Here is a 513,347-nt window from a genome sequence, read left to right as displayed (position 1 = left end):
AAGCGGTCGGGACCACAGATGGATGTGTGAGTCTCTGGGGTAGCAGATAAGGGAAGATCTCAGAGAGGATGAGATTGCTCAGGTCCAGAGTAGAAAAGCACACAGAGAGGGAGAAGGCAAGCTGGCCTTGACCCGAGCCTCTGGGATGTCTATTTAGCAACAGTTGGGAAGAGGAGGGTGTGTGAGCGGGGCAGGCAGGAAGGGTGGTGGGAGGAAAAGGAGAGTGGATAGGACAGGGAGGTCCAGGGAAGGCTGTTCAAGGGAGGGGCCAACAGCACTGAATGCAGCAGGGATGTGGTGCAAGATGAGGTATGGAGATTAAGGATGAGCATCGGGGCAGACGCTGGTTGAGGCAACACCCATTGCTGGAATGGGGTGCAGGGGAAGCCATGCTGGCGAGGACGGAGATGGGAGGGAACGGAGCAGCATCGAGGGCAAGTGTTTCTTGAATCTCATGTGAAGGGGTAGACGAAGAAGGCTGAAGCTGGAGGGGGTGTGTGAGGCTCAGGGCATCTTTTTCGTGTGTGTTTTTTGGTTTTTGTTTTTTGTCTTTTTGCTATTTCTTTGGGCTGCTCCCACAGCATATGGAGGTTCCCAGGCTAGGGGTTGAATCGGAGCTGTAGCCCCCGGCCTAAGCCAGAGCCACAGCAACGCAGGATCCAAGCCGCGTCTGCAACCTACACTACAGCTCACGGCAACGCCGGATCCTTAACCCCTTGAGCAAGGGCAGGGACTGAACCCGCAACCTTATGGTTCCTAGTCGGATTCGTTAACCACTGCGCCACGACGGGAACTCCTTTTTCGTGTGTTTTTAAGGGCCGCATCAGCAGCATATGGAAGTTCTCCGGCTAAGGGTCGAATCAGACTACAGCTGCCTGCCTACACCACAGCCACAGCAACACCAGATCCTTCACCCACTGATCGAGGCCAGGGATGGAACCTACATCCTCCTGGGTAGTGGTCAGGTTCATTTCCACAACAGGAACTCTGCAGGGTACGTTCTGATTTTGGTTTTCCAACATGAGACACCTGAGTGTGTTTTTGAACCCTAGAGAGATGTCCGCCAGAGAGAGAGAGATAGCTGAATATCCCTGAGACAATGACTAATTCAGCAGGAGTCCCCCTGAACTGGTAGCAGAGGGTGAGGCCAGAGCAAAAACCAAAACCAGGAGAAGTTAGGAGCCCTTCATAGGCCACCCTAAATTGCAAACACCCTGTGAAGCCCCAGGTTGCTGTCACAAGAATCAGGGGTCCCTTCCAGTGAGTCACCAGAATCAGCATTTGGCAGAACTGATTTCTGGTTCTACCACTTCCTCCCCGCTCAAATGTTCTTTTAATTTGGGGGAAGTCCAGTCATAAATATAGTAGTTCCCACTTACTGAGGGCTGCTTCTGTGCCCGGGGGCTGCGCTAATTGAGCACGAAATTAGCCCTCAAGGTAGACTGCTCCTTTTTCTAGATGGAGCTTTCTCAATCTCTCCTCTTGACATTCTGAGCCCAATAATTCTTTGTACGGGGTGGAGCTGGGAGGGCTGCTGCCCTCTCTGCAATGGAGGATATTTCACTGCATCCTTGGCCTTTACCCTTAGATGCCGGTAGCACAGAACACCCACCTCCCAGTTGTGACAACCAAAAATGTCACCAGACATTGCCACGTGTCCCCGGGGAGAGCGAAATCCCCCAGTTAGCAACTGCTGCACGGAAGCCACTGAAGCCACCCCTTGCCTGTGGTCACAGAACTAGCTGATGGAGCCAGCCAGGATCTGAGCACCAGGTCATTTTCACCCCAAGGTAAATGCTCTGAACCCCTAGGTTACTTACGCAACTCTTCCTCCTCCTCGTTCTTTTTCTTCTTCCGCAAATGTGCTTTCAACAGATTTGGTTCACAAACATAGCTCACAAATATTTTTGTTATAAAATTAATGCGTGATCACAAGCTCACTAAAAAAAAATGTTTTAAATCTTTCTCCCTTTAGCGTTAGCCATTCAGCTGGTGTCTGTATCTGTACCTATATATCTACATGGATGTACAAGGGAGATAAAGACACGTACACTTTTTTTCTTTTTTTCAGGGCTGTACCGTCGACATATGGAGGTTTCCAGGCTAGGGGTCAAATCTGAGCTGTAGCCGCCAGCCTCCACTACATTCACAGCAACGCCAGATCTGAGCCACGTCTGCAACCTACACCACGGCTCACGGCAACGCCGTATCCTTAACCCACTGAGCGAGGCCAGGGATCAAACCCGAGTCCTCAAGGATCCTAGTCAGGTTCGTTAACCACTGAGCCACAACGGAAACTCTGACATGTATACTTTTGAAGAACTGTAAATAACTGAGTCACTTTTCTGTACAGCAGAAACTGACATAGCATTGTAAGTCAACTATACTTTTATTAAATTTTTTAATTAAAAAAGAAACAAATTATAATTACTTTTGTTTTTTAATCTCAACTGTATCTCAGATATCTCATCTCCATGAACGAAGAGCTTTCTCGAATAAAGTTCAAATATCCCCCTCCCAGAAGCACTGCCTGGGCTCCCAGTCTACGTGCTCCACCCCTTAATGCCTTTCTTTTGCGTCACAAGATTTTTTACTCTGAGTCCTACTCTCTGTTTATTCGTTCTTTGTTCATTGGCTGTCAGCCCCACTCGAATGCAGTCCCCATGAAGGTAGAGGCTGTCTTGTTCTTTGCTCTATCCCCGGTGCCAAGAACCAGTCTGGACACATAGTAGGTCCTCAATGAATATTTGTTGAATGAATGAATGAATGAATGAACCTGTATTATTCCTTTGAATGGCTGCTTGTAGTAAGCCATTGTATGGATGGATATAATTTATTTAGCTATTCCACTTATTTTCTTTTTTTTTTTTTTTTTGGTCTTTTTGCCTGTTCTAGGGCTGCTCTCGCGGCATATGGAGATTCCCAGGCTAGGGGTCCAGTCAGAGCTGTAGCCTCCGGCCTACGCCAGAGCCACAGCAATGTGGGATCTGAGCCGCATCTGCAAACTACACCACAGCTCGTGGCAACGCCAGATCGTTAACCCACTGAGCAAGGGCAGGGATGGAACCTGCAACTCATGGTTCCCAGTCGGATTCGTTAACCACTGTGCCACGATGGGAACTCCACAGCTATTCCACTTCTGTTGGACATGGACACTGTTTCTAGGTTTCCACTGTCACATTCTATGCACCACAGTGAACACCACTGCACATGAATTTGTGTGCACATGTGTAAGTAGGTCAGCTTGAGAGAATCCACAAGAGTGAAATTGCTGGGACAAAGGATTTACACATTTTAAAAGTTGATGGAACACACTCAATTGTCCTACAAAAAGGCAGCATGAATGAACACTCCTACCATTAACAAAAGACCATGCCCTTTATTTCTTTCATCCCCTGGAATTGATTTTGTCATTTTTCTGAATGGACTGCCAATTGTCCCAACAGTATTTATTGTAATATATAATTTCCTCACTTTTTTGAAATACCATGTCTCCTACACTAAATTCTGTAGCAAGATTCTTGCATTCTACTGAGCTATTTGTCTCCTTCTGCTTTATATGATTTATATTTGTCCCTAGAGTATGTTTTTGTAAGACAAGTGTCTCTCACCTTTCATACCCTCCTCCAACTTTTAAATGTAAGCATTCCTAGAAGTGAAGAATACATACAGAAAAGTCCATGAATCGTAAGTGAATAGCTCTTTGAAAGGTCAAAGTGAACATCAACTTATAACCTCATCATTGTTATTAAATTTTCTCTTTAAAATTTATTTTTATTTTTTCTTGTCTTTTGGGGGCTGCACCTGCGGCATATGGAAGTTCCCAGGCTAGAGATCGCACTGGAGCTGTAGCTGCCAGCCTATGCCACAGCCATAGCAGCTCGGGATCTGAGCTGCGTCTACAATTTACACCACAGCTTGTGGCAATGCGGGATCCCCGACCCACTGAGTGAGCCCAGGGATCAAACTCACATCCTCATGGATACTAGTTGGATTTGTTTCTGCTGCACCACAGTGGGAACGCCCAAATTTTCTTTTTAAAAAATAATTTAGTTTTTCATGTTCATTGCAGCAATGTTCACAATAGCCAAGACATGGAAACAACCCAAATGTGCATTGACAGATGATTGGATTAGGAAGATGTGGTATATATACACAATGGAATACTATTCAGCCATAAAAAAGAACAAAATAATGCCATTTGCAGCAACATGGATGGAAATAGAGACTCTCAATACTGAGTAAAGTAAGTCAGAAAGACAAATACCATATGATATCACTTGTATCTGGAATCTAATATACGGCACAAATGAACTTTTCCACAGAAAAGAAAATCATGAACTTGGAGAATAGACTTGTGTCTGCCAAGTGGAGGGGGGAGCGGGATGGATTGGGAGCTTAGGGTTAATAGATGCAGACTATTGCCTTTGGAATGGATTAGCTTGAGATCCTGCTGTGTAGCACAGGAACTACGTCTAGTCACTTAAACTGGAGCATGATAATGTGAGAAAAAAGAATGTATGCATATATGTGTAACTGGGTCACCATGCTGTACAGTAGAAAATTGACAGCTCTCTGTAAAGCAGCTATAATGGAAAAAAAAATCATTATATTAAAAAAAAAGGCTTTTGTTTTTAAAAAAAAAATACTAATAATTTAGTTTTTTGGCTATGCTCATGGAACTTCTCAGGCCAGGGACTGAATCCACACCACAGCAGTGACAATGCCGGATCCTCGACCCACTGAGCCACCAAGGAATTCTCTATTATTAAATTTTCTTGGCTATTTTCATGTATTTTCTTAAACCAGTGAAATTTAGATTCATTTTGTCAAGTTCTATTAAAATTGATATAGGCTTATGATCGACATGATGCTGAATTATTAATTTGGGAAGATTTAATATCTTTACAATATTAAGTCTAATCTCCGGAATGGCCAAATACGTTTTTCTCAGAGAAAACTTGAACCATTCTCTCCACCCAGGACCAACTCATGATCCTGCAACTTCATTTTTATTAGTCAGTGGGGTTACAACCAAAAATATCCTAACAAAAAGAAAAATGTTTAGAGGATAGGCAAACAAATCTCACGGCATTTTTCTATTTTCCAGTATTTGTATTTCATTCCATTGTAATTATTCTTTTGACAGAAACGTCCGCGATCTTGTCACCAGCTAGGAATCTTGGCTCCAAGTTACTTCTGTGGGTGAGTTGGACTAAGAATTAGGCTTTAATAGCAAGAGTACCTTGGATTTATACACGGCGCTTTATAGTGACGTCACCGTGGTGGTGAAGGAGGCGCCTCCATTGGCTGACCACCTAGTACGTGCCAGGCATTGCGCCAAGCAACTCCCTTCCTCTTTGCACTTACTCTTCACAATGATCTCGGGTGGAAAGTACTGTCACCTGCCTTCTCCAAAAGGGAAAGCAGGAGTTCCCGTCGTGGCGCAGTGGTTAACGAATCCGACTAGGAACCATGAGGTTGCGGGTTCGGTCCCTGCCCTTGCTCAGTGGGTTAAGGATCCGGCGTTGCCGTGAGCTGTGGTGTAGGTTGCAGACGCGGCTCGGATCCCACGTTGCTGTGGCTCTGGCGTAGGCCGGTGGCTACAGCTCCGATTCAACCCCTAGCCTGGGAACCTCCATATGCCGCGGGAGCGGCCCAAGAAATAGCAACAACAATAACAACAACAACAAAAGACAAAAAAAAAAAAAAAGGGAAAGCAGGATCCGAGAAATGAATGTGACTTCACTAAGGGCTGGTGTGTTTCTGGCTCTTTCGACCTTCATCTTATCTCATCTGGTTCTTTCCTTGTCAAATCGAGATGGTTTATTTGTTCTTCCATTCGGCAAGTATTTGAGCCCATACGCAGTACCTTAGGTCCTACTGTGATCCAATCCTGGACTGGGAATTGAACAGGGAGCAAAATAAGACTTCTTATTCTCCAATCCAGTTGAGAAGACAAAAACAAACCAACCCCATTTCGTAGTGCGTATCAGTCTGTCACGTTAGGGCGTGACAGGGTGCCCCTAAGATTTCAGTTCTAAACTGTTTTGCCTCCAATAAGTGTTGATGAGGATGTGGAGAAATTGCAACTTTTGTGCATGGTTGGTGGAAATGTAAAATGGTGCATATGCTGCGGAAAACAGTCTTTCTTTAAAAAATTAAAAATAGGAGTTCCCCTTGTGGTTCAAAGTGTTAAGAACCTGACCAGTCTCTGGGAGGTTATGGCTTTGATCCCTGGCCTTGCCGAGTGGGTTAAGGATCCAGTGTCACTGCAAGTTGTGGTTAAGGTCGCAGATATGGCTTGGATCTTGCTGTGGCTGTGGTGTAGGCTGGAAGCTGCAGCTCCGATTTGACCCCTAGCCTGAACTTCCATATGCTGTGGGTGTGGCCCTAAAAAAAAAATTAAAGCGTGACCACATGATCCAGCAATTCCACTCCTGGGTATATATCCAAAAGAACGGAAAGTCTCAGAGAGATATTTTACACTTATGTTCATGGCAGCATTATTCACAGAAGCCAAAATAGGGCTGCAGCCCAAGTGTCCATCAGCAGAGGAATGGATTAGTAAAATGTGGTAGGGATAACGGAATATTATTCAGCCTTAAAAAGAAAAGAATGTAGTTCACATTTTGGCTCAGCAGGTTAAGAACACAACTGGTATCCATGAAGATGCAGGTTCAATCCCTGGCCTCACTCAGTGGGTTAAGGATCTGATGTTGCCATGAGCTGTGGTGTAAGTCACAGAGGCGGCTCGGATCTGGTGTTGCTGTGGCTATGGTGTAGGCTGGCAGCAGCAGCTCTAATTCAGTCCCTAGCCTAGGAAATTTCATATGCCTCAGGTGTGCCCCCCACTCAAAAAAAGGAGTTCCCATCGTGACACAGCGGAAACGTATCCAACTGGGAACCATGAGGTTGCGGATTCGATCCCTGGCCTCGCTCAGTGGGTTAAGGATCCGGCATTGCTCTGAGCTGTGGTGTAGGTTGCAGACATGGCTTGGATCCCATGTTGCTGTGGTTGTGGAGTAGGCCGGCAGCTGTAGCTCCGATTAGACCCCTAGCCTGGGAACCTCTGTACGCTGTAGGTGCGGCCCTGAAAACAAAGGAAATTTGAGTTCTCTTTTTGTGCAGCAGGTTAAGGATCTGGCATTGTCACTGCAGTGGCTCAGGTTGATGCCGTGGTGCAGATTCAGTCCCTGACCTGGTAACTTCTACCTGCTGTAGGTCAGGGGAAAAAAAAAAAGAACCTTGAGGATATTATGGTAAGTGAAGTAAGCTATTCACAAAAAGACAAATACTGCCTGATTCCATTACATGAGGTTCCTAGAATAGTCAAATCCATAAAGACAGGAGGTAGAGTGGTGGTTGCCAGGGACTGGGGGGGCAGGGGAAGTGAAGGGTTATTGTTCCATCACAATCGAATTTCATTTCTGCAAGATGAAAAGTTCTGGAGACGGGTCCCACAACAGTGAATGTATTTCACAATACTGAACTGTCCATGCGAAATGGTCAAGAGGGTAACTTTAATGTATGTATATTTTACAATTTAAACATTTTTAAAATTACTATAAAATCCTTCTTCTCCATAACCCCATCCATACCATCCGTTTTCTTTTCTTTTTTGTCTTCATGAGGTTTTTAAAATTAACAAGCTTTCCAGATGGTTTTGGCTTTTAAGTCAGAAAAAAAAGATACATTTTTTTCCTATGAAATGTTTTCACTAAAAAAAAAATAATAATAATAACCCCATCCAAGAGGAGTGGCCATTATCCCCACTTTAAGTCTTGGTAGCCCCTAACATAGTAGGTCTTTATTACATATTTGTGGAATCAATTTGTAAATTAAAAAAAAAAGTTTTGCCTCCGTTCTGTTTGTGATCATTTGTGGAGGCAGAATGAGAGCTACGAAAACATCATGTCCCCGCCGTCACCACTGCACGCAGTCTGCAGGTAGCTCTCTGCAGCCGTGGGCCAGGATCAAAACGTGTACAATTCTATATTGTAATCGGCACCTCCTTCCTGTGGTGTGTCCTTTCTTCATTGTCAGCCTTGCTTTTCCGTGTTTCTGTGTAACCTGTCACTCTTTGTTGTCACTTCCTTTTCCTTTGTGTCCGCAGAGCCTGGCAGCTCTGTCTGTTCTTGTTGGGCGGTTGGACTTCCTTCTACGGCTTTGCTATTATGTGATACAAGCTGATAAACCGGCCAGTACATGTCGTTGCCTCTATTTTTTCCTGGACTCTTTTCTTGCTCTGTGATCCTCCTTCACCATTCATGGTTCTGTTAATTTTTAGCCTAACTCAAGGGTTGGCAAACTCTGGCCAGCCTGCTGCCGGTTTTTGTAAATAAAGTTTTATTGGCAAAGAGCCATGCCCATTGGTTCACATCTTGTCTCCGGCAGCTTCCAGTTAAAGTGGCAGAAGTGAGGGGTTGACTTGTGACTGGGACTATGTATGAACCCCAAAGTCTAAACTGCTTGCGGTCTAGCTTTGCAGGAAAATTTGTGCCAGCATCTTGGCCAACGAATTCAGCTTAAAAGGTTAAATTTTGTATGTGAGTCTGGCACTGCTTAGGTAAGGTAGCAAGTCAAGAATTGGAGTGCATTTAAAGCTGACGTTGTTTGGGGACATTAGTTTCGGGGTGTGTTCCCTGGCTCTGCCCTCTGCTGGGAGCACTCCTTCGACCTCGGGTGTCTTCCCTGAACACCCAGGTTGCAGCAGCCGACCGTCCCAGTTCTGTGTGACTTTTCTTTACACCTCATCACCAGATGACTCAGTCCCCTTGTTCATTTGTGTGTTCACTGGTTTATTAGCTATCTTACCCTCTACCTGGTAAATTCTTGAGGGCTCTCCTGGCCATTCAGGGCAGGGCGTGATAGCAGGTGTTAAAATATTTGTTTTGTATTTTATATTTTTATGAGAGAGAGAGGAAAGGTTGCCTACCCAGCTACCGTCTTCTTAGCTTCTCAATGCGTCCTTACAAAACATGAACCACTGCTAAGGAAATGGAGTCCCGGAGAAGCAAAGAGCCTGCCCCTGGGAGTTCTGGTTGTAGAAGTGGGAGCCCTCACCCTAACATCTTTCCTGGTCCCTCTTCTTTCTAAAACTAAGAGCAGGAGATTTAGGGGTTCCCGCTGTGGTGCAGCGGGACCAGCAGCGTCTTGGGAGTGCTGGGACGCAGGTTCCATCCCTGGTCCTGCACAGCCGGTTAGGGATGCAGTGTTGCCGCAGCTGCCGCTTAGGTCTTAAATCTGACCCCCGGCCCAGGAGCTCCACATGCTTTGGGGCGGCCAAAAAAGAAAAATAAAGCAGCAGATTTGCTTCTCACTCTCCCCATTCCTCCCCATCCGCCTCCCCACAGAACAGGGACCGCTTTTCCCTTTGGCTCCTACAACCCGGCCACCCGGCACTGTCCTGGAGATCCCTTGGCCAGTGCCGGCCGGTGCTGCGTGCAGCAGCAGCAGGGAGCTGAGTGGGGCAGGGCTAGGTGGCCAAGAGGGCGAGAAGGGTGCTGAGCTGTGCTGTCCTGAGCTGGCTCCTATCCTCCCAGGGACGTTTTCAGCCAGAACAGGGAGCAGAATTCACTTCACAAGCGGCAAAAATGAACAGTTTGCCCTGGAAGCTAATTCGCAGGTGATGGGAAGTCTGAATCCTTCCTCAGCCACATGATTGTTAAAGGAACAGCTCCTGCCACCCTACCGTGGGGTCATGGGGCCTGGTTTGAAGGGAGCGTTGGCATCTGTCAAACACTGGAAGCTTCACGTCAGGCCTGGGGTGTTGTCACAGTGGTCAGTAGTAGCATCAAGGGGGGACACCAAGGACTGTGGGAGGTGCCTTTGTCTCTTCTCTCTGTAATTTCAATGCCCCCAGTGCCACTCCAGGTAAACACACAACATAAGACAGCGAGCCACATGGCTTCATATAGCCGTGTCTCTGCCGTCACAGCTTTGCTCCTGTCCCACCTGCAAACCAAGAGCTTTAAAAGGGCCTGAGAGGTGTGCAAAGACCAGAAGAAGGACAACACGGCTGGAAATCCCGGCAGCCTTTGCTGCCAGGGCTGCAGGTCTTGCTGGCTGTGGTCAAAATCACGTGGGATCGTGTTTTCACTCACCGGACCCTGCTCTGCTCTTACAGTTGGAGGCTCCGAGGGTCATCATTCAACTCATCCCTTCCCGAGAGACACCACCTACAGACTGCTGCCAAGTGTCGGATTTTCCTATCACCACAAAAGCCCCACCTCTGAGCACTTTTGAAACCCTGACCAGGAGCAGTGGCCTGAAACAGTGAAACTACTTTCAGTCTAAATTTGGAGAGTGGAGCTTTCTGAGTCTGAGCCTTTTCACTTGCTGGCTTCTCAAACTCACTCTTTAATTCTTTTATTTACTCATCAAACCTCTGTTACTGTCACTGCTTTGGTTGTGGGTTCGATCCCTGGCTGGGGAACTTCTGCCTACCTTGGGTGCAGCCAGAAAAAAAAAAAAAAAAAAAAGAAGAAAAAGAGGAAGTTATGAAAAGAACAAGGGAAAGAGAGTTCCAGGAAGAAGAAAGAGGAAGTGCAAAGGCCCTGAGGCAGGAGAGAATTGGCTTGGAGAAAGTAGAGGGAGGCCTTTGCAGCTGGAGGGGAGAGAGGGGGAAAAGACAGGGCCTTGCAGGCCATGGTGAGAACTTTGGTGCTCAGGGACAGGCAGCCAGGAGCTCCTAGACATTCCCATCAGGCAAGCGACATGTTTGGTTTCATGTTTCTCAACGTTCCCTCTGGCTGCTCTGGGGAGCCATGTGGTGGCAGAGAAACCAGCAAGGAAACTATAGGCTTGGTGTGATGGTGATGGCTCGAGGGACCTCTTTTTTAACACAAGAGGTCCTGGGAGAGGGAGTCACTGAGGCTGCCCAGAAGAGGCAGTTGTTAGAACAGCCCTGAGGAAGCAGGAAGGGACGCCACCCTGTCCCCTGGCCACCGTCATTGCTGCATCTGTTCTCTCTGCATCTTGTTCAGCCAAGTGGATGATTCAGGACCCATTGTGGTGATGAGGGATCCAGAGGGATCCTGGGTGATGCTGACATTGGCGTCTAAGGCCGTGGGAGGGTCACAAGGAGCGAAGACTGGAATTTGTGAACTGACTTTTGACGCTGTGACTTGAACCCACGGGCCGGGACTCAAACCCAGCCTAAAGCCAGGCTGGGACTCGAACCCACGGGCCGGGACTCAAACCCAGCCTAAAGCCAGACTGGGACTCGAACCCACGGGCCGGGACTCAAACCCAGCCTAAAGCCAGACTGGGACTCGAAGCCACAGTTTTTTTAATTAAAATCACTCACCCGGTGTCTGGACGTACTGAAGTTCAGGTTCTTCGTGTCTCAGCACAGAAGGAATTCAGTGAGAGACAAAGTGCTCGGCAAGAAATAGATCTATTGGAGTTCCTGTCAAAAATAGATTTATTGGAGTTCCTGTTGTGGCTCAGTGGGAACAATCTGACTAGTATCTCTGGGGACACAGGTTGGATCCCTGGCCTGGCTCAGGGTTTAAGCATCGGCGCTGCCCTGAGCTAGGGTGTAGGTCGCAGACACGGCTCGGATCCCGAGTTGCTGTGCCTGTGGTGTGGGCCAGCGACTGCAGTTCCGATTTGACCCTTAGCCTGGGAACCTCCATATGCCATGATGCAGCCCTAAGAAAAGAGAGAGAAAACGATTTATTAAGATAGGATGCTTGTGAGAGCTACAATCAGGCAGGCAAAGAAGCTCTGCCTTGAGGATTAGCTGGGCTACGGTTTTATAATCCAGGAAAAGTGGGGAGGGCCAAAGGACCGTCTCCTTCCCGATTCTTTGAGCAGACTTCGGGCTCATGTCATTAGCTCCTCCTTGGCATCGTGTCCAGTAAGAGAGGGTTTGACCCATGAGGTCAAGCGAGGACTGTCACGGCGCTTATTCAAGTCAGCAGCACATGTGCTAAAACACGTTGAATCCGCTCAGGTTTCTGGGTAACGAGGGCCTCCTACTCTGGAGGGTCATCTTTCCCTGAAATTCCTGTCCTTGGTCCTAAGGATCATTGTCTTGCTGAACTTGAATGCAGGCCTCCTTTTAGCTTTAATGACCCCAGGCCTGTCTCATGCTTTTATTGATGGTTTTATAATTAAGCGAGCCTGCTTCATTCCGATGGCTTTCTTGAGTGATGACTGGCTTGTAGGGTCTCCCCAAGTGCCCTAGGGGGCTTCTCCAACTACCTGTGTGACCCTCCTACTCCTTCTCTGTCAGTTGGGGGTGGGGAGGGGGGAGGACTAAGTGTTCGGGGAAATTCAGGATGTCTTTTTAGGATGTTTCAAGCAGACAATTAGATATTCGAGTCCAGAGCCTGGGTGAGAGCAGGATGCTGATGGGAGCATGAGATTCATGCACATGTCTTTTGAAGGCAGGAGAATGGGTGCAGTCACCCCGGGGAGTGCCAGTGGCCAGGGTCCAAAGACAGAGCTTGGAGGACATTGCTGAGAAATGACCACGAGCCTGGAGGCCACAGCAGGACTTGGCAACAGGAGTGTGACCTTGGGAGCCATCTGGTGGCACAAAGGGGACACAGATGGGGACGGGGTGTGGAAATAGACCCAGGAGTATGGACTCTCACCAGAAACTTGATGTGTGTGGGGACAGAGGGATAGGACGCTTGTGGGAAGATGATGGACTCAAGGGAAGGCGTTTTGTGTTTTTTAACACAAGGGGTCCTGGGAGAGGGAGACACCAAGGCTGCACAGAAGAGGCAATTGTTAGAACAGCCCTGAAGAAGCAGGAGGAGGCGCCACCCTGTCCCCTGGCCACCATCACCGCTGCACCTGCTCTCTCCCCGTGTGACTTTGGGCAGGTCGCAGGCATGTTCTGGGCACCGATCTCTGTCACCTGGGCCCCAGATGACTTGTATGTTGCGCTGGGCCTGGCCTGGGGCCGGGGATGGGCCCTAGGGACAGAGCAGCCTCCAGCAGGGAGGAAGTCTGATGGTCAACAACCACAGATTGTGGCTGTCCCCAGAGAGGCCACCAGGCTCCACTAGGCCCACCTCACTGCACTGACCAACCCTGCCTGCACCAGGGTCCACAGCCAGGCCTAGGCGGCCTCTAGAGGCTTGGCCCAGAGTGCTGTGCTTTGCAGGGACAAAAATGAAAGCTTTAGAGTCTGAGGGGCTACCAGGTGCAGGCAGAGGGGCTCCAGAATGAGAGGGGCCTGGATCTGATCCTAGCTCTGCCCCTTCCTGGCTCAGGGATGTGGGGCAAGACTTTTGCCTCTTTGGGTCTTTGTTTACTTATCTGCAAAATGGGTATCATCATCATTGCTTGTTATGAGGATTAAGCGACATGAGAAGTGTACAGTCGTTTATATCTCCTCCCTTCCTCCTCCCCTCCCTCCTTCCCTTCCTTTCTCCCTCCCTCTCTCCCCTCCCTTCTTTGTCTCAGAGGAGGCAAGTTCTGCCACCGGAGTCTCCCTCTTCTTGGGTTATGACATCTGCATGGGGCCTGGGTCCCTGGGTCATGTGAGGCAGCCTTGGCCTCTGCTGAACCCTGTGGGGCTACAGGGGCTTCCCCTGCCTGCATTTACCTGCCCTGCCCTTCTGCTCTCTGGCTAGTGTCAGCCATGGGCTGGGACTCCACATAGGACAAGGGAGGGACAACAGGCACACGTGAGGCCCAGGTGGCAGTGGCCAGAATTGCCTGGGGAGTTGAAAAGGTGTGGACGTGCTTGCAGCCACTGGGGCAGGACACCAAGGACAGACCCTGTGAGGGACACCTCCTCAGGGCAGCTCCTGGCTGCTAGAAGTTAGCTCTGGGCCCAGCCTGGTGACTCAGGGGACCTGTGTTGGGTCCAGCAGACATCTTCCAATCTGCCTCCTGCCCTGCAGGCCCCAGAGAGGGGCAGGCGCGGGCTGAATCCTGTCTCTACCTTGTAGTCACTCTGCGACCTAAGGTAAATCATGCAAACTCTGGAGCCTTAGTTTCCTCATCTGTGAAATGGGGATGATGCTGGTGAAGCTGTTTGCTTGGAGGATATAAAATGCGAATGAGACCAAGCCAGTCCCCTGCTCACCGTCCCCCAGCGGTGCCCCGAGGCACATGGAGGAAAGTCCTGCCTCCTCTTCCCACGGGTCTCACAGGGCCTCCTGCCCCCTTGTTTCCCTTCTCAGCCCTTCTGGGCTCGATGCTCCTCCCTCTCACTGAGCTCATTCCCACCTCAGGACATTTGCACCTGCTGGTCCCCTGCCCGGCATGTCCTTCCCTCAGCTCCTCCCATGGCTCTTCCTTCAACTCCACCGAGAGCCGGCTCCTCAGAGAGGCCGCCCGAGCTGCCCCCCATCACTCGCTCTCACTCCTGTTTCACCTGCTCCAGACCTCATCACCTCAGGCTCCTGTTCACCTGTTTGCCTGCTCCTGCTCTGTTGCTGTAATGTCAGCCCCGCAAACGCAGGAACGAGACCTGTTTACGTCTCGGCCCTTCCCGATCCCTGACAGTAGGTGCAATGCACGTTCGCTACTATGATTTTCCTGGAATTATTTCTTAGTCCCTCAAGGCATGTAGTGCTCTATGGGTGGAGCCAGATAAGGGCCAGCTTTTAAGTGGTGGGTTTCCCAGGTGCTCATTATTTCATTTATTCTGTCAAAACCATTTCCCCGAATGCCTGTGGTGGGGCAGGCTCCAAGCTGGGTGCTGGGGATGAAGCTCTACCGTGGAGGGTCCCACCTACGCCACGAGTCCCTCATGGAAAGGACAGTCAGGACCTCAACTCCCAAACCTTCCATGGCTCCCTATTGCCCCAGGCCAAAGTCCACCTCCCTTATCTCCACATGTCCTCTCTCCTTATTGGGGTCCAGCTGGCTTTTCTAGGAGGATCTGAGGCACCCACGGCCCCTCTGTAGTTTTCCATTCTCAGGGTGGTCTCTGCTCTCGCTGCTCCCCCAGCCTGAGAGACGCTTTCTCGCCCCACTGCTGAGCTGGTCAGTGTTCGCCCAAGCATGCAGGGGTTGCCTGCTCTGCCTCCTGGCCCTTCCAGGCCCCTATCCCGTCCCTGTTCCCCACCCCTCAGCACCGCGGCCTCGAAGCCTACTCAGTTCTGTGTCATCACATCAGGCCCGCAGCCTGTCGGCCATTCTTTGTATGAACCTTCTCCCCTCAGGACCTCACACCCACCCATGGCCTAGTGGTGATGATCTTATCCCTGTGTCATTTAAGGCACCAAAGCGCAGAGAGGTTTCATAACTTGCCTGAGGACACACAGCTAGTACAGGGGATGAACCCAGCAGGCTGACCCAGATGCATTCTTTATGTGTGGGCACTGCTCTCTCGGCCATTTAGCCAGGCCTTTCTAGAAAGGCCTGTTAGCCTGTGGGGAACACGCCCTTACACTTCCCACCTGCCCTCCTGTGGCTGCCCTCCGAAGCCCTGGAGCCCACATCTATAACCACGGTGCAGCGCCCGTGCTGCGGGCTTTACGGTCATTGTCCTGTGACCGCCTCTCATTCTCCCGGCCTTAAAGGTGGGGAAACTGAGGCAGGAAGGGACGGCATACCTGCCAAACTGGAAAGCAGGAGCCCTGGGCCAGTCCCGGGCTCTCGGGACCAGAAGCCCACACCATGCTCCCCTGCATGCCTCGGGCCACCACGGCTGGACCCCGCTTTCAGGCTCCCCCCACATCACACCTAGTTCCCATGTGGCCTCACACTATCAGGTCGGGCTTGTTTTGTACCCTGTGTTAGAGCTGAGGGAACAGAAGCTCAGAGTGGGGAGATGTGGCCAAGGTCACTCAGATAGTGAGGGGTGTAGGGCTGGACTTTGGACGGGGCCGTGGGACCTCAAAGTCTTTACACAGCTGCCCCGCATGTCCAGGTGACCAGGCTGCCACGTTTCTCTCCCCACCCAGGGCCCTCGAGTCTCCTGGGAAGCCCCAGACTTTCCCTTGTTTCCAGCCAGAGCTTCCCGGGCGCTGACAAGAGGGAGCCGCCCACTCGGGCTGCCCCGGACCCTTCTCATCTGGCTGTGAGTAAACAGGCGGCCAGGTCCAGCCCAGCCCCTGTCCACACCACAGGGTTCCTGACAGCTCGGAGGCTCTCAGCCAGCAGCTGTGCACGGCCTGGGAGCCCCCCACCCAAATGCACAGCAGGCCTGCTCTAAGGGAGCTCTGGGGGTTGAGCGCTTCCAGGCCTTTGCACTTGCTAATCCCTTTGTGAAGACAGACCCTTCCTCAGTTTCTCCCACAGCCGGTCCCATCTCGTCCTTCAGGTCACAACTCAAATGTCACTTCAGAGAGGCTCTTCCTGACCCTCTGGCTCACTAGAACATGAGCTTCAAGAGGGCAGGGTGGGAGTTCCCGTTGCGGCTCAGTGGGTTAAGAACCCGACATAGTATCCATAAGGATATGGGTTCAATCCCTGGCCTTGCTTAGTGAGTTAAGGATCCAGGGTTGCCAGGAGCTGTGTTATAGGTCGCAGATGTGGATCTGGCATTGCTATGACCCTAGCCTGGGAACTTCCATATGCTGCAGGGGCAGCGGTAAAAAGAAAAAGAAAAAGGAAAAAAAAAGAGGGCAGGGTTGTGTCTACCATGTGGGGGGAGACCAAGAGTAAGAAAATGAACACACTTCAACAAGATCCTTTCTGCTACTGATGTGTTTTGTAAACACACCTACGTAGTTGGGTGGACCGTGGGGCAGGGGCCTCTGAGGTGGAGACCTAGATGAAATGGAGGAGCCATGCCAGCCTCTGGAGAGAAGAGTATTCCAGACAGAGGGAACAGCAAGTGCAAAGGTCCTGTGGCAGGAATATGCTGATGAGTGGGAGGAGCTTAGCGAAGGCCAGTGTGCCTGGCACACAGGGATTGAGAAGAGCAAGGGTAGATTTTTCCCCCTGGGGGATGACTTGACAATGTCCGAAGACTTTTTGGTTGTCACACTGCGGCATGAGGGTATGTTGCTAACACTGAGTGAGTGGAGGCCAAAGATGCCACAGTGCATGGGACAGTCTCCTCCGCAGAGAATGATCCTGTCCAAACGTGGCTGGTTGAGAGATGCTGGGGGGCTGTGTCCCCTGTGAGCAGCCTCCGGCCTGCCTGCTGTGCGCTGGCGCCACCTGGTGGCCTCATGAGACACTGCAGCAGTCCACGGAGGCGTCAAGACTTCAGAAATGATGCTTCCCTCCAGCGTCCATGTAATAATACCCACGGCATTGGCAGCCAGGATCACCGGCTTGCCCAAGGCTCACGATATGGCGGGTCAATGCAAGATGTTTTATTCAGATAAGCCCAAACTCCACATCCACACTAACAGGCAACTCTCAATGGACACGTCTGACACTGGATTCATCCCCAGAGCCTCAGGGAGTCAGTCATCCCGGACTCCTGTCTGTCTGTCACCCCATGTCCTCTCCTGCTCAGAACCCCCCATGACTCCCACTTCTCATCCACAGAGAAAATCAAAGTCCCTAAATGGCCCCAAAGGCCCCTGCCCTTCTATTTAAAATCAAAACCCTCTCAAGCCTGCCTTCTCCCTCCTTCTCACTCTATTTTTTTTTATGTACAGCAAGAATCACCAAGTGACATATATTTCACTTATTTATCTTGCTTATTGCCCATTTCCTCTATGTGAAGAACTCCCTGGGAGCAGGGGTCTTCCGTTTGGTCATTGATTTCTCTCCAGCATCCAACACTGTGCCTGGTACACAGTAGGTGCTCAACAAATACCTATTAAATGAATGGCCGGATGGATCTGCACAAGCCTGGCTGCCTCCCACTGGAACTTTGTGCTGTGCAGGTGTTTAGAACAGTATGAGGCCCCCAGTGGGTGCTGAATGGGGCAGCACTGTGCTTCGGTCTCCATTCCCGGCCTCCTTCCCCCTCCCCTCTCCACCCTCTCAGTCCATGAAGGGAAGGGATTGAGTCTCAATTATCTTCCTTTGTCCTTCGCACACAGTAGGTGCTCCTTAAATGCTGGTATTGAGGGAAAGACATTGAAATTTGAGGAGTGCCTCCTGTTTGCCATGCACTGAGACAGGTCCTCATACCTCATTTTAGGGGTGAAGGAACTGAGACTCCCACGTGGACAGAAGCAGGCCCTGTCCCTCAACGCTGGCGAAGTGCCCTCCTTGCAGCCAGCTCTGAGGGTGGGGGTCAGGGATCCTTGGGAGCAGAGGGAAGACATGTCATTCTGCAGCATGACCAGCAGAGGGAAGCAGAGATCTGTGGCTCCCAGAATCTGGGTCTGCAGGGCCAGAGAGTGAGCATCTTCTTACACGTGGCACCCTAGGCATTTCATTTGCCTCACTCCGGTCCTAGCCTGGTCTGAGAAGGCTGTCCTACCAAGAGATGCCTTTCTTCTGCCCTGCATTGAGCCCTTATGCTTTCCCAGGCACTGTGCTCAGTGTTTCCCACATATGTTAGCTTGACCCTTAGAACAGCCAGAATGAGCAGGTCCTATTACTGGCCCATTATTCAGAGGTGGCAACTGAGGCCAGACAGGTACGATCACTAGCCAGAGTGATGCTGTTCCACAATGTGTGTTCTGTGTATGGAGGCAGAGTGCGTGCCTTTGGATCGTGAGCCATGATTGTATGTATTAGACATTTGCGTGGTCTCCTTTGGGGAGGGGGTGACTGTATCTGCAGGCGGAAGAGGGAGGAAGTAAATGCCTGAGGCCGTGGCCTGTAGTAGAGCATAATTATTTATTTAAAATATTCATGGGAGTTCCCGTCACGGCTCAGTGGAAACGAATCTGACTAGTATCCATGAGGAAGTGGGTTTGATCCCTGGCCCTACTCGGTGGGTTAAGGATCTGGCATTGATGTGAGCTGTGGTGCAGGTCGCAGACTCAGCTCAGATCTTGCATTGCTGTGACTGTGATGTAGGCAGGCAGCTACAGCTGCGATTCTACCCCTAGCCTGGGAACCTCCATATGCCGAGGGTATGGCCCTTAAAAGACAAAATAAATAAGATAAAATAGGCATGGACCCGTTATATCAGAGACTCAGAACATGTCAGAGGTCTGCAGAGCTGGGATGGCTTGACCCAGCCTCAGAGGATGCTTCAGGGGAGGGGAGGAAGCCTGCCTGACTTTTCTGGGAGGAACAGTAGTTACCCATCTGGAAGCAGGAGGATTTTTCAGACTGAAGGGACAATGCGTGCAAAGGCTCTGGGATGGCTCAAGGAACCTCAATAGCCAAGCCCGGCTCAAAGAGCGTTAAAGAGATGCTGGGGCTCAATTCACTGAGACTCAGAGGCAGGGACAGACTACGGGGGGTCAGATACAGGACAGAGGGTGCCGTGGGGTCCCAGAAAGCAACCTCCACCTCCTGTGGGAATCTCAAAGGACTACCACCTATCACTGTCTCCCTTTTACAGATGGGGAAGCGGAGCCTCAGCGGGGTGGGGCTGCTTGCTCACACAGCCAGGAAGTGGAGGGCTGGGCTTGGAATATACGTTTTGAGGAACCACCATGAACTCCGTGAACTCGGGAGAGATATTTAATGAGTTCTGGCTGAATGAATGAGTTTGCTGATTCATGTGCCTGGCACTGGGCTGAGTGTTTTCCCAGCATTCTCTTATTGAATCCTCAGAGATAACTGTGAGGGAAGTGCTATTATTTTCATTTCTTTTATGGATTTAAATTTAAAAAAAGGAGTTCCCATGGTGGCTCAGCAGTAACGAACCCAACTATCATCCATGAAGATGGGGGTTCGATCCCTGGTCTCACTCAGTGGGTTAAGAATCTGGTGTTGCCATGAGCTGTGATGTAGGTCACAGACACAGCCTGGATCCCGTGTTGCTGTGGCTGTGGTGTAGGCTGGCAACTACAGCTCCAATTTGACTCCTAGCCTGGGAACTTCCATATGCCATGGGTGCAGCCCTTAAAAGACCAAAAAACAAAAGAAAAGAAAACAATGCTCAGAGAGGGCAAGTGATTTGCCCAAGATCACACAGCCCACAAGGGTCGGAAGCAGGATTCGAGCCCAGGCCCTCAGACCTGTCCTCTTATCTCTGGTACCAGAGTGTCCCAAACTCTAGTTGGCTCTGCATTCTGTCTTATCTGTGCTCTCTGCCTTCCTTAACCTTTTCTAAACTAAACCTGTTTCTGTACAAAGGAAACAATATATCATTAGCAGAAATGGAAAAGTCCTGTAATGAATTGCAGACAGCAGTGAAAATAAATACAATAAGAGCTAAATAACGCCAGCACATCCCTGCCAGGTTCTTGCTTGCCAGCCCAGCGGGGAAGCAGGGGCCTAGCTGGAGCTTTTTGTTCGCAGGGCGAGTGAACAAGGTGGTAAGGAGATGTTAGCAGCCAGGGCAGTTTTCTCCCTGAAGCGCTCAGGGTTGCCGGCCTCCCTGGGACCTGATGCCCCCTGTGACCTAGAGCAGCGCCCTCAGCCCACACCCTTCTCAGCTCATCGGGGCCCTCCCAGGCTCTGCCCCCAGACCAGGGTGGGATGGGGGATCCTGGGAATGGAGCCCCCCATCCCTCCCGCCTTCCGTTCCTCCCTGGCAGAGCCCCTCAAGGAGCGTATACAGCTGGCGCTCAGCCAAGCCTCCAGAGCCTGGCCTGCAGAAACTCAACATTCGGTGACTGGTCTTATTTTGTTTTTAATAGAAAAATGTTCCCTGCACCAACTCTTTCCTGGGCAGGGTTTGGAAACCTTTTCCAGATGGGAAATAATTTTAGGGAAGAGGAACAGCTAAAATTACCGGCCATTCTGCTGCCAGCTCCCACTGGGACGAGCCAGCCTCGGCGCTGGAAATTTCCTGAGGTGGGGGTGGGTCCGCGTTGGGGAGAGGAGCCAGGATGGATTGTTGAGACTGGATGTCTCGCCTGGCCGAGCTGCGGTCAGGTCACGTGGGCACTCCGAACTTTCTCGGCTACTGCCAGGCTCCTCTCCGGTCCTCGTTCCACGCAAATTTCTGAGATTCAGCTGCCATTTTGCAGGCAATGCCCAGGGTAGTGTGTATTGGACACACCATTGTGATAAAATCAGCACAAGCTGGCCGGGGAAGTGAACACATCAGACGGCCCAGGGTTCTGCACCAGATAAAGTGTAAGGAAAAGAAACAGTTAGTGGGGAAAACAGAAATGCAAAGACTGAAAAGATATCAAAAAAAAAATTTTTTTTTTTCTTTTTTGGCCACGCGGTGGCATATGGAGTTTCCAGGCCAGGGATCAGATCCACCCCACAGCTGCAACCTAAGCCGCTGCTGCGGCAATGCTGGATCCCTAGCCCACTGTGCCGGGCCGGGTGGACCCTGTGTCCCAGCGCTCCCAAGATGCCACTGATCCCGTTGCTCCACAGCAGGAACTGCTGTTTCTTTTTGTTTGTTTTGTTTTGTTTTTTAAATGGGCAAGACAAAATACAGTGTCTAGGGACACACGTGTTGCTGAAATTTGGCCTCTGTCTGAGTTAGAAACGCGGAGCCCGAGTTTGGGGCGAAGCAGAAACGCGCAGCTTTTATTGCTTTGCCCGGCGGGCAGCTGAGGCCCTAAAGACGGCGGCCTCTCTGGGGAGGGACAGGAGGGGGTCTGAGGGGTTGGGGGTGGAACACAGACACGCCTCAGGGAAGTCGCCAGCTTGTGTTCCTCTTCAAAGCTGGTGTCAGGCATCCTGGGGCGGGGTCTGGTGGTCCTTGAGGTCCTCGCCCATGACCTTCTTTTCTGGAACTTCATCAAGAGTTGACCTCTTCTGTTTGTTGGGGGTTTTAGTTCTGCAGAAGCGCTCAAAAACGTTGTTGTCTGTATCCCTCCAGGAGGAACCAGGCCCCTCCCACAAGGCTGCACTATTGTTTCTCCTTTTCTTTCTTCCTTTCTCCCTTTCTTTTTTTTCCTTTTCTTTCTTTCTTTCTTTTCTTTTTTTTTTTTTTTTATGGCATATGGAAGTTCCTGGGCCTGGAGTTGAATCCAAGCCACAGCTATGGCGATGCCGGCTCCTTTAACCCACTGTGCAGGGCTGACAATTGAACGCACAGCTCTGCGGTGACCTGAGCCACTGCAGTTGAATTCTTAGCCCGCTGCGGAGGCTTTGGGAACTCCTGCTCTTTTCTCTTGACTGCTCCTCCCTGGTCTCTGCATCCCCTCCCTTCCCTGCTTAACAACCGTCTGAACCTGCCCTTTGGAATTCAAGGAAGGCCAAGGAGGCTGAGTGAAGCCTGTCTCCTGCAGACAAGAAATGGGGGACACAGAAAGGCTTTTATGCCCAGGAACCCCACAGGGCCCTGCTGGTTTCACACAGAAGTGACAAAGCTATAAAGAAACACAAGGGCTGACGCTGAAAGTCAGGGTCATGGCTCCTTTGGGAAGGGGAAGGGGGCTGTGAGTGCGACAGGGCTCCTGCAGGGGCTTCTGGGGTAACTGGCCAAGTTCTGTTTCTTCACCTGAAGATGGTGTCAGGGAAGTCGAGTTGTCTTATGACAAATCAGTAAAGTATATGTTTGCACTGTGTGGTTTTCTGTATCTGCGTTTTATTTAAAAAAAATTTTTTTTTCTTTTTTTTTTTAATATTTTTTTTTCCCACTGTACAGCAAGGGGGTCAGGTTATCCTTACATGTATACATTGCAATTACAGTTTTTCCCCCTCTCTTTCTTCTGTTGCAACATGAGTATCTAGACATAGTTCTCAATGCTATTCAGCAGGATAAGAAAAATTTTTTAAAGCAAATATCCCTGTGCAGATGAAAGAAGCAGCTTTCCCAAGGGTGAGTAGAGAGCTGTGATTTGAGCCCAGCTTACAACCCGAAGCTTGTTTTTTCATTCAATAAATATTTGCCAAGCCCAGGGTCTGTGCCAGGGGGCTGTGGGTGAGAGTGGCGCTCCTGTCCTCACAGCGCTGGGAGGCTGAGCAGTGCGAGGGGCAGGGACACCCAGGATTCTGGATGAAATGGGGCAAAGAGCCTGTAAATGGACTCTTTTACAAAAGAGCCTGGGCTCGCAGAATTGAAGGGAAATACATCTTCAGGGGCTACAGGCAAAGAGGAATTAAACACTGTAGCCTGAGCAAACGTCCTGGAGCTCTTACCCATCTCGGGCAGGGTTGGGCCGGGGTTGGGAGGATCCTAGGAACTTTGGAAAAGACTTAATTTTAAAAGAAATAAAAGGAACAAGAATGGGATAAAGCACTCTCAAAAACACTTTCACCCAGGAATTCCTGTCATGGCTCAGTGGAAACAAACCCGACTAGCACCCATGAAGATGTGTGTTCGATCCCTGGCCTTGCTCAGTGGGTTAAGGATCTGGTGTTGCCGTGAACTGTGGTGTAGGTTGCAGATACGGCTTGGATTCCTCATTGCTGTGGCTGTGGTGTAGGCCAGCAGCTGTAGCTCTGATTTGACCCCTAACCCTGGAAACTTCCATGCACTGAAAGGGCAGCCCTAAAAAGCAAACAAAACAAAAACAAACCAAAAAAACCACCCTTTCCACAGATTTACTAAGTGTGAACAACCTTTTGCTACATTTGTTTAATCATTCACTCTTTCTCTCTCTCTTTTCTGGATAAATCCTTTTTTTTTTTTTTTTCTGAATGATTGGCTGACGTGATGCTCCTTTACCCCTAAATATTTTAGTGTGCATTTCTCAAGAACAACGGCCTTCTCTTATCCAGCCCTATGGCCATCGAATTCGGCGGCTCTAGCACAGGAGCTATCCTAAGGCTGTAAACATTTTGCCACTTATCCCAGGGGTGCCCTCACAGGGACCCCCTGCCCTCCACAAGCCAGGGTCCAATTTGGGTCGTGCCTCACATTGACTTGTGTCTCTTTTGACTCTTGTAATCTGAGCAATTCTGTTCTTAATCTTGGTATGTTTGGGGGAGAACAGGCCAGTTCTTGAAATATTTATTGATGGTCCTTATCATGCATTGCTGACGTTAACTTCGCTCATCAGTGGAAGGCGCTGGGCAGGGGCTGAGGGCAGAAGCGGGGAGGCCGAGGCGGGGGTTGGACGGTTGTCCAGGCAGTGGTGGCAGGAGAGGTGGGGGGACTGGGGAAGATTGAGTTGGGTTGGATTGGGGGTGAAGGGACCTCTTTTTTTGCTCCAGGATGCACCCTGGCCCGCTCCACCTTCCATAAGCTACGGGACTTGGCAAGTTACTTCTCCTCTCTTCACCTTTCTGTGCCTTAGTTTTCCCGTCTGTGAAATGGGGACTGGCAAACACCTGTGGATTGGGTGAGCTGACACACGTAAAGCACCTGGCTTCTAGTTAGTGCCACAAAGTGTTGGCTGCTGTGCCTCTGTTAGTGTCCCTGTCATCTTCCTCCAGACCTCACAGCAGTGACTCCCGTCTCCAGAACGCCATGTAAATCTGGAGTTTGACTCCTGAAAATGAGTCCATTACCCATGAATCTCGCTCTGACCTCACGGGCCCCTAAAATGTGGGACCATTGGACCCCCTCCTGGTGCCCCATGACCCCCATTGCTGACTTTCTGACTCTGCCTCCCGTCTCCCTTAGCCTAAGGCAAGAGATAGGCAGACCCCAGGCTAGACACTTACAACTAGCCTCCTGTTTGTACTTCGAGATAGAAATGGCAATAGGAACGGGCAAATGGCTGGACTTTGTCTCCTGTGGACACTTTAAAATCGTGGTGGAGTTCTCTGGTGGCCTCGCGGGTTAAGGATCCAGTGTTGTCACTGCTGCTGTGGGTGTGGCCAAAACTAAATAATAAAAATTACATTCAAAACATAGGTAAGATGGAGTTCACTGGTGGCACAATGGGTTAAGGATCTGATGTTGTCATTGCTGTGGCTTGGGTATGATCCCTGGTCCCAGAACTTCTGCATGCCAAAGGTACAGCCAAAAAAAAAAAAAAAACAAAACAAAACAAAACAAAAAACAGTGAGAGCGAGACATGTAAGTGATAGAAAAATTCAAATGTACTAAAAGGTAGGCAGTGAAAATGAAGTCTTTTCCCTACCCTGATTCCCAGTGCACATTCCAAAGGCAACCCTATTTCCAGTCTCCTCTGGGCTCCTCCAGAGAAAGTCTGTACATCTATGAACACACATGACCATAGACACTCTTTACTTACACAAATAGAAGCACAACAACTCCTTGCATATGATTTTCTTTACTTGACACATCTTGTTGTGCTTCCTAATTTGTCACACACACACACATATCTGCACCATCCTTTTTCACAGCTGCATAGTATTCCACGGTGTGGCCAGGCCATATTTTATTTAGTCATTCCTGTATTGCTGGGCCCTTAGGTTATTTCCAGCTTCTTGCTATTACTAAACAGCAGTGTAGTATGTTTCTTTCTCCTTAATATCTTTCTGTGTGTATGTGAGATTTTATGACAGGTTTGTGCATTTTACATTTTGGTTTGTATGATCAAATGGCACTTTTTTTTCTTTTTTGGCCACACTTGTGGCAAGTAGAATTTCCTGGGCCAGGGATCAAACCTGTGCCACAGCAATGACCCAAGCTGCTGCGGTGAAAATGATGGATCCCTAACCTGCTGTGCCACAAAGGAAATCTGCACTTTGCAGAAATTGTGTCAGCTTATTCTCTCACGAATAATGTGTGAGGGTGTCCATTTCCCCACAACCTTGCCAACACCGTGTGTTATGAACATTTGGATTTTTGTGGTCACTCTAAAAGATGAAAGCAGATGTCTCAGTAGTTTAAACCTCTCTTTTTATTTTATTTATTTATTTTTGCTTTTTTTTTATGGCCACACCCACAGCATATGGAAGTTCCCAGGCTGGGGGTCGAATCAGAGCTACAGCTCCGACATAGACCACAGCCACAGCAACGCAGGATCCAAGCTGGATCTGCAACCTACATCCCAGCTCACAGCCACGCCAGATCCTTAACCCACTGAGCGAGGCCAGGGATTGAACCCACAACCTCATGGTTCCTAGTCGGATTCATTTCCGCTGTGCCACGACGCGAACTCCTAAACCTCTCTCATTAAATTGAAAGTGAAGCAGACACCTTTGTTTGTTCAGTTAAACATGCTCTTGCTGATTTGTATCAGAGACCTCCATGGTTTTCCTTTATTTTGTGGTATATTTCTGCTACATCCTGATGGCCAGGTCCAGGCCCTCTGTCCCCAGGTGTGTATGTGTCTTTGTAAAACAAATAGTATCATTTTATGCGTGGATGTGTTAAATTTACAGACAAGTGCTCCTGTTTCTCACTTCTTTCAGGCAACCCTCTGTTTCCAAGGTCTCTGCCTGGTGCCGCGTGTGGCTGAATAGCTCTTGCCATGCAGAAAAGCCATTTCTATTCTGCTTCCTTCCCAGCAGGCCATTTGCTTGTGTCCTTTGGGCGGAACATTTTTCAATCATGAGAAAACCTGGGCCCCGAGCCTGTCTCCTTTAGAACCAGGAAGGCGCACAGCTGGGAGGAGAGAGCTCCAGCTGCTCTGTGACTAATGGGGTCCTGCTGGGACCCTGGATGGACAGGCCAGGGCTGGGCTGTTGTCTGCACATGTGACCTGGCCTGGCCTTGGGAAGAGTCCTTTTTTTTTTTTTTTTTTGTCTTTTGAGGTCCGCACCCGCAGCTTATGGATGTTCGCAGGCTAGGGATTGAATTGGAGCTGCAGCCACTGGCCTACACCCCAGCTCACGGCCACACCAGATCCTTAACCCAGTGAGCAAGGCCAGGGGATCGAACCCATGTTCTCATGGATCCTAGTCAGGTTCGTTCACCACTGGAGCCACCACAGGAACTCCTGGGAAAAGAATTCTTGATGGTTGTTGGGGGGCGTGCAGAGAGGGGGTCGGGGCCAGGGCTAGCCCTTCTGGGAGCCGCCTGGACCTCAGGCCTTCTCTCTGGGCCTCCCACGCGCAGCCCAGGGCCTGTGAGAGAAATGACAGCCCTTCCAGGAAAGGGCTGAGCTGAGTGGCGAGGGAGTGAAACCACCCATATCCACCCGCATTGTGGGCTCAGGATGACGGCTCGGGAAGGGCCCTGGTGGTACCACGAAGCCAGGGGCTAAGTCGCAGCATCCCAGCCCGAGGCCTGTTGGGTTTGTGTGAACCAAGCGCCCGTGAGTGAGATGGGGAGGGCCCTGAGGGTGCCCGAGTCACCCTCTGTGCTCCTTCCCTTCAGGTGCCACTTTCGCTCCATCCACCCAACAAGTCAACAAATATTCTTGAGCCCTGGGCATAAAGTAGTAAACCAGACAGACAATAATCCGGCCCTCCCGGAGTTCTCTTGGGATGTGTGCATGGGTGTGAGTGTGAGTTTCGTGTGTGTGTGTGTGTGTGTGTGTGGCAGGGGGAATAATGCCCACCCTCACTGCCCCCCATCCATGTCCTAACCCAGGACCCTGTGAATAAGCTGGGGAGTTAAGGCGGCCGATGGAATTAGGGTTGCTAGGCAGCTGACCTTGAGCTGGGAGATGGTCCTGGATTAGCCGATGGGCCCAAGTGAATCACAAGGGCCCTTGTAAGAGGGAAGCAGGAGGGACAGAGCAAGGGGGATCCCGCACAAGACAGGCTGGCCGGCCTCTGCTGGCTTTGAAGCTGGAGGGTAGGGCCAGGAGCCAAGGACTACAGGAGCCCTGTGGAAGCTGGAGAAGGCAGCCTCTCTTCCAGAATCCCTGGGACACTCGGCCCTGCCCTTTGTTTTTGGACCCAGTTTGAGATTTTGACCTTCGGGACTATAAGACAATAAATTTGAGTTGTTTTAAGATTCTAAGTTATGCTTTGCTAAAGCGGCAACAGGAAACAGACGCAATAAACACGCAAAACATATAACACGTTAGATGGTGATAAGTGCCCTGGGGCAAGAAGAAGCCAGATGGAGGATGGGCCCTGTTGGGAGGGTTTGCAACCTTAAACGCAGTGAGCAGATCTTAAACGTTGTGGGCTTTTCTCTCGTTTCTGTGCCTTTGCAGATAATGTCGCCTGGGGCGGGAATGCCTTCCTTCCTTCCTCTTCTCTCCCACTAGTGAATCTTAGGCATCCTTCAGGTTTCAGCTCAGTTATCACATCTTTGGTCTTCTGTCTCTGGCCAAGATGAATTGGTTCATTGACTGATTTATTTATTCATTCATCAAACACTGGGAACCTACTATATGCTTGACACTGGGGACACAATACAAGTAAGACTTGGCTGATTTTCTCAACAACAACAACAACAAAAAGAGGTGAACAGGCAGAGAGGGCCTGCAAAGGTCACATTTAACAGAGGCCTGAGGAGGCGAGGACATGAGCCACATGGATAACGGGGGAGCGTCTACCAGGTGGAAGGACAGGCCCGTGCAAAGGCCCTGAGGTGGGAGCCTCCCTGGTATGTTCAAGGCACAGTAAGGCCGCCATTGTGATGGGGTCAAGTGAGCTCCAGGGAGACAGGCCTGGAACACAGGAGCTGCTCAGCTAGACCTAGGGCGGCGCTGGGCCCTCCCAGCCTCCGTGGTGGAACATGCTTCTCCAGACAGGAGCTGAACCAAGATCTGCCACTCTCCCGGCTCTGCGCAGGTCCAGCCCCATCCCACCCCAGCTCCTGCTTCCTGGGCCAGCCTGTTGCTCCGGATTATTCCCTGGATCTCAAAGCCTGGTACGGCCTGGTCTGGGTGGGGTGGGCAGCCATATCGTGACCCGCTCTCACCCCAGAGCTGCCAGGCCTGGGAGGAGGAGGCTGTGCCGCCTCCCTTGGGATCGTGGCCATTTCCCCTACACTTTCTGTGCTCTGTGACCCAGGGCTGGTGGCTCACCCTCTCTGGGCCTTGGTCACCACATCTAAGGCCCAAGAGGTTGGATTATTCAGGGGTCTCAGCTTTTCAGCCAGCAGCCACATCCTGCCCACAGACATGTTTGAATGTTTTAAAATAGCTGCCAGCACTTAGGAAACTTCTCGTAAGACTCTCGATTTCTGGTTTTTCTTGAGAAATGAGAAGATCTGGCAGCTGGTGACTAGAGATGAGTAGGAGCTATCACAGTCCACACCCAGCCCACTCCATCATTTCTTTTCTTTTTTTTAAGTATAGTTGATTTACAATGTGCCAATTTCTGCTGTTCTGCAAAGCGGCTCAGTGATACGTACACACTTAGGGGTGTGTGTATTCTTTTTTATATTCTTTTCTGTCATGGTCTATCCCGGGAGCTGGGATATAGTTCCCTGTGCTGTACACTAAGATCTCATCGCTTATCTATTCTAAATGTAATTACTTGCATCTGCTAACCCCAAACTCCCTGTCCATCCCTCTCCCTCCCCCTCCCCTTTGCCATGTGAGTCTCTTTCTGTTCTGTAGCCAGGTTCCTTTGTGCCACATTTTTAGATTCCACATCTAAGTGATATCACATTGTTTTGTCTTTCTCTTTCCGACTTCCTTCACCTAGTGTGAGAATCTCTAGTGGCACCCATGTTGCTGCAGATGGCATCATTTCACTCTTTTTATGGCTGAGTAATATATACATATATATGCTTATACCACATCTTCTTTATTCATTCATCCGTCAATGGACATTTGGGTTGTTTCCATGTCTTGGCTGTTGTGAATAGTGCTGCAATGAACATAGGGGTGCATGTATCTTTTTGAATTATGGTTTTGTCCCCATACATTTCTAGGAGTGGGGTTGCTAAATCATAGGGTAGTTCTCTACTTAGCTTTCTGAGGAACCTCCATACTGTTTTCCATAGTAGTCCGACACTCCATCATTTCTGACTCATGTCTTGAGATGCCTGGGTCTTTGGAGTTCACAGGCCTGAATTCTATGATTCTTCTAGCTCTGATTTCATTCATTCACTCAACATCTATTCCTTAAGCATTGAGCACATATAGGCCCAGTTTACAGTTGAGGGGACGGCGGGGGGGGGCCTCTGGGAGGGGACGTGGTTTACTAGGTTCACAGGCTCAGCAGAGGGGCTGCCTCTGAGCCACGGTTGACTGATCAATGGACAACTGACCGCAAAGGTCTTGGCCAAAATGTATTGAATATTGATCTGGGCCTGCTCCAGGTCCTGTCCCCAAACCAGACCGACGAGCTGCGGCCTCTGTGGGCTAATGTAGTCCCTGGAGCCACAGTGATCAATAAAGAAAGCCTGGGCTTTCGGGAGAGCTGTAGATGAAGGGGGTGATGATGGGCCAGGGGCCCAGGAGGGAGGGGGTGACGTTGGAGTCGCTTCCAACGGAGCAAGGTCCGGAGGCCAGAGCCCCGAGGTCTCCCTTCTTCCTCTCGTGGCCATTGTGGACCCTTCGCTGAGACCTGTTCCACTCTGTGAGATGACGTTCCACTAAGATGATGGTGATTTGTGGCTCTGGAGTCCCAGCCCTGCTGCTCCTTGCTGGGTGACCTTGGATAAGGGACTTAGCCTCTCTGTGCCTCAGTTTCCAATTCTATAAAATGGAGACAACACAGGTGTCTACCATACAAGGGCGTTGGTAGTGATATGAAATGAATGGCAAATTATAGTCACCTAGGACATGGCTGGGCTCAGCCACAGGGGGCTGTGATCGGAATGTCCTGCCCTGGAGTTTCCATCATGGCTCAGTGGAAATGAATCAGTCTGGCTAAGTTCGATCCCTGCCTCAATCAGTGGGTTGAGGATCCGGGTGTTGCAATGAGCTATGGTGTTGGTCGCAGACGCGGCTCAGATCCCTTGTTGCTGGGGCTGTGGTGTAGGTCGGCAGCTGCAGCTTTGATTCGCCTCCTAGCCTGGGAACCTAAAAAAGACAAAAAAAAAAAGTCCTGCCCCTGGGGAGAGACAAAAGGCTAGACAGACTGCGTGTATCCATCCGTTCCCTGGAGGCTGGGGCAGGGAGAGGAAGAGGGATGCAGGCACATCACTGGGTGACCCCGTGCACAGTGGGGGGATCAGAACCCACCACTGACTGTCCCTGTAGGAGTGTCCCGAGGCCCCTAGTTATGGGTCTGCCACTGCAAAGATTTGACCTTCTTCCTAGCAGGGGTTCATGCCTGGGGCTCGGAGCCAGACATGAACTTGAATCCTGCTGCTTCTTAGCTGGGGGACTGTGGGCAAGATGCTTTGGCTCTGAGCTTCCATCTCCTCCCTGTACAATGAGGATAACGCAGCGGGACTGAACTGGGGCTGATTTTGCCCCTAGGAAACATTTGGCAAAGTCTGGAGACATTTTTGAGGGGGTCTTATTTGATTTTATTGGTCAAACATTGTGGGGGTGGGAGGTAACTCGTCTTATTCCAGTGCTTCTAAACCAGGGGCGATTTTGCCCCCAGGGCAATGTCTGGTGACATTTTGGTGACACACCTGGGGGAGTGTTGCTATCAGCATCTAGTGGGCAGAGGCCAGGGATGCTGCTAAACATTCTAAAAGCACAGGACAGCCCCACAACAGAGAATTAACCTGCCCCAAATGTTAACGGCATCCAGGGTGAGAAACCTGGTTCAATTCTTACTCTCTGCAGCCACACAAGTTTATACAGACTTGTAGAACATTCAAAGACTTTTTGATATGTTTTTTTAATAAATGGTATCAAAACATATAAATCCTTCTGTGCTTGCATTTATCCCTTAATAATAAATCTCAGAGATTTTTCAGGTCAGCCTAAGCAAACCTCCCCAACTTTTTGATCACAGCAGCACACATGTAGAATGTTTGCAATTTGGATTATTCACAAGTGTTGCTTCAATAAATATTTTTCATGTCTATGAGCCAATAATACTTCATTATTTAATTTTTTCTTTTTTTTCTGCTTCGGACGGGTTGAGCTGGGATTTTAGCTCTTACCACAAAAGCACCTGGAACTCAGAAGAGAGTAGAACAAGATTCTGCCCAAGATCCTCTGAGCTTAGACATTTCCCAAATCCTTAAGTGGAGCACATACCAGCTTCAGGTGGCGCCCTGTCTGAGAAGGCGGCGAGCTCATGGAGAGGCTGAGCACAGAGAGGGAGGGCGTGCCTGGTAACAGGGAGAGCAGGAGCAAGCCTCAAGAATTGCCCCTTGTGCCAAGGCCCGGCCACTCCAAGTGTGGCCCCAGATCAGCAGCATCAGCGTTGCGAGAGAGCCTATTGAAAAAGCAGAATCTTATGCCCCACCCTGGACCTACTGAGTCAGATCTGCTTTTAACAAGATCTCCAGGTGATTCCAATGGCTTCTCCTCTAAAGATGGAGAAGGACCAGCTTCAGTTTAGAAACATCCAGAAATATGTTATTATCCTACAAGAATGAAGAGTGGACTGAATTGCTGCTTCTCTCTGTTTTTATAACCCTTAAGCACCTTCCAATACTTTCCATTTTGGTGGAAGAACAAAGAAGGAAGAGAAGATGCAGACACACACAACTATGTGCCTGTGGTCACCCACGGACAGACACAGCATGAGCAACGTCACTCACCATTCAAGTGATGGCTAACAAGCACGGATTTCCTTTTTATTTTATTATTTTTCTGCTTTTTAGGGCCGCATTTGTGGCACATGGAAGTTCCCAGGCTAGGGGTGAGACCAGAGCTGCAGCTGCCGGCCACGGCCTCATCAGCTCAGGATCCAAGCCAGGATCTGAGACATACCTGCGATCTACACCTCAGCTCATGGCCACACTGGGTCCTTAACCCACTGGGTGAAGCCAAGCATCGAACCGGCATCCTCATGAATACTAGTCAGATTCGTAACCCACTGAGCCACAACAGGAACTCCCAGATTTCTTTTTTTAATACTTTTTTTCCTTCCTTTTGGCCATGTCTGCAGCATGTGGAAGTTCCTGGGCCAGGGATCGAACCTGTGCCACAGCAGCCAGCCCAAGCTGCTGCAGTGACAATGCCGGATCCTTAATCTGCTATGTCACAGGAGAAGTTCCAGGGACATATTTCTTTGATGAACACCCTTTCCTACCCAAATAAGCGCAACATCCATGTAATTCTCTCCCCCAAATCTGCAAGCCCTGGGGGTCATCCCCGCCTAGAGGTCATGGGTGACATTTCAGACACTTCCAGGATAGTTGGCATTAAAACCGCAGTAAGCATGAGGGCCCTGATGGATCCCGTTGCCTGGACCAAGAACCCGCGGGTGGGGCCTGTCGTCCCTGGCAGAGAGCAGGGCCCAGGGCGGCTTCAACTGCCAGGACCTTGACTGATTACTCAGCCGGCCCAGAGCCCCTCCGCCCCAATCCACCTTCTCCAGGGGCTCCAAGTCAAGCCTCTGACAGCAACCATCTGTAATAAAGTATTTTGGGGTCTGGAAAAGTGGTTCTTCTTTGGGCACGATTTTTTTTTTCACTTAATTGTCCCCTTACCTCCAACTCCCACGCTTAAAAGCAAAACTCCACTGGGCAAAAGAAACACATCATTTTATTCCACATCTCTTAAGCAAACAAAAACACATTGGAATTCCACGGCTCCCTGAGGGACATGGCTGCTGGCGCTGAGTCCTGCTCTGGAAGGCTCTGGATGTCAAGCCAGAGCAGTGACGTTTACCTCCAGGCTGCAGTCTCCTGGCCTCTGGCCTTGACCCTTCCCTTTCTCTGTTCTGTTTTCCCAAATCTCCTGGACCCATCTCTCTAAGCCGCCATCTGCCCACACAGGAAGGAAAAGAGAGGTCACAGTGTAAATATTTAGCCTGAAGGTCTTGGAGAGAGTTTGGGGGAGGCTCCTGGCAGCAAGGTTCAAGGCTCAGATGACCATGCAGCCTCTCCCAACGGCACGTCTTGGTACTTCCTCTGCCCTCTGTGCCCACCTCCCTAAGCCCCATCATCTAGGGCAATCAGCGGTGGCACCCAGAGGAGGCTTGGTGGTGGTGGGTGAAGCTGGCTCCCCCTTAAGCTCCATCACTGCTCCCAAAGCCACCTCCAGTCAATATACAATCTAAGTTAATGCCACTCACCTCCTTAGCAGGCTGCTCCTTTGGACCAGACTGCTGCCCCAAACCCCTTCCACATAGTCACAGATCTGCCACTGCAAACTTCTGACCTCCTTCCCAGCAGGGGTTCACGCCTGGGGCTCAGAGCCAGACATGAACTCGAATCCTGCTGCTTCTTAGCTGGAGGACTGTGGGCAAGATGCTTTGGCTCTGAGCTTCCACCTCCTCCCTGTACAATGAGGACAATGCAGCAGGACTGAACTGGGGCTAATTTTGCCCCTGGGAAACATTTGGCAAAGTCTGGAGACATTCTTCAGGGGGGGAGGTGTCTTATTAGTCAAACATTGTGTTTCCAATCATTTGGATGTGTTCATTTGTTCTGTTGTGAATGTAATATGTTTAAGGGTGGCTACAAAAGTGGCATGAAAAATCGTCTTGGTCTGCCTGCCATTGGAACCAGCAGAGCCAAAGAAGGTGCGGCCGCCGAGCAGCCGGCACTCCCCCCTCCTCTCCTGATCTGGCCTGGCCGCTACCCAGAGGCTTTGCGACCGCGAGCCCACAGCCTGCCCCATGGCTGACAGGAGCTTTTTGTTTGGTAGTCGCTCCTCTAAAACGTTTAAACCAAAGAGGAACATTCCAGAGGGTTCTCACCAGTATGAGCTCTTAAAGCATGCAGAGGCCACCCTTGGCAGCGGGAACCTGCGGATGGCTGCCGTGCTTCCTGAGGGGGAAGAGCTAAATGAATGGGTCGCCGTGAACACGGTGGATTTCTTTAATCAGATCAACATGCGTTATGGAACAATCACAGACTTTTGCGCAGAAGAAAGTTGTCCAGTGATGTCGGCTGGCCCCAAATGTGAACATCGTTGGGCAGATGGAACAAACATAAAGAAGCCTATTAAGTGCTCTGCCCCAAAGTGTATTGATTATCTGATGACGTGGGCTCAGGACCCCTTGGATGATGAGACATTATTTCCGTCAAGAAATTGGTGTCCCATTCCCAAAGAATTTCATGTCTGTGGCAAAAACGATACTCAAACGCCTCTTTAGGGTTTATGCCGACTCTTATCATCAGCATTTTGACCCTGTGATCCAATTCGAGGAGGAAGCGCATCTCAATACATCTTTCAAGCACTTTATTTTTTTTGTCCAGGAATTCAACCTTATTGAGAGGAGAGAGCTTGTACCCCTCCAAGAACTGATTGAAAAACTCACTTCAAAGGACAAATAAAAGGATGCAGACCTGTGCAAATTATTCCTCAAATGAAGCTGTATGGAGTACATTTGGATTTTGTTTATATTTAGCTTGGTTGCTTTTGTCTTAGGTTTGGGGGGGCTTGTTTGGGTTCCTTTTCCTTTCTTCTGAATAAATGAAACCATATCCTAAAAATAAAAAAAAATCAACTTTACTATGAAATAGTTGGGCTGGTAGCGTCCTGACACCATTTGTTCTTCTGTTCAGTGTAACAGCTAAAGGACTTCCGTTACTGAGGTTCTTCTCTTGGAATTCGATCCTGTCATCTCTGTGGGTCACATCCTCTTCCCTTTTTAAAGTATTGGATGTAATCTACCCTTAGGAGAGAACGACTCCTTGTGTAATGCTGTTGTAGCTGGGGGCACCTTGGAAAGGTTTGTAAAGTTAGCTTTGACTTGGAGCATGGATGCCTTAGGACTTTTCCATTTGTGCTTTACACAATCTCATTAAATACCTGCAATATATTTTTTACATAGTGTTTTATTTTGTTTTGTTGATTTTTAGGGCTGTACCCACGGCATATGGAAGTTCCCAGGCTAGGGGTCGAATCAGAGCTGTAGTCGCTGGCCTATGCCAGAGCCACAGCAACTCGGGATCCGAGCCACGTCTGCGACCTACTCACAGCTCACAGCAACGCCGGATCCTTAACCCACTGAGCGAGGCCAGGGATCAAACCTGCAACCTCATGGTTCCTAGTCGGATTTGTTAACCACTGAGCCACAACGGGGACTTATCTTATTTAGTTCTTAGCAGAACCTGGAGAGGCAAAGACTAAGATTATCTCCATTTCAGAGAAAGGAAAACCAAGGCTCAGAGAGGCTCAGTAACTGGCCTAAAGTCACACAGCTAGTGAGTGGCAGAGTTAGGATTTGAAACTAAGTCTGGCTGAGTTCAGATCTTTCTTTCTTTATTTTTCAGTCTCTTTCTCGCTTTATTAAAGTATGGTTGATTTACAATGTTGTGCCTGTTTCTGCTGTACAGCAGAGTGACTCAGTCATACATATATATACATATTTGAAAATATTATTTTCCATCATGGCCTATCCCAGGAGACTGGCTATAGTTCCTTGTGCTCTGCAGCTGATCTTTAAACTGAAATGTTACTCAGCATCTCTGGACTCCCTAAAACTGAGTGTGCTTCGGAATTGCCTCAGAGGAGGGTCTGTTAAAATGAAAAGCCTCGGAATTCCCTGGTGGCACAAGGGGTTAAGGATCTGGCATTGTCACTGCTGTGGCTTGGATTGCAGCTGTGGCAGGGGTTCCATCCCTGGCCTGGGAACTTCCGAAGGCTTTGGGTGCAGCCAAATAAATAAATAAACGAGGAGCCCATCTATGGTAGACCCCAGGAATCTGTGTTTGGACAGCCTGTTCCTCGTCTCTGCTTGTAGGTGATCTGACGCTGATGGTCTGTGGACCACATTTGGAAAAAGACCCTCAGATCTTGCTGCTGCTCTTCCTAAAACCATCGATGGTGCCCTTTTGCCCTCAGACTTGAATCCAAAGCCCTGAGCAGGTAATGTACCCTCTTTCTCTCCTCCACTCTGGTTTCTGAGTTTGTGTCATCTCTCACCCCTGTTGTAGGTGCCACACCCTCTGCCTGCAGCTCTCCCCCTCTCCTAGTCCGGTTGGTTCCTGCAGGTCCTGGATCCTAGCCTCATTGGGCAGCCTAACTTTGGACAAGGTCTTCACTCTTTTGGGGTCTCTGCTTCTCCACTGGAGCCACAAGGGTTTGAGTAGATGCTGGTCTGTGAACAGAACAGCCAGAGCAGGCTCTAACCACTAAAGGTGGCATTGGGGATGCCCCTCTTGGTTGTGGGCCAGCAGCCTGTTTTCCTGGCAGATGCTAAGCTCCAAGTCACGTAGCTGAAATGCTCCAGGGAAGTCCAGACCCAGCATCTTGGCTGCTGCTTTGGCCAAATCAGTGTTTCCCCACCTTATCTCCAACCAGCTTGCTCATAAAGTTTAGACACTTGGCCTCAAGTTGGGAAATCTGATGATTCAGAGAGAAAGCATCTTCAGCCGTCCCCTGACCCCAGAAACCTCTACTCCCCGACAGGAACACACCCTTTGCGACAGAGAAATGTACTTTCCCCAACAGCAGTTCTTCATGGAGACAGGAGGAAACCAAGGCCCAGAGAGGAAAAACAGCTTCCCTAAAACCACACATCCAGCCAGCAGTATGCCTGCATAAGGTATTTACTGAGCACCTACTGTGTGTAAGTCCTCGTGGCAGATGCTGGGAAGACAGTGGTGAACAGGACAAAGATGGAAACAGTTCTCTGGGGGATTTCAGTCTTGGCAGGAGAGGCCTGATCATATTAAAAGCTGACACAAAGCTCTTATCATGTGCTGGTCACCCTTTAAAGTGCTTTATGTGATTAACTTATTTAATCCTCATAACAGCCTAAGCAGGTGGCTACTGTCATTTTACAGTAAGGAAACAGGCACAGTAAGGTTAAGACACTTGCCTGAGCTCACACAGCTGGGGCAGGGGGCTAAATGCTGGACTTCTGAGATATCTTGCGATGAGGAGATTATTCTAGATTGTCCAGGAGGACTCTAAGTGCCACCACACATGTCATTATAAGAGGAAGGCGGGAGTTCCCCTCGTGATTCAGTGGGTCAAGAACCTGACTAATATCCATGAGGACTCGGGTTCAATCCCTGGCCTCACTCAGTGGGTTAAGGATCCAGCGTTGCACAGAAGTAGAACAAACAATCCCAAAATTTATATGGAACCATAAAAGACCCAGAACTGCCAAAGCAATCCTGAGGAACAAAAACCAAGCAGGAGGCATCACTCTCCCAGACTTCAGGCAATATTACATAGCCACAGTAATCAAGACAGAGTGGTACTGGTACCAAAACAGACATACAGACCAATGGAGCAGAATAGAGAACCCAGAAATAAACCCAGACGCCTATGGTCAATTAATTTTTGACAAAGGAGCAAGAATATAAAATGGGAAAAAGAGTCTTTTCAGCAAGTGGTGCTGGGAAAACTGGACAGTCACATGTAAATCAATGAACCTGGAAAACACCCTCACACCATAAACAAAAATAAACTCAAAATGGCTTAGACTTAAATTTAAGACAAGACACCATCAAACTCCTAGAAGAGAACATAGGCAAACATTCTCTGACATCAACTTTACAAATGTTTTCTCAGGTCAGTCTCCCAAGGCAACAGAAATAAAAGCAAAAATAAACCAACGGGACTTAATCAAACTGACAAGCTTTTGCACAGCAGAGGAAACCATTAAAAAAAAAAAAGACAACCTACAGAATGGGAAAAAATAGTTTCAAACAATGCAACTGACAAGGGCTTAATCTCCAAAATATACAAACAACTTATACACCTCAACAGTAAAAAAATCCAGCAACCCATTTGAAAAATGGTCAAAAGACCTGAATAGACATTTCTCCAAAGCAGATATACAGATGGCCAATAAGCACATGAAAAGATGCTCAACATCACTGATTATTAGAGAAATGCAAATCAAAACTCCCATGAGGTACCACCTCACACCAGTCAGAATGGCCATCATTAATAAGTCCACAAATAACAAATGCTGGAGAGGGTGTGGAGGAAAGGGAACCTTCCTACATTGTTGGTGGGAATGTAAATTGGTACAACCACTATGGAGAACAGTATGGAGGTACCTCAGAAAACTAAATATAGAACTACCATATGACCCAGCAATCCCACTCTTGGGCATATACCCAGAAAAAAATAACCTTGAAAAAGATACATGTACCTGTATGTTCATTACAGCATTATTCACAATAGCAAAGACATGGAAACAACTTAAATGTCCATCGACAGATGACTGGATTAAGACTATGTGGTATAGATACACAATGGAATACTACCCAGCCATTAAGAAAGAGAAAAAAAAAAAAAAAAAAAAAAGGAGTTCCCGTTATGGCTCAGTGGTCATCGAATCCGACTAGGAACCATGAGGTTGTGGGTTCGATCCCTGACCTTGCTCAGTGGGTTAGGGAGCTGGCGTTGCCATGAGCTGTGGTGTAGGTTGCAAACACGGCTCAGATCCCTGTGTTGCTGTAGCTGTGGCTCAGGCCGGTGGCTACAGCTCCATAGCCTGGGAACCTCCATATGCCACGGGAGCGGCCCAAGAAATGGCAAAAAGACAAAAATAGAGAGAGAGAGAAAAAGAAAGAGCAAAATAATGCCATTTGCAGCAACTTGAATGGAACTAGAGACTCTCATACTAAGTGAAGTCAGAAAGAGAAAGACAAATACCACATTGTATCACTTACATGTGGAATCTAAACTATAACACAGATAATGCTGCAAGTGCGGCCTTTAAAAAAAGACCAAAAAAAAAAAAACAAAAAACAAAAACAAAAACAACACAGAAGAACTTATCTATGAAATAGAAACAGGCTCACAGACATAGAGAATAGACTTTCGGTTGCCAAAGGGGGATGAGGGAGGGATGGATTGGGAGTTTAGAGTTAGCAGATGCAAACTACTACACATAGAGTGGATAAATAACAAGCTCCTACTGGATATTCAATATCCTAGGGTAAACCATAATGGAAAAGAATGTAAAAAAGAATGTATATGTGTATAACTGAGTCACTTTGCTGTACAGTAGAAGTTAACACAACGCCATAAATCAGCTATACTCAATACAAAATAAATTAAGAAAAGAAAAAAAGATCCAGCCTTGCCTTGAGCTGTGGTGTAGGTCACAGACAAAGCTTGGATCTGGTGTTGCAGTGCCTGTGGTGTAGGCCCACAGCTTCAGCTCCAATTCAACCTCTATCCTGGGAACCTCTGTATGCCATGAGTGGGGCCTTAAAAAGACAAAAAAAAAAAAAAAAAAAAAAAAAAAAAAAAAGAGGAAGGCAGAGGAAGAATAGATGGACACAGGGAAGACAAGGTGCCTGAAGACAGTGGCGGAGGTGGCAGTGTTGTGGCAGCGAGCAAAAGGAGTGCAGGCAGCCCCTTTGCAGCAAGGAGGAAGGAAGGCCTCCCCAGAGTCTCCAGAGGGAGCATCGCCCTGCCAGCATCATGGTTTTCACCCCATGAAACTGATGCTGACTTTCTGTGAGAGAACAAGTTTCTGTTGTAAGTCACCAAGTTTGTGGTAATTTGTGGCAGCCACTGGAAACTAATACAGCTAGTAAGTGGCTCAGCCAGGATTTGAACCTTGAATGAGGCAGCCTTTCAGTGTTCAGCTTTCACGAATGCACCTTACCTCTGCTCCCTTGGCTTCTGACAATCCCAGTCCTGCCAGAAGGCAGATAGATCACTCAAAAGCAAATTCCTGCTTTTTCTCGTTTTCTGCTGGTTGGAAGGCAAGTGTGAAGGCAGGAGCTAGAGCAGCCACCTTGTACTGAGATAATTGAAGCTGCATGGTAGGAACGGCTGAGCTAGCTCACCAGCCCTGGGTCAGTGATCTCTAAATTGTTACACTAGAGATGGAAATAAATTTCTATGCTGTTAGAAAGAGAGAAAGAAATAAAGAAAAGAGGAAGAGAGAGAGTAAAGAAAGAAAAAGAGAGAAAAGGAAAGGACCTCATGATCTGAGTTCCTACCAGAAATGCCTGTGAGTTCACAGGCTGCCTCTAACTCTTTTGGGGAAAGAAATGAGCAGCATCTATTTTAAGAACCATTTTCCTGTTAGATTCCTTATGTAAGGAAGCCTCATTGCCATCTTGGAGTCAAGGCTAGAAAAATATTTGCCTTTAGACAAACTTGTACATGGTTTCTTTTTCTTTTTTTTCCTGCCCCTCCCCCACTTCATCCTTCATTAAATATCAGGTGAACAGGCTGATATGACTCAATAATTTCTCTTTTCACCTTGGCTGCTGGGAACTCAACTAAAATCAGTATTCAGATGTCATGATTAAATCATCTCAGGTACATGGTAATATATGTGTCCATGCTCCACTAAATCTGGTTCATCACTTCGTGTTTGTAGTTGTTCTAGGAGACTTAGTAGACTAGAACAAGCTCAAATTTATCTGTCTCTCTCTCACCAGGTGGGAAAATTCTTTGAGTTTCAGTTTCCTTACTTGCAAAATGGGGAGGATAATCATAGTGCAATAGATTCCCCAAGATTCATCCCACCCTTCTGGTAATAGAACCCATGTCTCATTTTATCTATCTATCTATCTATCTATCTATCTATCTATCTATCTATCTATCTATCTATCCATCTATCCATCCATCCATCCATCCATCCATCCATCCATCCATCCATCCATCCATCCATCCATCCATCCATCCATCTATCTATCTATCTATCTATCTATCTATCTATCTATCTATCTATCTATCTATCTATCTATCTATCTATCTATCTATCTTTTTAGGGCTGCACCCATGGCATATGGAAGTTCCCAGGCTAGGGTTTGAGTCAGAGCTGCAGCTGCTGAACTATGCCACAGCCACAGCAACCCCAGATCCAAGCCACATTTGCCACCTATACTGAAGCTTGGGGCAATGCCAGATCCTTAACCCACTGAGCGAGGACGAAGATCAAACCCACCTCCTCACGGATACTAGTTGGGTTCTTAACCCGCTGAGCCACAATGGGAACTCCTCACATGTCTCATTTTAGAAAGCACCCCACCTCCATTCAGACCACATGATTCTGGCAGACTGACCCCTGTATCTGTCACTTTTTGGTATGTAACAAATTGTTCTAAAACTCAGTGGCTTAAAATAATGTGTTATTGTCCACAAATCAGTGGATCCACAGGGCAGTTTTGGTCTTAGCTGGCCTCTGGCCTCTGGGGTCAGCTGCAGCTTGGGTAGGCATTTTCCCATTTGGGGAGGTCAGCTGGATCTTGGCTGGTCTAGGACAGCCTCTGCTGGGGGACTGGAATCTCTTTCATGTGGTTTCCCATCCTCCAGCAGACTAGCCCAGGCTTGTTCTCACGGCGGTTTTACAGGGTTCCAAGAGAGAGTAGAAGGAGCAAGGATTCTTGAGCCTCCACTGGGAACAGGTACAGCCTCGCTTCCCCACATTCCATTGGCCAGAACAAGTCTCAAGGCCAGAACATGTAGAATAAGCTCACGTTACAAAGAACATGAGTCCAAGGAGGCCAGTAATGACTCATCAGTGTAGTCAAACTACTCCATCTCCAATGCCACCTCCAGAAATTGGCAGGCGATCTGGGCCTGGCCAATGTGAGCATCCCATATGGCTTTGGGGATTAGTAAAGGGATTTGCATCAGACTTAAATAAAGCCAACCCTAGTCAGCCTCAGACTTTCTCTAAGACAAAGAGACTCCCTTCCCACCAGGGTTGCTGAGCTGGCAGGATACAAGGGCTGCTAAAAGCCATAGTGACACAACACAGGGAGAGGCTGCCTGAGGGTGAAGCCAACACAGAGGAAAGAGAACTGAAAGATGGAGTGAAATGAGCCCGGACATCCTGGAGTTCCTGGATCCTGCTGTACCTGAAGTTGTTTTCCCCCAAGCTTCCTGAAGCCAGGATTCCAACCCTGAACTTTCTTTGCTTGAGCCAATAAATTACCTTTTCTTTTATTTCTTTTTTTCCTCAAGCCGATTTCAGTTTAGTTCCTATCATTTGCAATGAAAAGCATAGACAAATGGTTCTCATACTGAGCATACTTGTGGATAAGTTAGAGAAAGTTTTTCCTTTGGGGATCAAGGGACATACATGAATCACTTGGAGCATAGAAGCTTCTGAATCTTGTCCCATCACTGGGAATGGGAGCAGAGAAAAGCCAGGCTTTGGAGTCAGACACCCTGGAGGCTTATGCGCCTCCATTGCTGGCAAGCTCCCCAACACTGGTTAAGGGAGTCATGATTCTTCCTGCCAGGAGTGGTTATGAAGATTCCAGGAGCGCATGCACCTGTGCCTGCCAGTGCAGGGGGATGTTCATTAACGGAACTTCTGAACTTGATCTTTCTTCCTGGATAAGGTGCAGGCAGAGGTCATCTTGGAGAGCAGCAGGGGAGGGAGGGTGGGAAAATGAACAACCATGCTTGTCCCCGAAACACTCGAGTGAGGCTGGCCTTCCCTGAAATTTTAAATGATTAGCCTGGCTTCAAGTTCTGTATTTTTTACCACGTGAAGCCCATGACAAGATTGGACTGAGGACAGAGGACAGAGGCAGAGCGTTTTGTGGTGTTTACAATACTCCAAACCCTGTTGACATATGTCCCCCCAAGAGAAACCGAGGCCCAGAGAGGTTAAATGACTTGCCCAAGGCCACACAGTAATTGGCAGGGCTGGGATTTGAACCCAGGTCCTCTGGCTCCAGAATATCCCTCTCTTCTGTTCATTGCACTAGATTTTTCTTTGCCTATCCAAATTCAAAGTGAGGAAATTTTCAACCATAGTAGTATCCATGTAAAGAAGGCTTTAATTTTTGTGTGCAGAAAGGAACATTCCAGAACTTATAAACTAGCCATCCTTGGGCTGCCTCTAACCTGACCGTGTTTATTTGGTCCATGCAGTGCTTTATGTGTTGGAAAAATAAGACTCCCCCTCCCCCCCGCCCCGGCTTCTCCTAAAAACCCTAGGGCTGGAGTGGAGGGGGGTGCCAATTTGAAGGAGGGGTCTGTTCACTGTGGGAAGAGCCGGAAGGGGAGACTCGAGCCCTGAATGCGGCTCAGTCTAAGGTGGTTTTCTGAGCCCTGGGAGGAGGCCTCATCTGGGTCAGGGCACCTCCCCGGGAGCCAGCCATTCATCCTTCCAGGAGCACAATGTCCTCTTTTTCCCCCGCTGGCTTTGAGAGGAAAGGCAGCTGGGGCCGCTGGTTGGATCCCAGACTCCACTGGCCCTGGGCTCGGTGGCCTTACCTATCCCTGCCCCTGTCTGGGCTTCCCTTTCCTCCTCTGTAAAAGGGGCACGCGGCCATCTCTGCCCAACTTCCTACCTTCCCACTCCATTCCTGTTCCTCATTTGGGGACTCACCCTTCCCCCCTTGTTTGTGCCTGCAGGTCAGTGGGTGGGCACGTGACCCAGACTCAGCCAGTCAGACTCTCTCGGGAGAACCAGGAACTTAAGGGGAAGAGGAGAGCTCGGGGGTCCCGAGGGCCTTGCCCTTTGGTTCCTACCCCCACACCCTGGCTCCTGCTTCTCAAGGTCCTGGAGCTGATCTGTTACTATCCTTCCAAGGGTTTTTAGAAAATACAGCCAGGAGTTTCAGCTGTGGCATAGTGGATTAAGAATCCGACTGCATTGGCTTGGGTCACTGCAGAGGTGAGGGTTTGATCCTTGGTCAGCTGTGGCTCAAATTCAGTCCCTGGCCTGGGAACTTCCATATGCCACAGATGCGGCCATTAAAAAAAAGAAAAGAAAAGAAAAGAGAATTCCTGCTGTGGCTCAATGGGTTAAGAACCTGATATAGTGTCCTTGAAGATGAGCGTTTGATCCCTGGCCCCACTCAGTGGGTTAGGATCTGACGCTGCTGTGGCTGTGGTGTAGGCTGGCAGCTGCAGCTCTGATTCAACCCCTAGCCTAAGAACTTCCATATACTGAAGATTCGGCCCTAAAAAAAAAAAAAAAAAAAGGAGAAATAAAATACAACCAGCCACATTAACTTCATCACATCCTAAATTCCTGAATGTGTTTGGATCTTTTTCTGGGCTTTCATTTTTTTTCCCCCATTAATCTATTGATATAGCCCACTACAATACTGTTTGAATTATTGAGATTTAATTTTATTTTCCATTAGACCTATTGACTTTATTTGTTGTTTTATGGCCTTGCCCTTGGCATGTGGATGTTCCCAGGCCAGGGATTGACCTATGCCACAGCAGCAACCCAAGCTGCTGCAGTGACAATGTCAGATCCCTTAACCCACTGTGCCACAGGGGAACTTCTGAATTACTGAGATGTTATGGCATGGTTTAACATCTGACAATGCTGTTCCCCTTTCTTCCAGAGATTTCTTGGATCTTTTTGCTTGTTTAATTTTCCATATGATTAATTTTAAAATGAGCATCTCTGGTTAAGAAGCTGGTAGTACTTTTATTGTGACAACAATTAACTTATAAATCAATTTAGAAATAACAGACATTATTTTCATAATGAAACTTCCCATGCAAAATCATGTGTACCTTTCTACTTGTTCAAGCATATTTTTGTGTTGAACCTGTGCTGCTGCAGAGGTAATGCTGGATCCTTAACCTGCTGCACCACAGCGGGAACTCCTTAAAAGTCTTTTTAAAGCCTGCTTTTTAGGAGTTCCCTTGAGAAGCATCAGGTTAAGGTGTTGTCACTGCAGCAGCTTGGGTGGCTTCTGTGGCTTATGTTTGATCCACGTGCTGTAGGTGTGGCCAAAAAAAAGGTCTGCTTTTTAAAAATTTGTTTTATTTTTTGTAGTAGTTCTTCCAATATTTGGGAAAGTTTGGAGTTTTTGTCTAACGTTTACCTTTATGCATATAACATGATATGATATCCTTAGTCCTTTATTTATTTTTTTTTTGTCTTTTTGCTATTTCTTTGAGCTGCTCCCGTGGCATATGGAGGTTCCCAGGCTAGGGGTCCAGTCGGAGCTGTAGCCACCGGCCTACGCCAGAGCCACAGCAACGTGGGATCCGAGCCGAGTCAGAGACCTACACCACAGCTCACGGCAACGTCGGATCCTTAACCCACTGAGCAAGGGCAGGGACCGAACCCGCAACCTCATGGTTCCTAGTCGGATTCGTTAACCACTGCGCCACAATGGGAACTCCTAGTCCTTTATTTTTTAAGACAATGTCTTTATGGGTTCCTTTTTTTTTTTTTTTTTTTTTTGTCTTTTTAGGGCTGCACCTACAGCATATGGAAGTTCCCAGGCTAGGGGTCGAATCAGAGCTACAGCTGCTGGCCTATGCCACAGCCACAGCAACGCCAGATCTGAGCCATGTCTGCGACCTACACCACAGCTCAGGGCAATGCTGGATCCTTAACCCACTGAGTGAGGCCAGGGATCGAACCTGCGTCCTCATGGATCCTAGTTGGATTCATTACTGCTGAGCCATGATGGGTACTCCTACTAGTTCCCTTTTACAAAACTGCATTTTCTCTTTCTCCCTTCCCTTTCCTTCCATTTCCTCATTTTAGTCGATCTTCTTTATTGCTTACTTTTGTAATGTTAATTACGCTTATAGTTGGATCACTTGATATATTGGCTTTGAACTCTCAGTCACTCAGAATCATTTTCTCTGGCACATAGTGTCACCTTTCAATGTGTGGATTTAAGCCTTCTTTTATTTTAAGTTTTCTTGAATTATATCTCTAAGTATTTGTTCTGCTCAATTATTTTGCATTTCTCCTTTGATGTCTCCAATTACGCATACATTGGCTCTCTTTCAGTATCATTTTTCCTTCTAGTCTTTCTACTGCTTTCTTTCTTTTTGGGGGGAAGGTGGGCGTTGCTGAGCCTGTGGCATGTGGAACTTTCCAGGCAAGTGACTGAGCCCGTACCACAGCAGTGATGGATCCTTAACTGCTAGGCCACCAGAGAACTTCTCTACTGCTTTCTTCACGTCTCATTCATTTTTTCTCTTTTGTCATCTACATTCCTCACTGTATTTTCTGCAAGATCTGTCCTCCTTCATGTTTTTTCCAAGTTTATCTGAACCTCTGCGATTTTCTTTGTTCTAGTTCCTTCCTGAACTCTGACAGCTCATGTTCATTCCCTCCTTTTGTCTGCATCTTTTTGCTGAATTCTTTAATTATGTGTGCTTTATTGTTTTCCTTCATAGAGGTAATTGCTCATTCAATTTTTTTTGTTTTTTTTTTTGCTTTTTTTGCTTTTATGCACCCTCAGCATATGGCAGTTCCCAGGCTAGGGGTCCAATCGGAGCTACAGCTGCTGGCCTACACAACAGCCATAGCAACACGGGATCCCAACTGTGTCTGCAATCTATACCACAGCTCACAGCAACCCTGGATCCTTAACCCACTGAGTGAGGCCAGGAATCGGACCCGAATCCTCATGGATCCTAGACAGGTTCGTTAACTGCTGAGCCACAAAGGAAACTCCCTCACTCAATTTTTTTAATTCATGCCAAAATTACTTAGATACAATTTTCATCCTCTCCATAACATTTTCCATCTGTTGGCAGATTTTTATGCTCTTTTCTGAGTGGTTTATGGTAGTATCTTTGTATCCAGGCTTTTACACTTATTTTTTTAAACTTGTCATTGGAAGGGCTTGATTTTTCTGGGTCAGCTGTTTTCTGATTGTCTCTCTGGGTGCTGGGAAGGAGGGTGGTGCCTTAGACATAATAACTAAAAAGTTTTCTCCTCTCTGCTAAAAAGACGGGCTGTTCCCTGTCTTCACTCTCGTGCTTTGTTGCATCGCCTCTGTTTCTCAGAATCAAGCCAGTTCCAAGAGGGCTTCTGCTATTCGCCGCAGCTCTTACACTCATTTTTTGTTTTTTCCTTTTCACAGCCACACTTGAGGGATATTGAAGTTCCCAGGCTAGGGGTTGAATGGGAGCTGTAGCTGCAGGCCTACGCCACAGTTACAGCCACAGCAACGCAGGATCCCAGATGTGTCTGCAGCCTACACCACTGCTCACGGCAATGCTGGATCCTTAACCCACTGAGCGAGGCCAGGGATCGAACCCACGTCCTCACAGAGACTGCCCTGGGTTCTTAATCCATTGAGCCACAACAAGAGCTCCCTTACACTCATTTTTATGAATAAGGGCTACGGCTTTCACCTCAGGGCAAGCACTCATCCCCAGAAAGTGCACTTTTGCTGTTGCTTTCTGAGATTTGCCACCACAGGACCCTCTTGCCACCTCCTGATGGCTTCGACCCTGTTTCAAAGCCACTCTTGGAAAATTTCATGCATACTATGAAGTTCTTGGATTTTTAACTCTCTCCCAGTTTAGCCCCAAATTGGAGCTTGTGGGTTTTTTCCCCCATTCTCTCGGATGCCTTGGTATAATTTGCAGAAGGAGAAGGGGAAATACTGCCTTCTGCAGCCACTTTCCTCCCCCATTCTCCTACTGGGGTCTTTCAGCTCTTCTGAGACACACGCAGAGCAGCTGTGACAGTTGCCCCCGTTTTCTCAGTGAGAAAACAGAGGCTCCGAGCTTCTCATGGGGCTGCAAGTGGCAGAAGGGCCAGCACGTGAGGTCTGTCTGTGAATCGGATCAACACGGTCTCTTTTCTCCTTACCTTCTGGGTCAGGCTGGGACTCAGGCCCGACAGCGGGGAGTAGAGGAGACCAAGGTCTGGCTGCCTCACTGTTTCCACTTGAAAGTGCCAAGGCCGCCGGTGGGGAGCCCCAGGGCCGCCTGTACCCCTGTCCTGGGGAAATCGAGAGAGGGGAGGCTGGCTGCAGCCTCTCTCCGCCAGCACCCGTCCCCCATTGCCCGGGCAGACAACCTGGAACACAGGCAGGACGTCGCGCCAGCCTCGTCTCCCAGCCCCAGATGAGGCCCACGCGGAACTAGCCTGGGAAAGCGGGACAGAAGCCTGCCTGCTCAGCCTGGCCTGCATCTGGGAGCTGCCCCCACCTCTGGGCTTCTTGCCAACCACATTCCCTACGCAATCCTGGCTCTCGTTGGGGGAGGACGCTGGAGGGCGGCTTTCCTGCAGCTGAAATCCTTGTTTAACAAATCTCCTAACACACAGTCATGCCCACATCGTATACACAATTCAGCCCCATGGCCTGGAGGTCAGAACAGAGGTTGTTCCTCCATCCCTCTGCCTCTGACCCAGATGTGGTTTTTCAACTCCCATACGAAAAAGACCAAATGAGAGGGGTTTGCCGTCTTCGTTTCCTCCTCTAAAATTTTTTTTTTTTCCTTTTTTTTAGGGTCGCACCTGTGGCATATGGAAGTTCCCAGGCTAGGGGTTGGTTGAATTGGAGCTGCAGCTGCTGGCCTACGCCACAGCCACAGCAACACCAGATCTGGGCGAGTCTGTGCCTGACACCACAGCTCGTGGCAACGCCAGATCTTTAACCCACTGAGTGAGGCCAGGGATCGAACCTGCATCCTCATGGATACTAGTTGGGTTCATTTTCACTGCGCCACAATGGGAACGCCACCTCCTCTGAAATTCCTAACAAAGGGGCTATTAGCACAGTGCTGGTAAATAAATACTTGTCAGTGTATGGTGAAAGAATTATACTTCTTTAATAAAATCCCTTTTCTTAAGTGCCTACTGTATGCATTAGACCCATGATCTTCCCAAACCCTCCCAGCCACCATGGTTCGTTGTACAGATGAGAAAGCCACGTCTCGAAGCATGGAAAGTAGCCTATTCTGTGTTGAACTGGTACGAAGAACATCTAACCAAATTGACTCCAAAACGTTGAAAGATAAAGCCTCAGTTAGTCAGGTTTTGCCGCTAACAAAACTCTCAAAACCTCCATGACTTTTAATAACAAAGTCTCAACTGTTCTCACTCGTGGGTCCCCAGTCAGCTGGGCAGTCTTGCTTCAAGACTTGAGTTCAGCCTTGCTCCTTGCGTCATGGCCAGTGCCAGAAACCAGGAAGGTTATGAGAAGACACATGATTCCTCTCGAACCCTCTACTGGAACTGGCAGCCCCTCGCTTCTTCACGTTCCACTGGCCGAAGCAAGTCACACGCCCGAGACCCCAGGGCTGGGTCAGGAGGTATTTTCTGCCACAGTGGGAGACACTGCAGACATGTGGCAGCGGGTGTGACCGTCTTAATTCCAGTAGAGGGAGGCTGTCCGAACTGCAGACCACATCTGCTCTACCGCAGGGCGGCTCTGGGGAGTTAATTCATAGTGTGACTTGGTAGTGACTCTCCCCAGGGTCCCAGATGGCAGATGGCCGCCACTGCCCTGAACCACTCCCCGGCCAGCCTCATCCCCTCAACACACTACAGACTGAAGGTTGAGAGTGTGACCAACCTTCGTGGTTGTCCAGGCCTGAGGGATTTCCTGGGACTTGGGACTTTCAGGACTAACGTCAGGAAAGTCTGGGCGACTGGGATGCCTTGGTTACCTGGGTGTGTAACAGACTGTTCCTGAACATTCAGGGGCACCTGGGGGTGATTGTGTGTGTGTGTGTGTGTGTGTGTGAGAGAGAGAGAGAGAGAGAGAGTGTGTGTGTGTGTGTGTGTGTGTGTGTGTGTGTGTGTTGCTGTTCCACAGCCCAACAGAGCAAACAAACAAACACTCAGTATTACATGGCGCTAAATCTAATAGTCATTTGGTCGCTCCTAGTTCCACAGGGAATTTCACTTGGCTGATTTTCTATACAAGCTCCCAACTTTCCTTCGTGTCAGCCTGGTCTTCACCTCTTCAAGCTTCCCCCTAAAACTCCATTATTCTTCCTTAATTCTACAGAGTGATTTAGTTCAACCTCTAAACTCCAGGTCTGTTTTGCATACTCCAAATGGCAAAGCCACTGGCCTTTGGCACAACTAAAGGGACGAAGTCTGGCGGCAGATGTGTGTTATTGGCCTATACTGTGTTTTAAAATCATGTGAGCCATTATTTCTGGTTTCTCTTGAGTCAGAAGACCTGGCAACACTGGCCAGGTATTTCTTCACGGCCACAGTTGGCTGAACTGTGTAGAGCGGCTTTTCCACTGTCCCCACCCCTCCCTAATGCCTCCCTGCTACGACAGTTCACTTCATACACTTTCCTTACTTGCTTGGAGACTTGATTTTGCCATCCTCTCTTTAGCAGCATAAAAATAATTGAAACTCTGCAGGCTTGGTCTCTCCTTCCCCTCTACCTCCCAAGCTGGCCCAGCTTTTGCAGGTGGAAGAATTCCTTCTTGCACTGATGTGATTCATGCATATAGAAGCACAAACAGTTAGCTTTTTGTTGTTGCTGGGTTTTTTTGTTTTTTTGTTTTTATTTTATTTTTTTTTGGTGGTTGTTTTAGGTGGCAGATGTACTTCTTAACTTCAGCAGCTGTGAAAAATGCACCTCTCAGGTCTTCTGTGTGGAGCCTAATTGACAGATGGACCATGGATTCATCCTCACAGTTGAATGGAGGCTGTGCTTCCCAGGAGCTACTCCCAGTTAATCGCGGAGGGAGGCCGGGATCCCAAGGCAGGCCCATTCCCTGGAGACACAGGGCTCCTCTGGAGCCTTAAGGACTTCCTGTCAGCCTTACTTTCAATCCAATATTTTATTTTATTTTATTTTTATTTATCTACTTATTTATTTATATATCTTTTTGCCCTTTTAGGGCCACACCCTCTGCATATGCAGGCTCCCAGACTAGGGGTCTAATCGGAGCTACAGCTGCCAGCCTACACCACAGCCACATCAGATCCTTAACCCACTGAGCGAGGTCAGGGATCGAACCCGTGTCCTCATGGATACTAGTCAGGTTCGTTACCGCTGAGCTACAACGGGAACTCCCTGAGTGCTTTTAGAACTGCACCATGGTCCACATCCAACCGAGCTTCCTCCTCCTTTTCCTTCCTCCCTCCTCTCCCCTTTCTCCCAGCCTCCTTTGGCTCCCAGCTCTCTGTCCTCTGTCGCACTTTCCCCAGTAAATCTCTTGTCTCATCGTGGCTGTCCCAGAGGACCTGAACTAACGCACCTTCTCACAGCAGATTTAGACAAACCAAAAGGAAGGGGAAGAGAGGGCTTCCAGGGAGGTAAACAGCAGAGCAAGGGGGTGGGGGTGGGAAAGCCCGGGGTGTGTTCTCCCCACAGGGAAGAATAGCCTGTCCTCAGAGGGCATCTGATTCCCAGGCTCCAGCCTATGAAAGGAAGTACTGTGTGTCTTTGGGTAAGTTTCTGAGCCTCTCTGGGCCTTCATTTCACCTTTTGCAAATTGGGAATAATAACAGTACCCATTATGAGTGTGTGTGTATCATTATAAATCAACTATACTTCAATACAAAAATAACAGCACTCATTTTATAAGGCGTTTACAGAGATTAAATGAGTAAATATGAGAAAGTGTTTCAAGTGGCCTAAGTTCCCAACCAAAGTTAGAGCTGTAATTATAGAAGTATTTAAAACTGCCCATCTCTGACGGGCTGGTTTTCAGCTTTGAAGACGGCAACACACATATTTTCCTTTCCTGACACAGCTGGTTTGTGGCCTTTAGGATGCAGACGTGAACCAGACCTGGGCCCTAGAGGAGAGGAAGCGGGTGCATGGGGTGGGAAGGGCCACCCGTTCCCAGGCGACGTCCCCCACTTGCGGAAGAAGTTGAGGTGTGACCTTATCCTTATGACCCTACAGCAGCCAGAGAAGAGAGTGGAAGCTGCGTGGGCTAGGAGAGTTTCCCAGATGTCTTGTCTCTAGTAGACAGTGGACATCTGGACACACAGGACATCAAAGACTCCTACAGGGGAGGGTCCGGATGCTCATTACTGGGTGGCAGCCCCTGGTAGAGCTGGAGGAAAGGAGGGATTTCCTGAGGTCCACCTGACATGTGGGTTTCACATCCCAGATGCAGTTTAGATCCTGGGGTTCAAATCCTGCAGGTAGCTCCCTGCCATCACTGCCAGCAACACACCCATTGCACAGATAATGTAATAGGCTCAGAGAGGTGACTTGTTTAGGTTTCAGACAGCAAGCAAGGAGGTAATGTGGGATTTGAACCTTGCTCTCGAACCCTTCACCGTGGGCTGAGGGGTCACTCTTGGGGTGGTCTCCTCACCTCTTCATTCCTTTTTGGCTTGTTTGTTTGTTGGCTTCACCTGCAGCAAGTGGAACTTCCCAGGCCAGGGTTCAAACCCATGCCGCAGCAGCAACCCGAGTCTTTGCAGTGACAACACTAGGTCCTTAACATGCTGCACCACAAGGGGACTTTTGTTTTTTAATGAAATGACACTTTTGAACACTCTCCACAGGCCAGTGCTGTGAGAGGTGCTCTGGATACATCATTACCTTATGTGGTCGTCAGCACAGCTATAACTGGAAGTCGTCTTAGTTAGGAATGTTTTTGGCTTCAGTTAAGAGAAAATCTGACTTCAGCAACATAGGTGTTTGATTATCTCATTAAACACGAAGTCTGGAGAGAAGTGGTCCCTGGGCTCTGTTTTGGGGCTCTGCAGTTTTCCTGGCCTTCCCTCATACAACGCCACCATCACATCCTTACACAATGATCCCCAAAGGAAAGGAGGCAAATAGGAAAAAATTTCCCAGAAGCCCCCAACACAAGTCCAGATGGCACCCACGTGGCCACCCCTGGACAAATCCCTAGCAAAGAGGGATGTCCCTGGCTGGCTCAGACCAATGGTGGGTCATTTCCTGGGAAACAGGCGGGGCCATCTTCCCGAACACCTGCTTGATTCCTGAATAAAATTGGATTTATTAGCGAGGGAGAAGCCAGGGCCCCCAAAACATTCTTCTCTCTGATGTGTGGGAATTTTGTCTCTGGATTGAGGGGGGAGGAGGACATGTTATTAGGGAGGGGTCTGGGCAGAGGTGATGCTGGTTTGCATTCAAGCAAGGGGTATGGGATTGGACAGCTAACACTTATTGAGCACCTACTGTGTGCCAGGCCCACGCTGGGTGATTTCTTTCTCTCATCATTTAATTCTGTCCTCACAATGGTCCTGTGAGGAAGGAAAGATTCTTCCCATTTTTTCATATAAGAAAACTGAGACCAAGCCTTGGTCACATGTGTGGTAGGAGACTGAATTGGAATACGTCTCCAATTCAGTCTGTTGTGGTGGCCTTCCACTAATGCTGTATGTCAGCCACTCTGACAGGTGTGTCGCCTGGATTAGGTCCTTTATTCCTTTCTCAATTTCACCAATGAGGCACCTCAGCTCAGGGAGGTGGAGGAGGCTGCCTGAGCTCATATGGTTTAGTGTCAGCCAGGCCAGACTGTGAACCCCATTGCCAGAGGCTACCCCATGGGGCTCCCCAAATTTGGAGAAAACTCTCCGGGCCTGTTCTCTGGCCTTTTTGGGATTGTTGGCTTTGTTGGCAGATAAGCTGGATAAATAAACAAGAGGTTCAAGAAACTCCCTTTGCCTTTTGATAGTCTGAATCTGCTGAGGCCACATGAGGGTCATCCAACTGCCTTGACAGCTGACATTAAACAGGAAAATAAATGAATCTCTAATTCATTTATGAATTAGAAATGTTAAGTACGGTCAAGGGGGAAAAAAAAAAAGAAAGAAGAAGAACAGTTCAAGGCACCAGACAGGGCTGATAAGACCACTTTAGACCAGGCAGTCAGGGGGCACTTCTTTGAGGAGATGACTGTTGAGCAGAGACAGAGGGATGAGGGATGTGATGAAAAAAGCCAGCTCCCCAAGTATCGGAGAGAAGAGTGTTCCAGTCAGAGGAAACAGCCAGTTCAAAGGCCCTGAGGTGGAACTGGTTTGGCACATTTGGGGCAGGATGAAAGATGAGTGTGGCTGGAGCAGAGAGGGCGAGGCAGGGAGTGGGAGGACATGAAGTCGAGGAAGCAAGGGCAGGAGGGGGCAGGCCAGGGTTCTAACAGGAACCTGTAGGGACTTGGGTTGTGTTTTGAGTGAGGTGGAGCCCTGGAGGGTTCTGAGCAGGATTCAGGTGGAAGATCTGACTTCGTTTCTAGCAGGCTCCTTCTGACTACAGCAGGGAGAACGGACTGCAGAGAGATGAGGGCTGAAGCCAGGAGACCAGCAAGGAGTAACAGCTCGTCCAGGGGGCAATGGGTAAGATGAAATGAAACCTGTGCCTGAATTCACCAGGCAGAGAGTGGCAGTCACAGGATTAGAATCAGACCTCCTGGGTCCCAGCTCCACGCTCTGCCCACTGTCTCACAAAATGCACATGTGCCCAGCATCCAGGGGCACCACCTTAGGCTGAAGGATGTTTGATGGGATTTCTTTTCCAGTATGTTCTCTATGAAACGACGGTGAGATAGGTTAACTAGCCTAAAATTGTACTCAGACTGCCTCCATGGAAAAAGTCCATCTTGTATCTTGGAAAAAAACCCAAAGACAAAACCCAAAAAACCCTCACATGTGCCCAGCACTCATAGTTTGCAATTCCCTTTGCTGACACGCTCTCATCAATCCTTCAGAGAAACCCCTTAAGGCAAAGTACAACTGTGATTTAAGAAACCGGCGGTAAGCTCCCAGAGGTAAGCTCCCTGGTGGAGGATTCCCAGGTGTAAATGAGGGTGGGGTGTGTGGAAGGGGTGCTAAGTGGTGGGTTCCAGGCCTTCCAGCTGGGAGCCCAGGTTCTCACCAGCAGCCAGGGGTGGCCTCTTGCAGAGCCACTAGCACCAGAGCCCAGCATCCTAAGTGCCAGATAACTGTGACAATGGCCACTATATTCCGAGCCCCTGCCGCGCTCCAGGTACAGATCTGGGCGCTTCACATCATCGGTGTGTCCCTCACAGCAGTTGAGGCTGGGGTACTCAGAGCCAGGTCCGGTCCAACTCCATCCCTCCCAGACCAACAGCATAGAAAACGAATGGTCTCTAGTCCTTCTGGGGCAGGGATGCGTCGGTGTCGGGGGGCGGGGGGCAGAGTGTGGGGACGGCTCAGGTGGCACGTCGGGGAGTCCAAGGCCCGCCACAATCCCTCCTCCCCCACCACGTAGCCTCCATCCTCACACTTCCTTCTCCATCCCCATTCCCCTCCGCCTCCCCGTATTCCTTTCCTTTTTCTTCCCCAAATCCCCACCCAGCCCTCTCTGTACATCCCCCAACCCCTTCTCCTACATCACTCCTCCCGTCCTCTACATCCTCCTCCTTCCCCTCAAACCCACATCTCCTCTCCAGCGTGTCCACATTTTCCACACATACGCCCCCCACCCCTTTCTCAGTCCAGCGCCTTAGAGCCCGTCCGGCGGGAGCCCCTGTCCACCCTCCGACCTGGGAGGGATCGCAGGCCCCGCCCCGCTCCGCCCCGCCCCCAGGCAGATGGGCGGGGCCAGGGGGAGGGGGGTCGGCCTCGGGACTAGGCCCGCGTGGCCGTTGAGGCAGACCCGCAGCTTCCCGCGCTCGGCCGCGGCAGCCCGGTCGCCGGTCCTGCCATGTCCTGGGCCGTGGTCTTCGGCCTCCTGGCCGCGCTGCTACTGCTGCTGCTGCTGCTGCTGTTGACCCGCCGGCGCACGCGGTGAGTGCCCCCCGCCCGGCTCGCTCTGCCCGGGGCTAGACAAAGGGGGCGTCGCGGCTCTCGGCTCCCGGCCGCAACCCGGCTGCAGCGAGGGGGTCGCCGAGACAGCGGCAGGCCGGCGCCGGAGCCCCATGCCCCACTCCCGCAATAGGACAGGGTCCCCTGCAGCCCCGGGCGAGCCCTTCAGAGGTGGGAGTGCAGCCCCCCGGCCCGAGGGGTTCCCGCGCTGCTCCCGGCCCCGGGGCGCGGGCCCGGCCGAGCGGCAGTTGCCGAGAGGGCATAAAGTTGGGAGACGCTCGTGGGAAGGTGCGGGAACAGGGGCCCCCGAGGGCGAGAAGTGAAGTCAGGTCCTGGCCCAGAGCGCGAGGCCAGGGACCAGCGAAGGGGTTTCAGGTGGGAACCGAGAGTCACAGGTGCGGAGTGGGTGCGGACAGGTTGGGCGTGACTCCCGGCCTCCACCTGGATGCCGCACCAACTCGAGATCAACTCTGTATCAGCCTTGCTCCTCATTCCCATTGCACGGATGGCAGAGTTGAGGCAGGGGTGGTAGGCAGAGGCCCTGCCTGACCTGGATGAAGGGGCTGGGAAGGCTCAGTATTTCCCTGTGCCTGAGAACTCAGGCCCACAAAGGGGTCTCCCTTCTGCGGAGGTTCCATAGCCTGGACACAGTAGAACCCGACCAGATGTCTCAGCTTCCTAGGCGCAGAGGTTCTCCTGCCCCATTGAGAATCTGTGATTTAGGAGAAACACTAAGACCCATCCGTCTCAAATGGCAATAGGTCTTTTGCTTTTTATAAAATGGTTTTAAAAAATAATTTGAGGAGTTCCCGTTGTGGCGCAGCGGAAACGAATCCGACTAGGAACTATGAGGTTGCGGGTTTGATCCCTGGCTTGGCTCAGTGGGTTAAGGATCCCGCATTGCTGTGAGCTGTGGTGTAGGTCGCCGACGCCGCTCAGATCTGGCGTTGCTGTGGGTGTGGTGTAGATTGGCAGCTACAGCTCTGATTAGATCCCTAGCCTGGGAACCTCCATATGCCAAGGGTGCGGCCCTAAAAAGCAAAATAAAATAAAATGAAATAATTTGAATTGTACAAGGAATACATTTGACTTAAAACGAACATTTATCGCATTATAGATAAGACTGAAGCCCTTCTAACCAGGCTTCCGATAATTCTGGACCTCTCCTGTTGATTAATTTGGGAGGAACCTTCCAGAGCTTTTTTAAAGTACACTTTTTAATTTTAGACTGGTTTTATATTTACAGAAAAGTTGTACAAAGAGTTCCCAGATACCCCCTCACACAGTTTCCACCACTGTTAACGTTTTACGTTATCATGGAACAGTCATTAAAACTAAAAAACCAGCGCTGGTCTGTTAGAATTAATCAAGCTCCAGACTTTATTTGAATTTCATCAGTTTTTCCCCTAACATCTTCTTTCTGTGCCAGGATCCCATCCAGGGTACCTCACTGCCTTTGGTTGTCATAACTCCTCAGCCTCCCAGCTCTTGAGAGAATTACTTTTATGCACATAGACGTTAAGCCCGTTAGTCCGTAGATAAGACAGGGCAGTGGAAGTGTGTGTTAATGCGTGTGTGTGCATTTAATCAGTGTCAGAAAATTCCAGAAATTTTCTGGAAACTATTTTTAAACAGTGTATTAGTGTGAATTTCTAAACAATGAGCTCACGATATTTTTCTTTAAGAGCCAGACACTTTTCCAGGTGAGATTTAAAGCCATGCATTCAATCACTTGCCTGGAAAAATTGAAAACGAAAAAGAATAAATGCATCAGATAAGTGACCCTACGGAGAAATGAATTGTTTTTCCTAAGTTGTCAGGCTTTTTAGAAGCTCTCTATAGAGTTGTTTTCAGACTGTACCCTTGCTGTTTTCACTCCAGATTTTAATTTTGACATCTATCCGTGTTGCTACGTGGTGGTCTGATTCATTATTTTGATCTTCTGTGTAATATTCCATAATCTGAATAGGTGGCAGCTTTCTTTTCCCTCTTTTATTTCTGTCTCTATCGGTGGACTTTAAAGTTGTTTTCAGCATTTTTGCTGTTGCAGACTGTGTGCTGTTGTCATCCTGTGAGCCTCCTGGTGTGTACTTTTCTCTGGCATAAGGTGAGAGCAGCCGTAACTGGATACTGGGGGAGGGGGGTAGGGTACCTGCGTGCTCAGCATATGGAAACTCTCAGGCTCCAGGAGCAAGAACAAATTGAGGCATTCCCTGGTGGTTCAGCAGGTTAAACATCTAGCGTTATCACTGCTGTGGTTCGGGTTGCTACTGTGGCTTGGTTTGATCCCTGACCCTGGAACTTCCATGCACTGTGGGTGCATGCACCCACCCCCGAGCCCCCAGAAAAAAGAACGAGTTAGCCACCCTGTGCCACAATTTCCCAGTCTTTAAAGTGGGGATGATGGTGGTAATAGTAGGTAAGAGCGGAGTTGCTGGGTTAGAAGGAATGCCAATTAAACGTTATTTTAGCTTAATTCTTTTTTTTTTTAATTTTTTTTTTTTTTAGGGCCACACTTGCAGCATATGGAAGTTCCCAGGCTAGGGGTCCAATTGTTAACCGCTAAGCCATGACGGCAACTCCTATTTTAGCTTAATTCTTGCTATCAACTCAGAGAGCTAATTTGTCTTTAGGGTGAGTTGTTGACTTTTAAACATGTGGTGGCTCAGAAATTTCACCAAATGGGTACTGGGGAGAAGTGTGGGTTGAGGGGGTGAGGAGTTCATGACAATTGAGGGGGTGATTGTGTGGATCCTGAGGAGACCCCACAGGGACCCTGATTTAGGCCCCCAGTCTCATTTTTGCCTCCCAACTTGGGAAGGGGGCACTCTTGTTACCCCCAATTTTCAGGAAACTGAGGCTCAGAGAGGCCAAGCCATTTGCCTAGGATTGGCTGGATTAAAACTCTGGGCTGCAAGAATTTTTAATTTTCAAGAAAAATGAATTTTCACTCTTCTCATATATTTTATTTATGATCTGAATGTTCGAAAGTCTTAAACCACATGATGTGAAGAGAGTCAGGTAGGCAGCTACGACTCGAAGACTCTTAACAAAGGACAAATAATCAGGTGTTAGGAAAAGAGGTAGATGAGGCTGTTGCTGTGTGGAGGGTGATCCAGAGTTTGGGTCAAAACACGCAAGGCCCTGTGCCTCCCTTGGCTGCTGACTGTATCCTCATCAACCCTCGAAGTAATATCCGTCCCTCCACCTTGGGCGAGGCTTCGAAAGGCCAAGTGACCTCCTTAAGGCCAAACAGAAGTTGCATTCTACATTCAGCTGGTTCCAAAATTCATGCTTTTCTCAGTCAAAAAAAAAAAAAAAAAAGAAGCACCACCCTGGAGTTCCCGGGTGGCTTAGCAGGTTAAGGATCCAGTGTCGTCACTGCTGTGGCTTAAGAATTTCCAAATGCCAAGAGCATGGCCAAAAAATAAAGCATTGCTTCAATCAGCTACTCTTGTCTTAACATATAACTTTTTTTTTTTTAGGTAAAAAATTTTTAACTATGAAAAATTTCAACTATGAAGTAAAAAAGAATAGTATGGATTTGACAGTTGTTAATATTTTTGAAACTACAGATATTATGATATCTCACCATTAAGTATTTCAACATGTGTGTTTAAAAAAAAACCAGTAACAATCACAATTCTATTATTCTACCTGAGAATATAAAAAATAATTCTTAAGATCATCTAGTTTTCAGTCCAAATTCAAATTTCTGCCATCATGGCAAGGAATTTTTTTTTTTTTTTTGGTCTTCTTTTTAGGGCCGCACCCATGACATATGGAGGTTCCCCGGCTAAGGGGTCGAATCAGAGTTATAGCTGCTGGCCTCCACCACAGCCACGCCAGATCCAAGCCATGTCTGTGACCTACACCACAGCTCATGGCAATGCCAGATCCTTAACCCACTGATCGAGGCCAGGGATCAAACCTGTGTCCTCATGGATGCTAGTCAGATTTGTTTCCGCTGAGCCACAATGGGAACTCCTCATGGCAAGGAATTTTAAAGCTGGCTCAGTAACTGTGAGCTTTTTCTCCTGGGAAAGATGGTGAGCTGGGAGTGGGGAGGACCTGGTTGGGAATTTGGAGTCTGACTCCTGTGCCCAATGGGGCTAATGATCTGCCATGTGAGTATCAGACCATTCTTTGTGCTTTCCGGGCCTTAGTTTCTCCATCCGTGCTCTGAGGTGGCTCCTGCAGCTGGTCTCATGCCCCAGCCACTTCACCAGGCTGAATGCATCTCTCTTCCTCTTTGGGCTTGTGTGGTTGCTGCAGGGGGTGTTGGAAGAGGTCTCCTGGGTGGGAGACCCCTTTTTTGGCGGGAACAGAGGCTACAGTGGCATCAGATGTGGGTTTCTAGTGGCACAAGGGCTGTCCTGGGCCCCTCAAGGATACAGAATTACTAGGCACAAATCGATCTCATTCCAGCATGCACTAGCCAGAGGTCACCAAGTGGTAGTCTGTGGCTGGATTCAGGCCCAGGTGGGTGTGGTGTGGACCACGCAGTACAAGGGGAGAAATCTGGGGGAGTCCACACACAAAACTCCAGATTTCCAGCTTTTCCTGAAAAATTGGAAGATCTTGCCTGGGACTCAGTAGTAGAACCTGCTCTAAACCTTGCCACAGTCCCCACCACTCCCTATTGCCTCTTCAACATGCAGCTGTTCTCTTTAGCACTGTCCTTGCTCTCCTGTTTTTTAATTATGCTGAAGAACAATTTTATGAATCTGTCAGTTACAAAAAATGGGAAAATAGCAGTGAGAGCAGGATGGCGATGTGGTTTTTCTGTACAGTGCAAGGCCGTGAGAGGGAAGAGCAGGAGACGTTTAGGGAGTCCCTTGGTTGATAATGGCAGATAGCCTGCAGATGAGCACTGAGGAAAGGATGGGTTAAGCTGTTTAAACAGAAGCTCAGGCTGTTGCAGCCCAGCTGGGCAGCACCAAGCCCCTTTGTTCCTCCATTAAATCCTCCCTGAGGCCCTGAATTGAGTTGAAACCATGAAACAGAGTTCAGGTGATCCACCCACCAACACTGCAGAACTTAATGATGCAGCGTCCGCTCTGGGCGCTCCAGAATGCGGACTGCGTGCTGGGCGCTTAACTTGCTTTAGCCCCCTTAACCCTCTTAAAGGGCTGGGAGGCAGGTGCTGCTGATTGCACACCAATTATATACATGATCCTTTCATCAGAGACCTATTAAGTGCCTCCTGGGTGCCAGGCACTGTTCTAGGTGCTCTAAGAGTTGTCTGCCTCCGTGGAACTTCCCTTCAGAGAAGGTGTGACGGTTCACGGGACACAAAGGTGGGTGATGCTCTCCATGATTTTCACAAAGTTCCGAGTGGGAGAGAGAGGCAGGATGGGTGATGGGATTGGTGGTGGGGTCTGTGAGCAAATGAGCAGCTTTTGGAGGAACTCACGTGATGGGAATGAAAGCTCTAGGGAGAATCAGAACAGGTGCCTTGGTATCAGAAGGGCAGGCGATGATCGGCCATGTGGGCAGGAGCTGGGGATGAGCGGCTCAAACTCTGCATCCTGCCACCCAGCGCCTGGCCATGCCTCCCAGAGAGTGAGAGTGTTAGTGGGCGAGGCTAGAGACCACAGACTCCAAAATAGAGCCTCCTTCGCCCTGCCGGCCTCCGGCTGAGTCACCCTGGAATGCGACCTGGGCCTGAGTTGTATTCAGAGCCCGGGGGCTGGCAGAGCTGCCAGCATATCAGGGGTCAGATGCTGGGCTCCCTGCTTCCTGCTTTTGTCTGCACCTCCTTAGGACTTCCCTGGGGAAAGATGCAAGCTGCCAGAAATAACAGCAGGCTCGCTGGGGAGCTCTGGCAGCAGTGGGATAAAAGGCAGGGAAAGGAAGCCCCCGCCCCACCCACACCCTAAAAGATGGTTTAGGGGGATATCTCAGGCCCCGCACTTGGGCAGGTCCCAGAAACCTCCCTGTGTCTGTTTCCTCACCTGCACAGTGGATGTGCACCAGTCCACTTGGGGTGACTTGGGGCAGGGGAGCTTCAAGAACGTGGGCTCTGCAGCCAGGCCCGCCTGGATTAGAAACCGGGGCCCTCCACGGTGGGCCCTCAGGCAAGTGGTGCAGCCTCTGTGCCTCAGTTTTGTCTGCTGTAAAATGGGCATGATTAGTAACTGCTCCTTCCTCATAGGATAACACAGGGCTCATGGTGCATCAGCCACTATTACTGAGGAAGGAAAATTTTGGAAAGTGTGTAGGACCTGACACACAAGTGTTATGCAGGAAGTGGCAACGGGGAGTCTTTTGTTGGTCCTGCTTCTCAGACCCGGCCCAACTGCTCCCTGGTTGCTGGGTGCCAGGCACAGTTCTACAACTCCCCTCATCTTCTGCATAGACCCATGTGGCAGTAGTGGCGTCACTCCTGTTTTACGGATGTGGGATCAGGCATGGGGAAGCCAAGTCACAAGGCCAGCCAGAAGCATGGCTGTGATTTGAAGCCAGAAAGTGTGGTGCCAAAATCGGGCTCATAACCACCAGGCCCTCCTGCCTCTTGTGCCGTAATCGCTGCTCCCGTGTCCTGTCTCTGGGCCCCGAGCTGGAGCGGGATGGTGTGCCCTGGGGCCCATGCTCTGCCAGCAGGATGCGTTACCTTTAAATGGAGCCTTCAGGAGAAGCAGGCTCACAGGGAGATGAGGTGAAAGAAGGGTCCTGGCGTGTCCCCAGCAGCCCCTCAGGATCCTGAGCTGTACCTTTGCAGGTCTCCTCAATGACAGGCTCAGAGGTAGGGTTGGGGTGGGGGAGAGAGGAGGAGGGGGTGGGCGAGGCACTTCCTAATGCCCTCAACCTCCCCTCTGGTTCTGCTTCCATATTCCCCCAACTCTGGCCCCCAAATCTAGCCAGTTTCTCCATCTACCACCTGACCCCTCCTTTGGGTTATATTAGGGGACCGTCAGACCAAGGAGGCAAGAGGCCGTGGTGGAGGAAGGGTGAAGGGAAGGGGGTCGCCCTCGGACTGCTGGGGGTGGCACAGAAGCCCCCTGTCCTGGAAGTGGGAGAGTCGGACACTAGGTCTGGCTCACGGGGACTGTGGCCTCCACTCCCACTGTAACTGCTCTCCTGGGTGGTTACAGTCGTCTCCTGACAGTCTCCTTCCTGCCTCTCACTCTTGCAACCTTTTAAAAGCATAATTGCATCACTTCCTAACTCCTGTCTCGAACCCTCCAGAAGATCCCCATCCCCTTGGTGTGAAAGCCAGATTCTCTCCTTGGCCTTCAGGCCCTCATGGTCCACAAGTCATCTCCAATTTTTCACTCCCACGTTCTCCCTCCAGCTACACCAGCTCCAGCTACACCAGCTCCTGCTGTCTTCAAAACCTCACCAAGTGGTCCTACCCCGGGGCCTTTGCACTTGCTGTTCCTGCTGCCTTTAAGGTTCTTCTCCCTGCTCTTCCTTCGGGTATTTGCTTACACAGTACCTCTGTGGATAAATCCTTTCTGGCCACCTTCTCTAAACCAGGCCCCCTCACTATCTCACATCACCCTTCTCTCATGAAATATAATTCGCATACTATATAAAACACCCTTTTAAAATACGCAATTCAGTGTTTTTTAGTAGAGTCACATGATTATGCAACCATCACCACTGTCTAACTCGAGAATATTTTTGTCACTCTGGGAAGAAACCTTGTACCATTAGCAGTCACTCTCCATCCCTTCAAACCCTGGAAGCCACGAATCTCCTTTCTATCTCCTCTCCATTGATTTGTCTTTTCCAGACATTCCATAGAAATAGAATCAAACACTACGTGGCCTTCTGTGTCTGGCTCCTTTGTTTCTGCTGCGCCACGATGGGAACGCCGACGTGTCTGGCTTCTTTGACTCAGCATGATGGATTTGAGGTTCTTCCACCCTGTGGCTTGAGCACAGTACTTTGTTCCTTTTCATGACTGAATAATGTTCCATGGCTTGAGCAGACCACATTGTGTCTATCCATTCTCCCGTCAGTGGACATCTGGGTTGGTTCCACTTGGGGGCCATGATGATGAATGCTGCTGTGAACAACAGTGTATAAATTTATGTAGGAACATATGTTTTCAATTCTTTGGGGCATGTTGCTGGGTCGTATTGTCGCTCTGTTTAACCTTTCAAGGAACGGCCAGACTAGTTTCCAAAACAGCTGCACCATTTTGCATCCCTGCCAGAAATACGTGAGGGGTCCAGTTTCTCCACATTCTTGCCAGCACTTCTTCTTCTTCTTCTTTTTTTTTTTTTCTGTCTCTTTTAAAATTATGGCCCTCTTCATGGGTTTGGGTGGCGGTGCTGTGTGTGGTTTGATTGCATTTCCTGGTGACTAATGATGCTGAGCACCTTTTCATGTGCTTACTGGCCATTTGTATATCTTCCTTGGAGAACCATCCATTCATATTCTTTTGTGCATGTTTTAATTGGGTTTTTTGTCTTTTCAGTGTCATGTTGTATCTCCTTTAGTTTCTTCATCACCCTTCTCGCTCTCTGGAATGATTTTGCTTTTTTTGTTTTTGTCTGTCTCCCCTTATTAGTATGTCAGCCCCATGAGGTCAGAGAGCTCCCCCTCATCTTCCCTGTTCATGGCTGTATCTCCAGCACCCCAGTATGGTTAGTTAATATTTGGTGAAAAAGTGAGTGAATCCACAGGGACCAGAGAAGGGGTGATTCACTCACTCACTGAGCAGACAGGGAGCTCGCTGCATCCCTGTGGTTCTGATAACTCTGAGACTAAAACAGGGCCGTAGCCTGGGTTTAGGGACCTCCAAGGGGTCTTCCATGAGTCCCAGCCCTGCAATAGTGTGAGGCCCATTTTGTGATGGGCCTTAGCCAGCCGTCCCTCCTTCAGAGGGTGGGAGGGGGAGGATGAGATGAGACATTCCTATGTCAAGGACTTGGCCAAGGCCAGGACCTGGTGCAGGTGCAATGTTGAGTTTGAGTGTATTGGTTATCTCTTGCTGCGCGACAAATCACCACACACTTGGGAGCTTAAAACAACACCCATTTATGAGCTCACACTTTGGTGGGTCAGAAGCCCAGCACAGTGTGGCTAGGTTCTCTGTCCAGAGTCTTATAAGGCTGAAATTAAGGTGTCATCCAGGCTGCCTTCCTATCAGGAGCCTCCGGGAAAGGATCTGACTGAATTCCACTCCTTGCGGTTGTGGGACTGAGCTTCCCATTGCTTTGCTTGTGGCCAGCCCAGGTCCTCTCGTGGCTTCTAGAGGCGGTCTTCATCCCTTGCTATGGAGCCCCTTCCGTCTTCAAAGCCAGAAACAAAACAATCTCCCTTAGGTCAAATCTCTCTCGTCTTTTGAGTCTCTTTTCCCAGGAAGAGCCCTGTCCCCACCTGATTAGGTAAGGCCCACTAAGAAGAGTCAGTCTTTTTAAAAGTCAGCTGTACCACCTACCCCATTCTGTGGGAGGGGACTATACAAGCTGTAGGTCGTTGTGGTCATCTTAGAATTCTGTTGATCACAGTGAGCTATAAATATGTTATTATGTCCTCAGAGGAGTCCCTCTGCTCTCACAGATGAGTTTTTGACCTTGAATATCACACACACAACCTTCCCACCTCCTGGCTGAGCTAGCTGTACTCCTGGGGCATCACCACAGGCCATGGGCGTAGCTTCTGGCCTCCTGGGATACTTGCCCTGAGAGCTGGAGAGAGGCAGCCAGGGGTCAGTGATGAGGCCAGTTCTTGCTGCCGTCCGGCCATGCTCTCCAGCCTCAGCCTTTCTCCGTGGGCATGACAGGGAGTGTGAGAGGACCAGGGCCCTGGTCCACACTGGCTCAAACAGAGAACTCTGTATCCTTATACTACTGGGTTCTGGAAAGTTCTCCTACCTGCAGAGATGACCACCTCGATTGGACCCTCTAATATGTACCAACATCAACTGGTCCCCTAGTCTATTCCCTACTCAGCAGCCAAAAGATCCTGTAAAACCCTAAGCTAAGTCATGTCCCTGCTCTGCTCCAGAATCCCGTGGCTCCCACTGCGCTCAGAGCTGCCCGCAAGGTCCCGTGTGATCTGGCCTCTGTGACCCCTCTGGCCTGGACTTCCACTGTTTCTCCTTCTTCCCTCCAGTCCAGCCACACTGGCCTCCTCACTGTTCCTTGAACACCCCAGGCATGATCCAGCCCCAGGGCCTTTGCTCTTGTTGCCTCTGCCCAGAAGCCCCTCCTCCAGCATCCACCCCCTTCAGGTCTTTGGTCAAATGTCTTCTCTGAGAAGACTGCACTCCACTTGAAACCACCCCCACGCCCTACACTCTGTCCTCTTCCCAGCTTTATCCAATGGTAATAAGTGCTGTGGCTTCCGCAGGCGCCCTGGCGAGCCCCCCCTGGACGTGGGCAGCATCCCCTGGTTGGGCTATGCCTTGGAGTTTGGAAAAGATGCCGCTAGCTTCCTCACTAGGATGAAGGAGAAGCATGGTGATATCTTTACCGTAAGTGCCTCTTGGGAGGGAAGGGGAGGAGCAGCTGGGCGGCTGATTAAACCTGGTGTTCACTGAGTGCTTCAGTATCCATTCCTACACTAACCATCCCGGGGTCCAACCAACTTTTTTTTTTTTTCCAACCCAAACTATCCAGCTTTATTAAAGATATTTTTCATAAACAATCATGGCATTTCAGGCAGGACATGGGCAGACAATCGCTAACAGTATACAACAACGTTCAAACTCCCTTTTTCCATGGACTGCCACAAGCAGCCACTGTAAGACCCACGAAGTCCTCACGTGATGCTCTGAACAGGGAAAGTTTGGGGTGCGGGTTGACACTTCACATTGAGCATGTCGTTGAACGTTTCACAAGCCGACCCCGACTTTCAGGAAACGGAAATGAAAAGGGCAGAATTATCAATCTGAAGCGCCACAGTCTAAAAAAGGAACCACGCTCTTTTGAGGGATGCCCTCTCAATGGTGACACTGGAAGGTCCACATTGCCTGACATTCTGATAACCAGCTTTGTGGGATCAGGTCCCAGTGCGTCTCTCTGTGATTAAGGGAGTCAGGTCTACGCTGAAGGTGGAGAGGGAGAAGAGGGCTTAAAAACCAGTTTTAGTTTTCCACGTCCCAAGATGGCTAATGTGTGTCAACATCCAGGAATCCCTCCTTCCTGGGAACCAAGAGAAGGTCTCAGAACTAGACGGCAAAGGTGTTTTTTCCCCATGTCAATCCAGCTTCAGAGACATTCTGTTAGTGACACGTGCGCTCCCCCCAAAGCAACAATGAAGTGTTCCATGTGCTAACAGCATAGCTTAAAAAAAAAAGTAAAGCAAAATTTTGCATTTTTATAAAACTTGATAAAAAATAGTGTTTCAAACTGTGCAGTCGCCACAAGTGCACAGTCACCAGAAATGCACACACGTTCCTTGGCATCTCCAGCACCTTCAGCTTTCTATGCCTGGTCTGTGTTGGCATCTCCATTTTCTGCAGGGTTCTTCCCATCCCTGCCAGCATCAGCTTTCCCCTCTTTCCCTTTGGGTACCTCCTCTCTCTTCCTTGCAGGGGTCTTTTTAGGCTTGGGCTCTGGCTTTGGAGGAGCAGGTGTAGCAGATAACCTTGCAGATTCTGTGGTTCGTCCTTCACCTTGGCTTTATCTCCTTTAGCGTCCGCTTCAGCCTTTCTCTTGGGCGTGGTGATGGCAGCGGTGGCCATGGGGATGCAGTGGCACGAGAGCTTTGGTCGATCCAGGGGTTGCTCTCGCCTCTTCTCCACACTGCCTTTTTTTTTTTTTTTTCCGACTGCACCCACAGCATGTGGAAATTCCTGGGCCAGGGACTGAACTCGCATCACAGCAGCGACCTGAACTGCTACAGTGACAGCACTCAGCTCACCTTCTGTATGCCCATCCAATGCTTCCCCAACACCCATCCCTCCGTTACCCCTCTAGCATTTTCCCAGCATCGAGCTGTGCAGTCATTCATTAGTATCCGATGTGTGTACCTTTGTCTAACCAAGCTCTATCCGTTCATTCAGCTTCCATCCATCTAGCATCAGCTCATTCATCTAACACCTGTCTGCCTGCCCAGTATCTAAGAAACTTTCTTCCACTTAGTACTGACCCGATATTCATGTATATATTCCATTTCCATCAAACCCCCGTCTAGCCACACATGTGTCCATCTTTCTAAACAACTATCCAACAGCTGTCTCTCCATCCATTTATCCATCATCTCTTCCTCCATCTGTCGACCCAAATTTACCCAGTGTCTTCCAGTTGTATACCTAGTAGCATCCATCCAGCTTTCATCTGTATATTGAATTTCCACCAGCTTCCATCTTCCACTCATCTGCCCATTTCCCATCCATCTGCCACTAACCCAGCATTCAGTTATCAGTCCATTCAGCATCCAGAATCTCTCCACTCAGTATACATCTATTTATATCTCTCCGTCCACCCCTTCAACATCCAAAGAGCTGCGACTCATCCATCCATCTTCCATGTATCCTTCTAACTTGCATCCAACATTCGTCCTTCAGTCTGTGTACCCAGGATCCACTTAGGGTCCTGCCGTCCATGTACCCAACATTCAGTGATAGGTTTAGTTTGCAGCCAACCTCCAGCTGCCCATCTAACATACATTCAGTGATCTGTCCTTTCATTTATCCACCCGTCTTAACAATTTATCCTATACCACGTTGGGGGATATTGGCCTTTATTTTATAAGAGAGTGTGGTTGAGACACAGCGGCATCTGGAAACAGGACGAAGGCAGTGGGTGGTTAAGAGCTGTGTGACCTCCTCCACAGACACTTGAGGGAAAACGCCGGTGCCTTTGTTGACGGCAGGATCACAGCCTTGCAGTGCTGCTTCCTTCCCGTCTTGAGCAGCATCCCACACGCAGAGCTCAGCCTCCCAGAGAAGTGGGTATGGCTTTCACATCCACTAGCATTTACCTAACAATATCCTCCCTGCCCCCATCCTTCTATCCACCTACTTCATCCATCCATCCTTCCTTCCATCCATTCATCTATTCATCTACCCCCCACACACACTTACAATGTATCCCCAGCATTTATCCACCGATATCCATTCATCCATGTATCCATCCACCCAATTAATTCGTCCATCCATCCAATCCATCCACGTATGACGCACACGCATCCACCTGCTGCCTTCAGACTCTCTCCTGACTGCTGGAGATGCGACAGTAATCCAGATAACCATGGCAAAGGCTTAAAAGGGAGGCGACTAAGAGCGTAACCTCTCATTCAGAAAGGGGTTGGATTCCAACCCCAGCTCTGCTGCTTCACCGCTGTGTGATCTTGGGCACATTATGTGCCTTCTGTAAGCCCCACATTTCAACTGTGAGTGGGTGAATGATGGTCCCACCTCACAGGGTGCTCATGAGGGGAGCTGAGGGACACGGTCTGTTGACTACCAGGCGGCACAGGGTAAGCCCTTGACCTCAGAGACCTCAGAGCCCCTGTTCATGGCTCTACTCTTCACTCCATCCCCGCCGACTTCCCAGGTGCTGGTGGGCGGCAGGTATGTCACCGTCCTCCTGGACCCACACTCCTACGACTCGGTGGTGTGGGAGCCCCGCACCAAGCTGGACTTCCACGCCTACGCCGTCTTCCTCATGGAGAGGATTTTCGACGTGCAGCTTCCACATTACAACCCCGGGGATGAAAAGTCCAAGATGAAACCGTGAGTGGCCTCAGACAGTACCCGTGGGGGGCCAGCGTGGGCAGCCGGCTTCTGCCCATGCCGTTCAAGTCCTGGGTGGGTTGCACTTGTCTCTACAACAGGTGTGCAGTCAAGACATTTTGTTTTGAGAAAACAAAAACAAAAGACAGCCACAGCGAACTGGGCTGAAGAAGAGCTCTCCTTAAGAGGCAGCTCTAATTTTCGTAGGAGGCAAGGGTTGAGGTCAGGCTGACTTAGATTCAAATCCCAGCTTTCCTACCGCCTCGCTTTGCGACTTTGGACAAGTCACCACCCTCCTCTTGGAGCCTCTCTTTCCCCATCTGTCAAATAATGGGAAGTGGTGGGGTGATTAATTTTTTACTGTTTTATTTTATGGCCACACCCATGGCATATGGAAGTTCTTGGGCCAGGGCCTGAATCTGAGCCACAGCTACGGCAACGCCGGATCCTTTAACCCACTACGCTGGGCTGGGGATTGAACCTGCACCTCCGCAGTGACCTGAGCAGCTGTAGTCGGATTCTCAACCCATTGTGCCATGGCAGGGACTTAATAATAATTATTAATATTTTTAAGTCCATGCTCTGTGGGCACCATGCATGATTTCATGAATTTTCACAGCAATGCTGGATGGAAACTTTTTATAGACTTTGTAAACTTTTATAGCCCCATTTTATAGATGAGAACACAGAGGCACAGAGAAGAGAAGTGGCTTGCCCAAGGTCATATAGCAGGTCCTGAAACGTAAGTGATAATTAAATCAACAAGGGGACCTGTGAGCACATTTACTCTGTATTCATTCAGCAGACACCTGAGGACCTGCTGGTCACCATCCTCCCTTTGAAGACACCTGCCAAATGCCAGGTGTTTGATAGGCTTGCATTTATATCTGTGTAATAGCCTTAGCGGAAGGTATTTTTATCCTTATTTTAAGAATGAAGAAACTGAGGCCCAGAGAAGTAAAGCGACTTACCCAAGGTCTACTGCTAGTGCGTGGCAGAGCTGGGATTTGAACCAGGTCTGCAGACTTGACAGCTCATTCTCCCCCACCCAAGATACTGAGGAAATAAGACTGTGCATCCACCCCTAAGGGGTGCACGCAGTCTGATGGTCATCCACAGAGATCTGTCTCCAGGAAGCATCGCCTCTGGGTCAGGAAAAGCATCTAGAAGGCAGGGCTTTGCAGGGCCAATAAAGCCGAGGAAAGACCAGCATCATGAAGTGAGCATTGATGAGAGGCAATGCTCAATCTGACCTTGGCTTTGTGGGACAGCTTCTGGGAGTATTTCTGAGCCTGAGTGTCCTGCGTCCCTGCTGTTCCGGGGGTTCCCTTAGCAACAAGAGTCTACAGCTCATTGCATCCCACCCCTCTACCCAGGGGGACCCCAGTTTCCTCCAGCGTCTGACCCCAAGAATTTCTAGGCATTTCTCACAAGCTGGCACGAGGTCATCTTGGCATGATTGCCACATCTGCTGAGGGCTACTGTCTCCATCAACAGCTAGTGCTTGGAGTAGAGTCAAATGAACCAGCTCCCATCTACTGAGCACTTACAGTGTGTCATGTGCTGAGTTAAGCCCTTTACCCACATTATCTTCATGGGTCATGTCTACTGTTTTCCTGTCCATGGAACATCCAAAAACTTTTTTTTTTTTTTTTGTCTTTTTAAGGCTGCACGGGCAGCATATGGAGGTTCCCAGGCTAGAGGTCAAATTGGAGCTGTAGCCACCGGACTACACCACAGCCACAGCAGTGCGGGATCCCAGCTGCATCTGCAACCTACACCACGGCTCACAGCAATGCCAGATCCTTAACCCACTGAGCGAGGCCAGGGATCAAGCCCGTGTCCTCATGGATACTAGTCAGATTTGTTTCTGCTGAGCCACGACGGAACTCCTCCGAAAGCTTTTATTACCTAGAAGTTCATGGAACCCCTCTGGAAGCTTTCCCATCTTGTGTACGCATGAGCTTACTCAATATAAAGGGGTCCATCCTGTTTCCAAACAGCAGATGGCGAGAGAGAGCCAGAGCATCTGATCGTTGTACTCCCGCTGTTCTTGTTGTTGCCAAAAGGTGTCGCTGTTGAACATCGGCTGCACCGCCCCATGAACGCTTCAGGTGCTGTAGTGGTGCTCTTTTGGTTTAGGTTGTTGTAGATTGTAGAGTGGCTTTTATTTTTTGGCCACACCCGCAGCATGCAGAAGTTCCCAGGCCAGGGATCAAACCTGCACCACAGCAGTGACAACACTGTATCCTTAACCACTAGCATCTTTCCTGGCATACACTCGGTCATGGCTCAACATTGACTGTATGGTGGAGGGTGGGTGCAGAGGGGCTTCTGGCTTCAGCCACATGCTGTACCAGAAATGGTCCTCTTCTCAGACTCCCGGGCACACACCACGAGGCCATATCACCAGCCAGACTCCCTTATTCCTCTTGTAGCATTCGCTCATGTCTTATAGCAGTCCTTGGTCAGGGGGCACTTAATCCAAATGTGTCTCCCTAACTTTGGATCAGGAGAAAGAGTTGGTTTCTTAGTTCCTTCTCTTCCAGAGGTCGGTGGGTTCCTTATCCAAGCTCGTGTGCCCCAAGCAGGGATGACTGCTGTGGTTGTAAATTCAGACTCTGGGAGTTCCCATTGTGGCTCAGTGGGTTAAGGACCTGACATTGTCTCTATGAGGATGTGGGTTCAATCCCTGGCCTTGCTCAGTAGGTTAAGGGTCCAGCATTGCTGCAGCCTGGGAACTTCCATATGCCGCACCAGTGGCTCTAAAAAAAAAAAAAAAAAAAAAAAGAGTTCAGACTTTGAAGTTGGGCATATTAGGGTTTCAATTCCTGTTGTGACACCTACTGGCTGGGTGACCTTGGGCAAGTTACTTTCCTCTCTGTCCCCGAGTCTCTCCATCTATAGAATAGATGTCAGAATAGTAACTGTTGTCAAAAAGATGAAATGAGGTCGTTAATGGTGCATGGCACAATAAAGAGTAACTATGGCCGCTGCTGCTGCTGATAGAAATGATAGTATCTTGCTGAAGCCCATCTCCCCAGAGTCCCCATTGCCAGTGAGGAACCGGAACCCTGGGATTCTGAGGTTTTGGGGAAAGAGATGCCTGTGTGAATATGTTTCCTCTGGAAGCCGCACTCTCACTCCTTTGTTCTTGGCCCAGGACACTCCTCCACAGAGAACTGCAGCTGCTCACGGAAGCCATGTATACCAACCTCCGCACTGTCCTGCTGGGCGACACCATGGAAACGGGCAGTGGCTGGCACGAGATGGGTCTCTTCGATTTTTCCTACAGCTTCCTGCTCAGGTGAGCCCAGTGTTGTGGGCCGGGCATTAATAGTGGCCAAGGGATCCCGGAGACTTTGTGAGTGGGAAAGCAGTTTGGAATGCTCCAAAGCAAAGGCTGCAAGATGACATTTGCATCTGGGACCGCAGTGGTCTCTTGACTTCACCTGTGAGTTGTAAAGGGATCACAGGCCAGAAAAAGGGCCACCCAGGGAGGGAGTTGCAGAATGAGGCTTCTGAGACCATCTCGCCCTGTGGCTTCCAGAGCTGGAACCTCAGTGACCAGAAAAACAAAGTGTTTGAGAGACCAACCCAGGCCTTGAACTTTTTCCCAGACCTATATTGAGAAGCCCGTTACCTCCCCAGTGTTCCTTCCTCAGCAGTGCCAGACGGTATTCTAGGCTCTGGGGATGCAGCAGGGAAAAGAGGGATGAAGTTCCAATAAAGTCCCTTGCAGAGCTGATGCTGGCGGGGGAAACAGGCAACAAACTGACAGACAGTTATGTCAGAGAGGGGCAAATAGGACAGCAAGAGCTCCATAGCCGGGCGATAGAGCGCGGCGGGCTGTTTTAACTAGACTGACAAGGAGGGCCTCCCTGAGTTCTGGCCTCGGAGCTGAGACCCGACCATATGATGCCCTGCAAGCCAAGAGTCCAGACAGAGGACACAGAGCAAGTGTAAAAGCCCGGAGGCAGGAAGATGCTTGGCAGGAGGGCTAGTGTGGCTGCGGCCTAATGAGCCAAGAAGGTGGCGGGGGTGGGGGGCTGGGATGAGGTCAGAGAAATGAGCAGAAACCAGGTTTCACAGAGCCTCAAGGCCATGGAAGGCTTTGGAATTTATTCTGAGTAAGATGCGTGACCTTGGGGGTTTAGACAGGAGTGTGATACATTGGACTTAGAGTTTTCAAAGCTCTCTTTGTTTTGTTTTGTTTTTTGTCTTTTTGCCATTTCTTGGGCCGCTCCCGTGGCATATGGGAGGTTCCCAGGCTAGGGGTCTAATCGGAGCTGTAGCCACCAACCTATGCCAGAGCCACAGCAACTTGGGATCTGAGCCGCATCTGCAACCTACACCACAGCTCACGGCAATGCCGGATCCTTAACCCACTGAGCAAGGGCAGGGATCGAACCCATAACCTCATGGTTCCTAGTCGGATTTGTTAACCACTGCGCCATGACGGGAACTCCTCAAAGCTCTCTTTGGCTGTCAGATAGACACCAGACCATAGTTGGGGCATGTGACAATGAGAGCGAAGCGGGGGACCTGTTAAGAAGCTGTAGCAGGTGCCCAGCTGAGAGAGGAGGGAGGCCTCGGCCAGGAGATGGTGAGAATAATTTGGGCTTTAGGGATGGAGTTGAGGGGACCAGGGGAGGGGTTTGATTGAACACTGGCAGAGATGGAGGAGCACAGCCACAGGCAGTGAGAGAAAGAGAGCCAGTAAGGACAGCTTGTTGATTTTTGGTGGTGCCATTAATGACTAGCATCTCATAAAAGCAGGACGTTTCAAATGCAACCCCCCCCCAATTAGAGCAACACAGTTTCAGAATAAAGGACAGGCATTCGCTGACGCATATGGGCCCCCAGGAACATTTGTGACACATGTGTTTACATACAGGTTTGGTGTGTGCTCATGCATTTAATCCTCACAACAGCTCTGTGAAGCAGGTACTTTAAAAACCCCACTTGACAGATGGGAAAATTGAGGCCTGGAGTCATTTGCCCAGAATCCCATGGTTGGGGTCCCTGCAGGGCTGGCTGTAGAGCCTGTCCTCTCAGGCACAACCCTCGATGTGTCCACTTTTCCTCGTTTCTCCCTGTCAAGGGCTGCTTGGTCTGGGTGACGCTGTTCTGGTCCACTCTGACGTCACGTGGTGGGGAGACTGAGGTCCAGAGGGGCCCAGCTAAAACCACCCAGCAAGTTCACAGCGGGGACCTCCCAGGTCTCCCAGCTCCTGCTCCCGTCCTGTGCGGGCAAAGAAGTCAACGAGAAAGCTGTGACACTGGGGGAGGTGGGGGCCGCATGGTGGCAGCTAGGTCTGTTCAGGCCCATGGTAACAGCAGGCACAGTGCAGGGGGCAGGGGTAAAATGATTCCTATGTCTTCAGGGCCTGAGGCCCGGGCTGCAGCTCCTGGTTTAGCAGGAGCCTCGGGCCTTTTCCTTGCCACCTGCAGCCCCTGACATAGAGAGGGAGCGGGCAGGTTGGATGATGCAGAGGTGCAGTTCACACAGCCCCGAACCATGAGATCCCGCTGCTTAAACCTGCAGTCTTTCCCATGTGGGCCCCTGCCTCGCTCAGAGTCACATGCCAAGTTCTAACTTTAATTCATCAGGTTTCAGCTCACCAGCCTCCTTGCTGCCCTTGCAACAGGCCAGGAACACTCCTACCTCGAGGCCTTTGCAGTTTCTGTTCCCTTGCCTAAGAATGCTGTTCCCTACTTGTCTGCATGGCTTCCGCCTCATTGCATTCAAGTCTCATCTCAAGGGTCATCTCCTCAGGGAGGCCTTTCCTAACACCGCATTTCATATGACCTTTCTTTCTCATTACCCAGCCTAGTTCCAGCTTTTCCTTTATGGCCCCTAGCGCCACCTATAGGTCATGTGGGTATTTACTCATGTAATTTTTTGATCATGTGTGTCCCGCTGTGTTAGATGTGATTTTGATGTGGAGGTGCCACAGGAAGGGCACTCACTTCCACAGCATGAAACCTTGTGGTTTTCTTGGTTTTCTTTTCTTTTCTTGCGGGGTTATTTAAAAAAATTTAATGAAATTTATTTACCTTTTTAAAAAATTATACTTGATTTACAAAGCTATGCCAATTTCTGCTGTACAACAAAGTGACCCGGTCATACATACATATACATTCCCTTTCTTATATTATTTTCCATCAGGGTCTATCCCAAGAGACTGGATAGAGTTCCCTCTGCTGTACAGTAGGACCTTGTTGTTTTTATCTATTCTACATGTAATAGTTTGCATCTTCTAACCCCAGACTCTTGCGGGGGTATTTTTCATTGCCTATTTTTGGTAGAAATTTTGTCTAAGGAAATAATTTTCTGCTCTAAGAAAAAAACCAGTGCAAGTAGGATGGCGAATGGTGACAGGTGTTTAACTGCAGTGTCGGGGAGACCACAGGGCCTGGGGAGGCCCGTCTGACCCTGCCAGCTCGTTCCTGCCGTGACTCTTGCCCAGAGCTGGTAGGTGGGGACTACAGGCTCCATGTGGCCACATGCCCTCCTTTTTCAAGATGAGACGAAGGGGGAGTCTATATTTTGTATGAATTTCCCAGAATGTTTAAATATACTTTCAGGTTGTTTTTAGGAAAGCTGTTAACCAACAGCACATGTTTGTGGACCGACTCCCGTTGGTGGGCTTCACCTTTCCAACGTGCGCCGTAGGAGACTGAGGGCGTTCGTCTGGGGAAGAGGGACCCGGGGGCTTCCACGTGTGGAGGAGGAGGAGGGAATTCCTTCTGGGCTGATGCTGAGGCGTCAGTCTGTGCCGCCAGTGGGCTGGACTCTGGAGGGAGCTGGCGGCTGTCCTGAAGGAGGGGTTGCCTCCCCTGCCCAGTGGGGTGGGCACATGTTGCACTCGCTGTCTCTGGGCGCATGGAGGCCAAGACTGGGTGAGGGAAGCTGAGTGGGATGCAGGGCAAAGCTGGGACCGTAGCTGGGATGGCTGAGCTCAGAGTCATGGCGACCCCATATTTCCTCTTAAGATCAGTGTTCTGGGGATTAAGTTCTGATTATCTGTGCATCCATCCACCCTCCTTCCCGTCCGTCCGTCCATCCATCGATAGGACACTCACTGAAGACCTGCTCTGGGCCTGCGCTGAGCAGGCGAGGAGCAAAGTGGGTAGATACGGCCTCCCTCGGCCCCATCCTCCCTCATTCCGGCTTCCACCCTCTCCTCAGGAGCATTCCTCTTCTGGGAGATCCAGAACTAGGAGGACCTGGGGGGGGGGTCTCTCTGCAGAGCTCCTGGCCCCTCCCACCACAGGGAAAAAGTGACAATCTGTGGTTTCCCTCCCAGGACCGAGGCTGGGCTCCTGCAGCACTGAAGAGCCGCTGATGGCGAAAACGTTTCCCCTGAGAGTGTTCCTGTGGGTGGGGTGTGTGTGCGTGTGGGCACGCACGTGTGTGTATGTACACACACGAGGGCCCACACTTGCTCCTCTATCTCTTCCTTCCTCTGTACCCCCTGCTGGGCCCTGTCCTTCTCCTGCTCAGACCCCTCGGGGCCCTTGAGGTCAAGGCCACCCTTCTCACCCTGGAAACCCAGCCCCACCTGCCCTGCGTGACAGGCTCTGCCAGCTCCCAGGCCGCTCCACCCCATCCCCTCACCCTTCAGTGCCAGTACCTGGGCCCGTGGCACCTGCAGCTCTCTGACCCTGTCACAGTTGCTTCCATGGCTCCGGGCCTTGGCCCAGCCTGTGCTCTCTGCCTGAACCCCTGTCCCCTGCTCATCCTGCAGGTCACAGCTCAGACTCTGCTTCCTCCGGGGAGCCTGCCCTGACTGCCCCTCTGGGGGCGGGAGCCTCCCTTCCTGATTGGTGCCCCGTCTCGCCCCACTGCCTGTCCCTCTCTGCTCTGCTCACCAGCCTCCTCGCAGCTCCTCACACTCCTTCCTGCCTCGGGGAGCTTGACTCTTCCCTGTGTCTCGGATCCTCCCTCTGCTTCCCAAGCTGGCTCCTTCCCATCCTTCGGCGAGCACCAGCTGCTATGCGACTGGTCTGCGCACGTCTCCCTCTGTGTCCCACACTAGACTGCTGGCTCCATCAGGGCTTGAGGGTTTTGTCTGCTTTCCTCACTGCTGACTCTCTGGCTCAGAACGGGCCCTGTCACATGAGAGGAAAAGTAGGTACTCCTTTGGCGTAAGAATGAAGAAGAGCTTGGCAGCTCTGGTAGGCTCTGGCTGGCAGTATCCAAAGACGCCCCCTGACCAGCTCTTTGCCGCCCCCAGAGCTGGCTACCTGACCCTGTATGGCGTTGAGACACCGCCATGGACCCAGGAGAGCCAGGCCCAGGACCGTGTCCACTCAGCCGACGTCTTCCACACCTTCCGCCAGCTTGACCTGCTGCTCCCCAAATTGGCACGTGGCTCCCTGTCAGTGGGTAAGCACCGTGGGGGCCTTGGTGGGTGGTGGGGCTGATGAGGGACCTAGAGAGGAAGTCCAGGGTTCGATCCCTGGCCTTGCTTAGGATCTGGTGTTGCCATGAGCTGTGGTGTAGGTCACAGATGCGGCTTGGGTCTTGATTGCTGTGCCTGTGGTGTAGGCCTATGGCTACGGCTCCAGTTCGCTCCCAAGCCTGGGAACCTCCATATGCTGCAGGTGCGGCCCTAAAAAGAAAGACAAAAAAATAAAATAAATAAATAAATAAAAAGATTTAATTTGCTTTAAAAATTTTTACAAGTAGTTTATGCGGGTTATAAGAAACTCCAGCCACATAAAATAATTTACAGGGAGCAATAAAAGAATTCTCTGCTTTCTTGCTGTCTCAGCCCAGTACCACCTCTGCCTTCCACACATGTGGCCATTATTACCAGCTTGGAGTGTATCCTGACACAGATTTCTCTAAAAACACACACACATATACATACAAGCTGTGTTTTATTGTTATTTTTAAGGTTTTTATTTTTGTTTTTCTGCACCCATGGCATGTGGAAGTTCCTGGGCCAGGGGTTGCACTTGCGTCCCAGTAGTGATCCCAGCCACTGTAGTGACAACAGCAGATCCTTAACCCACTGTGCCACGGGAGAACTCCTTAAGGTTTTTTATTTCTTTTTTTTTAACTGAGGTATAATTTACATATAAGAAAGCACACATGTCTGCACAGCGGAAAGGTAAATCTAAATTTTTCATGCCCTTTCCCAGTTAAAATCCACCCCCAGAGGTAGGCACTATATAGATTTCTTTCGCCTCAGCTTAGTGTTACCTGTTCTTGAAAAGGAAAAGAATCATACAACACGTGCCCTTTCATGTCTGTAAGATTCACGTGAGGTGTCGTATGTATCAGTAGTTTGTTCTTTTTGTTGCTGTGCCGTAGTTCATTAGAGTAATAACCACAATTCGTAATCCCTTCTAGCTGATGGAGCCCTGGGTGGTTTCCAGTTAGGGGGTATGAGTTACATTCTTGTACATGTCTTTCTGGGCACACGTGCCTTCCTTTCACTTAGTTATTGGCCCTGTGCTTTGATAACATCGGCATAGCACGCTGGAGGAATTGTTCTGCCACTTAGAGTTTTCAGTGAACTTTCCACATTGGTTTGTAAAAACCCATGTCATTCATTTTCATGGCTACAGACAGGACTCTGTACTGGTAAGAGCTTCGTGCCGGGTTCAGAGCCAGGGCCATAGGAACCAGTGGGCTGCTTTCTCCCCAGGCCACTGTGCCTCAAACTTCCCCAGTGAGAAGACTCCTCTGGGGTCCTTGTTTTTTGTTTTTGTTTTTGTTTTGGCTGTCCTCTTAGCATACAGAAGTTCCCAGGCCAGGAATCAAGCCCATGCCCCAGCAGTGACAGCCCTGGATCTTTAATCTGCTGAGCCACCAGGGGCCCTTGTTAATAAGACAAGTCCGCAAGCTCCATCCCAGTCCATCTGAATCTGAATCTCCAGGGAGGCTGGGAAACGACGTGTTTGGCAAGTACCCGGGGAAGCTTAAGAAATACTCTATGTCCTGGTCTTCGACACTTTCAGCAAGACCCCTACTCTGCTGCTTCCTGGTGATTTGGGACAAGTTACTTTACTTCTTTTTGCTTGAGGTCTTTTTTCTGGAGGGCAGGCAGTGGTTGATAGAGAATCTGAGTTCTGGTGGCTTGAGGTAGTTGACTGGCTCTTATGTGTTCTCTCCGTGTGTCAGTCATCCCACCTGTAAAATGGGGCGAATGGTAGGATCCTCTCAGAGGGGGGCTGTTAGGATTGGCTGGAGAAAAAACAAACCAAACCAAAAAACAAACAAACAGAAACCCCCACGCTATTCTGTGAGCACTTTCTGTGTGCCAGACACCAGCACTGTCTCAGTCAGTGCTCACAACAGCTCATTATCCCATTTCTTTTATTTATATATTTTAAAAAATCAAACTTGTAACACATTAGATTGTTTAAATTACAAGACGTCTTAGATGTTTTAGCTGTGATAGATGATATAGATAGTAAAAAGTAATAATACTCTCCCAAGCCCAGGTTCCTATGGAAACTAAGGTTAACATGCTTATATATCCCTTCCCAGTGTCTTGTAGGGATGCTCTATTTTGAAAATGGAGACAGATACACGTATTAGAGTATCACTGTATATATTTCAAAAAGGGATCTTATCTGTTATCTGCAACTTATTGTCCTTAACCTAACAACATAGCTGTGCATTCTCTCATGTCAATTCAGACATCTTCTAGAGACATTGACCAATGCAGTTAGATATGAGAAATCAATTGCCAGTATAAGAATGAGTAAAGAAGAAATAAAACTATCCCTATTTGCAGATAATCTGATACTATACCCAGAAAACCCCAGAAAGTCTATAATAAAACCAACTCAAGCAAAAAAAGAATCTAGCTAAGTAGAAAGATATAAAAACCAACATTAAAAAAACCAGACTCGGAGTTCCCATCGTGGCTCAGTGGTGATGAAACTGACTAGTATCCATGAGGACGCGGGTTTGATTCCTGGCCTCGCTCAGTGGGCTAAGGATCTGGTGTTGCCATGAGCTGTGGTGTAGGCCACAGATGCGGCTCAGATCTGGCATTGCTGTGGCTGTGGTGTAGGTCGGCAGCTACAGCTCCAATTCGACCCCTAGCCTGGGAACTTTGATATGCCACGGGTGCGGCCCTAAAAAGACACACACACACACACACACACACAAAATCCAGGCTCTTTCTAGCTCTTGCAGGTCAATATTTAGGCAGCCACCCCCCTCTGATGGATAGTTATAATTATTTCCTCTCTTTCGGTGGCTATTACAGAGTTTCATTGCACTTGTAGCTCTTCTATCATCTGGTGATTTCCTTTCTTTCTAGCACATTCCTGGAAGTGGATTTGCCAGGTCAAAGGGTGTACACATTAAAATTTTTATTAGCTATTACCACATCATTTCCAAAACTATAGAACAATTAGTATGTCTTCCAAAGGGAAGGCGTCTGCTCATTCCCCACCAGATGTTATCAGATGTTTCATTTGTTTGCCAATCTGTTGGGCAGAGATGGGTAACTTGTTTTAATTTGCATTTTCCCACAACCTTGTCAACATGCAGTTGTCAGTCCTTAAATCCTTGCCAATCTGATGGGCAGAAAAGAGGCATCTGGTTTTATGGGCATTTCCCTGACTACTATGATGAAACATCTTTTCATGTTTATAAAAAAAAAAAAAAAAACCCATTTGCTTTTCCTCTTTTGAATTGCCCATTCATGACTTTTAATGACTTTTTAGAGGCAGCTCCTTATCTTTTTGACTCCTGGCATCAGTGCTGGAAGGTTGGTATTACTGAATTCGTCTTGCAAGTGCAGAACCTGAAGCTCAAAGAAGTGAAGCCACTTGCCATAGACAAATAGCTGGAAGGAGGCAGAGCCAGCAAAATGGAAACTTGGCCTGTCTGATGGCAAAATTCTGTACATAAAGCACTGAATGACACATCCCAGCACTGATTGCTTCTCCAGGGAAGAGGAGTTTCTCCTTTGCCCTTTCCTCCGTCCAGGGGAGTCTGTTGGATGCAGAGGGCAACTCTCCCTGTTATTCTGGGAGTAGCTCTGGGCTAGGAATAGGAAGGCTGCATTTCCCAGTATGGGCAGCAGGTGGCGATGTGGGAAAGGTTTTCAGCTAGGGACTGGAGGCTGGGGGGTAGAAAGCCCCCGCCCCGACCTGGACCTTGCTGGGGGGCATATGGAGCTCTGCAGCTTCTTTGGAAAAGCAGCTTGGCAGAACCTGTCAACATGTAAAACACACATGCCTTTGATCTTGTACTTCTGCCTCTTGGAATTATCCTACAGAAATGCTTGCATGTGTCTACCAATCCTGTATCCATTGTCATGTCCCTTAGCTTAGCAAACCCTAGAAAAACCTGAATGCCCACCAGTAGCAGCTGATGACGTAAATTATGCTTTCACACAAAGGAAAACTATGTAACTGTAAAAAGGAACAGAATGTACTGCTGCAGGGTGAAATCTACTGTTATGAAAAAGGGGCACAACAGTGTGTGTGTGTGTGTGTGTTTAATGTGGAAACATGTATAGATTTTTAACTCTGAGAAGACTGAGATGGGATGGAGAGAAGTTTACTTTTTAAGGTTTGCCTGAACTCTTAGAGTTTCTTTTTCTTTTATTGTTATTGTTACTTCCCATTTGAATGCATTATTATAACTTTGCTTTTAATAATTTAAACATTTTAAAAACAAATTGACCCTTTTGGGGTCCCTGAGACCATTGGGTCTGGTGCTTCTCATTTAGTAGAGAGTTGAGTAACCCCAAGCTAAGCGTACTGCTTCTTTCTGGAATATTCATTTCACTGGATTCGTGGCTATTTAATTTGAATGTTGTTTGGGGGGAAAAGGCATTCTTTTTTTTTTTTTGGCCATACCCATGACATGTGGAAATTCTCTGGGCCAGGGATCAAACCTGCACCCCACCTGGGGCAATAGCAAATCCTCAACCCTCTGTAACCACAAGGGAACTTCCAGAAAATATATTCTTATATTAAAGAATCACAGGGTCTAATGCAAAAATTGAATGCACTTTAAAGGTAAAACACAGGAACAAAAACAGGTCTTCACTGGGGGCATCTCTGACCTGTACCCTCAGGTCCTCAGGGACAGAGGTGTTTCCAAGCCAAGGGCACTTGTTTTACAAATGGAGAGACTGAGGCCCCGAGATGGACAGGGCTCAGCCAAGCCCACACAGCATGAGAGGCCTGGGATTGAACCTGACTCTCCTGCTTCCGAGTCCCCAGCACGACCCTGGCAGTTCTGATCACAGCCTTGAGTTGTACACTGGGGCTGATAAACAATACCTTATAAAAATGGCAGGAATGTGGCAAGTATAATGTACCAAACCCTTGTCAGTACGGAGTGTGTTCTGTGCGTGATCTTTTTGAGTCCTCCTACTGGTCCTGTGAGCCAGGTTGCCCCATTTTACAGATGGGGAGCTGAGGCTCAGAGATACAAAGTGATTTGCCCAAGATCCTCCTTCGAGGAAGGGGCAGAGCTGGGATTTCAGCGTGGGTCTCTCTGGCTACAAACTGGGTCCTCTTTATCTCACAATCTTTTCTTTCTTTCTTTTTTTTTTTTTTTTTTTTTTTTTGTCTTTTTGCTATTTCTTTGGGGCCGCTCCCACGGCACATGGAGGTTCCCAGGCTAGGGGTCGAATCGGAACTGTAGCCACCGGCCTACGCCAGAGCCACAGCAATGCGGGATCCGAGCCGCGTCTGCGACCTACACCACAGCTCATGGCAACGCCGGATCGTTAACCCACTGAGCAAGGGCAGGGACCGAACCCGAAACCTCATGGTTCCAAGTCGGATTCGTTAACCACTGCGCCACGACGGGAACTCCACAATGTTTTATTTCTTAATAATAGAAGTTATTAATAGAAATAACACATGAACACATTCTCCTTAAACTAATAATTGACTAACATTCATTAAGCTCGTTTAATAATACAGCTAATGTTGGCGTTCCCGTCTTGGCGCAGTGGTTAACAAATCCAACTAGGAACCATGAGGTTGCAGGTTCAATCCCTGGCCTTGCTCAGTGGGTTAAGGATCCGGCATTGCCGTGAGCTGTGGTCTAGGTTACAGACACGGCTCAGATCCTGCGTTGCTGCGGCTCTGGTGTGGGCCAGTGGCTACACCTCTGATTCGACCCCTAGCCTGGGAACCTCCATATGCCTTGGGAGCAGCCCTAGAAGAGATTAAAAAAAAAAAAAATGAAGTCCCTTGTTCAAATTCTCCAGAGCTTGGGCTGTTAACTGGGCTCCCCTGCCTCTCGTAAGAAAAAAAAAAATCAAATATTACAGAGAAGGCAAATTTTATTGACCACATTTCCTCTACATCTAGCCCCTTGGTAACCATTGTTACTGGTTTGGTGTTATCCTGCTAGAACCCAGTGCTATCCTGTAGAAATAGAATGCCAGCCACATGTGTAATTTAACTTTTTTTTTTTTTTGGCCATACCCATGGCATGCAGAAGTTCCCCAGGCTAGGAATCAAACCCATGCGACTACAGTGACCTGAGCCACAGCAGTGACACTGCTGGATCCTTAACCGTTAGACTACGGGGGAGTTTCTTGGCCTCACTGCTTTATTTTATTTTTTATTTTTTGTCTTTTGTCCTTTTAGGGCTGCATCCGCGGCATATGGAGGTTCCCAGGCTAGGGGTCCAGTTGGAGCTGTAGCCACCAACCTACGCCACAGCCACAGCAACGCCAGTTCCGAGCCACATCTGCGACCTACATCAAAACTCACGGCAATGCCGGATTCTTAATCCACTCAGCAAGGCCAGGAATCGAACCCGCAACCTCTTGGTTCCTAGTTGGATTCATTTCTGCTGTGCCATGACGGGAACTCTGGCCTTGTTGCTTTAAATTGAGAAGTGTGTCACCTAAAAAAAGTGTCTAGAGGTTGAAGAAAAGCATGTGGAGCATATTACCTGAAAAATGTAACGAGTATATATAGATAAGCTTAGCCTACATTTTATGTCCTGTAATATACAGCCTGGTTTAGAGCCACTGAGTGGATGAGTCTTCCTGAAACACTGCTTTGTGGCCCCCAAAAGGTCGACAAGAGCATTTCTAGTCCTTTGGAACATCACAGCAATCCAAAGCAACTCCTGCTTTGCCGAGGGGTGATGTGGGATTTGCCCATATGTATGTCACTATAGCATCGCCTTGTGGCAGTAACACAGTGTTCAACTAATAAGCACCTGGGTTTACTCCCTCAGCGGTCTGCCTGTGTGGGCCTGGCTTGGCCTTACATAAAAAACTTCTCACTGGTTTTCACTGCGGCGTGGTTTTCCAGAATGTAAACACAACATTGTTTATTTCATGGTGTTTGCAAACTAGTGATCCATGAGCCAAAGTTGACTTCCAGAGACGTTTTTGTGCCTGGACAGTGGTTGCAATTTATTACTTAGATGCTAACCTTAAAACACATGAGAAGATTCCTCATGAACGTCTGGATTTCAGTTTCGTCTGGAAACACAGACTCCCTGGCTGTGTCTGCATCAGTCCCCAGGGGCTGGTGGGTGGAGCTGAGTGGGACCACCGGCCCTCCTCCCTCCCTCACTTTACCTGCCTTTCCCGAAGGCGGCTGAGTCTGAGACCCTGGACCGTTCTACCCCTCCTGATGGTCGTTTGGTCACTCCTGATGCCTCCTGACTGCAGCTGTGTTGCGCCTGCTCTTGGGATCCCCGCGTGCATGTGGGCCGGGATCCTCTGGGATCAGACCCTGGAGAGGCAGAATGCAGCTTCCTGCTCCCTGCTCCTTCCCCTGCTGTGCAAAGAAACCCATTCATTTAGCAAATGTTTATTGAGCACCTACTCCAGGCCAGGCCAGCATTTAAGGGATTCCCACTGGGGTTCTCACAGGGCTGTTCTTCTGTGGCCTCTTTGCCACAGGAACACCCAACCCCTGGAGTGGCACCCAGAGGACCATTGGCTTTGTGGGAGGTCTGGGCTGGGCAGCCTTGGGCTGGAAGCGGATCTGTAACTCACATCCTCTGTGCTCCATTCCTGCAGGGGATAAGGACCGGGTGTGCAGGGTCAAAGGTCGCCTGTGGAAGCTGTTGTCCCCAGCCAGGCTGGCCACCCGGGCCCACCGGAGCAAGTGGCTGGAGAGTTACCTGCAGCACCTGGAGGAGATGGGCGTGTCGGAGCAGATGCAGGCGCGGGCTCTGGTGCTGCAGCTCTGGGCCACCCAGGTGGGTGCCAGCAGGTGCGGGTGTGAGGTGTGCACACACAGGTGGCTGTGTGCTGACAGACACACTTAGGCTCGTGCCTGAGGGTCCATATGCACGTGCCTGGGTGGGAGTGTGCACGTGTGTGTGTGGGTGTACATGTGGGAGCGTGTGGCACTGTGAGTGTGGGTGTGTGCACACACCCAGCTGTCTGCCCAGTTCCCTGACAGACAGTCTCGTGAACAGGATCATTCATTCACTATGTATTTATATTTTTTTATTTAGAAAAAAAACTTACAGAAAAGCTGTATGAGTAGTTTTGTGAACTCGTATATACTTTGACTCCCCATTTTTAAGTGGGGACCTCATTTGCTTTCTCTCTCTCCTCCTGTGATTGTCTGATTGAACCATTTGCAAATAAGTTGCAGGCATTGTGATTCTTTGCCCCTAGTTACTTCAGCATGCACGTCCCAGGAGCAAGAATATTCTCTTGCGTGACCACAGCATGGTGATCAAATTCAGTAACTAACCCAGATACAGCAGCATTGTCTAGTACACAGTCCATATGCCAGTTTTGCCAGTTGTTGCAATAAAATCCTTTATGGCTCATCTTGGTCCAGAATCCAGCCCAGGATGGCACCCTGTATTTGTATTTTTCTTTAACATGGAACAGTTTTCATTGCCTTTGCTTCCAAAAAGAACAATGCCTTTCATTGTTTCTCATAACCGTGACATTATTGAGGTGTGCAGACCAGTTATTCTGAAGACTCAATTAAAAGTTCCAGGAGTTCCTGTCATGGCTCAGTGGAAACGAATCTAACTAGCAGCCATGAGGATGCAGGTTCGATCCCTGGCCTCACTCAGTGGGTTAAGGATCCGGCGTTGCTGTGAGTTGTGGTGTAGGTCGCAGACACGGCTCAGATCTGACATGGCTGTGGCTGTGGCGTAAGCCAGTAGCTACAGCTCTGACTCAACCCCCAGCCTGGGTACCTCCATATGCCGTGGATGAGGCCCTAAAAAGACAAAAATAAATAAATAAATAAAAATAAAAAGTTCCACTGAATACTCACCCTGGACCTCACAGCCCCTGCTCTGTGTTGCTTATGTTTTGGGCAGGGTGGGGTAGACATCAATTAACCACAGAGGGTGAGTTTATATGATGCTGATACACAGGGTATAAAACAAGGTCATGATTAGGTAGGTCCTGGGGGTCTTTTCTGGCTGGGGCAGCCGGGAAGCTTCTCTGTGCTGAGCTCTGGAGAAGAAAGAGCTAGATTTGGGGACGATGTGAGGACAGAGAATTCCAGGCAGGGGAAATGGCATGAGCAAAGGCCCTGGGGTTGGATCACGCGAGGTGTTTGGGCAACAGCAAGGAGTTGGTCGAAGCAGAGTGAGGGGAGGGGTCGTGGGACGAGGGAAAGGGCCGTGGAGGGTAAGGACTCGGGGTAGTTCTGGGTGCAGTGGGAGCCCTGCAGGGTTCTGAGCAGACGAGGGTCAGGATCTGAGGAGCAAGGGCAGAAGCAGGGGCAGTGGTGGCAGGACCAACTGGTGGCCATGGAGATGAGGCAGACGTGGACAGATTCTGGAAACAAAAGGAAGGCAGCCGGTGGAGCTGGTGATGGCCCAGATCCTGGAGTGAGAGAAAGTGGGCCTGAGGATGCTGCCTCTCCAGTCCCGGCGCTCCCTCTTCTCTTGGCCTTACCTCCGCAGTGACAGTGGCACAGGCTGACATTTCTGGGTAATTCCGCTCCCATCGACTTAGGACTTATTTTTAGTTTTCTCTCAGAGCCATTAACTGTCCCTGCAGGCGGAGGCTGGCAAGGGGTTTCATCAGCAGTTGGGGCCCCATTTGTGCCTAATACCATATTTATGGGCAGTGACTTGGAACTCCAAACTGTCCCCAGAATCACTTATGGATATGACCTCAGTCAGCAGAACTGGATGCTGGCCTGGGGGCTTCAGTGGCAGAAAGTCTGGGGAACAGCCTTTGGTGGGACCAGGAGAACCTGGAGGGAGTTGGGGATGGGCTGTCCTCCGAGGTGGCATGGTTGGTGGCGTCCGGAGTCTGGGCAGGTGGAAGACCCTTCGAGATCTCAAGTCTTGAGAGCCAAGAGGCTGTGTAGCGCAGTGGTTTGAGGCACAGGCTCTGTGACCAACCTGCCTGTGCTTGAGTCCTGACTTTGCCGCTTCCTGGCAAGTCAGCCCCTAACTCGGTTTACTCCTCTGTAAGGCAGGGACGGCCGGACCCTTCTCACGGCTTTGTGGGGAGGATGGAAGGGGGCGATACACACACATCCCTTAGCTGCTTGGCGGGTAGCGAGAGCTCGGCAAACACACCCAACAAATATTTAGTGAGGGCCCACTGTGTGTCAGGTGCCATTCTAGAAGCTGGGGTGGAGCATTGAGCAGAACCAGCTCCCTGCTCTTATGGAGCTGACATTCTGCTGGGAGAATAATAAGCAAGTGCGAATGGAAAATACTTACAGGTAATAAATTCCATGGAGAACCAACAAAGCAGGGGAAGGGGTTAGTGGCAGGGAGAGACGAAAGCCTGCTTTTTTGTTTGTTTGTTTGTGTGTTTGGCCATGCCGACCGCATGTAGAATTTCCTAGACCAGAGCTCGAACCTGCATCACAGGTCCTTAACCCACTGAGCTACCAGGAAGCTCCCTAGGGGCTGCTTTTTTGAGTGATCGAGGAAGGCCTCACCAAGAAGATGACATCTGAGCAGAAACTCAAAGGAATGAGGGAGTGAGCCGTGTAGATGCATAGGATGAGGGGGCACAGCAAGTGCAAAGGCCCTGTGGTGGGGATGAGGGTGATGCGGCAGGGAGGTAGCAGGTGCCAGACAGGCAGGCCATGGGGAGCATTTTTGATTTTTCCTCTGAAATGGGAACCCTTTAAAGACTCTGGGCAGAGGAGCGACATGGCCTGCCTTCTGCTCTAGAGGGGACATTCTGGCAACATTCTGAGAATAGACCGTAGTCAGGGAGTGGAGGCAGGGAGATGAGGGAGGCAGCCACGGCATTGTGCAGGCAGAGAGGATGGTGCTGGACCAGAGGGTGGGAGGGAGAGTGACTGGATTCAGGGTGTATTTCCAGGTAGAGCTCAGAGGCTTTGCTGTTGGCAGGCACATTGGGAGAGGGTGTCAACAAGGATGACTTCAGGTTTGGGTCTGAGCAGCAGGAAGGATGAAGTTGAGGAAGACGGTGGCAGGAGCAAGTTTGGGGGGAGAAAATTAGGGTTTTGTTTGGGGGCCTGTTGAGCTCGAGATGGAGAATGGGTGGGGAGGAGCACCTGGAGAAAGAAGGGTCTGGAATGCAGGGTTGAGGTCTGGGCTGGACACACTTGGGAGTTGATGGTGCAGAGATGGTGGCTCAAGGGTGGATGGAGAACGGGCCAGGCCTGGGCCTCTCCAGTGTGGGGGGTTGGAAGGGTGAGAAGGAGCAGCCGGGATGGGAATTGGGAGAGAGCGCCACCCAGAGGCCAGGTGCAGAAAGTGTTCTGAGAGGCTACTGAGAAATGGTAGCTGGGATTGCTGTGGTCACATCCAAGTCAGGAATAATCATTTCAAAAGATATTGAGCATTTACCACGTGCCATCCTATGGAGCATTTAAAAACATCATCTCATAGGATCTTCGCAGAAGACTTGGGGTTTAGACTGAGGTGGGATGGGGGTGAGGGCACAGCATCCAGGCACCAGAGGAGGGCATGGTGGGCTGAGATCCAAGGTCCAGGCAGGGAGAAGAGGCTGGCTCTTAGGGGGTGTGGGTGGGCTGAGTGGGCGGGGAGAGGAGAGGACCCAAAGGCCTGCTTCAGCAGGCCCATCACAGTCCAGGCCGCCCCCCTAGCTCTGAGCAGTCAGGCAGCTCCACCGATCCTAGTAACGCTCAGCTGACACCACTATCGTGACCCCATCCGTCCAGTTTCACTCCTCTCTTCCTTCCCCACATCTGGCTGGGCCTCAGCAGCCGTGGCCCCAGGAACCCCCGTGTGGTTCTGAGCGAGGGGAGGGGGCTCTGGGGGCCACAGGGGCACCAGGGTCCATCTCAGCCCAGATAGAGATCGTGGGTCCATGCGACATAGGGGTGAAAAGCAAAGGCAGCCTTTCGAGTCAGATGGACTTGGGTGGAAGCCCAGCTCTGCCACTGACTAGTTGTGTGACCTTGAACAAGTGACTTCACTTTTCTGGGCTTCAGTTTCACCCTCTGAAAAGAGGAGGTAATAAGAATAAGAGCTGTGCACAGAATCAGGCTTTCCCCCTTCAGTTTTATTTTGAGATAACTTTAGGTGACAGAAGGGTTGCAGAGATAGTAGAGTTTTCCCATATCCCGTGCACCCAGCTTCCCCCGGTGTTACCCTCTAAAGAACCATCATTCTTGTCAAAACTAAGAAAAAAGCCTTCATTACATTTCTATTAATTGAAAGTCCATACTTTATTCAGATTTCCCCAGTTTTTCCACTAATGTCGCTTTTCCAGAATCCAAGATTCCACTTTGTACTTAGGGTGTTTTGTTTTTGTTTTTATTCCTTGAGAAAAAAATTTAATCACCAACAGTGAAAAGAAGTGTAACCTGTGATCCTCTAGCCCTCAGCTGTGCATTCTCTCAAACCTCAGATGGGCTTCCCCAGGCGGCGGCAGTGAAGGCCACCAGCAGCTCTGGGCAGCGTGGCAGTCCCCACAGAGGAGGGGTTTTCTCTCTCCTGTGAATCCTAGCACAAATTCCACGTCCCAGGCCCACTGGCCTGGCCCAAATTACCTGTCCCCGCTGAGTCCATCATCCAATCCTGACTTGAGTGGCCCAGGAGGTCGTTCAGCTCTGAGGTCTGGAGGGGGTCGTTCAGCTCTAAACAATCCGCACAGACTTAGCATAAGTGCAGGTAGTTCTCTGAAGGAAAATGGGGTGTTCCTATCCAAAGGCCGGGAAGTAACTGGCAGGACAGGCAGGGCTGCGGATGTCCCCTGCTCCCATTGACTGAGTGCGGTGAGGAGGCCACAAGGGCGCACGGAGTCTCTGAGCAGCAGGTCTGGAGCACAGTGAGCGCCCCCTGGAGGTCAGCTACCACCGTTTGCAGAAAAGGTGGCCCAGAACACAAATGCTGCTGGGTGGTGGCCCTTGGCTGCAGTGGGAGGGAATGAGATTAGACCAGAGGTGTCCTCCTGGGTAAACTGAGGCAAGACCCCACGAGAGAACACTCAACTTCCATGGTATTTGGCTGAATATCTTTTTTTTTTTTTTTTTTAGGGCCACAGGTGTGGCATGTGGAAGTTCCCAGGCTAGGGGTCCAATCAAGGCTGCAGCCGCTGGCCTGGACCACAGCCATAGCAACGCCGGATCCTTAACCCCCTGAGCAGGGCCTCGTGGATACTAGTCTGGTTCATTTCCACTGAGCCACAATGGGAACTGCTAAAGATCTCTTATGAATGTGTAATCGTACACACACACACACACCTGTGCAGTTGGTGGAAGGCAGTCTGTCACCTCCCTAACGTCAAAGCTTTTCCCTGAAAGCAAAGTTAACCAGGCAGCCTTGTGTTCCACTCCTTCTTTGTAATTAATGAGCAGTGACCCCCATCTGACCATCTGGGTAAGAGAAAATAGCCATGGCACTGAGTTAACCCAGAGTTGAATTATTTATCACCTATGTTCCCCTGGCTGTGTAAGTGATGGACAACAAGTGACCTTGCTTTTCTCAGTCGGATCTCAGGTGCTGGAGGAAATCTCAGCGACAGTCCAAGGCTGCCCTTGGTTCTCAAACCCAGGGGAGAGGCCGGTGGGAGGGGGAGACCGCTTCAGAGCGCCTGCTCTCTGCTCAGCCTGTGGGAGTCGCCTCAGGAGTGGGCATGTTTTCATCCCCATTTTACCAAGAGGGAGATTCTGAGACCCAGAGCGGGGAGTGGCTTGTCCAGAGTCGCAGGAAGTGGGCAGCTGGGATTTGACCAGTTCTGTCTGGTCCTGGTCCTGGTCCAGGGCTCTGCCAGCCCACCTCCCAGGCTGCCTTGGAGGTCCCCAGCCCAGAGGGACACAGATGTTTATCTGACCAATACCATGGAGCCCCCACTGTGTGCCGGGCAGTGGGGAGGGACTAGGGCCTGCTTAGTTTTCCTTTTCACTGAAAGATGTGATAACAGTGCCTGCCTGGTGGGGAGATTGGACAAGGGAACCTGGCACCTCCTTGGTGCCGAATTCGTGGCGGCTAAAAAGAAAGAAAATCTGTTTGACCATCATTGATGCTTTGGTGCATTTATTTACTGCCTCTCTTCCCAGCTTCTGTCCCAGAGGCAACCTCAGTTGCCAGGTTCTTGAGTCTCCTACTAGAGAGGGTCTGTGTTTCTCACATATTTTCCTCTTTAAACATACACACAAGTGGTAGCTTGATGAACCCCCACCCGGCCTCTTGCTTCCGTGCATCTTGGCTGCAGTCCCATGTCTGTACACATGGAGTCAGCTCCTTTTGAACAACTTCCGTGTCATCACCCTATGGATGGGTTACTTATTGCACTGATCTCCTATTGATAGATATTGAGGTCGTTTCTAATCCGTTGCTGTTACCAGCACTGCGCCAAATATCCTTGTGAGAATGTCCTTTGGTCCATGTGCAATTATGTCTGTAATAGAATTTCTGGGTAAACGGGATATTTAATGACTACTTAGTATTCCATTATTAAGATTGGATAGGATAGACGTTTATGCTAGACAAAAATCTTCTTCCAAATCGAGGCTAATTAGTATTCCAGTCCTATCTAGAGTTCATTTAAGGGTACCCCATATGCATTTAGCCACATGCTGAATACCTGAGTGTTAAAATATTCTGTTAAAGCTCAATTCTTGGAGCAAGAAATGTTACCCATTTTCCTAATTACCTAACTATTGGGAAGTTTTACATATTTTTTTGTTCAAGAACCTAATAGCTTTCACAGTCATTATTGATTATTGTCGCTTTGCTCTATGTGGACACAGTACGTAAATATTTGAAAACACATATTCAGATATTGTCTCGGTTTGCTACTGTTGCATAACAAACAACCACAAAAACTCAGTGGCACACCCTGATGAGCATTTGTTTAACTCACTTGTGTGAGGGTCCGCTGGGTGTCAGGTGGTCTAGACCTGGCTCAGCTGGATAGCTTAGCTCTGCTCTGTGTGTTTCTCATCTTTCTCTGGGGACCAGCCTGCTGGCCAGGCGACTGGACACACACAAGGTCTCCTAAGGCCTGGAGTTGGAAATGCTGGCCTGTCCATTCTGCCTCATTCTGTTGGCCAGAGCATGTCACATGGCTGCGCCCAAAACCAAGGGGCTGAAGAAATACACCCTGCCTCTTTAAGGGAGGCAGGGCACAGCCCCGTGGCAAGGAGCATGGGTGCAGGAAAGGCTGGGGCTAAGGACACAGTCATCCTCAGAGGCGAGCAAGTCTTTGTTGATAGACTTGGTCCTTATTCCTGACATTGTCACCGATGAGCTGTGGAGGTTGCCTGTGTGCCCTCAGATCAGCGATTTTGCTCAAGCTCAGGGAGGCCAAGAGTGGCCTTGAATAGGCCTTGGGCTATGCCAAAGCCACGAAGCATGCTTGGGCCAGGTCCTGAGGCTGAAGACAGACATGGGTCATGCAGGGGTGGGAGCCCAGGCCTCCTGACCCCTGTTCCCTGGCCAGGGCCATGTCCATGGCACAGACTGGTCAGCTCTCACCCCAGCTTTGCCCTCTTCACAGTGTAATGGGGCCTCCTTCTCCTCGCAGGGAAACATGGGGCCCGCTGCCTTCTGGCTCTTGCTCTTCCTCCTCAAGAATCCCGAGGCCCTGGCTGCTGTCCGAGGAGAGCTTGAGCCTATCCTCTCACGAGCAGAGCAGCCCATTTCACAGATGACCACACTCCCACAGAAGGTTCTGGACAGCACGCCTGTACTCGGTAAGACAACCAGACCCTCCAAGACAGCCCCAAAGACTGGGGCATCATGGGCCCCTGTTGACCAGGGACTATCAGTGTCCTCTGACCTTAGGGTCCCCCCTGGGCCTCCTGTCTTCGTAGACCTGGAATTTCCATGCCCTGGTCTCTGGTATTCAAGGCTCATGGTCTCAGTGAGAGATTGAATTGATTGCAACTGTTGGTTGCAAATGGCAGAAAACCTAACTTAAATGGGCTGAAGCAGAAAAGGCACTTCATTTGGGACAGGTAACTAAAAAGTCCAGAGGGTCTGGCTTTAGGCACAGGTTGATCCAGGAGCTTTACAGTGCTTTCAGGTCTCAGTCTCTCTCCATCCTTGGCCCCTTTTCTGCTGGGTTGGCTCCGGCTTCAGGCTGGCAAGATGGCTGCCCGTGGCTCTAGGCTGACGTGCTCCTGGCTCTGGAGGATGTGCCTTTCTGCAGTGTTCCTGCCCAAAGTCCCAGGAGTGTGTTTCATTGGCTCTCTTTGGGCCATGTCCCCATCTGGAGCCGGTCATGGGGTTCAGAGGGTTGGGATGCTCTGATTAGCCAGTCATAGCCTAATCCCAGGTGTTGGGAGTGGAATCAAGAGCCTAACTCCTGAGAGTGGGAGGGGGGTGGTCCTTAGAAGAAAACAGGGAATTGTTTCTAGAAGGGGAAGGAATGCTGGGTAGGCAGACACAACCCTTGCTGGCCACCCTGCTCTCTCCTTAGCCTTCTCTGACATCTCCCCGGCTCCCACCTTGCCTCACAGTTTCTTTTGGGATCAGATCCAAATGCTCATGTCCAAGATATCTGAAGAGGGTAGCAAGCACATCTCATCTCTTGGCCATTTTTGGCCTCTGTGTGACAGTAGGCAAGTCATGCACCCTCTCTGAGCCTCCCCATGTGCCTCTGTAAAACGGGGGCTGGGGTGGCATCCCAGCGGGTGAGAAGATGGTGCTGACCCGCCCTTGTACCCGCCCTGTGCAGACAGCGTGCTGAGTGAGAGCCTCAGGCTCACCGCCGCGCCCTTCATCACCCGCGAGGTCGTGGCGGACCTGGCCTTGCCCATGGCAGATGGGCGGGAATTCACCCTGCGACGTGGCGACCGCCTCCTCCTCTTTCCCTTCCTGAGTCCCCAGAAGGACCCGGCCATCTACACAGATCCAGAGGTAAAAGGAATACCAGGACCATGGGGGACAGTCAGTGACTCGGGACCCATTGGTTCTAAATGACAGCCCAGCTCGGCCTTTTTTTCACTGGGGGACCTTGCCCAGACCACCTTTTCATCTGTACAGCACCTGTCTGACAGGGTTGGCGGAAAAATTAAGTGTGGTCCTGTAAGAAAAATCTTCACAGCACCCAGCACAGACTAAGTGCTTTGCAAGGGACAGCTGAGCATTTTTTCCTGTTTTCAGAGTGTTATACTGTCAGCTTCTCAACACCTTTCCCTCTCCCTGGACTTCGAGACAGGGCAGACTTCCACGCTTTCTCACAGACTTGGATGCTCTCTGTGTGCCAGGTTCAGAGCTGTACATTCATTCATCCGTCCACCCACCCACCTACCCATCCATCTGTCCACCCAACCATCCATCCACTCAACCATCCGTCTGTCCATTCAACCATCTATCCACCCAACCACCCACCCATCCACCTAACCACCCATCCATCCATCCATCCATCCACCCGCCCACTCACTCTTCCGTCTGTCTCTCCACTGGTCCCTTCACCTGTCCTTCCACCCATCCTTCATTCAGCACCTACTCTGTACACCCTGTGCTCCGATGCAGTCTTCATGTCACCACTCGACAATATAATCCAAGGAAATTAGCGTTCTCTTTTTAAAAAATAATTTTAATTTCTTTTAATTTCAATTGTGAAAGTAATATATACTTATAAGATAGAAATATAGAGACATATATATTCAAAGGTGGACATTTGTCTTCATTCTCCTTCCTCTCCAGTTCCACAGAATCCCTAACATTAGTTGGGAGTGTGTCCTTTAGATAATATTTCTGCCTTTACAGGCATATAGCAACACCCTCATACAACTAGGCAGGTGTGTATATAGGGTCACGCAATACATGCTGTCCCGACACTTGCTTTTTTCACTCAACAACCCATCTTCAAAGTTCTTTCTTTTAAAATAGAGTTGACTTAGAATGTTGCGTCATTTTCCAAAGCTGTGTCCACGTCTGCGCACCCAGAGCAAGCTCAGCCTTATCAGTAGCCGTGGTGTTTGTCCGGCCCCCTGTCAGTTGAGCTTTACCTCGTTTCCGGTTCTCTCTTATAAGACTTCGATGACGTCCTCATCCGGTTTTCTTCACGTGTGCACGTCGTGGGGGCAAAGTCAGAAAGGGACCTTCCTTCTATTTCAGGTGTTTAAATACAACCGATTCCTGAACCCGGATGGGTTAGAGAAGAGGGACTTTTACAAGGATGGGAAGCGACTGAAGAATTACAGCCTGCCCTGGGGAGCGGGGCACAACCAGTGCCTGGGCAGGGCTTACGCCGTCAGCAGCATCAAACAGTGAGTACCCGGGAGTGGAGCCGAGGGCCTCCTAGGTCCCTCCCCTGGCCCCCGGAGCCTTGTCCCCCCTCCTCGCCCCAGTCGCGGGGTCATGACATCCACCCTGTCCTCCTCGCCAGCCGGGTGACCTTCTGGGCCTCTGTTTCCTCAACTGTAAAATAGGATTACTGATCATACTAATCCCAGGGGAACTGGGACGAAGGAATTGGACTTTTCTAGGGACTTACCCCCCTGCCTGGCTCATTGGAGGCACTGAATAAACAGGCATGCGTTAACTGTCCTGTTTGCTACCATCGCCATTATTCATTTGCAGGCTTCGTGCTGGCAAATGGGCACCTTGCACTCACCTTTTGGCCTCAGTGTTCTCAGCAGGGAAATGGAGAGCGTAGGGCAGCCGGTTCTGCTCTCATGCTTCATGTGGTTCCTAAAAATCACTGAGCCAGGGGCAATAATGCAGTAAAAAGCACAGGCTTGTGGAGAAGTGGGGGTGGGCCAGATACTCAGAACCCTCATCAGGGACACATTAAAAAAAAAAAAAAAAAAAAAAAAAAAGATAAGTACCTCGGAAAATACAGTAGTACAGGTTGGCAGATGTTAAATGGAATAGAAGGACCTCAGTGCTACAGTAAACAGGGAGTAAATACGGTGTTTTACTTGGAAAACGACCTGACATTTGTCCTGGAAGTGGCCTTTGGATGGAGCTGTGAGTTATGGTGAAGCCTGGGTGGGAGGAGGGTTTTCTGAGATGCGACGCTTGACGGGAATGGTGTGGCTCTCCACTCACTCTGAGCCGAGGTCACTGGTGGATAGAGTTTGGGGAGGTGTGTTTTGTGAATTCCTGCTCGGCTTTGATCAGCTGGATGCAGCTTTTCATTCTCCTGGTGTTTCTTTCTCTTCCTTCCTTCCTTTCCTTCTTTCTCTTTCTTTCTTTTTCCTTTTTAGGGCTGCACCTGCGGCATATGGAAGTTCCCAGGCTAGGGGTTGGATCAGAGCTGTAGCTGCCGGCCTACACCACAGCCACAGCAACGCAGGATCCTTAATCCACTGTGCAAGGCCAGGGATGAAACTCACATCCTCATGGATGCTAGTTGGGTTCCTAACCCCCTGAGCCACAACAGGAGCTCCACTCTCCTAGTGTTTCTTGCAGATGAAATGTGACACATAAGCAAACGTGACATTTGTGTCACGCTTCATTTGTGCCCTAAGATATCAGTCTCATTGGCATGAATTCATATGCTCAGAACAAGTGTTACTGCAGAACAGACTGTAGTTCCTACTGCACAAAGTTTTTGAACAGATAAAAGGAGATAATGCATATGGAATGCTTAGCACAGTGTCTAGCACATAGTGTTCAATAAATTAGCCACCTTGTTATTTTTAATCTCATTCAATGGTCACGATAACATATGAGGTGGTGTCAGTCTACCACTGACTCTAGAGGCCAAGTTATTCCTCAGTGCCCTGTACCTGGTAAGTGGAGGTGCCAGAATCCAAATCCAGGTGTGGGTACAGAAACCACCCCTAACTCTGTGTAAACTCACTGTCTGCCACCCTTCAGAGCTGGAAGGGACACATCCCACCTCTTTGACCCTCTTTGAACAGGTGGGGAAACTGCGGCCCAGCGTGGTGAAGACACCTGTGAAGGGTTACCTTAAGAGGCAGAGCCCAGGTCTGTGCCCAGCTCTCCTGCCCAGAGTGCTGACATTACTCTATGCTCATCTTCCTTCTTTTTTACTCATTCAGAAAAGCCAAAGAATCTCTGGGAGTTCCCGTTGTGGCTCAGCAGATTAAGAACCCAACTAGTATCCACGAGGATGCAGATTTTTTTGATCCCTGGCTTTGCTCAATGGGTTAAAAGATTTGGCGTTGCCACAAGCTGCATTATGTCTCAGCTTGGATCTGGCTCTGCTGTAGTGTAGGCCAGCAGCTGCAGCCCCGGTTTGACCCCCTAGCCTGGGAACTTCCATACGCCATGGGTGCAGCCCTAAAAAAAGGCAAAAAAGGAACAGAATCCCTGTCATGCACTCTGTCCCCACTGGGAACCTGGGTTGTGTGTGTTGGCGGCAGTGGGGGTAGGGGGGAGCTCAGAGTAGTATAAGACCCCTCCTGACCTTAACTAACACAGGTGATGGTAAGATAAGGCGGGTGGCAGTTCACAGCAGGTGCAGCTGCCACCCCACTTCGGGGCCCAGCGTTCACATATCACGTGGTTTGTGTACATGTTGTTAGGCTTGCTTTCCAGAAGAGGGCAGTAGAGAGTACCTGCCTATTCCTGCGAAGTTGGTGTATTCTAGCGGGCTTCCCACAGACCCCCGCTGGCTGTCTTGAGGGAGGGGGTGCCTTTTTCTCGTCTCACGAAGGCAGCTATGGTTTAGCAACAGCCCTTGACCAGAGGAGATATAAGGGTCCCAGGAGTTTGTTGGGGGCACGGGATGAGTAAAGTGGGAAGAATCAGAAAGGGGCACTGTCGTATTACTCAGAAGCTAGGCTGTGCGGCTGTGTCACAGGACCCCAAGTCTCCGTGGCTTGTACAACAAAGGTTTAGTTCCCGCTCACATGTTGGCTTTGGGTCTGGGGGGCTCCTCCCCTCCGTGCAGGGACTCAAGAGGCCAGGTTCTTCCCATCTTTCCGCTCCATCATCTCAATGTGAAGCCCACACAGCTGCCAGGCAGCAGAGAAGGCTGGAGAGTCAGGCTCCGTGACTTCTGCCCACAGCCGAGCGGCCAGGACCCGGGAGCGCAGGGGCTCGGGTGAGCGGGAAACGCCGGTGCTCCGCTCTCTCACCGTCCTTTGCTCACTTTTCCCAAAGCGAGAGCCGGGGTCAGACCCAGGAGGAAGCCATCGCTCCGCCGCCTGACTCCAGATGAGCCCCGCTCTCCCCCCTCACGCCGTCAACGCCCTCTCTCCGCAGGTTCGTGTTCCTTGTGCTGGCGCACTTTGACCTGGAGCTGAGCAGCCCGGATGTGGAGATGCCCGAGTTTGACCTCAGCAGGTACGGCTTCGGGCTGATGCAGCCGGAACGCGACGTGTCCATCCGTTACCGCCTCCGGGCGTGAGCTCCGGGGCAGATGGGGCTCCACGCACCCAGCCTGCTCCCAGTCGCCCAACTTTCTGTGCCTGCGTTTGGCCTGGGGGCAGAGCTTTGAACACCAGCAGTGCCATCACTACCCCCTCCCTGCTTTTTTTCTGGAAGGCTCTGTCTGGGGAAGAGAAAAGAAGGGAAGCTGAGAGAAGGGGAGTGAAGAAAAGACACCAGAAGTGCTGTGGCTTATCTGCTGCAGAGGTTTAGTTCCAAAATGAGGCTCTTTCTGCTCCAGCTCCTGTTGCTCCTCTCATCTGTTTGCTGTCCACCAAAGTGAGGGCAGACAGGGCAAACGGGGAGACCCCACTGCTCTGCCCCAAGCTCCGAGGGGCCACCGTCCAAGCCCCAGACAATGGTGCAGTCTAGGCCTTCACCAGTCAAGTCAGATGCTGGCCATCAAACAGCCACCCAGGGCCTAGCAGTGTGTCTGTTGAAATAGCATTGACTTTGAAATATCATTGAACGACCTAAAGATGTCCCTTAGAACATCTGCTCTCCTAGGTGCTCCGTTTGCCAGGCACGTTCCCCATCTCTCTGTTCACACTGATCTTTGAGAAAATGCAGGAGGGTGTCCTGAGGTTGGTGCATCCATGGTGCAAGGTGGGAGCACCCTGCAAACACTGGGCTCTGAGGAGCAGACTTCTCTGCTAGAGTTTGGGCTCAGGATGAGCCGGGTTTTAACAAGACAGAGCCCTGACGGGATGGTCCCAGTGAAAGGAGACAGCCAGGACTCCAAGCCAAAAAAATAAATAAATAAAAAGGCAGGGTGGGGGTGGAGGTGCTGGTTTCCTGCATTCTAGTTCAGAAGCTCCAGCTGTAGGCACCGTCCAGACTGCAGACCTATTTTGTGTGGCCTACACTTATTACCAAACTACATTAGTGTTACCATGTCGTCTTTGGGAGAGTTGATTCAGAAAGTTCAGCCTCTCTTGAAAACTTGAAAGATCTGTCCACACTGGGCCCATATTTCCAAGGGCAGCCACGGGCCAGAGCTGAGTGGCAGCTGCCTCCCTTTTCTGAGGCATGCGTGCTCTGATTCACTAGGATTTCTGCTTGGTCTGCTTTTCCATTCACGGTACCTCTGGCCCCCCAAAGGCATCCAAGTTTGAGAGCCTCTTCCTACTCTTAGAGGTGATGTCGTAGAAGGGGGCGAGAACCTGCTAAGTGGCCCTCAAATCAATGGTTCATCCTGCCCTGGGTGCACTACCCTTTGATCAAACAGATCGATGATGAAAACTTGCCTTTGCATCAGCTTTAGGAAAAAAAAAAATCAAAGAGAAAAACTACCTGAAAGCCTTTATTATGATGAGAAGTATGAAGTCCTATTTATTAAGGGCCCTCTAAATGCCTATGACAGGGACAGTAGACACAGTATTTCTATTTTTCACAGAATCTCTGTGAAGAGAGGATGGTCATGCCCTCTTTATAGATGGAGAAATGGGCTCAGAGAGGTGAAGTGACTTGCCTAGGGTCACACAGCTTGTAAGCTGGTAGAATTCAGCAAACAGAATTACTGTCCCAGTGGCAAATGCTGGGTGGGCAGCTCTCTGTTCCTTGGGCTCAAGGGGGTGGTGGAGGGCAGTTCTGTTTGGCATCAGGGAGCTGACGGAGCCAGAAGCACCCAGGGGTGGATGCATCTCATGAGTTGTAGGCGCGCGCGCGCACACACACACACACACACACACACACACACACACACACACACACCCCTAGGTCCCTGTAGTTTTGGCTGGAGGGAAAAGAGAAGACCTGAGATCTGACTGTTCCAGCGGCTGACCGCTTCTTGGAGTGTGGCACCGGGGCTTGGGGGCTTCCCTGGTCCTCAGCCTGCAGGCGGCCCCAGGATTCCCAGACAGACATGGTGATTGGCGGGAGGCGGAATATCCCCAGGGAAACCCATCTTCATGCCTGGGTGACCCCCGCTGCCGCCTGCTTCTTAACTCTGCAGGAAATCAGGGCTGGCAGCCTCCTGTGGGAGGATGGAGCCGGTTTCCATGGCAACCCTCGGCTGCCTCCTCCTGGCTTGGAAAGGAAGGAAGGAGGCCAGCAGAAATAGCTCCAAGGAAGATCTCTCTTGTGCCTGGCTGCTACCCTGCTGTGCTGGGGAAAAGCCCTTCTGACTTCCCCCTTCCAAATCAGGGCTCCTTGTCACTGAGACTAGAGTCTCACCTGTGTTCAAAAAAGGGCCTGTTTGCTTTAAAGGTGGCACCTCCTTGGAGCCACAATCATTAGGAAGAAACGATTCTCCTACCAGGCAACTCCAGCTGGTACCAGAGATATCGAAGTACAGCTTGGGAGACAATGCTTTAAACCCACTCTTGTTTTAATCTTTATTCTTTTTTCTTTCTTCTTTTAAAAAATATAAGCTATGGAGAAAAGAGGGAGAGAAGAGCGAGTTAGCTCCTTGCTAGTGGTTACTTAGGAAGGTACTGGACATCATTGTATTTCTTCATAACTTGCTTTACAATAAAAAATTGCAGGGCATACATCAGAAATGCTCTCAGGTTGACATAATGGAGTGTTTCTTTACCATCAGCATGATTATTATTTTTTGCTATATTTTGTGTTGTTGTTTACCAGATATTTTTCTTTAAACAGACTCATTTTTTAAACTTAAATTTGTTTCAAAAGGGAACTTTTTTTTGCTGCTGGTAACTGACAACATGTATCACTTGCTGCCAAAAATAGAAAGTGACTGTGAAAAATAAATCTGCTGGGGAGGGGTCCTCCGTGCTAGTGTCACTAAGGCTCAGGACCTGAGATCTGTCTCTGTTACAAAATGAAACAAACAAGTGTTTGAAAGGTGTTAAGACCACACCAGCACCACCCTGAGACTTTGTCCTTGACAGTCAGGGGTGAAAGGAACAGGAAGAGGAGTAGGCTGCCCACCAAAGGGTGTGCCTCACACGTGATTCGAAGGCCACGCAGAGTCATCTCCTGCCACCCGTGGGTCCTGCCCACAGTGAGCTGATGGTGTCCCACTGACCCATTCTTCAGATGGAGAAACAGCCTCTGAGAGTTGAATTGTCTTGCTCAGTGTCATTGATCTGGATGTTTGTTGTTGTTTTAAAGACACTGTTTCTTGAGTAGCAGCGACTGTTCCACCTTGCTGTTTTAATAAAGAGCTCTATTTTCATATACTATCGTCGAGTGGAAATGTGCTGAAATACATTAAACCATCCTCGTTTGTGGAACCGCCTCTGAGTGTGATTCAGATTGAGAGAGTCGGCCGTGTCCAGAATGGCAAGGTTAGCACCCGGGAAGGGAGCTCCGAGCACCTACGCGTTGCGAGGCTCTGGGGACAGGATCAAGTCACACCGCCAGCCACCCTCCAAGTCATGTATTATTATCTCCGTTTTCACAAAGGAAGAAACTGACGGCCAGAGAGTAAGGTGGCTGGCCCAGGACTCAGGCTCGCCTCTCTGCCTCCCAAGGCCGTGTTCAGGATCTTTCTATCAATGGTCTTCCTGACGGCCGAGGAGGGGCCAGGTGCCCATAGAGAACCTTTGGAGGAAGAGGCTCACAACCCAAAGTAAGGCAAGCAGAGAAAGTCTCTTAAAAATCCACTGGATGTTGTCTGTCCTTCATGCAAATATATGCATTTGTTTTAATACAAAAAAGGAGGGGAGAAATAAATTAGCTTTGGGAAAATTGAAACGAGAAAATTGTTTTTTTTTCTTACAAATCTTTTGTTTGTTTTTTTCTTTTTGGCTGCACCTGTGGCATGTGGAAGTTCCTGGGCCAGGGATTGAACCCTGTGCCGCAGCAGCAGCCCAAGCTGCAGCAGTGACAATGCTGGGTCCTTAACCCGCTAAGCCACAAGGGAACTCCAGATCTTTGAGTGAAAATAATGTCGTGAGGCGAATATCCTGCATATCAGTTTTCTCATCTGTGGGGGCCATGGAAGCACATTTGATGAGATTGGGTTTGCCTATGAGCGACATGTCTCAGAGTAACACAGCAAAAATTTTACACATTAAAATGTTTACATTCAGGGAGTTCTCATTGTGGCTCAGCAAGTTAAGAACCCAACATAGTGCCCGTGAGGATGCTGGTTTGAGCCCTGGCCTCACTCAGTGGGTTAAGGATCCGGAGTTGCTGAGAGCTGCGGCACAGGTCACAGATTCAGCTGGGATCCAGCATTGCTGGGGCTGTGGTGTGGGCCGGCAGTTGCCATTCTGATTCGACCCCTAGCCTGGGAACTTGCGTGTGCCTCAGGTGCGGCCCTAAAAGAAAAAAAAAAAAAGTTGACATTCAACACAGCAGATATTTATTTATGTCTCATGCAGACACATGAGACCAGAGGTGGTGTAGCATCTTCACAGTCACCTGGCCTCTTCCAGCATCTGTAACGAGTGCTTTCCATCTCAGGGTCCATTATGGCGGCTTGAGCTCCAGCCATTCTGTCCACATTCCAGCCAGGAGGAGGGAGGGAGAAGTACAGAGAAAAATCTCTTGCTTCTATCCCATTGATCATAAATTAATCCCATGATACTCCTTATTGCATAAGAGCCTGGAAAATGTCTTTCCAAGGAGACCAATATATGCCCCCAGAAGGACGCTAGACCGCAGCTTGAGAAGTGCTATGTTATCCTCTCCTGTTGGCCAGTCATGGTCTGAGCCACACGCAGGGTCAGAGGAGCAACACAGCCTCCCTGAGCTGTTGACTTTGTATCGCAGGTCTGAAGCTCCAGGACTTTGACCTTTCAGACCCCTGTACCACAGATGTCAACAGGAGGACCCCAGGGTTTTATTTTGCCAGGTAAGGACATTAAGACACGTATTTGTCATTTGCTCCCACTGTCCATCCGTGAAAGGATATTTGAATACCCCAACACGGAAAGATAGGTTCCATATCAGAGTTAACACAACCACTCAAGGGTATTAAAGAGCTCCGAAGTGGGAACTATCCAAACGTCGATCAGCTGATGCGTGGATAAACACACTGTGGCATATGCATACAATGGAATACTCTGTGTCAACAAAAAGGAATGAAGTGCTGGTACATGGCATGATACAGGTGAATCTTGAAAACATATGCTAAGCGAAAGCAGCCAGTCGCAAAAAGCTACGTGTCGTACAATTCCATTTATGGGAAATGTCCAGCATCAGTACCTCAATAATGACAGAAAGTAGGTTAGTGGTTTCCAGGGGTTAAGGGGTGGGAAGTATGGGGCGAAACAGTGACTACTAAAAGCTGTGAGAGATAGTGCTTGTCAGGTATTGTGCCCAGCTTGGAGGCTCTGAGAATAGCAGAAACTGGACCTCAGAGCGTCTAAAAATAGCCTTTTACATCCTGAAGGTAAAAATCAGATCGGCAGCTCCCTTGCTTAAAACGCATCAGTGCTCTTGCTATAAAACCCAAACACCTCCACACAACCCTCACCTACATGGTTTTTCTCTCTTCCTCCTTCTCAGCCCATTCTTACCCTCATACACTTGGCTCTGGCCACACCTGCCATCATTCATCTTCAACCCTCCCACCTGCCCCAGGGCCTTTGCACCTGCTCTCCCTTCTACCTGTATGGCTTGGTGATCAATCTGATTTAAGACTCATCTGTATCATCACTCTCCCAGGGAGTTCTTGAGCTGAAGTCACTTCCTCTCTTCCCCATTATTCTTACTCTCTTGAAGAATAATGACAATCACTTATTTTCTTCGCAGTGAGTGTCAGTATTAGATTATTTTTAAATGTCTCTGTGCCTTCCACTTAAACATGAGCTCCAGGAGGGCAGGTTGGCTTCACCACTGCTGCATACCCAGAATGCAACCTAAGCTTAGTACCTAGTAGGTGCTCCGGAAATAAATTGCTAATAAATGACCTTTTTCTCATCTTGGGAGAGTTTGTCCTTTATCCTGGACAGTGAGGAGTCATAAAGGATCATAAGCAGGGGAGTGACATGGTCAGACTTGTGTCTTTAAAGATCAGCCCTGAGAATTCCTGTTGTGGCTCAGTGGAAACGAATCTGACTAGCAACCACAAGCACACTGGTTTGTTCCCTGGCCTCATTCAGTGGGTTAAGGATCCGGTGTAGGATGCAGACATGGCTTGGATATGGAGTTTCTGTGTTGGCCAGTAGCTACAGCTCCAATTCAACCCCTAGCCTGGGAACCTCCACATGCCTCGGGTGCGGCCCTTTAAAAAAAAAAAAAAAAAGTCAACCCTGGTTGCAGGAGGGAGCTTAGATTCAAGGGAGTATAAAACTGGGGAAGGGAGACGAGAGAGGAGGCAGATGAGATGAGGACAGAGTAGACAAGGGCGATGGAGAGAAGGTAGGAGAAACATCAGTCCCCAAAGGGCAGGTGGGCTGGATTTTAATGAAATATTATCGTAGGAGAATCGGTTAATTAGCTTTTGGTCTCTGTGGCTTTGATTTCCTCCTTCTGCTGACTTGCTCCTTTGCTATTGCATCTTGGAGTTCCCAGGCTCCTCTGTGGGGAAGAGATATTAGTTTACCTCTAATTGCTCTGCTGGAAGCCCAAGCCTCAGTCCATCCTCACCGTGTATTTCATCATTGTTTGGCCACAGCCCCTGAGAGTCAATGGCTTTGGCAAAGTCCAGGCCATGAGGTGGCTCAATGGACTGTGTGCAGGTTTACCTATATTCTTCTGTGGGGACACTCTGGTGGAATCCACATTTCCTCCCAAGGAGGGAGCTCAAGAGACCATGCCCGGCTTGGCACAGAGTATTATGTGTGGTAAACACTCCAAAATATTAGGAGGTAGATAGGCATGGATGGCTAAGCAAGTGTGTAGATTCTTAGGTGGCTGGGTAGCTGGGTGAGTGATGGGTAGATGCAGGACTATTTCAGCTGGATGAGTGATTGGGAGGGGGAAGAATGAGTAGGTAGATGAGTGGATGGGTGGATGAGTGAATAGGTGGGTAAAATGATTGAGTATGTGGATGGATAGACGGATAGATGGATGGATGGATGGATGGATGAGCAGATTGGTGGGTGGAAAGACAGATGGTATATGGATGAGGAGATGTGTGGATAAATGGTAAGGGGGTAAATGGGTGGAAAGATGGACAGTGGGTAGAAACGTGTGAGTGAATGGGAAGATGGATGAGTGAGTGCACGGATTGATGAGAAAGTGAGTAGATAAGTGCATGGGTATATAGCTGGGTAGTTTGGTGGCTGAGTATATGGATGGATGGATGGGTAGCTGGGTTGATGGGTAGGTAGGTAAGCAAAAGATGAAAAGAAGAATGGATAAAGTTTTGGGCTGCTCACAAAACCAAGCTAACCCACCCTCCAGGAACCCCAGAACTTGATAAAGGTGATCAGACTAGGAGTTCCTATCATGGTGCAGTGGAAATGAATCTGATTAGGATCCTTGAGGACGCAGGTTTGATCCCTGGCCCCTCTCAGTGGGTTAAGGATCCAGCATTGCCTGAGCTGTGGTGTAGGTCGCAGATGCAGCTTGGATCTGGCATTGCTGTGGTTGTGGTGTAGGCCAGCAGCTACAACTCTGATTTGACCTTTAGCCTGAGAACCTCCATATGCCACCAGTGTGGTCCTAAAAAGAAAAAGAAAAAAAAAAAAAAAAAAGGTGATCAGACTATCATAGAACAGGCACTAGGATCAGCTGTCTGTCTGGTCACTTAAGGATCACCCAACAGCTAATAAGTCTTCTTTATGTTAGAATATTCAGCCCAAGGGTGAGAAAGCTAGAAAGAATCTTAAATGATGTCAGATACATGCAAAGTATTTAGTGCAATGCATGGTATGTAGTAACTGCTTAATCAATGTTAGCTGCTATTATTGTGGCTGTTAGTATTGTTGCTAATGTTATATTAATGTGTACTTGCCGATGTTGTGTATGGGCCTAAGCATTTCACTTGCCCTATTTCATTAGTACCCACAGCAAGCCTGGGAGGTAGATTCTATTGTTAACCCCATATTACTCATGACTGTGATTATTATTCTTGGGTTTTCTTCTTATTACTGGGACAGAAGAGAAACAGGCAAGATGATTAAGTCCAAGCTGCTGGAAAAACAAACAAAAAAACTCAGGGCAGCTAAAACTTTATCTGGGCAAGGCCACAGCATAGAGCAGTTGTCCTGACTGACAGCCACTCAGAGATGTCAGTTACTTCCCTTGAACCTTTGGGTACCCCCATAACCACCCCCACAGAACAATTATTTCATCTTGAGCGTCCATGGGCAGAGGGAAGGGGGGATTAATTAGTCTTACTCAGTGCCCAGAAGTGCCGGGAAACCTGAGTAGGACACTCAGTGGGATTATAAATAAGTGATGGCTTGTATGATGGAGTCCAAGAAAAAAAAATGTCTGACTTCAAATGGACACGTCTCTTGCCAGCACAGCTTAGAAGGGGATTCACTGTTATTTACCTGGATGAATTAGGCTGACTTGGCCTCATTCAGCCTCGGGGAAAACTCTCAACACCTCTCAGTGGGAAGTCTGCTGAGAGGGCCTGAGCAGGAGATGGTTTGTGACCTGGGGCTGGTACTCAGCCACCCACTCGCTTTGGGATGCTGTTCCTCCTGATGAGCATTTTGGTTTTCCCATCTGTTAAAATGAGATGGTTATACTTGAACTCTTAGTGCAAGTGTCCTTCTCCATAGAACATTCTAGATTTTATTACTCCTTTTGCATTGTTTCTTGTGAGTACATTATGAGGAGATGGTAATCTTCCAGTTAGTGGAGAGAGAATTGTATCATTTGGGCTCCTTGGGATAGAAATGGCAAAATCACAACTCAATCTGGCTTAGGTAAGAAGGGGTATTTACTGGCTCCCAAAAGGGGAAAATCCAAAATCCAGAGCACTGCCTTCAGGTATGGCTGGATGCAGGAGCACTGATGACATTGTCGGGATTCAGTATCTCAATCTCTGGGCTCTACATTCCCTACCATTGGCTTTATTTCCTGATATTATCTCTGCTTATGATGGTGGAAAATTCTAAGAAATGAAGACCAGATGCTTTCAAATAATTTATAGTCTTTTCATTCAGAAAATAAAATTTCTAAATTAGGCAGTATGCAGAGCCTGTGGAAACAGGGAGTGGCAAGACAACTTCTTCGGACTTCCTTGGCCTTAGTATGTAAGAAGCATGGACTTAAATTTATTTCAAGGCCAGGCAGCTCACATAAGTGAGAATAATGTCTTGAGTGAGGAACATTAGGGAGAAGTGGAGTGGGTAGGGAGATTGTGTGTGCATGTGGGGGTAGCATAAAAGGAGAAGTATTTTTGACCACCTTGGCCATCTCCCTTATGCCTTGGAATATGATTTTATGGACACTGAGGCCTGGAGTGGTGGCAGCCATTTTGTGACTATGAGGCAACAAACTTGGGACAAAGACCCAATATATTGAAGAATGCAGAGCAAGAAAATTGAAGAACCATGGGTCATTAATAACATAGTTGAGTTGCTGAACCAACTCTCATACCACCCTCTTCCTAAATTTTTATGTGAGATAATGAAATATTCTTATTCTTTAAGCCCCTGTTAGGTAAATATTCTGTTATTTGAGTTGAGCAAGACAGACCACCTCCTACCCTTGGGTAACCCATTCTATGAGATAATGAGAGCTAGTAATGAGCAAGTTTTTTTTTTGTTTGTTTGTTTGTTTTTTCCATGCCCACCGCACACAGAAGTTCCAGGACCAGGGATCGAACCTGTGCCACAGCAGTGACAACACTGAATCTTTAACCACTAGGCCACCAGGGAACTCCCTAAGTGCTTTCTACAAATTCCTCACAATTTCCATCATTGTTTTTTACACAGAGAAAAAAAATCAAGTCTCAGAGAGGTTAAACCACTTGTCCAAGGTCATTCTGACTCTAGAACTCACTCTCTGAGCCACTACTGCCTTCCTGAGTAGTTTTGCACTGTGTAAACAAAGAAGTAGTAGCAACAAGACTGTTGCTATGAAGTTGCAGAGCTGTTTCCACTGGCTGCTTTTCTAAGACTCAGGTTTACAGAGATGTTCTTTACCTGAATCTGGAGCCAGAGCCTGAACTTTGCAGGAATCAGGGCATCTGGGGTGACGAATCTGAATGATGTGAAATGTCTAGCACTAGCCTCAGGTCTGGGGAACTCTTCTCTGTCAGAGCCTTGTGGCTATAAAATTGCTTAGCCATTCCCATCATCCATCATCTCAGTCCAAACTCCACTGACTCTGGACAATTGCAGAAGTTTCATGATAGGTCTTCCTGCTGCCAGTTTTTGTCCCTCAACATTCCCGAATGCACACAAGAGCTGGAAGTATCACTTCTGAAGACATGGGACACACACAAGACTTCTCTACTTAAAACCCAATCATGACTTCCCATTACGATTGGGAAAAACTCAGGAGCTCCCGCTGTGGTGCAGTGGGTTAAGAATTTGACTGCAGGAGCTTGGGTTGCTACAGAGGCAGGGGTTCCGTCCCCGGCGCAGCGCAGTGTGTTAAAGGATCTGGCATCGCAGCCCCTGTGGTTGGATTCAGTGTTTGGCCCAGGGAACTTTCATATGCCGTGGGTGCAGCCGTTAAAAACAAGGAGAAGAAGAAGAAGAAAATCCCAACAAGGCTGTGCCTGTCCTGGTCCCGTCCACCTTTCTAACCGCCCTTCCTAACTTCCTAAGCTCGTTTCTATCCTAGGGCTTTTGCTCTTCTGTTTCCCTTGCCTGCATTTCTGTCCTCAGATCTTCACATGGTTGTTTTCTCCCTGCCCTCAGGGCCTCATCTTAGATGTATCACCTCCTCCAGGAAGCTGTCCCTGCCTGACCACCCTGTCTAAAGTTGTTGACGCCTCTCTCAGTGATGCTCTATCATTTCCTCTTGTCTACTTTTCTTCATGGTATTTATCACAATTCATATTATGTGGCTCGTTTATTTACTTGTTTATTAACTGCATCTCACACTAGAATATAACACCGTGAGTATAAGGACTGTCTGTTTCATTCTCATGGTATCTCCAGTGTTCAGAGTAGTACTTGGCACATAGTAGGCGCTCATTAATTACTGGCTGAGAGCATAGCATTTCCAAATGCCTCTGCCTTCTGTTGAATTAATCTAAGATTTCTAACCTCGGCGCCGCTGACATTCAGGGCTAGAGAAGTCCTTATTGTGGGGCTCTTGCCTGTGCCTTGGAGGATGTTTAGCAGATTCCCTGGCCTCTGCCTCTGTGATGATGGCGCCTCGAACAAGGATCATGTGACAGAGGTGATGAGACGTGAACAGATTAAAATATATAATAATATTGTGTGCAACGCTATGGAAATGAATCCCTTAATTTTAGAAAGAAAGGGAAAGGCCAGAGGGAGAAGGAACTTACTTTGGGACACTGTGGGTTCATCAGTTTCTCTCCTCCAGCACTGGGGCTCACCACTGTGTCCTATTTACTTATCATGCAGTAAATATGTATTTGAAAGAATAAGTGAGTTAGGGAGTTCTCATCGTGGCTCAGCAGGTTATGAACCTGACTAGTATCCATGAGGATGTAGGTCCGATCCCTGGCCCTATTCAGTGGGTTAAGTATCCGGCGTTGCTGTGGCTGTAGCTCCAGCTGACCCTTAGCCTGGGAACTTCCATATGCCATGTGTGCAGCTCTAAAAAAAAAAGAAAGGGGGGGGGGATAAACATGGCACCCAACTATGGCATCCTTAGGGAGGCCTTGCTCACCTTTGCAGGTAAATCCTTTGGATTTTAATTCATTTCTGGAGATTATTTGATTGATCTGTCTCCCACACTGGACCTGCAGGGGAGGATGTATTCTTTACTGAGCCTGGCACAGGTCTGGCTCACAAGAAGCTCTCAATAACCAGCTGTCCAAGGTAACATGAATGAGTCACCAGGGTTTATAAGCTAGTTCACCCCTCACTCTCTCTTCCCATCACCTTGCTTTATTTTTCTTCTTAGCAGTTATCACCAACTGCCGCATTGGACATTTATTAATTGACGTGTTCACTGCCCACCTTCCCCTAGTAGAATCTAGAATTCCATTCTGGAATTTAGAATTTAGACTGGAAGCTCATGAAAGCGAGGGTTATGTAAAAGTGCAATCTTCTCCCTCAAGCCCAGGCTCTATCCCTCTCCTCTGCTTCATTATCCCCACAGTGCTTATCACTGTCTGACATACTCTTTTACTTTCTTGGTTTTGGTCTGTTTCCAACCAGCTCCACAAGGCCTGGACGTTTGTGTTTGGTTCACAGCTGTATTTCAGACGCTAATCTTAGTGCTTTGAACACGGTAGGCGGTCAAGCCACGGTGTTGACCAGATGAAGGAAGGCGGGATTTGGAGGCAGGCAGCGGAGGTAGCCCAGGTAGGAGGGGGCAGACCGCTAGGCGCATCTCCGCGCGGTCCCCCAGTCCGCCCCCAGCCTCAGCAGCCAGCTGAGCCGGGCAGGCAAGAGTTAAGCGACGCTCACGCTTCCGACCCGCAGGTGGCGCCGTCCCGCCTCGTTGCCCGACTCCGGGCGCTCCGAAGTGCAGGACAGAATCGCAGCGAGCGCGGAGCCGAAGCTCAGCCCCGACTTGTTGATCTCGCCCTAGCAGCCGCCACCGCTGCCGCGGGAGCAGCAGGAGGAGGAGGAGGTGGAGCAGAAGGCGCTGCCTGATCCTGGTCCTGCCACCCGCGCCCCGGTGCCCGCCAGTGCCCCCAGCCTCGCAGAGCGCGCTTTGGCCCCGCGGCGCCTGCAGCTCCGGCGCGTCGTCTGCCCGGCCGGTGTAGGCCGGGCCCAGCCCGGCCCCGGGTCCGCCGCTGCCCGCGGGCGGGGGCGCCCGGGCGGCCGCGGCGATGCGTGGACCCTGGCCCCAGGAGGCGGCCACCCTGGGGGTGAGTGTTGGGGCGCGCGGCGGGAACGCAAGGGGACACAGGAGGGGGGCTCGCCTGCCGGGTGTTCGGCCTCTAGGTCTACCCAAGCTCCGCGGTTTCAGGCTGGGGTGGGGAGGAGGGGAGGTGGGTGGGCGAGGGCCAGAGCCCGGGAGGGTGTGCGATCCCCATCTAGGGGTGAGGGGATAGAGCATGAGCTTCACATACCTGGGGGCTCAGAGGAGCCCCCGAAATTACCAGTGCGCGGAGGGAGGAGGGCTCGTTTTGAAAAGGCCAGAAAATTCAGCTCATTTCCCCGCCTCCCACCTCCCCCACCCCTTCCTTTCCAAGCCCCGGGAAAGGCGCAGAACCCGGAGTTATAAAAAGCCATCGCAGGAGAGGAGCAAGGAGGAGGAGGAGGAAGAGGTGGAAGAGGAGGAGGACAAGGAGAAGGGGGCGGGGAAGGAAAGAGGGGAGGGCGGACCAGGTGGATCCCCGGGAATCTGTGCGCCCCTCCTGTCGTGGGGTAGGGGGCGCAGAGGGAGGGGCAGGACCTCGCGGAGAGCTTGCCTTTGCGACTTCAGGGTTCACCTCGTCTCCGGAGCGACCTCGAGGATGCTCCCTAGGCTTGGGGAGAGGGGTCGCTTCAGGACAGCGAGGCTGTCCTCACCACCCCGTCTGTTGTGGCCGACAGGTGAACACCTGAAACCCTCCAGAATTCCCCCAAATCTTTAAAGGTTTAAAAAAAGCAAACCCGCTGCCACTCCCAGCCCTCAAATCCTAATTATCTATCTCGGAGCTGGGGAAGGAAAAGATGAGTTTTTTGGGTTTTGTGTTTTTTTTTTTAAGTTTTATTCGTGCAGGGCCCCTCTTCTCCCCGTTGCGGGGCCAGGTCCGGGACTCGACGGGGAGACCTAGAGAGAAACGAGTTTCAGCACTCGAAGGGGCGGACAGCGCCCCAGGCGGCCGGGTCGGCTGGGGCTGCAGAAGCCCGGGGTGGGGCCTCCTGGGCCCCGGGGTGCCTCTTGGGGGCCCTCTCCCCGCCCCGAAAGGCCGCCCCTCCCTCCACCCATGGGGTGGGGCGGACTTCAGCACTGGAGGGAGGGACAGCGCCCAGCCTTTCTGCCCGCCTGAGCGGCTTAAGCTCCAGGAAGGTCAAGGCGGGCTGGGGCATCGGTGGAGAGGTGGGGAGGGGCCAGGCGCAGCTCCGTGTTTGCTGACCTGCGTCTGCTTTCTGCCTCGCAGCCGTCGGGATGGAGGTGAGAAGACGGCGGTGACACGCACCCGCGCGGCCTCCTGCACCCCCAGCAGCCCACAGCGCTCCCTGCCCCCCTCCCCCGCGGCAGCCGGCCTTGCCGTCCAGTGACAGCGGCCTGGGGGGGCAGGGGGGGCGGGGGCGGCCGGACCAGCGATGCCGGCGGGCATGACGAAGCATGGCTCCCGCTCCACCAGCTCGCTGCCACCCGAGCCCATGGAGATTGTGCGCAGCAAGGCGTGCTCCAGGCGCGTCCGCCTCAACGTTGGGGGGTTGGCGCACGAGGTGCTCTGGCGCACCTTGGACCGCCTGCCCCGCACGCGGCTGGGCAAGCTTCGCGACTGCAACACCCATGACTCGCTGCTCGAGGTGTGCGACGACTACAGCCTGGATGACAATGAGTACTTTTTCGACCGCCATCCAGGCGCCTTCACCTCCATCCTCAACTTTTACCGCACGGGACGGTTGCACATGATGGAGGAGATGTGCGCCCTCAGTTTCAGCCAAGAGCTTGACTACTGGGGCATCGACGAAATCTATCTGGAGTCCTGCTGCCAGGCTCGCTACCACCAGAAGAAGGAGCAAATGAACGAGGAGCTCAAGCGTGAGGCCGAGACCCTACGGGAGCGGGAGGGCGAGGAGTTCGATAACACTTGCTGCGCAGAGAAGAGGAAAAAGCTGTGGGACCTACTGGAGAAGCCCAATTCCTCTGTGGCCGCCAAGGTGAGTCTGAAATCTGGGGGCTGCTAGGCCAGGGGGTTCTGCCTGTGTCTGCAGATTCAGGACCATGGCTGGGGGACGCTGGCTTCCTTCCCAAATATGGAGACCAGGAAAGAGGAAAGGCTATGGCTGAGACCTCCAAGGTGAGGACCAACAACCCCTTCAGGCTGCTCCTCTGTGGCCTTGGCCGCCCCATCCTTTCATTATTCAATTCTTTATGCCCCAACTTTGTTGGAGAAAAGGGTTTACAGAGATTTATGAAAACCCATAGTAAGAGAATGGCCACTGCAAATAGCAGGGCATGGTGCGACAATAAAACCTTGCTAGGATGGAGAGAGTTGAATTTGGTCTATTCTATATAATGCTCCCTTGTGGATGCCCAGACCTGGGTTGGAAAGAAAGTCAGCCTATAATTTTAATACTTATCCCTATATTTATAACCCCACTTTGCCCCCAGGAGGGAATGAATGCAGCTTATAGACATACGGGGGGGGGGGGATCTTGAGATACTGTCTGTTTTAACATAAGTGAGAAAAATGCAGCAAAGGGACTCTGAGGGGTGGGTGTGTGCATGCATGAAGCATACAGCTGGCTGTGGACGCATGTGAGCAAAGGGTCAGCCCTGGTTGCTTCTTTATTTGGTGAGTCGATTCCAAGAACTGTTTGATGCAGCTTATAAAGATGCTTTGGCTGTTGGAAGAGGATGTCAATTTTGAAATAGAGAAAAATGAGGCAACATGAAAAAGAAGGAGAAAGAGGCAGGAATGAGATCATCACACTGGTGGGCCAGGGAGTCCTGTGTGCTGTGAGCAAAAGCAGAAACCATAAGGGAAAGGCTGGGGGTGGGGGGGGCAAGGGAGGCAGGCCTGGGCTGGAGGTCTTTTGTTGCTGGAGCACTTTCTCTGGGTCAGGTTGGGGTTCAGGGATGGCTTGGGAGCGACGGGGGCCTATCTTCACGCGGCCCATGCGCTGCGACTTGGGAGTAAATGACAACAGTGTGTGCAGTGCTATAAAAGAGGCCGCGTGGGGCCCAGGGGGGAGCCCAGAAAAGAGGGGATGATGTCAAAATCCACAAAGACCAAGTCAGGAGAGATGTGTTGAACATAACTCATCCTCAGAGCGGGGCCAGAAAAGGAGGGCAGGTAAATGTATTCATGGAAAGGAAAAAGAGGAGGAAGTCTCCACGGCACCCGTGCTGCCTTAGCTCGGGCTGCCTCCGGTCTGGCTGGCCTCCCATTGTGGGGTCTCCCAGGCTCCGTTGGCCCCCCACTCAAGGCCCACCTACAGCACAGGGTCTGGAGGGGGTTTGCGGGGACCTTTCTCCAGATCTGGGTGCCCAAGGAGAGGCCTTTGAGAGTGAATGTAGGGGTGGGGGGCTGGCTGGAGAGTGGAGGGGGGCCCGAAGGTTTTCTCTCTTCCCTGTTGACCCCAAACAGGAGTGGAGATTCCTAGGCCTGGTTACCTCTGCTGAGAGCTGCCTCCAGCCATAATCCTGCCCCGGGTTTCGTGTCCAAAAAGCCTCTCTTAAGACATAGTCACTCACCCTTAACCGGCTTAGGATCAACAGAATTATTTTGCTATTTCCAGGCCTGACATGGGTTCCTCCTCTCCACACCCAGGTTAGACCCAGGCGTGATTCTGCCTCCTCCCTGCCCTGTCCCTAAGACAAGGGAGTGAGGGGCAGGGGAGGGGAGGGCCACCTCCCCCAGGAGAAGCAGGCAAAGGGCTATGTTTGGGCTGGCACCCAGCAGCAAGACAGGGTACTTGGGCTTGCAAAAGGCACTGTTTGGGAATAACAGCTTCATCTCTCCTTCGGGTTAATCCGCTCACAGGGACGAGCTTCGTGACCTCTCTGTGATCCCAGTCTCGGGCTGCTGGCTTGTCCTGGCAGATGGACAGTCTAGGATATTCTGCAGCAAGGGCTGAAATGGTGAGGCAGGCAGGCTCATTGCCCTTCAGTATAGACACCCTGACTGCCATTGATCACATAGCCACCGTGTATGAAGTGTGACAGACAACACATGTAGTTCTTATACCAACTATTATCACCCCTTTTCACAAATAGGGGATGATCAGAGAGGTTAAGTCACTTGCCTAAGGTCACCCAAAAGGCAAACAGGAGTAGCCAGAAATTCACACAAACTCCAGTGTGACTTTGAAGACACTGTTCTGGGAGTTCCCCTTATGGTTCAGTGGAAACAAACTGACTAGTATCCATGAGGATGCGGGTTTGATCCCTGGCCTCACTCAGTAGGTTAAAGATCTGGTGTTGCCATGGGTTGTGATGTAGGTCACAGACATGGCTTGGATCTGGCATGCTGTGGCTGTGGTGTAGGCGAGCAGCTGCACTCCAATTGGACCCCTAGCCTGGGAACTTCCATATGCTGCAGGTGCAGCCCTAAAAAGCAAAAAAAAAAAAAAAAAAAAAAAACAGTTCTGTCCACAGTGATAAAGTACCATAGTCTCCTCCTCATTCTCTCTGCTTCCACTTTTGCCCCCTGCAATCCATTCCCCGCTCAGCAGCCAGAGTGAGCTTTTCTAAATGTAAATTGGATCCCATTATTCATCTGCTTAAAATGCTCTAGAGAGGTTTCCCATCACATTCATGATAAGGTCTGAACCCTTCACCATGAATCCAGCTCTGTGACCTCTCTGAGTTCATCTCTTCTGTCCTCTAGTTCACTCAGTTTCAGCCCCACTGGCCTCCTTGCTGTTTGCTAAACAGGTCAGGGTTTATCCTACCTCAGAACCTTTGCACTTGCTGTTCCCGTCGCCTGGAAATCTCTTCCCCATATGGTCCCATGGCTGGTCCCTGTTCCAACGTCCCCATCCTCAAAGAGACCTTCCTGGGCCCTGTCTTAGGCAGCCTCCCTCCCCTTACACACTGCTGCATCTTGCAGTGTCTTTCCCACATAGCATTTAGATGCCATTCTGAATTCATACTTGTTTCCTTGTGTTTCTCGGTTTCTTCCTGACAAGAATACAAGTGTCATGAATTGTGTTCACTTTCTCTATTCTCAGCACCTGTCATGGTGCCTGGCACAGAGGGTCCCCAGAATGAATGAGAATGAATGAATGGAGCAAGCAACCAGCCAGTCACCGTGTCTCTGAGGATCTGTCACTCCTTCCTCCCAGGCCACCTGCAGCCCAGTTCTCTGCCTCTGGCCACTTCCTTCCTTCCTTCCTTCCTTCCTTTCTTTCTTTTCTTTTCTTTTGTCTTTTGTCCTTGTAGGGCTCCGTGGCATATGGAGGTTCCCAGGCTAGGGGTCCAATCGGAGCTGTAGCCACCTGTCTATGTCACAGCCACAGCAATGCCAGATCTGGGCAGGGTCTGCGACCTATACTTCAGCTCATGGCAACGCCAGATCCTGAATCCACTGAGCGAGGCCAGGGATCAAACCTGCAACCTCATGGTTCCTAGTCGAATTTGTTTCCGCTGCACCACGACAGGAACTCCTTCTGGCCTTTTTCCATCATCTCTTCTTTGCCCTCCCATTCCCACCCAGCCCCTCAACTTGGATGCTTTGCTTGTCAGAACAGCCAGGTCTATAGAAATTTCTCAGCAGTCACAGAATGAGAAGTCAAATGGAGAATCACTGCTTGGTGATTGTGAGATACAGAAATGGCCAGAGCTCAGGAGTGGCACAGCAGGTTAAGGATCCAGAGTTAGTCACTGCAGTGGCTCAGGTTGCTGCTGTGCCGCAGGTTCGATCCCTGACCCAGGAATTTCCACATGTCACAAGTGTGGCCAAAAAAAAGAAAAAAAAAAAAAAAAGAGAGAGAGAGAGAGAAATGGCCATACCTCATATATTTAAGAGTAAGGATAGACCTGGACTCCAAGTCCAGCTCTGTCACCTCCCCAGTTTCTGGCTTTAGGCTAGTTCTTCATCTCTGCAAGCCCTAGCCTCTTACCTATAAACTGTAGATAAAAGACGTGCCTTGCAAGGCCATCATCATGTCATTTTCATCAGAATTTAGCACAGTGCCTAACCCACGGTAGGTAGGGCGTATTGTTATAAATAATAGAGAGCAGAGTCCTTTTTCTGTGGTTGGGTGGGCAGAGTTGCGCCAAACCCTTTCCTTCTGATAGCAGTGCTAGGAGGCCGAACTGCCGCTGTTAATAATTGATGGATGTTCTGGCAACACAGAGACAAACCAAAGCACAGGCCCTCGCCTTCCCCATCAGGGGAGTGAAAATCAAAATCCATTAGGCAAAAGGCAGTGTGATTGATTCTTGTTTGGAAGCTGGGGTCAACCCCATCCGAGCCACAGGCTTGCGGTGCTGGCCCACCACTCAGTTTCTGCTTTCTGGGAAAACTCTACAGGTTTTTCTCAGTAGGACAGAGAGGGGACGAATTTGCCTGGCCAGGAGAATCTGCAGTCCCTGGAATAGTCTCAGGGTTAAAGCCCGGGAGATAATTTCCTAATGTTCAGAGTAGCTGCTGGTTATTGTGCTAGGCTCTGATTAGTGGGACTTTATATCCACCCACTCAGTGAAATTGCTTCAACAGTTCCGTCGAGGAAGTCTGCAGTTGAGGCTACAAGTCACAGACTAGAAAACTCAAAGTGGCTTCCGTAAGGAGGAAGATGTGTCCTTTCACCTAACAGGAAGTTCCAAGGTAGCTGGGTTTGGGTTAATGGTTCCATGGGGCCATTAGGATTTGAGATTCTTTCTGTCTTCCTGCTCCTCCAGCTCCTGCAGGTGGCTGTATGCCTCACATTACAATATGGCTGCCCAGTTCCAGCCTTCAAATGTGGAAACATAGTATCCTACCAATGAAGAGAGGCTGTCCTTTTATGCACCACTATTTCTTTTCTTTCTTTTTTTCCTGCGAGGCAAACCTTTCCCTGCTGGCAGACTCCTTTTTCGATCCCATTAGCGAGATCAGGTCACATGCTCATGTGCTAGCTGCAAGGAAGCCTGGGAAGGCAAGTGTCTGGCATTTGCAGATGTGGAAGGAAATGGGTCTGATGAGTGATATTAACATTCATTTACAGAGAGGAAACGGGGGCTCTGAAAGGGAAGTCTCTTCCCAGAGCTCACACAGCTAAGTCCTCAGTCAGTATTTGTTGAAGAAATGCAAATGGCAGAGCGAGGGTTGGAACCCAGATTGCTCTGGTTCCTAAGCCTGTGCTTCTCAATCCCGGAATCTTGGGCACAGACCCTTCAAACTCTTTGAGCTTCAGTGAGCTCATCGCCCAGTGGTGATGGTACAGATGCCCCTTCTTGGGGCTGCCTTGGTGATTCAGTGAGATTTCAGATGTGAATGTGATTTGCAAATGGAAAGTACTCATAAATATGAATTATTATTGTTGTGGTGGTTGTTCTTGTGATTATATTTCACAGTGGAAGTAGTCTTTATTTAGGGACATTGGTTAGTAGTTTGCCCGCCACAGATTTGATTAAGAAGCACCTCTGGAGTCCAGCGGGTGTGGTTCATTCCTCAGCCACCTGGCTTACCAGGACCATGATCTTGGGCACGTTCCTTTCCTCCTCTGAGTCTTACTTTCCTCATCTGAAAAATGAGAATTATAATGGAGCTCACCTCTTAGGGCCATTAAGAGATAATCGGCATAAAGAATTTAGCCCAGTGCCTGGCATGTGGTAAACATCCTCTAAGTGACAGCAGTGATTATTAGTGTTGTCGCCGAACTCCTCTATTCTAGCTACACACCTGGTTGGCAGCATCCCCTATGGCAGTGTTGCTGCTGATCACTGCCTGCCCGCTTTGGATTGTATGCTTTTAGTGGGGTGGTGCTTCTGCTTCCCTGACATGATCCAGATGAATTTGTGTTTTATCATCATCAAAAAAAAAAAAAAAGGAGGGAACCCAACTCAGAATCCATGGGGCGCCTCCAGTGCTGTGAATCGTCTGGCTGAGGCTCTTGCTGGCTCCGGTGGTTCATTCTGGATATTCGTATTTATTCCTGGAAAACAATAGGCCAGAGGTTCAGAATCCTGGCTGCAGGGTCACACAGACCTGACATTTCCTAGCTCCAGACTTTAGACAAATCATGTTACCTCGCGTAGTTTCCATTTCCTAATCTGTAAATGAAGCCACCTCACAGGGTTGCCTGGAGGATAGAGTCTGTAAATCAGTGACACTGTGCTTCATAAATCAGTATCCTGCCTTTTTTTTTTTAATGTTTCTTTTTTTTCCCCTTTTCTTTTTATGGCTGCACCTGCAGTATATGGAGGTTCCCGGGCTAGGGGTCGAATCAGAGCTGCAGGTGCCGGCCTATGCCACAGCCGTGGCAACATGGGAGCCAAGCTGCATCTGCGACCTGCAGCTTGTGGCAATGCCAGATCCTTAACCCACTGAGTGAGGCCAGGGATTGAAGCCGTATCCTCACAGAACACTATGTCCAGTCCTTGACCCACTGAGCCACAATGGGAACTCCCAGTATCCTGATTTGGTAAAGGGAGATGCAGAGGGTGCTTCAAGAACTTGCATGAGTCAAGATCAGGGGCCGTTTTCAGGCTTTTCTGCCTGCATTGTTACTGTCATTGAGGTTTCGGGGGTCTTTTCATTCCTCCAGGATGCTGGCCCAGGATCATACATTGGCAGCTGGGCTTTGGGGGGTTTTGAAAGGCTGCAAAAGGCTAGAGATTGTGAAAACTCTTAGGGGGGAAAGGTTCTGGCCAAAGGAGGAGTTTGGCCAAAACTTAATTAACTGAAAGAGAACAAGCATGCATTAAACACCAACTCCATACCTAGCACTGTGTGTACTTCCTGCGTTTGATAGCGCCATGGATTTCAGAGTTGGATCGCCCAAGTTCAGAGTTTAACTCACCATGTGATGTGTGACAAACTACTGCACCTCCTTGTGCCTTCATTCATGAAAGGGGGACAGTAGCAGGGCCTGCCTCTTTCAGTCTCTACCAGGATTAAATGAATTAATGCATGCAAAGCATTTCAAATAGGGTTTGGCACGTAGAAAGCCCTCAGTAACTGTTACGGGTTTCTGTTTTGTCTTCGCTTTTTTTTTTTCTTTTTATGGCCGCATCTGCACCACATGGAAGTTCCTGGGCTAGGGGTTGACTTGGAACTGGAGCTGCCCGCCTACTACACCAAAGCTGCAGCAATGTGGTATCTGAACCACCTCTGTGACCTACACTGCAGCTTGCAGCAACACCGGGTCCTTAACCCACTGAGCAAGGCCAGGGATCAAACCCGCATTCTTATTGATACTAGTTGGGTTCTTAACGCACTGAGCCACAACAAAAACTGTTTTGTCTTGTTTTTAGCTGTCGTCGTTTCATTTAATCCTCCTATCATGCCAGATAAATAAGATTCTTTTCAAAAATTCACTATTCTTATAAAATGATACATACTCGTTATAAAGAGGGGTTATATAACTTGCTCAACATCATACAGGCAATTGGAGCAGAACAGGGACCCAATCCTGGTAGAGAAAATATGGTCAGGGTTCCACCTATATCCTTTTAAGCTCTTCTGTTTTCGGTGCCAGTAGCCCCCCTCCCAGCGGCCAGCACCTGCAATTCTTTGCCTAGAAGCTGCCTCTGGCTGGTGGAGTCCAGTAAGGACAGAGAGTTAGTGCCCTACTTGGAGGGAGCAGCCCTCAACTGATGGCTGATGGGGAAAGTGTGTAAATACTCCAGCTCCCTTCCCCTGGATGGGGGTGTAACTCAGAGGGGCATGGTCTACACTGGCCCCCAGAGCTCCTCAGCAGAATTAAGCCCCTAAATCCTTGCTTGATCATATACCCTGTTTGGCCTCTTTCCCTTCCCTGCTCATAGCCCTTCTCACTCACAGTGTTTTCTGGGATCACATCCCACATAAGCCACTTTCCTCAGATCCTTGTCTTAGGATCTGGTTCTGGGGAGGCAACCAAAGACCTGTGGGAAACCTCCAGATCCTAAGGGGGATCATCTTAAAAGAAGAAATTGCAGGGCTGGCTGGGCTCAGTCAGCCTCGTCTCCATCTCCTGGAGAAAATGAAAACAGCAATAGCAGCAGCAGCAGCCACCAATCTGCTTCTGGTGTGCCTGGTGCAGTGCAGGGAGCATCGAAGGCACCGCAGCATCTGATTCCCACAGTCACCCCATGAAGGAGGGATGATGATCCTCATCTTGCAACTGTGGAAACGGGCCCAGAGAGGTAAAGTGGCTGGCCCAGGGTCACACAGCGAATGAGAGGACTCCTTGACTGTGAGCCCATGACCTGACCCCTGTGCCCTTTTCGTGACCTTCAGGAAGTGAGACGCGAGCTCTGCAATGCCTCTTCACCTTGGGGAACTGAAGTGTTGAGGTGAGAGGCCTTCAGCATCTCCCACCTGACTTGGGAGTGTTGCTCGCTCCTGGTCCCTTGTGACCTTGGATCCAAAGTCCAAGGATGGGACTGTTGGAGACACAGGGTCAGCGTTCAGCATTATTTTGATAGATAATTTAAATAGATAAGGCCCTCCCTTCTCTCTGAGGAGGGATAGTTTCAATTTTGGTGTCTCTGGGAGAGGTGGGCATGACCAGAAGGGGCCAGGAGCAGAGGCACAAGCCAGCCCCCAAACTGGAGGCGGGTGGGGCGGGAGCCGGATTTCACACGTTCCTATCCTGAGCATCAACTCTCCTTTCAGATTTTCCCTGATGACATAAATAACAAATAAGACGTAATGGTACCGTATGAGACATACGCCTGCGGGTACGGGTATGGCCTGGGTTCAGAGTCCACCCCCACCGCTTCTGGCGGTGTGAACCCACAAGGCGCCTCACCCCAGTAAGGCTGGGAGTGGGGAGAGTAAACCGGGTGCGCTTCGCAGTACAGGGGGCTCACCCCTGTCTGATCCTCTGAGCTTCGACAAACACCCATGCCCACACCTGCAACTGAGACACAGCCTCTGGGTAGCTTCTTTTTGATTTATGGTAGAACACAGAGAAGATAAAATGTACCATCTTAACCATTTTTAAGTGAATGCTCATTAGTGTTACGTACATTCTTGTTATTGTGCATCCAATCGCCAGAGCTTTTTTATCTTGCAAAATTGCAACTCTGTACCCGTGAAACAATAACCCCCTCAGGCCCTGGCATCCCCTTCATAGGAATTTGACTATGCAGAGCCTTTGTCTTTTCATGACAGGCTTGTTTCACTTAGCGCCGATACCCTCGAGGTTCATCCCTGCTGTAGCATGCGTCAGCACTGCCTCCCTTTCTAAGGCTGAATAAACAGTCCGTGGCGTGTGCCCTCCACATTTTGTTTAGCCATTCATCTGGCGATGGACACTTGGGTTGCTTCCACCTTTTGGCTCTTTGGAGAATAACACTGCTAGGAACCTGGCTGTCTAAATACCTCTGGGAGACCCTGCTTTCAGTTCTTTTGGGTGTATATCCAGCAGTGGCACTGCTGATTGATGTGGTAGTTCTATTGTTAATGTTTTGAGGAATTGCCCTGCTATCTTTCTTAGGAGCTACCCCGCTTTACCTTCTGACCAGGAGTGCGCTCGCGTTCTGATTTCTCCACATCCTCACCAACACTTGTTATTTTCCAGGTTGTTGGATTTTTGTGTTTTGGTGTTTTTCTGGTTTGGTTTTGTTTATAGCAACCCTCCTCGTGGTTCCTAGTCAGATTCGTTTCCACCCCCCCCCCCCACGACGGGAACTCTCTAGTAACCATCCTATTGGGCATGAATGGTACCGCCTTGTGTTTTGATTTTTATTTCTCTAACAATTAGTGGAGTTGAGCACCTTCTCGGATGCTCGTGGGCCATGTGTACACCTTCTTTGGAGAAATAGCTATTCAAGTTAATTTGCCTGTTTTCTAATCAGGTTGTTTGGTTTTTATCCTTGAATTGTAGCTGTCCTAGCAGTTTCTTTATGTATTCTGGATAGGAACCCCTTATCTTAAGCTCTATGACCCGCAAATATTTTCTCCCAGTCTGTAGGTTGCCCTTTCACACAGAAGTTTTGAATTTGGATGAAGTCCAACTTGTCTATGTTTTCTTTCGTTGCTTGTGCTTTTGGTGTTCGATCTAAGCAACAATTGACAGATCCAATGTCATGAGGCTTTTTCCCCCATGATTTCTTCTGAGCATTTTATACTTTGAGGTCTTCTTGCCTTTAGGCCTTTCAGCCATTTCGAGTTAATTTTTGCAAGTGGTTTGAGGAAAGGGATGGTCATTGCTTAGCATGTGGCCAGTTTCCCAGCATCACTGGCTGTCCTTGGGTGACCTTGACTCCCTGGGAGGGTTGGGAAGAAGAGCAGGTATTGAGGAGGGCCGGCCCTGGGGAGGTGAGAGTCTGAGGCCCTGACACGTGTGGAGCTCTGTGCACAGAGCTGAGGACGCAGGAAGGTGCCTCCTGGGTCAGCTGCTATTGTCACCGTTGGCCAGGATAATGGCCCGTTCCTGGCACACTCAGCAGGATGCCACCGTTCCTCTTCCACTTGCGAAAGCTTTGTAGAGCGCAAGCGAGAGAATGGGAAACATCAGGGTGAGTGACCCTTGTCCAGAATGTGACCATGTCTCACCGGCCCCTGCTGCCTCCCTGACCCAGGCCCCGCCCCCACCTGAACCATGGCAGGAGCCTCTTCCCATCAGTTGCTTCCACCCGCCACCTTCACGATCTGTCCTCCACGTGCAGTCAGCGGGAGCCTCTGTAGCTCGGTCTAGCTCACTCCCCTGCCACGGCTCCCTCTCACTCAAAGGAAAAGCCAAAGTCTTCACGTCGACGCCCCCACCACCTACAGGGCCCGTGATATGGCATCTTTCCTCTCCCTCAACACCTTTCCAAGCTCCTTCACTACCTCTCTCCCCCTCCCTTGCTCCATTCTGCTCGCAGTGTCTTCCTGCAACACACCAGAGCGCTCACCACCTCAGGGCCTTTGCACTTGCTGTTCCTTCTGCCCAGTAGAGATGTCCCAGAGACAGCCTCGAGACTCGCTGCCTAACCTGTTCAGATCTCAGCTCAAGTATCTTTTTAGCGAGGCAGCCGCTGGCCACCGCTATAAAACAGTCCCCCAGTGCTCTGCACTCACCTCTCCTGCTTGATTGTCCTCCCCCGGCACAGCATAAAATTACCTAATTATGCATTTACTTTTCTCTCTCCCACTTGGATACAAGCCTCCAAGGGCAAGGTTTTTGTCTGTTTAGTTATGTCCCCGAGGCCTAGAATAGTGCCTGCCAGAGAGGAAGCACTCAATAGATATTTGTCAAATGAATGTGGTTTTATTTTTTTGGCTACACCCGCTGCATTTTTAAGGTTTTCCCGGCTAGGGATGGAACTTGTGCCACAGCAGCAACCTGGGCCACTGCGGTGACAACGTCGGATCCTTAACCCGCTGCACCACAGGGGAACTCCTGTTGAATGAATGAATGATGTTATCTTAGAGATGGCAGAGAATACGTACTAATCAATGAAAAAAGGAATTTTTAAAAAATTACTTAATGAATTTTATTACATTTATAGATGTACAACAATCATCACGACCAAATTTTACAGCATTTCCATTGCAAACCCTCAGTGCATCCCCCCCGCCCCAACCTGTCTCATTTGGAAACCATACGTTTTTCAAAGCCTGTGAGTCAGTATCTGTTGTGCAAAGAAGTTCAGTCTGTCCTTTTTTCAGATTCCACATGTCAGTGATAGCATTTGATGTTGGTGTCTCATTGTATGGCTGACTTCACTTAGCATGATAATTTCTAGGTCCATCCATGTTGCTAAAAATGCTAGTATTTCTTTCCTTTTAATGGCTGAGTAATATTCCATTGTGTATATGTACCACATCTTCTTAATCCACTCCTCTGTCAATGGACATTTAGGTTGTTTCCATGTCTTGGCTATTGCATATAGTGCTGCAATGAACATCGGAGTACATGTGTCTTTTTGAGTCATGGTTTTCTCTGAATAGATGCCTAGGAGTGGGATTGCTGGATCAAATGGTAGCTCTATTTTTAGTTTTCTGAGGCATATCCATACTGTTTTCCATAGTGGTTTCACCAACTTACAATCCCACCAGCAGTGTAACAGGGTTCCTTTTTCTCCACACCCTCTCCAGCACTTAATTGTTTGTAGACTTTTTGATGATGGCCATTCTGGCTGGTGTAAGGTGGTACCTCATAGTGGTTTTGATTTGCATTTCTCTAATAATGAGTGATGTTGAACATCTTTTCATGTGTTTTTTGGCCATCCATATGTCTTCTTTGGAGAGTTGTCTGTTTAGATCTTCCACCCATTTTTTGATAGGGTTGTTTGCTTTTTTGGTATTGAGCTGTAGGAGGTGTTTATAAATTTTGGAGATTAATCCCTTGTCAGTCAATTCATTTGCAAAGATTTTCTCCCATTCTGTGGGTTGTCTTTTCATTTTGTTTAGGGTTTCTTTTGCTGTGTAGCAACTTTCAAGTTTGATTAGGTCCCATTTGTTTATTTTTGTTTTTACTGTCATTACTCTAAGGGGTGGATCTGAGAAGATGCTGCTGTGGCTTATGTCAGAGAGTGTTTGGCCTATGTTTTCCTCTAACGGTTTCATAGTGTCTGGTCTTATATCTAGGTCTTTAATCCATTTGGAGTTTATTTTTGTGTATGGTGTTAGAGAGTGTTCTAATTTCATTCTTTTGCATGTGGCTGTCCAGTTTTCCCAGCACCATTTATTGAACAGGCTATCTTTTCTCCATTGTATATTCTTGCCTCCTTTGTCATGGATTAGTTGGCTATAGATACGTGGGTTTAATTCTGGGCTTTCTATCCTGTTCCACTGATCTATATGTCTGTCTTTGTGCCAGTACCATACATTTTTGATGACTATTGCATTGTAGTATAGCCTGAAGTCAGGGAGCCTGATTCCTCCAGCTCCATTTTTCTTTTTCAGGATGTCTTTGGCTATTCTGGGTCTGTTGTGCTTCCAAACAAACTTTAAACTATTTTGTTCAAGTTCTGTGAAAAACGTCCTTGGTAATTTGATAGGATTGCATTGAATCTGTAGATTGCCTTGTGTAGTATAGTCATTTTGATAATATTGACTCTTCCAATCCAAGAGCATGGTATGTCTTTCCATCTATTTGTGTCATCTTTGATTTCTTTGATCAGTGTCTTATAGTTTTCAGAGTACAGGTCTTTTGTCTCTTTAGGTAGGTTTATTCTATTTTTTTTTTTTTTTGTCTTTTTGCCTTTTCTTGAGCCACTCCTGCAGCATATGGAGGTTCCCAGGCTAGGGGTCTAATCAGAGCTATAGCCACCGGCCTATGCCACAGCCACAGCAACGCCAGTTCCAGCTGCGTCTGCGACCTACACCACAGCTCACGGCAACACCAGATCCTTAACCCACTAAGCAAGGCCAGGGATCGAACCTGCAACCTCATGGTTCCTAGTCAGATTCGTTAACCACTGCACTACGACGGGAACTCCCCAGGTTTATTCTTAAGTATTTTATTTTTTTGGATGCGATGATAAATGGGATTGCTCCCCTAATTTCTCTTTTTGATCTTTCATTGTTAGTGTATAGAAATGCTGTCGATTTCTGTGTATTAATTTTGTATCCTGCAACTTTGCCAAATTCATGGATGAGCTCTAGTGGTGTTCTGGTAGAGTCTTTAGGATTCTCTAGGTATAGTATCATGTCATTTGCAAATAGTGATAGTTTTACTTCTTCCTTTCCAATTTGGATTCCTTTTATTTCTTTTACTTCTCTGATTGCTGTGGCTAGAACTTCCAAAACTATGTTGAAGAGTAGTGACAAGAGCGGACATCCCTGTCTTGTTACTGATCTCAGTGGGAATTTTTTTCAGTTGTATTTTTTTGGCCACACCCACCACATTTTTTAAGGTTTCCTGGGCCAGGGATAGAACTCGCACCATGGCAGCAACCTGGGCCACTGCAGTGACAATGTTGGATCCTTAACCCGCTGCACCACAGGGAAACTCCTATTGAATGAATGAATGATGTTATCTTAGAGATGGCGGAGAATACATACTAATCAGTGAAAAAAGGAATTTTTTTTTAAGTTTTTTTTTTTCCCCACTATACAGCAAGGGGATCAAGTTATCCCTACATGTATACATTACAATTACATTTTTCCCCACCCTTTGTTCTGTTGCAACATGAGTATCTAGACATAATTCTCAATGCTACTCAGCAGGATCTCCTTGTAAATCTATTCTAAGTTGTGTCTGATAAGCCCAAACTCCCGATCCCTCCCACTCCCTCCCCCTCCCATCAGGCAGCCACAAGTCTGTTTTCCAAGTCCATGATTTTCTTTTCTGTGGAGATGTTCATTTGTGCTGGATATTAGATTCCAGTTATAAGTGATATCATATGGTATTTGTCTTTGTCTTTCTGGCTCATTTCACTCAGTATGAGATTCTCTAGTTCCATCCATGTTGCTGCAAATGGCATTATGTCATTCTTTTTTATGGCTGAGTAGTATTCCATTGTGTATATATACCACATCTTCCGAATCCAATCATCTGTCTATGGACATTTGGGTTGTTTCCATGTCCTGGCTATTGTGAATAGTGCTGCAATGAACATGCGGGTGCATGTGTCTCTTTTAAGTAGAGTTTTGTCCGGATATATGCCCAAGAGTGGGATCGTGGGGTCATATGGAAGTTCTATGTATAGATTTCTAAGGTATCTCCAAACTGTTCTCCATAGTGGCTGTACCAGTTTACATTCCCACCAGCAGTGCAGGAGGGTTCCCTTTTCTCCACAACCCCTCCAGCACTTGTTATTTGTGGATTTATTAATGATGGCTGTTCTGATTGGTGTGAGGTGGTATCTCATGGTAGTTTTGATTTGCATTTCTCTTATAAGCAATGATGTTGAGCATTTTTTCATGTGTTTGTTGGCCATCTGTATATCTTCTTGGAGAAATGTCTATTCAGGTGTTTTGCCCATTTTTCCATTGATTGATTGGTTTTTTTGCTGTTGGGTTGTATAAGTTGCTTATATATTCTAGAGATTAAGCCCTTGTCGGTTGCATCATTTGAAACTATTTCCTCCCATTCTGAAAGTTGTATTTTTGTTTTCTTTTTGGTTTCCTTTGCTGTGCAAAAGCTTTTCAGTTTGATGAGGTCCCATGGGTTTATTTTTGCTCTAATTTCTATTGCTTTGGGAGACTGACCTGAGAAAATATTCATGATGTTGATGTCAGAGAGTGTTTTGCCTATGTTCTCTTCCAGGAGTTTGATGGTGTCCTGTCTTATATTTAAGTCTTTCAGCCATTTTGAGTTTATTTTTGTGCATGGTAGGAATTTTTTTTTAAACAAACTTTGGGACTCTCACTATTACTAACACATTTCTAGAAGCCTGACTCGCATCTCATCCAGACTCTCATCTCATCTCTGGATACAGAACATGTCTGGTTTCTCAACCTCATGTTGACATCTGGGAAGGGATAATTCTCTGTTGTGGGGGGCTGTCCTGTGCATTATAAGATGTTTAGCAGCATCCCTGGCCTCTCCCTACTAGATGTTGCAGAAGGAGTGGGCAATAGAAAAATAAAAGATGAACAGCTGCCGAGAGGATGTTGCAGTATTGCAGTCCACAGAGGATGGCTGCTTGGAAGAGGGTGATAGCTGGGAAGCCAATGGAAAGTGGCTGGAAGGGGGATGTGTGTGGGATGTGGGGTTCCTGGGCAGCCACCAAACCTCCTTCAGTAGCCACAGATGCCCAGGCTATGTGATGGATCTTAGGCCCTGGCCATGTTCTAGCTGTGAGCCTTTGAGCCTTTTCCCCTTCTGTAAAATGGGTCCAATCACAGCCCCTACCTTATAAAGAGGTTGTGAGGATTAGATGACATAGTATAGTAAATAATAATAAACGCCTAATACCCACAAGATCAATAATAGCTGTTACTACTAGGATTGTTTGTATTCATTCATTTAACAAGATTTGTTGAGCACCTGTTGTGTGCCAAGAACTGTGCTGGATGTTGCAGACATAGCAGAGGACAAAAAAAAGATTCCAGGAGTTCCCTAGGGGTGCAGTGGTTTAAGGATCTGCTGTTGTCACTGCAACAGCCCAGGTTGCTGCTGTGGCGTGGGTTTGATTCCTGGCCCAGGAGCTTCCACATGCCTTGGGCCTGGCCAGCCCCCTGCCCCAAACCCCAAAGATTTCAGCATTTATGGCATGGATATGCCAGTAGGGCAGAGAGTGAGACCATTCAAAAAAATGAAAAAGTACATTTACTTCTTGGACCTGAACAACTGTGACAAACAAATCATGGGACAGTGGGAGGAAGATGAATGATAACTAGATATTTGAGGTTATTAAGGAATTAATGCTATTTTTAGGTGTGATTATTGCTATTGTGATGATGTTTTAAAACATTTATGTTTTAGAGATACCTCCTGAAGTATTTGTGGGTGGAATGACAAGATGAGATAAATATGCAATATCGTGCTTGGTGATAGGTGCCACGAAGGAAGGTCAACAGGGGAGGGGTAGGAGTGGTTCAATGGGAGGGTTAACCAGGCTGGGCAGAAAAGGCCTCACGGAGAAGGTGCCAATTATGTAGAAACCCACAGGAAGGGGAAGAGGGAGGCATGTGGACTTCAGGGGTAAAGAGTGTTTCTTTTTTTTTTTTTTTCTTTTTTCTTTTTGTCTTTTTGTCTTTTGAGGGCTGCACCCGCAGCATATAGAGGTTCCCAAGCTAGGAGTCTAATCAGAGCTGTTGCCACTGGCCTATGCCAGAGCCACAGCAACGCCAGATGGGAGCTGCATCTGAGACCTATACCACAGCTCATGGCAACGCCAGATCCTTAACCCACCGAGCAAGGCCAGTGATTGGACCTGCAACCTCATGGTTCCTAGTCAGATTCAAAGAGTGTTTCTGATGGAGAAAAAGCACATGCTAAGGCCCTGGGGCACGAACATGTCTGGGACAATCAAGACATGTGGCTAGAGTGGAGTGAGAGTGGGTAGCTGAGGAGGTAAGATCAGAGGGAGGACTTCGTTGCTGTAGAATTTTGGCCTTTCCTCTGAGTCTGAACCTCTGCACTGGCCTCCCTGCCTCCAGCTCTCCCCCCTCTAGTCCATCCTCTGCAGAGAACCCAAGCCATCTTTCTCAAGTGTAATCTGCTTGTGCTTATCATCCCTTCTAAAAGCCCTCCATGGTTCTCACCGCCCCCAGGATAAAGTCCAGACTCCTCAGCCTGACCTCTCCACCTTCATCTCCTCCTGTCCTCTCTCTAGGGTACCCTCCGCTCACACCACACCCACCTTTTTGCCTTCCCGGAATACTCCATCCTTCCCAGATCCTGCTCTGCACTTTGGTGCAAGCTGATTGCTCTGCATTGCGCCCCCCTCTTCCCCTTGTCTGCCTGCAGCCTCTCTCCACGCACCCTTCAAGGCCCAGCTTCTCCCTCCCTCCACTCCTCACACCGCCTTCAGGCAGCGCTGCCTGCTCCCTCCTCTGTGCTCAGAAAACCTGATGTTCATACCTTTTCCCGCACAAAACACTGTGAAGACTAGCTTGAGAGTTATTCTGTGGATGCCAGGCCTGGCCCACAGAGAGACAGGAATGCTTAAAAGATCAGGCTCTGCACTGATTCAAATCCTAGCTCGATGATTCAAGCTGTGTGCCCTTGGGAGAATGACTTAATTTCTCTGGGCTTCAGTTTCCTGATCTGTAGTTTGGGGAGCCTCACAACCACCAGAGTTGTTGTGACAGTTCTATAGGAAGCATTTGGAGCAGTCCCTGGTGCTCAGCAAGTGTCCAGTACAAGTTCATTATTGCTGTTATTATTATGATTAGTTTCATTGCAGTTAAGTGTTGGCAAACGTTTGTTGAGTGAATAAATGAGCACACTTGCATGATCTTATGATGACTGCTCAGAGAGGGTCTCCCTTACATGGCAAAGGTCTCCAAGGTGTACTTCCTCCAGTCCCCTCCCACCTTCCTTGTCTCTACCTGCTCATTACCATCCACATGCTTCCTAGGCCAGGAAGAAGTGACTTCTGGCCTTCCATTCACAGCAAGGAGCCATGATTAAATTAGACATTGGAGGTGTTCCCTCACACCCTGACTGTTCCATTTTTGCTCTGCAGCAAGGCCGGGCTCCACCGTAATTGCCCACCATGGCCTGGCAGGCAGATACCGTCTTTGAGAGAATAATGTTCCCTTTGCCAATTCTCCATCATCATTCACAGCCGTCAGGTAATGGACCTGGAATCAAATAACGTCTAAAAATAGACCATCATATTTCACTAATTGCTACCTAGGCCCCAACCCTGAGTCTTTCCACAGCCTGTGTGCTCCTTGGGGCCCTTGACCTTCGCTCGCATTGCTTAGCTGGCATTGTAGACCCAGTGTACTGAAGAGGCAGCCCAGGACTGCCATGCTAGGGGCTGGTGAGAAGCAGAAAGGAAGGCAGAGAAAAGATAGCTGAGCCAGCCTTTAGTGGGTCTGGAATTCCCACTGTCTCTTGGTATGGATCAACTTTCTTTTATCTCTTATGCCATGGATATGTCTACCCATCTTTTATTCTTCCTTGAAATACTGACTGAGGAACTCCCTTTGTGGCTCAGTGGTAACAAACCTGACTAGTAGCCATGACATGGGTTCAATCCCTGGCCTCGCTCAGTGGGTTAAGGATCTGCTGTTGCTATGGCTGTGGCATAGTCTGGCAGCTATAGCTCTGATTCAACCCCTAGCCTGGGAACCTCCATATGCCATGGGTGTGGCCCTAAAAAGATAAAAGGACAATATTAGTCTCCTTTCTAGGCTTCTCTGGTTGTTATAACGTTATGGTGGTATTTGTGCATGTTTGAGGTCCTGCTTCAATACCATCTGTTTTTTATGTGACAAATGTTTATTGCATGTTACTATATGCCAGGCACTGTGCAGGGTGCTTGAGAAACACTTGTGTATCTCTTAGTTAGGATTGTTTTGGTTGCAGGTGACAAAAATGCAGCCCAAATGGACTTAAGCCAAAAAAAAAAAAAGAAAAGAAGTTACTGAAAAGTCCTGAGGCTTCAGGACAGGCAGGGCTAGATCCAGGGGCTTAAATATATCATCAACAATTGGTCTCTACTCTATATAAGTCCCTTCTTACCCATATTGGGTTCTCAGCAGGCTATACACACATGGATGGAAAGATAGTACCTAGAAACTCCAGGCTTCCATCCTAGGGAAAAAGCAAGTCTCTTTCCCAATATTTCCCGCAAAATCTCAGAGCAGAGCTGATTTTCATTGGCCCATCCCTAAGCCAGTCACTTAGCTGGGTCTGGGTCACATGACAATGGCTGGCTCTGGCATGAGACTGAGAATGGGAAGAGGTGGTTCTTCAAAGAAAAACTGAAATATTGTTACCAATAAAGGAGAGAATAATTGTAAGATGGCAAAAATAATCCATAGCCATTGTGGAGCTTAGAGTCCGCTGGAGGGACATGGACATTAAACAAATAAAAAATTAAAGAATAAGCACAAAATGTACTATGTATGCTGAGAAGGAAAGAGGAAAGGTGTTTTAATAGAGAATAACAAGCCAAGGTCAAAGAGGGAAACAGGTGACCCTTTCTGAGAACCTGAGCTTGATTTCTCTTCTCCCTGGGCTGCAGAAGTGATCTTGTGCAAATTCTGTTTCTATCCTTCCTTTGCCATTTAGCGTTCTCCCTCTTGTATTCTATTTTCTGAAGTTGTTTTATTGCCCCAAGCAAAGCAGGATATTCTCAAAGTCTAGAGCTGTGTCTTATTTCTGTATTCTAAAGTAGGGGGCTCCCTGTGTTGTAAATAAAGTTTTATTGGAACATCACCACAACCTACTATCTATGGTTGCTTTTGGTAACAACAGCATTTATCCAGGAAAGTCAGCTGACCTGCGTTCTAAAGTCACCCCAGGGCCTGATGCAGGGGAGGGGCTGGCTTCATCTGAGGCAGTTCGTTGGAGGACTAGAGGGAGGGAGAAAAGGCACAAACTAGCTGTGTGACCTTATACAAATCACTTAACCTCTCTGGGCCTCTGGCTCTGTATCTTGCAATGCCAGCTGCCCCTTCTCATCCTTCGGATCTTGGCTCATATAGCACCTCTTCTGAAAGGCCCTCCCTGACCTTGAACAAGCGGTTTGGACTTGATGGCATTTCCGTTCATTCTGTGATAAAATGTCTCTTTGGTTTATTTTGAGATTAGCCCCGCTCGGGGCAGATGACTTACCCCTCCTCTTCACCAGCATCTTTCCTCTCCTCATGTGCCAGCTCCTTGGTAGGATGAGAGGAAAGAACTCTGGCTTGGAACTCTGGAAGCTGGGTTCATAATCCCCACACCACAACATATGAGCTCTAAGATCCTGGACAGACAGACCTATCATCTTTCTGGGCCTCAGCTTCCTTACCTGGAAAATGGGCGTGGTAACTTCCTAAACAGGGCTGCTGAAAAGACAGGTGCGCCGGCCAAGTGCAGCTGCTTCATTCACGCTGTGGGTTTTCCTTCTCCTTCCTTTTCTCAAGAGGGAGAGAGGAAAAAGGGACCAACCCAAACCTTACCTCACTCAGGCCTCTGATGACACCCTCGCCTGTTCATGCAGTGACTGTGCCCCTGGCCAGGGTGAGCAGGGGAATCATTCTTTGGCCACCTTCCTGAGGACCTTGTCACCTCCACCAGCACCACCTGAGCAGATGGGCATCAGAAACTGTCAGAGAAAGATGCATAAGTATCAGACCCCTGCTGGCTCAATGGAGGTTTGGGGACTTTCTGTGGCTGGCATTCCTTCAGGAACCCTGCGAGGAGTGTGCCAAGGAGTGGCTGGGGGTGGGGGGCTTAGACACTCCCAACCTTCTCCCCAGCCTCCGTCATACCCCACATCCTTTGCTATGGGCACATGAAGCCCCATGCAGATGAAAATCCAAGGCAAGTCCCCTAGTCCCCTCCCTCTCCTTCCAGGTTCCTACCTGCCAATCACCCCACCACCACCCCGAGCCTAAAAATTTTAGACACTTGCGGGCCTCATGACTGGGAGGTGGTTTTCAACCCTCAGCCTTAGTGTCCAGGAGGCAGGAGGGAGTGGTGGGGACTGTGGAGAAGTGGAGCACACGTGCCCATCCAAGGAGGCAGCTGCTCTTCAGCTCTCAGCTAGATTCTGCGTCCAGGCTGGGCTCTGGGCCCAGCCAGAAATTTTAGTTTTCATGGGAGATATCCCAATTTTTCAATGTTGCCAAATAACTTTTTAAAAATTAAAAACATTTGAGTGAGCCAGACAGAACATGTCTGGGGACCATATTCAGCCATTGGGGTCCCACTTTTTGACCCCTGCAGCATAGAGCCTTTGATGGCTAGAAATGGCTAGGGGGGATCCTTTCTTAACTCTGAGACCCTCCCATCTGGAAGGTAGCAGGGAGGAAGGTAATAGAGCTTGGGTGACAAAGGCAACAGGTCTCTTCTCTCCTCTCCTTCCTCCTGGCATCAAGCACAGCACAGGGTGGCAGGTGTCTGTTGAATGAATGACTGTCCCGCACAGGTGGGACTTGGCCTCAAAAGTCAAGGCAGCCTATCCCACGTGAAATTCACAAGTCGGTCCTAAATGCATTAGCTGATAGGATCCAAGGTCCTCCTACTTTACCTCCAAAGAGAAGAGGAAGGAAAATCTGCTGGAGTGGTTGGAAAATGCACTGAATACTGAGTCATCAAACAAAACTGACTCTGAGCCTCCAGATGCTCATCTGTGAAATGGGAGTAACAAGCTCCCTGGGGTGGTCCCGGGGAAGGAACGAGATACAGCGTGTCAAGTGCTCAGCAAAGTGACTGGCGTGCAGCACACAGGTGTGAGCCGGTGTTCGTCGTACTGTTCTCTTCATCCTCTTCACCGCCATCCAAGAATCTGGCTTATTACCAGGGGCTGTGGGCCTGCGGAAGAGTTTGTGTAGATTTCAACTTTATATCCTTGTGGAGTGATGTTAGGCTCTACACATTCAGGCTGGAAGGCTCCAGGTTTCAGAAATTCTTGGTGGAGATTTGGGTGCTCAGGACTGGCATTCTGGTGTGCAGGGTTGGAATTCTGCCACTCAAGATCCCTGCTGTGATTGATGTTCATTCTTGGAGCACCACCATTCAAGGTCACAACTCTGGGGTTCAAGGTCAGAAGGCTGCCATCCATAGTCAGAATCCTCGGCAGTGGCCGGAGTGTTGATAATCGTGACTGAAACCTCCGCCGGGCAAGGTTGGAATGCTGAGTTTCAGGTTCCTGGTCAGAGCTGGAATCCTGAGGTTCAAGGTCAGGACACTTGAGTGGTGTTGGTGATTGGAACTCCGGCAGGCACATTCAGAACGCTGGTGTTGTCAGAGCTTTTGTTCCTGCCTTGTTATTTGTGGGCCTCATCCCTCGTGTGTGTCATCACTGCTACATCATCCCCCCTCCTGGCAGGGTTCCTGAAGGAATGCCAGCCACAGAAGGTCCCCAAACCTCCATTTAGCCAGCAGGGATCTGTTCCTTACGCCTCTTTCTCTTGTCGTTTTTTCTTTCTTTCTTTTTTTTTTTTTTTTTGTCTTTTTAGGGCCAAGCCCTCCACATATGGAGGTTCCCAGGCTAGGGGTCTAATCAGAGCTATAGCTGCTGGCCTGCATCATAGACAGAGTAACACGGGTCCGAGCCACGTCTGTGACCTACACCACAGCTCATGGCAACGCTGGAGGGAAGCCAGGGATCGAACCCACAACCTCATGGTTCCTAGTCAGATTTGTTTCTGCTGCACCACGACAGCAACTCTCTCTCACCGTTTCAGAAGCCCATCCACTCAGGTGGTGCCTGTGGAGGGGACAAGGTCCTCAGGAAGGTGGCTGAGGAGTGACTCTCCTGGCCAAAGACCCTGGAGCCTGTTGTTGACTCCGCCTAAACCCACCTCTTCTTCTCGCTGGTTGGCCTGGAACAGGCCCAGAGATGCGGCCCTGCCAAGCCCCGGAGGGGGAGGGGACACCTGGATAACCTCACCACCCTCTTACCCAGAGAAAGACAAGCAGTGTCAGTCAAGGGTGAGAACCAAGTGCCAGGGGCTTGTGGCTTCCCCACATGTGGCTGGCAGCAGCACGTGGGAAAGTGGAACCATTGGTCGCTGCGGTCACCATAAATGCACTCCTGGTGCCAGCTGGAGGGGAGCTTCATTGATCGTGGGGTGGAGCGGTGCTAAAAAGCCATCTTTAAACTCTGCTTACAGTGGTGCAAATAATGGGCCTGAGGGGCACTCGGTGGAAAAGGGGGTCTGTGGCGACAGTTTGCTGGGTCGTACCCTCCAGTAAGGGGTCATACCCCCTAGTAAGGGGTACTCTTGCCCCCCCGAGCCTCACACTACCTTCCTTTACCTGTCTTTGCTCATAGCCCTTCCCCCACCAAGGATGGTATCTATTTATCTGGCTCTCATCTGTCTCATCCCACTGCTTTATAAGCTCCCCTAGATACAGCATTGGTCAGGGGGTACTTCTGTCTTCCCAGTGCTAAAATTGTGCTTAGCATTTAGTAGTTACTATTTGTTGAATGAATGAATGAATGACCATTGCCCATTCTGATACAATTTTAGAGTTTTTCAAGCTCTCTAGTCCTTCCAGGCAGAGTCCATCTCCAATCACATCCCCCCTCCTGATGCTTTTGGATGTGGCTTTTGGATGTGGGAGGGGAGCAGAGGTAGGAAGAGGCATTCACCTCTCTCTCCATGGCCTTTCATCGTTCTCAAGGTAATTTCCCAAATCCTTAGCGGCGCGCTAAGGGCCTGTAAAAACTCCCATCCCACCTCCACATTACACACATTACGTGGCTCCCTCTCTCCTCTCTCAGATCCTCAGGACAGCATTCTGGGCCTCACCTCAGGGCCTTTGCACATGCTGTGCTGACTAGAACAATTTTGTAGCCCCTACCCTTTGGCGTCCTTGATTTATCTTTTAAAACTCTGCTTAAACCCCCTTCCCTTGACTTCCCAAGCTTGTCGTTCTAAGCCCCACAGTGGGCCCTGGTATTTCTTTCAAGAATTTATCATTAGACCCCCTTGCTCTCTGCTTGTGGATTCCAAAGTTCATCACTCTGGGGATACTCTTCCCTGAACTGGAGGTTCCTCAGAAGAAGGGCGGGAGGCTTTTTTTCCCTTTCACTCAGAAAAATGCAGAACCTGGCTCCCCCTCCCAGATATGAGACACTCTTCCTCCCGGAGGAGGAGTCTAAGTTTCCCAGGAAGGTTTCTTTTCTTTTCTTTTCTTTTTTTTGTCTTTTTGCCATTTCTTGGGCTGCTCCCGTGGCATATGGAGGTTTCCAGGCTAGGGGTCGAATCAGAGCTGCAGCCACCGGCCTACGCCAGAGCCACAGCAATGCGGGATCTGAGCCGCGTCTGCAACCTACACCACAGCTCACGGCAACGCCGGATCCCGACCCACTGAGCAAGGCCAGGGATCGAACCCGCAACCTCCTGGTTCCTAGTTGGATTCGTTAACCACTGAGCCACAACGGAACTCCCCCCAGGAAGGTTTCTTAGCTGCCCTCCAAAGCCTGTCCCATCACTGAGGGCCCCCCGCCCCCTCATGTTCTGCTCACCCTCCAGCTGTCCAGGCTGAGCCCGGGCCTCCTGGGGGCTCTGAGGACTTTACAGGGCACGACCCGGCCTATTTCTCTGGCAACCCCCCACCCCCAGCTAACACCCCTATACCGCTCACACAGACGTGAATTTAGGTGGCCTTCACAATGCCCTATGGGAATATCACCCCCATTTTACAGATGCGGAAACTGAGCCCCAGGGAGATAGAGTAACACATGCAAGGGTGCAGCTGGGGGGCGGGGACAGGGCAGTGTTTGACCCCAAGCTGTCAGCCCCGGCTCCCAGCCCTGAATCAGCACGCCCGCGTCTCCTTCTCCCCGGAGCTCTCCCTTGCTGGCTTCTTTCTCTTGTTCTTGAGCTTCTTACCTTTCTCTCCCTTTTCTCCTTAAGTAGTTCAAACATCCCAGATTGTTAGAGAACCCCAATTGTGTGGATGTCTTGTTATATTTTTCAACTTCCAGAAATCATCAGGGCGGCAGGGTTTTTCACGTCTTTCTGATGGAAGGGAGGAGGGAAGACGTGGGTGATTTCCACTCGATTTGCTGGAGAAGGGGGTGGAAGGAGAGGCTGCAAGGCTCCATGCTGTCAGGCCCCCCCATCTCTCTGGCTTCATCTCTCACCACAGTCTCCCGGCTCCCTGGGTCCAGCCACACTGATCTCATACTAAATTCCTTTCGGCTTCAGGCCTTTGTGCAGGCTTTCCCTGGCATCCCTTTTCCTCTCCTCTTCACTCACTTCTTGCCTGCTCATCCTGAAGCTCCCAGATTGGATGTCACCTCCTCCGGGAAGCCCTCTATGATCTATAAATAGGTCAACGCGCCCCCCCCCCGACCCTGGATATGGTTTTCAAAGTTCTGTGGGCCTCTCTTGGCTGGCCCCTGTCTCCCTGTAGTTTCACGTCCATGTTGGTAAGTATCTAATTACCCTGCCTTCGCCTCCTGCATGTGGCCTGTGAGCTCCCTTGATGGCAGGACTTGTCTGCTGGGTTCATCTGTCTCTCCTGAACCTAGCACTGTGCCTCCCTCCATGTAAACACTCTGTAGGATTGTGGTGAATGAATTGATGGATGGAAGAATTCAGAGGTTAGTCACAGTTGGCAGGAAGCAAATATGGGTGGGTGAGAAGGTTTGAAATGTCTAGCTGGAACTCCACCCAGAAGGCTCTTATCATCTCAAATGGAAAGGAACAAGGGTACGGAATTCTTTCCAAGCAGCCAAGGATCTTCTCTGGTGCTCAGAATGTATTGAATGATAATTAGCGTCTTCTATCAGCTTTTTAAAGGTACCCACTTGGGTTATCTTTTACCGGGTGCTATTGAGTTTTCCTAAAGCAAATGTCACATGTGAAGCCTCTAAATCCAGGAAACAGAAGTTCTGAGGGAGGTTTCTAAATGAAAGATCCCAGCAAAGTCACCAGAAATATGATTTAGTTGGAAGTTGCACTACCTTTGGGGGCAGATGGACTTGGTTCAAATCCCAGCTCCTCCACTAGTGCCTGGAGCCTCAGACAGGTCACTTCCCCTCTCTTAACTGACATCTTCTCTGAACTTTATCCTCCCATCACAGAGAGGCCCTCTTCCCTGGCTGTTCCAGTAAAAGTCCCAGGGTTGGCTCTGATTGGACACACTTGGTTCATGTTCTCATCTCTGAACCAATCCCTGTGGCCAGAGGCAGACATGAGAGGACCCGCTTGGGTCATAAACCACCACTGGCTGCAGAGGAGAAACCTGAAATAGGGTTTGCTTAATATGCTTCTTTAAATTAATTCATTTATTTTACTTCAGTCCTGTTGATTTAAGAGGAAATTTGATGTCATGGAGAATTGATGTCACTTGCCATAAATCACATTATGAAACTCTAGCCAGATGCTGGAGCCTGACACCTGCTCTCTTTGGGCTCAGAGGGGAGACCTCCATGTGTTAGAAAGGCATGAAAGTCTCATTAGCTTCAAACAGGGACTTTCCCCTAAAGGGAGTCAGAAGACTTGAAGGAGCGCCGGAAGGGCGGGCGCCGTCTCGCTTTGAACCTGCATGATTTGATGTCTTCTTGTGCACAGCTAACCCAGACTTGGCTGCACGTGAGAATCATCTGAGGATCTTTGAAGAATCCCAATGCCAGGCCACCCCCCCAGACCAATTAAATCAGAATCTCTAGGGCTAGGAGCCAGGAATTGGTATTTTTGCAAAGCTCCTATGGTGATTCTAGTATGCATCGAGGTTGAGAAATCAGATTTCAGTGCATCTGATACCGGTGGTGTGTCCCAAACTGGCACACACAGGGGCTCAGCAAGTCCACTGGGCTGCAGGAAGGGGCTCACTGAAAGGCTAGGGTGCCCTGGGCTGGTCAGAGTGTGTCCAAGGGCAGGCTCCCTTTTCACCAGGGAATTAAGTGAGTAGGAGTCCAGAGAGGTCGTTTAACGCTCTCCAACAGGAAGGAAACTCTCATCCATCTCCCAGCCCAGAAGGATAAGATTCCCAGGATGAAATTTAACTCTCACGCTGACCCTACCACCTCCATCTGGGGCCTGACTGCTTGTTATCTGCTGTTACCTCTTCATCCCTCTGTCAACCATCCCCGCCCCAGCTCTGCTGCTGGCCAGCCATGTGGCCTTGGCACGTCACTCCGCTTCTCTGGTCTTCAGCGTCTTTGACTGCATCCTGGGAGCCCTTTGCTGAGCTGTGTGGTCTTTAAGGGCATTCCTACTCTGGGGACCTTTGAGTCTTCATCAGGGAGGCAGCCACAGGCTCCTTAACCCCACACCCAGGCCCAGGTCAGGGATTCTCAACCGCAGCAGAATGAAGGTTCCCAGGTCCATCCCCCAGACTACAGCATCAAAGACCGCAGGCAGCCTGGCACCTGCATTCTAACAAGGCTCGCAGTTGATGCTGATGCTGATATTGCTCGAAGTACAGTGTAAAGCGTGTTGCCTCTGCCTTAGTTTCACGTAAAAGCCCTTTCTTCAGCCCACACGAGCCACACCCTTCTCACAGCAGCCTCCTTTTCCTAGGTGAGGAATCCGAGGCTCAGGGAGCCCACGTCCTTAGCCCAAGCTTCTGCCTTGAGTACCTGGCACAGCTGAGATCTGAACTCCAAACCTGCCTAACTCCAAGGCTGGCGTTCTCTGTCTCTCACCATCCAGCTTTTAATGGCAACTTCCACGCCCTGCTTCTCCATTCCCTGCTTTATCATTTCTTTTCCACCTCACTCCTGGCCCACTTGAATATATGTTCATGTTGGCAGGGGTTCTGTTTTGCTGACTCACGTAGCCCCGGCACCTGAATTAGTGCTTGGCACACAGTAGGTGCTTAATCAACATGTGTTAATGAATGAAGTCACTGCACTGCTCGAAGCCTCGGTTTCCCCTTGTGAAGAATTTTGACTCACTCACTTCAAAATGCTGAGTTAATAGGTGTTTTGCTCACTGTAGAGTGCTGTGCCCAGGTGAGGGGTTTGAGCTTGGCATGGTGAAAGGGCCTGCTCAGGGTCTGGTGCCTTTGGCAGCTGGAGCGGGGACAGCAGGCCAGGCCCTCATCTTCCCAAGGACCTTCCGCCCCACGTCTGCTCCACTGTGTCATCTCCTCACAAGATCAGATCTCGCCATCTTCCCACGGCATGTTCCAGGCCCTCCCCTGAGGCCTGGCCCGGCCGCTTTGTCTTTCTTCACCTTGTAACTTCATCCACCCAGCCCGGTCCTCCAGCTGGGCCCCATCCTGTCTTCCCTCGGCGAGGCGTCCCAGGCAGGCAAATCCGCTCAGGGTCTGGAGCTGTGCCGCTGTCGTGCTGCCCTCAGTGTCTCGCAGATTCTAGAATCCTACATGTAGTTCTAACTTGTACTCCGTGAGCCCAGGGTCCAGTGCCGTTTCTCTTTTAATTTCTCATTTTCCAAATCCCGGATTCAGGGCCCTGCAACGCAGAGAGGGTGCTGGAAACCTAACCTCAGCTCAATTCAGTCTTTTCCTCGTTTTCTTCCAAGGGTTGGTCCGAACTTGGGGAGGTTGAAATGATGCAATAAGTCAATGGGGTGGGTGCTGTAGGTGCCTTACCGGCAACCCCTTTCCAGGCCGAGCCCCCACCCCCACCCCCGCCACCCCGCGCCGTAACTCCCCCCAACCCCCTCCTCTGCTGTGCATCCCAGCTGCTGATAGGTTACAACTGCCTCCTCCTCACAGCTGCCCCCTCTCACAATTGCCTTTGGCCAATGGAAGCCGCCCGCCTGGGGAGACCACTCCCTACGTGGGCTCCTCCTCCCGCCCCCCAGCAGCCTGTAGCCAATGACTCACTGGGTCAGGGGTACAAAAGCTGGGCCTTCTCTGTTTAAGGAGATTACCTTCAGGTGCAGGTCACGCTCCCGCGCTCCCGGTGGGATCAGGCTGAGGCCAGCTTCCTGCTAAGCCCACATCCTACCAAAGCTCCTGCCTTGCCGCGTCCTGCCTCCCCCGCCTGCTGTCTCTTCAAGGTTCTTCCTCCGTGACTCTCGTGCATAAGGCTCTCAGTCTTTGCTTCTAGGGACCCCCCTTAACAGTCATGAGGGAAAGTGATTGTGTGTTTAAAACTCACGTCCATGTACACACGCTAGGGATGGATAGCTAAAAACGACCAGGGCCGTCTACCCCTCCCCCGCATTCCCCGCCCTCCTCCCCCCTCCCCTCCATCTTCAGGCTGGGCTGTCACGGACCCTGTCCCCGTAGGCAGGCGCAGACCCCAGGCCACTCCCCATTGTCCTGCTGGGCTGAAAGCTTTTGTTTCTTCTGCTGACTCGATGGGGACCATGGCCAGAGTGGGCCGCAGTTCAAGCATTTGTATGCAAAGGGCTTTTAAAGGCTGGCCCTGCCCGCTCGCTCTGCTGGCAAGCCGGGCCTTGTTTCCCTGCGGCCGGGCGTTTCTGAGGTTTAGCTTGGCAGCGTTCCGCGCCGACCTTGGACAGTGTAATGAATTTGGGAGAGGCCCTGCGCCAGCTCCCCATTAATGTGGCCTTCGAGGGTGTCTCAGGGGCTCCCAAAGTTTTTGGTCTGCTCAGGTCAGAGAGTGGAGAGGGCGAGCCAGGCAGGGAGAAAATGGTAGAGTCAGTGGTCCAAAGGCGCAGTGTGACCTTGAACAAGTCCCGCCCCCTCGCTGAGTCCTGGATCCCCAACGATAAAGGGGGGCATCAGGCTGGATGACTCCTCCTAGCTGCCTGCTGTACCCATTCACTGGAAAAACATTTGAGTGCTGAGTACATGCCAGGCACTCTTCTAGGTGCTGAGAACCTAGTAGTAAACAAAACAGACCACATCCCTTTTTTGTGGGATAGGAAGCCCTACTGGGGAGAAGAGAGAGGATGTGGGATTTAGAATCAGAAGACCCGGATTTTTTTTTTTTTTTTTTTTTGCCGCCACTGACTTTTCTGAGCCTCTGTCTCCTCATCTGTAAAATGGGGTTGTGCTGAGGCATCACTGAGATCATGGACGCAAATGTTCTTGTAGTAGCCTCATCTAACATCTATTAAGCACCTCCTGTTTTCCAGAGCGTAGGCATAGCTCATAACCCTCATGGTCTCTCCACGGGGAGGGGTACAGTAAGAGTGGTGAGTGAAGGCTCCGGAGCCATACTGGGCTCAAGCCCACCTCTGCCTCTTCCTAGCTGTGTGAGCTTGGACCAGCTGCTGGACTTGTCTGTGCCTCAGGGTCCTTACCCTTAAGTGAGGGGTCCTAACTGTATCTGGATGCTAAGCCGGCTGGAAGAGGGGAGTGTGTTAGACTTTCGCGGGTCTAGAACAGTGGTCCATCCAAGGGCAGGTAGATGTCATCCATCCCATTTTATGGAGGAGAAAACTGAGATTTTAAGTACTTTCCTGAGGTGGTCCAGGGAGGAGGAACTTGCTGAAGGAACCTCCTCCTGGTCTGGTCCCCGTGCCAGGAGTGACCCTCGCCCCCGTCTTAGCCACCGAGACTCAGAGAGGCTAATCGGAGCTGCAAACTGAAACTGAGGGATTTACAACTCAGAAATACCTCTTGGTGAGCGTGTGCCTGGCTGTGTCCGTGAGCTTCAGTGCACATACAGGTGAGTGTGTGTGCCTATGTGTGCTTACTTGTGCACGTCCGAGTGTGTTAACAGTCATTATCTCTCTGTGAGCTTCAAGAACAGGCAGAACTATGATGAGAGAAATCAGAATAGCCTCTGGGGATATTGACTGGAAGGGGGTCCCTGAGGGAACATTCTGGTGATGGAACTATGTGTGCCTTAATTGGGCTGGCGCTTACACAGGTGTTTCCATTTATCGAAAAGCATTGCCCTGAAACCTTTAAAACCTGTGCACTTTCTTATGTGTAAATTACACCTCAATAAATAAGAGTATTGGGGAAAATGACCTCTAAGAGATCTCACTTAGGGCTAGCTAATGACGTACCAGGCACGGCAACTCCACATCCATGTCTGGATGTACACGCAGGCCCACCACCTGTGTGTACCTGTCTGGGGCTCTTTCTGTGCAGACTTAGGCCTTGCTGAACCTGAGGGCCTAAGCAGACATGCATGAGGGTGCACCTGTTTCCACAGAGATGTCTTCCAGCACCTGTGTGCTACATGCAGGAGCATCCATGGACCACGCTCCACGCCCTGCACCATGGTTAGGTTCTAAGAGCATCCCAGACCCCTGGTCTGTGTAGACAAATCAAGCCCTGTTGCAGACAATAATGACAAGAGATCAACAGCCAGCCGCCTGTGCCAGGGAGGAGTGGGGGACTCATGGACACCAGGCAATTAGCATCTCTAAAGGGCGTCTTCGCTGACTGGTGGCTAATTTGCAGACATTGGTCCCATCAGCCAAGCTCAGCAGGGGAATGACGGGCCTCCCCCAGCGACTTGGGAGCCACTCCAGCCTGCAGATCTTGCCCTGAGAGCAACCCACCCTTTAAGAGTGGCTGCCTGCCCACGCCAGCCCTGCCTCTGTCCCCTTCACCACCTTGTGAGCTGGAGAGGACATGGAGGCTCAGAGAGGGGGGGAGCAGCTTGCCCAGGGCCAAACACTAGCAGGCCAGCAACCCAGGAACGAGCATGCGCTTCCAGACTTTGAGGCACCTCCATCTCCCACCGCAGTCAGGCACTCACACACGGCTTTCATGGTTTTTTGTTTTGTTTGGTTTTTGGTTTTTTTTTACCATTTCCTTTCTCTAAAGGCGCTGCTATTTTCTTTGTATTTTTCCCATGAACAGCTCACTTTTTACCATAGACAGCTTACTGAGCCATTCTGGGCCTCAGGCTCCCCGTCTACAAAACAGAGGGTTGGAGTTCCCTTTGTGGCTCAGCAGTAATGAACCTGACTAGTATCCAAGAGGACACAGCTTTGATCCCTGGCCTTGCTCAGTGCGTTAGGGATCTGGTGTTGCCATGAGCTGTGGTGGAGGTTGCAGACACGGGTCGGATCCCATGTGGCTGTGGCTGTGGTGTAGGCCAGAGGCTGGAGCTCCAATTTGACCCCTTGCCTGGGAACATCCACCTGCGACCCTAAAAAAGGACAGAAAAATTTTTTTAAAATTTTCTAAGTGGAAGGTTGAGGGAGGTTAACTTAAATGATCTCTAAGCACCTTCCAGGCTTTGACGTTATGAGATCTGTCTTCCTTGGAACAGTGATTAGTGGAATTTGGTGGTGGTTGCTGTTTTCCTCCCTCTTGATTCCTCAGAAATAGATAAGAAAAGGGGAGGTCATATCACATGAAGAGAGGAGCATGGGAGATTCAAGTCCCAGCACCACACTTCCTGGCTCTGTGATTGCAAGCACGTCACTTTACTTCTCTGAGCCTCGGTTTCTTCATCTGTAAGATGAGAAGGATAGTATCTTTTTAGAAAGGTCACAGTGAGGATTGAAACTGGCAAAAGGTCTTTGGTAAAGGAGATATATCTGTAAGGATGCATTTGGATGCAAGAAACAGAACCAAATCAGACTGGCATAAAACAATGCAGAACATTTATTAGATGGTGTAACGGAAAGGTCTCAGTGAATTTTGATCCAGGGGTGAAAGAGGGTCACAATGTCTTTTCAATGTCTATGATTCATTCCTCTTTGTCCTTCTCTGTGAGTCAGTTTTGCTCTTGGGCTGGCTCCCCTTATGGGAGCCTTGAAGGTCACTGGGGGCTTCGCCTTTGACACTATGTCATCAGAAGAAAGGAGAACGCCCAGCATTCCAGTGAAAATCTCAGAAATTAATCCCGTTGGACTGGTGTAATCACATGCCATGCTGAGAGCAATCTCAGTGGCTCAAGGATGCAGTGTGCTTCTCCTGGGGGACACGACCTGCTGATTGGCTTATCCCCGGGGGCAGGAGTAGAGTCAGCTTCTCCAGGACCGTGTGGATCCCCAGCTGACCAGGGAGAGGTAGGGGAGGGGAAACTGCATGCTGGGAATGATGCCATCAGATGTGTTAGAGATGACCAGAGACTTCTAGTGATGACACAGTGAAAGGGCTCTCGGGAACTTCTCTTGTCCTTCACTATCGTTTTCTATAAGGAGAAACCTAGGTTCCAGAGAGAAGAGGCTGGTTCCCGGTGGGTGGACTGAGAGCTGCTTTTGGTTGGGCTGAGCCTTGAGATAATAATGCTTTGAGAAGGGAAGGAAAGAAGGACTAAAATGCATTGCACCCACCGGGCTAGATTTTCCACACACATCATGTTATTCCATTCTCGTAGCCCTCCTGTAAAGGAGGGTCTGTCATTGCTCCCATGTTACAGATGTGAAAGGTGGCCTTGAGCAGGTTGAAGTGACTTGTCCAGGATCACCTGCTAGGAGGCAGTGCAGCAGGGGTCCTGAGCTGGCTGTGTGTGAATTCCCTTCAGAAGGCACCTGGGTTTCTTGTGCACCACCTGTGTGCTAGATGCTTCCCTGGCCACCATCTCTTACTTGAGGGCTCAGAGGGTCTGCCCCTGCTTTGCGGTCACTCTGTCTGCCTGTGGGAGGGGTGTGTTCTCCGGAGATAGCAGAGCTCCCTTACTGGCTTTCAGAAATCATCTCTTTTTCAAGTTGTCTTTGCCAGTGGGGGGGCTCTGTGACTTCTTTCTTCCTCTTTCTTTATCCTGCTCCCCATTCCATACTCCCAGCCTTTTCTGGCCTGGCAGCTCCCCGCTGGGAATTTCTGAGTCGTCCAGGTTCCCGGGACCTGGCCCTGGGGCTGGTGGAGGAAGTTTTTCTAGACACCCAAGCCTTTGTCTCCCTGGGCCCCAGGGCTCAGCCCCGCCCCCAGCGGCCCCCTCCCGGGCCCCTCCCCAGCACTGGTTTGGGGCCAATGTTTGGGCTGCTATGGCCCTGGCCAGGCTCGAAAAAGGAATTATTTCTGTCTCCTTGCATAGTTCTCAGCCCAATTCCCAAAATGGGAAGTGGCCTGGGAGGTGGGAGGGCCTCCCCACCCCCAGCTCCTGTGGAAGAGGGAGGGAGGGAGGACTTGGCAAAGCTGTGAGAAAGGAGGGGGGCCAAGGACACCACACACACACACACACACACACACACACACACCACGGCCCTTCTCTAGGCCTGCAGCCTGTAAAAACAATAAGCTTTTCGGGTGTTCCCAGGCGCTGACCACGTGTTGCACGTGCTTCAGAGGGAGAAAGGGGGTGGCTCCAGGGATGGGGAGGGCGTGGTGAGGATAGAGAGGTTGGGGAATGTGTGTGGACCCCACGCCCATAGCTAAAGAGGGTTGGGGTCCAGGAAAGGGGAGACACAAACAGGCTGTTTGGGGAGATGCCAATCCTGGCTGGGGGATGGGCAGCCACCTCACCCAGAATGCTTTGCTCTTGCCTCCTGAGCCTGGCCTGCCTTCCTCCTCTTCCAGGAAGCTTTCCCTGACTGCTTAGGTGTCTGTATCAGGGTCTTGCAGGGGTATTCAGATCCCTGGTTGTTCTGTGAGCTCAGGACAAGCCGTTCCACTTCTCACCTGTCTCTCACAGGGTCCAGTCACTACTCGCCTGGCCTGGATCATAATGCCGGGTTGGGTCATGGGCCCAGGGAGAGGTCCGGTGTGACTGACCCAGTCACCACGCCGCTGACAAGAGGAGGACTGTTGCAATGATTGGCTACGTGGTTGCCTTTCTTCCTGGTCATCTCTGTCTACCAAACTGGTTATATGCCTGGGTCCCTGTTGGTCTGTCTGTTTTCTAATCGCCTGGGTGTCTGGCTGGCTGGATCAGTGGCAGGCTGACTGTGTCTTTCTGTCCACCTGGGTGTCTGCGTGACTCACCTGGCTTACAGCTGGGTGCCCGCTGAAAGGGTGATCACCTCTGTCTGTCTGTCTGTCTCCAGAATGGCTGAGTGGTTGTGAAGCTGAATGGTTTCCTGTCCAACTATATTGTCAGAACTCTGACCAAATGGGTGACTGATGTCTGTCTGTGTGCTTATCCGTCTGACTGACTGTTGTATCTAACTAACTGGATGCATAGCACATTGTCCATCTCCTTGCTTAAATGCCTGAGTGTCTGGCTGACTGTCTGTCCGTCTGTCTGCCTGGGTGTCTGACCCTATGGCAGAGGGACCACTTGATGATCTGCCTGCCTCCATGACTGGCTGACAGTCTGTTGGGCTGTCTCTTTGCCAGGGTGTTGGCTGCAATTAGGTGAATGACCAAGCCTGTCTCTTCATCTCCTGGTCTGACGGCCTGCCTGGCCGGCTGTCTCCAGGTCAGACTGGCAAGAGGGCTGACAGCCTGTTTGTCTGACTGGCTGCTGGGTGTGTCTGTGGTAGCTGATTCATTGATGATGACAAAACGTCTGTCTGTCTATCTCCTCATCCGTCTGACCATTTGACCTTCTGCTGGGTTGTCGGACCACGTGCCTGATCTGATGGCTGAATGACCGACCTCTGCCTGTCTCTGTGTCTGACTGACAAGAGGGCCGGCTGTCGATCCACCTCTGTGTCCCCCTGACTGGCCCGCTGGATAGCTGACTCGACTGCCCAGCTAGAATGCTCACAGGCTGTTCTAGGCAGTGCTGGGGCTTGGCAGACGCCCCCACCCAGCCTCCGCGACCACGCGTCCCTCCCTCCCTCCCTCTCCCGCAGCTCCCACCACCCACAGGAGCCAAAGCCTTTCCCTCCTGTGGACCAAGGGGGAATGGATGGAAAATTTAGCATCTGCTCCAGCACCGCGCTGTCAAGTGTTTGCCTCCTGGGGGTGGGGGGGAAACGGTGGCTGAGGAAGGCAGGATAAATGTGTGTTCTCACCCCACCCCCACCCTCAACCCTACCTCCACCCCCACCCCCATTTTCAGAGAACCTCCAGGGGCCTGCAAGAGGCAGCGTCATTCTCGAGGGAGGCCACAGGGACATTCTCCCAACATGTCACCGCTGCCCAGGCCATACCGTCCCTAGAAAGGGAGACCCTTTGACACTTTTGTTGTTCAGACCTGGACTCATCCCCAGGCCCGAGGGAAGGCCCTGGCATCTGAGGGGCAGATGGCTGCTGCTGGGGAGACAGGTTCCTTCTGTCAACACACTTCCTCCACCTGTCGGGAGCCCCCGCAGCCCCTCGGGATGGAGCCAGGCCAGTGGGAGGGAGGGGACTTACCCTCGCCTGCTGGCAGCACTTCCTCCTGATAATAGAATTCTGCCCAGATGCCAGGCTGCAGTCTGACCTCCCTTCCTTAAAGACAGGATTCTGGATAAATATGTGCGTGAACATGGGAGAAGGAGACAGGCAGGGGGAAATAGGCGTTTGAGAGCCTCTGGATGCAAAGGGGCCTCCCAAGAAATGAGCTCTAAATCAGGCCTCCCTTGTCTTTCTTAGGGCTCCCCAGGTCCCCCAGACCTGGGAGATGGCAGGCCAGATGGTCCTTGCACAGGTAGAGGGAATGATTAGTCCAAGCTCGGGGGACAAAGGGCATTCTGGAAGTTCTCCAGACCCCTGGACGGTAGGCGGCAGCATTTGGAGATGGTGCTATGTACCTAAGGCCAAGGTAGACTCAGTGTGCGATGACCAGAGTCAGGACTCGATCTGTGACCAAGGTCATGGCTCACTCTAGGGCCAGCTCATGTTGACCCTGTGGCCAGAATCGGGGATCAGTCAGGGACCAGGGTCAGGGCTCAACCAAGGAGCAAGATCAGAATTGAGTGTACAAGCAGGGTCAGGACTCAGTGTGTGGTGAGAGGGCTTATTCCTGACAAGGATCAGAGCTAAAGCTCAGGCGCCCTGCATCAAGGCTCAGCCTGAGGCTGGGTCTGTGAGCAGGACCCGGGCTCAGACTGTGACCGAAGTGGGAGCTCGTTGTAACCAGGCTCAGACTAGGCTAGGTCCAGGGTCATGAAGGAAATCTGTGGCCAGAGTCAGGATGCAGTGTGACCAGGATTAGATGCAGTTTGTGACCCAGGGCCGGTTCATTCAGGGGCTGGAATTAAATTCGGTCTGGATCTTTGGGCCGTAAGGGTCCACTCCGGTCTGTATGGCTCATGGAGAGGCAGGCAGAGGCACCATTGGGCTCCTGGTAACTCTTGCCCATCTTATCCCTTTTCCCCAGGGCTCTGAGGGCCAAGCCAAGATGCCACGTGGGCCCCGGGAGCAGGTGAGGGAGCAGAGGGATGGTCCCCCATCCTTGCATGTTCTGCTAGGGGTGGGACCAGAGCACCATCTTCATGTCCGGGGGATGGTGTGGAGGCAGGGGACTGCCCCTGATGAGTAGGGGAGAGGAGGAAAAGGAGACGAAAACCATAAAAGGGAGTATTTACCATTTTGGGGTCAGGAGCCGACAACCTGGGTTTCAATTCCGTTCTGCCACATACCAGCTGTGTGACCTTGGACAAAGTTCCTCATCCTCTCTGGGCCTTAGCTTTCTTATCTGTAGCATGGGGCGAAAAATCCTATTTACTTCATGAGGTTGTAGTAAAGATTAAGTAATTTTAAAGTGCTTATAGAGGCCCTGGTAGGTTGTAAATTCTCAATCAATTTCAGCTGTTTGTCTTAGCCCAGGAGCCACAGAGGAACACACCCTGTGAACAGCCCAAGGGGAAGTTGTGTTAGGGAAGAGCAGGCTGGAGCCCAGGTCTGCTCCCCAAATCTGTAGACCTGCCCTCTGTTAAGCTCGGATGCCTCCTGGACGCCATCACTGTAAAACGAATGACACTTGTTGTGACTTCTGTAACGTTCAACTGGAGTGTCCATCGCTGAGGGCTGGCTGCTTATCTTTCTTGCTCCTCCCTGGGTCTTCAGCATCCAGCACCAATACCTGCACACAGCAGGCGCTCAAGAAACAGTTCCCGAACACATGATCATGATAACGGCAACCACGACTGTGCTTGGCCTCTGATTTTTTTGATCCAGTTTTTTAAAAACAGATAATTAAAATAAATGCACACGCTCAGTGAAGACAAAGTCAGACAATACGGAAGGGTATGCGGTGGGAAAGAGAAATCTCCCCCCACATCCCCAGGCTCGGAAGAAACCGTTTTCTTGTACTTCTTATAAAATCTTCATGTTTTTGTATCTTCAAACTGACATTCCACAAGCTTCACTAAAATAGGGATTTTTGTCTGTTTTGTCCCCTGTTGTATTCTCACTGCTTAGAACAATTCCTGGCAAGTAGTAGGTTTTTGATGACGGTATGTTGAAAGTTCAGTATTTTTTTCCCACTGCCAATAGGATTGTGTCATGCATACTGCTCTGTGCCTTGTTTGTTAACTATCGATAAACCTTAGACGTCTTTCCACATCAGCAAAACGGGCTATGTAATCTTCCATGGCGTGGACGAACCACGATTCATTTAACTAGACTCTACACTGAGGTCGTTTCTGGTTTTCATGTCAATTTTCTTCACCCGTAATGATGATACCTGCTTCCCCTCCACGCCGTAAGCGGTTATCTCTGATTTGACGGAGACTGCATCTCAGAGAGGTTAAGGACCTTGCCCAAGGACACCCTTGACCTCCAAGCCTACTGCACCTCCACACTGCTGCTCACCAGTGGCTTTCAGTGAGTCTTCCCATCACCTGTCCCAGAGAGGGCTGCCCTGCTCCATTCCAGCTCCTGCACAGGGCATGGTCCTCTGGCAAGGGTCTCTCGGACTTGGGCCTAATCTGGGCTCAGGGTAAGAGCCCCCAAATGCACCTAGAATCCATTTCTCCAGAGCTACGGCTAAGGCAGCAGTTCTCAGCCAGGGGTGTTTTGACTTCCAAAGGACAGTTGGCAATGTATGGACAGTTTTGTTTGTCACACCCAGGAGGAGGAGTGCTCTTGGCATCTCGAGGGGAGAGGCCAGAGATGCTGCCAAGCCTCCTGCAATGCACAGGACAGCCCGCCAGACGAGAATGACACAGCTCAACAGCGCCTGGGGAGAGAAACCCTGTGTGAAGGGCAGGGACTCTGGCCCAGACCTCCTGGAGCCAAATCTTTGTCTGCCACTTACTGGCTGAGTGATTTTAGGCAAGTTGCTTAACCTCTCTGTGCCTCTGTTTCCTTATCTGTAAAATGGGGTTAAGGAAAGGCCCTGTCTTCCAAAAGCGTGCATATTATATTTGTAAAGCACTTTGGCAAGTCCTGACCCATGGAAAGCTCTCAGCATATGAAACCGTAATTGGAATCATTGGCCTGAGAGCCTGGGCGTCAGAGCTGGAAGAAGCTGTGCTCTGCAGAGAGAACAGGGTAGCCAGGCCATTTCCTGCTCCTGCAGCCGGGCCTCCCCCGGGGAGTGGGACCACAGTCGGCAGATAGAAACAGAAGACCCTGGATGCTTCTGACCTCTGATTGGTCAGGAACAGAGGAAAAATTGCTCAGAAGCCTATTTCCATTTTGGAGGCTGAAAAAGCGCTCCCTAGAGACCCTGAGACACTGGGGCTTTTCCAGAGGCTGAGCATTAAAAGGTCTTAGAGACCAGCAACTCCAAGCTATCCACTTTACAGCTGGGGAAATTGAGGCCCAGAGAGGGGGTGGGACTCACTCACAGAGCAAGGCATTGGCAGATCTGAGCAGAGAGCCAGCCTAAGACGTGTTCTGCACAGCTCCACCCAAAGGCCCTTCTCAGGCACAGAGTGGTACCCAGATTCTATTCACTTGTCCCTCCTGGAGGAGAGTCTCTGGGATGCAGCCTGCCTGGAAAGCAATGTCAGGTAAGTGTGGACAAACACAGCTCTGACATCAGACTGACCTTGGTTTGAATCCCGGTTCCACCCGTTACCTGCCATGTCCTTGGGGAGGTCCCCTGTAATTCCCGGAGCCGCCACAAAACGGGAATAAGCATGCTCTGCTGTGGAAAGGATAAGAGACAAGACATGGGGGCCCCAGTGCATTGCTGGTGGGATGCAAATTGGCCACACCTCTTTGCAGGGCAATTCAACATCATTGAGGTACATTTAAAAGGCACCTACCCTTTTGTCCCACAGTGCGACTCCAGTAGGTAGGCCCTCACAGGTAGGAAGGGAAATATGTACCTGGATAGTCTTTGCAAGGTTGAGAACAATCCAGAAATGGCCTAAGAGGGGCCTGGCTGAAGGCTTTGCGGGGCCTGTGTACCAAGTCTTTGATACAATAATTTAAAAGTTTGGGGTTTTCTGTGTACTGACCTGTAACAACCTCCAAGATACCTCATTAAGTGAAGAAGTGAGATCCTGAAGGGTGGGTGTAGAATGTGCTACCATTTTTGTGGGAAGAAAGAATATAGATAAACATAAGGGCTTGTGTGTGTGCAGTGTATCAACTAGGAAGGCATGCAGCTGCAAGGAACAGAAAATTCAAAGAGCAATGGTTTGAACAAGCACAACAAGAAGTCCAGAGCTGAGTGGATCCATGCTGGCCCAGCTGCTCAAGGACACACACCTTTCTCCCATTTGGACTATGTGGCTTTGATCCTCATGGTCTCAACATGGCTGCACTGGCGCGCCCGTGGTAGCTCAGCAGGTTAAGAACCCAACATAGCATCTGTGAGGATGCAGGGTGGGTCCTGGCCTCGCTTAGCGGATTAAGGATCTGGAGCTGCAGCAAGCTGTGGCGTAGGTGGCAGATGCAGCTCAGATCCAGTGTTGGCATGGCTGTGGTGTAGGCCTGCAGCTGCAGCTCTGATCCAACCCCTAGCCCAGAAACTTCCACATACTGCAGGTATGGCCTGTACTGCTTCTAGGCATCACGTCTACATTCCAGGGAGGAAGGGCAAAGGGCATAAGGAAAATGAAAAGGCAAAAGTCTTCTCTTGCAGGTGATTTGTCTTTTGGGGGGAGTGGAGAGAAATGGCCTGCCTGGGGACTTCTGCCTACAGCTCATTGCACAGAACTCTGTCACGAGGCTGGTCCTAGTTGCCAGGGAGTCTGGGAACATGAGTGTTTTTATCTGGGAAATTGACTTCTTGAACAACATCGGGATTCTTGTTAGTAAGGTGGAGAGTATATGCTGGGTAGGCAAACAGAGTCTGCCCTTCATAGCTCTTCACTGGAAGGACCCATAGGGAACTCAGACCACCCGTCACCTCCAGGGAAGGGGAGCTGAATGACAAAGGATGAGAATGGAAGGGAGATGCCCTTTGACCTGTATGTATATCCTTTGTACCTCTTTGCTTCTCAAACTGCATGCAGGTATTACCTTCTCAAAAAATACAATTTTTGTAAAGATACAAGTTTTAAAAAGGCAATGTATACAGAATGCCTGGAATATAGTATGCCCTCGATAAAACCGGCTTTCTGTCTATAAGCACTTGGTTCAGCCCAGATGTGGATTAAATTCCCAGCTCTGCCACGTCTAAGCTTTGTGACCTTGGGCATATTTCTCCATCCTTCTGGGCTTCCATTTTCCTTGAACAAGATACACAAAAACACATTCTTTTAACGGCTGGCAGGAGGATTCCTCCCAAGAGCCTAGTGCATTTGGGAGATGGCTTTCTGAGACCTCTTGAAATGAGTGAGCCTTTGCGGGTGTGGGTGAGTGGAGCCAGTGCTTCCCAGAAAGGGAGCGAAATTAGGCTTTGTGAGATGAAGAGAGGAATGTGCTGTGGGAATAGGGGAAGGGAAAAGAATTAGCTCACGGCAATGCCAGATCCTTAACCCACTGAGCAAGGCCAGGGATCGAACCCTCAACCTCATGGTCAGATTCATCAACCACTGAGCCATGATGGGAACTCCGATCAGCATCCTTTAATACATGACACCCCCTGCCTGCCCCACGACCTATCAAACACCCCTACCGCTAATCATAGTAATAAAAGTACATAGTAATAATGCATCACCCACAATAATAACAGCCAACATCTACTGAGCTGTAGCCATGTGTCAGGCACTGTTCTACGTGCTTTTACATACACTTAACCTTGAAAACAGTCATTCAAGGTGTCTATTATTATCCCCATGTTGTGAATGAAGAAACTGAGTCTGCAGTTAAGTCTGCCAGAATGATCAAATGCTGGGTGGGATTGGGTTCCTCATGGAAGTTGGTAGTGGAGGCTCAGCCAGGGCCCAGACGGGGTCAGGACTCTGGGTCACGGGAGAGTGAGGCAGCCAGGATCCCGAGTCTGCACATCCGTGGGCGCTTTCAGAGATCTGGGCAGAGGCTGTGGACTGGCTGTTGACCTTGGGTATTGGGAGGAGCTCCGACTGTTCCTTAGGTAGGAAGCCTCCTCTCCCAGCTGACCACTGGGTCAAGCTAAATGGCGATAAAATTGCCTTTAAATGTCAGGGCTGCGGTGAAGTGTCATCTAGACCATGGATGGGATTGTCTGCTACATGCCCAGCACCCGACCACTTCCCACACCTCCACCTGCACCCCGGGGCCAGGCCCCCATCACCTCTCACCTTTTTTTTCTCCTATCACAGTAGCCTCCTCACGGTCTCCCAGCTTCCATCCGCCATTCCCAGCCAGAGGGATGCCATGAAAACCTTAGTCAGAACACACCCTTCCTCTGCTCTCAACTCCCCCATGGCTCCCACCTTGCTCAGAATGCTCCAGTTCTCACCCCAGCCTAGTAGGCCCTCCGTGACCCAGACCTCACCAATTTTCTAACCTCATCTCCGGCCACCCTCCCCTTATATTCCAACACCAAGGGACTATTTCTTCTACCTCAGGGCCTTTGCACTTGCTGTTTCTCCTAATGCTTTCCCACCAGATTATCTTTGACTCCTTCAATCTCTTCATTCAGGTCTCTATTCAAATGGTGCTGCCTCACAGGGGCCCTCCTGAACCACAGGGCCTCTCTGCTGCCATCTAACCCTTCTGTTCCCTTCCTGCTTTATTTTTCTTACCACTAGGAGTCAAGTTACATTTTTATTTGTTCCCTTGTCTCCTCCTCGTTAGTGTCCTGAGAGGGTGGAAGTTTGATTTTGCTCATTTGGCTCAGGGTAGATGCTTCACAAATCTCTTATATCCTTATCTATCTATCTATCTATCTATCTATCTACCTATCTGAAACAGTTCTGTTGAGATTGTTGGGATGAATAATTTACCCATTTAAAGTGTACAATTCAGTCCAAAGAAGACATACAGATGGCCAAAAAACACATGAAAAGATGTTCAACATCCCTCATTATTAGAGAAATGCAAATCAAAACCACTATGAGGAACCACCTTACACCAGCCAGAATGGCCATCATCAAAAAGCCTACAAACAATAAATGCCGGAGAGGGTGTGGAGAAAAGGGAACCCTAGTACACGGTGGGTGGGAATGTAAATGGGTGCAACCACTGTGGAAAACAGTATGAATATGCCTCAGAAAACTAAAAATAGAACTGCCATTTGACCCCCACTATAAATAATAAAATTCATCAAGTATTAAAAAAATAAAGTGTACAATTTGGAGTTCCTGTTGTGGTTTGGTGGTAAACGAACCTGACTACTACCCATGAGGATGCAGGTTCTTTTTTTTTTTTTTTTTTTTTCTCCTATTTCTTGGGCTGCTCCCGCGGCATATGGAGGTTCCCAGGCTAGGGGTTGAATCGGAGCTGCAGCCACCGGCCTACACCAGAGCCACAGCAACGCGGGATTCGAGCCACGTCTGCAACCTACACCACAGCTCACGGCAACGCCGGATCCTTAACCCACCGAACCCGCAACCTCATGGTTCCTAGTCGGATTTGTTAACCACTGCGCCACGACGGGAACTCCAGGATGCAGGTTCTATCCTTGGCCTCGCTCAGTGGGTTAAGAATCTGGTGTTGCCCTGAGCTGTGTTGTAGGTCGCAGATGCGGCTCAGGTCTGGCATTGCTGTGGCTCTGGTGTAGGCCGGTAGCTACAGCTCCGATTGGACCTCTAGCCTGGGAACCTCCATATGCTGCGGGAGCGGCCCAAGAAAAGACAAAAATAAAGGGTACCATTCAAGGGAGTTCCTTTCTGGGGCAGTGGGTTAAGGATCCGGTGTTGTCACTACAGCAGCTCAGGTTGCTGCTGTGATGCAGGTTCCATCCCTGGCCTAGGAACTTCCACATGCTGTGGTCATAACCAATAAATACAATAATAAAGTGTGTAATTCAGTCATTTTTGGTATATACAGAATGGTGCGACCGTCACCATAATCAACTTTAAACCATTTTTATCACCTCAAACAGAAACCCCATGCCCATTAGCAGCCACTCCCTATTTTCCAACCCTTTTCCCGTCCTCAGCAACCACCAGTCTACTTTCTGTCTCTCTGGATCTACCTCCTCTGGACATTTCACAGAAGTGGGGGGTCATACAGTATGCAGCCTTCTGCATCTGGCGGCTTTTACTTAGCATAATGTTTTCAAGGTTCCTCCCTGGAGCATGGATCAGTACTTCATGTCTCTGGCTGAATAATATTCCGTTGTATGGATATACCACGTTTTGTTGATCTTTCATCTGCTGGTGGGTATTTGGGTGGTTTCCACTGTGGGCTCTGAGAAATTATGCTGCTGTGAACATTTGTGTACAAGTGTTTGTGTGGACATAGGTTTTCATTTCTCTTGAGTATATACTTAGGAGTGGAATTGCTGGATTAAATGGGAACCACGTTTAGTCTGGTGAGCTGCCAAACTCTTTCCCAAAGTGGCTGCACTGACCTGCATTCCCACCACAATATGGGAGGGTTCCAGTTCCTCCACAGCCTCATCGATACTTGTTACTGTGTTTTTCATTCTGGCCACCCAGGTGGGTATGAAAGTGGCCTTTCCCAGGGGTTGTGATGTGCACTTCCTGGTTGGCTGATCATGATGATTTCTTGAAGTGAATCATAGGACAAAGGTCTACGTGCCCCTCCCCCGACCTCTGCTGCCCTCTAGACGTGGGCAAGGCTGAAGTCTGGAGCCCAGAGGACCTCCAGGCTGCTGTCTGAGTCTGGGCAGTCTCCCAGGTCAGTCCAGATGCCCAGGGAAGCCCTCCATGTGGACGGGCAGCAGCGGGCAGCTTTGGGAGCTAAGCTCGGGGACAGTCCTAGACCCTCAGAAGCACCACAGAGCCATGGCAAGGTCTCCCCTCTTTCCATCTGCTCCTCAGCTTTTGTGGAGGCAGTTGTTAACTTCTTGAAATAAAAGTGAGGCTTAGCGAGGTGACTTCCTGGCCCTGAGACACCGGCTGAGCCCCATGCTAACTCAGGGGGTCCAGAATGATGAGACAAAGTCCCAGCCCAACACAGCCCACCCTATAGTGGGAGAGACAGATGGTACACAAGCAGACACACGTGTAAGACAATTTCAGGCAGGGATAAGTGCAGTGAAGAAAAATAGAGAAGGAAAGGGGGAGTTGAGTGACAAGGAGAAGGGCTACAAATTTAGATGATGATAATAGTGCTGGACCGTTCTGTGGTGTTCACCAAGTGCCAGGTGCTGTTCGAAGCAGTTTCCACATATTACCAGGTGAAGCAGAGAGAAGGCCTCTCTGTCACAGAGAAAACAGATCACGCCCCCCACCCTCAAACACGTGTGCTTCATGGGCCTTGAATTTAAACCAGAAAAGTAAGGAGCCATGTGAATAGCGGCATGAGGGTGCTCCAGAAATGAAGGCAGCAGGTGCAAAGGTCCTGGGGTGGAGTGCATTTGGTAGCTTCTGGGAACAGTAGGGAGGCCAGTGTGTTGGCGTGGGAGTGAAGGGGGGGGTGCAGGAGGCGAGGTCAGCAAAGCTGGGGGGAGGTGCAGAGCAGGGTCAGCGACCTTCTAGGTTGACGTGTTGGTAGAACTCGGGTTCTAACACGGGTCCCAGAACTCCTAGCCCAGCGCTGTCTCGGGGGCCACACACTCCTCTCTGTCACCCATGCTCTCTGCCCTCCTCCCAGCAGAGAGCGCCTTGTAGGGGGATCTGTAGGTCTCCTGCCCAGAGGCTGAGAACAGGCAGCATGACTGTCCCCGCTCTGGCCCAACGTCAGCCTTCACTGGAACCCAGGTCCACCACATCCTGATTGTGTGGCCTTGGGCAAGGCACCTACGTCTCTGTGCCGCAGTTCCCTCCTCTGCCGAGTGGGAAGCATCCCAGGACCCACCTCAGAAGGTTGCCATGAGAATTGAAATAGCTGAGATAGACCCGGTGTTTAGACCTGCACCTTGTGAGGTGCTTAAGACATTTTGGCTTTTGTTATTACTTCATTTTTATTTTTATTCCTGGCCTATAATGTGTGCAGTGGGCAGGGGTGGGGATGCTTAGGGCCAGCGTAACTTGGAACAAGGGATCATTCTGTCTGGGGGAAATAGCGGGGGGGAGAGGGTCCAGGGCACAGCCGCCAGGGAGGGAATATCAGCCCACCCACCAGGTGGCACGCCTGGCCCGGATGTCCAGTCTCCCCCTTGGTAGGGGCAGGTCTCTCCTGACCTTGCAGGTCCAACACTAAGAGGATAAGCTAAGTAAGTGATCTTAAAGGCCGCCTCCTATGCGCCAGGCATGGTGCTGGGCAAAAGTGGAGTGGGGGGTGGGGAATGGAGCGGTCAGAATCACCGTTGTCACCTCCCTTCCCACCTCCCCACCCGCCCTCAGGCCTGCAGCTCAGGCAGATCGCAGGCACTGCCTCGGGCTCCCAGCTCTTGCAGTAGCGCTGGGCTCCACGCTCAGAAGGGCCCACACTCTGTTTATGCTCGCTGTCACTGTCTGGAAAATCATCATCATTTCTGAACGAGGGGCCCTGCATTTTCATTTGGCACTGGGCTCTGTAAATTATGCATCCAGTCCTGGCCGACAAGGAGCCGGGAGGCCTTCCCCGAGGCCTTCTCCCCCACCCCCACCCCCACCCCACTCCCTTGCCAGAGCCAGCCAAATGGATGCTTGCTTGCTTTGGGGATCTGGAGGCATCATTTGCTGTGTCTAGTCTAATCAGGGGCCTTGGGAGCCTCCTTGGAGGGTCAAGAGAAGTGTTGATGCTTTAGAGGAAGAGGAGAGGCAGGAAGAAGGGGAGAGAGGGCCTGATGGTGTTTTAGCAGGGGGAGGTGGGAGGCGCATTGCCAGTGGCTGTGTCCCCTGAGTTTTTTAAATAAATTATGCCTCTGACTCCCAGGGTCCCAGAACCTCCTGGAAAGGAAGGGAGGTACCACTTTGTGTGCAAAGCTTCCTCTGATGTTGTTTCACTCAATCATTATTATTACTGTTACCATTATCCTGTTTTGCACAGGATGAAACAGACTCCATAAGCAATGCTGATTGCTTGAGATCCTCGGTTTGTGGGAGGAGGGGGGAGGAGACAGAGAAAGGGGAGAAGGAGGGCAGGGAAGAGGAAAAGGCAGTGGGAGGACGGCGAGGAAGAGGCAGTGGGGAAGAGCGGGTGGCAGAGAGCCTGGCCGCGGTAGGAATTTCTGGGCCCTGGTAACGTTTGCCTTTCTCCATGAAAACGATCAAAACCCTTCCGTTTGAAGGCTGCATTGATATAAAGAGGAACAGATTAATATTACATATGAAAACATCTCGTGCAGTCTAAAAGCTCATTGTCTTCCTTCTAATTATAAAAGAAGTGAAAACATCGGGGAGGGGCCGGAGAAGCTGTGAGTGAGTTCCGTGTCTCCTGTGTTTAATGGAGACGTCCACCCGGCGGGAGTAGAGGCAGAGGAGGACGAAGAAGAGAGGAGACAGGCAGAGGAAGAAGGGCAGGGTTGCTTCACGTGTCTGAGACACCGAAGCTGCAATGGAACAGGATTGGCAGCAGCTCCGCCCCCCACGCCCCCACACTCCACCCCATCCCCACCCCCGCCCCCAGCTCAAGCCTCTGCAGCCCTGGGGCCCCCTCGCCTGAGATCCACTCTCCCTGCCCGCCTGGCCTCACCTCTCCCTGGAAGCTTTATCTCCCCAGACTTCTTTGGTCTGACACGGCACCTGTCGGATCCAGCTCTGCCGCATGACCCTGTGTAGAAACGGCAGATGCTGAGAGGATTGGCCACCCCCTGCCCTTGCCCCCTCACCCCGTCTGTTCTAGAAGCCACTGCCCGCTTTCACAGACGGGACCTGTCTCTTCTTGGCTGGCCACACCTGGCGCGCAGCTGGCCGCACGGTTACCTTTTGCTGCCATTAACATGACTGTTTACTCCCAGTAAAGTGAACTTAATTTACGAGGCATTATGACTAATACAAGATGATTATGGCCATTAATATTTATGGTTTTTCACTCCCAGGAGGGGGCTTGGGTGCTAATTTGCACTCTTTGCTTCTTTTCTCAACGAGGCTTCCCATTTCCGCTGCTGTTCTGGGTTTCAGCCTCTTCGTTTCAAAGGGAAATATTGCACGGGGCATGTCCTTATTTCTGGATGATTCTCTCGTTTCACGCTCTTATTTCCTTCTGATCGGTAAGCAGCCTAGAAACATGCCAGAGGCACTGGGGACCCACAGGTACTGGCGGAGGCCTGGGGTCATGGCTCTGAGGGGAAGACGGCTGCCTCCAGCTGCCAGGAGAGGCTGTGCTTCTGCCGGAGGAAGTGGAGGGGGGGAGGCAGCAGGGAATGCCTACATTTGCCCAGAAACAGAGCCCCGTCGCAGACACCCACGCCTTCCTCTATCTCTAATCAAACATTTTCTGGTCTTTTTATATAAGATGGAATCTAAATCAACCCCTTCCAACACCCCATCGCTGGGTTGGTTGAACAAATGCAGGTGTTCGGGGGGCATCTGCCTTTGGGACCCGGGTTGGAGAAGACGGATCCCACTCCTCCTTCTGGCCCTTAGGTTTTGGGGGCACCAGGAGCTGATGTTGCCTGAGCCGAGAAGAGAGATGTACTTGTCATCTTTCCATTTGAATGTTGCAAATGGCAGTGCGTTGCCATGGTCACCAAGGCGCTTCCTTCCCAGTGATGGAGAGCGTCCCGCCCCGGGGTCCCTGCACGGCCTCAACCATGCTTGTGCCCCATCTGCTAGGGCTGGATTGCCGTCCCAGTATGCCTTTCAGGGCCTGCGTGTGAGGGACGCGCCAGGAGGGCCCTGGGTTGGGATGGAGCCCTCGTATCCTGACTAAAGGGGCAGCTCCAGAAGTGGCTGCCGTGCCCAAAAATGGGCCCAGTGCTGCCAAACCTTCCGATTATCTAAGGGAAGTGAGAAATTTGGATTATAGGCTCACTTCCCAAATATTTTTATTGTTGGCAGAGAAGGCGAGTCATAAATTTTTTAAGAACCATGTGGGCCAAACAAAACATGTTCACGGGCTGCCATCTTGTTTGGCGGCTCTGGCAGCCATTTTGTGATCGGAGCGGGACTGTCTGACAAGATGGCGGCGCGGCTCCGCCTCCTTTCGGGGCCGTGAGGTAAATGACTCCGAGAAGACCGCTTTGTGAGGAGACTGGGGGGCTGCGGTTGGGACGCCCATATTCCCAAAATAGACTTGGGTTTAAGAGCTAGAAATGGATCGGCTGCCTTACGTGTCTCTAAACCACCGTCCCGGGTCTACCAGGTGGTATTGATCCAAGGTCAGGAAAGGGGCAGTGCATTTGCCCCCAACTTGCTGAGTGGGTCTGGACGATGTTCTCCCCTTCCCAGTGTCTCCCCATCTGCGCAGTGATGGGGTGGAACCATTTTTGAGGGTCTTGCTGCTGCCGACTGACTGCCCCTCCTACGCCTATTCGTTCTGTGACCTGACCTTCGTGCGGTGCAATGCCCAGGAACTCCAGAGGTTTCACTGTCAAGAGTCCGCCTCTTCCATTCTATTCCTCTCTTCTTTTCCAGTGACCTGTTGAAAAATCTCTGCGATGGTCGCTGAACTGAGGATGAGGATAAAGCACTGAGTGGGACAGGCAGGACCCCTGCCCACATGGGCTCACATCCAGCTGGTAGAGGTGGGAATGACGGGGAGGGGGTTGTCTGCATTTGTGCTTCTACCTGGCCAGATGCTAGGCTTGACGCATTACCTGGTTTGGTTTGGCTAGAGTTCATCTTTCTAGACTCAGCTGAGCTGTTACAGCCTCCAGGAAACTTTCCCTAACCAATTTCCCACCCGCTTCCACCTGCTGCCCTCGTGAGTCACCATTTGCTTCTGGTCAGTCTAAGTAAGGCATGGTTTTTCAACCTCAGCACTGTTGACATGTGGGTAATTCTGTTTAGGGGGCTATTCTGTGCACTGTAGGATGTTTGGTAGCATCCCCGACCTCTGTGTACTAAATGCCAGTAGCACCCCGGCACACCCACAATTATCACAGCAAAAGTGTCTCCAAATGTCCCATGGAGGAAAAAAAAAATCACCCTTGGGTAAAAACTGCTGGTTTGAGACAATCATGATGGCTCCGTTCCTTTTTTCAGTGATGGCTTAGGTATGGACGTGATGCCACCCATAAGATCTGCTGGGGAGTTTCTGGGAAGGTTTTCCTCTCTCTCAGAAAACAATAGGAAGATGAGAAGGACTTTAATCCTACTCTTGGGTGTGGTCGTGTCTTCATATGATGGCCAGAGCAGTGGCAGCCGTCTTGGGTCTATGAGGTAAGTGAGCCTGGGAATGGAGCCAGTCCTCTGAGAATGGCAGACAGCTTGGATCCTTGATGACGCTGTTGTGAGTTGTTGTGAATGATAGGGTAGCTCTATCCCAGGACATTTTGTTATGTGGGATTATAAATCCCTGGCTTGTTGGAGCATCTAGAGTTAGCATTATACTTGAACCAAGAGCATTTCTCACTAGTAAACCATAAGTCATTCTTCAGACCGTACCGCACATATCAGCTTCCTCAGAGAGATCGCCTCTGCCCCCCACCCCCATAGAAATTAGGTCCCCTTTATTATTTGGAACTTTTCTTTGGCGGCGTTCATCCCAGTTTGCGGATATTTTGGTTCATCTTCCTTCACTAGTCTGTGAGCTCCGGGAGACAGGGAGGCCGTTTTATCTTTTCTTCCCCTGTACCCAGCAATTAACATGGTTATTGGCACGTGGAAGGCACTCCATACATTTTTGTTGAATGTTAATGAATGAATGTGAATTAGAGGGATGGCTGGAGACCTGAAACGGTGTGTATTTGCAGCTCTGCCTGTACATGTTGGTGGGGAGTTCTTCTCAGGTCTGCAAACTCCAAAGCTGAACCTGGAGCTTCAGAAGTGAAGGGAAGACCCCTGAAAAGGGTCCCATTTGGCACCAAGGAGAGAAAGCCTGTGAAATCGCATCATGCAGTTGCTTCACAAGGCAGTAACTGGTCTTCTTCCTCAGACCCCAACACCAGCGTTGTCTGAGAAGTGTCTCTAGGGCCACAGTGCAGGAGGGCAGGCAGCATGTCAGGCATTAGGACAGCGTCCAGAAAAATAGCACAGATTTAGCTTAGAATCCCTGGGTGGGTGGGGCCCTGAGAAAAGAGGCTTGGCTTTGTTCAAGTGAAATCTGATGAAATGTGGAGAAACATTAGATCAGAGGCAGTGAGGGGTGCCCTGGCTGAAGCCCCCACTAGGACAGTGACGGGGACAGTGAGCTGGGAATGCGTGGTATAGATGGGGAAACCAAGGCCTACAGAGAGCGAGGAGCTTGAGTGGGATGCCCTAGCAAGTGGCCCCGAGTTGGCCTGGGCAACTCCCTTGTACTGTGATGTAGCAGAAAGCATCGCACACTGTGTGACCTTGGGCAAGTCGTTTCCTTTCCTCTGAGCCTCCATCTCTTTGCCTGGATAATGGAGGTGATGCGATGTTGCCTTCTGCACTCCACAAGGCTGCTGCGTGGCTTCAGTACCTGGACCCTGGATGTTGCCTGGTCATCACGCTGGTTCCTTTTCTCATCAGTGGTAGGGATATCTGGAAGGGCTTCCTGAAGGAGGAATCCTAAGATTATCGACTCTCCAGAACAAGCCCTCGGGTGAATTGTTGGGGTTTGGGGTTGACATCCTGTCTTGAAATCCTTCCTGGGAGTTCCCACTGTAGCTCAGCAGAAACGAACCCAACTAGTATCCATGAGGGTGTGGATGTGATCCCTGGCCTCACTCAGAGGCTTAAAGATCCCGAATTGCTGTGAGCTGAAGTGTAGGTCGCAGGTGAGGCTCCACTCTGGTGTGGCTGTGGCTGTGGCTGTGGCCGTGGCCGTGGCTGTGGCCGGCAGCCGTAGCTCCAATTCAGCCCCTAGCCTGGGAACTTCCATATGTGTGGATGCACCCTGCACCCCCCAAAAAAGAAAAGAAATCCTTCTTGAGACATCCAGGAAGGCAGCATGGGGCTGCCCAAGCTGGGGACATTTTCTCATTTGTGTGTTCCCCCTTCTAACTCTCCGTTGTCATGGAAATGCTTCTCTTGGTCTTTTAAACAAATGGTTTGGTTGGGACATAATTCACACGGCATAAAATTCACCCATTTAAAATGTGTATGTAATTCGGTAGTTTTTAGTATATTCACAGTTGTGCAGCCATTGCCACAGCCTAGAACATTCTCATCATCCCCTCAAGAAATCCCACGCCCAATAGCAGTCACTCTCCATTTCTGCTTTCCCTCGGCCCCTGGCAGCCGCTTAACTGCTTTCTGTCTGTATGGGTTTACCTCTCCTAGGCATTTCGTATTGACGGAGTGTCATATGCTATGCGGCCTTTTGTGTCTGGCTTCTTTCACTTCGCATGGTTTTCAAGGTTCCTCTGTGCTGTAGCCCGTGCTAGTCCTGCAGTCCTTTTTATGGACGAATAGTATTCCATTGTATGGATATGCCACATTTTGTTTATCCTTCAGCAGTTTGTGGGCATGTGGCTTTTGTCTGCTTTTTGGCTATTGTGACTAAGGCTGCTATGAACGTGCATGTATGAGTATTTGCATGGATGGTGGTTTTCAGTTCTCTTGGAGTAGAATTGCTGGCTCCTGTGGCGTCTCTGTTTAACGTTTTGAGCAACTGCACTCTTGGTCTCCCTCTTTCCCCCAGATTGTGGGGTGTAAGTCAGATCAGCGCTGCCCTTGGGGATCAAAGCTTTTACCTCATAGCCTGGCGTTCCCAAGGTCTCTTCCTCTACTCGAATATTCTAAGGGATCCCCAGTCCACAGTACGATGTGGGGGCTTCGGGTCTGCCCCATCCAGGCTGTGTGATCTCATAGGCAACTCAGCCTCTCTGAACCTCTATTTCCTCACCTGCAACACAAGGGAAAATGCCATTCCTGGCTTGAAAGATAATCACGACTGTCAAACCGAGGGACTGTGTGTGAGAATTATTTGTAAAAGCTGAAAACAGCTGGAGAGATGTGATTTATTCATCCAGCATACATTTATCAAGAGCCTGTTGTTTGCCGGGTACTGTGTTAGGTGATGGGGGTAGAATTGTGATCAAGGCAAAGAAATGGCCTGTCCTCTGAGATCGTACACTCTGGCCTTTGCATATTGTGGCCCGCCGCTCTATAATCTTGAGCAAACCGTGCTTCCTTTTCTCAGGCCTCAGTTTTACTGCCTGTGAAATGGCTGAGCTGGCTCCACCCAGCTCCAGTAGAGTTCCCACTTCTCCTCGCAGCCCATTAGTAAAATGGGTGCAAGGGTACCACACAACCTGAACTCCCAAACTCCAGGGAGCATCTTCAGGGGGCGAGGAGAGTGGGCTCTTCCTAGCTGCTCAGAGCAGTAAAAGACGGTCCGTCTAGCGTGGGCGTGTGGCCTGGGGGGAGCTGCCTCGCTCCCCACCTCCATGTCTCTGGGACTTAATGACTCCTCCATCCCCAGGCAGCTCCCAGCCCAGCTGGCATGATCTGCTGGCACTTTTCTCGTAAGGGAACCAGCCTGGTGGTCCCGACCTGGCTGCTGGGCCACGCCTGAGAAAGGGGCGCCCCGGGAACGTGCGTTCCTCAAAAAGAACAAAGATGTAGGCAGCAGAGTCTAAAATAGACGTGGAAAAACACTGCTTTTTGTTTTCCCTCTGGAAGGGTGGCTGAGTGATCCACGGCAGGGGACCCAGAACGTCTGTGTTGGAAACACTGTTATTATAAGACAGCCAGAGGAAGGAGCCGGGAGCTGAGGGGCTGATGGAAGGCACCACCACCCCTGTATGTTCTCTAGCCTGGGGTGCGGCCCCGAGAGAACCCTGAGTCAGACTTGACGTCAGGGGTGATTCTCACTCCTACTCCCCCCACCCCTGCTGTCTCGGACCATGTCACTTGCCCTGCTCCACAGTCTTCTGTGGCTCCTTAGTACCCTCAAGAGAAGCCAAAGGACTTAAGGCATTCAAGGCCCTCCAGGTTCTGGTCCCATATGATGTTGCTTTTGCTTCTTCCCATTCCAACTATGTCTCAGCAGTCTTAGATCTTGGCCTATGTTTTCATGCCTTTGCTCACCTGGCACTTTTACCTAAGAATGAATGCCTGATTAAAGCAAAAAAAAAAAAAAAAAAAAATTGCTCTGCCCCACTCCCTACATCCCAAACAAAAGATACTTAGAGGCCTTGGGTTGAAGACTCGGATCGTGAGCACAGAGACTCCCAGAGGCTGCATGTAGCCACATAAATGAATGAAGAGGGCAGACAGGAATTCTCACCTCTCTCCAAAGGGGTGACCACTACTCAGCCCCCCTCCAGTTGCTGCTCCGTCTGCAGGAATGTGTAGCTTGATCCTCCAGTTTTGCAAGAGGAGTTGAAAATTGGGATTTTAAAATGAAATCTCCCAAATTTTATGAATGTTCGCAACTAATTCATTTTTTTTTTTTTTTTTGGAAACACTATTTGGACCAAACAAAACTTACTGGGGGCCAGATTCTATTTACAGGCCACGAATTTTCCATTTCCTTCTCCTTGTTACCAACAGAAGAACCTAAGTCCCAGCCTGTGTTATACATGATATAGATGCATCTGACTCTATCCTTGAGGTCGCAGTGAGTGCTTTCTCGTCGGGTGCTCTTGATGGTGTCTCTCTGAGGAGGTGAGGAAGTCGGGCTGTGGTTATCTGGGGGAAGAACTTTCTAGGAAGTGAGAAGAAGAGGAGGAAAGGGCCTGGTCTGTTCCAGGCACAGCCACAAGGCTAACGGGCTAAGAAAGAAGGAGAGAGGGAGAAGATGAGGCTAGAGGGATAACCAGGTCCACATCTATTCAGAGCCAGTAGGAGCCTGAATTCAACTCAGGATGAACAGCTAAGATGACAAATCGATGAATGAATGAATTGATGAATGAATGAATGGATTCCAAACTGCTCTCACTGGAATATTCACATTTGGTGCAGGAACGTGGGTGTGGCTGCTTTGTCATAGATGCTGGAGTCTTCAGAATTATCCTGGAAGACAGTGGTCTAGGTAACATTCCGAGGTCACCATCTTTGGCCGTTAGTAGTGGTGCTTGGTTAGAAGCTTCAGGTGGAGCAGAGGTGGGTGTGTGAGGGAGACAGACGAACCGGGAGGAACCAAGGCAGAAAGCGATGGCACTCACTAGAATACCCATCAAGTCCACTACCCTCATCCTGGCAGGCCAGGGACCCCAGGCCTCCACAGGGGGGACTCTGAGTTCACCAGCGCACCCCTGAGACTTCTGAGCACCACGTCCTCAGGACCCCCTGCAGCAATCGCTGGTGAACCCAGTGGTGACAGTGTGTGGCAGGCCTGCTCCTGTCCTTGGCCTCACTGGGCCTTTGAGACTATTTTCTGCCTTGATTCAGGGACTGGCATCCCAGCTGCCGGCAAGCGAGTCGGGTGGGGTTGCCATGGCGACCCTCGGGCATGGATTCCCAGAGATGCTCCCTGCATCCTCCGGAGCCTGCCACTGCTGATTGCTGGGGGAGAGCGTGACTCACCGTTAAATATATCACGGCTGTCCCAAATTGGCTGCTCAGCCCCAGCAGCCGGATGTGGGGACAGGCAGCATCTGGGGGTGTGTGGAGTTGGGAGGCTGAGAGGCACGACCTTCTGTGTGTCTTCGGAGCCTTCAGCTCCTGTCACTCCCAGGTGTTACCTTCGCCAATCCCTGCTCGGATCTCCTGCCTTTCCCAATCTGGGTTTCAGTCCCAACTCTGTTACTTGTTAGCTGAGTGACCTTGAACAAGAAGCTTGAATTCTCTGGGTCTCAGAGTCCTCATCTGTAAAATGGGCGTGATGGGAGTGCCAGTTCTCGAGAACTGTGGAGGGTCTGAGCTTTAGCTTCGCTGGCAAGCCAGCAAGTGAGCCTGCCGCAGTATCATGGATGCTGTCAGGAGACATGAGACCCCTGGGTCAGAGACAAAGGACCTTATTACTCACAGCACAACAGGCAGCATGAACTTGATGTTCACATCAGCCCTCTTTGCCCCCAGGCTCCTTGGGAGCAGCACCACAAGGCCACCCAGGTAGATGCTGCACCACCAGGTTTTGCTACAACTGAGGATGCCTGAGCTTAGGAAACCCCCAGTCTTATAAGAGGGCTACAGGCAAACCTGCCCGGCCTGTGCCCTGCAGGGAGACTCTACCTTTATTATACTGATCAGGAAACAACTCTTTCTGTCCCAGAGGGAGATGTTATTTCTGTCTTCCAAGGCTGCTTGCTGTACAGACATCCTTGGGAGAGTCCAGGACCAAGCTCTCGTTGCCTCTTGCTTAGAAGACACACAGACATTGACCATGGAGAACGGTCTCCCAGCATCAGCCCACAGGGTTCTTGGAAGGAGCAAAGGTTCCTACATGTAAGATGCTTTGCACAGCACTTGAGAGAATAAGCACTTAATAATGGTAGCAGTTATCGTTATGATTCTCAGCTTTTAGCCCTCTCATAATCTCTTTAACTAGTAGGAAGACAGAAGACTCTTGCTCCGTGACTTCCCTGGTTGGGTGACTAAGAAAATCACAGCTTCTCTCCCTTCTAACCAGTACATACCCATTTATCTCTTATGCTCACGAGGCCTTAACCACCCCCAGTCCCCACCCCCAGCTCCCCCCTCTAACTTCCCCGGGTTCTTCTTTTAAATGGCTTTATGGGGGAATAATTTATGTACCATAACATTCCTTCATTTTACGTGTACAATTCAATACTTTTTAGTAAACATGCGGCATGGTGCAGCCGTTGCTATAATCTGATTTCAGAACCTCGCCCCAAAAAAGCTCAGGCCTACTTGCGTTCACTCCCCATGCCCACCCATGGGCCCAGGCACCCATTAATCTACTTTTTGTCTCTGTGGATTCGCCTCTTCTGGACAGTTCATAAAAATATGTTGCCTTTTGTGTCGGCTTCTTTCACTTGGCATGATGTTTTAGGGGTTCGTCCACGGCACAGCTGTGTATCAGCACCTTATTCCGTGTTATTGCTGAGTAGTAGCTCACGCTGCGGATAGACCACAGTTTGTACCCAGTCACCTTCACCGGGTTCCTAAGAGAATTTTCCAAGATAATGCTGATGAAAGCTTTTGGGGTGCGTCCGTCTTGGACACTGACTGTCGTTGCTAGGAACCCTCTGTTGCTTGGCCTGTCACTGTGGCCCTTTGGGGAGTTCTAGCCAGCTTAAAAGAAGAGAGGGACAGTTTGGCAGACAGAGTCTTGAGACTTTTAAAACCACATAACAAACCCACTTCCATGAAAAGCAGGCCAACCCACTTCTGTGGAGCCAGTCCAAAGCCCTAGAGAGAGAGGCGTTCCTGGCGATTTTATAGGCTGGACTTCCCCCACTCTTCGCAGCTCCATCTCCATGGCAGCCCCACATGATCATTAGAAGAGCAGGAGAGGTTTCTGGTGCTTTCCTGTACAATGGCCTTATTTCCTTTGATATTCCAAATAGGACTCTAGCTACCAGAGAATTCCATGAAAAATATCGAAAATCCTGGGAGTTCCCATTGTGGCTCAGTGGTTAATGAACCCAACTAGGATCCATGAGGATGCGGGTTCAATCCCTGGCCTCGCTCAGTGGGTTAAGGATCTGACATTGCCGCGAGCTGGAGTATAGGTTGCTGATGCTGCTCGGATCCAGCATTGCTGTGGCTGTGGTGTAGGCTGGCAGCTGTAGCTCCAATTTGACCCCTAGCCTGGGAGCTTCCATATGCCGCGGGTGGAGCACTAAAAAGCAAAAAAAAAAAAAAAAAAAAAAAAAATCTCAAATCCTGAATTAAAGGAAAACTTCTATTCACCTTTGCCACCTTCACCCCCAACTATGTAGGATTTGGGGGTGTGTTGGTTAATAGAGGATTCTGTCTCAAATAGGGAGGAGGCCAAGGCTATTCTTAACTATTCTAGTTGATGAGACTGGAGAGAGATGGGGGAAAGTCAGCAGGGGGAGTTTTCTGGCCTGATTTATTGGCCTTTTTTCAAATAACCAGGCCTCTCTGTTGTTATTAAAGTCCTCCATCTGGATTTGGGGTCCCTGCACGACTCAGGAAATGCTTTCCAAGTTGGTTACCTACTGTTCTGGTTATCCACTGTTGCATAACACACCAGCCCCAGAGTTCCCATCATGGCTCAGTGGAAACAAATCTCACTAGTATCCATGAGGATGAAGTTTCAATCCCTGGCCTCACTCAGTGGGTTAAGTATCTTGCACAGCCATGAACTGTGGTATAGGTCACAGACACAGCTCGGATCCCACAATGCTGTGACTGTGGTGTAGGACAGCAGCTATAGCTCTGATTTGACCCCTAACCTGGGAACCTCCATATGCTGTGGGTGCGGCCCTAAAAAGACAAGGAGGAAACAAAACAGAACAAAAAACCAAGCCAGCCCCTACACTTTCTGGCTTGAAACAAAATCAATCATTTGTTCGTGAGTCTGCAACCTGTGCAGGGGCAGGTGGGTCTTGTTCATTTCCACTCGACACATGCTGTCCACTGGGGCAACTCCATGGGGCTCACTCACAGTCCAACTTGGGGGGTTGTTCTTGGCTCTCAGTTCCTCTCCATGGAGTAGCTTGAGCTTCCTCACAGCATGGTGGCTGGGCTCCAAGAATGATCATACCAAGAAAGAGGAAGTGAGAGATGCTAGCTTCTCAGGGTTCGGGTCCTGAGACTGGCACCACTTCATTGCTGCCACACTCTACTGAACAAGCAATTCCAGAGCCCAGATTTGGAAGGAAGGGACATAAACCTCACCCCTTAGTGGAAGAGCGGTTAAGAATGCGAAGGTGCTGTGTTCAACACCGCTGGCAAGTTCGCGGCACATCAGTAGGTCAAGAGGTTTTGGAGGAAGGTGCTCCACGGGACGATTAAACCCTAAGAGCCTGTCCCGGAACAAGACGTTCCTTACCACCGAAGTCGGCTCGAGCCAACTTCCTTTTGCCTCATTGGCCAAGAGTGTTGCCGGTCCTTACCCTGGCTGTTCTGTGCCCCGCCTTCCTAAGGGGCTGTGTACTTGGAAATCCAGGCTTCCCAGCTAGTGTCCTCTCAGAAGTTGGGGGGGGGGGGGACACACCAGTGTGTCGGCAGGCCAACATGCGCCTGGCTGCTCCAGGCCCCTAAGCACCTGCTTTCGTGGAATCCAGAGATTTCCTCCCCAAACTCATCTTTCCTTGCTTTTCACCAGAGCGCTCTGGCTGGCTTCCAGGAAGATACCAGCAGGGAAGCAGAACCCCACCCTGAACTTGGGGTGCTGCAAGGGTACCCTTGTCGTTTAGATGATCTAGAATCCTTTTTCCTTTTTTTTTTTCCCCAGGCCCTGCCCCACAGGCCTGTCCTCATCTGCATGGCTGTCTTAGCAGCACACTGCTCGTGCCAGTGTCCTTAGAGGATCTTTTCTTGGGTTTGGGGTGTGAAGACCAGTGTTTGGATGCTGTCTTTGTTAGTGGCTGTGGGGCATCCGGCAAGGCACTTGACCTCTCCGGGCCTCAGTTTCCTTTTCTGGTGGCGGGAATACCATCCACGGACACGGTGAGGCTGAAGTGGGCAGTGTACTCAGCACACTCCACACAGCGCCTCGCCCGTGAGAGCTGCTCAGTTCAAGGTTACTGTCATTATTATGAGTGATTATTTTCTGCATCATAATGGTCTTGTGGAAAAGGGAGTCAACCCCAAGGGAAGCCAATTTCACCTAAGATCTCTATTGTTTACAAAGGAATAATCCCTGGTTCTTCTCTTCATCCTTGAAAAACCACGTACTTGGAGCAAGATTTCACTGCACAGATTTTTATCTTGAGCTCCAAAAAGTTCTCACTGTGTGTGTTTGACTGCCTCAAGGAAACAGCATGCTTTGCCTCCAGTCACAAAAACACACCAGCTGGGTTTTGTCATTGCAGTGACTTGGACACACAGCCAGCAGAGAAACTGCCCAACCCCAGCGAGAAGCAGCGTTTGCTTTTCCTGGAGAGAAAGATCCACGGGCATTTCAGAGCTCTCTGGCCCAGTCAGAGTCCTGGGAGTCTGTCTGGAGACCTGGAATTCATTTGTTCTCCAAAAAAAAAAATCTCTATTTAGTGTCTACTGTACACCAGCCCCTAGCTAGGCTCCAAGGATGCAGTCATGAAGAAGAAGAACCAAACCCCCATAGCTCAGGAAGTTTACATTCTAGAAAGCAGAGAAGAACAAAAACAACAGGACACAGATATATAACACTTATCCATAGATGTAACATGTCAGGAGTCAGGGCACAGGTATTGATGGGAGATGGGTGCCATTTGAAATAGGTCAGGGTATGCCATCCGGGGGATGTGACACTTAAGCAGAGACCGGAAAGAATTGAAGGAAGGAGATGGAGGGTGGTGTGTGGAGATGGAGGGTTCTAGGCAGAGGGAACATCCAGTGCAAAGGCCCTGAGGCTGGTGGGTGCCTGGTGTGTTCCAGGAGCAGCAAGAAGGCCAGGGTGGCTGGAGCAGGATGAACGAGGGGAGGAGGGTCCAGGCCACGCAGGCCTTGTGGACCTTGTCAGGTCCTGGGATTTTGTTCCGAGTGCTTTGGGAGACGTGGCAGTGTTTTGAGCAAAGAAGAGTGAACTGGCCTGGTTTAGGTTCTAACGGGATCCCTCTAGATGAGTGTGGGACATGGACTGTGGTTATTGTGGGATCAGGACAGAAGCAGGAAGAGAGTGAGGTGGTGATTGCAATAGTCTAGGTAGAAGAGGATGGAGGCCGGCCCAGGGGGCACCTGTGGGGGTGGGTGGTGACAGGTAGGTATGCTCTTGGAGGCAGATCTGACAGGTCTCACCAACCCATGTGATACTCTGAGATTGCCTGTCACTGATGGTTCAATGTGCCACCTATCTCCAAGCTCAGCCCACAGCCTGTAATAGCATCATCTGGCCTCTGCCCACCTGGCAAGACGGGGGATTGGGGGCTCACCTGTCCAGGCCCTGGTGACCAAGGCACCAAGCGAGGCCCACCCTGGCTTCCCCCAGGTGGTGTCTCAGAGAGAATTCTGGACTGGAGACCACTACCGTGTGTGACACTCCCCAGCTGTGTGACCTTAGACAAGTCCCCTCCCTGCTCTGAATCTCAGCTTCCCTGTCCGTAAAATGGGAATTATGAAACCAACCCTGCTACCTCCTAGGGTGGTCGTGAGCAGTGAGGTGCAGGCTGGGCACGAGCTTTGAAGACAGTGAGGGGCGATGCTCGTGAAAAGGTTCCACTCATGGAAATCATTGGTGGTGCCATTCAGTCACTCCTGCTGTCCTGGGGGCTGTTGGAAACTTTGACCTTGGTTCAGGTCGGGCCATGGCCTTGCTAAATCCTACATGTCTCACTTTTTTTTTGTAAATTGCAGTATAGTTTATTTGTAATATTAGTTTCAGGTCTAGAACATTGTGAGTCTATGCTCTTATAGATTATATTACATTTAAAGTCAATATAAAATAGTGCTTGTGTTCCTCAGGCAGAGCCTTGTATCTTACTTGCTTTCTACCTCGGTGTTTATGCCTCTTGATCCCCTCCCCTCCCCCAGTCTCCCCCCAGTAACTACGAGTCTGACCTCTGTGTCTGTGAGTCTGTTTCTGTTTCATTATATTGATGCATTTATTTCAATTTTTAGATTTATAAGTGAAAACACACAGTAGCAGCATCTCTCCCTTCGAGGTAATGGCTCAAAAGCCTGGGCTCTGTGGACAGAGCCGGGCGGAGCTTCTAGCTCAGTGCTCTGAGGTCCCGTTGCCAGAAGAGGCAGCTCAGAAACAAGATGATCCCCCCGGTTCGTGGCCAGACCAGGCTTCCAGGCTGGTACCCGCTCCTGCCCTCGCTCACCAGAGGCCACGTTCCCAGGGGCAGGCCTGGCCCAGCCTCTGCACCCCAGTGACCTCGTCACCGTCCCCCGGGAGTGGCTAAATGTGGGACTGCGGGTTTGCTGTTCTTTTCTCTGAGCTTCCCCCGTCTCTCCCTGAGGAGAACTGGGACAGGGTCCCTCGGGCCAAGAGAAGCCTGGACGACTTCTATTTTTCGAGACTCCTGGAATATTAATTTATTTTTTTTGTAAAGCTCCCAAATGAAGACATCCCAAAAGTTATGGTACATTTAAAATATTAAATTGAACGCCTTTGTGCTTTTGACCTGCACACACCATGTATGTGTGAGGCTTATAAGATAACTGCAGGATTCGTTTTATGTACTTATCTATTTATATTTTAAATTTATGCTATTCTCCAGGCGTGAGCAAGTAATGGGATGCAAGGGTGGTGTGGTTTGACGAACACAATCTTTTCTTGTCGCTGTCCCTGTGTCCCTGTTTGTGTATGTAACCCATTTAGAGTTAAGGTCAAAATTCTAAAAATATTGGGATGTCAGTTTTTTTGAATAGGTGATATATTTTCTTGATATGAAAGCCAAAGTGTTCCAAAGGGCACACTGTGAAAAGTCCTTCTCCTGCCCCTGTCCCCAGGCCTCCTCCCCAGAGGCAGCCGCTGTTACCAGTCTTCTGATCTCTTCCAGAAACAATTTATCCACAAACAAGTACATCCAAATCCATGTACGTGTAGATCCTTTTTCCTTTGTATTATTGAAGTAGGGGCTGGTTACACACTTTGTTCTTGCTCTGTTTCTTAACATCTTTCATCAGGAATTATGCCCTAGTTTTGCATATTGAGTCACTTTTCTCGTTTTTACAGCTGTGTAGTATTCCATTGTGGCTGGCTCACTATTGACTTAACTTTTCCCCTCTTGGTGGACACTGCGGTTTTTTTCCAAACTTTCTGGTCTAATAAGCAATGGTGCAGTGACTATATCTTATAAACTTATGTCTATATCATAAAAACTTTTGTTTAAGACATTCGTGGATTGTTAATTCTGGGCAGAATGGCTCCTCTTATGCACCACCCTGCCCCCTTTCTGGAAGCTGAGGCTTGATTAAGGACAGCATCACAAAGTGGAGGAAGAGCATTCCAGGCAGAGGGGACTGCAGTGCAAAGGTCCTGGGGCAGAAATGAGCTCAGTCTATTGGGAAATGGCAAGAAGGCTGTTGTGGCCGAAGTGGAACGTGTGAGGAGGAGAGGAGATTTAAGAGGACTTCAGTGGACAAGCTATCCATGGTGAGGCAGGAGGAGGTGAATGAATGAATGAAGCCATTCATTCAGTGACAGCTGAAAAGACATTATTTTCCAAGAGACAGGCATGGCCCTCCCCTGACCTCTGGTGGCTTTGAAGACTGGTGGCCTCTCCCCTCTTGAGTCTCCTAGACCTTTCCCCAGGGTCACCCAGAGAGGAAAGAGCCCAGTGCCCTGTCACAGGGCTAGAACCCACCAAGGCCTTCGGTGGACTTGGCTTTGGCCTTTCCCAGTGTCCACACTGGCTTGAGCCAAGTATGTTTTTAACAGGATGGGAACTCGTGGGGTGCTGGGGTGGACTCACCCTATAACAACCTCTGCCACCTTTGCAGGGCCAGCCCCTCTGCCTGAGATCCATCTTCGCAGACCACCAAATAGCAGTCGCCTCCTCGTCCCTGTCCCCACGTCTGCCCACCCTACCCATCTCCTCACTGTTTAGAGCCACCATGAAGCCTGGTGGTTTCAAAGCCAGGCTTCCCAAGTGAAACCCGGCTCTGCACCAATAAACTGCCAGCCACCAGTCCCACGGCTCATAGGGTGAAGGCAATAATAGCACCCGTCTTTCAGGGCTGGAGCAAGATGCAGAAAATGTACAGGAAGCCCTCTGAGCAGGGCCTGGCACACAGAGCGCTCAGAAAGTCGGTCACTGCTTTTCTACCCAGTGCTTTAAATCCTCTGTCCTTTCATTGACTGCTTGCGTGTTGTCCAGCTCCCCGTCTGAACCATGAGTGCGGGAAGGGGGTGTTGCCAGTTGGGTTCAGCCCTGTGCCCCCAAGTGATATTTAAAGAGACCCTGAAGGAGGAGCCAGAGTCATCTTGGGCAGGAGGAGTAGGGAGAGAGTAGAGCTTATGCGTGGCCCCCTGGGAACACGGAGATGGGGGCAGTGGCGGTGCTGTGGGGAGGCCAGAAGGGGAGTGGGGACGAGAGAGGAGGAAGGGTGGTGGGAGCCAGATCTGCAGGGCAGTGACACATTCAGATCTTGTAGAAGATTCTGGTCTTGGAATTCTGTGGGAGTAGGGGGTCAGAGGAGACGAGAGTGTGAGCAGAGCCAAATCAGGACACGATTGCCTTCTCAGGTCGGTCGGTCGGTCCGTCGGTCGGTCGGGCTCTTCTCTATCTGCCTCCTTCCTCCTTTTTCTTTCCCTCTTCTGCTCTTCCTTCTCTTTGCGTCTTCTCTTTCTCTTTTTTCTTCTTTTCTCTTCTCCTCCGCCGTCCCCTTCCCTCCCTCCCCACCTCTTCCCGAGAACAGCACCGTAATTCATCTTCCCCACCCTGGCTGGCCCTGGCGCCCTTCCTCTGGCACAGCTCATTATTTTAATTAAACTCTGGGATCTGTTTTACTAACCTGACATCTTGCTTAGGGAAACCAAAAGAGGAGCTGCCCGGGGCCAAGGAAGGGGAGTTGCCAGGGGATCGTGGAAAGGTTGCCATTGCCCCATCCCAGGCAGGCACCCTGCTTACCCAGCGCAGCCCTTAAAGGGGCAGCTGAGCACAGCAGTTAAGGTTTGAGGTCTGGCTTGGCCTCAAAGCCCCATCGCTTGCTCGGGCAAGCCCTTTCCTGATCCATAAAATGAGGTATTAATAGCTCTTCTCTCGTAGGGTTTTGCGAGGTTTAAGTGAGTTAACACAGTACTTCTCAGACTGAGGGTCATAAAATCAATTTAGTGGGTCACAACCACCAATGAAAAAACAAGGACAAAAACACGCCTGTGTGTTATTCAAAGGATCTGTGTTTTGGGCGGAGCGTCTCTTTCAGGGCTGGCATGCTCTCTGGGTTGTTTGGAAAGTGTATCTCTTACTCCGGCTCCCCTTCTAGAAGCCTTGAAAGCTATAATTAAAACACTTAGAAAAGTTCATACAGTAGGTGCTCAAACTGTGGCTGCTGATGTTTTCTTGCAGAAGCAAGAAAAGACTCCCTGTTGGTTTCTCTGAAATATCAGTGGGACCCCATTTTGCATCTGGGGAGACTGAGGCTCAGCGAAAGAAGAGGCTGCCCCAAGGCCACTGGTCCAAGGAGAGCGGCAAACCCTGGCCTGGCCACCCGGTGATCTCGTCTCTCCAGCACCAACACCCTCACCCTCCCCAGAGGGGAGGAGGCTGCAGTTTGTCTGCTCTCTCCTGGGCCTTCTAGAAGAAAATCCCATATGGGGCAAAGGAAGATGGGGTGCCTGGTGCAGGGCTGTGAGGAGGGGGCGGCCAGCGTGGCAGGGTCTGTGGCCAGGTGGGGAGCTCTCAGGAGGAGTCTAGGAGGCCATGATGGCCCCGTGGAGAGGCTGAGAGACAGAGAGGCTGAGAGACGGAGAGGCGGAGAGGCGGAGAGGCGGAGGCCTGGGCCCCAGCGTGGTTCTGCCGGGCAGGGCTGTATCCTGAGGGCTCTGAGAATCTTTTGGAAGCTCACCACTCAGATGACTCAAAAGTGTTCCCATGAGTCTGTGATTGTGATTCTGAGAAGTCTCCTCAACTTCCCCACTGGGAAAGGCCTTGTGTATACATTCATCCAGCAGACATTTATTGAGCACCTCCTGGGTACCAGGCAGCTGGGAACACACAGGGCATCAAGGCAGGCACCATCCCTGCCCCCTCATTCTGCCGTATGAGACAATCGACAAGTCACAAAAGAAAAAACTGAGTGCTTTCAGAACCCTGAAAGCGACTTGGGGTGACACGTGGGGGGGCTGCTTTATCCAGGTGGATCCAAAGTCCTTTCTCTAGAGGTGACAGCAGAGATGGGAGCTGAAGGGTGAGGAGGAAAGAGACCTGTTGGGAGCTCAGGGCCCTGAGGCTGGAGCGAGTTGGGGCCCTTGGAAGAGCAGCAGAGAGGCCAGCGTGGCTGAGCCACGAGTGATGGGAGGGAGGCGAGGAGGGGTGGCAGCCGGAGCCAGACCAGGCAGGGCTGTGAGGTCATGCCGAGGCCACTGGCTTTTATTCCGAGTGCAGTGGGACACCTCTAGGGGCTTTGGAGCAGGGCAGTGACAGGATCAATGTATGTTTTTAAAAGATCGTTACGAGGGGAGACTGGACTACAGGGATGAGAGAAGCCACTGCCCTGGTCCTGGGGTGGGTACTCAGGAACCTGGACGGGGGTGGAGAGAAGGCTGAGACTCTGGACTGGGTCTAAAGGGGGCGCACAGGATTTGCTGATGGGCAGAGAGCAGTCCAGGAGGGTGGCTCCCAGGTTGGTGGCCCAAGGATCTGGGAGGATGGGGGTGCCACTTGCCAAAACAGGAAAAATCCAGCAAAGAGCAGGTGGTAGGGATCAAGAGCATTGGTTGGCCTTGTTAAGTTCGAGATGCCCGTGGGACACCCAAGTGTCGAAACGAACCTCCTCCCGCCAGCCAGGCCTCGCCAGCCCAGGTGGTGGGTGGAGGGGAGCCCGCCTTGCAGTGGAGATGAATTCCCATGACCCAGTTCTGTCTGCCTGTGGCTATCTGGGTCGCCTGGACTGCAAGCCCTGGCCCCTCAGAGCCTGTCCCGCATGCATCCCCCTGCCCCCGCTGCTGGCTTCTCATCTCTGGACGCTGCTGCCCAAGAACACCAAGAGAGGGAAACCAGGGCATCCCTCTCCACCGGCCCTTGTGTGAGCTCTGAATTCCCTGCCTTCGCTCTTGCTGTGCCCTCTGCCTAGAAGTCCCTTTCCCTCCTTAACTCTCACACATCCAGATTCTTTCCATCCTTTCTGTCAAGGCTAAAAGCCTCCAAGAAACCTGCCTTGGGCTTCCACTTAGAATAATCGGAACCATATTTGAACTGCTTGTTATGTGCCAAGCTCTGTAAAAAGTACTTTCTCTTTCTGGTCTCCTCTAATCGTGGGAGATGGAGATTATTGCCTCTGTTTCACTGATGAGGAAGTTAAGGCTGAGGGAGGTGAAGTCACTACTTCGAGGTCATGTGTAAGAAGTGGCAGAGGTGGCAAAGTGGAATTTCAAAGTCTATCCTTCCTGTCATGTTTTACAAAGCAGCTTAGGAACTTATTTGCCTAAGGGACCCTGGGCTCCTCAAGGGTATAGAGTGAGTTTATTTAGTTTCTCCATCCCCAGAATCTAGCATAGGCTGTCCATGAATGCTGGATGGATGAATGGATGGATGGATGGATGGATGGATGGATGGATACACAGGTGGATGGATGGATGGGTGGGTGGGTGGATGGATGGATGGATGGGTGGGTAGATGGGTGGATGGATACACAGGTGGATGGGTGGGTGGATGGATGGGTTGGTGGATGGGTAGATGGATACACAGGTAGATGGGTGGCTAGATGAATGATAGATGAACAAGTGGAGAGATAAGTAGGTGATGAATGGGTACACTGATGCTAAATAAATGTATAGATGGGTAGATGGGAGGAAAGAATGAGTGAGTTAGGTGGATGGATGGATGGAGCAGAAAAAGGCAAGAAAGGCATGAGAGAGAGGAAAATGTCCACCTGAGAAAGCTGTTCTTACACATTGTCATTGATGATGCTCCCCTCTGACCTTGAGAAGCATGCAGTTCTGAGGCCAACCCTTTTCAGGGATGATAGGAAACAGATCCGCCGTTTATTGAGTCCCTATTATGTACCAGGCACCATCCTAAGACTCTTACATGTATTAATCAATCTTCACAAAAGCCCTATGAAGAGAGTACTGTACTTACGCCATTCCTCAGATGAGAAATCAAGCCAGCTGCCACCCATGGATGATTATAGCATCCCCTGTTGGTGGGATGTGCATTAGAAATTATAGCTGTCCTGAAAGGTCCTCCCACCTCAGGGCTTTTGCACTTACTGGCCTCTGCCATGATCAGCTCCTTCTCACAGTCGGATCTTAGCTCATGTGTATCTTCTGAGAAGGGCTGTCCTTGGCCATCCTACTTAGTATGCCCCTCCCCCACCAGTTATTCTCAGAATTACTTAAGTAGGATACAGATTTGGCTGCTCTCCTTAGAAACCCGAGTAGCAATGACTTAAATCAAAGTGGTTTCTTCTCTTTCTTGCTCAATAAGGAGAGGTCACTGGTTCTTGAAATGTGATGGATACACATGAAGTGTGCGTGGCCTCAACAAGGCAGGAGAGCACAGTGGTCAACAGTGAGGGCTCTGAATCCAGCTCTGCCCGAGTCCAGATCTCACCGCCATCTCTTGCAACACAGGCCAGGCGCGCCTGGCACAGAGATCTTGTCTTCTCTGAGCCTGCATTTCCTCATCTGAAAATAGGGTTGTAGTAACTTGCCTATTTCATAAGGGTCCCAGGAGTGAATACACACAATGTGTCCAGAGCAGAGGTCAGCAAACCAGGGCCAGGGGCCAGGTCTAGTCCACCACTCGTTTTTGTATGGCCTGGAAGCCAAGGGTGTTTTTACATTTTCAAGTCCTTGAAAAATAGCAAGAGAAGAAGTCTATTTTATGCCATGTGAAAATGATGTGAACTTCACAGTCCATTGTCCATAAAGTTTTATTGGAACCCAGCCAGGCCCATTTGTTTCTGGCTGCTTTTGTGCCAAGGGCAGAGTGGAGTGGTTGTGACAGACCATGTGACCCACAAAGTCTGAAATACTGGCTGTCTGGCCCTTTACAGAAAAAGTTTGCCAACCCCTGGTCTAGAGAGCATCGCCTTGTACGCAGAAGCCTCAGTGTGTGTTAACTGGTCTCATTCAGGCTCTTGGGAGGCAGCTGCAGGGTGAGGACCACACTGGGTTAATTAAGCACCAAGAACGTGATGCAGACAGATCTGCTTCACAGCACTTCGAGTTAGGCATAACTGTGCCCATTTTATAGACAAGAAAACTGAGGCTCAAAGAGGTGATGGCACTTGCCCAAGATCACCTAGCCAGATAAGTAGCAGAGTGGAGATTTGAGCCCAGCATCTTCTGTTCTACTGACTGCCCCCTCCCTCCCCCTCCACTTACACACCACCCACCCTACTGCCCGAGGGGACTCTGGGAAACCTCCAGCAGCTGTCTCTCCAAAGCCCAGTGATGGGATCAGCCGGAAGAGTTTGTTAAAAGTGCAGGAATCCTGCCCTCCTGAATCAGTCTTTGTGGGGAGGACCAGGAATCTCTGCTCTGAGCAAAATTCCCCCAGAGGATTTCAATGCCAGAGGGGTGGCCGGGGGAGGAAGAGGCCCCCACAGGCTACAGCTGCCCAGGAGGGCTTCCTGAGGAAGGGTGGGCCGAGGAGAAGTTGGAAGATGAAGGGAAAGGAAAGGCCTTCCCAGGTTCCCACCTCCAACCTACACCACAGCTCACGGCAACATAGAATCCTTAACCCTCTGAGCAGGCCAGGGATGGAACCCACAACCTCATGGTTCCTAGTAGGACTCGTTTCCGCTGCGAATGACAGGAACTCCCAGAATTGTCATGTTTTACACCAAAGAGTTCTTTCCCAACAAATGACTAACTGCATATACTTTTTTTTTGCTTTTTAGGATTGCATGTGCAGCATATGGAAGTTCACAGGATAGGGGTAGAATCGGAGCTACAGCTGCCAGCCTACATTACAGCCACAGCAAGGCCAAATCCTTAACCCACTGAGCAAGGCCAGGGATCGAACCTGCATCCTCATGAATACTAGTTGGGTTCATTACAGCTGAGCCACAGTGGGAACTCCTGCTTCAAGGTTTGAACTAGAGAAATCAAAGCGTGAACAGGAGAGGCAGATCCTGCTCCCAGGGAGCTGGAGGCCAGTGTGGAGCCCAGCCTGGAGGGAGAAAGCATAGTAACAAAACAGTCAGAGAACAATTCCAGACTACAGAAAGGCTGATGATTAACTGCCAAGTAGAAAGACAGCGGGATCTGGCGGGACCTTCCCAGGAGCTGGCGTGGCCCAGAAAAAAGACTTGGCTTTTAGGCAGGGCATCTCAATTCAGCAGTGCCGGAGAATTCTTTACGATGGGGGCTGTCTTGTGCCTCATCATTTAGCAGCATCCCTGGCCTCCACCCACTAGATGCCAGTGTGAGGCCCCACTGCCCCCCACTCTACCCCCAGTGTGTCAACCCAAACCTCCTGCAGGGGTACATTGCCACATGTCCCCTGGGAGGTAAAAAATCACCCCTGGTTGAAAACGAGTGCTTGCAGGTGTAATCTAAAATGTTGGCATCTAGCTTATAAAGTTTTTAGCCTTTGTGCAGACCTCAGACATAGGTCATCTGGCACGTTAACAGCCATCAGCAGGTGACATTCAGCCTGAGCGCCGCCAGTTTGAAACCTCTGTCCTTCAAGCTTAGGCTGACCCTGGAGCTCATTCATTGTACAGATGGGCAGAGTGAGGCCCAGAGAGGGGAAGGGGCTTGCTGAGATCACACAGCAGGGCAGTGGCAGAGCTCAACTTAGAAGCAGAATCATTTTCCCCGTCTATAAAATGACAGATTGAACTGGTTGGTCAGCGTCTGCCTGGCAATCTGCACTCCCCTAGGACTCAAGTGGCGCCTCCTAAAGGGAGTCTTCCCTCTCTCTGCCCCCAGATGGACTTGGTCTCTCCCAGGTGATGGGCTCCCCACTCTCTGCCCTCCTCTGCAATAATTGGCAGGTCTGTCTCTCGGCTATTAGACAAGAAGAAGGATTAGGTCTGACTGACTTTTGCAGACCTGGCGCCAGGTCCAGAGCTGATCATCGTTCATCTTGCCATAAAGTTAAGATGTGCTCATTTTTATTTTTATATATATGAAACATACAGCCCTTCATCCACCCAACCAGTGACCACACACCAGACTGGGCCCTGCCCTGGAGCTCCCCATGTAGCTGTGGAGACAGGCATTGCAGCTGACCGTACAAACATCCAAAATCGTGTAGGCAGGGCCAGGAAGGAAGTGAGATGCCAGAGGTGCCCAGGGCATTAAAATTTAAGATGTCGACTCTCAGGCATGTGTACTTCATGCCCCATCCTCAGCCTGGCCCTGCAAGCACGAGCAGAGAGATGTGCCCTCATCAGGGAGGGGCCAGGGCATCTAGGCAGGCAGCCCCGAGAAGGCAAGGTGTGTAAACATGCATGCATTCTCCAGTCTCTTGGGACAGACCATGATGGAAGAGAATATAAGAAAAGGAATGTATGTACGTGTGTGGCTGGGTCACTTTGCTGTACAGCAGATGTTGGCACAACATTGTAAATCAGTTATACTTAAAAAAATTGAAAATAAAAAAATTAACCCATGCGGCATTCAGGGTGATGTTCCCCCAGCCCCCTCTCTATATATAACAAAGATTTTGTTAACTCCTCTCACCACTTACCACCCTAAAATGAAATTCTTAGATAACACATTTCACTGGCTTACCTAACTCCTCCCCACCAAATTCAATATACATAGTGCCCTAACTTTAGTAGAAAGAATTACAAGGAAAATAATTTATATTAAGCTGGTATATATTTCAATATACAAATGCCTGCTCATGATGCTAACCCCAGAAAACCCGATGAAGGCGTCAGGCGCTTTGCCTCCACATAGAAGCAGTGTGAGTGTAACAGTGGTAAAAACAGAGCCACAGGTGTGCTGGCAGCACAGACACCACGAGAGGCGTTGCCATCAGCCATGTGGTTTTTCCAGTGTGGTGAGTAACTCTTGGTAAAGTTCTGAACAGGTGAAAGTACATTCCTCAGCCGCCTTGACCGATGGTTGCAATTCTGGAAAATCTGGGCTCTGTTAAAACCTGGGCATTGGAGTTCCCGTCGTGGCTCAGTGGTTAACGAATCTGACTGGGAACAGTGAGATTGTGGGTTTGATCCCTGACCTCGCTCAGTGAGTTAAGGATCCGGCATTGCCGTGAGCTGTGGTGCAGGCCGCAGACGCAGCTCAGATCCCGAGTTGCTGAGGCTGTGGTGTAGGCTGGAGGCTACAGCTCTTATTAGACCCCTAGCCTGGGAACCTCCATATGCTGTGGGTGTAGCCCTGGAAAAAGGCAAAAAAACAAAAAAACAAAACAAAAAAAAAAGGAGTTCCCGTCGTGGCGCAGTGGTTAGCGAATCCAACTAGGAGCCAACCATGAGGTTGCGGGTTCGGTCCCTGCCCTTGCTCAGTGGGTTAACAATCCGGCGTTGCCGTGAGCTGTGGTGTAGGTCTCTGACGCGGCTCGGATCCCGCATTGCTGTGGCTCTGGCGTAGGCCGGTGGCTACAGCTCCAATTCGACCCCTAGCCTGGGAACCTCCATATGCCGCAGGAGCGGCCCAAGAAATAGCAAAAAAAAAAAAAGAAAAGAAAAGAAAAAAACCTGGGCATTGGCAGAAGACATTTGTTATGTTTTCGGTGTAAAATGGAAGTCAGGCTCCAGTGTCGGGCAATCATAAGCAGCACTGTCTTGCGTGTCACGGGTCGCCTGGCATGCCAGCCTCTGCCTGCTGAGAGCCAGTGGTGTCCTCTCCCATCCTTGGGATGCGTCCCCACACGTCTCCAGCACCTGCCCTTGTGGGCAGTACCACCCCCCCAAGAATCCCTCCAGCAAACAGCCAGGGTCCGAGTAGAGGGCCACTTGGTTATCTGTTGGTCCTTCAGTGCTCAACCTAATGGTTTATTTATACTTTATTTACATCCTCAGGGGCCTTGCACACTTAGAGCAGCTGGTCTTTTTTTCCAATTTGTGCACATCCTCGGCAATTATCCTTGGAAGCAAAGGAGGAGGCAACAGCAGCACAAATTACCTCCTGACCAGTCTGCACCGGCCTTTCTGCTCAGCCCCACTAAGGCTCCCCAGGAAGTCAGCAGGTGCTGTAAATTCTCAGCCACTCGGACTAACTCTGTGGACATCCGGTTCCCATGTGCGCCAGAAATGGGCAGCTCCTGAGGTCTAGGGTCTAGAACCCCTGCAACTGTTTCCTAAACCAGAACCATAGTGAGAGCTTCCTCAAGCCAAAGACTTTTAGCTAGAACAGACTTTCTTAACTGAAGCATCTACCTCAGGAGAACTGGATTTTTCTCACTTGAGAAGGAAGAGAGACAGAAAAGAAAGTGTCTTTGCTTCCTCGTCCTGTGATGTTTCCCTCAGAGCCCCCATTAGACATGTGCCTCCCGGCCTCAAAGAGGGAGACCGCATCTGAAATAAAGTACGTTACTTCTTGCCCTTTGAACGTCCGGGGTTGAGGTCCTCCCGGCGTAAAGGGAGTGGCTTTTCAAGAGTAAATGGTGATGGGCATTCCCATCGTGGCTCTGCGGTAATGATCCCGACTAGTACCCGTGAGGATGCGGGTTCCGTCCTGGCCTCACTCAGTGGGTTAAGGATCCGGCATTGCTGTGAGCTGTGGTGTAGATCCAATTCGACCCCTAGCCTGGGAACGTCCATATGCTGTGGGTATAACCCTAAAGAGACAAAAAAGAGAGAGAGAGTAAATGATGATGGTTCATGATTCACCCTATGCGGTTTTCCTTGGAACCAAACCCATGAGGGATGTGAGTCTACTGTGTATTCGAATCATCCTTGTCACCTCGAGGGTGGGTCTTTCTCATCTGCATGTTGTAGATGAGGAAACAGAAGTTCAGAGAGGGCTGTGACCGGCCCAAGGCCACACAGCAGGTCAGCAGCAAGGCTGGGGTTTGTCCCGGATCCATGGTCCCCAGAGCCCACCCTTGTTACAGTCGCCCTGCTGCAAAGTCGTTTTCCTTCTCTCGGGGTAGAAATAGCTGTTTACCCTATTTTCTATGAACAGGTTTCCAAAGAGGCCTCCAGAATGTGTGTGATCAAGCCAGCAAATTCAAAAATACAGCTCTTATTACGGAACTTAGTATTAGCCAGCCACCCACCCGCCTGGCTCTAATTAAAGGCCTGTCTGTCTTCTGCTTTACAAATCATGCCTTTCTGGGGCCTATAATTTAACCAGTTGCAATCAAGGCCTGGCGAGGTGCGGGTGGCAGACTGGCCTCCCCACTCCCTGTCTTACTGAGGCTAGTGATGGAGAGGCAGGGTAGCATTAACAGGCAGGCCTTGGGTTTGAACCCTGACCCCGCCACTTGGGGGCGGGGCTGGGGTGTGGTGAGTGAGGCACTCATCTGAAGCACAGACATCTAGGATCAATATTATTTTTTTCTTTATGCTTCGGATTCCAAGAAGGCTCAACATGGCAGACCCTATCTTTATAAGATATTAGATAATGTGCTCATCATGCATTTTCGCATCGTTTGATTTTCTAAAATATTTCAGTAAAATCTTATTTCTCTTGATTACTGAGTTTGGGAGAATCCCTTAACTTTGGCACCTGTGAATTTTTCCCCCAGTCTTGGCCCTTGTGCCACTTTATGTAACCTTTGTCGTTACCTCCCACCCACCCCCAAGCTGCAGTCTTCCTGTCTGTAAAGTAGGGATACTACCTCATGGATCTCAAGTTGCTGGCACACAGCTGGCACATAATAAAGGCTGCCATTGCAGGGGAAGAGAGAGACTGGAGGGCACTTTTGGCAGTGGGGGCAGGATGAGACTTTGATGCAAGACCGCGACATCACAGGGCTCCTCCCATCCCTGGCTCCCACTCACTGAACACCGGCAACACACCCACCCCATCTCGGTGACAGTCAGAGACACCTGCCCACCCTCACATTTCCAAATGCCTCCTAGGGGACAGTGCCACCACCGCTGGGCTAGAGCACCATCTTGGCTCAAATCCGTATTCTCATTTAGCTGTGTGACCTTGGGCAAGCTCCTTAACCTCTCTGAGCCTCTCATTTTCTTCATTTGTAAAATGACAATATCCCACAGGGGTGATTTGAGTGTTTGGATATCCAATTGTGGTAGCTGCTGCTGTTATGATTATGTCATTTGTATTCAAAGCAATAAGCTCCTTTTGGAGCCAGGCTCTCTTGTGGCAATTTGCGGGGGAGGAGGGAACCAGCTACCAGATGAGGTTGTGGAGGGAGAAGCAGATCTCGCCCGCTCCGTGCATATTGTTTGAATTGAACTGCATTTACATATTTTAATTAGTCGCCAGCGTTAACAGTTTGGAAGGTTTCATGGGGGAAAACTAGATTTTTTGTTTGTTTCTCTTGAGAAAATTAGCAGGGGCTGTCTGCACTTCCTGCCTGGGCCTATAGACCCCTGAGTCTCCAGCCCGGGGCTGGCAGTAAAGAGGGGGGGACAGAGCTCCGCAGGAAACTGGGAAGGGAGAATTTTGAAAGGAAGCCAGGGTCAGGACCGGCTTGTCTGGGAAGCAGTCCTAGAGGAATTTGGAATGCCTCAAAACGTGGCTGAGAGAATCAGGGTTTTGTTTGTATGCGCAATCTTGCAAGCTCATCTTAAATTGCTAAGAGCCAGGAACATGTTAATATTCTCAGGAAAGAGGTGCTTAGCAAGAGCCAAAACCTGGAGGCTGGAATCATCCTGAATTGCCCAAGGAGAAGGCACAGGGGCTGGAAGCAGTCAGATATGGGACAGAGCACCAGGGCTGGAGGCCTAATCTGGTCCTGGTTCTGCCACAGACTGGCCTGGTGACCCCGGCTAGGCACTCTCCCCTCTCTGGGCTGTTCTCAGCCTTCTACCAAGAAAGGGTGAAAGGAAGGGTCTGAACAGGGTGGGACTTGCAGGCAGGACATGTCAAGTCGCCTACTTCTTACACCCTTGACTCTGCCAGTACACAGTAGGTGCTTAAGCGGTACTGTCCTGTTTTGGTGCATGGCTGCACAGGGCTGTGTTCTCTAAAGGCAGGGGTTAAGAACAGCTCTAGGAACAGCCAGAGAAAAAGTGGCTGTGTTTATAATCTCTGCCTGGTCTGTGGGCTGGAACTCTAGAGAAGATTCCAAACACAGGCAAGAAAAAAATGCCTGGATGAGAGCTGGGGTCCCCTGGATGGCTCCGGAGACGGACAGTAGGGACAAGGAAAGGGAGCCCAGTCCAGAGCAGCCACTGATCTGATCCAGATGTGATCTGAGTGAGGAATCAAGGGGTGGTTACCTTACCCGTGGCAGTTGACACGGGCCTGACATGCTTGAGGGATGAATAAATCATTGATTAAAAGAAACATGGAGGAGTTCCCGTTGTGGTGCAGTGGTTAACAAATCCGACTAGGAACCACGAGGTTGCGGGTTCGATCCCTGGCCTTGCTCAGTGGGTTAAGGATCCAGCATTGTGATGAGCTGTGGTGTAGGCCGGCAGCTACAGCTCCGATTCGACCCCTAGCCTGGGAACCTCCATATGCCGCAGGAGTGGCCCAAGAAATGGCAAAAAGACCAAAAAAAAAAAAAAAAAAGAAAGATGGAGACCCAGACAAATACAGGAAATGAGAGAGGAGAAAGGACGCCTGCGTGGTAACAAGACTAAAGGCTGTTGGATGCTGGATAAGTGGGTAGAATGATGGATGAATTTTAAAATGGAGAATGAGTGGAAAGCGGGAAGAGAAGGAAGAGAGAGAAGGAAAGTGGAGGAATCAACAGTTGGAAAGTTGGGTGGATGGATGAATAAGCGGGTGGAAGGAAGGAGACAGGGAGGGAGGAGGATGGATGATGCATGGATGGACGAATGCCTAAATGGATATATGAGTGGCCAGGTGGACTGGCAGGTGGCTGGCTGGATGCACGAATACAAGAATGGAAGACAGGTGAAAGGAAGGGATTAGAATATCCATTAGATAAATGAATCGATAGAAAGTTGGATAGATGGATGACAGAATGGAAAGAGGGAGGCCTAGTTCTGCCTCTAAAAAAGAATCCATTAATAAGCATTTACTGAGCCCCTCCTGTATACCTAGCCCCATGCTAGGCACTGTAGAGAAGTCAAGTCAGGCTCCCTCTCTGCCTCACCCCACACTTCCCCACCCACCCCATCCCCCCCACACAAGGAATTCACTGTCCAGTTGGGGAGAAATATTCAGAGGCTGAGTCTCTTGGCCAAGGCAGCTCAGGTAAGAGGTAAAATCCACAGCAGTCCTTCAATTCTGCCTACAAACTGGCCTCCTCCTCTATCATCTCAGAACCCTGAGTAGGAGAGAACGATCCTGGCCAGGCATCCTGTGTGGGCTCCGAGGAAGCTTCTGGGCATGTCCCCCTGACGGGCAGCTCACTGAGGGCAGGAACCAGGTCTGTGTTCTACATCCCAGCATGTAGTGGAGCCCATCCTCACCAGAAGGCAGTCAATGGCATTTCTGCGATAAATGAATGAGGAGGGAGGAATGAATGACTAGAAGTCTAAGTAGCCTTGCTTGTGGCTGTAGGCCGACTCCATCCCCTTTGCAAACCTCAGGGTCCTTGCCCCTGCAATGGATGATGAAAGTGCTTTGTAAACTGGGGAGAGGTTTACACATGAAGAGTGCGACATTGACAGAGGTGATAGTAGCACAACCAGCACCCATCGTAGGAGCAATAATGGCCCCAGCCGTCCTTATGTTCACGGCGCAGTGATGGCGTTATTACTGGCAGTGTTAACGCAAGTATTAATGAAAGTAGTAATTGGTGAGGACCGTGTTGGTTGTATTCATGGCGGTAGTAATAATAATACCGTTGGTAGCAGGAAAGAAGAAAAGGAAGGTCATTCCGGGAGGGAAAAAAAATGTTCTGATTTCAGTTGCAAGTGACAGAAATCCAATGCAAACTGGCTTAAGCTAGAAAAGGAAGGGAGAAGTGATTTATCGGCTCAAGCATCTGGAAAGTTCAGAAGTAGCTCTGGCTTATAGCCCAGATAAACAGGCCCTCGAACCATACTGTCAGGACTTGTCATTGCAACTTAGTCTCTCTCCATCTTTGGTCTCTGCCTTCCCCTGGCTTCCCCTGGGTGAACATCACGCTCAGGCAAGCTCTCTGGGCTTCCTGGCTTCCCATCTCCCAGCTAGATTCTGCCTCAAAAGAGAACTGTTCCTCTTCAGTCCCAGGATTCCATCCAAAGTCCCAGGACTTGCTCTCATTGGCCCATCTTGTGTCACATGCCCATCCCTCACCCAGTCACTGGGTCTGGGAGGGTCGGAATATGCTGATTGGACCAGCCTGGGTCACACGGCCACTGCTGGAGCTGGAGGTGGACAAGGTGGAGACAGGAGAGGAGTGAAAATATGAATGTGGCAGGGAGCCAGTGGGTGGCCTTCAGAGGCAGGGCCAAGCGAAGAGGACAGAGGTCAAAGGGCCTGGTGCTTGGCAGGTGCTCTGCAATCAGTTTTTCTCCTCCCCTGTGCTCTGAGGATAGGAAACAACTCGTAAGTTGGAGAATAGAGCAGACCTGGATTCAAATCCGCACTCTGCTACTTTCGAGCTCTGTGGCCCTGGATAAAGTGCTTAACTTCTCTGTGGCTCAGTTTCTTCATCCATAAAATGGGATGACACAATGGATTGTTTTGAGTGTTAAACAACTTAGTGCTTAGAGCAGGGCTCGGTGCATGGTGAATACTCAGTAAAAGGAGATCGTAGTGCCAGTTTCTACAACTTAGGAGGGTTAAAATCTCCTCCCTCTGACTGAACACTCTCTCCTGGATCTTCATACAGCTCAGTCCTTCTCCCTCAGGTCTCAGCTCAAATGTCACCTCCTCAGAGAAGCCCTCCCTGACCACCACAGCTCATGATGCTCTCCCCACACCCCGTCACTCTCTGTCCCATTTTCCGTCTTTGAAGTAACCTTGTTAATTTGCATTTCCTCCCTGAATATCTGCTCGCCCCACTCCAAAGTCAGAGACCCAAAGACAAGGACAGTCTTGGTCACAGCCGTGTCCTGCGAATCCAGAACAGGGCCTGGCACATAGTTTGGGCTCCATAAATAATTGCTACATAAATGAATGAATAAATGAAGGAAGGAATCCCTCTTTTCTTCCCTAACACAAGGTTTGTTTTTTGTTTGTTTGTTTGTTTTGCTTTTTGGGGCCACACCCGAGGCACATGGAGATTCCCAGGCTAGGGGTCCAATGGACCTACAACTGCCGGCCTACACCACAGCCACAGCACCACAGGATCTGAGCCGCATCTGTGACTTACACCACAGCTCACAGCAACGCCAGATCCTTAACCCACTGAGCGAGGCCAGGGATCAAACCTGCAACCTCATGGTTCCTAGTCGGATTTGTTTCCACTGCGCCATGACGGGAACTCCTTTCCCTGACACAAGGTTTTTGTACAGTGTTACCCACGTCAGGGAGGACTCTGGGACAGAGAGGTCAGGATGGGGCAGGGGCACAGAGCTGTACTCCCCACACTGGCGGCTGCGGAGCATGGGGGAGGCCTGGGTGAGCCTGTTACCCTCCTCCTTCAGAGAAGGGCCCCTTTGGTCTCTGTCCCTGGCTGTGGTGTGGAGGGTCTCAGCTCTGGGGGACCTTCGGGAGCCTTGACTTGGGTCATCCTAGCCAAGGTCAGGCTAAAGCCGGAAGGACAGGATGCTCAGGCCTTGGATTACACATCCTTACGTGTCCGGCTGCTTAGATGGGATTAGTGTAGACACCACGCCTACGTCTCCTGTCCAGGCCCGAGACAGGGGCCCAGGAGAGTGGGACCCAGGGGCCCAGGAGAGTGTCCCCACCCCTGAGGCCCATCTTGTCCTGGGGAAGCCTCAAGACCTGCCAGACACCAGGCCAGGGCTGCAGACAGTGTGCCTATATTTTCTATGCATTTTCATTACCATTTATTGAAAGCCTACTGTGTTCCAGGCCTGAGCCCGGCATATGATAATATCTCACTTGTCCTTCAAGATGGCAGATGGGGGCTATTTAAAAAATTTGTGTCCTCTGTAGATAGTCACAGAGCACCTACTGTGTGCAGAAGTGATGAAGATGGCAGGACGTTCATGGAGCTTTACGAGGGGAGGACAGGCAATCAGTGAACAAGTGAAGAGTTTTAAACGCACCTCAGCTCCTAAAGCAGGGGACGGAGAAGGAGGGGAAGGGAACCCATGGCTCAGCAGGTGAGAGCTCCCTCTCCACACTCTGGCCTCGGGAAGGTGATTCATGCCCTGTAACCCACTGCTGGTCAGGCCAGAGGGGAGCTTCATGGTCTGGAAGAGAGCAGAATATGGATCACCTCTTCCCATAAACATTTGCTAAATGACTGAATGAATATTCTGCTCTTGCTCAAAAGCCCTCCCTTGCTCCCCATTCCTGCAGGGGCTCCTCCAGATCCCTCGGCCTGTGTTCACAGCCCACCACGATCTGGCCCCAGGCGCTCCCCTGGTGTCCAGGCTGTTCCTCCCAGTCCTCCTCGTCTCAGAGGAGGCCACCAGCAGCCTCCTGGTGGCTCAAGACAGAACCTGGGTTTCCTCCTTGACTCTCCTTTCCCTCGCCTCACACATCTGAGCCATCAGCAGTTTGGTTAGTTTCACCTCCAAAATGTCCCTTAAATCTGTCTTCTGTATTCTCAAGACCCACCGTCTCTCGCTTGGAGACCCACCAGGCCCCCTCACTCTTGCTTCTATTCCAGGCTCCCTATAGGCTGTTACCACATGCAGCTGGAGGATCTTAAAACCTACATCAGGCCGTGTCGCTAGTCTTCTGAGAAGCCCCATGTGGTTCTCAAAATAAAAATGTCCTAGCAGGAGTTCCCGTCGTGGCGCAGTGGTTAACGAATCCGACTAGGAACCATGAGGTTGCGGGTTCAGTCCCTGCCCTTGCTCAGTGGGTTAATGATCCGGCATTGCCGTGAGCTGTGGTGTAGGTTGCAGACGCGGCCCGGATCCCACGTTGCTGTGGCTCTGGCGTAGGCCGGTGGCTACAGCTCCGATTCAACCCCTAGCCTGGGAACCTCCATATGCCGCGGGAGCGGCCCAAGAAATAACAACAACAACAACAACAACAGCAACAAAAAGACAAAAGACAAAAAAAAAAAAAAAAAAAATGTCCTAGCAGGTCTTGAAGGCCGTCTTCACCTCTCTCTCGGACCTCATCTCTGACACCCCTTGCTTTCTTCCCACATCTGGGTACACAGCTCTCCTTTCTGTTCCTCGTACAGTCTCGTCTCTGCCTCAGGGCCTTTGCACTTGCTGTTACCTCTTCCTGGAACGGCTCCCCCCAGATCTTCCCACACACCCCTCAGATCTCCACTCAAGCCCCAGCTCCTCAGAGAGGCCCTCTCTGACCACTTGAGCTAAAGTGGCCTTCCCCTCTTCTCTCTTTTTTAAATCTCATCACTTTGTTTTATTGGCAGAGGGGGTAGTGGAGAATGGGAAGGGGCTTCAGAGAAGTCAGGAAGCAGGAGAAAATCCGCCAGGGGCTCTAGGGTAGCAAGAGCACAGCTTTCCCACAGACCAGGGGGCGCAGGCCACAGCGCAGATGGGAGAGGGGCTAGAACCGGCGGGGATTCTGGCCCCCCATCCTTGATTCAGAGCATCTCAAGGACCCAACTACAGACACAGCGTTCCGAAAGGAGCCCGTGACTGTTTCCCTGGCACTGTCGAATCCTTTCCCTCATCGCTGGCCACACATCTGATGATTTATTCCTAGGCTCACAAACTGAGATCCCTGTAGAGGCCAAGCAGGCCTCATAAACAGCTTGCGTGGGCCGCTTGTAAGACTTTCAAAGCACAGGCCTGGACGAGCTGGCGCTCAGCCCCAGCCTGGGGTTCATGGAGGAACATGGTCCCAGAGGAGCCAGAGCTTCGGGTTTTTGTGGGGTTTTTGTTTTGTTTTGTTTTGAGAAGCTGGAAATCTGGGTTTGTAGGGGAGATAAATATGGGCAAATAATTCCTTGGGTGGGCCAAACCCACCCGTCCATGGGTAGGTGAGCCCTTCAGTTGGAGGGTAGCCTCAGTCCATACTTGTCACAGCCACTCAAGTGGTACCAGTGGCAGTTTGGGGTACCCACATTCCTCCCATGACTTCATCTCTGCCACACTGCCTCACTGGTATGGTGGAGACTGTTCTGACCCCATGTTACAGATGAGCAAACTGAGGCTTGGAGATGACATGATCATCCATGCTAGGGCTCAGCCTGTATGTGGAACTCAGTTGTGTGGCCCAAAGGCCAAAGAGATACTAAACTCTGCACGGAGAGCTTTCACCTGCCTTGTCTGATCTCTTCCTCCAATCCTGTCCATTTCACACAATGGGAAACCAAGGCTCAGAGAGGTTAAGTCATATGCCAGAGATCACCCAGCAGGCAGGCGTCAGGATTACAACCCAACTCTGTCCAGTGTCAGAGCTGGCAGGTTCAACCCTTAATCTCTGTCCAGCTCCAGCGTAAAGGAGCTCTGAAAAGTTCAAGCGACCACAGAAACCTTGGCGATACCGAAACCCTTATCTGTGCATGCTTCTGCTAAGTGTAAGTTTCTGAGAAGTGCTAGGTCTTCAGGCTCCTCCCTGGAAACCTTGGGTTGCAGCCAGGACCCTCAGATGGCATTTTTTGGAGGGATGGGATCCTCAGGAGTTCTGTTTAAACACTGACATCCTGGCAGCCAATTCACTTTATTTGCCAGCTCCTAAGCCTTGGTTCCCATTCCTGCCAGACCCCAACACAGTTTGGAGGCTTCCAGATGGAATCCGGAATCTGACCAGCAGCTGGGATCTCCACATGGTGTGTCTGTTCCAGCTCTCCACTCTGCTGTTCCTTGGTCTGTGAGGGAGGGAAACTGGCATTTATTGAGGACCTATTAGATGCCAGGTACCTTCTGTGTTTTATCTCAGTGTGATTCAGCCACTTTCTGACTGTGTGGTTGTAGGTGAATCATTTTACCTCTATGAATCTTAATTATCGTGCCTGTTAAATGAAGATAAGAATTTTGTTAGATCACTTTTTACTTGCAAGAGTCAAAAACACAAATCAAAAAAGGGCACTTATTCGTTCATAGTATTTGAAAGTCCAGGGATAATGGCTTCAGGAATAGCTGTGTTCAGGTGCTCAAATAGTATCATCAGAAACCTGCCTTTGTTTCTTGGCATGGAGTCCCCCTACATTGGCTGTATTCTTCCAAAGAGCACTCTCTGGGCCCTGTAGGTTGATATCCTGTCAACTCAGGAGCCTCTAATGAAAGAGAGCATCTCTTTCCCAGTAATTCCAGAAAACGTCCCAGGATGAAACTTGACAGGCCAGTTTGAGTCATGCCCACACTGCTAAATCACTGTGTCCAGGGGAATAGATTTCTAAATTGGTAAACTTTGATCTCATTCTTACCCTCCTTGGGACTGGGGAATAGGGTCAACTTCACTCACCACTTAGGAGGAGGGTCGATTCCCCCTAAAAATGCTAAATAGTCCAAAACAGCAATAACTGCCAAAAACTACCTACCTTCTGGGTACTTACAAGAATTAAATGAGATTATAGGCCATGTGTGGACCTTGGTACTTGCTCAGTTAACAGCTGGCCTTTGCCTTCTCCCTCCTGGACCTCTGAATACCCCTCTGACCAGCATGCCCACCCCAAACTTAGGCCTGAGTTCAACCCTAATTCTCCTGTGCAACTCTGGGCAAGTTATTTAGCTGTTCGAAGCCTCAGGTTGGTCCTCGGAAAAGTGGAGGTGACAAAACCTACCTCCTGGGGTGGCTGTGAGTACTTTTGGATTAGTGAGTAAATGAAATGTGGCAGGCGCTCAGTAAGTGGTGGCTTCCAGTCTCGCCAGCCTTCTCTCTCTGTACACCTGCCCCAGCCAAACTGGGTTGACTCTCATCCCCCACCTCCAAGCCTTTGCACATGTGGTCACCTCCACGAAGTACACCTCCTCCTCCCACCTCTGCCTGCTGGAGTCTGTCTCTAGCCCTCAAGGTCCAGCGCAAATGATTCCTTCTCCAGGAAGCCTCACCTCTCTGTGCCTTGCTTTTCCCAACTGCAGAACAGGGGTGATGAGAGTATGTACCTCTTGGGCTTGATATAAGGAGTAAGTGAGATGGCCCATGTAAAGCAGTGGGCGCAGCGCCTGGCATGGTGAGTAATCAATAAATACTAGCTGTTGTTATTATGTCATCATTATTAGATGTTCAGCTGCTAATTCAACTTGGGTTTCCCTCTAGTGCCTCACAGAGGATGAGGACTCAATAAACTTGTTGCATTTGAGCGATCTAGTTGGGGCCACGGCTTGTAAACCCACCCATCTATCCATCCATCCATCTCTCCATTCCTCCTTTCATGTACTGCACCAGAATTTGTTGAGGGCAAACTCTGCACCAAGCTTTTGCCAGGCAATCGCGATCCAGCCTTGTGAGACAAACATAGTCTTGCCCTCATAGTGCTAATCTGGGTCCGTGGGGAAGCAGAAAATAAATGAGTGCGAAAATGAATAAGCAGGATGGCTGCAGATTGTGGCAAATGACCATCAAGGTAGAGTAGTATGAAAAGACTGAGTGGGTGGGGAGGAGCTTCTTTTGAATCAGGTTGTCGGGCGCAGCCTCTCTAAGAAGAAATGTAAGGGACAAGAAGGAGCCAGCCATAGAGAAATCTGGAGAGAGAGCACTCCAGGGAGAGAGAACAGCAAGTGCAAAGGTCCTGAGGCAGAGATGATCTGGGCGTGTTGAGGAGCAGGTAGACGGCCAGTGTGGCTGGAGGACAGTGATTGTGTGGGGGAGAGCAGAGAAGAGATCTGAGAGACCCACACGGATCAGGTCAGGCAGGCTCTTGTAAGCCCTAGGAGAGATGGGACCTTATTTTGAGCTCAGTAGGAAGCCATCGAAGGGAAGTGACAAGGCCTAGTTTCTCCCTTAAAAAGACTGCTATGACAGGGGCAAGAAAAGAGTTGAGTAAACACATCAGAAGGGCATTTAATTCAGTCTGCAGAAATTTGAAAAGATTTTTTTGAGGAGGTGACATTTCTGCCGAGTCCTGAAAGAAGTCAGAAAGCAGACTGTGCAAGAGAAGGGGGCAGCGGGGAAGGGGCCTCAGAGCAGCAAATGCGAAGGTGCCAAAGGCTGTGCTGACTCCCTTTTATGACAGGAAAACGAGAGGTTACTGCCGTCCGGAGAAGGAAGGTATTTAAGAAAAAAGTCAGGGGGTTCCCGTCGTGGCTCAGTGGTTGACAAATCCGACTAGGAACCATGGGGTTGCGGGTTCGGTCTCTGGCCTTGCTCAGTGGGTTGAGGATCTGGCGTTGCCGTGAGCTGTGGTGTATGTTGCAGACGTGGCTCCGACCCTGCGTTGCTGTGGCTCTGGCGTAGGCCAGTGGCTACAGCTCCGATTGGACCCCTAGCCTGGGAACCTCCATATGCCTCAGGAGTGGCCCAAGAAATGGCAAAAAAAAGAAAAAGAAAAAAATCCGTGACCCTTGTTAAGACGGCCAGGACCATGGGGACATAGGGACAACTGTGATGGGATTTCACAGTAGGAGGGAGACGGGGCTCACTCTGGGTACAGGCAGCAAGCAGGGCGGGGGTCAGTGACTGGAAAATTACTGAGAGGGAACATCAAGGTGAAAGGGGATTCTGGCCAAATCAACCTGATAGGATTCTTGGCTGAATATCCGAGGCACTCGCCCAGGACAAAGGAATGATCGTCTTTATCTTCGAAAGCAGGTCCTCCGTGGGGCATGAAGAAGGGAGTCAGAGTATTATGCTGACAATGCTGATACTAAGCCTAGTGTGTTCTACACTTCACAGGTGTAGCCTGGATCCCCTCTAACATCTGTCCCCACTACCTCTCTCACCTCATCTCCTCTTCCTCTCCCTTTCACTCACCCTACTTCAACCACACTGGCCCAACATGTTCTGACCTCAGGGCCTTTGCACCTGCTGTTCCCTCTGCCTGGAATGCTTTTCCCACTGATGGTCACATGGCAACTGCTTCTTGTCATTCAGTTCTCAGCCCCAGTGTCTCCTCTCCAGAGAGGTCCTCCCTGACTACCTAAGCTAAAGTAGACCCAGCTCACGGTCATGCTCTTTCCCAGGCACTGCCTTCATTTTTTCCTAGCAGTTATCACCACTCCAGATTATCTCATTGCCTTGTTACTGTTCATTGTGTATCCTTCCCTCCTCAAAACAGTCAGCTCTACACAAGCTGGGATTTTTGCCTGATTTGTTCACTGCTTTATCCCTGGAGCCTAAAGTGATACCTGGCATCATTGAATGAAAGAATGAATGAATGAATGAGATCAATCTTAATAAAAGCATGACCATGGAGGTATAATTGTCCTCTTTTTACAGATGAGGAAACTGAGGCTCAGAGGGGTGAAGTTCCTTGTGTAAATTTACACAGCTGTGTCAGGAATACATACCCTTTGGCCTCCCTCCAATGAATAATAATAGCTAATTGTAACAGCTCCCACCTTAGAACAGTCTTCTATTGAGCTAAAGTCTTCCTCCCAGTTTACTTATTTATTTTTTTAATGAGCAGCTAAAGTTCACTGGGCCCTTACTGTGTGCCAGCCACTGTCTCAATGACTCCTTGGTGAAGTAGGAACCATGGTTATTCCTGTTACAGAGATGGGGAAATTGAGGCTCAGAGAGATTCTGCAACATGTTCAAGATCTCACAGCTGGAAATCAAACTGCGATTGGAGCTCCCTTGTGGCACAGTGGGTTAAGGATCTAGCGTCGTCACCGTAGTGGCTTGCGTCACAGCTGTGCCGTGGCTTTGATTGCTGGCCTAGGAACTTCTACATGCTACAGGACCCCCCCCCCCAAAAAAAAAAGGTATTAAATTAAATGCAGGTCTAGATTCTTTTTTTCCCCCTTTTTTGGCCACCTCGCAGCATATGCAGTTCTTTGGCCAGGGATCAGATCCAAACCACAGTTGTAACCTATGCTGCAGCTGTGGCAATGCCAGATCCTTTAACCCACTGTGCTGGGCCGGGGATTGAACCTGCTGCATCCTAGTGCTGCAGAGACTGCCACTGATCCTATTATGCCACAGCAGGAACTCCAAAAAAATGAAGGTCTAGATTCTTAACCAGTACATTCTAGTGCCTCCATCCCACTGGACCTAGTTAATTCATTCATTTTTTTATTAGCTTATCCTGCTTTCTTCCTGTATGTGATGAATGAATGAAGCCAGGGTTCAATGTAAAAGAGAGCAGATGAAATTCCGTATGACCGAGTCTCCCTAATAATGATGATCCGATGAGATCATTGCTTTTAACCTCATGTTGTTGCTTTCGAAGGACTCATACCAGGAGGAGAAATATCTGTTTAGCTATTATCTTGATGTTCCCCTGGGCTTCCATTATTAGTACTCTCTCCAAGCCATCGTTCTTTGCAAGGATCTCTGTAAGCCATTTATCTTTGTCGTCCAGGACCAGTTTGGCTAAAACCAGAGGCTAGAACCCAACTCAACCAGATGAATTAGAATACCCTAGATTAATCTGAAGTAATATACTAACACAATCTCATGGCTTTCTATGTCAAAAGTTTATTTCTGCCCTGTGTGATTTCCACTGAGGGTCCAGTAACAGCCCAGCACAGCTCTCTTCTAATTGGTGACTTTAAAATCCAGTAGCTCCATCCTCTCAACATGAGACCTCCATTCCTGCAGCAACAGACCTTCAGTGGATAGTGCATGAAAAAGATCAGAGAGGTGAAGACACTTGCCTAAGAATGCCCAGCCAGAATTAGAAAGTAGGTCTCTTGACTATCCACACATCCATTTTACTTCAATATAACTCTCTAGTGAGACTAAAATGCTACATGAAAATGAACTATTGTTGGAGTTCCCACCGTGGCTCAGTGGAAATGAGCCTGACTACTATCCATGAGGATGCAAGTTCGATCCCTGGCCTCACTCAGTGAGTTAAGGATCCAGTGTTGCTGTGAGCTGTGGTATAGATCGAAGACGCAGCTTGGATCTGGCATTGCTTTGGCCATAGTGAAGGCTGGCAGATACAGCTCCAGTTTGACCCCTAGCCTGGGAACTTCCATATGCCTCGGGTTCAGCCCTGAAAATAAAAAGAAAGAGAAAAGAAAAGAAAGAGAGCTATTGTCAAGCCACCCAAATGCCCCTTTCTGAACATATATTGGGCATTAACTGGCAAATCTGGCTTTACCAAGAATGACCACTCACAGGCCCATCAATCTGACATTAGCCAGGGTGGTACCCAATCCCGGCCTTCAGACTAACACATTTAGCATCTTTTAGCAACGCCAACCACCTCGGCCAAGCTCTCAGAAGTCTCTCCCTTCCCACTCCTCATCCTGCCCCACTCAAGGGACAAGGGGACAGGTTTGTGGCTCAGCAGAACCTGTGGCCACTGTCCTTGCCTCACATCTCCCATGCTTCTTGTTTTTTATTCAACACACTGCTCTCTGCAGCCAGGACGGACTGACGCCGTTTATCATGGTTGAGACTGACAGTCCCTTCCTCAGCTCCTCAGGCCCTCAGCAAATATCAGGAATTGGCAGTCACTCAGGCGGGAAGGACATTGCCCCACTTTTCTCCCCATCGCCTCCTTCCTCTGCAGGGGAGTCAAGTCCCCACTCCCATGAGAGACACCGTCCTCAGATGGACAGGAGGTTGTAACATCGCCGGCTTCCAAGATTCCTGCTTTGGCAAAGCTCAGTCGACCTGTTCTGAAGAGGGTACCCCACCCAGAGCTTATTGGGAAGAGTCAGATCATGTAGGGGAGATGGGTCAAGTGAGCGTATACATTAAAATCCGTAACTCGGATCCCAGAGTGCTAGGATAAAGGTCCTCTGTGTTTTTTAAAAAATGTTGGGGGGGGGCTCAGAGTCTAGTCGATGTGGGTTTAAACTCTGCTTCTGCCACTTCCTTAATTGTTGCTTTGGAAAGTATCTTTCTAAGCCCGTTTCCCCAGTTATGCAATGGGGGGAAGGGACACAGCACAACCTGCAGGTTGTTTTCAGGAGGAAATGTTATTCTTTGTTCCATAAATATGTATTGAGCACCTACTGCGTGCTCTGAGGATTCAAGTTTGAGAAAAATGAGACACAACCCCTGTCTTCCAGTTGTTTACATTCCGCAGAAGTGGACATTATGGTGAAATTGCAATCTGGACATCAGTATAAGGAGGACATGGTACTGTTGGAGCCTGAGATTAGGGATTTGACCTGGCCAGGGATGGCTTCCCTGAGGAGGTGATGCCCGAGCTGAGGTAAGGAGGATGAGCAGGTGTTAATTGGGTGGAGTGGAGGGAAAAGCATTCCAGGCAGAAGGAGCATCATGGGCAAAGTCCCTGTGGCAAGAAGGATGATGGAGAGTATGAGAGACCAAAGGAAGGCTAGCATTCTTGAGATGAGAAAGCAGAGGGGAACATGGAAAAAGACAAGGCTGGAGGCTCAGGCAGGGGAAGCCTTGGCGACTATAACCATGAGACCCCAAAATACAGGGCTTAAATCGGAGAGATGTTATGAGGTAGACAGGAGTTGGCAGACTTTTTCAGTGAAGGGTCAGTCTAGGGCTGGGATTAGTTTCTGTCTCAGATCTGAGATATTTGCTCCAGCTCTGCCCATCACATCTGAGGAAAAGGAGAGAGGGCGGGCATCATTTTTGCTCACATTCCATTGCCCAGGCTTAGTCACACGGCCATATTAACTACAAGGGAAGCTGGGAAATGTAGTCTTTATTCTGGGTGGTCGTTTGTCCCGCTGAAACTCTGTCACAATGGAAGAAGGGAAGACTAGATATTGGGGACATCTAGTGGTCTTTGCCATAATGGGCCAGAAGCTCTTTGAAGAAACCAGAAACCAGAAAGACCTGTTTGCAGTGGTCCAATGGGAGGTGACAGTGGCTTGGGACAGGGTGGTGGCTTAGCAGATGGGGAGAAGGGAACATATCCAAAGATGTTTGTGAGCCAAAATTGACATTTGGTGACAGTCTGAGTATGAAGGCAACGGATGGGGTTGGATATGGCAGGTGTGACCCATAGGTTCCTGGCTTGTGCAATTAAATGCAGATCTTGTCTAGAAAGTTCTTCATACATAGTAGCAGCTCAGGAAGTGTTACTGTCTTCAATATCCTATCACTGGGTCCAGGATGCAAACCTGACTCCCACAGAGACCTGACAGATACTGAAAGCAGTGAAGCGGCCTGTGGACACTGGGGAGCCATGTCGTGTCTAAAGGGGCCACTGCTCCTTAGCGCCAGCAAGTGGTTGCCATCGGGAATGCAAGTTGAGTTAGACACAGCATCTGATGTTCCAAGGGAGTCTGAAAATCTAGATTTTTAGGTGAAATCTCCCAATTTTGAATCTTGGGCAAATAAGTAAAAATAAATTTCTCAGCCCCACTGCCTGTGGTTTATAATGCCTGGGACACCCCCAGCAAGGCCACTGCACTCTGTTGCCAGCTTTATGACTTTGTTGCCTTCTCATGGCGAAGGCCTCTGTTGCCTGGCTCCCCCCAAGACCTCCTTCCTGTTTTCCAAGCACATGATCTCTGGATTCCTGTCCCTTTGTGCCCATGAGCGCCCCCTGCAGCCTCCTAACTCCAATTTCTCACCATCCCCCCACCTGAGGCCCCTACCTGTAGAGAAGGGAGTCAAAACCATCCGCCTGCTCCCAATCCCCTTAATCGGATCTGCACCAGTGACCCTTCTGATTAAAACTCCCCATCTGCAATCTCCACTTAAAGCTGGGGAAGCGGAAGCACCATAAATGGAGCGAAAGGTTTGATGGTCCAGAAACCGCCACCTCCTCTGTCCTTGAAAACGTCTTGGGGAGACACTCAGACCTGAGCCGGAGTCCCAGATCTGAATCTTGCCAGTTGTGTGGCCCTGGAGAAGTCACTTCATTCTCTGAGCCTCCATCTCCCTCTTTTGCCTGTTCATTCATTTATTAGCTATTTAGGGGCACCTGCTCTGTGCCAGGCACTCTTTTGGGAACCAGGGACACAACAGTGCAGGACAAACTCAGCTGGGTCCCTGTGCAGCTGTCGTAGGATACAGAGGAGAAAATTCCAGCTCAGCAAGATCAGGGTTGTGAAGGGAGAAGCCCAGGGGCTGTGAGATGACACAGAGGATGAACGGTCTTACCCTAGGCCTGGGAGTCAGAGGTGGCTCGATGGAGCAAGTGGCCTCTGAGCTGGGGCCTGAATGGGGAATAGGAATCAGGCAGGAGAAGTGGGGGAGGGAGGGCCCTCTAGGCAAAGGCAACAGCCTGGGCAAGGATCTGGAGGCATGAGCAACCATGGCAGTGCAGCTCGGGAATTTAAGGGGTTTTGCCAGGATTCCTTACGGAATAGGAAAATAGAGGACATGGTCTAGAGAGAGGAAAAAAAAAAAAGGTGGTTTTTTTTCTTTTGTTTTGTTTTGTTTTTGTCTTTTTGCCATTTCTTGGGCCGCTCCCATGGCATATGGAGGTTCCCAGGCTAGGGGTCGAATCAGAGGTGTAGCTGCCAGCCTACACCAGAGCCACAGCAATGCGGGATTCAAGTCTGCGACCTACACCACAGCTCACGGCAACGCTGGATCATTAACCCACTGAGCAAGGGCAGGGATCGAACCCGCAACCTCATGGTTCCTAGTCAGATTCGTTAACCACTGCGCCACGACGGGAACTCCCAAAAGGTGGTTTTAATACAAAATCCAAATGTCCTTGTTATACCTCCTGCCTTTTTTTTTTTTTTTTTTTTTTTTTTTTTGCTTTATTTTTAGGGCCGCACCTGTGACATATGGAGGCTTCCAGGCGAGGGGACGAATTGGAGCTATAGCCACCAGCCTTCTCCACAGCCACAGCAAAGCCAGATCCAAGCCACGTCTGCGACCTACACCACAGCTCATGGCAACACCAGATCCAGATCCTTAACCCACTGATCAGGGCCAGGGATTGAACCCACAACCTCATGGTTCCTAGTCAGATTCGTTTTTGCTGTGCCATGGTGGGAACTCCCCTCCTGCTCTCATTTCCTCTCACTCTCCACCTGGTTCATGAAGCCCCCTCACTGAGCTTGTTTCCGTTGCTTAATATGCCAAGCTCATTCCCACCCCAGGGCCTTTGCACATGCTGTGTTTTACCTGGACCACTCAGATGTTTGAATGACGCATTCTACACCCTCAAGTCTCAGAGCCAAGGCATCTCCTGTGAAAGGCCAGCCTTGACTAACCAACCTCATGTGGACACCCCCAAAGCTCCTCCACTGATGCCCCTGGTTTGTTTTTCTCAATATCGTGTAGCACATGGTACCATCTGACAGCATCTTGCTCCTTTATTGGTTTATGGGGTTTCTTGTCTGCCTTTCCCTACCAGCTCCCTAAGCCCGGGGAAATTATCTTTCTTATCCATGTTTCATCCCCAGTGACTAGCATAGCACTTAGCAAGTGCTCAATAAATACATGCTGACTAAATGCAAAGGAATCAGAACTTTATCTGAGAGCTGGGGAGCCATTGCAGGATTTACGGTGGGGCTGTGGGTTGCTTGAATTTCTGCTTCTCTCCTATGACCCATCAATGTAGTCCTGAGGATTCAAAGCAATGGGATACTCTATGGAAAGCATTTTTTATAATGCTTTTTTTTGTGCGTGTCTTTTCTACGGCCGTTCCTGCATATGGAGGTTCCCGGGCTAGGGGTCTAATCAGAGCTATAGCCACCGGCCTATGCCGGAGCCACAGCAACTCGGGATCTGAGCTGCTTCTGCAACCTACACCACAGCTCACGGCAACGCCAGATCCTTAACCCACTGAGCGAGGCCAGGGATTGAACCTGTAACTTCATGGTTCCTAGTCAGATTCATTAACCACTGTGCCACGACAGGAACTCCTATATAATGCTTTTTATATAACTTTATTGAGGCTTAGCTTACATAGCAAATAATTCACCCATTTCCAGTGAACAATTCATTGATCTTTCAGTAAATTTGTCAGGTTGACCTAAATCAATTTCAGAGCATTTTCATCACTCCAGCGAGACACCTCATTCCCATTAATTGTTAATCCCTAACTGCACCTGGTAACCACCAGTCTGCTTTCTGTCTCTATAGATGTGCCTTATCTGGACATTTCATATAAATGGAATCATATACTATGCAGCCTTTTGTGTCTGGCTTCTTTCACTCAGCATAATTTATCTACATTGCAGCAAGTATCAGTATTTCGTTCCTTTTTATGGCTGAATAATATTCCATTGTCTGGATGGACCACAGTTTGTTTATCCATCACTTGATAGACATTCAGATTGATTTCACTTTTTGGCTCTTGTGAATAGTGCTGCTGTAAACATGGAGGGATGGGAAAGCACTTTGCAGGATCTGGACACTAGGCACAGCTCTCGGCTCAGCAGAGCGTCCAGTGTCACTGTGCAGACTTGACCCCACTGGGCTGTGTGACCATGGACTAGTCCTTTTCCCTTCTCTGATTGATTCGCCCCATCTTTCCAGAGAGGAGCCAGGGCCCTTTTCTGCATGGACATTCTGTGCCTTGTCCACATTCCTGGAAGAGCAGGGGAGTATTCAGAGCAAATGACAGACAGTCTGTTTATTACTGGAGCCAAAGGTAGGCATCTTGTGATCAACCACCAGAGCCAACATTTTTTTTAGGATGAGAAGGGCGTGGCTCCAGCACCCTGGAGTCCCACCCTGGGTACCCCTACCTGCCATTCTCTTCTCTCAGAGGACCAAAGCCCCCTCCCCATTTGGTGCAGACAAGTGGGCAGCAGGATTCAGAACCTCCTCGCAGGGAGAGAGTTTGGGGACAGTCTCTGAGTCCTGGTTCCTGCCTCTGTTCCCTGGGTTCCTGGAGTCCTGCCCAAACCCAGTTGGGCTCAGATCCCAGGAAAGCAAGGCTGGAAATGCAGAGGCCTGGTCAAGGGTTTGAGCTGGAGCTGGGAGGATTTAGTGCTGGCTCCCCATCCCTGGGGCCCAACTCAGAGATCAGCTCAACACTGTTCATTTGGCTTCCACACTGTTTAGAGGGTGCCAGCTGCCTTCGCTGGGTACTGGGGTCCACAGACATAGTCCTGGACCTCAGAAGCAACCGGTCCAGTCCCTGGGGGTAGAGGTGGCAATAAATTCACCAAATAATAAGTCAATAATTAATTATATTAAGTGGCTTTTTTGTGGTGAGTGCTCAATTACTTTCCATGTTAGAGATAAAGAAATGGAGGCTCAGAGAGGGGAAGTTACTTGTCCAAGGCCACACAGCCAGGAGCGAATAAATAACACTAGTATTCAAACCCAAGTCCAACCAGCTTATAAATAAGTATAAGCCTGTGAAAAAACAAAGGCAGTAAAAATTGATCTGAGGCCTTTTGAATTCAATGAATTCTCTTTGCAGCCTTTCAGTGCACCCGCCCATCTTACAGAGGAAGAAACTGAGGCACAGAGGGTTTAAGTCACATTCAAAAGCTCCCTAGCCAGGAAGAGTAACCCTGACCCAGAGAGCTTCAGTGGGTCTGAAAGGGAAAACAATCTCGTGGGCAGAGCTAGGCGGGTGGGGTCAGGGAAGCCCTCACGATGCATTAGCACGTGTGCTATCTGATGCCTCCATGTGCCAGGGAAGGGGGCCTGGCACACTCTGACCCTCCCAACCCAACCCTGAGCAGCGGAGGCCCTACCTCCGAGATGCAGTGAGGCCTCTGCCTGCATTTTCTTCTTTCCTGAGCATCCTTAGGCTAAGAGGAGGGGAGAGGAGTGTGCATATTTTCAGGTGCCTCTCAGGAGGGGGCCCGCCTTTCAGTAACTCTGCTAAGGACCGTACAACAGCCAGGTGCACCAGTCACGCATCTGTCAGCAGACATCAATTATGTGGGCCTTCCCTGGAGTCATCTGGGGGTTAGACACTGGAGCGGGCTTCCCCTGCCAGCCTCTGGGGGAAATGAGACCTCCCAGCTCTTAAAGGAACAGACTCCCCAGGAGTCTGCTCCTCCTCCTGCAGCCAGCCTGAGGCCAGGAGTCAGAGACTGCAGCAGGTCCACTGGGGGAGGCAGCCCAAGGCCGCAGCTCTGTGCTCACAACCACACGTGCAGGGTCTCCCTTCCTGCTGCTCCAGCTGCTGAGGGGTGACTACGGGCACACCCCAGGGTTTCTCAGCCCTGGTACTATGAACATTTGGGGCCTGATGATTCTCTGTTGTAGGGATGGCGGGACCATCTTGCCCATTCCAGGCTATTTAACAGCATCCCTAGCTCCACGCACCAGCTGCCAGTAGCACCCCTCCCCCAAATCATCACAACCAAACATTTCTGCAGAATTTGCCGAACATCCCCTGGGGGCTCAAAATCATCCCCAATTAAGAACCACTGGGAAGCTCCTATTGTGGCTCAGCCAGTTAAGGACATGACATTGTCTCTGTGAGGATGCAGGCAATCCCTGGCCTCGCTCAGTGGGTTAAGGATCTGGCACTGCCACAAGCTATGGTGTACATCGCAGATGTGGCTCAGATCTGGTGTTGCTGTTGCTGTTGCTGTGGCGTAGGCCGGCGACTGCAGCTCCAGTTTGACCCGTCGCCTGGGTACTTCCACTTGCCACAGGTGTGGCCAAAAAAGGGAAAAAAGAACCACTGGAAGATCCCCATTTTACAAAAAGGGAAACTGAGGCAAGAAAAGTGTCAATGCCCAGAGCCACTGGGCTGATAAATGGCCAGGGTGGATTCCAACTCCAAGGCTCACACTCTTAACCTCGATGCAGGAGTTCCAGAAGTTTTATTCCAATGATCACCTATTTATTTTAACAACTACTTAATACATGCATCCCTAATATGCAAAATCAGTTTCACAAAGATTCTTTCTTAGGACAAGGCTAAAATAAAGTGAGTAGTGTTTTTGTAGTCTTAAGGAAAGTATAGTTCAAGTGGCAGAATGTATAATACTACATCAAAACTAAGCAAAGGGAAACAATCATTAATTTAGGGATACATGCATTTGTATTAAAAACTACTACAGAAAAGGGATGACCCGGGGAGTTCCCGTCGTGGCTCAGTGGAAATGAACCTGACTAGTATCCATGAGGACGCAGGTTCAATCCCTGGCCTTGCTCAGTGGGTTAAGGATCCGGCATTGCCATGAGCTGTGGTATAGGTCACAGACACAGCTTGGATCCCACATTGCTGTAGCTGTGGCATAGGTGGGCAACTACTTCTCCGATTTGACCCCTAGCCTGGGAACGTCCATATGCCTCGGGTTGTAGCCCTAAAGAGACCGGAAAAAAAAAAAAAAAAGGTAATGAGTAAAACCTGATTATCACATGCGTGAAGGAGGACACACAGGAAGTGTCAGAGTTATTGCTGCATGCTCTGTTTTTTGGGTGGTGGGTTTAGAGGTTTTCTTTTGATTATGGTTCATAAATATATATAAATTAGGTCTACATTTGTATTTGTCAGGTATCTTTTTTTTTTGGCTGTGCCTGCAGTGTGCAGACGTTTCCAGGCCACCAGGGAACGCCCTCAGATATGTCATTTTAGAAAGTTATTACAGAATTTTACTTTCTCGAGTACAAATCAAGAAGTTAAAACGCAAAAGCTTTAAAAAAAATCAGGAAGCTGGTAGAACAACTGAAGTCAGGGAAACACTGCATGTGGCATGACACTCCCTTCCATCTTCTGAGCTGGCCTAGAAAGACACCAGAGCTCCGTTGTTACCCGTGGTATCCCCAGCACCTTGCAAAGTGCCTCACACATAGAAAATGATGAATAAGTAGTAGCCACATTGAAAACTGAATTCTGGTCCTGGCGCTTCCACTTGTGCTCCATGAACTTGAGCCACAGCCAACAAACACCGTAGGAGCCAGCTGCCCTAGGTGTTGGGTGTGCAGAGATGAATCTCAGAGCCCATCGCTGTGCCCCTAAAGCTCACAGATTCTGGGCAGTGATGGGCACATTCACAGGCACACGCATACCTCTAATAGGCTGTGTGTGGTAAGTACCTACCCCCCCCCAAGGCGTGGCAGAATGACGAGGGAGCCCAGAGGATGAAGTGGCTGGCCCCTCCAGAGATGACCTCTGCAGGAAGGGGCCAAATGGACTGGGTTTTAAAAAATGGATTGGATTGGCGGTCACTGGTCAGAGAGGACATAGACCTGCAGAACTGAGCAACGATATCATATAGAGGAGAAGCTTTTAAGTTTGGGAAGGTGGCAGGAGAGGCCAAAGAGAGGGCTCAGAGCCAGATGCAGAGCAACCTAGCAACTGCGTGTCCCAATTGGGGATTGATCACAGGGAACAGAAACCTCCCATGCTCACCCCAGCAAGAATGGCATTTCCTTTCAGGATGCGGCAAGCAGTTCCAGAGCAAGGATGAGAAGCAAAGAGCAGCTGGCCGCCAGGAGGCTGGGTGGTCTGGGCTGACAGGGTGGTGTGGGCTGAGCTATTTCCCCCGTGAGGGTAGCTGGCATTTATTAGACATTCACTAGGTGCTGCTGGAAGCTGTCCTGACTGCTTCGCATGTGTTAACACATTTAGGCTTTATAGCAACTGAGATAGATACTGTTATTAGCATCCCATTTTGCAGATGAAGCAAACTGAGGCTTAGATTAAATGTCTGGCTGACAGTAAGGAAGTGAAAGTGCTGAGGCTTGACCCCAAAACAGCCTGATACCAGAGCTCGAGCTCCTGACCGTAGCCTTCTACACCCTTTTCAAACCTCCTGTGTCCTCAACAGCACCTTCTCTCTGCCTCTTCGCTTTAACTTCTGGCTGCGCTCAAAGGTTCAGCTTTCTCTGATTTTTTTTTATGAATTTTATGTTCCCCTACGACTTGGGAGACAAGTTGCTTAAAGCTTGGGCACATCTTGAAGCTGCTTGGAGCCAAGATTTTACTTGGCCATTTAATTCAGAGGCTCACCATCCTATAAACCCATTCACCCCTGGATCCCTGAACTCAAATTTTCTGTGGTGGGCTTGTCCATTTCTGGGCCGCTCAGCATCAGCCAGGATCAAATGATACAAGCATGGAGACCCCTCACCTCCAGCCCTTTAGCAGGGGCAGCTGAAAAGGAGAGGCGAGTCTATGAGAAGAAGGCAGCTTTTGTGGGTTTGAGGGGAAGGGCTGAGAGAGAAGTCTAGGAGTTTTGTTTTTTTCCCGAAGAGAAATTTAGTAAGCAAGGAAGTGATGTGGTCGGATTTGTAGTTTTGGAAAACAAACAAAAAGACCCTCAGAGCAATTTATTACATTTGCTTGCATTTCCATATAAGCCGTAGGCTGGCCTAGGTTCCATTAATTTCAAGGGTCAAACCCTCTTCTTTATTCAGGGCACTCAAAGGTACTTAAGCCGTGATCCTTCGCTTCAACTTTCATAGTCCAGTCAGGAGTTCATAGCATGGGGCCAGGATGTCTGTGTCTCCCTGGAAATCACCTGCAAACCTTGAGGGTTTAGCAAAAAGGTCTGTGGTTTTCATCGCCTTTCTAACACAGCCTTAAGAGCTCAGGCACTGGGGTCCAACAGACCCAGGTTAAAACCCTGGGTTTGCAACTTACTAGCTTTGGAAGCCTGGGTTTCCTCATCTCTTCATTGGAGGTATAATACTTAATGGTGTAAGAATGAAGTAAGGAATTGGGAACTATGTCTAGTCACTTGTGAGGGAGCATGATAATGTGAGAAAAAAGAACGTATACCTGTATGTGTAACTGGGTCACCATGCTGTACAGTAGAAAATCGACAGAACACAGGAAACCAGCTATCATAGGAAAAAATAAAAATCATTATATATATATATATACATATATATATATATATACCAAAAGGAGAATGAAGGAAGGAATTGCATGAAAAGTGACAAGCACAGTGCCTAGCATGCAGTGAACTCTCCTTAAATTGTAACTATTGTTATTATCATTAATATCATGTTGTGGAAGCAGTACCCCACCCCGTAATAGTTATGAACCAGTGCTCTAGATCACAAGACAGCACACGATGGCTTGCGGGTCAAATTCCGCCCCCTGCCTGTTTATATAAATAAAGGTTTTTTGTTTTTTGGGGTTTTTTCTTTGCTTTAGGCTTTTTCAGGCCACACCTGCGGCATATGGAGGTTTCCTGGCTAGGTGTCAAATTGGAGCTACAGCTGCCAGCCTACCCCACAGCCACAGCAACACAGGATCTGAGTTGCATCTGCGACCTACACCACAGCTCACGGGAACGCCAGATCCTTAACCCTCTGATCAAGGCCAAGGATCGAACCCACAACCTCATGGTTCCTAGTTGGATTGGTTTCCGCTATGCCGTGATGGGAACTCCTGTAAATAAAGGTTTATTGAAACACAGCTATGCTCATTCATTTATGTATTATCTAAGGCTGCCTTCATGCTACAACAGTAAAGTGTTTGCAACAAAAAATTCATGGGCTTCAAAAATCTAAAATACTTACTATCTGGCCTTTTCTAGAAAAAGTTTGCTGACCCCTGGGCTTGATGATTCGTTTTAAATCATGTCAGTTCTCTTGGCTCTCAGTTTCTATATGATAAATGGATTTGAATACATAATCTTTTTACCTTAAACATCATCATTAAGTGACTGGGGAGATGTGAAAATGTTCTTGAGTGTTGGGGGACCTCCTGCAGTCCCAGATACTAGGGTGACCCTAAACCCCACTCTCTTCTCCTCCTCGCAGATCCTCGCCATAATTTCCATCATGTTCATCGTCCTCTCCACCATTGCCCTGTCACTCAACACGCTGCCTGAGCTGCAGAGTCTCGATGAGTTCGGCCAGACCACAGACAACCCCCAGCTGGCCCACGTGGAGGCTGTGTGCATTGCGTGGTTCACCATGGAGTACCTGCTGCGTTTCCTCTCCTCCCCCAAAAAGTGGAAGTTCTTCAAGGGCCCACTCAACGCCATTGACTTGTTGGCCATCTTGCCGTACTACGTCACCATCTTCCTCACTGAATCCAATAAGAGTGTGCTGCAGTTCCAGAACGTCCGCCGTGTGGTCCAGATCTTCCGCATCATGCGTATTCTCCGCATCCTTAAGCTGGCGCGCCACTCCACTGGCCTCCAGTCCTTGGGCTTCACCCTGCGGAGGAGCTACAACGAGCTGGGCTTGCTCATCCTCTTCCTTGCTATGGGCATCATGATCTTTTCCAGTCTTGTCTTCTTTGCCGAGAAGGATGAGGATGACACCAAGTTCAAAAGCATCCCAGCCTCTTTCTGGTGGGCCACCATTACCATGACAACAGTTGGGTATGGAGACATCTATCCCAAGACTCTCCTGGGGAAAATTGTGGGGGGTCTCTGCTGCATCGCAGGGGTCCTGGTGATTGCTCTTCCCATCCCCATCATTGTCAATAACTTCTCTGAGTTCTACAAGGAGCAGAAGAGGCAGGAGAAAGCAATCAAGCGGAGAGAGGCTTTGGAGAGAGCCAAGAGGAATGGCAGCATCGTGTCCATGAACATGAAGGATGCATTCCCCCGGAGCATCGAGATGATGGATATTGTGGTTGAGAAAAATGTAGAGAACATGGGTCAGAAGGACAAAGTACAAGATAATCACTTGTCTCCCAACAAGTGGAAATGGACGAAGAGGACACTGTCCGAAACCAGCTCAAGTAAGTCCTTTGAAACCAAGGAGCAGGGATCCCCTGAGAAGGCCAGGTCATCTTCTAGTCCTCAGCACCTGAACGTCCAGCAGTTGGAAGACATGTACAACAAAATGGCCAAGACCCAATCTCAACCAATTCTCAATACCAAGGAGTCAGCCACACAGAGCAAACCAAAGGAAGAACTTGAAATGGAGAGTATCCCCAGCCCTGTAGCCCCCTTGCCCACCCGTACAGAAGGAGTCATTGATATGCGAAGCATGTCGAGCATTGATAGCTTCATTAGCTGTGCCACGGACTTCCCTGAAGCCACCAGATTCTCCCACAGCCCTTTGGCATCACTCCCCAGCAAATCTGGGGGCAGCATGGCCCCAGAGGTAGGCTGGCGGGGAGCTCTGGGTGCCACGGGTGGTAGGTTTGTGGAGGCCAACCCCACTCCTGATGCCAGCCATCACTCTACATTCTTCATTGAGAGCCCCAAGAGTTCCATGAAGACCACCAACCCCTTGAAGCTTCGAGCGCTTAAAGTCAACTTCATGGAGGGTGATCCCAGTCCATTAGTCCCTGTTCTGGGGATGTACCATGACCCTCTTAGGAACCGGGGGGGTGCTGCAGCAGCTGTTGCTGGACTGGAGTGTGCCACACTCTTGGACAGGCCTGTGCTGAGTCCAGAGTCCTCTATCTACACCACGGCAAGTGCTAGGACACCCCCCCGGTCGCCCGAGAAACACACAGCAATAGCATTCAACTTTGAAGCAGGTATCCACCAGTACATTGACGCGGACACAGATGATGAGGGGCAAGTGCTCTACAGTGTGGACTCCAGCCCTCCTAAGAGCCTCCATGGGAGCACTAGTCCCAAGTTCAGTATTGGGACAAGATCAGAAAAGAACCACTTTGAAAGCTCCCCCTTACCCACCTCCCCTAAGTTCTTAAGGCAGAACTGCATTTACTCAACAGAAGCATTGACTGGAAAAGCTCCCAGTGGTCAGGAAAAGTGCAAACTTGAGAACCACATCTCCCCCGACGTCCGTGTGTTGCCCGGGGGAGGAGCCCATGGAAGCACACGGGATCAGGGCATCTGAACGAGCCCACATGGAGGAGAGACTTGTGGCAAGGTCCAAAGAGGAGTGCTGTTCAGCTTACCTGCAACGGAGCTTTTCTGCATGTACTCTGAAACAGATAAGGCTCTGCAAAGCCCCCAGAAAGAAGAGAGACTCCAGAGAAAGCTCCTTTAAAACCCTGAGAGCTGTAACAGATCCACCAGAATGAAGTTGGCCAAGCCATAGAGTATGGCACCTCCTTGTAACAACTCCACTGCCCTCTTTGGAAGATGACACGAGCAGAACTTACAGCCACCACTACCACATTCTAGACACAACCAAGGCCACCTACTCCCCATTCTTCTCTCATGGCTCTCCATCACAGCCTCTGAGGTCAACAGCTCCATCCCTCCTGGCTCCAGCTGGAGAAGGATGCTGGAACAAGCGGCTGGTATTGAGAGAGTGGGTTGACCAGTTTGGTTTTGGGTGTTGCCTGGCCAACTCTAGGAACCTCTGTCCATCACCTCACGGGTGGATCCCACTGTTAGAAGGCCACGGGGATTGCTTGTGTCATGGGGAAAGCTGCACCATAAGCCACGATCCCGGCGCAGAACCCTTACTCAAATGTCTTCATTGACTTCAGTATTCCATAGTACCTGAGATTTTATTTTGAGATATCATCAGGGTGAGTTGCACCACTTGTACTCAATTCTAATTGCCCCTGGCAATCCGGGAGGGGTTCAGAAGGTGGGCACTCAGCCAACAGGATGAACTCTGAGTGTTGCTTTAGGGTCGTAGAAGGAAAATGCTTTCTGTACATCGCTAGTGTAGGCTCAAACGATACGCAAGTGTCAAATATGCAAAAGATTAGCTTATTCAAAGAGACTGTATGTCACTGAAGAACAGAATAAAATCTGTTTTTTTTTACCTGAAAAAAAAAAAAGGAAAAAAAAAAAAGTCCCCAGTCGAAATGCCCCATTCCAACTTTTGAATACTTCCTGCTGAGGCAGGGAAAGCATTTACTATGATAGAAATTCTTTTTTGTTTCCTGTGGTATCCAAGTTTAAAGAAAAGTTAAAATAAAAAGCACTTTATGTTTTTCAAAAATAGGTTCTACCAGGGACAGTGTCAACATCTTGCACTTTAAAACAAGCTCAATTTCCCGTGGGCCACTTGTTGGGACTGTAGTTGGGGTTTTGCTCCATGCATGTGTCTGGCCACGGCCACAGTGGGTGATATTGTGTTGGTTTTGCTGTCTGCCATGTCAAAGTCCATGGGCGCCTTCCCTGCCCCCCGAAGCTTCCCCTTAACCCCCACCCCACCCCGCATCAGGAAGGGTATATGACCCTTGCTTGGGGCCTCTTACGAAAGTCACATGTACAGGAAACATAAACATCTCAGAAGAATGAGGTAGACAGTTGGGCATTGGGTGTTTTACTCTGTTCTCTTTCTTGTCAACCAGCCGTTGGTGTGTTTTCAGTGTCACTGTCTGTACTAAAAGCTCAGCTCTCCTTTCTGCAGCCATCAATGCAGCCGGTACAGACAAAAGCAATAAGTATTTGTATGCATTGTGAGCGGTTCTGGTCCATTTCTTGGTGTCGATCTTCCTGTCTTAGTTTGATGACCTGGCACTGGCCAGCCTGACTTTAGTCCAGTGGTGTGGTGGTGGTGGCCAGTCCTCAGTTCAGTCACATTGGACGGAGCCACTGGTTAGCATGATGCCATGCTGTGGGCCCATCCTTCAGTAAAAGATGACACGTTATTGATCTGATCGTCTTTAGTACAATGGACCAGTGTCATTCTCTTAATACAATGCCGATGGATGGTGTCCCAAATGCAGTAATGGGGATCTGCTGGTCCTCGATCCGGTGCCAGGCCAACGTCTTCCTGAGGAAACACAACACGGTTTGCCTGTCCTTCGTAGAATATGTTTTTGGTCTGCCTGTTGGTACAACGGCACAATCCACCTGTCAGTACACAAATACCATGGAGTCGTTCTGCCTGCCCTCTGCGCAGTGGCATGAGGTTGGGCCACCTGTCACAGGTATGACACGGGGTCATGCCACTGCCTTTACAAAAGCGTGTTCTCTGCTGCATGTGCACCCGGTTCATACTGCTTCTCAGCATCTCCAAGGACTGTGGATCCCTCCGCGAGGGTGCAGTCCTGTTTTTTGCTGCGTTAACGAAGTGTCTTGACTCCAGAAGTATCTTCAAATCCCCTCGCAACAAATGCAAAGGGATTTAAGGGGCAGGGAGTGCATGGTCATTCTGGGCTGGTGGCATACCAGAGAGAGGAAGCAGCAGGGCTCCTGCGGTGCTTTGCTGAGCACACAGAACAAGCTGGGGCCTGGGGAGGAATGGCCGCAGAGCAGTCCTCCCGGGCTGTCCACGTGTCTCTTTGTTTCCATCACCATTTACATCTGCCATCAGCACAAATGTGAAAATTCAGGGAAAACAAACAAATGCTTTTTGATAAAAGTAAATAGTTGTGATTTCCGATTCAGATATTTTTAGAGCTGATGCTATCTGTAAAAATTAATAATAATAATTAATGATAATATAGTCTATTTTACATATCAGGAAAGTGAACATGTTTAAATATAGCCATATATCGCGAGAAGGAACTTACCACCCCTTCTTCAAATCGAGGCATTTCATTTGCTGGTTGAAGCAGACAAGAAGTGTACAGATTGGAAATGATTTCTTTCTTTTTTTTTCTAAACTAATAACCAATTGGTGCAACTCTCCTTGTAACCAAAGGCCCTTTCTGCCTTGTGTGGTCATGCGGGACCTAGCCCTTCCTTCCTTGTGTATTTTGTCTGAACTTACAGTAGCATTTTATTGAGTCACTTTTGAAGGATGAATTCAGAAGTATCATTAAGAACCTACCTTTTCAGGCTTAATAGCCAGAGTCCTATAGAGTTCTTATAGAAACAGAATAATTGAAACTCAGCATATACTATGCTTAGAAAGTATTGCATTTTGTTTTGGGGTTTTCCTTTTACTTGTGGATGTATTGTAGGAATATAGCTTTTATCCTGTGCCGATTCAAAATAGAGTATTGTCAGTTTTCCCAGGCCCCCACCTGCCAAAAAGTGACACACTCACATTTTTAACGTGTGTACGCCCTACCCAAACCTGTGTATGCGCACTGGGAAATCTACCTAAGAGTCTCCACTGAGAAGCTAACCTCGATGGCCGGGTGTTGATGGAGGAGAAGAAAGTGATGGTTTGGAGGCCAATCCTGCTTTAACTTGGTGGTCCATGTCCCACCCAATTCCTGAACCAACGAAAGTGGAGGGGGGAAAGAACAAGTCAACCCAAAGAAATGAACCAAGGGGCTGGAGGTGGATGGACGCCTGGTCCCTTGGGCAAATTCAGTAACACTTGTCAAGAACCCCACCAAACTTCCACCATTACCAAAAAGGGCTAGGGACCAGGTAGACATGCATCCCGATCACATGGGGGACCAGCGATGACCAGCGGAGAGAGTTGGGCAAGCTCTGCAGGAGTCTGTTTATTCACCTTTTTATTTTGGGGTAAAGAAAATCAATAGGACTTCGGTGCAGTAGATTTCTCAGTGCCTTCTTTAGGAATTTTTTCTTAAGCACATTTAATGGGGAAAGAAAAAAGAGGAAAGAACATTTGTTCCTGTGCAACCCCTTTCTCTAAAAACATTGGGGAATCGAGAAGGAAGAAGATGACAACGATGGGGAGACAGCAAAACCCTGGGCAGGCCGTTTCCTTTCCACCCACCTGGCTTGCCCCCACGAGTTGCTGGTGACACAAACTTTTTCAAACGGATTCCCAGCCTCTCCTCCACCGTGTCTTAGTAACTGTAAGCCTCATCCCTGCCCTTTTCGCCTAATAAGATCCCCGTTTCTAAGGAAAAAACAAAAAACAAAAAAAACAGAACCATGTTCTCTTCTGTAAACCTGTGATGTATTGTCGATGTTTGTAACTATTGTATATTTCTGTCTTGCTCCACGTCATAGCTGGAGTGTGTAGTCCATGGGCAAGGGGACATTTACAAGTCACCACGGACAAGGGTCACTCAAGCCAGGTGTCTCTCTCTCTCTCCCTTCCTCATTTCTCTGCCAGCTAGTCTCAAGTAACATGACCCCAGGTTTCAGCCTCCCATCAAGTCACTTTGAATCCAATGAAAGCATGGCAAAATGCCTCTACGACGGGATCCTTTGGGAAAGGACTTTTTCTAGGGCTGTGAAGTTGGCAGGAGATAATAGGGGGCTCCCCTGACTCCCCCAGCAGGTCCGTGGAGAGCCTCCAGACCTGAGCTGAAATTCCCTCGCCTCCCACTGCTTATATGACAGCATCCAAACGCTTTCACTCAACCCGGGCGACCCCAAGCAGCCCTGGCTACACCCAGAAATAAGAGTTACCTCTGCATTTTCTGTTGCCATTTTTCGGGCTCTAGAAGTATCTGATGTGTGATTACATCACAGGATGTCCACGCATCTCAGAGTCGTCTATTTTTCTGTTAAGATAAATATATATATATATGTATTTTTAGCAAATTTATAATAGGGCCATTGAGTCTAATTTCCTCTTTTGTGATACAGAACAACATCTTAGGAGTTTTCTTGTTGGTCATTATTGCAGCTGTTATCTCCTGGTCTCTTTCACTTTCTCCCATTTCTCCTGGGGCTGTTTTTTCTTTTCTTCTTTTTCATTCTGATTTTCTGGTGGGGAAAGACTTTGGGGTCCGACTTCCTCATGCAGGCATTTCCTGACACAAGGCCTAGAATCTGTTGACCTGTTACTTTCCTCATTCTGTCTGTTCTATTTATTGTTCTTAAGAATCCAGAGCACAGATGCAGGAATGAGACCAGGAGAAGCAGGGCTACAGATGGCCCTCAAAATCAGGATGGGATGTGGGCTGGTTCAGCTCATCCTCCATACCCTTCCGGGGATCTAAAGGGACTGAGGTTTCTCACTCCCAGAGATCTTGGAATCTAAAATCTCTTGCAAGAAAACCTCCCTCTGGCATTTCCGAGATTCAAAAGACACCTAAACCCCTCGTGGCTGCCCTGTCATCACGTCCGGCACCCTGCTGCCCTGTGACATCCACAGGATCTGAAGGTCAGGGCACTTTCAGGTCCTCGCAAAACTTGGAGAAAATGCTGGGCCTCAGATCTCATCCGCTTTGTGTCAATCCTTCATTTCAACCCGTTTCCAAAAGCCTCACCAAAAAGCAGTGACCAGACAGGCTTGCAGCCAAATCTGAGAAGACGTGTCCCTAGAATCTGCCGTCTCATCTCCCCTTCCCTTTCCAGCTGCCTGGCTCTGTGAAGCCAGAGCTTCATGGCAAGGGCAGCGGTACTTTTCCAGCTTCCGCCTGTCCAGGCCCCAGGGATTGTCTGTAATTAAGTCCACCAGGTGGTTTCCAGGCCTCAGGTGGGCAGAAGACACCAAGCAGGATCGTCAGCAGAAAGTCATGCTCCGTCCATCAGCTGGTGCAGGAAGGTGGAGAAAGCCCAGCGTCGCCGACACACACAAGCAGATTTCCATTTCCCACCTGACTCGCTGGTGGCTTCAGGGCTCCGCCTCTGCGCAAGTCAGAGCTCTGAGCCAAATCACCCCAGAGGGCAGTGGGCCATTCCCCCCTCCCCCAGGATCAACCCCGCGGAGTTGTGGACTAAAGACTCTCCTCCGAGTTTTCCCACCCCTCAAATTCCTGTTGATCCAGTTTGAACCAGAGCCAAATGAAACAGACAAGATTTTTTTTAACTTTTGCACAAGAATAACAACAGAATCATCTGCTAGTAGCACACTAGGTTTGCTGCCCAGGGAAGCAAATACGCTTGCCTCTGGCTGTTTTCATCTAGAGAGAAGTCATAAAGTTGGGGTTTCCATCCACTGACCCTGATATTGTCTCAACCTGGAATTTCTTCTACTGAACTCCCCCGAATGCCGTCTTGAAGAAATGGATCTGGAAGGGGCTCTGTTAGTCCGGTGGCCCCTCGTCTTCACCGCTAACTCTAACCCCCCGTTCCTCCCTGCAAAGATCCTGAAAAGATCTCAAGACTGGCGGAGATGAACTGGAGTGGGACGGTTCACCTGAAGAAGAGACCGCCTGCCCACAGGGTGGCTGCTTGCAAGCCTCTGAAAGCTTCTCCTGCACGAAAGGGACAAGGCAGTCCATTTCTGCTTAGATTAAGAAAGTGCTTCTAAGGAGGGAGGGGGGGGGCTACCTAACCATAGAACTTGCTGCCATGTTGGGTAATGAGTTCCCTGACATCACAGGTATTTATATAGAGAGAGGCTAGTTTATGTACAGAATGGATGTGGCTGAGGGACCATAGCCCTGCATGCCACTGGACCAAACGTCTGGGGAAATCCTCTCTCCACCACCACCCCCGCCCCACCCTCTCCCAGTATATATGTGTGGGTTTATGTGTGGTTTGACCATCAGAGCACAGGCTCAAACCACTGGGGCAAAAGCAGGGAGCACCGTTGGCAGAAACTCAAATTCTAGAACTTGGAGCTTTCTGAGGGGATGTCAGAAAGGGAAATGACAGCAGAATACCTTGATCCTCTGCTCCCCATCTTGGACAATTTTAGTGACCCTGTTGGTCACCTGTCCAGCTCCTCCCCAGTGCCCAACAGGGACCACAGCGGGGTGAGGCTTATGCTCCCCTCCCCTCGACCAGCCAAGGAGCAACCAGCGCCCATCTCTGGCTGGCCTTCTCACGGTGCTTCAGCCCTTCTGCCAGACCCTGTGCCCTCGCCGGCTTCAGGCTCCCTAATGAGACACAGTTATCTTTACCCGGTCTCCAGCTGCCTAATGAGAAACTGATCAGGCAATAGCAAATAGCACCATCCAAAAAGGGCTTTTTTTTACCCCTGGCAAATAAAGCAGGAAATCCCATTGAAGACCCTTGAAAGTCCCCACCCAATGAAGTCCAAAACGGCCAAAAGAGAGAGACAGAGGTGATCCAGTTTTACAGCAAAGCAAGGCTTAGGCCCCCTCCAGGTAGAAGGCCCTCTCTCCCACATCCGTGTCCCTTCCTGAGTGAGTCCGGATGTCACTCTCTCCCAAGAGAGCATTTGACGAAAGAGGTTTCAAAGCTCCCCTGACTGTGTGTGGTATGCTTGGAGGAGGTGGGTGTCAGCGTGACCCCAAGTCCAGGAAGCCTCAGGTTGCTTCATTATAGGATGAGGCAGAGCGATAGGTTTGGATGGATAGTCTGAGCAGCTGCCTTCCTGCTAAACCAAATTTAAACAAAAGCCCAGTTTCCAAGATCCCCCTCTGAGGCTCAGTCCTGCAGGAATAGCTCAAGTTCATGGCGGCAATGACATGACCCTTCTGGAAATGAAGAAAACTCCCAACTCTGTCCCATTAGGATGCTCTCCAGGGTCATGCATGGATCACCGCGTACTTCCTGCCTCCCTAAGCTGATCTAGTTTGGAAAACAAGGAGGGACATACAGGAGAAGATGTCCACGAGCCTTGGACTTCTGCACAGTGTGGCTCAGGCCCCCTGCTCTTCACGAGGGCTTTGGGGTCCCTCTCAGATGGACCTGACATCTGAGCTCAGGGTGCCCGGGGGGTGGGGTGGGGTGAGGAAGAGGAAGATCAGCAGCTGCTGGGCTGCACCGCTGGCTCCTTTGCTCTCGAGGCCTATCGTGGCTTCAGTCCAAGGTCAAGGAACTCAGGGTTATCCCCCAACATACGACTTTGGCACATAGCGGTCCCCCAATCTCTATCTTTTTTTTTCTTGAATGAGTGACTGTGTCAATGATTGACTTCTGAGTAGTGGACGGATGAGTGAGGGTGGGAGAGGCTGGAGGAGTTCATGCGTTCTCACCTGGCTTGAGGTGTTGCTAACTGCGAAGGAAGAAGTGGGGCGCCCGTAAGCCTCGCCAGTGCCATCTCTTCTTCGACTCAGTTCGGGGCCAATATGATGGCCAAATTTGACACTTTTCTGCCCCAAGGGCCTTCTCAGAGCTATACTTCCAGGGGCCCAGGGGGCAGCCCTGGCCTCCTCCCACCTCTCCTGCTCTGTTTGTCAGCCTCATGTTCTAGTTCAGCTCACACATAGCCCATGGGAGACCACAAAGTGGTCTTCCCATAGGCAAAGCCAAGGGTCCAAGGTAAGGTTTTCCCTGGTCTGGGACTTGCTGGGGACAGGAATGTGGGAGCTGATATCTGGAAACTGGATCGCATTCCCTGAGCCGTGGGAGTTGAGCTGGAAAAGAGGGCCAGCCTGTCCTCCAGCTTTTAGAGCCAAAGGGTCTTCCTTTTTTCTGAGCCCAAAGCCCCCATGGTAGCATGCTCCCTGACCCCATCAGCTAAGACCCTCTGTCTCTCCCAGGAACCATGGGGTGAGGTTGAGGCTTTTCTGCCAGCAAAGCCATTCTGATCGCCCCACCCATAATGGGGGCCAAGCCAATCACATTAGCCATAAATGACCAATGTCCTTAGCCATTCTTTTCTTGGGGTCGCGTTCATGGGTCTGTTCATCTCTGGTCAGTTGATGTCTCTAGTCTTTCCTATAAAGGTGAAAATGAGCATCACACACACACACACACACACACACACACACACACACACACGAGGAAACCAAACAACAAAAAAACCCAGTGTCTTTTTATGCATGTGATGAGATGAAATCGTGACCTCCAGCTGCTGTCCTGTCTTGTAAAATACGTCCAAATGTTTAAGAATTTCTAAGCAAATGGTCCCTTAATGAGTCTGCAGAGTTCAATAAAAAGGTATGGAGAAAACAAGCCTGGAGTTGGTTTATTTTTTGGAGGCACAGGCTGGTGAGGGCGTGAAGATCTGTAGGGGAGGCTGAATTGGTTCCCCGGGGAACTGGAAGGGCAGCACTGACTCTTTCTCCTCATCTGAAAAAGGAGGCGTGAAAATATAACTGACTTGTCATCCCCATGTGCAAGCAGTGGTAACCCAACACATGCTGTGTCCATGGAGCCCCAATTCCAGTCATTTGACTCTCATACCAACCATGCCTGGCTATTCCTGGCCTTGTTACCTCATCAAAATGTCTCCTGATACATATTATAAGCTCAACTGCCTACGGGAGTCAAGCAGGTAACATAAATGAGTAAGCAACCTAACTAAGAGACATCAGGGAGTGGTGGTGAGTGTGGCAAATTGAAGATCACAGTGTCTAAAGAGGTGAACTCTTCATCTCTGGTTATCACCATACAGGGATGCAGGCCCAGCAATGCCAGCTCTTTAGACTCTTCAGAGAAGTCAGAAAACTTTTTTTTTTTTTTTTTTGCTTTTTAGGACCACACCCGTGGCATGTGGAGGTTCCCAGTCTGGGCGTCCGACTGGAGCTGTAGCTGCCGGCCTTCGCCACATTCACAGCAACACGGGATCGGAGCCACGTCTGTGACCTACAGCACAGCTCCCGGCAACACTGGATCCTTAACCCACCGTGTGAGGCCAGGGATCGAACCCTCAACCTCATGGTTCCTAGTCGGATTCGTTAACCACTGAGCTACGACGGGAACTCCCGAGAAGTCAGAAATCTTGATTTTTACGGGAAAAAATCCCAATGTTTTAGTGCCAACAACTAATTCTAATTTATTTTCCCTTTGCTCCTGTGGTAGCCAGATGAAAACATCTATGGGCAGGCTACCCCCTCATTCATTGCCCTTTTGCGATCTCCACCTTGATTGACAGGGCTTGATGATTTCCATACTAAGCAGCTCTTGCTGTGTAATAAATTACGCCCCAAACTTAGCAGATTGAAATATGTATTATCTCATAGTTTTGTGGGGCAGGTATTCAGGAGGGTCTTTAGCTGAGTAATTCTGGCTTGGAATGGAGGGAGGGAGGGTCTCTCATGAGGCCGCAATGAAGACATCAGCTGCAGTCATCTGAAGGCTTGACTGAAGCTGGAAGATCAGACTCCAGCATGGCTCAGGGGGCCTCAGGTTCCTGCTGGCTGTTGGCAGGAGGCCTCAGTTCCTCACCGTGTGGACTGCTCCACAGGACTTCTTGAATATTCTTACAGCATGACAGCTGGCTTCCCCCAGAGTGATCCAAGGGAGAGAAGGCAAGAAGGAAACACAATGCCTTTTGTGACCTAGTATTGGAGAGCATCACTTCTAGAAAATTTTATTTATTAGCTCACACTCGAGGAATTGCACCTCACAAAGAGACAAGTATCAAAGACTTGGTGGACATATTTTAAAACCACTACATTCCAAATCCCATTTACTGGAAAGAGTAGTTTCCAACTTTAGAATTACCAATTCAGTTTGGGGAAGTATAGAAGCCTTGCTGGCATTTTATTTTACCAAGTAATGATGCTGAAAAGTAACTACTATGTACTATCACTGTTTCCTAGTAAAACAGAGGCTATTTCAAATCTCACCGCAAAATAAAATCTCAGAGTAAAAGACTGACCTGAAAAAGACAGAACTTTTTTTTTTTTTTGTCTTTTTAGGGCTACATCCACAGCATACGGAGGTTCCCAGGCTGGGGGTCCAACTGAAGCTGTAGCTGCTGGCCTACGCCACAGCCACAGTAACGCCAGATCTGAGCCGCATCTTCGACCTTAACCCACTGAGTGAGGCCAGGGATCGAACCTGCATCCTCATGGATCCCATTCAGATTTGTTTCCACTGAGCCATCATGGGAATGCCACACACACACACACACAAAACAGAACTTTAATTTTGTCCATAGATTGGGGTTTCTCAACCTCAGCACTATTGACGTTTGGGCTGCATCATTCTTTGTTACGGTAGTCTGCTCTGTGCACCGTAGGGTATTTAACGGCATCCCTGGCCTCTGCCTTCAAAATTCCAAGAGCACCCTCTCCCCGGTTGGGACAACCAAAAATGACTCTAGACATTACCAGATGTCCCCCGAGGGACATCACCTCCAGTTGAGACTCACTGGAAGTGGTAAAAAATTCAAAATCCGAAAAGTATAGTGAAAAGTGAAATTACCCTCCCACCTCTAGACTCCAGGCCTCCTGTCCTCAGAGGCAATTACTGCTACCAGCTTCTCATCTATCGTTCCATAGACAGTCTTGGCAAACAGCCCCACACCCCCGCAGGTATATGTGCTGAAGAGCTTCCTGACCCTCTTATGAGCCTGTGACCTGCTCTGTTGTACACAGTAATTTCTAGTCTCCTACAGCTGGACATGCAAGTTGCTGCCAAACTTTTGCTGTAACAAACACTGCTGAAACGAATGGCCTGTCAACGGCTCCTGTGGGCTCTGCCTTCAAAATAGATCTGGAATCTGCCCTTCTCACCCCTCTGAGCCACAGCTCTGGGCCATGCCATCACTGTCTGTTGCCGAATGATCACAGCAGGCTCTCTGCTTCCACTCTTGATCCCGTTCAGGCTCTTCTCAACACAGCAGCCAGAGGGATCCTGTCAAACTGTCAGTTCAATCATGTCACTTTACCAGCAAAACCCTCCAAAGGCTTCCCATCACCTTTTGAATAAAATCCAGGGTTTTCCTTGGCATTGTCTACAAGGCCATACAGCCCCTGGCCCCTGCCTGCCTCTCTGGTTCCACCTCCTCCTGCTCTTCTGGAGGGCGCTATGCTCCATCGTCACATTCCTCCTTGTTATTCCTCAGACGTGCCCACTGTGGGCTCATCAAATGACACTGCTCCTTTCTGGGCCCCTCCCAGATCCCTGCACCCTCTCTGACCACCTTTCTATTACTCTTTACCTCCTTCACTCCCTATCGGACACATTAACCACTGGTCAGTTTTCCAACACACCAAGCACACTCCACCCCAGGGCCTTTGCTCTGGCTCCCCCCTGGACTTGGAAGAGCTTCTGTAGGATGGTCACATGGTTCTCTCCCTATTAATAGTAACACCCTCCCCCACATCCCTCCACACAGACACACACCTCAGAGTCCATCCCCTTCTCTGCTTTATTGTTCTCCACAAGTTACCACCTTCTGACATACTCTGTTTTATTGATTTTGTTTACTGTTTAATCCCTCCAACAGAATGTGAATTTCTCCCTCCAGCAGAGTGGAAATTCAAAAGCTGAAAAGCAAAGAGAACAAAGACTGGGGGAAAAAAAAAAAACAGAATATACAAGGATCCATGGGGCAACCACAAAAGGTTTAACATATGTATAATGGAAACACCTGAGAAAGGAGAAAGAGAGAAAGGAACAAAAGAAATATTTGAAAAAATAATGACTGAGAATTTCCACAAATTAACGTCAGACACCAAACCACAGATCCAGGAAGCACAAAGTAGGGTAAATACAAAAATACCACAACTAAAAAACCCAGACAAACAAAACTTCACCCAGGTGAGTCATTTTCAAACTGTAGAGAATCATCAATAAGAAGTCCTGAAAGAAGCCCAAGGAAAAAGCACTTCACCCAGTGAGGAACAAGGATAAGAATTACATCCACCTTCTCAGAAACCATGCAAATGAGGAGAGAGTGGAATGAAATATTTAAAGCGTTGAAAGAAAAAGTCACCAGCAGTGCAGGATTTGTGAAGGTTGGAGCCAGACTGCCTGGGTTCAAAATCCTGACTCCTCTACTTGGCGGTTACATGTCATCAGGGAGGTCTCAGCTTCTGTGCCTCCGTGTCTCTAACTGCAGAATATGGCTAATTCACTGCAGCAACAGTGAATACATTAATTGCCTCAGGGCCAAGAATCGGATGAGGTGACTGAGGCAGAATTGTATGAGTAGAGAGTTGGATTCTATTCTAATAACTACCATAATTTTAAGGCAGTGAGCACTTAAAAACTGTTTCAAGGCATCTGCAACAGCTATAATGGGATGCAAAATAATCCATGGTGTTTTTCAGTGGCAATGTCACAAATACTGTTAATACTACTAAGATTTGTTGCCTATATTCATAACTGAAGGAAGTGCTGCATTTCAGCTAGAGGTCAGTGAAAATAAAGCTAAAGAGTTTTGCCCCATCCAAATTCGCAGAGCTAGGTTACAAATCCCTACATTAGGGGAGATAGAAATCTATTTCATCAGTCACAACTAGCACTTAAATATTTTTTAAAATATTTGTTTATTTATTTTGTTTTTTAGGGCTCTACCTGAGGCATATGGAATTTCCCGGGCTAGGGGTTAAATCAGAGCTTCAGCTGCTGGTCTACACCACAGCCACAGCAACACAGGATCGAAGAGGAAACAGCATGATGGAAAGCAGGTCCAGCAGCCACTGCCACATTGCAGGTGCAAACATCCTTGTCCCTCCCTCCAGGGCCCCATTGGCCTTGGTCTGGCCCCCATCTGCCCTTCTGCCCTCACACAAGTACACACACAAGACCCAAGTTCAACAGACACTGTGTTGTCAGCAGTTGCACAGCTGCTTCCCCCGTCCTCAGGGAGAAGAGCAGGTGTGGCAATGCCCATGTCCTGAGCTCATCGCCTGTCTGGGGACATGCCCCTCCTGATGGCCACATGTCCCCACAGCAAATATTAGCAAAGCTGTTTGTAAAGAGCCAGCTGGCGGCATGTCTGGAGGTCCTGGGCTGCAAAGGTTTGAGGCTAATTAAATGGCCTCTGATGAGCCATTATAGGGAGCTAAGCCTGGGCATTTTTGTGCTTTTCTGGATATGTGGGTGTGTTCTTATCATCAGTCCTGGATGTTAAAGGAGAGAGTCTGGGAGAGGATGTTGAAATCAGAAAAACAAAACCTCTAAGGGACTCTACTCTCTGGTTTCCCAAGGGAGCAGGGGTTTGACCCTGTGCCGATGGGAAAGGAGGGAACAACTGATCGGGTATCAGATATGCTGGGAATTAACCCTGTACTAATAAGCAGGAAATTGCCAAAGGAGAAGATGGGCTTTGGGGTCTGGGAGGGATTTAAAGCTGCAGCTCAGTCTAGTGGTTCAGAAGGGAAACATCGGGGTCCGAAGCATCTGAGTTCAAATGCTGCCTAGGGAGATTTATCATCCAGGCCAAGCTCCTCATGCCAGAAATCTCAGAGAACATAAACTCATACTAGGTTAACACTTCCTGACCATTTGTGTGGGCCAGGCACTTTTGTGAGCACTTCACATGCTCTTGCTAATTAATTCTTGGCCACAACTCTATAAAAGTCAACTTATGAAATTATCGTCATGGGTATTATAAAACGAGCATCAACAACAATTCTGCGAAATTAGCATCATCCTTATTTTACAGATGAGGAACTGTATGAGTCACTTGTTGCTGCATAACAAATTGCCCCAACACTTAGCAGCTTAGAACAGCATTTATTATCTCACCCAGTTTCTGCGGCTTAGGGATTTGGGAGTCATTTAGCTGCCTGGTTCTAGAACAGACTCTCCCATGAGGCTGCAGTCAAAATATTGGCCAGGGCCATAGTCCTCCGAAGGCCAAACTGGGGCTGGGGGACCCTCTTCCTAGATGGCTCCCCCATGCAGCTGGCAGGTAGGTGTGTGGGGCTATTGGCAGGAGGCATTGGTTTTTTTCCCCACATGAATCTCTCCACAGCATTTTTTGAGTGTCCTCACGACATGGCTGAGGGCTTCCCCCAAAGTGAGTGATCCCGGAGAAAGACAGAAGCTGCAGGTTCTTTTTTGCTCCAATTTTTTTTTTAATTGTGGAAAAAACACACTAGTAAACAAGAAGATACATGTACTGCTCAGCGCTATGCAGAAAATGAACAGGTGGTGATATAGGCTGACTGGGGAGTATCACTCCAGACAGGCAGTCAGGGAAGACCCCCCCAGAGGTGGTGACTGTGAGATAAGATCTGGCCGACAGGCAGAGCAAGTCACCAGAAGAGCTGGGAGAGCTCTTCTGGCAGAAGGCATAGCAAGTGCAAAGGCACTGAGGTAGGAACACGCTTAGGAGGCCAGCGTGGCTGCAGAGGGATGAGTGAGGGGAAGGGTAGGAGATAGGAGGTGGCAGGCATCAGCAGGGACCCAACTTATAGGACTTGGTCAAGCAGGATTACTCAGAGAGCAGTGGGCAGCCACAGAGGGGTTTAAGTCAGGGAACAGCACAGTCCTTGCATCCAGGAGCCTCTCCCAAACCGGGAATCATCTCAGCTAAACCCAGAGGCATTCGCTCCTCCAAGCCGGTGTCCGAGAGCTCAGCCTGGAGCAGCTCCGCTGGGAATTGCTACCATCCATCCTTGTCTCTGCCCGCCTGAGACCCAGACCAGCGGCCCCATTAATATAAATGAGGCCTTTGCTGACTCGATTTCCAAATGAGTCCAGCCGTTCAAGATCTCTATTCCAGGAAATGTGAAATTTATATAATGAAAATTAAAAGAGAAACCGGGGAAGCAGCTCCTTAAGTGCCTGCTTCCCGGGTAAGCGAGCCAGGTCTGCGCATCTATCAGGAGATGGATGAAGGTGCCGCCTGAGGGCTGCTGGGAAGCTGTGATCAGTGGGGAGGCCCGGAGCACGGTGGCTGCAGGCAAGGAAGAAGCCACAGACCCCCTTCCTCTCCTCCAAAAATCAGCCGTGATCATAAAACTCACGTTCACTGCTACCTGCCCAGCCCTGTCCTAAGCACTTTACTTACCTGGGTTTTTTCATTTAAGCTTCATGACAACCAGATGGTGTAGGCACTACTATGTTCCCCATTTTACAGATGGAGAAACTGAAGGTCATGTTGGAAAAAGGACTTGACCAAGGTCACGCAGCAAAATAGTGGCCACAATGCGACTCAGGTCTTTTGTCTATTATCTCCAAGGACCCTCTTGTCCAGAGTCCCAACAATGTGGAATGGAAGAAAAGCTCAGGAGGCAGAGAGACTTGGGTTTGAATTCGAGCTTCAACTACTGGCCTGTTGTGTGAACTTTTTATCATATTTAATGTCTACCCTGCTAAAATTCCAGCTACACAGGCGAGGCAGAGATTTTTGTCTGCTTTTTTCACTGTTGTGTTCCCAGCCCCTGGGACATTGACTTGCACAGATTGGGTGCTCAATAAATATTTGTTAAGTGAATGAAAAAGCCAGAGAGGAGTTCCCATCGTGGTTCAGTGGTAAGGAACACAACTAGTAACCATGAGGATGCGGGTTCAATCCCTGGCCTCACTCAGTGTGTTAAGGATCCAGCGTTGCCATGAGCTGTGGTGTAGGGTGAAGACGTGGCTCAGATCTGGTGTTGCTGTGGCTGTGGTGTAGGCTGGCAGCTGCAGCTCTGATTTGACTCCTACCCTAGGAAGTTCCATATGCCATGAGTGCAGCCCTAAAAAGACAAAAAAAAAAGTCAGGGAAGTGGGGACCCCTGAGAATCACTGAGACCAAATTTCCCACTACTCAGAAAGAAGGCAACCGAAAGGTCAGATGTAAGTTGATTTCTAGAACCTAGTAAACAAGCAAGGTACATCCTAAGCGAGGTAAGAATATTATCTCCCTTAACCATCACAGCAGCCCTAAAAGGGACTGTGTCTCTCCCCAGTTTACCTTGGAGGGGACCAAGGCACTGACTTAAATCACTTGCATAAGATGTCACAATGCAGAAGTGGCAGAGCAGGGATTCAAACCCAGCATCCTGGCTCCACATAGCCCAGACTCTCCTCCTCCACACACACACACACACACACACACTTATGTGATATCACCAGGTCCTTCTGTTTTTTGGCAACTCTCAGAACAGAAATCTCCTCCCAGACTGGTGTTTGGGGTCCCCACCCCTCTGTCACTTCCTGTCCCCATTGTCCTCATTGCATCCTAGCCAAATGCAAATCTGCATCCCTGGTGACAGCTGGAAGCTGTAGGCTGTCCAGTTGTCATGGTGATGGTCTCCAGCTCCTATAAACAGTCCCGCCTCCTGGCTGCCTGGCTGGCTCACTCTTACCACATTCAGAAGCCGTTCCCTGAGCCTCACTCCACACTTGACCCCTTCTGGGTGGCTGAAGGGGCCTAGAGGTCCACAGGTCTCCCCTGTTCCCATCTGGGGACCACAGGAAGCTTGGAAGCAGGGCACCTGGTCCCCGCCTTCCTTCCTGCCCCTTCCTGGCTTTGTGACCTTGAGCTGTTGCTTCCCCTCCTGTCCCTGCTTTACAGTGTAGCCATGAAGAGTTAAAGAGCTCAGTCATTCATTCATTCAATAAATAATTATTGTGCACCTACCATGTGCGAGGCAGTGATGTAGGTGCTGGGGATACAGCAATGACCAAAATAGACCAGGGCCTCTGGGAGACAGACAACAAAGAGTTCTGGGAAGAAAATGATCTAGATGAATGTGGATCCCACTAGAGGGATCAGGGCAGGGACTACTTAAGGCCTCTCTGAGAGGTGACACTTGACCTAGACCAGAATAAGCAGATAGCCATGCAAAGATACAGGGAAAGAATATTCCAGGAAGAAAGTGCAGCATGTACAAAGGTCCTGAGGCAGGGGTGACCTGGCCTATTTAGGAACAGAAGACCCTTCTCTAAGAGTGATGTTTTTAACTCCAGCGGGGCAGCTCCAAGGTGTGACACTGCAGGTAGAGGGACAGAACATGAACTTGGCCAAGGGATGCTGCTTAAGATGGCAAGAGGAAGGTGACCTCAGAGCCGGCTGCTGCAGGTCCAGTTTCCAGCTTCTAGAGGGTAGCCCTCAGACTTGGAGTAAAAGAACCAGCTAAGAGTAAAAGAAAAAGCGTTTCTGTCGTGGCACAGTGGAAACGAATCTGACTAGGAACCACGAGGTTTTGGGTTCGATCCCTGGCCTCGCTCAGTGGGTTAAGGATCCAGCGTTGCCTTGAGCTGTGGTGTAGGCCGCAGACATGGCCCAGATCTGCTGTGGCTATGGCTGTGGTGGAGGCCGGCAGCTGTAGCTCTGATTCAACCCCTAGCCTGGGAAACTCCATATGCCATGGGTGCAGCCCTAAAAAGACAAAAGAAAAAAAAAAAAAGAGTAAATATCAAGCAGGCCAATAAAACATAATATCATTCTAACTGCCCATCACTCTAGCTGGTCATTCTTATGACCAGCTTCATAATTTGCAGGGGACCTTGTTCAAAAACGATTGAAAGGAATTCCTGCTGTGGCTCAATGGTAACGAACCCGACTAGTATCCATGAGGACTTGGGTTCAGTCCCTGGCCTCGCTTAGTGGGTTAAGTATCCAGCATTGCCATGAGCTGCAGTGTAGACTGCAGATAAGGCCCAGATCCTGCATTGCTGTGGCTGTGGTGTAAGCTGGCAGCTGCAGCTCCGATTTGACCCTTCCCTGGGAATCTTCCATATGTGGTTGGTGTGGCCCTAAAAAAAAAAAAAAAAAAAAAAAAAAAAAAAAAAAAGACCACGATTGAGAATCTCAAGACAACAACGAATGAGCAATGAATTGAATGTGGGGCCCTTTGGAGCACAGGGTCCTGCACCACTGCCCAGGATGCATATCCGTGAAGCCAGCCCTGCCTCCAAGATAGGCACTTCCTAAATACTTGCTGAATCAAATGGAAGGCCAGGGAAAAGGAAGAAAAATGGACATATGTTTGGCCCCCCTGTGTATCAGACATAATAGCTCGCCCCCATCAAGCGCGCACTAAGCACCAGGCACTGTATGTATCAATGCACTGAAACCTCACAGCAGCCCTATATTATTATTCCCGCTTTCCGGATGAGGAAATTGAGGCTTCCAGAAGTGACGTCATTGGGTTATCACGAATATTCGACAGAAATGATCTGGGGTGAGAGAGCACAAATAAGGGAGGGGGAAAATTAAGAGAGAGAGAAGACGGCAAGAGGAAAAGAAGCCACCATAGGCCTGTCTCTCTAGCTGGGCTGCACTCAGGTCTCTGCCAAGACCGCGTGGAATTTGGGGAGGCCGCCGCACCCCAGATCACAGTGCCATCCGCCCCAGCTTGGCTCCTCTCCGGCGATCCAATTACTAAATGCAGCCGCATTCTTTAAAAATGTCTTTCCTCTTATGTAATGCAATAGTGACAAACGCCAAACAGATGGTGCTGTGACAAGCTTTTAAAAAGTTGATCGGGAGCTCAATTTTCACAATTAATGTATGGGCATTTAAACAAGCTTCAGGCAGCCATGAAGTTCCATCAGGAATCCAAATGGGCGCTCCTTCTGTGGCGCAAAGGGATCAGCAGCATCTTGGGAGCACTGAGACTTGGGTTCAATCCCCAGCCCAACATAGTCGGTTAGGGATCCGGCATTGCCGCAGCTGCGGCTTAGTTTGCAGCTGCAGCTCAGATCTGACCCCTGGCCCAGGAACTCCATATGCCAAGGGGCAGCCAAAAAAAAAAAAAAAAAGAATCCCTACAGAACAAATCACTTGACAATTGGCCAGACTCACCTCCTCCCTGGGGGAGGGTTGATGTGACAAGTGGTCACGGTGACTTATGAGCAACAGTCAGAAGATACCTGGTTTGAGCAGAGTGGAGAAATGCTTCGGGCCCCTCAAAAGGCCTAAAAGCTGCAGCCTCCCTCAGTCTATGACCAAGACCTTTTTTTCCCCAAACCTTTCCATCATCTCAGACAGTGGACCATCTCTCTCTCCCGGAGGGAGACGGGTTAGTCACAAACTATGTCAGATGCTGCCAGCAAGCTATTTCTCCCCCTCCCCACCCCCACCCATCTTTCTCAGTGTTCAGGGATGAGATCATTTCATTGGGAGCCAATTATAGATGGAGAACGCTGGGGATGTGCAGAGAAACCTCCTCGGAGCCCTTCTCTCCCACTGTCACAGGCTGTACCCTGCCGGGATGGGCAGGAACAGGAGGCTGGATGTCTGGTCCCAAGTTCATTCTCGGGGTGTGTGAAGGCCACGCATTCCTAAGCCACAGCTTGGATCTGTCAAGCTGGGGTGCTGAGCCTCTGGCTAAAAGAAATTTTTTGGCCTCATAAGTTCAGAGCTGGATGAGTCCGAGGAGATCATTAACTGTGCCAATGGGGAAAATAGGGCTCAGAGAGGGGAAGGGGCTTCCTCAAGTTCACACAGCAGGTGGGTGACAAAGCCAGATCACTAGATGATAAGTAGGAAGTCTGTTGTCTGGGACCTGCCCACTCCCCCTCCTGCTGCTGTTGCTGATACTTCTTTTTTTTTCTTTAGGGCCACACTGTCAGCCTATGCAAGTTCCCAGGCTAGGGGTCAAATTGAAGCTGCAGCTGCCAGCCTATGCCACAGCCACAGCAACACTGGATCTGAACTGGGTCTGCAGCCTACACTGCAGCTCACGGCAATGCTGGATCCTTAATTCACTGAGCAGGGGCAGGAACTGAACCTGAATCCTCAAGGATACTAGCTGGGTTCATTACTGCTGAGCCACAATGGGAACTCTTCCTCCCACCATGATACCAGCACCCTGAGTTTTCCTAGGGGAACTACACTTCTCCTTGGTTCATGTGGTTCAAGTAGGACTGACCCCTCTCCTACCTCCAGGGATGTGGGCACTTGGCCCAGCCCCAGCCAATGACAGAATTCCATTCCCCACGCTCTGACTGGTTTAGGGATGCACATGTAAGATGAGCCAGGCCAGTAAGCAGAAACCCCAAGACTTTAGCTGGGTCTAAGGCCATTGGAAACAAGAAGTTCTCTTCTATTGGTCATAAACTGGAGGAAGAAGTCCTAGAGCTGTTGGTGGCCATCTGTGTGCCTTACAAGATGCCTGCCTAAGAAGGAAGCCAAACAGAGGAGAGCAGGGCCAAAAGAGAGTGATATAACAGCATCAACCTTTAACCTCTGATCTAGCCATACCTGAAGGGAGATCTACCCTGAATTTTTTTTTTCTTTCTTTTTTTTTCTTTTTTTTTTTTTTTGTCTTTTGTCTTTTGTCCTTTTAGGGCCGCACCTGAGGTATATGGAAGTTCCCAGGCTAGGGGTCTAATTGGAGCTATTGCTGCCGGCCTATGCCACAACCACAGCAATACCAGATCCGAGCTGCATCTTCGACCTACACCACAGCTCGAGGCAACACCAGATCCTTAACCCACTGAGCCAGGCCAGGGATCGAACTGACAACCTCATGGTTCCTAGTCGGATTTGTTTCTGTTGTGCCACAACAGGAACTCCTATCCTGAATATTTTAATTACATGTGTCAATAAATTTCCATTTTGCTGAAGTTGGTTGGGTTCTGTCACTTATCCCCCAAAGGGCCTTGCTTTGAGGAGCTTAAGGGTGGGGCAAGCTCCAGGAACATCACACTGCATCCTCCCCACCTCCACCTCCAACACATTTCTCTGTTGATCTGTGTAGATGTAGTATTGGCCGGATGGAGAGACCTCCCCTTCCCTTGGCAGATTCTCTGACTCTGCACAACCTCCAACTGAAACCTTGGGTAATGAGTCAAATCCATTTTACCTGCCTTCACTAATCAAGGACTTGCATGTCCTAAACAATAAGATGTCTGAACGAGTTGTTTTCCAGGAGCTTGGAGTCAGCTGTGTCTCGTTCCAGCTGAGCCCGCTGAGATTGGACAGGACCACCGGGCAGGCGTGAGTGTTCCCTTGCCGACCTTTTGACGTCAGTGGGTCCAAGACTCCACCCTCAGATCGTGGTAAGTGCCTGCACTTTGTAACATACAGAGGCCCGTAGCTTGGTTGCACCTGTGCAGAACCACCATGACTGCACCTTTTCTCAATTGCCTTTCCCCACGCTCCCCACGCGGCCACCGCCCTGCTGCTTTATTCTCAATCCCATAAATACCCCAAACTCCTCCCCTTCAGGGAAGCAGATCTGAGATGTGTTTGCTTGCCTCCGTGCTTTGCTGCGAACCTCAGAGTCTCAGCGTTCTGGCTTGCAGTGTGTTGGGCAAAACGGAGCTGGTTCGGTGACAGCCCCACCCTCCAGGAGTACCCAAGGTAAATGTCCCCTTTCGTGGTACCTGTAACCTGGTATTTCCCACCACAGCCTCTGCCTTCCTGTTCAGTGAAGAGCACAGGCTTTGGAGTCCAGTTCGAATCCCAGCTCCAGGATTTCCTAAAAATGAGATCTTGTACAGGTCACTTGTTTCCTCTTCTGTCCGTGGGAGAAAGATCATCTACCTTCCTTCAGGAGATTAAAACAGGCACCTCTTACTTAGGGGCAGATTTTTCATGGCAGCTGATTTTTTTCAGCAGTAGCTACGAGGCGGAGTTCCTGTTGTGGTGCAGTGGAAATGAATCCGGCTAGGAACCATGAGGTTTCGGGTTCGATCCCTGGCTTCTCTCAGTGGGTTAAGGATCCCCTGTTGCCGTGAGCTGTGGTGTAGTTTGCAGACCTACTCAGATCTGGCGTTATTTGTGGCTGTGGTAGCTCTCCAATTCAACCCCTAGCCTGAGAACCTCCATATGCTGCGGGTGCAGCCCTTAAAAAAAAAAACACCCAGCTAGGAGGGACTCCAAAAATATACACCTGAGGGCCTGGGCACTCTTAGAGGCTGCCTGGGAAAATGGCAGCTAAACACATAAGATGATTTCTACGTAAAACAGCCTCCTTCGGCCAAAACAAGGGTGGAGCAGAGGCAAAGAAAGCCTGCTTCTAGGGAACCTGGCCTGGATGTGGGTCAGGCAGCCCCCCGCTGGCCTCCTGACCGGTCAGCACCTCTTTTCCCTCCCCTGCCCCAGCTCCTTGCTCCAGACGGACACACACAGGTGCTGCTGAAATGCCTGCCCAGTGACTCATTCACACTCCCAGAGACAGGGAACAGACAGTGATTCCCAGGAGTGCCCAGAGTCCTGATTTAGGAAGGAGGATTGAGTAGCAGGAACATGTGGGCCAGTCCCTGGGCCAGCCCCAAGGACAGTGGAAAGGTACACCCCTCCCCCAGCTCCATCCTGGGGAGCGCCTAGATCCAAAGGCAGGGACAGCTGAGCCAGTGCACTAGATGGAGGAGCAGGAGTGAGCCAGGACTCCCCCCACCGTTCTTGATTCACTGCAGCCCTGCTTCCCCAAGTGAGGGACTCATAAATGAGATGATTTCACACGAACCCAGGCCGGGACATTAAATAACTGGCTACAGAATGGATGAACCTTGAAAATATTACACTGAGTGAAAGAAGCCAGATACGAAATACCATTTGTATGATTCCATTTATACGAAATGCTCAGAATAGGCAAATCCATAGAAACAGAAAGTAGACCAGTGGCTACTTGGGGCTGGAGGGGTCTGATGAATGGGGAGTGATTGCTACTGGGTATGAGATTTCTTCTGGGGGGGGGGGACACAAGGTGTCCTAAAATTAGATCAAGTTATAGGATGGTGTGAACTTGCTACAAAGTTACACTTTGCGTGAATGGTATGGTATGTGAATTCTATCTCAATAAAGTGTTAATATGTGTATTAATAACAGCTGACTCCCAAGGGGAGAAAATCTGCTCCTTGTCAAGTCCCTCATAATCCTTCTGGTTTGTGGAGGACTTTGTCTCCTATAGATACTCTTGCCTCTTCACTCCCTCTCCAGCACGAGCTACTTTCTTGTTTGAAAAAGAAGCAGACTTGGAGTTCCCGTCGTGGCTCGGTGGTTAACGAACCCGACTAAGAACCATGAGGTTGCGGGTTTGATCCCTGGCCTTGCTCAGTGGGTTAAGGATCCAGCATTGCTATGAGCTGTGCTGTAGGTTGCAGATGCGGCTCGGATCCCGTGTTGCTGTGGCTCTGGCGTAGGCCAGCGGCTACATCTCCGATTGGACCCCTAGCCTGGGAACCTCCATATGCCGCGAGTGCGGCCCTAGAAAAGGCAAAAAGACAAAAAAAAAAAAAAAAAAGAAAGAAAAGAAAAAAGAGAAAAAAAGAAAAAGAAGCGGACTTCATGCTCAGCTCCTTAGGTAACACCACTTCACCAGACCTGTTTGCTTTCCATTGTGTTTGTTTTCCTGATTGTCTTCTAATTGCGGGGGCTGATCATTCACCTGTTCATTTAATTTATTCAACAAATATTTGTTGAGCATTATGCTGTGCCAGGCACTAGTCTAGGCATAGCAGACACAGCAGAGGAAACGACCAAAACGCCTTGCCCTTGTGCAGCTGGTGTCCTGCTAATGCAGACAATCTTAGCAGCAGGTGGTGCTCATGGGTTTTCAATCTCCTGCTTGGCCACTCATTAGCTGTGTGCCCTGGGACAAGTGACTTCACCTCTCTGTGCCTCAGCTTCCTCACGTGTCAAGTGGGGATAATCATTGCACCTAACTCAGGATTCAGGGAGTCAACGTGTGTAAAGGACCAGAACAGTGCCTGGCATATTGTAGGTGCTTCATGTTCACTACTATTATTTATTTTCATTTCTAGTTGTGATTTAAAAATCTTTCTCTTTATACGCATATATTTAAGTATAGGCTGCCTTTTAAAATAAATTTGAATAAAAAAAGGGAAGGGTGGAGAGCCCAAAAAATGGTACAGGTAAGGAAAAGAGGGCAAAAAAGCGAGGCGAGTGTATTTATGAGATGAAATTTGATAAGTCCTGAACTAGAGGAGATGGGGGGAGGGCAGTGACTCAGCTGGCACCCAGTGGAAACATAAAACTGTTTTCAGTGTCAGCATAAGGACAAGGCTTGTTCCTCAGTCTACAACTTGCAGATTTCTCCCCCACTCCCTCCCTCATCCTGCGGGATCCCAGGCCCTGGGGGTTGGCATGCCCCCCCAATACTTTAGACAGAGGGGTCCTGGAGCATAGGGGACCTCCGCTGCTAGATGAAGACAAGGCGGTGGACCTCAGGGCAGGAACAGTGCCGGAGCTGCCCAAGCCTCTCCCAGGTCCCTCGGCACCGGGGGTGGCCGGCCGCTTGCCACAGCAACAGCTGGTGCCTGCAAGACACGGGGCTGGTTCAGTGGCAGCGTGACTCTCCTGGGCGCCAGGGATATTTGCTTTCCAGGGCCTCTTTTCCATGCAAAAATATTTTACATCGGAGTTTACAGCTGTATTGTGTAAAGATAAATATAATCTGGACTGGAGTTCCCATCGTGGCAGAGCCAAACTGTGCTAAGAACCAACTAGGAACCATGAGGTTGCAAGCTTGATCCCAGGCCTCAATCATTGGGTTAAGGATCCAGCATTGCTGTGACCTATGGTGTAGGTCGCAGATGCAGCTCAGATCTGGCGTGGCTGTGGCTGTAGTATAGGCCGGCAGCTGTAGCTCCGATTGGACCCCTGGCCTGGGAACTGCCATATGCCATGAGTGGGGTCCCAAAAAAGCAAAAAAAAAATTATATATGTGTGTGTGTGTATATATGTACATATATATAAAAAATCTGGATTGGATTCAGTATCAGATCTTCATCATCATTATATCTTATTACTTCTGATTTTAAGGGGCTAAAGTAAAGCACTTTTGAGGACCCTAAAAGTGTGTGGGCACTGGGCCCCGTGTCTGCTGTGCCTGATGGGAAGTTGGCCCTGGGTTGCCCAGAACCGCTGATCCTAGGGGCCACACAGGGCAACCCAGACTCAGCTCGTAGGGCCTGGCAAAGTGGCACTTTTGCGTCCTTCCTGGGCACACCAGGGAAGCTGCTTAACCCCCTGGACCCCTTCTCCCTCCTGTTGGGAGGCAAGACAGTGGAGTGATTAAGAACACAGATTCTGGGAGTTCCCTCCCTGGCTCCCTAGTTAAACCCAATTAGGATCCATGAGGATGTGGGTTTGATCCCTGACCTCGCTCAGTGGGTTAAGGATCCAGCATTGCCATGAGCTGTGGGGTAGGTTGCAGACACAGCTGGGATCTGGCGTAGGCCAGCAGCTGTAGCTCTGATCCGACTCCTAGCCTGGGAACTTCCACATGCCGCCGATGTGGCCCTAAAAAGACAAAAAAGACACACACAGGAGTTCCCGTCGTGGCGCAGTGGTTAACGAATCCGACTAGGAACCATGAGGTTGCGGGTTCGGTCCCTGCCCTTGCTCAGTGGGTTAATGATCCGGCGTTGCCGTGAGCTGTGCTGTAGGTTGCAGATGCGGCTCGGATCCCGCGTTGCTGTGGCTCTGACGTAGGCCAGTGGCTACAGCTCCGATTCGACCCCTAGCCTGGGAACCTCCATATGCCGCGGGAGCGGCCCAAGAAATAGCAACAACAATGACAACAATAACAACAAAAAAAGACAAAAAGACAAAAAAAAAAGACACACACACAAGAAGATCTGCTATTGTCACTGCTGTGGCTCAGATTTGATGCCTGGCCTGGGAGCTTCCACATGCCTCAGGTGCTGTGCATCTCCCCCCCAACCAAAAAAAAGAGGAGTTCCTGCTGTGGCCTAATGGGATCTGAGGTGTCTCTGCAGCATCAGGGCATGGGTTTGATCCCCCACCACCACCCGAGGCACAGTGGGTTAAAGGATCCATCATTGCCACCCCTGCAGTGTATGTCACAGCTGCAACTTGGATCTGATCCCTGAACTCTGTATGCTGCGGGGCAGCCAAAAAAGAACACGGGTTCTGGAACTGGGGGGATTCATGCCCCAACTCCTGGGAGCCTCAGGTCCTTTAACGACAAAAGGAACCATACTCTGCGCCCCTCTGGCGTGCTGGGAGGGTTCAGTGAGATGCAGCGCATAAAGATGATCATGACAATAATGGCTAATCCTTTCAGCAACCAGAATGAACGATCCACGGCTACGGGGCAGCCACGTCGATGAAACGTGTGAACCTCGTGTCGAGCAAAAGAAGCCGAGTTCCAAAAGGTACGTGCTGCATGATCTCATTGACGTGATGATTGATGGGGAGGGGCAGACAAAATTGAACTGCAGGACCTACACGCAGGTGAGGAAGGCTATAAAGAAAACTGTACAGTGGATTTACCATGAAAGTCGGGACGGTGGTTTCCTCTATGGGGAGGGGGAACCTGGGGGGCTCGCGGGGTTCTGTTCCTTGCCTGGGTGGTGACGGCTGAGGTGGGTCCTCTTTGCAAACATTCGTTAACCCGTTCATATACGTTTTCGCGAATTCTCCCTAGGTATAAGTCACATCTTGTAAAAAGGCAAAATAGGAATTCTCTTGTGACACAGCAGGTTAAAGATCTGGCTTTGTCACTGCGGCAGCTCAGGTTGCTGCTGTGGCGAGGGTTCAGTCCCTGACTGGGAAACTTCTGTATACCAAAGGCATGGCCAAAAAGGAAAAATAAATAGATAAAAAGGCAAAATACTAACAATAACGACACACACCAATTGTGTGATGTGCCAGGCACTATTCTAAGCTTCTAAGCACAGTGTCTGGCACTTCATAGGCACTTCATAAATGATAGCATTTAAAGTTACCTCTATTATTGCCATTGTTAGTATAGAAAGTGGAATGGATGTCCCTGTCTCAACAGGGCTTGTGAGAGCTCTCAAATAAGCACCCACTTGATGCCCAGCACACAGTAGGTGCATAATTATGGTGGGTGTTCTTCTGCTTGCTCCAAACTCAGAGACACTTCTCATGCTAAATAAACCTTCCTAAAGCCCCCAAATGGCAGGCTAACCTTCCCCGGGCACTGGCCCTTTGCATGCCCGCCCTCGCCAGCTGCCCGTGGAAAGAATCCGGCTGGCAGCTCATTTCCATCCTCGCTTTGATCCTCCTCCTCTACCCAGTCCTGCCTGGTGAGCTCATGACCCAATCAGACCTTTCATCACCTGTTCTGTGAGCCTGGCCCGGCTGTGGGAGTGGGGAGAGCTGCCTCTCTCTGGCACAGCCCTGGCGCTGTTTTCCATCCCTGCCCATGCCTGGGAGAGGCAGCGGTTCTGTAACCCTCATCTCAGTCTCACCAAAGTGCCATGTTCCCGGAGTATTTGCATCCAAAAAGAGAAATTTGGGATTAATCAGTTTTAGGGCTGGAAAAGCTTATCTGAAGATGGACAGATAAACTGAGGCTCTAATAGCCCAAAGAATGAGTCGCTAATGGTAGAATCTCAGGTCCAAAATGGATAAGCATGGGGGATAAGACTGACAGAAAGTGGACTGAGAGGGCCTCTCTAGAGTGTGACGATATTGTCTGCCATTTATTTATTGGGCACCTATTATGTGCCAAGGACATCACATTTATTACACTTCATTTTCACAAAGTACATAGTATTATTCCCATTTTGTAAGTTTAATGTGATAGTAGCAGCTTCCATTACTAAGCATCCATGAGGAGCCAGATGCTGTGCAAAGGACTCAGGATCCTTCCTGAAATCCGAGTGGTGCAGGCTGTCAGGGTCGGAAGGAGGCCTTGCCTAGAGTGACATATCTCGTAAGGGCCAGGGGTTTGAATCTGCCAGATCTGCTCCCATGGCCTCGTGTTCAGATACACTTGCTCCCATGGCCTCTTGTTCGGATACACCTGTCCCTAACACACCATCTGGCATCGGCATCCCCTGCTCTGGGTTTGCAGTGAGTGGGGCTACTCATTTCTAAAAGGAAAGAAATTGGAGTTCCCGTCATGGCGCAGTGGTTAGCAAATCCGACTAGGAACCATGAGGTTGCAGATTCGATCCCTGTCCTTGCTCAGTGGGTTAAGGATCCGGCGTTGCCGTGAGCTGTGGTGTAGGTCGCAGATGCGGCTCGGATCCTGTGTTGCTGTGGTTCTGACGGAGGCTGGCAGCTATAGCTCCGATTAGACCCCTAGCCTGGGAAACTCCATGTGCTGCAGGAGCAGCCCAAGAAATGGCAAAAAGACAAAAATAAATAAATAAATAAAAATAAAAGGAAAGAAATTAACATCCTTGGAAAAAGGAGAACTCCCTGGATAGACCCCAGAGACAGCTCTCGTTCCTACGGTATAATAATCCCAGAGCTGGAAAAGCACAGGGGGAAACAGTCTAGAATTACCTTTCGAGCTTGGCCCAGCAGTCTGAGCAGTTTAAGTTCAAGGCCTGTTTCTGCCACTTGCTAGGTGTGTGACCTTGGGCACCTCTTTGTGAATCATTCTCATCTGGAAAGCAAAGATCCTGAAAGTATCCACTTTGGGCTCTTGGCATGTTTCAAGGGCATGCTGTGTATCAGTGTGTCCTCACCTCCTTCCATGCACCAGCGCCCCCTCCGTCCCCTGCTCATTCCACTTTGGCCTCCATGATGGCACGCTTCCACCTCAGGGCCTTTGCACTTGCTGTTCCCTCTGCCCGGAATATCCTTCCCCGACATCCACGTGGCCACCTCCCTCATTTCCTTCAGATCTCTGTTCAGATGTCACCTCCTTAGTGTCACCTTCTTTTCAAAATAACAACTCCCAGAACTTCCCCCGATTCTGCTTTCTTTTCCTACACTTATCTCCTGTCTGACAAATTAGATTTACTTGCCTAAGGTCTGCCTCCTCACAGCAGAATGTGTCTCTGTGAGAGAAGGGACCACAGCTGCTTTGTTCACTGCGTCTCCCTAGTGCCCAAAATATTGCCTGGCACGTGCTCAATAGTAAGTGCTCAACAAATACTTATTGAATGAACGAATGAATATAAAGAGCTTAGGATAATGCTTGGCAGAGAGTAAGCAGTAATAAATGTTAGCTACTAGTATAATGCTAAGTGCTTTCCAAGACACCTGCCCTTGTGGGAGGAGGCTAGGGGTTTGATATCAGCCAAATCAGGGTCAGATTCTGCTGTATGACCTTGACTAAGTCACAGTGCCTCTCTGATCCTCAGTTTTCCCATCTATAAAATTAGGGTAACCAAATTTGGCTTTTAAGGAAATTGAGGATTCAGCAATAAGACTAACTCCCGGAGTCCCCGTCGTGGCGCAGTGGTTAACGAATCCGACTAGGAACCATGAGGTTGTGGGTTTGGTCCCTGCCCTTGCTCAGTGGGTTAACGATCCGGCGTTGCCGTGAGCTGTGGTGTAGGTTGCAGACGCGGCTCGGATCCCGCGTTGCTGTGGCTCTGGCGTAGGCCAGTGGCTACAGCTCCGATTCGACCCCTAGCCTGGGAACCTCCATATGCCGCGGGAGCGGCCCAAGAAATAGCAAAAAGACAAAAAAAAAAAAAAAAAAAAAAAAAAAGACTAACTCCCTTCTCTTGAGTGCTTTCTGGATGCCAGGAGCTATGCTAAGTCCTCGATTTATACAATCTCACTTCACTTGGACCATGGCCCCATGGGGAAGTCCTCTTATCTGCATTTTCACATGAGGAAAGTGGGGTTCAGAGAGGCTATGAGATTGCCTGAGGTCACACAGCTGGAAACAGCAAAAGAGGCTTCTCCTCAGACATGGGGATCAGGACCCTCCTGGGCCCCACCCTGGCCAGAAAGGGGGATCTCGCTCCCTCTGCACCTTCATTTCTCAGGCAGCAGAGAAGCCCAGGCTCCACAGTCATGCTTCCCCCTGCCCGAGTCCCACCGCTTACCCTCTGGCCCCACCGCCATCCCCGTAGCAGCGCCGGCTCCTGGCATCCTGGGCGGGCCACTCACACCTCACACAAACCGTGTGGCCCCGGGTCAGATACCTTGTCCACTGGGCATGGGGCGCCCTTGCCTGCTGGCAGCTCCCTGGAATGGGCCCCAGCCGGAACTGGACACAATACCTGCAGCCACACAGGGAGACACCACCCCAAACACCTGTGAGCATTTATGGAGCAACTACTGTGTACCCACAGGTGTACTGTAGGCCTGTGTACCTGTAGGCCCAGGTCAGTAAAATTTCTACCTGCTATAGGGATCTTTTGGGCAACCCAGTCTGCAGTAACTGGTTGCATGCAAGAGACATGATTCCTGCTTTTTAAAGTTAACCTCACCGAGGGTTTCCACGGCCATTTCTTCTAAGCATCATATCCAAAAGACTATAGAGGTGACTTCTCATCTCTCTTCCCCCACTGGAACACCAGCTCCACAGTGGCAGAAGTTTTGTTTGTTCTGTTCACTGTAGTGTCCAACTCCTAGTCCAGGATCTGGCTCGATAAAAATTTGCTCAATGAATTGCTTGTCCCAGTGGAATAAGGAAACCCTGCAAGGTAGCTGTTGGCCCCAATTTACAGATTAGGAGACTGAGGACCAGAAAGATAACTTGCCCAGATTCACACAGCTAATAAGTGGTAGTGCCTAAAATGGAACCAGCTAATCCCCAAAGCCTCCATAGGCCCTCCGATGCACTTTGCAAAAGATCCTATTTTATAGAAAAGATTCGCCATGAGAATTATTTAAAAGGGAGGATTCTGATCACAGGGTATCTGAATTAAGACCCAGTTTGCCCAAATTTTACTTCTACGCAACTTTTTCTACAAGTAGCAGTAAATGGCACCCCCTGCTGACAAGATGCAGCTTGTCAAGGAGCTGGGGGCTTACGGTGTGGGGCTGCTGCCCCCTGGTGGCTTCAGCCTCTGGCAGGCCAGCTTTTTTTGGTTTGGGGTTTTGTTTTTTTTTTCTTTTTTTGTTGTTGTGTTTTTTTTTTCAGGAATAGCCCAAAGCCAGCCCAAAGCCAGCTCAAAGCCCTTTCCTGTCCCTTACTAGAAGCCTGTGATAATTGGAACTTTCGTCTTTCCAACGTGCTTTCTCTTGCCCTTTTGATGATTTATTTGGGAAAACTCTTGTCCTCACTTTACATAGTTTTGGAGGGGCAATCAGAGGGACTGGTCCCAGCTCCCCACACTTGCTCCTGGAGTAGGCAGAGGATTGAAGTGGACCAGTCAGAGGGCCCATGCTCTGGGCCATGGTGATTGGTTCACAGTTGGGCCTGGGATCCAAGCACGACCAATCAGAGTCTCCTCTAGAAAGGAGCCTATGAGACTGGGAGGACATGGAGCAGCTGGTGGGCAGCTTGGCTACTACAAGCAGAGAGGTTGCTTGTGAAGGAAGCCAATATATGTAGGGCAGGGGGAGAGGAAGTCTAGACAATATTTGACCTCTTGGCTCCAGCCATGCTTGAAGTTAATACTATTGCAAAACTTCCCCTAGTTATATAAACCAGTAATTCTCCTTTTCACTTGAGCCAGTTTGAGCTGAGTTTCTGTCACTCACAATGAAAGGAACCCTAACTGAGCCCTCCTCTCCGTCACCACTGCCTTAGTTCAGATTTCATTCTTAAAATTGGTATTTGTTGTGTAGCTACCATATGTCGGGCACTGTCCTAGAAGCTTGACCTCATTGCCACCGTCAGCAAAATAGTCTGACTCCAGTCCCTGAAACCCACCCTGATCCAAATCACCTTTGTTTCTTGTGTGGACCATTGCAGTAGCCTCCCCCTTGGTCTCCCTCATTCCTTCCTTGCCTCTCTGCGATCGAGTCTCCAAATAGCATCTAATAGGATCCTGTGAAAACCTAGGTCAGAGCTTGTCATTCCCCTGCCCCCAAACCCTCTCATGACTCCCATTTCATGCAGAGACAGTACCCAACTTCCACCACAGCCTATAGATCCTGTGCGATCTGGCTCTCTCTCCCTCTCCCTGAATTCCAGCCTGAACTTCTTGCTGCTCCTTGAACATACCAGGCATTCCCTGCTTCAGGACCTTTGCACTTGCTAGTCCCTCTTCAAATCATGCTCTTCCCCCAGGTGCTCTCCTTGATGTCTTAGTTCAAATGTCACCTTCTTGGTAAAGATGTCCCTGACTAGACTGACCGCCCCATGAGGACAAGCATTTCTGTCCTTTTTTTGTTCCTTGCTGTTGTCCCAAGGCCTAGCACAGTACTTGTCATATAAACAATAAACATTGAGTGAATGAGTGAGTGAACTTGAATAGACACCAATTATTAAGGACTTCAAAGTCCACGTTCATGAGCTTACAAATGTAATATGACAAGAAATAGGGAGATGTTGAAGCTGTTGAAATAAGAGAGCTAGGATGAAGGTTTAATCCAAATTAACACAAATTAGAGTCTGACTGTGGGTCCATTGGCTTCCACTTACCCTGCCATCTCCTGCTTCTTGGGGACACCTTGTTTTTCCCGCTCTTTCCCATAGCTGCCTGTGGTTATCAGAGCAGGGACTGTAGGCCAGGGAGAAAATAGAGTTAGGTAGCCCAGCACCCCCACCCCCACCCCCAAGGCTATGACACCCCAGGAGGCAGGACCAGGTACTCCTGGTGTCCCAGTTATTTGTGTGGCAGCCCGAGGGAGACTGTGGGATCTTGTAACTGGGTAGGTGCTCCCCCCAAGGACCCTTTCTGCAATGCTGGAGGCAGGATCCTATTTATCTCTCTTGAGACTCAGGGCCTAGCACAGTGGGTTGTATAGTGAATCTCAATAAAAAAAGTTCTTCAAATAAATGATTCTGATGAATGAGTGAGAAAAAGAGATGGTTATTAACTGGGTGGATGGGTGGCTGAAATGATGTGAGAAATAAAGGAAGAATGGAGGGGTGATGGATAAATGGAAGATGGGGAAAAAGGAGAGACAGGGAGTTCCCTGGTAGCCTAGTAGTTAAGGATCCGTTATTGACACTGATGTGGCGCAAGTGACTGCTGTGCCGCAGGTTCATTCCCTGGCCCAGGAACTCCCGTGTGCCATGACCATGGCCAAAAAGAGAGAGAGAGATGACAGCAGGGATGATGAACGGAAGGAAGGATGGATGGCGAGATGAAGGGATGAAAGAAATGAACAGTCTGGACGCCCTTGCCTGCACCATGCAGTCACCTCCTCCCTGGTTTCCCCTTTTAGTCTGCTGTCCCCACAGCAGTCAGAATGGTCCTCTAAAATGCAGGCAGAAGACAGGGAGTTCCTGTTGCAGCTCAGCAGGTTACGAAACCGACTAGTGTCCATGAGGACGCAGGTCCAATCCCTGGCCTCACTCAGTGGGTTAAGGATCCAGCATTGCCATGAGCTTTGGTGTAGGTCGCAGATCCAGCTTGGATCTGGCATTGGTTTCAGTGGCTGTGATGTAGGCCAGTAGCTGCAGCTCCAATTCACCTCCTAGCCCGGGAACTTCCATGTGCTGCAGGTACAGCCCTACAAAGAGAAAATAAATAAATAATAAAATGTAGGCAGAAGACAGAGGACAGAAAGTCACAGGAAGTGACAGCCAGAGCACATTGAGCTTATAGATTGTGACAATGTGTGGCTTTCACCCTGAGGGCTCTGGGTGCTACTGGAGGATTTAAAGCAGGAGGGTGACACCATGCAGTATGGCCTCCGTGCCCCTCCAGGCTGCAGCCTGGGGAGAGACTGGAAGCGGGCAAGTTAGCCCAACTGCCTGTACTTCTACCCCTTCAGAAAAACCACTGTCACCCTCTTGGTCAATTTCTTTAGCTGTTAAATAGGCATCACCTATTTTTTTGTAACGATATAAAAGCCTTTTGTCAGGATGTACAATGTGGCAACATCTGCTCTTTTGCCTGCCCTGCATCCATTCTCCCCAATTGTCCTTTGCAGAACACCCCTCCCCTACTCTCATTCACATGGGGCTAACCCACCCCTCCAGCCTCAAAGGGACCACATGCCCCAGGCTTGGCCAATCAGAGTACTGCATCACTCTGGCCGTACTGATTGGTTCAGCAGTGGCCACAGGACCCAAGTCAAGCCAATGAGACTTCATCCTAGGACATTTGCTGAAACTAAGGGCAAAGAGGCCTTTTCTTCCAGCTGCCGAGCTGGGTGCAAGGAAGCCTGGAGCTAACAAAGACCATTACAGGGGGAATGCCTGCCTGAGAATAGATGCCAACTCAGGACAACAGAGCAGAGAGATGGAGAGAGATTCCAGGCAACATTGCTTGGGCTTCTGGATCCAGCCATCCCTGAATGCAGAACTTGGATTTTCAGTTACATGAGCCACAAATTTTCGCACTAGTCAGGTTAAGTTGGGTTTCCTGTCTTCATTTAAACCAAGCCCTGACCAGTTCACGCTGGGAGATAAGAAAGAAGACACTGAGATGCCCAGAGGAGGACAGAGGTTCTTACCTCATTTACAAGGTGAGGAGAGGGATCAGGGCAAAGGAAGACAAAGTCGCACCCTCGACTCAGACCCCACACAGAACTTATGGTGGGCCCTGCAGTCCAGCCAAGCTGTTCCCACTGGCAGCTACCCCCAGGGCCACCCCAACTCACGCAAAGACTGTTGGCACTCCACTCCCTGGTGGTTGCGATACTCCACGCAGCCAGCCCGTTCTTCCAATGGGGGGCAGGGAGCACCCCCGTTCCTCGGCTCCTGCAGCACATGCCTCTGGCGGACGCGGTAAGAGACCTGGCAGGGCTTGACACAGCGACTCCAGCCACTCCACTCTGCCACGACACAGGACACCGCTGGAAGAGAAGGTGGCATCTCCAAGGGCAACTTCTATGACATTTGCCAGTGGCCAGGTCTTGTCCACCTTTCCCACAGGCTGAAGCCCCCAGAGCAGCACACTGAGCACGAGAACTCTTGCAAACCCGAATCCACGGCTGCCTTAAAACTGTCCCTATGACAAATGTTTATCCATCTTCCTAACCTTAGAATTCCACATTTTATTTACCCATCGTCCTGTTAGTGATCATTCTGGTGGTTTCCATCACTCATTCCTCCACTAAACAAATGCTAGGTAGTTAAGGCAACTTATTTCACCTCCCCATGCCTCAGTTTCTTCCATTGTCAAATGGGTATAAGAACAGTATTCACCTGACGGAGTGGCCTTGAGGCTTCAACCCGATGTGACATATAAAGCGTAATTGCCCATGCGCATAGTAGGTGCTCAGTAAACACTAGCTATTCCTCTGCAGCAGTGAAACCACAGCTCCACTAGCAACAATGGGGATGGAAAGAAGCCTCTTGCAGAAGCTATTTCTGGTGTGATACTATTTAGCACAGTTTTAAAGACTGCAAAAAGTGCTATACAGTGTTTAAGAATTAGGACAGGTAATATACATTATATATATGATACTATATACATATGTATCATATATATTGTCTATATACCTAAGTGTATATCTGTATGTATATGTATGCACGTACCCATGTCAATCTTCAGTCTTTGCGAGTTCACCTATTTGCTAAAATTGATTTGTAACCCCCAAACCAACATTTGAGGCACTTCTGCAGTCATGTGCAGACATATGCAAAACAATAACAATTTTGAGTCATCCGACATGCATGTTCACAGCTAAGGTCAAACAAGGCCCCATCTGCCTTGCTGGAGGGAGGCGGCCGGTGGCAGCGTGGTTCAGTTCAAGGATCCTGGGCTCCGGGACCAGGAGGACTGGCTTTGAATTCTAACTCTGGCACCTGTTAGTGGGGCAGCCCCAGGCCAGTCACTTAACGTCTCCAAATCTTATTTTTCTCCTCTGGGTGATTTCTTTTTCTGGCCAAGCCTGTGGCATGCAGAAATTCCCGGCTAGGGATCAAACCCGAGCCAAGCAGTGACAACACTGGATCCTTAATCTCTAGGCCATCAGGGAACTCCTCATTTTTCTCTTTTGTAAAATAAAATAGAATCTACCAGAATGAGGTGTTTTTAGGATTTAAGATTATACTCTATGCGAGATATGTTTGCATATATGTCCCCGAGGAGCAACGGAGCAATGGCTCAGTATTTGTCAATTCGGTATTCATGAGTTTAACTACCATAAATCGTGAGAACTGACTGTACATATTTTATAGATGTTGAATATATATATATATATGTATATATATCAGCAGAAGTTATAAATACCAAATTCAGCACGGCAGTTAAATCTGAGGAGAAAGGAAAAGCATGCAGAAGCCCCAGTGGTATCCATTAAGACTCATTTCTTCGCTTTTCATGTTACATTATTGTTGTGCTGATCTCTCTACATTGGGGTATGTCTAAAATATTTCATCTTAATAAAAGAGGGTGGGGGGCTCCACATCCATGAGGTGCTCCCCGTGCCCACCATATTCAGGGGCCCAGTGAATAGGTACTTTCTGATGATGCAGCCTTTTTTTTAGGGCCGCACCCGCCACATATGGAAGTTTCCAGGTTAGGGGTCAAATCAGAGCTATAGCCACCAGCCTACACCGCAGCAACGCCAGATCCGAGCCGAGTCTGCAACCTACACCACAGCTCACGGCAACGCCGGATCCTTAACCCACTGAGCGAGGCCAGGGATCGAACCTGAGTCCTCATGGTTACTAGTCAGATTGATTTCCGCTGCGCCACGACGGGCACTCCCTGAGGATGTGGCCTTTGAGACCTCCAGCTTCTTCCTCCAAGTCCACTGTCCCAGGACAGATGCGAAGCTCTGAGAAGATAGTAAATGCGCAATAGTGCAGGGATCTCTGTACACTTACTCGGCAACGACTCAGGGCCTATACTTTGTGCGAAGCGCTGCCCCGGGTGATGGGATTACAGGGGAGCAAAGTAGGAAAGGCCCTTGCCCTGGAGGAGCTGACATTCTCGGTGGGGAAGACAAGAAACAATACAATAGATGATGTGATTTCAACTAGTGATCCATGCTCTGAGAAAATCCAAAGCAGGATAAGAGTGGCAGGGGTAGGGTGACAGGAAACTGTTTTAGAGGGGATGGGGTGGGGGGGGTGGCTCTGTGACAAAGGACATCTGAGGAGGCAAAGGGGAGGTGTGTATGTATCTGATGGGGACATGTTCCAGGCAGAGGGAACAGGCCTGGGGGCAGGGTCCAGGTTAGATGCTGGAGGGACAGTGAGGAGGCCAGTGTGGCTAGAGCATACAAAGCAGGAAGGAAAGTGGCAGGAGGTGACATCAGAGAGAAAGAAGCCAGCAGTGATGGGATTCAGAGCCTTGATGACTATTGTAAGGAAGCTGGATTTTATTCTAAGCACGAAAAAAAGCCACTACCAGGTTCTGAGCAGAGAAGTGACATCATCACATTTAAGGTTTTAACCAGATGTTTGTAGCCACTGGGTGGAGGTCAGGGTAGGAGCAGGGAAACCAGCAAGACAGCTACTGCAGCTGTCCATGCAAAGAGTATAATCTGCAATAGAAAAACCTAGGAAAAGTGAGTTTTGTGTCAAAGGAAGTGTTCGTAGAGTGGCTGGATAACCAGGCAGGGAGGCTGCAGACCAGATCCAGGCACTGGCCGGGAAGCTGGGCCAAGGGGAAGCACCAAAGTCCTGCCGTATCCTCCACCAGGCAGATGAGAGATTCTGCAGAAAATTAGGCAGATGGCACCCTAAACATATTCGTTCCAGGCCGCTGGCATCTGTGATGTCACCAAGCAGCATGCACAGCTGACACCCCCAGGAACTGTCATCACACCTCACCTAGACCTAGGGTGGCAATATTCGCACACCCACATGATTATTCATATCCTGCCAGCCTCCTCAACTAGAATGTCAGCCCTTCAGCAGCAAGGGTCTTGTACTCTGTAGAATCCCAGGGACAAATACAGTGCCAGACACAAAGGACCCAGTAAGTAAGGAGTCAGTGACTACTGAAGGAGCCTTCATGAAAGCAAAGGAAATATGACCTCAGGTTGGCCTTGCTAAAAGGAACCACCAGATGGCAGTGTTTCTCAAAACAAAGGCTTCCTCCCCTTTTTGTGTGTAAAGGAGAAATTCTAACTTATCAGTGCAGCTGAAAGAGATGGGGGTTGGAAGAGATTTTAAGGTTGCTCTTCCAGCCCTGGAGACCCAGATAACATCGTTTCAGCTGAGCCTGCTGGAGCCAGACTGAATTTCCCACAGTCCCCTTGGATCCCTCCACCCCCATGCCAACAGGCCCAGGCTCATCAGGAAATGCTGTTCTGAACAATTCAAACCCCAGCTTCTTCTCTGAACCTCACTGCCCGGCCTGCTGACCGTCCACCCTCCTCACTGTCTACCAAAGGGCCTTTTCTAGAACATAGTTCTGGCCTATCACCTAAAGTCCTTTAGTGGTTCCTTTCTCTATTGAGATGGTTTCACAAACGTCTTTGTGATAGTGGATCAGAGACTGCCAAGACTACTGACTAAAAATCAAAGGGTTTCTGCAATGTGCCACCCAGTTACCCACTGCCTCCTCCTCCTCCTGTTTAATGTTTCAACACACTTCTACTTAGAGTTCCCCAAAATGCAGGGTCCCTCCAAGCCTCCTTAACCCCATCTTCTGGCAACATCACTTCAGTTTTCTTTCGAGGACCAACCCTTCCCACTCTCAGTCCACAGAGTCTGGATAGGGCTGACCTCACCTTCTCATTCCTAGGATAGGGCTTGTGACCCAGACATGAGCAACTGACACATTCCTTCACCCTCAGCTCAGTGATTTTTTTGGATCATGAATGAGTATGTGACCCAATCTGAGCATATGAGAACTGTCCCTAAGATTTTAACTGGAACAACTAGGAAAGTATCTCTTATTTCAGTAAAGACATCAGTTTGGCGCTATTAGGTACTACATTTGTCAACACTTGGTGACAGCATGCCTTAGACTGAAGCTAACACAAGCAGAGATGAAAGGTGGAAAGAGTCCTGGTGACATCCTTGGAGTCCCTGGATCCAGCCATGCCTGAAGCTGGCCCAGAATCCATGGATTATTTTTCAGTTATCTGAGTCAATAAATTTCCTTTTTAGCTTAAGTAATATGAGTTAAGCCACAACCCTATGATTACTGACTAATATGATGAACACATAAGTGCATAATGGGGACTTCGATACTTAGAGGGTCAAGGTGAAAATTAAGAGCATAAAATACTTGAAAATGTTCAGTAAGGAACTTGAAAAACATAAAGTAATGATGTTCATCTTTTAAGGCTTTCCTAGCCACTCCAGCCCCACTCTCTCCCTGCCGCCACCCTATCCTCACCAATCATTCCAAACTTCATCTTGCTCTGACTGAGATTGTTTCTTTCTCTCACAGCCACCCTGTCTCCTAAAAAATAGACCATAAGCTTGAGGGGGATCTGAGTCTGATCTTTCCAACACCCACTACTCCCAGCTGAGCTGGGCACATAGCAGGTGGCCAGCAATGTAGTTGAACTGAAGGTGGACGATGTCAAGGATTCAAGCTTCCCTCCTACAGCAGGCCTAAGTCCCTCCCCTGTCCCAAGCAGCCATATGATATTGTGATCTGGAGCCAGGCTGCTGGGTTTAAATCCCAGATCTGCTGCTTAATAGCTGGATAACTTAGAGTCAGTGGGTCACTACCTCTCTGTGTCTCTGCTTCATCTGTAAAATGGGCAGAATGACACTGTCTATTCAGAGAGTTTTGTTATGGGGCTTAGAGGAGACAATTTATTTAAAAGACCTAAAACAACATTTCCCTGGCACTTGATAAGTGCCAGTCAACTCCTGAAGTTGGTCCATTTTATCACCTCAATTGCTAATGGTAAAATACGCTCTGGAGTTCCCGTCGTGGCTCAGTGGTTAACGAATCCAACTAGGAACCATGAGGTTGCGGGTTCGATCCCTGGCCTCGCTCAATGGGTTTAAGGATCTGGTGTTGCTGTGAGCTGTGGTATAGGTTGCAGAGGTGGCTCCGATCCCTCAGTGCTGTGGCGGTGATGTAGGCCAGCGGCTACAGCTCCAATTAGACCCCCAGCCTGGGAACCTCCATATGCCACGGATGTGGCCCTAGAAAAGACAAAAAAAAAAAAAAAAAAAAAAAACCATCTCTTGCCTCCTAATTGGTCCCCATGTTCCCTTCTGCACTGCTCCCCTGGGAGACAGAAAAGTGAACTTTTCCCAGGTCTTTTCATAAAGGCTCAGCTCTGCCCCAGCCCAGAGGGAGGCAAATCCTGGACCCACTGCCTTTTTGATGCCTTCTGAAAGGAGCAAAACAAAGAGTGGCCAAAGCTTTGAGGTGCTGGGCCCACCAGCCCCCCAGCTCTTTATACAAAGGAAAAAAGCTGGGGAGCTGATAATATTGTGTGATCCTGTGGGCATGGATCAGACCGTGGGAAAGTATCACAGATCCCTCTGCCCAGTCCCCTTCCTGGGGGCCCCTCCATTACTGTGGGGGGGGGAGTCTTGGGGGTGCAGATGAGTCAACAGCCTTCCCAAGACAGTCCCTTTGCAAGTTTAATCTGGGAGAGTCTAATTGCTATGACTTGGGAAGACACCACGCCCAAAATTACTCTCTCCTCTCTTGGGGCTACCTGAACTCCCACGGAAAGGGCATCAGCCCAGGTCCAAATCCCGCTGGATCACCCTGGCTGGCCAAAGCCTTATCTAAGCCAGGCTCTTCCCATCTCCTGAAGAGGGACGTTATTACAGACCAGAGCCCTTGAGCGCGCTGTGATGCAGTAATCAGGTTGGATGGGATGCCCCACCCCCAGAGCAGGTTGCTGATCAATGAGTCCCTTCAGTTTTGAATTTTTTAAAGCTGCCCTCTTTTAAATGTCTGTTTCTGAAGGAAGCCCCACTGATGTCTTTGGATGGAGAGGGCCAACCACTCACTCTTCTCCCTGACAAAAATTAAATCACAGCCACTTGGCAAGGTGACAGAATTTAGATTTTTGCCTCCAAGGAGAGTAAAAAGGTTATTCCTGGGATTAAAAAGGACTGAGTCCTCCCCAATTAATGACTCAACAAAAGTGGACCCTAGTTTCAGAGCCTGCTGGATACTAGTCTAGCTTGGGGTGGGGTGGCAGTGTCTTGACAGGCAATTGATCTAGACCCTGGAACAGTGGCCACAGCCGGCACTGGGACCACAGCGGGGTGTTACCTGCCTACAGATCAGGAACCCCCACCTCCACTCCCCCATCCCAACTCCCGTCCCGTCTAAGTTTTACTCTGTTCCACACATACTCAGTTCCTCTGTCCCTCCGGAACCACCCAGCGGGTTTCTCCCTGGCTCTGAATCCTTCCACTCCAAGCCCTCTCCGGGTTTCCGCAGCTCCCGGGTTTCCACAGCTCCCAGGTTTCCGCAGCTCCCTGGTCCCCTCAGCACCCTCTCTATTTCTCTGGTGACCCCAACCCCTGCCCGCGACTCACTGGGTGCTTCCGCTCCTGTCACTGCACCCTGCCAAACCTCATGTCCTTCTGCCAAGCTAGGTTTGCCAGATAAAAGACAGGACGCCCTGTATTCAAATCAGAAATTCAAATTCCGGAGTTCCCATAGTGGCACAATGGAAAGGAATCCAACTAAGAACCATGAGATCGTAGGTTTGATCCCTGGCCGCGCTCAGTGAGTTAAGGATTCCGCGTGGCTCTTGGCATAGGCCGACAGCTATAGCTCCGATTTGACCCTGAGAATGGGACCTTCCATATGCCGCAGGTGGGGCCCTTAAAAAAAATTTTTTTTTTAATTTCAAATTCTGATTTGAATTTCAGAAAAAGAGTAATTTTAATATAAGTGTGGTCCATGTAATATCGAGGACATGTATATACTTTAAAAGTATTGGTTGTTGATCTGAAATTTGAGGTGAAGTGGGCATCTTGGATTTTTATTTGCTAAACCTTGAACCCTACGCCAACGCGCTCCTTCTCCTTCCTCGCACCCACCGCCACGCGCTTCCCGAGCCTGCCTGGCCGCAGGTGCCCCTGCTCCCTCTTACTCCTTGGTCCTGTGTGCGCCCCCTCCTCTCTCGACCCCTCAGGTCCGCACGCGCTTGTTTCTATGGGCGCCCCGTGTCCCTCACCCAAGAGCCTGGCTCGCACCCCACCTCCACAAGCCCTCCTTCCTCGCGCCGCCTTCCAAGTCCCGCGCGCAGTCCTTGCACCCCCTCCTCTCACACGTCCCTCTAGCCTCCACGCATGCTTCTCCATTTTATCCACCCCCCGCCCCCAGACTGGCGCGGCCGTGTGCGTGGCCAGAGCATCTGTCTCCACGCGCATCTTCCCAGACCCGGTCCCCCCATCCCACCCCGCCTCCCGGTGTCCTGCGCATCTGCGTCCCCCTTGCTTGCGCGCCCTTCCAGGTCCAGATCCCCCTCTGAGGGCGGCTTCCTGTCTTCCTTGCACCGTCTCCCTGCAGTACTCCGCACCCGTCGGCGCTTAGAGCTCGGCCCCCGCCACATGCTTCTGCGGGCGCACCTGGGCAGGCCCGCGCGTAGTCCGGGCAGCAGTCCCGCACCGTGCCGCACGCCTGGTCGCAGAAGCAGCGTGGGGGCCCGCGGGCAGCGCAAGTTGGGTCACGGCCCGGGCAGCAGCGGCCCAACGCGGCGCAGCCCTGCCCCAGCCAGCGTGTGCCCCACGGTCCCCGTGCCCAGGACACTGTGGCCACCACCGTCAGGCCGAGCGCCAGCGGCAGCACCCGCGCTGCGCGGCGCGGGGCCATAACTGAGCTCATGCTGGGAACCCGAGATCGTCGGGCACCAACCCTGCACAGCCCGCCCCGTTCTGGGGCGGAGGCTCCTGGCCGGACCCCTCCCCAGACCCACCTCCTACCTGTCATGGAACTGTTATCCACCCTCATCCATCTTATCCAAACTTTGCAGTTTGTGGTGGTGAAATATCAAGATAATAGTAAAAATAACAGCAGCAGCTTTTCAGGGTTCCCCACTGCCCCCAGGTTCCAGAGAGAAAGAAGTGATTCAGACGTTCATCAGAAGAATACATTATAATAGATAACAATAGTGTATTATTATAGCAATAATAAGAGTAATAGCCAGTATACCATAATTATAACAATAATATCAATAATAGTTGCCAATTTTTTTGACCACACTCCCAGCATGAGGATCTTCCCAGGCCAGGGGTTGAACCCATGCCACAGCAGTGACCTGAGCTGCAGCAGTGATAATGACAAGTCCTTAACCACTGGGCCACCAGGGAACTCTACCAATATTAAAAATAGTAATAATAAGGAGTTCCCATTGTAGTCCAACATAAGGAATCCCATTAGTATCCATGAGGATGTGGGTTCAATCCCTGGCCTCACTCAGTGGGTTAAGGATCCAGTATTGCCTTGAGCTGCAGTGTAGTTCGCAGAGGCAGCCCAGATCCTGCATTGCTGTAGTTGTGGTGTAAGCTGGCAGCTACAGCTCTGCTTCGACCCCTCGGCTAGGAACTTCCATATGCTGCGGGTGCGGGCTTAAGAAAAAAAAAGACCAAAAAAAAAGTAATAATAGGCATAATCATTGCCAAGAAAGGAGCTTGGGAGCCAGGATGTGTACCAGGCTCTTTGTGTGATATCAGTGTTGCACAAAACTGAGTCCCTTGGCTATGCCTTTGTTTTTTGTTTACCCCTACCAATTTGAGCATCATTTCCTAAATATTTCTCCTTAACTTGACTCATTTTTTAAAAAATTTTTTAAATGATTTATTTGTTACAAACCTATATCGCTCAAGAGGATGAGAAGACCAGCTACAGACTGGGAGAAAATATTTACAAAAGACACATTTGATAATGGACTGTTATCCAAAATATACAAAGAACTCTCAAAACAAGAAAACAGTTCAATTTAAAAACAAGCCAGCCGTCATGCTCAGCAGAAATAAATCTGACTAGTAACCATGAGGATGCAGGTTCGATCCCTGGCCTCACTCAGTGGGTTAAGGATCCAGAGTTGCTGTGAGCTGTGGCATGGTTCACAGATGCAGCTTGGATCCCGAGTTGCTGTGGCTGTGGTATAGGACAGCAACTACAGCTCCAATTCTACCCCTAGCCTGGGAACCTCTGTATGCTGTGGGTGCAGCCCTAAAAAGACAAAAAATTTTAAAAATTAAAATGAGCCAAAGACTTAGACACTGCACCAAAGAAATACAGATGGCAAAAAAGTATATGAAGAGATGCTCCACAGTATGTCATTAGGAAAATGCAAATTAAAATAATGAGACACCACTACAAACCTATTAGAATGACCAAAATCTGGAACACTGACACCACCAAGTGCTGGTGAAGAGGTGGAGCAACAGAGACTCATACATTGCCGATGGGAATGCAAAATGGTACAAAATATACTCTTAAATACAAGCCAGCCATCGTGCTCTTTGGTATTTACCCAAACGAGTTGAAAACTTATGTCCATATAAAAACCTGCACATGGGTGTTTATAGAAGCTTTATCCATAATTGCCAAAACTTGGAGCCAACCAAGATGTTGGACTTTGGACTGTGAGTGATAACAGTGTGTTGATGTAGGTTCAATCCATTGCAACAAATGAATTCCTCTGTTTGTTGGGGAGTGTTGATGGGGGAGGGGCTGAGCATGTGGCAGGGGGCAGGAAGTTTATGAGAAATCTCTGTATGTTATGCTCAATTTTACTGTGAATCTAAAACTGCTCTGAGTGTTCCCATTGTAGCACAGTGGAAACGAATCCAACTAGGAACCTTGAGGTTGCAGGTTTGGTCCCTGGCCTCGCTCAGTGGGTTAAGGATCTGGCATTGCCATGAGCTGTGGTGTAGGTCACAGATGTGGCTCAGATCCTGCATTGCTATGGCTGTGGCGTAGGCCAGCAGCTTTTGCTCCAATTTGACCCCTAGCCTGGGAACTTCCACATGCCACAGGTGCAGCCCTAAAAAAGCTAAATAAATAAATAAATAAATAAATCTGCTCTGAAAAATAAAGTCTGCTTAGCAGTTCTCTTGTGGCACAGCGAGTAAAGGACCTGGTGTTGTCACTGCTATGTTGCACGTTCAGTCCCTAGCTGGGGAATTTCCACATGTTTCCAGAAGAAAAAAAAAAAAGTCTATTTAAAAAGAAAAACATATCATTGCCATAAATAGAAAGTGAGTAATTTTTTTTCATAAAAGGAGAGGAAGAGTTCCCGTCGTGGCTCAGTGGTTAACAAACCTGACTAGGAACCATGAGGTTGCAGGTTCGATCCCTGGCATTGCCCAGTGGGTTAAGGATCCAGCGTTGCTGTGAGCTGTGGTTTAGGTCGAAGATGGGGCTCGGATCCCGTGTTGCTGTGGCTCTGCTGTAGGCTGGTGGCTACACCTCTGATTAGACCCCTGGCCTGGGAACCTCCATATGCCGTGGGAAGTGGCCCTAGAAAAGGCAAAAAGATTAAAAATAAATAAATAAAAGGAGAGGAAAGGAAATTTTGAAAGATAGAATAAGATAGCTAAATCCTCATGTACTGGAGCAAAAATCAGCAGATAATATCTAAAGCTGATAAATCAACAAATGTCCACGTGAGGACATTATTTGGCTCTATGGAAATAACAACTAGAAGAAACAGCTGCAAAGGCTAGATGTCGTTGCCATGCCAATTAAGCATATGAAGGTAGTCAAAGCTCCTAATAAAATAGAAATAATACAGAGATACCACTTCTTACCAATTAGGGAAAGTCAAAAAGGGGAGGGTTTTTTGTCTTTTGTCTTTTTAGAGCCACACCTGCAGCACATGGAGGTTTCCAGGCTAGAGGTCTAATCAGAGCTGTAGCCACCGGCCTACACCACAGTCACAGCAACACCAGATCTAAGCTGAGTCTGTGACGTACAACGCCGGATCCTTAACCCACTGAGCAAGGCCAGGGACCGAACCTGAAACCTGATGGTTCCCAGTCAGATTCATTTCCACTGCGCCACAATGGGAACTCCTGTGTTGGTTTGTTTTTGTTTTGTTTTTTTTTTTAATTTTTTAAAAAAAGTTTTTTATTTGAATAGAATTGGCAAGGGTATGGAGAAAGGGGTACTTGAGTATGAAGTTGGTGGACAAGTACATCAGTAGCATCTCTTTGAAGGACAGTTTGTCAATATCTATCAAAATTGCAAAAGTATATGCCTTTGAACTCAGGAATCCTGACAGAAAGAGGCATACATGTGCAGGAAAATGAGAGTACAAGGTTCTTTGCTGCTTCACTGCAATATCCAAAGGTTGGCATCAACCTCAATGTCCCTCACAGGAGCTGATTAAATCTATCAGGACCCATCCCTGCAACGGGATATTGTGCAGTCTCCTAAAATAACAAAGCAGTTGTTTACATACCGATGCAGAAGATCTTCGAGATTCATTGTTAGATTAAAAAACAAGGTGCCTAACAGTGTTTGTAGCATGTTACCACTTCTGGGTTTTTTTTTTTTAATATTTATATGCTGACATATGCATAGCATGTCTCTGGAAGGAAATATAATAAATTAGGAAGAGTCATTGCCTTTCGTGAGAGGAGCTGAAATTTGAAATGGAAATTTTTGAAATTTTTACCTCATCCCTGTGTTACCTATTTAAATAAGTGTGAAAAAAAAGGGTAAATGACTGCCTCTAGAGAACTGAATAGGGAGTAGGAAGGGTGGAATGGGATGGTGGCTTTAAAATAGATATTATATGCATGTAACGTATCTTACATATGTGTATAATATTGATTTACAAATGTTTCAACTACCCAGAAAAAGGAAAGAAAAAAGGGAGAAAAAGAGGAAAGAGAGACAGAAGTAGAGAGAGGTGGTCTCTCCTGATACTAAGGATCAGGCAGGCAACGACTCCTGCCCATGGCATGTCCCCATGACAAGGACCAGCAGCTTCCTGTAAAGTCCAGCCTCCTTTATCTGATTCCTCTCTGTCCTGCCAGGTTTGAAGCATCCAAGTAATTGGTGACCCAGTTCCCAGAAAATCTCCCTTGCTGTCCTTTTGTAAGGGCCCTGGGGGATGTGGGGCTCTTGGCAGATGCTACATCTGTGGACACAAAGAGAAGCTTATTCTCCTCTTAGTAGGGAAGGAGGGACCTGTCAGAATGTAGAGAGCTGTCCAGCTAAGGTGGAGCACCCCCCTCGTCACGGGGCTGGGCTGCAGAGGACTGAGCTCTGGGTGAGGGTAAGGGGGCCGGTCAGTCCCCCTTTACTGTTCACGTATGTATTGGTTGTCTACTGCTGCATAACAAAGCACCCAGAACTTAAAGGCATAAAAAAGCAATTTTTTTTTATTATCCCTTATAGTCCTGTGGGTTAGTTGGGTGGTTCACTCAGGAGTCTCTCATGCCATTGCCATCAGAAAGCAGTAGCTGCTGAAGTCATCTCAAGGCTTGTTGAGGCTGGATATCCAAAACAGCTTCTTCACGGAGTTCCCATCATGGCTCAGCAGTTAGCAAACCTAACTAGCATCCATGAGGACACGGGTTCCATCCCTGGCCTCGCTCAGTGGGTTAAGGATCCGGTGTTGCCGTGAGCTGTGGTGTAGGTTGCAGACACGGCTTGGATCCTGCGTTGCTGTGGCTGTCGTGTAGGCTGACAGCTACAGTTCTGATTGGACCCCTAGCCTGGGAACCTCCATGTGCTGTGGGTGTGGCCCTAAAAGACAAAAAAAAAAAAAAAAGGACTAGCTGACTATACTTTTCTCTCCATGTTGTCTTTCCACATGTCTACCTGTGCTTCCTCCTATCATGGCAGTCCAGTCTCGGAGTAGTCAGACTTCTTCAATGGCAACTGATTTATCCCAGAATGACATTCCAAAGCCAAGGTGGAAGCTACAGGGCTCCTTACGACAGCCTCAGAAGTCAGGCACATCACTTCTGCTATGTTCTGTTGGTTTCACAGGGCCAGCCAAGGATGAATGTGGGAGAGGCCACACAAGAGTGTGAATAGCTGAGTGTGTGGTTCTTGATGGGCCAGCCCATCTTTGAAGCCAGCCACTACCATGTTGCCTGCCAGCAAATACTTTCTGGCCTTCCTTCTCCCCTTACCTCATCAGCCTCTCTTTAGTCTCTTCGAGTGGTTTTTCCTCATCTTCTGCCTTCAAGTTTATCGAGTGCCCCAAAATCAAGACCTGGTCTCTTTTCTGTCTGCACTCTCGCTTAGTGATCTCATCCAGTCTCATGACTCTAAACACCAATAAGCGGATGGTAATTCCTGATTTACATGGTCAGCCTAGATTTTACCCCTAAATTCTAGACTCCAATCTCCAATTGAGTACTTGACATCTGTGCTTCGGTATCACACTGGGACATCAGTGTTAGCGGCTCTAAAAACACCTTCCACCCCTTGCTCCCAGACACTTCACAAAAGAGTGTATGTCAATAGCTAGGGATTGCACATTAAAAGATGCTCGATAGTATTAGTCATTAGGGAAATGCAGGTTAAAATCACAATGAGATTCTACAACATGTCCATTAGAATGTCAAAAATTACAAAGACTGATGATAGCAAGTGTTGGTGAGAATGGGGAGCCCAGGAACTCTGACACACTGCTGGGGGAATGCAAAATGCAGTTAACCACTTCAGAAAACCATTGGAGGAGTTCCCATAGTGGCTCAGCAGAAACGAATCTGACTAGCATCCATGAGGGTGCAGGTTCGATCCCTGGTTAAGGATCCAGCATTTCCATCAGCTGTGGTGTAGGTTGCAGATGCGGCACAGATCCCAAGTTGCTCTGGCTGTGATGTAGGCCAGTGGCTACCTCTCCGATTCAAGCCCTAGCCTGGGAACCTCCATATGCCACGGGGGAAGCCCTAAAAAGAAAAAAAAAATTAAAAAAACAGGTAGTTTTTTTAAGAAAAGGTAAACATGTATCTACCAAAGGATACAACCCAGACATACCACTCCTAGGCATATACCCAAGAGAAACAAAAACATTTGTAGTCACCAAAAATCGGAACAATCTAAGAAGTTCATAAACATGAATGGATAAACAAATCATGGAACCATCCGAACAATGGGATATTTCTCAGCAGTAAAAAAAGGAACTTTTTTTTTAACAGCTGTACCTGTGGCATATGGAAGTTCCCAGAGTTAAGGGTTGAATCAGAGCTGCAGCTGCCAGCTTACAGTGACAACAGCCACAACACCGGATATGAGCCACATCTGTGAGCTATGCCACAGCTTGCAGCAATGCCGGATCTTTAACCCACTGAGAGAGGCCAGGAATTGAACCTGTGTCCTCACAGACACTGTCAGGTTCTTAACCCCCTGAGCCACAATAGGAACTCTGGAACAAATTATGTCTACCTATGACATCTCAAAATCATCTTACTGAATAAAAGAAGCCAGGCTCCATCACCTAAAAATGAGTGCATACTCTATGATTTCATTTTCATAAATTCTGGAAACCGCAAACTAATTTACAGTGACAGAAGCAGGTCAGTGGCAGAGGAGAGGAAGGGAGGGAGGATTGCGAAAGGGCACGAGGATGGATGATGGATTTGGAGGCGATGGATGGTGTTCATTCTAATTGTGACATTTTCATGGGTGACATATAGCAAAACTAATCAAGTTCAGTTCAAGTTCAACACTTTAAATATTGCCACATAGCATATTTCAATAAAGTTGGGGAAAAATTGAATCAAAGGAAAAGAACAAAGGACCAAAAACAACAAAAGACACATGTTTGGGTGGATACACACTGAACAGTTAGTAATCGTTACCTTCAGGGAGCGGGAAGAAGGGCAAGGTTATGTCCCTTGTTACAGGCACGCAGCTTCCTAGTTTAAATTTTTTTTGCAACGAGCATATATTTCTTATGAGTTTAAGACCATGCATTTTTTGCCCCCAACCTCAGCCCAGTACTCAGGACGCCTGTGTCACATGCCCCCAGTGGACCAGGTTTTTCAGCTAAACAAAGACCCCTCCTGGAATTGAGTCAAGGGTTTCTGGGCCAAATTCCTGTCTGGAGACAATGAAAAATACATCCCTCAGAACAGGGACTTTATTTACACCTAATATCTACATTCCAGACTGGGGCCCACATGGGAGGATTGCCCAGGAAGATAATGGAGTCATTAATCTCTGCTCAAGACTTGTTCCCTGGCCAACCTCCCATCTGGGTAATTAAACCAGCTGGCAGCCCCGTATTGGTCTCCACGGCGTCTGCGGGGCAGATGGACAGGGCACCTCTGGATGCTGCCCTTGGCTTCTCCCAAGGGGAGGCTACTGGGTGACTTTAGGACAAGCCAGCCGAACCCGGGCAGGGGTTCCTGGTCTTGACTTGGCTAAGGCCAGGACTCAGGCAAACACGGACCTCTTGGCATGTCAGGGATTTGGGAACAGCTATGTGAGCTTCTGCATTTGCGAGGGTGCCCTTGTGTGTGTTTCTGGTTTTCCTAACTGCACCCAAAATGCTGGCTCCAGTGTAGACCACAGGAGTCAGCTACCCACCCCCCACTAGTCCAGCTCTCCTCCAACTATCTTCCTTCCTTGATAACAGCACCAGGATGAGAGAGGAGGGTGGCCTCCTTCCGACCTCACCCAGAACGTCACGATGCTCAGAGCAGGGCCCAGCATCAGCATCACCTGGAAGCTTGTTGGAGATGCAGAATCTCAGGCCCCGTCCCAGACTTACTGACCCCACATTTTCCTATTTCACAAGAGCTCTGGTGATTTAATCACATTCATCCTGAAACCAGGCTGAACATTAGAAGCACCTGGAAAGTAATACCAATACCCAAGGTTCTCAGCTGACAGTTTGGTTCAGTTGATCTGGAAATTAATCTGGCCATCAGCATTTTTTACATTTAGTAAAGTGCACTAACTTTAAATGGACCACCTGGTATTCTTCCACACATGTACACCCGTGGAACCACCGCCCAGATAATGACCTAGAACATTTCCGGCCCCCAGAAAGTTCCCTCTTGCCCCATAAGGTAGAATAACACACTGTCCCAATGTGTCCAAGATTGAGCAGTTTTTCTGGGATGTGGGACCTTCAGTACTAAAACTAAGAAAGTACCAGGCAGGAGTTCCCGTTGTGGCTCAGTGGTAGCAAATCTGACTAGCATCCATGAGGACACAGGTTCGAGCCCTGGCCTTGCTCAGTGGGTTAAGGATCCAGCATTGCCATGAGCTGTGGTGTAGGTCACAGACACAACTCAGCTCTAGTGTGGCTGTGGTGTAGGCTGGCAGATGAAGTTCTGATTCCACCAACTCCTAGCTTGGGAACTTCCATACTCCACGGGTATGGCCCTAAAAATCGAAGGGAAGGGAGGGAGGGAGGACGGAAAAAGAAAGCAAGTCAGTCCCAGGAAAACCAGGACAAGTTGGTCACAATCCTTGAAGGTCTATACCCCCAAGCCCACCTCCAAAGGTAACCAGCATTCTGATTTCTACTCAGTGGTAATTTTAAGACTCACATGAGCAGCCCGGACTGAATCCTGTGTGTATCAGAATCACCTGGAGGCCTTGTGAGACCATCAGGGGTCTCACCCCTAGACTTTCTAATTCCATGGGCCCGGGGTAGAATCCCAGAATTTGCATTTCTAACAAGTTTCCCAGTGATGCTGTTCCTGCTGGTCCAAGAAGCTCACTTGAAGAACTAGAGGTCTCAGCCACTCCCATTCATTCGATTGCCTTGCCAAGGACTGGTTTAGACTTGAGTATGGGATGCTCTTTGGGCCACTGAGACATGAGGAGACCACCGGGAGCTTCTGAGGCTGCACTCCGGTAAAGTCTATTCACGTGTTATCCCAGGGAGTTCCCTGATGGCCTAGCGGTTGAGGGTCTGGTGTTGTCTCTGCTGCTACTTGGGTCAGTGCTGTGGCTTGAGTTCAATTCCTGTCCCGGAACTTCTGCATGCTGCAGGTGCAGCCCCCAAAAATATGGTACCCCTGGACTGTGCGTATCAGCAGCCCTGATGGGATGGGGGTGGGGAGCTGTGGGAAGACTTTCCCACTGATACTGGGAAAGGCACAGGAGGGGATGCTCTCCTCATCCTTTGAAAGTTCAGTAGGGTGTGGGGGTCCCCTGGAGCTGTCCCATGACCTTGAGGCAACAAGCTTGAGGACTAAACACCAACCACCAGGGATGTGGGGGAAGAAAGTGAGAGAGAACTGAGTGCTTAAAGAACTTGTTGAGCTGCTAGATCAACCAACTCTAAACTGCCTCCTTGGGAATGTCTTTCCTTCTCATTTAAGTCACGTATAATTGGCTTCTCTCTTTTCTGTGTCCAAAGGTATGTAACACCCTGCTATTCAAAGTATGGTTCCAGGAGGTTCCTGTTGTGGCTCAGAGGGTATGAACCCGACTAGTATCCATGTCCCTGGCCTTGCTCAACAGGTTAAAGGATCTGGCATTGCTGTGAGCTGCGGTGTACTTCACAGACGCAGCCCAGATCTGGCATTGCTGTGGTGGAGGCCTGCAGCTGCAGCTCCAATTCAACCCCTAGCCTGGGACTTCCATATGCCTCAGGTGTGGCCCTGAGGCATATGGAAGAAAAGAAAAAAGAAAAAAAAGTATAATCCTAGAACCAGCAGCATCCATGTCTCTGGAAAGCTTGCTTGCTTGTATCAAATGACAAAACTAAAACAATTCAGTAACATGTTTGATAACTTTATTCAAGGGCAAACAATCCATGGAGTATGGTGGGGGGTGGGGTACAGTGTCTCCCAAGCAGTGGGACATTGTTCCCAGGGGATCTAGGGCAAGAGCAAGTTTCAACAAGCCATGATTGGCCAGGAGGGTCTATCTTCTAGACTAAGGTAAACTCATGAACGCCGCGTTGGGGGATTGTGATCAGATTATGCTGGGATTCCTCGAGAGTGTTTCTCATAAGTGTAGGCCGACTTGGGTGTGGATCTGTGACACGGGCCGGTCCACTGAGGTGGTCTCCGTTTTGTGGGTCCTGATACACGAATTAAGCTTATTCCTAGAAATGCAGAATCTCAGGCCCCACTGCAGAGTCTGCATTTTTAACAAGATCCCCACAGCAAGGCCTGGGAAGCACTGCTCTTACCTAAACAGTGGCACCTATGCTTTGGATTTTCTGGGCCATCCATGGGCTGCCTGCACCACCCAATAGCTGCGTGAAATCAGGTTACTGTAATCTTAACCAAGCGAGGGCTCTGTGCCTGCAGCGCAGAAAGCCAGACTCTGACTGCGGATGTTTGCAGCAAAGTAAAGGTTTATTTCAAGATGCCAAGTAAGGGAGTGGGAGACAAGCCTTGGTGGTTGATTAGGATTTTTTTTTTAAAAAAGAGGAAGAACAAAGAGGGTGGACTTAATCAGCATCTTGTGACATTTCTTAATCATAATTTCAAGAGTATGAATGTCTCTGGTTTATGATTCTCTGGTCAGGTAGCCCAAGGCTCAGAGGTCTATTTGCCCTGAAAAAACAACCTGAGTTTGTACATTAATGATGATACATCCATAATAGTAATTTTAGTATATTAATAATGTTCTTGAAAATAGCAATTTTGGTTATCTGACTCTGGTTCATTGGTGTTTATTTTGCACAGGATTGAGGTCAGAGAAGATGAGAAAGGGGGAAAAAAAAGTTTGGGATAGAGAGATTGACCATAAACTCAGGTTTTAGGGAGACGCTGTTTCATTACTATTAATAATCATATGAAAAGATGTCATGCGGGTTAAGGATCTGGTGTTGTCACTGCAAAAGCCTAAGTCACTGCTGTGGCGCAGGCTCCACCCTGGACCAGGAACTTCCACATGCCATTGGCGCAGCAAAAAATAAAAATAAAAAAGATGCCATACATCCAGAAGCTCTGTGGCCAAGTTTCCCTTGCATCTCATTGGTCAGAACTAAGGTGCCTGCCTCAACGCAAAGGAGGCTGGGAAGGTGAGTGTCTGGCTTCATCTGCCTCTGTGGTGGGAGACAGGTGCTGCCAGCAAGAACACCAGGTGGGGGAAATAGCTGTTGGGTAGATACCAGCAGTGTCTACCATGAAGAAATATTATCAATGACCCCTTTCAGAGACTGAGCAAGGCTCAGCAGTGTAAAGTCACTTGTCAAAAGTAACACAGCTGGGGAGTTCCCGTCGTGGCGCAGTGGTTAACGAATCCGACTAGGAACCATGAGGTTGTGGGTTCGGTCCCTGCCCTTACTCAGTGGGTTAACGATCCGGCGTTGCCGTGAGCTGTGGTGTAGGTTGCAGACGCGGCTCGGATCCCGCGATGCTGTGGCTCTGGCGTAGGCCGGTGGCTACAGCTCCGATTCGACCCCTAGCCTGGGAACCTCCATATGCCGCGGGAGCGGCCCAAGAAATAGCAACAACAACAACAACAACAAAGACAAAAGACAAAAAAAAAAAAAAAAAAAAAAAAAGTAACACAGCTGGAAAGTACTTGACATGTCATAGAAAACTGGTAAATCTTTGTCAACAAGGGTGGCCAAGTCCGTGCCTGAGGTGGACCTTGAACCCCGCTGCCCTGATGTAGCCATTTCCTCAGGCTGCCTTCCTCTTGCCTGTTGCATGTGTTATATCATAAATAATATATATATTTTTAAGGACAGAGCTAACTCAGTGGGCAATATGTATCTGTGAGACTTCCTGTATGGCTAGCCCCAGCCAGAGAGAAGAAAGGGCTGCCTGATAAAACTGGGATTTTTCCTAGCCGCTTTCGGATACTACCCAACCCAAGAGGCGTATAGCCTTCTCAGACACCAGATCATGTTATTTTCACCATTTCCTGCCAAATGTCTAGCTGGCTCCACCAGTAAATGATGGAGTTCAGGGTGGAGCCAGGTGTAGGATCCTCTTTGGAAGGCTAACTTTCCAGCTCAGTTTCCCTCCCTGGCAGAGAGTCTGGGAACTTGCAGGTCCGTGAATTAGAAGATAAGGAACATTCCTCCGAAGTAAATGAAGCACATCAAACATTTATAAAGAAATGATGTCTGGAGTTTTCCATACTTACTCCACATTAACACAAGTCCAGGTCTCCTAAGCATTTAACTGATGTTATTTCTCTGTGTCTGGGGCCCAAGTTCCATCAATGGACAGTTTTATCAGCAGCCGAAGTAAAATGTTAAATGCAATTCTAGGTCGCTTACCAAGCTCATTCCCATCTCAGAGATTTTGCACTTACTCTTCCTATTCCCAAAATGCTTTTCCCTTTCAGATTTTCTCACATGTCACGTCCTCAGAGAGATGCTCCCTGAATATTGGAACCCACGCCACCGTCTATTCATTTTCTTTCCTATCCCCCTTTTGTATTTCCTTTATAGAACTTATCACTGTCTGAAATTATCTTCTCTGTAATTGTCTACCTGCTTATTGACTGTGTCCCCAACCAGAAAGAAAATTTTGTGAAATCAGAAGCCACATCTTTCATAGCTCTGTCTGCTGAGAGGCCTAGAAGCAAGGAGCATACCTGATGCCTAGATCTTGGTTTTTCCAATAAAAGAAACCAGGGATTCCTGAAGAAATGACTGATTCCAGAGTTGGAATTAGGAAAGTGCAAATGATCCAATTAACAACACTAATGGGGAGTTCCCATCGTGGTGCAGTGGTTAACGAATCTGACTAGGAACCATGAGGTCGTAAGTTCAATCCCTGGGCTTGCTCAGTGGGTTAAGGATCCGGCGTTGCCCTGACCTGTGCAGATGCGGCTCAGATCCCGCATTGCTGTGGCTGTGGTGTAGACCGGCAGCTATGGCTCCAATTCAACCCTAGCCTGGGAACCTCCATATGCCTCAGGAGCAGCCCTAGAAAAGGTAAAAAGACAAAACAAACAAACAAAAACACTAATGGGATGGAATTCCCTGGTGGCCATGTGACTTAGGCACCATGTGATCTTAGGTTGGATCTTGGACTAGAAATAGGATATTAGAAGGGAAACTGGAGGAGTTCCCATTGTGGCTCAGTGGTAATAAACCCGACTAGTAACCATGAGGATGCAGGTTTGATCCTTGGCCTTGCTCAGTGGGTTAAGCATCCAGCATTGCCATGAGCTGTGATGTAGGTTCCAGACGTGGCTTGGATCCCATGGTGAGTGGTTGTTGTTGTAGGTCACAGATGCAGCTTGGATCCCAAGGTCCATGTTGTTAGATCCAGTGGTGTAGGCCAGCAGTTGGAGCTGACAGCTCTGATTCAACTCCTAGCCTGGCAACTTCCCTATTCCACAGGAGTGGCCATAAAAAGAAAAAGAAAAAAAAGGAAATTGGAAGAAGGGAAATTGGAAAAAAATGAATAAGGTCTAGAGAATAGATCAAGGGCTCTTAAAGTGTTATGCTTAGGACATTTTCAGAGGGTCTGCAATGTCAAAACTATTCTCCTAAAGACAATAAAATGTTAGTTACCTTTTTCACTGTGTTGACTATCAAACTAATGGTATAAAAGCAATGGTGGAAAAAACTGAAGGCCCTTTAGCATAAATCAAGGCAGTGGCACCAAACTCTACTAGAAATCACTGTGCTCCTCACCCGCACACACACAGTTTTTAAAAATAGAAAAAAAGAGGGAGTTCCCTGGTGGTGCAACAGGTTAAGGATCTGGCATTGTCCCTGCCAGATTCGATCAGGTTCGATCCCTGGGAACTTCTGTGTGCCACAGGTACAGCCAAAAAAATGATAAAAGAAAGAAAAGAAAAAGTCAGTTTCATGTAGGAATACCCATAAAAATGCAGTAGAAGTTACTAATTTTATTAAATCTCAACCTTTGGGATTTTTTTTTTTTTCTCTTTAGGGCTGCACCCAAAGCGTATGGAGGTTCTCAGGTTAGGGGTCCAATCAGAGCTACAGCTGCTGGCCTACGCCACAGCCACAGCAATACCAGATCGAGCTGCTCTTCTGCAGCCTACATCACAGCAATGCCTGATCCTTAACCCACTGAGCAAGGCCAGGGATTGAACCTGCAACCTCATGGTTCCTAGTCAGATTCATTTCCACTGCACCACAACAGGAACTCCCCTTTGGGTTTTTCAACTTATGTAGAAGATGGAAAGGCTGTAGAAAGCCTTTCCCCTGCATATAAAAGCATGACGGTTGCCCTAAAGAACAGCACTTGTGTGACGGAGTCGTAAGTTGTACTAGCTAGCTGACTTTGCATGGAATACTATTTTTTCTTGAAACAATGAGTAACCAACAAACTACAGATATTCAGATTTACATATTTGGGAGACATTTTCTCTGACAATATTCTCAAATGTCAATGTGTTTAATGTATCCAGATCAAGTCAGTCTATTTCTGAATCCACCACACTTGGCCTGTAATACCCATCAATCTCTGGGCGCTCTGCCACCTTCCAGCTGAGGGAACAGGCTCAGAGAGGTAAAGTGACTCACGCAGAGTCACACAGATAGAAAATGGCAGCGTCGTATGTATTAACCATCTATTATGTGTAACAAATCACCCTAAATTTTAGCAACTTAGAACAACATGTACACACAATTATTACTGTGTATGTACAACACACACAGTTCCTATGGGTCAGGGATCCAGGTGCAGCATAGCTGGGTACCTCTGCCTTGAGATATCTCAAGGCTGCCCTCACTGTGCCTTACAGAGCTGCAGGTTCATCTGAAGGCTTGACTGAGGAAGGACCCACTTCCAAGTTCACTCACGTGGTTGTTGGCAGGATTCAGTTCCTCACAGGTGCTTGGATTGAGGGCCTCAGTTCTTTTCCACAAAGGCTCACAACACGGCATCAGGTTTCCCAGACAGCCAGTGAGATAGCAAGAGAGTCAGCAAGTTAGACATCACTGCTTTTTGTAACCTAATCTCAGAAGGGACATTCTATCACTTTTGCCATAGTCTATTCAGTAGAATCAAGCCACCCTCAAGAGGAGGGGATTATAGAAAGGTGTGAATACCAAGAGGCAAAGATCATTGGGACCAAATTTAGAAGCCTCCCAGCACACCATATTTTGCACCCAGAGCTAAGAATGCAAATCCTTTTATGATAAAAAAAAATAGCTACCATTTATTGGGAGTTTCTATGGTGGCTCAGCAGGTTATGAACCCAACTAGTATCCATGAGGATCCCTGGCCTCGCTCGGTGGGTTAAGGATCTGGCATTGCTGTGAGCTGTGGTGTAGGTTGCAGATATGGCTAGGATCCCACGTTGCTGTGGTGTAAGCTGGCAGCTGCAACTCTGATTAGTCCCCTAGGCTAGGAACTTCCATATGCCACAGATGTGGCCCTTAAAATCAAAAATAAATAGATAAAAATAGCTACCATTTATTAAGTTTGTGTGTCAGGCATTGTCCTAAGAGGTTTACATGCATTGTTGCCTACAATCCGTACAATAACAGTATGAAGTAGACACAATAAGCATTATCTCATTTTTATATGAGAAAATTGGCACAGAGAGGTTAAGCAACTTGCCCAAAGTCACCCAGCCAGTAAATGGCAGAGCCAGGCACTAATATTTGCACAGGACTTCAGAATTACAAACTGCTTTCCTTTATCCTCCCAACAGTGTGAGTTAGGGATCAAATGTTATATTTTTACCCCTAAGAATGCCAAGGTTTAGGGGGAAAAAATGATAGAGATTATTTTGTGAGCACTTGCTATATACTAGCCATCTTTTTAATGATTTGCATCACCTGACATTACACTCCCGGTAGCCCTGGTCTGTCAAGGTCATCAAGCACTGCCGCCTAGACATTCAGGATAATTAATCATTTAAATAATCCAGTACCCCTGTGGGGATGGGTTTCTTCATCTTATTTGGGTGAGGCGATCTCACCCAGAATCTGTTTTCTGCATCAAGAGCATTTTTAAGAGCTTAACATCCTACAGGATTTGGCATCAGAAAAAAATACACTGCTCAGAAAAATTATCTCAGGCTGAGCTCTTTTCTCTAACCACCAGCTGGCCAGTTTCTCCCATAATCATCAGCAAATTAGGAGATTTTCACCAGAAGGATCTTCTCAACATAGGACTGCATTTGCTTTATGAGGGACTCAGCACATTGAAAGAGATGACTTAAAAGGAGAAGAAAAACCACAATTATTTTTTTTTATTTTATTTTCCCACTGTACAGCAAGGGGGTCAGGTTATCCTTACATGTATACATTACAATTACAGTTTTTCCCCCACCATTTCTTCTGTTGCAACATGAGTATCTAGACATAGTTCTCAATGCTATTCAGCGGGATCTCCTTGTAAATCTATTCTAGGTTGTGTCTGATAAGCCCAAGCTCCCTATCCCTCCCACTCCCTCCCCCTCCCATCAGGCAACCACAAGTCTCTTCTCCAAGTCCATGATTTTCTCTTCTGAGGAGATGTTCATTTGTGCTGGATATTAGATTCCAGTTATAAGTGATATCATATGGTATTTGTCTTTGTCTTTCTGGCTCATTTCACTCAGGATGAGATTCTCTAGTTCCATCCATGTTGCTGCAAATGGCATGATGTCATCCTTTTTTATGGCTGAGTAGTATTCCATTGTGTATATATACCACATCTTCCGAATCCAATCATCTGTCGATGGACATTTGGATTGTTTCCATGTCCTGGCTATTGTGAATAGTGCTGCAATGAACATGCGGGTGCATGTGTCTCTTTTAAGTAGAGCTTTGTCCGGATAGATGCCCAAGAGTGGGATTGTGGGGTCATATGGAAGTTCTATGTATAGATTTCTAAGGTATCTCCAAACTGTTCTCCATAGTGGCTGTACCAGTTTACATTCCCACCAGCAGTGCAGGAGGGTTCCCTTTTCTCCACAGCCCCTCCAGCACTTGTTATTTGTGGATTTATTAATGATGGCCATTCTGACTGGTGTGAGGTGGTATCTCATGGTAGTTTTGATTTGCATTTCTCTTATAATCAGCGATGTTGAGCATTTTTTCATGTGTTTGCTGGCCATCTGTGTATCTTCTTTGGAGAAATGTCTATTCAGGTCTTTTGCCCATTTTTCCATTGGGTTGTTGGTTTTTTTGCTGTTGAGTTGTATAAATTGCTTGTGTTTTCTAGAGATTAAGCCCTTGTCAGTTGCATCATTTGAAACTATTTTCTCCCATTCTGTAAGTTGTCTTTTTGTTTTCTTTTTGGTTTCCTTTGCTGTGCAGAAGCTTTTCAGTTTGATGAGGTCCCATGGGTTTATTTTTGCTCTAATTTCTATTGCTTTGGGAGACTGACCTGAGAAAATATTCATGATGTTGATGTCAGAGAGTGTTTTGCCTATGTTTTCTTCTAGGAGTTTGATGGTGTCCTGTCGTATATTTAAGTCTTTCAGCCATTTGGAGTTTATTTTTGTGCATGGTGTGAGGGTGTGTTCTAGTTTCATTGCTTTGCATGCAGCTGTCCAGGTTTCCCAGCAATGCTTGCTGAATAGACTTTCCTTTTCCCATTTTATGTTCTTGCCTCCCTTGTCAAAGATTAATTGACCATAGGTGTCAGGGTTAATTTCCGGATTCTCTATTCTGTTCCATTGGTCTGTCTGTTTTGATACCAGTACCACACTGTTTTGATGACTGTGGCTTTGTAGTATTTCTTGAAGTCTGGGAGAGTTATGCCTCCTGCTTGGTTTTTGTTTCTCAGGATTGCTTTGGCGATTCTGGGTCTTTTGTTGTTCCATATAAATGTTTGGATTGTTTGTTCTAGTTCTGTGAAAAATGTCATGGGTAATTTGATAGGGATTGCATTGAATCTGTAGATTGCTTTGGGTAGGATGGCCATTTTCACAATATTGATTTTTCCAATCCAGGAACATGGAATATCTTTCCATTTCTTTACATCTTCTTTGATTTCTTTGATTAAGGTTTTATAGTTCTCGGCATATAGGTCCTTTACCTCTTTGGTCAGGTGTATTCCGAGGTATTTGATTTTGTGTGGTACAATTTTAAAAGGTATCGTATTTTTGTATTCCTTTTCTAATGTTTCATTGCTGGTATACAGAAATGCCACTGACTTCTGAATGTTAATCTTATATCCTGCCACTTTGCTGAATTTATTAATCAGTTCAAGGAGTTTTGGGGTTGAGTCCTTTGGGTTTTCTAGGTATAGTATCATGCCATCTGCATACAGTGACAGTTTTATCTCTTCTCTTCCTATATGGATGCCTTTTCTTTCTTTTGTTTGTCTAATTGCTGTGGCTAAGACTTCCAAAACGATGTTGAAGAGCAGTGGTGAGAGTGGGCATCCCTGTCTTGTTCCAGATTTGAGTGAGAAGGCTTTCAGTTTTTCCCCATTGAGGATTATATTTGCTGTGGGTTTATCATAAATGGCTTTGATTATATTCAGGAATGTTCCCTCTATACCCACTTTGGCGAGGGTCTTGATCATGAATGGATGTTGAACTTTGTCAAATGCTTTTTCTGCGTCTATTGAGATGATCATATGATTTTTGACTTTTTTTTTGTTAATGTGGTGTATGATGCTGATTGATTTGCGTATGTTGAACCATCCTTGTGAACCTGGGATGAACCCAACCTGGTCATGGTGTATAATTTTTTTGATATGTTGTTGGATTCGGTTGGCTAAGATTTTGTTGAGAATTTTTGCATCTATATTCATCAGTGATATTGGCCGATAGTTTTCTTTTTTGGTGGTATCTCTGCCTAGAAAAACCACAATTATTAAAGTGGATCTTGAAAAGAGACAGAGGGAGAGAACTTAATTTTTTCAATTTTCCCAGATTCAAACAATAATGCCCTGGGGGCTACGCCCCGTGGTTAAATTCAATAGCATGCCATTAAGTTGCCAGCTCTGGCTCACTGCCCTATTTTGCTGATATCTTTGGTAGGCATTAAGAATTTGTCCACTTTACCGATCTTTACTGAGCATCCTTCTTGAGCTTTCACACCAGACATTTTCCACAGTTAATCTTTGCAGCAGCCCAGTGAGGCATCCATTTTACAGGTAAGAAAAGTAAGGCAAAGATAGACTGATCACATGATTTTCTAAAGTCTCACAGCTGGGAAGTGATAGATCCCAGAATGCCAATCCATGCGGGATTTGCATACAAAGCTGGGTTGGGAAGGTGCAGAGAATAGACTCTAACACATACAATATTTATTTATTTATTTATTGCTTTTTAGGGCTGAACCTGCAGTATATGGAAGTTCCCAGGCCAGGGGTCAAATCAGAGCTTCAGTTGCCAGCAACCCCAGATCTGAGCCAAGTCTGTGAACTACACCACAGCTCATGGCAATGCCAGATCCTTAACCCACTGAGCAAGGCCAGGGATCGGACCTGCATCCTCACGGATGCTAGTCAGATTCGTAACCTGCTGAGCCACAATGAGAACTCCTACAAATATACCTTCCCTTCAGAGCAACACTCTGTCTCCCATGGGAGCCGTGGCATGTCCTGCGACTTCTCCTAATTAGAAGATCTGAACACAGAATTGTTTTGTATTTTTTTGACCTTATACTTTCTTTTTTTAATTTTTATTGTACACTTGACTTACAAAGTTGTGTTAGTTTCAGGTGTACAGCAAAGTAAGTCAGTTATACGTATGCATATATCCATTTCTTTTCAGATTCTTTTCCCATATAGTTAATTACACAGTATTGGGTAGATCTCCCTGTGATATATAGTAGGTCCTTACTACCTGTCTATTTTATATATAGCAGTGTGTATGTGTCAATCCCAGCCTCCTAAATTATCGCCCCCATGTTTCCCTTTGGTAACCATATTTTGTTTGTAAAATATTAACATCTGTTTCTGTTTTGTAAGTTCTGTATCATTTTTATTAGATTCTACATATTAGAGATCTCATGATATTTATCATTCTCTGACTTAGTGTGATAATTTCTAGGTCCATGCATGTTGCTGCAAATGCCATTATTTCATTCTTTTTATGGCTGAGTAATATTCCATTATATATGTACTACATCTTCTTTATCCAGTCCTCTGTTGATGGACATTTATGTTGCTTCCATGTCTTGGCTTTTGTAAATAGTGCTGCAGTGAACATTGAGGTGCATGAATCTTTTTTAATTAATGATTTTCTTCAGATAGATACCTAGGAGTGGGATTGCTGGATCGTAAGGTAGTTCCTTTTTTTTTTTTTTTTTGTTACTCAATGAATTTTATTATATTTATAGTTTTTTTATTACTCAATGAATTTATTATATTTATAGTTGTACAATGATCATCACAACCAAATTTTATAGGATTTCCATCCCAAACCCCCAGACAATCCCCCCACCCCCCAACCTCTCTCATTTGGAAACCATAAGTTTTTTGAAGTCCATGAGTCAGTGTCTGTTCTGCAAAGAAGTTCAGTCTGTCCTTTTTTCGGATTCCACATGTAAGTGATAGCATTTGATGTTGGTGTCTCATTGTCTGACTGACTTCACTTAGCATGATAATTTCTGGGTCCATCCATGTTGCTGAAAATGCCATTATTTCTTTCCTTTTAATGGCTGAGTAATGCTCCACTGTGTATATGTACCACATCTTCTTGATCCACTCCTCTGTCAATGGACATTTAGGTTGTTTCCATGTCTTGGCTATTGAAAATAATGCTGCAATGAACATCGGGGTACATGTGTCTTTATGAGTCATGGTTTTCTCTGGATAGATGCCCAGGAGTGGGATTGCTGGATCAAATGGTAGTTCTATTTTTAGTTTTCTGAGGAATCTCCATACTGTTTTCCACAGTTGTTTCACCAATTTACAATCCCACCAACAGTGTACTAGGGTTCCTTTTTCTCCACACCCTCTTCAAGTGTGGAGACTTTTGGAGGATGGCCATTCTGGCTGGTGTAAGGTGGTACCTCAGAGTGGTTTTGATTTGCATTTCTCTAATAATGAGTGATGTGAACATCATTTCATGTGTTTTTTGGCCATTGGTATGTCTTCTTTGGAGAGTTGTCTGTTTAGATCTTCTGCCCGTTTTTTGATGGGGTTTTTTGCTTTTTTGGTATTGAGCTGTAGGAGGTGTTTATAAATTTTGGAGATTATTCCCCTGTCAGTCGATTCATTTGCAAAGATTTTCTCCCATTCTGTGGGTTGTCTTTTCATTTTGTTTAGGGTTTCCTTTGCTGTGCAGAAACTTTTAAGTTTAATTAAGTCCCATTTGTTAGTTTTTGTTTTTACTGTCATTACTCCAAGAGGTGGACCTGAGAAGATGTTGCTGTGGTTTATGTCAGAGAGTGTTTGGCCTATGTTTCCCTCTAAGGGTTTCATAGTGTCTGGTCTTATATCTAGGTCTTTAATCCATTTGGAGTTTATTTTTGTGTATTGTGTTATTTAGGGAGTGTTCCAATTTCATTCTTTTCCATGTGGCTGTCCAATTTTCCAAGCACCATTTATTGAACAAGCTGTCCTTTCTCCATTGTATATTCTTGCCTCCTTTGTCATGGATTAGTTGGCTATAGATACGTGGGTTTAATTCAGGGCTTTCTATCCTGTTCCACTGATCTATATGTCTGTCTTTGTGCCAGTACCATGTGGTTTTGATGACTGTTGCTTTGTAGTATAGTCTGAAGTCAGGGAGCCTGATTCCTCCAGCTCCGTTTTTCTTTTTGAGGATGTCTTTGGCTATTCTGGGTTTGTTGTGCTTCCAGACAAACTTTAAACTATTTTGTTCGAGTTCTGTGAAAAACGTCCTTGGGAGTTCCCGTCGTGGCGCAGTGGTTAACGAATCCGACTAGGAACCATGAGGTTGCGGGTTCAGTCCCTGCCCTTGCTCAGTGGGTTAACGATCTGGCGTTGCCGTGAACTGTGGTGTAGGTTGCAGACGCAGCTCGGATCCCGCGTTGCTGTGGCTCTGGCGTAGGCCGGTGGCTACAGCTCCGATTCAACCCCTAGCCTGGGAACCTCCATATGCCGCAGGAGCGGCCCAAGAAATAGCAACAACAACAACGACAAAAGACAAAAAAAAAAAAAAAAGAAAAAAAAAGAAAAACGTCCTTGGTAATTTGATAGGGATTTCACTGACTCTGTAGATTGCCTTGGGTAGTATAGTCATTTTAATAATATTGACTCTTCCAATCCAAGAGCATGGTATATCTTTCCATCTATTTGTGTCATCTTTGATTTCTTTCATCAGTGTCTTATAGTTTTTAGAGTACAGGTCTTTTGTCTCTTTAGATAGGTTTACTCCTAGGTATTTTATTGTTTTGGATGCGATGGTAAATAGGATTGCTCCCCTAATTTCTCTTTCTGATCTTTCATTGTTAGTGTATAGAAATGCCATCAATTTCTGTGTATTAATTTTGTATCCTGCGACTTTGCCAAATTCATGGATGAGCTCTAACAGTTTTCTGGTAGAGTCTTTAGGATTCTCTAGGTATAGTATCATATCATCTGCAAATAGTGATAGTTTTACTTCTTCCTTTCCAATTTGGATTCTTTTTATCTCTTCTATTTCTCTGATTGCTGTGGCTAGGACTTCCAAAATTATGTTGAATAGTAGTGGGGAGAGTGGACATCCTTGTCTTGTTCCTGATCTCAGTGGGAATTCTTTCAGCTTTTCACCATTGAGAATGATGTTAGCTGTGGGTTTGTTATATATAGCTTTTATCATGTTGAGGTAGTTATCCTCTATGCCCACTGTCTGAAGGGTTTTTATCAGAAATGGGTGTTGGATTTTGTCAAAGGCTTTTTCTGCATCTATTGAGAAGACCATATGGTTTTTATTCTTCAGTTTGTTAATATGTATCACACTGATTGATTTGCAGATATTGAAGAACCCTTGCATCTCTGGGATAAGTCCCACTTGATCATGATGTACAAACCTTTTAATGTATTGTTGGATTCGGTTTGCTAGTGTTTTGTTGAGGATTTTTGCATCTGTGTTCATCAGTGAAATTGGCCTGCAATTTTCTCTTTTTGTGGTCTGTCTGGTTTTGCTATCAGCATGATGGTGGCCTCATAGAATGAGTTTGGGAGTGTCCCTTCCTGAATAGTTTCAGAAGGATAGGTGTTAGCGCTTCTCTAAATGTTTGATAGAATTCACCTGTGAAGCCATCTGGTCCTGGACTTTTGTTTTTTTGGAAGTTTTTAAATCACAATTTCAATTTCAGTGCTTGTGATTGGTCCATTCATCTTTTCTATTTTGTCTTGGTTTAGTCTTGGAAGATTGTACTTTTCTAAGAATTTGTCCTTTTCTTCTAGGTTGTCCATTTTATTGGCATATAGTTTCTTGTAGTTGTCTCTTATGATCCTTTGTGATGTCCGTTGTAACTTCTCCTTTTTCATTTCTAATCTTATTGATTTGAGTCCTCTCTCTTTTTTTCTTGATAAGTCTGGCTAAGGGCTTATCAATTTTGTTGATCTTTTCAAAGAACCAGCATTTAGTTTCATTGATCTTTTCTATGGTTTTCTTCATTTCTAGTTCGTTGATTTTCTGCTCTGATCTTTATGATTTCTTTCCTTCTTCTATCTTTAGGTCTTGTCTGTTCTTCTCTCTCGAGCTGCTTTAGATGTAAAGTTAGCTTGTTTATTTGAGCTTTTTCTTGTTTCCTGAGATGGACTTCTATTGCAGCCCTCTTAGAACTGCTTTTGCTGCATCCCATAGGTCTTGGAGTGTTTTGTCTTTGTTGTGATTTGCTTCTAGGTATTTTTTAATTTCCTCTTTGATTTCTTCAGTGAGCCATTGGTTGTTTAGTAGCATGTCGTTGAGTCTCCATGTGTTTGTGTTTTTTACAGTTTTTTCCCTTGTCGTTGATTTCCAGATGTATAGCGTTGTGGTCAGAAAAGATGCTTGATATGATTTCAATTTTCTTAAAGTTACCAAGGCTTGATTTGTGGCCCAGGATGTGATCAATCCTAGAGAATGTTCCTTGTGTGCTTGAAAAGAATGTGTATTCTGTTGCTTTTGGATGGAATGTCCTATAAATATCTATTAAGTCCATCTGGTCTAATGCTTCATTCAGGGCCTGTGTTTCCTTGTTGATTTTCTGTCTGGTTAATCTGTCCATTGCTGTAAGCAGGGTGTTAAAGTCCCCTGATTTTATTGTGTTATTGTCAATTTCTCCTTTTAAAGTTGTGGCAGTTGGGAGTTCCCGTCATGGCTCAGTGGTTAATGAATCTGACTAGGAACCATGAGGTTGCAGGTTCGATCCCTGACCTCGCCTAGTGGGATAAGGATCTGGCGTTGCTGTGAGCTGTGGTGTAGGTCACAGACGCAGCTCGGATCCTGCATTGCTGTGGCTATGGCATAGGCCGGTGGCTACAGCTCCTATTAGACCCCTAGCCTGGGAACCTCCATATGCAGTAGATGCGGCCCTAGAAAAGACAAAAATAAGACAAAAAAAATAAAGTTGTGGCAGTTGACTTAGATATTGAGGTGGTCCTATGTTGGGTGCATATGTATTTACAATTGTTATATCTTCTTGAATTGATTATTTGATCATCTTATTATGTCCTTCTTTTTCTCTTATAATATTCTTTATTTTAAGGTTTATTTTGTCTGATATGAGTATTGCTACTCCAGCTTTCTTTTGACACCTGTTTGCATGGAATATTTTCTTCCATCCTCTCACTTGCAATTTGTATGTATCCCTAGAACTGAAGTGGGTCTCTTGAAGACAGCATATATATGGTTCTTGTTTTTGTATCCATTCAGCCCATCTATGTCTTTTGGTTGGGGCATTTAGTCCATTTACATTTAAGGTAATTATTGATATGTATGTTCTTATTGCCGTTTTATTAACTGTTTTCGATTTTTTCTTGTTGCTCTTTTTCTTCCCTTCTCTTGCTCTCTCCACTTGTGGTTTGATGACTATCTTAGTGTTGTATTTGAGTTGCTTTTTCTTATTTCTGTGTGTTTCTGTTGTAGATTTTCAGTTTGTAGTTACCCTGACATTTTGATATAGGAGCCTATATACATATATATATACAAATATATACACATATGTATGTATATACATATATATACATATATACCCATGTACACATATATACACATATGTATACATATACATACATACATATACATATACATATATACACACACACACACACACACAAGATTGTTTTACGTTGTTGGTCTCTTAATTGCAAGTGCATCTCTGGTGTCCTGCATTTGTACCCACCTCTTCTCACGATTTCTGATTTTGGTAGCATATTTGTGTATGGATGATTTCCTACCGTTACTGTATATATGCCTTTACTGGTGACCTTTGTCGTTTGTAATATTTTTGTTTCTAGTTGTGGCCTTTTCTTTTCTGCCTAAGGAAGTTCCTTTAGTTTTTGTTGTAAATCTGGTTTAATGGTGCTAAGTTCTCTTAGCTTTTGCTTGTCTGTAAAGCTTTTGATTTCTCCTTCAAATCTGAATGATAGCCTTGCTAGACAGAGTAATCTTGGTTGGAGGTTTTTTCCTTTCATCACTTTGAGTATATTGTGCCACTCCCTTCTGGCCTGCAGAATTTCTGCTGAAAAATCTGCCAATAACTTTGTCAGGGTTCCCTTGTATGTTATATGTTTCTTTTCCCTAGCTACTTTCAAGATTTTCTCTCAAATTTTGTTCAGTTCGATTAATATGTCTCTGGTGTTCCTCCTTGGGTTTATTTTATATGGTACTTGTTGTGCTTCCTGGATTTGAGTGAGTGATTCTTTTCACATGTTAGGGAAGTTTTTGGCTATTATCTCTTCAAATATTTTCTTCTGTCCCCTTCTCTCTCTTCTCCTTCTGGCACCCCTATAATATGGATGTTGGTGTGTTTAATGTTGTCCCAGAGTTCTCTTAGACTGTCTTCATTTCTTTTCAATCTTTTTTCTCTTTTCTGTTTCACATCAGTGATTTCCATTAGTCTGTCCTCCACCTTGCTTATTTGTTCTTCTGCCTCCTGTATTCTGTTTTTGGTTGCTTCTAATGAATTTTTTATTTCAGTTATTGTATTTTGCATCTCTGCTTGCTTAATCCTTAAGTCTTGTATTTCTTTTCTTTCATTCTTTTTTTTTTTTTCTTTTTTGTCTTTTTTCCTTTTCTAGGGCTGCTTCCTGTGGCATATGGAGGTTCCCAGGCTGGGGTCTAATCGGAGCTGTAGACGCTGGCCTACACCAGAGCCACAGCAACACCAGATCCAAGCCGAGTCTGCGACCTGCACCATAGCTCGTGGCAACACTGGATCCTTAACCCACTGAGCAAGGCCAGGGATCGAACCTGCAACTCCTAGTCAGATTTGTAAACCACTGCACCACAATAGAAACTCCAAGTCTTGTATTTCTTTGCTCAATGTTTCCTGTAATTTATCAATCTTTGCCTCCAGTTTATTTCCAATGTCTTGAATCATCATCTCTCTCATCTGTCTAAAGTCTTTTTCATGGAGGTTGATAATCTCCAGATCACTTAGCTGTTTTTCTGGGATTTTTTCTTGCTCCCTTATCTGAGTTATAGTTCTCTGCTTTTTCATTTTGTGTAGATTTTTGGTGTGGTCTCTTTTTTGCAGACAATAGAGTTGTAGCCTCTCTTGCTTCTGCTATCTGCCCTCCTTGTGGCTCAAGCTGTTAAGGAGGCTTTCTGTAGGCTTCCTGATGGGAGGGACTGGTGCCTGCCCACTGGTAGGTGAAGCTGATTCTTATCCCTCTGGTGGGTGGAGTTTTGCCTCTGAGTGAGATTAGAGGCGGCTGTGTGCCTGAGGTGGGGGGTGGTCTTTAGGCAGCCTGGGTGGGGCCAGACTTTTCCAAAATGGCCACCTCTAGAGGAACATGAATTGATGATTATTCCAGAGAACTTTGCCTCCAATGTCCTTCCCCCACAATGAGCCACAGTCGCCTGCCATTTTCCCAGAAGATCCTCCAAGAGCTGCAGTCAGTTCTGATCCAGACTCCTATAGAATCTGCTTTGCCCTGGGACCCAATGCACATGAAAGCCTGTGTGCACCTTTTAAGAATGGGGTCTCTTTTTCCCCCAGTCCCGTGGAACTCCAGCCCACAAGCCCCACTTGCCTTCAGTGCCAAATGCTCCAGGGGCTTCTTCTCCCAATGCCAGGTCCCCAGGTGTGGGAACCTGATATGGGACTCAGAACTCTCACTCCCAGAAGTAAGTCTCTGTGTTACAGTTATTTTCCAGTCTGTGGGGTGCCCATACAGCTGGTATGGGGTTGCTTATATAGTGTAATCTCCCCTCCTACCATCTGGATGTTGCCTTCTCTTTGTCTTCTGGAGTAGGATATCTTTTTTGATAGTTTGCAATCTGTTTGGTTGAAGGTTGTTCAGCAGTTGGTTGTGATTTTGTTGTTTTTATGAGCAGTGAGCTCCTGCCATTCTACTCTGCCATCTTCATCCTGTCTTTTCTATCCATTTTTTTTTAATTAGGTTGTTTATTTGTGCGGCTGTGCCCATGGCATGTGGAAATTCATGGATTAGGGATCAAACTCAGGCCACAGCAGTGACAAAGCCAGATCTTTGACCCACTGTGCCACAGGAGAACTCCTGTTTTTTGTTGTTGAGTTGTATGAGCTGTTTGTATATTTCCTTTCTGATCGCATCATTTTCAAATATTTACTCCCATTCTATAGTCTTTTTTAATGTTTTTTTTAATGATTTCCTTTGCTGTGCAAAACTTGTGAGTTTGATTATATCTCATTTGTTTATTTTTGTTTTTATTTCTATTGCTTTGGGAGGCTGACCTAAGAAAACATTTGGTTTATGTCAGAGAATGTTTTCCCTATGCTGTCTTCTAGGAGTTTTATGGTGTCATGTCTTATGCTTAAAGTCTTTAAGCCATTTTGGGTTTATTGCTGTCCATGCTGTGAGGGTGTGTTCTTACTTCGTTGATTTACATGCAGCTGTTAACAGCAGTTGCTTTCTAAACAGACTTGCAACTAATCAACATTGGGACCTTGGGAGCGATTGATGGGGAGACTAGCCCAGGAGACCAGAGGACCTGCCAATTCTACCCACACAGGCTTGGAAGGCAAATTTAAACTATCGGGCAAGTCCATAAACCCTAACTTCCTCACCAGATAATCTTGGAGGAAAATTTAAGTACAAAAATTACTTGGAAGGTATGAGGTCCACCAAGGCTTCATCTTAAACAACAGATGCATCATCCCAAGCCAGACACTCCTGGAATGAGGTTCCATATTTAATAAATAAAAATACAGAACACCCAGTTACATCTGAATTTCAGGTAAATAACGATCTTTTAGTGTATGTCCCATGCAGTATTTGAGATATGTTTAAAATTATTTGTTGTTTGAAATCTGAAATTCAGATGCAACTGGGCATCTGCTTTATCTGCCCAGGAATGACAAGGGAAGTGCTGAAAGGCTCAAGGCTCAAACCACAGAGGTCTCACCCTGGTGGCCTCTGAGCCACATGCAGCTCACACATGTGCATTGTTCAGTCTTCAGTTTATAAAACTGGAATTAGTTACCCACGTTTTAAAGCTGTCTGGCTTCCTTTAAAAATTGGACTCTCCAACCATGCTGGTAGTAGCTGCCGTACTATAATAGTAATGAGAACAGAAGGGGACGTGGGAAAGTGAACACTGATTACAGATATGTGAGATTGAAGTGATCCTGGGTAAATTTGGTTTGGGATGGTTGGTTTTAAGATGAGTGGTGGTGGCACCATCAGCAGCCTATGCTTTAGGCCTGGGGAATGTGCCCTTTCTCAGGCTCCGCTAACACAGCCAACCCCAAAAGTGCTGGCTACAGGATCTGAAAAGCTGGTCCAACTGCAATGCCCCTATAAAGCCAACTTCCCCCCTTCTAACGGAGGGTGGAGGCCTCACTCCACAGGCTGGAGAAATGTATGTTCATAGCGCCCCCTACAGACACAGGCTGGAGCTGCACATTCTGGACGAGAAAATGTATTTAACAAGGTCGGGATATAGATTAATGAGATAAGAATTGACACAGTATTGTACATGGTGAGCACTCAATGAACACACTACTTACCTCTCTCCAATACAGACCTTATCGCATCTCAAAGTGGCAGGCAGATTTGTTCATTCACTAGATACGAACTGTATCTCTGTTATGCACCAGGCCTGGGCTAAGCAATTTACAGACATTATTTTATTGAACCGTACAATTCTCTGAAGTAGGTAGGCATTGTTATGAACCCTATTTCACATATGAGGAAACTGAGGCTTATAGAGGTGAAGTGCTTTGCCCAAGATTCCTCAGCTAAAAGGACAAAGAATTAAGATGAGTCTGAAGCATCAAATATTTGGTAAGACTGACACTGAGGAGACGAGATGCAAAGAGTTGGGGCATCTAAGGCCTATCATTGTCCCTGGGGCTCAGGGAAGCAGTGACAATGACCAAGAGATTCGAGGTGAATGGGAGCTCTCTAGGGAAGTTCTGACCCCTGGCTGGTAGGCATCTGGGACCACTTCTGACCTCAGAGGTGTATTGTCAACAGGGAAGTCCAGCAAAAGCATTTGAACTTTTAAGAACTGGAAATTGGCTCCTTTCTATATCTGTTAGGCTGCCTTTCAGTAAGAGACTGCAATTAAGCCAAGGGTTACAAAGTCAAAAGCCAGACTGATAGGATTCGAGTCCCAGCTCTGCTAATTATTGGCTGTGTGACTTTACTATTTTTTTGGCCATGCCAATGGCATGTGGAAGTTCCCAGGCAGAAAGCATACCTGTAATTCTGGAATCAAACCCATGCCATACCAGTGACCCAAACCACTGCAGTGACAATGCCAGATCTGTAACCCACTGCACCACAAGAGAACTTCTCAGCGGTGTGAATTTAGGCAAGTTGTTTTACCTCTCTGAGACTGTTCCTTCAACTGTCAAATGAGGTTAATTTTTTTTCTTTTTTTTAATGGTCGCACCTGCGGCATATGAAATTTCCCAGGCCAGGGGTCGAATCAGAGCTGCATCTGCCAGACTATGCGACAGCAATGTCAGATCTGAGCCGTATCTGCTAGCCATTGTTACTATTATTGCTACTTGGGCCAGGTACATTAAAGAGGGAAGTAGACCAGAGTTCCCATGTGGCTCAGCTGGTTAAGGATCTGGCATTGTCATTGCTGTGGCTCAGGTCATGGCTGTTGTGTGGGTTTAATCCCTGGCCCAGGAAACTGCATGCTGAGGGTGTGCCCCTCAAAAAAAAAAAAAAAAAAAAAAGGGAAGTAGACCACTAGGGAACGGGAAAGCAAGTGACCTGCCTAAAAATATTCACATACATACATACATGCCTACATACATAAAACGTTATCCAGCCACAGCTAATTATTACCAGATGGGAAAATGGGAAATAACCACATCTTCCAACTTGTCATAAGAAGACACACTGACCTCCTTTTTACTCTCTGAACACAACATCCAGCAAGCAGGTCTTCGCCCCAGTGCCTTTGCACTGACCTGGAATATTCTGTCCCACTGATACACCACTCACTTCCTGTTCTTTTTTTTTTAATTTTTATTATAGTTGATTTACAATGTGCTGTCAATTTCTGCTGTACAACAAAGTGACCCAGTCAAACATATATACACACTCTTCTTCTCTTTACATTATCTTCCATCATGTTCTATCACAAAAGATTGGATATTGGTCCCTGTGCTATACAGCAGGACCTCATTGCTTCTCTATTTGAAATGTGATAGTTTGCATCTATTAACCCCAAACTCCCAGTCCATCCCACTCCCTCTCCCTTGGCAACCACAAATTTGCTCTCCGTGTCTGACTCACTCCCTGTTCTTGTTGAGCTTTGTATTCAAATGTCTACCTTTACATTTCTGTTTTCTATTCCTTTTCTCCACTTAAGTTTTCTCCATTGCACATATTATTATGTTTTTATATATATTTCATTTATTTTTTCCGCTGTACAGCATGGGGAACAAGTTACATGTATACATTTTTTCCTCCCTTTCTTCTGTTGCGATGTAAGTATCTAGACATAGTTCTCAATGCTAAACAGCACATTGCATGGATTATTAAATAACAACTACAGTACATTATTTTATATTGCTTTTCTCTCCACTTGCAATGTCATGTCCCATGTAGGCAAGATCTTTTTTCACTATTGTATCCTTAGTGCCTATAACAGAGTCTAGCACTTGGTAGATATCCTATTACTATTTATAGAATGAATCATGTGAATGCATTTTTTTTTTTTTTTTTGGTCACACCCATGGCATGCGGAAGCTCCTGGGCCAGGAATCAAACCTGTGTCTCAGCAGCAACCAGAGCCACTATAGTGACAACGTGGGATCCTTAACCCACTGAGCCACACGGAAGCTCCGAGAATGAATTTTCTTTAAGAAACATTCTGGGAGTTCTACAAATCTGACTAGGAACCACGAGGTTACGGGTTCCACCCCTGGCCTCGCTCAGTGGCTGAAAGATCCAGCATTGCCGTGAGCTGTGGTGTAGGTCACAGACGTGGCTTGAATCCCGCATTGCTGTGGCTCTGGCGTAGGCTAGCAGCTGTAGCCCTGATTAGACCCCTAGCCTGGGAACCTCCATATGCCACGAGCGAGGCCCTAAAATGACAGAAAAAAAATAATAATAATAATAAAAATAAAAAAGAAACATTCTGGGAGTCCTGCTGTGGCACAGCAGAGTAAGGATCCAGTGTTGCCACTGCAGTGGCTCAGGTTGTTGCTATGGCATGGGTTCACGCCCTGGCCTGGGAAACTTGCGCATGCTGTGGGCGTGGTCAAAAAAGAAAAGAAACATTCTGTGGAATCCAAGTGTCTTCAGTTTTCCAGAAATCATTTTGCCATTTTGCCCCAGTGAGCACCTACTATGTGTGAGGAACAGCTTTAGAAACTGCAGGGGATGCAAAAAAAGAAAACACTTCTTTTTCTGGAGAGAGAAAGGGAGTTGAATAAGTCAGAGTTTGTGACCTGATTCTGTCTGTATAGACCTGGCAAGCCTTAGCTCTCTGAGCCTCACTTTCCCTGTCTGCAGCCAGGGTGAGAGTCCTACTAATTCTCTCCTCCCAAGGCCGTTGTGATGAGTAACAAAGTGTGTTTGTCAAGTGCCTTAGCAGTCTGCTGCCACAAGGTAAATGTCTGAGTCATTCTTGCATTTAATACTGAATAGCCCATCGTGTGCCAGGCACTGCACCACATGCCACAGAGGAGCCACAGAGAGAGAGCTGCTACCTACGGAGTCATGACCTAATGTAGAGACAGGATAAACATATTTGCCATATAAACATGTACAGTGAGCATATACTGTCTATGCACAGGCACTATCTGCTAGGCGGTGAAAAGCAATACGAAGAAAAGTACAAGGTTGGAGATAGAAGGAGATGAGGAAGATTGTTTTCGGTAGGTCCTCAGAAGTGACATCTGAATAAACAGAGGAAGCCATGCAAAGACCTGGTTAGGGCTTGTCATTCCAGGTGATCCTAAGGTTGGAGTGAACCTAAAGTGATGGAGAAAGCTAGGAGATATGTGTGGCTGGAAGAGAAGGGAGAGATGAGGTCAGAGGTTAAGGGATAGGAAGATGGTGCAGGCCATGGACCCCAGCCTTTACTGTGTGAGATAGGGAGACACGGGAGGGTTGAGCTGGACAAGTGGTATGATCTGTTTTCGAAAGCACTCCATATGATTGGATCATAGGGAGCAACAGTGGGAGATGAGATCAGTAATCAAAGCTTGGATGAAGGTGGCTTGGATCCAGAAGGTGGTGGCAATGGAGATGATGAAAGGGGTGTCAGATATATTTTGAAGGGAGAACCAATAGGATTTACCTATGGAGAATGAGAGCAAAATGTCGAGGATAACTAAGATTTTTGGCCTGAGCAACTAGACTGACAGTGTTGCCAATACCTATCCGAGTTAGAAATTGTTGAAGGGAGCAGGAATCATTTCTGCTTCGGACATGTTACGTTGAATGCATGAAAGGAAGGAAACAAGACTGGCATTGTCAGAGTTCCCATTGTGGCTCAGGGGAAACGAATCCAACTAGTATCCATGAGGATGCAGTATTGATCTCTGGCCTCACTCAGTGGGTTAAGGATCTGTGGTTGCTGTGAGCTGTGGTATAAGTCACAGACAAGGCTCGGATCCCAAGTTGCTGTGGCTGTGGTGTAGACCAGGGGCTACAGCTCTGATTTGACCCCTAGCCTAAGAACCTCCATATGCCACGGGTGCGGCCCTCAAGATTGGCATTGTCAGTTGCAGCCAGTTTTAAGTGTCCTGACGAGAAATTGAAGATCAATTGACTGCTGCAATTAGTGGTATTTAAAGGGTCAAAGCTATTACAAAGGGCTTTTTAACAAAATTTTATTGGCGTTCTTGTGGCACAGTGGAAAGGAGTCTATCGCTGAAGATGCAGGTTCCAGGGGGATCCGGCATTGCCCTGAGCTGTGGTGAAGGTTGCATATTGTTGGAATATAGTTGACTTAAAAATGTACAGGAGTGGGGAGTTCCCGTCGTGGCGCAGTGGTTAACGAATCCAACTAGGAACCATGAGGTTGCGGGTTCGATCCCTGCCCTTGCCCAGTGGGTTAATGATCTGGCATTGCCATGACCTGTTGGTATAGGTCGCAGACGCAGTTTGGATCCTGCATTGCTGTGGCTCTGGCATAGGCTGGCAGCTACAGCTCAGATTAGACCCCTAGCCTGGGAACCTCCCATATGCCACGGGAGCGGCCCAAGAAATGGCAAAAAGACAAAAAAAAAAAAAGTACAGGAGTTCCTGTCATGGCTCAGTGGTTAACAAATCCACTAGGACTAGGAACCATGAGGTTGCAGGTTTGATCCCTGGCCTTTCTCAGTGGGTTAAGGATTCCACGTTGCTGAGCTGTGGTGTAGGTCGCAGACACAGCTTGGATCCTGCAGTGCTGTGGCTCTGGCGTAGGATGGCAGCCACAGCTGACTAGACCCTAGCCTGGGAACCTCCATATGCCACGGGAGCAGCCCTAGAAAATGCAAAAAAAGGAGTTCCCGTTGTGGCGCAGTGGTTAACGAATCCGATTAGGAACCATGAGGTTGCGGGTTCGGTCCCTGCCCTTGCTCAGTAGGTTAACGATCCGGCGTTGCCGTGAGCTGTGGTGTAGGTTGCAGACGCGGCTCGGATCCTGCGTTGCTGTGGCTCTGGTGTAGGCCGGTGGCTACAGCTCCGATTGGACCCCTAGCCTGGGAACCTCCATATGCCGCGGGAGCGGCCCAAGAAATAGCAACAAACAACAAAAAAGACAAAAGACAAAAAAAAAAAAAAAAAAGATGCAAGTCTGTACAGATGGCTTCTGATTATGGGAGTTCTATACTTATTGCTGGTTAGGTTAACCCAGAAGTGACTGACTTCAAACATTTCCAGCCATTTGTTTTTTAAGGCCAAAACAGCTGCATGCGAAAGTTCCCAGGTTAGGGGTCCCATCACAGCTATAGCTCAGTGAGAACTCAGCCTTTTTCCTCAGGTCAGGAATCTAGGGACAGACTCCTGTTACAGGGCCCTCTCAGAGGTGCCAACAGGGTTTCTAGTTGCAATAAAACCAGGTTAGGAACTGCTTGCAGACTCTGGATGGCAGGATTTAGTTCCCTGCACATAAATTCCTTTCTTGCAAACTTGGTGTTGCAAAGTGCCAAGGAATTAAGACTTCATGAAGTCTTTTACAACCTATTATCAGAGGTTAATGGTCCCCTCTCTCGCTAGTCTTCTATTCCTTGGAAGCACTAGATCCATTCTCATATGCTCAAGGGGATGGGATTCAAGGAGTCAATACTAAGTCTTACCAGAAAAGATAAAAAGCTACAGCTAGATTCCACACCCCTAGACTGGGAACAACCCTGATCAGAAAAATTCCTGTAAAAATGTACAAGCATGGGATTTACCTGCTACCTGCCCTTGGGGCTAAAAATATGGTGGTTACTCATTGCCCCTGTTCTAAGCCACTATCTCCAATAATCAAGTGCAACAACGTTTTGATTTAAAGGGCTTTATTTTCCACATAGGGAGGCTAAAAATCAGTAACTGATTCTTCAGAGCAGGCAGAGGCTTTTCCAACTCTGGATACCTGGGTTGCAGAATCATCTTGTGAGACTGATCAACCAAGTCATGCTTTCTCTGGAGAGCACAGGATCAGTCATTTGAGGCCTTGTATTCCAAGTCCATAGCTGATAAATGCCCTGAAAAGAAAGAAATCAGTACTTCATTCTGATAATCAACTTTTACTTGTTTGGAACATCTAGTTAAGAGCTAGAGAAAACCCAGGATCACAAAGTTTTTTATGCTGATTCTAGAGAGACTTAACACAATTTAAATACAAGATACTTTAGGAGATATGGGGACATCTGAATATAACCTAAATAAGCAGACATTAGGGAACTATTAATATTCTTAGTTGTTAATCAGATGGGAGGATCTTTCATTTGGATTTAGATGAATTCAAATGGATAGTCTAGGGATTAAGGGGTCATCATGAAAGTAACAACTTTCAAACGGCAACAAAAGCCAAGCCACTTATTTCACAAAGAAAAATTTTAAATTCAGGGTAATGAGCTATCAGACAATGCCACTTCTGAGGTTTTGATTTTCCATAAAAAGTGGGGAATCAAATATAGGAGGCATTGCAGTCAAACCCATCATACTCAAGTGGAGAAAGTTGATATCCCACCTCCACTATAATCAAGGGCAGTTAGGCAGCTGGGAACACAACGGAGTAGTTTGGCAAAAGCCAGGAAACTGGTACAATTTAAGGGGCTGTAGAGGTCAGCTTAAAGGTATACAATCAAGACTAATTTAATCACAGGTTTACCTTCATTTAATTTCACCCTTTCTTAGAACTTTTGGTATGACCAGGTATTTCCCCATCTACCCAACTTGGAACTGAGTCTGCAGGTTACTCCTAAGTGGGCAAACTCAAGACCTCCCTACCTTGAGCACATTTAATAATCATTTTACTAGTGGGTTAATACTTGGACAACCTCACCTGTTACAGGATAGACTGAACCAAGCTGACGGCAAAATCAGGCTGGAATCCACTTCCTCATTGCCTTGAGGAACACAGGGTGCTCTAGTCCTGCAGAAAGTCAACAAATGAAGCCAATAACTTGATTGGTTAAGGGGGGGAAAAACCCTTGAAGCAAGCCCAATTCCCACATAGCAAAATCTGTTGATGGTAAGCAGAAAACTGAGGTTGTCTTTGTGACCAATGCCATCAACAAAACTGGCTAATTCAGTGAGATCAACAGGGTCGATCTGACTGGGAGAAAAGTCATCAGCTGCAATGGCCATATATTTGGGTCACAGTAATTAGAACGCGAGGGGGATAACCCCTTTTAAAAAGGAACAGTTAATGGACATGACTTACCCATTCTTTCCAAATGATAGTCCATTCAAAGTCTGCTTTCTGCCACTAGTAAACCTAAGATGAAAACAATGAAACATGAGCTCCATCAGCTAGATACCCAAGGGAGTGGAGGACAAGAGCTGCTCAAACTGGCATATCAGACAGAAACTGGCTTAGAGAGTTTGATCAACATGGTCGATCTGTTGGGGAAAAAAGTTCAGTCATCATATATGCCAGTAAGAAGCTCTTGGCCTCTGAAGAACCCTGAACCAGGAATTAGACTTGGTCTGATTCTCTACCTGCAATTTCATGTAGTATTCAAAGCACTTCTAGTGTGCTGCTGCTGGCAGTAATAGCTAAGACAAACACTCCTACCTTTTGAGTTTACATCTGAGAGGTCAGTGTGCTTGGCAAAGCTGTGGGCAAATGGCTGGCTTGTGCTGAGGTGAGATGTCATTGCAGGGTTTTGCGTCAGGATGATTCAATGCAAGGAACTCGGGATCAGAGTTCAAGGAAAACAGGGTCCAAGAAATCCCACCCTTAAGGTGGCATTTCAGGACTCAATAGAAAATGTGTTCGGAGTTCCCTTTGTGGCACAGCGGAAAAGAATCCAACTAGGAACCATGAGGTTGCAGGTTCGGTCTCTGGCCTCACGTAGTGGGTGGGTTAAGGATCCTGTGTTGCTGTGGCTGTGGCCGGCAGCTGTAGCTCTGATTAGACCCCTAGCATGGGAACCTCCATATGCCATGGGTGCAGCCCGAAAAAGCAAAACCAAACCAAACCAAACCAAAAAAAAAGAAACCAAAACCGAAAACTAGGTTCAATCCATGGCCCAGGAACTTCCACATGCCACAAGCGTGGGTAAAAGATTCTGGGTAATAAAAGTAACTAGGCCAACAAAGTACATTTATTTGGCTTTCCTTTAAAAAAAAATGCCATCACAGGAGTTCCCGTCATGGCTCAGTGGTTAACGAATCCGACTAGGAACCATGAGGTTGTGGGTTCGAGCCCTGGCCTCACTCAGTGGGTTAAGGATCCGGCGTTGCCGTGAGCTGTGGTGCAGGTCGCAGACATGGCTCAGATCCCGCGTGGCTGTGGCTCTGGTGTGGGCAGGCGGCTACAGCTCCGATTGGACCCCTAGCCTGGGAACCTCCATATGCCATGGGTTCGGCCCCAGAAAATGGCAAAAAGACAAAAAAAAAAAAAAAAAAAAAAGCCGTCACAGGACTTCCCGTCGTGGGGCAGTGGTTTTCGAATCCGACTAGGAACCATGAGGTTGCGGGTTCGATCCCTGCCCTTGTTCAGTGGGTTAACAATCCGGCGTTGCCGTGACTCTGGGGCAGGCTGGCAGCTACAGCTTTGATTCGACCCCTAGCCTGGGAACCTCCACATGCCATGGGAGCGGCCCAAGAAATGGCAAAAAGACAAAAAAAAAAAAAAAAAAAGACAAGTCATCACATTAACCACTTGGAAATTCCGTGGCACAGTACATCTGGGGCCTCTCTACAGCACCAGGACATACGTTAGACCCCCCAGCCTGGCAGTGGGTTAAAGAATCCAGTGTTGTGTGGGGTAGGTTGCAGCTTCAGCTCAGATCTGATCCCTGACCCAAAGAATTCCGTATGCCCTAGTGAAGCAAAATAGTAACTCAGTCAGTGCAGAACATGGGCTTCAACGCATTCTTTGACGTGGCTACTGATTAATATTTGGCTAAAGGGCTCCAGGGATTAACATCCCCAAAGGCCTTGTCTACTATAGGGAGTATACCTACGCCTAGCTGGACATGAATCTTTTTTTTTTTTTGTCTTTTGTCTTTTTGTCTGTTGTTGTTGTTGCTATTTCTTGGGCCGCTCCCGCGGCATATGGAGGTTCCCAGGCTAGGGGTTGAATCGGAGCTGTAGCCACCGGCCTACGCCAGAGCCACAGCAACGCGGGATCCGAGCCGTGTCTGCAACCTACACCACAGCTCACGGCAACGCCAGATCATTAACCCACTGAGCAAGGGCAGGGACCGAACCCGCAACCTCATGGTTCCTAGTCGGATTCGTTAACCACTGCGCCACGACGGGAACTCCTGGACATGAATCTTTAACCCACTCCTCAACTGATAGCAAAGGGATGTGAGGAATGGTGACTTAATCTTGCAGGAAGAAAAGGGCAAAAAAACCATGGCGAGGACTGATGACATAGGTAACTGGGTAAGGCCAATAGGACAAAACCACATCCTTCTGGACCCCACGTAGGTAACCTCCACCTTTGTGCTTATTTGCTGTCCTTAACTTCCCTTTTTCTCTCCAAGGTCATCTATCAAACTAAAGTTCTTTAAAACACGCATTTCCTACAACGGGCCAAAATACAAACGCTTACCCCAGAGATCAGGAGACTGAAGATTGTGGATGTCTATACATGGTTGCCTTAGAGGCCCAGCAGGAGTCGTCTTCTCCGAGATCCATCCTGCAGTCTCTGATCATGCAAACCTGCGAACAAAGCAAGGTCATCAATCGCCATCTTTCCAGAGTTAGGAAAAAAAGAACGTGGCAGGGCCTTTTGTGGCTAGTGTATCAGAATTAACTGGCAAGTACTCAAAAACATCAGCATTGTCGATCTGATGGGGAAAAAAGTAAAGTCATCATTTACACCAGCCACGGGCTCCACCCACAGGCCCGAGCACATGGAGCGAGTTTCTCCAGCTTTAATTTATCTCCCTTAGTGGGCCTATGACCTATATCAAAACAAGGGGGACCCAAGAAGAGGACGGCAAAAGCAACCACACAAAGACAAAGATACCTTTATCTCACTCACCACATGGAGTAGCACACCCACGTTCCCAGGGTAGAACGCCATCAGAAGAGGAACAGAGAGACAAAGGTTCCGACGAGCGCCGCAGAAGCGAAAGAACGCGAAACACTCGAGCCTCGCTTAAATAGCCTGAGGAGACTCTCACGCCTGCGCACTGGAGTCAAAGTGCTTCCTCCCCCTCCTTTCCGCGACGCGCAGCACCCTCTGGGAAATGTAGTCTCCGCGCGGCCCTGCCGGAGGCAAGTCTACTGGAGGTCGAGACCGCTCTAGCCCCGCCCCTTCTCTGCATACACGAGGCCACTCGGGCTGGTCGGCCTCGCCGCCATGTCGCGCTTCACACGCAACAAGCCGTCCGCCGGCTCCCCCCTCCTTCTGGGACCGTTGAGGCTTGCGACGGCCTTGGTTGCTGTTAACCCGCCTCCTGCAGTCCCCTCCCCTCAGCGGCTCCCGGCGGAGCCCACGGGCCCCGCCGCCTGGGGGAGCTGAGGCGACGCCCGAGCGTCTGCCTGCCCCTGCCCCGCCTGAGGGCGGGGGCGCCGGCTGGGCCAGGGCCAGGGCCCCTCCTTCTCGTGTTCCTCCTCCGGGCCGGCCCCCAGCTCCGCCGAGTGTCTGGGGAGAAAGGAAACCGAAAGTGCGAGGCTCCGGGCGGGGCCGCGGACCATCCAGGGCCCGAGTCCGAGCGCCAGTCCGCGGCGGCAGTGGTGGAGTGCGGACGTATCGGAGCTGGGTGAGTGACCCCTGCCCCGAGCCCTGGCCCCACACTTGCTCCGGGTCCCCGGCGGCCGCGCCACCCTGCCACTGTCGCCACTTTTGCCCTGGCGCCCGCCTCAGCGCTCCCGCCGCCGCCTCAGCCCCCGCGTCCCCATCACCCTCTTCGGCACCCGTCACCCCCTCTCAGCCCTCATCACTTCTCAGCGTCCCCTCTATCCACTTGAGTACCTGTCCCCTGTCCTCAGCGCCCCTCAGCACCCCATCCCCTCCTCATTGCCCATCGCCTCCATCACCCGTCTCTGTCCCGCCTCGGCACCCCTGGTACCCCCGCAGCGCCCCCTTCACCTCCTCTGCCCCCAGAGCCCTCCTCCGCTCTCTTCATCTAGTTTTTCTGTTCCCCCCATCTCGGCTCTCACTTTTTGTCACAGCACCCTCTTCGTCTTCCTTCATCCTCCCGTCGCCTCATTCATCCCTCATCCCCCATCTTCTAGAAGCACCCTCCGCTCCCATCCCTATTTCCAGGTCCCCCCTCACTTCAGCAAGCAACCCCTAGTTGAGTTCAGCCCCACACTTTTCTTGAGGCCCCCAGATCTCCTCCACTCTCCCCCACCTCTCTGCCGCTCTCCTCTTCAGCCTTGCCTTGGCACCTTCTTCATGTCCCCACACAGCCCTGGCTCTCCCTTGACCCTAAAATATCATTATCAGGACCTACTGGGCTCCTGGGTGCCAGAGACTCCTCCATTTTTTCTTAGACTCTCTCAGGACCCTGGAGACTTCCCCCTGAAACCCAGCTCTAACCTCTTTCATCTCACCCTGGTGATTAACATTCCTCTCTAATTTAACTCCTCTGCCAGCCTGACCATCACTGATTTTCTTCATCCTGCTCATTTAGGCCTTGATTCCCAAAGCAACCCACTCCAGTCTGCTTTTGTGTGTGTGTGTATAACATTTCCTGTTCCTCTCTGCTCCTCCCTTTCCTTTCTTTTTTCTTTCTTTTATCCCAGAAAAATTGTGAGTTTCTATTTTAGTATCTTTTAGCAAGAGGAAGAAGGAATTTTCCCCTCAGAATTTTTGTAATTAAAAAAAACTCCTCTAAATATTGAACCTGTGCCATGAGAGCTGGGTTTGATAAGGGATGGGATTCCTTATATTCCCAGCAGGCAGGAAAGGGACTTCTTTATCTGATGAGGATAAAAGCTATTCCTCATATGTTGCCAAATCTAGTCACAGTTTTCAACTATGTATGTTTTAAAACAGTGAGGGGGCAGTCGAAAAAGTCCCTTTGCTAAAGACTCTCAGTCACCCACTCTTTGCCTACCTCCAGCCAACATGACCTGTATGAGTTACATGGAGAAGTTCCCTTAGAAGGGGCTTCCTTGTCCTCTTACGGAACTACTGTCAAAAACCATCAAGGTAGAAAAAAAGAGAAGGAAAGAACCGCAGATTTCTTGCTGGTCCTGAGGAAGCAGCATCCCATAGGTTGCTGCTGGTTATAGGAACTTGTAATTTCTTTCTCTTGATTCAGTAGAGTGGAGGGCTTAATCAGTTTGGCTCTGTTCCAAAGAGTAGGATGAGCGATAACTGCTCACTAATTATTTACAAACTATAGAGTACTGAATAATATAAAGTCTGGATGGGGTGATGAATACATGATTTTAGGATTAATAAAAATGTACTCTTGCTGTCCTGGCAACAATATTTGTTTGCTTTATAGGAGAGGAAAATGAAACCTAGCAACTGATTAAGTAACTTGCCTAAAGGCATAAACCAAACAGATGTTTTCAATGGGAATTGATGATTACTCCCTCAACCCCAAGTACAAGGATAAAGGGAAGGGGGAATTTGATCCTTTGAAATTTGATTCTAAGTTTTGAATTTAGTTCTTTGTATTATAGTTGGGCATTCACAGAGTTGAACACTTGTGCACAAGATTAACATCTGTGCTTATTTCTTGGTTAACAAATTAAGATGGGGAGGCAGAAGGATTAACTTGACGGTGTTTTGGGTTTTTTTTCTTTTAGATGCTGTTTCAGGGGCACTAATAACTCTGGACCTGTGCAGACTTCCAGCTAACTGAGAGTAACGTGAATGTGGAGGAAATCAGGTGACTCAGACATGGAAAACCGAAGACCTTGTCTGGAGGCCAGACCCAGGAATCCCCGTATTAACCACAGAGGTGAGCAAGGTTTTCTACCCTTACATGGTCCTAGACAGATAATGGTTCCACTTAGGCTTTTTTGACTTTACGAGATAGTCTGAGCAATATGCATTCAGTAGAAACCATACTTCAAATTATGAATTTTGAACTTTTCCTGGGCTAGCAATACATGTGTGGTAAGATACTCTCTTATGCTGGGCACTGGCAGTGAACCTGAGCTCCCAGTCAGCCACCCTCTCCCAAGGGTAAACAAGCAACACATGGAGTTCCTTCCCATCGTCGCTCAGTGGTTAACGAACCCGAGTAGCATCCATGAGGACATGGGTTTAATCCCTGGCCTCGCTCAGTGGGTTAGGATCTGGTGTTGCCGTGAGCTGTGGTATAGTCATAGACATAGCTCTCATATCCCATGTTGCTATGGCTGTGGCGTAGGCCGGCGGCTACAGCTCTAATTTGACCCCTAGCCTGGGAACCTCCATATCCTGCTAGTGTGGCCCTAAAAGACAAAACAAACCAAAAAAAAAAACAAGCAACATACTTAAAACCATTCTTTACCCCAACAGCCAACCTGTGCTTCATGTTTAGTACAGTATTCAGTAAATTATGAGCTACTCGACAATTTTTTATTTTATTATAAAACACTTTTATTGTAAAATAGGCGTCATGTTAGATGATTTTGCCCACCTATAGACGAACATAAGTGTTCAGAGCACATTTAAGGTAGGCTAGGGTAAGCTGTGCTATTTGATAGATGAGGTGTATTAAATGCTTTTTTGGACTGAGAAAGTTTTCAACTTAAAATGGGCTTTCTGGGAAGTAACCCCATTATAAGTTGAAGAAAATCTGTAATGGGAAGGAAATTGAGTTCCTTATGGATGAGCAGGCCCTCCAAAATTGACTGAATCACTAAAGAGTGGTTTATTCCTTATCTACAGAATAAATGAATGATACCAGACAGCACTCTCCTTTCCTTAAGAGAGCTGATAAATGCATGCAGTTCATTTTTGCAAAGGTAGTGATGAGGTGTCAGAAATGGAGATAACTGGTTTAGAGCAGCATTATCCGATAGAAACACATACAAACAAAAATTTTAATTTTCTAGTACCATCATTAAAAACAAAAAGAATCAGGTGACATCCTTTTAAAGAATTTAATACTAATTTAATAAAATTTGATATTTGTCTTATTTAAGCCAATATATTCAAATAATATTTTATTATTATTATTGAATGTATTTTATTATAGTACTTTCTTTTTTGGGAGTTTTTGTCTTCCAGTTTTATTGAGATATAATTGACATACAGGACTGCATAAGTTAAAGGTGTACAACATGATTTGACTTACATATATCATGAAATGATTACCAAAATAGTTCTAGTGAATATCAACCAAATTATCTGGGTTGTTATAAAGATTGTTTCTAAGATGCTTAGTATACTACCTGACACATTAAAAAGCTCTTATTAATGTTAGTTACTACTAGCAGAACTACTAATATTTCTTATTGAGAATACCCTTGATTTCTAGGGCCATTGGTTCTGCCTCAAAACAATTAGGTCATAGGCAGAGGCATCAAAACTATGAAGAGAAACATTGCTTAAACTTTGCCCAGCATTAGATGGCAAAGGGGAAAGTAGGGCTTCCTTTACCAAGATGTTTCTGAGCCAATTAATAGATTGGGAAGGAAACTGAAAAACTCAATTTCTTTTCTTTCCTTTTTTTTTTTTTTTTTTTTTGGTCTTTTTGCCATTTCTTGGGCCGCTTCCGTGGCACATGGAGGTTCGCAAGCTAGGGGTTGAATCAGAGCCATAGCCGCCGGCCTACGCCAGAGCCACAGCAACATGGGATCCGAGTCGCATCTGCAACCTACATCACCGCTCACAGCAACGCCAGATCCTTAACCCACTGAGCAAGGCCAAGGAGCAAACCCACAACCTCATGGTTCCTAGTCAGATTCGTTAACCACTGAGCCACGACGGGAACTCCTGTATGTTTACTTTTTAAACTCCCAAGATATCATGAGAAAGTCCAGCTTTTAATATTCTGATCCGATTAGACGACTCAGTGTTTTGGAAGAGAGCAAAATCGTATCATTTCTCATTCTTTGAACGTTCATATAGCTTATAAAATAAAATTATGCAATTCTTTCTCATTTGTTCCACAACTGAACTCGAATGACATGTTGCAAACTTAGGGAAAGGGAAAAATCTATTAGTTTCTTTTGTTTTAGAAAGTTCTGGGCAAACAGAATAATCACGGCAGCAGAGTGATGATTTTGGAAATAACTTTGCTTCAGTGACTAGGACCTTATCAAATATATAGCTACTAGCTATGTGTGGCTATTAAGCATCTTAAATGTCACTCGTCTGAATTGAGATGTGTAAAATGACACATGAAATTTTAAAGACTTAATAGAAAAAAATGTAAATATCTCATTAAACTTTTATACTGATAACATCTTAAAATGATATTATTCGAATATTTGGGGGAGTAAGTGCAAATATTAAGATCATTAAAGTACTATAAACACTAATTAGAATAGTATATACACACATAATGTGCACTGCAGCATTATTTACAATAGCCAGTATACGGAAGCAACCTAACTGCCCACCAATAGATGAATGAATAAAGGCGTGTGCACGAGTGCGTATGTGTGTATAAAAGCCACAAAAAGAATGAAATTTTACCATCTGAAACAACATGGATCAACCTAGAAGATTTTATGCTAAATGAAATAAGACAAAGACAATGACTGTGTGATTTTATTTTTTCTGTGGAGTCTAAAAAACAAGTGAAATGAACACACACGACAAAATAGAAACAGAGTCATAGACACAGAGAGTAAGTGTCTGCCAGAGGGGAGGGAAGTAGAGAAGAGAAATGGGTGAGGCAGATTAAGAGGTAAAAACTTCTAGTTGCAACATAAATGAGTCATGGATATGAAATGTACAGTGTGGGGCTCATAATTAAAAATTATATAATATCTTTGTATGACAACAGATCATAACTAGACTTACTATGATTATTAGTTTTATTTACTTATTTATTTTTGGCTGTAGTGTGTGTTGGCTTGATGTGAGATCTCAGCTCCCAGACCAGGGACTGAACCTAGGCCACAGTGATGAAAGCACTGAATCTCAACTACTAGATCACCAGGGAACTCCCTTACTGTATTTTGAAATGTATAGAAATACCGAATCACTATGTTGTATAATAGGAACTAACATAACATTGTAGGTCAATTATACTTCAAAAACAAAGTCAAAGAAAAAGATAGCAGATTTGTGGTTTCCAGAGGCAAGGGGTTGAGGGAGGGGCAATTGGATAAAGGCAGTCAAAAGGTACAAACTTTCAGTTTAGGATAAACAAGCAAGTATTAGGCATATAATATACAACATGATGAACGTAATTAACACTGTATATTATAGATGAAAGTTGTTTGAAGCTTTTTATAGCATTTGTTGTCATCAAATCATTGTATACAGTCTTACTTTGTTTACTTATATTTAAAATCTCTGGGTCATTCTGTTGAGTCAGCTCCAGAATCAGTTTTAGAGAAAAGGAAAGTGAAAAAAGGTTGGGGGGGTGCGGGGGGAGCTTGGGTATGTTGGTGAAGGTCACTTATAAAATGTGTGGCAGATAAAGACAGACAAGTTCAGTTTTATCCACAAGATGATGTTAGCTTTCTGCATGTGTTTGGGTATGTCTCTTCCCTCTCCCCACACCTTATCTGAGGATTGGTTAATAGATAAATACTATGTGGATGAACCTGTGCTTCAGAAGAAGGAAAAGTTTTGTTTTTCAGTTTTCTGAATCAAAGTTTCGGTTTTGTTTTTCAATTTCCTGAAATAGAAATTGAGTTTCATTTTTCAGTTTCCTTCCCAATCTATTAATTGGCTCAGAAACATCTTGGTAAAGGAAGCCCTACTTTCCCCTTTGCCATCTAATGCTGGGCAAAGTTTAAGCAATGTTTCTCTTCATAGTTTTGATGCCTCTGCCTATGACCTAATTGTTTTGAGGCAGAACCAATGGCCCTAGAAATCAAGGGTATTCTCAATAAGAAATATTAGTAGTTCTGCTAGTAGTAACTAACATTAATAAGAGCTTTTTAATGTGTCAGGTAGTATACTAAGCATCTTAGAAGCAATTAATTTTTATAACAACCCAGATAATGAGGCTTAGAGAAATTATACATCTTGGCCAAGGTTATACAGTAAGGCAGTACCTAGGCCAAGATTTGAACCAGGTCTGTTTGGCTGTGAAACTCATTCTTTCACTATTTGGTGCTTGAAACAGATTGAAAGCAATGAGATGATTTTTTTTTTTTTTTTTTCCTTTTGGCTGTACCCTCACCATGTGGAAATTCCTGGGCCAGGGATTGAACCTGAGCCACAGTTGTGACCTGCACCACAGTTCCTTAACCTACTCCGCCACACAGGAACTTCCAAGATGATCTTTTTGAGCCTCTAAAATAATCCCAGCTTGCAAGGAGTAAATGAATATATTCTATCATGTATTAGGCACACAACAAATGTTACTTCTTTTTTCTTTTTCAACCTTTGAAAAAACAGTATTTTTATAATATATTCAGCAGATATAGCAATCTATTTTATATTTATTACCTGACTTGGTAGTAAACCCGTTTTCTCTCCAAATAAAACAATGCTCCTTAGTCATTTTGCAAAATGAGAGTATGTTCATATTGTTGTACTATTGGATTTTTTTGCACTGTGGTTTTTATGCTTACCCAATATTTCCATCATGTTTAGGGCCTGTGGATGGAGAATTACCACCAAGAGCTAGAAATCAGGCCAGTAACCCACCAATCAATGCTCTCAGTGGAGGAGCCAACCAACATGGAAGAAATCCTAGGGCCAATAACCATCCTGTTCCTCACCGGCAAAGAGAAGAGAGGTTTGGGGCCATGGGCAGGAATCCATACCAGGGAAGGAGGAACCAGGAGGGGCATGCCAATGAAGAACCCAGAGGCCAAAGACACGGTCAGGAAAATGACACCAGGCGGAGAAACTGCAACCAGGAAGGAAGGAACTGCAGACCACCGCGATCTGATGAAAACTTTCAGCAGTGGCGAACTCCTCACCAAAACCCTGTAGAACAGCCGCAGCAGGTGAAAAAACTGGGCTATAAGTTCCTAGAAAGTCTTCTGCAGAAAGACCCCTCTGAGGTGGTTATAACACTTGCCACAAGTTTAGGATTGAGGGAACTCTTGTCTCATTCTTCTATGAAATCCAACTTCCTTGAGCTCATCTGCCAGGTTCTTCGGAAGGCTTGCAGTTCCAAAATGGACCGCCACAGCATTCTCCATGTCCTCGGCATATTGAAGAATTCCCAGTTCCTCAAAGTCTGCTTGCCAGCTTACGTGGTAGGGATGATCACTGAACCCATCCCCGATGTTCGAAACCATTATCCAGAACACATTAGCAATATCATCTCTCTCCTCCAGGACCTTGTAAGCGTCTTCCCTGCCAGCTCTGTGCAGGAAACTTCCATGCTCATTTCCCTCCTGCCAGCTTCTCTTAATGCTTTGAGAGCCTCTGGTGTTGACATAGAAGAGGAGACAGAGAAGAATCTAGAAAAGGTCCAGACCATCATCGAACATCTGCAGGAAAAGAGGCGAGAGGGCACTTTAAGAGTGGACACTTACACTCTTGTGCAGCCTGAGGTAGAAGACCATGTTGAGAGCTACCGAAACATACCCATTTACCCCACTTACAATGAAGTGCACTTGGATGAGAGGCCATTCCTTCGCCCTAACATCATTTCTGGAAAATACGACAACACTGCTGTCTATCTGGATACCCACTTCCGACTCCTGCGAGAAGATTTTGTCAGACCCCTACGAGAAGGCATTTTGGAACTTCTCCAGAGCTTTGAAGACCAAGGCCTGAGGAAGAGAAAGTTTGATGACATCCGAATCTACTTTGATACCAGGATTATCACCCCCGTGTGTTCATCATCAGGAATTGTCTATAAGGTGCAATTTGACACAAAACCACTAAAGTTTGTTCGCTGGCAGAACTCCAAGCGATTGCTATATGGGTCCTTGGTGTGCATGTCCAAGGACAACTTTGAGACATTTCTCTTTGCCACCGTGTCTAACCGGGAACAGGAGGATCTCTGCCGAGGAATTGTCCAGCTCTCTTTCAATGAACAGAGCCAACAGCTGCTAGCAGAAGTTCAGCCCTCTGACTCTTTCCTCATGGTGGAGACAACCGCATACTTTGAAGCCTATAGGCACGTCTTGGAAGGACTTCAGGAAATCCAAGAGGAAGATGTCCCCTTCCAGAGGAACATTGTAGAGTGTGACTCTCATGTGAAGGAGCCAAGATACTTGCTGATGGGTGGCAGATACGATTTCATTCCCTTAATAAAGGATCCCTCGGCCACTGGGGAATCTCTCAGGAACGCCAAGGCCTTGAGATGTTCCAGAGTTAATGTCTTAGACCCCAGCCAGTGGCCCTCAAAAGAAGCCCTGAAGCTGGATGACTCCCAGATGGAAGCCTTGCAGTTTGCTCTCACAAGGGAACTGGCTATTATTCAAGGACCTCCTGGAACAGGTAAGAGACAACTTTTTAAAGCACATGACATCTGCCCTATGAGATAGGCAAGGAGGGCTTGACTCTATATTTCTAGAATGTCTAGAAAACATTCCCTTGGTGTTCCCTTGTGGCACAATGAGATAATCACCCAGGGTGTTCCCTCATGGCTCAGTGGGTTAAGGATCCAGCAGTTATCACTGCTGTGGTTCTGGCTATAGCTCTGGTGCAGGTTTGATCCTTGGCCTGGGCACTTCCACATGCTGTGGGTATGGGCAAAAAAAAGAAGACAAAGCAAAAAAACATTCCCCTGAAGTGAGCATCAAACTTGCCTAAAAACTACCTGCTCAGAGTTCCCGTCGTGGCTCAGTGGTTAACAAATCCGACTAGAAACCATGAGGTTGTGGGTTCGATCCCTGGCCCCACTCAGTGGGTTAAGGATCTGGTGTTGCCGTGAGCTGTGGTGTAGGTCATAGACTCAGCTCGGATCCTGAGTTGCTGTGGCTCTGGCGTAGGTCAGCAGCTACAGCTCCGATTCGACCCCTAGCCTGGGAACCTCTATATGCCACAGGCGTGGCCCTAAAAAGACAAGACCAAAAAAAAAAAAAAAAAAAAAAAAAAAAAGGAAGAAGAAAAAGAAAACATTAAGGCAAAGAGGTTGAATAATATGTTGAAGCTCACACACGTGGTAAGTGATAGTCCTAGGACTAGAATTCAGGCAGCCTGACTCTAAAGTCCTGACTTCTCTGTTTACCACACTGCATTTGCTTCTCTTGGAAATACATCTCCTTACATCCTCTTCTTCGTGTGCCACTCTCAAATCCTCCTCCAGGGAGATAACTACTATGAGCAGTTTGATGTGTATCTTTCCACGATGTTCTCCAAAGTTAAAACTAATATATCTTTGTGTCTGCATATGTATGTACTCTTCCTATTTTTTAAGTGATAAAAATGGGATTATGCTCTATATATTGGTCTGCAATTTATATATGTGTAATTAACAACATGTTAGGGACATTTTTACGTTCTTTATACTACTGTGACATTTGGAAATGTACTTCACTCTTTTAACCATGCCTGCATTCTCTCTAGGGTATGAATGTATCATGAATTTTTTTTGTTTTTTGGGGTTTTTTGTAATACAGATAGGGCTTAATAAGTATTCATATGGCTATATCTGTGTGTGTTTATCTTTGAGTACGCTGCTTATCATTTCTATAGGTTTTTCCCTAAGGTAGGAATTTACATTAATAGTTCTAGTGGGTACTGCTAAATTACCCTCTGAGAGGAATATTTAAAAAAAAACAAAAAACAAAAAAACGAACAAAAGAACAAAACCAGGAAGAAGTACTTAAATACTGATAAAGCAATGGCAACTTACAATAAAAAAATTAATGTAATAGGAAGTTCCTGTGTGGCACAGCAGGTTAAAGATCTGGCCGGCATTGTTGCAGCTGTGGTGCAGGTTGCAACTGTGGCATGGGTTTGATCCCTGGCGTGGGATCTTCCACATGCTGCAGGTGCGGCCAAAAAAATTGATGTAACAGAATGGAATGTTCTCCCTGATAAGAAACACCCATATGATAGGAAAATATGCATAATTAAAGTGATGCTTTCAGGGCTTTAGAGAAGAAAAAGGATATACCAGTTTGAACTTCTACCAAGAATGAAATAGTGTTCCCATTTCCTTATGTATTTTCCAGCATTGTTGTACGTTATCAATCTTCTTTGCTCATCAGCAGTTTTTGGTTATCTGAATATTTATTTTATGTTTTAAGTTTTAATAAAAAATTGTTCAGGAGTTCCCATTGTGGCAGAGCAGAAACGAATCCGACTAGTATCCATGGGGATGTGGGTTTGATCCCTGGCCTCAGTGAGGTGGGGATCCAGATTGCTGTGAGCTGTGGTGTAGGTCTCAGACATAGCTCAGATCCTGTGTTGCTGTGGCTGTGGTGTAGGCCGGTTGCTGTAGCTTGGATTTGACCTCTAGCCTGGGAACTTCCAAATGCCACCTGTGCAGCCCTAAAAAAAGGCCAAAAAAAAAAAAAAAAAGTTTCAAATATTTTTAGAAGTCCATGTCTGTCTCCTCCTACCAATGCCACGCAATTCCTTTATCTAAAGCAAACAGTATCTTCCTATTTATCCTTCCTGAGATATCCTATGAATAGTCAAGCAAATGCATACTTATATTTATTTCCCCCCACTTTTTTAAAACTCATTATGCTGAGCAACAGTTTGCATGTTGCTTTAGTCACTTATAAAATATCTCGGAGGAGTTCCCGTTGTGGTGCAGCGGAAATGACTCCATCTAGGAACCATGAGGTTGAGGGTTCAATCCCTGCCCTTGCTCAGTGGGTTAAGGATCTGGCATTGGCATGAGTGGTGTAGGTTGCAGATGCAGCCTGGATCCTGTGTTACTGTGGCTGTGGCGTAGGTTGGCAGCTGTAGCTCTGATTTGACCCCTAGCCTGGGAACCTCCATATGCCACAGGTCTGGCCCTAAAACGCAAAACAAAGCAAAAAATCTTGGTAATCCTTTCATATTGGTACATAAGTAGTATCTCGCTCTCGTTTATGTCTGTACAGTATACCATGGTATGGATAACTCGCCATCTCTTTAACCAGTTCCCTGTGGAAAGATTTACTATGATAAACAATAATTCAGTGAATAACCTTGTTTGTGAGTCATTTTACACACAAACAATATATTCAGGAGAGAAATCTCTAACTGAATCAAAGAATATGTGAATTTGTAATTTTAGTAGATATTGCCAAATTGCCCTCTGGAAATGTATATCATGGTGGTTAACTTATATTTCTTTAATTGAGAGTGAGATTGAGAGTTCCTCTGTGGCTTAGAGGGTTAAGGATCTGGCATTGTCACTGCTGCAAGTTGGGTCACTACTGTGGTTTTGTTTCAGTACCTAGCCTAGGAATTTTCATATGCCGTGGTTATGGCCAAAAAAATGTGAGATTAAATTCTTGTCTTTAATAGCTTTTTGTATTACTGCTTCTGTGGATTGCCTTTTCATATTTGCCACATTTCTGTTGAATGGCTTCTTTTTCTTGATTCATAGGATCCGTTTATATATTCAAGATATGTGTATTACAGATAATTCCCCCCCCCTCTTTTTTGTCTTTTTGCCATTCCTTGGGCCGCTCCCGAGGCATATGGAGGTTCCCAGGCTAGGGGTTGAATCGGAGCTACAGCTGCTGGCCTACACCACAACCACAGCAACGTGGGATCCAAGCCACATCTGCAACCTACGCCACAGCTCACGGCAACAGCGGATCCCTGACCCACTGAGCAAGGCCAGGGATCAAACCCACATCCTCATGGGTACTAGTCGAATTCATTTCCACTGTGCCACAAAGGGAACTCCCTCCTCTAATATTATTGCTTGAATTTGGAGCTCTTTAGTTCCAAGTATAGTAATCATTTAATCATTTCAGGCTAACTTAAGACACGCAAGCACACACACGCCCCCCCCCCCACAAAACTAAGAAAGAACCTACCTGTGAGTTTGAGAGGGAATTGGTAAAGGGGATCATTTTTGAAGTGGAGATCCTGAAAATTATCCATTCAGGGGAAGGAAGCAGTGAGAGGGGATGGGGAAAATATTGAATTACATAAAGATTTTTCTTAGGAGGGGTATACTAGGAGTTTGGAATTAACATATACACACTACTATATATAAAAAAAGTAACTAAAAAGGACCTACTGTATAGCAGTGGGAACTCTATTCAATATTTGTTTGTTTTTTTTTTTTGTCTTTTTGCCTTTTCCGGAGCCACTCCCTTGGCATATGGAGGTTCCCAGGCTAGGGGTCTAATCGGAGCTTAGCCACCGGCCTACGCCAGAGCCACAGCAACGCGGGATCCGAACCGCATCTGCGACCTACACCACAGCTCACGGCAACGCCGGATCGTCAACCCACTGAGCAAGAGCAGGGATTGAACCCGCAACCTCATGGTTCCTAGTTGGATTTGTTAGCCACTGCACCACGACAGGAACTCCTCTATTAAGCAAGGGCAGGGATTGAACCCGCAACCTCATGGTTCCTAGTTGGATTTGTTAACCACTGCACCACGACAGGAACTCCTATTAACAAATAACAAATATTGAATAGGAGTTCCCGTCGTGGCGCAGTGGTTAACAAATCCGACTAGGAACCATGAGGCTGAGGGTTCGAACCCTGGCCTTGCTCAGTGGGTTAAGGATCCAGTGTTGCCGTGAGCTGTGGTGTGGGTCACAGATGCGGCTCAGATCCCACATGGCTGTGGCTGTGGCTGTGGCGTAGGCTGGCGTCTACAGCTCCGATTAGACCCCTAGCCTGGGAACCCCTATATGCTGCAGGAAGCTGCTGTAGAAAAGGCAAAAAGACAAAAAATTTCTAAAAAAAAAAAAAAAAAAAAAAAAAATTGTTAATAATCTATATGGGGAAAGAATCTGAAAAAGAAGGGATATAAATATATGTATAATTGATTTACTTTGCTATACACCTGAAACTTACATAACATTGTAAGTCAACTATACCCCAATAAAATAAAATAAAATAAAAAAGATTTTCTTCCCTCCTGAGGACTCCTTATCCATCTAGTCCTCCAAACAAGAAACATAGGAGTTATCCTTTTCTGTTCCCCACCCCAGCCAAACCATTATCAAGTACACCAGTCAAGTTTACCTCTGAAACTTCTCTCCAGTCTTATTTATTTGTCTCAACTGCTGGAGCCAGGCCTCAAGCCTCACTCACCTGGAAGCTGTTAGGAACGTGTCAACTGATCCATCTCTGTTTCCCCTTGCCCACTCTGAATCAGCTGTCACTTTCCCAGGAAAGCCTCTTCTAATCTTGTTGAGTAGGCCAGAATCCCATGTATTTCTCATTTCCCACATTTACGACTTTTACATTTGTTTGTATGATTAATTATCTTTCTCTTTTACAAGTCTGTAAGGTCCAGGAAGGTAAGAACCATGGCTGTTTTGCTCATCATTGTATTTCTTACCCCTAACCCAGTGTCTAACACCTGTTAGCACTCAATACATATTATTTGAAAAAAAAAGAGGGGGGAAACAAGAAATTGTTATTTATACTGAAAAATATTCAACTATACTGAAATTTTTAATTTTCTTGTATTACTCAACTTGCAGTTTTTTGTGGGGTTTTTTGTCTTTTTTTGCCTTTTCTAGGGCCCCTCTTGCGGCATATGGAGGTTCCCAGGCTAGGGGTCCAATCGGAGCTGTAGCCACTGGCCTACTCCAGAGCCAGAGCAACGCAGGATCTGAGCCACATCTGTGGCTTACACCACAGCTCACAGCAACACCGGATCCTTAACCCACTGAGCAAGGCCAGGGATCAAACCTGCAACCTCATGGTTCCTAGTCAGATTCGTTAACCACTGAGCCACCACGGGAACTCCCAACTTGCAGGTTTTTAGGTCAGTGACTACCTTCTTAACCTGACACAATGTAAGAATTTAGCTGTTTATAGACAATTAATTATTGGCCATTTACTAATGAGCCCATAACTCTAATACTGATTTCTGTGAGTTTTTCCCTCCTATCACAAAGGCCAGTCTACTATGGTATATTAAATGCATTTCTAAATAATTTGCTATGTGAGATTGGAAACAAGAAACAACATATATGTCAATCAATAGGAAACTGTCTAAAAGAAATAACTTACAGCCATGAAAAACAAAAAGAGGATTCTTTCTATGTATTGATAAAGGACTACCTCCAAGATATGTTAAGTGAAAAAAGCAAGGTGTAGAACAGTGAAAATAGTGTGCTTAATGGAGTTCCCATTGTGGCTCAGTGGGTTGGAAGCCTGACTAGTATCCATGAGGATGTGGGCTCAGTCCCTGGCCTTGCTCAGTGGGTTAAGGATCCAGTGTTGCCGTGAGCTGCAGTGTAGGTCGCAGATGCGGCTCAGATCTGGTGTTGCTGTGGCGGTGGTGTAGGCCAGCAGCTTCAGCTTCAATTCAACCCCTAGCCTGGGACTTCCATGTGCCACAGATGTGGCCCTGGGAAAAAACCAAAAAGGAAAAGAAAGAAAATAGTCTACTGCTACTTATATTCAAAAAAGGGGGAAGGAAGGCTAGAAAAAGGCTATATATTCAGTTGTGTTTATATGTGCGTAGAATGTCTGGAAAGTTACTCAAGAAACGCTAGTAACATTGGTTGTTTCCAAAAGAGGAACTAGGTGGCCAGCAACAGAAGAGTGAGGAGGTTTTTCATAATATACCTGTTTTTGCTTCTAGGATTTTAAACCATCTCAATAATGACCTTAAATTTTTAGGTAATTAATTACTCCTTTTAGAAAGTTTTTTAACTCTCCTTTTCCTTGTTTTTTAGGCAAAACCTATGTGGGTCTAAAAATCGTTCAGGCCCTTCTAACCAACGAGCCTGTTTGGCAAATTAGCCTCCAGAAGTTCCCCATCTTGGTTGTGTGTTATACTAATCATGCTTTGGACCAGTTTCTGGAAGGTAATATCTGTAGGCCAAATTGTTCTCTATTAAGACATTAATAGTTGAACCATCAGCAACTTGAGCCACTTTCTATTGCTCTTTGGATAAAGTCCGCAGTCCTTACTATGACCTAAAAGGCTGTGTGAGGTCTGTTACAGACTGTGAACCTCATCCTCCTACATCTTCCCTTGTCCTCCCTAATTGTAGCAGCACTGATTGTCTACAGTGCCTTAACTTCCTCCAGCTTCTCTTTTGGCCCATGCTGTTCCCTCTGCCTAGGATGTATTTTTTCTCTCTCCATCTTGGCACATCAACCCTGGCTGACTTCAGCTCATTCTGCAGGTCTCACTTCATGTGGACTTTCCCTCTTGCCCCCAGACAAAGTTCAGACTTACTTTGTATTTTTTCTTCAAAGACTTAGCATATATGTAACAATTTATTTGTATGTCTATCCCTAGACTATAAACCCTATGAGGGTTGGTCCTGTTTCTTGCTGTATTCACAGTTCCTGGCATATCCTAGGCACTCAAAAAATGCTAATTGTATGAATGAATAAATAAGTATGTATTTTTCCTTTTCTTCAGACTATTATTTTCCATTCTTTTATATCCTCCTTTCATCTAGATTTAAACTTCCTCATTCATAGAGTCTTAGTTTAAATTAGATCCTAAAAAATTAAATCCCTACCCCACTCAAACTATTAAAGTCCCCTGTTATACACTTAGAGCATCATGTATTTATAGTATTAAGTTTTACCTCTTGTTTATCCAGACTATAGTCTTACAAGGAAAGTGTTACTGTCTTCCAATCACAGATGGAAACTAAGGCTCAAGTTAAGTAACCTTGCTCCAGGTTACATAGCTGTAAGTGGTGGAGCCAAGATTTAAGTCCCTAAGTGTCTGATTCTAAAGCCGGTGCTCTTAAGCACCACACTTTACTGCTTTGCAGGTCACATCATCTCTGGGGCCTTCTTGTTCATTTGAGGGGTAGGTGTCCTCTAAGTTCCAGCCTGCACCCTTACGGATCAGCGCCAAAACATCCCAAATGTACAGCTCTCACCTGAGAGAATCCAGCATAGCTCCTCTTAACTCTGCCATGCTCCACTTTGCTCCATAGGCATCTACAAGTGTCAAAAGACCAGCATTGTGCGGGTAGGTGGAAGGAGCAACAGTGAAATCCTGAAGCAGTTCACCCTGAGGGAGCTGAGAAACAAGCGGGAATTCCGCCGCAACCTCCCTATGCACCTCCGAAGGGCCTACATGAGTGTAAGTCCCAGCTTTGGCTATCTGAGGTAGCTCAAAGAGGAACTAACCAAGATGGCTGTGGTTTTCTGGGAGGGCAGTCTGGAGGCGATAGGGAGGCTCCACAGAGCTGGGAGGACCCAGGTTTCTCCAGTATTCCGTTCTCCTAATCCCATGGTGTGCTTTCCCTCATAATCCAAGATGGGGAAAGGACAGAAAGGGGCACACCACCCCTCTCAACACCTGCCAGGACCTTAAAGTTACTTCCCCAGAACCATCCATAGCACTTCTGCTTATAGCCTGTTGACCAGGTAAGTTATCATCAGCATTGTGCCCAACCACATCTGACTTCTCATTACTAAGGAAAAAAAAGTTTCCACCACAATCTACCTGGCCTGTTTTTCTGTTGTATTATTTGTTTCCTTTCCTTACTAGTTGGTAGGTGCCTTTTAGACATTTTAGTTACTAATCCTTTGGTTTTCAGACTGGCTATTCCTGCCTTAGCTTTGTTTTCCCTCAAGACAGGGACTGAGTTTGGGGCATGAGGATACTTCCTCATCATTTATTTCCCTCTGTTTTGACAGATCATGACACAAATGAAGGAGTCAGAGCAAGAGCTGCATGAAGGGGCCCAGACCCTGGAGTGCACCATGCGTGGTGTACTACGGGAACAGCATCTGGAGAAATACATCTCCCCCCAGCACTGGAAGAGCCTGATGAATGGACCAGTACAGGTAGGGGTCATCCCCTAGAGGTGCAGGCATCTCTCTTACCCAGTATTTGGAGGGAACCTTCAGCTGAAGTAGCAGTCCAAAGATTAGCTATAATCTGATGCTACCATAATGTGAAAAGTTCCTTTTAGTGAGGAAAGGCAGCTGAGTATACTAGTCAAAAAGAGACTCTGAAGCCAATCTCCTGGATTTGAATCCTGATTTTGCTTTAGGCAAGTTACTTAATTTTTTTGTGTGCCCATTTCCTGTTTTATAAAGTGGGAATAATGACATTAAGTTGAACCATATGAAACTGCCAATATTTGTAAATTTAACTTGCAAAAAATGACAGATCCTTACAGAGTGTTACTGGATAAACAAATATTTGCAAACCTCTTAATTTAATAAGTATGCTCTAAGTGTTTGTTAAATGAAACAGAATCATAACAGAGGCAACCTAGCACTTATAGAAAGCCTGGGACTTGACAGACATGTCACACAGACTGACTTTGTGCTTTGAACCACTGTGATCCTCAGATCCCTCAGAGTGAAGCAGGGATAAACAATAATGCCTACCTTCAAATTATAACAAGTATTTGATAGGATCTCTGTAAAGTAGTTGGCCATGAGTCCAGTGGAGTGATAGCTCTACTATCAGTGGTGATTTCCAGGGTTAGAAATCCAAAAGCCTAAAGGAGGTCAGTCAGGTCCTATAAATGACTGAAGCAGGCCAGATGTGAGGTGTTAGGAAGTAGTGAGGACTATGGCAAACTGAAAAAGGGGTGGCAGGAGTTCCCGTCGTGGCGCAGTGGTTAACGAATCCGACTAGGAACCGTGAGGTTGCGGGTTCGGTCCCTGCCCTTGCTCAGTGGGTTAACGATCCAGCGTTGCCGTGAGCTGTGGTGTAGGTTGCAGACGCGGCTCGGATCCCGCGTTGCTGTGGCTCTGGCGTAGGCCAGTGGCTACAGCTCCGATTCGACCCCTAGCCTGGGAACCTCCATATGCTGCGGGAGCGGCCCAAGAAATAGCAACAACAACAAAAAAGACAAAAAAAAAAGGGGGGGGGGTGGCAGCAACCCACTCCAGCCATTTGTTGTCATTCAGGAATGCAGGTTCACTGCTGCCATAGCCCCTGATTTTGTCAAGGGAGGCAAGAAATTTTTGTTTTTAAAATTCTGTGTAAGTCATATTAAATGTTCCAGTTGCCCAAAGGTTGCATTTTTAAGGGAATTACCTTTTGATCTTTGACATACTAGTTGTTGTAGAAGTCTCATGACTACTAATTCTTCCTTCCTCAGGATAGTGAATGGGTTTGCTTCCAGGGCTGGAAGCATTCCATGATGCTTGAGTGGCTGGGTCTGGGTGTCGGTTCTTTCACCCAAAATGTTACTCCACCAGGACCTGAAAGTACAGGTAAGACGTGTATATCTACCTAGAATCATCTGTTAAGGTGAAATATGTTAAAGACTAGAAGAGCAAGACTTAAAAGTTATACCTAGAATTTATTAAGAGCTCTAATCCGTCAGAAAAAGACAAAAAACAGCTTAATAGGAAAGTAAAAGACTTTTAATAAACACATCACAAAATAAATCCTCATGGTCAATGAATATGAAAACTGCTCATTAGAAATGAGAGGAATTAAAACCTCAGTGATATATTATTATGCAGCTACTGGATTGGCAAAAATTAAAATACTTAATATAATCCCACATTGATAAGAATGTGGAGTAGTTATTGATTGGCAGAACCACTTTATGATAATAAGAAAAACAAGGGACTTGGAGTTCCCGTCGTGGCTCAGTGGTTAATGAAGCTGACTAGGAACCATGAGGTTGTGGGTTCGATCTCTGCCCTTGCTCATTGGGTTAACGATCCAGCGTTGCTGTGAGCTGTGGTATAGGTTGCAGACGTGGCTCGGATCCCGCGTTGCTGTGGCTCTGGCGTAGGCTGGCAGTTACAGCTCCGATTCAACCGCTAGTCTGGGAACCTCCATATGCTGCGAGAGCGGCCCAAGAAATGGCAAAAAAAGACAAAAAAAAATGGGGGGGGGACTCAAATTCCATCTACATTTGTACAATAGATGGCTCAATTACAGTCTTTTCAGGTAATACAGTTGTGAAAAGGAATGAATTATAGCATATACAGCAGCATATATGACTCTCAAAAGCATGGCAAATGATGGAGTTCTCTTGTGGTGCAGCAGGTTAAGGATCCAGTGTTGTCCCTGCTGTGTCTCAGGTTCAGTCCCTGACCCAGAAACTTTTACATGCTGTGGGTGCAGCCTAAATAAATAAATAAATAAAACATGCTGAATGAAAAAAAAGAAGTTATGGGAAAATATATACAATATAATTTCATTTATATAGAGCTCAGAAAAGTCAAACCAGATGATGTGTTGTCTATATGTAAATATACATATATACATAAATACGTAAAATAGTAGTGTACTATACACACACCCTTTATATTTGTGGTAAAGTTAAAAAGGAGGAATGAGTAATATAAAATTCAAGTTAGCAGAGCCCCCAAGGATAACTTTCTGATTCTTAAATTAGGTAGAAGTTACTTGGATGTTTTATATATTTTTGTTATCTTTTAAAGAGCACATTTACATTGTATACCCTCCTTTATATATGTATTTGACATAACTAAAATCTTCCCGTAAAAAAGCCATACATTCATGTGATTTTTCAAATGTAACAAAAAAGTATCTAAGGAAACCTGTCTCTCCTCTCATTCCTCCCTAACTCCTTAAGAATGTCTTCATGCATTTGAGCTCTTATAGGTGCCCTATTCCATCCTTGGGCTTCAGGAGTCTCTATTCCTGTTCTACCTGCTTTCCTCTCTTAGCCCAGGCAGAGGGAGAGGAGGAGGAGGAAGAAGGGGAAGAGGAGAGCTCGCTGATTGAGATTGCAGAGGAGGCCGACCTGATTCAAGCGGACCGGGTGATTGAGGAGGAGGAGGTGGTGAGGCCCCGGCGGCGGAAGAAGGAAGAGAATGGGGCAATCCAGGAGTTGGCTCAAGAGCTTCTGGCCATGAGGCTAGACAACCTTGGCCCCAGGACATCAGCTGGGCAGAAGCAAGCTGCAGGAGAATGGGAGGTAAGTTCACTTGCTCATGGCCCCACAGCCACAAGCAAGGTGGGGGTTGGATTTTACTCAGACAGATGTAATATCCTTTGTTCTGACCAGAACTTCAGCCCCTTATTTTTACCCACTTCTGTTGCACTGTATTCATTTCATCCCCATAATTAGCTTAATTTACCCTATTATAACCTAATCCTAGTGTAAGGTGGGTTCAATTTCCGAGAATATAAAAATTATGGCCTTGTATAGGGTTCCTGGCAAGAAAGGCTAACTTAGACAGGAAGCAAGTAGCCAGGTACTTCTCTTGAACTTTTTTTTTTTTTTTTTGCTATTTTTTTGGGCCGCTCCTGTGGCATATGGAGGTTCCCAGGCTAGGGGTTGAATCGGAGCTGTAGCCACTGGCCTACGCCAGAGCCAGAGCAACACGGGATCCGAGCCACATCTGCAACCTACACCACAGCTCACGGCAACGCCGGATCGTTAACCCACTGAGCAAGGGCAGGGACCGAACCTGCAACCTCATTGTTCCTAGTCGGATTCGTTAACCACTGCGCCACGACGGGAACTCCTCCTTGAACTTTTAGAAAATGCATCATATATGAGTCCCAGTGCTTGGTGCTTTCATGGATATTATATTCTCAATTACAAATGAATCTGTGAACATGCATTAAGATTTTATGCATGTTCACAGGCTGGAGTTCCCATCATGGCTTGGCAGGTTAAGTACCCTGCTAGAATCCGTGAGGATGCAGGTTCTATCCTTGGCCTCACTCCGTGGGTTAAGTATCTGGAGTTGCTGCAAGCTGAGGTGTAGGTCACAGACGTAGCTCGGATCTCAAGTTGCTATGACTGTGGTGAAGGCTGACAGCTGCAGCTCTGATTTGACCCGCAACTAGCATCCATGAGGATGTGGGTTCGATCCTTGGCTCCTCTCAGTGGGTTAAGGATCTGGCTTTGCCGTGACCTGTGGTGTAGGTCAGTGGCTACAGCTCCAATTCAGCCCCTAGCCTGGGAACCTCCATATTCTGCAGGTGTGGCCCTAAAAAGACAAAAAGAGTTCCCTAGTGGCATAGTGGTTAAAGATTTGGTGTTGTCACTGCTGTACTGGGGTTTGATCTTTGGCCCAAAAGCATGCCACAGGCAGACCCCCCCCCCCCGAAAAAAAAAGACTTTAAAGAATTCAAGTAGGAACTCCCATCGTGGCTCAGCAGAAACGAATCCGACTAGTAACCACGAGGATGCAGGTTCAATTCTTGGCCTCACTCAGTGGGTTAAGGATCTAGCATTTCCGTGAGCTGTGGTGTAGGTCACAGAAACAGCTCGGATTCCACGTTACTGTGGCTGTGGTATAGGCTGACGCTACAGCTCCAATTCGACCCCTAGTGCCCCCTCCCCATAAAAAGAAGAAAAATTCAAGTAAAACAGAATGAAGTAAGCTATATAGGCCAGATGGAGTATTCTACCTTCATTCACCCTGAAAACTGATACTTCTCTTAGAGCCAGAATAGTATAAATACCCAGACTTTCCCTCTGTTCCTTCCTTTGGTAGAACCCAGTGGTCCTCAGAATTTATTGTGTATTACTGTGACAGTAGAGCACTGAACCCCACTGATGATTTCAAGGACAACTTCAACTGAACGCAGCTTTCTCTGATCTGATGGCTTTATACCTGATCTCTTGGTTCAGTTCCACATCACCGTATATGATGGACAGAATTATAATCCCAATACTTGAAAGCATAGGTTGGGCAGACCTCTGCCAAGTAGCCCCAGGAGGAGTTGGATTGTTTGATTTTGAAGCAGAGGGAGGTCCATTATACTGTGACATCCATTTGGCCTGCCAGTCCTTCTAAAAGCTCATGGCCTCAGATCCAGTGACAGAGCCAGGGGAGAGCACTTTCTTCTTAGTGCCTTTTACTCACCTGTTAAGGATACCGTATTGATAAAATGCCATTAAGCCTGTCTTAGCAGGACCTGTGTGGCATTTAACAGGAAAGACGCACCTCCGCTACTTCTAAGACACATATGTTTTAGGAATGAGAAGCAGACTGTGGTCAAAAGATAGGTGATAACTAGTACCAGCACTCTTGTAAAGGGCTTTCCATTTTATTTACTTCCTCAGTCAATCCAGCAATTCTATGAAGAGGTACTATTATTATTCCCATCCTAAAAAGGGGATGCTGGAGTTCCCGTCGTGGCGTAGTGGTTAACGAATCCAACTAGGAATGTTGAGGCTGCAGGTTCGATCCCTGGCCTTGCTCAGTGGGTTAACGATCTGGCATTGCCGTGAGCTGTGGTGTAGGTTGCAGATGTGGCTCGGATCCCGCGTTGCTGTGGCTGTGACGTAGGCCAGTGGCTACAGCTCCAATTAGACCCCTAGCCTGGGAACCTCCATATGCCGCGGGAATGGCCCTAGGAAAAGGCAAAAAAACGGGGTGGGGGGTTGCTGAGACATATAGAAGTTCAGTAACTTATTCTAGTTCCCACAGCCAATAAGAGGTAGATGGGGCTTTGAACCCTGGTAAACTGGCTCCAGAGCCCTCATTTAGCCACTCTGCAATGGAATATCTGTTGGGGGAATGTGAGACACTCACAGTTCATCAGAGGTGACAGCTTCTTTTTTTAATGTGCTCTGGCCCCTATCTCAGGCTTAGAACTGGGTCCATTTCTGTTCAGATAACGACCCTGACTGGGTATTGATATTTACAGACTCAGCGCAGCCAGAAAAAGAAAATGAAGAAAAAAGTGAAGGTTGAGCTTCGTAAACTGAACACCATGACTGAGGCTGAGGCCAGTGAAATTCAGGACGTTTGGCAGCTGGACCTGAATTCTCGCTGGCAGCTTTATAGGTACGGTGCCCATCCCCCTTACCCTTCCCAGCAGCCCATGTGATTTTGCTGGGGGGTTCCTTTTCTGTACCTCAAGCATAAACACTGCCCTGCCCCAGATCTTCAGTGTCAGTGTTAGCTAATGAGTGATTGAGCAGACCCACTGAGCTGAGTGCTAGGATACAGCCACAGGATAGAATAGACAGTTGGCTCTACCCTCATGGGGTTTAGAGTCTATCCAGGGAGGCAAATTGGTTAATTCCACAAATAAAAGTTACAAATGGACATCAACACTAAGAAAGGAAAGAGCCAGGAGTGCTGAGAATATTAAGATGAAAGCTGAGCTGATCTGAGATATACAGGAAAATGACATTAGGAGGCAAGATCCAAAAGATAAGTTGGCATTAATAAGGTCAGTTGGAAAGAGGGAGCAGATGAGCTTGCAGGGACCACATGGCTAAAGGCCTCGAGATGGTAGGGAGCATATTTGTTTGAGAAATTGAAAGAAGGCAGCCAGCATGGCTTAGCTCAAAGAGACATGAAAAGTGAGGTCAGAGAGGTGGGCAGAAGCCAGACTGTAGGGCCTCTTAGGGCTAAGGTGAAGAGCATAAATTTGATCTGTTTTACTTGTGGAGAGTTAGGGGAGGAGAGTGGTGGGGGACTTGAGCTGGAATGGGGCAGGGAGAATGTGGGAAATTCTTGAATCTATTAAAGTTCTAGTAATGGAACAGCTTACTCTTGTCTCAGATATTAGTCTTTGTTCTTTATCCGCCTCTTTCCTTAGCTCCTCAACCACTTAAACACATCTTTTTGTTGGGGATTTTGGATTCTCGGGTGCTTGCACATCTGTGTCTCTCCTCCCTCTTTCTCTGTGGCTTGTAACTTCCTCGAGGGTCTAAGTTCAACTTCATGGACAGGGCATACTGAAAGGGATTCCTCCACCTTCTCAAAGAGCACATGGTTTCCTCTCCCTGGTTCTTCACTTTCTCCAGGCTGTGGCTGCAGAGGTACCAGGCTGACACCCGCCAAAAGATCCTCGGCTATGAACGCCAGTACCGCACGTCAGCAGAGAGAATGGCCGAGCTGAGACTCCAGGAAGACCTGCACATCCTGAAAGATGCCCAGGTTGTAGGAATGACCACCACAGGTAAGAAAGCACGGAGTTTACTCCTGATGCCATGTGCCTATCAGATTTTCTAGGACAGGTAAAAGGAAACTTTTTTTGGCCACACCCTGCAGCATGTGGAAGTTCCCGGGCCAGGGATCAAACTCATGCCACAGCAGCAACCCAGGCTGCTATAGTGACAACACCAGATCTTTAACCCTCTGCCTCGCAAGAGAACTCCAAAAGAAACTTACTTAGTACGTTAGAGGAAAATATTGTGAAAAGCTATTGAAAGCAAGATGTGTTGAGGAAACTTAGTGAAATTCACCTACTTGATCCTACTGCATTTGGAACCTCAATGGTGACAAAATGGGGATGAGGCTCTGGAGACTTCTCAGCAGTACTCATTCTTATCCAGTGGTCACCAGACCTGGGTGAATATGAGAATACAGTTGTCACAGACTCAGAATTAGGGGTCACCAGTCCAGAGAAGTCCAGTGGCACAGTGAGTCCAGTACATCAGCTCAGAGAGGTCTCCTCCTGCTCTTGACTCAAGGTGCTGCTAAATACCGCCAGATTCTACAAAAGGTGGAGCCTCGGATCGTCATCGTGGAAGAGGCTGCTGAAGTCCTTGAGGCCCACACCATTACCACACTGAGCAAAGCTTGCCAGCACCTCATTCTGATTGGAGACCACCAGCAGGTAGGGCAGGGGCGCCTGGAAGATGGGCTGGATTTTGCAGGAGTGGAATTAGACACAAGGATCCTGGCCTCTGCTTCACCAGTCTTGAAGCTTCCTAGTGGCTTTCTGTGATTTCTTTTTTTTCCTCACCTCCCATGTTCAATCTAAGAGCAGGTGCTGTTGGATTTGGGGTACATTTTAGCGGTAGCGTCATCCATTTCATCTGTTCCCTCTGCCACCTTTCTAATCTACCATGGCCTTTTAAGGTGACTATTACAACAGCATGCCCCCCATCCTGCTGCTTGCATTTTGCCACCCTCTAATGCAGTCTTCATAAAGGAGCCAAAGTGAATGGGTTTTTTTTGCTTTTTTAGGGCCACACCGTGGCATATGGAGGTTCCCAGGCTAGGGGGTCAAATCAGAGCTACAGCTGCCTGTCTATGCCACAGCCATAGCAACGCAGGATCCGAGCTGAGTCTGCGATCTACACCACAGCTCATAGCAATGCCGGATCCTTAACCCACTGATTGAGGCCAGGGATCAAACCCATAACCTCATGGTTCCTAGTCAGATTGTTTCTGCTGTGCCACGACAGGAACTACCAAAGTGAATTTGGAAAAAAAAAAAAAAATTGGAGTTCCTGTCTTGGCTCAGCAGTTAACAAACCCAACTAGTATCCATGAGGACGGACCCAGGTTCGATCTCTGGCCTCGCCAAGTGGGTTAAGGATCTGGCATTGCCGTGAGCTGTGGTGTAGGTTGCAGAGGCAGCTCAGATCCCGAGTGGCTGTGGCTGTGGTGTAGGCAAGCAGCTACAGCTTTGATTGGACCCCTAGCCTGGGAACCTCCATATGCTGCAGTTGCGGCCCTAAAAGACAAAAAATAAATAAATAAATCTGCGAGTTCCTGTCATGGCTCAGTGATTAGTGAACCCGTCTAGCATCCTTGAGGACATGTGTTCGGTCCCTGGCCTTGCTCAGTGGATTAAGAATCCAGCGTTGCTGTGAGCTGTGGTGTAGGTCAAAGATATGGCCCGAATCCTGTGTTGATGTGGCTCTGGCGTAGGCCAGCGACTACAGCTCTGATTGGACCCCTACCCTGGGAACCTTCGTATGCCATGCATGGGTGTGCCCTAAAAAGACTAAATAAATAAATAAATAAATCTGATCATGTTACTCCCTTGCTTAAAATCCTCCAGTGGTTTTCCATTGCACTTATACAAAAATCAAGCTTCTTAAAGTAGCTTACAAAGACTAGTATTCTCAGGGTGCAGCCTATTTCTCTGATTTCACCTCATACCTCCATCTCATCTGCTCTGTTCCCATTCCCTGTCCTTCCTGCTCCCTCTTACAGCTAGCTTTTTGAATGACTGGCAACTTCTTGCATGCTGACGTCAGCTCAGATGCACAGTTCAGAGAGGCCTATATAAAGACCCTCCATCCCTGGGCATTCTGTCACATCACTCTTATTTCTTGCCTTCATGGCCTTTGTCACTCTGTCCTTAGCCTATTAACACCTAGAGCAGTGTCTGGAACACAGAAGCCACTAGAAAAACATTTGATAGGTAGGTAGATGGATGGATGAATGGTTAAAATATGTTTTCAGTGGAGAATCCTCAGCCATGTTTCTCTTCTCAGCTGCGCCCCAGCGCCAACGTGTATGATCTGGCTAAGAATTTCAACCTTGAGGTGTCTCTCTTTGAACGGCTGGTGAAAGTAAACATTCCCTTTGTCCGTCTGAATTACCAGGTGAGAAGCTAGACCTTTGTTATTACCAGGTGTCCAGGAGAAGGCTCCTGGGAGCCTGACAACTGCCAACAAGAAAGGTTTTATAAAAATAAAGCTTAGGGGAGTTCCCGTCATGGCGCAGTGGTTAACGAATCTGACTAGGAACCATGAGGTTGCGGGTTCAGTCCCTGCCCCTGCTCAGTGGGTTGACGATCCGGCATTGCCGTGAGTTGTGGTGTAGGTTGCAGATGTGGCTCGGATCCCGCGTTGCTGTGGCTCTGGCATAGGCTGGCAGCTACAGCTCCGATTTGACCCCTAGCCTGGGAATCTCCATATGCCGCAGGAGTGGCCCAAGAAATGGCAAAAAGACCAAAAAAAAAAAAAAAATATATATATATATATAAAATAAATAAAGCTTAGGAGTTCCCGTCACAGTTCAGTGGTTAATGAATCTGACCAGCATCCATGAGGGCGCAGGTTTGATCCCTGGCCTTGCTCAGTGGGTTAAGGATCCTGTGTTGCCGTGAGCTGTAACGTAGGTTGCAGACACAGTTCAGATCTGGCATTGCTGTGGCTGTGGCATAGGCTGGCAGCTACAGCTCTGATTTGACCCCTAGCCTGGGGTCTATATGCTGCGGGTGTGGCCCTAAAAAGCAAAAAAAATAAATAAAAATAAAGCTTATTTAGTAATGAAATGACTCTGCCAGATTTATTTCGTTTCCTGTTTTAAAATACCACAGATCAGAAGTTCTCATCGTGGCTCAGCAGAAACGAATCTGACATCCATGAGGATGCAGATTCGACCCCTAGCTTGGGAACCTCCATCTGCTGTGGGTGTGGCCCTGAAAAACATAAAAGTAAAAAATAAAATAACACAGGATCAACCTGTGTTAAGTGTCAGATGAAGGAGCTGTTTATATTCTGCTCTTTCTCCCTGTTATTCTTTCATATGTTAACCTCCCCAGATTTTCCACTAGCAACTTAATCTTTAGAAAACTGTCCATTTATTCCCTGTCCCTGTTTTCAATGACATACATGTCTCGTTTCAGCACCGCATGCGCCCTGAAATTGCCCGGCTTTTGACCCCCCACATTTACCAGGATCTGGAGAACCATCCCTCTGTTCTCAAATACGAGAAGATTAAGGTGACTCTGCTCTATCAGATCATTCTGTGATACTGTCAGCAACCTAGGAGGTTATATTTTTCTCAGGACGAAAAAAGGGCTTCAGAAGGGAATAGGGTGAGCTTTTTAAAAAGCTGATTGTTGGAGTTCCCATTGTGACTCGATGGGTTAAGAACCTGACATTAATGTCTGTGAGGTTGCAGGTTCAGTCCCTGGCCTTGCTCAGTGGGTTAAGGATCCGGCATCGCCATGAGCTGTGGTGTAGGTCGAAGATTCAGCTCGGGTCCTACATTGCTGTGGCTGTGGTGTAGGCCGGCAGCTATAGCTCCGATTCAACCCCTAGCCTGGGAACCTCCATATGCTGCGGTGCAGCCCTAGAAAAGACAAAATAATAATAATAATAATAATCCAGTGTTGCCACAAGCTGCGATGTAGGTTGCAGATATGGCTTGGATCTGTGGTTGCTGTGGCTATGGCGTAGGCTGGCAGCTGCAGCTCCAATTCAGCTGCTAGCCTAGGAACTTATTTGTGCCTAAAATACATCCCAAAAAAGAAAAAAAAAAAAAAAAAAAACTGGTTATTAAAAGGAGGAATAGTGAGAGTTCCCACTGTGGCACAGCAGGTTAAGGATTCATTGTTGTCTGCAGCAGTGTGAGTTTGATCCCTGGCGCAGTGCAGTGGGTTAAGGATCTGGCATTACTACAACTGTGGCATATGTCACAGCTGTGGCTTGGATTCGATCCCTGGCCCGGGAACTTCCATATGCCAAGGGTGCAGCTGAAAAAGAAAAAAAAGGGCGAATAGTATAGAAGTAGCAAATGCACATCTAGGTTTTTGAATCCCAGCTCTGCCACTTAGTATCTATATAACCTTTAGCAAATTATATACCAGTTCTGAGGATCAGGGTCTTCTGTACAGTGAAAATAATAGTTGCTGCCTCATTACATTACTGTATTCAGGGAGATAATGTATATAAAGTAGTCAGTACAAGTTGGCTGCTTTCTTGTCACCTTCATTATCATAACTGCTGCTTGCTCCTTGGACTAATGGTAGGATTGTGAATGGTTATTATAAATATTAATATCAAATAAGAATCTCGAAGACTAAAGTAGACAAAATCTTTATCCATTCTACTCTCTGCCATGGCCCTAAGACAAAGCACATGATGACTAACTCCAGAATTAAGGATTGTGGTACAGAGTATACACAAGCCTTTTAAGGTCCCTACATGGAACAGGGTCAGTGGCCAATGCATGTGAAGATAAGAAGAAAAAACTACCATGACTGAACCTTCTAACACATCATTTCTTTTTCTTTCCAGGGGGTCTCTTCCAACCTTTTCTTTGTAGAACATAACTTTCCTGAACAGGAAATCCAAGAAGGCAAAAGCCACCAGAACCAGCATGAGGCTCGTTTTGTGGTGGAGCTGTGCAAGTACTTCCTGTGCCAGGAGTACCTGCCGTCCCAGATCACCATCCTCACCACCTACACTGGGCAGCTCTTCTGCCTGCGCAAACTCATGCCTGCCAAGACATTTGCTGGTGTCAGGGTCCATGTGGTGGACAAATACCAAGGGGAGGAGAATGACATCATCCTCCTCTCACTCGTGCGCAGCAACCAGGAAGGCAAGGTGGGTTTTCTCCAGATACCCAATCGCATCTGTGTGGCCTTGTCCCGCGCCAAGAAGGGGATGTATTGTGTCGGCAACATGCAGATGTTGGCCAAGGTGCCCTTGTGGAGCAGGATCATCCATACTCTTCGAGAGAACAATCAAATAGGCTCTGCACTCCGGCTGTGCTGCCAGAACCACCCTGATACCCACACCTTGGTATCCAAAGCTTCTGACTTCCAAACAGTGCCCGAAGGAGGCTGTAGCCTACCCTGTGAGTTCCGGCTGGGCTGTGGGCACGTCTGCACCCGTGCCTGCCACCCCTATGACTCCTTGCACAAGGAGTTTCAGTGCATGAAGCCATGCCAGAAGGTGGTCTGCCAGGATGGGCATCGGTGCCCCCTTGTTTGCTTCCAGGAGTGCCAGCCTTGTCAGGTGAAGGTGCCCAAAATCATTCTCAGGTGCGGCCATGAGCAAATGGTTCCTTGTTCCATGCCTGAGTCAGATTTCTGCTGCCAAGAGCCTTGCCCCAAGGTCCTGAAATGTGGGCACCAGTGCAGCAACCCATGTGGTGAGGACTGTGTGCGGTTCTGTTCAGAAATGGTCACCGTGAACCTCAAGTGTGGGCACAGACAGCAGGTAAAGTGTAGCAGTGTGGATGGCCTCAAGTATGACATGCCAGTCAAGTGCACCACCAAGTGTGATACCATCTTGGACTGTGGGCATCCTTGCCCGGGATCTTGCCACAGCTGCTTCGAAGGGCGCTTCCATGAGCGCTGTCAGCAGCCCTGCAAGCGCCTGCTCATCTGTTCACACAAGTGCCAGGAGCCATGCATTGGTGAGTGCCCACCCTGCCAGCGGACCTGTCAGAACCGCTGTGTCCACAGCCAGTGCAAGAAAAAGTGTGGGGAACTCTGCAGTCCCTGCATAGAACCCTGTGTCTGGCGCTGCCAGCACTACCAGTGCACCCAACTCTGCTCTGAGCCCTGTGACCGGCCCCCATGCTATGTGCCTTGTACTAAGCTGCTGGCTTGCGGCCACCCCTGCATCGGTTTGTGTGGGGAACCATGCCCCAAGAAATGCCGCGTCTGCAACCAGGAGGAAGTCACCCAGATCTTCTTTGGCTCTGAGGATGAGCCAGATGCCCGCTTTGTACAGCTGGAAGACTGCAGCCACATCTTTGAGGTGCAAGCCCTGGACCGCTACATGAATGAGCAGGATAACGAAGTTGCCATCAGGTTGAAGGTCTGTCCTATCTGTCAGGTGCCCATCCGCAAAAACCTGAGGTATGGAGCCAGCATCAAACAGCGGCTAGAAGAGATTGAAGTCGTCAAGAAAAAGATCCAGGGCTCAGCAGGTGAAATAGCAATCAGCCAGGAACGACTTAAGGCCCTACTAGAGAAGAAGAACCTCCTCTGCCAGCTGCTCCCTGAAGACTTTCTGATGTTGAAAGAGAAGCTGGACCAGAAAAATCTGTCAGTGAAGGACCTGGGCCTTGTTGAGAATTATATCAGCTTCTATGACCACTTGGCTAGCCTGTGGGATTCCCTGAAAAAAGTGCATGTCTTAGAACAAGAGAGAGTGAGCACTCGATTAAACCAAATTCATGATTGGCTAACCAAGAAGCGTTTGAGCTTCACTAACCAGGAATTGGATGACCTCCAAAGTGAAATCCAGAGGCTCACATACCTGGTAGACCTCCTGGCACGCTGCAAGACGGCAGGGGAGAATGTGAAAGGCAGCGTAGCAGGAGAGGTCAACAGTGTCCGGAAGATCCTCGAGAGAACATGTAAGTTCACCCAGGAGGATGAACAGCTTGTGCAGAAAAAGATGGAAGCTCTGAAAGCCATCCTTCCCCGCTCTGGCCTGGGCATCTCAGAGGAAGAACGAGTGCAGATTGTCAAGGCCATGGGTTATCCTCAGGGCCACTGGTTCAAGTGCCCCAATGGCCACATCTACGCGATTAGTGATTGCGGGGGAGCCATGCAGAGAGCCAGATGTCCTGACTGTCGGGAAGTCATTGGGGGCGTAAATCATACTCTGGAAAGTAGCAATCAGCTGGCTTCTGAGATGGATGGAGCCCGGCACCCTGCCTGGTCTGACACAGCAAACAACATGCTGAACTTTGAGGAGATCCGGCGGCTGATGTAGGAAGACGGCCCGTGCTGCCTTTTGCCCCAGCTGCCATATGGCTGAGGCCCTCTCCCTCATGAAGGAATCCAAGCTCGTTTTTTATTATTGTCGTTTAGTCTTAGCACCTATTTAAGGATCCACTTTTAGGGCTTGCCCACATTTGTTTCTAGATTTACCCCTGCGCTACAGTAAGCACTTTACCTCCAGAACTGAGAGCAGATTTCTCCTCTTTTCTCCAAGTTAGTGGACAGACTGCCTGGAGCATTTTGGGGCTTCCACCTAGGGCTACCTAGTACTATCCCTGGGTCCTGACTCACATATTTTTTCGGCAGTGCTCCAGAGGCAGAGAGGAGCACAGTGAAGCAGACTCATTCTAATTGCCAGGCTCTAACTTGCAGACTAACTTCCATCCTAATAAACAGGCCCAGAGGAGTTGTTTATGAACTGTTTATCCTTTCAAGGAGCACAAGAATCCCTCCTACCCTCCCCCTTGGGCACCCTCATTCCGGGAGAACAGAGGCTTTTGATAAGACAAAGACTTCATTGACTAATCCTGACCTAGTTGCATATTCACTGAGAGTGGGTAAAGTGACCAACCACAGCTGGGGGCTTACGCAGCAGGCCCAGGGTAATAACTAAGGAGTGATCGCTTTACCTTTCCTGTGACTTGCACTTTGGGATGGTGGAGGTTTCTTTGCCTGCAGTAGGAGAGGTTCAGTAGCTGTGCTGGTCCTCCAAGGCCCTGAATGGAACTAAACTCATATTTGGTACCAGCAGCACCTATCCTGTGTCCCAGTACCCTCTACTACAGCTTTTGCCTGGGCAGGGTTAGCATGCCAGCAGCTTCTGCAGGTTCCAGGTCCATACCAGAAGCCAGCCCCCAGCCCTGCTGTTTGCATATATATTCCCTCAGTCCACTGTTTCCTAGAACTGATAGTAGGCATCTCAGGTCTTTCTAATGTTGGTGAGAAAAACATCCTTTTCCTATATATGCATTTCCTTTTTTGTCTTATACTATGCACTTTAGCCTATAAAACCAATTAATAAAAATGATTGAGAAAATCAGTGGTCTGTGTTTGTCCTCTACTGTTCAGAGCAGCTCAGGAAGCTTAAGACAGGATGGAGTCACTGCTATAAGGCCGTTCTTTTGTTTCTGTTTTTTGGGGTTTTTTTGTTTTGTTTTTTCTTAGGTAAATCATTCTTACTCTTGGTCAAAAGAAAAATTTTCAACCTGTACAAAAAGGTGTACTTGAAGTTGCCTTCCCCAGAGGCAATTCTGTTAACAGCTTCGTGAGTCCTCCCAGAGATGATCAATCTATGCATATGCAACCTATATAACCCTTAAAAAGGTATGTATGTCTGCACTTGACTTTTTTTTTTTTTTTTTTTTTTTTTAGGGCTACATCCAGGGCATATGGACATTCCCAGGCTAGAGGTCAAATCAGAGCTGTAGCCGCTGGCCTACACCACAGCCACAGCAACACCAGATCTGAGCTGCATCTGCAGCCTACACCACAGCTTATGGCAACACCAGATCCTTAATCCACTGAGCCAGGCCAGGGATCAAACCTGTGTCCTCATGGATACTAGTCAGATTTGTTTCCACTGAGCCATGATGGGAACTTCGGACTTTTTTAATATTTATTTTGGCTGGGCCCATGGCATGCGGAAGGCCCTAGGCCAGGGATCAAACCCACACCACAGCAATGACAATGTTGGATCCTTAACCTAGCGAGCCACCAAGGAACTCCTTTTTTTTTTCTTTTTAGGGCCACACCCGAGGCACACAGAGGTTCCCAGGCTAGGTGTCTTAATTGGAGCTACAGCTGCTGGCCTATATCACAGCCACAGCAATACCAGATTCGAGCCATGTCTGTGACCCACAACACAGCTCAGAGCAATGCTGGATCCTTAACCTACTGAGCAAGGCCAGGGATTGAACCTGCGACTTCATGGTTCCTAGCTGGATTCATTTCCACTGCGCCACAACAGGAACTCCAGGGAACTCCTATTTTAAAAAGCTGTGTAATCATGTCTGAACCACACTCCACTGTGGGTGTGCCATTATTTACTGAACTGAAACCCTCTGTTGGCAACTTTAAGGTGCAACTGAAATGAGTAACATTCAACATACTCTTTAATATTAAGGGTATATGCTACTGGATAATTATTACTTTTGGGGCTGGAGGGGATGTCTATGTACTACTTGAAATTAGAAACTACCATCAGTTTTCTCAAGGAGTGGCCCCTAGCTTTCTCATCTAATGGTCCAAGCGACTTGTGATTTAGAAAAGAATGAGAACCACCATTCTACAGAGTACAAGCTGTTTTTTGCAACAAGGAACTAATATATCTGGCACCCTTTCCCTCTTTCCAGTAGGACTTCCACACCGCAATAAAGAGGGTACAGATTTAGGTATATTCTGGTTTCACAAACCCAGAATCCCAACTGTCCATCTTTCTAAGCCTGTTTCTTTATCTGCACAATGTGGGTAACAGTACCTGCCTCATAAGGATGTAGTGAATTGAATGAGATGATGCTCAGTACACAGAATGTCTGACACATTGTTGGTGCTCAATAAATTACAGCATTTAGTTCTAGGATATGGACAGAAGAGAACTGCTAGCCAAGAATTTCCTCACTTCACATTTAGCTCCTCTACAAGCATAAAGATGCACACTACGTATATATGGCAGTGCCAAGCTAATAGAGGACACAGACTGTGCTATTGAGGGTAGAGACAAGTTTAAGATACAGAGTTAGATTGGTTTCTTCACCCTCCCAGAAATACTTCCCCCACTTGGTATATTCTTTCTGTGAAAGCTAGCTAAACACCAGCACCACCCTCAACATTTCCCTTTTTTTCTTTTTGGCCACACCATACAGAAGTTCCCAGGCCAGGGATCAAGGCAGAGCTGATTTCACAGCTGCAGCAATGCCCAATCCTTAACCCATCCACTGCACTGGGCTGCGGATCGAACCCAAACCTCCACAGTGACCTGAGCCCCTGCAGTCAGATCCTTAACCTACTGCACCAGAACAGAAACTTTTTTTTTTTTCTCTTTGCTGCACCTGCAGCATGCAGAAGTTCTGGGCCATGGCTTGAACCCGAGCTACAGCTGTAACCAGAGCCACTGCAGGTTTGGTTCCAGACCACTGCAATAAAGCAGGCCACATAGGTATTTAGTTTCCCAGTGCAGGTAAGTTATGTTTACACTATACTATAGTCTACTAAGTGTACAACAGCATTGTGTCCAAACAGAAACAATGCACGTATTTTAATTAAAAAATACTCTTGCTAAAAAATGCTAACCATCATCTGATCCTTAACCCACTGAGCCACCAGGGAACACCAACTTTTCCCTTTCTTTAATGTACAAATGACAAAGACTTTATTAAAGTTTTAAAGAATTTTTTTTACAAACTGAGAAAAGACTAAGCCAGGATGACTTCCCACAGGAAGGGATGTCAGGGCCACCCCGTCACTTCTTCAGGTCACCACAGCTACTTCCTCCTCTTGTACCTGTGGAGAAGAGGAGCAGAGTAAAGACAACCCCAAGAGCAGAAAGGAGGAGGAGCTCTTTTTCCAGGGAAGCATTCTTCTCCAACCCCACTCATAGCCTTTGGCCCTCCAAAACTGCAAATATTACCTGGATTTAGATTTAAAGTTTCCTCCTCGTCTCTGGTGGGGCAAGCCCAACTGTTTTCTTTCGTCAAAGGAGGGGCTATGAATGAGAGAAGACAACAAGATGTTGGACAGACAGAAAATGTCTCACCTTCCACCCCACCAGCTGCCATGTGAAGCAGCAGCACCACAGATAAGTCATTTTCAGGCCTGAGATTTTAAGTCTGTGTTTTTCCACCTAATACAGATTTGTGGAAGTCAAATGACAATGTTCAAATAAGACTGGAAGAGGCCCTTCTTGTGTGTATTAAAAAACTACTTGGGAAACTTAGTCTCCTCAGCCCCCAACCCCAGCCCAGAGGATGTGGGGAGAAACAACACATTCCGAAGAGCCCATCAGGATCCCAGGATCCTTTGGGGTTCTATCACTCTCTTGAGAAAAAGCTTTTTTTCTGAAACAGAAATGTGCCATTTCACCTCCAAGGCCTTAATATTCTCTTACTCTCATCCTAGGATCCACAGATAAGCTGGTGGGGGATAAGAAAGACAGGAGCCCTTGAAATTATATATGGGCAGACCTCAGACGCACTGCAGGTTTGGTTCCAGACCACTGCAATAAAGCAGGCCACATAGGTATTTAGTTTCCCAGTGCAGGTAAGTTATGTTTACACTATACTATAGTCTACTAAGTGTACAACAGCATTGTGTCCAAACAGAAACAATGCACGTGTTTTAATTAAAAAATACTCTTGCTAAAAAATGCTAACCATCATCTGACAATGCAGGGCTGCCACAAACCTTCAATCTGTAAAAACTGTATCTGTGGAGTGCAATAAAGCAAAGTATAGTAAGACGGGATATGTCTGTATTACAAAGCTGTAGATATATGAGAACTGGGAGTCGGGAAGGAGGGAGAAGATTCATGGCTTTCATTAGAATATCCAGAGCTCCATGATGACTTAAAACCCTACCCAGCTCGATACTGTTTCAGGGCCTTCTTGCTCGTGTTGGTGAGTTCTTCATCAAATACGGATTTCTTCACCGGCTTCTGCTTCTTCGCTGTGCACAGAGAGAATGGGTTAGATATGTCCTCTTTGACCCAAGCTCCTAAATCCCCTTAAGCTCAGGGTAATGGTTCTAAGTTCAGTGGATGCTCTGGCCTTATGTTTTATTGAACTGCAAGCAAGACATCAGATCCCAATAGAAAAGGGATAAGGAATCAGAGGTATCAGTTGTGAAGAACCACTCCAAAGGATGACTGCAGAGTTCAAAAGTGAAATGGACCACCTAAACATAAAATGGGCTAAAAACATCTCTGCTTCATTCTACCCAGAACCACTCCTCCAAGGAGCAGCTGGTAAGGACTTAGGCTCCAGAATGAGAAAGGCTTGGGTTCAAATCCTAGCTGTCCCTACTAACCATGGGGTCACTTCACCACTTGAAGTCAATAAAAGGACAGGTGTATAACATTGGTATGATCTCATTACTCAAAAACACATGGGCTCTTATCCTCTTTTCTCCCTGACTACAAGCACAGGTTTCAGGCAGAACCTTCCTACGAGTTCCTTCGGGCTCCCCATGTGCCTACCAGGACCCCTTGCTGGCTCCTCCTCAGGCATTGCTCGGGCCCGCTTGGCTCTGCGATTCCTCTTGGCCAGCCGCTCAGCAAACATCTGTGCCTTGAGGATTTCAAACTGAGACCTCTCCTCCGCCTGGGGAGAAGGATGACATATGAGTACGGAAGAGACCAGGCAGCCTTGACCCACATCCAGAGAGAGATCCAGCTCCAAAGGGGAGGCCACTCACTGTCATCTCCCCCTTTTTCTTGGCATCCTTCATAAACTTCTTCCTTTTCTTCTTTCTTCTTAAGGCTAAGTCAAACTCCTGCAGAGCCTTGGCAACTGGAGTGACAAGAGAACTTGAGATTTCAGGTACCATTTTATAAAATCTTTTTTAAAACTTTTAAGAAGTGCACATAGTTTAAAGTGATACATAAGGGCTTAAAATGAGATGCAGCAATTACTTCCTCTTTTGGTGGTGAACTCTAGCTCACTAAATAATATGCTCATTCTATCATTTCATAATTAATCCACTTGAAACATTATCTACCTCCTATTATGAAAGATATACCCCCACAACTTCACACAATATAGTTATAACTATCTTTAACACAGAAACTTAACATACATACACCAGTTTTTTGTCCCATCAAATATAGGCAGTGTTTCTTAAATTGCTGGAACAATCTCTTTGGAGGGTAATTTTGCAATCTCCAATAAAATGATGAACAGATATACGCTCTGATTTACAATTTCACTTTTTGAAATTTACCCTGCAAATCAAATATGCTTACTTAATTGTGAAAGATTATCTCTATAGCTATACACTATATCACTTGTTTATAATTGCAAAAGATTGGCAACAACCTCAGTGTCCCTCAATGGGGAACTAATTGAAATAAACTATAATCCACTCATATGATGGAAGACCACATAGCCATTAAAAAAAAAAAAAGGATAGTTGGGAATTCCCTTGTGGTGCATTCAGTTAACAATCCAGTGTTTTCACTGCAGTGGCTCAGGTTGCTGCTGTGGTATAGGTTTGATTCCTGGCTGGAGAAATTTTATGTGCCATGGGCACAGCAAAAAAAAAAAAAAAAAAAAAAAAAGGCAGCTATATACATGCCATGTCGGAGTTCCTGTCATGGCACAGCAGAAATGAATCCGACTAGGAACCATGAGGTTGTGGGTTCGATCTCTGGCCTCACTCAATGGATTAAGGAAGACAGGAAAAAAAAAATCAGACATTGCTGTGAGCTGTGGTGTAGGGTGCAGACACAGCTCGGATCTGGCGTGGCTGTGGCTGTGGCATAGGCCAGCAGCTGTAGCTCTGAAGGTTCATCCTTACAGCATGAATCACAACTTCATTATGGCTGAATAATACCCCATTGTATGTACACAACCCCCAGACTGGGAACCTCCATATGCTGCGGGTGTGGCCCTAAACAAAAAAAAATTAAAAAGTAAAAATAAAATGTTATCCAAGGTACAAAATTAATAGAAAAAAGAGATGTAGAACAATGTGAATTTTTTTTTTTAAGCTTTTTAGGGCCACACCTGTGGCATGTGGATGTTCCCAGGCTAGGGGTCCAATTGGAGCTACAGCTGCTAATCTCTGTTCTACTTTCTCTATCTATGAATTTGCCTATCTAGCACCTCATAAGTGCAATCATAAATACTTGTCCTTTTATGTCTGGATTATTTCACTTAGTGTGTTTTCAAGGTTCATCCTTACAGCATGCATCACAACTTCATTATGGCTAAATAATACCCCATTGGATGTACACACCAAATTTTGGGTATCCATTCACCTGCTTATGGAATGGGTTGCTTCCACCCTTTGGCTATTGTGAATGACACTTCAGTGATCACTGGCATAGAAATATCTGTCTAAGACCGTTTTCATTTTTTTTCAGTACAGACCTAGGAGTGGAATTGCTAGGTCCGATGGTAATCTATGTTTAGCTTTTTTTTTTTTTTTTTTTGGTCTTTTTTTTTTTTTTTTTGCTATTTCTTGGTCTTGGGCCGCTCCCACGGCATATGGAGGTTCCCAGGCTAGGGGTCGAATCGGAGCTGTAGCCACCAGCCTACACCAGAGCCACAGCAACGCGGGATCCGAGCCACGTCTGCAACCTACACCACAGCTCACGGCAACGCCGGATCGTTAACCCATTGAGCAAGGGCAGGGATGGAACCCGCAACCTTATGGTTCCTAGTCGGATTCGTTAACCACTGCGCCACGATGGGAACTCCTATGTTTAGCTTTTTGAGGAACCTGCCCAACTTACTTTTTTCCTTCTTCCTCTCTTCTTTGGTCTGGAACCAGCTCCTCTCAGGCTCAGGGTTTGGTGCCTCCTTCCCTTTCTCCAGGAGCCGCTGCGCTGTGTTGATCTGTGGGGACAGCAAAGGGATGCCTGCCGGGAACACCACAGCTAACAATCCTGCAAATGCTTGGGGCTCTGATGATATGCGGGGCAGACACAACATTTCCGAAGACAGCAGGGACCCACACAGTCTGCTTACTGAGTACCCTTGTAGACCAGAGCCCACCTCACAGCCTCACCTGGGCTTCTGACTTTTGCATCTCTTTTTCTTCAGCCTCTAACTGCAGAACCGCATACACGTCCTTCTCCATTTTCTCAATCTTGTCCCGGAATTTGAGGATGACATCTCAAGGAAAGAGAACAAAAAATAATTATTTTAAAATAAGGATGAATATGGTGCAGCTGATGAAAATAATGCAGATAGGTATTTAGTGACATAGAAAACTGGGTTTTTTTTAGGTGATTTCTCTGCTTAATATCTCCCAGAGGCTTCCTAATGCTCCTGGAATAAATTCCAAACTCCTAAGCGTGGCCCCTGCCTACCTCTCTGACCTCTGCCTCCCCCTTGCTCCCCCTCAGCCTCCTTTTCTGCTCCTCACGCACCAAGTGTGTTCCTGTCTCAGTGCCCTGGTTTTCTCTGCTTGGCACACCCAGACCACCATGGCTGCCTCATTCTTATCATCCAGGACTCAGCTCAAATGCCATCTCAGAGGCCTTTCCTCAATAACTTTTCTCAAGCAGGCACTTTGCCTGTTGTTCTCAATCACATCTACTGTTAGCTCATTCACTATATCTTTTCCCATCAGAGTGTCAGCTGTTTTGTTTCCTGAAGTATCCGTAGTGCTTAGAACGTAATAAATAGAAAATGAACTAAGTGAAAATTTTTTTAATGAAAGGGGAAAAAAAGACCTATGAATGGAAAAAAAAAAAGGTCTGAAAAGGTATGTATCTACATGCTAACAGTGGTAAGCCTTTTCACATATAATCACATTTGCTCTTACTTGATTTACTTATTGTATGAATACATACTGTTTTTGTAACAAAAAATTTTTTTCTTAAAGGATGTGCTTTACATGACCCCTATGGATGAGAACAACAAAAAGAATGAAGGATATGGGGAGTTCTCCTGTGGCACAGCAGGTTAAGGACCTGGCGTGGTCACTGCCGTGGCTCTAGTTGCCTCTGTGCCACAGGTTTGATCCCTGGCCTGAGAACTTGTACATGCCACAGGTGCAGCCAAAACAAACAAACAAACAAATCAGGCACATCCAAGAACAATGAGTGCTGCCCTCCTCCCCACTGAGGGGAATGGAAGAGGGGCTAGTGGGGATGATGCCTCAAGAAGAGATCTTCTCTTCCCAAAAGCTGGCAAATACCTGTGAGTATGCACTTGGGGCAGAAGTCTCTCCTCATTCCCTTTGACGCACAGAGAGAATGAAGCCCAGAGAGGTGAGGGGAGACCTCCCAAGGCTACTCAGCAAGAAAGTGGCAGAGCTGGGATTCAAATCTGGGTCTTAACTGCAAAGTACCTGCTCTTACCCATTACCCTCTGCCCCGTTGCTCCATCCCACAGGGTCTGCCCCATCCACCCACTGGGCCCTGCGCTGCTGCATTGATGCCTGCTCACCTTGGGGCAGTATCCGGGCCTTCACAGGGGCCTTGGCAGCTTTTACAATCTCCTTCAGCATCTTCCGCTCCTCTTCTCCCACCAGAGAGACTGAGCGCCCAGCCCGGCCAGCACGAGCTGTTCGCCCCACCCGGTGGACATAATGCTTAATGGTGTTGGGCATCGTGAAGTTAATTACCTGGAAGGCCAAAGCTAAGCATCAGTCAGACCTGGGAGTCAGGACGGGGAGGTGGACATGAGATGGCAAAAGGACTCCCACCAAAAGTGCAAGGACGATGAGGACGGCTCACCGTTTTGACCCCCTCAATGTCAAGTCCACGGGCTGCTACATCTGTGGCCACAAGGATGTCTATCTGTTCATCCTTAAAGCGCCTGGAAAGAACCAAAAACATGTTCATCTGGGTCCCTGACCACAATACTCTGCAGGAGCCTGAGCCAGCAGAGAGAATACAAACTCTTCTGGAATCAAGCAGCAGAGTATAGACCATCACAGTGGTTAAAGACCCTAAATGTCAACCCATCCAACAGTTACCCTCTGAACATCCTACAGCATAGAGCAAACTATGTTTAAGTAGCAATCCCTATAAATACAGGCCTTTGGGAACCACAGAGCTAGACTATAGGAAGTAGAAATGTGCAAATATCTCAGCATTCGAAACAGCCTTTCTTTTTCTTATTTTTTTGGCTGTGCCCATGGCATATGGAATTGACCAGGGATTGAACCCACACCACAGCAGTGACCCCAGCCACTGCAAGTAACAACACTGGATCCTTAACCCGCTGAGCCACTGCTCTCTTCTCTGCCATCCTACGTGTGGTAGAATTTGTTCCTCGTCATGTCTTCTCACAAGACTTTCAGAATCAAGTGATTCCTGGCCAAGAAACAAAAGCAGAATCATCCCATTCCCCAATGGATTCAAATGAAAATTGGTAATGAAATCAGGTACAACTCCAAGACAAGACATCGGAGAAGAACCAAGCTGGGTCTATAAGAAGCCCCGCACATGGGGTGACACACATATTTATGCTGTGTCCAGGTCATTTGCATCTTACCGGGTCACTCTGAAACAGCATTACTATCTGAACAGCTAGATGTGTCCTACTGGGGAAATGACTTTTCTCTTTGTGTTAGTGTTTCTGCATTAGTGCTTTGGCTCAGTAATAAATATGTGAGATCTTTTGCTGGAAGAAACAACTCTCAGCTGCCCATATGAATAGGGCTAGGTGAGAGTTCTAAAGGGTTCTTCCCTGCCTACCACACTGATGCCGTTATGCAAGAATTAAACAAGAAATCACAGGGGAAAGCACAGGGCCTGGCAAAGTAAATGCTCAAGAAATAGCAAGTGGATTTGATTCAGGATCTTGTTCTAGCGGACCTAGTTCTGGAAAAGCTGCAGAGATCAGAACATGTTATGCACCTTCCCAAGTTAGAATTTCCTGCTGTGCCCCCACTCAGCATCTCCCACACTCAAGTCCTGGGACAAGAATATAATTTTCTACAAAGTCAGAGTTCTGAATTTATCTAAACAAAACCTCATAATGGTTAGGTTCAAAAAAAATGTTTTTTCTCTTTACGGCTGCACCTGCAGCATATGGACAGTCCCAGGACAGGGGTCAAATCAGAGCTTCAGCCGAAGACTATGCCACAGCCACAGCAACAGCAGATCGGAGCCAAATCTGCAACCTACGCCACAGCTTGCGGTGATGCCAGATCCTTAACCCACTGAGAGAGGCCAGGGATCAAACCCACATCCTCGCGGAGACAACGTTGGGTCCTTAACCCACCGAGTCACAGCAGAAACTCTGTAGGCTAAAATTTTTCAAGTGGGGAACTGTGCTAGCTGCATCCCCTACTATTGCTCTAACATGACCTCTGTATGATGTCTTCCCTCTTTCCAGTGAAAGGAGCCCTCTCTGAAGGGTGGGAGGGAGCCTCGGCACCCCAGACTTTACCGGAGGGCCTCCAACCGCTGTGTCTGTGACAGGTTGCCATGGAGCTCGCCCACCTGCAGTCCCATCAGCCCCAGGAGGATGTGCATGCGGTGGGCCTGCTTCTTGGTCTGGGTGAACAGCATCACATGGTCGGTGAAGGTTCTCATCAACAGAGCTGCCAGGAAGAGAAGAGTGAACTAGCAGCCGCTTCCAAGTACTCCCCTCGCCTACACAGTGGCTGCTGTGCCTGGCACGGGGGAGGCAGGGGAGGTCCGTGCCTTACGGAGCTCCTATTCCAGGATAGAGAAAGAGAAGATGATTCCTGATTCTCGAGGGTGATAAATGCCATGAGAGTGAAGAGAAGACGGGGTAGCTTCACTCAGGGCTGGTCTCTCTGAAGAGGTGATATCAGGCTGAAGGACAAGACAGGCTCATTCACTAGAAGATTTGGGAGAAGATTCCAGGCAAAGGCCTAATAAAACGTAAAAGCTTGGTAGGTTTAAGAAAGCGAAAGCAGGTGGGTATAGCTGGAGCACTGTGAGCTAAGGCACCAAGGTGGGGGCTCCAAGCAGGGAGGGGCATGTCCCAGAGGATCTTACAGGACTTGCCGGGAGTGTGGATTTCAGCCTAGGAGCAAGGGAAGACACCGGAGGGTTTTCAATAGCAACGGAACAGGAGCCAATGCTCACTGGGTTTTGTGGGGTTTTTTCTTCATTTTGTTTATTATAGTTGGGGGTTTTTTTGTTTGGTTTTTTTTTGGGGGTGCCCCAGGGCACGTGGAGTTCTTGGGCCAGGGATCAGATCTGAACTACAGTTGCGGCAACACTGGATCCTTAACCCACTGTACCAGCCTGGGAATTGAAACTGCGTCCCAGCGCTCCCAAGACACTGCCAATTTTGTTGCGCCACAGTGAGAACTCTTTTATGATAGTTGATTTACAATGTTCTGTCAATTTCTGCTGTACGGCAAAGTGTCCAATGCTTGTGTGTAAATGACCCTTTTAAATGATCTCCAGTGCAGAGAAGGGACTATCAAGGGACAGTGTGGAAACAGATGGCCAGGGAAGAGGCTGCTGTTAACAATCCCGGCAATGCAGTAGTGGCCTGGAAGAAGGGCCAGAAGGGCAGCTGGAGGGAGATGGTTAGTTCAGCAGGACATGAAGAGGACTGAATGGTAGAAGGGAGGTGAGGCGATGAAAGAAGGAAAAGACCTCGTGCTGAAAGTGCTGGAGCAGATGAAGAGCAGGACCACGCACTGGGTTAGGGAGACTGGGTGGAGGAGGCTCTGGGGAAAAACCAACGTTGCAGTGTGAAGCTCAGGGGAGCTGAGCAACCTGACCTGCCCAGACCCACCCTGGCCTTTTACCTGCCACAATGGCTTCCCGGTCCCCTTCCCGATTTGGCCGGATCCGGATGAACTCCTGCCGCAGGAAGGGGGCCACATCCGTGTTACTGTTCACAAATATCCGGACGGGATTCTTCAAGGAGACGGAAGCCAGATCTTTCACCTGCCAGGCACAAAGACAGGGAGCTCAGTGGCCTGCCAGGAGGCAGGAAGGGAGGCAAGCGGATGTTCCAGCCTGGGGTCCTCTGCACTGCCCATGGCCCATGGCCCCTCCACTGCCCATGGCCCAGCCCACCTCATCTGTCATTGTGGCTGAGAAGAGCATGGTCTGGCGGTGGTGGGAACACATTCGGATGATCTCCTTCATCTGCTCCTCAAAGTACTCGTCCAGCATCCTGGTGAGTGGGGAGGGAAATGGACTGAGCTCACATCTGTCTCCATGAGGGACAGAAGACATCAGACAGGTGATGTTTTGATACTGCTAATGGTTATGTTTCAGGCTCATTCATTCACTTATTTTATTGTACTTTATTTTTAGGGCTGCACCTGCAGCATATGGAAGTTCATAGGCTAGGGACTGAATCAGAGCTGCAGCTGCTGGCCTACACCACAGCAACACCTAATCTGAGCTGTATCTGAAACCTACATTGCAACTTGTAGCAATGCCGGATCTTAACCCACTGAGCGAAGCCAGGGATCAAACCTGCATCCTCATGGATACTAGTTGGGTTCTTAACCTGTTGAGCCACACCAGGAACTCATTACTTATTTAATGAGTGTTATTTTACCCTTTTACCAAGATTCATCAAGAATTATCACTTGGTCACATCACATTCTTTTTTTTTTTTTTTTTTTTTTTTTGCGCTGAATTATTTGCCAGTAAGTTGTGTATATCATGACACCTGACCCCTAAATATTTCAACACACATTCCCTAACAACAACCTCCTGCATTGAACCAATGTCATTATTACACCCCAGACATTCATGTGTCTGAGTAATATCTAAAGTACGGTCCATATGCAGATTTCCCTAACTTCCCCAAAATATCATTTTATAGCTGTCTTTTTGTTTTTTTAGTCCAGGAACCAAAGTTCCTGCATTACACTTAGTCGTCACATCCCTTTCGTCTCCCTTAGTCTAGGAATCCCCTCACCCTTTTTCACACTCTGTATCTATCTAATTATTTCCCAGCGACTGAATTCAACAATCACTGCTGGGAGAACACGGATGGATGCGGCTGTGCACCTCATTCCCACTCCACCCCCAGAGCGAAGGTCAGTCTGTTCTAGCACCTCAGGTGTGAGCGCTATCACTTGGTTCAAGTGGCATCTGCCAGCTCTCTCCATTCTTTCTCTTTGCAGATTAAGAGTCATCTGTGAAATTATTTTGACTCCAATTTGTTCTACCAACTCCATCCTTTAAAGTATGTTTCTCCTCCAGTTCAGGCTCCAGTTGAGGACCACGTATCACATTTAGTTGTCATGTCTCCTTGGTCTCCTTAATCCGAAAGGTCTATAGCCTTTCTTGGACTATTGAGATGTTTTAAAACCTAAAACAGGTCACGTTCCCTTGACTTAGAACGATCTCCTTTATCTCCTTCAGGCCTCAAGAATGCTCGAGGCAGGAAGGCAATCAGTTACTCAGCACCTACTGTGCACCTGCTAGATCCTAGACACAGCCCTGGGCCCTGGGATGAGGGAGCAGGCAACACAAAGCCAGCCCCTCTCAAACATGAGATTCTGGGGAGAGGAGGGACATAGCACCGAAGTAGCATGCAGTTAATAGTGCAGGGAGGGAGGCAGAGCACCACACGTACATAAGGCTGGGTGTGGGGGAGCGGCAGAAACTGTTACAGAGAGTGGCTAGCAAAGTGACAACTGAGCAGAAACCTGAGGATGTAAAGGAGGTCATTCCAAGCCGAGGAAATGAGGAGTGTGGAAGAAAAGCCCCACAATGGGTGTGTGTGGACAGGATTCACCACTGGATGTTCCAGGGGCAGGGGATGGGGTTGGGGTGCGGAGTGGAAGTAGGAGACAAGAATGACACTGAGAACATGGCCTGAATTTGGAAGGATGGAGTTGGCCTTCACTGGGATGGGAAGGGGGAAGGGCATAGAGGATCAGAAGCTTGGTTAAGGACCTGGTTAGTTTGGAGATGCTTTAATTTGAGAGGCTCCTTCCCCTGCCACCTCCACACGAGTCCAGTTCATTGAGAGTTCATCCTGTTGGGGGTTCCCATTGTGGCTCACTGGGTTAGGAACCTGACTAGTATCCATAAGGTGCGGGTTTGATCCCTGGCTTCATTCAGTGAGTTTAGGATCTGGCATTGCCATGAGCTATGGTGTAGGTCATAGATGTGGCTTGCATCACGAGTTGCTATGGCTGTGGTGTAGGCTGGCAGCTGCAGCTCCAATTTGACTCCCAGCCTGGAAACTTCCCCATGCCATAGGTGTGGCCCTAAAAAGACAAAGAAAAAGAGTTCATCCTGTTTGGGATGCAAATGAGAGAAAGGAAGGAAGAGAGGGATGGAGGCAGGAGAAGGTGGTGGGGGGAGAAAAGAGGGAGCCCCCATCACAGTAATGAAGGCTACTTGCTGAATCCTCACTATACACAGTCCTTTACGGGATTACTCCTTGAACCCCCCGACCCCATGAGGTGGGTACTTACCCCCACTTACAAACAAAAAAAGATTTGCTTTGAAAATCTAAATAACATTTTCCAATCTCAGGAAGTGACAGAGCCAGAATTTGACTTGCCTTCCCTCTTAACCATCCTGTTACAGAGAGAGAGAGAGAGAGCAGGATAATCTGGGCTAAAAGGCCCACACACAAACTGATGGGAGCCATGTAGGAGAGTGCAGGTCCCATCGTCCCATCCAGGGGTGTGGCCCTTGGGACCCCACCATTTCAGGTGTACCTGTCAGCCTCATCCAGGATGAGCACCTCGATGCTGCTCAGGTGGAAGGAAGGGCAGTTGTGGAGGTGATCAATGAGCCGGCCCGGGGTGGCGATGAGGATGTCAGGTGCTGCCCGAAGGGCTGCTTCCTGAGACTTCACGTCCAGGCCGCCTGCAAAGAGCCCACCAAGCGGTCACTCACTAGTACTGACTGAGCCCTGCCACCTTCCAGGTCTCATGGCAGATGCAGAAGAGACAGCAGAGAACAAAACTGACAAAGGCCCCACTTGACCGAATTTTACAATAGACTGGGAGAAACATTATTTAATTATAGTTGTGATAAGTACAAAAATCAAACCAGATGATGACACAAAGGCACTTCAGGATAGAATGATTCAATCATCCAAGGATTGAGAGAAGCAGCTTCTAAACTGATATCTTTCCAAAAAAAAAAAAAAGGAGTTCCCATTGTGGCGCAGTGGTTAACGAATCTGACTAGGAACCATGAGGTTGCAGGTTCGGTCCCTGCCCCTGCTCAGTGGGTTGACGATCCAGCGTTGCTGTGAGCTGTGGTGTAGGCCACAGACGCGGCTCGGATCCCGCGTTGCTGTGGCTCTGGCGTAGGCCAGAGGCTACAGCTCCGATTGGACCCCTAGCCTGGGAACCTCCATATGCCGCGGGAGCAGAGCGGCCCAAGAAATAGCAAAAAGACAAAAAATAAATAAATAAATAATAATAATAATTAAAAAAAAAAACTGACATCTTTCTATATCACCTATGACTTCCCACCACATAAGGAGGGTAAAACAAAGGTTAGATAACACTATCATATAACATCATCAAAAAAACTCTGCCCCAGGAGTTCCTGTTGTGGCTCAGGGGTAAACGAATCCGACTAGGAACCATGAGGTTGTGGGTTTGATCCCTAGCCTTGCTCAGTGGGTTGAGGATCCCTAGTTGCTATGAGCTGTGGTGTAGGTCGCAGACACAGCTCAGATGTGGCACTGCTGTGGCTGTGGTGAAGGCTGGCGGCTACAGCTCCAATTAGACCCCTAGCCTGGGAACCTCCATATGCCTCAGGAGCAGCCCTAGAAAAGGCAAAAAGACAAACAAACAAAAAAAAAACTGCCCCAAATAATTTTTTTTTTATCTTTTGTTGTTGTTGCTATTTCTTGGGCCGCTCCCGCGGCATATGGAGGTTCCCAGGCTAGGGGTTGAATCGGAGCTGTAGCCACCGGCCTACGCCAGAGCCACAGCAACGCGGGATCCGAGCCGCGTCTGCAACCTACACCACAGCTCACGGCAACGCCGGACCGTTAACCCACTGAGCAAGGGCAGGGACCGAACCCGCAACCTCATGGTTCCTAGTCGGATTCGTTAACCACTGCGCCACGACGGGAACTCCCCAAATAATATTTAATTCATTATTCATGTAAGACAAAAATTAAATCCTAAATTTATTCAGTACCAAGAAAATTTTTTTTCATAATTTCAAAGTTTCATTTTGCCAGGCTTGTTAAGACTCAATCAAGCCCCACCTCACTATCTACTATGAAAAAAGGTCATCTGGTTTTTAAGTGGATTCAGTCACATGAAGACTTTCCTGGTACCAGTCACCTTGGATGTGGGGTACATCCATCTGCACATGTCACTGTCTCTCAGGGGCAGCCAGCCCTTGGCCAGACACTCACCGACAGCCAAGCAGGTGGTAATGCTGCAGAACTGTGCCAGCTGCTTGGTGACAGAATGCACCTGGATGCCCAGTTCTCGGGTGGGAACCAGCACCAGAACGCGGGTCACTGGGGCCTGCCGAGGTTTGTAGATTAGACGCTCCAAGACGGGCAGGGCAAAAGCTGCAGTTTTACCTGGAGGGAAAGGCAGTAGGAAAGCAATGAGAAGAGCTTCAGTCCCTGCCAGGTCTAGGTTTTCACCTGCACACAGAAAACTTACATATCTGCTCAAAGAAAGAAATGAAGCAATTTTTTCATAAAACTGTTTTTCTAGTTTTAAATCACATGATCAATGTAAAAATCTGGGAAACATCAAAAAAATTAAGAGAATAATAAAAAATCACCCACAGTGTAGCCAACCAGAAATAAGCATTACCAGTCTTTTTTTTTTAATGGACAGAAATATAAAAATGTAGGTTTTGGAGTTCCCGTCATGGCGCAGTGGTTAACAAATCTGACTAGGAACCATGAGGTTGCGGGTTCAGTCCCTGCCCTTGCTCAGTGGGTTAAGGATCCAGTGTTGCCGTGAGCTGTGGTATAGGTTGCAGACACAGCTCGGATCCTGCATTGCTGTGGCTCTGGTGTAGACCGGTGGCTATGGCTCCGATTCGACCCCTAGCCTGGGAACCTCCATATGCAGCAGGGGCGGCCCAAGAAATAGCAAAAAGACACACACACACACACACAAAAAATGTAGGTTTTAACGAAGCAACAGCATATTGTTTAATAACTTCCACTTGGGGGGAAAAAAAAAAAAGGAGTTTCCTGGTGGCCTAGCAGTTAAGGATCCAATGTTGTCACTGCTTTGGCTTGGGTCACTGTGTGGTGGGTTCAATCCCTGGTGCAGGAACTTTCACATGCCTCGGGCATGGCGAAAAAAAAGTAAACAAAAAAACCTTTAACGTATTTTCCTATTTCTTTAAGCATTCTTTACTTTTTAAAAATGGTTGTATAGTGTTCTATTACATTACGATTTCTTTTATATTCTATTATACAACTATATGATCTCTTCACTCCTGTGACAGGGGCCTATCATGGAAGTGACAGGTCATAGGATTAAAGATGACCTTAACCAAACCCACTGAAACCTGTAACGTGTGACTACCATATTTTTAAAAAGTAAAGTGTATTTAAAAGAAATAGAAAAATATACATTGAGGTTTTTTTGGTTTTTTTTTTTTTTTTGGTCTTTTTGCCTTTTCTAGGGCCACTCCTATGGCATATGGAGATTCCCAGGCTAGGGGTCTAATCATAGCTGTAGCCACAGCAAAGCGGGATCCGAGCTGAGTCTTTCACCTACACCACAGCTCACAGCAACACTGGATCCTTAACCCACTGAGCAAGGCCAGAGATCGAACCCGCAACCTCATGGTTCCTAGTCAGATTCGTTAACCACTGAGCCACGACGGGAACTCCAACATTAAGATTTTTTTAAAAAGGAAGTTAACTACGTAGAATATATAGTGTTACTACATTAAAATTTATGTTTGCAGATTTAGCAACCTGGCCTTTTGGTAAGTCAACCTAGAGCCCCTTCCCAGTGGAACTTCTCCCGCCTCCTCCTCTCCATCCTCCCATCCCCAAGTCCCTATCTTTTTTACCTGTCCCAGTGGCTGCACAGGCACAAATGTCCTTTCCCAACAGACCCACAGGTATGCAAGCCTTTTGGATCGGGGTGGGCTGCTTGAAGCCCATGACTGTGATGGCCTGAAGAGGAAAGACGGGGTCAGACAGGTGGGAGGGGGGCTCTCAGCAGGAAACAAGCCGGCGGATTTCCCAACAGGCTTCAATCCCTCCCAGTCATTCAATCCTCCTTACTGTGTGTGAGATACTATACAAGGCCCTGAGGATACAGTGGTAAACAGAAGAAACAACCTTGCCCTTAGGAAGCTTAGGATCTGGTAGAAAAAAGGTGCCCCAATAAACACCTATCATATGAAGATAAATGCTACGGAGAAAACGAAAGCAGCCAGAAGGGCTGGGGAAGGGGTGAGAGAGGATGAGTACAAGTTATAACAGGTTGTCAGGGAAGATCTCATTGAGCAGAGGATGTTGACTAGAACCCAGAAAGAGCTAAAGAGCACCCCAAGAAGATTTCTACAACAATCTTTCAAGCAGGGGTAATAGTAGGTGCAAAGGCCCTGAGGAAGAAGATGATTAAGATGCCTGATCTGTTCAAGGGCCAGTGAAAAAGCCAGGGTAACCAGAGCAGAATGAGCATTAGACACATCATCAGAGGGGGCAAGGCCATATAGGCCAAGATGGCACTCTTTGCATAACGGGGTTCTCTGGCAGCTGTGCCGACAACAGAGTTGAAGGAGACAATGAACCCAGTTTAGAGCAGAGAGCCCAGTTATGGGGTGGCTGCAAGAATCCCGTGGTTGATAAAAGAAGCCACTACCTTCAGAAGAGGGCGGGAAAGGTTCATGTCCTGGAATGAGAGGTTTTCATCATACTGAGATGCATCTTCGAAAAATCCTCCTGCTTCCTACACCAGAAAATCAAGAGTTAGAGTATTCAGCAAAAAGGGCCCAAGAAAACTAAATGACCTTACAATCCTTTCAAGTTGTAAAAACAAGCTCCCACTGTTGTCCAAGCCCACGCTCACCTGTCCTTTCTTCTTCTTCTTCCGCTCCTTTACTCTGAGTGTATCTACAGAGAAAAAGAGCGCTGATAATCAGGGCTGCTACTTATTGAGTACATACAGTCTGCAAGACTCGGTCCTAAGCCTGAGATGTGGATGGACACCTTGCTGAATCCGTGCAACAACCTGCAGAAGCTACCGTCATAGCATCGCCTCACAGGAGAGGACGTTGTGCGGCCGTGCAGGTAAGTCACTCACCCAGGGTCAGACAGGAAGCAAGCTTGGCAAGTTCCAGAGACCAGGCTCTGAGTCACTGCGCTATATAATGACACTTAGCACTCATTTCTGAAAGAAATATTTATGGAGTACACACTATGTGGCTGAACCCATCTGAGGACGGATATGAGGGACCTATCATCCCAAATAAGTTTGAGTCATAGAGGTGCTGGTGGCTGTGTGGGGCTGCTGAGGAGAAAAAGGACAAATTTTGCCTGCAAAGTACAATAACCTTAACAAAATCCTTAGAAAAAAAGAGAAACTAAAAGAAAGGAGTTCAACTTGGAGACCTTCAATTTAACTGTGCAGAAGAGCATAGGATAATATATAAAGTAAAGGCAACACTCCAATTCCCTGTCCCCCTTTCTGGCAGTTTCACCTACCTGCTTTGGTGAGGATGTTCTCATCTGCTGATGAGTAGTCAGTCTCTGATTCTTCACCCTCTGAGCCTTCCTCATCTTTCCCTTCAAGGTCCTCCTGCTCTTCTGGTTCAGAGCCCTCTTTCACTTCTTTCTCATCTGAGTTCCCAGACTTGGCTTCTTTATCCTAGAGGGAAAAAAAAAAAACAAAAAACCTGTAATAAAGCAAGGCAACTACAAACATCAGGAAATCCAGCACCTCCAAAGAGCAATATCATGCTCTCCAGCCTAGGAGAAGGCTACGTGGATTCTTAGTGAATATTAACCACAGACACACAGAAACCCTGCTGTACCAGGCACACTCCAACCCAGGCTCAAAGAGAAATGGCAGGGTTGCACTGAAAGTAAAGCTCAGGGCTCTGCAGAGAGAAGTAACCGCTTTCCTCACTTACCTCTGTTTTCCTTTTCTTTCGAACCTTCTCAATCTTCTCATCTAAAGTTGTGGCTGCCCTCTGCAGAGAAAAATAGGGATGAAAAAGAAATATACATATGGGAAGGAGACAGAGTAAGGCTGCTCTGAAGGTAGGGTCTCATGTTACTACAGAAAAACCTAGAGTTCCAGAGTTCCCATTGTGGTCAGTGAGTTGGGAACCCAACTAGTATCCATGAGGATGCGGATTAGACTCCCTGGCCTCACTCAATGGGTTAAGGATCCGGTGTTGCCGTGAGCTGTGGGAGGTCGCAGATGCGGCTTGTACCCCAAGTTGCTGGGGCTGTGGCCTAGGCCGGCAGCTGCAGCTCTGATTGGATCCCTAGCCTGGGAACTTCCATATGCTGCAGATGCAGCCCTAAAAAGACAAAAATAATAATTAAATAAATAAATGACCTGTTTGTGAAAAAAAATTTAAATTACCTGGAACAAATAAGAAAATCCACATTTTAGAAGGTGTTTATCATTCAGAATGATACAATTACCAAGAGACCTCACATGCTACTTGGAAAAACTCTTCTCCTTACTAATCAGACATAACTTAGCCCATCAAATAAAATGGTGAAGAAGTTCCCTGGTGGTCTAATGGTTAGGACTTTCACCTCTGTTGCCTGGGTTCAATCCTGAGTCTAGGAACTGAGATCCCACATCAAGCCACTGCACACACCAGATCATTAACCCATGCACCACAGTGGGAACTCAAGTCTCACCTTCTTCTGTGGCTTTAAAAAAAAAAAAGTTGAAATCCAAGCAAATTCAGGTAATGCTGGGTTTTGCTAAAACTTTAGAAAGGGTAAGTAATGGCCGGCCCCCTTTGTGAATGCTGAAAAAACCCTAAACTGCAAGGGCACTTACCACAGCTTGACTATGTAATTATTTATACTTATACTTAACTGTGTAACTATTTGTCTAGTTATTTTCTAGACTATTGCTACTGCTAGAATATAAGCTTTATAAGACTAGGTCTTTAATTACATGGGGTCTATATGAAAAGAAAAAAAAAATCCTTTGAAGATGACCTTGAAAAGGCAAGCTATTTTATTTCACTCAGAGTCTGGATTAAACTGCTCTGAGCAGGCTATGGTTCTCTTGGAAGCTCATGAAATGGAAAATAATGTTCATACATCTTCTAGCTTGATAACCAAATTCAAGAAAAAGCACAGGATCTTGGCAAACAAGCAGATGACAGTGACATTTGTGGCAGCTCTGACTGTGCTGTGTGGGAACCAGGGACCCTAAAAAGTAAGGCCACATGAGGTCAACTGACAAGTGACAGAGAACAATGCTATCTATGGGGCAGAGTCTAACTTTCAAAAACACCACCACCAAGGCTGCCTACTAGATTGTTCTTTGTCACAATAAAAATGACTTTTTCCTAATACTTAAAACGAGGAGTGAACGCCTAGAAAAGAGACCACTTTAATACAGCTATGTCCATTTTTTAAGTCGAGCAATTTATTTATTTTTGTCTTTTTGTTTCTTAGGGCCTCACCCATGGCATATGGAGGTTCACAGGCTGGGGGTCTAATCAGAGCTGTAGCTGCTGGCCTATGCCAGAGCCACAGCAATGCCAGATCCAAGCCGCATCTGCGACCTACACCACAGCTCACAGCAATGCCGGGTCGTCAACCCACTGAGAAAGGCCAGGGATTGAACCCGCAACCTCATGGTTCCTAGTCGGATTTGTATTCACTGCGCCACGATGGGAACTCCTAAGTCAAGCGATTTATGAGTTATATTGAATATTCTTAAACCAATGGACTCTGAAACCCACTGTCCAACCTTAACAGCCCATGGCCTAGAACTGCCTATCACTTCTTGTTTTTCTTTTTATGGCTTCACCCTCAACATATGGAAATTCCCAGGCCAGGGACTGAATCCGAGCTACAGCTATGGCAGCGACCTATGTATGTATGCCTCACGTGCAGCAAGGCCAGATCCATTAACCACTGCACCAGGCAGGGATCACCAGCACCGCCAGAGACAAGCCAGATCATTAACCCATGCACCACAGTGGGAACTCAAGTCTCACCTTCTTCTTGAGCTGGCTCATGACATCAGCCATGGCCCAGCTGCCATCATACATCCCCTCCTTCTCAGTGAAAACAAAGTCGGGGTTGAAATCAGCACTGCGATTCTTCTGCAAGGCTTTCTGCTTTCTACCCAGCACAATGGGCCCCTGGGAAGAGGGAAAAGCAGGATGACTATGGGACCAAGAACAAAGAACACTAGAAAAAGAAGGAAAGGCGGGTACCCAATAAGGGAACAGAAATATACAAGGCAGAAACTGACAGGTGACAAGAAACAGATGAAGCTACCATTTTCATGGGAGATTTTAACACAGCTCAGCAACGGATAGATCAAGCAGACAAAAAATGAATAAGCACGTAGCAAATTTGGACAGCACAATTAATAAGCTTCATTCCAATGACATACAGTGTCTGGATTATTCAGTGAATGGCTACTGAGTTTAACAAGGCACACGGAATGGCAGGGGCACAAGCTTAGAGGCGAGGAAGAGCTAGTAGCAAGCAAACAGGAAAATCTGGGGATTCAGGTGAGACCAAGGGACACCTGCCGGCTTGGCAGGAGATGCTGAGGACTCGGGGGCAGTGACTTGAGGCATCACAGGGAAGGGAAGCAGTCAAGGACACCGAATGCACGCCACCGCCCTCCCACCTCGATCGGCTCATACCTCCTCCTCCTCGTCTTCGGAGTCCGTCTCTGGCTCCACTGGCACCTCGTCATCTTCGCCTATCGTCCCGATTAAACCCAGCTCCGCAAGCATGTTGCCGAAACAGCCACTTCCGGAAGCCGGCCCGGCGCGTTGTCTGGCTCTCAAATTTCCGCGACTTCCGCATCGTCACCGCGCGTGTCCTTACGTCACTTCCGTTTGGAGGCCGTCCCCGCAGCGCCTGCTTTCCTGAAGGCTTGCAGTGCGCCTGCGGCAACCTGCGGCGTTGTTTCGTGTGACGAAATCAAGGGGCGGGGTTGTTTTTATACAAATTCCATTATTTTGGCGCTCCCAAAACGCTGGGACAGTCGGAAGAGTGCAGGTGGTGCGGAGAAGAAAGTTTAAAGAGGTGCGTGGATAAGCTCCGTATATTTATGCCCATAAAATTGTGGAAGAAAATACAATAAATGTTTGGTAGAGGTTGTCTCTGAGTGGTAATTATGTTATTTTTATTTTTGTCTTAGATTTTTCCACAATGAACATTTATTTTCATAAGAACAAAAAAAGACAAAAGTAAAAATAACTAATGCTTATATAACATTTACTCTGCGCCAGGTGTTGCAAAATGCTTTTGTTGTTGGCTGCAGCGTGCAGCGGCTTGATGTGGGATCTCAGTTCGCAGACCAGTAGCAGTGAAGCTCTGAGTCCTGACTGCTGTACCACCAGGGAACTCCCGATATATTAACTGATTTAATTCTCACGCAGTCCTAGCAGAAAGTATCAGTACTCTCATCATTTTATAGATGAAGAAAGTGAGGCACAGAAAGGTTCCCAAGGTCCCAGAGCCAGTTAATTACAGAGCCAAGATGATAACTGAGACCATGGCTCCAGAGTCCTTAGGAAAGTAGGTCTCACAGCTTATCAGGAACTTTTCCTCTCTTTTCTCCTTGTGGAAAAACAGATTCTTAAAGTTCCCTAAACACCACCTCCTACATGAAGTCTTCCTGGTCTACCCATCTTCCTTCATAGCTGTTAGCTCCTTCCATGTCAGTACTTCCTTTTTGCAACTGAGTTGCAGTTTGTGCCACACAAGTAGATTAAGTTGATTTTGTGTGTGTGTGTGCCATTTTAACTATTTTTAAGCATGCAGTTCATTGTCATTAACTACATTCACAATGTTGCGCAACCATCACTGCTGTATGTTTCCAAAACTTTTTCATGAGTGCAAGCAGAAACCCTGTTAACTATTAAGCAATAACTCCCCATTCTTCTTTCTCCCCATTCCTTGGTAACCCCTAACTTACTTTCCGTCTCTATGGATTTGCCTGTTCTAGATATTTCATGTCAGCTGAATTTTACAGTATATGTCCTTTTGTGTCTGGCTTATACTTAGCATAGTGTTTTCAAAGTTCATCCATGTTGTATGTGTCAGAAATTCATTATGGCTGATTAATGTTCTGTTGCATGGATATACCACATTTTGTTTATCCATTCATCCGTCAATAAACACTTGGGGAGTTCCCGTTGCAGCTCAGCGATAATGAACCCAACTAGTATCCACAAGGATCAGGGTTCAATCCCTGGCCCCGCTCAGTGGGTTAAGGATCTGGTGTTGCCGAGAGTTTCAGTATAGGTTGAAGATGTGGCTCAGAGCCTGAGACATGGGTCAGATGCTGTGGCTGCGACCTGCATCTGCAGCTCCAATTCGACCCTTAGCCTGGGAACTTCCATATACTGCAGGTGCAGCCCTAAAAAGGAAAAAAAGGCCAACAAGAAAAACCACTTGGGTTGTTTCTACCTTTTGGCTAATGTAGATAATGCTGTAAAGAACACTGGCATTTAGTGATCTATTTTGAGTTCCTCTTTTTTGTTTGTTTTTGTTTTTTGTCTTTTTGCCTTTTCTATAGGGCTGTTCCCGCAGCATATGGAGTTCCCAGGCTAGGGGTCTAATCAGAGCTGTAGTCACCGGCCTACGCCACAGCCACAGCAATGCCAGATCCAAGCTTCGTCTGTGACCTACACCACAGCTCACGGCAACGCCGGATCGTTAACCCACTGAGTGAGGCCAGGGATCAAACCCTCAACCTCATGGTTCCTAGTCGGATTCATCAGCCACTGTGCCACAGTGGGAACTCCGAGTTCCTCTTTTTTTTTGGCCATGCCCTTGGCATGCGGAAGTTCCTAGGCCAAGGATTGAACCTGAGCCACAGCAGCGACTCAGGCCACAGCAGTGACAACACTGGATCCTTAACCTACTATGCCACAAGGGAACTCCTATTTGAGTCCCTTTTTTTAGTACTTTTGGGTGTATAGCGCAGAGTGAAGTTGCTGTATTATATGATAATTTTATATTTAGCTTTTTGGGGAACCACCAAAATATTTTCCACAGTGCCCATACCATTTTACATTCCTAACAGTAATGTGTGAGTGTTCCAGTTACTCCACATTCTTGCCAATGCTTTTGTCTGTGTGTTTGGGTTTTGTTGTTGTTGTTGTTTTGTCTTTTTTGCCAATTCTTGAGCCGCTCCTGCAGCATATGGAGTTTCCCAGGCTAGGGGTCCAATCGGAGCTGTAGCTGCTGGCCTTCACCAGAGCCACAGCAACACGGGATCCCAGCTCTGTCTGCAACCTACACCACAGCTCACGGCAACGCCGGATCCTTAACCCACTGAGCAAGGCTAGGGATCGAACCTGAAACCTCGTGGTTCCTAGGAGTTCCCATTGTGGCACAGTGGAAACAAATCCAACTAGGAGCCATGAGGTTGTGACTTTGATCCCTGGCCTTGCTCATCAGGTGAAGGATCCGGCGTTGCATGAGCTGTGGTGTAGGTCGCAGATGTGGCTCGGATCTGGTTTTGCTGTGACTGTGAAATAGGCTGGCAGCTGTAGCTCCAATTGGACTCCTAGCCTGGGAACCTCCATGTGCCACAGATGCGGCCCTAAAAAGCAAAAAAAAAAAAATTTAATACAGTTACAGGGGCCTCATCAGTCCCCTGAACACCATTCAGTCATCTCAAGTGAAATCCTTTGTTCCAGACAGTGAAAAGCAGAAGCCCCATCTGATTGACCTTCTGTCCATTTCTCTTTACCCTCTACCATCACCACCTGTTTCCTCCCAACTGGATGTCTGCAACAGTCTTTGCTAGTCTCCCTAATTCTACTCTTGGCTCCCTTCAATCCATTCTTCACGCAACAGTCCTTTGAAAAACCCCAGCCATACTGCCTTGATGCCCTCCTGGAACATTACAGTGTACTTAGAACAAAATCCTGATTTCTTCCTGCAGGGAACTCCCCAAGTGTTTATTGATGGATGAATGGATAAACAAAATGTGGTATATCCTTTCCCCTTTGTTCACTACACTGCCTACTCCTTTCCCCTTTGTTCACTACACTGCAGCTACATGGACCTTCTTATTTATACAAGGCAATGTCTTAAGACTTTCGTGCTGGAGTTCCCAGCATAGCACAGCAGTAATGAACCTGACTAGTATCCATGAGGACGTTGCTTTGATCTCTGGCCTCACTCAGTGGGTTAAGAATCAGGTGTTGCTACGAACTGTGCTGTAGGTCACAGATGGGACTCGTATCTGGCGTTCCTGTGGGTGTGGCCTAGGCTGGTAGCTGCAGTTCTGATTGGACCCCTAGCTTGGGAACTTCCACATGCCTCAGATGTGGCCCTAAAATTAAAATTTAAAAAAAAAAAAAAAAAAAAAAAAAGGGAGTTCCCGTCGTGGCGCAGTGGTTAACGAATCCGACTAGGAACCATGAGGTTGCGGGTTCGGTCCCTGCCCTTGCTCAGTGGGTTAACAATCCAGCGTTGCCGTGAGCTGTGGTGTAGGTTGCAGATGTGGCTCGGATCCCGCGTTGCTTTGGCTCTGGTGTAGGCTGGTGGCTACAGCTCCCACTCGATCCCTAGCTTGGGAACCTCCATATGCCGCGGGAGCAGCCCAAGAAATAGCAAAAAGACAAAAAAAAAAAACCAAAAAAGACCTTGGTGCTGACTGTTGCTGCAGCCTAAATGCAGCCCTCCTCTCAATCCTCGACTGGCTCTTTCCCATCCTCAGGTTTCAGTTCAGTTCTTTTAATTTTTTATCAATTTGTTTCTTTTATTTATTTTTTGCTTTTTTGAGGGGCACCTGCAGCATATGGAAGTTTCCAGGCAAGGGGTCCATTCGGAGCTGCAGCTGCTGGCCTACACCACAACAGCAGCAATGCCAGATCCTTAACCACTGAAAGAGGCCAGGGATCGCACCCAATCCTCATGGATATCAGTTGGGTTCGTAACCCGCTGAGCCACAACGAGAACTCTCAGATTTCAATTCAAATGACACCTCTGGGAGTTCTCTTATGGTGCAGTGGGTTAGTTAAGGATCCAGGGTTGTCAGTGCTGCCACTCGGATCACTGATGTGGCTTGGATTCGATCCCTGGCCCAAGAACTTCCACATGCCCTGAGCACAGCCAAAACAAAGAAATGCACTTCTTCAGTGAGTCCTTTCACCACCCTCTAAACCAGTAGCGCTAATCCTACAGTCACTCTCTATGTCATCCCTCTTTTATTTTCCTTGTAGCACTTAGCACTCTTTGAGATAGTTTTCTTTACTTGGTGAACTTGTTCAGAGACTGTTTTACTAGATATGAGCTCCAGAAGTGTGCACGCCCTGTCTATCCTGTTTGCTGCTCTGTGCAAACAGTAGTGCTTAGTACACAGTAGGCCTTCAGCAATTACTAGATAAATGAGTGAATGAATGCCCGTATGCATTTTTTTTTTTGTCTTTTCTTTTTTTTTTTGCTATTTCTTGGGCCGCTCCCGCAGCATATGGAGGTTCCCAGGCTAGGGGCGAATCGGAGCTATAGCCACCGGCCTACGCCAAAGCCACAGCAACTCAGGATCCGAGCCGCATCTGCAACCTACACCACAGCTCACGGCAACGCTGGATTGTTAACCCACTGAGCAAGGGCAGGGACCGAACCCGCAACCTCATGGTTCCTAGTCGGATTCGTTAACCACTGCGCCACGACGGGAACTCCCCCGTATGCATTTTTGAATCATTTTCGGATGTCTGTCAAGTCTGTATGTTAATGTGTGCTCAACTCAAATAGGCCTTATGTCAACTCTGGCTCCCCCCACTCTTCCCTGAGCTCTGGAGGGCAGGAACCATGTCCAATCCATCATTGCACCTTGGAGCAGTTCTGCAAGTGCACTGCCTACAGTGAAGGGCCAGAATTTTAAATTTCCAGTCCACTGCAGACTGGTACTTTTGAAAAATACAATAACAATGTTAGGGAAATGTCAGCTTGCTAGAAAACTTTCTGAAAGCTTATTCTCGATTTCTGTGCTTGTAGTGTCCTGAGCAGGTGATGAACAGTTTACAGTTTGAGTCACACTGCCTTAGAGGTCCGCACAATACATGGTAGGTAGATGTCAGTGTTTAGAACACTGACTTTTTCTTTCTTCCTCCCTCTCTTTCTTTTCTTCCTTCCCTTCCTTCCTTTCTTCTTTCACCACCCCACAACACATGGAGTTCCCAAGCCAGGGATCAGATCTGAGCTGCAGTTGCAACCCAGGCCACAGCTTCAGCAATGCAGGCTCCTTTAACCCACTGTGCCAGGGTGAGGATCAAACCTGCATTCCAGGGCTACAGAGATGCTGCCCATCCTGTTGCACCATAGCAGGAACTCCTGCCTTGACCTCTTAGAAAACCAAGACATCATCTACATGGGATTAAAGACAAAGAAGGAGGGGAACAGGGGAACAGACTTCGTTTATTGCAAAACATCTAGTAAATGCCAACTGTTAGATTGATGCTGTCCACTGGAAATTTTTTTTTTTTAAGGCCGCACCTGCTGCATATGAAGTTCCCAGGCTAGGGGCCCAATCGGAGCTGTAGCTTCCGGCCTTTGCCACAGCCATAGCAACTTGGGATCTGAGCCACAATGCAACTTACACCACAGCTCACGGCAACGCCAGATCTTTAATTCATGGAGCAAGGCCGGGGATCGAACCCACATCCTCATGGATACTAGTCCAGTTCATTACCACTGAGCCACAACAGAACTCCTGCAACTTTTTGCGGCAATGTAGATGTTTTATAACTGTGCTATCCAATATGATGGCCACTAGCCACATGTGTCTGTTGAACACTTGTAATGTGGCAAGTCAAGGAATCAAATTTTCTGTTTTTATTTTAGTTAATTTAAATAGCCACATATAACTATTAGCAAACACTTTTTTTTTTTTGTATGTACCTGCTGCATGTGAAAGTTCCCAGACCAGGGATCGAACCCACGTCACAGCTGCAGCCTTTGCCACAGCTATGGCAATGCCAGACCCTTAACCCACAAGGGAACTTCCTAATGGCAAATACTTTTGATAGTGCAGTTATAACAAGTTATATCTTTGAAAACAAAATGCCTCCATCTTTAGCACCTGATATCCAATCAATTTCCAAGTTATGTCCGCTCTTCTGCCTTAATGTTGGTCCAGTCAGACCTTTTTCCATCCCCCAACTCAGTGGATAGTAATCCTGCTCAGAGTCATGCATCCTTGATTTCTCCTTTTCCCTAAATACTCCCTCTGCAACCTCCAATTTATCACCACGTCCTCTCAGTATTATCTCTTAAGCACCTTACAGTCCCCTCTAATTCTCCATCTCTACCACCACCATTACCTCTCACCTAGACAGTAGCCCCAAAACCAGCTTCCTTGCATCAGGTCTTGCTCACCATTCCCAGCCCCTAGTGCTCTTCGGAAAACCCTTGAGTGGCTCCCCATTATTTATTAGGATAAAGACAAACCTCTTCCTGAGCCTACAACCCCCTCCATAGTCCTTGGTCTGGCCCTATTCCTACTGCTGACTAGGTCAAACCCTTCCTTCCTTCCTTCCTTCTCACTCTCTTTCTCGCTTTCTTTCTTTCTTTTTTTTTTTTTTTTTTCATTTTTTCATAGAAGGCTGTCTTGATCAATGCAGTTCTTCTTTGAGCATCAGGCATAGTTTCTTTCTTTCTTTTTTTTTTTTAGTTTTTAGGGCCGTACCCGTGGCATATGGAGGTTCCCAGGCTAGGGGTCCAATCGGAGCTACAGCTGCTGGCCTACATCTCAGCCACAGCAAAGGCAGAACAGAACCGCATCTGCAACCTACACCACAACTCACAGCAACGCTGGATCCTTAACCCACTGAGCAAGGCCAGGGATCAAACCTGCAACCTCATGGTTATTAGTTGGATTCGTTTCTGCTGCACCATGATGGGAACTCCAGGCACAGTTTCAACTTTACTTTCATTTGTATTGAGTTGATTAATGGTCTTCCACACTCCCCCAACTAGATTACCAGCTCTGTGAGGACCAAGAATGGGCTGGTTTTGCTCAACATTTTATTCCCCTGCCTCACACCTGGTGATGATGTTCAATAAATATTTGTTATCACAGCAGTTTAGGGAGTTCCCTGGTGGCTCAGCAGGTTAAGCCAGCATTGTCACTGCTGTGGCTCTGGTTACTGCTGTGGTGAAGATTTGATCCCTGGTCTAAAAAGCTCTGCATGCCAAGGGCGTGGCCAAAAAAAAAAAAAAAAAAAGACAGTTTACCACAGTGGTTGAGCTCACAGCTTCTAGAACTAGCTCTCTAGGTTCAAATCTTGGCTCCACCTCTTGCTACTTGTGACTTTAAATTGTGACTTTGGCAGATTAACTTCTCTGTGTGTCAGTTTTCTCACCTGTAAAATGTCAGTAGAATAACACCAACCTGGAGTTCCCTTGTGGTACAGCAAGTTAAGGATCCGGCATTGTCACTGCTGCAGCTTGGGTCACTGCTATGGCGCAGGTTCAATCCCTGGCCCAGGAACTTCTGCATGGCATGGGCAACCCCTCCCCCCCCAAAAAAATAACACTGACCTTAGAGTTGTTAGATGGCATTATTTAAAACAGCACTTGGTATACAGTAAGCACTTTATAATGTCAGTTATTAATGGACTAGGTATTGTTATTTCATAAATGGACATTTGTATATACTTTGCTATTGGCCTTTCTGTTAGGATCCTCCAGTAGGGGGCGCCTGGGGGAGGCTGGAGGGCTGGATGAGGTAAAAGGGACTTGTTCTTGGTTTGCTTCAACACCCCTTCTCCCTGGAAGTGGCCATTCATTCCAGTTTGCAGTTGATTCAAGTTTGCAGGTTTTTTGTTTTGTCTTGTCTTTTTTTTAGGGCCACACCTGCAGCACATGGATGTTCCCAGGCTAGGGGTGAAACCATAGCTGCAGCTGCCAGCCTACACCACAGCCACAGCAATGCCAGATCTGAGCCTCATCTGTGACCTCCACCACACCTCGAGGCAATGCTGGATCCTTAACTTACTGAGAAAGGCCAGGAATCGAACCTGCATCCTCGTGGATACTAGTCAGCTCTTAACACACTGAGCCTTGACGGGAACTCCCTTGAGTTCTCTTTTAAATAAAAGAGCAAGGAGAGTGGTTTCCCAGAGTCCTCAGGGACCCAGACTCCTTCCCTCCTTCTGATTCACAGCATCATTACATGGCTTCCACCACACTGTCTAAAATAGCTGCTAAACCTCCAGCCATCAGTCCGAATTCCAGCAAGCAGGAAGGAAGGGGCAAGGAAAAAAAATCACACTTCCACAATTTATGCTTCTGTCGCATTGGCCAGAGCTTAGTCTCTGAGCACACCTCCTGCAGAGGGGCTATGAAATAGAGGTTTTAACTCTGAGCAGCCACCATATGCCCAACTGAAGTTCTAGAATTCTACTACTGTGGAAGAAGTGGGTAAGAGCTCTTGAGGACAACAGGAAATCTGTCACAGTCAAAGAGGCACGTATACTAAAATTTATCTCTGGTGGGTAAAATTAGGGGTGATTTTTAGTTACTTCTTTAATAGTTTCTCTTTCTATCTCTCTTTATATATATATATACACACACAAAAATGGCCGCACCTATGGTGTAAAGACATTCCTGGGCCAGGGACTGAATTCAAGCTGCAGCTGCTGCTGGATCCTTTAACCCACTGGGCCTGGGCCTGGGATTGAACCCACACCTCTGCAACCACCTTTACCGCTGCAGTTGGATTCTTAACTCACTGCCACAGCAGGAACTACTAATACTTGATTCTTTTTTTTTTTTTTTTTTTGCTTTTGAGGACCACACCCACAGCATATGGAGCTTCCCAGGCTAGGGGCTGAATCGGAGCTACAGCTGCTGGCCTAAGCCACAGTGACAGCAACGCAGGATCCTTAACCCACTGAGCAAGGGCAGGGATCGAACATGCAACCTCATGGTTCCTAGTCGGATTTGTTTCCACTGTGCCACAACGGGAACTCCATACTTGATTTTTTTTTTTTTTTTTTTTTAATGATCATGTAGGAGGTCCCTGGTGGCTCAGCAGGTTAAGGATCTGGCACTGTCCCTGCTATGGCTCAGGTTGCTGCTGCGGCATGGGTTTGATCCCTGGCCCAGGAATTTGCACATGTCTTACGTGTGGCCAAAAAGACCATATATTTGTAATTGGGAAAGAGGGGAGCAGTATTACTGTTTTCAATTTGAGGGGGAAAACACAATATGAATAAAATAAATGGTAAAATGATACCAAGAGCTAAGGCTGTTTTTAGAAAAACACATCTGCTCTCAGGAAGGGTTGTGCAATGTTCCCAAGGAAATAAAACTTCCCTGGAAATGCAGCTTCCTCTAGCAACCCTATTGTGGCTCTTTCCACCTACAGATAGGATCTCTTCCCAGAATGCCAGGATGATCTATTTGGACTTCTCATGGCACGAGGCTTGTTTTGCACTTCCTTGTGTCTGCTTGCCTCCATCCTGGTACCACCAGACTATTCCAGTGCTCTGCAGCTCCCTGCCCTGTACATGGTGTCCCATAGGCTTAAGCCTCACTAAATATTTGTTAGACGGTGCCAAATCCAGGCTGCACTCCGATCTTAATTCCCCTAAATAACTTGCAATTGAGAAGATCCAGATAGATGTGGAAATCTTAACAACCTTGCCCAAGAATGAGCAAGTTCTTTGAGATCCTTGGAGGTCGGAGATGTTAGGAGCTTTGGGGATTTGCTGCATTTGCCTGTAAAATCCATCTTGCCTCATTCACACCCCTCCTCCTCCTCATCCCAACTTAATTTCTTATCTCTTCTCCAAACCAAAGTCTAAGAAGAACAGAGTGCAAAACAGGAAAGCAGATTTTCTCTTTGAGGGGTCTAACGTCGGCCCCAGAACTTTAGCCGTATTTAGGAAAACCACGTTTCCCCCTGCAATTCAAACAAGAGAGTTTCCAACTGATTTCATTTCCAGAGCATCAAGGTGGATGTTCTCAATAATTACTATTGAGCAGTATTTGCTACGGAATGGTGGCACCAACTCAAGATCAGTTTGCTAGATAACAAAGTTTTCATTAATTCCACAAATATTTTTTGAGCTCTTGCCTTGTTTGCAGACTCTGTTCCAGACACGGGGGACATTGCCATCTCATTCCCTCTTCTCACCTCATGAATTTGAAGTGTAACCTTCCTAATGATGCCTTCATATCCCTACTTTACAGGGGAAGAAACTGAGGCACAGGAAGATAAGGAACTTGCCCCAGGTCACACTTTTTTTTTTTTTTTTTTTTTTTTTTTTGCTTTTTAGGGCCACACTTGTGGCCTATGGGCATTATGGAGGTTCCCAGGCTAGGGATCAAATCAGAACTGCAGCTGCCGGCCAACACCACAGCCACAGCAATGCCAGATCCAAGCTGCATCTGTGACCTACACCACAACTTTCAGCAACACCGTATTCTTAACCCACTGAGCGAGGCCAGGGATTGAACCCACAACCTCATGGTTCCTAGTTGGATTTGTTTCCGCTGCACCACAGTGGGAACTCCAGGTCACACTTTTGGTAGGTTGTAGAACCAGTACAAATAGGTAATAAAAATGAAAATAAGAAGGCAGGTTGATAAAAGCGTTCCATGGAGTTCCCACTGTGGCACAGTGGGTTAAGGATACGGCATTGTTGCAGCTGTGGCATAAGTTGCAGTTCTGGCTCAGATTCAATCCCTGGTCTGGGAACTTCCATGTGCCACAGGGGCAACTGAAAAGGGGAAAAAAAACAAAAACAAAAAACTGTTCCAATGCTGAGAACTGAAGATGCAGAAAGAGGCACCAAATGAAGATTTCCAGGGAATCCTCCCGCACACACCTGAATCCTAGGCTACTGCTAATCTACTTTTTGTCTCTATGGATTTTTCTTTTCTTGAAAATTCATGTAACTGTATAATATGTGACTGGCTCTTTCACTTAGCATGTCCCCAGGTTCATCCATGTTGTAGCATGTTTCAGTACCTCATTCTTCCATACATGGCTGAAGTGTATGGATATGCCAGATTTAATGGGCATTTGTATTGTTTCCATTTTTAGGCTATCATGAATAATGCTGCCATGAACATACATGTACAAGTTTTTGTGTGGACGTATATGTTCAGTTCTCTTTGGAATTAGGAGTAGAATTGTTGAGTCATATGTTAACTCTATGTTTAAATTTTTTTCTTGTTCAGCCAACCCCAAGGCATATAGATGTTCCAGGGCCAGGGATGGAATCTGAGCGGGAGCTGAAACTTACATCACAGCTGTAGCAACACTAGATCCTTAACCCACTGTACCAGGTTGGCGATTGAACCAGTACCTCCACAGAGACAAGCTGGATCATTAACCCGCTGTACCATAGGGGGAACTCCCTATGCTTAAATTTTTTTTTTTTTTTTTTGTCCTTTTGCCATTTCTTGGGCCACTCCCGTGGCATATGGAGATTCCCGGCTAGGGGTCGAATCGGAGCTGGGCTGCTGGCCTATGCCAGAGCCACAGCAACATGGGATTCGAGCCTTAGAGCCATGTCTGCAACCTACACCACAGCTCACAGCAATGCCAGGTCCTTAACCCACTGAGCAAGGCCAGGGATCGAACCTGCAACCTCATGGTTCCTAGTCGGATTCATTAACCACTGTGCCATGATGGGAACTCCTTTTATTTTTTATTTTTTTGTTTAAATTTTTAAATAGCTGCCAGATTCTTCAAAATAACATCAAAATGATGATGTTGGGAGCTCTGCTTACTGTCATCACCCTTGGGCGCAGGCTTACAAAGGCTTCATCTTATCAGAGGATTTGATGAATACTGAAGCAATGAGAAGGAAATATGACAGTGAGTGAAGTGCCTCTTAGATCTTTTGCCCAGAAATAGCACATGTCACTTCACATTTTATTGGTCAAATCAAGTCATACAGCCACACTCCACATCAAGGAAACAGAAAAGTACAGTCCTATCTAAAGTGCCAAAAGGGACAACTAGACACATTTATAGAAGGATGCTAATAGCAGCTGCTGTGACTGTTACATAAAAGACTTAGGGAAGGCCTCTGTGTTCTAGGCAAAGAGATGTTCAACATCACTAATCATTAGGGAGATGTAAATAAAAACCACAGGAACTGGGAGTTCCCATCGTGGCTCAGTGGTTAATGAACCCTACTAGCATCCATGAGGACACACGTTCGATCCCTAGCCAGTAGATTAAGGATCCGGCATTGCCGTGAGCTGTGGTGTAGGTCGAAGATGCAGCTCAGATCCTGAGTTGCTATGGCTGTGGTGTAGGCCATTGGCTACAGCTCTTATTCGACCCCTAGCCTGGGAACCTCCATATCCCACAGGTATGACCCTAAAAAGAAAAAAAAAAAAATACCACGGAAACTGTCACATCCACTAAGATGGCTATCATTGAAAAAAAAAAAAAACTGACAACAAGAATTATTGGCAAGAGTGTGGAAAAATTGAAACCTTTGTACATACTTGGTGGGAAAGTAAAATGGTGTAGCCCCTTTGGAAAACGGTTTGGCAATTCCTCACAAAGTCAAACATAGAGTTATAATATGATCCAGTAATTCCACTTCTAGATGTATACCCAGGAAAATTAAAAACATCTCTCCACACAAAAACTTGTGTAAAAGTGTTCATAGCAGCATTATTCATGGTAGCCAAAAGTGGAAACAACCCAAATGTTCATCACCTGATGAAAGAATTAAAAATATGGTAAATGTATACATACAATAGAATATTAGTTATCAACAAGGAGGAATGATGTACTTGGAGTTGCTGTCGTGGCTCAGCAGAAACAAATCTGACTAGTATCCATGAGGATGCAGGTTTGATCCCTGGCTTTGCTCAGTGGGTTAAGGATCCAGCGTTGCCTGAGCTGTGGTGTAGGTCATGGAAGCAGCTTGGATCTGGCATGGCTGTGGTATAGGCCAGTGGCTACAGCTCTGATTCCACCCCTAGTCTGGGAATCTTCATATGCCTTGGGTGCAGCCCTAAAAAAAAAAAACAAAAAAAAAAAAAAGAAGGAATGAAGTACTGACACATGCTACAACATGGATGAACCTGGAAAACATTTGCTAAGTGGGGGAAGCCATCACATATTTTATGATTCTGTATGAGAAGTCTAGAATATGCAAATGCAGGGTAGATTAGTGGTTGCCAGTGGCTAGGGAGAGGGAGGAGTAGAGCATGCCTCCTGATGGGTACAGTGTATGTTTTGGGGGTGATGAAAATGTTCTGGAATTTTAAAGTTATGAGTATACTAAAAACTGCTGAATTTTACACTTTAAAGTGTTTTGTCTGTGAGGGTTTTCTTTCTCTTTTTTACTATTTTTAAAATATGGGGATGTAGTTGATTTACAATGTTGTAGTATTAGCATCATGTTTACAGTAAAGTGGACCCATTATACATATACATATATCCATTCTCTGCCCCCCTCAACAACACACACACACACACACACACACACACAGGTTATTACAGGACCTACTATGCAGTAGGTCCTTGTTAGTTACCTGTTTTATATATAGTAGCATGTGTCTGTTAATCCTATCCTCCCAATTTATCCCTCCCCCCCCCAACGTTTCCCCTTTGGTAATCTTAAATTTAATTTTGAAGTCTTTGAGTTTGTTTCTGTTTTATAAATAAGTTCTTCTGTATCATTTTTAATTAGATTCCACATATAAGTGATGTCATATGATATTTGTCTTTCTCTCTCTGGCTTAGTTCACTTAAGATAATCCCTAGGTTCATCCATGTTGCTGCAAATGATGTTATTTCATTCTTTTTTATGGCTGCGTAATATTCCATTGTAAATATGTACCATATCATTTTAATCCCTTCATCTGTCGGTGGACATTTAATTTGCTTCCATGTCTTGGCTATTGTAAATAATGCTTCAGTGAACATTGGGGTGCGTATGTCTTTTCGAATTATGGTTTTCTCTGGGTATATGCCCAGGAGTGGGATTGTTGGATCATATAGTAGTTCTATACTAAGTTTTTTAAGGAACCTCCGTACTGTTCTCCATAGTGGCTATACCAGTTTACATTCCCACCAACGTATAGGAGGGTTCCCTTTACTCCACATCCCCTCCAGCGTTAGTTGTAGACTTTTTGATGATGGCCGTTCTTACTGGTGTGAGGTGATATCTCATTGTAGTTTTTAGGTTAGGTTTTTTGCTTCTTTTTTTTTTTTTTTTGAGAGGGGGCACATCTGTAGCATATGGAAGTTCCCAAGCCAGGGGTCCAAATGGAGCTGCAGTTGCTGGCCTATACCATAGCCACAGAAACTCAGGATCTGAGCCATGTCTACGACCTACACCAAAGCTGACGGCAACTCCAGAACATTAACCCACTGAGCAAGGCCAGGATCAAACCTGCGTCCTCATGGATAGTAGTCAGGTTCGTTACTGCTGAGCCACTGTGGGACCCCTCTTTGTAGTTTTGATTTGCATTTCTGAAGTGTGAATTTTATGGTGAGTGAATTATATCTCAGTTAAAAACAGATAAAGTGACAGATTTTGACCCATTGCATAAAAAAGGAAAAAAAAATTGAAAAATTTTCCTAACTACTGTACATAAAACAAATAAGCTACAGCACATATTGTATAGCACAGGGAATATATAGCCTTTAGTTTAGTTTAGTTTTTTGACTGTGCCCACGACATGTGAAAACTCCTGGCCAGGGATAGAACCCACACCACAGCAGCAACCCAAGCCAATGCAGTGTCAACTCTGGATCCTTTTTTTAATTTTCGTTTTCATTTTTTTCTGGCTGCACTGTGGCATATGGTTTGTTTATTTGCTTTTAAGGGCCTCACACATGGCATATGGAAGTTCTCAGGCTAGGAGTCAAATCAGAGCTACAGCTGCCATCCTATACCACAGCCACATCAACTTGGGATCTGAGTCTCTTCTGCGACCTTCATGGCAACGCTGGATCCCTGACCCACTGAGCGAGGCCAGGGATCAAACCCGAATCCTCAAGGATACTAGTCAGATTCTTTTCTGCTGCACCACAAGGGGAATTCCCTCCACCATGGCATATGGATCAAATCTGAGCTATGGCTGTGACCTACACTGTGGTGGTGGCAATGTCAGATCCTTAACCCACTGCACTGGACCGGGGATTGAACCTGCAGTACCACAGAGATAATGCCAGAATCTTAACCTGCTGCACCACAAGAGAACCCCTTACAGCCAATATTTAATAATAACTATAAATGGAGTATGGGCAGTTCCCTTGTGGAGCAGCAAGTTAAGGATCCAGCATTGCCGCAGCTGTAGTGCAGTCCACAACTGGGGCACGTGTTCAAACCCTGGCCCTAGAACTTCCACGTGCTGCAAAAGCGACCTAAATAAATAAGTGGAATAGAAGCTTTAAAATTGTGAATCACTGTGTTGTACACCTAAAACATATATACTGTGTATCAACTATACCTTAATTTTAAAATTAAAAAAAAGAAATTGAAAATCTGATGAAGAATAGGATATCTACCTAATTTCATAGGTAGATAGATACTTACTCTCCACAAAATACTTAATAAAAAGGAAAAAAGAGTAACTGTACTGATGTGAAGCCCAGCAAATGCCACCTTGATGAAGTGATCAGAGTGAACACCATCAGCAAGGGACAGATCACGGTCATGTGTCACCTCAGATGTAATGAAAACACACCATTATCATTGTTTGATTTTCTTGCGAAACATGCATAACCCGAATCAAATCATGAGGAAACTTCAGACACATCCAAATGGAGGAACCGGCCACACAATGATTGGCCTGCGATCTTCAAAAGTGTCAAGGTCAAGAAAGTTGAGGAAAGACTGAAGAACTGTTTCAGACTGAAAGAGAGAGCAATCTGAACACAAAGACCTTTTTGTTGCAAGGTACATTATTGAGCAAGTTGGCAAAACTTGAAATGGGTCTGAGAATTAGATGATGGTCTGTATCATATTAATTTTATCTGAATGTGTGTATCACGTAGAAGAAAGTCCCTGTTGCAGGAAAGACACACTAAAATATTTGGCCATGATGAGGTTATCAAGTCAGCATTTGCTCTCAAATGGTTCAGGACAAAAAAAAATACCTGAACCATATTCACAACTTTTTTGGTAAATTTGAGATTGTTTTTAAAAAGTTCATGTACCAATTTCCAGTGAGGTTATATGTGTGACAACATGTGTAAAACCTGTAGGTTACTGTATTACTTAGAGTTCACAAGCCTGCTCTAGGAGTTCCCATTGTGGCTCAGCAGAAACGAATCCAACTGTATCCATAAGGTTGCGGGTTTGATCCCTGCTCCCACTCAGTGGGTTAGGGATCCGGCATTGCCACGAGCTGTGTAGGTCGCAGTCACAGCTCGGATCCCATGTTGCTGTGACTGTGGCTTTGGCATAGGCCCACAGCTGTAGCTGCCGATTAGATTCCTAGCCTGGGAACTTCCAAATGCCACATGTGCGGTCCTAAAAAGAAAGAAAGAAAGAAATCTGCTTTGACTAACTCAAGCAGGAAAAAGAATTTACTGGAAGGATATGGGATATATGGCAGGCTCTGTTGGAAATAGCTCCTCCCCTTAATAAAAAGTGTGTTGATCTTGGGCAAGTGACTTAACCACTCTGTGCCTCAGTCTCTGCATTCATAAATGGAGGAAATTATAGTACCTGCTTCATAAGGTTGTTGTGGTAGTTAATTAATTAATACATGTAAAGTTCTTAAAAGGGTGCCTGACGTAGTTAGTACGCCGTAAATATTATTTATTATCATTAACTGACTTGTCCAAAGAAGCCAAATGAGTGGACAGTACAGGATTTGAACCCAAGTCCATCTGAAACCAGAACCTGAACTTAGCGACAAGCTTTTTTCAGAACATGAAATGAGCCACGATTCTGCCTCCCTGTTTTCTCCTAAATGTTGATGAAAAATGAAGGATGTTCCTTCTCCCACCCGCACTAGCAGTTATTTCCTTTTGCATTCTCCTAGGGCTTACAAACAAAAACTAGTCAAGCCAGCTCCACCCTTTTAGAAGCTCAGTTCTTGCCCACACCCTCCAAATGCTTTTGCTTCACTAGTATACTTTGTTTGCTCTGGGTAATGTTATTCCTTTAAGTATAGAGGACATAGTCTAAGTAATACTGGTCCATGGTCTTTGATCTAGGCCTGCAACAGCTGCATTTGTGAGTTAACATGCTTGCTTCATGCTCTCTCTGTCTGCCTTGTGTCTAAGCATTATCCTTCTTTCTTATATTTGATGGAAAATATCAAGTCAACCTCTGAAAGAGTAATCCAGTTCCCTGGAAGGTGTTGTATTAACCATGTTTTTCATTTTCTGTGTTTTCTTTCTTTCTTTTTCCTTTCTCCTTCCTTCCTTCTTTTCTCTCTCTCTCTTTCTTCAAAGCCACACATGTAGAATATGGAAATTTCTGGGCTAAGGGTTGAATCACCTTCAGCTACTGGCCTACACCACCACCACAGCAACACCAGATCCAAGCTGGGATCTGAGCCGGATCTGTGACCTATGCTGTAGCCTGTGGCAATGCTGGATGCTTAACCCACTGAGCGAGGCCAGGGATTGAACCTGCATCCTTATGGACACTATGTCAGGTTCTTAACCCACTGAGCCAAAAGAGGAACTCCTCATATTCTGTATTTTCTGATTTTTTTTTTTTTCTTGTCATGGCAGCACCCAAAGCATGTAGAGGTTCCCAGGCCAGGAATGAAACCCAAGCTGCATGGAGTTCCCATCATGGCTCAGTGGTTAGCGAATCCAACTAGGAACCATGAGGTTGTGGGTTCGATCCATGGCCTTGCTCAGTGGGTTAAGGATCCGGCATTGCCGTGAGCTGTGGTGTAGGTCACAGACACGGCTCGGATCCAGCGTTGCTGTGGCTCTGGCATAGGCTGGCGGCTACGGCTCCAATTTGACCCCTAGCCTGGGAACCTCCATATGCCGCGAGAGCGGCCCAAGAAATGGCAAAAAGACAAAAAAAAAAAAAAAAAAGAAAACAAGCTGCAGTTGCAGCTTGTACCACAGGCCAGGGATCAAACCAATGGCTGCTCAGAGACCTGAGCTGCTGCAGTCAGATCCTTAATCCATTGCACCACAGTGGGAACTCCTCTGATGTTTTGACATCTTAAAAAGCTTTTTGGTTAGGGAGAGGCTGCTACTTCCAGGGCTACTCAATTCTAAGAGGTAGCAAAGGATTCAGGTCAGAGCACATCTTTCATATGCAAACCAACCCACCTGTATAGCTTAAACAACCTCCTTTTTTTTTTTTTTTTTTTTTTTTTGCTTTTTAGGGCTGCACCTGCGGCATATGGAAGTTCCCAGGCAGGCTAGTGGCCAAATCAGAGAACTGCAGCTGCTGGTTTACACCAGAGCTGCAACAACGTGGGATCCCAGCTGCATCTGTAGCCTACACTACAGCTTGTGGCAATGCCAGAAACTTAACCCACTGAGCAGGGCCAGGGGTCAAACCCACATTGTCATGGATACTAGCTGGGTTCTTAACCCACTGAGCCGCAACAGGGAACACACCTAGTGACTTTTTAAAATAATGGCGTTCTCGTTATTTAAAATAATGGTGTAGGCCGGCAGCTACAGCTCTGATTGGACCCCTAGCCTGAGAACTTCCATATGCTGAGGTTACGGCACTTTAAAAAGTTAAAAAAAAAAAAAAAAGTATTGGCAAACCTTTCAAGAAGTTTCACTGTGAAAAGAAGGAAGAAAATGGGACAGATGTGGAAAGAAAATGGGACTAAGGGATTTTTCCCTTTTGTTTTTGTCTTTTAGTTAAGAGAGACTTGAAAATGCTTTAAAAAGATTGGAAAGATCTAATTCAGAACTAATGCTTACATATCCCGAAGAGAAAATGAATCATTGAAAGTTCATATGAAGGGAAAAGAAGATGATTGGTTTGGATAGAAGATGCCAACCACTCCTATGGTAACTGGTAGAAAATTGGTTTAGATATGGTTGGGTTTTTTTTGGGGGGGGGGAGAAGATGAATGAGTTTCCAGTATAGACACTGACAAAGCAGATGTATGGGTTTGATGGGCAAGTACAATCAAAATAAAACGGTTACAGGAGTTTAGAATGTTGGAAAGAGTTTTCTTAAATGATGGACAGAAATCTTGCAGAATAAGGAAGGGCATGAAGAATGAAGAAAGCCAGTGGAGGGTGGGGGTAGCTAAATAGGTGAATAGACTGGAGTCCTGATAAGCTAGAGAACAGTCTTAGTGATCCATTGAACATGGCAGCTGGAAGCGTTGTGGCCAGGATGGAGAATGATGTTTTGGATATATTTGTTGTTGTTGTTGCTATTTCTTGGGCTGCTCCCGCGGCATATGGAGGTTCCCAGGCTAGGGGTCGAATTGGAGCTATAGCCACCAGCCTACACCAGAGCCACAGCAACTCGGGATCCGAGCCGTGTCTGCAACCTACACCACAGCTCACGGCAACGCCGGATCCTTAACCCACTGAGCAAGGGCAGGGACGGAACCTGCAACCTCATGGTTCCTAGTCGGATTCGTTAACCACTGCGCCACGACGGGAACTCCTGGATATATTTTTGATGTTAAGACCCAGTGTAGGCCGTAGGGTGGGTGACTGAGGTGGAATAGAGGAGAACATTGCTAAAAATGAGAAGGTTCTATAATTCAGGGACCACGGTTTTGGATTGGCTGTGTGTGTGAATGTTGAGGTCACTAGGATGGTTAGTGGAGGGCAGATATGTGAGCCAGGTGCCAAAATGTGATGGATGAAGGCAGTGGGGCAAGAACAACAGGGTTGTGGTGAATTACCTCTCTCTTGAACTCTATTCTTCAATTTTCAGCTGTTTATCCCATATCTCTATTTGAATATCTAATAGATATCTTCAACTTAGCAATGTGGCCAAGCCTAGAAAAAGAGGGACTAGAAGATAGAGCATTTTTTTCTTCAGAGCACACATAAATAAAGTTCTTCCAAAATAAAGTTGTGGTTCTGTTACCCCAAAAAATGGTGAAATGGATATAGTTAGGCAACAAATGGTCTCTTCCACATAATATAATACTCACTTATTAACAGATGTTACAACAGTGAAAATTCAGGTAGCCTCAAAAAGTAAGGCGAATATCCAGAAAATTTAAAGAACTCTTAAAAGTCAAAACAAAAAGTAACCCAATTTTTTAAAAATGGAGGAATTCCTGTCATGGCTCTATGGACATGAATTTAACTAGCAACCATGAGGTTTAAGCCCTGGCCTTGCTCAGTGGGTTAAGGATCCAGTATTGCCGTCTGCTGTGGTGTAGGTTGCAGGCGAGGCTTAGATCCCAGGTTGCTGTGGCTGTGCTGTAGGCCGGCAGCTATAGCTCTGATTTGACCCTGAGTCTGGGAACCTCCATATCCTGAGAGTGTGGCCCTAAAAAAGACAAAAGATAAAAAAAAAAAAAAGGAAAAATGGCGTTCCCTTGTGGTGTAATGGGTTAAGAATCTGAGGTTGTCATTGCAGCAGCTTGGGTCACTGCTATGGCCCAGGTTAACCCTTGGCCTGGGAAATTCTACATGTTGTGGGCAGGGCCAAAAAAATGGAGAAAGGACTTGAGTAGATATTTTTCCAAAGAAAATACACAAATAGCCAAAAATCCCATGAAAAGATACTCAACATTACACATTAGGGAAATGCAAACAAAAACCATAATTCGATGCCACTTCACACCCACTAGAATGGCTATAATTTTAATTTTTTCAGTTTTTTCTTTCTTTCTTTCTTTTTTTTTTTTTTTTGTCTTTTTAGGGCCACAACTGTGGCATATGGACATTCCCAGGCTAGGGATCTAATCCGAGCTATAGCCGCTGGCCTGCACCACAGCCACAGCAATGCCAGATCTGAGCCATGTCTGTGACCTACACCACAGCACAGGAACTCCTTTTTTTTTTTTTTTTTTTGAATGGCTATAATTTTTAAAAAGGAAAATAGCAATTATTGGCAAAGATGTGGATAAGTGAGAACACTGTGCATTGCGGATAGGAATGTAAAAATATTTCAACCGCAGTGGGAGACACTTTGGCAATTCCTCAGAAAGTAAACAAAGAATTACCATGTGACTCAGCAATTCTTCTCCTATGTATATACCCAAAAGAACTGAAAACAGATACTCAAAAACAATCCGTGTACACAAGTATTCATGACAGCACTATTCCCAGTAGCCAAAGGTAAAAACAATCCAAACATCCATAAATAGATGAATGAATAAAGCAATGGTGGTACATCCACACAGTGGAATATTATTTGGCTATGAAAAGGTTGAAGGTCTACCCATATACACTATAACATGGATGAAACTTGAAAACATTTTGTTAAGTGGAAGATATCAGATGTTGAAGGTTACATATTTATTTTATGATTCCATTTATGTGAAATACCAGAATAAGTGAATCCACAGAAACAGAATACAGATTGGTGGTTGCCAGAGAGTTGGTGGCGGGGGTAGAAGAGATTGGAGAGTAACTGCTAAATGGCTGCATGATTTCCTTTTGGAGTGATGAAAATGTTTTGGTCCTAGATAGAGATGATGGTTGTTCAACATTATGAATATACTAAATGCCACTGAATTGTTCATTGTAAAATGGTTAATTTTGTTAAGTGAATTTCATGTCAGTAAAAAGAAAAAAATTAAGGGGAAGAGTTGTCATCTTAGGAATGATAGAAAAGTCATTTATCAAGGTACAAGCAAAACTTTAACTGAGAGAAGCTGTACATGATTATATTTGTTCTCACCATAACAGTAATTCAAACACAACACAGAGTATAAGTCTACATTTTCCATTGTGTAAATACAAGTCTATGTTAGGAGAAGAGTTGTGTGCTTTTTGACAGCTCAAGTTTGAAAACCCAGTGATGTAGAATTTTTCCCCACCACCATCAATAGGAAGGACGAGAAGGAGGAAGGGGAGGAGGATAAGGCGGAGAAGAAAGAGGGACAGAGACAGAGAATGATAGGGAAGAAACAAGAGAAAAGTCTGTTTCCCTTTTAAGTATCACATACTAAGAAACAGATCCCTTCTGACCGCCACCAGTATGGGAAAGAATAACTCTGTTCTGAAGAGAGTGATTTCTAACCTAGAGTTCTATACCCAGCCAAATTATCCATGAAATATGAGGATAGAATGAAGACATTTTCAGATATGCAAGCCCTCAAAATTTTCTTTTCTTTGCTCCTTTCTCAGAAAGTGAATGGAGCATGAGAGAGAAAGCCATGAAAAAGGAACTGACAGAATCTAGGAAACAGGAGCACCAGCCCAGGAAAGAGGCCAAAGGATGGGCTGGAGACAGCTTCCAGCAAGTCTAGAGAGGGATCAGTCCCAATCAGAGCAAAAAGAAAGAAAGAAAGAAACTAAGAGTTTACCTGATGTGCTTGAATCTATTGAGAGATTTATATTTCTTTCAGAGTTTGTGGATCGACTGGTGATAAACACATAGAAAACTAAGTGTAGCCAATTTGTTGAACAGATGGGACCTTTGGGGTGTAGGCAGAAAAGAAGTTTATTCTTGGATGCTGAGTTTATTCTTTGCATGTTCAAACTGTCTCTGTGAAGCCAATTCTTCCCTCATACCCTTGAATGAAGTCTAGGGCAAATCTCACAGCTTTCTTTTTTTTAGTCACTCTAAGGTAATAAAACTCTCTCCATCACTTAAAACTCCCAAACAGTCTCAGTTCAGTAATTAAAAAGTCCACTCTTATGCATTAAGATGAATCACATGAAATTGCTATTTTTGTGAGCATAAATGGTCGAATGTTGGCAGTTTCATTTGATTCGGTCTAATGAGTCAAAACTCCCAAATTTATTTAAAATAAAATCATCTTGGAGTTCCTGTCCTGGCACAGCAGAAAGGAATCCGAATAGGAACCATGAGGTTGCAGGTTGGATCCCTGGCCTCGCTCAGTGGATTAAGGATCCAGCATTGCAACTGATCTGTGGTGTAGTCAAGGACGCAGCTCAGATCTGGTGTTGCTGTGGCTGTGGTGTAGGCTGGCAGCTGTAGCTCCAATTCAACCCCTAGCCTGGGAACCTCCATATGCCTTGGGTGCGGCCCTAAAAAAAAAAAAGCAAAATAAAATAAAATCAAATCATCTCCCCTTCTACTATCGGTGACCTGAGCTGCTGCAGTGACAATGCCAGACCCTTAACCCACTGTGTGAGGCCAGAGACTGAACCCGTGTGCTCGTGGATACTAGTCAGGTTCGTAACCTAATGAGCCACAACAGGAACTCCCTAGTTTGTATTTTAGAGCAGTTTTAGGTTCACAGCAAAATTGAGTGGGAGGTTCAGAGATTTTCTGTGTATGCTCTGACGCCACACACGTACAGCCTCCTCCATTATCAAGGTCTCCCATCAGAGGTACATTTGTTACTGTTATGAACGTAGACTGACACATCATTATCACCCAAGGTTCTTAGTTTAGTTTGCCTTAGAGTTCATTCTTGGTGTTTTATATTCTATGGGTTTGGACAAGTATATATGACATATCCACCAATATAGTGTCCTATAGAATAGTTTCACTGCCTTAAAAATCCTTTGAGCTCTGCCTGTTCATCCCTCATGCCAAGTCCATGGCAACCACGGATCTTCTAACCGTCTCCGTAGTTTTGCCTTTTTGAGAATGTCATAGAGTTGGAATCACACAGTATGTAGCTTTTTCGGATTGGCTTTTTTTCACTTAGTAATATGCATTTAAGTTTCCTTGATGCCTTTTTGTGGCTTGATAGCACATTTCTTTCTAGTGCAAAATAATATTTCATTGTCTGAATGTAGCAAAATTTATCCATTCACTTACTGAAGGACCTCTTGATTGCTTTCAAGGTTTGGCAATTATGAGTAAAGCTGCAATAACCAGTTCTTAGTCACCTCTTTTACAAGATCTGCCTAGGTGGACTTCCTTTGGAATGGGGAAGCATCAGCAGAAACCGAGACTCAGACGGTTCCCTGTTAACATCCTGTTACATAAGAAAATGAAATACCAAGGCAATTAATAACTTCAGGGAGAGAAATTTATGTAAGAAATGAAATTTAGCCATAGTACTCTATGGTCTCAGCGGTGTATACTACTTATACAGTCTTAATAGTGTAAATATTGATCGAATCAAGAATTATGATTCTAGAAGTTCTCTTGTGGTGCAGTGGGTTAAGGATCTGGTATTGTTACTGCAGTGGCTCAGGATGCAGCTGTGGCAAGGCCTGGGAACTTCCACATGCCTCGAGTGCAGCCAAAAAAAAAAAAAAAAAAGTATTATTGTACAAACATATTGGAAGGATGGGAGAAGGGGAAATCTGTGTGTTGGAATGCATGGGTACAGGACTAAGACAATAAAATTCTTACATATCCTAGCAAGGAAGCAACAGAAGTCTAAATGGAAATAACATTTAGAAACAAGGGAACTTCTGTTTTTTTATTATCAAGAATTATTTGTACAGGAGTTCCCATTGTGGCTGAGTGGTAGTGAACCCAACTAATATCCATGAGGATGTGAGTTCAATCCCTGGCCTTGCTCAGTGGGTTAAGGATCCAGCATTGCTGTGAGCTGTAGTGTAGGCTGCAGAGACAGCTCGGATCCCGAGGTGCTGTCATGTAGGCTGGGAGCTGCAGCTCGGATTCTGAAATTGCCATATTTGTGAGCATAAATGGTCGAATGTTGGCAGTTTCATTTGATTCGGTCTAATGAGTCAAAACTCCCAAATTTATTTAAAATAAAATCATCTTGGAGTTCCTGTCGTGGCACAGCAGAAAGGAATCCGACTAGAAACCATGAGGTTGCAGGTTGGATCCCTGGCCTCGCTCAGTGGATTAAGGATCCAGCATTGCAACTGATCTGTGGTGTAGTCAAGGACGCAGCTCAGATCTGGTGTTGCTGTGGCTGTGGTGTAGGCTGGCAGCTGCAGCTCTGATTCAACCCCTAGCCTGGGAACTTTCATATGCCATAGGTGCAGCCTTAAAAGAAAAAAAAAAAAAAGATCTGTACAGACATGTCATTTAGAAATATGAAGAAAGAGGAGTTTCTGCCCTAGTGCAGTGGGTTAAGAATCTGACTGCAGCAGCTTAGGTTGCTGCGTAGGCACGGGTTTGATCCCCAGCCCGGTGCAGTGGATTAAGGATCCAGCATTGCCGCAGCTGTGGCTTTGATTTGATCCTGACCTGGGAACTTCTATATGCCACTGGTGCAGCTAGGGGGAAAAATATGAAGAAAGATACCAGAAGGGCTGAAGGATTTCAAAGTGAGTGAGTAGGGTATTATTTTTCATGATAAGCTCCTTAAAACTATTTGACTCTTTAAACTATGAACACATTACTTTGATTAAGCAATTTAATTTAAAAACTGCAGTAAAACACAGAAATTTAGATTTCTAGACACTAAGCTAATATTTGAATATAACAAGAGCACTTGTGCTTTTAATGAGAAATGATTTGCATGAAGCCAAAAGTTATTTGCACGACCAAAAAGCTTTCTAATGTTACAGAGAAAATTACTCCCTTTAGCCTTCTGCATCCAGTATAATGTGAAAATACACCCTCCTCTTTCCAGATAATCTTGAGGTAAGCAGTGGATCTTCCTACAGGGTCAATTTAAACTTTTTTTGGCCATTTCTTGGGCTGCTCCTGGGGCATATGGAAGTTCCCAGGCTAGGGGCTGAACTGGAGATGCAGCTGCCGGCCTATGCAAGAGCCACACCAACTTGGGATCTGAGCCTTGTCTGCAACCTACACCACAGCTCACAGCAAAGCCAGATCCTTAACCCACTGAGCAGGGCCAGGGATCGAACCCACAACCTCATGGTTCCTAGTCGGATTTGTTAACCACTGAGCCACAACGGGAACTCCAGGGTCAATTTAACCTTCTATCATGAGAGAATTTGTTTTTCCCACTGGGTTACTTTGTATTAAGTTTGAGAGATAACTAGGTCAGGTAAGCCAATAGGGGCTAAATTGTTGACTAAGAACTGACTCATGATCGCTGCTTCTTACCTCACCTACTCTAGAACCCATAACATCCCTATAACAAAACCCTATCAAGATTTTTTTAGGAAAGTGGGTGAGAAAAGGAAGACCAGGAGAGAAAAACAGAGACATGCTCTTCCTGTAGCCTCCATGAGGACAAGGGCTTGTCTTGTTCATGTCAATATTCTCAGTGCCAGGCACACAGTTAATGCTCAGAAAATGTCTAAGTATCCATTGAATAAATAAATCAGTCATTGACCCTAACTCCCCACTTTCCCAAAGTCTATTTGTGTTAGAATCAAGTATCTGGAAGTTCCTGCTGTGGCTCTGCAGGTTCCAAACCAGACTAGTATCCAGGAGGGTATAGCTTTCAACCCTGGCCTCACTCAGTGGGTTAAGGATCCAGCATTGCTGTGAGCTGTGGTGTATGTTGCAGACACCGCTTGGATCTGGCATTGCTATGGCTGTGGTGTAGGCTGGCAGCTGCAGCTTCAGTTTGACCCCTAGCCTGGGAACTTCAATATGCCACAGGTGCAGCCCTAAAAAGCCAAAAAAAAAAATTAAATCATATCTACAATTCATAGGAATAAATTATATATTATGGTTCATAGAGCTATAAAAATCAACAGGTAAGATAGCCCTTAGATAAGGATACATCACTGGAAATAGCCAGTGATGAAATAGCCAATTAAAAATACTAAAAAGGTAAAATCCACCAAGTGCCCGAGGAGATACTCGAGAATGTTGACAGAAGTATTGTTTATAATAGCAAGAAATGGCACTCACCTAAATGTCTATCAGTAGAAGCCTGGGTAAATGTAAGGTGGTATATTCATTTGATGGCATATTCAATAGCAGTGGAAATAAACAGCAAACTAGAGCTATGTTTATAAGTGTAGATGAACCAGCCAAAAATGTAATGTTGAGGGAAAAAAAAGCAAGTCATAGAAGAATTCAAATGGTATGATGCCATTTATATTAAGTTTTAAGATATGTAAAGCAATATTATTTTAGGAAGCCTTTTTTACAGTGTAAGTTTAAAATGCATGGAAATAGGAGTTCCCTGGCGGCCTAGCCAGTTAAGGACTTGGTGTTGGTACCTCTGTGGCTCAGGTTATTGCTGTGGCTCAGGTTGGATCCCTGGCCCAGGAATTTCTGAGGCATAAAAAAAAAATCGTGTAAATAATAAATATCAACTACTGAATGAATGAATGAATGAATATGCTTTTTAAAGCTACCAACCCCCCCCCAAAAAAATGGAGTTCCCATTGTGGCACAGTGGTTAACGAATCTGACTAGGAACCATGAGGTTGCAGGTTCGATCCCTGGCCTTGCTCAGTGGGTTAAGGACCCGGCGTTGCTATGAGCTGTGGTGAAGTTTGCAGATGTGGCTCGGATCCCGTGTTGCTGTGGCTCTGGTGTAGGCTGGTGGCTACAGCTCCAATTGGACCCCTAGCCTGGGGACCTCCATATGCCATGGGAGCAGCCAAGAAATGGCAAAAAGACAAAAAAAAAAAAAAAAAAAAAAAAGCTACCAGCCCCCAAATAAAGATGTTTTCTCTTTTTTGGCATGTGGTGGAAGTTCCCAGGCTGGGGATTCGTTTGGTCTGTTAGATCTGGGCCACTGCAGTGAACAATGCCAGATCTTTAACATACCGTGCCACAAGGGAACTCCAAAGATGTTTTCTTTAAAAAGATTTATTTACTTTTAGTCGTGCTTATGTGTGCACATTCAAAAGAATGCCGAATGGTATTTTTAGTATTTTTCCCAACTAATTCCTAACTGCTCAGTCCTACTTTACAGAGGCAAATACTGTTGTTCCTTTTTGTTTTTTTCTTTTTTGGCCACCCCATGGCACATGGAATTCCCAGGCTAGGGATCAGTTCTGAGCCACAGTTGTGGTCTATGCTGCTGCTGCAGCAACGCTAGATCCTTTAGGCCACTGTGCTGGGCCAGGGACCAAATCTGTGTCCTGGTGCTGCAGAGACACTGCCAGTTGTGCCACAGCGCAAACTTTTGTTATCACTTTTTTATGTCTCATTCCAGACCTCTGGAATCTAAAAGTGGTCTCTTCATTAACAGACATGCATGTATGTGTTCAGTACCTACCACAAAATTTCTGGCTGTTTTTTTTTTCTGGATTAGCCTGGCTAAAGATTTATCAATTTTATTGATTTTTTCCCCCAGAGAACTAGCTTTTGGTTTCATGAATTTTTTTTAATTTTATTGATATCTGCTTTTTTAAAAATTTTTTTGTCTTTTTAGGGCCGTACCCAAGGCATATAGAGGTTCCCAGGCTAGGGGTCTAATCAGAGCTGTAGCCACCGGCCTACAGCAGAGCCACAGCAACAAGGGATCCAAGCTGCGTCTGCAACCTACACCACAGCTCATGGCAACGCTGGATCCTTAACCCACTGAGCAAGGCCAGGGATGGAACCTGCAACCTCATGGTTCCTAGTCAGATTCGTTAACCACTGAGCCATGATTGGAACTCCTAATGTCTGCTATCTTAATGGTGTGGAGTCTTGCTAGCCAAGAACATAGGTTATATTTCTCTTGGTTCAAGTTTTTTTGTGTGTCCTTCTATGGAATTCACTTTTTTTTCTTCACATAGATTGTGCATCTCTACTGTAAAGTTTGTTCCTAGAAGTTTTTTATTTTATCTTTTTTTTTCTTTTTTTCTTTTTTAGGGCTGCACCTGTGGCATATGGAATTTTCCGGACTAAGGGTCAAACCGGAGCTGTAGCTTCCAGCCTACACCACAGCCACAGCAACTCCAGATCCGAACTGCATCTGTGACCTACACCACAGCTCATGGCAATGCCGGATCCTTGACCCACTGAGTGAGGCCAGGGATCAAACCTTCATTCTCATGGATACTAGTTCTTAACCCACTGAGCCACAATGGTAACTCCCTTAGAAATTTTTAAAAATTTCTTTGTAAATGGGGTCTGCATTTACATCTTCTAACTATTGTATCCCTAAGATTTCTGAAATTGCCCTAGGAGATCAGTCTACCTTAAGTAGTCCTGCAAATTCCTCTTCTGGATTAGCAGATAGTTCTCAACCTGTTTCCCCTTGCAGCACAAACTATAGGTGACCTTGACATACACCAATCAATTCTACAGGTTTTCCTTGTTTTTCAGAGACTCCAGTGGAGAAAGAGAGGCTGTGGTTCTTCAGCAGCTGATGGAAATTTATGTGTACCAGATACTGTGATGAGGGCGTGGGATACCATGGTGACCTGAGTCCCTGCTCTTATGTAAGTTGATCACATCATGTTAGCCAAACAGAACAAACTCAGCAAATAATTGAATAATTATAAGGGTGCAAAGTTCTGCTAAGGGGCTATGAGATTGGAGCAGAGATAACTGTCAGGTGTTAACATCCATTAACTTCGACACGTAAGGCTTCAATTACGTCCCAAATGCTACTGGCTCACACACTGTCTCCATTCCTGACTTTTCTCTAAGCTCCATTCCCACTTCCTCATCAGGAGGTAGAGTCTGATTCCTCTACCCTTGGCTCTGGACTGGCTTGCGTCTTGCTTGTAGCCAATAAACTACAGTGGATGTGGCTCTGTGTGACGTCCGAGGCGCGGCCACTTCAGATAATGCAGCTCTCTGCCTTTGTTCTGGGGATGCTCACTCCTGAAGCCTTCAGCTGCCATGTAAACACTTTGATGGCCCTGAGGCTGCCATGCGGTGAGGAAGCTCACAGTAGCCCATGCAGAGACCACATGGATGGGCCTTAAGGGTTTCTGAAGAATGAGCAGCCTTGCCAGCACCCAGCTGTCCTATTCCCCAGTGGTCCAGCTCACAGTAGAGACCCCAAGTTAGGAGAACCCAACTAACCCTTTTCAAATTCCAGACCCACAGGTGTACAAGAGATAATAAAATGATTCCTGTCCTTTCAAGCCCCTAAGTTTGGGAGTGGTTTGTTTTGTAGCATAGTAACTAGGACCTGGGCCACATATGTCCTACCATAGGGATTTGTGCATGCTTTCCTTCCTACTTGGAACACCTGCACTGCTATTGCCTCCTTACCACCTACATGTCTCTTCAGATCTTTGCTAAAGCTACGTGCCTCTGGATGCTCTGTCTAGGGTGTCATGAAGCTCTCATGACACCATGTGCCTTTACTTCCTGTGCTTATGACAGCTGCACCTGGAGATTGTTCTGCTCTCTTTCTGACAAGTCTTCAGTTCATAGACCAGCATTCAGTTCATGCAAATACACAGTAGGCCAGGCATTGCAAACTCCAATATCAACAGAAATAGGAAAGTAATATAAATGACACATGCACAAAGGGCAGGGACTGTGGTGAAATAAAAATATCCGTCTCTGGGGCACAGCTGCCACTCAGTAGGCTCTGCAGCCAAATCTGCCTCATTTTTAAGAAATGACACAAACCTTGGAGTTCCTGTGGTGGCTCAGTTGTATTAAACGCAGCTAGTATCCATGGGGACGAGGGTTCAATCCCTGGACTCGCTCAGTGAGTTGGGGATCCAGTGTTGATGTGAGCTGTAGTGTAGGTTGCAGCAAGGCTCTGGATCCTGAGTTGCTGTGGCTGTGGCCTAGGCTTGCAGCTGAACTGCGATTTGACTCCTAGCCTGGAAACCTCCATATGCAGCCCTTAAAAAAAGAAAGAAAGAAAAAAAAAGAAATGACACAAACCCAAGTGTGTGTGTTAGAGTGGTAGCAACTAACTAAAACTAAAAATATGAGTTCCCTGGTGGCTCAGAGGGTTAAGGATCAACATTGTCACTGCTGTGGCATGGCATGGGTTTGATCCCTGGCCACGGAACTTCTGAATGCTTTGGGTGTGGCCAAAAATAATTTAAAATAAAAATAAAAGTACAAAAGAAAGAAAAGGAGAGGAGTTACTGTTGTGGCACAGCAGAAACAAATCTAACTAGTATTTACGAGGATTCAGGTTTGATCCCTGGCCTTGTTCAGTGGGTTGGGGATATGGCGTTGTCTTAAGCTGTGGTGTAGGTCACAGGTGTGGCTTAGATCCTGAGTTGCTATGGCTGTAGTGTAGGCTGGCAGCTGTAGCTCCAATTTGACCCCTAGCCTGGGAACTTCCATAAGCTGTGGGTAAAGCCCTAAAAAAAAAAAAAAAAATGAAAAATGACAAGCACTTGAAGATTTAATATTCCTTTTTTTTTTTTTTTTTTTTTTTTTAAGAACAACTCTGAACTGTCACTTTGTGTAGCCAAGGAATTGTATTTAACTGAGGTGTAAGTTAGCCATGGGCTGGCTGGGGTTCAGGAGTGAGTCACTTGAATTTGTTTTTCTCTGTATTTACCTATAGACTTCAGTCAGATTCTCTTCCAAGGGCCAGAAGACTTCTTGATTCTTGCCAAATAATAAAGGAATTATTTCTTTTTCTTTTTGGCCACACCCATGGCATATGAAATTTCCCAGGCCAGGGATCAAACCTTAACCACAGCTGTAACCAGAGCCACAGCAGTGACAACACCTGATTCTTAACCTGCTACACCACATGAGAACTCCAGGAATTATTTATTTTTCTTAAGAAGAAGGTGGAAGTAATTGTGACCATTAAGTAAGTTACACCAAATCCTGTGTTCTTTCCCAGAAGATAAATTATATGGTATTTTTAATAAGGAATGGGAACATGCAAATCTCATAAAAGCCCTGTGAGAAGTTGATTTTTATCTAAAGATTGTACTTTTTGTTATTTAAGGTATGTGTTAAAAAAATAGAAAAAGAAATGAGCTATCAAGCCATGAAAAGAAATGGAGGCCCCTTAAATGCATATTACTACGTCAAAGAAGCCAATCTGAAAAGGCTACATGCTGCACATGATTCCAACTATATGACATTCTGGAACAGGTAAAACTGCAGGAGACGGTTAAAAGATCAGTGGTTGGAGTGCCTGTCGCAGCTCAGCAGTAATGAGCCCAGCTAGTATCCATGAGGATGCAGGTTTGATCCCTGGCCTCACTCAGCAGGTTAAGCATCTGGCGTTGCTGTGAGCTGTGGTGTAGGCTGCAGACGCAGCTTGAATCCCGAGTTGCTATGGCTGTGGTGTAGACTGGGTAGTAGTGTAGTTCCTATCCTGGGAACCTCCATATGCCACAGGCATGGCTCTGAAAAGCAAAAAAAAAAAAAAAAAAAAAAAAAAAAATCAGAGGTTGGGGAGGTTGGGGGAGAGAGGGGAAGGCAGTGTTCTGAGAACAAATGATCCCCAGAATGAGGGGTCACTAACAAGAACAGGTAGGTAGGAGTCTTGGCTGCTCCGAGCAGTTTAGGCCTTCACTACACTGAGGAGCAACCTATCATGCTTTCTATGCGGAAGATGAGACAGGGCACCAAGCTGTAATTCTCATGACCCCTGGTAAGCTGTTGTCCTTATTTAACTAAGAGGGAAACTGAAACCCAGCTCTGCTGAGGCCCAAGTCATAGGATAAAATCCAATGGCTGGGTTAGGGAAAAAAAAAAGCAAGCAGTCTCTCCCTCAATATGTATACAGAGGGAAGAAACTTGAGACTGGAAGTCATAGATTCATCTCTTGGTTCTCCAGAGGTGATAGTAAAACGGGTAGAACACTCTCTTCTACCTTTGAACCTTTGAAGAGCTTGTCTGATTGGGCAGGGACCTCAGCTTTGGGTTTAGGGAAACCCCTCTGGGTCTGCTTCTTTACCCAGGTGAGCTATGGGATCCAGATTGCTTGGAAGTTAGAAAAAAATCACCTTATCAGAGGGCTGGACAATATCTAAATGTTGCCTAGTCCTGTCTTAGATGGGCACTAAATAAATCAGTGAAATTTGACTGTTTTTAGTATCCTGAAATTGTCTCATTGTATTATTTATTATTTTGGCTCTTCTTGGGCCAGGGATCAAACCTATGCCACAGCAGTGACCCAAGCCACAGCAGTGGCAACACCAGATCCTTAACCCACTGAGCCACCAGGAAACTCCTCTCATTGCAGTTTATAAGGAACAAAGTAAGGGAGCCTGCTGGTCCAGGGAAAGGAGTCTTCCATCCAGTAGCTAGGGCAAGGTCCTGTCAGCTGCAGCATTTCATATCATGAGCTTATGCAAATTAAAATACATTGCCTTGTTAAGAAAGATTGAGCAATAGTTAGATTGAGAGATAGGGAGAGAGAAAATAAGCTATTTTTAAACAGTGTTGAAGCAGTCCTAGAATGAGCAACAGAGAGCCGGCCTGGACAGCTGCAATTTCTTCACTCAGCCTGTTCCCTGCACCTCTGCCAGTGCCTGCATCATTTTTTGCCTGTGTGTGACTCCAGAGGTCCAAGATTCCTCACGTCCAAACCTCAATCTCTCCTATAAGAGGGCTGCAAAAAACTGGTTTATCTAGAGCTGGGTGAAAGAAATAGTACCCAGCTATTTCTGATTTTATTATGCGTTTCACTCTCACTAGAATGTAAGCTCCATGAGGGCAGGGAATTTTGTCTGATCGCCGCTATATTTTCAGCTCTTGCAGCAGTGCTTTGCATGTGGAAGGCGTTTAATAAACATTTACGAGGAGGAACTGAGGGAAGGAGAGAAAGAGGAAAGACGAAGAGGGAAAAAGGGAAGAACGAAGCGGAAGGAGGAAAGGAAGGCCCATCCGTCAGGATCCAGCGGACCGACCGTAACTCCCAGCAGAACTACAACTCCCAGCAGGCCTCGGGGCCCAGAACAGGCCAAGGGGCTCAGGCAGGACCAGGCTCCTGCCCGCCCGGATCCCGGCGTGCCTTGCGAGCTCAGGCGCCGCCGCAGCGCCCGCCGGGACTTGTGGTTCTAGTTGCCAGTGGGTGGGGGTTGAGGCTGGCCATGGAGGCGGGCGGGGGCCGGGGGCGGGCGCAGGCCCCTCCCCCGTCACTTCCTGCCGGGCTGCGGGCGCCGGAGCGGCTCTTCAGCGTTTGCGCCGGCGGCCGCCGCGTCTGGCTCGGCTCCCCCTTCCTCTGACCCCCGGCCCGGCGGCGCCCGCCTCCTCCGCCGCCACTCCGCCTCTTCCCTCCCGCCGTTTCTTCCTCCTCTCCCGTCTTCCTTCCTCCTTCCCCTCTTCGTCGTCGCCTCCGCCCAGGACCGCCGGCCGGGGGACGAGCTCGGGGCAGCAGCCAGGTGAGGCGGCCGGGCCGGGCCTGGCGGGGCCCGCGCGGGCGCGGGCGCAGCGGCCTCGGGGAGGTGGGCGGCGGGTGGGGCTTAGGCCTCGGCGGGCCTGCGAGCCCAGTCTCCTTCCCCGGGCCTTTCTCCCGCCTGCGGGGCCTTCGCGGAGAGGCGGGTTCTCCCGCGCCCCCTGTCTCGGGGCGCCCCGCGGCCTGGACCCCGGGCGCCCCCAGCTCCTCCAGCCCTTACTGGGGCCAGAAACAGGTGCCACGCCGCCTTTCCTCATTCCTCTTCTGGCGCTGGGATGCCGAAGTTATTCCCGGGGCGGGGGGGTGAGAGGATCCCCGCTTCAAGTCCCTGAGGTCCGGAGCATCTGAATCTCTCCAGCCGGGTCTGTAGCATAATGGTTAGGAGCGTGGCCCAGGTGTCCAACTCTCTTGCAAGTCCCAGCGCTCTCCCCTTAGGCAAGTCACTGGAACTCTTTGTGTCTTGGTTGGAAAAAGGGGCTAATGCTGTCCCTGCCTCTGAAGGCTGTAAGGTTCAGTGAAATAGGGCGTGTAAAGCGCTTATCAGAGTGCCAGACCCACAGCGTGTCCCAATAAACCGTCTGCATAATTTATTAGCGTGATATTAAGGTATAACTTAATGGGTAGACTGGACAGAAGTTGACCTACCTACCCGTTTGGGTTTCTTTAGAGGCAGAAACGTTCAGCCAGCGTGCCCACAGCCAACGCCGGGGCATTGTTTTGGGTTGTTAACATCTGAAAGGGTCGTACGTTTAATTGGGACACTCTGTAAGCAGGCCGTCTGTAAAAGATAGACGCTGTTACTTCTATCGCCTCTGCTGAGCCAACTGCAAGGTTTTCACCAGCTCCCTCAGTATGAGCAGCCTGCCCATTTTTTCTGCCATCATCCGGCTTCTTCTTGTCATTCCATTTCTGGGAAAGTTTTCTTGAGTTTGAAAAACCTTTCTGAACACTTGCTGTGTGTTAGGCTCTGGAGGGAGGGTGAACGAAGCTGGAAAATGTCTGTCTTTTCTTGCGCGCTGCATCTCTAACTTCTAACTTTTTTTCACTGCAGCTTTGCTTTTATTTCCTTCGTCCCTGTTGGCCGACTTTCCTTTTAAGCTCTTGCCCCACCTCCGTGTTGCAGTATTGCTTATGTGGAAGTTTTCTTCTGTTCCGGCGAAGATGTGTGCTTCAGTCTGTTCTGCCTCTGTTCTCTGGCTGTGGGGACGTTTTTAAGGTCATTCTTCCCTTCTGCTTGTAGCTTTAATTGTTTAGAGGGTGGTGGAAAGATAGGCCAGGTTTTTGGTTGTATTTTGGACTTTTAGAAATCAGTATGCTTACCAAATGTAGATTACATTGCAGCTTGTTGAAGTAAAAACTAAACATACAGTTGGATTGTAGAAGGAGCAGTTTCTGTTATCCTGGTGACAAGTGGGATTTTTAAAACAGCACCTTTATTTAACGATAGTGAGTTTCTTTTAATTCTTAAGAGAATTAAGATAGTGAGTTCTTAGGTGAATAGGTGTGTCTTTCGTTAAGTAAATTCAACTCATCGAAGTTCACATTTACAAAGAGTAAAGGAGTGTGTTGACTCTACAGAATGATTCTCCTATAGCATAGGACTGTTTTAGGTAGTAAATTTCCTTATTTATTTAAACCGTTTTGATTTACACCCATCTCTCAATAATACATGGGATGCAAAGTGGCTTCCCTGTTTTTGACATTTTCCTACAATCTTCTGACGTAGTCTTTACCATCAGGAGGTTGTTTAAAGTCTTTTTTGCATGACTCTAAAAACACCCAAGTAAGCAGCTATATAAGCAATACAAAGCATGTCTTCTGCCATGTCAAAAATTGTGTCAAGGAAATGTTTTATTTAACATTACAGTCGATAATCTAATTTTTAAAAACTTTTCATTATGGGAAACATAAAAAAGTCAAAGAGTATAGTGAACCCCCATGTATTGGTCGCTCACATTTGATAATTATTAACCCATAGCCAAGGTCAGTCTTGCTCTATGTAGCACCCTGTCCTGCAAACTGGGTTATGGTGAAGTAAATCCTGAATATCATATATTTTACCAGATTGCCCTGGACTCTTAATCTGTCACAAAATTTTAGTGAAATCATAGTTCTCATTTTGTTTGTTGGGCTTCTTATCTCTTTATACTTGGTTACTGTACAGCAGAAAACAAAATGAGCAGCACTTGTTTTAGTACTTACCTGCCTCAAAGTCATGTCCAAAATACTGCCTTGCTTCTTTGAGTACAAAAGCAACGATTCTTGAACTATTAATGACTGTAATTGAAAAGCAGTCAGAAATACAGATATCCCTAATTCTGTTTTGATGGAGTCCTGTTAAACTACTTTTCCTGGGAAATAACTTTGTGTCAGAGTTAACTGCAGTTAATAATTCATGATGAAACTTGCAAAGTTTCTTTACAGTAGTTGTGTAAATACACTGCTATCACCTTAGGTTAAGAAGTGAGCAGAAGATATTTGATTTCAAAACTGTTGTTGAATTACTTTGCGAAGACTGGTCCCTCCCATCTGCTGAATTTACAAACTAATTCAGTAAATATGAATGAATTCGCAGCATGAATGTTCATGTTTTTCTTTCCTATCTAAAAAGAGATCTTTCCTAGAATGGAAGTTGACAGGAATATTATGTTTATCATTGTTACTTTTCAAATTTCTGATCATGAACAGTTTTCAACTTTAGACCTATAATATCATTATTTCAATTGTGTAGGTTTACTTTTGAGCTTGATCAGGTACACTGAAAATATTTAACTTAATTATTAGAACCCAGAGATGAGGAGGGATATGCATACTTCTTAAAATTAGGGGGAGAAAAGAACAACTAATTTGGTGTCTAAGAAAGGACACTAAATGTACTTTATTTTAAAAAATACTTAATGCTTCCCAGTAGGCCTTAAGTAAAACTTAAGTATTTGGAATTGTAACCATAAATAGTTTATTTAGACTCAAGTGCTGTCTTTTAAGATTTAACCAGAAAGCCTATTTATATACAGATTATCTTAAATTTAGAAATGAGCCTGACTCCTAGAGTTCCCTCCTCTTCCCCCGATTATGAAGTCTAACCCGTTAACAATTCTGGGTGTAATCATTAAACATGGGGCCATACTGTGCTGCTTCATCCAGAGTCTCTCCCCATAGGACAACAAGAGTACATAAAAGAGGAGGCACAGAGCAGGTCTCAGCTTGTAGGACAGTTTTCTCTGATGCCCTCTTGCTAGATGGAATGAGAAAGAGTACAGTTCACCACCATAAAGATGAAACTTTCATGAAAAAGGTGTCTTTCTGAGGGATGTCACAAATCAATTCTAGGGGCCTTGTGTATAAGTCTGCAAACTTGATCATATTTGATAACGTATTTAGTAACAAAGAATTCCTCAATTTGGGGAAACGTGAATTCCTCCCTCTCAGATGAGAGCTTTTGGAGTTGCTTTCTTTCTGTCAGAATAAAAATTTGGGGCCTTCGGAAATGTTTCAAGAATTTTATGACAGATTTTGTTTCACATTAGACCTATAACAGATTGTTTCAGATTAACTTCTTGAAACAGACCTTTGTGGTTAAAATGCTTCTGGTGTGATTTTCTGCATGAGCTTTTCCTTTAAAAAAAAAAACAAAAACCTAGTCAAAATCAAGCAGTTACGCTGTTCCCAAAAATGTAATTTACAAGTTAGAGTTTGAACCATGAGAAGATATGTTAGTTGCTATATTTTTTCCCCAACATTTTATTAAAAATTTCACACATATAACAAAATTTAAAGAATTTCAGTGTACACCTCTATTTATATCTACACCTACTTTCTGCCATTAGTTTACTGTATTTGCTTTATCCCATGCTTGTTCCATGAGTCCATTTTAATTCATTCATCCATTTTATTTTTTAACGTATATCCAAGCAAATTATAACATCACACACAGCATACATATCTACTACAGTTAATTTTTAAACTGAGATGGTTCTTTAAGATATTCCTAGATGTTTAAAAGCTAAGAGCTTTGTAGACTTCTGTTTCCAGTTTTGCTCTGATTACAGAACTTCACTTTTTAAAGGAAATTATTCAGTGAACTTTTGCACTAAGATGTACTTACCTATAAATCAAGTATTACAAAGTTTGAATAATATTAATCAAATCCTTTGTTCTCACCTAAGGAGATAATACAGCTTATAAATATGTAGCTATGTTGATCTTAACAAATGCCACCAGATGGAAGTCTTGGATATGTTTTGCTGACAGCTTAATGATCTGAACTAAGAAAAACCTTACCAAAGATAATTATTTTAAAAATTGGCAAAATGGGCAAATTACTGCAACATCAGCCTCATTTACAGCTATGGGAATATAAATATTTTTAAAATAAATACTACAAATAGCTTAATTTATTTTAAAAACATTTACATTCCCACGGTTGTGAATAAGGTTGATGTAAAGTGATTTATGTCACCAGATAAATGGAGGTAAAAATGTGTTCTCTTCAGACTTAATTATATTTTCTGGAATAACACATGTTCAGTTATTTGTTAAAAGAGTATATTCAGGGGACTCCCCCAGAGTATATTTACTGAAAGCAAAAAGTAAATCTATCCAAGAATGTATTAGCTTTCGATTAAAAATTGGTCTTCTAAATATTAAGTTTGTAGCCCATCTGCTTCTGTTTAATTTGGAATCTAAAGTGTGACGACTTTGTGAGTTTATGACAGTAATGGAGGCAAAACAAATCATTGTATTATAATATGATACAGAGGTCATAGTTGTCCTAGAGGCTATTTGTCCTGTCTACTGGGCTACAAAGTCTAAGAAAATGTATTTAGTTACGCTGGGGTCTTAACCCGAAATGTAAATGGTTGCTCATCAGATTGTCTCTGTATTTGAAGTAGCATTAGAACTGGTTGCCGAGTGAGTGTGGGCTGATTTTTAGTTAGCATGTTCTCTATTCCCGTTTAAAACTGTTTTTTTTTCAAGTGGTGTGTAACTATAAGTTTATATTTATAGATGTTTATGTGACCAGGGACAGGATTAGTGAATTTGCTGGATAATAATATTTGCTACTATTTATTGAGCTCTTACCATGTGCCAGGTTAGGATTACAGGGTGAGAGTTATTTGATGCAGCAAAGGAATCTGAAAGGTCAGATTGAATTTATGTAATAATATAAAAGCTGCTGTTCATTGAGCCTTTCCTTTTTGCCAAAGGTTGAAGTAGATGCTTTACTGTCGTATTTCTGATAGTCCCCAGTGTCTTTGCAGAGGAAGGGTCATAATAGCTGAGTTACTGAGGCCCATCTGGGAGGTCAGGTAACTGGAGCAGAGTCCTGAGCTCTTTGCTCTGAACCACACTTCATTCCTGATTATTCTCAGGTGCTTTTTGTTTAGGATAATTTATTTTGTGGGTTACCAGTGTTTTCTCCCCCATTCTCCCACGCACTGCAGTTAGGATGGATTTTGTTCACTAGGACTTTAGACAAATCGGAAGAAAAGTCTGGTTCAGTAATACTCAGTCTTTTAAATGAATCCTATTTGTCATTTCTTTGAAATAGTTTGAAGATTTACAGTTTCTTTTTGTTTGTTGTGGTAGATCGCTGCAGTCAAATTAAAACTTTTAAAATGGATTCAAAATTCGGGGGTGGGGCTTAGAAATGAATGGGGAGGAGGATGTTTCATTAGCCTTTGTGTTGAGGAAGGCTTTTCCCTAAATTATTGCTCTAAGCCTTCGTGAAGTTTAATAAAAATGATTTAACTGTGGACAAGGTTGCTGCTAAGAAAATTGTTTCTTTAGAATATTATTCTGCTTTATAGAAAATGAGTTAACTAAACCTTTTATTTATTTGTTTATCTTTTTACAGCCACATCCATGACATATGGAAGTTCCCAGGCTAGAGGCTGAATTGGAGCTACAGCTGCAGGCCTACATCACAGCTCACAGCAATGCAGGATCCTTAATCCACTGAGCAAGGCCAGGGATTGAACCCTCATCCTCATGGATGCTAGTTAGGTTCGTTACCGCTGAGCCACAACAGGAACTCCTCTAATTTGCTTTATAGGATTATTGTTCTTTTGCTTCCCAGCCATTTCTAACATTATTTCCTGACTAATTATATCCAGAATATTTAATGTAACTTTCTTTTTGGTATTGAACTGCCTCTTAAACAATTTCTTTTTTAATTCCTTTGATTCAATGATCTCCTGAATAGGAAGCCTCTTTGATTCTCCAGCTAGGTGTCAGTCATCTCTATGGCTAGTTTTGAAAGACTAGTTCAGTAAAATTAAATCTGCCTCTAGATTTGGGGTTTAGTGAGATGGTGTATGTGTTTCCATTCTGTGTTTAACCTCACCTGAGGCAGTGTGTCTCATTAATCATGAAAAGGTGTTAGAAATGTCTTTTCTTTGAATGAAGTGAGCAGATAATGCTTCTTAAATTGTTACTGTATTGGCTTCCCTCAGGCATGAGCTTTGTGATCTAACTAGATCTTGTTTGATTCTCTCACATTTTTGCTTTTTTTGGAGTCCATGCTTTCTATAGATTAAAATTAATTGAAGCATGAATTTTCTACCCTTGCAGATTCCACCCTGATACAATTAGAGCCATTGTCTGCTGATGCCGTTGTGATTTGGTACAGAATGCTAGGCAGTCCTTTCCTCTATCAGAAGATAATTCATATGTAATGATAAGTCTGATTATTCTTGGAGGTTTATGTTCTTCCACAGTGTAACCTGCTCATTGAGGCTCCATGACCCTTTACCTAGATGACTGTCAAATATAGTCAGGTAAATAACTCTCCTTTTGGTTTGTAGTAGAGTGAAACTTTACAGTGTGGAACATGACTGCTTCAAGGAACTGATTTCCCTATTAACTAAGAATTGATCTATTAAGCACGAAACATAAAAAAGAATAAAGTTAAAAAAAAGTTTTGGGAGTTCCGGTTGTGGCGCAGTGGAAATGAATCCAACTAGGAACCATGAGGTTGTGGGCTTGATCCCTGGCCTCACTCAGTGGGTTAAGGATCTATTTAATATATTATAAAGTTGACGCCTGTGGAGTAACTTGCTCAAGGTAATTCAGCTGAGTGCCAGAGTTGGGATCCTAACTCAGATCCTCACCCAAACAGCCGTGTAATAGCTGGTTTGCTTGTATTCTAAAATCAACGTCTTGCAGCCAAGGGTCCTTTTATGTTCCTCTGTGTTTTTAATTATGAGGTGATGTGTATTATAAGTGATTTGTTACTATTAATTATAATGCCACCATAGGAGTTTCCACTGTGGCGCAGCGGGATCAGTGGCATCTCTGCAATGCTGGGATGCAGGTTCGATCCCTAGTCCAGCACTGTAGGTAAAGGATCTGGCATTGCTGCAGCTGTGTGTCATAGGAGGCAGTTGTGGCTCAGATCTGATCTCTAGCCTGGGGACTCCATATGCTGCAGAGTGGCCAAAATAAAAAATAAAAAAGCCACTGTGAATTATTTAAATTTGTGTTGAATTCAAGGTTCAAATGTTCCCATTTCTTATACAAATGGGAATTCCATGAGGACTGGGACTACATCTTATTTGTGTACTCCTCTTTCCCTAGTGCTCAGAATAGTGCCTACAAATAGATGTTCAGTAATTATTTGTTGAGTAAGTGAATAAAACACTGAATTTAATTCAGTCTTTTTGCGTTCTAGTATATTTCTTGAGTGGGAAAGAAAGGAGGTTGGGCTTAATCCAGTCCCTCTTCTCTGCTGCTTGGAGTAAGTGCTGTATTGATATATTGGTCATAATCATGATGACTTTGGAAATGATTGGGGATTTTTTTTTTTTAAAGTTTGCTCATGAATGTGAATAATATATGAATCTTAGCTATCACTTGTGTTGTGTTAAAGATGCTTGAAATCCCAGTGGTTGCAGACTGCTGTTTTTCTCCTCCCTCCCCTTTTTTTCTTTGCTCTTTAGTTGCTGGCAGTTGCTTTTCACCGTTGTCATTGTGTCTGACTCTGGCTCCTTTTTTCTGTTTTAATTTTTATTTTAATTTTTTACTGAGTATAGTTGATTTTCATTTTAAACTTCAGGTTTGGGCTAGAAAACTAGATTACCAAATCTGCCATAAGTGAGAAAACTAGATAACCAAACCTAGTGTAAACCTTCAGCATAGATGGGCTCCGTATTGAGGGAAGCCCCTCCTGGTAAAAAGCGTGGGCTCTATTAGGTAGTCCTAGACATCTGCTTGGGCTGTGCAGACGCCTTTTCAGTTCCCATTCATGCTGGTCTTTTGAATGGGTGAGCTTATGGAACAATAGGGTTCTAGATTGGAAAATTGTTAGTATAGTATACTATTTATAGAAAGAACAACCTGGGTTGATAAAATGCTATAGAACCAATTAGAGTTCATGATTTTATTTCTGAAATTATTTGGATAGTGCACAGCTTTTTGTTGTTTATTAAGTCACAATAGCAGTGTGAAATTAAAATGAGCAAAATTACTTTGTTATAAAAATGGAAAAAGCATCTCAAGGTAAGGAATTCTATTTGTTACTGTCAGCTGCTATTTAAGGAAGGGGGAGCCTCTAGATAAATGAGACTGGAGAGATTGAGAATTAAATTCTTATGTCACCTGAAATCCAATTCTAAAGAATGATTATGACTTGGATTTACTAGAGGTAATGTGCTTTTTCATATTTTGCAGTTTAATACAAGAATATTTATGTACAAGGTGCCATTTTGTAAATTTTCCCATGTAATTGTGTTTGAACCACCAAGCATATGGTAAGAATGTTTATGAATAAAATATTTAGTCAGTGTGGAAACTGTAAAATTTAAAGTTCTGGCTTGTGTGATTGGGCAGTATTTGATGTCCAGTTCCTTTTTAAAAATTCCAAGGTATTCATAGGTCTCTTAGCAGAAAGTAATTGAGAATTAAGGAAATTTCTACTGTCTCTTATCTTTGTGTCTCTGCAAAGTACCCTTTACCTAGTTCCCAGGCAGTTGTGTCTTTTTTAGACTCTACAGTGTGCTGCTTCAAGCCATGACACCATACTTTCAGAAGCAAGTAGGGAATAATACTTGTAAATTTTAGGTTTCCCCAAAACTTTAGCAGTGTCTATCTTCATTTTCAGAAAAAGATCTGTTTTAGTCAATAACTATTGTTTCTTATTTTCCAGGAGTTTCCCTACCACATAACCTCTCAGAACTGAACCAAAACAACATTGTTCCTAGAGTGCTTATTTTTAAGGTATGCATGTTTTGGCTCTATAGTTTCAGGCCTGTTCGTAATCTGTAATATATTTGAAATCTTAAATGACTTGTGTGGAAAATGGCTTTTACTTCTGGCTGTAATATTAGAGACACAGAAGAAGTTTTATGCTGTTTGATTTCTTTTTACTCTTGAGGTTTAATTAGAAAGTAAATACGGGGAAAATTATTGGCAAGAATATAAAACCTTGTAGCCAGCACTGCCATATACTTTAAGTGTTAGAGACATGAAAATTGACCACTGAAGTGTCGTTAAACATAACTCAGTCAGTAGCATTTTGGTCATAGAAACTTTTGTAGTTTACCTTTGATGTCTCAGATTGTTTATGTCAAACTTGGTTTTCAAAATTGGAAATAATTCAGCATTGTTTTCTGTTGTGAACGAAAACAAGTTCCATTTACCACTGACTGCATGTGATCATCTCAACCAAAAAAGTTTTACCCTAAGAGGGTATAAGATTTTACAGTCCTTCGTCAGGAAACTGCAAAACACTCTGCAAACACTGACATACTTTGTGTTTTTTTAGCTGAGAACACATCATCGTACTGTATCTCTGAGGTCGTAATTAGTAGACAAGTTAACCCCACTTTCTTTGAGAATGAGGAAATTGACACATAAGGAATTTAGAGATGTTTACAAAGCTGAGGGAATGGATTTGCACTCATTACACCGAATTCGTATAATGCTTTTCATTTCAAAGAGCCAAATAACTATTACCCTGCCCTAGGATTCTTTCGGTATTTTAGCTCTCAGACTATTACAACTGAGACTTTGTCAAAGAGCTTATTACAGGTTCCTTGGTGGCTCAGGATCTGGTGGTGTCACTGTTGTGGAGCAGGTCCAGTCCCTAGCCTGGGAACGTGCACATGCCAGGGACGTGGCAAAAAAAAGAAAAAAGAGCCTATTACAGAGTGCTTTGGGGAAACTGAGGCACCAAGCAGTGGATTGCCAAGAGTTGGATATATAATTGCTCTGAACTGGGAGTAGAATTGAAAGCCCAAACTCAGAAGTTTCATCTAATTTAACGTTGTTGGTTGCTATTTAGCAGCAAGACTGGTTTCTTAGAAACTAGATCTTGGTACTGGTCCATTTTGCATGAAGATGATGGTAAATGCTGTTGTATTTCTAGATAGATGGCACATGGTTACGGACTAAAGTTTCTGTTTTCTGAAAGGAAAAGTCAGTTAACTATGTTGAACCAAACCCCTTCTTATTCAAAAATATGTCACATAATACTACTGTTAAAATTTTCTAGCACATCACAAATAGATACTCATTTTGGCTTAAAAACATGTCCATATTTACAAAAATAATACGTGTTCAGTTATTTGGTTTTTTTGGCTATGCCCCCAACACGCCAGGGATCGAACTTGAGTCATAGCAGCGATGACACCAAATCCTTAACCACTAGGCCACCAGGGACCTCTGCATTCAGTTATTTTTAAGAGTTTCTCCTAGGGAAGGGAAGAGGGGAACTCGATAGGGTTTCAGACCTGGAAAAGACAATAAGGTTTGCGGCTTGTTATGCTGCCGAGGTGAATTTTTAATTTACTTTAGTATATAGTATGATGTGATTTTTTTATGATGAAGAATTAATAATGAATTATCTTTTAGAAAGTACTGATTTATTGTTAGATTTTATTTTATTTTTGACACAACTGCAGCATATGGGAGTTCCCAGGCTAGGGATCAAACTCTATCCGCTACAGACATAACACCAGGTCCTTAACCTGCTGTGCCACAACAGGAACTCCTAGCAGCTCACTCCCTACATTTGCATAGAAAGAAAATCCTCCCTTTTCTATTTGGCATTGGGCCAAGTGTGAGAGGGGAGCCACAGTCAGTCACTTGTATTGGCTGCAAAGGTCTTCAGTAGGCTGGGTTGTTTCCAAGCATTATGTTTGGCTCATTTTATTGTCTTGCAAGTGATTGTACCTCATCATGGCTATTTGTCCTGTGTCTTTCTCTTGAGCACCAAGTACATTTTGGTCTTTTTTTCCTTCTTCTTTTAGGTAATTTGTCATATTTCTTTTCAGGAATCTATTATTATTATTATTATTATTATTTTCTTTTTGTCTTTTTGCCTTTTCTAGGGTCGCACCTGCAGCATATGGAGGTTCCCAGGCTAGGGGTCTAATTGGAGCTGTAGCCACCAGCCTACTCCAGAGCCACAGTAATACGGGATCTGAGCCACGTCTGTGAGCTACACCACAGCTCACGGCAACGCCTGACCCTTAACCCACTGAGCAAGGCCAGGAATCAAACCCGCAACCTGATGGTTCCTAGTCGGATTTGTTAGCCACTGAGTCATGACGGGAACTCCCAGGAATCTTTTATTATTGTGTGACTTGCTATGTGGGCTGCTTTTGGACATTATTAGCTTGACATTGACATTGTCTTTTTGAAAATCACTATGCAGGTTGATAGCGATTGCCATGTTTCTGTACTTGTTGTTGTCCTGCCTGCAGGTGTTTGGGTAATGTTTGGAGTCAGTGAATTGCTTTTTCACTGGTAGAGGAAGGTGAAGATAGGGTGGTATGGTGTATGGTGGTGGGTGGGGAGTGAGTTGACCTGCAGAGAACATACAAATACATTGCAGCTAGAAAGATATGTCAGAAAGGATTTTGGAAATAACTGTTGTAGGGGGTTGTAAGGGGATGGTGTGGATGTTTTTTAGTTGTATTTGAAGGCTTTTCTCGAAATGATGGTTTATTCCTTAACTTCTGTTATTGTTGACAAAGTTTCTCTGAGAGTGAAGCCTCTCAGAAACCATAGCGAATAGATTAATAGATGTACAGTTGGTTGCTTGGAGGTCTCTTGTGTCTTGGAGGAAAAGTTTAACACAGCATGTAGCACTTGAGAATGCCATAAAAGGGTTCACATTCAGTAGATGCTTAATACATTTTTGTTGAATAGTAAATGAATATATCCTAAAATAGCTGTTGGTACTGCTAATGTTTTGTCATGGTGAAGAACTGGAATATTCCTTTGTAGCTGTTGTACTCATACTAGATAAGATGTAATGAAGGTGAGAAGGGGGGATATTTAGTGCAAAATTTTTGCTTTTCTAAAAGCTTGAATTGGGATGACATTTTTCTTTTTCTTCCTCCCTTCTTTTTAAAGAACATGTCTTGTTTGCAAACATCTCTTACTACGAAGGAGACTGAGGTGTTCATTACATAAAAGTATAAATACTTCATTATTTCATGTGTTAATCCTGTTAAAAATTGGATATTAAAAATGATGTTTTTCTGTAATTGGTGAAGTAGGTATTTCCTGCTGCAGTAATTTAACAATCTGTTAGTTGAAACTGATTAGGCAGAGCCTCCTTACCTGCCCACTTGCATCTTCATAAGCATCCTATCTTAATAAATTTATTTCTTGCCTATCAAAAAAGTAATTGGGACTAAGTACTATTGCAGGTGGTACTGTAAATGTTTTCAGAAGGATCTGCCTTTTTTGTGTATTACTCAGACTGTGCTCTCAGTAGGGCCCACTGTAATAGATTAATTGCTGAGTTAGAAATATGCATTTTGTGCCTGACCACTTTTTGGCACATGTGTAATTTTTAAAAATGCTTTTATGGAGTTGAGGTATCTCCCTTCCCTACAACCTGTTAAAAAGTACTTGACACTTGAGAAATGGAAGCTGCCAACCAAGGTGAGACTATTTTTAGGAGATTTTTATGTCACCAAGCCAAAGTTAGGACCTAGGGGGACTTGAAATTAGGAATCTTTTAAAAAGCGGTACCCATAACTTTATCATAGCACCTCTTCTAGTGTTACAGTGCTTCCGGGTACTCCATAAATTTATGATTTAAGAATAGGATAGACATATTTTCTTGATTTGATGTCTCAGGCTCTTCAAAGAGGAAAAAATCAGGAGATAAAAGATTCTCATCTGTGCTGGAGGCAGGAGGCAGGTGGCACAACACAGACTTAACAGTCAAAGGTGTTTCCAACACTGGGGAAACCTGAAATCTTTGTGTTTCAAACTTTTCATCCTGATTTTACTCTGTGTGAAATACTCTTCTTGTAAAAGAAGACCCTAATAAAGCAGTTTAATCTCTCTTGAGTCCCTTGTTTATCTGATGGACAACAATCCTTAAAGACAGGTTTGAAGGAAAAGTTAAGTTTAGATTTAAGGATTTAATCTCAGGATGGAGTACTGTCGAGCAGAAGGGTCTAAATTTATACAGAAGTAGTATCTCTGAAATTCTCTGATTTCCCCTGAATGTGTCTATGAACTATATATAAACAACAGTGGTGAAAAGTCTTATTTGTCCTTTGAATTATGTGGGTAAACCATTAATTTCCCCTCATTCATAACTGTGGTAGTTGCCTGGCTTCTCTTAGAAGAGGAGCATCTGTTGAGGTAAAATATCAGTGTCAGTTTTTTAAGAGCCTTTGAGATGAAAAGGGGATTTTCTTTTCCTGTCAGAGAATATAAGCTACTTAATACATTAGTAAGATTTTGTGGATTCTTACATATGTACTTGAAATAGCATCTCTACCCACTAGATAGCAGTAGGTTCTCCCATTCTGTCATTGTAACAACCAAACAGTGTCTCCTGACATTGTGAAATGTCCTTGGGGAACAAAATTGCCTCCTCTTTAGAACCGCTGTTTTAGATTTTCTTTTCAGGCTTTGAAGACACATAGAAATGTTAAATTAGTAAGTGACTAAAAATGAGTACTATTTGTTGAATTTAAAAAAAAAAAAAATTTTTTTTTGGCTCCACCCACAGCTTATGGAAGTTCCAGGGCCAGGGATCAAATCCAAGCTGAGGCTACATCATGTGCCACAGCTGCGGCAACACTGGGTCCTTAACCCACTGCGCCAGGCCGGGAATTGAACCCATGCTGCTGCAGAAACAATGCTGGATCCTTAACCCACTGTGCCAGAAGGAAACTCCTTAATTTGTAGTTTTGAATTCCTTGCTTCAACTAACTGTTAGAAAGAATAACTATTCCAGATGTACTTGAGGTTAACATTTTAGGGGCAATCTTTATTTTAAAACTTTAATTAAAAAACCTATGAATTTATGTTTGTGACTGGAAATGCAGGCAGTGGGCCTGCTGTAGAGAATATTTAGCCAAAAAAGATCCCTTTGGGTCCCACCCTTTCTAAATTTAGTTCATTCATTCAGTCTTAGACTGAGAGCCAACCCAGAGGAGAGTTGGGTTACTCTTGGTATGTGAGTGGACTTCAAAGTAGACACTTTGCTTTTGGCTTATATTTTAACCTGTGACCTGTGGTTGGTGTTGTGAAGTTGTGAGTTCACTGTAAATAATTTTTCTTTTCTTTTCTTTTCTTTTTTTTTTTTTTTTTTTTTTGTGAGAGGGTAGAAAAATGCCCTCAAGGCAGTTTAAAAAGAGAAGTTCCCATCATGGCTCAGCAGAAACGAATCTGACTAGTGTCTGCGAGGACGAAGATTTGATCCCTGGCCTGCCTCCCTCAGTGGGTTAAGGATCCAGTGTTGCTGTGAGCTATGGTGTAGGTTGCAGACTCGGTTCGGATCTGGTGTTGCTCTGGCTATGGTGTAGGCCGGTGGCTACAGCTCCAAATCGACCCCTAGCCTGGAAACCTCCATATGCCTCGCTGTAGCCCTAAAAAAAAACAAAAAACAAAAAAAAAAAAAGAGAGAGAGTGAATAAGGGAAAGAAGGGGAAGATTGATAGAGAAATTTTTATATTTTGGCATCTGAATGAAATAACAATGAAGCAAGGAATTCAAAACTACAAATTAAGGAGCTTCCTTCTGGCACAGTGGGTTAAGGATCCAGCATTGTTTCTGCAGCAGCATGGGTTCAATTCCTGGCCTGGCGCAGTGGGTTAAGGATCCAGTGTTGCCGCAGCTGTGGCACATGAACAATGAACCTTTTAGCTGACCTCTAAAAGGTTCTGGACTTGTTTCTTTTTTTTTTTTTTTGTCTTTTTGCTATTTCTTGGGCTGCTCCCGCGGCATATGGAGGTTCCCAGGCTAGGGGTCCAATCGGAGCTATAACCACTGGCCTACACCAGAGTCACAGCAACGCGGGATCCGAGCCGCGTCTGCAACCTACACCACAGCTCACGGCAACGCCGGACCGTTAACCCACTGAGCAAGGGCAGGGACCGAACCCGCAACCTCATGGTTCCTAGTCGGATTCGTTAACCACTGCGCCACAACGGAAACTCCTGGACTTGTTTCTTGACACCGGCAGCTTGTCTGCTAAGACTGGTATCTTGATCTTCAGTGGATCTCTGTTATTTTGTTCTGATTCCAGATGTAAACAGTGAACAACTACAGTATTGGGGAATTTTGTGGTATAAGGTAAAGTTTATGCTTCTACTAACCAAAGTCATATTTTAAGACTTTTGTTTGTCTTGTTTTGAGTTTTATGGTTCTTTTTTTTCTCAGCAAGAGAGAATGTGCCAGGACTTCTCAAGTAACTTAATGGCTCTGGTCATTCATGTCTTTCTAGAGGTTCAGCTTTAATTAAAAATCATTTTGAGACTTAAAAAAAAGTTAAAGTAACAAAAATTACCCTGTAATAGATGTGTTAGTTTGCTGCTTTCTGCTTGGTTGGCTTTTTCTGTTCTTTGTTGCTTGTTATTTTTTAGTACTTTTGACTTAAACATTTTCAGCTTTTCGAAGGATGGCCATGAAAATATGCAGAACTGCCCTTATTTTTGACTCATGAATAAATTTAAATGTCTTTAGATGCAAGGCCTTTGGAAGATGCTGTAAACAGTCTCCTCTGTTCCTCAGGCTCTACCCGCTACCAGTAGAAAAATTGCCAGTCTGAAATCTTTTCCTCTCTTCTTCATCCTCTCCACTTTTGCTTTTAATAGTACAAATACTATAGAATGTTCTTTCCTATTCAGATAATTTCTCAGGGTCATGAGCATTGATGTGGGTGCCTCAGTTCTTGTTTGGGGCCTATAAATAAATATGACCATCTCAAACAAACCTCTCGTGAAAACAAAGAGATCTTTATCATCATAAGGAAAAAGAAACAGCAAACGTGAGGAATTCCTCTCTTTCTTCAGTCAACTTAAAGGAAAGCTCTCAGGGTGCCAGCCTAAGTAGTTGGCCCTAAAATGGAAGCAGTATTTAATCACCTGTTAATGGTGTTACCAATCCATTTTGCTTTCAGCTTCTTATCATTTTGAGATCAGAAACCTTTACTGTATTGCATATATAATAGAAAACTTATTCATATTTTTAAATTTGCATTTTTGAATATAAGCTGTGGTTTATGATTCTTAATATTCAACAATAAATATTATACCCTGCTGGTTCTCTTTGTAAAATAAACATGCAGAGCGTGTGGGTATTATAAGTTGTTTAAAAACACTATGAGAAAGTCATAAGGCTAGTGAACCTACCATATAACAAGGAGAAACACATTTCTAATACATCAACATAGCTACCTACTAAACGGGGCTATTTTCATACTTGAGTAGGTGACACCAGTTTTGACTGAATATTGGCAATTACGTATCTCCTCTATAATTTATCTTTTTATTTTCTTTCCCTACAACTTTCAGGTAGAACTTTAGACTTCATAGCACTGAATTAACCTGCACTGAAAGCTGTTTACCTGCAGTTGTTCACTTTTTTGAAAGTGACCATGTCTCAAGTTCAAGTGCAAGTTCAGAACCCATCTGCTGCTCTCTCAGGGAGCCAAATACTGAACAAGAACCAGTCTCTTCTCTCACAGCCTTTGATGAGTATTCCTTCTACTACTAGCTCTCTGCCCTCTGAAAATGCAGGTAGACCTATCCAAAACTCTGCTTTACCCTCTGCATCTATTACATCCACCAGTGCAGCTGCAGGTAAGCGTATGACTCCAAGTGTCTTCTGTTTCAAATGTTTTCTTAGCCTGTGTTCTGATCTGATAAGTAGATTGCAGATGTAGGGAGCTCTCACACATTTATCTTCAGGAAGCAGAAGAAAGTATTACTGCCCACACTTCTTTATCCCAGATATGAAACACTTGTTTGTATATTGGGTTGATGGAGGCCTTGGACAGACCATTTTGAAGTGTGAGAAAGAAAATTGGAAACTAAACTATAAAGTTTACTGTGTTATAAAGTGGTGGATGGCAGAAAGAATTGAATAATAAATACTACTTTGGATATTCATTACTATATGGGAAAATTTCTGCTTTTAAAGTTATTTCCCAGAGGAGTTCCCTGTTGTGGCTCTCGATAACAAATCCAACTAATATCTGTGAGGACACGGGTTTGATCCCCGACCTCGCTCAGTGGGTTAAGGATCTGGCATTGCTGTGAGCTGTGGTGTAGGTTGCAGATGTGGCTTGGATCTGGCGTTGCTGTGGCTGTGGTATAGGCTTGCAGCTACAGCTCCGATTTGACCCTTAGCCTGGAACTTCCATATGCCGCAAGTGCAGCCCTAAAAAAAAAAAAAAAAAAAAAAATTTATTTCCCAGAACTGACTTGTAGGTGTAAGCCTCCTTTTTGGATATATATAAGATTTATCCCAAGCATGGGAGCAGCCAGATTTACTGGAAAGCAAAAGTGTGTTACCATTCATTAATATTTATTTTGAAAAAGTAAGTTTAAGTTGAGGTTCCAGAGGTAGTTACGAAATCATAGTGTGGACCAATTAGAAATGGAACAAAGAAGCAGAGTTTTTTGGTTTTTTTGGTTTTGGCTGGAGCATGCAGCTGCTTGATGTGGGATCTCAGTTCCCAGAGCAGGGATTAAACCCAGGCCGTAGCAGTGGAAGCACCAAATCCCAATCACTGGACCACCAAGGAACTCCCAAGAAGCAGAGATTTTTTTTTTTTGAAAGGAAATAAGTTGAGAAGCAGTCATATTTGAATATTAGGAAATTAAACCGAACTAAATACTCTCACTCATCAGAAAGGATATGACACCTCTGAAAAAAGAACCTCCTGAAAACAATATTCTGCTTCCCAAACCTCCCCTGCCTCCGCCGAAGTTGCAACACCAATTAAATGGGGTATCAGCATGGGTGTCTCTATATTAGAGTCACCTTCTAACAAATTCTTTTCAACTCAATATGCTTGACAGTTTCGCTTGCATTTCCTCCTTCATCCTCTCATTTTCTTTACTTTTTAAATCTGTTCTTAGAGCGTTACCTTGTCCCACTCTCATCTGCATGGCATCTATCATGCTACCTCTAGACTTCCTTGGACTGGCTCACCAAATAGCATTCTTACCTTGTTATAGTCCCCTAAAGAGTCAGTGTTCCCCAGATTTGCCATTTGAATGCCATCTTAATAGGAAATGGCACAGACTATTTCAGTCCTCTGGGATTTATTGCTGTTTCTTCTCATGTGTTCTTATATCCACATTTTGTTAATTTTATAAAAGTCCTGTCTGCCAAAGCCATTTTATTTTTCTTGTATAATTGTCAGAAATAGATAAAGCCTGAGGATGGCAGCCTCTGGTGATAAGACTAGAGGACGTACCAAGAATGAGAAGTTAGCTGTGTGGAAAACGACAGTCGTTGTTTGAGAAATGGTATTGGCATGTTGCGTTTTGTGAAATAACGAACAGGGTACAGTTGACAGCTGTTGTGGTAACCAGTGTGTGTGTGTCTCTGCTCAAAAGATCTCCTGGTTATTCCTTTGTGTATAATAGCAGTGCTTCATCTGATTTCAAATCTTGCGTGCCTGCCATAATTTAGTTATTCCTCTGACTTCTGTTCTCTCTCTTTTGAAGACACACCCTCTCCTAGGTTACCGGGCTTCAACTGGTTCAGAAAAGATCTGGCTGTGTCTTCAGACTGTGCCCCCAGTGTGGTTTGCAGTTTTGCATCACGGCTGCTCTGAATCCTTAGACCTTCATTTTTCATATCCCTGGTAGAGCCACAGTCTTATATGCTACTAGTTGACTTCAATGCTCTTACATTATTTTTCAGTTCCTTCTAATATGGCACACCCCAAAGAGAAAACCCCAATGTGTCTTGTGAATGAGTTAGCCCGTTTCAACAAGATTCAGCCTGAGTATAAGCTTTTGCGTGAGCAAGGTCCAGCTCACTGTAAGGTAAATATTGTCCATACTGCTTGTGCGTTTATAACCCACTAGGAATGTTTTCTTTCTTTTTATATAGTTGCAAGTGGTGCTCTGATTCAAAATACGTATTTTTTAACTGCTGAGGTTGTCTGAAAGAGATGCAAAAGTACAGATTTTTGGCAAGTCGCTTCTTTTTTCATCTTTGCAGAATGGGTCAAAGAAAAGATAATGCATCTTTTGGGGGATATTTGGCTTTTAAAACTCCAATTAGTGTGTGGTTGTTTAAGATTCTGAATAGAGACAATTCCCAAGTACCTGCGAATGATTTCCTGTGAGTTTTACAGGCTCCGAGCCTCCTGGCTACAGCCTTCCTCTGGCTCCTTTCCTGCTTGTTTGCACGTGCACGTGTACCTTAGACTGGGCAGGGAGAGCAGGTGAGCAGGAAATCAGTTTTGCCACTTGCTAGCAATCCAGATACAGGGTTTGAACCTGAGAGGTAGGAATCAGTCACCCGGTGTGTATTTTGGATTGTCTCTGATTTCAGTATCCTTGTCATTCCCCTCATCTTAGAGAATGAAAGACTGACTGAGATTTGAATTTTTACTACTTGTTATTCAAGAGTTCAGTCTTTTAAGGTTGTTTGATATGTGTGCCAATGTACATCTTGGAACTTAAATGTTTGCATATCTGGCTTTACCTTTTGCAGCTCTAATATGAGAGGATTTGGTATGAGGGGGAATTGGGCTCCTGTTTCTGATCCTAGCCTTGCAGTAAGATAATATAATCTTAAAAGGATAAGTTACATGTCTCCTTAAGCCTCATTTTTCTTGACAGGCAAAGCTCAAACCTTGAATGATAGCAAGTTTCTCTTTTCATTTGACTAAAAGTAACATCAACCACAATCATAAATAGGGACCATAGGATAGTGCAGTTAGGTGCCTTTGGAGCCAGACAGATCTAGATTTGAATCTCAGCTTCTTATTAGTTGTGTGCTATTGGGCAAGTTGCTACTTTTTTTGAACCTCAGTTTCCTCATCTGTAAAATGGGGATAATAATACCTACCAGCTAGGCCTGTTGTGAGAATGTATATTAAAGCGTAGAGCACAGTGCCTGGCACTTAGTGTATGCTTGAGAGATGGTAGTTGTTATTATTACTAAGCAATCATGCATTTAAGAAAAACAGAAATTTCCCACTCACATGGAGCTAGTTTTAATTTATTCTAAAGCATAATTATATTTGCAATATTTCTTTAGAAGGCAATTGGCTGTTTTTTATAATAGTTCTGTTTCTTCTACAGGATTTTTTTTTGCAGACCTTAACTTTGGGATTCCCTTTGTTAACTGTTTCTGGTATTTTTTTTCAAATACGTGCTCTCTCACTTGAAAACTCTATTAGTACTTAAGGTAATTTGGCTCTGTGTTCAGTCTGTAACTACGTTTTTTTTTTAACCTACAAGTTGTTCAAAGGAAAAGTGATTCCTTCTAGATGACTGTTGAACTATTTAAAAAGTCAGAGGTCTGGTGTACTTTTAATTCTGTCTGAACCAAGATCTAACCTCACTACCAACCCTCCACACAGAAGACAGCAGAGTGGCAGCAGCATCAACGGGACAGTCCTGGAGAAAGTCAAAACTGATCATGAAATTAACTCTTTTCTGTTTTAGCATTTTCCCCTTCAATGTCTTTCCATGAAAGGATCACGAAAATGACCCTGGGATGGGACAGCACTGCAGGCTTCTGCTGGTTGACCTGACTTCTCAGGCCTGACAGGGTTTTGCGTTCATGTTATTGGTGCTTAAATGAGTAACTTTTTGAACTGCAGCATAAATACAGGAGACCTCTAACGTTTCAAGGGGGATGAGGGATTCTTTAATTTTTCCCCTTTAGTGAAAGCTGTGCGCTGAGGGAATCCTGAAGTTAAGATCTACAAGAAAAATCAGCTATGAAGGCAAGTCAGCCCTTGAATTTAAATGACCTAGACATACTCAAATCACTAGTGCTTTGACTTGTAAATGAAATAAAGTGACATTTGGTGATAAAATTAGAAGAATAAAAGTTTCAAAGTAGTGAGTCTCAAACCTTAAAGTATATCAGAATCACTTTGGGAGTTTATTGTAAATACACATACCTGGGTCTCCTCTTGTGGTCTTTAGTTGAAATCCCTGGGCATGTGTGTTTTACCAGGCTTCTCAGGTTATTCTTCAGATGCACACAAAAGTTAAAGAATCATTGTGCTGTGATGGGTCATTGTATTTTTGTTTTTGTTAAAGTATTAATTTAATACTGATAGGATTAACATAACCTGATTTTACAACTGGAGTGTGCACATGGGTTGCCTTTATACTTAAAAAAGGAAAAAAAAAGAGGCTTGCCATTGTCAGCATTTGTTGAGGACAGAAATGAACTGTTTTGATCTTTGCTTGCTGTGAATCTGATTTTTTTCTGAAAGTGGAGGCAGAAAGTGGTCTGAATAGTAGTCTTAGGAAAGTAGAGGCAACATTTTGAAACCTGGCTGATGCTCCCAAATTTACTTGTGTTTTTGTCGTAATGGGCTTGTGTTTTCAGACAAGAGTCCACAAATACAACATGAAAACAAGTATTGTCTTAATTTGTATAAGATCCTACTATGTGTCTAAATTAAGTTGGCTAAATTTCTTCCATGAGAGGTAATGGGAAGACAATTTCTGTTTGGATGGCTGCCCAGTAATCAATGTTCAATGTTTTAATATATAAGAAACCTTTTTTTTTTAATCTCTGTGGTTACCCCTGTCTTTCAAAGCATGGTTTTTTATAGAGTGCTGTGTAATACAAGTCAATGATACGTGTATGTTTTTGTGTTTATAAAACCAGTGAAAAAGGGGGTGAAGGGATAAATGACCAAGATAATGACCACGCCTTTTAAACCATGACCATAAAGTATGTTCAAGGTCCACGTGACATATTACAGTCAACATCAGGTTTCGTGAATTGAGAGCTCACAATTTTCATTTGTAGGTGTTTACAGTACAGCTAACACTTGGAGATCAGCACTGGGAAGCTGAAGGAACTAGTATTAAAAAAGCCCAACACACAGCTGCTGCCAAAGCTTTGGAAGGAACAAAATTTCCTAAACCCATAGTCCGCCCTTTTCGTAGCGAAGGAAGGAATCCAGGTATTATGCGTGGGCCAAGACAGGTTCCTTTCAAAAGTGTGTCTAGAGGTACCCGTTTAGTATCTATATGAATTCTCTCTTTCTTAACTAACTTGTTGATTTTGAAAGCACAGATTTTGCACTACCAGTGGCAAATGCTTATCTTTTCAGAATCTTAACCTGACTCTAAAGCAGTGGTTTCCAATCTACAATCTGGAGAGGTGGTCATGGGAGATGGGAGATGTCACCAAACAATTTCTAAGATTTTTAAAAAAGCTTAGTGAAGACACATTTTTTTTCTTTTGATAAGGTTTATAAATTACCGAGAATGTAGATTTTAGCTAAAATCGCTTAAATTCAGTATGGTCATATTGATTACCATATGTTGGTCATAATCCCTGATTGTCAATTTTATGTCTCCTGATCATTAACAAGAATGAGAAAGTAACATTTGCAAATCATTAGATAATTATCTCTTCAAGAAAGGTCCAGGGGAGGAGAATACTGAAAAAGAAGAGCGTCTGATAAAAGCTTGGGAACCACTGACCTGGTGGCTGTAGGTGGAAGTGGCTGTTTTAGCGGGGTTACCCCTCTAGGACATGAACTCACCCCAGGCCCTTTGAATGCGGGAATGAATCGGGAAGATCTTGGTCACATCTTTCTTGTTGCTTTTGATTTCTATGTAGTATTCTTTCTTCAAATTCGTTCTCTAGGTGTTCCCTTCATGGCTCAGCAGTTAACGAACCTGACTAGGATCCATGAGGATGCAGGTTCAATCCCTGGCCTCACTCAGTGGGTTAAGGATCTGGTGTTGCCGTGAGCTGTGGTGCAGGTCGCAGACATGGCTCAGATCCCGAGTTGCTGTGGCTGCGGTATAGGCTGATAACTGTAGCTCTGATTCGATGCCTAGCTTGGGAACTTCCATATGCTGTGGGTGTGGCCCTAAAAAGCAAAAAAAAAAAAATTTTGTTCTCTAATGCAGGTACATTATATGGGTCAGAGCTACTCTTAAAATGTAACTATTTGAATTACATAAAAATGTAATTCTGAAAAAATTCTGATGTTAGCTAGAGGGAGGTTGTGACCCTCTGACTTAGCGAATGCAAAGATATTCTTATAAATTTGATTCATGCACTAAATTTAGTCAGACTAGTTATGATACAGAATCAAGTCATTTTTATTTTTCTCTACACACATCCTAAAGAGGCATCATAAAGTGGATTTTTGTGTGCGTTTACACGGAACTTTGCCATTGCTAGTGTTGTTCTGTGTTTGATATGAAAATGTTTTTAGATGTGACTGTGAACTGACACTAATCTTTCCAGGCTGGTTTTCCTTTTAAATTATTTTTAAAGGTTTATGATATGGATGAACTGAGAGAAAAAAAATGGGAGAATGAATAGTATGTATTTTATAAAGTTTATAGCTCTGAGATAACCCAAGATATACTTGTTCCTGTTGTATATGGCAACAAAACTCATTTCCTAACAAGTATTGCCACAAGTCACATCACGTTATAACTATAGAGAATGGAAATATCGGAGTTCTCCTATGGCACAGTGGGTTGAGGATCCGGCATTGCTGCAGCTGTGGCATAGGTCTCAGCTGTGGCTCGGATTCAGTCCCTGGCCCAGGAACTTCCGTGTGTCGTGAGTGCAGCTGAAAAAAAAAGAATAATGGTAATATCTACTTCGTGCCATTCATCTGACTTCTCCAGATAGAATTGACTTGTCTCCTCGGTGATTATACACCTTTTCTTATAGCACACATCCTGTCATGTTACAGTTCTCTGTGTGTGTTTTGTTTACTTTGAACTCCTCTGGGGCAAGGATTATGTCTCTCAAGCTTAGCACAGTGCTTTGCCTCTTGTTAGTACTGAATAAATGCATTGTTCTATGAAATAGTGTGTACAAACATCCAGTCAGTACAGCCACAGTTGTATTGGTTAAGTATTCCCAAACAGTGAAGTGATGTGGACAGGCCTATGAGACTTTTTTTAATCGTGGCATTTGATATGTATTGGAACTTATTTATGACAACTGGAATGTATGGCTTTCACTGCTAACATCCTGTTAACATTGTTGCTCCCCTAATAGCCCTTACAGTATATTTTGTGCGATTGACTATGTATTGATATCTAGAAATCACAAGCAGATTCTTGGATTTCCTGACCTGATGCCTAGCAGTGAAGTACTTAGATCCTTTCATGAAATGCATCATGAATCCAGTTAGCAGAAAGCATGCTCTTCTTTTTGATTATAGTGAGCGTTATTCTCATATCAGAAAAAAACAGTTATTTGTGTTGATTCTGTGTTGCAGAAAGCATAACCCCTACTGTAGAACTAAATGCACTGTGCATGAAACTTGGAAAAAAACCAATGTATAAGCCTGTCGATCCTTACTCTCGGATGCAGTCCACCTATAACTACAACATGAGAGGAGGTGCTTATCCCCCAAGGTATGTGTTTGTTTTGTTTTAAATACAGATGAAAATATATCTGATCTTTTTACATAGAATAATAAGATCTATAGATGGTACAGCACGTGATGGTTTGATTTGGTCGACTTTGGCCTGCCAGATGCTAAAATCAGTCTTTATTTTGTTGGTGTTGCTGAAACTGTATTGTGATGGTCTGTTAGCTCCTACCACTGAAAAGGGCCTGAGCACATTCCTCACTAGCAATATGGACCCCAAGCAAGCTGGTTAAAGATCACCATTGTAACTGCTTTGTGCAACTGAGTCATATTTGTACATGTTTCCTGCAGCATGACAATTCTCAATATTCATAGTTTCTTGATTGTCTTTATTGGTTATTTTCTGACCTTTAAACTTACCTTTGTGGTTTGTAAATAGCCCCACCGTACAGGTACAGTAAGATATTCATTGAAACCTGAAAATATCATGTATTTAAATCCTCTGCTTGTGGTCATAACACACTAGTGGATAGATTAATGATTAGAATGGGTCTCTGCCCTACCTCGGGGGGAAAGTGGAGGCCAAAGCAATTTTAAAAATAGAAACTCTGAAATGGGGGTTCCCATCATGGCGCAGTGGAAACAAATCCGGCTAGTATCCATGAGGATACGGATTCGACCCCTGGCTTCACTTAGTGGGTTAAGGATCTGGTGTTGTGGTGAGCTCTGGTGTAGGTTGCAGATGAAGCTTGGATCCCCTGTCGCTCTTGCTGTCATGTAAGCTGGCCGCTGTAGCTCTGATTCGACTCCTGGGGAATTCCATATGCTGGCCCTAAAAAGCAAAAAAAAAAGAGACAGGAAGAAGGAAGGAAGAAAGAAACTAACTCTGAAATGGGAGAAACCAGTCTCTGCCAGGCTATAGGTTATTGTGCTTTCCAGAAATGAGGGTCTTTTTTTTTCTTTCCCATGCCTGTGGCTGGTGGAAGTTCCCAGGCCAGGGATCAGATCCACGTCACAGCAGCAACAATGTCAGATCCTTAACCTGCTGCACTGCAAGAGAACTCCCAGAAATGGAAGTCTTTTCTTTTTTTTGTTTGTCTGGTTTAGGCCATGCCCAGGGAATGTGGGAGTTCCCAGGAATGCAGCCCGAGCCACCACAGTGACAACACTCGATCCTTAACCTGATGAGCCATATGGAGCCTCCTGAAGCTTCTTGCTAAAAGTCTTGTGTTTGACAAGGGGGACAGACACCAGGAGTAAGAGAGGCTACAACTCTATTATCTATAAAAAGGTCACCACACCAAAAACCTATAAAAATGAAAAGACAGAGAACTATAACTCAGATGAGGGAGAAAGGAAAAACCCCAGTAAATCAGCTAAGTGATTAAGAGATTCTCAGCCTCCAGGAAAAAGACTTTAGATTGTTGATGCTGAAGATGATGCAAGATGTTGGAAATAAACTGGAGGCAAAGATGGATAACTTACAGGAAACACTGACCAAAGAGATACAAGATAGAAAACTTAAATAAGAAGAGATGCAGGAGTTCCCGTCATGGCGCAGTGGTTAACGAATCCGACTAGGAACCATGAGGTTGCGGGTTTGGTCCCTGCCCTTGCTCAGTGGGTTAATGATCCGGCGTTGCCGTGAGCTGTGGTGTAGGTTGCAGACGCGGCTTGGATCCCGCGTTGCTGTGGCTCTGGCGTAGGCCGGTGGCTACAGCTCCGATTCAACCCCTAGCCTGGGAACCTCCATATGCCGCGGGAGCAGCCCAAGAAATAGCAACAACAATAACAACAACAACAACAACAAAAAAAAGACAAAAAAAAAAAAAAGAAGAGATGCAAAATATAGTAACTGAAGTAAAAAATTCACTAGAAGCAGCTAACAGCAGAATACAGGAGGCAGAAGAACAAATAAGCAAGGTGGAGGACAGATTAGTGGAAATTACGGATGTAGAAGAGGAAAGAGAAAAAAGATTGAAAACAAATTAAGAGCGTCTCAGAGAACTCTGGGACAACGTTAAACACACCAACATCCGTATTATAGGGGTGCCAGAAGGAGAAGAGAGAGGGAAGGGGACAGAAGAAATATTCCAAGAGATAATAGCCAAAAACTTCCCTAACATGGGAAAGGAACCACTCACTCAAATCCAGGAAGCACAACGAGTACCATATAAAATAAACCCAAGGAGGAATACACTGAGACACATATTAATCAAACTGACCAAAATTAAAGAGGAAATCTTGAAAGCAGCTAGGGAAAAGAAACAAGTAACATACAAGGGAACCCCAATAAGGTTATTGGCAGATTTTTCAGCAGAAACTCTGCAGGCCATAAGGGAGTGGCATGATATACTTAACGTGATGAAAGGAAGAAAACCTCCAACCAAGGTGACTCTACCCAGCAAGGCTCTCATTCAGATTTGAAGGAGAAATCAAAACCTTCTCAGATAAGCAAAAGTTGAGAGAATTCAGCAACATTAAACCAGACTTACAACAAATACTAAAGGAACTTCTCTAGGCATAAAAGAAAAGACAGCAACAGGAAACAAAAATTCCACACATGACAAGGCTCACCAGTAAAGGTATACATACAGCAAAGATACAAAATCATCCATGCACAATTATACCACCAAAATCAGAAATCATGAGAAGAGTTGGGTACAAATGCAGGACACTGGAGATGAACTTGCAATTAAGAGAAACAACTTAAAACAATCTCATATACATATAGACTCATATCAAAACTTCAGAATAACTGCAAACCAAAAATCTACAATTGATACACAAACAAGGAATCTCTGGAGAAGAAATAGATCTCATAGTAAATAAGTGCGTAATCCACCATGAAGAGGGATATTCGACATCATTCTTGGAATGCTGAAGTCTTCTTAGATCTGATTCTGGTTTCCTCTCCATCAAAGAACTTACGATAATTAAATAATGCAACTGTACAATTAAATAATACAGTTCTACAATTGTATTGTTAATAACCATTTCTCTTCATGGTACAATGTAAGGTCTATAATGTCTTGTTTATCACATCACCTAGAATGGTGTAATGCCTATATTGAAGAATCAATAACATGTAACAAATTGTGAGGACATATTTATATAGTTACACTGTTTTTTAACCAATTTATGCATTTTATATTTTACTTATTTTCAGAGGGTATATTATTTTTGTTATTCTTACCAGTTATTCTTTTTATTATGCTATATAAAATATTTAATGGTATATAAGGCTTTCTTCTTTATAAATTTTAGTTGCATAATGTAACAATTTTAGTATAATGCTAATTGTTAAAGAAAAATTGAAATGTAATAGATAATACTAAATAGTAAGGATGAAAGCCATACAAAATAGGATAAAGTATAGAATAAATTTCCTATTTGTCTCAGCATATTTTCCATTCCACTTCTCCAGAGGGTGTCACTTAATCTGTTTCTTAAGATCCATGATATAATAATCTGTGTGAATGTAATTGTGCTTAAATGTATGTATTATATTCTGTAAAAAAAAATAAAAATATCAAAAAAATAAAATGGACTACATCACAGAGCAGAAAAAAATAAAATAAAATAGAAGTCTTGTGTTTAAGAATTTCCATCCTTTTCTGGAGACATGGAAGTGTGAATCTCAGATATGAGAAAGTAAAGCATATTTTCTTTCTCAGCCAAAGCCTGATCCATTTTAGATTTTGTAATTATGGATTAGCTTTATATATATGTATAAATTGAACTCATGTAATTTGTAAGCCAGTGTATTTTGTGGAACATGAACAGTATTTGCTTACACTGTGTGGCAATTCTAATTTAGCATAAACATACGAAATCTCTGAATATATATATATATATATTTTTTTTTTTTTTTGTCTTTTTGCCATTTCGTGGGCCACTCCCGCGGCATATGGGAGGTTCCCAGGCTAGGGGTCTAATCGGAGCTGTAGCCGCCAGCCTATGCCAGAGCCACAGCAGCTCGGGATCCGAGCCCCCCGCGTCTGCGACCTACACCACAGCTCACGGCAACGCCGGATCCTTAACCCACTGAGCAAGGGCAGAGATCGAACCCGCAACCTCATGGTTCCTAGTTGTATTCGTTAACCACTGCGCCACGACGGGAACTCCCTCTGAATATATTGATGAGGAATCATTATTAGCAAGCAAAAGCTAATGTGATGAGGACCTATGATAAAGGAAAGACTTGGAATTTGCCAAATATGTACAGTGACTTACCAATCTGAAACTAATTTTCCTTACCCCTTCTATTTTTAGGTACTTTTACCCATTTCCAGTACCACCTTTACTTTATCAAGTTGAGCTTTCTGTGGGAGGACAGCAATTTAATGGGAAAGGAAAGACGAGACAGGCTGCGAAACACGATGCTGCTGCGAAAGCTTTGAGGATCCTGCAGAATGAGCCCCCACCTGAGAGGCTGGAGGTAAGGGGCGCAGAACTGGGGCTCCTTGACACTGGGTGTTTTAGGGGGGTGGGAAAAACATCAAGTTGCATTTTCTAAGAGGATGCATTCAGAGCTGTCCATAATTTTGTTCCTTGATTGCTTATAAGCTGGCGTACCATGTAGCTTTCTTGCCTTTTCTCTTCCTTTAAAAAAAATTTCTTAGCAGGAAAGTCAGGTGCCTTCTTTTGAACTCAGTGGCATAGTTATGAGTGAACAGTGTTAGAATGTGACTCATTTGAGTTGTGAAAACATGCATGGATGAATTCTTTGGTGCTAAAGACTATGCTTGTCAGAATCTGTGATTTATGATACCAGGTTAGAGGATTTTCTGAACCATTTTGACCAAATGTTCTTTCTTAATTGTATTGAAGTGCTAGTTATCTACTATTGCTTAACAAACCATCACAAAACTTTGTGGCTCAAACTCCTATAGACTTTTATGTTGCTCACAAGCCTGCAGTTCAGGCAAGGCTTGGCAGGGGGAGCCTGTCTCTGCTCCATGTAGCTGGGGCTGAGGCAGCTCTGCAGGGGCTGGAGGATCTTTTTCAAGATGGCTCCCTCACAGGGCTCTTAAGTTGTTGCTGGCTTTCGGCTGGAGACTAAGAGGGGGCTCTGTTCCAGGGACCTCAGTTTCTTTCTTCGTTAACCTGTACAGAGACTGTTTACACATCCTGTGGTATGATGGCTAGGTTCCAAGAATGAACATTCTAGAAGACAGTAAATGGAAGCAGCTGCCAGTTTCTTGGGACCTGGGCACAGAAATCAGCACAGCATCACTTCTGCCAAATTCTACAGATCAAACAGGCAGAGGGGCCAGATTCATAATAAGGAGATACAGGATTTCTCTTTCTCTCTCTCTTTTTTTTTTTTTTTTTTTTTAGTTGAGGTAGAATTCACACAACAGTTTTACAATTTTAACCATTTTGAGTATACAATTTAGAAACTTTCAGTACATTCACAATGTCAAGAGCCCCAGTTCTGGTTAAGAGGAGTATCAAAGTATTTGGGGGCTGTGTTTTAAAACTATCACAATAGGTAAAGGATTTTAATTCTCTGTGACTAAATAGGATATGGGTCTTAGAAAATCAATGACTCCATGCATTGAGGGGCCAGAGCATTAGTGATTGTCTGTGATAAAGCAGTCTTATCACCAAAGGTCCAGAAGAAACCTACTGAGTAGAAAACATTGAGATTTCATGATTCTGTTTAATCACAGCATGAAATGCCTTCTGAAAATACCCCTGGATATTTGACCTTCCTTCCTCAAGAAATAACTTCTCAAAGAATAAGATCTTGCACAGAACACTGAGCTAAGTATGTGCTGATAGGTATGAACTTGAATGGACCCTTGCCAGGGTGTTTACTGAGGTCTGTTAAGCCCAGCTCCCCTCCTGGGTGACCCAGCTCAGAATGGTGGTCTGTGGCTTCATGGCTGGCTGCACAGGAGGGTTTTGTTTTTCTTTCGTTGCAGTGCATTTCTGTCTTCAGTGTGAGCACACTTTTTATCAGAGATGATCTGTTTCCAGGGTCCACTGAGGACCAGATAAAAGAGAAGGAACTGTAACTTAGGAGAGGAGGATTTAGCGAAGTAAAAGGATAAGCTTCTCTGGTGAGATTTGTTGAAACACCAAAGATAGTGAAATCGGAGTCATTTTTGGAGACTTTTCATTTATTTGACTTGACTTTGGTGCTAATCTAACTGAAGTCAGATGGGGTGGATACTTCTTGGTTCCTTCTAGCCAGCAGTTGTTAAACAGTCACTGAACACTGGTATGTAGGTTGTCTGCTTCAGAATCACTTGAGAAGTTTAAAAAAAAATTCCTTGGCCCAACCCACATGATTCTAATACAGTTGGTCTAGGCTAAGACCCAGGAGTATGGGTTTTGCTTTTTTTTTTCTTTTATAATGTGCTCTTGGAGTAACTCTAAAGCACAGTCAGGGTTTGGAAATCACAGGCCTGTGTATTTTCAGTGCTTCTCAGGCAGTTTCCCCCCGGGACTCTCCTTGGAAGCACATCTTCACCACAGTGAAGCAAATGGAAAGCGCCTGTTGGTGTCTCAGAGCCGGCTCCCTGGAGTGTGGCTCACTAGAGCGGGTGGCTGTAGAGGGCACCCTCTCCTTGGCCCATCTGACATCCCTATGGAGCTTGGCTGGGAATGCTTATCATTCCTGCCCCTTATTTCCTTCTCTTTGCCTCTTTTCTACTTCTGTATGACTTGAAGTAGAGACAGTTCCCTTCAGAAATGGCCCAAAGACTGGCCTTAATCATTGCTTCAGAAACAAGAATCATTAATTAGGATATGACTTCTTTGAAGTAATAAATGAATCACTTGGTTTTCTACCTAAATGAGCTGCCCGTGATCTACCAGGCCCCCTGGTGGACAGGTAGCAGGGGATAAGGGGAGTTTTAAAAGATAGTTGCAAACTACACAGAATTTTTAATACTGGAGAAAAGAAAAATGATGTATAAAGGTACCACTTGGAGAAAGTCACTGTAAACCTTTTGGTGGATGTATGTGTAAGTAAATACCTGCACTGGCTGTTTCACGTGAATGGGATGATATTGTACAGTAACCACCTTTTCTTTTCCTCTGAAGTGCTTATCATGAATATGTTATCATGCTATTTACTTATAATTCCATGGACGACTCAAATTCAATATCTTCTAAGTGCTTTTAATGGCTCTAAAATGTTGTTGAAAGTTTTGTGTGTGTGTGTGGTGGGTTTTTTTGTTTCTTTGTTTTTGGTTTTTTTAGGGCCACACCCTTGGCATGTGGAGGTTCCCAGGCTAGGGGTCGAATTGGAGCTGTAGCTGCTAGCCTATACCACAGCCACAGCAGCACGGAATCCAAGCCACATCTGTGACCTATACCACAGCTCATAGCAACACCGGATCCTTAACTCACTGAGCGAGGCCAAGGATCAAACCTGCGTCCTTATGGATACTAGTCAGGTCCATTAACCCCTGAACCACAATAGGAACTCGTGTTGAAAGTTGTATAGCATGTGATTGTGTGCTGAATCAATTCATCTTTTCTAAAAACATAGCCAGTAAAGCCAGCAGTTTCTGTCTACAGGACAGGTTGTTGACAGGCATTGTGCTCAGCCCTGAAGGTAAACATTGCTCTTCTCCATGTGGAGTTTGGTTGAGTGAAGTTGGCTGATGTTAACATCAGTAACATCAAAAAGTGCAATGAGGGGAGTTCCCATGGTGGCTCAGTGTACTTGAGGATTTGGGTTCAATCTCTGGCCCTACTTGGTGATTTGAGGATCTGGCATGTTGCCAGGAGCTGTTGCAGATGTGGCTCAGGTCCCAAGTTGCTATTGATACTGTGGCTGTGGCATAGGCCGGCAGCTATAGCTCAGATTTGTCCCCTAGCCTGAGACCTTCCATATGCTGTGGGTGCGGCCCTAAAAAGCAAAAAAAAAAAAATAAAAAAAAATAAAAAGTCCAGTGACTTCTGCTGTGGTGCCATGGGATTGGCAGTATCTGGAGGACTGGGATGTGAGTTCAGTCCCTGGCTCTTCACAGCAGGTTAAGGATCCAGTGTTGCTGCAACTGCAGCATAGGTGGAAACCGTGGCTCAGGTTGCAACTGTGGCTCTGATTTGATCCTTGGTCTGGGAGCTCCATATGCTGTGGGGTAACCAAAAAGGAAGAAGAAGAAAAAAAAAAAAAAAGCAATGAGTGCTAGGATGGCAGTAGCAAGCGTCACGAGAGCATAAGATGTCTTGTTTAGGTTGGAGTACTGTGGGTACATTCAGAGACGTCTTTTCTGAGGAGGAGTCATTTAAACTGAAACTACAGATGAGCATAAGAGCAGGGGAAGTACATTCCCAGCACAGGGAGCAGCTTGTGCCAAGGTCCTGAGTTGGGAAAGCTCTTCTCTTCTGTCCAGTCCTATCCTATTCTATCCTCTCCATCTAAGGCATGTGCTAATAAAGGAAGACTTACTCAGGGTCTGAGTTGTTAGGAGTAAGGTGGTCATATAGTATTTTTAATAGAGAAAAACAGGAGCTAGTGTATATGTCCATTAGTAGGGAAATGGTTAAATAAGTGAAAGCATTTATCCTGGGAGTACAGAGTGTGGTAGATATGTGTGTACATGGGCATGGAAGGAGGCTCATAATCTATTGAATGGGGGGAATCAAGATCCAGAGCTGTTATTATGTGTATAGTGTAATAGTGTTAGGTAAAGAAAAGTACCAACTGGGAGTTCCCGTCGTGGCGTGGTGGTTAACCAATCCGACTAGGAACCATGAGGTTGTGGGTTCGGTCCCTGCCCTTGCTCAGTGGGTTAAGGATCTGGCATTGCCGTGAGCTGTGATGTAGGTCGCAGACGCGGGGGGCTCGGGTCCCGAGTTGCTGTGGCTCTGGCGTAGGCTGGTGGCTACAGCTCCGATTAGACCTCTAGCCTGGGAACCTCCATATGCCGCAGCAGCGGCCCAAGAAATAGCAAAAAAGACAAAAAAAAAAAAAAGAAAGAAAAGAAAAGTACCAACTGTGTGTGTGTCTGTATGTATGTATCTGTATATGTTTGGATGTGCATAGTTTCTATCTTGAAGGTTATAGCAAAGTTTATTTTTTTTTAAATGATTTTTGTTTTTTCCATTGTAGTTGGTTTACAGTGTTGTCAATTTTCTACTGTACAGCAAGGCGACCCAGTCACACATACATTCTTTTTCTCACATTCTCCTCCATCATGCCCCATCATAAATGACTAGGTATAGTTCCCTTCGCTGTAAGCAGTACCTCATTGCTTATCCATTCCAAAGGCAGTAGTTTGCATCTCTTAACCCCAGATTCCCACCCATCCCACTCCCTCCCCCTCTCCCTTGGAAACGATAAATCTGTTCTCCCAAGTCCATGAGCTTCTTTTCTGTGTTTATTTGTGCCATGTATTTGATTTCAGATATAGGTGAAATGGTATTTGTCTTTCTCTTTCTGACTGACCTCACTTAGGATGAGAGTCTCTAGTTCCATCCATGTTGCTGCAAATGGCATTATTTTGTTCTTTTTTATGGCTGAGTAGTATTCTACTGTGTATATATACCACATCTTCTTAATCCAGTCATCTGTCAATGGACATTTAGGTTGTTTCCATGTCTTGGGTATTGTGAATAGTGCTGCGGTGAACATACAGGTGCTTTTGTCTTTTTCAAGGAACGTTTTTTCCGTGTATTTATATGCCCAGGAGTGGGATTGCTGGGTCATATGGTAGTTCTGTATTGAATTTTCTGAGTTACCTCCATACTGTTTTCCATAGTGGTAATACCAGTTTACATTTCTACCAACTGTGCAGGAGGGCTCCCTTTTCTCACACCCTCTCCAGCATTTGTTATTTGTGAACTTACTAATGATAGTCATTCTGACTATCACCATGTGAGGTGGTATCTCATAGTAGGTTTGATTTGCAATTCTCTAATAATCAGTGATGTTGAGCATTTTTTCATGTGCTCGTTGGCCATTTGTATATCTTCTTTGGAGAAATGTCTATTCAGGTCTTTTGCCCATTTTTCCATTGGGTTGTTGGCTTTTTTTGCTGTTGAGTTGTATAAGTTGTTTGTATATTTTAGAGATTAAACCTTTGAGGGTTGCATTGTTTGAAACTATTTTCTCCCAGGTTATAGCAAAGTTTAAAAGCAGTTTTCTCTTGGTAGTGATAGAAGACAGACTTTTAAAAAAAATTGTGCTATTTGAAGTTTTTTTTTTTTTTTTTTTTTTTTAAATACTGCTTTTGTAAAGATAAATAAATGCAGCCTTTCCTGGTATTGAGTCCTTATCTTCACTTGAGCCAGGGACCTATTTAAGTAGGACTAAAACTAAAATTGGAGACCTTAATTGTCATTGTACTATCAGGGTCCATTGGATTCAGTTTTCTTTTTTTCTTGTTTTTCTTTTTTGGCCACCCTGTGGCATACGGAGTTCCCAGACCAGGGATCAAGATCCAAGCCACAGTTTTGACCTATGCAGCAGCTGTGGCAATGCCAGATCCTTTAACCCACTGTGCCGGTTGGGGACCAAACCTGCGTCCTGGTGCTGCGGAGACACCACTGATCCTGTTGTGCCAAGGCGGGAACTCTTCACTTTTCATTTTTGAGCTTTTTCTAGCTCTGTAAGAATCAACACTGCATACTTTTATTTATTTTTGTAGAGGTTTAATAACAGAAAACATAATTTTTTTGAAAGTAGAGAAAAACTCGTTCTGTCTTGACATGTGGGTCCTTTGGGTCGTTTTATAAATCTATATTATGGAATCTTTTTCTGTTATTTTTGGCTATACCCACAGCATGCAACAAGTTCCTTGGATCGAACTTGAGCCATAGCAGTGATGATGAATCCTTAACCTCTAGGCCACCAGGGAACTCCATATTATAGAATCTTAATTTTTGTATTTTGAAACATTCTGCTGCTTATCATCCTACATATCACACTTCAGCACTGTTTATCATTTATTCCCAAATATGTAGTAAGCAAGACTAAAATAAGGAAATGGGAGAAGGATGAAATCCCTGGGTAGTAGTAGTGAAGTAATTGTTGTTACTGCATCATCCTTTAATGTTCTTACTGTGGGGCCTAATGTATCACATCATCTTTCAAGAAGATGCAAAAGAAGACTGGAGATGCCATCTTTTTGCTCCACTCTTGGCTTTTATTGAACCCAGATGAAAATTCAGAATTTTTCTATCTGTATTGGCAAAGAGAAGAAAATTGAGAAAGATGTTTTCATTATGAGACAAATCAGAAGATGAATGCAAAGAGGCAGACAGCAGCCCTCTAGACTTTAATGAGGATGGTGAGGGTGTTGAAGTGACTTAGGTTGGGAGTCTTCAGGTGATACCTTAGTTTTCCCAGAGTCAAAAGTCAACAAATTGAACTGTGTATTTCTATAGTGTATGAAAAAGAAGCGTGCAAACTCTTCTGGTCATTCAACAGAAAGTACTTTTCTTTGTTCCCCACCAATGGCCTTACTGACGGCATGAGGAACTCCTTGACCAGGGATCAGACCCTCATCACATCAGTGACCTGTGGCAGTGACAACACCGATACTTAACCCTTTGCACCACAAGGGAACTGCCAACAGAAAGGAATTTGTCGGAAATCCCGTCGTGGCGCAGTGGAAACCATGAGGTTCCAGGTTCAATCCCTGGCCTTGCTCAGTGGGTTAAGGATCTGGCGTTGCTGTGAGCTGTGGTGTAGGTTGCAGACTCGGCTCGGATCTGGCATTGCCATGAGTTGTGGTGTAGGTTGCAGACGTGGCTCGGATCTGGCGTTGCTATGGCGTAGGCCAGCAGCTGTGGCTTCGATTAGACCCCTAGACTAGGAACCTCCATATGCCACGGGTGTGGCACTCAAAAGACAGAAAAAAAGATGAAAGAAAGAAATTTGTCATACAGTATTTTGCAACAAGAACTGTACCATCTTGTTTTGATTTTCTAAAAAATTTATGTGGCAGTATTCTTTCATCTTTTATGGTTTTTGGCCACCAGAGTTTATTTCTTACCACTTAATGTCAGCAAAATAAGTGGGCACATGCAGAAGATGGTGTGTGTATTGGAAGGAAAAAATTTTTTTGAGGTATAGTCAATTTACAGTGTTGTGTTAGTTTCTGGTGTAAAGTGATTCATACATCTATATATATATATATAACATTTAAATATGAACTATATTTAAATATGTAAAATATACTTTTTCATAATGGTTTATTACAAGGCATTAAATGTAGCTCCGTGTGCTATACCATAGGGCCTTGTTGTTTATCTCATTTATGATTAGAAGTTTGTATCTGCCAAACTCCTACTCATTTAGCCCTCTCCTACCCCTTTCCCCTTCAGTAACCATAAATTTGTTTTCTGTTTCTGTGAGTCTGTTTCTGTTTTGTAAATAAGTTCGTTTGTGTCATATTTTAGATTCCACATATAAGTGATATATGGTATTTGTCTTTCTCTTTCTGACTGACTGCACTTATAATCTCTAGATCCATCCATGTTGCTGCAGGTGACATTATTTCGTTCTTTTTTATAGCTGAATGGAATTCCATTGTGTATATACACCACGTCTTTATCCATTCCTCTGCTGATGGACATTTAGATTGCTTCCATGTCTTAGCTTTTGTAAATAGGGCTGATAGGAACATTGGGGTGTATGAATCTTTTCAAATTATGGTTTTCTTATTAGAAGGAAATTGATGATATAACAATGAAAAGCTTACTAGATCCTTCTTTTGACATTTATAAATCTACAAGTGAAAGCATTTTGTAATTATGGCTGTACTCTCTTCAACAAAGTTATAAGTCAGTTTCAAAAGTAGTGTGTTTGGGAATTCCCTTGTGGTGCAGCAGACTACGGATCTGGCGTTGTTATTGCAGTGGCTCGGGTTGCTGCTGTGGCGTGGGTTTGATCTATGTCCCAGGAACTTCTATAATGATCACAGGCGCACCCCCCAAAAAGATAGTGTTTTGACAATACTGGTACAAGAAGAATCAGAATCGTGATGAGCTAGAACCTGTTGGACATGGGTTTGAAATTTAGCATTGTTATTGGGGGCTGTGCTCTAGGTTCAGGCATGGCAGCTGGTGAGCATTTAGTTGCTTTTAAAAGACTTTGCTCTGGAATTCCCATTGTGGCTCAGTGGGTTAAGAACCTGACAATAGTGTGTCTGAGGATGTGGATTCCATTCCTGGCCTTGCTCAGTTAAGGATCCGGCATTGCCGCAGGCTGTGGCATAGGTCGCAGATGCAGCTTGAATCTGGCGTTGCCATGGCTCTGGTGTAGGCTGGCAGCTGCATCTCCTATTCTACCCCTAGCCTGGGAACTTCCATATGCCGCAGGTATGGCTGTAAAAAGGAAGAAAAAAAAAAGGATCTCTCCCATTTTGGGTATATTTGCCTTCCTTCCAAACTATAAACCTAGAATAAAAACTTGAGTTTGTTGATGTCCTTTTTTTTTTTTTTTCTTTTTTATTTGGCTGTGGTGTGCAGTGCCTCAATTGGAAATCTCAGTTCTCAGACCAGGGGATGAACCTGGGCTGCAGCAGTGAAAGCACCAAGTCTTAACCACTAGACTACCAGGAAACTCCCAATTTTAATTTCATATTAAAAAAATCTCTAGTGAAATAATTTTTGTTGTCCTTTTATTCTGTATGTTATTTATAAAATGACCTTATTTATTATTACTTTTATAATAAATTTTAAAAATTTTTTTATATGTTATTCTAGAACAGATACATATGGTACATATGGTAAAAATAGGAAATAATTTATTCGGTAACAAAGTAACAGACTACATAATTTAAAGTGAAGATAGACAAATAAATTCGATGGAAGAGCATATTATATTCCCTACCATTTCCATTTGACCAATAGTACAATTAAAAAATACATCTCAATGTATTTGTTCTAATACAGAGTTTGATCAAAAGCAGCTTTTTAGGACAGGGCTGTATGTTAATCTTAAGATTCTACTTCAGAGTTTCTATTAAATGATAAATGTTGTATTAGCTAATTTTTTAAAAATTTTTTATTGAAAATGTCTATTTTTTTATTACTCAAATGAATTTATCACCATCTTTAGTTATATAATGATCATAACAATTCAATTTTGTAGCATTTCCATCCCATAACCCAAGCACATCCCCCACCCCCCAAACTGTGTCCTCTGGAGACCATAAGTTTTTCAATGTCTGTGAGTCAGCATCTGTTCTGCAAAGAAGTTCAGTCTGTACTTTCTTCAGATTCCACATGTCAGTGAAAGCATTTGATGTTGGTGTCTCATTGTATGGCTGACTTCACTTAGTATGATAATTTCTAGGTCCATCCATGTTGCTGAAAATGCTGATATTTCATTCATTGTAATGGCTGAGTAATATTCCATTATGCATATGTACCCCGTCTTCTTGATCCACTCCTCTGTCGATGGACATTTAGGTTGTTTCCATGTCTTGGCTCTTGTACATAGTGCTGCAATGAACATCAGAGTACATGTGTCTTTACGAGTCATGGTTTTCTCTGGGTAGATGCCCAGGAGTGGGATTGCTGGATCGAATGGTAGTTCTAGTTTTAGTTTTCTGAGGCATCTCCATACTGTTTTCCAGAGTGGTTGCACCAACTTAGAATCTCACCAACAGTGTACTAGGGTTCCTTTTTCTCCACACCCTCTTCAGCACTTATTGTTTGTAGACTTTTGGAGGATGGCCATTCTGGCTGGTGTTAGGTGGTACCTCAGAGTGGTTTTCATTTGCATTTCTCTGATAATGAATGATGTTGAACATAATTTCATGTGTTTTTTGGCCATTGGTATGTCTTCTTTGGAGAGTTGTCTGTTTAGATCTTCTGCCCATTTTTTGATGGGGTTTTTTGTGTTTTTGGTATGGAGCTGCAGAAGGTGTTTATAAATTTTGGAGATTAATCCCTTGTCAGCTGATTCATTTGCAAAGATTTTCTCCCATTCTGTGGGTTGTCGTTTCATTTTGTTTAGGGTTTCCTTTGCTGCGCAGAAACTTTCAAGTTTGATTAGGTCCCATTTGTTTATTTTTGTTTTTATCGTCACTATTCTAAGAGGTGGATCTGAGAAGATGTTGCTGTGGTTTATGTCAAAGAGTGTTTGGCCTATGTTTTCCTCTAAGGGTTTCATAGTGTCTGGTCTTATATCTAGGTCTTTAATCCATTTGGAGTTTATTTTTGTGTATGGTGTTATTTAGGGAGTGTTCCAATTTCATTCTTTTCCATGTGGCTGTCCAGTTTTCCCAGCACTGCGTATTGAACAAGCTGTCCTTTCTCCATTGTATATTCTTGCCTCCTTTGTCATAGATTAGTTGGCTGTAGATGTGTGGGTTTAATTCAGGGCTTTCTATCCTGTTCTATATGTCTGTCTTTGTGCCAGTACCATGTGGTTTTGATGACTGTTGCTTTGTAGTATAGTCTGAAGTCCGGGAGCCTGATTCCTCCAGCTCCGTTTTTCTTTTTGAGGATGTCTTTGGCTATTCTGGGTCTGTTGTGCTTCCAGACAAACTTTAAACTATTTTGTTCAAGTTCTGTGAAAAACGTCCTTGGTAATTTGATAGGGATTTCACTGACTCTGTAGATTGCCTTGGGTAGTTTAGTCATTTTAATAATATTGGCTTTTCCAATCCAAGAGCATGGTATATCTTTCCATCTATTTGTGTCATCTTTGATTTCTTTCATCAGTGTCTTATAGTTTTCAAAGTACAGGTCTTTTGTGACTTTATTTATCTACTGGCCATGTCTGCAGCATGCTGAAGTCCCCAGACTTGGGATCAAACCCAAGCCACAGCAGTGACAATGCTGAGTTAAATGACTTTAAATATAGAAAAATAAAGAGGGTCCTTTGAAACCAGATGGTAAATGGTGATGACTATTTTTTCCTGGCATATTGAGGGTTAAGCATGGTTCAGAGTGTTTTTTTTTTGTTTTTGTTTTTGTTTTCTTTTCTTAATGTTGCCTAGATTTTTTACTGAACCGGGCACCGTGGGATTGATGTTAACAGTAATTCCCACTTCGTGAAGGTGCGATTAAGGGCCGGCTGCACTTGCCCTGTCTCACTGGGAATGGTGTTTGTGGATTTGTTTTGAGTCATTTGCTGCTTCCCCATAGCAACATTTTGTCCAGTCCAGACAATATTAAAATGTTTTTCGTAAAAGAGCAGTGTAGTCTCACTTCCAAATAAATGTATATCTTTGTTTCCTTTTTTGCGTTTTTATTTTACTGGTTGCATTGTCTGTTTTGGGATTCTTTGGAAGCAGTGGTTTAGAGCAGTGAATCTCAACTCTGGTTGCTAGTAAATCACCCGGGGACTTAAAAAACAAAGTCAAATACTATATATAAAATGGACATCCAGGCTCTGCCTACAGAAGTTTGAGTTCATTGTCTGGAGAGGGAATTCTGGCATCTGTCCTTGTAAAGCGCCTAAGTGATTCTAATGCTGCTGTGGTTGAGAGTTTAAAATTTAGCAATAGACCATTATTTTCTATCGGACTTATGTGGAACCTCAATATGCAAAATAGAAAAGTAACATTTCATTAGTAAACTGTTTAAGTTTGAATTTATAATATTTTAATAAAGGCATTGAGTAAGAATGATACATGTGAATTTTCAGAGAACAAAATTGTGTATTGTTTTTGCCCATTTGAAAAAACCCATATGGCTGGGAAAGATCCAATCCCAATTTAGAATAGTAGTTAACCCTTCCATGACAAGGAGAATGAGAAGGGCTTCACTCATTGTTTTCCTTGTAAAAGGAGAAAAAATGATGTCAGTAGTGCTTAAGTACAGGCATTTGTTAAATCCAGCACAGTTACCTGTTACATTATTGTCTGTACTTTTCTGTATGTTAGAAATAGGTCATAACTAAAAATAAGTGTTAAAACTAATTGAGCTGGTATAATGAACAAAGAATATTGAATGGGGGCACATGCATGGCAATCAAAATATCTTACCAGGCTCAGCACCTATTTTATTTACAAATTTGTTTCTGGTTACACCTAGGGAGAACATTCTTTTTTGCTTTTGCTTTTTGGGGCTCCACCTGCGGCATATGGAAGTTCCCTGGCTAGGGATTGTATTGGAGCTTCAGCTGCTGGCCACAGTCAAGCCACACCTGCGACCTACACCACAGCTCATGGAAACGCCAGATCTTTAACCCATTGAGCAAGGCCAGGGATCGAACCTGCATCTTCATGGATACTAGGCAGGTACGTTACCACTGAGCCACAGTGGGAACTCTGGGAGAACTTTCTTATTATCACAGTTACTTACCATGAGGGTAAGCCATTTAAAAAAAAAAATAGCTCATTTATTGAAAAAAAAAAAATCTCTGAATATTCTTCAAATAAACAGCTGTCAAAAAACTCGATTGTGGAGTTCCTGCTGTATGCAGTGGGATCAGTGGCATCTCCATAGCACCAGGATGCAAGTTTAATCCTTGCCCCAGCACAGTGGGTTACAGGATGTGGCGTTACTGCAGCTGCAGCATAGATCACAACTGTACTTGAATCTGATCCCTGGCCTGGGAACTCCATATGATGCCAGGTGGCCCGCCCCCCACAAAAAAGAAAAAAGAAAACTTCATTGTGCACAAAAATGAGTTAACTTGTTAGCACAAGTTAATGTGTTGATGGTCTCTTATGTTTTAATATTTGGTATGAGACATAATTTCATATTTCTCTTCAAAAAATTAAGATACATTAAGTATCATAAAGGTTGACATTGTAATCTTTTTTTTTTTTTTTTTTTTTTTTTTTTTTCTCTTTTTGTCTTTTTAAGGCCACACCTGTGACATATGGAAGTTCCCAGGCTGGGGGTCAAATTGAAGCTGCAGCTGCCGGCCTACACCACAGCCACAGCAATGCCAGATCCAAGCCGTGTCTGTGACCTGCACCACAACTCACAGCAACGCCTGATTTTTTTTTTTTTTTTTCCTGTCTTTTCTAGGGCCACTCCCGCAGTATAGGTAGGTTCCCAGGCTAGGGGTCCAATCGGAGCTGTTGCTGCCGGTCTATGCCAGAGACACAGCAACTCGGGATCCGAGCCATGTCTGCAACCTACACCACAGCTTACAGCAATGCCGGATCCTTAACCCACTGAGCGAGGCCAGGGATCAAACCCACAACCTCATGGTTCCTAGTCAGATTCGTTAACCACTGCGCCACGACGGGAACTCCCAGCAATGCCTGATCTTTAATCCACTGAGCAGGGCCAGGGATCAAACCCACGTCCTCATGGATACTAGTTGGAATTTCAGAACACAAAATTGTATATTACATATTCATTACCGCTTGGCCACAACAGAAACTTTAATCATTTTTTAAATGTACAGTCTTGTGGCACTGAGTATATTCTCAGCGTTGTGCAGCTGTCATCACCATCCATTTTCGAAATGTTTTCATCATCCTAGGTAGAAACTGTACGCAGTAAACAGTCTCTCCCCTGTGCCTCCCCCACCCCCCCGAGAATTTCCTATTCTAGATACCTCATATAAGTGGATATTTGTCTTTTGTTCCTGGCTTATTTCATTTATCATAATGTTTTCAAGTTTCATGCATGTTGTTAAACGTTTCAGAATTCCATTCCTTTAAGGCTGAATAATACTCCATTGTATCAGTATCACATTTTGTCTATCAGTTCCTTTGTTGATGGAAACTTGGGTGGTTAGCATCTTTTGGCTGTTGTGGATAATGCTGCGCTGAACGTTGACGTCAGAGTATCTGTTTGAGTCCCTACCTTAATTCTTCTGATTATATATGTAGCTGTAAAATTGCTGAGGCATATTGTAATTCTTCACTTTAACTTTTTGAGGAACTACCAAACTGTTCTCCACTGAGGTTATACCATTTTATATTCTCACCAGCAATGTACAAAGGTTCCAATTTCTCCATATCTTTGACAACACTTAATATTTTCTGTGGTTATCCTAATGGGTGTAAAGTGGTACCTCATTGTGGTATTGATTTGCATTTCCCTGTGATGAGTGATGTGTAACATTTGTGTACCTTCTTTGCAGAAGTGTCTATTCAAGTCCTTTCTCCATTTTCAAATTGCCTTGTTTGTTGCTGATTTGTGAGAGTTCTTTATATATACTGAAGGTTAATTCTTTATCACAGATATGATTTGTGAATTTTTTCTCCCATTCTGTAGATTGTCTTTACTCTCTTGATAGTGTCCTTAAATGTACTGAAGTTTTAAATTTTGATGGAGTCCAGTTTCTCTTTTTTTTTCTTTCTTTTTTTTTTTTTTTTTTTTTTTGTCTTTTTGCCATTTCTTGGGCCGCTCTCACAGCATATGGAGGTTCCCAGGCTAGGGGTCGAGTCAGAGCTGTAGCTGCCAGCCTGCGCCAGAGCCACAGCAACGTGGGATCCAAGCCGTGTCTTCGACCTACACCACAGCTCATGGCAGTGCCGGATCGTTAACCCACTGAGCAAGGGCAGGGATCGAACCTGCAACCTCATGGTTCCTAGTCGGGTTCATTAACCACTGCGCCATGACAGGAACTCCTGCACATACTTTTTAGTTTTTATTTTTTTGTCTTTTAAGGGCCGCACCCAAGGCATACGTAAGTTCCCAGGCTAGGGGTCTAATCGGAGCTACAGGTGCTGGCGTATATCAGAGCCACAGCAACGCCAGATCCAAGCTGTGTCTGTGACCTACACCACAGCTCACAGCAATGCCAGATCCTTAACCCACTGAGTGGGACCAGGGATCGAATATGCGTCTTCATGGATAGTAGTCAGGTTCGTTACAACTGAGCCACAACAGGGAGTTCCCGTCATGGCTCAGTGGTTAATGAACCTGACTAGCATCCATGAGGACACAGGTTTGATCCCTGGCGTCACTCAGTGAGTTAAGGATCTGGCGTTGCTGTGAGCTGTGGTGTAGGTCGCAGATGCCACTCATATCTTGCGTTGCTGTGGCTGTGGTGTAGGCCGGTGGCTACAGTTCCAATTTGGCCCCTAGCCTGGGAACCTCCATATGTCGCTGCCGGTGCGGCCTTTAAAAAAAAAAGAAAGGAACTGAGCCACAACAGGAGCTCTGCACATGCTTTTTAAGATACAGTATTTTGGGGAGTTCCCTTGTGGCTCAGTGGGTTAAGGATCAGTATTGTCCCTGCTGTAGTATAGTTTAATCCCTGGCCCAGCAACTTCTGCATGCTGTGGACACAGCCAAAACATCCCCCACAAAAAACAGTATTTTGTTTGTTTAAACCTATTTAAGAAAGAAATTGCAAATCAAACCTATGTGGAATCCTAGCCTTCTAAGACATCTTGGTTAAAAATTTCTGGCTTTAGGAGTTCTTGCTGTGGCTCAGTGGGTTAAGAACCTGACTAGTATCCATGAGGGTGTGGATTAGATCCCTAGCCTTACTCAGTGGGTTAAGGATCTGGCGTTGCTGTGGCTGTCATATAGACCAGCACCTGCAGCTCTGATTAGACCTCTAGCCTGGGAACTTCCATACGCCTTGGGTGCATCCCTAAAAAAAAAAGAAAAAACATTTCTGGCTTTAAGAACTCACTCATAAAAAGGCAGGTCCTCTTTCTCCTTAGAGTTTAAATAACAAGCATAATAGTGTGTTTGGCTCAAAAAATGACCAGAAACTCACTCCAGCAAGTGGAGTGAAATCAGATTGGAAAGGAAACATCATCATGGAAGTAGAAAAGGAAGTAGGGTATCTAGTATAAATTTACTTGTACAGGATTATATTATTGATTATAGTTTTCTTTAACTTGGGGTTTTCTTGCTCACTTTTTTTTTTTTTTTTTTTTTTTTTGTCTTTTTGCCTTTTCTAGGGGTGCTCCCAAGGCATGTGGAGGTTCCCAGGCTAGGGGTCTAATTGGAGCTGTAGCTGCTGGCCTACACCAGAGCCACAGCAACGCAGGATCCGAGCTTTGTCTGCAACCTATGCCACAGCTCACTGCAACGCCAGATCCTTAACTCACTAAGCCAGGCCAGGGATCGAACCTGCAACCTTATGGTTCCTAGTCGGATTTGTTAACTACGACGGGAACTCCTTTGCTTGTTTGCTTGCTTTTTTAATGCACTTGTGGCATGTGGAAATTCCCAGGCTAGGGGTCGAATCAGAGCAGCAGCCTCTGTGCAGATAATAGTTGGGTTCATTACTGCTGAGGCACAAAAGGAACTCCAGGTTTTATTTTTTTTAGTTATAGTTTAAAATATCACTCGTATATTAGCTGTAGGATCTACCTGATAAACCTAAGGAATGCACAACAGATCAAATCCTAGATAGTGTCGCACTTTACCTGTTCAGTGATTCTCGCCATAGATTCCTGTCAGATAATTCTGATCTTTGACAAAAGAATCCCAGTAATAAGAAGGACACAGCTGTTGCTCTTCCTGAGCTTATCTCGTTTCTCATCAGTGCCACACAGTGTAGAATAGAATCCATGTGATTGGCCTGCAGAGAGATCTCTGCCCCTCTTTAATCCCAGCCAGGGGAGGGATGTACGTGAGCCTTGTCACAAGGCAGGAGTCTCAGCTTTTGTGTGAGGAACTTGATTAGTTTGCACCTTGCATTTTTGCCCAGCAGCAGTTAAGTATGAGACACATGGCATTTTTGTAATTGTTCCACTGCGTCTTTTTAAAAAGTGGTTTCCAGGGACCTTTTATCTGAATGAGAAACCCACACACCTAGGTGGAGAGACTTGTTCTTGCTGTGTCCCACTTAAACCCTCCATACGTAGAATTTTTCCAGATCTTGGGGGAGGCTTCTGGAGTCCCTTTCCTTGCGTCACTATTAGTCTGGTTCATTCCCAAAGGCCTGTTCTGTGTGGATTATTGTTGGGGAATTTATGAGGTACAAACTGACCAAAGTTGGATAGGACCCCCTTTTTTTTGGTCTTTTAGGGCCATATCCACAGCATATGGAAGTTCCCAGTTCCTAGTCGGGTGGGTAAACCACTGAACCACAACAGCAACTCCTAGGATCCTTTTTTTTTGGCTGTTCAGAGCTTAATCTTCAGTTTATTTTAAAAGCTCCCTTCATACTTTCATATGATCTAGACTTTGTACGTCCTCCCTTCCCCTAATGAGTCATCACCTAGGTTTCCAGGATTCTTTTTTAACTTTTTAGTTTGACTAACACATGGTGGCCCTGTTCACTCGATTAGTGTTCAATCCATAAAGCGTAGATTCAGTGCTTTTAAGGTTTAGCATCACATCTGGGATGCTGACAACTTTACTAAGAGTTAACTGCTAAACGATTATTACTCTTTTAGGTGAATGGAAGAGAATCAGAAGAAGAAAATCTCAATAAATCTGAAATAAGTCAAGTGTTTGAGATTGCGCTTAAACGGAACTTGCCTGTGAATTTTGAGGTAAGCTTATTTTACATGTTGGCGTTCATCATTGGAATTGTATCTTTCCTAAATAACATTGAAATGATAATCAAATATATGTGAACCTTCAAATTTAAGATTGAAACTTTATATTTAGCAAAGCAATATTTATTTCTAGTGCAGCCATGGATCTCTAGACAATCCATGCATGGCCTCAGTAGCTCCATGAGGCTTCTAAAACTTTCTGCAGGGGAGTTCCCATCATGGCTCAGTGGTAACAAACCTGATTGGTATCCATGAGAAAGCTGGTTGAATCCCTGGCCTCACTCAGTGGGTTAAGGATCCAGCATTGCCGTGAGCTGTGGTGTAGGTCGCAGACATGGCTCGGATCTGGAGTTGCTGTGGCTGTGGTGTTGGCCGGCAGCTGTAGCTCCAATTAGATCCCTAGCCTGGGAACTTCTGTATGTCGTAGGAGCAGCCCTAAAAAGACAAAAAACAAAAACATTCGGCATGGGATCGTGTTTATATTCACAAGTGTATTCTTCTGGAGGGAGAGTCCCGTGCCTTCATAAGACTCTCAAAAGCATCTGATACTCACAAAATATTGAGAATCACTTTAGGGAGTTCCTATCGTGGCACAGCAGAAACGAATCCGACTGGGAGACATGAGGTTGTAGGTTTGATCCCTGGCCTCGATCAGTGGGTTAAGGATCTGGCACTGCTGTGAGCTGTGGTGTAGGTCACAGACACGGCTCGAATCTAATGTTGCTGTGGCTATGGCGTAGGCCAGCAGTGTATCTCCAGTTGGACCCCTGGCCTGGGAACCTCTATATACCACGAGTGCAGCCCTAAAAAGCAAAAAAAAAAAAAAAAAAAAAAAAAAAAAAAAAAAAAAAAAAAAGAATCACTTTAAATGGTCCCTAAAAATCTTGCTGGAATTAGGAGTTCCCGTCGTGGCACAGTGGTTAACGAATCCGACTAGGAACCATAAGGTTGCGGGTTCGGTCCCTGCCTTTGCTCAGTGGGTTAACGATCCGGCGTTGCCGTGAGCTGTGGTGTAGGTTGCGGATGCGGCTCAGATCCCGTGTTGCTGTGGCTCTGGTGTAGGCCGGCGGCTACAGCTCCAATTGAACCCCTAGCCTGGAAACCTCCATATGCCGTGGGAGCAGCCCAAAGAAATAGCAGAAAGACAAAAAAAAAATCTTGCTGGAATTATTAGTAAAGAGGAGTTTTTTTAAAGTTTCCCTAGATTTTTGCATATTCTTTGCAAATTCTTTTGACTTCTGTGCTTGGTTATGGAAGGATGTGTTTTAATGGATTTCTTTATCAATTATTTTTCTTTCGACGTTACGAAGAGTATCTGTTTAGTTTTCAGAGAACTTTTTTTTTTTTTGCTTTTAGGGCTGCACCCACTGCATATGGAGTTTCCCAGGCTAGGGGTCGAATCAGAGCTACAGCTGCCGGCCTCCGCCACAGCCACAGCCACGCCAGATCCAAGCCATGTCTGCAACACACACCAAAGCTCATGGCAATGCCAGATCCTTAACCCACTGATTGAGGCCAAGGATCGAACCCGAAACCTCATGATTCCTAGCTGGATCATTTCCTCTGTGCCATGATAGTCTTCAGAAAACTTTAAACTCACATATTTGTCACTTTAGGTGAATGTAATTCGAGGTAGAACATCTGCTTAAAACAGTTTTAAGTGGCTTATAAACTTCTTTTGGCATACATATATATATTTTTTTTTTTATAAGAACAGCCTACCTGATATTTATTATCCTGTGAAATAATTTTGTAGCATTTTTGCAGTTTCAAGTAGTCCCTAAATTTCATCTGACTTTCATGAAATATATACCTTCTCCTATTATGTGCTAGTGCTTTAAACTGGCTCCTGAGTACAGTGCTTATTAATCCATCAGCTGCATGATGTTTTTGTTTTTTTGCTTTTTAGAGCCAAACTTGGGGCATATGGAAGTTCCCAGGCTAGGGGTAGAATTGGAGCTGCAGCTGCTGGCCACAGCCACAGCAGCTCCAGATTTGAGCCTTATCTGTGACCTCAGCTGATGGGCAATGCCAGATCCTTTAACCCACTGAGCGAGGCCAGGGATTGAACCCACGTCCTCATGAATACTAGTCGGATTTGTTACCACTGAGCCACGATGGGAACTCTGCCTGATGATGATTTTGACCTAAAACCTGGCAGTGCTTACTTTTCTATCATGGGGCACAGGTCAGGGTGTTGAATTGCCCTTGGATCACAGAGTTAACTGCATCTCCCCCACTTATCTCAACCCTGCCCTGGCAGGTAAGACCAGTTTATATTGTCCCCCTTCAAGAGTGCAGAGTACCAGATGGATTTAGGGTTGGCATCTTACCTGGCCCTACATCCCTTCCAGCTTTTCACCCTCTGTTGGTGAGTGAGAAGAAGGGAGTTGGAGGAGATGAGACAGGAGAATACAGAATGACAGAGCTAGTTGTTCGGTGGGAACTAGGTGGGAGCTTCACCCCAAGAAGTTACAGGGTCTCTCTAGGAAGCTGTTGCAGGAAGGGGAAGGAGTACTTTTTTCCTCCTGCTGAGATTAGTGTGGCACAAGTTTTTTTGGAGGGGGGAGGCTGCACTCAAGGTTTGCAGAAGTTCCCGGGCCAGAGATTGAACCTTGCATCAGAGCAGCAGCCTGAAGCACTGCAATGATAACACCAGGTCCTTAACCCACTAGGCCACCAGGGAACTCCAAGAATGGTTTTTTTTTTTTTTTAAGATTTGAGGAAGGGGGTACAAAGACAGTGACAGTGGGATCTGCCTGGCTTCTTAGATCATCTAAGGGTTACGAGGTGACACTGGGGCTAGGGCCCTAGATCCTTGTGGAGCTTGTCACCTGCTCACACTAATTGCTGTTCTGCATGAGAGTCACAGAACTTTATGGAACCCTAATAAGGGATTACCGTTTTATATTTTTGGGGTTTGCGGACCAGATTGCTTCTCTCCCACCTCTACTTATATTTGGGTTTTAGATTTGGCTTCAAACTTGTGTAGGAATGTGTCACATATTGCAGGGTATTGTCAAGTAATCACAAAAGAAATCGTGGGATTGCCCTCTGAGGGTGGTGAATATCTCTTAAACTAATAATTTAAAACATGACAGATTGTGTATAGGCAATAGCATTGAATTTTTTAATATGAGTACTTGTGTGTGTGTATACATATATGGTTTTTTGGGTTTTGTTTTTTGTTTTTTTTGTTTTTGTTTTTTAGGGCCACACCCACAGCTTATGGAAGTTCCCAGGCTAGGGGGTCTAGTCGGAGCTACAGTTGCCAGCCTACACCACAGCTCATGGCAATGCCAGATCTTTAACCCACTGAGCAAGGCCAGGGATCACACCCGAAACCTCATGGTTCCTAGTCGTATTCGTTTCCCCTCCGCCCCGACAGGAACCTCCATCATGAGTACTTGTAGTAAATAGCCCTCATATATCAAAGCTTCCATTATTAGATTGAGCAAGAGTTTTTATTTTTTTTCCCCCTCAGTTCTGTCTCTGGCACCTAGAAGATTCCCTGACATTGGATGCTTGGGAAATATGTATTGAGTAAATGAATAGAATTTTTTTGTTTGTTTTTTGACAGTAATATATGTCTCCTAGGCTGCTGGGTTTGGGTGTGTAATAGAAGACAGGAGCCATTCTTAGAGTTTTTCAGAAAAAATTTATACAGCTTTATTTTTGATAAAGTATGTGATTTTAGTTTTTTTTTTTTTTCCCCCCACTGTACAGCAAGGGGGTCAGGTTATCCTTACATGTATACATTGCAATTACAGTTTTTTCCCCACCCTTTCTTCTGTTGCAACATGAGTATCTAGACATAGTTCTCAATGCTATTCAGCAGGATCTCCTTGTAAATCTATTCTAAGTTGTGTCTGATAAGCCCAAGCTCCCGATCCCTCCCACTCCCTCCCCCTCCCATCAGGCAACCACAAGTCTCTTCTCCAAGTCCATGATTTTCTTTTCTGAGGAGATGTTCATTTGTGCTGGATATTAGATTCCAGTTATAAGTGATATCATATGGTATTTGTCTTTGTCTTTCTGGCTCATTTCACTCAGTATGAGATTCTCTAGTTCCATCCATAGTTAGAATTTTTGAAAAATTTTGTGGCTGCATATAGTAGTTCCCACACCAGGGATTGAGACTGAGCCACACCTGTGACCCAACCAGCAGCTGTGGCTACACTGGATCCTTTAACCCACTGCACCAGAGTGGGGATCCAACCAATACCTCTGTGCCAACTTGAGCCACTGCAGTCATCCCATTGCACCACAGAGGGAACTCCTAGTTAGAAAACATGCTGCCCGTTGACAGTCACTGGGAGGCAGTTGTAACTTGATCACACTAAAGACGTTCTAGGTCAAATTGCAGGTGTAGATTGGCGGGATGATTATGTGAGCAGACAATGAAAATGGTTGCTGAGGGGCCAGGATGGACTTTGAATGTGAAGTGAGCCATCAGCGTAGCTGTTCTTAATTTTCAAGTCAGATTTGAGGAGGCTGAAGCGCTGTTGAGGGAGGGAACCTTTGGGATCTAGGCTGTCGGGGCAGGAGGGTGCTGAGAAGGCTCTGAGGTCAGTCTGCAGGTGCCTGTGCAAGTGGGGCCCTTCCCAGCAGACCCCTGCCTTGGCAGGGCAGCGAGGCCACTCTTGGAGTTGCTTCCCCTTCTCACCTTGGGAGCACAGCACAGCCATTTCTTGGGCTCACACAGTTTTCCTACCTATCTTTGCAACTTTTTATTTTGAAATATTTCAAACATTTCATTTTCAAACATTCAGTGGAAAAGTTGCAAAGGCAAGACAGTGAGTGAATGTATCCTTCACATAGATTTGCCACTAGTTAACATTTTATCACATTTGCTTTCTCTTTCTCTGTAAATGTACATATATATATATATTTTTTTTTCTTTTTCTTTTGTCTTTTTTAGGGCCGCACCTGCAGCATATAGAGGTTCCCAGGCTTGGGGTCCAATCAGAGCTACAACCGCCACCGCCGCAGCAATTCCATATCCAAGCCAAGTTTGCGACCTACACTACAGCTCACGTCAGTGCTGAATCCTTAACCCACTGAGCAAGACCAGGGATCCAACCTGCATCCTCATGGATACTTGTCAGATTCGTTTTCACTGAGCCATGACGGGAACTCTGCCCTTTGACTTCTAATATTTTCATATGTGTCTCTTAAGAACATGGACATTATTTTAAATAATTGTGGTCTGATTGTCAATGCAGGAAATTTAGCACTGCTCTACTGCTGTTACTAATGTATATCCTGTAGTCACATACTGCCAGTTGTCCCCATGATGCGCTTTAGAGAAAGGGCATTTTCTTGTTCTGTACACTGTTGCAGCTTTATACCAAGTCTTGAAATCTGGCTGTGTGTGTCTGCTAATGTGGTTGTTCTTTTCCAGGGTGTCTGGGCTAATGTATGTTGGGTTTGATTTATATTTTCCTGATGTGTGATTATGTAATCATTTTTCTATGTAGTTAGGTTGCTGTTCATACTCCATTTTAGTGCTTTTCCCCATCTTTGTTGACGTATTTTTCTGTTTTTGTATGTGTAACACTGAGTGGTTCCAAGAGTTAAAACTATGCAGAGCGATACTCAGAAGTGTCATCTTGTCCCCTCTCTACCCCCGTCCCTCCCCCTGCTCTAGGAGACTGCTTGGCTTGGTTTCTGCTTTCGCCTTCCTGAGTTTGTTTTTTTGTAAAAAAGTAAGCATATAGACATACACGTGTACGTTTATATATGTATGTCTTTTTTTCTACACAGAAGTTAGGGTGCCATATATGCTCTTTTGCAGTTTGCTTTTTTTACTTACCATGTACTGGAAATCACTTTAAGTGCTTGGAGATGTTCTCATTCCTTTTGCAGCTGCAGAGAAGCCAGTACTTAATAAGCTCCATCTTGGCTGGAGGCTCAGAGCAAATAGTAAACTCAAACTCTTTGTAGCACATTTATCTCTGGGCCTTCCTTTCTACCCTGGTAGGAGAGCAGACTATAAACTCAGGACAGTTTGTGGGTGGGTAGGAGCGTTTTTCTGTTCCACGTCTGACTGTTTGGGACTCATCAGCTTTGAGAACATTAACAGTTTGGAGAGCGGGACAATGGGAAGAAAAAGCATTCAGGGTTATCTATTTAGTGGGTCTTTTCCTTAGTGCCCCCTTTCCTATGTTTCGTGTGAGGTAGTGAGCTAACCAGTGTACCTTGCAGCTGGTAATGAGTGTCTATCATGCTTTCACTCAGTCTTTCCCTCTAAAACAGGTCGCCCGGGAGAGTGGCCCACCCCACATGAAGAGCTTTGTGACCAGGGTGTCAGTTGGGGAGTTTGTAGGGGAAGGTGAAGGGAAGAGCAAGAAGATTTCAAAGAAAAACGCTGCTATAGCTGTTCTTGAGGAGCTGAAGAAGTTACCACCTCTGCCTACAGTGGAGCGAGTGAAGCCCAGAATCAAAAAGAAAACAAAGTCTATAGTCAGGGTAAGAACTTGTCCGAACACAGGGCGTTTTCATTGCCTGAAGATATTTGGGGCCTTAAAAGGCTGGCACGAGAGGTCAGGAGCTGGCACTCACACACCAGACCTATGGGAGCCTTTTCAGGGGCCACCTTGTGCCACGCTTATGGAAGCCCCAGGTTCGCAACCACAGGGACGCTGTGTTGGGTTCAGTGCAGACCCTGCAGGCAGACACGCGCATCTGGATGTGAGCGCGGCGAGGGGGGCATGTCCTGTCGGTAGCCGCAGTGCCCATCTGTGGGGTGAATAGTTACGCTGTGCTGCTTCCGTCTCATTGCCCGCTGCACGGTTCTGCACAGGCAGGAGGTTCCTGGGCAGAGACATGTCCGGGAGGGGGTGAGAGTTTCCCTGTATACCTTCTTACTCTTTTGGATTTTTGAGTCATGCGAATGGACCTGTGGAAAATTACACTATCCCCCGCCCTCCTTAGGAAGGGACAGGGTCCTTTTGGGGACATCCATGAATGCCAGAAACTGTTCTGTTGTGATTGTCAATATGTAGTTTCATGTTGTATCAAAATCCAAATTTTTCTTACAAGTTAGCATTCTATACATATGAAAGTTGGTGTATTCTTTTGTAATTTCCTTTTTCCACTTAGTGTATCCTGGAATCAGTCCTTACTGGTGAGTGGGTAAGGATTTATTGGCATTGAAGGTGGCCACCAGGAAGTAACTGGAATTCTTGGGTTTTTTCCTTGAACATATTCAAATGCTTGAATATATTTTTTTAAATGGTTTCTGGATTTTTTTCTTTTTTTGCTGCATCTGCAGTATCAGCATACAAGTATCAGCTGTCATGTCCCGCTCTCTGAATTGGCAAGGTCCTTTCTGTGACTAACGTGGCCCATGGTTTCTACATTAATTGTTCCTCAGTTACAGAGCACCCAGGAGTATGGCCAGGGGATGAACCCCATTAGCAGACTGGCCCAGATCCAGCAGGCGAAAAAGGAGAAGGAGCCGGAGTACCTGCTCCTCACCGAGCGAGGCCTCCCGCGCCGCCGGGAGTTTGTGATGCAGGTGGGTCTGCGGGGTTGTGGGCGGCCCTTCTGACTGCCCCCCATCTCAGGGCCTGAGGAGGCCCAGGGCCTTTCCCAGGAGGCCAGGTCTTATGGGCCATTCCCTGCCCCCAGAGGTTACTGTTATGAAGACCATGTTGCTTGCAGTAATTTGACACCTTAAGGCGTGTGCCTGTCTCCACACATGTGCTGCTGCACCAGCAGGTGGGAGCTTGGACCCTCCTCGGCCGCTTAGAAGAGTAGTGGGGAGACATTTTTTGTTGTTATTTCTTGAAAGCTTATATTGTTCTTTTCACTAGTTTGATAAAATATAAAGCATCTATTATAATTTGAATTTAGTAGTCTTCTCTGGTGAAAAATGGAATACTTAACTCTTTGTAGCAGTTTACCACTTAGAAAGCACCATCAGGTAGCCGGCTGTATTTCACCTCCCCAGTTAGAGGGCAAGAAAGGAATGATCCTTTCACTGTACAAGAGGGGGTGCAGCTTGCTGAGAGGCTGGGTGATTTGCCCAGGATTAAATGGCTGGTAGATGCCAATGGGGGATTCAACCCCAGGCCCCTCTTGACAGGCCAGGGAAGGTTTCCTTGACTCTCTTTTGTATCCCAGGGCTTTTGGTTTGGGGCTGCAGTCAAGACTGGCTTGGAAGATTATAAGCAGGGATGGGTACTGGAATGTGTTTACAACCAGCTCTTAGGAGAGGCAGTGTGCTGGGAGGAGGATGTGTGTGGAGATGTGTGCACATGTATGCACACATCCTATACCTGCTCGTTCCTGATAGGAAGGAAGTGGAACACACAGTTTACCAATAGGACGTAATACTCTTTGTTGTGAACATCACACACCTGAAGCTTGAGTGTGCCATCTGGCATTGCCATGAGCTGTGGTGTAAGCTGCAGACACAGCTCGGATCCTGCATTGCTATAAAAGGGGATGCCTATGAGTGCTTTATTCCTGTCCAGTTCAGCAGGGAGGTTTGCTCATGTCATTGTCAAACAAGCATGGCACTAGTGGGAGTCTCAGCTGAGAATTCTGTTTGTGTTAGCTTGAGTGAAGTAAAACAACAAAGATATGTCAGGACTTCACTTATTTTAAATGATATAAATGAATGGCTTCTTTGCGGAATCAAATAATTTTCTGAGACTGGAAGTTTCAGTTTTTTATTTTTATTTTATTTGTTTATTGCTTTTTAGGGCCACACCTGCAGCACATGGAGGTTCCCAGGCTAGGATCTGCATTGGAGCTGTTGCTGCCAGTCTACACCACAGCCACAGGAATGCAGGATCCAAGCTGTGTCTGCAGCTTACACCACAGCTCATGGCAATGCCAGATCCTTAACCCACTGAGGGAGGCCATGGATCAAACCTGCAACTTCGTAGTTTACTAGTCATAGTCAGATTCATTTCTGCTGTGCCACAATGGGAACGCCTTTTTTTTTTTTTTTTTTTTTTTTTTTTTGCTTTTTAGGGCCACACCCATGGCATATGGAAGTTCCCAGGCTAGGGGTCTAGTTGGAGCTGTAGATCCTGGCCTACATCACAGCCATAGCTACACAGGATCCTTAACCCACTGAGTGAGGCCAGGGATCAAACCCAAATTCTCCTAGGTACTAATCAGGTTTGTAAACCGCTGAGCCACAACAGCAACTCCTCCCCTCCCCTTTTTTTAAGTTTCAGTTTTTTAGGCTTTTTTGGGGGGGTGGGGGTTCACATCCACAGCTTGTGGAAGTTCCCAGGCCAGGGATTGAACCCTTGCCATAGCAGTGATGCAAGCTATTACAATGCCAACACTGGATCCTTAACTCACTGCCGCAAGAGAGATCTTTAATCTGCATTATTAATTTTTTCACCATCACCTAAGATTAAGAGTAGACAATCAGCAGAACAGCTTAGGAGTTCCTGCTGTTGACTCAGTGGGTTAATGATCTGGCTTGTCTTTGTGGAGGCACTGGTTCGATCCCCAGCCTGGCACAGTGGGTTAAGGATCCAGCATTGCTGCAGATGTGGTGTCAGTCACACCTCCACCTTGGATTCGATCCCTAGCCCAGGAAATTCCTTGTGCTGTGGGTGTGGCTGAAAAAGAAAAAAGAAAAAAGGCTTGGGGAAAAAAACAGAACAGCTTAATCCTTGATACGTAGTATTTGCAGGTTTCTGTGGTGTAAGTATTTCCACCGTGGCCGTTTTTCCTCTGGTCACAGAGTTGGAGAGAGACGTGTAACTGCATGTTGCCACCAGGCACATACAGGGGTGAAGAACCTCCAAAGCGTGATGCATCATCGTAAAACGGAGTCCAGTTAGGAAGCGATGAGCTTCAAGTACTTATCACCTCTGTTAAAATGATGTATTTAACTACAAGCTTATATCATTGACTGTTTAAGAATAGCTACCTTTGGTGTTCCCTCTACGGTGCATTGGGTTAAGAATCTGACCAGGTCTCTTAGGATGCTGCAGAGGTGGGAGGTTGATCCCCGGCACAGTGGATTAAAGGATCTGTTGCCTAAGCTGCCTGCCACATAAGTCACAACTGCAGCTGGGATTCAGTCCCTAGCCTAGAAACTTACCCCATTTTCTGCAGGCGAAATTAAAAAAAAAAAAAAAAAAAAAAAAAAAAAGTACCTTTAACAGCTAGCGCTCCAATTTCCTGAATATTTCATAATAGAATCTTGCAGTCGGGTGCAAGCCAGCTCTAGGGCACCAGTGTTAAGCCATCCAGCTTCTGACCATTTTGGGTTCTTCTGCCAGCCTGTCAGTTCTCCACTGATCTTTATTCTCAAGGGTTAGGCACCGATCTGAGTCCCACTTCTTTTTGCAGGTGAAGGTGGGAAACCACACTGCAGAAGGATCCGGCACCAATAAGAAGGTGGCGAAACGCAATGCAGCCGAGAACATGCTGGAGATCCTTGGTTTCAAAGTCCCACAGGCTCAGCCCACCAAACCAGCCCTCAAATCCGAGGAGAAGGTGATTGCTTGGGGCACTCTGTCCTTGCCCTAATTGCTAATTGCAAGGTGACTTACCACATCCAAGGGGACTCTGGCTCCTCTAGGGCTAAGTTTCCTCCTCCTGGCCTAAAGCTGCCCTGTGCCCAGAAGGGGAGTTGCATGTCCATGGCTCCAGGCAGGGCTCTGGGTTAAGTGCTTACTGTTTCAGTATCTTTGTGGTCTGGGATGCTTTGCTGGAGGGCAGCTTGCTCCTCCCCATTTGTGGGATGATGTGTAATTGGACTTGAATTTAATGAGAGTGTGATTCTATTATCATTTGTGCTCTTAGGGTGAGGCATAGAAAAAAGACTCATCAACTGTAGGCGTTCATTTGTTGTGGATCAGGCTTTGGATTTTCTGGGACACTGAGCCAGTGTGATCCAGTTTATAGATTTGGGAATTTCTTTTCTTGTACAAATTGAGTGTTAAATTATCCTGTATTGAAAAACTGCACTTACGCCAAGATTGGTAAACAGTCCCTCAGTGAAACCCTTGGCTGACCTTGTTTCCAGGATAAACTTGAAAATACTGGGCCTGATTCATTCATGTCTGCCAGTCCTATCAGTAGAGAGATACAGCATCATCTGTAGCCACATAGCCAGTAACTGGGATCCCAGACACTCATCAGAGAACCTGTAGTGGTCCTGGACTTGGCTTTTGGGTTTTTCATTCCAAAATAGGCAAGTTTAGTTTGCCTTTTCAGAAAGGATACCTTGTGTTTGGCAAAACTTTTATCTAGTAACATTTATTATTATTTATCTAGTAACATTTATTATTATTTATCTAGTAACATTTCCCCCCACGTGTGCTGTATTTGGATATGTCACCTTATCTTTTAGTTGGACATGTGCTCCAGGAGGTAGTCTTTGTTTAGCTTCAACCTAAAAGTTTTTTTCTTGGTCAGCTCTCTCGGTCTAACATGTTCCGGCTGCTGGTTAAATGTCCCCCTGTCTTCTCGTGAGCACAGAGCAGAGGTCCCCTTTGTTAGAGGCTGTTCCTGGACAGCTGATGGGACTGAGGGCATGTGCTGGGAGAAGGCAGGAGGCTTTGCCAGGGGGACGTCCGGCAGCACCAGCAGAGCGGTACCTTGGCTCTGGGGGAGGGCACTTCTGCCATTTGCCCTTGTGTTTTAAAAGTTTAAAAAACGGAGTTCCCATCGTGGTATAGCTGAAACGAATCTGACTAGAACCCTGAGGAAGCAGGTTCAATCCCTGGCCTCGCTCAGTGGGTTAAGGATCTGGCGTTGTCATGAGCTGTGGTGTAGGCTGGCAGCTGTAGCTCTGATTCAACCCCTAGCCTGGAAACTTCCATACTCCGTGGGTGCGGCCCTAAAAAGCAAAAAAAAAAAAAAAAAAAAAAAAAAAAAAGGTTTAAAAACCAGCATTACTGCTGGTTGGAATTTGTGTCATTTTGGACAGCAGGAGCTAATCACTAATTTTTCAACAGTTTGATTTTTTGTCATTGCCTTTCTTCTTCTTCTTTTAAAGACACCCATAAAGAAACCAGGGGATGGAAGAAAAGTAACCTTTTTTGAACCTGGCTCTGGGGATGAAAACGGGACTAGTAAGTGTGATGTTAACCTGTCTTGACCTGAGTGTGATCCTGGGCTTCACGTGGTTCCCAGTAAACGAGCATCCGTCTTGGGCCTGCATGAGCCCTGTGCCGAGAGGGCCGGTGTGGGATTGTACATCTTTCCAGACAGCACATGTGGACTTGTGTTGATTTGTCGTGTGTCCCTCCCTCTCCAGGCAATAAAGAGGACGAGTTTAGGATGCCTTATCTTAGTCATCAGCAGCTGCCTGCTGGAATTCTTCCCATGGTGCCTGAGGTTGCCCAGGCCGTAGGGGTCAGTCAAGGACATCACACCAAAGACTTCACAAGGGTGGCTCCAAATCCTGCCAAGGCCACGGTAACTGCCATGATAGCCCGTGAATTGTTGTATGGGGGCACCTCGCCTACAGCCGAGACCATTTTAAAGAATAACATCTCTTCAGGCCACGTACCCCATGGACCCCTCACGAGACCGTCCGAGCAGCTGGACTATCTCTCCAGAGTCCAGGGATTCCAGGTAACTGTGAGGCCTGAGTTGTGTCCTGTACCTCAGTGCAGTCATCTCTGCTTCCTCGCAGATCTGAGTACCTCGTTTGTGGTTTTGTTGTTGTTGTTAGGGCCGCACCCACGGCATTTGGAAGTTCCTAGGCTAGGAGTCAAATTGGATCTACATCTGTCGGCCTACACCACAGTGACAGCAAGGTGGGATCCAAGCCGCATCTGTGACCCACACCACAGCTCACGGCAATGCAGGATCCTTAACCCACTGAGCAAGGCCAGGGATCGAATCCACAACCTCGTGGATGTTAGTCGGGTTTCTTTCCTCTGAGTCACGATGGGAACTCCACCGCCTTTTTTTTTTTTTTTTTAAATCAAAATCTTTGTCCAGGGGGATGGTTGGGGACGGTTGGTCAAGGGTGGTCCTGAGGTCAGGGAGGGGGGTGGTGCTGCTGTGGAAGGTAGTGGAAGCCTGGATGGTAAGAGAATCCTCAACCTTTGGTAGTAACATTTTAACAATCCAGACCAACCATATTAACAAAGCCTCTAATTCGGTGGTAGTTACACATTTAGACTTCAGTGAGCACAGACTCCTTGTGCTGGCCCTTTCTGCCTGGTAGGAAGGACATGGCTTCTTCCAGAGGAAGGTTTTTAAGTAGAATCTAGGTTCCTAGAAGATTCTGCAAACTGGGGCCCTGGTAACCTGCCTTCAGCCCAGGTGCCTCTTGGCCCCTCCGACAGTCTCTAGTGCCTGTTGAGCCGGAGTTGGTGTAGCCAGGTCACTCCAGGGAGAGAGGAGTCTTGTCTGCTGGGCCCAGAGCCGAGGCCCTGTCCCGTTCCCCGCTTCCCTAGCCTTGCCTTGGTTTTCTTTTCCCCTTTAGGTTGAATACAAAGACTTCCCCAAAAACAACAAGAACGAATTTGTATCTCTTATCAACTGCTCCTCTCAGCCGCCCCTGATCAGCCATGGTATTGGAAAGGATGTGGAGTCCTGCCACGACATGGTACGTTTCCCGCACGGTGCGCTGGCTCAGGCAAGGCCCTCTTCTAGACTCTGACAGTGGCTGGTCTCACAGATTCCTTACGTCGGAAGCCTTTTTTCTTCGGTTACTGCCTTAACTTCTCACTCTTTATCAGAACTCTCCTCCCTTCCCTTGCTGACCTGGCAGGGAGACTTGGATCCTGGACCCTCTCCAGATGCTGTATTCAGTTCATTTCTTATTGAAACAAGGAGTAGCAGGGCCAAGTGTTGGCACCTTAAAAAGCCCCTTGTTTTGGTGTTCTGTTCAGATGAAATTATTGTTGTAAGAAATATTACAAACCAAGGAAAGGAACTGATTAATTTACACAGACTGGCATATTCACCTGGTGGAGTATAATGCATCCATCACATTAATGTCACTGAAAGTAATGCATTCTAACAAGGAACCATGGTAGGCTTTTTTATTTTTTTAAATTTATTCTTTGACCACGTCCATGGCATGTAGAAATGCCTGGGCCAGGGATAGAACCCCATCACGGCAGTGACCCAAGTCACTGCACTGACAGTGCCAGATCCTTAACCTGCTGAGCTGCAAGGGAACTCTATGATAGACTGTAATTTAATTTTTGTCTTTTGTCTTTTTAGGGCCGCACCCACAGCTATGGAGGTTCCCAGGCTAGGGGTCTAATTGGAGCTACAGCTGCTGGCCTGCAGCATGGCCAGATCTGAGCCATGTCTGTGACCTACACCACAGCTCCCAGCAACTCTGGATCCTTAACCCACTGAGCAAGGCCAGGGATTGAATCCAAAACCTCATGGTTCCTAGTCGGACTCGTTTCTGCTGTGCCATGACAGGAATTCCACAACCTCTGTTATTTTATAGCAGGATATGAACTTTGTACAGGCTGGTGACCACAAGATTAAAAATACTAGAAGGCAGTACGTATACAACTAAGAGGTTGTGGTTCAGTGAGATAACCATGCGCAACTTTTTCTTTTTGGCCACACCCGTGGCGTGTTGAAGTTCCCAGGCCAGGGGCTGAACCTGAGCCACAGCTGTTCTCTGCACAGTTCTCTCCACTGCGCAGAGAGAACACCAGATCCTTAACCCGCTGCACCAGTGGCTCCTGGATAATTTTTTTTTTTTTTTTACATTTTTGGTTAAGAAGTTAAACATGAGAAAGTGTTATTTAGTGAGAACACCAGTTTTGTGGGGCAGTAGGAGAATCCTTCGCCTCCTCATTCAGCATCTTTTGACCGTGGTCCTGAACAGTGCCGTGTTTTAACTTTTCTCTCCATTCCTGCTAGGCTGCACTGAACATTTTAAAGTTGCTGTCTGAGTTGGACCAACAAAATACAGAGATGCCAAGAACAGGAAATGGACCAATGTCTGTGTGAGTCAGCCGATTATATGAAAAGCAGTTCTGTTCCTCCTTTGCATTAAATTCAAATCGTGTGCTCACTGGTGAAACACTCATCTCAGTCACTCTGTCATTCCTCTGAAAGCCTTCCTTAAGCAGAGAGCTCTTTTTCTCCAATTTTGAGTAACATTCGCATGGCTCAGATTTATTTTAAAAAGGTGTACCCAGTGCTAAATCTTGCCCTCATGCAGTCCTCATCTATATCATTCTCTCCACCCAGAGATAACATTTTTATTGTTTCTTGTGTTCCCTTCCCATGTTTCTTTGTGCAAATATATTTCTTTCCTTATCTTCTCCCCCCCCCCGAGATAATGTCCGATAGACATATTATGTAAACACGCACACACTCACTCTCTTCTTTGCTATTTCCACTTGTAGTGTATTGGGGAAAACTTTAATCCAGTTATCATAAACTGGGGCCTGGGCTATTAGACTTGTGTCTGCTAATTTTATTTTTAATATGGCTTACTTTTCTTAAATTTCAAAACTTGGGTCATTTCTATTTTTTTCCTTTTCCTTAAAGGTGTGGGAGGTGCTGAACCTTATGGCCACATGAACCGTTGAAAAATCCCAACATATATACTGAAAATATTGAAACTGCTTTGAAAATTTGGAATTTCTGATACCTCCAGTGGGCCGAGAGACATGATGGTTAAAGGACTGGAGACAGCAGTGGTGACCAAGGCGGCAACAGGAGTAGCTGCTGCTGGGGGCGGGGCGGGGCGGGCCTGCCAGGCAGCCCTGGCGCCACTGGGAAACCAGCAGGTCCGTACCCCAGGCACCTCAGTGCTTGGTTTTAGTAGTTTTTTTTGGTTTTGGGGTTCTTTTTTTTCCTTGCTGTGTGAAAGAAGCAGAAAGCACGACTCCTCAACTGGCTCACTCAAACACTTTGGGACAAATCCTGGACACCCACACTGGAGCGAGGCCTTAGTCTGAAAGCACCAGAGAAAATCAGATGCTTCCTCCTCAGCGCAAGTTGACCTTCTTGGCGTGCTCTGGCCCACCACCTCCCGCGGTACCCACACCGTTGCCACTGCTCTCTTCCAAAAGAGATATGTATTCTTAGTTTCATTACTTTCTTTTGATTGAAATGACACTATATAAATTTTCATTTGAGAGTTTCTCAATTGTATCTAGTTACATAGCACAGTTTAGAAACTTGTCTGAGACTGACTTTATCAGTAACATAACCGGCAAAGATCATATCCATGTGTATGTGGTTATACGTTTTTACTTCATTGGACCTGCCCAGGACCATTTCAGTGATGCAAATTGTGTGGCCTCTGGTTTAGCTGAAACAGTCCTGGACTTCTCAGAACCCTTGGTGAAGTCTCCCACAGTTGTATAAATTGAACAGTTTAGGAATTTTAAACTTTAAACGATCATCTGGTTCCTTTTCTATTTTATTTTTGTTTATGCAGCAGGACAAACAAATGAACTCTGATCTTTGTTTCAAAGACTATTAAAAATTGTGTGTATGTACATGACTCTTGAGGACACAGAGCTTTCACTACACTACAGGATATGATCTCATGTAGCACATATACAACTGCAGATTGATCTTCCTTGAGTGCTTTACACTGTTGATTACATCTCCATGTAGGGCTGAAAAGAATGACCCATGTTTATCTCTAACTGTGTTGCTTTGGATGTTGTGTTGCTGTGCACAGACACGTGTGCAGCGAGGTCCTGCATATGGTCCAGATGAAGAGCACGGTAGCCTTGCGAGTTAAGTACTGCTTCCATTTTTTCTCCCCATGGAATGTAAGTAAAACTTAAGTGTTTGTCACCAATAAATGGTAATACTAAATTTTTTTTGTTAATTTATTCTCCAATGCCACTACTGCCAGGTTGGTCCCTCCCAACCTGTCCCCTTTTGTTATTTTTAAGAAAAAACTTTGTAATGCTTGTGATTCCATTTGGGCAAAACTCTGAAGCTCTGAAATAACTTTATATCAAACCATTGATCAATAAACAGCTACTAATGAATTTCAGTCCTGTTGAGCAGTAACTAACGCAGTAAGGGAAGATGTGAGTGAGGGCACGGAAGCATGGTGTGGGGGGCACCGCTGCCAGGGAGAGACGTGTGGGCACCAAGGTGAAGGGAGGCGCCTCTCCTGTGCACCTGACATTGTCACCTGAAGAAATGACCAATAGGAGGAGAGGGGCTTCCCGGTCACTTCCTCAGACGCCTTCGCTGTCAGAGTAAAGGTGCAGTATTTCCTTCTGGCCAGGCTGTGGAGTGAGCTAGTGGCTGTGTTTTAATTTTAGAAGATGCTCATTAAGGTGGTCCATTTTATAAAACCAGCCTACAAACTGGACTGCGAGAATAACTGGAAGTGATCAGAAGGTTATGGAAAATGCTGAAGCGGTAGAAGGGGACACAACTTGGCAGGGGCGAAAGCAGTGAAAGGAAATTAGAGATGTTCCCTTTCCAGTCCTGGATTCAGCATTTCTCCAAGGAGCCCTGATGCTCTTTAGTGACAGATCACGTTTAGAAACCAAGATCTGAGAGCCACCGCCTCTGGGGTGTTGTTAGGAAATGCATCTGTGTATGTCTCTTGACTTGTTTCTCTATGTAAAGCCATGCCTTTGAACTGATACCTCTGGCACTCAGGTTCTTCACAGCCTTCGCTCTGTGTCTTTAGCACCTTCTCCAATATGGAGGTCATAGCCCATCCCCCAGCCGTGCCAGCCACTTCCTCCACTTTAACACCTGCCCCTCCTGCCCCAATCCAGTCTCCCCTCCTTGCCTCAGAGTGTGTCCAGCCAGTGACGCTCCACACTGGAGGGAAGATGGGAAGGGCAGGACAGTACAGTCTTAGAAGTAATCACAGCTTCTAGCTGGCGGTTTCTTGTTGGCCCTCAACTGACAGCACTCCAGAAAGGGAGAATTTAGTGTCTGTGATATTAAGAAGGATCTCCAGGTTTCTTTGACAAAGGTTTTTGGAAGGTGATCCATCTCTGGTTGCTTTGCAGAAATGTCCGGATGGGCTTGTCCTTGCATGCTCCTTCCCTGTAAACTCAAACCAGCCTTGCCTCTGGGAAGGCCGTGTTGCTGCCATCGCCTGCTGAGGACTCACTCAACCTGCAGTAGCTCTGTCTCTGGGGGTTTTGAGAGAACTGAGAATTGAGTGATTGCACTAAGTTTTATCCCCACATGATCTCTAAGAGTTGCAAGAACTTTGACTCAGAACTGAACTAGATACTTCAGCCCATGGGACAATAGAGGCTTGTCCTGGTTCTAGACGACAGGCAGAAAAAGGCAGTGAGACACCTGATGAGGCAGGTGTGAGATATTGCACGTCAGCCACAATCAGAATGAAACAGACTGGTGGGCCTCTGGATGTGTGGATCCTTGGTCCTCAGAGATGAAGCCGCTTGCTCCTGGGTTCTTAGAGTAGACAGACTTGGGACTTGATTGTCCCAACAGCTGCACTGACATTAGGTCATGATTTTGTAAAAGTTCCTCTTATCACAGGGAGATTTTAATGAGTAAAGATGATTTCCCCATAGCTGGATTTTGTTTTGGTTTATTGTTTTTAAAGGATTTCTTGAGCCAGAAGAATGTGGACTGTAGCTCTTGGGAAAGTGTCATTTCTGAGTCTAGGTTTCCTTCCACAGCCCACTGAGCTAATGTGTGTGTGGCTTTGCAGCAGCGTTGGCCCGGATCCCAAGGTCTGTTCGAGATTGAAGGGAGTCTGGGATTGGTGTGAGCATTGGGAAGAGAAGCCTGGCCCTTGCCAAAAATCAGTAAACTGCCCCTGCTGCTGCTCTGGAGGCTCATGTGAGCTCAGGGCAACATGACCACCAGGAAACTTAAGCTAGGAAACCTCCATCACTAGCATCTCTGATTTAAGTGCCTAATGTCTGTGTGCCCTTAGAAAACAAGTTAATGGATTTGTCAAGCACCTAAGCATTGCTGGATTGGCAGGGAGGATTTAGCCAATTTTCTTAAAATAGGCTTAAGAGGCAAAGCTAACGAAGACAGGAGGAGGAGCAGACTGTTAGAGGCGTGCCGGCAGTGCAGAATGCAAAAGGGAAAACTCGCCCGGACCCTAATGATAGTTTATCTTCCTGTCTGATTGGCTACTGCGTACTTGCAATGGTGTGTTTAATGTATATATAGAATAACATACAAAACTAAATTTTTTTTCCCTGTCTTTTAGGCCTGCACCTGGGAGTTCCCAGGCTAGGGGTTGAATCAGAATCCCAGCCTAAACCACAGCAGTGCCAGATCCAAGCCACGTCTGTGACCTACACCACAGATCATAGCAATGCCAGATCCTTAATGCACTGAACGGGGCCAGGGATCGAACCTGCATCTTTATGGATACTAGTCAAGTTTTTACCACTGAGCCATAACAGGAACCCCCAAAACTCCCAATTTTTAAAGCTGTATTATAGTTGGGTTTTTTAGTAATTTAAATGCATCCCAATTTTTATTAGCAAAAATTATATATGTATATTCTTTTTACAAGTATTTTTATTAAAACCTACTTTGGTGGAAATACCTACAAGGCCTGCAAGGACAAATTATAAAGCAGTTTTGTGCAGTAATTTTAAGTGACTAGTAAATTTAAAAAATTTACATAAAAACGGTGGGGGGTTCCCATTATGGCTTAGTGCGTTCAGAATCTGACTAGCATCCGTGAGGACTTGGGTTTGATCCCTGGCCCTAGTCACTAGTCAGTGGGTTAAAGACCCAGTGTTGCTGTGAGCTGTGGTGGAGGTTACAGATATGGTGGTTCCTGAGTTGCTGTGGCTGCAGAGTAGGCCAAGAGCTGCAGCTCCAATTAGACCCCTAACTGGGAACTTCCATATACCGTAGGTGTGGCCGTTTAAAAAAAAAAAAAAAAGTGTGGAAAAAATTGGAAGTTATCCCCCAAAGCCCTCTATCCAAACATGAATCCTATCACTCATTTCCACCTGCTTCACTTCTCTCTTTCATGATTGTGCACAGTGCACACGCAGCAGTGCCACCCTCCAAAGCTGAGCTGCAAGGTATGCTTTGGACCACCTGGAGCCTGGGGTCCAGACAAGGTTAGATGTGGCTGTCCCCCATGCCTCCTACAGAGCCTGCCCGCTCCCGTCCAATTGGATCCAGCCTTCAGCTCATTGTGGATCTTCTCACTTCCTTAGGCTGCAGTAGAAGCAGTGATGGGGGCTCTCCCTGACCTTTGACACTGCTGAGCCTGGATGCACCTGTGGGCAGTTAGTGCCACTTTAGAAAGGAACTCTATCATAATTCTGCGTCACTTACTCAGACTGTCCTTAGCTGCCTTTTTAATTGTGTATTGGATCCAGTGGCCAAGTCTTTCTTTCCCAGGAACTGGCCCCAACGTCTCTGAGCTACCACAGGCTTTTGTTCTGTGCAGACAGATACTCCCCAAACATCTGCTCGCCTGGCAGATTGTTAAGAGGGGTGCTGGCAATGCAGACTGCCTACCTGAAAACTCCCCTGGGGACTCTAATGATACCTTATTTTCCTATCTGGCTCCTTGGGTTTATGGACAAGAACAATGAAAACCAGGCTGAATCCAGCTAAGAAAACTGGGACTGCTCAGGCCTTCTCCTAGCCCAGGGATCGTGATTTTTGGCTATGTTGCATGGCTAAGTTTGGGGATGGTTAGGGCCTAGTAGTGTTTGTTGGCAATCGGTCTGTCCTTTGAGATCCCCAAAGTGGCCCTAGACCTGGCCCATCTCTTTCTGAAGTGGTCTGACAAACCTCTGTCACTGCTCCCCTTGGCCAGGCCCCCAATGAGGAGCAGCCTGGTAGATGATGGTGCACTCTGTGTGGCTAAGGCTGCTGGGCTGTGAGAGCACCCATCACTCCTTCACCTCCGAGAGGCCGAGCTGCTGTGATGCAGGTGGGGGAAGACTTAACATTAAGTAGTTTCTCAGATTGTGCAGGGCTTTGAGCAACTGGATGGACCATGAGGGGACAACCAATCCATTTGACCTTGACTCCAAGAACACCCTCTTTTGAGGGATGCAAAAGTCAAGGCAGTGGACCTCAGGAGGAGGAAGTGCAACTCTGACACACTGCCAGGCCCAGCTCCGAGTACTGCTGACACCACTGTAACTGCTGTTGTACTATTTATCCACTTTGACCTTTGAAAAGAGACCTCCACGTAAGGCACAGAAAACAACTACTGCACAGGATGAAACACCATTGGCTGTGACAGCATGAAAATGAAGGTAGAGCCGACAAGTTCCAGGTGGAAGGTGGGGAGGCATCCTATCCCCACCCTCAGTACGTTTGATGGGCACAACTGATAGATCATTATTACTAAAGATAAAAGAACTACAAGATGTAGGGTGGACGTGGTGGTGTGTTTTTAGGGACATACCCGCGGCATATGGAGGTTCCTATACTAGGGGTTGAATCAGAGCTACAGGTGCAGGCCTACACCACAGCCCCAACAACTCGAGATCCGAGCTTCATCTCCAACCTACACCACAGCTCATGGCAACACCAGATTCTTAACCCACTGAGCAAGGCCAAGGATTGAACCTGTCTCCTCATGGATACTAGTTGAATTCCTTTCCACTGTGCCACAATGGGGACTTACTAAGCTTTTTTAAATTTTTATTTTATGTTGGAGTATAGTTGATTTATAATGTTGTGTTAGTTTCAGATGTCTAAGCTTATTTTTCATAGCAGGAAGTCTTATGGTTGATGAATCAAGACGATGAAGAATTGGAGTTTTCCCATCATGGCTCAGCAGAAACAAATCTGACTCGCCTCCATGAACGCAGGTTCAATCCCTGGCCTTGCTCAGTGGGTTAAAGGATCCAGCATTGCCGTGAGCTGTGGTAGGTTGCAGACACGGCTCAGATCCTGCTGTGACCTAGGCCGGCGGCTACAGCTCCTGATTGGACCCCTAGCCTGGGAACTTCCATACACCATGGGTGCGGCCGTAAAAAACCAAATAAGTGGTAAAGAATTAGGAACTATGAGCAGCACTAGTTGAAAGCTCTCGCCTCTGGGAGGGCAGAGACTTGTTGCTCAGTTATAAGCCCGCTTTGCTGTTGGACCTTAACCTCACACAGGTAATAGTCTGACTGAATATGCCCAACAGGTTATGCCCTGCAAATAAAGGAGTATCAACAAAAGAAGTAATGCCCAGTGTAGGTAGGAGTGTGCTACAGCAATTGGCACAACCTTTCCCACAGGAGAAAAAATAGCCCGATAATTCCACCTTCGGGAAACAAATGTAGACAAATGTTTGCATAGAAGGATGTTCATCTCAAGAATTATTTGTAAGATCTCCACATGTCCAACAGTGTTATATATTACAAGTTGGGAATGATGGAGCCAAAGGACAAACTATACATATAAACCACTGAAAATTATATTTGCCAAGTAAGTGCTTTAAATGTTAAAAGAGGGTTTTTAAAAAGCACAGTGCAGAATGACGTAAACTTTGTTTAGGGAGGAAAAATGAAAAAATGTTGGGAGGTTTTTCTTTTTTTTTAAAGGTGTTTTAAAGTTTATTGCTACTGCATGTCTTTACAAGGTTTTTCTATTTTAAAATATTTTCCTGTATGTTCCACAAAGAAAATACAGAATTCCCGTCGTGGCACAGCAGAAATGAATCCGACTAGGAACCATGAGGTTGTAGGTTCGATCCCTGGCCTCGCTCAGTGGGTTAAGGATCCAGCATTGCTGTGGCTATGGTGTACACTAGCAGCTACAGCTCCAATTCAACCCCTAGCCTGGGAACCTCCATATGCCGCAGGTGCGGCCCTAAAAAGTGGGGGAAAAAAAAAAAGATTATTCAAAGAGGGAGAGGGAGGGTCAAAGAGCACGGAGAATCAGTAGACCCAGCAGGAGGCGCTCATCCAGGACTTGCCCTGACATCTGCCCCATGTCTACAAATGCCCTGAGGGTGAGGGCCTTGCTTGGGCCAGTCCTCCTCCGTGGAGACCAAGTCTTCTATCTACTGGGGCTGCTGTATCAGCTGGTAACGCTGGGTCGTGTCCCACTGCTCCTAACAAATACTTCCTCCCAGCCTCGTCCCCCACCCCCCTCTTAAACTAACAGCTTTTTATTTGTACTCTATAGGTTTTTCTAAGTATTTTGTTGTTTTCTTTCTGCTTTTTAGGGTCGCACCTGCGGCATATGGAAGTTTCCAGGCTAAGGTTCGAATCAGAGCTGTAACTGCCTGCCTGTGCCACAGCCACAGCAGGTCCTTAACCCACTAAATGAGCCCAGGGATGGAACCCACATCCTCATAGATACCAGTCAGGTTCTTAACCCCCTTAGCCACGATGCGAACTCCTTATTTTCCATGCTATGACGGTAAGCAGTAGTTAAGCATCCTCCTTTTCCAGAAGAGGAAATAAAAGCAAGGAGGTTAATTTATTTGGTTGAGGTCACAGTTAGAGGCAGACAGTCTGGGATCAGGCCAACCTGGGCTTGAACTGATCGCAAAGTGTCAACCCAGCTCTTCATTTAAAGAATTGGTACCACCACTAGAAGAGTCATTAAGACTTGTCCAGAAACTAGCAATTTCAGCTGACCATCTCTCAAAATCTCTACAAACTAGATAAAAAATTATATTAAAGCATTTTAAAAAGTCATTAACAGAATATTCATGAATTAGGCTAAAGCACTAACCTACTTATTCAGAACTATGCACTTACAAACCATTTTTCATTTCGCTGTTATTAACTGAGAAAGAAAAAAAAAAAATTCAGAACTTAAAGGTGCACCGGATTTTTTGGGAACAACTAATTACCTCTCTAGGAGAAAGAGAAGATAGGGCTCCAGGGATTGAAGCCCTCGTCTTCTCTGGCAGAAATCAAGAGATTAACCTTTGCAGGTGATGGCCCACAACCAGTGGTGTAAATCTAAGACTGTAAAACTCCAATCTTTGGAGTTTAAGATGACAAAACAAGGGCTCTCCAAAGCAGTACCTGTGTCTGCACTGACCTAAAGGTTTAACCAACAGCTTCAGCAGGCACACAGCCGAGGAGGTAGTCTAGCAGCTTATTTGAGTGCCAAGTATAAACCGGAACCAATTCTGTTTGCCATTTCAGACTTTCTACCTATATTATATTCGTAGTTTAAAAATGGATCCCGGAGTTCCCGTCGTGGCGCAGTGGTTGACGAATCCGACTAGGAACCATGAGGTTGTGGGTTCGGTCCCTGCCCTTGCTCAGTGGGTTAACGATCCGGCGTTGCCGTGAGCTGTGGTGTAGGTTGCAGACGCGGCTCAGATCCTGCGTTGCTGTGGCTCTGGCATAGGCCGGTGGCTACAGCTCCGATTAGACCCCTAGCCTGGGAACCTCCATATGTCGTGGGAGCGGCCCAAAGAAATAGCAAAAAAAGACAAAAAAAAAAAAAAGATCCCAGTGCTCTCTCAATATCCACCTGCCAATGACCACTTAAGCCACACAGAAGTACATGGTTTAATGCACCCATGAAATTGTTAAACATAAAAGGCCTAAAGAATAAAACACATTGGTGAGACACTAGATTAAGCTGGAAATGTCTCAATGAACACAACAAAACCAACAGATAAAGAAAAGAAAGCATTCAAGTCAGATGCCTGAGATTTGGGGGGTAAAAACCCACAACCATCCGTGCAGAGTGAGATTCCAGTTTAACGGCACTACATGGACAGTGTAAAATTCCAGCGCGTGTAAAAGCTGCCTCCCTAACGAGAAAGACCACAGACCCCCTGGGCCGGTCTAGGGAGGGGCCAAGCTGGACCCACGTCGAGAGGCTCCTCCCAGATCTCAGGTTCTAAGACCCCGGGTTTTGAAAAGTTCCAACTAACCTCCAGACTGCAGAGAAGAGGATGTGAAAGAGAGCAAACATCCGCAGCGTCTAAAGCACTGACGAGCCTCGTGACGCCTGGCAGAGCATCTCCTTCCAACCCACAGAGGAAAGCGCCTTGCTGGAGTTTGTGCTGCTGCCCAGGGAACAGTCTAGCTAGAAAGTTCTAATAGATGAGCTCCAAACCTGTAGTAATCGTGCCCTTTCCTTCTAAGAAAGACTAAGTAATCAAAGTTTGAATTATTTAGAAATTACTTTATGGAGTGCAGGGGAGGAAAAAAAAGTAAAGAAATTCATTATAAAAACTTCAGCACCCAAAGCCTGTCCTTAAGGTGGTCTTAGATACATATTTTAGGGTTTTTTTTTTATTGCTGATAACAGATTTCCTTGGCAGGTTACACAAGTTATTTCTCAGCTTATTCACATTTCCAATAAAAGCTTAAGGAAACAGACAAAAATACAAGGGACACAAGAAATACGATGGCAAAGCCTCAAAACAAAAGGGTTTGGTAACAGGAAAAAAAAAGTACCTCCACAGTCTGCGTCCTTCACAATTTTTTAGAATTACGGAAACACTGCAATTGCTCAACTCAGCGTCACACACGAAGCTAGTAAAAATGTCCTTGTCGCTGCAAACTGAAGAAGTCAGCCATTTATATTCATGATCACACAAACCACCGCATCTGCTCAAGGTTCGGATTAAAGCAACATTTAATATTCTTTACAAGATGGAATCTGTGACAAGTTCAAAAGGAAAACTTGCTTTTTAACGCAGCTGTGCTCAGACTCGATGTCCTCAGAGACCGTCCTAGGCAAGGCCAATTCCAAAAAGCCAGAGTTCACAGCAGCGTCACGCTGGCCGCCTGAAGGTACCCCTGGAGGTACTGCAGCGCTTCTGCATTGAGGCTGGTGCTCACCATTGATGGAACCTACAGAGGATGGGGGGCAGACGCGCTGCTTGGTAGAGACCCTCACGCACCAGAACAACCCGCCCCGCCCCACGGGGGAGCTGCCGCAGCCGTGGAAAGGGTAATCCCTCAGCACTGACTCTTGAAGGGATTTGCAAGTAACTCAGAACTGCTTTTATACCTTCAAAGATGGATAGGTCGAGAAAGGGGATCCATGAGGAATTACTGCTTTAGTGCTCAGTGTGACAGTGGTACTGTGTGGGATTACCGAAAAAGTCCTATTTGTTCCTGATGCATAATGAGGTGAGTCTGGTTGAAAAGACAGGACGCCTAAGGCTTGCTCTAAAATTACTTACTGAAGAGCCACACACAAGGGCTTTTACCCTTTTTTCTGTATTTCGAGGTCTCCATAATAAAGCAATGAAAAGTGTAATAATCTTAGAGTTTCTAACTAATGCAATTACAAGGCCATTATTTGATGTACTCTATGATTCATTATTTCTGAGTATGTTGCAGTTAACAAGAAAATCAACACCTACATTTTTTTTTTTTTTTTTTTTTTTTTTTTTTGGTCTTTTTTGTCTTTTTTTTTTTGTCTGTTGTTGTTGTTGTTGCTATTTCTTGGGCCGCTCCCGCGGCATATGGAGGTTCCCAGGCTAGGGGTTGAATCGGAGCTGTAGCCACCGGCCTACGCCAGAGCCACAGCAACGCGGGATCCGAGCCGCGTCTGCGACCTACACCACAGCTCACGGCAACGCCAGATCGTTAACCCACTGAGCAAGGGCAGGGACCGAACCCGCAACCTCATGGTTCCTAGTCGGATTCGTTAACCACTGCGCCACGACGGGAACTCCAACACCTACATTTTAATAACTGAAACAATCCTTTCTGGGGAATAAATACATTTCTAATCCAAAGCTTTTATCCTCCTTTGTCTTTATTTGTAAAATCATTTGCACATGAGCCAATCTTTTTTTTCCCTGGCTGTACCTATGGCATGTGGAAGTTCCCAGGCCAGGGATCAAACACAGGGCACAGCAATAACCTCAGACACTGCAGTAACAACACTGGATCCTTAACCCGCTGTACCACAGGGGAACTCCAAGAGCCTGTCATTTTAATTTCTTTAAAAAAGGGCCTCGAAGACAACTCTGTGGGATGCTGACTATGGTGAACAATGCTCACAGAGCCCAGAACTACTGCCTTCTTGCCTTCCCGGGAAGGTCTGTTAATGGGAAGACCGATCGGAGGTCTCTGGCAACAACGACACTTACCCTTCCTGGGCAGGCAGTAGACAACTTGTGAAGCGACTGTGCCAGGTGAATTTTGGGGTTGTTTACCATTTGACCGACAGGATCATGCTCTTTTTTCCCAGCAAATGCCAACTGTGAGAAGGCAGTCTGGTATCCTGGTGTGTCTTCTATGTCAATAAAATGTTCTTCGTCAGGAATGGTGTCATCCTCAGGTAACTCAAACAGGCCAATCAGCGACTGTAACAAAGGGGTCCTGGGTTGGGAGATGACAGAAGATGTAAGCGACGACTTGAAAGACTTAAGCAATAAGGAGAAGCCCTCGGGACACTCAGCACAAGAGCAACACGAGGTCTCTGAAATTCCGATGGACACCAGTGCGAAAGCCTCTCCAGAAACCACCCTTCAATCCTTTCGGCCAAAGCACCCCAACTTCTCTCTTGGAAACTACTCCATCCCCAGAGCACTCAGAGCTGGCTGTGCAACGCGGGCCTGACTAATTACAAGGGCATGTGCGTCAAGCCCAACGAAGGAAGTTCAGCGCTTTAAGTTAGGAGAAAAAAGCCTCAAGTTGTCAGATCACTTGATGGAAGACGCTTGCCCGAGTGAAACCATACGAAGGAGAGGAGAGGCCAGAGGTCAAAAAAAGCAGGGCGCCAGACACAGAGCACAAGCACGGTAAGATCTTCTCTTGGCCTCTCTGTTTCACCTCTTAAAGACCTGAGCCAGGGACTGCCTGTTGTGGTGCACTGGATTGATCTGGCTTATTTCTGGAGGCAATGGTTCAATCCCTAGCCTGGCCCAGTGGGTTGGGGATCCGGCATTGCTGCAGCTCTAGTGGGCCGCAGTATGGCTCAGATTTGATCCCCTGGCCCAGGAATTTCGTTTGGCTCAGGGGCAGCCAAAAAAGAGGGAAAAAAAAAAAAAAAAGACTCAAGCCAGTTGACTCAGTGACTGTCATGAACGTCTTAGAGACGTCTCAGGCTCTCAAAGGGGCCCATGAGTTCCCTCCCTAAGTAGTTAACCAGAAACCAAGATCTTTCTAGACCCCCAAGAATCCACAAGGCATGTCTTGGATCTGACTGTTGCCAGGGGGGAAGCTGAGATCAGAACTCAATCCTTAGTCCCCAACAGAGTAAGCGTGGTTAATTCTGTAGTCACAGGGGAAGGAAACTCTTTCCAGAAATTTCACAATGGCGTACTTACCACAGCTTGGTGTACTCTGTATCCATCATTGGGGGACATTCTGTCAGTAATTTGGTTATACCAACCGCACAAATCTTTTTCTCTACATTCCCAGATACTTTCTGAATTTCAGGAATAATGATTTTTTCCAAAACCATTCCAAACATTCTATTAATCAAAGCAAAATAAATTCACTCAATATTTAATTACAGTAGCAGTCTAATTTAACCGTGAGATGTTTATGTTATTTACACCTAATGACTCCTTATGAATATAATAATACAAAATAACAAGTTTGCTTAATTCTGGTCAACTGAATGCAAGAGGCTTTAAGATGACAAAACAAAAACATCAAACCTCTACTCTGTGACCAATTGCCATCATCTGCTGTGAATACTACCATAAGCCTATGCTCAGGGAAAAGTCTTGACAGCCATTTTTTTGGTTTTATGGGTTTTTTTTCAAATTACTCAAGAATCTTTGAAAAAATGAGACATTAGGAAACAAGAGCAAGAAGGAAAAAGACTCACCATCACCCCATCATTCAACAATAACTAGTTTTTAACATTTTTGGATTGTAAACTTCCCAACTTTCTGTTTACATACCTGTACATGTATAAATGTTAATGGCTGTATATTAAGAAAATGATTTGGCCAATGCTTGCTTTTGGAAACATCCTAAAAGTTAAGTTTTTCATAATTTTAAATGATATAAAATTCTGCTTATACTTTATTACATTCTTTGAAGTGGAAATAGTAGGTATCAAAGAGCGTGGACAGGAGTTCCCATGGCAGTGCAGCGGAAACGAATCCCAACTAGTACCCATGAGTATGTGGGTTCAATCCCTGGCCTCATTCAGTGGGTTAAGGACCTGGCATTGCCATGAGCTGCAGTGTACGTCACAGACATGGATAAGATCTGGTGTGGCTGTGGCAAAGGCCAGCAGCTGCAGCTCTGATTCGACCTCTAGCCTGGGGCCTTCCATATGCCTTGGGTATGACCCTAAAAAGCAAGCAAGCAAGCAAACAAAGAGGACAAACAATTGGATGCTCTTAATAACAAGTTCATATATTTTGCTCCACAGAAAGACAATGCCGGAGTTCCCGTCGTGGCTCAGTGGCTAACAAATCCGACTAGGAACCACGAGGTTGTGGGTTCGATCCCTGGCCTCGCTCAGTGGGTCAAGGATCCGGCGTTGCCGTGAGCTGTGGTGTAGGTTGCAGACACAGCCCTGATCCTGTGTTGCTGTGGCTCTGGCGTAAGCTGGCAGCTGTAGCTCCGATTAGACCCCTAGCCTGGGAACCTCCACGTGCCATGGGTGTGACTCAAAAAAAAAAAAAAAAAAGAAAGACAATGCCAGTTTAGGCACCCTCTAGCACTGCTTGAAACTGCTCATTTCCTCACAATCTTCAATAGCTAGAAAGCATAATTTCTGGTATTTTCAGGTTAATTTACATTACTTATAGTTTACATTATTTGATAAAATACAGATACAGAGATTTAAACTGAAATTTCTCTCTAAGCAGTGGTCATCTATCATTCATTCCTTTATATCCTTTCTCTATTAACTGGGAAATGCTGCCTATCTACATTCTTAGGCACATACACTAAATAAGTCTGAGGCCAAATTGTACTACTCTCATTTGAAAAATCACTGTTGGGAGTTCCCGTCGTGGCGCAGTGGTTAACGAATCCGACTAGGAACCATGAGGTTGCAGGTTCGGTCCCTGCCCTTGCTCAGTGGGTTAACGATCCAGCGTTGCCGTGAGCTGTGGTGTAGGTTGCAGATGCGGCTCGGATCCCACATTGCTGTGGCCCTGGCGTAGGCCAGAGGCTACAGGTCCGTTTTGACTCCGAGCCTGGGAACCTCCATATGCCGCGGGAGCAGAGCGGCCCAAGAAATAGCAAAAAGACAAAAAAAAAAAAAAAAGAAAGAAAAATCACTGTTGGCCTTAACAGAGGCAGGCTCCTGGAGTAATGCCAGCTGTCTAACACTGGCTATAGAGGATGCCGGGGGAAGGCGTGGGGATACTTCTGGGAATTAGACTATTTTTAAAACCACAAAGATACTATGACTGCCTCAAGAACTATAAAGTCATCTATAAAACAGAGATATTGCTTTGTACTAAGATAACAAATTTTTTGCTTAAAAAACAGAACAATAATTTTTAAAAAAAGACTTACTTTGGTTGTATACCGTCAAATATTTCTTGCAGTGCTAGTGCCCCGTATTTTATGCAATACAAATTAATAAAGACTAAGAAACCTGTTGAAAGGAGATGCAGAGTATCAACACAGAGGACTCACTGCTCTAGAGCAATGTAGTGAAAGTCTGCCAGTATTCGCCAATCACTAGCACCCAGTGACTAACTCCGGCACCAACACTGGCCTTTCCATACAATTTAACATACAGAATTTCTGCCTTTATACTACAGTCATAAAAAGTCTTTACATACAGTCTCTCTGATTTATATTTCTTCATGGTATTTCTATTAAAAATGTCTTGGTATTTAAACTTACAAACCAACCTTTGGAACACACGCTGCTTTTGTGTTTGCAGACTATAAGCATCTTAAAACATTTTATACGAAGTTTCTAACTGATAAAGCTTATTGTAAGCATAAAGTCTAAGGGTTTTAGCCACCTTCCTTCATTATTTCTGTAGGAACAGCCAAATGATTTTACTTACTCTTGATAAACTTGGTTGTTTTGGAATTCTGAAGTCTTTGGAATAGCAGAATGAAGATTTGCTTCCTGTACTGGTCAACTGACTCACTAAAGAAATGAATAAAAGCGGTAACCTAAATTGAGCCTTCTCCCGAGTACATAACAGAATCCTCAGTTAACGTACAGCGAGGTTACAGTCATACTCACGGAGGCATGTGCTCTATTATACTGTTTAGAAGATAAAAACCTTGGTGGTCATTGGCTTTGGATGCAATCAGCTTCTGAAAGACACCTAACAACCCAGGCTACAACAAATTAAATAATAATTAGGTAAAGAGGCAAGGAGTAATCGTTCCAAAAGTTAAATAAGTGATATATTTTGGGGAAACGTGCATGCTGTCATAATCCAATAGCGTTTTTTCTGTATTTCTCACTTTTGAAGTGTAGAGAAAAAAACAAAATCCCAAACAATAAGCCCTTAAAGTTTGTAAAATAAAATTATTTGGCTCTTATTATCTCCATGGCAGAAAATACAAAATAAGGATGCCTGCCCTTCTAATAAAATATACATTAATGTTTTCTATGAATTACTTTATTAAATTTAAAAAATGTTTAAAAATCTGTCATCTGTCATCCTTAGTTTCCATTACCTTATAAAATTAAAGTTTACAGCAAAAAAAAAAAAAAAAAAAAATTCTGACTCACGATTTTGTCAGCTGCAGCACTTGCTATTGTATTTGAACCTCGTTCTAAGAATGCTTGGAGAAGCCTCACTAGAGCAGGAATATTTCCTGTTCTTTCCCAAAGCACTGGCTGAAGGAGATGAGGAAATAAGGCCATATAGGAAGATGGGATGTCATTTTTGTGTGTTTCCAGAAGCAAAGACATCACTTGAAAGACATACGGAATAAATTCTGTTGATGAAAATAAAAACAGAGTTGTCAGCTTCAAGATGAATGGCTCTGACATAAAAAATACCTACCTCTTAGGCATTTTATACCCACTTTAAGAAGTGTATTCAACTGGAAAAAAATAACTTTCCTTCACTTACCTTGTACATCATTTTGTAAAATTTCAGTAAACACCAGAAACAAAGCCTCCTCGAAATTTACAACAGCAGCAGGGTTAGCCTTGCAAGTTATTCTTATGGATAAACATATTGCTTCAAACATATAGTGATTAAAGTGAGGTTTGCTTGGGTTCTGAAATTAAAAAAAAAAAAAAAAAAAAAAAAAGCTTATGACTCTAATAATCCAAGTGACTATATTAAAAATAACCTAGAACACATCCAACTTTACTGGGAATGTGTTAAAAGAGATTCTATTTTTCTGGCCACACCCATAGCATGTGGAAGTTCCTGGGCCAGGGACTGAACCTGTGCCACAGTAGTGACCCGAACTGCCGCACTGACAATGCTGGATCCTTAATCTGTTGTGCCAGAAGGGAACTCCCAAGAGATGTCATTTAAAACGAACAAACAAACAAACAAACAAACCAATATTAAGAAAAAACACCATTACACTAGAAAGCTTGCATACATGCTAAAATTTTATACTGACTTTAAAATTCAGAAAATAATAGTCACTGATGCCTGTTTGGAATTTTTTTTTTTTTTTAAATGGGCAAAAGTCTACTTAGGAAAAAAACTTCAGAGTCATAGGGAGGTGACGACACAACCCTCAGCTGCCAGCACTTGTAAGGAACCTTCTTAACCCAGTGTGCTTTGCCGGAGCCGTCACTGTAAGTAGTGGTGGGAGAGACGAGCGAGGACACGCAAGGCCTGACCCTGCCACGAGCCCTGTGTGGGGCCTCAGGCAACCCTTCACCTCTTTGGGCCTCAGTATGTCTCCCTTCACAGTGACAATCCTTCATAACAGGGGTTTTCAATTTTCTTTTTCAAACAAAATCCTTGTTGGAACGCTACCACATAAATGATGAACCCAGAAGATGAATGTGTATGAACAGGGGCAGGTAAAAGTGAGAGACGCTGCTTCTCTTTTCTCTCAACTGCCCCAAACCCACGCAGGCCTGAGACCCTTACCTGGAACTCGGCAGAAAATGATCACTAGTCTCAAAGTCCCTCTACTACTTACTTCCTAGGGAGTCATCTCCTTTTCAAATAGTAACTGAGAACAAGCACCTGCAAAGGAATTTTGTTGGCCTAAACCAATTTTTTTATTTTCTAAAAACGGGTATTGATATTTAAATATGGATCAAAATATCTATACCTTTTTTTTTTTTTTGTCTTTTTAGGGCTGCACCCGCAGCATATGGAGGTTCCAAGGCTAGGGGTCTAACCGGAGTTACAGCTGCCGGCCTATACCACAGCCACAGCAACCTGGGATCCAAGCCACATCTGCACCCTACAGCACAGCTCACGGCAATGCCAGATCCTGAACCTACTGAGCAAGGCCAGGGATCAAACCTGCGTCCTCATGGATGCTAGTCAGATTCGTTTCCGCCGAGCCTCGACAGAACTCCAAGAAACTAAAATTTTTGATCAGAGGAGTGAACTTTATTTTTGAGTCAAAAAGTATAGACACAAGAGTCAAAGAGTATAGACACAAAGTATTATTTCCAGAAGGCTTAAGGAACAATAAAACATAATGAAGTCTGAACAGCGTCTTTTGCGTCCATCTGGTGCAAAGCCTACTTCTTCCATCTAAGATTATGTCAGATCATTTGTACTTTTTCGGTTTTCTTCAGGTGAACATGTGTTAGTGAGAACAGGAGTTCCTGTTGTGGCTCAGCAGGTTACAACCTAACTAGTATCCATTAGGATGTGGGTTCGATCCCTGGCCTCACTCAGTGGGTTAAGGATCTGGCGTTGCCACGAGCTATGGCAAAGGTTGCAGACGTGGCTCAGATCCCGCACTGCTGTGGCTGTGGTGTAGACCGTTGGCTATAGCTCCAATTCACCCCCTATCCTGGGAACCTCCATATGCTGCAGGTAGGGCCCCAAAAATCAAAAAGCAAAAATAAAAAACAAACAAAAAAAACCCCACCAAAATAAAATGAGAATAAAAATGTTTTAAAAATTTCTGAGCCTACACTTAAAGGTAAGTGCTGCCATGTCTCCAATCTCATGTCATCCCACACATTCAGAATCACACACCAACTATCAGAAGAATTCATAGATCTTAGTCTGTCAGACCTGTTGCAGGGAGTTTTGAGGCTAAAACAGTTTGGAGCATTTAGGTCAAAAAGCAACTGCAGGAGTTCCCGTCATGGCACAGTGGTTAACGAACTCGACTAGGAACCATGAGGTTGCGGGTTCGGTCCCTGGCCTTGCTCAGTGGGTTAATGATGCGGCGTTGCCGTGAGCTGAGGTGTAGGTTCCAGACGTGGCTGGGATCCCTCGTTGCTGTGGGTCTGGCGTAGGCCGGTGGCTACAGCTCCGATTGGACCCCTAGCCTGGGAACCTCCATATGCCGCAGGAGCGGCCCTAGAAAAGGCAAAAAGACCAAAAAAAAAAAAAAAAAAAAAAGCAACTGCACTCTCAAAACTGGTTCTGTTACCTTACTAACAGCTAATAGCTTCTGTGTAAGCTGTGTGATGAGAGTAGGGATGTAGGGGATTATGGCTTCTTGTAGAAGGGAAAAACTTCTCATGATAGCTGTAAAATATAAAAAGAGCAAAAACAAAGAGTTTAGTTAAACCTCAGAACAAAACAGTGATGGGGGTGGGGGAAGTCCACTGACTCATCAACTAAAATTTTAAGACCTTTAAAACAACCCCTAGATAGCTCTCTATATTTAAAAATAATTTAAACTTCCCTTCATTTTTAAAATTAGGCCAAGGATTGGCAACAAAGTTTAGCTGGAAAGTATTATTTCCAGAAGGCTTAAGGGACAATAAAATATAATGAAGTGACTACAAAGGCAGACAAAGAGGAGGGGGAAGAAGTGACGGGGGAGCAGCAGGTGGAGGGGAGGGCTACTTTGAGTCCCTTCTTTTCAGAATAAATCAGTGGCATGAAATGTTTACCCCTCGCCTATTGGAAATATGATCACAGCACACCAGAAGCTGAAAGACAAGGACACCTGCCCATCTCCTCCCAAAAGAGAAATTAGGAGCCCAAGAAAAATTGAAAGAACACACACATATAAAACTATGGAGAGGGCCCATCCTGCAAAAGTAACAGTGCGTTAATAGGCACCTGAAAACATCTGGCTTGGGAGAGCAATCCACTATTAAGCGAAAAAATGTACGCTAGCTGATTTTGCACAAACAGAAGAGATGTTTACTAAACGGCACTCCTGCTATACGCCGAGCACGCAGTTAGCCTCTCCTGCCTCCTTCACTTGCAGCGACGGTGAAGACCTGCCTCCCGAACCACTCCCTGCCCTTCTCCTCAGCTCAGGCCTCACGTGCTAGACAAAGTCAAAGGTTATAGGTGCATCGGTGCCCCTCCTCGCTGGCACAGGGTCCTTCCATTCACTCATAGTATTTATTAGGGTGGTTATCACACACGGGTGCCCCTGTACCTCCTAGGGACATGAACCAGTTAGCCACCTCACACAAATGGGCATTTAACAACAGGAGTTACACATCACTGCTGGGAGAAAGACAGTGCTGAACAAACACACACCTAGATGTCCAGTCACACACACGTAGAAACACACGTACACACATATACACTCCGCAGTCTGGGCCCATGCCAGAGGCATCAGGAAGATTCTCTGAAAAGCATTTCCCATGAGCCCATCTTGGAGTGCAGCCCTGCCTGAGACGAATAAGGCTGTCCCAGAGCTGTCACCGAGATGCTCCTGGTGTAGCACCTGCAGCATGTCTGTGGGCTCTAGCACACACCCAGGTTTCACACCAAGCCTCACTCAGTGTCTGGGCTCATCCTTGCCCTCAAAAAAGTCAATCTAGGAGAAGAAAAATAAGTTTGCTACATTTTCTTTACTAAGAGGAGTTCTGTATCAAGGTTAAATTTTTTTCCGAAAATACTGTTAACAATAAACAGTATTTTTCACTTAAAAATATCTAAACCCATCTAATTCTTTATAAATAGTATCTGGTTCATAGACTACATAACCTCAAGTACAGCTCAGAGTATTTTTACCACCCGTTATCTGAGATTATATACTTATAGAACACCAAGGAAATGGCCTACCTTTCATAATATATTCATTTTCTGAAGAGCCAGGAAGTGTGAGAGCTTTGAAAAGGTTTGTTAGCAGAATCTCAACAAACGGTGCGATTTCTGCAGCTGTAAAGCTATAGATGAAAAAACAGCTTTCAGTCACTACCAACTCTTGAGCTTTTCACTCTGGAATACCCTTGGCAACTACTAAATCACACTTCTTGGCATACAAGCGAGCCATTTCCCACCACTGACAGTCGGCAGAAAGCTCAGGAAAATATTTCTTTTACAACTGCTCATTTTAAATTCCTAAGAAGGCACATCTGGGACCAAACACAATTAAACCCCAAACCAGGCAGGCTCAACAGCATCTAAAGCCGTTCAGGTCATCTTTGGTTCACATCTGTCATGACCAAGAACAGAATTCAACTGTCATCTAGTTTTCCAGGAGGTAGAACAGGTTCAGAACTGTTTCCTACATAATGTTTGAGCCTGAAAACAGGTACTGGATTGATTCACCTTAAAGGAAATCCTTTCAACCCTTAATTGGCCACTGAGCACATCTATACTTCAAGTTCTTGATAAAGAAAAGAAACTAGAATATTTTCCATCTCTTATCCAAAGCTCAGTTTTAAGAAATAACACTGCTGACAAATGGTCTGAAAGACACACAGACCAACCATCCCCCTACATTTAAACCTTGGATCAGGCTACTACCTTAGACCCTGGAGAATTACTTTCCGTCAGCTGTGTCACATCTCTGCACTGAGTGAGATTACAAAAACAGCCAGGTGAAAATAAGCATGATGTTGCTAAGAACACTGCTAGGACACAGTATGTCCACTTCTGAGATACCTTCTGAATAACTTTATTATTTATTTATTTATTTATTTATTTATTTTTGCCACACCCAAGGCATATGGAAGTTCCCAGGCCACTTCTGAGATACCTTCTGAATAACTTTATTATTTATTTATTTATTTATTTATTTATTTATTTTTGCCACACCCAAGGCATATGGAAGTTCCCAGGCCACTTCTGAGATACCTTCTGAATAACTTTATTATTTATTTATTTATTTATTTATTTATTTTTGCCACACCCAAGGCATATGGAAGTTCCCAGGCCAGGGACTGAATCTGAGCCACAGCTGTGGCAAGGCTGGATCCTTTAACCCACTATGCCAGACCGGGGATCAAACCCACACCTCTGCAGCAACCTGAGCCGCTGGAGTCATATTCTTAACCCACTGTGCCACAGCAGGAACTCCTGAATAACTTTTATTTTAATCTCATGGGCATTATGGGAATTTTAACTCACCAAGCTTTTCTCTTTGCCTTGGCTGCTAGAGGATTCCACATAAAATTAAAGAGTTTCTTTAACTACTGTATAGGGTCCTTTGCCACATTTCTATTTATTAACCTCATACCCCAGTTATTTTTCCTTTGGTGCAATTTCCTCTATTTAACTTTACTGTCATAATGTACCTATTTTGGCATGTGGTCTCGAATCCTTTTGGAATGAGAAACCGTATAAATGAGTAAAATGTACAGATTTCTTTTTTCTACCTACCAATAAAATGATGTGTACCAACACCTCTGACCAGTACAGAATAGTCTCCACCCCAAGATGAAAAAACACAGAATCCAATACTTACAGAGTGGCGTTGTTAGGCCCTCTCATAGTAAACAGTCTCTCAAGAGCATGTGCAGCGTAAGTATGAACAACAATACTTTCAGCTTGAAGATGATTAATCAACAGAGGAATAGAGACTAAAAGATGCTCTTTTGGTACCTGAAAAAACAATAATATACATGGTCTAACTCAGTGATGTTATCTTTCAGCAAAAGACAAACGGTAGAGAAGGACGTTCTATTTCTAAAAAGTGTGTTTTGTTCAGCTATTACAATGGAGAAATCAAAACCTCTACCTCCATATAATGGTTCAATTCACATTCACTTTTCCAATTCTCTTTCTCCAAGCATAAAACTATAATTAAGGTAAAATTCTGTAGGTAAAAGAATACACCATAAAATAATAATATCATGGAGACAGACTGATTTCATTAATCTTAGGTACTATTCTTTCCACTAGCAGGGATTTCTTGAAAAAGTCATTCAGGCTCTTTGTGCCTCATTTTCTCTTCTTCAAAAAAAGGAGAATAAGCAAACTCATCTTCATTAAAAACCTCTAAAATTTTAGAATATCCATCAGTCTTTAAAATAGAACAGCTTCGGAGTTCCCATCGTGGCTCAGTGGTTAACGAATCCAACTAGGAACCATGAGGCTGCGGGTTTGATTCCTGCCCTTGCTCAGTGGGTTAACGATCCGGCGTTGCCGTGAGCTGTGGTGCAGGTTGCAGACGTGGCTCGGATCCCGTGTTGCTGTGGCTCTGGCGTAGGCCAGTGGCTACAGCTCCAATTGGACCCCTAGCCTGGGAACCTCCATATGCCGTAGGAGCGGCCCTAGAAAAGGCAAAAAGACCAAAAAATAATAATAAAATAAAATAGAACAGCTTCACAAGGTTGCATGTAACCCTGGTGGTTACCTGTCAAAGACATAGAGAAATCAAAACTCGAGCGAGAGGATCAAGACGGCAGAGGAGTAAGATGTGGTGCTCACCTTCTCCCACAAATACACCACAAAAAAATCCTACAAGGAGAACGATTCCCACAGAACATCTACTGAGCACTGGCAGAAGAACTTAAACCTCCAAAAAGGTCAAGAAACCCTCCACATAACTGGGTAGAACAAAAGAAAAAAGAGAGAGAAAGACAGCAAAGGAATGAGGACGGGACTAGCACTCCCGAGCAGGAGGTGTAAAAGAGAAAAGGGACCCACACCTTAGGAAGCCACCCAACTGACAGGGAGATGAGCCAGAGGGACCTCGAAGTCACGAGAAAGGCACAGCAGCTGGACTGAGGAGGGCAAAGCAGAGTGAGAGCTGCAGAGATCCTTTACACCACTGCCCTGGACACCACAGCCTGAGACATTGGGACAAGGGCTGGGCAGTGAGATTCAGGCTCTGGAGGTCAATTCTGGGGAGAGGACTAGGGGTGGCTGTGTGGAGACAGCCAGAGAAGCTAGGGAGCAGAAAGCCACAGCAGTGGGAACGCGGGAGGCGGTCTGGGCCCACCGGAGAAGCAAGGCCGCCACTGTCACGGAGGGCGAGAGGCAGACCCCCTGAGGAATCTCCTTCCCTGCACAAGCACAGACTCTCAGAGGGCAGGGCGCCTCTGGCACAGGCTATGGGTGGGGAGGTGCCACTTGCTCGGGCTATAGGTGGCCAGGCACCTCTTGTGTGGCTAAGGGCAGCAGGGAGCCAAGCACAACGCAGCACCTCTTGTGTGATCTACAAGCGGCAGGAACAAACCATAGCAGTCATGTCAGACACCAGAGGGGGGCGTGGCCCACCATCACTAGGAGTCTGTGAACAGGCTCCACGGGCGGCCCCAGCCACCTCAGAGGTGGGCAAAGAAGAGGGCACTGCAACTGAGTACCACCCGTTGTTACTCTCACTCCCCCTGCTGCTGCCACTGCCGAATGCTCAGGGCAGTGCAAACACAACACCTGATCACTGTCACTTCCCAGTGCCCTGCAGCTAGGGGCAGCCTGTGCCACTTTCCCAGAGGTCCTTGCCACTGTCGAGGGCCCAGCAACCAGACACTGGCTACTAGCCCTGCCCGTTTCTCCCATCTCCCCGGAAGCACAGGCAGTTCCCTAAAAATAAAAAACCCTCACAAAACACCCAGGGGCACACGCACATATAAACAGTCCTCCAAGACTACAGTAGTTGTTTTCCTTAAACTCACAGAACAAAAAAAGTATAAGCAAAATGAAGAAGCTCAGGAACCATTCCCAATTAAAAGAACAGGAGAATGCACCTGAAAGAGAAAATAATGAACCAGACCTCTGCAGTCCAACAGACACAGAGTTCAAAAAGGAGACAGTGAAAATACTGAAGGAATTAAGAGCGAATATGAAGGAATTAAAAGCAGATATGAAGAGTGATGCAGAGTCTTTAGAAAGGAACTAGAAAATAGAAGGAGGAGCCAAGAAAAATTAGAAAATTCCTTTGCAGAGATGCAAGCTGAGTTAAAGGCACTGAAGAGCAGAATGAACAACACAAAGGAACAGATCAGTGACTTGGAAGATAGAATAATGGTAATCACCCAATCAGGACAGCAGATAGAAAACCAATGAAAAAACATGAAAGGAATGTAAGAGATCTATGGGATAATATAAAGCAGGCCAGTCTGTGCATAATAGGGATTTCAGAGGGAGAAGAAAATGGTGATTGAAAATATATTTGAAGAAATTATGTCTGAAAACTTTCCAAATCTAAAGGAAACAGTTATCAAGACAAAGGAAGCACAGAGAGCCCCAAACAAGTTGAACCCAAACAGGCCCACACCAAGACATATTATAATTAAAATGGCAAAACTTAAAGACAAAGAGGGGATTCTAAAGCAGCAGGAGAAAAACAAAGAGTTAATTATAAGGGAACCCCCATAAGACTATCAGCTGATTTCTCTACAGCAACACTATAGGCCAGAAGTGAATGGCTAGTCAAAGTTCTAAAAGGGAAAAATCCAGGAGTTCCCATCGTGGCTCAGTGGTTAACGAATCCGACTAGGAACCATGAGGTTGCAGGTTTGATCCCTGGCCTTGCTCAGTGGGTTAAGGATCTGGCGTTGCCGTGAGCTGTGACTGTGGTGTAGGCCAGTGGCTACAGCTCCGATTGGACCCCTAGCCTGGGAACCTCCATATGCTGCAGGAGTGGCCCTAGAAAAAGGCAGGAAGATAAAAAATAAATAAATAAAAGGGGGAAATCTGCAGCCTAGAATACTCTATCCAGCAAGAATAACATATGAAAATAGCAGAAATAAATAATTTCTCCAACAAACAAAAACTATACTAAACCCATTCTAAAAGAAATACTGAAAGGTCTCCCCTAAACAAAAAAGAATTAAGAAGAGACAGAATGGAGGAAATCACAATTGAGAAGCAATCAATTAAATAAGCCAGTATTCAGATCTAATAGAATAAAAAATAAACTACTGCAAAAGCAATGATAAACACAAGGAACAGCAAAAGACAAACATGAAGATATTAAAAAAGGACCTCAAAATCATAAAATGTGGAGAAGGAAAGTAAGAAAATCTAAACTCTTTTTCTCTAGAATGTGTTTTGGCCTATATGACCATCAGGCTAAAGTAAGCAGGTATCAGAAGGGGTTAACATACTTGAAAAGCAGGGCAACCACAAATCAAAACCAAACATTACATTCACAAAAACTAAGAAGAAAAAGACACAAGCATAAAATAAAAGGAAATCATCCAACCAAAAAAAGGGAACAAAGGAGAAACACAGAATCAACTGGAAAACAAGATTTAAAATGGCAATACATACATCTTTATCAGTAATTACCTTAAACATCAGTGGACTGAATGCTCCAATCAAAACACACAGAGCAGCAGACTGGATAGATAAGCAAGAGCCTACAATCTGCTGTCTACAAGCGAGTCACCTTAGGGCAAAGGACACATATAAAGTGAAAGTGTGGGTATGGAAAAAGATATTTCATGAGAATGGAAAAGATAGGAAAAAAGGAGTTGCAATACTCATATCAGATAAAACATACTTCAAAAGAAGGCCATAAAGAAAAAGAAGGACACTGTTTAATGATAAAAGGTTCCATTCAAGAAGAGGATTATTACAAAGTTCCCGTCGTGGCTCAGTGGTTAATGAATCCGACTAGTATCCATGAGGACACGGTTTTGAGCCCTGGCGCTGCTTAGTGTTAAGGATGCGGCATTGCCATGAGCTGTGGTGTAGGTCACAGACACAGCTCAGATCCCGAGTTGCTGTGGCATGAGCTGGCTGCTGTAGCTCTGAATTCGACCCCTAGCCTGGGAACCTCCATATGCTCCAAGTGCAACCCTCAAAAGACAAAAGACAAAAAAAAACCCAAAAAACAAAAAAAGAGGATATTACAATCATCAATATATATGACCCTAATATAGGAGCACACAGATACATACAACAAATACTAACAGACATAAAAGGAGAAATTGATGGGAATATGATAATAGTAGGAGACTTTAACACCCCACTCACATCAATGGACAGATCCTCTAGACAGAAAATCAGTAAGGCCACAGAGATCCTAAATGATACAGTAGAAAAGTTAGATTTCATTGACATATTCAGGACATTCCATCCAAAAAAATCAGAATAAACATTCTTTTCAAGTGCACGTGGAACATTCTCAAGGACTGACTACATACTGGGGCACAAAACTAAACTCAACAAATTTAAAAGTATAGAAATTATTTCAAGTATCTTCTCTGACCACAATGGCATGAAACTAGAAGTCAACCACAGGAAAAGAAATGAGAAAAAACTGACTATATGGAGACTAAACAATATGCTACTAAAAAACCAATGGGTCAACAAGAAAATCAAAACAGAAATTAAAAAATACCTTGAGACTAATGATGATGAAAACACAGCCATTCAAAATCTACATGATGTCGCAAAAGCAGTTCTTAGAGGGAAGTGCATGGCAAAACTGGCCTTCCTCAAAAAACAAAAATCTCCAATCAACAACTTAACCTACCACCTAAAAGAATCAGAAAAACAAACAAAACCTCAAGTCAGCAGAAGGAAGGAAATCATAAAGATCAGAGAGGAAATTAATAAAATAGAGATTCAAAACAACAACAGAAAAAAAAATCAATTAAAACCAAGAGCTGGTTCTTTGAAAGGGTAAACAAAATTGACAAACCTCTGGCCAGTCTCACCAAGAAGAGGAAAAAACTCAAACAAAATAAGAAATGAAAAAGGAGAAATCTCAGCCTGATACTACAGAAATACAAAAAAAATAAGAGAATACTACGAACAATCACATGGCAACAAATTTAACTAGAAGAAACAGACACCTTTCTAGGGACATAGAGCCTGCCAAAACTGAATCAAGAAGAAATAGATCAAAACTGAAGTGACTGATCACTAGAAATGAAATTGAGTATGTAATAAAAACACTCCCTACAAACGAAAGTCCAGGACTAGATGGCTTCACAAGCAAATTCTACCAAACATACAAAGAAGAACTACTATGAGGTACCACCTCACACCTGTCAGAATGGCTTATCATTTTTAAGTCCACAATAACAAATGCTGGAGAAGGTGTGGAGAAAAGGATACACTCCTTCACTGTTGGTGGGAAGGTAAATTGATGAAACCACCATGGAAAACAGTATGGAGGTATCTGAGAAAACGAAATATAGAACTAACATATGACCCAGCAATTCCACTCTTGGGCATATACCCAGACAAAACTTTCACTGAAAAAGATACATGCACGCCTATGTTCATTGCAGCACTACTCACAATAGCCAAGATATGGAAACAACCTAAATATTCATCAACAGATAGATTAAGAAGATGTGGTATATATACACAATGGAATACTACTCAGCCGTAAAAAAAGAACAAAACAATACCATTTGCAGCAACATGGATAAAACTAGACACTCTCATACTAAGTGAAGTTAAGTCAGAAAGAGAAAGACAAACACCATGTGATTTCACTTATATATGGAATCTAATATACAGCACAAATGCAACCATCTACAAAAAAGAAACGAACTCAGACTTGGAGAACAGACTTGTGGTTGCTGTGGGGGTGGGGGAGGGAGTGGGATGGACTGGGAGTCTGAGGTTAGTAGATGCAAACCACTGCATTTGGAGTAGATAAGCAATGAGTTCCTGCTGTATAGCACAGGGAACTGTATCTAGTCACTCGTGATGGAACACGATGGAGGAAAATGTGAAAAAAAGAGTGTATATATATATATGTACATTTTTGTACAGCAGAAATTGACAGAACAATGTAAATCAACTACAACAGAAAAAGAAATAATAAATCAGGAAATTAAAGAATCATCCACAAGAAATAAAAAATAGATACCATACTATAGCATGCTATCATTTAAATAAATACATTTTTATTTTACTTATTATTATTTTTTCACTTTTTAGGGCCACACCTGTAGCATATGGAAGTTCCCAGGATAGGGGTCCAACTGGAGCTGCAGCTGTCGGCCTATGCCACAGCCACAGCAATGCAGGATCCAAACCACATCTGTGACCTGCACCACAGCTCACGGCAATGTTGGATACTTAACCCACTGAACAAGGCCAGGGGTCAGACCCACATCCTCGCGGTTACTAGCTGGATTCATTTCCACTGTGCCACGATGGGAACTCACAAACAAATAAAAATTTTAAACCTGTATAATACTATAGAATTTCTGTGGGAAAAATGTGTGTAAAACCATGACTTGCGTGGGTATAAAACACACTGAGTTCATTCATTACCTCTGGGGAAAAAGAGAATAAAATGGACGGGAGAGGGGCGCCCTGGGTGCCTCTACTGTGTGTGGAAGTCTCAGGAATTAGGGTCTGAAAGTTAAGATTTGGGGTGGTGATGTGAATACCATTAGAGTCTTTTGTATTTAAAATAATTTGCAAGATGGCTGCAGGTAGTTCAGAGGAAATAAGACAGATGGTGTGTGTTTTGTTTTCTGTCTCACCGAAATTAAAGAGACAGCATTAAGAATCAGAAGGATCATATAACTAAATAGCAAAAACGATCCAATTACAAAATGGGCAGAGGAACGGAACAGACATTTTTGCAAGGAAAACAGATGGTTACAGGAACATGAAAAGGTGCTCATTATCACTCATCAATGGGCAAATACAAATACAAACCAAAATGCCATTATCGCCTCACACTTGTTACAGTAGCTACTGTCAAAACGACAAGCAATAACAAGTGCTGGTGAGGAAAAGAGAAAAACCCTAAACCCTGGTGCCTTGTTGATGGAATGTATATGGATGTAGCCACTGTGGGAAGAATAATTTCGAGCTGCTTTAAACACAGTATTTCCTGACTATACATGCCTAATAGTATAATAATCTAAGGATACAGAAAACACAAAGAAATGGAACTGCATTCAACAGCATTACTTTAGTAATAATACTGGCATTGCTGTTTATTTTCTGGATCTCTCCTATGAAAAAGCCTAGAACCAATGACAACGTGTTACCAGTATCCCCAGCCCCTAGATTATGGTCTTTAAGTAACATTTCCCGTCTTCACGGGTGGCTAATCAGGTCTAGGGCAGGAAATGTACAAGAGGGACCTGGACTATTCTGTCATGCATGAAAGAAGGGAAACAGTTAAAGGCTACTAAGTTTATGTCAAGAGGACACAGGAACCTACAAACTGAGGTTCCTACTGGCCAAAGATAAAACAACTAGAGAGTCAAAATGTCCCTCATTTGTCATCCAGAAGTTGGGAGACACTAAACTCATCACTCTGAACGGATAACATGGAAAACCAAGCAAACGTTTATCCCGTTTTTCCAATTCAAATTGGTAATTAAGTAATTTATGAGATAGTAGTACTGGTAGCACAATGGATGAACATACTAAAAAAAGCTACATAAGTGTACATTTTAAAATGGTGAATTTTATTTTTATTTATTTATTTATTTATTTTGCTTTTTAGGGCCACACATGTGGCATATGGAAGTTTCCAGGCTAGGGGTCCAATCAGAGCTACAGCTGCCAGCCTATGCCACAGCCAGGGAAACGCAGGATATGAGCCACGTCTCCAACCTACACCACAGCTCATGGCAATGCCAGATCCCCAACCCACTGATCAAGGCCAGGGATCGAACCCGCATCCTCTTGGATACTAGTCAGATTCGTTTCTGCTGAGCCACAATAGGAACTCCCCCCAAAATGGTGAGTTTTATATTAGGTTACCCATATCTCAAAAAATGTCAAGAATTACTCTTTTTTTTTTTTTTTTTTTTTTTTTTGTCTTTTCCAGGGCCACACCTGTGGCATATGGAGGTTCCCAAGCTTGGGATCTAATCGGAGCTACAGCCACCAGCCTACACCACAACCACAGCAATGCCAGATCCTTAACCAGGGATCAAACCTGCAAACTCATGGTTCCTAGTCAAATTCGTTAAACACTGAGCCACGATGGGAACGCCGAAGAATCACTCTTAACATCACTGAAAGTGGACAACCAGACACTGCACTTGTCCTAATGAAATAAAGGATACCAGTGACAAATTCTTACCCCCAAATCCCAAAGAAATAAAATCTAATCAATTTATAAATACAGGCAATTAGAGGAACAAGAGATAACATACCACTGAGGATGCAATCAGCCAAAAATATAAAGAGACTACCTGACAAATGAATGGTTCCTCAAAAAATTAACATGCATAAGAGGAATAAGGACCTCTCTGTTGCCAGTTAAGAGACAAGACACGTAATCAACAACAAGCAATGTGCAGACCCTGTTTAGGTCCCAGTTGGGGGGTTTTTTTGGGGCATACTGGTGGCACATGCTAGCTACCAGGCCAGTGATTGAACCCACACCTCATCAGTGTCCCAAGCCACTGCAGAGACAATGCTGGATCCTTAACCTGCTGTGCCACAGGCAGAAACTCCTAATACCCAATTTTTAATAAATTCACTGTAAAACAGTATTTTTGAGAAACTGAGGAAAATTAAGCATGGTCTAGAATCCTAAATTCTTAAGGAGATATTGTTAATCTTGTAGGAGATAGAAGCTGGAAAACAAGAAAACTTAAGAGATATATATAACATACAAGTGAAAAAGCTACTTACCTGATTCCTAAAAATCATAATGTATTTGATACCATCAGCTTTAAGGACAGGAAATTCATTCACTGTTAAAAAAAAAAATTAAGCTACAGTTATTCAAGTGCTAAGGACTATGACAAATCAGTGACATTATCAGATTTTGTGTGTGTGTGTGTGTCTTTTTTTGTCTTTATAGGGCCGCACCTTTGGCATATGGAGGTTCCCAGGCTAGGGGTCCAATCAGAGCTGTTGCTGTCACCCTACGCCAGAGCCACAGCAACATCAGACCCAAGCCACATCTGCGACCTACACCACAGCTCACGGCAACACTGGATCCTTAACCACTGAGCGAGACCAGGGATCGAACCCGCTACCTCATGGTTCCTAGTCTGATTCGTTTCTGCTGTGCCACGACGTGAACTCCACATTATCAGATTTTTAAAACATGGCTTTGATAAGCTAAATGTCAAGTAATTAAAGCTTAGTTAACTACATAATTATCTACAACACAGCTATTAATTCTAATACGATTGCAAGTAATTTTATTTTTTTCCCTTACCTTTAATTTTCATTATAAATGAACATTTGTTATTTATGTAGCTGAATAAAAATGATTTCGGGAGTTCCCATTGTGGCTCAGTGGGTTAAGAACACAACAGAGGAGTTCCCATCGTGGCTCAAGGGTTAGTGAACTCAACTAGCACCCATGAGTGGTAGGTTCAATGCCTGGCCTCACTCAGTGGGTTAAGGATCTGGTGTTGTGTGAGCTGTGGTGTAGGTCGCAGATGCAGCTCAGATCCGTTGTTGCTGTGGCTGTGGTGTAGACTGGCAGCTGCAGCGTTGATCCAATCACTAGCCTGGGAATTTCCATATGCCACAGGTGCAGCCCTAAAAAGACAAAAAAAAAAAAATTTGGACCATGAAATAATGCCAGTAACTTCTTCTGGAACTGAAGCTATTCTGGTTTTTTTTTTTTTTTTTTGTCTTTTCTAGGGCCGCTCCCGCAGCATATGGAGGTTCCAAGGCTAGGAGTCAAATTGGAGCCGTAGCCACCAGCCTACACCACAGCCACAGCAACGCGGGATCTGAGTCGCGTCTGCAGCCTACACCACAGCTCACAGCAGAGCTTCAGTTCACACATACATACGGTTATATACAAATATTAGGATTAACAAAGTTAAATGACAATTTAGTCTTACTTGTTCCTATTTTCTTTTTACATAAGCAACTTTTTTATAGAAGGTTAATTTCACCTAGGCAAGATCTGGGGAAAATATTTGAGAGTGTTCAACAAAAGAAGTAACTGTGGGAGTTCTAGCCGTGGCACAGTGGGTTAATGATCTGGCTTGTCTCTGTGGTGTTGCTGGTTCAATCCTTGGCCCAGTGCAGTGGGTTAAGGATCCAGCATCACCACAGCTGTGGTGTAAGTTGCAGATGCAGCTCTGATTTTATTCCTGGCCTGAGAACTTCCATATGGCACAGGTACAGCCGAAAAAGAAAAAAAAATTAAAAATACAAGAAAGAAACAACTGTAATAAGGATAGGAGCTACGGTTCTCAGTATCATGGTGATAAAGAGACTTTATTATGACTCTTGCCATAATGATACTCAATTTGTACTTTAAAAAAACCAGTGCAAATAAAAACTGCCTATATAGAGTAAGTTGTATTAAAAACATTTCACAAAACTCACCATTAGCTGACTTTAAATCAGGGAGAATGTGATTTACAAAGAACTCAGTCAGGTTTACAAGTTCATTCGCTTGTGTAATTCCATGCTAAAAAAAAAAATTTAGAACATGGTGAAATAACACGAAATAACCTGTATATGTATCTACCACATTGGAAACGGAGGTAACGTTAGAAAACCAGGTTAAGAATGGAGATGTACACTTCAAAACATCAACTGCTTACAAGACTACTTTAATAAAGAAACTTCCTTAAATTAGAGAAAAGCTGAATCTAAGTTTAGCACATTTTATTCACTGAGTCTCAGCCAAGGGAATAAGTGTGACATCTGTCAATTTTTTGGTCCATAAGAGACTTAAGTGTTTCATACATCAACATAAAGTCATCTCCGGCAACAATATGAATTTTAATCAGAACTAACACATCATCTAGCAGAATGGGCTGGATCACCAGAAATATAGTACTTCTTGACTTCTGTGGTTACTGACCAGCCTGTTTTAGAAACAAAACTATACTGAAAAGATTCACCTTCTGTGTTTGGGCTTTCGATGCCAAAGATGTCACTAGGTAAATGGCTGCATCTTTGTGTTTCCAGTTGACAGACGGATTTTTTGCATATTCCTGCAGCATGGAGTTAACATAACCAGAGAAGATTCCTGTCACGGGGCCCTCAAAAAACTTGCATAATCCTCGTACTAGATCACAAGCAGCCCTGCGTCTAGTATCAATATCTATAAAATCAAAGGGAAACACATCATGGGAGAAAGAAACAACCACCAACCAACTGATCAAGTTTATAAGAAAACAAATTGCCATCAGAAAGCTATCAGCAACAAAAATCATGAGAAACAATCTTCCCCCAATAAAAATGAGAATGAAACTAAAAGGTCACAGTAGCACGATAAACACAAGTATATAAAAAAGAGAAGACAAATGATTTAATATGATACTTTGATACAGCTCATAAAGAGCTGCTTTTAACGTGCACAAGTTGAAGAAGGAAAATAGCTCTCCAATGAAAGCCAGCTGAAATGACACTCTAACTCCAACTCCCAATGTTTACTAGAAAGAGAGCAACTGACTTGCTAAGAGACCAACAGCTAAAATCCAAAATACATACCAGACCCTTCCAAATCTCTTCTTATGTACTCCTCAGAATTATCTTCAAAGGCTTCTTCATCAGCAGCTACAAAGCAAGATGATATTTCATATCACTTCTTAAAAGACATGGCCAGTCATTCTACCTCTTTTTTTTTTTTCTTGTCTTTTGTCCTTTTAGGGCCACACCTGAGGCATATGAGGGTTCCCAGGCTAGGGGTCGAATCAGAGCTGTAGCCACTGGTCTACGCCAGAGCCACAGCAATGCCAGATCCCAGATCCGAGCCACGTCTGCAACCTACATCACAGCTCACAGCAATGCCGGATTCTTAACCCACTGAGCAAGGCCAGGGATCGAATCCGCAACCTAATGGTTCCTAGTAGGATCCATTTCTGCTGCGCCACGACAGGAACTCCTCATTCTACTTTTACAGCTGAGTTTGCAGGAGGGTATGTAGAATTCGTCTTTTCTTTCTTTTTTTTTTTTTTTGCTTTTTAGGGCCGCACCTGCGGCATATGGAGGTTCCTAGGCTAGGGGTTGAATCAGAGCTACAGCTACCAGCCTACACCACAGCCACAGCAATGCGGGATCTGAGCCACGTCTGCAACCTACACCACAGCTCACGGCAACATAGAACCCTCAACCCTCTGAGCAGGCCAGGGATGGAACCCACAACCTCATGGTCCCTAGTAGGACTCGTTTCCGCTGTGCCATGACAGGAACTCCCAGAATTGTCATGTTTTACACCAAAGAGTTCTTTCCCAACAAATGACTAACTGCATATACTTTTTTTTTGCTTTTTAGGATTGCATGTGCAGCATATGGAAGTTCACAGGCTATAGGTAGAATCGGAGCTACAGCTGCCAGCCGACATTACAGCCACAGCAATGCCAAATCCTTAACCCACTGAGCAAGGCCAGGGATCGAACCTGCATCCTCATGGATACTAATTAGATTTGTTTCTGCAAAGCCACGACAAGAACTCCCACATTATCTTTTATTTCCTCATTTTGTTTCAGACTGAATGATCTAATGACTGCTGATAGAGAACAGAATTCCTTTCCACATTTACTACTTGCTCTTCCCAACTGTAAGAAAGACATTTTGTAGACAAATACAGATCTGTCTTAACCTAAAGCACAAACTAAGTGGGCTTCAACTCTGTATATAAAGTTATCATCAATTACTTGTAGCCTCAAGGCAACTGCTCAAAAAGACCTTTTGCCAGGAGTTCCCGTTGTGATGCAGCAGAAACGAATCTGACTAATATCCATGAGGAGGATTCAAGTCCTATCCCTGGCCTCACTTAAGTGGGTTGGGGATCCAGTGTTGCCATGAGCTGTGGTGCAGGCCTGCAACTGTAGCTCTGATTTGACCCCTAGCCTGGGACCCTCCACATGCCACAGGATGCAGCTTTTATCTTCTTAAAAGCAGCTTTTATCTTGTTAAATGCAGCTTTCATGTTGTTAAAATACCAAATTAAACAAAACTTAGACTGAACGTGTTACTAAAAGCAACAGGGGGAACATTTCTTAAATTTTAAATTATTAAACTTATACTAACATACCTTTAAAAAAACTGAGCTTTTAATTAATCTCATTTTAAAAAGGTTTACACTTAGCCACAATTACCTCTAAATTCCATGTTAGGCACAATAACCTTTTCACAGATACTTGTCAGCGTGTTCTGGTCCTCAAATAGATTCTTATAGTGAGGTCTCTCACAAACCGAAGCCAGAAACTGAATTGCATTACTTACCAACTGGAATAAAACACAAAAATAAGCATATTTTTCAGAGCAAAGTGAACCATTTACTTCATGGGGGAGGAGAGACGGAAAGTCTTAATTATCTGTCTCCACCATCACCTTACCAAGTCATATTTAACCTCTTGACCTGTTGTAACTAGTAAATTCCAGATGGCTGTGACAAAACGAGGCAGGTACCGTTGAAACTCTTCATCATATTTTTGTGCATAGAGTGCGGCATTATCACAAATCTGGGATTTTAAGAGTTCCAATAAGCCTGCTTCTTCTTCATCCTCACAAAAGAGAAAATGGAAAACTCAAACATACAATTTCAACACTACCATAAACACATAGTAGCTGTTAATTCCTGAATTAAATCCAAAGCGAAGTGTTATCTATAAACTACACCTATGCCTCTGTCAATTATTCACCTGGTCTTTCAAATAAATAAAAGATTAAATGCTTCTTCTTTATTAATCACTGGGAGCAGTTCTCAAAAGTAAATTAAATAAGGCTTTTTCTTCCTGTTGCTTAATGATAAAATATTTATATATTAATTTGAAAATAATATATTCCAACAGAAACCTGAGTGATAAAGCTAACAAACATCACACTTTCCTTTAAACATGGCTAGTAGTCTTACTATCTCCCAGAAGGTTCTCATTTCAAATATATTGAACTGTGTCCTCCATAAGGTAATGCTGTATAACATTGTCACAAATATATTTCGGTTATAAAACGTTAAACAACAAAGTAAAAGCAGAGGCCAACCTACTGCCTAATTTTGAAGTAAAGTTTTATTAAAACCTAGCCATGTTCATTCCTTGTTTTCTTTTACACAATTTATAGTACTGCCTGTGGCCGCTCTCAACTACGACTGCAGAGCATATAGTCCACAAAGCCAACAATATTTACTACCTGGACCTTTGTAGGAAAAGTCTGCCAGCACAGGAGACCACGGCAGTGACTGCCGTAATTATCCTCACTACGTACGGCAGCAATCCACAAATACCTTTTGAGCTATATGATGTGCTGGAGAACCCAAATTGAGAAGAGAGAAAAAGAACTCTCTTAACAAGTCCTCAGGGCACAAAAAAGGAATGTTACACAGTAAGAAGACACAGGGCAACACGGACTGGGTCAGACGAGCAAACAGCTCCCATAAGAATCCCATGTGAGTTCTCCTGTGGCCGCAGCAGTTTAAGGGTCTGGTGTTGTCACTGCAGCGGCTCGGGTCGTAGCTGTGGTATAGGCTTCTATCCCTAGCCTGAGAACTTCCACATGCCTCAGGTTTCACCAAAAAACAAACAAACAAACAAAAAAACCCCCACTTCCTTTAGACTTCAGTGTAAATACAAGCTTTGTTTTCTGAGGAAGTGGCTTTTTCCTACTGGACTGAAAGCATTATTTTATGGGAGCCCTATCTGTTTTGGTTGCTTGATTTGCTGTACAGCCACAGTAATGATTCTCCCTCTGCACTCCACTCCCCAAAGAGACTTGAATCACCAGTTCTCATCTTTATCCGATGTTGAAGTATTCTTAATGTTTTACTTTTCACATTTTTGTTTCTTAAGAGGTAAAACCTAAATATACTAATAAGCAAATGAGTAACACAGAATAAGTGCTTTATGTTGAAAAGTAGTATTACAAAACCCAGACCAGAAAACTTTAACACATTACCAACTTACATCACCTCCCCTCTTTCCTAGAGTTACTGTAGATAACTTTTTCAAAAGAGACTATTACGACAGAGGTTTAAATTTTCTTAGGATCTTCAATGACAAATAACGTATATATAAATGGTGACTTAAGTCAGACCTACAAGAAGAGTAATTCATACTACAAACAACCAAATGTGAAGAAATCCAGCATAATCAAATATTACTTGCAGTCTCAGAAATTAATTAACAATGCAAGAGTAAATAATTTTTAAGGAATCAGAACGTTAAATGCTCTCAAATCACTTCCTTTTTTTTTTCTTTTTGTCTTTTTGCCTATTCTAGGGCCGCTTCCTGTGGCATATGGAAGTTCCCAGGCTAGGGGTCTAATCGAAGCTGTGGCCGCCGACTACACCACAGTCACAGCAACGCAGGATCCGAGCCGCATCTGCAACCCACACCACAGCTCAGGGCAACGCTGGATCGTTAACCCACTGAGCAAGGCCAGGGACCGAACCCACAACCTCATGGTTCCTAGTTGGATTAGTTAATCACTGCGCCACAACAGGAACTCCAAATCACTTCCATTTTTTAAAGTCTAATTAACTATCCTCCCTCCAATGTTCTCAGAGGGTACCCAGATAATTTTTTTAACATTCTTTTAAAAAACAGATATAACTGACATTAAACATTATATTTCAAATAATTAAGTTTTTTAAAAAGGCTACTTTGGAAATATTTTAAATACTTACGTCAGTTTGTAGAAGCTTATTATCTAATGTCAAGAGGGTATGAAAATTATTCATCCAAGTTTCCATATTATCTTCAAAAAATTCAGGGAGATCCTGAAGAATAAATGCACACTTGAGACTTTTGGTTAAAATAATTATGTCTTCTACTTTAATAGGTTTTCCCCACCATACCAAATGTTTTCCAGATGCTCATAGACTCAAGTCCTCGATTCTCAGCTGAGCCAACCATTACCTATTTTGACAAGAATTCTCTATTCCAGCTCTGTCTGACAGCTGCAAAAACCACTCTAGTGCTGTTTCTGTAAACTCTCCACCTTAAACGATGCCACCTCTATTTCCTGCCTCAATCTTAACGTACTTATTCCTTCGAGGTTCAGCTAAGACTGAAGTTTCCTCACAAAACTCAGTGCTTACCAATACATTCCTCTTCCTCTCTGAACTAGTGCAGTTACTGTAAGGCGAGCAGGGAGCAGGCTTGCTGGCTTACAGTCACTGACTTCCTGTGGCACAGTACTGCCCTCTTAATGAGGATAAGCCCCCGAGGGTTAAAGATTATCCCTCCTTCCCAGTCAGTTTCCCTAACAGGTTATTAAGCGCCTCATTCAACCTGACTTCTAGGAAGCAGAATTCAAAAGAAGGTGTCAAAAAAAACAGTGTTTAAGTAAGAATTTCTCCAGCTGAGCACTGGTGAAGGGCACGGTTTGGGGCTGTTCATGCTCTGTTCATTCCCCCTAGTCCTTCAGGGGAATGCTCTCCCTAGCACCATGCGTGTAGCCATGTGGGAGAATTAACTCCAGGTATGAGGTTCTGACTATGAACAATGAAAGAGCTGGATCCTTCCTCTGGCACTTCAGTATAGGAATTTCTAGGAGTTCCCGTCGTAACTCAGTGGTTAACGAATCCCACTAGGAACCATGAGGTTGCAGGTTCGGTCCCTGGCCTTGCTCAGTGGGTTAAGGATCCGGCGTTGCTGTGAGCTGTGGTGTAAGTCACAGATGCGGCTCAGATCCCAAGTTGCTGTGGCTGTGGTGTAGGCCAGTGGCTGCAGCTCTGATTGGATCCCTAGCCTGGGAACCTCCATATGCCATAGGAGCAGCCCTAGAAAAGGCAAAAAGACAAAGAAAAAAAAAAAAAGGAATCTCTAACAGTAAGACTTCCTTCTCATTCCTGGAGCCCTGAAATTTAAAAGTAATGACTCGAGGGCAGAAAGAACGATTGTCACTACCTCAGTAGCAACAGTGACCTGGCATTTTATGCTCTAAGGCCATGACTGTCTCTGAAATGCTACTGGTTCTTATACCTTTCCAAAGTGTTTCTTCAGCCTTTTGTCTCCCAGATATGCTTCCATTAAAAGCCCTTCTATACAGACTAGCCAGAAGCCTCTAATCAAAACATGGTTCTCCCAGTATTAATATCCACTTAAACAAACAAAAGAGGAAAGCCTAAGAATGTGATCTCTATGTCTTTGATAAAATACAAGACAGGGTGACTTCCCAAAGTGATTTAGGACGTGGGGTTCCCCTAACTGACTAGACTAAGAGAATGCTACTTTTCAAATACTACTCAGTCATAAAAAGGAAGAAAATAATGCCATTTGCAGCAACATGGATGGAACTAGAGATTCTCATACTAAGAGAAATCAGTCAGAAAGAGAAAGACAAATACTATATATCACTTATAATCTGGAATCTAATATACAGCACAAAAGAACCTTGCCACAGAAAAGAAAATCATGGACTTAGAAAACACACTTGTGGTTGCCGAGGGGGAGGGAGTGGGATGGATTGGGAATGTGGGGTTAAGAGATGCAAACTATTGCCTAAGGAATGGATAAGCAATGAGGTCCTGCTGTAGAGCACTGGGAACTATATCTAGTCACATGATGGAGTATGATCATGTGAGAAAAATCATGTGTATGTGTGACTGGGTCACCTTGCTGTATAGTAGAAAACTGACAGAACACTATAAACTAGCTATGATGGAAAAAATAAAAATCATTTAAAAAAAAAGCGTGGAGGCTGGGTTGGGGTCTGGATATTTGTTGGATTTCTAAGGAACCATCTATTTCAAGGTTAGGGTCATTTATACGCACATACAAACACAGACATATGTATGTTATTTAAAAATGGGAAAATAAATCTTAATTTTTAATAACATAGGTATTATTAAAAATAAATAAATAAATTACTGGAAGACTCCCCAGCACTCGCCCCGCCCCAGAAGAGAATGTTACTTTTCTCTATGAAACATCCACCCACTGGCATCTCTAAGAACTACAATAAAGTAGAACACAATCTGGAGTTCCCTCGTGGCTCAGCATGTTAAGGATCCAGCACTGTCACTGTTGTGGCTCTGGATATTGCTGAGGTGTGGGTTTGATCCCTGACCTGAATGCCACAGGTGGACCGCTGCTCCCCGCAAAAAAGCAAAATACAATTTGTAGATGAAGAATGGGAGAGTGAGGGGAGTCCCTGTTGTGGCTCAGCAGTAATGAACCCGTCTAGTATCCATGAGGACACAGGTTTGATCCCAGGCCCCACTCAGTGTGTTAAGGATCCGGGTTGTTGTGAGCTATGGCAGAGGTCAGACATGGCTAGGATGTGGCGGTGCTGTGGCTGTGGTGTAGGCTGGCGGCTACTGGTCCAATTCAACCCCTAGCCCAGGAACTTCCACATGCCGAGGGTGCAATTCTTAAAAAACAAAAAAAGGGAGTTCCCGTCATGGCGCAGTGGTTAGCGAATCTGACTAGGAACCATGAGGTTGCGGGTTCGGTCCCTGCCCTTGCTCAGTGGGTTAAAGATCCAGCGTTGCCGTGAGCTGTGGTGTAGGTTGCAGACACGGCTCGGATCCCGCGTTGCTGTGGCTCTGGTGTAGGCCGGTGGCTACAGCTCCGATTCGACCGCTAGCCTGGGAACCTCCATATGCCGTGGGAGCAGCCCAAAGAAACAGCAAAAAGACAAAGAAAAAAAAACAAAAAAAAACAAACAAACAAACAAAAAAGAATGGAGGAGTTAGAAGAAAAATTGAAACAAACAAAAACCACCTAACATCTATTCTTTCTGGAAAATTAAAAAAAAAAAAAAAAAAACAATGCTAGCAAAGAGGTCTATATCAAGTGAAAATATATTTGACATCAAAGAATTAAGAATCGAAAGCAAAAAATAAAATGAAACTTACCTGAAAGTTTAAACTGTAAAACAGTTTTGATATCAGAATCAGGGAAGAAAAAAGAATCCTCAGGGCAGAGGCATCATTTGCATGGGTGCTGCAGAGTTCAATAGTAGCCTTGGAAAGGAATATGGGAAGACGGTTTTAGTTTATCGTAAACCTTAGTGAAAAAGCCTTGCAGTAGGCTGAAATTACTTACATATCTTCTCCAAAATTTCATCTTTAAATTGCAGTATACAGGTATTTTAAGATTTTTGAAAAATATGTTACATATTTTAAAGTTGTCTGTAATATTTTGGACTAGATCTTTCTACTCCCTTGTGTGTGTGTGTGTGTGTGTGTGTGTGTATAACATAAAACTATCTTCAGTAGCACTCATCAATTAATTCCCTGCCTAGGTTGTTTCCAATTATTTATTATTCTACTGCAACAAACAGGCCTTTCTACAAAACTGTGTGCACACTTCTAGTTTTCCAAGTTAGACAAACTGGGACACAGCGGGGCCAAGTACACTTGGGAAGGCCCCCTGCAGGGTTCTGCTTGGTTTCAGTCCCCCTTTCCCTCTCTCTCTCTCTCTTTTTTTTCCTTTTGAGGGCCACACTCGTGGCATATGGAGGTTCCCAGGCTAGGGTTAGAATCGGAGCTGCTGGCCTACACCACAGCCACAGCAATGCCAGATCCAAGTCGCTTCTGCGACCTACACCACAGCTCACAGCAATGCCGGATCCTTAACCACTGAGCGAGGCCAAGGATCCAGTCATGGGTCCTTGTTGGATACCTTAACCCTGAGCCACAATGGGAATGCTTCCTAGTTTTCCAAGTTTGAGATTCTAGAATTGTATTACCAATGCAGAACAGCATGCTATGAGCATAGGTTTGGGAAGCCAGACAGACATGGACACAACCCAGACTTGTTACTCCTAAGGAGCATGACTCTGAGTAAGTTATTTTCCTGAGGCCCCATCTCCTAATCTGTAATGTAAGAATAATGCCTATCTCATAGAATCTGAAAATCAAAGGAGAGAATACATCAAATGGCCTCTGTAAGACACTCAACAAATGTTGCTAATTTTATCTTGGAGTTAGGAAATACGAATATTATGATTTTCTTAGTGAAATGCCAAAACTCCGAAAAGCTAGTACCATTTCTAACCCAATGAACAGGATACCAGAGTGTTCATTTCACTGCACTCTGGCTAAAACTCTCACCCCTACCCCCGTCCCTCCCTGCCCCTGGCTAAAAGTTGTAATATAATTAAAAAGAAACAAAAATCTTTGCCAATCCGATAGGTGAAAAAATTTGATCACATTTTGTCCAATTTTATTTTTTTTTTAACATACTAACCAAGTATAATGGGAAAAATAAAAATTGTTAAAAAAAACCAAACAAATACTGGAATTCCTGTTGTGGCTCAGCAGTAACAAACCCAACTAGTATCCATTAGGATGTGGGTTCTATCCTTGGCCCTGCTCAGTGGGTTAAGGATCTGGTGTTGCCATGAGCTGTGGCATATGCTACAGACGTGGCTGTGGCCGTGGTGTATGCCAGCAACTGTAGCTCCATTAGACACCTAGCCTGCAACTTCCATATGCTTAGATGTGGTCCTAAAAAGCACCGGAAAAAAAAAAAAAAAAAAAAAAAAAAAAGAGGAAAAAAAAGCTATTATCAATAAAATACCCTAACCATGAAAAATTCTGTGCACACACTTTTAAAAAGTTCTGATCATAATACAACTTTCCTTTTTGAAAACAGGAAATAAGTGGTTTTTCTCAAATTAGCAAAACTAGATTTGAAGCCTGGCTCTCCTTTTGATTCGCTGTCTGACACTGAACCTTCCTCTTTCCTCATCTGGAAAAAAAAAGGTTATTAATACTTTTTTTTCGATCTTTTTTTTTGGCCTCGTCCATGGCATGTGGAAGTTCCCAGGCCAAGGATCGAACCCATGCATAGCAGCAAGCCGAGTCACTGTAGTGACAATGCCAGATCCTCAACCCACTGCACCACAAGAGAAGACCTTCTCGTTCAATCTTTAAGTAGTCTATGTACAAATATATAAACTAAATTCCGTAAACAGTCAAATCAAAACATGGATCTATTCCTTCAAAGACACACACTCATATTTAAATGAAATAATATAACTGGGATTTGCTTTCAAATAGTGCTACAGGAATTCCCATTTTGGAGCAGTGGAAACAAATTCGACTGGGAACCATAAGGTTGCGGGTTCAATCCCTGGCCTCACTCAGTGGGTTAAGGCTCTGGTGTGGCTGTAGCTGTGACGTGGGCCAGCAGCTCTAGCTCCGATTAGACCCCTAGCCTGGGAACCTCCAAATGCCACAGGTTTGGCCCTAAAAGGCATAAATAAATAAATAGTCCTACAAAATTAAAGGGAGAGAACAAATTAAAAACAAACAAAACACTGGTAACTGTTAAACTTCTGTACTTACTAGATGGGAATTCATCTTAACATCATCTCTATTTCGGGGGAGAATTGAAATTTTTCAAAAGAAATGCCACTCTCGGAGTTCCCATCGTGGCTCAGTGGTTAACCAATCTGACGAGGAACCATGAGGTTGCAGGTTCGATCCCTGGCCTTGCTCAGTGAGTTAAGGATCCGGTGTTGCCGTGAGCTGTGGTGTAGGTCGCAGACGCGGCGTGGATCCTACGTTGCTGTGGCTCTGGCGTAGGCTGGCGGCTATAGCTCCAATTAGACCCCTGGCCTGGGAACCTCCATATGCTGCAGGAGTGGCCCTAGAAAAGGCAAAAAGGCAAAAAGGCAAAAAAAAAAATGCCGCTCTAAACAGTTACCTATCAAATAAGCTTTCAAGGCAATCTCTTAAACAAAATTCGTACAAATACTAAAGCAATTAAAAATATCAAGTAATTTAAAAATACCACTAAGTTGTTATTACACACCTTAAACAGATTAGTCAAAGGCAAAGCAAAGGCATCCAAAACAAGTTTAATTTCAGTCCATAACTCGTTTGACTTAAATTCATGGCGGTATCTAGAAAATTAAGGTAAAATAGGTAAATTTACAAGTTTTTGTTAACTGACTTTAGGTCTTAAAGGATAGATTAGAGAAAAATCTATGACTAGATAGTTTTGTGAAACAAAAAAGGAATTCAAGCACAGTTTATCAAGACCAGATATTTCACAGGTAATACAGAAATATGAAATAAACATCCTCCTTAAGAAACACAAAAATGAACTGACAATCTTATTCAAGGATTATCATAAAAGAATGACAATAGTCACAGAGATATACACAAGCAAAAATATTTGAAAAAGTATTTTAAAAATATGAATTTATACATCAATACCTTTTAAACAAAGAGTGTGCTGTACGGAGGACTCCGTTAATAACATGGAAATCTCCACTCTGAAAGCGATTCACCATTTCTGTCAACAAGTCAGGCCATTTCTGAGGGAAATCTTCTCTGCCAATAATGCTAATGGCATCACTTAACTAGGGGAAGGAAAGACACTAATTAGATGAAAGCTCTACAAACAAAGCCACTTACTTAACAAGCAGGACCTCACATTACCTGCTTCTGAATTTGCTCCGGGCTGCTAAGCATCAAGTGCACAATGTTGGCTTTAATGGCCACTCGGTCAGCTTCACAAATTTTGTTCGGTTCATCTTCAACCTAAAAGCAAAACATTAATGAGCAAGTCACATAAAATCCATCTTATCTATCACTGTGGGTTTGAAGATAAAACAGAACCATTTCTCATTTCCTGGTTTCTTAAGAAAAACACAGAGGAAGGTACAGCCTTCCTTCTATACGAATGGGTCAAAGATTCCTTTATATATGCATTTTTTCACTTATATATATTTGTCTTTTTAGGGCCGCACCTGTGGCATATGGAGGTTCATAGGCTGGGGGTTGAACTGGAGCTGTAGCTGCTGGCCTACACCACATTCACAGCAACACCAGATCCCAGCCGAGTCTGCAACCTACACCACAGCTCACAGCAACACAGGATTCTTAACCCACTGAGGAAGGCCAGGGATCAAACCCGCATCCTCATGAATACTCGTCGGATTCATTTCTGCTGCGTCCCAATGGGAACTCCAAGTCAAAGGTCTTTTCAGTGAAAACTCCTGGACCATTACCAGTTTGAATGATGCATCCAGGACTGCCTCACCCAAAGAGATGCTGGAAGCCTCCCACTAGTTTTACAAACCAAGACGGAGGGAGAGGGCTAGGATGTCTACAAGTGGATGGATGGATTTTTAAACTTTCTATAATTCACCAAGTCATTTCTTCATTTGACTATATTATTCAAGCTTAAAAAAGTACTATTTTAAAAATCTTTAATAAAACGGAAAAAGATTCTAAATATTTAAGCAGATTTAAAGTTGATTATTTAGAAAAACTCGACATTTGAGTCAACTTTAATACTTTCTAAATATCATTATTGCTATCACTAAAAACATCTCTCTCTCTCTCTTTCTTGGGCCGCACCTGTGGCACATGGAAGTTCCTGGGCGAGGGGTTGAATGTGAGCTGCGGCTGCTGGCCTATGCCACAGCCACAGCAGTGCCAGATCCTTAATCCACTGAGTGAGGCCAGCGATCGAACCTGCACCCTCAAGGACACTATGTCGGGACTCTTAACCAGTTGAACCACAACAAGAACTCCCTGTCTTTTTCTTTATCTTCACCTTCTTTTCCCCATCTTTACTGGACATCACTGACATGTTGGTCAGATCTTTCTTGTGCCTGGCAGGATGGTCAACAGCACCCTTGGCTTCTACCCACTATACGCCAGTAACCCCCCTCACTCCTACCCCACTCCAGGCTATGACAACCAAAATGACTCAAAAAAACCCAAGAAAGGCAAAAATCACCCCAATTTAGAACCACTGTCATAAGCTAAGGCAGCGAAAATACCTGTTTCTCAATGTGTAATTTTATTCTGATCATTAAACTTGCAGAACAGTTAAGATTCACCTTATAACTAGAAAATATGTCCATATCCCACAAGACATAGGACAAATCCCTTATCAAAAACTTCAAATCTAAATTATTTTGCATTTTACACCACACATACACACATGCATGCACAAATGTGGTTTTCCAGCTTTATGTAAGTTTTCCCTATCCACAATAGAAATTTCAACCAAAATGGAGGTTAAAACTAAGTGCCACTCTCTCGAGCAACCTGGGTTATGAAGTTGACCTAATTTTTTTTTTTTTTTTTTTTTGCTTCTTAGGGCCACACCTGCGGCATATGGAAGTTCCCAGGCTAGGGATCGAATCACAGCTATAGCTGCCAGCCCACACCACAGCTCACAGCAACGGTGGATCCTTTAACCCACTGAGCGAGGTCAAGGACTGAACCTGCATCCTCACGGATACTAGTCAGGGTCACTACTGCTAAGCCACAAGGGAACTTCCAAAGCTGATCTGATTGATATAAATTTAAATGAAAGAGGAACACTGGAAAAAGTCCTGTATAACTTTGGCCGATTCTTTTGTATTTTCTACAGCACAATCATGTCATCTGTGAACAGAGACAGTTTTGTCTTCCTTTGCTACTGGTCTATGTCCTTTTCTTATTACATCATCAAGGGCTTCCAACACGGTGTTAAAAAGGAATGGTTAGAGGGGACATCCCTGCTTGGTACCTGATCTTAGCTGGAAAGCTTCAGATTTCTCACCATTAAGCACAATGTTACAGGTTTTTCACACACTTCATCATGCTGAGAAAATTCCCCTCTATTCTAAATTTACTGAGGTTTTTTTTTTTTTAAACCATAACCATGAATGGGTGTTGGATTTTGATGATCATGTGATTTATCTTTTTTTAGTTGATATATTTTTGAATGCTAAACCAGCCTTGCATGTGTGGGATAAATCTCACTTGGTCATATTGTGTATTTTTTTTTTTTTTTTTTAGCCACTTCTTGGGCCATTCCCGCGGCATGTGGAAGTTCCCAGGCTAGGGGTCAAATCGGAGCTGTAGCCACCAGGCCACACCAGAGCCACAGCAACGAGGGATCCGAGCCGCGTCTGCAACCTACACCACAGCTCACGGCAACGCCGGATCGTTAACCCACTGAGCAAGGGCAGGAACCGAACCCACAACCTCATGGTTCCTAGTCAGATTCATTAACCACTGAGCCATGACGGGAACTCCCACAGTGTATATTTTTATACTTTTTGAACATTTTTCAATTTGACTTGTTAATATTTTGGTGAGGAAGGTCCTGTTTAATTTTACCTTTAATCTACATCTGAATCAACTACACTGCATACATAAATCTTACAAACATGCAGGGTGTTAAACTATGTATTCGCAAAATACTTACAATTCTCCAGTTCCTTTTAATATAGTTCTTGAATGTTACTGAAGCACACACTTTGATAACATTATCCTGGGACTTCTCCAGTAATGTTAACAGCAATAGTGGATAATTCTGATTTCCTTCTACAGATTCAAGAAACTTCTCAGCTGTAAACAATTTCCGTATTAGAAGATTTGTTATTATAACCACATCTTAAGACTGTATAAATATGTGAGCTATCTCTGATTGAACCATCAAAAAACAGATTAGAATATTTTTCCTTAGAGAACACATCATGGATACACTGGGCCTCACTTTTCTGTGAAATGGACCATATTCAATAATACATCAAACTTATGTAATACCCTTGTTTTCAGATCATTTTATCATCCTTTAACTTACCTGATTCTCACAAACCTAAAGAGTGGCCTGATCAGATGATTACCCCACATGAAGGGGAATCTGCTTCTCAGAGAGATTAAGTGACCTTAGGGCAAAACTCATACAGCCTGTCTTATTCCAGAAGGGTTATTATTATTATTATTTTTAAGGGCCACACCTGTGGCATAGGGAAGTTCTCAGGCTAGGGGTTGAATGGGACCTGCAGCTGTTGGCCTATAACACCTCATGGCAATGCCGTATCCTTAACCACTCAGTGAGGCCAGGGATCAAACCCACATCCTCATGGATACTAGGCAGGTTCGTAACCTGGATACTAGGCAGGTTCGTAACCTGCTGAGACACAATGGGAACTCCCAGAAGGATTATTAGTATTATTAGTAATGGTAGTTAATATTTTTTTATGGTACTGTGACAGATTAGTTAATTCATGCTAATATATATTATTATTAACCATATGAGTCAGGTACTTTACTCACATATATTAAGTTGTCACTACTACCCAGAGAGGTAGGTAGTGTTATCCTCATTTTAAAGACAAGGCCACTGAGGTTAAGTAACTTGTCGAAGATCACACAGTTAGAAGATTTCATCACTGAAAAAGTTTTAGTCCAGTCCTTATTCTATCATACTAGCCCTTAGTTTTCTTCTTGAACTAAGCATTTCCATTATCAGCAATAAATTTCTACAAAGATTTTACTCATATATTTTAAACTCATACTACATTTATGGATAACAAGTCTCCTAGGTTTACAGATCATACAGCAAAGGTTTATAGCACTTCTAATTTTTCCTATCTTAAGCTTCATAAGGCAACATTCATTCCAAAGTTTCAATATTTACTGAAAAAGTCTGTGGTTAGCATCTATTATCTTCTATGACTTAATATGATTTAATACCTTTTTTCTTTCTGAATTGAGTCCCAGAGTTTAATTTCCACCCTCAAATCCTTCCTGCTTTGTATCTATCATGTATTTCTTGAAAGATGAAGAATGCTGAACTGCAAAATATTTTTCATGAGGGTACACTATGGTTTGTATGATTTTATGGCTGTTTCAATATTTGGTTGGTCAATATTTCATATCCAGCAATCCCTGTGAAATGCTATGTTTGTTACTCTTCTCAGAAACATGAATTTATTCCTACATTTCCTTGAATTCATAAAACAGCACCCCCACCTTACAAAGATGCAATTATTAAACATTTCTAATAGAGTGTGTTGGAAGAGGCTTTCTGAGAAAGTTTACGATTAGAGCCATTAATTTCTTTTTATGGAAGAACAAATACTTCTTTAAGCACTAACAGGAAAATCACAATTCTCCCTCACAGAAATCACAAACGTCTTTCCAGACTGGGATGGATGCATTAACATGCATACAATTCTGTTTATTATATATAACATAAATATAACACATAGGTGCACATTCATTTGGGTCTTTATGAGGTGCTTCTAAAGCTCCTTTTATGAGAATCAGTAAGTTCTGAAGAGCATTTCTGCTTTATATGGCTATATCAAGAATCATCAACTTACTGCCCACAAGACACATCTGGCCCCCAGAAGTAGCTTGTTTGGTTTGCATGGTGTTTAAAAATTTTTTGAAGGTAGCTATCAGTTAAAAATGAGAACATGGAACTCCTGCTGTGGCCCAACAGGTTAAGGATCCATCCTGTCTCTGGAGAGGCGTGGGTTCAATTGCTGGCAGGTCCTTAAAATGCACTACAGTTTGGATTTGATCCCTGGCTTGGGAACTTCGATATGCCACAGGTGCATACTTTTTTAAAAAAAATTTTTGAACTAAAAAATGAGAACATTTCAGGAGTTCCTGTTGTGGCTCAGGAGGTTAAGAACCCGACATTGTCTGTGAGGATGGGGGTTTGATCCCTGGCCTCATTCAATAGGTTAAGGATCTAGAGTTGTTGCAAGTTAATGTATAGGTAGCAGATGTGGCTCGAATCTGGTGTAGCCATGGCTGTGGTGTAGGCTGCAGCTGCAGCTCAGATTTGATCCCTGGCCTGGGAATTTCTGTTTGCTACAGGTACAGCCACAGAAAAAAAAAAAACAAAAAAAAATTTTTTTAAATATTAATAAAAATGAGAACACTTCATATAAATATTCTTATTTTTCAAGCAAAGCTGAAAATCTGATCTTGTAAGACTGGTTTGAATCCTGCAGAATTAGCTGATTCCAAATAATATTTGTCCCTTAATCAAGGCATACGGTCAGAGGATATCACCAGTCCCCACTGAGCCTGCCTCCCTCATTTACCTTCAAGTCTGACCCCTGGAGGCACCTGAGTTTTCAAGGCTAAACTTATACTAAGTCTCTAATGTAAATTGGTCAAATCTGAGAAGGAGAGAAGAGGGGAGGAATCCTAGGCCTTAAAATACATTAATTAAATCAAACCCAGCATGAGGATTAAAAGACAGTGTCACTGGCTGATTACCTAGTGTCATGTACTTAATCACTTTTTAGGCAATTAACTCTCTCCTCTATGCCCTAATTATTATATATCTCTAGAACAGGCAGTTGTAGGGATTTTCAGAAAGATCAAGAAACAAAGCATTCTAAACATACTAGTCTTTTTTATCCAAGAAAATACCAAATAAAAATTATTTTACTCAAAAAACTCCCAAACTAAAAAAAAAATAAATAAATGAAAAGCTACCCATACCACGTATTTTAGCAACTATAAGCAGCCAAGCAGACACTTCATGGCTAGAGGATCAAAAATAAACCAAGCCCAATAATCGAAGTGTAAATCTAAATCTATTTTTTCTTTCATTTAAAAAAAACTTACAAACAAGCAAATTGTACAAGGTTTCTCTTAAGAATAAACAGACCATAAAATATTTTTTCTCTTTACCTGGACGTCTGATTGTAGGATCAGGATCAAGGGTTTTCTTTAAATATTCTGTTAGTGTTTGCAAATTTGCATCGCTGAGCTCCATTGCCATAGAACCTAAAACAAAAAACTAGATTTGGGTAACCGGTCACATGGGGACACAGGGACTTACATAAGAGAGTCAGTTTATGTTATGGGTTTCCCCTCTCTGAAAGTCATTTATTTGTTTTTTAAGGTGTGGGCTGTAAGCCTTATTCTTAGTTGAGATAGCTTCCAGAAGACAAGACCGGCTTTTTTGAAACAGTGGTGAGATAATTTTGCGATGAAGAAGAAAAAAATACTCCATGATAAAAAACTACAATTTGAAGTAGTATATAAAGATCCCATAGAGTTTTGAGATAAAAGAAACTAGAATAAATTCCTTTGTGTAAAACATGCAATCTCAGGTACTGACAACAAACTACATACTGAGAATCTCCACCTAGGAAGATAATTTTGGGGTTCAGAAGACAGCTGTAATTACAATTACAAAGCAACTTTCCACACCAAAAGCAAAGGCAACAAAAGCAAAAATAAACATGTGGGACTAAAACTAACAAGTGTCTGCACAGCAAAGGAAACCATCAACAAAATGAAAAGGCAACATACGAAATGGGAGAAAATATTTGCAAATCACATGCGATAAAAGAATATTCAAAATACATAAAAAACTCATACAACTCAGAAAAAAATCCAATTATGAAACGGTCAGGAGTTCCCACTGTGGCTCACTGGTAATAAATCCAACTACTACCCATGAGAAGACAGGTTCGATCCTGGCCTCACTCAATGGGTTAAGTATCTGGTGTTGCCATAAGCTATGGTATAGGCTGGCAGCTGCAGCTCTGATTTGACACCCAACCTGAGAACTTCCATATGCTGCACAAGTGGCCCAAAAAATAAATATAAAAAAAAACTTAAAAATAAAGGCTGAACATTTTTCAAGAAAACAAACAGATGACCAACAGGCAGGCACATGAAAAAGTGCTCAACATCAATAAACATTAGAGAAATGAAAATTAAAACCACAATGAGATTATCTCAAAAAGACAAGCAATAATAAGTGTTGTCAAGGATGTGGAGAAAAGGAAACCCTATCCTGTTGGTGGGAATGTAAATTGGTGCAGCCATCAAGGAAAGAAGTACGGAGGGTCCTCAAAAACTTAAAAACAGAACTACAACATGGTCTGGCTATTTCACTCCTTGGTATTTATCTGAAAGAAACGATAATACTTACTCAAGATACCTGCACCCCCATGTTCACTGCAGCTTTTTTTTTTTTTTTTTTGGTCTTTTCTAGGGCCGCACCTGCGGCATATGGAGGTTCCCAGACTAGGAGTCTAATCGGAGCTGTAGCCACCAGCCTACGCTACAGCCACAGCAATGCCAGATCTGAGCCAAGTCCACAACCTACACCACAGCTCACAGCAACGCCGGATCCTTAACCCACTGAGTGAGGCCAAAGATCAAATCTGCAACCTTATGGTTTCTAGTCAAATTCGTTAATCACTGAGCCACAACAGGAATTCCTCACTGCAGCATTATTAATGGTCAAGGAGTTCCTGTTGTGGCTCAGTGCCTTAAGAACCCAACTAGAATCCATGAGGATATAGGTTTGCTCCCTGGCCTCTCAGTGGGTTAAAGGATCTGGAGTTGGCGTGAGCTGCAGTGTAGGTAGCAGACACGGTTTGGATCTGATGTGGCTGTAGTGTAGGTCACCAGCTGCAGCTCCAATTCAACTCCTAGCTCAGGAACTTTCATATGCCTCAGGGCCCTAAAAACAAACAAACAAAAAAAACAACAATCAATACATGGAAGCAACATAACTGTCCACTGATGGATAATGAAATGTGGTATACATACATAATAGAGTATCACTTAGCCACAAAAAGGAAGATTCCTGCCATTTGTGACAACATGGATGGACCTTGAGGGCAGTATACTAAGTGAAATAAGTCAAATGATAAACACCATATGATCTCATTTATTCATGGAATCTTAAAACCAAACAAAAATACAGGTAAATAAACAGACTGGTGGTTGACTGTGTGGCAGAGGGGAGGGAGCAGCTAAATAGATGAAGAGGGTAAAAAGGTACAAACTGCTAATAAAATAAATAAATCATGAGGCTGTAATGTACAGCATGGCAACTACAGTTAATAGTGTGTTGTACTTTGAAAGTTGCTAAGACAGCAAATCTTAGAAGTTCTGAACATGAGAAAGAAATCTGTAATTATGCGCAGTAAGGGATGTTAATCAGACTTACTGTGGTGATCATTTCGCAATACATACATATACCAAACCATAATATTGTGTGCCCAAAACAAATAACATTATATATTAATTATATCTCAACAAAAAAGTGACTTTTCGGGAGTTGTAGTTCAACAGTAACGAACCCAACTAGTATCCATGAGGACACAGGTTCGATCCCTGGCCTTGCTCAGTGGGTTAAAGGATCCAGCGTTGCGATGAGCTGTGGTGTAGGTCATTGACATTGCTCTGGCTGTCAGAGACGCTGCTGGTGGCTATAGCTCTGATTCAACCTCTTACCTGGGAACTTCCACATGCCACAGATGTGGCCCTAAAAAGACAAAAAAAAAAAAAAGGAGCAACTTTTCAAATATGTAATACTTAAACATAATTAAAAATAGATCACAGAATATGCTGACCAAAACATTCACATCTGATACACTGCAAATTATAAGCTAAATAAATGGCTTATATAGACATAAATGAAAACATAAGGCTAAGAAGTGGACAAAAGAAATAGCATATATACGATTATACATACACATGTATGCACACATCATTACCAACAGACTAAAAAGCTTGAGAAGCCTATAAATGGGACTTTACGGTCTCCAAGTTGTTGGTGAGTAGATAAAATTAAGTATGAAACGAGAGAACAAGCAGTTCCCTTGGTGGGGAGCAGGTTAGGATCATGAGATGTCAATGGTGTGCTTCTGCATGCCATGGATGCGGTCAAAAAACAAAACCCCCACAAAACCCTTGAAACGTAGAGGAAAAAACTAAAAATACACTAAAAAATGTCAACAATGGTAATGTCTACGTAACTTAGATAATTTTTTTTTTTTTTTTTTTTGCTTTTTAGGGTCACACCTACAGCATATGGAGGTTCCCAGGCTAGGGGTCTAATTGGAGCTATAGCTGCCGACCTACACCACAGACACAGCAATGCCAGATCCTTAACCCACTAAGCAAGGCAAGGGATCGAACCCGCAATCTCATGGTTCCTAGTCAGATTTGTTTCTGCTGCACCACGACAGGAACTCCTAGATGATTTTTTATAATGATTTTTATTTTTTCCATGATAGTTGGTTTACACTGTTCTATCAATTTCTACTGTACAGTAAAGTGACCCAGACATACACACACATATATATACATACATTTTTTTAAGGGCTGCACCCACAACATATGGAGGGTCCCAGGCTAGGGGTCCAATTGGAGCTGTTGCTGCTGGCCTACACCACAGCCACAGCAACACCAGATTTGAGCTGTGTCTGCAACCTACACCACAGCTCACTGCCAACACTGGATTCTTAACCCACTGAGCGAGGTCAGGGACCAAACCTGCATCCTTATGGATGCTAGTCAGAATGGTTTCCGCTGAGCCGTGACAGGAACTCCCTATATATACACTCTTTTTCTTACATTATCCTCCATCATGTTCCATCTTAAGTGACTAGATATAGTTCCCTATGCTATTCAGCACGATCGCATTACACAGATAATTCTTCTCTTTTTTTTTTGGTCTTTTTAGGGCCACACCTGTGGCACATGGAAGTTCCCAGGCTAGAAGTCAAATCGGAGCTGCAGCTGCCAGCCTACGCCACAGCCACAGTAATGAATTATCTGAGCTGTGTCTGCAACCTACACCACAGCTCACAGCAATGCCCGATCCTTAACCCACTGACGAAGCCAGGGAATGAACCCGCATCCTCATGGATGCTAGTCACCTTCCTTACTGATGACCCATGACAGGAACTCCTACAGATTTTTATTCTCTTCATATCTTCTATATTTTTCTAATACCCTATGACTACCTATGTGTAAAATACAATCATAAAGTTATTGAAATTTTACATTTTAAAAATGCCATGACAAAAGGCAATCAAGTTCAGGCTCTCAAAGCCTCTGGAAGACAAGATACAACTGAAATACCAACCACAGACCAATAATCCCTTTCCCGCAGTTTTGAGATCCGAAAAATCTTTAAACTGAAAGGTTTTTTTTCAAGTTTGTGACAAACTCACTTGGCAGCAAAACCTAATCTGAACTGCCCCAGCTTATAAATATACTCTGTCTCACTGGGTATGTAAATTTGTTTCACTAAAGAAATACTAATTCGGGGGAGTTCCTGTTCTGGCTCAGAGGTTAACAAATCCAAATAGGAACCATGAGGTTGCAGGTTCGATCCCTGGCCTTGCTCAGTGGGTTAAGGATCTGGCATTGCTGTGAGCTGTGGTATGGGTTGCAGACACGGCTCGGATCCTGCGTTGCTGTGACTCTAGTGTAGGCCAGCGGCTACAGTTCCGATTAGAACCCTAGCCTGGGAACCTCCATGTGCCACAGGTGTGGCCTTAGAAAAGACAAAAAAAAAAAAGACAAAAAGACAAAGAAATACTAATTTGGAGTTCCTGCCGTGGCTCAGAGGTTAACAAACCCAACTAGCATCCATGAGGACGAAGGTTCAATCCCTGGCCTCACTCAGCAGGTTAAGGATCCAGCACTGCTGTGAGCTATGATATAGGTTGCAGATGTAGCTTGGATCCTAGGTTGCTGTGGCTGTGGCATAGGCGGTTGCCTATAGCTCCAATTGGACTCCTAGCCTGGGAACTTCCACATGCCATAGGTATGGCCCTAAAAAGACAAAAAAAAAAAAAACTAATTGTATTTGATTGCAGGGTGCTACCCAATGTCCCATTTTTGATGATGTATAATCTACAGAATATGAATTGCGAAAAAGAAAAACAGGAGTTCCCGTTGTGGCTCAGTGGTTAACAAATCCGACTAGGAACCATAAGGTTGTGGGTTCGATCCCTGGTCCTGCTTAGTGGGTTAAGGATCTGGCATTGGCGTGAGCTGTGGTATAGGTTGCAGACGCGACTGTGGAGTAGGCCAGCAGCTACAGCTCCGATTCGATTTGACCCCTAGCCTGGGAACCTCCATATGCCTCAGGAGTGGCCCTAGAAAAGGCAAAAAGACAAAAAAGAAAAAGAAAAACAAAGGCACTCCTGGAGGTTCACTTTAAAGTCTTTAGGAACTCAAACAGTAAGTTATCCATTTAACGTTGTTTAATCCAGAGTTCCCTACATCACTTGGCCAAAGACCACTTTATTATGGAACACACATTGGAAATCAATGATTTAATCAATTCATTCCCCATTCTTTTCTCTGTGTTGAAATCCTGAATCTACTATGAAATCATGAAAGTTTGCAGGTGCCAAACAAAATAATTTACATTAGCACATATGGGCTTAAAAAAAGTCTTTCTTTGCCACATGCAAATTATTCTATTTTTTGGATTTATGCAAGGCAGAGTGTGTGTCTGTGTATGCGCGTGCGCATGTATCTTGAGGGGATTACAGAGGTTAGCTGAATGTATTTTTTTGAGTTTATTTTTTATTTATTTATTTATTTTTTTTGTCTTTTTGCCTTTTCTTGGGCCGCTCCCGCCACATGTGGAGGTTCCCAGGCTAGGGGTCTAATCAGAGCTGTAGCTGTCAACCTACACCAGAGCCACAGCAACACAGGATCTGAGCCGCATCTGCAACCTACACCACAGCTCACGCCAATGCCAGATCCTTAACCCACTGAACAAGGCCACAGATCGAACCTACGATCTCATGGTTCCCAGTCGGATTTGTTAACCACTGAGCCATGACAGGAACTCCACTTTGAGTTTTAAACACATTCCTCAATAATTCTGCATTTCACTAACTTTCTGCACAACAAAGAGTGCCACGCACTCTGGCACCTGTCAACCTCATCTCCCACCTTCTTGCCCCTCACTACATTCCAGCCCTCAAAGCCTTCTTTCTGTTCCTCGAATCAGACAAAACACTTCTTCCTGACTGTAAGGATGTCCACCCTTCTAATTTGATGCCAGGTATATCATTCAGCTGAGTGCCCACTGTCAACCCCTCAAGAGAGACTTCTGGGGCTTATGGTCTACCTCTCATCCTTGTTATACTGGTAACAGCATTAATCCTCATCTGAGATATCTTTGGCTTGTCAACTCTTATTTGTCAGCTCCTTAGGGCAGGGATTTTATAGGTCTTGTTCATCTCTCTATGCCCAGGACCTCTGAACATTGCCTGGCATACAGCAGACATTGATTAAGCATTTGCTGCATGAACTAACGGATAAGTCAATATGTTAACCAGCTAAAACACTGATCCCATCTGGACTGGAGACTATTACTTGAGGATCAATTATTAGGAGGCCCAACATAATGTAGGGACTCAGTTATATCTGTCGGGATAAACAATGACCAATTTACCACCATAATTAATTTCTGCTCATTCAAAAGTGCTTCAAGAAAGATGTGAATTTGAAATTTGTGCTGTATTATAGTTCATCTCTGCCAGTGCCTACACTTTTGTTTTGCGGCTTTGCACTTCTATCCCATCTGCTTGGACAGCTATGCCCCTGGAGAGCTTTGTGGTTCACTGCCCACTCACTCAGGTCTCTTTTCAAATGTCATTTATTTTTAGAGATGTCTTCTTGGACCCTCCTATGTAAAAGAGCACCCATTTCACCACTCTCCATTCTCTTACTCTGTTTTTCCAAGTAAATTTTACCAGGCATATGAATGAATTATTTATTTCCTTCCCTCCCTCCTTCCTTTTTTTGGCTGTGCCTGTGGCATACAAAACTTCCCAAGCCAGAGACTGAACCAGCAGTAACCAGAGCCAAGTCATAACAATGCCAGATCCCTAATTGACTGAGCCACCAGGGAACTCCTGGATTTCCTTACTTACCATGATTCTCCCTGCATTAGACTGTAAACTCTGTGTGAGTAGAGACTTTGTGTTTTGTTCACTGCAACTTCTCTATATCCTTACAACAGTGATGGGCACACACTACATATCTGTTGTTCTATCTTCAAAGGCTACATACTCTTGTTGACTTTTCCCATCAAAAACACTACCATTATTCACATTTACTCTAGTCAACTGGCTGTGACAAACAGAAGAGCTGGAGACAACTGATTCTAAGACCATATGGTAGAGTGACCTCCCTCCACTCCCCAAATAACAAAGTTGAAGTGCTAGGTAAGACTATTTTTAGATTTTAAAAAAGCAGGAGGTAGGGGGAGAAGTGTGTGTAGGTGTTGAGGGACATAAACATGCACGCTACAATCCCTGACTATATAAATCCTATTTTTTTTCGGTCTTTTTCTAGGGCCACACGCACAGCATATGGCGGTTCCAAGGCTAGGGGTCTAATCGGAGCTGTAGCCACCAGAGCCAAAGCAACTTGGGATCCCAGCCGCGTCTGAGACCCACACCACAGCTCAGGCAACACCGGATCCTTAACTCACTGAGCAAGGCCAGGGATCGAACCCGCAACCTCATGGTTCCTAGTCAGATTTGTTAACCACTGAGCCATGACGGAAACTCCCAGAAATCCTATATTATTAATGTTAGTGAAAAGACTAAATGTTTGCCAACAAATACTTCTTCTTTTTAATTTAAGTTAATGGCCACACCCATGGCATATGGAAGTTCCCAAGTGAAGGACTGAATCTGAGCTGCATCTGCAACCTATGCCATCAGATCCTTTAACCTCTGTAGCAACTCAAGCTGCTGCAGTCAGATTCTTAACCCACTGTACCACAGCAGGAACTCCAACAAATCCTTCTTCTATCTCCTCAGGGATGTCTGTAAACTGAGCCTTGACTTGGGAAAGTATGAGGTCAAGTAATTTTAGAGAGTACTCCACAGGTATTCACCACATATCAGCAAGCTCAAGGTCTAATTAAACTATCTTATTTGGCCACAGGTGAAGGTATTTTGACACTCTGAAATATTAGCAATATATAAATGTAAAAAGTGTTATTGGCTTTAAAATAAAGATTCAAACTAGAAGTGAAAAATGCATTCTTTCACCTTTAAATGAGGGGTGATACTTTACTTCACCACGCTATCTTTGGAAATCCCTACCAATACATAAAAAGTAAAAAACATGTACAATAACAAATCGATTATGACAGACTTAGCTAAATTCCAAGTTCATCTTGCTGAATGAATGGCTGGACCTATGTCTAGCCTCTTTCCATAGGCCCTCAGTTAGTTATAGGTGCAGACTTTTGGAATAAAAGCTTTGCTTTCCAAGGCCATCTCACAGAAATAAGTGACATAAGTTGATCCAAGATGTGTGCCTTTTCCTTAGTTATTTCCTCCATATTAGAAAAGAATTCCTGAGGCCTTACATCTGGGAAAAGGGAGAGAGATCCAACAAATGAAAACTATCTGGCATACATACATGAAGGATCTATCCCCACACCTCTGTCCACCCTCTGCTTTCTCATCACAGGAATTTACCACTTAGGTGCACATCCAAACTCTTTACATTGACTACAATGCCCTGTAAGATCCGGCCCCTGGCTACCTCTCACTTCACAAGATATTCTGGCAAGCAAGATTTCCCCACATATTCCAATATTCCAAGCTTGTTCCTGTCCTCGAGCCTCTGTACTTTCTATTCTCTCTGCCTGGAATGTTCTGTTCCCTAGTCTTTCCATAAATGGTCTCAGCTCAAATGCCACCTCCTCAGAGAAGCCTTGACAGTCACATCACTCTGTCACTTGTCACTATCTAAAATTATCTAAGTCATTTATTTGTATTGTTTCTTTTCCCCACTAGAATATAAGCTCCCCAAGGGAAGGGACTTAGTCCATTTTTGCTTCTTCACTGTATTCACAGAGATTAAGTGGATGCTCAATTAAGTTATTAAATGAATAAAGGAATAGATAAAATACCAAAGGGAAAGCACTGCTCTCAAACCCATCTAATCCTGTATAGGAAATGGTTTCCCTCTATCCCAGTCCCCAACTAGGAGAAATCAAAGTACACAGAAAGGGAGAAAGAATTATCTTGCACTAATGATAAGAAATGAAAGACAAAGGGTCTTAAGAGGGAAGAGGCTAGATCAAAAGTTCCACCAGTTATGCAAAAAATAAGAGACACACACACAGGCCAAAAATTTAATGATGGGGGCCCAAGTGGAGGAGAAATGGAGTACTGGTAGGATCTAAGAGAAAAAAGTCCCTTTCTTGTCTCCAAGGAATATCTGTACATCTACTATGTGGCAAGCACCGACCACCTGGGTACAGCAGTAACAAGACAGGCCAGGTCCTTGCTTTTTTACACCCTAGCAGTTGAGAAAGGCAATAAACAAGTAAATTTTAAGTGATTCTACGTAAGTGATTTACGAAGTAAAACTAGGATGATGTGATAAAAGAGCTGAAGGAAAGAGACCCTTTGAGAGGTTGGTCAAAGAAGGCCTAAGGTGAGGGAAATATGAAGGACAGGGAAGCAGCCTTGCAAAGACCTGATGTTGGTACTTTTCGAACAAACAAAAGGCACGTCCAAACGCTTTACGGAGGACATGAGCTTGCAACATTTAAAAAAAACAAAGGTCAGCAGTACTGCTTCAGTGAATACTACTTCAGAAGAGATGGGTGGAAGAGGCGGACAACGAAACGGCACTTCAGACGGGACTTTGTAAACTGCGGTAATACTCAGTGGATCCTCGCAGTCACTTTACGAGGTGGATGTTTTCAACCCCACTTTGTAGATAAAGTGGAGACTTGGAGAGATGAAGTGACTGGCTCTAAGTTACATTCCTGGGGTGAAGCTAAATCTGGAACGAACCCAGGCTTTCTCATTCCAAAGCTGAATTCCACGCTCCGAACTACCACACGATCGCTTTTCCTCAAGAGGCGGACCCCACGTTACAGGGCAGGTGCTCAGAACCCCGGTGCACCCACTACAATCTAATCCTCACGAGCAACTCAGCAAAGTGAGATCACGATGCCTATTTTACAGTCATGGAGACTGAGGCACAGGGAGGTGGAGCTCCACCGCCTCCTTAATCAGAAAGTGAGAACAGAGGAAGAGGCGGTCAGGGCGGAGGCCAGCACTCCAGCCCAGCAGCCGCACAGGCCTTGCCGCCGCACTCCGCTCACGTTGCGGGGTGGCCGGGAGCGCTGAGAATGGACACGCAGGCGCAACCAATGAGAGGCGGACTTCCCGAGCGGCGTGGCCAATCAGCGCAGCGCTGGAGGGGAAGGGGCGGGCACTGGATACGCTCGCGGTAGGTCGCGCCTGGGTTGCCCTGGCCCCTCGCAGGCCCGGGTACCGCCGAGCCTGGGCCTCAGACCTGGAACGCCACGAGGGGATGGGAGACCGTTCGGCAGATGCAAAAACCTTACCCGAGGGTGCCGCCCGGGACAGAGGCCTATATCCTGCTCTCTCCAGGAGGTGCGGTCCTTACTACCCAGCGTTCGGAAGTGCTGGGAGCACCTCATTCCTCCCTCAGCCGGTTCCCAAGAGGCCACCGTGCCAGGCCGTGCACGCCCGCGCCTTACCTCGTGGGGATACGGGAACGGAGAAGGGAATCTCAGCCGCGGACGGCAGCCAGCACTACCCACTCCTACTGCCGCTCCACCTCACATTCAAACCCCGGCAAAATGGCGCGGCAGCGAGGCTGCGGCCGGGGCGCATGCGTGAGCAGGGCCGAGGCAGGGGGCGGGGCCAAGCGCTCCCGGCCCCACCCAGGCTGGAAAGGCCAATCTCTGCCCCGCTCTGGGTTTGCTGACGTCATAGTGGACAATGCTCTTTGGCTCTGACCGCTCTAAGGGGCATCACAATCCCCATTCGGAACTGAGCAGATTCTGCGAGTGACCATTTTTGATATCAGGCACCTAGCAGTGAAACTGACAGTACTAACGGCCTGAACCTAGCCAGAACGAACTGGGACTTGAACCCAAGTGTCAGGACTCAAACCCAGCCTAAACCCAGATTGGGACTTAAAACCCACAGTTTTAAATTAGAATCACTCACCCTGTGTCTGTACTTACTGAGGTTCTTCATACCTCCTCGCAGAAGAAATTCAGGGAGAGACAAAGTGACAGGCAAGAAGTAGATTTATTAAGACAGGAAGCTTGTGAGAGGTGCAAGCGGGCAGGCACGGAACCTCTGCCCCTGAGGATCCGGTGGACTATAGTTTTATCATCCAAGGGGAGTGGAGGTTGGAAAAGCCCACGTCTTCCTGTCTGGGAGTAGTAGCCCCTCCTTAGTATCCAGTAAGGTGTGTATTCAAATCAGCAGAAGGGTGGTCCTCAAACTCCTGCTCTTGGTCTGAATCTGAATGCAGGCCTAAACCCATCCCTCATCCAACGACCTGAGGCAATTCTCACGCCTCCACTAATCAAGCAAGCCTGCCTTGTGCTGATGGCTTTCTTGGTCAGTTATTAACTTACACTTATCTCCCAATGTACCCTAAGTTTCCCTCTTTAACTATGGTCCTTTATCCGGACTTCTACAACTACCTGTACCTACTCCATCCCTATCAGTAGGTCTCATATAATTGTTGAACAAATTGCCCAAGGTCATATTCAAAGCGTCTTAGACAGAAAGAGAACTTTCTGCCCCCTCATAGAGCTTATGTTTTAGAGGGAGAAATGGAATCAGCAAGTAAGATAATTCTGGAGTTCCCTGGTTGCTTAGCGGTTAAGGGCCACTACTGTGGCTCGGGAACTTCTGCATGCCCCAAGCACGGCCAAAAAACAAAGATCATTTCAAATTTGATTAGTGCTCTGAAAGGAGGATTTAAAAACAGATTGATATGGGAGGCGGTGACATGGAAGGGCAATGGGATAGCCAGAGGAGACCTCTGAACAAATGACAATTGACCTGAATTTCAACAAGGAAACAAGCTGTGGATCAGCCTGCAGAGCATTCTAGAAGGAGGGGATGCCAATAGCAAAGACTGAGGCAGAACTGGGCTAGGCTGGGGCTTAAAAAAAAGTGGAGCCATGGCAGGAGACAGAGTTAGGTCAGCAGGGGCCAGATGATGTAGGCCTCCTAAGCCTATGTTTGGACTCTGTCTTAAATGTACCCATTACAGGATGATCACCAAATTTATATTTTAAAAGTCTCCTTGTACTGTATGGGGCGGAAGAGCTTGAAGCAGAAGACCAGTGAGGAGGCTGTTGGAAGCATCCAGGGAATTGAGGTTAAGCCTGGAGTAGGGTGAGTAGCAGTGAATGTGGAGAAAATCAGACAGCTTCAGGATATATTTTAGAGGTAGAGCCTGTAGGATCTTATGATACACTGAGTGTGGGAAAGAGGGGAACCAGTTACGACTTGTGGAAATCCCTACCCTCAGTTTTGGCCACCTCCTCAACAGGCCCAGCTGTCTCCACTCAGAGCCCATCCCTTGGAATTGCTAGCTTGCAACTCCCTGGGACTGAAAGCCATGCTATTTGGTCGTCATTTGAGGAAACAAACATGAGAGCACAAAATTATGTAGGCACTGAGAACAGCAGAGCTCTCAGCCCTTGATGACTTTGTCCAAGCCCCTACACCCTGAGATCAACAGATTTTTCTTTTTTTTTTTAATATTTTTAGGGCCGCACCCACGGCATATGGAGGTTCCCAGGCTAGGGTCTAATCAGAGCCGTAGCTGGCAGCCTACGCCACAGCCACAGCAATACCAGATCCAAGCCGAGGCTGTGACCTACACCACAGCTCACGGCAAAGCCGGATCCTTAAACCACTTAGTGAGGCCAGGGATCGAACCCACAACCTCATGGTTCCTAGTCAGATTTGTTTCCACTGCACCACGACAGGAACTCCAAGATGAACAAATTTGAACGCAGCTTCTAGCAGCATA

General features: G+C 46.4%; 7 protein-coding genes, 2 long non-coding RNA genes and 3 pseudogenes across 57 annotated transcripts; 7 read left to right on the top strand and 5 right to left on the bottom strand.

Moving 5' to 3' along the window:
* On the top strand, positions 32,600-35,464 carry LOC110257424 (annotated as a pseudogene).
* Positions 55,571-102,935, top strand: PTGIS (prostaglandin I2 synthase). 2 transcript variants are annotated; one of them, XM_005654248.3, is made up of 11 exons: positions 55,764-55,947; positions 66,277-66,400; positions 69,429-69,607; positions 72,771-72,914; positions 77,851-78,002; positions 85,606-85,787; positions 93,502-93,670; positions 94,657-94,838; positions 96,045-96,196; positions 99,108-99,188; positions 101,910-102,935. In XM_005654248.3, the coding sequence occupies exons 1-11, from the start codon at positions 55,865-55,867 to the stop codon at positions 101,935-101,937; spliced, it is 1,476 nt and encodes a 491-aa protein (XP_005654305.1). In that variant the 5' UTR covers positions 55,764-55,864; the 3' UTR covers positions 101,938-102,935. The 2 variants fall into 2 exon arrangements, with proteins under 2 accessions (XP_005654304.1, XP_005654305.1); XM_005654247.3 differs by having other exon boundaries at positions 55,571-55,947; positions 99,108-102,935.
* LOC106506037 lies at positions 66,407-69,422 on the bottom strand (annotated as a pseudogene).
* On the top strand, positions 103,520-223,923 carry KCNB1 (potassium voltage-gated channel subfamily B member 1). 3 transcript variants are annotated; one of them, XM_021077287.1, is made up of 4 exons: positions 103,520-104,040; positions 111,671-112,062; positions 113,284-114,016; positions 213,206-223,923. In XM_021077287.1, exons 3-4 carry the CDS (start codon positions 113,450-113,452, stop codon positions 215,213-215,215), a joined length of 2,577 nt encoding a protein of 858 aa, XP_020932946.1. In that variant the 5' UTR covers positions 103,520-104,040; positions 111,671-112,062; positions 113,284-113,449; the 3' UTR covers positions 215,216-223,923.
* Positions 236,148-296,685, top strand: LOC106506050. The gene is made up of 3 exons (XR_002339902.1): positions 236,148-236,899; positions 241,593-241,683; positions 296,594-296,685. It is a non-coding gene; the product is annotated as an uncharacterized LOC106506050 (long non-coding RNA).
* On the bottom strand, positions 244,940-251,799 carry LOC100524118 (somatomedin-B and thrombospondin type-1 domain-containing protein-like). Its single transcript, XM_021077519.1, has 3 exons — positions 249,917-251,799; positions 247,785-247,863; positions 244,940-245,469 (listed from the first exon to the last, which is right to left on the bottom strand). Exons 1-3 carry the CDS (start codon positions 250,128-250,130, stop codon positions 245,289-245,291), a joined length of 474 nt encoding a protein of 157 aa, XP_020933178.1. The 5' UTR covers positions 250,131-251,799; the 3' UTR covers positions 244,940-245,288.
* Positions 292,926-297,245, bottom strand: LOC100627868. The gene is made up of 5 exons (XR_300503.3): positions 297,097-297,245; positions 296,662-296,771; positions 294,316-294,369; positions 293,935-294,024; positions 292,926-293,131 (listed from the first exon to the last, which is right to left on the bottom strand). It is a non-coding gene; the product is annotated as an uncharacterized LOC100627868 (long non-coding RNA).
* On the top strand, positions 297,364-330,297 carry ZNFX1 (zinc finger NFX1-type containing 1). Its single transcript, XM_021077518.1, has 14 exons — positions 297,364-297,820; positions 299,826-299,980; positions 304,735-306,543; positions 312,877-313,008; positions 314,107-314,255; positions 314,816-314,965; positions 316,240-316,354; positions 317,792-318,042; positions 320,736-320,875; positions 321,847-322,001; positions 322,516-322,661; positions 324,277-324,387; positions 325,416-325,511; positions 326,812-330,297. Exons 2-14 carry the CDS (start codon positions 299,893-299,895, stop codon positions 329,248-329,250), a joined length of 5,781 nt encoding a protein of 1,926 aa, XP_020933177.1. The 5' UTR covers positions 297,364-297,820; positions 299,826-299,892; the 3' UTR covers positions 329,251-330,297.
* Positions 332,602-352,839, bottom strand: DDX27 (DEAD-box helicase 27). Its single transcript, XM_021077494.1, has 21 exons — positions 352,675-352,839; positions 352,012-352,158; positions 349,942-350,001; positions 349,514-349,676; positions 348,879-348,922; positions 348,672-348,758; positions 347,872-347,977; positions 346,232-346,405; positions 344,562-344,712; positions 341,941-342,040; positions 341,667-341,808; positions 340,322-340,475; positions 338,659-338,740; positions 338,369-338,546; positions 336,981-337,087; positions 336,706-336,808; positions 334,665-334,759; positions 334,447-334,570; positions 333,830-333,917; positions 332,884-332,958; positions 332,602-332,756 (listed from the first exon to the last, which is right to left on the bottom strand). The coding sequence occupies exons 1-21, from the start codon at positions 352,765-352,767 to the stop codon at positions 332,738-332,740; spliced, it is 2,292 nt and encodes a 763-aa protein (XP_020933153.1). The 5' UTR covers positions 352,768-352,839; the 3' UTR covers positions 332,602-332,737.
* On the top strand, positions 339,076-340,033 carry LOC110257367 (annotated as a pseudogene).
* On the top strand, positions 352,931-451,127 carry STAU1 (staufen double-stranded RNA binding protein 1). Of its 45 annotated transcripts, none has more exons than XR_002339884.1 (16): positions 352,931-353,062; positions 371,796-371,948; positions 382,126-382,241; positions 396,240-396,310; positions 403,867-404,154; positions 406,232-406,356; positions 409,322-409,526; positions 411,777-411,915; positions 416,148-416,313; positions 434,078-434,176; positions 440,423-440,653; positions 441,561-441,704; positions 444,515-444,661; positions 446,169-446,244; positions 446,430-449,106; positions 449,657-451,127. XR_002339884.1 is itself a non-coding variant. In XM_021077495.1 (16 exons), exons 3-16 carry the CDS (start codon positions 403,950-403,952, stop codon positions 449,670-449,672), a joined length of 2,082 nt encoding a protein of 693 aa, XP_020933154.1. In that variant the 5' UTR covers positions 386,944-387,080; positions 396,240-396,310; positions 403,867-403,949; the 3' UTR covers positions 449,673-451,127. The 45 variants fall into 45 exon arrangements, 24 of the variants coding, with proteins under 24 accessions (XP_020933173.1, XP_013838788.1, XP_020933161.1 ...); XM_021077495.1 differs by lacking the exons at positions 352,931-353,062; positions 371,796-371,948; positions 382,126-382,241 and adding an exon at positions 386,944-387,080 and having other exon boundaries at positions 446,430-446,749; positions 447,612-447,734; positions 449,021-449,106; XM_021077497.1 differs by lacking the exons at positions 352,931-353,062; positions 371,796-371,948; positions 382,126-382,241 and adding an exon at positions 386,944-387,080 and having other exon boundaries at positions 409,322-409,478; positions 440,441-440,653; positions 446,430-446,749; ... (1 more) ...; positions 449,021-449,106; positions 449,657-450,943.
* On the bottom strand, positions 459,251-511,190 carry CSE1L (chromosome segregation 1 like). Of its 2 annotated transcripts, none has more exons than XR_002339831.1 (25): positions 511,039-511,190; positions 500,397-500,492; positions 497,158-497,300; positions 494,385-494,486; positions 494,160-494,305; positions 493,753-493,843; positions 490,845-490,952; positions 487,668-487,760; positions 485,383-485,550; positions 485,143-485,272; positions 483,533-483,598; positions 482,941-483,143; positions 482,417-482,501; positions 480,749-480,810; positions 471,684-471,820; positions 470,057-470,160; positions 468,453-468,550; positions 465,986-466,136; positions 465,640-465,848; positions 465,142-465,239; positions 464,957-465,042; positions 464,452-464,533; positions 462,288-462,434; positions 460,691-461,337; positions 459,251-460,366 (listed from the first exon to the last, which is right to left on the bottom strand). XR_002339831.1 is itself a non-coding variant. In NM_001243215.1 (25 exon segments), coding segments are annotated over 24 exon segments (2,916 nt in total). In that variant the 5' UTR covers positions 500,482-500,492; positions 511,039-511,130; the 3' UTR covers positions 459,620-459,762.

The sequence above is a fragment of the Sus scrofa genome, chromosome 17, assembly GCF_000003025.6.
Source record: "Sus scrofa isolate TJ Tabasco breed Duroc chromosome 17, Sscrofa11.1, whole genome shotgun sequence".
NCBI lineage: Eukaryota > Metazoa > Chordata > Mammalia > Artiodactyla > Suidae > Sus > Sus scrofa.
Note: the sequence above shows the minus strand (reverse complement) of the source record. Positions and strands in the feature narration are given on the sequence as shown.

Coding starts and splice junctions, on each gene's coding strand:
- KCNB1 (XM_021077287.1), top strand. CDS start 113,450: ATGCCGGCGGGCATGACGAAGCATGGCTCCCGCTCCACCAGCTCGCTG. Junction 114,017..213,205: donor ATTCCTCTGTGGCCGCCAAG/GTGAGTCTGAAA, acceptor TCCTCCTCGCAG/ATCCTCGCCATAATTTCCAT.
- DDX27 (XM_021077494.1), bottom strand. CDS start 352,767: ATGCTTGCGGAGCTGGGTTTAATCGGGACGATAGGCGAAGATGACGAG. Junction 347,978..348,671: donor TTTCCCGCCCTCTTCTGAAG/GTAGTGGCTTCT, acceptor TTTCCTCTTCAG/GCCATCACAGTCATGGGCTT. Junction 340,476..341,666: donor CCGGGAAGCCATTGTGGCAG/GTAAAAGGCCAG, acceptor TCTTCCTGGCAG/CTCTGTTGATGAGAACCTTC.
- PTGIS (XM_005654247.3), top strand. CDS start 55,865: ATGTCCTGGGCCGTGGTCTTCGGCCTCCTGGCCGCGCTGCTACTGCTG. Junction 72,915..77,850: donor TCCTACAGCTTCCTGCTCAG/GTGAGCCCAGTG, acceptor TGCCGCCCCCAG/AGCTGGCTACCTGACCCTGT. Junction 96,197..99,107: donor GCCGTCAGCAGCATCAAACA/GTGAGTACCCGG, acceptor CTCTCTCCGCAG/GTTCGTGTTCCTTGTGCTGG.
- ZNFX1 (XM_021077518.1), top strand. CDS start 299,893: ATGTGGAGGAAATCAGGTGACTCAGACATGGAAAACCGAAGACCTTGT. Junction 306,544..312,876: donor TCAAGGACCTCCTGGAACAG/GTAAGAGACAAC, acceptor CTTGTTTTTTAG/GCAAAACCTATGTGGGTCTA. Junction 324,388..325,415: donor TTGTCCGTCTGAATTACCAG/GTGAGAAGCTAG, acceptor GTCTCGTTTCAG/CACCGCATGCGCCCTGAAAT.
- STAU1 (XM_021077517.1), top strand. CDS start 403,950: ATGTCTCAAGTTCAAGTGCAAGTTCAGAACCCATCTGCTGCTCTCTCA. Junction 440,654..441,560: donor AAACAAAGTCTATAGTCAGG/GTAAGAACTTGT, acceptor ATTGTTCCTCAG/TTACAGAGCACCCAGGAGTA. Junction 446,245..446,429: donor TGGGGATGAAAACGGGACTA/GTAAGTGTGATG, acceptor CTCCCTCTCCAG/GCAATAAAGAGGACGAGTTT.
- LOC100524118 (XM_021077519.1), bottom strand. CDS start 250,130: ATGCCACCTTCTCTTCCAGCGGTGTCCTGTGTCGTGGCAGAGTGGAGT. Junction 247,864..249,916: donor GGAGTGCCAACAGTCTTTGC/GTGAGTTGGGGT, acceptor CCTGGCCTACAG/TCCCTGCTCTGATAACCACA. Junction 245,470..247,784: donor AAGAAGCAGGAGATGGCAGG/GTAAGTGGAAGC, acceptor GTGTGGCTGCAG/GTATTGTGTCCAGTTCCGGC.